This window comes from Pituophis catenifer, unplaced genomic scaffold (genome assembly GCF_029215685.1).
Source record: "Pituophis catenifer annectens isolate HBS135680 unplaced genomic scaffold, rPitCat1.0.hap2 SCAF_2, whole genome shotgun sequence".
Lineage (NCBI taxonomy): Eukaryota > Metazoa > Chordata > Lepidosauria > Squamata > Colubridae > Pituophis > Pituophis catenifer.
Genome location: NW_027256882.1, coordinates 198,807,379 through 199,344,262, shown reverse-complemented (window position 1 = coordinate 199,344,262; position 536,884 = coordinate 198,807,379). Strand labels below are relative to the sequence as shown.

General features: G+C 39.3%; 2 protein-coding genes across 2 annotated transcripts; one reads left to right on the top strand and one right to left on the bottom strand.

The window, feature by feature from the left end:
- The first annotated feature begins 54,316 nt into the window (after positions 1-54,316).
- Positions 54,317-78,974, top strand: MELK (maternal embryonic leucine zipper kinase). The gene is made up of 15 exons (XM_070935435.1): positions 54,317-54,414; positions 58,607-58,750; positions 59,617-59,685; positions 60,851-60,943; positions 63,378-63,476; positions 65,371-65,439; positions 66,267-66,365; positions 67,326-67,412; positions 72,102-72,233; positions 73,368-73,499; positions 75,029-75,239; positions 76,701-76,788; positions 77,230-77,398; positions 78,258-78,361; positions 78,697-78,974. The coding sequence occupies exons 1-15, from the start codon at positions 54,334-54,336 to the stop codon at positions 78,872-78,874; spliced, it is 1,755 nt and encodes a 584-aa protein (XP_070791536.1). The 5' UTR covers positions 54,317-54,333; the 3' UTR covers positions 78,875-78,974.
- Positions 78,975-239,327: 160,353 nt separating this feature from the next.
- On the bottom strand, positions 239,328-479,049 carry PAX5 (paired box 5). The gene is made up of 10 exons (XM_070935434.1): positions 479,007-479,049; positions 471,692-471,857; positions 466,223-466,420; positions 456,712-456,776; positions 453,738-453,866; positions 410,680-410,855; positions 358,263-358,392; positions 299,570-299,671; positions 252,553-252,639; positions 239,328-239,404 (listed from the first exon to the last, which is right to left on the bottom strand). The coding sequence occupies exons 1-10, from the start codon at positions 479,047-479,049 to the stop codon at positions 239,328-239,330; spliced, it is 1,173 nt and encodes a 390-aa protein (XP_070791535.1).
- Between the last annotated feature and the right edge of the window lie 57,835 nt (positions 479,050-536,884).

Below are 536,884 nucleotides of genomic sequence, written 5' to 3'. Positions count from 1 at the left end.
GCCCACCCCTGCATTAGGGCTTACTTTCTGGTAAGGTCTTTGTCATGGTTCCAAACCAAGCCAGCAAAAGAAGAGGCCACAGTGTGAGCAGAATGTGTCTCTTTACTGGAGTCTCAGCTTGGCACATGGTGAACAATACAAGTAAAAGGGTTTCTAGCCAGCTTTACTGGCTTCTGCTAGCCAGCTGACTATACGGACTCAGCATGCTCCACCCTCCTGTTCCTGGTTTTTCCCCAGATGGCTCCAGCAAGTACTCTTCGAGCCCGGTTGCTCTCTGGCTGGCTCCAGCAAGTATTCTTCAGACCTGGATGGCTTCTGAACTGACCACAGCTGGCTTGCCTTCCTGGCTCCTCGCCCAGCATGAGTCCATCACCCAACACCCCTCCGTGGTCCCATGCATGCCCCTACATATGTGTGGCAGCTCCAAAATGGCGCATTGTGGCCATTTTGAATGGCGCACTGTCTCGGACGTTGACAGTCTTATTTTTGGGAAAATACAGTACAAAATGAATCCATCTGGCAGACGATCTTAACTGGGGCTTATTTTGGGGGTAGGGCTTATATTACAAGCATCCTGAAAAATCATGCTAAGGCTTATTTTCTGGTTAGGTCTTATTTTCAGGAAAACACCATAGGTGGCTTTTGTAGAGTTAAAAAATTGGGAAGTTCCTCTGCACCCATATGTCACATTAAGCTCTCAAAGGAAAAAAACAGGAATGCCATAAAAAGAAAAAGAGAGACACACACAGAGAAGAGAGGGAGGGAGGGAGGGAGGGAGGGAGAGAGAGAGAGAGAGAGAGAGAGAGAAGAATGAAAGAATGAAAGAAAGAAAGAAAGAAAAAGAAAGAAAGAAAGAAAGAAAGAAAGAAAGAAAGAAAGAAAGAGAGAGAGAGAGAGAGAGAAGGAAGGAAGGAAGGAGGGAAGGAAGGAAAGAAAAAAGAAAGAGAAAAAGAAAAAGACAAGATGCTCATTTGAGAATTTCAGAGGTGCTTAATTTTGGAGGCTTAAAAATATTGACATGGCTGTGGAGTGAGGAAGATAAATACTAATAAAAACCTAGTCATAATTGGTTTTAAAATGGATCCTTCAAGGTATTGAAAAAGCAGTATGAAATATTAAAGTGATGCTGTTATCTGTTCTGTGACCATATTAGTTAAATTATGGCACATCGCATAACTTGTAGGGGAGGAATTATTGGAAGTATTCTTCTACAGTGCGATTCTTCAAGGAGAGACTCTATTATGGTGACACAATAATTTTCTGCAGATAATTTAGCGGAGTGATTAAATGATGTTAATTTATTTTATTATGGAATAGGTTTGGGGGTTATTCAAGCCACAGGACATTCTAACAAATCAGCCAGAGACAATGGAAGAATAATATAAACAACGTATTTTTTTTTATAGGAGAAGCAATAAGGTTACAATCATTGCATTTATATACTTGGATTTAGATGGAAAGCACAAGGGACAGGTTCTACCTTTTTAAGATGGAATGGCAATTTCTTAGGAATTTTACAATGAAATAGACACACTCTCTACCCTGGACTACAATCCCCATAACTTCAAGACAGGAGATTCCTGCTCTTTATCTCCAAATGTGGAGATGTTTCTAAAACTAATGTACAATTGTGTCCTGGCAGCTTAATAATCATTGCATCACTGGGAGGTGAGGTTGGAAAAGAACAGGGTAACATGCATGGTATGTGACAAACAGAAATGTTCTTTATCCATTTATTGTAAAAATAGCTTGATTCCTGGAAACATCTGTAATTTTCTACAGAGAACTACAGAGAAGTGGTTTGCCATTTGTTCCCTCCCCCCACCCCGAGGATTTTTTTTAACCTTGTTTACTGCCATCTCCTGTCCTCTTTTGACCTCCCCCAGAGATGGGCTCAGTGGTGGGATTCAAATAATTTAACAACCGGTTCTCTGCCCTAATGATTTCTTCCAACAACCAGTTCACCAAACTGCTCAGAAAGTTAACAACCGGTTCTCCCGAAGTGGTGCGAACTGGCTGAATCCCACCACTGGATGGGCTGCTGGGGGTTCACACGGGTTCGGGCGATCCTCTGGCCAAGGATCACTAGAGTTCAGCAAACCCCCAAATGCCACACCTGGCTGGCCCCTCCCACTGGCCCCTCCCCTCCCACCCCACCCCTTCCAGGAGTCTCCATGCACCCCTTCATCATTCCAGGTAAGTGCAGGGGCTGAGTGGAGGGACTGGGAGGGCAAAAAACGGGCCTACCGGTGGTTCTGGAAATCTGGAAACAGGCCTGTTTCCAGCCTCTGGAGGGCCTCCGGAGCCCAGGGGAGGCTGTTTTCGCCTCCCAGCAACAGGGCAGCAAACCCGTTTCTAAAGGATCTTAAGCCCACCCCTGACCTCCCTCCCCCCCCAAATAAATTTTGGTCTGAAATACTAGCACTTTCCTGATATTCATTGAAATAAACTAATGTAGCTGGGGCAGCCTGCCTAGAATCCCAGAGCTATAGGCTAGGGAAGCTGAACAAGCATTGTGAATGAAGACAAAGGCTAATCTCTTTTGTGGCATTATGAAGAAAACAACATGGTCACATTTATCAGGGTCCCCAGAGCTTTACTTATTTTATATTTTTAAACAAGGTATGGATAAATGGATGAAAATTATTTCCACTTCCAAACATCCAGCCAGGCAGGGAGGAGGATTCAAGTGAGGAATTAGCTTTCAATCATTGAATAATGGCTAGCAGTTAAAGACCCTGAGCTTGTCAGCTAGAGAACTAACAGCTCCATGCAATGGGGTGAATTCCTGTTACTTGCCCTAGCTCCTGCCCACCTAACAGTTCAAAAGCATGCAAATGCAAGTAGATTAATAGATACCACTTGGGTGGGAAGGAAATAGCGCTATAGAGAATTCCTGTATTGTAGGCAGACTATAATAAAGTAGTTAGCTTGAACTCTATACATGTGGATCTAGTTGCTTGCATCTGATAAGAAGTCTCATTCCAGGCATGCCATCATATTCCCTTCTAACCTCAACTCCCATAGTCTGTCAGAATAGAGTGGTACATTATCTTCAAAAGCACCTTTACATATTCCAAGATAAAGAGGTGACATCTCCTACCTGTGCTACACAAATCTTTTTATGTTGGCCTTCCCTAAGCCATTCACTTATTTGTCTTATACTGGATTGTTTAATGTTATTTTTCCCTTCTAGTTTTTATTTTGTTTTAAGAAATTATAAACTACTTCTGGATTCTACATAATGTGGAATAGAACTATTTTTTTCTTACAAACAAATGGATTTATTATATTGTCTTATTCTTCCTTAAAAATGCCACCTAGACTAGTGGAAAAGAGAGTAAAAGATGCAAAAATTAATGAGATGTTTTATTAAAAATCAAAAGTTCATTTTTCTGAAGTAACATCAATTGTTCTATAAGGCTTCTGTACTGGCTCTACTATACAAAATACTGATAAGCTGCTTTAAAGCAGAGGGTTTCAAATCAGTTTGTGATGAGACTGTGGGTTAGAAACAAAATCAGAAAGAGAGAATCTGTAATTAACTACTGAAAGTCTAAGCCTTGGGGCTGAAGTTCTTTCTTCAAAGTACAAGAAACTCAATAGCCAGTCTGATTCTCTCTAGAAGTCTATCCATCTCTCTTCTGTCATCTTTTTTCTCTGCTATACCCGCAATATATACAAACAATTGTCTCACTGGAGCCATTTCCCAACTCTGATCGAAATACCTAGAACCTCAGATTGGAGGAGAAGATAAAGAAGAAAAAGTTGAAGGAAGAGGGGAGGGGTGGAGAAAAATGACTCTGATGCCACCAACAATTTATTTATTTATTTGTTAATTTGTTTGCCATCTATCTTGCCATGGGGTTACTCTGGGTTGCTTACAACAATAAAAAGAAAGAAATGAAAATTAGTGTGAACAGAAGTAAGATAATAGAACAATAAAATGAAAAAATGAAAAAGAACATAACAAAAAATACAACTATACATGTATCATTACTGAAAAGAAAATTGGATAGGTAGAGCAGAAAATGGGGTGGGGTCGGTGGGCAGGTGGAGACTGCCATCAATCCAGCAGCCAAAATGATTCTTCATTGATCTTGATCTTGGCACTCAGCTCTTGGCCAACCATCAAGTCATGATTGATAACCAATGGATTGTTTATAGAGAAGAGATAGATAAGTTAGACCTGAGAGCCCATTAAGGCTCCTTCTAACCCAAACTCCCATCGGGCTCCCCCTGGTTTATTGTTGTACCTGTCTATTACCCAACAGGCAGTGTTTTCCTGTCCTCCATGAACATATTATATAAGATCGCTGCTTTTCCCCATCAATGTACTTCTGTTCTAAAACTCCTGCGAGTGTGTTATCCCCCACACAAAATGATTCTGAATGTCCAGTTACTAATGTTTTAGTTCAGAATCTCGTAGAGATCTCAGTACAAGAGCAGAACTGTGGGGGTTTTGGTCTAGAATTACCTTTCAGACTCTATGATTTGATTATGGGCACCGGCTCTGGAGGACATAACTGTATTTCAGGACTTTGAATTGAAAATGCACTTTTGAAGAAGCACATAAAATTGATCCTATCTTCATCACGTCTCAGACTCTCTCTCTCCCTCCCTCCCTCCCTCCCTCCCTCCCTCCCTCTTTCTCTCTCTCTCTCTCTCTTAAAGTAAGAGAAGGCAAAAATAACCAGAGAGAGAGAGATGCTTGATTGCAGACATTTTTTAAATATCCTCAAAGGGAAAATGTCTGGCAATTCAATCTAAACTTTATGATCTAGCTTTTGTTAGCAGTGATTCGTCAATAAAACCATGAGCTAGGAGTATTTTTTGCTTAATGTGGGATGCTATGGTATTTATATGCCTACATTTCTCAATCAACTCCTGGCTGTAATTATCCACAGTAGCTGCAGACCATGGACAGGCCCCAGTCTTCATTCCTTCACTGAACTGTCTTTTTTTCTTTTCTTTTTTTAAAAATAAAATGCTTTTAATTAAAAAAATAATTAAGTGGGAAGCAGACAGGCTATAAAACAAACCCTAGTCTCTGGCATCATTTGTATTTTCAGGGAGTTTTCTGGTGCTCATGTAATCCACAGAGGCATTCTTGACAATGGTTATTTTAGAAATACGTCAATTTGCCTAGAAAAAAAAAAGACAAACTGCAGTGGTTGGAAATATCCTCAAAGTTTATCTTTTGATAAATAGATATTTTGTGACAAGCTAAATCTATCAGTCTACCAGGTATTTTAGGAAGAAGTACAGCAGCTCCTTTAAAATAAGTATTTTGTGGCCATACATGTTCCTCATTCTCAAAATTCAAAATTTTGACATTCTCAAAATTCCAAACATGCCCGCCAAAGTTTGCTCATCTACAGGTAGTCCTCGATTTACAACAGTTCATTTTTAGTTTAGTTTAGTTTTATTAAATTTGTATACCGCCCTACTCCCGAAGGACTCAGGATGGTGAACAGGCACAGGATAAAATACAGAAATACAAAAGTTAAAAACAATTTAAAACCAAATTAAATAATTTAGCCCGCGACAATTAAAATCCCAATAAATTTAAAACAAATTAAAATTTCAATTTAAAATTTAAAAGAATTTAGTGACCATTCAAAGTTACAATGGCACTGAAAGAAGTGACTTACAACCGTTTTTCACACTTACGATCATTATGGCATCCCCATGGTCATGTGATCAAAATTCAGATGCTTGGAAACTGACGGTTGCAATGTTCCAGGGTCACGTGATCCCCTGTTGCGACCTTCTGACAAGCAAAGTCAATGGGGAAGCCAGATTCACTTAACAACCGTGTTGCTAACTTAACATCTGAAGCGATTCACTTAAGAACTGTGGCAACAAAGGTCATAAAATGGGGCACTTAACGACTTTCTCACTTAGCAACAAAAATTTTGGGCTCAATTTTTGGTCATAAGTTGAGGACTAGCTGTACTGTGCAGGACTAACTACAGTGAGTTTCTGGGCCCAATTCAACAACCTGAGTTTTACAATCAAAATTGTTCTTGCCCTAGAAGTCCCACACCAAAGTAAAAAAAAAGGGCAAAGCCAATTCACCTATAAGACACGTTAAGACTGCATTCAGACAGCAAATTATGACCTTGCCATCTCTTCCCTGATACTTTCTCTTTGTTGGGATGATTCAAATCTCAGTGCACAGTCCTTTCAAGAGGTCACCTGAGAAGACCAACTCCATCTCATCCTTGCAAGACAAACAGACAATCGATTCGCCTTCTGTGGTTTTGTGTCTTACTTTTTTCTTCTGCACTTGTTTTGTCATTGGCCTAACCTACCTTGAAGCTCTTGGTTTTCTTAGAGTCCTGTATCTAAAGTCATGTGAGTTGAATTCATGAGTGACGGAAGAAAGCGAACACAAATCAAAGGATATTCTTGGCAGAGAAATATCAACAACTAGAATTTAAAAAAGGGTATTTTCAGTCCCTTTTCTTAAAAGATCTTCCCACCTTTCTCGCCATTAAATTGTTTATATGAGTTCCACATCCATTTATGCAGAACAGAATAACTACATTCTAAGAACATAACATGGCAATATATTTTACTGGTGTACAGTCTAATATTAATGGGCTCAATCTAGCAGAACAGTTTAAATGTTTTAACTCTTTCCAAAATGCTGAACTGACCCATTGCATTTATTATGAGTAGTCCTCGATTTACAACAGTTCATTTAGTGACCATTCAAAGTTACTAAGGCACTGAAAAAAGTGACTTATGACTGTTTTTTACACTTACAAATGTGGCAGCATCCCCATGGTCATGCAATCAAAATTCAGACGCTTGGAAACTGATTCATACGTATTACGGTTGCAGAGTCCCGGGGTTCTCTTTTGTGACCTTCTGACAAACAAAGTCGAATGGGAAAATCAGATTCACTTAACAACTCTGTTACTGCAATGATTGACTTAACAACTTAAGGATTGACTGCAATGATTCACTTAACAACTGAGGCAAGAATGGTTGTAAAATGGAGCAAAATTCACTTAATAAATGTGTAGCTTAGCAACAGAAATTTTGGGCTCAATTGAAGGCATAAATCAAGGACTATGTCAGCGTTTTGACGCTGGCATAGAGTGCAGAGAGAGAGAGAGAGATAAGCTCTGAACTTTTGCCTGCTAAATCCCTTTGATGTCGAGTTGTCGTGGAAATGAAGGGGGGGAGACATTCCTGGGAAATGACGAGACAAGAAGTCTGAAGAATGACTTGGAAGATAGCCAATGAGAAGCAGAGATTTGGGGATCGGAAAGGGAGGGATTGGGGGGCAAAAGGTCAGTCTTGTCCACATCAAGTCATGATCCGGTGCCTGTGCTCAATTAAAGAAAAGATTTCCTTAAAGATTGGCAGTTTGGAAATTCATTTATTTTGAGATAGCATCGAAGTCTGACAGACTACCTGTATTTGTACTCCACCTTTCCTTCAATACCCTGATTTTCCCTTTACCATTACAGCAATCTTGAAGAAGATTCCCAAGAAAAGTTCCTGATGGTTGGAATCTAACTTTCATCCAACTTACTTTATGGTTCAGTTCACTTTCCAAACCTTTAGCTCCCCAAAGACCTAAGAGTGGTCCAGGATAAATTGCATAAGGTGAAAAGTGTATATGTGTGTTTGTATGCATTTAGTGTTGTGGTTGTGGATAGTTCAACCTTCTTGGCAATTTTGACTTTCTCCTCTCACCTCTCCCACAATCTGTTTGTGATAATGGGAAGCAGCTTTCAAGGATGCTTAGCCCTTTTCCAAGAAAAAATAAAATATTTCTAAATCACTTTAATTATATTAATTATAATTGTATTATAATGTAACAAAGCCAGCATGATTTCTGATATAGTATGTGTCTTTTTTGCTTTCTTTTTATATGATTGAGAGAGGCAGGAGGTAGGTGTCTTTCCCCCCATAAGTGTATTATTATGTTTTATTACTTTTTTCCCCCAATATAAATTGTTGAACCCCTGTTAGCATAGGATATCCTTCACTGGAAACAATTCTCCAATGGATGCTTACAACCTTTAATATGCATTGGCAGTATTCAAACATGACAAATGATTATTGTTGGTTGGTTTCATAGGATTCCATCCTATTTCCTTCTTGAGCAAAGCTGCAAATAAAAAAAAAATGGAAGATTTCAATTTGCGAGCTCTTCCAGTTTCAATTTGCAAGCTCCGAGTATCACATTCAAAGCCTGTGACAGCTTTATAAATGCAGCGTATTGCGTTTAGATGATCCCAAAAGTTCCAGTTAATAAAAATAATAATAAGATGGGAGCAACAGCTTCTGAGCATCTTCTTGCAGTATTGCTGGGGTGGTGACAGTTAGATGAAGATGTATGATCTCACATATCATAAAGTCTAAGTGCAAGAAAGCAGCTGTTTTGTAATTTAAACATGTTCAGTATATTTGTGATTTTAGCAGCATGAGATAAACCTTTTGATAAATACAAGAAGCAAGGCTGCAAATGAAAAAAAAAAAAAGAATCCCCATAATAACTTACTGCAATATCTTTTTATAGGATGCTCACAAATCTGGGCTAAGTGCCTTTGCTGCTAACAGGATATCCAAGGACTGAAAATGGCTTTTGGTTGAGACCTAAACAGTAGCAATTGATAACTGGTGCCACATAAAAATCCCCAAGCCCCTAAGATGGGCTTCAGAACACTTCCCAAAATTGCTTTTGAATCGTGATTTTTAATGCCATAGAGCAGGAGTGTCAAACTCGCGGCATCATGGCAGTGTCATGTGATGTATTGGGACCTTTTCCCCCTTCACTAAACCAGATGGGGGTGGGGCCAGCACGTGACACATCCAGCCCGCGGGCCGCGAGTTTGACATCCCTGCCATAGAGGGAGACCATTTTAAATAGACATGCATGAAATCATGTTAATTTTAGCTAATAAATTTAATTTTGTTGACCCATTCATTACATTATACTAATGTTTTGTTCATTTGCGGAACTGTGGTCCTTGTTATGTCACTCAAAGCTTGTGCGCACCTGAATGGCCAGTCCTGGTCTACATGGACGGGTCTATAACAATTCACCACAGCCAACTCACCACAGGACAATTCGCTGCAGGAGAAGAGTTACACTAATATCAAAGAAATGGTGGCATAGAATCATGGGGCTCCCCTTGAAGGGCACCCGGAGGCTCCAACTGGTCCAGAATGCGGCCGCGCGGGTAGTTACGGGAGCTGCATGGCTCTCCCATACAACACCTCTCCTGCGTGAGCTGCACTGGCTCCCAGTGGTCTTCCGGGTACGCTTCAAGGTGTTGGTTATCACCTTTAAAGCGCTCCATGGCATAGGACCTAGATATCTTCGAGACCGCCTGCTGCTACCGACAGTCTCCCATCGACCTGTGCGCTCCCACAGAGAGGGCCTCCTCGGGGTGCCATCAGTCAAACAATGTAGGCTGGTGACCCCCACAGGGAGGGCCTTCTCTGTGGGGGCACCTACCCTCTGGAACCAGCTGTCCCCAGAGATAAGGAGAATCCAAGACCTCGGTGCCTTCCGCCGTGCCCTTAAAACTTTCTTTTTTCAGCAAGCCGGGCTGGCCTAACACTTTTTAAAAAATGTTTTTAATGGTTTTGTCATTGCTTTTAATTATGGGGCCAAATATATATATATATATATCTTTTTAATTGTATTTTAATGTTAGTAGTTTATATTTTTACTTTGGCTGTACACCGCCCTGAGTCCTCAGGGAGAAGGGCGGTATATATATTCAATATAAAATAAATAAATAAAAATAAATTGAAGAAAGGATGCAAAAGGAAGGAAAGAATGAAATGTGAATGGCAGAAATTACAATATTTTTTATTTATTTTAAATAATTAAACAGAATTGTTAAATTGTCCCGCAATGAGTTGCCTCGCGGTCAGTTGGCCGTGGCAAGTTGTCCTGTGCCAAGTTGCCCATGGTGAGTTGGCTGCGGTGAGTTGGGCACAGTGAGTTTGCCACAGCGAGTTGGCTGTGGCAAGTTGTCCCATTCCCACATGGACCAACAGGATAAAGCAAAGTTATCTTGTCAATAATGTTTCTTTTTTTAAAAAAATATTGAAATGGTACTCCTGGGATTTTCTTTCTGAAGTGAAAGTTGTGTTGTTTTGGTGGGTTTGTCTCAGAGTGTTCACATAACAGCAGTGCTTAGCTTTGTTTCAGGAATGATATGATCAGCATGGTAGCCTTGCTCCCAAAATATTACTCCACCTTCTGAAAAAATAGGAACAGCCTTAATCAGAAACACGATAGATTTCGAGACCAATATATGCTTCTTATTAGAAACACCGAATAGAAAAATACTTAGAGCTAGGATTCAGGTGGTACTTTTTACTTCATTTTTCTCTTGGAGAGTATAACTGAAATTCATATTGTTTTCTATAATCTATTACTATGTCAAATTTCTATTTTATCAAGGAGATCTATTCCATCTTTTAACGCTCCAGGTGGAAGACTTCTAAGGCAATACAGTGTAAATGATAGCTCATTTCAATGATAGGAGCAACCTATCATTATTTTAAGAACCCATCCACAATGTTAACATTTGTTAGATGAAATCAGATCTAATTTATCAAGCTTAATTTATGCAAATATTTGCTTTGGTGGGAGGTAACACCAGGGCACTATATACCCTTGAGCCAACACTGAATTAATAATGTAAATAAACTCCAGGTGAAGAGGTGTGGTGGCTCAGTGACTTAGTGTCACTGGAGCAGGTCTGTACTCCAGCAGTTCGAATCCCAGCATCACATGTGGAGTGAGCTCTCGTCACTGGCTGCAGCTTCTAGCAGTTCAAAAGCATCTAGCAGTTCAAAAGCATGTTACATGCAGGTAAATAAATAGATTCCACTTCAGTGGGAATAAACAGCACTTCGAGCAGCAGTATGAATTCAACCGGTGTTGGACCTGCCCAAATGCAATGCCAAAATGCATGGTGACATTAATGGTAGGAAAAGCCACAGATGTCCCTATAGAATGCCATCAAGTCTTATGAGTGTGGAGCTAGTCTGCCCCTATGGTGCACTCTGGATAGTGCAGAAGCATGAACAGAATGGACTGGCAATTGTTGACAGTCAAACAACTACTTTGTAGTAGCACTGTAGTCTCCTGGCTAATGTAACAGCGCCAGACACTAAATAAATAAACTCCAAGTTAGGGCTTCAAACACTCTTTCCTCTGTTCCAAATATACCGGTACCTCTCTATGTAGTAGAAAATTGGCCATTTTGTACGTTTGTTCGTAAATTTTTGTGCATACATATCTATCCAGGATTAGACCTGCTAGGTTTGCTCCAGAATACCTTCTCCCATATGTTTCCTCCTTGGTTCTTTTTTTGTCTATCATATGTCTTAAACAGAACAAGAATCCAGCTTTATTATGCAACAACATGATGCAACGGGGTGGGGATTGCCCTTGAAACCAAGGATTGCCACAGTGACTCCCACCATCTTCAAATGGGAACATTATCAGGTTGGCACCAAATAACTACCTTCAAGGTAACAATATCGATAGGCAACAAATGACTTGTATCCACAATCTGTTGGCCGAAATACCCCTTATACACTGAATCAGGGGATAACACCAAAACAGGACATGTAGTTACTGACATTTAATGCCAACCAATTAAGAAAGGAGGCATGGCCCCGTTGCAAACCGGTAGTAAAGGTAAGTAGAACCTACCCCTGATTGTAACAGGGAAAACCATAGCCTTGACTATACACACTTTTGTTGGCAGGGTGATGTCTTTGCTTTTTAATATGCTGCCTAGATTTGCCATAGCTTTCCTCCCCAGATACCGTTTAAGCAATATGATCTTGGGCAGGTGATAATAATTCCAGGTCTTTGTCTCAGCTAGTAATGTTTCCCATATGCATACATGCATATGGGATATTCCCATATCCATGCAACAAACATGCAGACATGATTATGGCCTGATACGCTTTTTAAAAACTGAAAGGCATATTTCTCACACAAGACAAAGGTGCAGAAGTCCTTTGATTAAACAGCTGTCAGATAAGCGTTTCAACAGCACATCCCATAAAATTTACATTTCCCCCTCAAAATTAAGATCAATTAAATTTCCTGGGTTACAGCCTTAAAGCTCTAAAAATGTTGTTATTCCTGAGGCAGATTTTGGGTGTTCCCAGATGGAGGAACTGTAACTTTACCTATCAAAAGGCAACTGTTCCATCTGTTTCTTCTTAATGATTTTGGGTTTTTTTTCCCCTAAATAAGAAAAAAAATGCATTGGGAAAACCTGAGAAGTTTACAAAGGGAAGCCAAAGTTATCTGGGTCTTTGTGGATAAGTAGCATGATTACTCGATAAAACCTCCCATCTCATTTTATTCCAGATCAGCTCCACACATTTATTACTACAAAGAAGGATAGAGCAATATTTCGAGACATCAGAAGAAATGCCACCTTTATGTGACATTTCCAGTGTTCTGAGGTTCAGATAGCTTCGGTGTTCAATAAACACCTGCCAAGTTAGAACAGCAGGGAGAAAAATCAATATGCCCATAGCACAAGCAAGAGCTGTAAGCTACCATTGCAACAGCATTGTTCTCACCTGTGACGGTATAGCAATGCCTTAGCGTTGTTGTGAAGTTGCTGAGAAGACACAACAGGGCTTACTAACTGAAAGATATTCCCATCACATCCTATACTCAATTGCCTGATGTTATCTGTTCACATGTACAGTATATGTGAATAACCTGTGGGTTTTTTTTCCCACTGTTCAATTGTGTTTTTCAGAAGTGGTTTGTCATTGTCTCCTTCCTAGGGCTGAGAGAAAGTGACAGATCCAAGGTTACCCAACTGGCTTTGTGCCCAAGATGGGACTAGAACTCACAGTCTCCTGATTTCTAGCCTGATGCTTTAATCACTACACCAAACTGATACAAATGGACATAGGACTGAGGATTATTTCTAATGGTGTAGCACATGGATGTAGCATTCCCTGCTGAAGCTGATCCTGGGGCAATTCTATATACTAAGAGGAACCAAGCTGAAGCCAATAACCCTTCTCATTTTTTCTTTAGTGGTGGAATTCAAATTTTTTTACTACCGGTTCTGGGGGCGTAGCTTGGTGAGGGTGGTATGGCTTGGTGGGCATGGAAGGGGAAGGATACTGCAAAATCTCCATTCCCACCCCACTCCTGGTGGAAGGATACTGCAAAATCCTCATTCCACCCCACTCCAGGGGAAGGATACTGCAAAATCCCCATTCCCACCCCACTCCAGGGGAAGGATATTGCAAAATCCCCATTCCACCCCACTCCAGGGGAAGGATACTGCAAAATCCCCATTCCACCCCACTCCAGGGGAAGGATACTGCAAAATCCCCATTCCCACCCCACTCCAGGGGAAGGATACTTCAAAATCTCCATTCCCACCCCACTCCAGGGGAAGGATACTGCAAAATCCCCATTCCCACCCCACTCCAGGGGAAGGATACTGCAAAATCCCCATTCCTGCCCCATACCTGGGGGAAGGATATTGCAAAATCTCCATTCCCACCCTGGGGCCAGCCAGAGGTGATATTTGCCAGTTCTCCGAACTACTCGAAATTTCTGCTACTGGTTCTCCAGAACCTGTCAGAATCTGCTGAATAGCACCCCTGTTTTTTCTTCTACCTGCCATATTCTGTTCTAACCTTCCTCCCCAATGGAGATTTTCTTAGTAGAACCTGATATCAGGAGCACCCTTTCTGAATGTCAATTCAATTTCCAACAATAATTAAAGTACTTTTATCTTCTTAGACATTTTTCGTGGTGTCACACACCAACGATACTTTTCCAGAAATCCTCCTTTTCCCTTAATTTGTTTTCATCAGTATTACAGGTTCTTCAAACTCTTTTTATTTATCCCTCCCTCCAGATTCACGGATTTCTCCTTTATTGATGCTGTCGCAGCCACAGCTGAGGCTCTGACAGGCTTTCCCATCTTTTTAAAACATCTCCTGCAGAACCTCAGGTGTAATCCCAACTGATCGATCTGCCAGTGATCTCTTCCTCCTTTCTTTCACTGCTTTTCCAACAGTGACCATTTCCCTTTACCTTGCTTTATAACCCGAAGAATAAGAACATAAAAAACCCCTTTACTAATCCCCCCTCCCCCGCCACATCCTTACCCATTGTTGAAGGATCTCTTGAGCATTGAAGAAGAAAGTGTTTATGAAGGCCTGTCTAATGCCAAAGAGAAGTAACTGCTGTGAAATCAGTAAAACTCTCTTCCTTGCACTTCCATGGTTGCCTCGGCCATGCATTTGATGATTCCCATTTCTATGTACTGTAATGCCGCTTTTTAATGGGAAAAAGAAGGAGCTCTAATGAAGGGAAATTAGTTTTCTAATCTCTGGCCAGCGCCATGGATAATTGTTTTTATAGTCAGTGAAATGTGTGTCCGTACCTTTCACTGATCTCTTTATTAACACCAGACACTCTCATACACAATGAGAAGAGCGGGAGGGAGGAAGTACCCCCCCCACACACCTGTTTAAATGGTTTGTTAATTTCACCATGGAACCAGTTTGATGTGGTGATTGAAGCTCCAGGCTGGAAACTGGGAGACACCCTCTTCTCCCCACAAAAAAACAAAACAAAAACATCACAATCTGTTCTGCGTTCTAGGTATGGTTTTATAATGGCTACTGCAAAATAATTATTTCAAGTGATTTTTTTCAAGCAAACAGCTGATGAGTTATACCAAGATGAGGGTAAGAGATTGACCTTACCAAGCAGTTTTAGGCTGGTCCATGGTTATCTCTCCATTCCTCTTCAGCACAAGCAAAACACTGCTTCCAGATTCAAAGGAAGTGTAAGGCATTGGTTCTCTTCACACATCTTTGCCACAGGTTGTATGGCTTTGCCACAGAGGTGGTATTCAGCAGATTCTGACCAGTTCTGGAGAACCAGTAGCAGAAATTTTGAGTAGTTCGGAGAACCGGTAAATACCACCTCTGACTGGCCCCGCCCCCATCTATTCTCTGCCTTCTGAGTCCCAGCTGATCGGAAGGAAATGGGGATTTTACAGAATCTTTCCCCTGTCACACCCACCATGCCATGCCACACCCACAGAACCGGTAGTAAAAAAATTTGAATCCCACCACTGCTTTGCCACCTTGTAAAGGCTGCCAACAGTCTCTGAACAATTGTCCTTGGTTTTCATCTGTAAGCCTTCTAGTGTAATGCAGCTTCTTTTCAAAGCCAGCACATCTTTCTTGCCTTGGCAACATATATACAGTCAAAAGTTTGTAATTTTAGTAAGTCCTACTGGGTTCACAATATTTTTCTTTTATTGTTTACCAAAGAATCTATAAAGTTCTGGTTTGTGTGCATCTACAGGGAAAATTTATTTATGGATTAAATTCCACAGGGAAACTAAAAACTTGTTTAATAATAGATATATAGATGTGATTGTATAATACCTTCCAAACTGAGGGCTGGGGATAGAAACTTGTGGGGGGGAACCATTCTTCTGCTTCCCCCTCAAGGCCTTCACATCTCTATTTAGACACCAATGCTGTTGCCAAAGGTGGGATGCAACAATTCAGACAGCTTCTCAATGAGAGCAAATGGATTTGTTGTCTTCTAGTCCAGATATAGTAGTCCATGTAAGCATGGGATTCTCGGAATGATAGTTTGTTAAGGTACTGAAAATGCATGAAAAGTTTATTAGCATGGCATTGTGAGATTAGTTCTCTGTTAAATTTTCAACATTCGTGAGGGAAGCTTTTTTAAAAAAAATTTGATTTATATATGCCGCCCTTCTCCGGAGACTCAGGGCGGCTTACAATGCGTTAAGCAATAGCCTTCATACTTTTGTATATTTATACAAAGTCAGCTTATTGTCCCCACAAACTGGGTCCTCAATTTACCTACCTTAGAAAGGATGGAAGGCTGAGTCAACCTTGAGCCTGGTGAGATTCAAACTTACAGTAGTTGCAGGCAGCTGGTGTTAATCACAATGCTATCAGTCTGCTGAGCCACCATAGATATTATGTAAAAGAATCTACCTATGATTCCAATTCAACATATAGCTCTGTAATTAATTTACATCCTGATAGAAATACAAGAACCATTGGCAGGTTAAAGTGACAGGAAAAACATCCTAATCCTGAAGACGTTGGGAACATGACGAGTCTCAAAAACTCAACCTTGATTGTATGAGAAGGGTCAGAGAGAAACCCCAGTTATTTATTACTATTATTTTACCTAAAATAATAAGGTAGAGTTTTGGTAGCCCTTCTGGTGTCTGTTTCCTGACCTGTCCTACCCTGGAGGGCTGACATCAATCTTGAAAGTCTTCCACTTCACTCTATTCATGGAGGCATTGAACCTTGCTTTTCATCGTGGAGGTGGCATCAGTTCCTTGGGGCACTCTTTTGTCTGCAGAACAACTCACTGAAGCACTATGAACAAGTAACTATACATATAACAAATCACCACAACGCCATGGTATAACTAAAACAACATTTGGTTTAAACCCTGCCTTAGCCAGGAACAGTTCAAAAGTCTTGCAGCCCAAATTACTTTGCTTCATTCTCGCAGAGATTTGCCAAAGATGTCTGAGATTACAGTATCATTTTTCTGACTTTCACAATTCTTCTGGGTTAGTCAGAATTTCCTACAAATTGCTCCAGGGTCACTTTTGTTCTGAGTCTGCTGAAAGAAGGGGCAGCTAAATAGATAGTGGAGATCATTGAGGGTGATGATCCATTGCTGAATAATTACCACAAATTCATGCAACTTCATGCATTTGATGATGTGTCTAGGAGTCAACAGCAAATTGAGAGATTTGTCAGCTGAAACAACAACTTCATCATTCAGATTTTCAGCTACATACCTGTGATGTGGAGTGGAATGATCTTGCTATAATTGACCAGTTCCAGGAAGGATTTGCTGATGAAGTGAAAAATGAGGCATACCAGAAAAGTTAGAAGAACTGTTCCAATAATTGAGGGGCAATTGGAAGAACTGAGCCATGGAGAAACAGGGTATCTGCTTCCTGAACTGGTCTACCTCAGAGGCTGGCAAACGGTAGCCTTGACAACTGTACAAAGACTTAATCACCAATAAAGGAGAACTTATGTAAGATTATATAACTTTGTGGAGGATAAGTCCATCAGTACTTCTTCACTACTACAGGGTTTTTTTTAAGCCAAATGCTGGGGCCAAAAAAACCCCAACAACCCTGCACAACGTCTATCATCTACCTGTGAGATTTCAACAGATTTTTGGCAGATCCTTTGGCAGATGCTTAAAACTCAAGGTTACTCATCCCAAAGATGATTCTTACAACGGTTAGCAAGCTTTGCTTAGAAGAAAAAGCTGCAAGAATTCCAACAACTGAATTATTGCTCATGTAGAACAAATATAGCTCCACACACTTTCAAATGGAGGCGTTTTGATTTTCTTTCTAAAAGCTTTTCTATGATGTAGAGAAGGAGTAGTTCTTTTTGCTGATAACCGGAATGCTCACCTCTGTCTGTTTACCTACTGTAATAGTCTGAATATGTGTCAGTCTGAAAATGAACTAATGCAATTTTGGAGCTGAATGGATGTTAGATTAAATGGATATTGATCAAATCTTCAGAGTCTCTTCCCATGGACAAGCAACTAAGCTGATATCCTGCACCATGGGCACTTCACATTTATATGTTCCCCACAGTCTTCAAATCCCATGCACTATACAGAAAATTTAGTGAAAAATTAGTACAGGCATGTTTCTCATCTTTAGGCCTCTGGAAAGTGACATTTAAAATGGTCCTTTTCCCAAATAAAACTTATCTCCATCACTTATGCAGTAGGACTGCCAGCCAGTTATCTGTGTTCACACAATCACCGTTTACTTGGCTATGGATAATCTTGGTTGGAAGATGTTGTGGCTTAAGTACATTGTCTGGTTAGTTCAATGTATTGGGCAAAACCAGAAAAAATGATTAATTTAATAATCAGGTTAAACATGTTGCAGAAAAGATCGGGAGTGAGTTTCAAGCCTTTTATTGCTTGAAAATTGCAACCCTAGCCAAAATATTATTTTCTTTACAATAAAGCTTAAGTTGTGAGCAAGGTTATCTTTCAGTTGCTATGATTCACACTGAAACAGTGATTTGTTGGAAACTCACCTAAAAATAAAATGAGAACTCTCAGGTGCCCTATTTAATTCCTATCATTTACCGAATCGGTATATAACCTGAAAGCTAAATTTAGTAGTGTTTGTATAGTAGGTTATTTACAGAACAGCTGGTGTGTGATAAATGTCTCTTTCTTTTTTCCTCTGCTTTGCATTTATGGAGGGTTGGCTAAAATATATACCATGAGTTGGCACAATTGAAAGAAGAGTCCTGCAACTCAAGGAGAACAAATAAGGACTTGAGAGCCTGATGCGATCTCATCCTTGACTGTACAATTTTTTATGTCTACTCAGGAAAAAAAAAGATTCTTTAACTGCAGCAGAATTTATTGATAGGGCAAAGGATGTGAAATTGTTCAGTACAAACATGTAGAATTTTTTTTTTTTACCATGCCCCAATTATCTTGGGAAAAACTGCAGACAGATGAGCCTAACAATGTTAGACAATATGAGAACTGGCAGATCAACCAGTGGGACATGGTTGGGCTGAATATTTTTATAGGCTTCAGACAAGAAGATGAGCTTTTCTCTAGTTCAAACATGAACAGCTACATGTGTTTGCTCAATGGCTTTTGAAAGCTGGTGGCTACTGACACCTCACACATCTATTTGAATGTGAGCTTACGCAGAAACAGTCTGAATATCAATAGCTACAACAAAAACTCCGGAAGGTAGGGAAATCCATTAGCACAGCTCAAGAGAACTCATGCCTGGATGTGTTTCCAACTGCCTTCCACTTTTGATGGTGCTTGCTCTACTGTTCAGTTGTCTACCCTATCTCATATCCACAAGATAGGCTCTCATGGAACAGTTGGGTAGTTGACTTGGCCTAAGACCAGAATCATTGCTTGCGTGGTTATGGTGGAATCTGGATGGCTTGCTTGTCAACAGACCTAAACAGGACTTTCTGCTTGGGAGCGGGACAATGTTTGGTCTTATGACAGTTCTGCTTTTAATGCTTATATATTGGAGGTGGGAGTCAACTCTGGAAGTTTTGCTCAGAAATGGCTGACTCTGTCACTACATGCAGACAAGCAGAAACCTAGCCGATGGGCAGAAGTAAGTTTTACAGAGTCCTAAAAGCAGATCCAGAATCTACCTCTGTGTATAATGAACCTGGCTCATTAAAGTTTAACAGTATACAAAATGACAGAGTTGGAAGGGACCTTAGAGGTCTTCTAGTCTAACTCCTTGCTCAAGCTGGAGACCCTATACCACTCCAGATAACTGGCTGTCCAATCGCTTCTTGAAAACCTCCAGAGATGGAGCACCAACAACTTCTGAAGGCAAACTGTTCCACTGATTAATTGTACTGTCAGGAAAATTCTCCTTAAATCTCTTTGATAATCTTCTATCTGTTATTTCTCATCCTACGTTGGTGCTTTGGAGACTAGGTCAACCCATTCTTCTCTGTGACAGCACCTCAAATATTTCAGATCTATGTGACACTCACTCTGATGCCCAGACCCATGAGAGGATATAGTATAAATAAATTAAAGAGATATATAAGGAAAATTGCACAAAGCAATGCTAATTTTGGGATTTATTTTTTTAAAAAAATATTTTACAGTGTTTAGCATTCCTGATTGGTAAGTATTTTGCTGATCAAACCATTGCAATTTTGCCCTGACAGGCAGGGGTGAAATCCAGCAGGTTCTGGAGAACCAGTAGCAGAAATTTGAGTAGTTCAGAGAACCGTTAGCGGAAATTTTGAGTAGTTCAGAGAACCAGCAAATACTACTTCTGGCTGGCCCCAGAGTGGGGTGGGAATGGAGATTTTGCAATATCCTTCCCCTGCCACGCCCACCAAGCCATGCCCACAGAACTGGTAGGGAAAAATTTTGGATTTCACCCCTGCTGACAGGTATATCTTGGGGATGAAGCTCTAGCAAATATTTGTTCCCTCTAGCTTTACACCAGACCAAGACTTGGTCTGAAATCTGAATCATACCTGTGGGTCTTCTCAGGAATGCTATATTTGAGAAAGTTCAAGCTAGCTGACCTTCTGATGGGAAACAGAAGCCATTTTACTGAAGGTAGGAAAGCAGCAACTGTTTTGTGCTACTTTTGATTTGACCCATGAATCAAATAAATTAAAAACAGGACTGCTGCTATCTTCACACAAGTTATGACATTCAGCTGAATGAAGTAGCAAAGCAAAGGTTTTGTTTACAGCTTCAGTTATGAAACAGGAGACAGATTGCTAGCATCTGTAATACTCTCTTTCTGTCTGTTGGATAATTTCCCTGCATGTAGCTCATATGCCCAAAGAGAGCCATGGCTTTGGTTTATGTGACTTGCTAGAATCCACACAAGAGGTGATCTAAATGCTACAATCAGTAATCTTACTCCCACTTCTCAAAATTCTGGGAGAGGTGCACAAAATGAAATGCTTAAAATAGGCATATGTAAGTATACTGTAGGATTCAGAAGCCTATTCTCCAGGGACATTCCAGAACATCATTTATCTTCCCTCAGATTTTGTCATGATAGATTGTAGTCTATATTTTGATATGGATTTCAAGAAATAATAGAAAATAGGGGAGCACGGATCGAATTTAGATATATTTTTTTTCAGGTTGCTGTGATCATAGCTTCCTGGTTTTGGCCCAACAGCTATTTGGAACATTTGAATTCACTATCACTTGTTTAAGAAGTTAAACAAGGAGACAATCTACCTGAGTTGAAATATAAAAGTGAGTACATAAGGCATCTAAGGCTAGACAGACATGGATGATCCACTCTGTTTTTCTGCAAAGCCGTGAGAACCACCATCAGAAAATAAAGAGCGAGGAATGGTTTATTCACAAAAGCCAGCAATATATATATATATATATATATATATATATATATATATATATATATATATATATATATATATATATATATATGTTTTCTCAGGTTTTCGCGGGTGTTTGTATGTAGGTCTTTGGTTATTCGGGTCTTCTCCCACGTAAAATTGGAAGTGTCTTGGCGACGTTTCGACGAAGTCTCATTCGTCATCTTCAGGCTGGTGTTCTCGGCTTCGTGCTTCTAGGAGCAATGTGAGATCGCAGCTGTCTCTTCCTTTTAACTGCTAGTGGAGGTGTGAGCTGATTGGGTGGGAGCTTGGCTGTGTTCTGATTGGGTGGAGGTGTGTTCTGATTGGTTAGGGGCTTGGCTGTGCTCTGATTGGCTGGGGTTGTGTTCTGTTTGGGTGGGGGCTTGGTTGTGCTCAGCTTAGTCTGAGTTGCAGGGGGATTTGAGCTGGTGAGCTGCGTTGTTGTTGTTTGGCTTCGTGTTTGTGGCCGTGCGAGCTCTTCATGGTGGGTGTCAGTCTGCTTCATGTATGGATTGGAGGGGTTTAAAGTGGCTAATGATGCAGCTGCGGTCTGGCTTCTGGTCCTTGGTCGTGGCTCATTATCAGTGTGGGTTTGAGTCTGCTTTCTGCGTGGATGTGTGGTGGTGACATCAGGTGTGGCACTCGTGAGTGTGGGTCTGGTGTCATTCGTCATGTTAGGGACTCGTTTGTCAATAAGGGCGGGTTTCCAAATGGCTGGTAGGCGGGAGGTATCGTCTCGTTTGTTCATGCTGTGTGGGCGTTTTTCTATCTCAATGGCTTCTCTGATTATTCTGTTGTTAAAGTGTTCAGTTTTGGCGATAGTTCTGGTCTTTTTAAAGTCAATATCATGTCCTGTGGCTTTAAGGTGTTGGACCAGGGAAGAAGTTGGTTCCTCTTTTCTGACTGAGTTCTTGTGTTCTTCTATGCGTGCACTTATTCGTCTGTTGGTTTGTCCAATGTATGTGGTGGGGCAGGCGGTGCATGGGATTTCATATACTCCTTGATTTTCTAACTCAATTTTGTCTTTGGGGTTCCTTAGGATGGTGGATATTTTTCGGTTTGTGCAGAATGCTGTCTTGATGTTATGTTTGTGGAGGATTTTGCTTATTCTGTCTGTGGTGCCTTTTATGTATGGGAGGAGGGCCTTGCCGTTTTCTTGTTCTCTGTCTTGGATTTTAGTGGGGGTTTCTTTTTGGATTAGGTTGGTGATCTTATTTCTTTGGAATCCATTGGATGTGAGTACGTTAGTGAGGGTGTGTAGTTCGGTTTTTAGGTGTTGTTCGTCAGCTAAGCGTTTTGTTCTGGAAATGAGTGTCTTGGCTACAGAGTTGATCTGGGCAGGGTGGTGGTGTGAGAGTGCGTGCAGATAGCGGTTTGTGTGTGTTTTCTTCTGGTATATAGTGTGTCCTAGGGAGCCATTGGATTTTCTGTAGACTAAGACATCCAGGAAGGGAAGTTGGTTGTTCGCTTCTGTTTCCATGGTGAACTGTATTTTGGGGTGTAGGCTGTTGAGATGTGTGAGGAAGTTGTCCAGTTTTTCTTTCCCATGTGGCCAGATTATGAAGGTGTCGTCCACATATCTGAGCCAGAGTTTGGGTTTGTGATCGGATTTTTCTAGAGCTTGGGTTTCAAAGTATTCCATATAGAGGTTGGCAATGACAGGTGAGAGGGGTGATCCCATGGGTGCTCCTTCTGTTTGTTTGTATTTCTGTTTGTTTGTATAGATGAAGAATGTGTTGGATAGGCAGTGGTTGGTCAGATCTAAGATGTGCTTGGGGGGGTTATATTTGTTTTGGATAACTGTCAAGGCTTCTTTGATTGGTACTTGGGTGAAGAGGGATATGACATCAAAGCTCACGAGTAGGTCACTGGGCTGTAAGTTGCTTTATGATGTCTATGAACTGGAATGAGTTTTTTACGTATGAGGTGATGGATTCTGCATAGGGCTGCAGTTGTTTGGCGAGAAATTTGGCTAGGTTTTGTAGAGGTGAGCCTATGGAGCTGACTATGGGTCTAAGTGGGGTTCCTTCTTTGTGTATCTTGGGGAGACCATAAAGCTTAGGGCATCTGGATGATTTCTCTCTGGGTATGATTCTTTGCTGAATCTCTTCGCTGATGGGGGAGGCTTTTATTTTGGATCTGGTGGTTTTTTCCAGGTAGGTGGTGGGGTCTGTGTTTAGGGGTTTGTATATGGAGTCTTGGAGTAGGTTGGTTAATTTGGTTTGGTAGTCAGATGTGTTCATAACCACCGTGGCATTGCCCTTGTCTGCTGGTAGGATTATTATGCTGGTGTCTTCTTTCAGGTTAAGTAGTGCTGTCTGTTCCTCTTTGGGTAAGTTACTTTTGGGTGGCTTGCTGGTGCAGAGGATATTGGTGATTTCGAGTCTGATTCTGTTTGCATCGTCGGGGTTGATTTTGGTCAGGCTGGTTTCAACTCCGCATATAATGGTTTCAGTGGGGATGCTTTTGGGAGCGACTGCAAAGTTGAATCCTTTGGAAAGGACATTGGTTTCGGCTTTGGTGAGGATCCTATCTGAGTCTTTTTTCTTTTTTCAATATGGCTTTATTTTAATAAAACAAAAACAGTTGCAAAAATAGAACATCTCAATGGCAGGATAATCAGAGAAGCAATAGAAATGGAAAAAAGACCATATTGCATGAATAAACGGGATGACACTTCACGTCTGCCTACTATTTGGAAACCTGCTCTCATAGATAGACGAATCTTGACACCATATGTGGAAGATGGACCAAACATTGCACAAAAAAATCCCAACCAAATCATATTCAAACTAGCCACAAAGATGAAGCCCTGCCACCTAGTGGAGAAAAACCGACCATACACCCGAAGCCAAACCAATAAACACATACTGGGACTCCCAACCAATCAGAATGAAAAGGTGGAGCCATCCCAGAATACCAACACCAGATTTGAAATTCCAACGTCAGTTAGTGCAAAATGACTACTGGCATAAGCCTGATGATGGCAGATGGGATTCTGCCGAAACGTCGCTTCTACCCTTTTAGGGATATATCCACAATTACACGGGAAGAAACCCGAAATATTAACTATACACACATACATACCCGTGAAAACTTACATAAACAAATATCAAACCTCTACGGGGAGGAGATGTATAAACTTACCAGAACTTATGAGAAGTTAGAGATAAAAAGATCTCGAATACTGTGTGATTTAACATTTTTATGTCAATGTCGTGACCAAAATATAATACCATCTTGCTTTAAATTGAAGTTCCATACCCACACAACATCTATCCAACGTATTCTTAAAAGAACTGAAATGGCATTACTTAGAAATGAAATCCATAGCAAAAGATTCCTGTTAGATCAAGTAAACAAGGATCTATTAGCTTCATACTTAAAGATAAGCAATATTATTCACCCCATATTATGGGACAAAATAAAACAGCTTGCCACCTGGAGATCTGAAATAGAAACCACTCATAAAACTTACAGACATTCAAAGAAACTTAAGAAATTAGAACATAAAAAACCTCCAACCACAACACAACATCATTTAAAACAAGTAGTATACAATGCTTCTGATAGAAAATTAACAACAGCAGAAACAAATGTCTTAGCAAAGGGCTTTAATTTTGCAGTGGCACCCAATAAAATTCCAATAGAAACCATCATATGCGAAGTTGAAACCAGCCTAAAGAAACTCAGTGCTGATGATGCTGATAAAGTCAGACATGACGTCACCAACATTCTATGTACTAGTAAACCACCTAAAAGCAACTTATCAAAAGAAGAACAAAAAGCACTGCAAGTTTTAAAAAATGATAATAGCATAATGATATTACCAGCAGATAAAGGCAATGCAACAGTAGTAATGAACACAGTGGACTATGAAAAGAAACTGTCTGACTTACTTCAAGACGCCACATATAAACCCATAAACACAGACCCAACAACATATCTAGAAAAAACCACGAAGATAAAGATAAAATCAAGTACTATAAGTAAAGAAATCCAACAAAAAATTATCCCCAGAGAAAAATCATCAAAATGCCCAAAACTGTATGGCCTCCCAAAAATACACAAAGATGGAATACCTCTCAGACCCATAGTAAGTTCCATAGGCTCACCTTTACAAAATCTAGCCAGATATTTAGCAAAACATCTTCAACCTTATGCAGAATCTGCTGCTTCATATGTACAGAACTCATACCATTTCATACAAATAATAAAAAAGCAACACATAAAAGAAAGTGACCTTCTTGTAAGCTTTGATGTTGTATCACTATTCACACAAATACCTGTCAAAGAAGCCTTGTCATCAATTAAAAACAAATATCAACTACCAAAACATATCACAAACTTAACAGAACATTGTTTATCCAACACATATTTCATACACAGAGGACAGAGATATAAACAAGTAGAAGGTGCACCAATGGGATCACCATTATCACCAGTCATCGCTAATCTTTTCATGGAAGAATTCGAATCCAATGCCTTAGAAAAAACTGTTAACAAACCAAAATTATGGCTCAGATACGTTGATGACACCTTTGTGATCTGGCCACATGGAAGAGATAAATTGGAAAACTTCTTAGTACATTTGAACAGCCTCCATCCCAAAATAAAATTCACCATGAAGATAGAATCAGAAAACCAGTTACCTTTCCTCGATGTATTAATTTATAAAAAATCTGATGGCACCTTAGGACATACCATCTATCAAAAGAAGACACATACGAACCGCTATCTCAACGCCAAATCACACCACCATCCAGCACAAATAAACTCTGTTGCCAAAACATTAACCACAAGAACTAAACGTCTGGCTGATGAAGCACATTTACAAACTGAATTATATACACTAACTAATGTACTGACATCAAATGGGTTCTGTAGAAATAAAGTCATCAATATGATCAAACATACAACACCAAGACAGAATAAAAAACAACAAGAGGAACAAAACAATGGGAAAGCCATCTTGCCCTATATAAGGGGTACAACAGATAAAATTAGCAAAGTACTACAAAAACATAACATCAAAACCATATTTTGCACAGATAGAAAGATATCGTCCATTCTGAGAAACCCCAAAGACAAAATAGAATTAGAAGATCAAGGCATATATGAAATCCCATGTGCTTCCTGCCCATCAACATACATTGGACAGACCAACAGAAGAATGAGTGTGCGCATCGAGGAACACAAAAACTCAATACAAAAGCAAGAACACACATCATCATTAGTTCAACATATAAATACAACAGGACACAACATTAATTTTAATAAAACAAAAACAGTTGCAAAAATAGAACATCTCAATGGCAGGATAATCAGAGAAGCAATAGAAATGGAAAAAAGACCATATTGCATGAATAAACGGGATGACACTTCACGTCTGCCTACTATTTGGAAACCTGCTCTCATAGATAGACGAATCTTGACACCATATGTGGAAGATGGACCAAACATTGCACAAAAAAATCCCAACCAAATCATATTCAAACCAGCCACAAAGATGAAGCCCTGCCACCTAGTGGAGAAAAACCGACCATACACCCGAAGCCAAACCAATAAACACATACTGGGACTCCCAACCAATCAGAATGAAAAGGTGGAGCCATCCCAGAATACCAACACCAGATTTGAAATTCCAACGTCAGTTAGTGCAAAATGACTACTGGCATAAGCCTGATGATGGCAGATGGGATTCTGCCGAAACGTCGCTTCTACCCTTTTAGGGATATATCCACAATTACACGGGAAGAAACCCGAAATATTAACTATACACACACACACACACACACACACACACACACACACACACACACACACACACATATATATATATATATATATATATATATATATATATATATATATATATATATATATATATATATACATATGCAAAAAATTAAGAAGACATACATATATATATGTATGTATGATGATGGATTCTTTATTCCTTTTAAAATATTCAAAATAGGTGCATTATTGCATTTTTCTGATAGGCTTAATGCCTCCCCCTCTGGTTTTTTTAGAGGAGCAGTTGTAATGATAGCTAATCAGAATTAAACTTTGCAGGGTTGCTTCTCGGTCGTTCAGCAAATAAAACAAATAGTCAAATAAGCTGTTCAAATAAGATAGGAATGACATTGTCTGCAATTTTCAAAACAGACTGGTTGTCTCATTACCTTGTTTCCTTTTGAGGTGTTTTTCTCAACATGAAAGAGCAATAACTTAAAGTGAGACATCTTCTAGTAAGCTGAAGGATAAAAATCATCTGTATTCTTTTGGAGTTAAATCTGTAGCTGACCAAGTACTGCCGGGTTAAGGAAAGTCGTTTCTTGCAAAATTATTTGTAGAAAGTTCAAGTTCTATTGGTCCTGAGGAAAGGGACAAAGTTCTCTGCGACATGAATTCTGCATGTCTTGGATCCTTGCCCTTCCACATTGGTGAGAAGAAGACATGTGACAGTCTTCAAGAAGGCAGGGTGTATCCTTTTTCAAGATAGATATATTGTCTCCAACTTTCCTTTCCTTTTCTTTTTTCTTTTTTGCAAAAAACTGTTGAGAAGGAAGCGGATTTACGATTACAAAGGACCTTGGAAGAAGTGAATTTTCTAGATCACTTTTTGCATGGCTATAGACCAGGGGTGAAATCCAGCAGGTTCTGACAAGTTCTGGAGAACCAGCAGGAGAAAGTTTGAGTAGTTTGGAGAACTGGTAGCAGAAATTTTGAGTAGTTCAGAGAACTGGCAAATACCACCTCTGGCTGGGGCCAGAATGGAGTGGGAATGGAGATTTTGCAATATCCTTCCCCTGCAGTGGGGAGGGAATGGAGATTTTGCAGTATCCTTCCCCTGCCACGCCCACCAAGCCATGCCCACAGAACCAGTAGTAAAAAAATTTGGATTTCACCACTGCTATAGACCCAGGTACAGTACTGATATCTCATTGACTAGGCCTATGGATGATTCCTGGAGGAACTAGGATAGGAAGGCATGTCATTTCAGTCCTGTTCTCAGAAGTTTTGATTCTGTTAAGAATAGTGTCCTTCTAGACCAGGGGATGTCAAACTCAGGTCGTCATGGTGGTGTCACGTGACATATCGGGACTTTTCCCCCCTTCGCTAAACTGGGTGTGGGCTTGGCCAGCGCGTGATACATCTGGCCCATGGGCCGGGATTTTGACAGCCCTGTTCTAGACTATCTCCAAGAGTTGAGAAGGGCCTTCCTATAGGCCCTTCCTATCATGATAACAATGGGAAAACTCAAGCCCTAGGGGCCTATGTGATGAGATGCCACAGGGCTCAAAACTTTCCCCATTCTTAACATCCATATGAAGTTGCTGGGTCAAGTCATATAGTGGCATGAGATCAAGTGTCACCAATATGCAGATGGTACTCAACTATACATTTCCATCCCCAAGTTGAATCGGTTCAAAATGCACCAACTTGTATGCCAATTATGACTTTTTGTGGAATAGGAGACTTTAACAAAAGTCACTCCTACAGTCGCTTAGTTCATCTGGACTATTGCAATGAACTCTTCAATTGGCTGCTTCTGAAGGCTGCCTAGAAACTACAAATGGTCCAGATGAAGCAATTTAAGGAGTCTCCGCACTTTGCTCATATAACAGCTTTACTTTGAGATCCGCACTGGTAACCTTGTGGTTTCTGGGTATATTTCAAGAAGCTGGTTGTCACCTTTAAAACCCTTTAAGGCTCAAGATCTGGGCTTCTTTTTTTGGCTGCCCTGGAATAAGATCAGGAGAGGCAGATTCTCTGAAGGCAATATAAAAGAATTGTGAAGACAAGCCTTTTCAGTCGCTGATCACTTAAATTCCACTGGAAATTTAACAGGATATAGAAAGGCCTTAGAGATACAGTAGAGAGAGTTTGAACAATATCCTCATTCACTTCGATTGTCTGTTGATTTCATTATTATTATTGTATCCAGGTGCACGTAAAGCACGTGGTAGGAGTTTTTGTTTGTTTGTTCCATTGTTCATCTGTATTGTTTTAACTCTGCTTCCATATGTTAGTTACATAAACTGCACCTCATCAGCATCAATTAGAGCAGCCTGGCAAACAAATAAATAAAACACCAAGGGTGCCAGGGGCAGCAGTACTCTCAGTCCACATTTTCCTTGCATCTTTACAATCACACTTAGCAAGGTGAGTCAGCTACCCCATCAAATAATACCGTAATAATAATAATAATAATAATAATAATAATAATAATAATAATAATAATAATAATAATAATAATAATATGTTTGTGTGCCAGGCTCAACTTCTGTATTATTAGGGAGCACCAATCCAACACAAAAAATGTTTTCAGGTGGAAATAATCTATAGATTGATGTATTTTCTGGTCTTTGAGAAGGCCACTTTGGCCATGTTTGAGAATTACATTCTAAGATAAATAATTTTCTCCATATAAGAAATCCTAAAGCACTGTTTCATCTAGCTTCATAAATAGATAAAGGTCACATAGTTGGATGCAATGGAGAGAAACTCTATTTACTATATAAACTTACTTGTGAGGATTGGCAAAGGTATCGCTGGCTGTTTTGATAAAGCGAAATTCTTTTCCTTTTGCAAATGGGCCAGGTTCCACACCTGATTCAACAAAGGAGCTGTGAGGTACACAACATCAGCTTGATGACTGCAGCAACAGCACCAACGCTCTGAAAAAGTTTAAGAGCAAAATTATTGGAAAGATCTTCCTGAGCAGAGGAATAAGTTGAAGTGCTACCAGATAAAGAATTAAACAAAACAAAACACCCCTAACCCTACAGGATAACATGAGGCTAGTAGTAATTTTCAGCAAGACTGATTTCTTAAGCATCTTTAAAACATATCAATCTGGATTTTTCCCAGAGATGTCCTTGGGAGGACTTCAGGCTTCAGATGAAATGTTATGTACAGGAATCCTGATGCAGCATTTTTGCTGAAAAAGGCTCCCAATTTGAGTCTTATTTCACATCATGTACCTTTGATGTTCAGTGCTAGTATCATAGTCACTGACATGAAAAGAACCGAACACTGGTTGATCCATGGTATTGTTAATCAGGCTTTGTTAAGTTTGGGGTGTTATGTGCTTGTCCCAGAGCACTTTTCATTTCTATTACTTGGTCTATTTTGTGGTCTCACCAGGTCTTGCTTGCAGGCAAACAGTGTTTCTTGTAGATCTTCCAATGCACCATTGCTGCCACTTTGTCATAGTCTGTGCTATCTTCTTGCAGCAGCTAACTAGGTGGGCCCACTGTTTCTTCATCCTCTTTGCAGCATTTGTTGTCTGTTGCTATCTTCTCAATTCTGACTTTGTATACATTTGTTCTTAAGGCCTGGTCTTATGCAGCCCGAATAACCCGTCTGTCTCATTCTTCAGTTTCCTGCTCTTAGCCATCGCCAAATCTTATTGTTATCTGCTTTGACTGATATTATTTTTTTAATGTTCTGCTTTATCTTGCTTTACCTTGTGAAGTCTATTTTTTATTCTTGATTTGGTGTTTAAGTCAGTTTGGTCTTTGATATTCAGTAGGCCTTCATGATATAGTATACCTGCTTCAGTGCACTTCCTTCACTGTCCTTCAGACATTTTTCTAATTCCCCCCTCCTTTTTTTTTTTCTTTAACTGGTGTGCATGCAACATTCTACACCCTATTTTCCTTGGTGAGGATGATGATTCCTGAGGTAGATTTAGAAATATTTGACATTTTATTAGTATTCGATATATATCAATATTTTAGCCTTTTCTGTTCTTTTTTTTAGTTTGCTATCTGTTTTTAGTTTGGTAGCTTTTTGTGTATTTGTTGTTCTTTCTTAATAATTTATAATTCTGTTTCTTTCTCTGCAACATATTAAGAAATGAATAAGTAAATTAAATTAAATTAAAAATTAAAACCCTGTGATATTTTATTCATTTGTTCATTTTTATTTTACAACATTTCTACATGTCCCAATCGTCTGACTCTCGCTTAATTCAGTGGCTTGTTATAATTGCAGTATTGCGAATGTTTAAAATGATAAAGGAATCTGTGTGACCTGTAGACAGATGAAACGGATGAGTTCATTGATATTAAGGGTTGGGCAAGAAATAAACATAACACTTTTAATAAGGACATTTTAATTTATATATCCCAGGGAAGACTCAAATGTTATGATAGAGCAACTCCCCACTACAGGCTTGAATAGGCAAAATGAGAAGCAACACCCTAAGTTTACTTTACAGAAAGTCCTCAACTTACAACCATTCATTTATCAACAGTTCAAAGTTACAACAGCACTGCAAAAATTGACTGATGATCTTGCATTAATGACCATCACAGCATCCCACAATCAAAATTTGGGTGATTGGAAACCGGAAGGTGTCTATGACAGTGGCAGCATCCTGAAGTCATGTGATCACTATTTGTGACCCTCTCAGATGGCTTCTGACAGGAAAGTCAATGGGAGAAGCCAGATTCGTTAATGAGCATGTGGTTGACTTCAGTGGTGGGTTGTTCCCGGTTGGGTCCAGTTTTACAGAACCAGTAGTAAAACTGTCAGGAGGCTCCACCCACCCACCACAATATCATGATGAGTGATCTGCATAATAATAATAATAATAATAATAATAATAATAATAATAATAATAATAATAATAATAATAATTATTTTATTTCTATACCGCCCTTCTCCCGAAGGACTCAGGGCGGTGTACAGCCAATTTAAAAACACAAGACACAACAATGATTAAAATTTGAAATAATTAAATAGATTTGGCCGGTTTAAAACCCCAAAAATTTAAAATACCCCAATTTAAAATCATTATGTTGATAGCCCGGCCTGGCGGAACAACAGGGTCTTCAATGCGCAACGAAACACCCGGAGGTTGGAGATCTTGCGTATTTCCGGGGGCAGTTCATTCCACAGGGCTGGGGCTCCCACAGAGAAGGCCCTCCCCCTGGGTGTCGCCAGCCAACATAACTTGGCCGATGGCACCCTGAGGAGACCCTCTCTGTGGGAGCAAACTGGCCGGTGGGAGACTATTGGTGGCAGAAGTCGGTCTTGAAGGTACCCGGGTCCTATGCCATGGAGCGCTTTAAAGGTGGTAACCAGCACCTTGAATCGCACTCGGAAGATCATTGGGAGCCAGTGCAGCTCACGCAGGAGGGGTGTCACATGGGCACAATGAGTTGCACCCATAACCACCCGCGCGGCTGCATTCTGGACCAGTTGGAGCCTCTGAGTGCTCTTCAAGGGGAGCCCCATGTAGAGAGCATTACAATAGTCCAGCCGGGAGGTGACAAGGGCATGAGTGACCGTGCGCAAGGGGTCCCGGTCCAGAAAGGGCTGCAACTGGTGGATCAGGTGAACCTAATAAAAGGCCCCCCTGGCCACGGCTGTCATATGCTCTTCTAAAGAAAGCCGTGCGTCCAGGAGGATACCCAGATTGCGAGCCCTCTCTATGGGGGGCAAAGATTCACCCCCAATAGTCAGCGATGGTACCTGCTGACTATATCGGGACGCCGGCAGCCACAGCCACTCGGTCTTGGACGGGTTGAGTCTGAGCCTGTTCCTCCCCATCCAGACCCGCACGGCCTCCAGGCAGCGAGACATCACATCAAGGGCATCGTTGGGGTGGTCTGGGTTGGAGATGTACAGCTGAGTGTCGTCAGCGTACAGATGACACTTCACCCCAAAACCATGGATGATCTCACCCAGCGGCTTCACATAAATGTTGAACAGAAGGGGCAAGAGGACCGACCCTTGTGGCACTCCCCATGCGAGACGCCTCGAGGTCGACCTCTGCCCCCCTGCCAACACGAACTGTGAGCGGTCGGAGAGGAAGGAGGAGAACCACCGCAGAACGGTGCCCCCTATTCCTAACCTTGTCAACCACTGCAGCATGATACCATGGTCGATGGTATCAAAAGCCGCTGAGAGATCTAATAGGACTAGGACAGAGGAGCAACCCCTGTCCCGAGCCCTCCAGAAGCACACCTGTGCTCCCGCTGCAAACTGATAGTAAAGGTAAGTGGAACCCACCCCTGGTTGACTTAACAACAATGATTCGCTTAACTGCCTCGGTGGTGCAGCAGACTAAAGTGCTGTTAAAGTGCTAGCACTTAGCTGCCAGCTGCCTGCAATTAGTGTAAGTTCGAATCTCACCAGGCTCAAGATTCACTCAGCCTTCCATCCTTTCGAGGTAGGTAAATTGAGGACCCGGACTGTAGGAGCAATAAGCTAACTTTGTATAGAACAACACCGCTTAGTGGGGCCCCGAAAGCCCTAATAAGCAGGTATATACAAAAAAGTATGCAGGCTATTGCTATAATGCATTGTAAGCCACCCTGAGTCTACGGAGAAGGGCAGCATATAAATTGGACTAATGAATGAATGAATGAATGAATGAATGAATGAATGAATGAATGAACGAAGAACAAACAAACAAACAAACAAACAAACAAACAAACCATGGCAAAAAAGGTCATAAAATTGGGCGTGACTCACTTAACTGCCTTGTTTCGCAATGGAATTTCTGTCCCAAATATTTTCATCAGTTGAGGACTCGCTATGCTTTCCTGCTACAAATTTCATTCGGTTCAGAGTCATAGTCTGAGATCCAAAGATGCAATTTTCTTAATAAAGCCAGTTATGTCCCAGCATATTGTTGAAAATAGGATCTACCTCAAGGATATAGTATTGAGCAACCACCCTACACCACTGGCAGCAAAATGTCTTGGGCCAGTCTTAGAATACCACCAACTTTCTGCAGAAGTTTAAGACTAATGGTCCCAGAACTTAATAACAGGCAGGGGCATCCATGGAGGGTGGACAAAAAAGTCCAGATGATGGCCATATCCACACCGTTTTTTTCATGCTGTATGCTATTTTGACTCCTTCTTGTAGATGCCTTGGATAATAGGCCGTCATAGAATGCAGGGATAGTTGTTTTCACACACTTTGCCACACTTGCCTCAGTGCTCACTTGTCACCTGCTGAAATAATGGAAATGAGCAAAGTAGTGTGAAGCTTGGTGAGCAGAGCAGCCAATATCATAACTGATGGCTTGCTGCTTTCTTGGTCAAATAGGGAGCTTTCCAAATGTCATTGTTTTTGTGGCAAATCAAAGAGATACTGATGACATAATCCCCAGCCCAAATGGATAATAAGCTAGCATCACTGCTATCAGGGCACCAATTCAGAATGTAGGGAGCTGACAGGATCTTACAGTTGTTGTAAAAATTGGCTATCTCCTTGTGTCTGATACAACCTGGTCCTGTACAAAATAGGCTACTATTTAGGGCTCCTAAAATCACAGTTTAAGAGCCAGACCTGGGCATTTTATGCATCCAGCTCTGTGGGGGACAGCAGTGGGGGGCAGCAGCCCTCCACAACAGTCCAAGTTTCTCATATGGCCCTTGGAAAAATTAATTGCCACCCCTGACTTAAGCAGACTTTGGCACTTTCAATGGCTTCCATTTCCATTTGTGACCACATTTGATTTTCTTAAAGAGATATGTTGTATACCCCAGTCTTCTGAATCCAATGTTGACATCTGACAGTACTTCCATGAATTGTTGAATTATAGATTGCAAAATTCTGAGCAGTACCTTACTAGCATATGAGATATGTACAATTTCTTGGTAGTTTAAACATTGTTGGTACTGCCTCTTTTTGATAGTGGAATGTAGTATTTTTTCCATTCCCTTATCTCTTTGCCCCCATGTTTTCTGTATCTGCTTATAAACTTCATGTAGCACTGTGATATGTTCTGCTGGTAATTCATCAAATCCTAAAGCTTTGTAATTTTCTGAGGCCATTTAACTTCATGTTCCAAAATGTATAGATTTAGTTAGTGCCCATATCTTTGTTCACATTGATGTTGAAATTTTTCCTTCCTTCCTTCCTTCCTTCCTTCCTTCCTTCCTTCCTTCCTTCCTTCCTTCCTTCCTTCCTTCCTTCCTTCCTTCCTTCCTTCCTCCCTCCCTCCCTCCCTCCCTCCCTCCCTTCTTTCCTTCCTTCCTTCCCCTCCCCTCCCCTCCCCTCCCTTCTGTTCTTTCCCTTTTGTGCAGTGAATTAAAGTGTTGTTTATTATACATGCTGCTCTGTTTTTTCCCTAGAAAAACAACTTTATGAATTAGATTGACGAGAAATAGAAAGAGAGAAAGAGAATGAGATTGGGCTGATGATTTTATTCGTTTTCTTTTATTTAAGTTGTCATTTTGCAAAGAATTTGTGATCTAAGTCACAGAATGAATGAAATAATTTCCTCTACAAATATTTAGGAGCACACTTATTGAGGTAAACAGAATGATTAGAGCAACACCAGTATAGAGATCAGTAAAAAGAACTAGAGATTGACAACCAGAGTTAAAGTAAGGATACTTTTTAAAAATCTGTAGTCTCTGAAGAAAGCAAGTGATTGAACTGAGAAGACAGTTCCCTCCCACAAAATAGAAGGAAGCAGAAGGCCAGGCTATAATTAAAACTTCAACATAAAATGGGACTGGTATAGTACAGAAGGCTTATTTCAGCCATCCATTAACCCAACAATATAGTTGAAAGTGGGCTACGTTTGTTTGGTGTAAAAGAAATAGAAGGCCATAGAATCAGATTCATCAATGTATTTCTTTAACTGTTTAAGCTATTGAACAGCCAAAAGAGATTTCGAGATCTTTTATTCTTTAATAAATTCTACTAAAAACATTGATTATGTTTACCTAACAATTAATGTGTGAGTTTGAGCTGAAGGAAGTAGAATTCCAAAGGAATAGCCATATCTTATGCAACAAGTATTTGCTAGAAAAGAGAAAAGCTAGTAGTGATGGGAGAGACTTTCTGGATGATAGCCTTAGAGCTGATGTTCATTTTTCATAATTCTGGGAGATCAGGTGGGGAAAATATGTTCATATCCACAAATGCCTATCCCACTTGTCTGAACACCAGAGAAGCAAACATTACAAATGTTTCTCTAATAGCTCAGAAGAGATTTATGAGATTTAATCTTCCCATTATGGGGAGATTTCAAATATCTAATAGAACTTGGAAATTTTTTCAAAGAATGATTAGATAGCCAACTTAACATATAAATTAACATCACTTTAAAAAAACCAAGTATTGATAAATGTATTGCTTAGATTCTTATACGTAAGGGGCAATGAACAACTGAATGAATACAATGAACAGTACTGATTTATGCATGACATTCTGTTAAACAGGTTTTTTTAAGTTGTCTAATATATTTATATATCACTTAATTCACACAGTCCAGTAGTTCAGAAGACACTTTCAGAACTGCAAGGCAAGGTTATAAAATCTAGGAGACACTAAGTAGACAGTGGTGGTCTCCAAAAACCAAACAAAATCAATGAACTGAGTAAATAGTGGATAATAAAATATTAAAACAAAAGCTGTACAATGCAAATCTGTGAATTATGTTTTTATCTCATCAGGTCTAAAAGGAAACAATCCAAGGTGAAAATGGGGGTTTGTTGTAGGCTCACTTATTTGTGACAATACAGTATTCTTCTTAAGCCTAACTTATGTTACGAATGTTCCCTTTTTACTTTATTATCCTATCATTATCAGTATTTAGATTGCTCTGAAGAAAATAAGTAAAGCCAGCTGCAAGCTAGATTGCTCCATGCCCCTGCAGAGAAAAAATTACCAAGTGAGTTTGTCACAGTCATGTATACAAAAGCACAACTGGCTCATACAACTCTTTGTTAGTGACCACCTATAGGTTTTGGTAACTTGAAGTACTAATAGTATGAATTACCCAGTCTCTGAAAAAAATTCAGCAGGAATACAAAATGCACAAATAGCAGAAGACAATCAGGCATCTCCTTTCAAGGGACTTGTGGACTGTACTTAACAATGGATCAGATACAGGTATACCTAGATTTTAGATACAGTGTGAGAATCAACCATTGATCCAGTTCCTTAATTAAACCTAAATATCACTGAAATAAATAAAACATACTACTAGAGTTTAAATGGTGATTGCAGATTTTACCAAGCCTTTCATTCCCCAATTTTTCTAACATTTTGTCCAATCCAGAAATCTAGCAATCTCCAAGATTTTTGAATGAGCCTAATAAAGGTATTACCCTAATATGATTTGGGAATGTTGTGATTAAAGATATCAATACACCAAGTCTTAAAAGATATAACATTTCTATACCAGAGAAAACATCTGTTTTAGTGCAGTGCTTAAAATAGAACATTTTTTTTCCTGCAATCAACATGGTAATTATGACTGGATCCCACGCAACAACTAAAGGCTAAGCATTTGTTGTACAGTAGGTCATTAGCATTGATTGCAGGCCCTTGTAGAAGTGATTTTATAGTAATTATGATGGATAGTAGATTTGTGTTTTTGCCAAAGACTAAGATGATTTTTGGAATGGATACAAGAAAGGGAGAGTTCAAAAGGTCTTTAAAATTGTTAGACAATTGTTAAGAGACCTTACATAATGACCTGGTGGCTTCTGAATAGGGGTAAATGCTGAACAAATAAATGAACAGAAAGAGTTTGCTGCCACCTACTGACCCATATTTATGCATCTAGACTAGACAATTAAACGATATTCTATTTGAAAGCATCAATTATTTCATGAAAAATAGGCATGCTATTAAATCTCTACGAATAAATAAAACTTTGCTTTAACTGGAGGTGTAATGGAAGAGTCCACGCCATGTTAAAGAACGTACAGTATTATGCTTTTAAAATGTACTTCACAGAAGTTGCTTTTTTGAAAATATGCAAATCTCAGCTTTCTCAAAGTTGTTTTTTTTTTCTTCAAGAATGTGCAAAACATAACATTTGATATGACTTGAAGAGAAACCAGAGTTTCGTCAAAGTATTCAAAAGAAAGTATAAGAAACTTCTTTTTAAATCTCTTCCTGTGTGGACTGAATTGGCATCACATATTTTTTTTTTAAAAAAATAATCCCTCTTTTGTTCTTTTTTTTTTAAAAAAAACCCTAATAATCCTTCCTTCTATTTCCTCCACAACAACATCAACCTTGTAAGGTGAGTTGAGCTGAGAGACTCACTGGCCAAAGTCACTCAGCAAACTTTCATACCCAAGGCAGGACTTTGCTCTGCTGTTCATCATACTATTCATGGCACTCTAAAACAATAGCACAAGTTCCCTAAGATTCACTTTAGCTGTCCTACTGAAAATACATTTTTCTTGTTAGGAAAAGACCCTTAGACACCTCAGCAAAGGTATATCTTTATATCTTTCAGTTATGATTGCTGTAAAGCAGGGGTGTCAAACTCGATTTCATTGAGGGCCGCATCACAGTTGTGTTTGACCTCGGAGGGCCATGGTGGGCGTGGCCAGTTCAATATCACTCGTGTCGGGGGCATCTGTGGTGGCCAAGTGCTAAGGAAGGATTTCCCTGAGACCCTCCTTCACTCTCATTATAATCTCCTTCCTTCCTTCCTTCCTTCCTTCCTTCCTTCCTTCCTTCCTTCCTTCCTTTTTCCTTTCTTCTTCATTCTCTTTTCTTCTTCCTTCCCCTCTTTCCTTATTTTTCCTTCCTTGCTCTCTTCCCATCTTTCCTTCTTCTTCGTCTTTCCTCTTTCCCTTTCTCCTTTCCTGTCCCTTCTTGCATCCTCAAATGCAAAAGGGGAAACATCTGTTTTCACCGGCAGAGGGCTGCAGGAGGCCATTGCAGCCAAAAACGAGGTGCAGGGGGCCCGCATGTGGGCCCCCTTGTGCTCCATTTTTGCTGGCAGAGGCACTGCAGGCCAGTCCTTTGCTGCTTCCAGGCTGGCCCTGTGGGCCAGATATAAGCACTCCACTGGCCTTGAGTTTGACACCCCTACTGTAAGGAAACATTGCATATACCATAATTTCATTCTGACAGATGATTTCCAGGTTAAAAGATGATTACGTTTTACCATTTAATATTTTAATGTTATCATTCTGGTTTGTTTTATATTCAGAATTTTAGTCTATGACCATTAATAACATTGAGTTATTATAAATGCTTATATTCGCTAAGAGGGTAGAAAAGCAACATTCAGAGGGATAATATGGAGTTTTGGGTTAATTAAGATCTATATTTGCTTGCAATGTACCCATTAGAGCAGTGACTCCCAAACTTTTGGGCACCAGGGACAGTTTCCATGGAGAGTTTTTCCCATGAACCAGACGGGCCGTGATTTTGTGTGCTACCCAGGGGTGAAATCCAGCAGGTTCTGACAGGTTCTGGAGAACTGGTAGCGGAAATTTTGAGTAGTTCAGAGAACCAGCAAATACCTCTGGCTGGCCCCAGAGTGGGGTGGGAACGGAGATTTTGCAGTATCCTTCCCTTGCAGTATCCTTCCTTTGCAGTATCCACCAAGCTACGCCCACCAAGCCACACCATGCCCATTAGGCCATGCCCACAGAACCGGTAGTAAAAAAAAATGGATTTCACCACTGGTACTACCTGTATCCCGTGGATGGGACTTCACATGTTTGCACGGCTGGTTGCTGGCATGCCACAGACCAGTGCTCGTCCACAGACTGGAGGTTAGGGAGCCCTGTATTAGAGTGAAACATGGGATGTGGAAGTTGAAATCCACCTCTTAAAGTGGCCAGGTTTGTGAAACATTGTTCCCATACATATGGAGGGTGCAAAAAAACCCCACTGCTTTGTATCCTTTATATGTCAAATTCAGAAGACCGAAAAGTAAGCCTGTTGCAATGCTTGATCAACATACTTCATTGCAAATGCCATTTAATAATCTCAATTATTTCCAAGTGTCTGATTGATTGAGTCACTGACTGATTGACTGACTGAATGAATGAATGAATGGTTGATTTGATTGATTTACTGGGGCTTGTAGACCACTCGAATTCAGCGGGACTCTAACTACTGGCACTGACTGAGAGATAGAAGAGGAGGTCTCTGCCTCTACTGATCTCTTTCCACCCCATCACACCCTCTTGCTTAGTGCTTGATGTAGGAAAGGGTGCAGTCTCCTGTGATTTGAGAGTGCGGATGTGTTCGATAGGGACATAATGATGGGCATAGTTGAAGAATGACCGGCCATTGGCATAAACCTTGAACTTGTGGTTATCAGTGGATAGAAAGCTGGGAAGAGAGGAATGATCTTGGTAGAGGGGAACTAGATATTAAACCCTTGTCATGGACAGATCATTCACTCCTTCAACTAGACTTTCCTACCGCCTGCCCCCACCGCAGGGAGACGGAACCGACCAGATGGTTCCGTCCCAGGCGCCTGATGGATCCCGAAAGGTTCCTGACGGAGCTTGGGCCGTTTCCTGAGACTCTAACACACGACTCGACTGAAGAGCTGGTGGCCGCCTGGGAAAGGGCGGCCGCCGGAGCTTTGGATCGCGTCGTGCCTTTGCGGCCTCTGACCCGATGCCGATCTCAATTAGCTCCTTGGTTCTCTGAGGAGCTGAGAGAGATGAAGCGTCGGAAAAGACGCCTAGAGAGCATTTGGAGGACTAGTCAATCCGATTCCGACCGGACACAGGTGAGGTCCTATATCAAGACCTACCTAGTGGCGATAAAAGCGGCAAAATCCAACCATTTTTCCGCTCTTATCGCATCTGCAGAGAACCGCCCAGCCGCCCTGTTTAGGGTGACCCACTCCCTTCTTCGGGGGGGAGTGCGGGAAGATCCCTTGCAGGGTCGTGCTGAGGATTTTGTGCAATTCCTGCACGATAAAGTCGCTCGGATTCGGGATGGCTTGGACTCCGATTGGATGAGTCCACGGGAGGAGACCGGGGCAGGCCTTGAGAATGTTATCTGGGAGGAGTTTGATCCTGTGACTCCCGAGGATGTGGACAGGGTTCTGGGTAAGATTAGTGCCGCCACGTGTTTATTGGACCCGTGTCCCTCCTGGTTGGTACTGGCCTCCCGGGAGGTTACACGAGGCTGGCTCCAGGGGATTATAGGTGCTTCTTTGGGTGAGGGTGCCTTTCCTGCTGCCTTGAAAGAGGCGGTAGTGAGGCCCCTCCTCAAGAAGCCTTCCCTGGACCCGGCTGAATTAGCCAACTATCGTCCAGTCTCCAACCTTCGTTTTGTGGCGAAGGTTGTTGAGAGCGTGGTGGCACGACAACTTCCCCGGCACCTGGATGAAGCTATCTATCTAGACCCGTACCAGTCGGGCTTCAGGCAGGGGTACAGCACAGAAACGGCATTGGTCGCGTTGGTGGATGATCTCTGGAGGGCTCGGGACAGGGGTTGTTCCTCTGTCCTAGTCCTATTAGATCTCTCAGCGGCTTTTGATACCATCGACCATGGTATCATGCTGCAGCGGTTGAGGGGGTTAGGAATAGGGGGCACCGTTTTGCGGTGGTTCTCCTCCTTCCTCTCCGACCGCTCGCAGTTCGTGTTGGCAGGGGGGCAGAGGTCGACCTCGAGGCGTCTCGCATGGGGAGTGCCGCAAGGGTCGGTCCTCTCGCCCCTCCTGTTCAACATTTATGTGAAGCCGCTGGGTGAGATCATCCGTGGTTTTGGAGTGAAGTGTCATCTGTACGCTGACGATACCCAGCTGTACATCTCCACCCCAGACCACCCCAACGATGCCCTTGATGTGATGTCCCGCTGCCTGGAGGCCGTGCGGGCCTGGATGGGGAGGAACAGGCTCAGACTCAACCCCTCCAAGACCGAGTGGCTGTGGCTCCCGGCGCCCCGATATAGTCAGCAGGTGCCATCGCTGACTATTGGGGGTGAATCTTTGCCCCCCACGGAGAGGGCTCGCAATCTGGGTGTCCTCCTGGATGCACGGCTGTCTTTAGAAGAGCATATGACGGCCGTGGCCAGGGGGGCCTTTTATCAGGTTCGCCTGATTCGCCAGTTGCAGCCCTTTCTGGATCGGGACGCCCTGCGCACGGTCACTCATGCCCTTGTTACTTCCCGGTTGGACTATTGTAATGCTCTCTACATGGGGCTCCCCTTGAAGAGCACTCGGAAGCTCCAGCTGGTCCAGAATGCGGCCGCGCGGGTGGTTATGGGCGCAACCCGTTATGCCCATGTGACACCCCTCCTGCGCGAGCTGCACTGGCTCCCGGTGGTCTTCCGGGTGCGATTCAAGGTGTTGGTTACCACCTTTAAAGCGCTCCATGGCATAGGACCCGGGTACCTCCGAGACCGTCTTCTGCCACCAATAGCCTCCCACCGACCAGTTCGTTCCCACAGAGAGGGTCTCCTCAGGGTGCCGTCAGCCAAGTTATGTCGGCTGGCGACGCCCAGGGGGAGGGCCTTCTCTGTGGGAGCCCCAGCCCTGTGGAATGAACTGCCCCCGGAAATTCGTAAGATATCTGACCTCCGGGTGTTTCGCTGCGCATTGAAGACCCTGTTGTTCCGCCAGGCCGGACTATCAATACAATAGTTTTAAATTGGGGTATTTAAATTTATTGGGGTTTTAAATTTGAGCCATTTATTTAATTATTTTAAATTTTATATCATTGTTTTGTTTGTGTTTTTAAATAGGCTGTACACCGCCCTGAGTCCTTCGGGAGAAGGGCGGTATAGAAATAAAATTATTATTATTATTAAATTATTATTATTAAGTATGTTAGTGTGGCCAAATCAGCACATCTGGATCACCTCCAGTCTTCCAGGGTTGGGAGGGGGTCTGCAGTCCACGACATCCACAGCTTGTATCAAAATCAAAATCACCCCCAATACACAAGGAGTGGTGGCTTTGATGGATGTGGTGGTGGTCGCAATGGCCACTTTATTTTCTTACCCACCAACCCAGCCAGCTCCCCAAAAGCTTGAAAGCCTGGAACAATTTTCCAGATGTAAAAATGTGATTTTGAATGGCATTCTGGGGAGCAATTCCATTCCTCTCCACTAGAAGAACCAGCCTTCCAGAGGTTCAGATTTTAATTTCTTGAAGCTGTGCCAGGTGGAAATTATGGCAGATGGAGCAGGGGTGAAATCCAGCAGATTCTGACAGGTTCTGGAGTTCCGGTAGCGGAAATTTTGAGTAGTTCAGAGAACCGGCAAATACCACCTCTGGCTGGTCCCAGAGTGGGGTGGGAATGGAGATTTTGCAATGTCCTTCCCCCAGGAGTGGGGAGAGAATGGGGATTTTGCAGGATCCTTCCCCTGGAGTGGGGTGGGAATGGAGATTTTGCAGTATCCTTCCCCTGCCATGCCCACCAAGCCATGCCCACAGAACCGGTAGTAAAAAATATTGAATTTCACCACTGAGATGGAACCTCTTACTTCTGGAAGGCTCCAGCTGTATGTTATCTCCATTCCTCTGCTCCATTCTCCCCACAACTAGCCAAGCTCCTTGCTGGAATCCAGTGGTGTTTTATTGTTATTATTGTTGCTGGAATCCAGGGGTGTTTTATTGCTACCCAGAGTCACTTTTGGTGGGACAAGCAACTGTATAAATTTGATGAATAAAATAAATAGCTTTGAGGAAAGCTAATATCTACAGACCAAGTAGCAGCTAGAAGGTAAACCTTTTGCTGGTTTGATGTCCTATCTTTGTTAGAGACTTTTAAGATATTAAAGCCAAGTTGGTCCTAACAGCAAGTTTAACTCCATCTATCACACAGCAGAAGCCAACAAATCAGGATGGGCTGCTGGAGGAGAGAAGTGGGTTTTGTTTGCTTGGTTCCACTGAGCAAAACCTTTGCCAAAGCTGTTTAAAAAGTGTACCTATAAACCAGTGGTGAAATCCAATTTTTTTTACTACCGGTTCTGTGGGTGTGGCTTAATAGGTATGGTTTGGTGGGCGTGGCAGGGGAAGGATACTGCCAAATCTCCATTCCCACCCCATTCCAGGGGAAGGATACTGCAAAATCCCCATTCCCTCCCCACTCCTGGGAGGATATTGCAAAATCTCCATTCTCACCCCACTCTGGGGCCAGCCAAAGGTGGTATTTGCTGGTTCTCTGAACTGCTCAAAATTTCCGCTACCGGTTCTCCAGAACCTGTCAGAACCTGCTGGATTTCACCCCTGCTATGAACTATGATCTGGCTGTATGAGAAGATTTGAAAGCTTTCTGTTGGAAAATGTTACTCTGAATTTAGCAGCGCAGTTCCGTGTGTGTTAAGTATGCGGAGAATTGCATCTCACATAAATAATACTTGGTGGGATCAGGTTTTGTGGCAATTGGTCTTGTTCCTAGGTTACTATTGTAATCAAATAATATTCTCTCCTTATTATTCAGTTCATTCAGTGAAAGGGTCTAAGACAAGGGTCTCCCAACCTTGGGCACTTTAAGCCTGGAGGACTTCAACACCCAGAATTCCCCAGCCAGGAGTTGAAGATCTCCAGGCTTAAAGTGCCCAAGGTTGGAGACCTCTGGTCTAAGAAACCTTCCCCGATCGTCTCCCACGTGAAATGGACATGAAGAATTCCTGCGCTTCTGAAGCTCAGCAGAAAGAGAACTGGACCAACGGCCAGCTCCTCCCATTGGCTATTTGAAGAAACGAAGCCACGCCTCCCAAGAAGTCCGACGCTACAAACCAACCGCCACTCTTCCTACTTCGGCTTGGTGGTTTGTTTGGTGTTTTTTTTTTTTTTGACCTTCCTCCCATGCACCCCTTCTTCGCTAATCCCGCCCTTTCCGCCGAGGATACGGCCCTTTGTTTGGCTGGAAGCCGGAAACGGTTTGGTTTTCCGGGAATTTTAAACTTCGGGAGCGTTGAGTTGGATATAGCGGGTGATATCTGGACAACGGTATGTGTGTGTTTTCCCTTAATAATAGCATCCGCCTCCTTTTGCAATATTTATCGCTGGGTAAGGAGTCTTTTCTACTCTTTATGTCTTTTCTACTCTTTTTGCTGCTTCGACTTTGTCTTGTGATAAATTTGTTTTTTTGCAGCTGTACTGAGGATTCAAAGGTGAGTTAGAGAGAAGAGCTCCTTTCCTGCTGTTTAAAATAACGTATGGGTTTGTAAAACGAAGGCTACAAAATCTGGCTTGCTGCTAGGTTACAGCAAAGATTTAAAGTTGTCTGCATCTCTTTCTTGTATTCGTCTGTATTGTTATGGCACTTCCAGCATGTTGGGTTTTGATATTCATGACATTCATCATGCCAACTGTGGGTTGTTTTTTTTTCTTATAGAAGAATGTAATATATGCCAAAATGACTGAATCTAACAACATGAATCTTTATTTCCCCTTTCAAAGTCATTTGTTATCTAAAATAAGAGGTTGAGTTAAACAGCTGTTGTATGGGTAAAAGCTAATGGGATTCCATCTTTTATTGCTCCCTCTGCTCTCTAACCCTTTAACTAGGTTAAATAAACAGCTTTTATTCTTATATATGTGAGCTTGATACATACATATGTGTGTGTATATATTATATACATACATACATACATACATACTTTATTTATTTATTTATTTATTATTTTTTATTTATTTATTTACATTTTTATACCGCCCTTCTCCAGAGGGACTCAGGGCGGTGTACAGCCATACTAAAAACATATATATCTATAAAAATTTAAAAAACAGTTTAAAACAAATTAAATGAATTGGCCCTATATTAAAAACTAAAATACCCATTAAAATCCGTGCTTAAGGCAGCCCAGCCTGTTGAAACAGTAGACTCTTAAGGGCACAGCGAAAGGTACGTGGGTCAGGGATTATACGAATCTCAGGGGGCAGTTCATTCCAGAGGGCAGGTACCCCCACAGAGAAGGCTCTCCCCCTGGGGATCGCCAGTCGGCATTGTTTGACTGATGGCACCCTGAGGAGTCCCTCTCTGTGAGAGCATATTGGCCGGTGGGAGGCCATCGGTGGCAGAAGGCGATCCTGTAAGTACCCAGGTCCTAAGCCATGGAGCGCTTTAAAGATGGTAACAAGCACCTTATATAATCTATCAGAGAGAGACTGAAAGAGAGACTGAGAGGTGGGGGGTATATGGGTATATCATATACGGGGGCCAAAAGGGGATTATTTCACACTTCCTTTCACAAACATATTGCATGGGATAAGAATTACAGAAAAGAATTGTTTTTGTTCAATGTACTTTGCTGCCTTTTAAACCCCCAACCTTCCCAAAACAGGCCATAAGTAGATCATTATAAGTGCTGCAAAATTTAAACAAATTAAAAATACAATACAGTTTTACTTACCCAAGTATAGTAAATGCCATACGCAATCAAGTATGGCCTGGTTTTAAAGCCTCTTTAAAAGTATCCATAGTATCCATAGAGAGTAAGCCAGCTGTCTTAAGTTCATATTTATAGTAACTGCTGGACTGCAGTAGAATCATCTAATGTGATGTTGGCCTTGTTGATCATAGCTTTTGCTATAGTTTTATAAGGTGTCAACAATTAATTTGTGTGGTTACAAATTCATACTTTTCTATGGAGTTTCCTGAATAAGACCGAGCAAGAGCTCTGTGTTGCAAAATGAGAATGGATCCACATTTACACCAAACTGATATACTGCATACATGCTGAATTCACATAAGATATTAAATTAAAGCCAAGGGCTACTAGATATACTCTGTAAAACTCTAGATAACCACTCAATGTCAGCAAACTATAATAGTTTACCACATTAATATGACTAGATGTGGCTTCATTCATTTTCATTGGTTAGCTTTATATACATGTGAGGACCACTAAAATTCCATTTACCTGGGTGAACTGGGCTGCATCTTATTGTATCTTAAATGCTTCAAAACGTATATAATCATGCAAATTTTCCATGAAAAATTTATATGAAGACAAGCACATAATATTGACAACTTTCCTGAGCTATGGCTTGTTGGTGAACTGGATAAAAGGTAGAAAGGTCTCCTGAGTAAATTGCTACTGTCTATTCCCTAAGTGTAAATCATGCTAAGGATACTGAATATGGATTTACTGGCAAAATAATAGTTCCCAATTACTTTATTCTCATGTTGCTAACTAATAAGTGGTAGTATGAATATAACATTTCTTCATTTCTTTCTAATCAATACAATCAAAAATCTCTTTGTTCCAGGCATATTTTCCAGCTCTTGCCCAGATAGATCTTTACCAGACAAAACTGAAGCCTCAGATGAAGTACTAAACTAGACTCCCTGAATTAAATCAAGTAAGATAAATGGTATATGACCCAAAAGGAGCCTTGATTATCTGTTCTCTCTAACATTATAGAAAACTGCTTTATTCTTTGAATTATGTTACTCTGAGGAGGTTTATGAACACAGATTTAAACATTTTGAAGTATTTGTTAGTTGCCTGGTGATTATTTTTGTTTTTTGTTAATTCAGCTCATGATTATTTTGTGTTTTGTTGTGTCGTTCCAGAAGACACTTTTCCATTTCAATATGGCTGTAGATGACTATGAGGAACTTCTCAAATATTATGAAATTCATGAAACCATTGGAACAGGTATGTTCCACAATATTTCAGATAGATGTAGGAAATATACCAATCTCAGACCCATGTATGAATTTCAAAGCAGAACCATTTAAACTTTGCTACTTTATATTCTATTTTTTGGTCTGAGTTTTCCAATGAAGAGTATATCCCCAATACACATACATTAAAAACACTGTAGGTGATTATTGTAATGTTTTAGCTTTATTTTCAGATTTATTGCAGATTCCATTATATTATAAACTGGCCCTACATTGTTCAATTAAAAAAAGCAACCTGGTGATTATTCCTAAGAAAAACATCCACATTTTAATATTTCTCTAGTAATACTTCCTAGATCTGTAGTCTTACCATTTTTCAACATTTTCATACATTGATTTCTTTATGAACACTGACATTTATAACATTTCAATTTAAAATCCATAGCCAACCCTTGAGTCCCTCACTTCCATTTCATCCCAAATCATCACTTCTATTTTAATTCTATTCAGTATGCCGGAAACACCTTTAGCTCTGTTCATCCCTAAACATATCTATCAAAATGTTCCTACATTTTCTCTGCCTTTTAAAAAGATTAACCATTTCTTGCTCTCCTTCACTACTCCTTGCAATATATTTTTCTGTGTATTGATTTGTTATGTATGTAGTTTGCCTGCCAGCTATCAGAACTTATACATTTCAAATACATATCCTCTCAAGGAGATTATATACTTAGGCTCAACATCTTTACAAGAGAGAGGGGGTATTTGTCATCTACCGTATATACTCGAGTATAAGCCGAGTTTTTCAGCACATTTTTTATGCTGAAAAAAGCCCCCCTCGGCTTATACTGTAGTGAGGAAAAAATGCCTTTTTTCCTGCAACCCGTTTTGCCTTCCAGGGGCTGCAGGGAGGCTTGCTAAGGTCAAAATGGGGCCTGGGTGGGGGTGTCTAGCAAGACTCCCTGCATCCCCCTGGAAGCAAAAACGGGCTGGGGGGGGACTTCAAGGGAGAAAGAAACAAAGAAATCCTCACTGTTTAGGGAGATCCCCCACGTGTACTGAATTTGAGTTAAGATCTTATTGTAATAGGCTGGCTGCTATCTATCCTTGCTCAGGCTAAGCTAATCAATAGTGGAGCTCTAAGAATGCCAGATGAGAAGGAGAAAGCTATCCTTGCTCAGGATAAGCTACAAAAACGTCTGGCTTTTCTTCCTCCTACCAAAGACCTTCTGGGATTCTTCACAGAAAGGGAGAAAGGAGAAAGGGAGGGAGAAAGAAAGAAAGAAAGAGAAAGAGAAGAAAGAAAGAGATAAAGAAAGAAAGAGAGAAAAAGAAAAAGGAAGGGAGAGAGAGAGAGAGAATGCAGGTATCTCTTAACAGAGGCTTGAACTTGCCTGAAATTAGATCAAGCCCTACATCACTTAACCCAATGTATCAGATTAAATTGTTATTGAATTATTTTTGGTATACTGGTATATACTACATTCTCTTGTGTAATTTAGTTATAATGTAGTTTACACTACGCACTTACAGAGCTAGTTTACTGTTTTTCTTTGAAATAAATATTCAAAAACATTTAACCTACTGATGCCTCAATTAATGTAATTTTATTGGTATCTATTTTTATTTTGAAATTTACCAGTAGCTGCTGCATTTCCCATCAATAATTATCCCGTCAATAAGTTTTCCCAGTTTTTTGTGGTAAAATTAGGTGCCTCGTCTTATATTCAGGTCGGCTTATACTTGAGTATATACGGTAGGTACAGAGAGAGATTCCCCCAGCTCTCCTTTCATGAAGATAGAAAAAAAAAGTTTTATTTCCTTTAAAACAAGGCAGAAATTATTGGATAGAGGCTGGAAACAAGTGGAGTGCAAGATCTTCCCAAACATCCTAGAACACAAAGCAGGAATCTCAAGAAGAGTTTTGGGAAGACTAGGAATATTAAACAGCAAAGGGGACATCTATTTGAAGAGTCTATGATTTCTACAGAAATTATAAGCCTTATGAAGACTTTATATTTGGGGTTTAGATTTTTTTTTTTTTGCTTTGCATTGTGCTAAGACTAAGATTCTTTAATTCACTGCATAAATTAGGAAACTGGGTTTTAATATCAGCTTTGACTCATACTTCATATATGTGGCCCACTATCTAATCTTTGTTTTTTCTTTAACATCAGTTTGCTGTAATTATAATAATAAAAAACCTGTTGTCTTTTTAACTGGGATGGGAAAATATTTGTAGTAGGTTAGTATTACTTAACGTCTATTCTGGGTATTACAATACAGTAGATCTTAAGGTCTGGTCAGAGTATTATATTGTCTGTTGCATTTTCTTTCTTAATTAAAGATTAGTTAATTCTCCTGTAACCTGAACAGATCTATACTTCAATATTGAATATTTTAGTTAATATTTCTTTTTTAAAAAATAAAGTTTTATTTATTTTTGTGTAATTGGAGAAGAGGGGAACAAGAGCTGATTAGTCAAGTGCATCAGTCCTATGTGGTCAGGAGCTGGCAATATCAAAATTGTATCATGTTTTGTTTTTATCTTTATTGTCAGAAAGAATGCACAAATACTACAAACTTTATTTTCCCTTTTCACACCAGTGTTTGTGAGAGGACATCAGATGAGGTTCTTCTGGAGGATGGCTTATGGCAATGGAAATTACCACATCACCAATCTAAAACAGTAGGCAGATAGAGCTCATTTAACAAACTTAATTGGGATTGGCAATTTCACCACTAAGCAAAGTAGTTGCTAAGTGGGAAATCACTTGGCCGCAACTGTGCCTTTTAACTAAAAAAAAAAACAAGACTACTCAGTTTCACACCTGTAGCCTTTGTTTCCCTCCTAATCTCTCCCCTGCATTTTGGAATGCTCCAGTGCCCGCTTACTGTCTTGTACACACTGAAAACAATGTGATTGCACCAGCAGCCTGTGGCTGGGAGCCACAGTTACACAGTAAACAGACTCCATTATGCAACAGTACTCTCTTGAAATCGTTTCTCCAATCTCTCCACTCTGGGGTGGGGGTGAGAAAACAAGCAAGTGATTTCTGTAGGCAATCCCTCATTTGCCTGACCCTTTCCTGCTGTCGGTGCAATAGCATTGCTTGTGATGTGTTGAAGAACAAGCAGCTTACTTTCTTGAAAAGTATGGAGTGTCAGGCAAAGGAGAGAGTGCCGGCAAAAATTGATTGCTTTTTCTCTTATCCCCCATCATAGAGCAGACACATTGGAGAGAAAGAGCTCTCAAGAGAGTAAGAATGTTTGCTCATCTACACATAGAAAGCAACATGATTGCACTGACAGTTTAGGGCTGGGAGTCGCGGGGGTGCTATACAAACAGCTTACAGTACTATCTTGAAAGCCTTTCTCTAATCTCTCTGCACTGCAGGAGAGGAGAACAAGTGATTTCTGAGGCAGTTGCCCCTTTGCCTGACCTTTTCCTGTTGCTGGCGCGATCACATTGCTTTCAGTGTGTAGAAGAGCAAACAGCTTAGACCACTGAAATCCCTTCTCCAATGTTTCTGTTCTGCAAAAGATGGAGAAAAAGGAGAAAAAAAACCACTAGTCAGGTAAAGGACATTGCACACTGACTGTACTAGAAATCATATGACTGAGAGGGCTGCAAAGGTCAGTCACAAATTGGCAGTAATTTTTTCAGCAACATTGTAAGTTCTGCCAGTCACTGAAGAAACAGGTTGGTGATCAAAAACTATCAGTAAAGACCCAAACAGCCTCCGGAAGAGGTGGTTTGAGGCTTCTAGCCCTCTACCCTTCAGATTCAACTCTTTTGCTATGTTGTGCAGTATATTTCTTCCATTTTCTGAGGCAAAAATTCCTCAATTTTCCATAGCTTATTTCATTCCCTCAAATGCATTTTTCTAGATTTTGCATTAATATAACATCACAGTCTTTAATGTCATTCCATAGCATAATTCTTTTTAAATTTTTCCAACCAGTTTCTGCATTCTCCTTTGTTTTCTACATTCCATTCAGAGGTGGGTTTCAGCAGGTTCTGACCAGTTCTGGAAAACCAGTAGCGGAAATTTTGAATAGTTCGGAGAACCGGTAGTAAAAATTCTGACTGGCCCCACCCCCATCTATTCTCTGCCTCCCGAGTCCCAGCTGATCAGGAGGAAATGGGGATTTTGCAGTAACCTTCCCCTGGAGTGGGGAGGGAATGGAGATTTTACAGTATCTTTCCCATGGAGTGGGGAGGGAATGGAGATTTTACAGTATCCTTCCCCTGCCACACCCACCAAGCCACGCACCACCAAGCCATGCCACGCCCACCAAGCCACACCCACAGAACCAGTAGTAAAAAGTTTTGAAACCCACCACTGGTTCCATTCATGATTTTGGAAAACCTATCTTCTAATATGATTTCCTACATGATTTGTACTTTTTTCTTACTGCAATCACTTTGCTTTCACACCCATTTTTTTTTTCAAATCTTAGTTTTCCATGCCTCTTTTTTTCTGAAAATGCACTTGACACCACCAAAAGTGGACTTTCCCATATCTGAAGCCTCTCATAGCCCTTATCATCTTCAGTAATTCTCTTTCATTAACAACAATCTTGCTTTTGGATTTATATTCCTTCCATTGGTCTGTCTGTATGAATAGATTTATGATTAAATCATGATTTTAAAACAGATCTTTTCCTAAGGAAACACTTCTGAGTGACTTTATCTATTCCTATCTCTGATCGGGATACTTTTTTTTCTCCTGTGTGGCATTCAATCAGAATGTTGCATAATTTTCTCAAAGCACATCTCTGGTGCTTTCATTATCACTGTTCACTAGAACATAATGTGCAACTATCGCCCAACTATAGATTTCATGTGCACCCACAACACCTACATAATCTCAATTCATACTTTATTGATAAAACAGTTCAGTCCTTTGATTCATGAATGAAACTTCACCTTCATTTTCCTGCATTCACAACTCCATCTTACATGATCAGGCTGTCTTTCTTCAGATCTGTTACATCCTCTCCTGAGGGGTTCTTGATGCTCTCTAAGCTTGGTTATTTTCTTGCAGACATTTCATTACCCAAACTAGGTAATATCCTCTCCTTTTTTCTTAGTTTCACAGATACTGTGAATGTTTCTGTTGACCATTTACTCTTGCATTCCAAATTCTAAGATGCCTGGGCCTTTCTCAAAGAGTTGGATTTTGTGAGGGCATTCTAGGGGTAGCAATAGCGGTTACAGGAATAGAATCCTAAGCATATTAGAGGAAGATCTGCTTTGCTACAGGAGTAATCTGCAGATTTAAAGGTAAGACATTATTATGAAATAGAGGGTATGCTAGACATATAGCTGAACAGGTGCTCGAAGTAAGGGCTCCTTTGTTAAATAGTCACAAGCTGTCCTTGGAAAAGAGGTGTTTTGACCTAACCAATAATTCTAGCTAATAATCACTGTAATCAAGGCAGAATTGAATATAAATGCTAATTATGAATCATGGTGGGCTTTTCTTTTCCTTACTGTAGGTGGCTTTGCAAAAGTTAAATTGGCTCGTCACTTACTTACTGGTGAACAGGTTGCAATAAAAATAATGGACAAGCTGACTCTGGGGGTGAGTTTCTAAGAAAGGGAATATTAGTTTTATATGTACAAATACTGTTTCTAATCATACAGCTCATTAATTGTTAAGGTGGTTTTTGCCCTAAATGATTTGGAACCTTAGGGAATTTGGAATATGCTAAAACCTCTTGGGCCACATTTTGCATTAACTGAGACCAAACATTTGGCATTCCGTTAATGATATTTAGACAATAATGCTAGTTGGATGCCTCCTTAATGGTAGAATTTTATGTTGGATACAAAAGGCAAACTACTGTAATCCAAAGGTCAAATTGTCCACCTCTAAAGACTTGATAGACCAGACATCATAATGAGTTTCAAACCAAGGAATTCTTTCTCTGAAAGATGAAATAGGCCAGGATACGTACTTTTATTCTATTGGAAACTGAAGTGGTGCCCCCAGTCTTTTCCAAAATGAAGTTTTGTCTTCAGAAATTATTTTCTCTTTTAGTGTCATCAAACTAAGTATTTCAGAATATTTAGCTCCTTTTGGAAACACAGCTGGTCCCAGCAGGATGTAGAATATTGAAGGTCATGATATTTGAGAAAGATGAGCTGGCCCAGCAAGCTAAATTAGGCCCATGGGCTGGAGAGTTGTGATCCCAGCCATACGTATTGCATCTGATTCTGCTCAGCTGCTTTCATTAAGCTAGATTGCCTTTATTTCAGATTCTTCCTTCCTATTCATTGTTCTCCTTTTAAAAAAAAATTTAGCTGTGGTCCAATACATGGTGGTCTTGATAAGGTGCTCTTGAAAATAATTGTAAGAAACATGGTTTGCGTATTTTGACAGCCAAACCTCATTCTTGATTAAGACCTTTTTGTCCCTCGGGCCAGCATACATTAATTCTGAATTGGGGAATGAGGATAGATCAAATGAAACACGGACAATGTTTTTAATGACATGTATTTTTCCTTGAAACCCTGAGAAAATAATAGTTTTCTTCATGTAGCACCTGAAGAATGGTACACAAGTTGCTCAGAAAAGCTCCTTTCTCCTTGTCTTGACTTTTACCTTTGTGTTGGATTAGACAAGTGTTTTTCAAACCTGACAATTTTAAGATGTGTGGGCTTCTGCTTGGGGCATTCTGGGAATTGAAGTTCACACATTTTAAAGTTGTCAAATTTGAAAAATGCTCAGTTAGACAGACAAAAACTAGATGAGACAATTATCACCAAGTGTTTTTCCTGCAGAGAAATTTTTACTACCGTAGAACAAAAAGAAAGTAGTTAAAACAGACTTAAAGATGGGCAGAGATTAAAGAGCAAAATAGTTCTTGTGCACACAGAAATATTGGGACACAAAAGTCCAAAAACAAAATAGGGAAAGCAGTAAGCAAACAAATGCTTTCATCTTATTTATTTTGACATAAAATGACCTGGAGATGTCATGAATCTTCCATTTTTTAGGATGACTTACCTCGTATAAAAACTGAAATTGAAGCAATGAAGAGCTTAAGCCACCAGAATATCTGCCGTCTGTACCATGTAATTGAGACACCAAAGAAGATCTTTATGGTTTTAGAGGTAAGATTTAAAACCTCATACATTTTTACAATTTACATCTCAATTCTGTTATACTAGAGAAATTGCTATGGATTCTTGTAACTGCCTGGTATATTTATAAGTTTCTTTATTAAACACTGGATTTATACATTCATACCAAATAGGAGGCTGTTCGGCTTCCGGGTGAGGATTAGACATCCCTGCAAACTATTTTTAAAATAGAAAATGACAAGATATTGTGCAATATAAAAGGAAAAAAATGAAATTGATTTAGTTCTTTTACTGATGAAGATTGAAAAATGAGATTTTATTATTTGCCAATAAATAAAAGATGAGATATGAGATGAAGAGATTTTGGTTGAAATATTAGCATTGAGTTATTGAAAATGTTTGTACTTGTTTTGATGAATGGGAAATCATTTATTTCTATACTTTTCTTTTGGTTTTTTCTTTTTTATAAATATATTTTTCCTTTTCTCCTCCCCCTTCCTTTTTCTTTTTAAACTTTTCATTTACTTTATTTTTTTAATATTTGTCTTAGATTGAGGATTGATTATTTTATTTATTTATATTTAAATTTATATACCGCCCTTCTCCTGAAGGACTCAGGGCGGTGAACAGCCAAAAGTAAAAAACAGAATACAAAGTTTAAAAACAATTTAAAAATATATTAAACAATTTGGCCCAACAATTAAAATACCCCATTTAAAATTCAATTAAAATTAAACAATTGGAGAGTTAGGCCAGCCCGGCTTGTTGAAATAGAAAAGTTCTGAGGGCCCGGCGGAAAGTATGTAAATCCAGAATTGTCCGTATCTCCGGGGGAGCTCGTTCCAGAGGTGATGATAGAGATGTAAGTTTACTTAAGGAAATTTCAACTTAAATATTGCGTAAGAGGAAAAAGTATATTTTTCTGACAGACATTCAAACAGAAAAAGATCACATTTAGCTGAGATAAGTTGGAAGCGCTCATTTTTAAACAACAGAGATTCAGACTGAGTTATATGTAGAAAGCAAGAGATTTTGTGGAAAAAAATTTCCACAAAAGAAGAATTGAAAGGAATGCAAATGAAAGGATGATAGGTGTGAATAGAATAGAATAACAAAAGAAGAGATCTTTTTCCAAAACAAAAATAAATGCAGAGAAAGCAATTGATAATTTGATTTTCTTGTTTAGAGTTTTGGAAGATATGTATTTTGGAGATAGTTATTAGATATTCCATATTGTGAATAGGGAATAGATATAACCCCCCAAAACATCTACTTGGATCTCAGCATAAGGGGTATTTTACAGAAGAGAAAAAAACAGATGAAGTAACATGATTAATGTACCAGGAATTCTTGGAGAATCATAAAGAAAAATATAAAATTAAATTGCAACTAAAGGTATACAGATATAGTTGTGAATGGTTTTCCCATTTACAGTTATCAGAAAGATTTAAAATGGATAAAAAGATTTACAATGTGGAACAAAATAAGAATTTGAAGTGTAATTGTGTACTGATGATGAACGTGTAATTGCTAACATGTATAAACTTACGTTGAAGTTAGAAATGGAAGAGCAGGACAATGTATGATACATTGTATGATAAACGTATCATACAATGTATGATAGTAGACTAAGAATTTGGTTATAATATACAGATGGATCAAAGGGGGAATACCGTATGTGATCAAAAGAGTTAAATTTTACATTATATTATTGTCAGACCCAAGCAATAAATAAACATGTGAAGAGTTCAAGTTGACTACTTATTGCAATTCTATCTATAATGCAGGAATCTCCCTACCCTGCTTGTCTTCTCTGGGAACAGATAGATAAGATTCTATGGAGCTTGGGGTGGGGGTGGGGGTGAGGGGAGGTCAGTCCTGGATCTTTTGCAGCTATGCAATGATTTAAGGCTAACTCCCCACTTGATTCCTCCTCTTTGCCTGGCTGAGCATTTCTTTATGATATTAAAGAGAAATTTTATAAAATGATGTATCGTTGGTACATGATGCCAGAAAATTTATCTACCGTAGAATGCATAAAGACATTCCAAATGTACTGTATGTTAGAAATGTGAAAAACATGAAGAAGCATTTTGTCATGCTTGGTGGATGTGTAAAACTAAAAAAAAATTGAATTTAAATATATACATTGATATAGAGGATTTTAAAAATTAATATTCAATTGTAGCCAGAGCTTTTTCCTTTTAGGACTGATGAATGATACACAGTTTGAGAAGAATCATGGAAAAATATTTCATTACATGATTACTGCAGTGTGATAAGCACAAACATGGATTAATTCAATTTTTGAGGGATTTGGTTAAAATTATATGTATAGCACAGGGGTGGGTTCTACTTACCTTTACTACTGGTTTGCATCGCGCCCGCACAGATCTTCTATGATAACGTCCAGGTCAGTGGGCGGAGCCTCCCGCTGGTTTTACTACCAGTTCTTGCAAACCGGTCCGAACCGGGGGCAACCCACCACTGGTATAGCAGCCAAGAGAAAGATTGGAATCCATTTAATACATTTTTCCATGTTTTTTCTTATTTTATTGGGTTTTTTCTTTATTTTTTTTTCCCATCTATATTTTTTCTTTGAATTAATTTCCTATTATATATATAAAGTCTTGTAATCAAAATTATTTTTTAAAAAATGAAATAATTAACAAACCACTAATGTTTTCTTCTTGGCTTTTTTTGGTATTTATATTTGTTTCAAGCCAATTGTGGGATTCTCTCTACAGTGTTTTAAAGATATTCTGCCTCTAGAAATCAGCAGCATAGTTGAAAAGGATCCTGGGAGCTATTAAAAATATGGGTAATGCCAGTAATTGATGGGATATTTTTTTTCCTCTGTCATTAGGTAGTTAACCTATTTTTTTTAATAAAAAAACATTTTTACAAAGGTAATATCTGCAGTATTTTGCAGAGATTGAATTTAACAAATGTATATATGTTTCCCTGGCAAAATATAGAAGTGGAGTGGGGTCCTCTACTTATTTCTTTTCAGGAAAGTCTAAAACTCTTGGATTCCATGGTGGTTTCCCATCCCTGCTCCTAACCAAACTATTCAGCACTTTTTGCAAAGACCAGCTAGTTAAAACCAAAATGAATAAGAGAGCAGGAATTATTAATATCATTATAAATTGAATTTATTATCTGGTCTTTCCTCTGAGAGCCAGGTCAGGTGGAACTTGAACTTTGGACATCCCAGTCTTCAGTCTAACACTTTCACCATTGTAATAAATCGCCTTACTACGGAAACCAATTACTAATTTAAAGGAAGAATTAACAATTGTATCTTTATGGGTAGGTGTACTCTAATCTTTCCTTCAGTAGGCATCTGTTGTTGCTGGGAAAGAGAACAGGAAACTTACCTTTTGGTGTTAAAATCTCCAATTGTTTAGAAGGTTGTTTGTCTTCATGCTTAAATTCTGTGCTGCTCAAACAACATAACAGAATTGGAGGGGACCTTGGAGGTCTTTTAGTCCAACTCCCTGCTCAGACAGGAAACCCTATACCATTTCAGACAAATGGCTGTTCAAGCTCTTCTTTAAAACCTCCAGTGATGGAGCACGTACAACTTCTGGAGGCAAGTTGTTCCACTGATTAATTGTTCTAACTGTCAGGAAATTTCTCCTCAGTTCTAGGCTGGTTCATAAATGGATGAAGAAAGAAAGCAAAGAATCTATCTGACTTTGCCCTCCATGGAGTTCCCTGGATTACTCTGTCTCTTTCTTTGAACAGGAGTGATATGCTTTTGGCTCTGGCCATGTCCACCGTTCATATCGGCTTCATGCACCAAAAACATATGGAACCAATCAACCAATGGAACAGCTTGCCTTCAGAAGTTGTGGAAGCTTCATCACTGGAAGCTTTCAAAAAGAGATTGGGCAGCCATTTGTCAGAAATGTTGTAGGGTGTAGGGTCTCCTGCTTGGGTGGTTGGGGGGGTTGGACTAGAAGACTTACAAGGTCCCTTCCAACTCTGTTAATCTGTTAATATAACCCTTGAAAAATTAATGAGCGGTATGCATCTCTCAGCTGTCTACCAAGGCTTGGAAAAGAGGTTCTGTTAAATGCTGATTGTTTTTCCTGTCTTCAATGTTTTTTGGAGAGCCAGCAACATTGCTTTTGGGTGTTTTTTTTTTTTTTTTTTTGGGTAATTCCAAACTAGCCAATTTTTCCCCAAACATCATTGCTCCTTTCTTCCTCTGCAGTACTGCCCTGGAGGAGAGCTCTTTGATTACATAATTGCAAAGGACCGCTTAGCTGAAGATGAAGCCCGCATCTTTTTTCGTCAGATTGTAGCTGCAATTGCCTATGTACATAGCCAGGGATACGCTCACAGGGACCTCAAACCAGTAAGTGTAGACAGCAATAGCCTACTGTTCCTGGAATAATAAGCCGAATCTAGATTGGCGCCCAGATGGTCTTCACTGCTGGCCGTTGGTTTTATTTCTATTTAGAAGCCTGCAGCCAAAGAACTACATGACAGGTTCAAGCCAATTTATAAAAAGCCTCACTGCCAATACATCTGTTGCTCCATGGCTGGCATTGGAAATCACGAATGCCTTCTGAGTTCAAGGCTCTCTGATCTGCCACCCATGGGCCTCCAAGTTTGTCTGCCTAGTCTTTCTTATTAAACTTCCAGCTTTTTCTTGGCTCCTCTCTTTGCCTGTCCAGTTCTCCCTGTCCAGTTCTCCTCCTCCTCGACTTCTTTTAGTTTCGCTTAGAGCCTACAATCTTTTCTCATTTTTTAACTAGCCCTCTTTTTGCCTTGGTGCATTGTCTTATCTGCTAGCTTCAAATTTTTATTTAATTTCCTCTTCCTTTGTTTTCCCCAGTCCAGTGTCTGCTTTGTTGTCTCTCCCTAGAGCAGTTTCTCAACCTTAGCAACTTTAAGGTGAGCAGACTTTAAACCCAGAATTTCAATTCTGGGAGTTGGAGTCACACATCTTAAAGTTGCCAAGGTTGAGAAGCACTGCCCTAGAGAAAGACTCATCTTTTCTAGACTTCTGACCTTCCAAAACTTCTTCCTACATCTTTACATTCTCTTTTTGCAAGATCTCAAATTTCAGCTAAGCCAGCGATTCATGTTTTGTATGTATAGGTGTGCATTTGATTGAACTGAAGCTTGAGGCTTCCTTGGAAGGAGCCGCCTTTACTGCCCATAGTTACTCTTATGCTTCATTGTACTTGTTCTAACCTGTCGTCGTTCTTCTTTTAGGAAAACTTGTTGATTGATGCTGAGCATAATTTGAAGTTGATAGACTTTGGTCTCTGTGCAAAACCAAGGGTGAGTATAAGCTTAATTTTGCTAGAATTTCTTTGCCAAAAAATAAAAAAAAATATCAGACAATATCAGTTTGAATAAGGAGAGAAGTCTGCAGTTTCATCTCCAAACAAATCATACCTATATTTGCTCATGCATTCTGTTTGGATTCTTCTTTCCCACTAGTGCCCTACTGAAAGTCAGTCATGTGTGTGACAGAAGTTTAGAGTCTTAGTTTCAAGAGAAAGTCAATTTAGCATAATGGTTAAGGCACCAGGATAGAAACTGTGCGACTGTGAGTTCTAGTCCTGTTTAGGCCAGCTGGATGACCTTGGGCCAGTCACTTTTCCTCAACCCCGGGAATGCCTAATAGCAAAATCCAATATTGGTTTAGAATATCTGGATCTTGATCTCAAATCTTCCAAAGCTTTTTTTTTTTCTTACAATTTAAATGTATGGTTTAAATATAGCTATAGAAAGCAAAATAAAAACAAAATTCTACCATAGTTTCAGGTATTCCCACACCTCATTTTAGCGTTGCTGTCACCATGTTCATGTCATTTAATTACATCACATATTTAATATAGCAATAGCACTTATATACCGCTTCACAGTGTTTTACAGCCCTAAGTGGTTACAGAGTCAGCATATTCCCTGCAACAATCTCGGTCCTCATTTTACTAATCTGGGAAGGATGAAAGACACAGACAACCTTGAGTCGGCCAGACTCATAATAACAAGCCTCTTTTTTTTAAAAAAAAATAATAACTTGTGCTATTTTCCTGTGATGGAATCTTTCTTTTCTCCATTCTGAATGCACAAAGACCAGCAGCATCTTAAACCCCAACTTGCACATGCAGTAGCCTCTCATTAACTGAATTTTGGGTTGTTTTAAGCACAACATGGTCTCTATTTGCAACTTGCACTAAATTCAAAAATTCCATTGTTTGAACTCCCACTAAAGGCAACCTACTTGTATGCTCATGTGCATGCCAGATAAAGACAATAAAGAGACAAAAGACAAATTGTGTTGATGTCAACAGCTCTTAAGTGTGACAAGCCACTCTGTTTTTCTCTTAGGAGCTCAGGTGTTCAAGCCGACAAGATCTACTCAATTCAGTTTTCATACAGAGGTGAAGTGCCTGTTCTGTGTTGCAGACTTTGCTTATTCTTTTTGTTCCTTTTGTAGGGGGGTCTGGATTACCAGCTGAACACATGCTGTGGAAGCCCTGCCTATGCAGCACCAGAGTTAATTCAGGGCAAAGCTTATATTGGCTCAGAGGTATTGTAATAGGTGCTTTGGCCTCTAATTTCTTTTTTTACTCAGCCTCTCAACTGAACTCTTTCAAATTTTCCTCCCAATGTATCACTGCATGAATCTAACAATATCTAAGTTTTAAAAAGGGATAATCTTAGAAAGCCACAATTATGTATAGATAGGGTGCTTGTCCCATCCCCCCCCCAATTTTTATTTATTTATTTATTTATTGGTTACTGGTCACCTTTTGTATGCTGCAGCTTTTCTCCCTGTCTTCTCTCCTTCAAAGATTCTATACAGGTGGTCCTTGACTTAGGACCGCAATTGGGAACAGAAGTGCTAAACAAAGGGGTTGTTAAATGAGTTGTGCTCAGTTTTATGACCCTTTTTTGTCTCAGTTGTTAAGAGAATTACCGCAGGCATGTGAAACGTGCAGTCATTTAGCAAATCCAAATTCCCCCAATGACTTGGCTTGTTGGAAGCTGGCTGGGAAGGTCATGACATGACTCCAGGATGTTGCCAAAATCATAAATATATGCCGGTTGCCAAGTGCCTGAATTTTGAACACACGACCATGGGGTTGCTGCAACAGTCATAAGGGCAAGGATCTCTTGTAAGTCACTTTCTTCAGTGCCATTGTAAGGTCAAGTGGCCACTGAATGAATAGTTGTAATTCGAGGACTACCTGGGGAGGAGGTCTGATTCAGGTGCCTTCCCTAAAGACCTGAAAGCTGCCCAGCCCCAATGCTCTTTCCTCTGCATTGATCAAACCAATATCTGAAATGCATCATAAAAACTTTTTAAAAAGCTGCTGTTTTCTTCCATTGACTGGAAAAAAGAGAAATTTTCTTCTGCTAAAAAAAATGCATATTGTTGTATGCTTCCATTTGCTTCCATTTTAGGGATGGAGCTACTTATATTTTAAAGTGCAAGTGTTTGTCTCTTTCCAAAACCATGGCAGACCGCTGTTTTTATTTAGTTCTCTGTACGCTAGATCTCTACTGTGATGGCATGCATGGCTGATAATACTGCGGAGAATCCATCAGGTCTGGAGAGGCTTGGTAGACAACTAGAAGGGTATGGATGATGCAAATCAGGTGTAGTGATAGAATTCCTGATCCTTGAAGACCCTTGCCGTTAATCGATTCCAAAATGGATTGGATTCAGTTGAAATCTTTGCCTCTTTCTCTTTACGTTGTCCTGAAATTAAAATCCCTTTTAAGAGCATAAGTGCTAAAGAGATCTTCCAGTGCTAAATGGATGCGGAACCCTCCTGGTTGTTGACAAGTGAGGATGGCCACATCTTCCCCATACTACAGTAGCCATGTGCCTGAGCCATCTGAGGGTCTCCCTTTTCTAGCTTTTCCTAAAGAGAGGAGAGGAGACTGGCAGAGGTGGCAATAATTCTGATGCTGCTTCTCTTGCCTAGGTCCCTGCCCCACAGTTGTGAGTTTGGAGCACTTTGGAAACTATAGAGAAAGGCTGAGGTTTGCTGCTTCCCTTCCAAGAATGTGTTGTTTCCCTTCAAGGTAAACTTTAGCCTTGGAGAATATTTGTAGCTCAGGATTGACATGAGGGGTCCTTGGTGTTCTCTGAGCTTGCTTGTTTTCTTGCCGACATTTCATTACCCTAACTAGGTAACATCATCAATGCTAGCCTAGCACTGATGTCTAGCACTAGCACCGATGATGTTACCTAGTTAGGGTAATGAAACATCTGCAAGAAAACAAGCAAGCTCAGAGAGCACCTAGGAGCCCTCATTTTTTGCCTTGTTTCCATACTGATACTATAAATTGTGAACCGCAGAGAGAGAGAGAAAAAAACTGCTTTTCAATGCTGAGTTTCTACGACACTTTTTTAAAAATGGCAAGAATAACCCACCTCTCTCCAACTCCAACACTACAGGTTAGTCCTCGACTTACAACAGTTCATTTAGTGACGGTTCAAGGTTACAACAGCAGTGAGCAAAGTGATTTATATCGGTTTTTCACACTTAATGACCTTTGCAGCATCCCCACGGTCACATGGTCAAAATTCAGATGCTTGGCAAGTGGTTCGTACTTATGACTGTTTCAATGTCAACGAGGAAGCCAGATTCACTTAACAACCCTGTCACTAGCTTAACAAATGCAACAGTTCACTTAACAATCGTGGCAAGAAAAGTCGTAAAATGGGGCAAACTCACTTAACAAATGTTACACTTAGCCACATAAATTTTGGGGCTCAATTGTGGTCGTAACTCGAAGACTACCTGTACAGTATACCTCTTCTCTGGGGTGATATGTTCGACATCTTAAATATAGTGCACAGAATTATTGAACCTTGAGGGTTTGGCAGCCAATTAGGCATCACAAGATTTTAGCCACTTAGTGTTTCCGGGTTCTTGGTTCAAAGTGACTCAAAACTGTTTTACAATTGAGTGGGATGCCTTAATCACGATCTTTTTTTATCATCTCAGGCAGATATCTGGAGCATGGGTGTCCTTCTGTATGCTCTCCTTTGTGGATTTCTACCATTCGATGATGATAACATGATGGCACTCTATAGGAAAATTGTGGTATGTATCCCATTTTCAAGACCCAGGCCTCTCTGTTTAAACAAGGACTTTTATGGAGTTACTGTGTGAGAGGCCTGTTCCCAAAAGGAGAATTTTGGTTTTTTTATTACTTGGCTGATCTTACAAAAAGTAAGATTGGAAACTCCATAGTATAAAAGCTGGATTCATGTTACAACTGAAATGCTAGTGTTTTCTTACTACTCCAAGATAGTAATACTATATTTTAGCACAAGATGTTCAAATGATCTCTCTCCTCTTCTCTTTCCCCATGGTGAGAGGTATAGCTATGAACACCCACGTAATCAAATTTGCTTTGGACAGTTTCTTCTCTTGCACCCTGTCCCGGTGTGTAATTCCATTTTCCCCCCCTTGTAATATGTCTTGCCTTTTCAGGGTGATATCAAGAAATGGGAAAATTATGGAATGAAATGAAGGGTACTAGCCACCCGTAGAGTGGAAAATGTGGTTATTTCTAGACACTGCAGGTTTTTTTTTTTTTTAATCTGTTTCTTTTCCTATCTCTTAGCTGCCTCTAGGAATCAACGACATCCGGGGGGGAAACAGGCAAAACTCAGTATTAAAAGACATTAGATTGGGTAGCACGCTGAATTTCAGTTGGGATCAGTTCTTTTAGGGAAAAGATGCTGAATGGTATTCAGATTCAACCGCTTAAAAACAAAGCAATCATGACGGGGGTGCAATTCATATGCCTTGCATTTGTCTTCATTTGCTATACATCCTGTGATTCACGTATGCACAGTTGCCTAAACGCTTCAGCTGGTAGCCTCAGCTTCAGCCGAACAGTTCCGGCCAGTGTAATCATGTATAGGTAGTAACTTATTATCTGGAGTATTCTTGTTGTTCCTCAGTAAGCCTCTTCAGCAGACAGATCACATGCTGTGCAGGTAGATAGTCTCCAGTTCTCTCCCAGAATCATTTGTAATATATGGAAGACCTTGGACTTTTCTCTCTCCCTCTCCCTCTGTCCCTCTCCCCTCCCCAGACTTGATTTCTGTGTCATTTCTATGATTTTAAAGTGCACACCACAAAATGATTGATAAATAAGCAGCTTGAAAACAATGCAGTAATAATTAGAAACCAGCATTTTTTCATTGTTTAAACTGGGCATCTTTTTTACCTCTTGCTTTAGGAAATGCAGTACACATACGATGTCTTTAGCAAAGTATTTGACAAAATACTCCGATATTCTCGTTAGCAAACTAGCTAATGGTGAAAGCCATTTGGGCAAGATGGTATGGCAATTAAGGAGAGACATACCTTGCTCACCTAGGACTTTTTTTTTTTTTTTAATTTGATTTATATGCCGCCCTTCTCCGGAGACTCAGGGCGGCTTACAATGCGCTAAGCAATAGCCTTCATTCTTTTGTATATTTATACAAAGTCAGCTTATTGCCCCCACAACTGGGTCCTCAATTTACCTACCTTAGAAAGGATGGAAGGCTGAGTCAACCTTGAGCCTGGGGAGATTCGAACCTGCAGTAATTGCAGGCAGTTGGTCTTAATAACCAGCTTAATAACAGGGTGCCTTAGACCACTGTACTATCAAGGCTCTTAAAGAGTGTTCGCCAATTATTTGTTTTCTGAGGTTGAGGTGTCAGGCAGGGTGCTTTCAAATCTTATTATGGGCCTAATGCTCTTTAACTTATTTATAGTTAAGGATCAATATGTAAGGTACATGAGAGAGGAAATGTCAATAAAATGAAAATAAGTAATAATTAATCTCCAATATGTAGGTGGGTCTGCCCAACTGCATTCAGTTTTAACATATTTAAATGATGTTGATTGAGAGATAAAGGTGATGCTTGTGAATTTGTGAATGTTGTAAAATTGGAAGAAAAGTTCATTCAACTGTAATGTCTTTTTTTTTCTACAGAGGGGGAAATATGATGTCCCCAAATGGCTTTCACCTGGCAGTATCCTGCTTCTGCAACAGATGTTGCAGGTAAGCCTCAGACACAAGAAAAGGTCTTTCTGGATCACAAACATTCCAAGATATCCATACTTTGTTCAATGCTTCCCACTCTGTTTCTGTCAATCTTTGTTTACAATGACCCGCTTCCATTGTTCTGTTAATCTACAGCTAGTATTGGGGTATTCTGCCTTTGAGTATGGAAGTTGTATTACTCTGTTGTAGCTAAAAATCAGTAGACCTGTTTCCTGTACAGTTGTTCAACTAGCTCAGATAGAATAATTTACTTTGAAGGGCAAAACCATTCAGTAGCCTCAAAAATAAGCGCTAAAATGTCTGAAAAACTATGGATGCTGTTCTTAACAGCACTGCCTTCTCTTAGTTTCTGTGATACCTTTTCTAATCCCTATACAGGTAGTCCTTGAGTTACGACCACAATTGAGCCCAGAATTTATGTTGCTAACTGAGAAATTTGTTAAATGAGTTTTGCCCCATTTTACGACATTTCTTGCTAAGTTGTTAAATGAATCACTGTAGTTGTTAAATTTAACATGGTGTTAACTTGGTTGTTAAGTGAATCAGGCTTCCCTGATTTTGATTGTCAGAAGGTTACAAAAGATGGTCACATGATCCTGGGACACCGCAGCCGTCATAAAGATGAATCAGATGTCAAGCATCCAAATGTAAATCGCATGACCATGGGGATGCTGTAACAGTCATAAGTGTGAAAAATGATCATAAGTAACTTTTTTCGTATTTTCGAACAGTCACTAAATGAACTGTTGTAAATCAAGGACTACCTGAATATGTATCTATCAGGTGTCTATATTTTAAATTGTGTTTCTTTTCTTGACCACTAGGTGGACCCAAAGAAACGGATTATGGTGAAGCATCTTTTAAATCATCCCTGGCTCATGCAGGGCTATTCCTTTGCTGTCCTGTGGCAAAGTAAATATCCGGTGAGTTGATTAACTTATATTAATGAGAGCATATATTGGAGAACTTAGGTTCATGTGGTTAGTGAATAGTTTAATCACCAATTGCAAAGGAAACATACTATTAAAAAATTTTAGATTAAGGACTTAAAACATTCTGAATAACACGATGGCTACCATGCTATTCTTGTATCGAAAATTCTCTGCTGAGAAATCTTTTTACCTCTGAGTTTCTAGGGTAAAATCAAGAGATACCATTATTCTACCAGTTGCAATTACAATCTGTCAAAATGTACATGATCCTCGGATTTTGGGAAGAGCAATATAAAGTATTGATTTCAGCTATAGCTTTCTGTTACATCTACAGCTATAGCTTTCTGTTACAACTGTTAAATAGCCCTAGTACTAGGGCTATTTAATGTAATTTAAAAGCTATTCAAACCAATCAAACTGGGCAGTTGTCAAAATAAATGTTTTTCCAATGAACATTTCCATGGCCCCGATTCTCTGAAGACATAGTTATAAGGAAACTGTCTTGTAGATCAGAAAGCTTGGCCAGCATTATCTGTTCTGATTAACACACATTATCCTGGGCAGTAAGCACAGATCTTAAAAAGGCCCTCAGAAGACTGTGGGGAGAGCCATTTGGATATGCCACTTGAAATTAAGGACTTTATCCTACTGTGCGCCTTCCCCCCCGTCCCCCAAACCCCCAGTGTTTACCTCTTCTTACCTGTCAGAACTGGCATTCTTGGCTTTCTCTAGCTCAGTGGCCCCCAATCTTTTGGGTACCAGGGACTGGTTCTGTGGAGAAAGTTTTTTTCTGTGGACTGGAGGAGGCGTGGTTTTGCGTGCGGCATGCATCCTGCGGATGGGGCTTTACTTGTTTGTGTGGCCCAATTTCTGGCAAAATTGATGTCATTTTTAAAAAAAGCTTTATATTTTCAAATCTTAATTGTAATATATAAATGTTTTTCCTCCCAGCTTGGGTGCCTTGATGAAGATTGCATAACAGAACTTTCTGTGTTTCATAAATGTAGCAGACGAAAAATGGCAGATGTCATTTCAGAGGTAATGTTTGTTTTTAATCATTGTTGGAGAGTCTAGGGGAGTAAAAATGCTTCATATTTAGAGCTAACATATTTTGACCTTCCTTTAAACTTGTAAATATGTTTGTAGTATAAACACTTGAGAGCCTTTTCTGGAAGTTTGGAAAGTGTTCCATGTAGATTGACTTCCCATTCTCAAAACTTATGATTTCAAAGAGCATCCTTGGAAACCTGTTTGGGAATCTTCTATATCCGTGATGGCAAACCTATGGCACGGGTGCCAGAGTGGGCACGCAGACCCCTCTGCGGGTACGTGCGCAATCGCCAGCTGCTCTTCTGGTTCCAGCGCGCACATGCGCACTGGCCAGCTGGTCTTTGCAGGCTCTGGCACACAAGAAAACGGCCTGAAGACGGCCCAAAAAGCGGCCTGGAAAATGGCCTGGAAACAACCTGGAAAACGCCCCCAAAAGCGGCTAAAACCGCCCAAAAAACAGGCATGCGTGTGCCGGCCAGCTGGTCTTCGGGTTTCCAGTGCGCGCGAACACCAGCTGGCCAGCACGCATGCTGGCGCACTGGCCAGCTGGTCTTTATGTTTCCGATGTTCTGGCACACATGCATGCACGTGCATGCACACACGGTCCAGTTTGGGCACTTGGTGGCGAAAAGGTTCGCCATCACTGCTCTATGTCAGCTGTTAAATATCCATTTATTGGGCATGGCAACTGGGAGGAAAATTTGGTGTCCATTTCAGATTGCATTCTTAGCTTCCACAGATCAGTATCAAAAATTAAAGACTTGAATCAGAAATTTAAGCATGTGAGATTAAGTCCTTCTTCCACAAACAGCTTCTGGTCCAATGTCTATTCTGCTTCTATTCTTTGTATGTATTTAATTTTATTCATTTAAGTTTCTAGGGCAAACAGCCCCACTCCAAGTAGTTTACAGCTCCTATATTACAATATTAAGATTAAAACAGTATAAACACAGCAACCATAAATCTGTCATCCAAAAACCAAAGTCTATTAAGCCACACAGTGTCATTCTGATTATAGCAGCAGAGAAACATGTTGATAAATATCATGGTCTTTCTCCCCACATATTCAGGCATCACTTCCCTTGGAAATAACATCACAATTCTGTTTCATCCCCCCATTCAATGACAGGAAAGCCAGATTATTATTGCTCTGTGAAATCCTGATAGAAAAGCGGGTAGGCTATTCTAGAGGTGTTAGGGCCACCAGCAACTAAGCTTACCCTTGGGATTCTGGTGATAGAAGTCCTTCAGAGGTGGAACCAATAACATGCCCTTCAGCTATCTCAGAGGAAGGGAAAATTCTATCCAATGTAGGCAATCTTTTAAAAATCCAGGAATTAAGTTACATATAACTTTAAAGGTAATGACCAGAACTTTGAATTACGCTCAGAAGCTAATTAGCTTAGCAATCAAAGTATCTACTACAGGAAAGGTGTCAGGTGGGCAAACTAATTGAGCCCATAACTACCCAAGTGTGCTGCATTATGGACCAGCATAGCTTCCAAATGGTTCTCAAGGGCAGCCTCATGTAGAGCAGGTTGCCATAATCCATCTGTAAACCCATCAGCTTTTTACCTGAACCAGAACATTGCAATTTGAACCGATCATGGCCTAGCTGGCTTGATACAATCTGTCGTGAGTGCCAGGCTGTAGACCAGACATTCACATCTGGCCATTTTATAGCCCAGACAGGTACAGACATAGAATCCACGTTTTCATGAAGTAGATAGATTCTCTGTGATGCATACAGAAAGCAGTCCCAGCCCATTCTTCTATTTTGGCTACGGAAAAAGCAAGAAGGTGATTGCTGGACCAAAGTTAGATTAAGAGGAGATTATCATTGTTTCCAAGAGTCTCAGATTAAATCTTGGAATTTAAGAAAAAAAAATCCAAGAAGATTGAATTTTAAGAAAATATGCTTGAGGTAGGACTTCTGGAGGAAAAGAAAAGGAATTTGTTTTGGTGTTTGTGCTCTAAAAGTCTCCTATCATTTCTCTGTGCAAATTCAGTAATTGTATGGACTTTGGCCTTACATATCAAGTAATTCTGTTTTTCTGTGATTTGAAATAATAATGTAAAATCCCACTCAAAGATCTTTACAATGAACTATTTTTTATTTGTAGCCAGCACCATCTTGTGGTCTGCCTAGAGCACTGTCTTTTCTTTTGCAATTCTCTTTTACAGCTGCTTCCCCCCCCCCCCCCCCCATGGCCTGGATTGATCTATTTATTTCCCTCAACCAGGAATGTTGGCTTTAAAACTTAAAATAGTGCCTAAGATTCTGCTCAATTTTAAATGTGTATACAGTTTGATTTTGTTTTTGATGGGGCTGGGTCTCGTGTCTTGACAATGTATGGTCAAGAGATAATGCGAAGGTTTCTCTTTTCTCTCCTCTCCTCAATATTTTAATCACCAGAAAGAGTACACGTCAGCTTTGGAAGCCATATTAGGCCAGAAGCTTCCATGCTGCCACCTTCTCGTGTGGGAAAATAGGAGGGGGGATTTAGTAGAGGGGTTGTCTTTAGATGTAATAGCATTCTTCCTGTCGGTCAAGGTCAGGCTGATCCTGCATCTGGAGAAGGAGTGGTCGGAGTGCTGTCTCGAGATGGGATGGATGGTGATTGGAGCATGTGATTGACTGAGGAGTGAGGGGATGATTTTGGGGTTTTTGATTTACTGAGGGAAAACCCGGACTTCTCAGATTCGGATTTCCCCAGATGTGCCAGTTTATCTATTCTAGTAAACAGAACTTTGAAAAATGCTTGCTTCAGAGTTTAACTTGGGGGTTTTTCTAGAACGCTGACAGTACACCATACCAGGCTTAAGGGGGTAGATACCCGTGAGGGCCTCTGGAAAAGTTGTGGTTGGAGAGATTAACAAGCCCCTCCCACTAAGTAGGAGGGAGAGTCAGGTGCGTGAAGAGCCAGAGGTCTTCTATTTTATGAGCTGGACTGTGGCTTCCACTACACAGTCCCTGTTGTGTTTTTGGGTACATACATTAGATGAAGTAATGGCACATAGCGCTTTAAAGAATTGACCTCGAACTTACTTCTGAATACACATTGGGCCTTTGGGCCTCGTTAGCATGAACCAGCATCATTTCTCCATGTACAAACATTACCTCACTTTCCTTTGCTTGAATGAGGCTCAAGTATAGCCATATCACTAACTTCAAAGAAGTTTGATCAGAATCTCAAATTGATGTTTGTTTGTTTGTTTATGGAATACCTCTTCCATGGAATAACTTTCCATGATTTTTTTTTTTTTAAATGACTGGATATCTGCATGAAGAAATTTATTGTGATGCTGTATACTTAAATTATCCATATTGTCAAGGACAAGATAACCAACTCCTTGAACTCACTTACCATTGGAAATGAAATATCCACATGCCAAATATTTTTGAGACTCGTTTGAAGATGAAATTCATTGGCACACCAAGAAAATATATTATTTAGCCCCCTTGTTAAATGAATTATTCAATTTATGAAGTCGTAAAATACAAATATCTGGATTTATATGTATATTTATTTATTTTGTTACTTTTTGGTCCAATCGACAATCCCAAGATACAAGATTCTGTTCCCCTAAAGCAACATAACACATTAGTAGCTATTGATTCTGTGAGGTAAGGAGTCGTTTGTGAAAGAAGAGTCTGTAAAATAATGGCTTGGGTGCTGCAGAGGTTCTGGTTTGAAACTTACAGAGCACACACACACACCCCACATTTAGCAATGCTGAATTAAGTTTTACTGTTTCAAACTCTTTGCCTTTTAAAAATGCTTTCCATATCTGTTGTAATAAAATGCTGCATTTCCTGCAGAGGATTCTAGTTAAAGAGGCTGTCTGTTCATTTGAGATGCTAGTCAGGCTTGTTAGTTTACAAAGGATATTAAGAGCACTCTTTAGACTTTCCTAGAATACCCCAAGGAGTCTTTTATATCTATATTGGTAGAAATGGATGATAGTGATGGGTACGCCTTTTTCCCAATACTGGTTCCATTGTTGAGAGCAGTCTGTTTTTTCTTGTTGCATTTTTGCAAATATATGTGCACTTCATTGCTGGTATGCGGGCACTAAATTTCATATCCCTTTGGAAAATCATGCAAACCTAAATTCTTAACTGCTCAGGCTTCATCTTCATGGCAATCAGCTGCTTATTTCATGGTAAGAATTTGCATATTTCATGGCAGATTGACTTGAAAAATACAGACTGTTTTATGATTATGAAATTAAAACTAAAGAGGCTGGAGGTAAGACATGAATCTCACAGATTTTGTGATCATAAGGTAGGAATGGAATTAATGAGAGTTTTAATTCTGCTAAATGTATCTTAAATGAGCAAACATGTCTCTAAAGGGCCAAGATTGGGGGTAGGAAATTCTATAAAATTCTGTAATTTAACTGAAAGACTGCGGAGTAATAAAGCCTTGGCTTTTGAGGCAGGTCACAGATTCAAATTCTGAATGTCTCTTTCTGGTAAGGGGGCAGGGAGTTACTGGAGGAGGTTTGAAGTGTGAGGCGTTTTTCTCACAAGCTGGGTTGCTGTTTGTCTTTTCAAGGAAGAGTGATGACCTGTAGCATACATTTAACTGAAAAAGATTCTAAAATACAAGTGAGTTGGGTAAATTGTTTTTTTCGAGAAACAAGTAACCAGAATGTATGTTTCTTTATTAGTGGAAGTATGATAATGTATCTGCAACGTACCTTTTGCTTCAATACAAGAAGACTCATGGTAAACCTGTTCGCCTGAGGATTCCTTCTCTGGCAGGAGAATGTATGAGCATCACACCATCCAGAGAAGGAAAAGTATGTTGTCTATTTTTATTGCTATCTAGTTTGCTGGTATTCCAATAATAATTATCATGGGGGGTGGGAACATCCAGTGTTTGCAATGTGGCTTGATAATGCTCTGAATTGTGAACCACTCAGCCTGCCACATATTCGGTTTAAGTCATGGCTTAGCAAATCTAGCTGTAATATATACAATCCAAGGCATTGTAGAATGCTCCAGTTACTGCTGTATTAAAACTAAGCTGTTTTAAGTCTTTGTGTGTATGTGTTGTTTTGAGCCATTATTGATTCCTTGCTAGTGCTGGGACAAGTCCCTGCATTTTGGGGCAAAATTTCAGAAGTAGTTTGCCCTTGCTTGCTTGCTTCCTAGGGCTGAGAGAGAGGGATAGCCCAAGATCACCCAGCTGAGTTTGTGCTTAAGGCAAAAATAGAACTCATGATCTCCTGATTTCTGCCCACTGCCTTAATCACTATGCCAAATTGGCTCTCTGTTTTAAATCTTAGCAAGGTCAAAATATCAAACCATTTGATAGCATTGTTCCTTTCCAGTTGGACAACCATTACCCAGTTTTGTTTTGTTTTTTAAAAAATGGGAGTTGCAATTCTCTATGTACAGGGCAAAGATCTCACTACACTAGCCATCCTTATATTTCATCAGTGATCAATTTGTAGTTATAAAAATGGGACTTGATGGGAAGTGGATGAGAGTAATATACAGACTCCTGGTTTACAAAATAAATGTTCCAAGTATATTGCACTTAAGGCCTTCTCTTTAACTATACTGAAGTCAAAGCAGGGGTGAAATCCAGCAGGTTCTCACAGGTTCTGGAGAACCAGTAGTGGAAATTTTGAGTAGTTCCAAGAACCGGCAAATACCAGCTCTGGCTGGCCCCAGAGTGGAGTGGGAATGGAGATTTTGCAATATCCTTCTCCCAGGAGTGGGGAGGGAATGGGGATTTTGCAGTATACTTCCCCTGCCACGCCCACCAAACCATGGCCACAGAACCGGTAGTAAAAAAAATTGAATTTCACCACTGAGTCAAAGTGCCAGACTGAATTATTGTGCCAAGGGACCTTCAGAATCAATCATAGACAGTTGTGGATTTGTGTCTAGCTATACATTACTTCTGAAACAATTCTTTTGTACAGATAAAAAAAGCCCTGAGTTATGAAGATGGTCCAGACAATAAAGAATTCCCCTATGTATTTGGCTCCATGGAATTTCTAACATCGTTTGATGAAGGTCAGCTTATGTTAGGAAATACACCCAGACCTAAGCAGGTATCTATAAATATTAACCTTTTATTCTAATTTATTTTCTCAGTAGTGTATTTAAGCCATTCTAGCTTTTGGTTTGTACTCTTTAGAAAACATAATCTACTTGAATCTTTGCTTTTTATAAAATTGCTTCTGTATGTAGGCATTTTATATTGATTTGACTTATATGCTGCTTTTCTTGGGGAACTCAAGGCACTATACATATTTTCCCCATAACAAATCTGTGCAGTAGCATCAGTTGAAGTGGAGAAAGTGGTCCAGGGTATGTCTATAGCTGAGGATAGATTTTAGGATATGGGACTTCCCACTTCCGGTTCAACAACACTAACCACTACACCATGGTAAGCAATTGTATTAATAACAGTAACAGAGTTAGAAGGGATCTTGGAGGTCATCTATCCAACCCCCTGCTCACACAGGAGACCTCTACTAGGGATTCGAACCGCCGAACTGCCAACCTTTCTGATCGACAAGCTCAGTGTCTTGCTTCAAGACACTGGGTCTTGAAGCAAGTATTGCTTGACATATCCCAGATTCAGGGGTAAGAACAAAGATTTAGGCGGGTGGGACCCGATTTCTATGAGAAAGATCAGAGATCAAATTCTTGGCTTCTCCCAGCAGGAGAAATTTGTTTGTAACCATGGAAAATACTGAACTAGACACACCTGTAGATTTATAGATGGTTAATGGCAGCCTTCTGTAAAGGGCATTTCAAGTCAGGAGAAGTAGGTATCTTCTAATCAACCCCTGGATAGGAGGACAGCTGTAAAGTACACTGAATTTTCTTTTAGAAGATCAAGGTAAAAATATATAGATTTATATTGTAGATTATTATTGGGATAAACTAGTTAATGTGGTGCAAGAGCTCAATAGATATGGAAATAAGGGTGACAAGCTACATTTGTTTCTCCAGAGCTCTTAGCAACGTGCTGTTAAATGTCAGCAAATTGTGGTCCTGGTCTGTCACCAGATACCAGTGGCACCTTCTATACGTAAAAATACTGTAGTGTCAATTGGATAACATTTATGAATTTACTAGAACATTTTGTAAGGAAGAATGTTCTCTGGTTTCATACTCATACTCTACATTGCTTATATGTCAGTGCCTTAGATTAGATCAGATCAGATCAGATCAGATCAGATCAGATCAGATCATAGACAGTTGAACTGGCTTTGCCACTACTGTCTTAGTGTTCCTATTTTCTGTTTTCTCCATTCTTCCATCTGAGACTGATAGCAGAGTATCCTGTAAGAGACCTTCCAAATTCTAGTAGCTGGGCCCTCTTATGCCCTCTAATATGGGAGCTTGCAACCAATAAAGAGTTGAAAAAAGCACTGATAGAGAGCTAACTTGTTTCTTGGTGAAAAAGATACTCGAGCTTGTCCAATTCATAAATAGGCTGCTCCACTATCTAGGATTTATGATGGTGAATAGATAAAATTCTGAGTGGTGAATAGATAAAATTCATGTTCTTCACATAAAATTGGAAACCCTTTGTCTAAATATCTTTTATCTATTTATTTATTTTAAGAATCCAATGTTCCAGGATAGGGGAGAATTCAGTTCGCCGTTACTTTCTGTGCCCAAGAGAGGAGCATCAAAGAAACGTGCCAACAAAGAGAATGCTGGTGCTCCAGCTGCCCAGGAAGAGCCCTTTGCACTTCCTCCACCCAAGACGCCTACTTGGGTCATGACTGAGAAACAAGTGCTAACATCTTCCAATTATACTGTTCCACTCGAGGGTATGATTTGTAACTATAGAGAATGGATTGAAATGAGAAGGTTTGAACTGGCTACATGGGGTGTGGACTTGAGAACAAGCTACAGGCTTACCTACTTATCCTGAGGCTACTATCAAAAATGGCACCATTATTTTGATGGGAAGTGTACATTTTATTTAAATACCAAGTCGATGCAGCCATTTTATATAATGCACTTATCCAATCATTTCTCTCCAAAAGACACATTAAGGGTTTATTTTCAGGGAAACACGATATCTGAGTGATCAGCCTTGCTGGGGGTCCCCCGCCCCTCAAGCAGCAGACGGAGGCAGAGGTTCCGGGGGGAGGGGAGGCATGTGATCCTGACCTGCCATGCTGCACCAACTCTCGGCTTTCCCATGGTGCTCCCAGATCATGTGCCTCCCCCCACTCCCACCCCCGTGTCTCTGCCTCTATCTCTGGTAGTGCTGCCACGCGAAGATGAGCCGCCCACCCTCTCCAGCCCATCGACTCGGCTTCCCCATGTGGCATGTACAGATTGCATGCCTCCATCCCACCTCTGTCTCCACCTGTTTCTTGGACAAGTACTCACCTATGTTGCGCGGGCTGCGGCTGCTGCTGAATACTGTCAGCCCGGTGCTGGCCATGCCTATCCACAAACCAGAGGTGGGGGTCCCTGTAACAACCGGTTCACCCAGAACCGAAAATGTGAGCGCCTTCCACGCATGCGCGTGGCATCGAAAAAACAGCAATTATATAGGATGGGATAACACCAGGGTGGGTAGGCGAGCCCAGCCGCTGGTCAGAACTACAGGTTTGTCTGAACCGGCAGCAGCCCACCTCTGCCACAAACCCCACCACCTCAGGTAATGAGAGCCTTAACTCGGGCTTATTTTGGAGGTAGGGCTTTAGCACGCTAAAAAAATCAGGCTAAGGCTTATTTTCTGGTTAGGGCTTATTTTATTATTATTTATTATTTATTTATTAATCAAATTTCTATACCGCCCTACTCCTGAAGGACTCAGGGCGGTGAACAGCCAAGATAAAATACAGATAATGCAAATATTAAAAGTCCCTTAAAATTATTAAATATTTTGGCCGAAACACAGATTAAAACACCCAATTTATAAAATCAAATGAATTAAAAATTTAAAAGAGGAGAGTTAGGCCAGGCCAGCCTGCTGATAGTGTTTTCAGGGAAACACTATTTATTTCAACTTCACTTTCTTTTAAAATGTGCAAAATAACTTCTTTAACCCTCCTTTCAAACCAGACTGAATCTGGTCATGTCTTCCCTCCCTCCCCTTCCATTTTTTTCATGTATTTAATTTTTAACTTAAATCTTTATTCATTTTTTTCTGGGACCACTAATCAAAGATCAAGTGTTCTTTGTTAACTTAAAACTAACATAAGCATTTGTATAAGAAGAAATAGTTATCTTTCTAAACCTATTGATTCAAACTTGAATGGTTCTTCTTGCAGAGAAAAATCCAGCCGCCCAACCAATGCCAGTAAATACTCCTATTAAAGCAGATGAGCTGACAGCCGGCGTCATTAGCCCCGAGAGAAGGTAAATGTCCAGCAGTTATTCCAGTCTTAATCCTTATATTGGTAAGAAAAGTGCTTTTTGCCATGTATCAGTGCTGGCTGCGTTAAACCTATTTAAATCCTTTCTTACATTTACCAACAAATATTAAAAGGCTGTGGGCCTTTCTTTAAAAACATTACACACTTCAGCAGTCTTGGATGCATTCCTATTTTCCATAATTAAAATTCACTTTTGTGCCCCCAGAGAATTGGAGCACATATATAGTTCTCTCTCAAAATCCCAAATGACTGTTGTGCAGCAAACCCTCCTTTTTCTTTCTTTCTTACTTTTTTTTTTTTTTTGCTAATTTCTTCCTCCTTCCACTTCCTGCTATTGAAACAGAAATGGAAGATCCATTGTTGCTCTAGCTGAAGTGAGCAGTATCCAATCTACTCACCTGCTTGCTGTTTCTCATTATGACAGGTGTCATTCGGTGGAGCTGGACTTAAATCAGATGCACCTGGAAAGTAGCCAAAAACGAAAAGGAGCCAAAATGTTTGGGAGCCTTGAAAGGGGCTTGGATAAAATGATCACAATGCTTACCCCTAATAAAAGGAAAGGTTCAGCTAAAGAAGGTCCGAGGAAGTTAAAGGTATGTTTGTCAATCAGACTAATTCAGATGAAATAGATTGCAGGGATCAAGGGAAACAATTGATACCAATCCTTGTTTTGGCTGCAGATTCCCAAATATGAAACTGGCTCTTCAAGAGAAATGAGCCGTTTTATCTGATAAGAAGACCCATAAGACCCATCTTACTACTGACACACAATCTTTAAAAAATACAATCAAATGGTTTCTTGTATCTTAGGTTAGCTAGCTTGAAGGACTTTCGATCCGTGATCCCAACCTTTGCAGAATTGCAGGCTTGGAATAACTACCACATAACGGATTAAGCATACTCTGCATATAAAACAACAGGGCAAAGTTGCCTTTTTTCCCCAAAGGTTTTCCCAGGATGCCTCTAACTGAAATTAACTGATTTTCATGTGGCCGGTAGGTTCTAGCATTTTCATTACTGAAAGGCAAAATTTGGAGTACAAAATGCTGATTTAAATTCAAATGTGTTGTGCTTCCCCCCCTCCTGAAAGAATGCAGGAAATGATCTGGCTTCTCAACAAAGTTAGGGATAATTGTTTATTACCTCCCATACAAAAAACAGTACTCAATATCAGTTCCTAATAGAAATGCTCTATTTTGATTTTATCCTGTTAAGTTGGCTTCTAAGGGGCATCTAGTTGGCACTATGGAAACGGATTGCTGGTCTCAATAGGTTTTTGATTTGATACAATTCAAGTGCATTTATATTTTCAGGTTCCTAATTTAAATGCAGGAAATTATCTCGGAAGGATTTTCCACATGTTAGTTTGATCTTAATATACAGTGCATAAAGTGACAGAATATCTTGCTCTGGGAAATAATCCTTTTCTTTGTTAAATACTTTTTCCCGTAGGCTCACTACAATGTGACATTGACTAACTTAATAAATCCAGATGAGCTGCTACAGGAAATAATTGCTGTCCTTCCAAAAAAACAAGTTGAATATGTACAGAAAGGGTAAGTATGGTAAATATTCTTGAGTTCTGCCCATGATGGTGATAGCTTCTCTGAGATCTGGGTCAGGAATTGCTTTATGCCAAACTCTTGCTTCATGTCATATTCAGAAAAAATATTGCCTGAAATATCAACATTCCCGGTCTGAAGCTGCTCATTTTGTCCTGTGCGGCAGATAAAAACAATCCGTTTTGGCTTTCTTATGTCTTAGTGATGTTTATTGGTTTTTCAAGAGAGTTGAATCATTAAATCTTCCTGAAAATAAAAACTCAGGATTCTTTTCTTAAAAGATTTGCCAGTCAGTAGCTTCACTTTTGCTTCTTTTTTGTTTTACCCAGTTATAAACTGAAGTGTCAGACCCAGTCAGACTATGGCAAAGTGAAAATGCAGTTTGAATTGGAGATTTGCCAGCTAAGCAAACCTGAAGTCATGGGCATTAGAAGGCAACGGTTGAAGGGCGATGCCTGGGTCTACAAAAGACTAGTGGAAGACATCCTATCGAGCTGCAAGTTATAGATCTCCTAGTTTATTATGAATAAACAGACTGTTTTATCTATGCTACCCATGCTAATTTCAACCCGTTTAGTATATTTTGTTTTAAATAGAAACTTTTTTGTCAATAAATATGGCCTACCATGTCTTTGTCTTCACTTTGTCTTTTTATGCATTAATGTGATTTCTGTCTCTGTGTGGATGACCTTGGGGATCGAAAGGAAGAAATGCTGCCTAGGAAACAATCAGACACGAGAGGCAGGAGCTCCAAGTGGCTAAATGGTCAGAGAAAGAAACTTAGGAAGGACCTTTCCCTAATGGATCAAGCAGTTAAAAGTGACAGCAGGAAGTTGGCACCTTCATCCTTGCAAGAGTCTATTAATGTAGCCTTACAATAAAGCAGAATTAGTTTATCTAGTTGTGTTTCCTGGCTGGCTTACCTGGGAGGACTGTCATTGAGCTTGCTCATCTGGAGGCACAAACTTCCAGCCACAATGTTTAACTGCTTGATCCATTAGGGCAGATCCTTCCTAAGTTTCTTTCTCTGCCACCTAAGTTTCTTTCTATGCCACTGAGGGCTCCTGCCTCTCTTGTCTGATTGTTTCCAAGGCATCATCACGACTCCTCTTTCCCCAAGGTCATCCGCACATTCCATTACACTGTGGGAATGAACATTGGATTGCAATTTAGCAAATCAAATTCTCAGATTACTACTTTTGTAATTACATGTTGCCAGCAACCATGGATTTCGGGAGCAGGGGGAATAATAATGGCCTAATCCCAAATACCTTACTTCATCAGTCAATAGACATGATTTGCAGTTCAAATTAATTAGTATCGGTGCTTAAATGTAACATGTGACGCTTGTGTGCTGTTTTCATTTACATTCATTTACTAATAACACAGTGTCACGTTATTTATGACAATACTAATTGTTATGTCATAAATCCCAGCATTTGAAATGCCTGCCTTATAATGTTCCATCTGTTTCCCTATAATTGGATAAAGTCTCTAAGCTTCAGACTGGCTGGTAGTAATAGCTACCAATAACTATAACAACCTCTTGTTTAAAACTTTTGTTCATGTTTTCTGATCTTTTTTTGTTGTTGCTGCATTTCATTTTTATCTTCCTCCCTTTCTCTGAACTGTTCTTGACAAAGTCCCATATCTACCTGCAGATAAGCCCATCCATAGATAAATTGATCCTCAGTTTTTTATAAAATAACATGAAAAATGGGCTACCTGGGGATAAGCTGACCCTTGAAAAATTTTGTATGTTTTAATTTTCACATTGACCTATCCATGGATGATGCATTTGTCCACAGTATTTGGTTAAAAGAATTGAGGGTCTGCCTATAGAGGGTATGGTCTTATCTACAAGTATATATAGGTACTTTAAAAAGTATTATTGTATATACTCATGAATAAGCCTATCCAAAGATGTGCCAATTTAGGTGTGTGTGTGTGTTTTGGCATCTAAAATTCTCTGCTTATCCACAAGCGTATGTGGGTGGTTATTATCAAAGAATGAGTGTTTGTCTTAACTTTGCATCTTTGATCAGCATCTCATAAGCAAATCTTTGGAGGCCACTTCAAAGGCTGGGTTGGGTAGACTTCTCATACACTTGTGTATTGTGGAAGGCTGCTGCTTTCATGCTTGATTTGAAACTAGCTATCACTTTCGAAAGCCAAACATTGCTCTACTAAAGCTTTTCTTATCTGATTCATATAAAACATCCTGTATCCTTGGATAATTGTGGTGTTTGGGTACTCTTGCATGTGTTATTACCCTACAGCTGGATAGCTTTATTCCATTTCTGTTGCCATTTAATTCTGAATAATTGGGCCTATTCTAGGTACCTCCATCCGTTCGTAATCTTCCAACATGAAGAACTATTTCATCCCAATGCAGTAGACCTGCTCTTAACAACTGTTTGGTCCTGCTGATAACAAATGCACAGCAACCTCTGCTTGTGATAAAAAGCCATATATTCTGGGATTCTGCCTTCCCGCCTCTCCCCTTTTCCTCTTTTAAACTAAAAACAAGCAGAGGATAATTGATTCAAGTTATCTTACACGCTCTGATGTGTGAAATAGGTTCCTTTTTCCCCCAGTTATGGTGCTGATTTCTTATGCCTAATATTCCCGGGTAGAAAACAAATTACTGCACTAAAGGAATAATCAGATGATCAAAATGCCTGCTTCTCTGTGTCTGAACCAGCTGAGTTGGGGGGCAGCCAGGGCCCCCAAGCCATTGCCTTTGAAAACTAGATTGGTTCCTCTCTTAAGTGTTTCCTGTTGCGATGCTGAATTTCAACCTTTGGACAGTGTCTTTGTCTGCAGCCTGGACATTTTTTCCCCTGAAAGACAGTAACGGGCTTTCTCACACACTGGAGTTGCGTGAAGCCTTACAAAAATACTGCATTTCAAGAACATTTATTATCTTGCTTCTCCACTGATTTGTGTGGGGTTATGGAACGGTTAGCTTGCCTTGGTTTTTTTTCCTGTTAAAATGGGCGGATAAGAAATTTAATACACAATAATATACCAGCCATCCTGCACGTCTCCATCTTAACGAGCTCTGTCTAACAAGCTAGAAAGAATAAAATACAATTGATTGCAGTCACATCGTCCAGTTCAAGTAATGGTTTTAAATTTATCAACCCATTTAGTCAATGAAAGTGCAATGAGTAATTACCAGATAATCTGCTGTATTTGTCTGAAAGGAAGATTAATTTTTTCCCAAATTATTTACCCTTAAATGGAAAGCTTATCTTGGGTTTGCTGAGAATATGCTAATGAAGGCTGGTGAGTGTTTTTTTTCCCTGTCTAATCTTCAGGGAGGGAGGGAAAAGAGCATTTATTTTAAATTCAGGGTTTTGTTCAGGTAAATGTGGATTTAACTTTGCTGCATTTTTCATCTAAAGGCTTGAAATGACAGCAGGAGATCTCATGTCCCAAATGCTATTTTAGATAGACAGTCGACTTGGGCAATCCCCTTGGGATATTATTTCTTTTAGAGAACACAACCTCCCCTGGCCCCCACCCTGAATGCAGGATCCTCTCCTCCAATGGCCCTGTTTCCTCTCTTAATTGTCTTGCTGCCTTTTCTGGGCTCCCAAAGTCTGTTAGGCATTCCATCAGACTTATCTATGCAATTTCACAGAATTATTTTGAAAACTCCTTTATTATCTACAGCAACTTTCCATGAAAAGGAGGGTTATCATTTAATTGAACCAACCGCCCACCCCTCAGTTTCCCAGTTCTTTCAACCCTTGTATTTTGCATTCTTCCTAAACTTTAGTGCTTCAACCTCTCCTACCCCCACTCCCAGCTTCAAAAGAAAGTAACGACAAATTAAATGGGCTCAGGTGGTAAATAGGCAAACTTGCATGAGTCGACATGATAGCAGTGTTCCAATTTTTGAGGGACTGCAACAAAGAAGAGGGGGTCAACCTATTTTCCAAAGCACCAGAAGGCAAGATAAACAATGCATGAAAACTAATCAAGGAGAGAACCAACCTAGAACTAAGAAATTTCCTAACAATTAAAATAATCAGTGGAATGGCTTGCTTCCAGAAGTTGTGGATGCTCCATCACTGGAGGTTTTTAAGAAGACACCGGACAACCATTTGTCTGAAATAGTATAGGATCTCCTACTTGAGCAGGGGGTTGGATTAGAAGATCTCCAAGGTTCCTTCCAACTCTGTTATTCTGTTATATTTTAACATTAGAGATCTCTAACCTACAAAATCTGAATATTGTAATACAAGTACTTCATATGAAATCTTTGGATAATTCTGGTTTTTCCACATTTAGGAAGATTTAAGTAGCTGTTCAAGGAATCTTACTAGTCAACCACCTTGATGTACTCCGTTAAGATCAAATGAGTTTTTGAAGACTGGAGGAAATAATTCTGTGCCTTATTGAGAAATTACAGATTGGGAGACATTCCCAGTTGCACCTGGAGATGGCAGAAATGAAACACAGAGACTTTTTTGCATAAAAAGTAGATGCGCTATCATAACGAGTTTGTATTATGTATTCAAACATAATAAAAAAGTTATTAATCCATTTATATCCCCCCCCCTTTCTGTTCAGACAAGCATTCAAGAGGACTAACAAAAATGTGCGCACAATATAAAAGATTAAAAATGAAATGCTACTAATTAAGGCTGTGTTGTGCTTCGGATTCCAAGGCAACGATGTGCCTTAGAATGTGCATATAGCATCTGTTAGTAATTTGTTAAACTCTGTCTTTTCCTGGGATTGTGTGACAGTTGAAGAAGGCAACCATGCAATTCTGGGGTAGTGGGGGAAGACATAGCTGCTTTAAAAAGCTGCAGATAGGGGAGCAGTCCTGTGTACCTAGAAGTATTTTTCTCCCTTCAAATCCAAAGTACTGCCCAGCTCCACTATTAATACTCAAATCAGTTAACTATTAAAACTGAGCAAAAAGAGACACCTCTTTACAGATTTTCCAAGTACTGACAACATGGGAGTGCATTTCATAGCCTGGGTAAAGAACCCAGAAGGTTTCCTCCTACAAAGAAGATAGACATGCCTCTACAATTAAGAGAACCTTCAAAAGAACCTCTTTAAGTAAACAAAGATTAATGCAAGATATGGAAAAGGCAAGATACTAAGACACTAGAAAGAAGGCAGAGAAGAGCAAAAAAGTGATTGGGACTGGAGGCTAAAGTGTACGATGAACGGTTGCAGGAACTGAATATGTCTACCCCAATGAAGAGAAAGATTAGGGGTGATATAATAGCAGTCTTCCAATAATTCACTGGTTGTCATAGAGAGAAGGGGATCGACCTATTCTCCAAAGCACCTGAGGGCAGAACAAGAAGTAAAAGCACCAAAGGTGCTTTTTTTCAAGAGGCAACTAGATTTTGTCTTTGAAGATGTTTTGCTTCTCATCCAAGAAGCTTCTTCAGCTCTCAAAGCTTCTTGGATGAGAAGCGAAATGTCTTCAAAGAAAAGAAACCAGAAAGTCCAATTGCTTCTTGAAAAAAAGGACCTTTGGGACAACCATGACCTGGATGACTGAGAATCTTCATAGTCATTTAACAATGGATGGAAGCTTATCAAAGAGAGATCCAACCAAGAATTAAAGAAAACTTTCATATCAGTGAGAACAATTAATGGAGTGGTTTACCTCCAAAATTTGTGAAGAGATGACAGTTATTTGTCTGGAATGGTATAGGGCAGTGATAGCTAAACTTTTCCGGACCAAGTGCCCAAAGTGCGCACGTGTACACGAATGCGCGCATGCCCGATCCCCCAAAATGCAGTGCATGTGTGGCTCCGCGCATGCGTGCACCTCCCATGCGCTCTGCCCCCCATACATGCACTCATGGCCCCACACATGCGCCCTGCCCCTTGCACATGTGCATTCACCCCCCTGCTCCCATGTGCGGCAGAGACCCAAAGACCAGCTGGCTGGCAAGAGGCATGCGCAGCAAAGCTGAACTGGAGTGACGGCTTGCGTGCCATCAGAGAGGGCGTTGAGTGCCACGTCTGGCATGCGTGATATAGATTCACCATCATGGGTATAGGGTCTCCTTGAGCAGGTGGTTGGATTAGAAGATCTCCAAGATTCCTTCTAACTCATATTCTGTAATTCTATAATACCTTAATCAGTAAAGACGTAAATCATATTCTTGGAGTGATAAGTATACAAATGATAGCTGTTGTATTAATTTCTGAAAAGTACTTTCCAAAGAAGCATAAAAAGGTTCACCAACCCAAAGGCCTATTTAATGTGCCACTTTCATTGGCATAAGGGCCAGTTAGTAATTTTTGATGCTCATTACACAGGAACACACCAGCTCACTCCTGCAGTTACTTTCCCAGTAATGGATAATAAGCCATTCTCTTTTGAACCTAAGGATCATCTCCATTAATAGAAATGTACTCTCTGAATGTATTTAATCTCCCTTTGAAACTCTTATAAGTTAATGGTTGTCACTAGAGCCTGATTTTCTTCAAAGCTTTAAATAATGATGACATGTAAGCATACTTGGCTGCTACAATCATTTCCACACCAAGTTGGTTAATCCATGGATGAAGTAATAAAACCGCCCCCAAGACAATCCTTAATTCCAAACATGGCTTGTCTTTGCCTTTTGACTGGTAGCCCTTTGGAAGGCAGTCTCATATGGAGAAAAATTATGTTTGTGACTGTTAGATCCCAGAATTTTGGCCAAATGAAGTCAGCCAATATTTTAAACAAACAATGGGCTTAAAGTAATACTGTAATAAAAAAGAAAGCACTGAAGTTTGGAATATAAATAAAACTATGGGGGCAAAACAAAGATTTTCTGAATCAATGAGGAGCTGAGGCTGTAAGTCTAATTATCCAACTGTGTTTTACTTAATTAAGCCAATCTATTAACCTGAAGGAATTATTGAGCTGACAGGTATAACTTATGAAAATGGGGTGCAGTCTTTTAGGAAATAAGCCAGTGCAAATGCCATATGGAATGCTTAGCTTATGTGTGAAAGCCACCAACCATGATAGCAAAGAGAGAGAGAGGGCCTGTAATATTTTATTCCATGGGAACCCATAAAAGGAAATGGAACCATATGCACAAAATTTCAGCTGGTAGGATGAAGTGATTTCAGTTTCCATTTCTCCTGTGCAAAGAAAGGTTTTTAAGTTCATCACAAAAAGAATTAGTAATGGCAGACAAATTGACTAAAAATAGTCTTTTTCTTTCTTTTCTTTTCTTTTCTTTTCTTTTCTTTTCTTTTCTTTTCTTTTCTTTTCTTTTCTTTTCTTTTTTTCCTTCCTTCCTTCCTTCCTTCCTTCCTTCCTTCCTTCCTTCCTTCCTTCCTTCCTTTCATATATTTATATCATTATCTATGTAGTCTGTTTGTCCATCCATCCATCCATCCATCCATCCACCCTATCAAATTTGAGTACCTGCCAATCTCCTTCATAGAGGAATGATATAGTTTTCTCTATAATTTGTTTAGCCAAAAGCATGAATGAAATTTAGGCTGGGGTCTGTGTGTAGGGCGTGTGTATGTGTGTTGCCATTCTGTTTAATATTTGCATGTTTTACTTTAATGGAGAATAAAATACCACCAATGAGGGCAGATGAGATGAGAATAATAATCAGCAGTACATCTCTTCTTTGGGTTAAAACTTTCAGGACAAATTAACTGTATCCTAAGATAATAACTGAATCACATTGAGATCTGGGCAAAGTTTATAATCTGTGACAAATACTGAAGATTTGAGGCAGCATCAGATGGAAGAAAGTAAATGTTCCCAACTTCCAAAAAAAAAAAAAAAAAATGGGGGGAGGGAAGGAATATCAAGCAACAATAGACTTTGCCAAGCTGACATCATTACATGGGCAAATTCAATGACTTCATAAACAGCTTGTTTTGTAAATACTAAAGATGATCAGGGAACTAGAAAATGAGCCCTATGAAGAAAGATAGAAGGAACTGGCTATGCCTAGTCTTCAGAAAAGATGACTGGGATATGACAGCACTCTTCAAATACATGATTGGGTGGGTAGCAAAATATCTCATACAACAAAGTACAGTTGCCATGACTCAACTTTCAGACAACTCTACATGGATGATTGAGCATCAACATTACATGAAAGGATGTTATGCAGAAGGAGATTGTGTCATTCTCATGCCAAGGGAATGGATTTATGTTGAATACAAGCAGATTCTGATTGAATGCTAGAGAATCTTCCTAACAGAAATAGCGCTTCAAAATGGAACCAATTACTTAAGAGAAATAGCAAAAGTACTTATATACTGCTTCACAGTGCTTTACAACCCTCTCTAAGCGGTTTACAGTCAGCATATTGCCCCCAACAATCTGACTCCTCATTTTACCGACCTCAAAGGATGGAAGGCTGAGTTAACCTTGAGCCAGTGAGACTCGAACTGCTGGCAGCTGGCGGTCACCAGAAGTAGCCTGCAGTACTGCATTCTAACCACTGCACCACCACGGCTCCACTTCACTGGTGAAATTTTAATTTGCATTCCTGTTTGAACAATAGGTTCAGCTTGATTATCCCTTTCAGTTCTATGATTTGATAATGGTCTAAGGAAAGGATCTCAAAAATTGGCAATTTTAAGAGTTGTGGATTAAAACTCTCAGAATTCCCCAATCAACCATGCTGAAGCCCACAGGTTGAGTTGAAGTGCACAAGTCTTAGCACAGGTTGCTAAGTTTGGAGACGCCTGGTCTAAGGGAAAGCACAGTTATTTGTATTTTGAAAGCGTAACAAAACTGGGTCCATTTTCCTTATACTTTTCATCACGGCTGTTTATTGCCATAGAAAGAGTGTGCTGTGTTTAACAGTATTACAGACATGATGCAGACATTGTTTTTTTTAAAAAAATTAACTTTATAAATCTAAATGCTATCTATTCAAAAATATCCTCTCCCCTCTCCTTTGCACCACTTGATAAAGTAAATGATAGTATTGACATTTTGTATGAGGCAACATCATGCATATATGAAGTTGCCATCTCCAAGTAAGTTCTTATATTAGTCAGATTTCTGTGGTTATATTTACACCTTTAGTAGTTATGTACTTGGTTATTCTGAAGGTAAGCTTAAATAAAACCGTCTTCCTAAAAACCCTGTTTCAATTCTGCACATGTTCGGCAATATTTAAAGCTTGGCTAATGCAATTTTCTATAAGTCCAACAATCAGATGAAATACAGGTCATGCTTAACACACAGTCATCACTAACCCACTTATTACAGCCACACATTGTAATGGTGGTAAATTTTACAAACTTTTTTGCAGTGGTCATTCAGTAAACATATGACACATGACTGCAGGGTGCTGCAAATTTGCCATAACTGTGGCTGTGTTACCAAGTGCTTGAAGTGGGATCACATGACTGCAGAGCAGGAACAACGGGGTGGGTTCTACTTATCTTTACTACCGGTTCACAATGGGGCTGCGCGCATGCACTCACTTCGCTCACACACACGCATGCGCTTCTGCACAGAGGCTTCCTGATGACATCTGGGTCAGTGGGCGGAGCCTCCCACCAGTTTTACTACCTGTTCTTGCAAATTGGTCTGAACCAGGGGCAACCCACCACTGAGGAGCGACCATTGAAACTTTAGAACCAGGTCGTAGCTCCCACTTTCCCAGGTAGGTCATAACTTCAGATGGTTGCTAAATGAATGGTCATAAGTTGAGGACTACCTGTAGGTGTCATGTCAAATAATATGAGTTATATATTAGAGAGAGAGAGAGAGAGAGAGAGAGAGAGAGAGAGAGAGAGAGAGAGAGAGAGAGAGAGAGAGAGAGAGAGAGAGAGAGAGAGAGACTATACACACACAAACACACACTTTGAAAACTATATAAAATTAAACAGCATTATGATAAATTCCTTGGACTTCATATGATGCCCCTGCTTCGGTATAAGAAGCTGGCTTCTTATACCGAAGTGTGATTTATGTTTTTATCATATTAATGTAAGAGGGAAGATTAGTGGAGACTGCTGATTTTGTAGTATGTGAGAGCAGAGAATGTATGCAATTCTGTTCTTTTTTACATTTTCTGAGAAGACTGGTTCTGTTTGCTTACTCACACATAAATATCTCTGGACACAGAAGGGGGCAGCACCTTCCCAACGTTGGCTAATCTCAAGAAACTAAGCAAGGTTTGTTCCAGCTGACGCTTGGACAAGAGGCCACCAGAAAACCCCAGTGCTATAGGTTACTGGAAAGTAAACAAAAACAAAATACCTGGGAAAAAGTCAGGATAAAACTTTTAGTATTATAGCCCCAAAAAACCCAAAACTCTCTCCTAGTCACTAGGAGTTGAACTTGATTTGAGGGAATCTGCTTTTATTTCAAAATGTCACTAAATTTGCTTTAAAGTGAAGATATACCAAATGCAACATTCTTAATCTAGCCTTTAGTAATACAGCCACCTAAATTTAGTTGCCCTTTATATATAAATTAAAATGTTTTGTTACTAAGTTATTCTAACCACACAGTCTTGTCTCTCCTAAACGATTTGATAGCCTACTCACTTCTTCACTAACTTGAACCTGCTGTACTTCCATAAGGAAAGTTTCAGTAATGGGCTTAAAATGAAAGGGGGAACTACTATATCAACATAAACTAGATTAACACTGGATGCATATTTGGCATATGTGAAATCCAGAAAATGTTTTGAATTATTTTTAATATTTTAGGCTTCAACATGGAGTAAGATGACTAAAGATATATATATATTTTAGTAGTTGAATTATTGAATTACCTAAACTGTGGAGTCCTTGATGTTCTCTGAGCTTGGTTATTTGCTTGCAAATGCTTCATTACACCACTAAGTAAGATCATCAGTGTGAGTGTGAGTTTGCTCCTTGTTTATATACAATAGTTTACACTGCCTGGTGGGGATATGATTTTCTCCTTGGTAATGCCTTTATTTGATGGTTCTTTGAGCTACATTTATTCTCTTTTTTTTAACCTTTTATAAATTTTTATTTCATTCAAAATATTAAAATACAAAAGAAAAAAATAAAGACAAAACAAAGCTAAATAAGTACATAAAAAAATGTAAATTAAAAAAACAAAAAAACAAAAATACGTATTTATCCCCCCCCAGTTGAACACCGACAGATATATTGCAACAATATTTATTCTTACTGAGCAGAAGTCTCAGCTACATTTCTAACCTGTTAGCCATATATGTACTTATCTTCCTTGATTTCTCTATTTAATAAGTGTATATTTTAAATGCTTCAATAATATACGTAATTTTAAAAAACAGTATAGAAGCTAAGAGAGCACAATGCCTTTGTGGTCTCAACCTGTGGTCTGTCAACTCCTGGTGGGCCACAATGTCATCACAGCAGATCCGTGAAGGCTTGAAGAAATGTTATGATTTAAATCTTGAGTTAAGTTGTGGTGGTCCGTGGCCATGGCTCGTGGCCACAAAAGGTATTTAAAGGGGATCCGTGGTAAAGAAAAGGTTGAGATCCACTGGTATAGGGTATGCTTCTGTTACAATTTCTACTTCCTGAAATCTGGAAGAGAAACAGTGTAGGAAAATTCTGTGAGGAGAGTGGTTTTACATGGCCCTATATCTAAAGACAAGGTTTAAACGCACAGCCATAACGCTAAACATTCTTACTGCCTTCAATGGGATCATGTGACAATTTACATGTTTACCAATGTTTCTAGGATGTAAAAAGAAGAGTACTATCCTGTTTGAGGGTTTTTGTTTGTGATATTTTACATATCTTTTCCTGGAGTAAAATCTATTAATTTGAATGGAGAAAATATTTTAAAAATGAAGAATTTTCCTAGAAATGAATTAAATGTAATTCCATGAGTCTCTTGGGCGTACAGGCAGCTCCTCCTCAGGATACTTCATTCGATCTGTTTTCAGGAAGGGGGAGGGGGGATATTCAGTATTCTTCGAGCACTTAGCCTCCTGTTTATATTGGCCTGTTTTTTTGTTTTGTTTTGTTTTGTTTTGTTTTGTTTTTTAATGTTTGAGCCTACTGTCTATGGAGATTCTCAACCATCCAGGTCATGCTTGTCCCAAAGAACTGAAGAAGCTTCTTGGAGGAGAAGCAAAATGTTCTCAAAGCAAAAAACCAAAGAAGTCCAATTGACTTTTGGAAAAAGCACCTTTGGGATTGAGCTGCTGCTTCTCCATTTTTTGAATGCAATCTTGCAAACTTTGGATTCACTTAGGCTTTGACTACAATTTTATCAGCAATTGGTAATTGTATTTGCTATTAGGACTCCAGCTGAGAATGTAAGAGCTTTTTCCTTAATAGGACACTTATTTCTAAATTGGGGTGTTTTTAGAACTCTCCCCCACCAAAGCTGTTACAATACCTCCCTATGTTGCTTAAGAGGTAAATGTACCCCTTAATTGAACAATGATAATTAAGCATCCTGTTAACAGGATGAATTCTTGACTCTCCTTTTTCGTGCTGTTTTATTTCTATGTGTTAATCAGGTTTAATAATTTACTTAGAAAGTGGAAGGAAGGAAGGAAGGAAGGAAGGATCAAAGTAGAACATGTATAACAGGTTAAAAAAAAGAATGATTTGCCATCACTATTCTTTCAGATGTAAGAAAAAAACTGATCCATTCTTTGAGACTATATTTGAAGACAGACATGACTCCTTCCATTGATCGGTACAGTCGTCATGTTTAATATGTTCATTGAGATATGTAAGGCAAAATTTCAATCTGTATATCCAGAACTGATTTGGGTCCAATCATTGGAAGGTCTGAACTTTTCAGCTGTGTTTTCAGCTGAAAAAAATCAGGCACATGCCAGCTTTGACTGAATTGCTGAGAGTGTGACATATTTATGAACATTCCAGATGCTCTGTCATACTGCCGGAGTCACTATACATGATCCGAGAACAACTGCACAGCTGCATGGTAGAAAGAGAACAAGCAATATTGAGAGGATTGTCATGTTTTAGGTTTGCTGTATGGCTCTGGGACTTGTACATGAGTGACGTATGTATGTGTGGAATCTTGAAAGGAAACACAGCAGGCATATATGTGTGCCTGTGGAATGTCTATCAAGAAACTATAATGCATAAGAACCCTGCATTCGGACATGCGTAAGTGTTTCAAAATAAATATTTATGTGTTCTTGGAGTAAATAAATATCATCCTGCTCCAAATCTTCTCAATGCATAGCAAATTGAAACTCCTTTTCCATTCCAGTCCATTCTTGTCCATTTCCATAATGCTTCCTCTTCTGTTTGAAATCCAGCAGGTTCGGGCAGGTTCTGGAGAACGGGTAGTGGAAATTTTGAGCAGTTTGAAGAACCGGCAAATACCACCTCTGACTGGCCCCAAAATAGGGTGGGAATGGGGATTTTGCAGTATCCTTCCCCTGGAGTGGGGTAGGAATGGAGATTTTGCAGTATCCTTCCCCTGCCACGCCCACCAAGCCACGCCCACCAAGCCACACCACGCCCACCACGCCCACAGAACCAGTAGTAAAAAAATTTGGATTTCACCACTGGTTTTTCCCCACTATCCTAAAGGTATATTGGTAGACTCGTTCATTTGAGTGACATGAATCACTCAAAAAAGCGCTGGTTTAACTTGTGTGGACTTTTTACTACTTTGCCTGTCCAGAAAAGTGTTCCTGCTGATCGTAGACCTGTCTGATCTAAGTTCAACGGGTATCAAAAGATTCTGAGCTCTGTCTTTCTCTGGATGGGGGCACAGCATGTCCTCCCCTCAAGTATTTAACAATTTCACAGAAAGTGCATCTTCTTAGGAAGCCTGGCAGATAAAAACGTTCCCATTAAAACCAACTGCCTGGTTTTATGGAAATGCCTGCTCCTTTTGCCCGTCAAAGTAATAACACTTGAAAACAGTGCTTTATCTCCCCCTCGCCAACATCTAGCCAATCTTAAAGAAAGCATATCTTGACATACAATGTTGGGCTTTGCCTGTCTGTTTTGTTTTCCTGTTCTCAGGAACCAGAATTTATTTACTGCAGAAAAAACAATTGCTACCAACCTGCCTTCCATTCAGGACCTGTATACTGCATGAGTCAAAAAGAGGGCTGTGAAAATATTTACAGACCCCTCACATACTGGACATAAACTGTTTCAACTCCTACCCTCAAAACGACGCTATAGAGCACTGCACACCAGAACAACTAGACACAAGAATAGTTTTTTTTCCAAACGCCATCACTCTGCTAAACAAATAATTCCCTCAATTCTGTCAAACTATTCACTAAGTCTGCACTACTATTAATCTTCTCATCGTTCCTATCACCCATCTCCTCCCACTTATAACTGTATGACTGTATCCTTGTTGCTGGTATCCTTACGATTTATATTGATATTGTTTCCTGATTGCTTATTTGTACCCTATGACTATTATTAAGTGTTGTACCTTATGATTCTTGATGAACGTATCTTTTCTTTTATGTACACTGGGAGCATATGCACCAAGACAAATTCCTTGTGCGTCCAATCACACTTGGCCAATAAAAAATACTATACTATTCTATTCTATTATTTTAGGCCTCGCTCCTGGATGCTACACATCATTTGCTAGTACTTAACGAACATCATCTTGCCATTCAATGTCTATATTAATTATTGACTTATTACAGGCAAAACCTTGTGCCCAGCTAGCTCAGAGCAAAGTATTAAACCAGGGAGTTACCCAGCAATGATTGATGCCCTCCATTACACTCCATTAGATATTTTATTCTTGTTCAATGAAGAGCAGCCAACTTTGTCAAGTATTTTCCATTCCCTCTGGTCTTATTGGTCCGATCTATTCTGGGGGAGGTCCCATAAATGGCCGCATATGGCTTTGTGTCTGTAGGAGTGATGACAGTACAGATGGTGTTCATTGCCCACCAATTTAGCAGAGCCCCTTTTATTGTACATCTGACAGCACCAGGGAGCTTTGCAGATCTAACAAAATATATCTATTTTCTAATTGTCTATTTATCACTTCCCCTGGATGTGTAGGGCCTCTCCTTGGAAAGCAAAGAGGTGAGAAGGGAGGGGGGGGAAGCAAAGTACCTTGAACAATGAGGCTTGTCAAGGCACTTGCTCACTTTAAATTAGGGGTCTAGTTGCTAAATAACTAATTTAGTCCTGCTATCAAGCTGAAAAAGTGGGTATTCAGTGTAAAGTGCCAAGTGGGGAATTGATTATGTCTTTGGTTGGTGTGCATGATAAAACTGCCAGACCTGGCCAGCGTTGAAGGCTGTAGGTAGTTCCCATGAGGCGGGCAGCTTTTCATCATGGAGAATTAGCACAAGATCTACCAAATAGGCTGAGCAGAATGGCAGCTGAATCCCTCACATTCCACATAGAAAACTATGGAGCTGGGTCAGTCGCAAAGGGGCTCATTGTTTGCTTGGATCTCTGCTCCCCTCCCTTCCCCTCCCCAGACTGAAAAGAAGAAACAGTGGGTTGCATCCCATTTGTTGTTGGGAAATGCGTGGATGCAAAAAGGGAGCAAAATCAGTTGTGGCAGGTAAGATTTTCAGTAGGAAAATATTTGGAGGCTGGCTATGTGAGAAGGCAAGAGATTGTAGTTTCCTTGGGAGGGGAAAAGCGCCTAAAGAAATCTTTTTTCATTTGTTAAAATACACATGTTTTGCTCTTAATGCCTTTTAGCCAATAAAATAATTATTTTATTATATAATTTTATTATAATCTACCAGATGCTTTTTAAAAGGAAATAATCCTAGGTGTTATTAATGTTCTTAAGCCTTCTCTACTGTCAACACTTCAAGGGAACTAGAAGGGAGCCACAAAGTTCTTGGGGGGAAAAATGTTCAAATACTGCAATATGAGGGTGAAGGTTCATTTTCCAAGCTTGTGGGCTGGAGGTGAGGTTCACAAGATCCCTCACAAGACCTAATAACGACACAAAGCCCTTATAAAAAGAACACCAACAATACTGACATTCCCTAAACTCCAATGAAGATGTTACCTAGCCTGGTGATGTAGGTCTTGTGATGGGAGGGTTATGTCAGGTGAAGGTCTTGTGATGGGTCAGGTATGGGTCATGTTAGGGGAGGCTGACCTCTCACAAGACCCATCCCAAGACCTACTGACCACACAAAGCTCTTATAAGCAGAACATCATCAACATTGACATTCCCTAAACTCCAATGAAGATGTTACCCAGCCTGGTAACAAAATGTTTGGAAACCAAGCCACAAGCTCAGAGAATGAACCCTCCACCCTCATCCTACTCTCAAGCTACAGATATTTACCATTATTGCTGCAATAGGTCCATCCTGGACCTATAGAGACTGGTGTAGTGAAGGCAATGTGACATTCTATGGAAGCAAAAGTGGAACATTGAAGAAACAGGCTAGGCAAAGTATGGCACTTTTGAACTTGTTGGGGAAGACTCCTGAGGATGTCATGGATAGCCAAAACAAACCAACGAATAATCAAATCAACTCAGAGTTTTTTCTCGAGGCACAAATGACCAGGTTCAAAATATCCAACATTAATCACCTTATGGATTACGCAAAGACCTAGCTCTTCTACGATTCTAAAGTTAAAAAAGGTAGAAAGAACGAGCAGATGACCTGCCACCAGGTGGATGAGATTAGTTACAATACTTTCAAATGAGTAGTAGGAACACCTAAAAGACCAGGATAGGGACAGATAATCATCAAGAAAATCCACCTATGTAGTTGCTAAGTGTCAACACCAACCTGATGGTTGATCAGATAATCGATCAATCAGCCAGTCAATCAATCCAAATGGTAAGACAGCTTTTCAGATTCACCAAATTGATAATAGCGCTTACCTTGCATTTATTTCCTAGAGCAGTGTTTCTCAACCTTGGAAGCTTGAAGTTGGGTGGACATCAACTCCCAGAATCCCCCAGCCAGCGCTGCTGGCTGGGGGATTCTGGGAGTTGAAGTCCACCCATCTTCAAGCTACCAAGGTTGAGATACACTGTCCTAGAGACAGAAGAAGTAGTTTCTATAATCAGTACAAGACCCTGAGGAAATGTACAGCCCTGCTTAAATCTTAATAAAAAAAAGTATAATTGATAATGTAAGGCCAATAAAAAAAGTTGTAAAGCATCAAAAGCTTTTTTTCTCATCATTTATTGTATAGATAGTTTTTTGTGGCCTGGCTCAAAAGATTCTCGGCTCTAAAGATTCATATTTGATTCCATGCTAAAGTCCAAATCACACTGTCAGTGGATTCAATAGCTTATAGAGTAGAATTCATTAGGAAGAAGCTTTTTGGTTTTGAATGATTCAGGAGGATATTTTTACACTGGATCTTCTTTCTGAAGCATGAAGGAGTAACAACAGATGGGGGAAGTTAGCGACTGACCATTTGACTCTACTCTTTGAGTAAGTGAGCGATTGCACTTTGATTTTAATTCATTTGGTATCTTTGCTTAGGGCACAGTAGGTTTTTTCCTAGAATTTGTTTCTAAATAAAAACTTTCTGATGGCAGCTCCATCATCTGCCAAACTTCAGCTCATAATCATATAATACTTCAATATTTTTAACATGACATTAAGTATTTACATAATCTCCCTTTTCCATTCTAGTTTGTATTTTAACCGAGCTTTACAAAATCTGCTTTGCTCAAGGTAGCAAATCTCTCTATATTTTTACTTCTACATAATTTTACTTTAATGTACTTTATTTAAACAAGCCTTCCTTCTCTGAGAAGCCCAGCATAGGATTTCACTGCCAGTTTTGATGCCTCTGGACTTCTGGCATGTATCTCAGGTGCATCCTTCAAAGCTGTCAGCTATCAAATGCAAAATACCATTGCAGGTCAAATGCTATCACATATTAAGCACTATTACTTTCCAACTGTCAAATTTCAAAATCAGATTGTGCATCGTCAGACACATTTATTGATTTAAGATATTTCCAGTATTCACCAAATATTTGGGATCTGTATTTGTGATTCTGTATCTTTTTTGGTTACTGAAAAATGTCCATTTGCTCCAAGTTACAGAGATATAGATAGTTCAGCATGCTTATTGGGTTTATTTAAGAAGATTATAAATATATGCATATTATAACCAATTAAAACTGAGCAAATGCTTCTAGTTGGAATGAAGTATATCCCAATATTTCCAGAATCATTTTCATTGGGAGGTTCTTTATATTTCTTTATGAATTCTCTTGTTAAACTGGGGTGCTTTGGTTATTGTTTTCTAGATTCCGGCTCCAAAAGAATATTTAAAACCCATTGGCAGAAAATGATATTTCAATTTACTACTAGTTGTTTGCAGCTGGCTTCGATACTCAGCATCCCCCCAGCAAAGTTGCCATGAACGAAAGCCAAAGCCATGTGTGTTGATTTGTTTGTACATTATAATTCTTCACTGTAACAGACCGCATAATGTGAGAAGTAGCCAATACTGTGCGACATCCCACAATAGACATCCAGTTACGCACTCACAATTTGCTTCGCTAGACCTCAATGGTATAGCCCCCAAACTGCTAAGCAGACTTGGAGCCTTTCCTGCTAATTAAAAAGAAAAACAATACAAGGCACCATATAATACATTTCTGGGAAAGTTCTTTTGTTGTATACACCCATCATCCATTTGTGTGTGTGTGTGTGGGGGAGGATTTATAAACGTGCATTTTTAAATTATGCATAAATTCAGGGGGAGGGATGGCAAATAGATTCTAGGCTTTTCTCCCCCACCCACCCAACAGCTGACTTACATTGTCATATCTGACACTGCCAACCATCTATTTAGCAGGGGAGACACCCTTACTTACAGGAGCACAAAAGGTTTAGATGACAAGCAGACAAAGGTAGTGCCTGGTTCCAAGAAGATTGATTTGGGAAATTATGAGTACCTCAGTTTCGTGTCTCTAGGATTTTATTGGGGAGGAATTATCAAAATATAGATAGGTGTCTATTTTTCTAGAGGAAGAAAAGTAAATGGTGCGGAGTCCTTGGTGCTCTCTGAGCTTCAGTGGTGGGTTGCCCCCGGTTCGGACTGGTTCGCAAGAACCGGTAGTAAAACTGGCGGGAGACTCCACCCACTGACCTGGATGTCATCATAGGCAATCTGTGCATGTGCAGAAGCTTCTGTGGATGCGCAGAAGAGTGTGTGCACAGAAGAGTGCATGCGCGGGCACAATACAAACCAGTAGTAAAGGTTAAGTAGAACCCACCCCTGCTGAGCTTGGTTGGTTTCTTGCAGATGTTTCATTACCCTAACTAGGTAACATGATCAGTGCTACTCGTGTTACCTAGTTAGGATAATGAAACATCTACAAGAAAACAAGCAAGCTTAGAGAGCACTAAGGACCCCTCATTTCAACCCTGAGCTACAAATATTCTCTTTTAAAGTAAAAGGTGGCTAGCAACCAGACTAGATAGACTTGATCCATGCTGAACCTATCTATTCTGATCTATTTGTCTGATAGAATAATTGGTTTGATGGATAATGAACATTCAGGGGATTTAACCTATTGACTTCAGCAAGGCTTTTGGCTCAGTTCCACATTGTTTTGCCTCTGAAGGACTGAGATTAGAACCTGGTAGGGCTTCTCTCAAAAGCTGGCGTCTCACATGTAAACTGATGGATATTTCAGTTTAGATATTTCATGCTTGTATAGGTGTGGGAGGGTTCATCAGTTAGCTTCTCTTGTTTTTTTTCTTTTTAAGTGCCCCTTTGCACTTAATTGTTGCCACTGTAGCAGCAATAGTGCTATTAACTAGGCATTCATCATAGCTTTCAAATATAACATGCATGTCCCAGCACAATGGGTAAAGCCAATTACATGGAGACCTTCCCCCAAGGAGATCTGCCTGCTTAGAATGTCGCTAAACAGTTTTAATTTTTAAAGAAATACAAAAATGCACATATTTAGGAAAAATTCACCAAAAATCTGCACGCTAGGAAAAAGTCTTCAAAAATGTCTTACTATAAGGATGAATATTTTTTTTTTTTTGGTCTTTTAATGACCCATAATCAGGGGTGAAATCCAGCAGGTTCTGACAGGTTCTGGAGAACTGGTAGCGGAAATTTTGAGTAGTTTGGAGAACCGGCAAATGCCACCTCTGGCTGGCCCCAGAGTGGGGTGGGAATGGAGATTTTGTAATATCCTTCCCCTGGAGAGGGATAGGAATGGAGATTTTGCAGGAGATTTCCCCCTGCCATGCCCATCAAGCCACACCCACCAAGTCACACTACGCCCACCAAGCCACACCCACAGAACCGGTAGTAAAAAAAATTGGATTTCACCACTGCCCATAATCCCTTACATCAGGGTGAAGTTGGGGCAATTGAATGGAGCTGAGTGTTTACTGGCTGGATGCCCTTCCTGTTGCCAATGCAGAGTTCAAAGCAGATATGTACTCATTGTGCCCAGAGAGAAATATCTGCCGCTACCTAGGATCAAACTCACAGCCTCCTGATTGTGAGGTGAGAGCTCCACCTCTAAGCCACTGCACCACTCACTATAAGGATGAAATATTTACAGAAAAATGATAACACAAGAGAAACTATGCATAAAATTATATCTTAAACAATACCAATGAGATCAAATTTCATTTGGGTTTATTTTCCCCTCAAAAAAATTATAAATTTTTGATTTTGGAAAAATAAGGAGTTGAACAAATGCATAATTGGTAGCTTGTCCTATTTGTTTTTCCCATACACTTTTCAATTAGGTGGTACTGCAGAAACCACAGAACAAAACACTGTATTAACTGGTTATGCCATTTCTTCAAATAACTTTGTGGTAGGGGATGCACCCACAGCTAAATTTTATTTATTTATTTTATTTTATTTTATTTATTTTGTCGTGTATGTATTAGATAATATATATAAGTTTACGCATGAATTGAATACATAAAATGAATAAATTAAAGGAAACATTAGAATAAAAAAATAAAAAATATTTTTTATTAGAATAAAAAAAAATGTCAAACTTAATGCTGTAAACATCAAACACCACCTCAACCATGTCCGTTTCACACCTAATTCTTTTGCCGCCATTAATTGGAGGTATTTCTAATCATCTTCTTTCAACTTTACTGCTTCTTGTTCTCAAACAATGGCCTTTGTTTTTCATAAACTTTTTTTCCTCATTCCCATTCCCCAAGCCTTTGTTTTCAAGGTATTTTAAAACGTACTCCTGGATAATAGATCGGAAAATGTAATATACAGTACGATCTTACTGCTTTCAGACCCCTACCAAGTGAAGCATGGTTTTCTAAGCAAGTCCTGTCATCCGACATGACAAAACTAACCACTTCCCAGTTTTGCAATAACAACAAAAAGAATCCATTTGCGTAGCTTAGTCACAAATTATGTTAGGCTTGTGACAAAACTGTGACTCAAAAACTTCAGTTTTAATACCTGTAAGTTAAGCATACTATCACCGAAGGGAGGGAAATAGATAAGCAACTAAAGTTATGGCTACTTTATTCAAACTCTATAAAAGGTTATAAATTGAATCATGATAACTCCCAGCGGGTGATCATGTTTTCTGCTTCTACCATCTAAGAAATGCACTGGCACTGGGGAATTCTTTTTTTAAAAGAATTGCTAGATTTTTTCCAGCCTATACTTTGATAACTATTACTATGGATAATGGAGTCTAGGAAATGATAAAACGTTAGAGAACAGATGTTAATTTTAAGGTTGAAATAACATTATTGATGAGAGCGCTGTTATGATAGCTTCTCATCACAATAAAACGTCAGCTCCATGTCCAATGTAAGGGAAGACCCCATTTCTTTTAAAATTTATATTCAAGTTAAGATATGCACAGGCAATTTCATACAGCCACATGCTTTCAATTTCATTCTTTAAATCCTCCTGTTCATAAAACAGATTTTATTAGCATTATATGCCGTAGTCTGATTTGGGTATCTTTGAGTATCTTCAACAATTTCATTCCTCAGAATGATTGAATGTTGGCTCTAGGCAGGCTGCAACATCCATCAGGTGACTGTGTATTATTTGACAACATTGGAACATGCAAAATGTTTCATAAAGCCGGTACTCTATTGTACAGGTTGAGCCCCACTTTTTCTGAATTGCCATAGGGCATCATTTCATACCAAGCGAGGAAGTGATTCCTTCCTTCCAAAGGATTTTTTTTTCTTTTTTGAGACTAGAAAAGCAATATACACCTAACACTACGACTGTTTTTAATCAAATGAAGTTTTATTGTTCTGAATGTTTGCTTAAAAGCCTCTTTTATGTGTTCATTCTCTTGACTAAAGGTGAGTGTGTTTCTTTGTGTGTTTGAAACCCCCACAGAATGAATTTGAAATTTTCACTGCTGCAACAGAATCCAGTTAAGAGTTCATCCAGTGGTGGGATTCAGCCAGTTCGCACCACTTCGGGTTGTTAACTTTCTGAGCAGTTTGGCCAACTGGTTCTTGGAATAAATCATTAGGGCAGAGAACCGGTTGTTAAATTACTCGAATCCCACCACTGAGTTCATTCCTTCTACAGCAGAATTCCACAGTGGAAATTATAATAAAAATAATAATAAAAGACAAATTATAACTAAAACTAAAAATAGAATCTATGGGGGGAGGTGGAAGCTTCTATTAGTCAATCAACCACCTCCAGAGTAGTACTCTCCCATTGAGGGACCAAAACAGTGGTGGTTTCAAATTTTTTTACTACCGGTTCTGTGAGTGTGGCTTGGTGGGTGTGGCATGGCTTGGTGGGCGTGGCTTGGCTTGGCGGGTGTGGAAGAGGAAAGATACTGTAAAATCTCCATTCCCACCCCAATCCAGGGGAAGGTTACTGCAAAATCCCCATTTCCTCCCGATCAGCTGGGACTTGGGAGGCAGAGAATAGATGGGGGCGGGGCCAGTCAGAATTTTTACTACCGGTTCTCCAAACTACCCAAAATTTCCGCTACCGGTTCTCCAGAACTGGTCAGAACCTGCTGAAACCCACCTCTGGTCCAAAACCAACCGGCAGAGCTATGTTTTCAGGCTCTTATGAAAAGTCAGAAAGGAGGGAGCCATACTCACCTCATGGGTCAAGATGTTTCAAAAGACAGGAGCCACAGCAGAGAAGGCTCTGCTGCTGAACCCTGCCAGCCAGAACTCCTTTGATTGATGGGATCTGCAGCATGCCTTCTCTGCCAGCAAGATTGGGGACATTCCAGTCCCATTGGAATGAGACAATTCCTCAAGTAACATGGAGCCATACCATGCAGGGCTTCAGAAGTAATAACCAACACCTTCAATTGCACCTGAAAGCAAACCAGCAACCAATGCAGCTTGCGGAACAGCGGTGTAACATGGGCCACTTTGGGGACTCCAAAGACTGTCTGTGGCATCGCATTCTGCACCAGTTGAAGCTTCCGAATGCTCTTCAAGGAAAGCTTGAGTTATGACTGAGCAATTCAAGATTTAGGAAGGGTCTTTCTCGAGGTGCTTTGGTCAGGATAAGCAGCGTTCCCTACCGATGGGATATAACACATTTTTAGTCCCTGCCATTTTTAAACTTCATTTTAGAGGTATGTTTTATATATAACTACAATTGGAACTGAAAATTTTGGTCAATCTATGTGGTTGTTAAGTGAGTCATTATAGGACTGGACCTGATTTTACAATCATTTTTATCATGGTCATTAAGCAAATCCAGTTCCTTCAATTAACTATGCTTGGAAATTTGCTGGGAAAGTCACAGATCATGATCACATGATCACAAGATGCTGCAACCATCATAAATGCAAGCCGGTTGCCAGCACCCAAACTGCAATGATGTGACCATGTGTGTGTGTGTGTGTGTGTGATGTAATGGTCATAACTATGAGGATGGGTCATAAGTTACTTACAATCTGTTGTAAGTTGAAAACTATTTGTACTCCAAATAAATAAATAATGTAAAGGTGTGATGTGCCTACTCACATAAGGAACATCTAATTGCTTATATACATATGCTAGCCAAGTTATAATAGATATGTAACTTCTGGCTTATAACGTTAATTGTAGCCAAGAATTCATTGGAAGTTTTTAAGAAGAGATTGGACAACCATTTGTCTGAAATGGTATAGGGTTGGGTTTGGACTAGAAGACCTCCAAGGTCCCTTCCAACTCTTCTCTTCTCTTCTCTTCTCTTCTCTTCTCTTCTCTTCTCTTCTCTTCTCTTCTCTTCTCTTCTCTTCTCTTCTCTTCTCTTCTCTTCTCTTCTCTTCTCTTCTCTTCTCCTCTCCCCTTCCCTTCCCTTCCCTTCCCTTCCCTTCCCTTCTCGTCTACTCTACTCTACTCTACTCTACTCTACTCTACTCTACTCTACTCTACTCTACTCTACTCTACTCTAAAGAGTTACCATAAACATTAGCATAAATCCTTATATCAGATATCTACATATGTACAATATATATTTCTTATATATATACTTGATCTGTATATCCCACCTTTCTTCCAAGAGCTCAAATGTCTTTCATGGGGTTTTCCCTTCATTTTATTTCCACGATTACCTTTCAAGATATGTTAGTTAAGACAGAGCAACTGACTTGAAGTCACCTGATGCGTTTCCATGGATGATGTCAAGGGCAGGAAATCAGAAGTCTGGCTAGTTCAGATGAATATAGATTTATTGCATACTGCTGCTCTTTACAAGAATCTGAACCACTAACACTCAAAACAAATTGCCAGTAGATAAGAGTTAATGGAATTCAAAGTAGGCCAGACTTAGATCTCTTGTGGGTGCTAAAAGACTCAAGGCTGATGACGCATTTGACCCTTCCCTCAGGCTCAGCCTGGTCATCTCCTACAGCTGAAGGTAAACTTGAATCTGGATCCTCAGATCTAATTTATTTATTTATTTATTTATAATTGAATTTATATACCACCCTACTCCCAAAGGACTCAGGGTGGTGAACAGCCAAAAAAGTAAAATATATATAATACAAACATTAAAAAACCATTTAAAATACATTAAATACTTTGGCCAGATTTAAAACACCCAATTTTAAAACCAATTTAAAACAATTTAAAAAGGGAGGTTAGGCCAGACCAGCCTGCTGGAATAAGAATGTTTTGAGGGTGCAGCGGAAAGTGCGCTGATCTGATATCCTCCGTATCTCCGGGGGGAAGCTCGTTTCAGATGGCAGGTGCCCCCACAGAGAAAGATCTCCCCCTGGGAACCCCCGTTGACATTGTTTGACCGACGGCACTCTGAGAAGACCCTCTCTATGGGAGCGTATTGGTCGGTGAGAGACTATTGGTGGCAGAAGGCAGTCTTGTAGGTACCCTGGTCCTAAGCCATGGAGTGCTCTAAAGGTGGTAACCAGAACCTTGAAGCACACCTAAAAGACCACCGGGAGCCAATGCAGCTCACGCAGGAGGGGAGTCATATGGGAGCACCATGTCGCTCCCATAACCACCCGCGCGGCTGCATTCTGGACTAGTTGGAGCCTCCGGGTGCTCCTCAAGGGGAGCCCCATGTAGAGAGCATTTCAGTAGTCCAGGCGGGAAGTGATGAGGGCATGAGTGACCGTGTGTAACGAGTCTCGATCCAGAAAGGGACGCAACTGGCGGATCAGGCGAACCTGATAAAAATTCAAAATATTAACCACTCCCTCGTATAGATCGTTTTATATGTACAGGCCAAAGATTGTACCAACCTTTGATTGGCATGTCAGGCCCACACAGGGACAGGATTACATCAAAAAGATAAAAACGTGGGATCAGGGCCATAGTTAGATGAATTAAATTTTAAGTCTCTTGTGCAGGAATTTGCTGCCTGGGGTGGAAAAAAGACCTGATAAGCTGGTAAGGGCAGGCAAAAGGACTTAGGTCCTTGCTTCTGATGGAGCTGCATAACCAGATGTTGAGGATGGGAAAATGGTCCAGAGAAACAGCATGAGGAAGAGCCAGAGAGCATGGAGGATGTCAAAGGGACGCAGTGAAGGAGGATGGATTAACCCCACCAAAATTCTCAGAATCTGGTGAATCTGAATCCTATGGGCACAAATTGTACAGTGAAGTTTTAGAAAAGCACTTTTTCCATAGATTATAATGCAAAAGAAGTAGGAATGTCAGTTCTTACGTGCATCACTCACTGGATATTGTATTTTACACAGAAAAACTCCAGGCTGAATTTAAGAGATATGTGTTGTTTTTAAGAGTTAACACTGACACACATTTTCATCACGGCTTTCTTAGAAAAAGTGCGGAGAGAAACCAAATGGCAGTAACAACTTATTAAGTACCTCACAGTATGATTAGTACAGTACAGCCTGGAATGACTTCATAGGGATAAATGCACTGCATGTTTATTTATTTAATTTAAATAGCACTAACTACAGAGATCTCTCAGGGATTATGCCTAAAGATAGTGCCACTGCATTTTAAAATGCCAATACTTGCCAGTTTTGCAAATATACATGCCAATTTCATATCTAGCAAAAAAGAATCATGGCATGATATGTGTCTGAGAAAAAGAAGCAGGGAGGAGGTTTCTTAAAATGAACCAATAGAACAAGATCCCTCAATATCTTGGCTCTAGTTTAAAGCTAAGTAAAGCTATATTTCCGCCCATCATTTAAACTCACACCCATGATTTATTCTGAGCTCTCTCTCTTTGTTAAAACATAAGAGGAGAAGGAAGGGAAATTTTAAAAAGAGGACATACCATGGACTTTTCGCAACATACAAGTTTAATAAATAAATAGCACACTGCAATAGAAAAAACAAATTGTCATAGAGAACGTATTAATGCTATTGTCTTTCAGAGCTGCAGTGAGCAACTTCTCAGTGTCTCAAAACTGAGGACTAGAAACATGCTCTTAAAGAGGGAAAACAAAAGCTCTACTTACAACCTGCAAAATGTCCAGTGCATAGATGCATGACAAACAAGCAGCCCAGCCTATGATCTGCTTTTTCACTTAATATGACACCAGTGTACTAGTCTTAATCTGTTACAGGGTATATAGAATCCATTTTCAGGTGGGTTGGTTTTACCTATTAAAGAGTTTTATATGATACCCTTAAAAGCACAAAATCAATGGAAGTGAATAAGGCATTTCACAATATCCTTCCATGACTAAAAAGTGCAAATAAGATTTTTAAAGTGGAACATTCTGATATTCTAAAAGGCTGGAGACCATGACAAATGCCAATAAATATGCAAAGTGGGTGAAGAGGCCATCATTCATCCAAAAGATGGTTTGGTGTTTGCCTTCCAGATTTAACTCTACTGTCTTGTGAATTTCCTCTCTTTTCTTCTTCTTCTTTTTTTTTTTTTTCAGAATGAGATGAAGAGATGAGTGAAAAGGAAGAAAGGTGAGTGAATGACAGCTTTAAAAAAGAGAGACACGTTTCCTGGAGCCTTTCTGCCTTTTTGCTATGAAAGAGATCCATTGATTTTGTAAAGAGATCAAAGCATTCAGTAAGAAAAGTCTCTGGGTGCAACTAAGCCCATTCATTTGCATAGTCATTAATAACAAGTCATTTATATAGTGCTGCCAATATACCAGACTGTGAAATATAATGTAGGCCAAAAGACAAGGTCTCGGTTATAAGATTCTTATATTCCAATAGTGTGTGGGTGTGAGCGGATGCAGGGAATGATTGGAAAATGGAAGAAGAAGAAAAAAAGTAACAGAACATAAGGGATGGATCACAAGGTTATCTAGTCCATCCCCTTCCTCAATCCAGGACTTCACTACTACAACAATGGGAGGATACAATGGGAAAGTAGCAATAGCACTTAGACTTATATACCACCTCACAGTGCTTTACAATATGTAAGCATATTGCATGCAACCATCTGGATCCTCATTTCACCAACCTCAGAAAGATGGAAGGCTGAGTCCACTTTGAGCCAATCAGGATTGAACTCCTGGCAGTGGGCAGAGTTAGCCTGCAATAGTGCATTCTAACCACGGCATCACCAGGGCTCCTAGTAACAGATAGCATGGAAGACTTGTCCTGCCTTTAATAACTTAGCTAAAAAACAAGATCTAGGTGGGGCGAGCATTGCATCAATAGGTTCTTCCATCTAGTTGCATGTCTACTTTTCCTCTGTAGAAAATTAATGTCGTTGAAAGTCATTTGGTGGTTTGGACTCTAAGTATGAACTCTTTGAAGCCCCACAGTTAGCATCTTTGAAAGGATTTGCAATACAATCTCTAGTTGTATCTAATCTAATTGTACAATCAAGAGAGAAAATATGAGATTCTCCTTAATACGTACTGTACATACTATTCTCTGTGGAGAAGGTCCCACTATTTTGGACTGTCTATACAGGATTGTCCTGTAATGTTCCTTCTCATTCTGCTGCAGAAGGGGTTCTTAACACTTCCTGTCCTGGCATTTTGGCTTAGAAAATATGGGAAAGGAGGGGGAAGTATCTCTTATCAGAAAAGTTTAAATATGGATGCTCCTTATTTATCTATGTGTATGTATATCTACATTGGTATGCCTATCAAATGGGGTTGTTCCATCCATGGTTGGCCATATGGTTTCTACCAAGAAAGAAAGAAAGAAAGAAAGAAAGAAAGAAAGAAAGAAAGAAAGAAAGAAAGAAAGAAAGAAAGAAAAAAGTAATGGAATTATAAAGACATCATGACAAGAGCACATTTTAAATTAATATTTGTGGGTATTAAGAGTAAAGAAGTGATGTTTTGTTCTGCATTTTGGTCTACCTCTTTGAACGGTTGTAGTAAACCTGATTTAAGCTTATGTTTGGTAAACATTGCAATCCTGTATTTGTTTGTACTCCACAGCTTGCAGAAATTCATTTGCCACAACGAAAAGATAGATGTTCTGATCCACAAGAATACAACAATCCAAAATTTATACTTTTAGAATTGCCAAAATTTATTTATTTATGTGTTATAGATGTATCCTGCCAAATCAATGAAGACTTGTGATAATCCACAGCAAGTTACTAAAAATTTACAATCAGTTTAAACTTCTGTAGTCAGCATCCTCCCTTGGCCAAGAAATGGAGGGAGACAGTATTGTCTGAAAACATTTTTCATAGTCATGTGGTCAGCATGGTTATATGCCAGACACACGGAATTCTGTTATCTTCCCACAGAAGTGGTGCCTATTTATCTACTTGCATATGCTTTCGAAACTGCTAGGAGCTGGGACAAGGAACAGAAGCTCACTCCTGCGCCCGGGGTGGGATCCTACTGGTTGAAGAACCGATTCGCTGAGCATGTGCATGCACAGTTTACATAAAGTTGAATTTCCGCTTTGCAAACAAGGAAAGGAGCAAGGAAAACAGCTGAAGAGGGCCAATTCAATCTGCTGCCCCTGATCAGCTGGGTTTCAGAAGCAGAAATAAAGGTCAGTATAACCCTGGGGTAGACGGGCAGGCCCACTTTCACAGCAACAGAGAACCGGTTCACTCTCAGTAGGAAGTGGGAACCGGGCCGAACCAGTAGAATCTCACCACTGCCTGTGCCCTAGATTCTGACAAAATTGGACAAGAAACTTTTATCTTTACTTTTAAGTCTGCATCTTAAAAATTAAAATTGGAAACAATATAAAATTACAATAAGAAATAATAAATAGCACAATCAAAATGCAAGTCATAAATAGAACAGAACTGATAAATAATAAACAGAAATGATAAATAATCTTCAGAAGAGTTGTTCTCCAGAACACCTTAAGCAACTTCTGGGACATTAAGAGGGATGATGCAAGTCTTAATTTTCAAGGGGAGGCTATTTGATAATGCTAGAGTAGTAACTGAGAAACAATATCTCAAGACCCCGATTCATCTCATTGCATGTACCGTATTTTTCGGAGTATAAGACGCACCGGAGTATAAAATGCACCTACCTTTTTTGGTGAGGAAAAGAAGAAAAAGAAATCTCCCTCTGCCTCTGAGCAATTTTGCCTTGTTGTAGCAAACAGCAAACAGCCTGCTTTACTTTCAGTTTCGTTTTCAGCATAGCTTGATTAGCACAAGGAAAAAAAAATCTGCTCCAGCAGTTTACCTCTTTGCAGCAACCAGCAGAGCCCTGTGCAAAACAGCTGAGAGCAAATCAGCTGAGAGTCGGGAGGCCAATCCAATCAACTTGTGCTAATTAGGTTGTGCTGAAGCTGAAAGGAGCTGTTTTTTCTTGCTGTTTGCTTGCAAGGAGATAACTGCTCCAAGGCACAAGCCAAAGGGTGGGCGCCGGTGGGTGGGTGAGGCTACATTCGGTGTATAAGACGTACCTAAATTTTCACCCCCTTTTAGGGGGAAAAAAGATGCGTCTTATACTCCAAAAAATACGGTAAGTAGAATATAACCAGGACTTTCTTCTGGGAAGAAAGTGATGGACAAGATGATTCTAGTAAGTGAAGACTGTCCAGAGTGTAGAGACGTAGAAGACTTCATAGGTTAAAACCAGAACACTGAGCTACTCCTGGAAGCCTTTTTGGCATAAATGAGACAATTGTAGATGCCAGAAAGTATTTGCTAGATTGCCAAAGGTCTGTTTACACCATTATTTGTTTGGAAGATCTTTCTATGGCTTAGCTTATAAAGGCCTCTAAGAGCTGCCAACAGTTACTCAGATTATAATTACTTCTCTTTTGCAGGTTAAATTCTCCATCACATTAAAAAAAAGTAATACTGAAGTCCTTACTTAAAAAGCCAACATTAGATCCAGCTGATTTAAACAATTATTAAGTAATGTTTAGTATTTCATGTTAACACTTAAACATTCTCAGACTACTGTAGGGGTCTGGCAGCTTCACAATGAGTTGATTCTTTCTATTTTTGATTTAGCACAGAGATGGCTGCTATGATCTTTACTGATAAACATGAAATGTGACCTAACTGATACTCCTAAATATTCAATACTTTTAGTACTGTTGACTATGGTTTTTTGTTGGCATTCTTCAGTGAGCTAAGAATTGGAGGAGAGGCTTTGATATTTGGCTTTTTTTCTAGCTTTCGGACACTATATTTATAATATTTATATTTTATTAAATTTCTATACTGCCCTTCTCCCGAAGGACTCAGGGCGGTGAACAGCCATAAGATAAAACACATAAATACAAAAATTTAAAATAAATTAAAAACGAATTAAATAATTTGGCTGAACAAATTTAAAATACCCCATAATTTAAAAACAAATTAAAATTTACATTTAAAAAGGGGAGAAGATTTAGGCCAGGCCAGCTTGATGAAATAAAAAAGTCTTAAGCGCGCAACGGAAGGTGCGCAGATCCGGGATCCTCCGTATCTCCGGGGGGAGCTCGTTCCAGATCGTAGGTGCCCCCACAGAGAAGGCTCTCCCCCTAGGGGCTGCCAGTCAACATTGTTTGGCCGATGGCACCCAGAGGAGCCCCTCTCTATGGGAGCGTACTGGCCGGTGGGAGGCTATTAGTGGTAGCAGGCAGTCCCGTAGATAACCAGATCCTAAGCTATGGAGCGCTTTAAAGGTGATAACCAGAACCTTGAAGCGCACTCAGAAGACCACCGGGAGCCAGTGCAGCTCGCACAGGAGGGGTGTTACATGGGAACTCCACGTCGCTCCCATAATCACCCGCGCGGCCACACTCTGCGCCAGTTGGAGCCTCTGAGTGCACCTCCCGGGGAGCCCCATGTAGAGAGCGTTACAATAGTCCAGACGAGACTAGCAGACACTACCAGAAAATGACAATGAAAGATGGTCAAGATCTGATCTAAAAGTTCTAGGATCGCAGCTCCTAGGCTAGTGATGGCTAATCTTTTTGCCACCATGTGCCAAAAGCGAAGGTCACGCAGGGGGGTTGCACGTGCGCATGCCCACACCCATAATTCAATGCGCCCCGCACATCTGCACACAACCCCCGCTTTTGGCACGCAATGGCCCAGTGGGCCCGGTAGGCCCATTTTTTGCCCACCCCAGGCTCCAGAGGCTTTCTAGGAGCCTGGGGAGGGCAAAAACAGCCTTCCCCACTCCACCCCCATCCCCAGAGGCCCTCTGGAGGCTGGAAACAGCCTGTTTCCCAACTTCCGGAAGGTCTGAAAATCACTTGGCCGGTGCACACATGCGCACTGGAGCTGAGCTAGGACAACGCTCACGTGCCCACAGATATGGCTCCGCGTGCCACCGGTGGCATGCATGCAATAGGTTTGCCATCACGGTCCTAGGCCATGATAGTTAGGCCATGATAGTTAGGTCTAACAGAAGCTGTAATTTAACTATATTTGGAAAGCTATGAAAGATCCCTGCAGAGTATGGTGAGATGTCTGCTCATGACAGTGATTGTCAGCAGGGGTGAAATCCACTTACCTTCACTACCGGTTCACAAATGTGAGCGTGCGCCTCCTCCAGGCATGCACAGAGCCTTCTGCGCATGCGTGGAGGTTCAAAAACAGACATGGACATACCGGTTCGCCCGAGCCGGACAGAACCAGCTGCATTTCACCACTGATTGTCAGTAATGAGGGAGAGAAGGGACCTTAAATCAGTTAGATGCAGTGGGCCAATTTATCTAAATATGGAAACATTGTTCCAGTTAAATACCCAGTTAATACTAGTTATACAAAATAAGCCAAGTAAGTTCTGAGGCCATGAATTATTAGCCAGTCCAAGTAATACTTATCATGTCAGCCAAAAGGAGACAAAAAAAAGAAAACATGTGAAATGGTAGATTGTTGTGAGGAGACAAAATGGAGTTTCTTTCTCATTCCCTCAGCTTTCTTATTCTTATTATGGAAGTTATTTGCTCCTCTAACTTATTTTGGTAGTTGTTTTAATTGTTTCTTGTTAGTTAAATGCCAAATCGTATCTTATTTTGGAGCACTTAGCTGTATAGACCATTGTAGAGTGCATTGTAAACAATTTTTACTGTTAATTTGTAATGCAAATGCTAATAATACTAAGAAAATAATACTGGATTGACTTTAGCGCCTTGGAAATAAGATCAACATTTTTCACGATCCTGTTTAAGAGGCAGCTCTCAGTGAACTAAAATTCATTAACTTTTCTTTCTTAAGTAACCAATGCAATTAGTTTTTAATGTTCTTCTGTGCCAGTGGTAGAAAATAAATCCATAGCAGTTAAAACAGAGATGGAAACATATCTCTCTCTTTCTCTCTCTCTCATCTTCTAGTTACATTTGCCTTATCTTTAGATATCTTTTTATCTCATACTCTAATGGCCAATCCAGTAAAATAATTAAAACTTTATTTATACATCTTTTGCACAGATAATATAGATCTAACCATTACAGCCTTTCAATTTATTTAACAGTTGAATCCTTCCAGAGCTTGTTGGCAACAAAATGAATTGAAGGACAAAGCTTCTTCTCCCTTTCCCGTCTTCCTCACAGCCAATCAAGTCAAATTCTCATATTTATTAATTTCTTTTCTTTTCCTTTCCTTTTTTTAATTTATAAGCCAACCATCTTCCAGGCTTATTGACATTTTCAAAGTAATTTTGTTTAGTTGCTCTAATTTTTTGTGCTACTTCTTCTTGGGTTATTAATTGTAATTTGTGTTTAATTAACACTTTTTCTACTTTGATTTCTTGGTTTTGGGGTTCTTTCTGTATCAAGTCAAATTCTCATATCAAGGCATTATTGGGACAACAATACATACCTTGAGGGTCAAAAGATATCTTGCTCTTAGCACTTTAAGACTGACTGCTTTAGAAAATATAGGCAGCAGCTGTGGGTTGTTTTTTTTTTTTTTTTTAACCTTTGAGCCAAGGAACAATTATCGTCAGTTTAATCCGTCTGTAAAGAGGACAAACACATTTTCTGCCTTGGGATCTCCTGTGTTATGAGAGTTCTATTGCTTCCCTCACCCCTACCTTGCTGATGTGACAGAGACTCAGTGTTATAAAAATGTTGGTGTATGTTCCATCAACTTGATTGTAATTTCTGTTTTCTCTTAGATCGCCCCATTCTCTTCCCGGTCGTGGTTGCTTGAATATGTAATAGGTACCTCCACCTGGGTGATGGGCACTTCCCGTGACTCCTTGGGACTACCTGACAACTGCACAGCTCCAATTTTTAATAGACTCAGAGTAGTTTTCTCTCAGAGAAGCCTTAAAAACTCCCCAAGGAGAGATCATCAAGCGGAATGGTCCCTGGTGCAGGATTTATTAGCAAGCAGGATAGGGAGGTTGATTAGGCAGCGTGGCTGAACAGACATGCTGTCAGGCAGGCCTCTTAATCCAATCAGTTACCTGTCATAGGGAGAGCTGTCTTGAGTCCCAAGAGCAGTGCATCCCTTGCACACCGCGCCCCACAGCTCTGTACCTAACAAGGAATGTTCTCCTTGCTGCCCGTGGAAAGTTTCTTCCTAATAGAAGAAAAAGTGATATCCTTTCCGTAGGAGCCATGGCAAAACGGGCTGGCTTAAAGCAGCTTTACATACCACCATCCTGAATCTGTGGGAACAGACTGAAGACAGGAAAAAGCCACACTTTCAGGTTTTTAATCAGTTTGGCACCAAGACATGATAGTGTGTGTGTGTGTGTGTGTGTGTGTGTGTGTGTGTGTGTGACATGATAGCAGTGTTCCCATATTTGAGGGGCTGCCACAAAGAAGAGGGGGGGTCAGCTTATTTTCCAAAGCCCCAGAAGTCAAGACAAGAAACAATGGATGGAAACTAATCAAGGAGAGAAGCAACCTGGAATTAAGGAGAAACTTCCTGTCATGAACCCCTCAGAACCCGGTTCGGAGGAGGAGAGGTTGGAACTGGGACTGTCCGACAGGGAAGGCACGCCAGGGGCTGAAGATGATGCTGTCCCGGGACCCTCAGGCATTGGGGAAAGTGGTCGACCAGACGGAGAGCATCCTCCCTGCACAGACAACAGAGGAGGACTGGCTGCTGACCAGCAGTGGTGCTGATAAGCAGCCAGTCTCCTCTGATCAGGAACATCTGTCTCAGTGGTGGGATTAATATTTTTTACTACCGGTTCTGTGGTTGTGGTTTGGTGGGAGTGGCATGCCTTGGTGGGCGTGGCATGTCTTGGTGGGCGTGGCAGAGGAAGGATACTGTAAAATCTCCATTCCTTCTCCAATCCAGGGAAAGGCTACTGCAAAATCCCCATTTCCTCCCTATCAGCTGGGACTCGGGAGGCAGAGAATAGATGGGGGTGGGGCCAGTCAGAGATGGTATTTACTGGTTCTCCGAACTGCTCAAAATTTCTGCTACTGGTTCTCCAGAACTGGTCAGAACCTGCTGAATACCAACTCTGAGCTGTCTACTACACTCAATTCAAGGGCAAGGAGAGTGGAGCATAAGCAAGCCCAGAGAAGGGCTGCAAAGCTACTTAGGAGAAGGTCACCCTACCCCTCCTCACAAGGAACACCTGGAGAGGAGTAACTTAAGGAGAAGCCGTGGGGAGTTAGCCTTTGCCAGGAAGAATTGTTTGCTTTAGCTTACACTCCCCCGGCTTCAACTCATTCCTGTTAGCCTTACTTGGAAGATTGGGCTTTGCATTTTGGTTATTCCATGAAACTGTTATTGCAATTATTCATGCCCTTCCAAAGTTGCAAAGCTATTCCTCAAATATTTGTAATCTCTTCCCATCACTGACACAAAATTCCTGCAGCCAATAGAGGGAAAGGTTATTTGCTTATTTCCAAAGGCTTCAATCAGTGGAACTTGCAAGAATTAATCTTTGGGGACAACAGATGGTATCGTCTTTCCCTTCAGCTTGGAAAGAAGAAAGTTCATGAAGTTTTTCTTAAGGTGACTAACTGTAATTAAGGGCTGTGGACTTTAATTTTGGTTTTCGTTTTCCAATGCTCCATTGAAAGGCCCCAATTTTATGCTCTTCTCTGTGATACTTTGTTAATCTTAACTACTGTACTTTTCGGAGTATAAAATGCATTCCCTCCCCCCAAAGTGGGTGAAAATTGTGGTGTGTCTTAAAATTTACAAATTTTCCTGTATACCGAATGTTGCTGAAGCCTCACCCACCCGCCAGCCCCCGCCCTTCGGCCATTTTCAGCCTCCACGCATCACGTTTTCAGCCTCTGCACACTGCATTTTAGACCTGTTCCAGGCTGCAGGGATCGCCACAGCACATTGCCGCTGATCGCCGCCTCCATGTGTCATGTTTTCAGCCTCTGCATGTCGCATTTTCAGTGTCCAATGCCCCGTTTTTTGCCTCCGTGAGTCGCAATTTCTGCTGGTTCCAGGCAGTGGGGGACGGCGGCAGCAACTGGAACTGGCCAAAAATGTGATGTGCAGAGGCCAAAAACTTTGTCAGCTGCAGAGCTGACAGCTCGGTTTTGAGACCCGAGCTCCAAGCAATAGGATGAGCTCCTACTACTTGTCTCAAATAGTACTTTGAAAGCATGCAAATGCAAGTAGTTTAATAGGTACCACTTCGATGGGAAGGTAACAGCATTCTGTGCACCTTTGGCTTATAGCCATGCTGGCCACATGACCATGGAAAATGTCTTCGGACAAGGCTGTCTCCCTCAGTCACGAAACAGAGATGAGCACCTTACCATAGAGGACATGACTAGACAGTTATAGGGAAAGCTTTACCTTTTACATTGTTATTGAATTAAACTTCATTCTTCTCCTGGGCTCCCCTATTTCTTTTTTCCGCCCTCTTCCTATTCACTTTGGAAATTGGGATTGCAATAGATCCTGCATTAGCTAAGGGGGACTTCACATTCTGAAAGTGCTGCCCCTCCTTGCTGGTGGCTGCTATTCAGAATTTGAAATTTACAGTGTAATAGAGCCATCGTGATAACTATGGAATGGAATGAATGGAAAAACCCAACCAAGCACCTCACCTCTAAGAAATCCATCTGCTTTTTCATGATTTACCTCCACTGCGATCTTCACACATGCACATACACACCCATATCACCAACCTTTCCCCTCTCGATTTACAAATTTTCCTGTATACCTACCTGATCTAAATGCAACATCCCTGGAACTGCTGTTTGGGTAACCACTTGGTTAAGAAGTCACTCTACCTCTTGACATCTCTGGTCTGGACTCTGTTGTGATCTACTGATTCTACTACTTCTGTTTTGTCTATCTGTTGTGGCCTAGGCCCAAGTAGTTATTTCCAGACACAATCAGTCTTAAACAAACATATTTTATTAGAACAGCTGAGAATTACTTCATTCTCAGCTTAGTCCAAATTAAGTCCAAAACAAATTCTTCATAAACAGTCCTTCAGCCTTATCACCAAACTTTGTCTTCTTTGGCACCCTGCAAAGGCTTTTCTTGGCAAAAGTTCAAAAGCAAGAGACGCTGACAAGAAACAAATGTAGCAGTGTTGCTTTCCTACAAAGATCCCAAGAGCCGTTGCTGCTCTTTTAAGCCTTCTGGGAGGGGTCAATCATCTCCTGGCCTTACTCCCGAGTTGTCCTTTTTGCTTTAGCTCCTCTTGCCTTCTGGCAGCTCTTCGCATGCATGCACTAGGAACAGGCTCCTCCTGTTCCTCTGCCTCTCTGCTATCCACCTCTGGAGGCTCTGGAGTCTGTGCATCGCTCCCAGATGGTTCTGGTACCATCTCTGTCTCCGACACAGAGCCCTCATCCGGGCCTTCCCCTGACTCCAGGACTGGCCCATTGTCCTCCCCAGCCCCCTCACTGTCTGACACCACTGTCAGCTCCGCAGGATGCTGGCGGACCACAACACTATCTTTGGAGGCCTTTACCTCAATATGGACACATTGAATCATATATAGTTTCCACAAAGGAAACAGGTAAGAAACAGGTAATAAAGATGATTTGAATGTACTCCAAAAGTTTGATATTAAGCAATTGTATCCTTTTCCAGGTTATTTCCTAGGTAGAGAATGTATCAGCATTTGCAAGATACCTGTCCAATGTTATTTGATTGTTTTTAACCTGTCCTGAATGAAAGATAGGGTAATTTAACTTCAATAGGAGAATTGTTTTAACTGCATCTGTAGGTCTGCTAGAATTGTTTTTATAGCAAGTTTAAGATAGACAACAACAGGAACAATTGCCTGTTGAGATATTTGATTCCAATATAAACCTTTTCAAGCTTGCAACCCATAGGTTTAACTTAATTAAAGTAAAGCAAAGTACTATATTTCCACCCACTTGATTTTCTGTCATTTTGAGGATTTTTTTCTCTCTCTCCAGAAGCTTGAATCTGTGCAGTTTTGGGTTCCCATTTTTTAAAAAATAAATATTGAATTTCTGTTGAAGATTATGTAAAATGCTTTGCTTCTCTGTAAAGAGATTCTCGTATTGAATATAGGTACGCAGTAACTATTTTGTCGGAAGTGCTTACAAAATAAAAAGTTTCGATCTCTTGCATGTGAGCAAGAGTGGAACAAAAATTCCAGTTTCCAGCTGTTTTAGCTTCAGTCCTGCAAAGCAGCTATTTTCTTCTTCTTCTGAAACTCTTCCAAGATACTTCAGGAGAAAGACGGGGGGGACGGGGATAGCTTTGAACACCTGCAGCAACTTATTTTTTGCCTGCTGGGAATGTTGAAGCTTGTAGTCCCTGTCCTGTTTTTAGTGGGAAATGAAACTCCAGTAGGCAGATGCAAGGCAATATATTCCACCCCCACTCCCACTCCCACCCCACCCCCACCTAGCTGGCTGATATTTCAGTGCCAGCTTCTCTCCTAGATGCTGCCTCTTGGAGGAATAATCACACTGTGATTTCAGCCAATCAGGAATTGTGTAATGGTTGAATTGATGTTATGGGGATGCACAGAAAATCAGAATGGGTTTCATGATAATGTCACCAAAGGGCAAATTAGGTCAAAGAATGCACTGAACACTCTTGCTTAAAATGTGGATATTTTTACCTTAATCCTACTTATAATACATATTTTATTAATGTTAATGCCCTGGCATAACTCCATATTGTTCTGCCTGTACATTTATCACTCTTAGTCCTGCTCTGTCATGATTTCTTAATATTCCATGAAGAGGAACAGGTTAATCAGTCACCCTATTGGCTCTACATTCACTGTATAGCTGCCATCATATCAGGTTAGGGCACAATACAGCAAAAACTAAAAGTGACATAGCTCAATGCACAGTTCTGTTCATTAATTCCAATGGTTTTCTTGCATTTTATGAATTATATGTTAGTTTAAGACAGAGGTCTTCAAACTTGGCTCCAAGTTATGCTGGCTGGAGAATTCTGGGAGTTGAAGTCTACAAGTCTTAAAGCCGCCAAGTTTAGGGACCCCTGATTTAAGACTTGGGGAGCACCAATATGCTAATGAAACCAGAATTAGAAGAAACAAACAGGATTATGATGTAAATAGCAAAAATAGCAGGGAGAAAGCTGTCCAATTGTACAGTATATTGGGGCTGTGCTCTGGGTCTCAACAAGAGTTGAAATGTTGAGGTAGATCCACCGAAGCTGATCATTTATGGGAAACCTCTAAAGGAATTTAGCCAATTGTGTTCTGAATCAAGATATATATGCAAAGCTCAGTCTCAAGTCTGATAACCTGAAGTTCCAATTGGCTGTACATATTGATAGGACAATCTACAAGAGGAAGGGAAATTGGCTCAAAATTAAATGCCATGGTGGAATGTGAGAAAAGAATAGATCCAATGATTTGTATAATTATCCTGATATCAGAGTGACTCTTGCCACCGGGTCATTACTGTTGGTCCAATAACATGGATCGGTGTGTGTGGGGGATAACAAATTAATGGAGGCAGAATCTTTTGGGCAGGATCAGCCAAAGTGGGTCTACCTCAAGAAAGCAAGAAAGGATAGGGCAAGGAGAAGCTTCACTTAAATTATGCATACAAAGAATTATCGGGCACTTTGTTAAATCAGTGGTTTGGGCAAGCGATTGCCAAGACATGAAGATGAAAACAAAAAAGATAGAACAGTGCCTATAACAAATTGTGCTGGAATCAGCCAGATGATTTGGTCCCGTTTCAGAAGCACTGAGTCGTATCTCTGAAGATAATGGTGAGAGTTCAGAAGATGCTTTGGAAAACAAATGCCAGCTGTCCTCACCCAGCCCACTTCTACTTTTTAGAGAGAATACAAATGCATCCTCAGGGAAGCAGATAAGAAACCAGACACCGCAATGACACGACACAAGTTCTGTCCCTTTTCATATGCACCATGACATTGCAGGCCTCTAGGAAAGTGGCAGAATTTTCTTCGTTTTGTCATTTTGGCAGAAGTAGTGGATCCTGCAGCTACCTCTGTTACAATTATATGATGAAGATGGCTTGTGGACAGTGGTGGGCTGCTGCCGGTTCAGACCGGTTCAGGCAAACCAGTAGTTCCAACCAGGGCTGGCCCCGCCCACCCGCCCTGGCGCTATCATGTCCTATATAATCACCGGTTTTTCAATGCCGCATGCTCACATTTTCAGTTCCGGGTGAACCAGTTGTTACAACCAACAGCAGCCCACCCCTGCTTGGGCAATTGGACAGAACACCCCTAGAGAAAGTATGCTACACAAGAGGAAAATATACTTCTGAAGACGGATGGGCTTTTTTTAACCTACAGGATTGTAAATTATCCCAGAAAGAATTGCAGTTTGTATTTCAGCATCATAGGTAGGATCGCATGAATGAATCAGATTAAACAACTTTGAACAGCTTGGGACCAATCATGTATACATCTTATACAAGAGTGGGTTCTACTTACCTTTACTACCGGTTCACAACGGGGCCGTGCGCACGTGCTTGCTGCGTGCATGCGTGCACTCTTCTGTGCATGTGCAGAAGCGTTCTGATGATGTCAGGGTCGGTAGGTGGAGCCTCCCTCCAGTTTTAGTACTGGTTCTATAGAACTGGTCTGAACCGGGGGCAACCCACCACTGATCTTATATACTTACACAATTTTATATTTCTCCTTGTCCAGAAATATCCAACATCTAGCCTGGGTGTGTATACTCAGTCCAGTTCTAATTCTGAACTATTCTTTTCTGAAAAGTTTCTGTCCCAAGCAATTCTGAGAGGATGGATCATCTATTTAATATGTGAGAACCTTATTTTGGATTTAGATTAAAGAGGCTAAGAGAATATTATCAAGCAAAAACCTTTCAGCAATATTTTCTGGAACTGGTTCCCTAGCAAGTAATGACCACATCACTATGCCACAAACAGTCTCAAAGTCTGTTTAAATTAATAGTATTAAAAGCTGCTGATATCCGTAAAAAATGACAATAGACTTATCTTATCTATCTTATCTTAATTGCTTTAGAACCATGTGTATGACCAAAGACATGCCAAAATCGATGTGCAGGTCTCTGCTCTTTTACGTCTCCTTTCAGATATTTGGGACACAACTAATTTTCATCTAGAAATTCATTTATTCTAATATAGTCTGAATTTGATGCAGGGATTTGCACAAGCCATATGCACTTCTCTTCTGATATTCTGATGCCATGCTGCCTTGTGATGAAATGCCTGTTTGAATCAGGCATCACCCCCCAAAAACAAAAACAATTCAAAAATAAGGATGGGAATGAGTGTCTTTTGAGAGCAAAATGTTTGATTTTCCACCTTTTATGGTCCTCTTTATGTACAAAATTACATTATTGGATTTCAGCCATTTTGTCACCCCAAATCAGTCATTTGGTAGCATTTTGTAGCTTTTAAAGGGTGGAAATATGAAGAGTTAGCCTTTTGAATGCTTCTTTCTCTTCTTGAAAAATGGGCCCCAACTTGCCCTTCCTGTGACCTTGTCAATTTTTATCCACACAGTCGAGAAAGCAGCCTGGTCTTGGAGAAATTCTTGATTTAGTGCAATGGGAGTGCAACTGTCCTTCAGAAACAGTATAATACTGGCACTTGAGCCACAAAAAGAGCAAGTAAACCTATCATTTCAGATTTCAGATCTACACCGCCATAGTTATTTTATTCCTTTTTAATTTGAAGGGTTTTTTTTTTCTATTTACAAGGAACAGCCTTTAGTCATTATTGATCATTTGAACTGCTACAGTCCTAGTGGTTTTTCAATCTTCTACCTGCCATGAACATCTGCTCAAAAAAAAACCAAAAAAAAAAAAACCAACCCCAAATTCAAAGGCAATAGCTGGTAGTGGGTAGATTATGGGCAGCCAATGCTATTCCCGAGAGATGATTAGGAACCTATCATCTCCTGCTTCTTCCAATATAAATCCCAGGGCTTTCTTCAATCAAAAGCAAGGCAGCAATTCACCTGGGTAGTTTTCCTGTCCATAATATTGTACTCTATTGCTCTACTTGTCGCAGCTTTGCTGCAGCTCAATTGAGTGTAGTACTTGTTCACCTGAGGATGCCATATATAAATAAGCCTTCACTTTTAATCCAGCAACAGATATACATTTTGAATGGTGACATGCAGAACATGAATGTAATAGAACTATCACTGTGTCATCAATATTAGTTTCTGACTGTAGATGTTGCTTGGATATGTTGTCCCATGTTTCAGTATTGGTTTATTATATAGTAGCACCAGTTTCCATTACAGAGGTGGCATGGAAGGGTTTATTAAGTTCAGGAATTACTGTATAATGAAAGTGTCACCATAAATAAGGGATCTTAATCATGGGGGAGGGGGGGTTTCCCCAATCTGTGTAATGCATTTAGGTATCCAAGATCATGCAAGAATGCCTACACTCAATAACACCTGCGACATATGCACAATCCATATCAGAGAACACTCCGGTGTAATAATGGAGAGTGGAAATCCCAATTATTAAGTATTGATCTATTGTCTGTTTTGTTGTAAGCAGGAGAGTGAAGGCTATGAAAAAAACAAAACAGAAATAACAATTAGCACAGATCATCCATCCAGTTTGCATAACTCAATGTGAACATACTTAAAATGTGAACGTTTCTGTGCAATGAGCTCATAAGGAAAAGAGAAGGAAGGAAGAGAAAGAAATGGCTAGATGACGTATGCTGAACAATTATCTCATAAAAAATAATCAGGTAGGAGGGTGTGCTAAAGAAGCTGACATCACTCCAGACAATTAATACTCAGGAAAAGTTTCCAGTTTGAGCCTTTATAATAAGAGAAAATTATATTCTGTCCAATGGATCATTATTTTTATTTTTATTATTTTATTAAATTTATATACCGCCCTTCTCCCGAAGGACTCAGGGCGGGAACAGCCACAAGATAAAACACATAAATACAAAAATTTAAAATAGATTAAATTAAATCATCTCATTACTGTTTCTCTTGGCTAATTTCAGCTGTTACTACTGCTCTGATAACTAGCTGAGTGATGTGAGAATTAAATCTCAACAGCCAGAGTGTCTTATTTGTTTGTTTGTTTGTTTGTTTGTTTGTTTGTTTGTTTGTTTGTTTGATTTATATGCCGCCCTTCTCCGGAGACTCAGGGCGGCTTCCAATGCTTTTTAAGCAATAAGTCTTATCTCTTATCTCAAGTCTTATCTCAATTTGAATATTAAAAAGTTAACACCTTCATGGTTACAGAGAGAATTAATGGCCAGATAATTCCTTGACAACTAACTTGCCTTTTTCCCCCCTCCAAAATTGTAATGTCTAGTCCAACTGCAGGTAGAAAAGAAAAAGGAAAAATACAAGAATAGAACTATATAGTTTTCTTTTGGGCTCTTGATTGAGAAGTGACAAATCAAGGTTGAATTTTGTACTGTTTTAAAATAGGAAAACATTTACTAATTCAATTAATCTCTCTTTGAGATGCAAATCTCAAAGAGCCCTGGTGGCGCAGCAGACTAAAGCACTGTTATTAACATCAGCTGCCTGCAATTATTTGAATTTGCAAGTTCAAATCTCACCAGGCTCAAGGTTGACTCAGCCTTCCATCCTTTCTAAGGTAGGTAAAATGAGGACCCAGATTGTGGGGGCAATAAACTGACTTTGTATAAATATACAAAAAGTATGAAGGCTATTGCTTAACACATTGTAAGCTGCCCTGAGTCTCCGGAGAAGGGCGGCATATAAATCAAATTAAAAAAAAATATGGAAATTTGTATGAAAGTCACACTAAGTCTTGGGTAGGCTGGTAAACTCATTTAGCACTTGGGGAGAAGGTTAGGACTGCAGTGCATGGTTTTTCTAATCTCCCCTCTCCTCCCTTCTGACTGGGGAATGAATTTTGGATTATTTTTCTTTGCTTGTTTGAAAGTGCTAAACCTGGAAGGATATATATTACAAGTTTTGTTAAAATGATTTCCACTTCAAGATAATGAAAATAAAACTACTTTATATTTTTTCAAGTTATGATTTGAAAATATTATAAATTAATGATTGATTTTTTTTTTCCAAATTACACTTTGTAATACTGTCTGAGGAGAGCACCAAAATGCACTTTAACAGCTGCAGGTAAGTCCAGTTATTCCACCTTGATAAAGGTCACACTGTAAGTGAAAACTAAGTCGTCTGGAAACTCCTCAGCATAACTTTTAGGATGTGGAACAAAGTGGGAAGTGGAAGTTGTATTCCCCCCTCCCCTGTCATGCCAAATCACAACCAAGTCCTACTGGAACAGGAACTGCAATCTCTAAGTCCTTCCGGCAAAGCAGTGATTGGCAGTGGCTCCAATGAAAGAAAGAACACTAGCCATAAGGAAGTAGAATATATCTGTATATGTTTTTCCCACCAGAGAAATTATTCTCTGAAATTATTCTCCCTCAAATTATTTTCTGAACTTCTCAAGGACTCCTGAAGCTTCATATTAGAATTGCCTGCCTCCTGTTACTCTCCATAATTCTCCCCTTCCAGTAACGAGTAAGGGTTGGGAAAATCGGTTGAAACAGGCTGATAGACTCTTTGCTGAAGATAAATTTCACGCACTCACAAATACACACACAGTGTGTCTGAGTGTAAAACTTAAAAGGTTGACTTCACTGGTTGAATGACAAGCAACTCTGCTTGCAGTTTAGGCTATCCTACTATCCAGATTCTGCCCTAGGCATCGATGACAGCTTCTGAAAAATAAAAACTTAAGACAATTATTGCGATGCTTTCTTTTCGGATGTATTCTTTGCCATCTTTCATATACTTCAACTGAGCAGAGCTGAAGATGAAATTCTAAAAGTGTGCAAGGCATTTGTGGGAGAAAATCTACAGGGGATTCTCGGAGAGAAATGTTATTTAATGCACCTTCTCTGCTAACAGAAAAATGCACCTGAAGATGTCAGCTCAGTGTAGGTCTTCAAGAAAAGTTGCTAGCACATTCTGTTCGATTGGCAAACCATAACAAAGAAGGATAAATAATTGGGGGGGAGGGTTTGAGAAAACAAAAGCAATCTCCACTAACCAGAAGATCTACGGTTTCTCTCTTATTTTCACCCAGAGTCTGTCACAATGAACTCAGCAGACTTTTGCTGAATATGGATATACAGGACTAGTACAATCTATTTGTATCGGTCTGTTAAGAGTAACAAGTGAAAATGTTTGGTTCATGGAGGAAAATGCCCTCCAAAAAATCCATAGCTCTTTAAAAAAAAAAAATGGTGAATGCTAAGCAACACATTAAAAAAAATCTATGAGATTTTCTTGGCCTGGCTATGTTTTTTTCATTTTAACAGTGCAAGTTTTAAAATTGAGAAAATATCAGCAGCAAGCTACTATGATTTCCAACACATTCCTTCGAATGATACCAGGGACCATTCATCACTGAATGTTATGGCAGAGGTTAGCAATAGCACTTAGACTTATATATCGCTTCACAGTGCTTTACAGCCCTCTCTAAGTGGTTTGCAATGTCAGCCTATTGCCCCCAACAATCTGGGTCTTCATTTTACTGACCTTGAAAGGATGGAAGGCTGAGTCAACCCTGAGCTGGTCAGAATCAAATTACTGACAGTTGGCAGAATTAGCCTGCAGTACTGCATTCTAACAACTGCACCACCATGGCTCTGGATAGTGAGATGTTTATAATTCTTCAACAGAATTGTATAGCAATGAGATTATTTTTTCAGAATAATCAGAATACAGCAGAAGAGAAAAAGAAGCCTCCTTTTCCCAAGCAATGCAACCTTAATCTGGATATATGTGTTTCCCATCACTACCTCTTTTCAGAACTTCTGCTTCCCCAAGGCAGCATGAACCGCCTATCATGAAAAACTTCTAAATGGCCATACTTCCTGGTACTTGTGCTAATACATCCGTTGCAAGTATGGAAGTCCTGATTAAGTCATCACATAGATACCGTCATTAGCCTGTCCTTCCTCATGAAGACAGCCATGGTCACTCTTGTCTTCCTTGAAAACAATAGCAATTGTAATCAGCTCACATGGGTATTTTACTTGACTCCTGCCATTTATTTGCTTATTTAAATTAAAAGCCAGGACACATCAAATTGGTTTAGGGGGAGTCTTCTCTTTCTTGAAAAAAAATTAAATGATATTGCTGCAAACTTCAGGGGTTCTCTTAGTTTTCAGTAATTTTAGCCGTCCTTCTGCTGATGCTGATCAGCCAAGTTCATTGTGGCAGAGGAGGATTGATTTCATTTTGCACCAACATGATTCTTTTCTTAGACATTGTAGAAAATATTCATTGCTCAGATTGTAAATTTAGGTGGAGGTACGTCCTCCAAGCTTGTTGCTTGGCTCCCGGATGTTTTGTTACCAAACTAGGTAACATCTTCAGCAGTTTTTTTTGTGTTGTGACTTGTGTTGTGACTTCTGACTGGTTGCTGTGACACGCAAAATTCAACTGGTGAGGGGTGTGGTCAGTTCTGTCATTGGCGGTTCGGATAGTCCACTTCCTTTCCACCATTCCAATGGATCCATCAACAAACACATTGACTTAGAACCAGCATACGAAACAATAAGGAATCGGATCATCCAAACCACCCGTCAATGACAGAACCAAACACCGCCTTACCAGTTGAATTTCATGCCTCAAAGCAATCAGTCAGAAGTCACAAGACCAGAATCAGTCTTGTGATTCAACCAGTCACAAGACTGACCGACCATCCAGGACCTATATAAACAAACAAGACACTTCATCCAAAAAATGCCGCTGAAGATGTTACCTAGTTTGGTAATGAAACATCCGGGAGCCAAGCAGCAAGCTCGGAGGACACACCTCTGCCTATGTTTTTAAAATTTTTCTATATGTGCTGCCCAATCAACTTAGCAGTGAAGCAATAGGCTTCACTCAGGTCCACTGAACAAGCGGGAAAAATACTCAATCCTGATTGGTTGAGCCTCCTGACAGCTTCCTATATATTTATTTATTTATTTATTATTAAATTTCTATACCGCCCTTCTCCCTGAGGACTCAGGGTGGTGTACAGCCAAAATTAAAAAACATGCAGTACAAATATTAAAAAAAACAATTAAAAGATATATAAATTTGGCCCAATTAAAACTCACTACCAATTAAAACATTTAAAAATTTCTTCTTAAGCCAGCCCGGCTTGCTTGAAAAAATGGGTTTTAAGGGCACGACGGAAGGCACTGAGGTCTTGAATTCTCCTTATCTCTGGGGGCAGCTGATTCCAGAGGGTAGGCGCCCCCACAGAGAAGGCCCTCCCCCTGGGGGTCACCAGCCTGCACTGTTTGGCTGATGGCACCCCGAGGAGGCTCTCTCTGTGGGAGCGCACGGGTCGATGGGAGGTCGTCGGTAGCAGCAGGCAGTCTCGAAGATAGCTAGGCCCTATGCCATGGAGCGCCATATAAGGGCAAGCTGTCAGGCAGGCAAGGGCTGGAATTGTACATAGTTACAATAAAGAACTGTTGTTTGAGCCTGGCTTCTGTCTCTTCAATCACCCTATCTAACAACTTCCTTTCTTATTGTTCCACCATGGTTTCATTAATAGCCACATACGAGTGTGAATCTTGCACAAGATGTGGTAGAACTATAGAGCACAATTCAGGCAAGGTCAGACAATTGCAGTGTGAGAAACTGAGGACATGGTTGATTCTCCAGTTGAAATTGATGGGACTGAACAAGCATTTAACTTTGGTTGGGTTATGTCCACTTGGTAGTTTTCTGATCATTTAACCCCACTGTTTGACAGTTAGGAATTCATAGGATGGGTAAAGGAGTCTGGTTCCCTTAGGCTATTTTGAACACTCTGATAAGACTGCAGATGTTTGCTGAAACATCCTATTATGGCTCTGGAGGAATGTCAGAAATTTTGGAAGTGATGACTTTCCCCAGTAGATGGCAATGAAGAGCAAGGCAAGTTTAGATTAAGAATGAAGGAAACAAAAGGCAGCCTGATCAGTCTGGCATGAAGCAATCAAGACTTTGAGGGGGTCTAGAGTGCATCTTAAGACACACAAGAAAGCTGTTTTTCATGTGAGAACTCAGCAGCAGCTATTTCTAGAAGAGTAGGTGCTCACATGTCATGTGAGAGGACATAACTTTATGCTATCTCTCTGTAAGCGTGGTATGCAGCCTATAGTAGTATGAGGCAGAAGGGATCAGCAGAGCAAATTATGCAAAAGAAAAATACTATCTACAAGGACAAAGTTCAGGATCATTTATGAAATCTTTACCCAAATTTTTTTTTTCCAGTTTCGTATTTGATTCTTCAATGTATCAGTTGTAAAATAATAGCTTCAATAATGCTGTCATCCACACATATATGGCTATGATTGAACTGTTTTTTTTTCCCAAACAAAGATACATAGTACAGAATAATAGAGTTGAAAGGGATCCTGGAGGTTTTCTAATGCAACCCTCTGCTCAAGCAGGAAACCTTATACCATTTTGGACAAATAGCTGTCCAGTCTCTTCTTAAAAGCCTTAGTGATGGAGCATTCATAACTTCTGGAGGCAAGCTGTTCCACAGATTAATTGTTCTAACTGTCAGAAAATTTCTCCTTAGTTCTAGGTTGCTTCTCTCCTTGATTGGTTTCCATCCATTGTCTCTTTTCTTGTCTTCTGGTGCTTTAGAGAATAAGTCGATTCCGTCTTCTTTGTGGCATCTCCTCAAATATTTGAACACTGCTATCGTGTCATCCCTAGTCCTTCTTTTCTCTAGACTAGACCTAAGTCAATATTTAATTCAGGGTTCTGTTTATCTTTCATTCCAAATATTTAGTGATGCATTTTTTCCCCTGATCAGAGAACAATAAAAAAAAAAACACCATTAATTTTATAAAAATATGTCTCGTACAGACAAATTTATCCTAGACTGGTTTAGGATGGAAATTCAGTTGATGAAGAGATTCATTGATGGCCAATCTCTCTGGTTGAATTTGCCCATTTTGTCCAGGCTCTTTAACCCAGGAGATGTGGATCACATTTGGGAATGTGGTCCACATGGAGAAAATTCAATCTTTTCAGTCTCTCTTCTGTTCCTCCTCTCTCCTACATTTGAGCCCATTGAAAAGTTTCTCCCCAGGACTTAACAGCAACTTTGAGAGACATGTGAAGACCTAACAACTCTCCCTCTTGTCAGCCACAAACCAGGTCATCTTCTCCAGGGGTGAAATTCAGGAGGTTCTGACAGGTTCTGGAGAACCGGTAGCAGAAATTTTGAGTACTTTGGAAAACCGGCAAATGCCATCTCTGGCTGGTCCCAGAGTGGGGGGGGGAATGGAGATTTTGCAATATCCTTCTCCCAGGAGTGGGGTGGGAATGGGGATTTTGCAGTATCCTTCCCCTGGAGTGAGGTGGGAACGGAGATTTTGCAGTATCCTTCCCCTGGAGTAGGGTGGGAATGGGGATTTTGCAGTATCCTTCCCCTGGAGTGGGGTGGGAATGGGGATTTTGCAGTATCCTTCCCCTGGAGTGGGGTGGGAATGGGGATTTTGCAGTATCCCTCCCCTGGAGTGGGGTGGGAATGGAGATTTTGCAGTATCCTACCCCTGCCATGCCCACTAAGCCACGCCCATCAAGCCACACCACGCCCATCAAGCCACGCCCACAGAACCGGTCGTAAAAAAATTTGAATTCTACCACTGATCTTCTCATAGCTGTTACTAGTCTAGGAAGAACTAAATATGTCTGTTTGAGGCTGAACTGAAGATAACATGGAATGGTTGATCATGGAATGTTCATGACTTTGATGCCTTGATTGACAGCCACAGAGGTATTGACCTGGCAAAGGAGTGACCTAGGCACAAGAACATGACTGTTCATGTGAATGGGCATGCGAAAAAAGTAAAACTGGCAGCAAGTAAAAAGAGCCACCTGGATGTTTTTGAACCCTTCCTACAGATGTTCTTTCCAGACAATGTTTATAATGCACCTGTCCCTAGGCAGAAGGTTGGGCATGTATGTTATTAATGAAGTCTAAATAATAGCCAAATCCTCTGAACAAGTAATGGGATTTTTTTTTTTGCTCAGGTTACAAAGAATGGCTCACAGTGACAAAAATAATATAAGATCCATCCATTAAATAACATTCTATGCAAATGTTTTTCTCATGCCTGGAAACGACATGGGTTATATTGGAAGGCCACAGGCATAAAGGAACTGTTGGCTGGACTTAATTAAAATTAAATGGAATTGGATGAAAACCAAAAAGAAAAAAAAGAACCCCACAAATAAACCCCAAAATTAGCTATTTTTGTTACTCATGTCTATTTGAAAAAAAAAAATAGATAAATTCCTCAGTAAATAAATTCTAATTCTGCCTGAATATCCTAGGCTTTAGCATAGATTAGCTATTTCTGTTATTATTTGATTTGCAATGTTGGCAGTTCACATTTGACAACCAAATTGGATAGTATGTAATTAAATGTGACTTTTCTAATGCTCTTCAGAACACTAGTTTTTCCCTCTTGTGGCCCAGATCAATGTCACTATATTAGCTAAAATCTTCTGGCACTATTAAAAATGTTCTGTAGGGCATTGGGAATATCTGGCAAATCCGGAACAAAATAAGGAATAATAGGAAGTTATTTCTCTCTCCCCCTCCTCCAGCCCATAATGTACAACCCGTGTAATTATTCTTGGAAGTACATATATTTCTGACAAATTCATAAGTTCTGCCTAGCAACTGTTGCAACGGACTTGCTCACTTCTTCATGGCAAAATCTCAAATATACTGTATTACTTCAAAAAGGTGAGTGACATCTGCTGTTAATTCAGAAATTTTAAAATATAAGCCCCACAACTGTTTTTATTAGGGCCCAGTTAGATTGCCAAATGAAATTTCTAGCCTACAGTCCAGTGGTGGGTTGCCCCTGGTTCGGACTGGTTCACAAGAACCGGTAGTAAAACCGGCGGGAGGCTCCGCCCACTGACCCAGACGTCAACATAGGTGATCTGCGCATGCAAAGAAGAGCGTGCATGCGGGTGTGATGCGAACCGGTAGTAAAGATAAGTAGAACCCACCCTTGCTACAGTCTGTATATTGATGAAAAAAGTATGCTACAAGAAAATGGGCTACCATGTCTGCTAAGCCTGATTGAACCAACAAATGCTGCCCTTTGAGTTTTAATGCGGGATACTTGGTTGATGACCTTGGGACCTGTCAGTCAGTCTAATTCTAAACAATGGCCTGCTTTTCTTTTCCTCCACTTAATCCTAGAGCCTTAGTCAGTGTTTTCAACCTGTCAGGCAGGCTATTTCATGGGTTTAGTGCTCTTTCAAAAAAGGGCTAGAACTGTGTTCAGAAGTAAGACTGACTGAAAGTTCAGAGATGCTGAGGAGAGATTTTGAAGAGCATTGACAGCTCTTACTCCCTTTTTACCCATGCTTGTCCTCCATGCTTGTTAGTTGGACTAGCAGGTATGGAATGAAGCTGGAGGGAACTATCATTGATGAACAAGCTGTACTCTTGATTTATGCTGAAAGAGAATGACAGTGCTCATTATAAGTGTCCCTGGCTAGCAGCACCCAGAAATAGTCCAGGGAATAGACAAAGTAATAAAAACTAGGGAAAGTATGGCCATATTCTGCTTGATAGCAAAACCAGCAGAAAAACTGTAGTACATTGACCAGTGACCAAACCAGAATCAAAAAGCTGAGAGGACTTGTCTGTCTGTTTGCCTTTAAGATCACTGTCTATGCAGCATTCCAAGAATACTATCCTCTCTAGCCTACTATCTTACTGTAAGGTAAAGATAAAGGTAAAGGTTCCCCTCACACATATGTCCTAGTCATTCCCAACTCTAGAGGGCGGTGCTCATCTCTGTTTCAAAGCTGAAGAGCCAGCGCTGTCCAAAGACGTCTCCGTGGTCATGTGGCTGGCATGACTAAATGCCAAAGGCACACGGAACACTGTTACCTTCCCACCAAAGATGGCCCCTATTTTTCTACTGGCATTTTTTATGTGCTTTCAAACTGCTAGGTTGGCAGAAGCTGGGAAAAGTAATGGGAGCTCACCCCGTTACGCGGCACTAGGGATTCGAACCGCTGAACTGCCGACCTTTCGATCGACAAGCTCAGTGTCAGCCACTGAGCCACCACATCCCTTTTACTATCTTACTGACCTCTCCCAATATTGTGGAACTTCAAGCTATACTTCAATACTGTACTACCAAAGTAACATGATTCTAGCAAATGGGTTACAATTCATGACTATTTGACTTAAAACTGCAAATTTGACTTGAGGGTTCCTTAGGGTCTCTCCAATTTCCCTAAACAGATACCTTGTGAAAATCACCAAAACCCATCTGTTCAGATGCTGCACATCTGAATGAAGGCATTGGAAATAAATACTGGGAGAATGTTTGGGCTATGTATCTACTTGTTTGGGGAGTAAGTGGTTCAGTGCAAAAAACTTTTTGATTACCAAAGTTATTTATTTAAGAAGTTTAAAATTAGCTTATATGCAGATTGCTTTCTTTATTATTGCAGTGAATAAACTAACATTTAGAATTACGAAGCAAGTAAGATTTTTTTTCCCCACAGTGAGGCACAAATGTTCCTTTGGGCAAACAAAATGGTTCTTTACTAATTTACTTTTAAGGAAATAACTTAATTAAAGTGGGCTGTATAACTTATAAGTTCAGAATCACATCTGGCCCTGAAAATCTGGGCTTTCTTTCCCAGAACATCTCAAAATTGTAATAGGCAAAGGAAAATATTGACTATGTAGGGAAAATTGTGTCACTCTTATTTTAGTTAAACTCTAGATTAAGTGTAATAAAGTTTAGGTTTTGTCCTGATCTTGCTTAATGATTTCTCCTGATCACTCTTCCTTTTTTGAAGTACAGCCTATGGACATGCCTTTCAAAGGCTAAAGATGACTCTCAATATGAAAAAAGCTATCTCAACATAAAGGAAAACATGTAAAAAAACCCAACATCTAATGCTACTAAACTGGCACTTTATCTCAGATCTGGAATTGTATGTGCCATGTTGAAAATCTACTTTATGATTTGCAGAATCACAGATCCTGTTTTGTAGAATTGCTACTGTATAATGTATAAATACAAAGTTTCTAAATAATAATATGAATGGTAAAGTTTTTCTTTCTTTCTGGTGAGTACAGCACCCATACATAGGGTCTATGTTCCTATGTTCCTCCCATGTTCTCTCTTCCATTCATACTTCAGTGTAGATCCAGGCTGATGAGAAACAGATTGCTATGAGAATAAAAGAGAATAAGCATATCTCACTTTTCTTCATCAATGCAGGTGTTAGACTTTAGGTAACTGTCCCAACAGAAAGAAGTAGACCCAGATGGAGATAGATGTAGTATCTTCAAGAGCCCTACTCCCTTGGCTGAATCAATGTGTTTTAATTATGTAGAAGTTTTCCATTATACTTACTCTTGGTGGGGGAAATCAAGAGGCGTGACTTAAAAATATCTACTTTTAGAATGCTGGATTGTGCCTATAGATTTATCTTCAAAATCCAGGATTTAAATAGCTTCATTCCAGGATTTAAATGTGATCTTGAACACTGCTTGAAAGCACAAACTACATATGTCAGTTTGTGAATATTGTAGCATTAACAAGAGGTGTATAAATTGTGACTTACCTATTTCCTGTTCCGCGCACTTTGTAAAATTCACTATTACCATAAATTTCATTGCAGTTAGGTGTAATATATGCAAAGATAAATCTAATAAAATGCAAAGGCCCTGAAGATTGGAATGTCATAACATTTACAGACCATAAGGAAGGGAACGGATCTTCAAATAAGCATCTACCATAAATCATATGCAAAAGACAGAAAAATGTCTATGACTAAAAATAAGCAGCCAGTCCTCCCCCAATATATTAGACAACCACCGGATGGCATATTTCATTTTTCCAAGATGCTTGTTTTTTATTGACTGTTGCTACCTTGCCATTGTTAGGACTGTTAACTATTTCTTACATGATCAATGAGAGAAACCTATAATCAGCAAATGCTAATATACCACCTACTACAAGCAGACCTGATCCATCCAATTCAGTGTTCCCGAGAAGAGCTGCCAGTTGTTTCACACTTCCATCAGACCTTGTTTTTCAATGGTGGGACCAGTTCTCTGGAATAGCCTCACTTTTGGGAGATCAGATCTGCCTTTCAGAGCCACTGAAAACTGAACTCTCCTGAAGAATATTGGCAAAAATAAGATGAAGCCATTTGTGGTGGGTTGCTGACATGGCTGCGTTTGTTCCTGTTGTGTGATTTATTTCTATTCTTTTTTATACTTTCTATTTCATTGTTCCAATATCTAAGGGGCTGCCACAAAGAAGAGGGGGGGGTCAACCAGTGGTGGGTTTCAACCAGTATTACCACCAGTTCATTCCATGCATGCGCTTCACTCTGCGCAAGTGCAGTGTATTACGGAACAGCTGAGATGTAGCAATCCACTCTGCAGCATCTTTCAACAGGGCTAAAAATGACAGAATATAATATATGTATAACACAGGGGCGGGCAGGAGGGCCAAGCTAACTGTTAGGATATGGTTTGAGCCTAACAGTTATCCAAGTAATATAAGTGTACTGTGACTTTAATCTGTAAATGTATTATGTGACTTTAATGCTGAGTCATGCTGTAATTACATAATTACTGGTTATGAGAGTATTTAAGCAAGGTACTGTAACATGTTCAGTTGCTGCTATGCTATGCTGCCATTGTGTATGAAGATGATGAGATGATGAAGCTGATATGATAACTGCCATTGAGAGGAGTTGTTATCTGCTAATCATCGGTTTGATGGATCTGCAACCATCGTGGTTTGTGAACCTGAGTGAGTTTGTTATTCTAACCAACTACTGTTTGTTGGGTAAGAAGATTCTGTAACTACTGGACTGATTTACTGGCAAAGACTTGGAATTTGTTTAAAGACTATGAGACTGTTTTTCTACTATAAAGTAAGCTTTTGATAAACCAGTTTGCATAACTCTTATTCATTGCTCTCAGCAACGTTTCCTTGTGCATTTACTCTGCTGGTTGGTAACACAACACCAATATCCTTAACACTAACTGTCAGAGAGAACCGGTCTGCTTTCAGCTCACCATCGCCGCTACCGGCTCTCCCGAACCAGGCTGAACCGGGAGAAACCCACCACTGGGGTCAATCTATTCTCCAACGCACCTGAAGGCAAGACAAGAAGCAATGGATGGAAACTAATGAAGGAGAGAAGCAACCTAGAACTAAGGAGGAATTTCCCGACAGTGAGAACAATTAATCAATGGAATGGCTTGCCTCCAGAAGTTGTGGGTGCTCCATCACTGGAGGTTTTTAAGAAGAGATTAGACAACTATTTGTCTGAAATGGTATAGAATTTCCTACTTCAGCAGGTGGTTGGACTAGAAGACCTTCAAGGTCCCTTCCAATTCTTTTATTCAGTATTTTTTTTTACTGAGAATGTTTTTGCTTGGACTGTCAATGTTTTTAACTGTGTAATATTGTTATAAGCTACCAGGAATACAATTACAATACAATTCAACACTCTACACGATTAATACATAAATAAAATTCTCCCCAAAGATACTTCCATTTTGACCTTTCCAAATCTGAGACAAATGCAGATAGGCAGGGGGTGACACGAAATATCTTTTGCCTCTTTGCAATTGTTAGGTTGGTCCACGCTCCACCTTTCTGGAGCAGGTGGACTGCCTCAATTATGATGGATGAGGAGGGTGACAGTTCTCTGGAAATAAAGTGGGAAGCTGGCAATTGCTCATTGAACTATGACGTTGCGGGTGCAGATCTGACAAGAACAGAACATTTTTGTGAAAGTACAGTAGTTAAGTTTGTATGGTCTTTAATTTTCTTTATAAGTGACTGTACAAACTGGACACTGAAAATAGAATGATTTCATAATAGCCGGACATGGAGTTATTGAGTCAAGGTGAATCCGTTGTGACTTCTGTGCTCTCATTGAACAGCCAAGGCTAAAAAGGGGAAGAAGCCGTAAAGCCAGCACAATGCCTGGAAAGGCACCGCATTTGTATAGAAAAGGGTTGAATTGTTGAAACTGGGGAAAAATAACACATGGAAAATGTAGCACAGAAGGAGAACATTATCAATCAACCTTAAAGACGTAATGCATTGAACAAAAGAGGGAAGATTGAATCTCTACTTATTCATACAAGTGAGTTTACTGTTCATTAGTAAAATATATATATATATATGATTGATGTGCCCAAGCTACATGACCAGTTTTTCTGTACATCCTGTACAGAAAAGAGCAACCTCCAGAATGCTGTTCCTTCCTTTCTTGCTCTTGTGTAACGTACAGAATTCTTCAATGCCAATCCAGCTAAAACTGTCTGCTTTAACTAATTAACAGGCTTTCATTGTCATTTTTTTCAGTATCGTATAATTTCCTAGGGAAAATAAAACGTGTCCTGGCCCACCTACTTTTCAGTGCAAGCTCTCTACATTTTGGGACTGCCACCTTTCATTTAATCAAATTCACTTCAAGTTGTCACTTCACAACATTCCATATTCTATTTACATATCAACACAGCAGGGTTGAATCGAATTGAACTGAATCAGGGGTGGGTTCTACTTACCTTTACTACAGGGCCACGTGCGTGCTTGCTTTGCACACACGCGCACACACTCTTCTGCACAAGTGCGGAAGCATTTTGATGACGTCAGGGTCGGTGGGCAGAGCCTCCCACTGGTTTTACTACCGGTTCTATAGAACCGGTGCGAACTGGGGGCAACCCACCACTGAATTGAATGCATGGTTAGAGAAATGCAGAGACCCATTAAAGTAATTAGCATGGGCCTGTTAAAATATTCTTTAAAAAGGTTGCATTCTGATGATCAGCTGCAAAGTCAACCAGATGTTTAGACTGGATTTGGACTCTTGGCTTCCTACTGAGTGCTTCCCAAGCACCTGGGATTGATAGATGTTGTATAATATTATAATAATATTAAACAGTGTTGCAGAATAAGTAAGTTGTTCCAAGTGAACTGTGTCAACTTGCAAAGCTTTCAAGTTGCCATGAGCAGGAGGGAGGGAGAACTGAAGTAAATTCCATACATTTTTTCTGACCGCAATTAGAAGGAGGGTGTTAGGTTTCACAGCCAGCCAAAGTGGGTAATTGGGGAATGTGATTTATGACATGGCCAGGGGGGAAGGGAGAGGCAGGGTCATAGAGGAATGTAAATCTACGTGGGATCAGTCCTAACTGCATCCGAGTATTGCCGGAATGTTGCTCCTAATAAATTACTATATTTCCTTTGAAGTTTGGATCATGGCTCATGAATTAATTAGGGCATCTTTCGGAAACTTGACAAACTGCCTTTTACAATTGACTGATGGCGATTTTGTCAAAGCTAATGGTGTTAAGGTGGTGCTCCAGTTGCATTGGGATTGTACCCAAGGTGCTTATTACTGTTGGTACTATCTTTGCTTTCTTTTGCCACAGTTGTTTGATTTCTATTTGTAGGTCTTTGTATTTTGTTAACTTCTCCAGTTCCTTCTTTTCTATTCTACTGTTTCCAGGTACTGCCACATACACTGTCCAGACTTTTTGTCTTTTATTTGTCATGTATTCTACTATCCCTTGGTATTGCTTATCCGCATTTTCTTGGTTTTCAACCAAACTAAATCTGATGTGTTATGAGCCAAGACTTTATCTAGACTTTGCAGGAATTGGCTATGTCTGGTCTAGTGAAAATAAGGAGGAGAGGTGACACAATAGCAGTGTTCCAATATTTGAAGGCTGCCACAAAGAAGAGGGGGCCATCCTATTCTGCAAAGCACCAGAAGGCAATGGCTGGAAACTAATCAAGGAGAGAACCAACCTAGAATTAAGGAGAAACTTCCTGACAGTGAGAACAATAAACCAGCTTTTGAGTGGCCAAAATTAAATCTTCAGTTTGTTCATTTAACGTACAACTCCAGTTGTAGGCTATTGTCAGTCAGATTTTATCTTTATTTACTTTCCCCTTTTCCAGAAATTCAACATGTAATGCTTTTCCAAGGTAGTATTCTATTCTTGGTTTTTTACATTATTTTAATATTCATGTTTTGTTTCTTGCACATTCAGTAAGCTCCAATTATTAACTTGCATCAGTGCTGAGGAGGAGAGGAGAGGAGAGGAGAGGAGAGGAGAGGAGAGGAGATGAGAGGAGAGGAGAGGAGAGGAGAAAGACAGAAAAAAAGAAAAGAAAAAAGAAAAGAAAACCAGAACTAATGAAAAGTGTGCATCAAAATTCTGGAAGCACTTATTGCAAATCTGTATGTTTTTTTTAAGGGTACGACTTGTGATTTTCAGGTGACAGTTTATCAACAGCTAAACAATTGCTGTTAAAATATGGACAAGCATATTTTAACAGCAATGTGATAAATGGAGTTGTTTTAGATTGCCAACTGGCCCAGGCTATGCCTTTTCAGTTCATCAATGAAGACTTAATTTTTAATGTCTTCATAGGTGCCATACTCCCTTTAGATTATCGAAACAGAACATTTTATCTTTGAATCATTAAGTTTTGCCACTTTCTTTAGTTTGTCTCAGCCCTGAACATCTCCAATTATAAATATTTCAATAATTCAAGTCTCTCTTACTTTAACTCTATCAATTTTTTAATTGCAAGTATGAATGTCCGGCAACTTAATACAGATGCCATAAAAGCAGCTAAAATAATTAATCGCTCAGCTTTCATTAGTAGATCAAGAGCAAGGGAACAGGGTGTAGCTGAACTGCTATCAGGGTATTTTTTTTGTCTCCCTTCTTAAAAATTTCCAAAGGACAGAGAAGAAAGTACTGAAGTACAGATTTCTATAAATATTAATTCTGCTTTCATGCCCAATTAAGCCAAACTTTTTATATATATATATATATATAAATTTTCTTACTTCTTCGTAGGGTTTATGTGTGTTTTTCTTCTAGCCAGGTTTTCCCTACGTAGCCAAGGTTTTTTTGTACTGAGCTGGAGCTACAAAAAAACCTTGGCTACGTAGGGAAAACCTGGCTAGAAGAAAAACAGGTCTTCTCCCACGTAAAATTGGAAGTGTCTTGGCGACGTTTCGACGAAGTCTCATTCGTCATCTTCAGGCTGGTGTTCTCGGCTTCGTGCTTCCAGGAGCAATGTGAGATCGCAGCTGTCTCTTCCTTTTAACTGCTAGTGGGGGTGTGAGCTGATTGGGTGGGAACTTGGCTGTGCTCTGATTGGATGGGGGGTTGGTTGTGCTCTGATTGGCTGGGGGTGTGTTCTGTTTGGGTGGGGGCTTGGTTGTGCTCAGCTTAGTCTGAGTTGCAGGGGGATTTGAGCTGGTGAGCTGCGTTGTTGTTTTTTGGCTTCGTGTTTGTGGCCGTGCGAGCTCTTCATGGTGGGTGTCAGTCTGCTTCATGTATGGATTGGAGGGGTTTAAAGTGGCTAATGATGCAGCTGCGGTCTGGCTTCTGGTCCTTGGTCGTGGCTCATTATCAGTGTGGGTTTGAGTCTGCTTTCTGCGTGGATGTGTGGTGGTGGCATCCTGTGTGGCTCTCGTGAGTGTGGGTCTGGTGTCATTCGTCGTGTTAGGGACTCGTTTGTCAATAAGGGCAGGTTTCCAAATGGCTGGTAGGCGGGAGGTATCGTCTCGTTTGTTCATGCTGTGTGGGCGTTTTTCTATCTCGATGGCTTCTCTGATTATTCTGTTGTTAAAGTGTTCAGTTTTGGCGATAGTTCTGGTCTTTTTAAAGTCAATATCATGTCCTGTGGCTTTAAGGTGTTGGACCAGGGAAGAAGTTGGTTCCTCTTTTCTGACTGAGTTCTTGTGTTCTTCTATGCATGCACTTATTCGTCTGTTGGTTTGTCCGATGTATGTGGTGGGGCAGGCGGTGCATGGGATTTCATATACTCCTTCATTTTCTAACTCAATTTTGTCTTTGGGGTTCCTTAGGATGGTGGATATTTTTCGGTTTGTGCAGAATGCTGTCTTGATGTTATGTTTGTGGAGGATTTTGCTTATTCTGTCTGTGGTGCCTTTTATGTATGGGAGGAGGGCTTTGCCGTTTTCTTGTTCTCTGTCTTGGATTTTAGTGGGGGTTTCTTTTTGGATTAGGTTGGTGATTTTATTTCTTTGGAATCCATTGGATGTTAGTACGTTAGTGAGAGTGTGTAGTTCGGTTTTTAGGTGTTGTTCGTCAGCTAAGCGTTTTGTTCTGGAAATGAGTGTCTTGGCTACAGAGTTGATCTGGGCAGGGTGGTGGTGTGAGAGTGCGTGCAGATAGCGGTTTGTGTGTGTTTTCTTCTGGTAGATAGTGTGTCCTAGGGAGCCATTGGATTTCCTGTAGACTAAGACATCCAGGAAGGGAAGTTGGTTGTTCGCTTCTGTTTCCATGGTGAACTGTATTTTGGGGTGTAGGCTGTTGAGGTGTGTGAGGAAGTTGTCCAGTTTTTCTTTCCCATGTGGCCAGATTATGAAGGTGTCATCTACATATCTGAGCCAGAGTTTGGGTTTGTGATCAGATTTTTCTAGAGCTTGGGTTTCAAAGTATTCCATATAGAGGTTGGCAATGACAGGTGAGAGGGGTGATCCCATGGGTGCTCCTTCTATTTGTTTGTATTTCTGTCCATTATAGATGAAGTATGTGTTGGATAGGCAGTGGTTGGTCAGATCTAAGATGTGCTTGGGGGGGTTATATTTGTTTTGGATAACTGTCAAGGCTTCTTTGATTGGTACTTGGGTGAAGAGGGATATGACATCGAAGCTCACGAGTAGGTCACTGGGCTGTAAGTTTTGTTGCTTTATGATGTCTATGAACTGGAATGAGTTTTTTACGTATGAGGTGATGGATTCTGCATAGGGCTGTAGTTGTTTGGCGAGAAATTTGGCTAGGTTTTGTAGAGGTGAGCCTATGGAGCTGACTATGGGTCTAAGTGGGGTTCCTTCTTTGTGTATCTTGGGGAGACCATAAAGCTTAGGGCATCTGGATGATTTCTCTCTGGGAATGATTCTTTGCTGAATCTCTTCGCTGATGGGGGAGGCTTTTATTTTGGATCTGGTGGTTTTTTCCAGGTAGGTGGTGGGGTCTGTGTTTAGGGGTTTGTATATGGAGTCTTGGAGTAGGTTGGTTAATTTGGTTTGGTAGTCAGATGTGTTCATAACCACCGTGGCATTGCTCTTGTCTGCTGGTAGGATTATTATGCTGGTGTCTTCTTTCAGGTTAAGTAGTGCTGCCTGTTCCTCTTTGGGTAAGTTACTTTTGGGTGGCTTGCTGGTGCAGAGGATGTTGGTGATTTCGAGTCTGATTCTGTTTGCGTCGTCAGGGTTGATTATATATATATATATATATATATATATATATATATATATATATATATATATATATATATTTGTTTTCTCAGGTTTTCGCGGGTGTTTGTATGTAGGTCTTTGGTTATTCGGGTCTTCTCCCACGTAAAATTGGAAGTGTCTTGGCGACTTCGTCGAAACGTCGCCAAGACACTTCCAATTTTACGTGGGAGAAGACCCAAATAACCAAAGACCTATCTATCTATCTATCTATCTATCTATCTATCTATCTATCTATCTATCTATCTATATATATATTTCACTGAATGAAATGATGTTGGAAACCAAAGGAAAAAATATGGAAATGTTAAATGTTTTGATTTTTCTCATTTTAAAAAAAAATCTTTCAACTATTTTTCTTTCTGCCTTTCTATCATCTATTTATTATCTATCATCTATCTGAAATCACCATAACTTTGAGCAGTGTACAATAATAAAACTATTTAAGACAATAGAAACGAACAACAAGCATCCTTAAAAAAATAGTAAAATAGTTATTGAGAAACATTTATTAGCAATAGATCTGCCACCTACTCTAACTCAAGGCCCAACAGAACAGCCAGGTTTTAAGGGGCTATTTAAACAAAGCCACCATATGAATGCTGTGGGCAATGTTGTTGCTGTGGACAAGAGCTACAACAAAGATCATCTACTTTCTGTTTTGTTTTCCATCAGGAAACACTCTAATTAATTGGACTTGGAGCATACTGTGCTTGGCCTTATTGCCATGCACTCAAAAGCCTGATTGGGCTTATTATTATCAGGGGATGCCTTATTTTGGGGAAAACAGGGTACCATACCTGTATGGAATAAGTAGAGTCTATGGTCTGTCAGATAACATGCCTTATCCAACCAGAATAGAGCTGGAAGGGACCTTGGAGGTCTTCTAGTCTAACCCCCTGCTCAAGCAGGAGACCCTATCCCATTTCAGAGAAGTGACAGTCCAGTCTTTTCTTAAAACTCTCCCATGATGAAGCCCCTACAATTTCTGAAGGCAATTGCCCTCATTGTTAGGAAGTTTCTCCTTAATTCCACTTTGCTTCTCTCCTTGATTAGATAAGATAAGATAATTTTATTTCTATACCGCCCCTCTCCCGAAGGACTCGGGGCAGTGCACAGCCAAGTATAAACACAATACAAAACATCATAATTACATTTAAAAATTATTAAAATTCTTACATTTGCGGCCGAAATTCGTTAAAAACCCAAAAACTTTAAAACTCCAAATTTAAAACTCCATTTCAAAGGTAGCCCTGCCTGTCGGAAGAGCAGGGTCTTGAGGACACAGCGAAAAACTCGGAGGTCAGAGATTGTGCGTATTTCCGGGGGCAGTTCGTTCCAAAGGGCAGGGGCTCCCACAGAGAAGGCTCTCCCCCTGGGTGTCTCCAGCCGACATAATTTGGCCGACAGCACCCTGAGGAGTCCCTCTCTGTGGGAGCGAACTGGTCGGTGGGAGGCTATCGGTGGCAGAAGGTGGTCTCGTAGGTACCCAGGTCCTGAGCCATGAAGCGCTTTAAAGGTGGTTTAAAGATTGGTTTCCATGCATTGTTTCTTGCGTTGCCTTCTGATGCTTTGGAAAATAAGTTGACCCCCTTTTATAAGTGATAACCAGAAACATGAATTTCACCAAGAAATGTGGTAGCCAGTGCAAGCCACAAAGCAGAGGGGGTTTGTGGGAATACCATGCCCATAATTGGCCATTCTGCCATGTTCTGACTAGCTATAAGTTTCAAGCCATCTTCAATGGCAGCCCCCTGTAGAGTGCAGTAGTCCAGACATCAGGTGATGATCCTAAGGGTCTTTCAATTCAGGTATGGGAACAACCAGCACAGTATATAAATTTGGGCAAAGGCTTTCCTGGCCAGAGCTGCTACCTCTATGGATATATAGCATTTCTAACATTTGTCTATGACTCCAAAATCTTGTTTTGTTCTTAAAACTAACCAACAGCTTTTGCTATTATGGGAATTCCTGTGTTTTTTCTTACTATATATCCTGCCTTGTACCGAATCTGCTCTAGAGATGGGATCTTAAAGGCTTAAACAGATACTTCTATTTCTTTGCTCTGGCATTTTCTTTTTCTTTTCTTTCTTTTCTTTTCTTTTTAAACTGGGAATTGCAATGCAAGATAGAAAGAAATGCCATAACTTGGAAACAAAAGGTGCAGTTTGTCTGTGGAAAATCCTAAATTCTGTGACATCCCAAATATGACGGGAAAAGAATAATAATGAGTTAAATAAACTTGTGACTGTTGTTGACTGTTTATGACCGCCAACTTCATTAAAAGTCACTTCAGTGTTGCATTTTAGAGTCACATCCAGATGTCTTAAACATAAGGAGTTCACTCAAAACAGTTGCACAATGCAGCAAATGTATTTTATACCACAGGAGTCCAATGTTATTATTACTTATTAAATTTGTTTGCCACCCATCACACCACAAGGTGACCCTTAATCATTTACTTAACAGGCAATAATTTTGTTGAAGTAGAAAATTGAGACTTATCTTTCCCTAAAGTTGCAGCAGCTTCAGTTGTGCAATATTTTCTTGAGTAGTGTGATTTGAAACAAGATTCAATCCAGAATATAGTTGCTGTTGTTATCATCATTCAAAATCAATCCCCTGCGGAATGAAGGCTCCTTAATGAAATGTATGGACTTTAACTTTCCATATTGATTCATCACAGGTTGAGCAACATTAACCCTGCTCCTAGACAAACACTTAAATTACTACATGAATGAAGGTAAATATACATGTCCCAGGATAATGTTGCAGGATCCAATCTGGGTTGGTCCCCAGATCAAGAAGTTTAGTCTTCTAAGCTTTCAGACTCATGCTGGAGCCCATCCTTAGAGAACCTCTCTAGCAGAACGTGTGCCACAGAATGTGCGTAACTCTAGAAGTTCCCTAAGGATGGGCTGCAGCATGAGTCCAAAAGCTTGGAAGACTAAACCTCTGGTCTCGGTGACCGACTCAGATTGGATCCTGTAAATTACTACACTCCATTGGCTCTCAAGAGTATAACACCACACACTAAGTTAATAACTTCTATTTCTCTTTCCTAAAGCAACAGCAACCACAGACAACCCCTAAATATCCAACCTGAGGAAGATATTTGTGTAACTCAAAGTGTCGCATGCTCTACTGTGACCAATGAGCAAAGCTAATGTCATATTGACCCCATGAATTGAATTAGAAGGGTCCATCAAGCTACTTGATTTTGATCCAAAGAAACCTCAGGAATTCTTGCCGGGAAGATGATGATGATTGAAAGCAGAGGAAATGCGAAAGGGCTACCTTTAGCTGAAATATTATTCTCAACCAAGCAGAAAAACAAAAGAAATACAGTCAGCTGGAGTGAAGAAATTACACAATAAAGAGGAAGCTTCCTTCTTATTTGTGTCAAGGTTTGTTAGGATTTGCTTTGGGGAGGGGGCACAGTTTTGCTCTCCATAGGCTGCTGATATCGAGGTAGGATTACAGGCAGGTCATGGAGGGCAAATTATGTGCCAAAATGATCTCACTATGGGATCTTATTGGTGTTATGTGTTCTATGTTCTGTGATAAGTCAAAGTTACTGTTGCATAAAATTCTCCCAGTGTTTCATGTTAAAGCTTTTGCTGTGGGGGAAAAAATGACAGTGTGCAAAATGTGCTTGCTTTTGCCACAGTCTCTAACTCTCTTTCCTTCCACTCTTTGGCTAAACACGGGTCATATTCAGATGCTAAGAATCCCAAATGTTATATAGCTGTGGTAGGTGTAAGGGTTTCAATTTCTGCCTACACTGAAATTGGAGCTACATATATATTGTTTTCTAATGTAAAAAGAGCAATGAGCTTGGTTTTACAATTGGAGGAAGAAACCTCAGTGCTATGCTGATGATACTACCTTGATAGCCCAAAAGGCAAAGGATCTCCAAGCTCCAATGCTTCTGTCAAGGAACACAGTGAAAAAAAATTGCATACATAAAGTAGACCAAACTAATGAAATCAGATAGAACAACCAGCCATAGAACTGACAAGGAAGATATTGAAGCGGTGGGTAGCGTCAGCTTTTAGGAACAACCATCAACAGAACAGAAATAAACAGCCAAGAAATACATCACAGACTAGCACTTGATAGAGCAGCCATGAAGGCCTTGGAAAAAATATTCATATGCCATTATGTATCTCTACGTGCAATGATTAGAATAGTGCAGTTGATGGTAGTCCGGAGGAGGAGGAGGAGGAGGAGGAGGAGGAGGAGGAGGAGGAGGAGGAGGAGGAGGAGGAGGAGGAGGAGGAGGAGGAGGAGGAGGAGGAGGAGGAGGAGGAGGAGATGTTTATGCTATTTCTATACATTTGGAAATCTTTTGGGGTCTCTCTCTCCCTCCTTCCATATGTGTGTGTGTGTGTGTGTGTGTGTGTGTGTGTGTGTGTGTGTATACACACACGCACTCATGTCTTATAGTACGGAGGGTCTTATGTCTGAAAAATATGGTATATATTATATAAGACACACCTACTTTTGGGGAGGAAAACAAGAAAAAATATCTGCCTCCCAGCATCCATCCGGTATTCATCTGGGCCATTTGCCGCAGTCCATTCGCTGGCATAGCCTGTTCGCCACTGCTGCAGTGGTTCATTTGCCACCATGGCAGCAGCCCATTCTAGAACAGCTGATCGGTGCTGCACCAACTCCCTCCTCCCCCCCCCGGCTGCAATATTTGCTGTATAAGATGTACAGACTTTTCCATCCACTTTTTTTGGGAGGGGGAATGTATCTATACTCTGAAAAATACTGTGTGTGTGTGTGTGTGTGTGTGTGTGTATTTGTTTTCTGAGGTTTTTGCGGGTGTTTGTATGTAGGTCTTTGGTTATTCAGGTTTTCTCCCGCGTAAAATTGGAAGTGTCTTGGCGACGTTTCGACGAAGTCTCATTCGTCATCTTCAGGCTGGTGTTTTCGGCTTTGTGCTTCTAGGAGCAATGTGTGATCGCAGCTGTTTCTTCCTTTTAACTGCTCATGGGGGTGTGAACTGATTGGGTGGGAGCTTGGCTGTGTTCTGATTGGGTGGAGGTGTGTTCTGATTGGTTGGGGTTTGGCTGTGCTCTGATTGGATGGGGGGTTGGCTGTGCTCTGATTGGATGGGGGTGTGTTCTGTTTGGGTGCGGGCTTGGTTGTGCTCAGGTTAGTCTGAGTTGCAGGGGGATTTGAGCTGGTGAGCTGCATTGCTGTTGTTTGGCTTCGTGTTCGTGGTCGTGTCACATCTTCATGGTGGGTGTCAGTCTGCTTCATGTATGGATTGGAGGGGTTTAAAGTGGCTAATGATGCAGCTGCGGTCTGGCTTCTGGTCCATGTTCGTGCCTCATCATCAGTGTGGGTTTGAGTCTGCTTTCCGTGTGGATGTGTGGTGGTGACATCCTGTGTGGCCCTCGTGAGTGTGGGTCTGGTGTCATTCCTCGTGTTAGGGACTCGTTTGTCAATAAGGGCAGGTTTCCAAATGGCTGGTAGGTGGGAGGTATCATCTCGTTTATTCATTCTATGTGGGCGTTTTTCTATCTCGATGGCTTCTCTGATTATTCTGTTGTTAAAGTGTTCAGTTGGCAACATATATATGTTCTGTCCCCCTTCCCCACATAGGCAAACACACAGTCAGGCACACCTGCCAAGATTTTATTAAGCAGTCAGACTAGAAACCCTTGCAGATAAGAATTTTGGCAGTAAACTGTGAAATGCCTGCCAAGTCAGTTTTCACTCACAGTCAGCAAGAGAGAGTTTCTCCTCGGTCCGGTTCAGTAGCAAAAAGTAATCCACGAAGCCAGAATTGGCCAAGGTCCAATCCAAGTATGCACAAGCCAGATTTCAGGTAACACGATGTGACTCTCAGGTTTTTAACTTTGACCGTCACAAAGCCTGAAGAGCAATCACACCCACTTTTATTCCTTGTGGGGTGTGACTCAGTGACTCAGCTCAATCTCTGGCCCTCCCATGCCTCTTTCGTTGCTGTGCATGCTTCTCCCTCTGACGCTGCCTGGGATCAAGCCAGGATTCATCATCCTCACTCCCTATCTGTTGTTATTCCAATATGATTTCCTCCTGGCATATCCCAGGCTGTTCCTCTTGGCCTTCGGATGAAACCTGAGGCATTGCCAGAGAGGAGGGTCCTGAAGAGGGAGGCCTTATCAGTTCCTCCCCATCACCTTCTGAGTCCTCTTCCCCTGTTAGGACAGGCTCGGGAGTCAAAATAATATTGTTATAGCTATTTAGTTTACAGAGTTGAGGATAAGAAACAGTTATAAAAGGCAACTCAGAAGAATATTTAAGATCTTCTATGCAGCTTCCTGAGGTATTGGGTTATTTTTGTTTAGCATTGTTTTTAAAAGGAATACAATGTCAAATTGTCTCCATACTGTTGCCAAGAAAATTGCAAGGGCATTCTATGAATTTACTTTAATGGGAAAGGAGTAGAAATTTACTGTAGTAGTACTGCAATTTATTAGGGACTGGAAAGGATTGGCATACTGGTATATGCATATATGATGTTTATGCTTCTTCCTGGATTGTGTCACTCCATCTCTCTTGATACAGACATTGTGCTTAGGCCACTGGGCATGTGGATACTCAGAAATTATTATTGTCAGAGGTTGAGAAACAACTGCATAGTGAAGATACTCTAGTACCGGTGTCTGTTGAGTCGCATGGAGAATTTATGGGCAGATTGTAAATTAAGTCAAATGCATCACATAGCTGAGAGAAGCCAGTAAATGGACTTATGTATATAGCTTCTACAGTAGCATTAAGGTAGATGACAGCTAACAGGGAAAGGAAAATACAAGATGAGCCTTCAGACGGATCTTGCTCTTTGTTGAGTCTGATCCTTCTTGAGGGTTCTCCACTTGTGCTCTGGCAGATGTCCCAGAAATATCCACAGGTTGTGGTCAGAAAGTCAAGATGGAAGCCAGAATGCCATGATTGAAGTTCTACCCATTTGCATATTAAATGGGCGGAGCTTCAAATGTATTGCAGTTGCTGTCGTTTTGACTTTTTGGTCACATTCTGAGACACCCCTGAAATGTCCTATCCTCTTTTCTTTTTCTTTTTTTTAGATTTGCTCTTTATATTCCACCTTCACTACAATACAATTAACAATTGTAAAAACAATCAAACCATATTTAAAGGTTTTTTTAAAAAAAGTCAATTGAAATATATAAGCAGAAGAAGATGGAAAGTTATCCCAAATTCATCTTAGCCACTAAATGCCAAATGCTGACCTGAATAGGAAGGGCTTCACCTGCTTGCAAGAAGGCGATCAAAAGTCAAAGAACTACTTTGGCAAGAGATCCAAGATCTGGATGTAAAGGGCATTTTTTTTCACATTCCATCAAGGATGCTTCTGATGGTGAGGTGAGACCACAAAACAAAGCTGCTTCTCAAGATCTTAGGAAAAGACTTAGGTAGGCTTTCAAATAGTCTCTGGTCCCAGTGATACAGGTATAACTTATGTGTAGTTTTGATTTTAAATATAGGAGCTGGTCCAAATTTGAGATGCTGTTTTTCAGAGATCTTCCAGAAGTATCCCTTGAGTTTCTGTCCAATTTACTTTAAACAAGCCTGCTGCCAATTCTCTAGCCAGCAGGGATTGGAGTGAGTACCTCCCTACCCATGAATCCAATGATATATATATATATAGTTTAATTATGAAAGACAAGAACAGACTGACTTCAGAACCAATAACCACACAAAGTATAATAATAAATACAGTGGTTATTGAACTCAGACGAATTCTTTGAGTTTCCTAAAAGGTTTGCTTAGGGGTAGAAGGCTCTTCTCCCGTTTCCCAAGATCCTTAAAGGATCAGTACATTTTAAGCTCTGGATACATAGTCAGATAATACAAATATCCAAAAAGATATTCACAGCCACTGCTGCTACAGTCTACATCCCTCTCTTGTCTCTTGGCTAACCCTAATCCTATCTGAAGCCCATCTGCTCCTCCTCCTCTCTGTTCTCTTTGCATCATCCATTCCCTCATCATCACCAATTTTTGGGTGACTCAGACTCCCTCATGGGTCATCATTCCAGCACCATATTGATCAAGCTGCCAACTGATCTGAATTCCTAGTATCTTTTCCAAGATGCTTTTTCCCTTCTTTCCATTCTATTCTCCAGGCCCCGAGTCCAAAGGAGTTGAGTTGAAGGCTCTATTCTGATCGCCAAAAAGCTCCTTAGCCCTTCCCCTGCAAAAAAATCCCCATGAAAGCAATTAAAGCAAAGGTCTGTAGAGATTCTTAGTCATCATGGTTGTCCCAAAGGTGCTTTTTCAGGAGGCAATTGGACTTTCTTGTTTTTTCTTTTGAAGACATTTTGTTTCTCACCCAAGAAGCTTCTTCAGTTCTGACAACACTAATCACAACAGCCCCACCCCAAAATGTATTAATATATTAATCCCAGGCCAAGGACCAAAATTATGTTTTAAGAGCTTTAAGAAGTATAATAACAATAATAGCAGCAACAACAACAACAAGAATCATCGTCCTTTTATATTAAAGGGTTTTAGGTTAAGAAGACAAATGGAGATAATTGGTTGGCTTCTGTTATAATCTGACCCAGAACATTTCTCCAGGCTTCTCCTCCTCTAACATGTGGGCAGTTATTAACTCCAATGTCCCTAACTGGTGAAGAGAGTTTTCCTATAGAATAACATTTCCAAGAATTGGCTGAAGTGTGCTTAACTGTACATTATATTACCTTCAGTACATGTACAAATAGCCACACTCCGATGCTGAGCAAACACTTCCCTCATCCCCCACCCCTCTCTCTTGTACTTTCTGGGTATAAATGGAGTGACAAGTACAGAGTCTAAGCAGAATTCAGATTAAAGGACAAATATGGCTGGCCAAAATGAACCATTATAGGAAACAAAGGGAAAATAACGACTAAAGATCTTTCATTACAGCCAGCTAATTATCATGAGTTTTGGACTTAACTGTTCAGGCATAGAATTAAAAACCTTAATTATATTGTCACCTTTGTCTCTCGGCTTCTATTGCTCACAAATGAATCCATTTACTGTAACTACCGCTGATGAGAAGAAATTGATGGCAGCCCCAGTGAGGTGGGAGAGGAGAATGGCTAAGCGAGGAAAGGTGGGGGGGGGAGCGGAGAGGGAGAGAAAACCAGACTACAAGCAAGAGGCAACATTTTCTTGCACGCACAGCTGGGTGACAACTACATTCCAGGACATTATAAATTAAAAACACTTTTAATGAGACAAATACATGTTTGATGGATCTTGGGGATTCTCTGCTTTTCCCTCCCTTCTTCTCTAGGAGCTGAGGGTGCCTTTTCTTCTCCTTTTTCTTTCATCCTCCCTTTGCAAGGTTCTTTTAAAATGCTTGTCATTGGCACCACTAAAAAAAGGCAAGGGGCTCTTTCTTCATTTGCTGAAGAAAAAAAAATACTTTTGTGGTTGGCTTCTGTAGTTTGAATTAGACTCAGGTTCGGCAATCCAGCAGGAGAGATTAAGAGTTAAGTAACGATGCTGTTCTAAAGATATTTACTCAGAAGGAAGTCTGATTTCAGCTCACCCACTTCTTAATAAAAGTGCTTAGAATTACAGACTGAAGCTCACATCAGTGGGTTTAGGAACAATTAACCCTTGGTTTGTAGCAAGTAGGCTTCTAGGCTACCTGCAAATGAATAAATCGAAATTATTTTCCATTCCTGCCGTCTGGATTGTTACAAGAGAACAACAACAAAACTTCTGGCCAGGACAGCAAAATATTAATCTAGGGGTGAAATCCAGAAGGTTCTGAGAGGTTCTGGAGAACCGGCAGTGAAAATTTTGAGTAGTTCGGAGAATCGGCAAATACCACCTCTGGCTGGCCCCAGAGTGGGGTGGGAATGAAGATTTTGCAGTATCCTTCCCCTGCCAAGCCCACCAAGCCACTCCACACCCACCAAGCCACGCCCACAAAACCGGTAGTAAAAAAAATTGGATTTCACCACTGTATTAATCTATGGCTTTTGGAAGAAGTTACTGTGAGAGAAGCTGTGGCTGCAATCCAGGAGAATCTGACAAGCGGCAGTGGAGTGCAACTCTGTGTGTGTGTGTGTGTGTACGTGTTGCAGTCTTACATCTGTCTTTTTGTGAGCCAAGCTATAAATTTGTGAGTGAAATAAAGTAACAAATTTGTAACATGCCTATTTATTATTATTATTATTATTATTATTATTATTATTATTATTATTATTATTTATTTGTCAACGAATAAGAAAACAAATAACAAAATAAATACAAACATGGACACATGAAAAAAATTTGGCACAAAAAAAAAGGATATAAATTGGCAAAATATAGCCATAAACACATAGAATGATTACATATAATTAGGAACAGTAGGACAGGAATGGTAGGCATGCTGGTGCGCTTATGCATGCCCCCATATTATAACATCCATTTATTGGATGGATGGATGGATGGATGGATGGATGGATGGATGGATGGATCCAGATGGATGGATGGATGGATGGATGGATATAGCTGCCCATCTCAACAAGTGACTCCAGGCATCTTACAAAGAATAAAAACAAGAACTGAAAAAAGGATTGAATATTATCTCAAAGAAACAAATAGCTATAACTGATCTTCAACACTTTAGAAGGCATATTCTTTGGTCAAAGAAGGTGAAACAGATTAGGAAAAAAAAAACAAAAATTGCTTAAAAGCCCAATTCTTTTTTTACCAAGTTATGTTTTCTTCTTTATATATATGTAGAATAAACTTTTTATATATGTAAAAATCAGAACTAAACTGTACAATCATGATTCCAAAAGCAGCATGCAATCTTTCAATAGTCATCCATCTCTCTTGTTGTTCTAATTAATTTTTGCCTTACCCCAGATACTTTCCCCCATTGCATAATCAATGCTTCCTTCATGGCTATTATTAAAAATTAATATAGGGTTCAAGACACCATTTTTTAAAAAAATGTTGGTTGTTTACATTAACACCCAGGCCAATGAATTGTTTGAAACTAAAAAGGAGATATGCTGACATTTTCTCTGCACTGCCTTTTTTGGTATGGATTCAGAGGTCAAGCCAAGGCGCCCATAAATAGAATTAAGGCATTTGAATAAATAACTTTCCCAAGGATAGGAAAGATAAGGCCTGCCCCCTCTCGTGGCTTTCCCTGAGTAAGGAATTAGGAAGGTGTTAGGTTACCTGGAGAAGAGGCTGTTTGGAAGCCATGAGGGTGTTCTTAGCATGTGTTGCCACGGTTACAAGAAAGGAGTTAATGTGATGGAACGCCCAAGCAGAGCAGAGGGGGTTGTTTCAGACATAGCTGGTGAACATGGCCGTGTCAGGCCAGTGTGCGTTTACCCCCAAGTTTATTATCGCCTTGATGTAGTGGCAAGGCTTCCAGCTGTGGCTTTGAAGGCTCTGGTTTCAAACTCTATTCCAATGCCATTTTCTACAAGGTTTCCTCTCTGCTGAGATTCTTGGCTGCCATGCTCAAGCAAGAGAATTTTCAGGGCAGACAGAGGAAATTCATAAATACACACTGAGGACTCTCTCTCAAACTAGTCAGAGCCATTGTTTTGGTTCCCTGTCCTTTCCTTTTCATTCAGGAAAATAGACCCATAACTCCAGATCATCATTTTAAGTGTATATCATAACATCATTACATTGATTTGCTTTACAGGATGCCCAGCTCCATCACGACTCTGGGTAGCTTTAGGGTAAATCATCTATAATGTCTACCTAATTTCTACTCACAGATGATAAATGGGGAGTTGAGGATTGTATCCAGTTCCTAGTCCACCTTACTGGAATCCAAGTTATTTTTTTAATGTTTATTTTAAGTAACACGAATATGAAGACTCGCTGCTTAAAATATGTCCTCTTCCAACAAAAAAAGTTGGCACTGTTCCTTGGGTAGATGTGCCTTCTACTTTTCTGGTCATTACTCCTTCAGAGGACATCCTGAATCAATTCAGTTTTTCCCAATGAAACAAAATTTGTTGGCCGAAACAAATTGGTCCGAGGGAGAAAATGGATTCAGAAAGATTGGGTTTTTATGAAAACATAACCATTTCTTTTCTCCTGAATCTTAGATGAGAAAGTAGGGGCACAGACCAGTCAAAGTTCATACTTTTTTTTCAGCTACAAAAGTTCTAAGGGCAGCTAGATGGGTTCCATTGCTCTTCATTGCCATCTAGTAATTATTTGGATTTGCACCCAGATATGGTAGCCTATAAACCAATGCACTTAATAGTCGTTGTTTCAGCGCGAGAGTCAATCGCAGGCTTAATTTTCTTACATTGATCTAAAACAGTTCCCTTGTAGAATCAGCCACAAACTTCCCATGACAAGCCCTGTCCATGTGAAAGAGAATTTTAGCAACATTTTTGCTCTCTGCATGATTTAGAGCTCTTGAATAATAAGAATTTCCTGTTCAATGTAATGTTGAACATTTCAGAGCCTTTCTTCATCTTTGTACTTGGTTGCCCTACCACAAAGTTATATTGTCTTAAAGCAGCAATATAATGACAAAATTATAATGAATACCGCTGCATAAATACAATATTATAAAATGCAATTAAAACCAGATCATACAAGACTAATAGTGTGATAATTTTTAATTGCTTAGGCCTGCTGTTTCACAATTCTTGCTTTCTCTGTCTTTTTCAACTTGTATTTAGAAAAGCCAACTACAAGCTACTAGAACTACATAATTCAAATAATAGAAATCCTTTTTTCTAGTCTTATCTTTTTTTTTTTTTTACTGTACAAGGGTAGCTTTTTTTGTACCCACTGAACTATATATAACCCAACTCCATCCTTCTCTGTAGTCTTCAGCTTTAATCATTGCCTTGGAGCTCCATAAGTATAACTTTTGGTGTGTACATCACACAACCAGTGATGTAAAGGCACTCTTTGTTTCTTTGGCATGGGGTTACATTGAGTGTTCATATGTTCCTACTGAATGGAACTCCATGAACAAAAATTACCACACTGTGAGAAAGCCTTGAAACTTATGGTCAAATTATTTTTAATTCCTCTTTGGTATGTAGATAAACCACAGGTGGAAGCAAAAAAAATTTCCTCCCAATCTTAAATGAAATTCTTACGTGAAAATCAACCTGTTGTTTATTTGAGCCCTAATAGTCTTGTGGTTGAGACTAGTATTGTCAGTATTAATAATTAAGATTATTGAACATGTGTTTGTGGGGGGGGGGAGGGAGTGAGAGAGAGAGAATAGAAGGGGACACTAATTCTAGATATGCCATTGTTCAATGTGCACTAGTAGAGTGGTAATTACAAAGGTGACAGTGCCAGCCTTTTTTTTTTTTTTTTGGCTGGGAACATTCCTTGTTTCAGAACTACATAAACATCCCAAAACTTGACAAAATTTTAAGGATCATAGTCTTGTTTTTCATGAGCTGGGTGGGAGGATATCTGAAAAAGAAGCTGTACCACCAACCTCAAACTGGGCACTCTGCAAGTGAGGCATTAATTTCTGTGTCATCAAGAGGTACTTTTAAACGTTTCAAACCAAGCTATCTTATCCTGATTGACTGGAAATCCTGTATATTGCCAATCAGTTGCCAATGTCTGCCATAACATTCTGTGGCAGACTGAGAGGCAGGACAAACATTGCCTTCTGTATTTCTACATTTCTTCCTCGTCTTGCTGATCATTTGCCTTTGTATTATAATCAATGTTTTGGCACCTTTTCTATCTTATTAACACACATCTGAACTCACATTTATAGGAACGTTTCCTTATCTGTGCTTCTTGAATGGCCTAAGAATTGCTGTTCTTGTGGGCCTGTGGCCTCCAGCTATTGCCTTGTCATCAGCCTGGTGCTGACATACCCAGGGCTCAACAGGCAGCATCTGACAGGGACAAGAGAGATATATATAAGAACAACTGCTAGCTGGTTCCTGTTCATGACTAAAAGAGTATGTCTGATCATTACCGAACCTTTGCTAAGCGTACCAACTAATGGAGCGAGAGACATGAAAGATTTTCACAGACCATCTGGAAATGTAATTCAAAGCTAACCTGAGGAGGTCATGCTAAGTAAGATGAATTTTTAGCCTCCTCTTCTTTCACAGTATTGACCTTTGGCTTGGAAAAAGTAATAAAAAAAGGATACTTTTATTGGAGGGTGGGGGGGAGAAGAAGCATGCGGAGTCCTATTAAGTGTTAACTGAAAAAAATGACTGAAAAGTTCAAAAAGAGAGTAAAAAAATGGAGAGAACTGAAAGTTAAAGCTTTTTTTTTTTTTTTGTTATTTCTGGACTTTCGTCCTGGAGAATGACATTTGGTGTCATGCTTTTGTCAGCCCTGGAGGCCATCTTTTTCTTTGGATCTTCAGGGCTGCCACACTTAGTGCTGTGGGAAACTGCAAGGGGGGGTTTGCATGGAGTAGTAGAGAGATCTAGCCATAATAACATTCTTTTCTCAGAGAGTCAAGGACATTCTGCCTGCACCTGGAGTGGCTTGACTGGGAGGCATCTTCAGTTGGGATGGTGCATTGATTGGATCATGTGATGGACATGTGGGTGCAGGGGAAGGGACTTGGACTTTCTTTTGGGTGGGGAAAATCTGGAAGCTTTCAGATTCGGGTTTTCCCAGATGTGCCAATATGACATCTCTGATAAAATGGAACTTTGAGGAACTTTTAGCCTTGGAGTCTTCTTTCGTTGGGGGTGTTACTTGGAAACCTGACAGCTTTTCTTGTTAAGAGTATCAGAACCAATGTGCATGAGCATGCATGTGTATAGCCAAGCATGAAGCCATGTATGCACAAACATACACACTTATATCCCAGTTCACAGGAAACAGATAATCTCACTAGCCTCTTCTTGTCCCTCTTCCATTGTGTCTTCCACCTGCCTTCCATTGAGGACCTGTATACTGCAGGAGTCAAAAAGAGGGCTGTGAAAATATCTACCGACTCCTCACATCCTGGACATAAATTTATTTCAACTTCTACCCTCAAAACGACATTATAGAGCATTGCACACCAGAACAACTAGACACAAGGACAGTTTTTCCCTGCGTGCCATCACTCTGCTAAACAACTAATTCCCACAATACTGTCAAAATATTTACTAGGTATGTATTACTATTCTTCTTCTCATCCTTTCTATTACCTATCTCCTTCTACTTGTGACTATAACCTTGTTGTTTGTATCTTTACAATTTATATTGTTTTATTTAGTTTCCTAACATGATTTTGATTGTTTATTTAATATCCTATGACTATCACTAAGTGTTGTATCTTATAATTTTTGATGAAAATATATATTTTATGTGCACTGAGAGCTTATGCGCCAAAGACAAATTCCTTGTGTGTCCAATCACACTTGGCCAATAAAGAATTCTATTCAATTTATTTAAAGTCTCAGTTTCATTGAGAAGGTCTCCAGAGTGATGGGAGCTCTTTCCTGAAGCAGGAATCTTGTGTTACCGGCACAAGATTTATGCATCATCCTAAGTGAAGGTGATAAACTAACTTTCATTTCATGTATGACTCGTTCCATCCAAAAGCTCCTTTCATTTCTTTTCTACTCCTCATCATCCTGTGACCTTATTCCCTCTGCTCTTTCCCCAACTTGGTTGGGAGTATGTTGGTTCATTTCCCTGTAGTGGCACACATTCCTCAGAGCATAGTTGCACAGTCACTTGTTATCATGAAAGTGACCATGGGACAAGTAGCAGGCAGAAGATCAACATGATGCTCTCTGAGCCAAGGGGGATGTTGATAAAGGAGGGCTGAGGGACATCAAATTAGCCTCTGGATTCTCCCTAACAAGCAAAATGAATGTTAAGATGGAAATTAACTTAATGGCCATTTCCTCCCCCAGGGAATTTTGTTCCTGTTGCTCTAGGTGTGATCTATTTGCTGTATTGCTCACATTTATTTTGAACCCTATGGTGTTTTAGTTATCGTTCTCAAAATGTTTTTTCATGAATGTTATGGTGTCCCTTTTTAATGTTTTTTTTAATTATGGGGAAGTTGAGGAAGACCTATGGAAATCATAATTAGTATTGTGTATTCTTCCACTCACTCATAGGTTCAGATGATCATATTGATGACCAAGGTCTGTTGAAGGTTATTTTCAAATTCAGGACTGGACAGCAGCATCGTAATTCCTAGAGCAGAGCTGGGCAATTCATTTTCCCAAGGAGCCACATAAGTAACGGGGACTGTTGCGGAGGGCCAATGCCAATGCCCTACCCCTGATGCCAACATCCTGTCCCCCAATGCTACTGACACCACAGGCCAGACAGGGACAGCTGAAAGACTAGCTGTAATCCATGGGGCATAAAATGCCCAGGTCTATCCTAGAGATTGAGCAGTAGGAAAACCAAAGGAGTGAAATAGATGAGATCCAGTGATGGTCTCCTACAAGTATCCTTAAGTATCACAAAATGTCACACAGATAAAATGATCTGTTTTCCTTCCTCACCTTCCAGAAGCTATAGCACTGTTTCCCCAATTTTTAGAACCATAGTATTTTCTTTCTTTCTCTCCTGAATGTAACTTGTAAGTCGAAATTCAATTCATATTAGCCCATTTAAGGGCTGAAAATATGTAGAAAGCTGGGACCAGGTCACCTTATTCTGCCCAGGGAAATTGGAAGGAGAATCCTAGATAAGGTCTTCTGAAGAAGAGTAAAACTGCACACAGTTACAGGTCCTGATAAACCACAGAACTCCTCTTCACTGCACAGATGTAGAACTCTTCTTTGGACCTCACTGTGGAAAGTCCCAGAACTAATAAGCGTGTGTATGTCTGTGTGGGAGAACATATCACAACATAGGAAATGAGGTCATCATATTTCACCCTTTGGACACATTCATAATGTCTGAATGAACTGTTAGCTCAGGTACATTTAGGGAAATGTAACCAGATCATTTCACATTATTTCCTGCCGCCTGCCTTGAAAGAGGCAGTGGTGAGGCCCCTCCTTAAGAAGCCTTCTCTGGACCTGGCTGTTATGGCTAACTACCGTCCTGTCTCCAACCTTCGCTTTATTGCGAAGGTTGTTGAGAGTGTGGTTGCGCAACAGCTCCCGCAGTACCTGGATGAAACCGTCTATCTAGACCCGTGCCAGTCCGGCTTCAGGCCTCGGTACAGTACGGAAACGGCATTGGTCGCGTTGGTTGATGATCTCTGGAGGGCTCGGGACAGGGGTTGCTCCTCTGTTCTGGTCCTATTAGATCTCTCAGAGGCTTTTGATACCATCGACCATGGTATCATGCTGCACTGGCTGGAGGGATTGGGGGTGGGAGGCACCGTGTTGCGGTGGTTCTCCTCCTATCTCTCCGACCGGTCGCAGTCTGTGTTGGCAGGGGGGCAGAGGTCGACCTCGAGGCGCCTTGTTTGTGGGGTGCCACAAGGGTCGGTCCTCTTGCCACTCCTGTTCAACATTTATGTGAAGCAGCTGGGTGAGATCATCCATGGATTTGGGGTGCGATGCCATCTGTACACTGATGACACTCAGCTGTACATCTCCACCCCAAACCACCCCAACAATGCCCTTGAAGTGATGTCCCAGTGTCTGGAGGCCGTGCGAGTCTGGATGGGGAGGAACAGGCTTCGACTCAACCCTTCCAAGACTGAGTGGCTGTGGATGCTGGCATCCCGATATAGCCAGCTGGTGCCATCGCTGGCTATTGGGGGCGAGTCATTGACCCCCACAGAGGGGCTCACAACTTGGGCATCCTCCTGGACACACGGCTGTCTTTAGAAGAGCACATGACGGCCGTGGCCAGGGGAGCTTTTTATCAGGTTCGCCTGATACGCCAGTTGCGCCCTTTTCTGAGTTGGGATTCCTTATGTACAGTCACTCATGCTCTCGTCACTTCTTGCCTGGACTATGCCAACACTCTCTACATGGGGCTCCCCTTGAGGAGCACCCGGAGGCTCCAACTGGTCCAGAATGCAGCCGCGTGAGTGATTACGGGAGCGACATGGCGCTCCCATATAACACCTCTCCTGCGTGAGCTGCACTGGCTCCTGGTGGTCTTCCGGGTGCGCTTCAAGGTGTTGGTGCTCACCTTTAAAGCACTCCATGGCTTAGGGCCAGGGTATTTACGAGACCGCCTTCTGCTACCGATAACCTCCCACCGGCCAATACGCTCTCACAGAGAGGGCCTCCTCAGGGTGCCGTCGGTCAAGCAATGTCGGCTGGCGGCCCCCAGGGGGAGAGCCTTCTCTGTGGGAGCACCCGCCCTCTGGAACGAGCTACCTCCCAGAATACGGCTGATTCCGGATCTCCACACTTTCCGTAAGGCCCTGAAGACATTTTTATTTCAGCAAGCCAGCCTGGCCTGAATAGGTTTTATGGGTTAGTTTTTTAATTGTATAGCTAGGGGTTTTAAATTGGGGCGGCCATTTAATTTAATTTATTTTAAATTATTTTAACTTTTATATTGTATGTTATTTTAATTCTCAGCTGTTCACCATCCTAAGTCCCTTCGGGGAGAAGGGCGGGATATAAATTTAATAAATAAATAAATAAATAAATAAATAAATAAATAAATAAATAAATAAATAAATAAATAAATTATTGCAGGTTGATGGTTCAGTTAATACTGCTTCTCCATATTCATATTTTGAGTTCTCAATCAGAGCTTTATGATGAAATGCTGTTAATGATACTTTTGTCTGTTTCTAGCTTTGAGGGACAGCCGCAGCAGAGAACAATGTCTGCTGCTCGCATATGAGCAGTGGGGCATGTGACTTTTCCACTCTGAGGTATAGAAAAAAAAAATGTGCTCAACATTGTGCTTTATTTTGTAAAGGCCTACCATACTTACAGCCTACAAGAGTCCTCCACTTTTTAAAAAACTCATTGCTGAGAAGATAGGAAGATCTATCCTGGATATTCTAGAACTAGGATCTATATAATGCCTGATTTTTCCTTTGCATGAAGCTTTTTCATAGCTATTCAGTGAAAATGTTAAAATAATAGAAGTCAAGGTCTTATTTACTAAAGGCAGAATCACATAGCTCTTATAAAGGAAATTTACATGAGGATCCAATCTCTACCTTCTTATTATGTAGGTAGATATCATAAAAAAGTCAGCCCAACTTTGAAATTCTCTCAATTTTTAATATGATTGGGCATACCCAAATTCTTCCTCTTTAATCACAGTTCACCCTGAACTTGAAGTTGTTTCTCTTGGCATTTCACTCATATTGTTCTCTCTCTCCCCCTCTTTTTTCCAGAGTACCTAAAGATATTAGCACTATACAGAGCTGACAAAATGAGTTCTGACAAAAGATAATTGCATGAACCCTTTGTAGTCAAGTACTTAAAATGTCTCGACATTGTCAGTTTTTATTTGAGTCAAATCTCAGAGTTGAAGCAGTTCTATCATAGAAGAATAAGTAGGAAAAATAGAGTAGAAAGGGTGGAAAGGATGTGGAAAAACTAGAGCTTTTGTATAAACAAAGCCCATATTTATTAGGTGGGGGGGAAGAGAATTGAGGCAGAAGTAAGGGCATTTTCTGGTGACTGGCCAGCATAAAACATGGAACACAATAGCAGCACATTTTAGAAAACCTCACTGTCCATTATAAATTTCCTAACATGGTTTTGGTTTACAGGAACTGGGAAACAGCTATGTAATGCAGTCAGAATATTTGATTTTCTACCCAGTTACTCACTTCATGACCAACAACAATCATAGACTGAATTCTTTCATCCCACTTGTTGAGTAATTCTTTTCAGATATACCAAATGGGAAGGAAGGTTGTATAATACTCTGTATATCATAATTAATAGACTCCTGGGATTAAGAATGCTAAATTATGTTGTGGTTAATTAGCCTGGTCTTTGCTTGCCACATGACTAAGAGAAAATTATTTGCTGTTGGTCATTGTTTATTTGTTGTCTATTCAAGCCCTTATCCAATCCCTTTTCAATCATGAAAACCAGAAATCACCATTTCACTTTTTTTCCATTTTCAACAAAAAGTCCATAAAAGATTTCCAATACTTATTGTTTGAACCCTGACCAAAGAGATCAGTTTTGCCATCGCTGTTCTGATGAGGCACCTTTAGGACCTATTTCTATACAGGCAAGATAATATTACCAATGCTTCTATGTGGCCTATTGCATCACTTGAAAATTGAACTGTATTATCATTCCTGGGAAAGGGATAAAAGCTAAGATAACTGAGAGGATTTAAAAATTGTTCTGTCTACAAAATTGCCTATAAATAATTTAAAATGCTCTTTTAATAACAATATTTCTATCCTAAGAGAAGCATTTTTTTTTCTGAAGCATAAACTGCTTGGTACTCTCTGAGCTTGCTTGTTTTCTTGCAGACGTTTTATTACCCAAATCAGGTAACATCACCAGTGTCTAAACTGCCTGCTGGTATGACTATTAAGTATATTGTGATCTAAAAGCAAAGGAAGCGCTTCTCTATACCAGAAATACTAGATTGAGCAATGTGTACAGTGATTTGACCAATTTACATTTCTTTCAATACAGTAGGTTATGATTCTAGAAAGGGTTCTGAGTTATGGTGGCAGCTCCATTAGCCATACAAGTTCTGAAGGGCACCAAGTGAGAACAGGTTTGGGATTCTATCCTACTGGTTGGTGAAACAGTCTCTCTCTCTCTCTCTCTCTCTCTCTCTCTCTCTCTCTGTCTCTGCATGTCTGTTTCTGTCTGTCTGTCTCTTTCTGTCTCTCTCTCTCTCTCTGAGTGAGTGAGTGAAAGTTCAGAACTATAGGTGTCCACCATTTTATCTTGGGTCAAATTTAGTAGCTTCATTCATCTTATTCTTCCAGTTAATTGCCAACATAAGCCACCCCAAATGTAACTTAGTAACCACACACAACTTAAAATGTAAAATATAATTTGCTTCATTCCCTTTTAGTGACGTCTGTGTATAAAGCAAATGAACCTGAGCTTGCGTTACATAAAGTTGGTTTTATCAGGAGTGGGGGTGTGGGCGGGCAGAGAGAGATGGGAATAAATAGTCACTTAAGCATATCTACCCCCACCCCGTCATCAAAAATTACAAGCTGTAATGGGCTCTAAGATACTCCATTTCTAGTTGAAAGAGCCACAAATTTGTCAACCAGACATAATTAGAACTTGATGAAATGCCATGTTAGAATAGCATAGCGCATATAAAAATGTGGCCTCGGTGTAAAAATCTTCCTTGCCCTTTTAATACTGAATTCCCTTCTGCAGCCTTGAGTGTATATAGATAGCAGCTGGGACCCCAGTGAGAGAAAGATCAGTATGACAGAATCATATCCAATGGTAATTCCAGCCTTAACCCAAAAGGAAAGAAAATCTATGGAAAGCTATTCAGGCTGAAACACTAAGAAATCATTAGTGAGCCAGATCCATTGACAGTGACAAAGGAGATTTAGGGTTGGGGCAGAATTATTGGCATTTGCTTAAATTTGCCAATTTCAGCTACGTTAGTGACAGAGGATGTATGCTGAAAAACTGCTGAGAAAAAATGCAATGCAAGCATGCATTTGGACATGGGAGGATAAGTATGAAAGAAAAGCCAAATCTGTATTTGCCGGAATTTTGTCTATCTGGCACCAATTGCATGGGGTTTTTCAGTCTTGTCAATGGCAGCTGGACAGAAACAACTTTGAAATGTCCAGCAGCATTTGGCTGTAGACCTAGGAGACAAGTTGTGTCCAAAGCAAGCTTTGCAAATCTACCCTATGAAGTTAGGTGGATTATTCTTGTTTGTTGTTCCTCCCCATTAGGTCACACAAATTCCCACTGCTGAGTCATTGGAGCTGAGCAAAAAGTATCTGTGACAACAGTTCAGTGTTCCTTCAACCCTGAAAAATAGAACTAGATATTTTTGGAGAATACTTCCTAGTTGTATCAAGAGGCATTTTTTCCCATGGAATAATCATCTACACAAAAATGCATTTGTTATTTCAAATGGATCCTGCAATGAAAGTATCATGGCAGAGTCTAAATTTCTTATGATAAGAAGTAGACAGCTGGAAGGGAGGATACAGGGCTGGGTACAGAACTTGGCTACCAAATTAATCTTTATTGAAGAATCAATGCTTTTTTCATCAGATTTATTTATTCACAGGACTTTTAAACCTCTCCAACTAGCCAAATCTGAACATTGTACAAACCCTAAATACATAATTTGGGATTAAAAACGAGTACATTGTTTTTTTAAAAAAAATACAATGAAATTGCATATAAAACCAGGAGTTACATTTAGTACATTAAAAAGAAATTAGAACAACATTTCAGTCTGGCAATGATGCAACTTGTGGCCCCACCCTCTTCTGATACTTATGTCACACATCTTCTTCTCTCTGTAACAGGCCATAGTTGTAAAGGGCCATAGACTGTAATTTCTTATGAATGGGAAAAGGAGGAAGAACTTGTGATCAAAATGTTTGAATATTCTGTGGTTGATAAGCAAACATCCTTTTTATTTATTTTTAAAAGGCTGGAAGTTTTCTGAAGAGGTTTCCAAAACAACATTTGATGGTATACCAGATAATTCCCTACTAATCTAATATTTTTGTGCTCCTAATCAGTATTTTCAAAGACTTCACAGTTATCCTTACTTAGGTTTCATGCTCTTTCTGCCTCTCTTCCACCAATGAATAACTACAGTCCTCCAAATATTTCTGAATGTGAACCCCAGCCATAAGGTCACAAACAAAGAAAATTCTTGTAAGGCTAGTAGTATTAGCCTGTTGCAACATGCACAACAAAGATACTAGAAGAGTTGGTTTTAAAGGAAATCAATGCATCTAAGCCACCTCATCAGAACTTTTGAAAACTTTTCTTAGCAATGTTAAAGTAAAATAGTATTTCTCAATCTGGGCCAGCTTGAAGAAGTTTGGTCTTCACTCCCAGAATTCTGGGAGTTGAAGTCCATACATCTCCAAGTTAAAGGTAAAGATAAAGGTTTCCCCTGTCCAAAATTGTGTCCAACTGGGGGGGGGGGTTACCTCTGTTTCCTAGCTGTAAGAGCCAGCATTGTTTGAAGACATTTCCATGGTCATGTGGCCAGCATGGCTATATGAAGAGGTATATAGCACACTGTTACTGAAGAGGTACCTATTTATCTACTTGCATTTGTGTGCTTTCAGATTGCTAGTTAGGCAGGACCTATGGCAAGAATGGGAGCTCATCCCATCGCGTGGTGCTTGAGTCTCAAACTGCCAATCTTTGGGTTTATCAGCTCAGCGTCTTAACCGCTAGGCTTGAAAAACACAGATGCAGAATATTCTGGCTTGGAAATCTGGGAAGATTTGCAGCTGGGAGCACTAGAATAATGCTTTTCTTAAACATTTTGCCAATAATATTCTGTGGGTAACTCTTAAAATATACTTTTGTGAGAGACAGAGCAATACTTTCATCTTTCCTTAAAATATCTACATTTCTTATACGTACATCTATGCTATTCATCCTTTTACCAATCATACTCCCCAACACTGTTCTTCAATTCAGACAGTCCACATTTTCGATCAGATGCAATTGCTGATGTTCTTGGATTGGTCTGCTCAGAAGGATATAACTCTAGTTTAATGAGATAAGTTTCCAAGCAAACGTTCCAATGTGTGCTAAATGCCCTTTTCTTGATCTATTCAAGTTTAATGACTGGGTTTTTTTTCAAAAGGAGTTTGACCAGATACAGTCTAAGGCAAAGGTGTCAAACTCGCGGCATCATGGCGGCGTCACATGACGTATCTTGCCTTTTTTTCCCCTTTGCTAAACTGGGCTTGGGCTTGGCCAGCATGTGACGCATCTGGCCCGTGGGCCGCGAGTTTGACAGCCCTGGTCTAAGGGTAGAGAAATGAATAGAGAAATGGATAGAGAGAAAGGAAGCACCATAGAGATAACAGATGGGGAGGAAAAGGTTTAGACATTTCCCGAAAGCCATGTCAAGAATCTATGGCATAGTTGGAAGCTATTTTGGAATCATTTTATTTCTGCCAGTTAGTACTCCCCAGATTATTCTCTACATGGACATTGTTAAAGCACTGAGATCTAGGAAAGAAGTCTGGGCTCATTATGAAGCCTCTGGTATTTCTCATTACAGTACCACAGTTGGAAGGGGATCATCTATTCATATGCTCCCACTAATTGTCTTATTTTTACAATGGTCGGTACTTTAACAAAATCTGGAACATTTAATGAGCAATATAATCTCTCTCTCTCTCTCTCTCTCTCTCTCACACACACACACACACACACACACACTTTCTCCTGCTCTTTGTTTTTTTACAAAATGTGTCACTTTTGTTCTTCTTTAATCAGCAATACTATTGCTTTCCTCCCCCTTCCCCATGATTGGAATTTAATCTCTTTGTTTCATTTTTGCCATATAAAGGACTAAGTGTCTAAAAATGCACCAAAATCATTCTTTCATTCTCTTCCTCAACTTTTGCGCTCTGCCAGAAATTAAACAGTGTATTCTGATCTTTATTTTTAAGAGGGTTCCCCCCACCCCCCTCTGTGTGTGTGTGTGTGTGTGTGTGTGTGTGTGTGTGTGAGAGAGAGAGAGAGAGAGAGAGAGAGAGAGAGAGAGAGAGAGAGAGAGAGAGAGAGAGAGAGATTCAATTTTTGTAGATGTCAAAATGCCTTGTAATTTTGATGGATGTGTTCCTCCTTAATCACCATAACAAATAGCAACTATTTTCTGAATTTCTTGTTAATTCTTCTAAAGTATTTTGTAGCTTCTGTTATAATACATACATACAAATAAATATTAGCAGTAATATTAGCAGTTCTAAGGGATTGTTTGAGAAGCTTATTGGGAATTGTTATTGTACAATCTATCCTTCAAATATGCCTTTTTCTCATAGATATACAGTACGTAATAAAGGAAGCCGAAGGTGGTATATTTATGACCATTATTTTTTGTTATTATTTTTCCAAGTATTATTTTCCTGATATAGTTTTGGTTAAGGAAGGTTATTCCATTATATATACACACATGTGTATGTATGGTGTAGTACTTTTTAATTAATATTTTATGTGTTTGTCAGTCATCTCAGTTGATAGGAAAATACCAGAATTTCATAGTCTGGAATTTTTATATTAGGCCAGTAATAATGACTGCTGAGAAATGTAATCAAATTTGCTAATAAAATCTGAGAATTTAACAACCTCTGGTTGCTAAATGTCCCTAACAAGGTAATGGGTTTTAGTCAGCTACAAATAATTACTTATTGGAATTGAATTATGCTGTCCACAATTTGTGGTTCCTTTTGCTGTAGTACACTCAAAGAAATAATCCATATCCTTTTGGAAGAGAATACTTTAATTTCGAAGGGCATTAGTGAATAAGTAGATAAAGTTTGATGTGATTATTTAAAATCACAGTTTGATCCCAGAGATTTTTTTTTAAAAAAGAGCTACTACATCATTTAAATGCCCAATCCGAGATCAACCCTCTGATAGTGGCCAGCAAAAAGCATCTCAGAAATATTCCAGCTGCAGGTTTTCAGATATTGCCATGAAATTCAGGAGACAATTTACAGCCATCAAGATAGCAGTCATTGAGATAAACCTGTGTGAATTTATCTCATCCTTGAAAAATCATCTAAATTGGCAGCCCTCATCACATTTGATAATCGTCAGTTTCTAGATTATCTATGTAAAGAAGTGCTTCCTTTTATTCATCCTGAATTTTCTTGCATGGCTTCTTTTTAAATTAAAAGCTGTCAGAAAAAGGGAGAATCCCTTCTATGGGAGAAGGGATTTTCTTACAGTCCACTTAAGCAAATGCTACACCTACAGTAGTACCTTGGTACTCAATTGCTTTGAATTTGTTATTCAACATATTTTGACATAAAAATGTTGTCCCGGTATTCATCGTTTGTTTGGTATTCAAACACTTTGTCAGAGTAGGTTGCCTTGTGACTCACTATATTATTCCTTATGGGAAAAATTTGTTTGGTGTTCATCATCACACCTCACAGAACCAATTAACGATGAGTATTGAGGTACCACTGAAGAAGAGCCTAATGCTGGGAACAATTGAGGGCAAAAGAAGAAAGGGACGACAGAGAATGAGGTGGCTGGATGGAGTCACTGAAGCAGTAGGAGTGAGTTTAAATGGTCTCTGGGGGATGGTAGAGGACAGGAAGGCCTGGAGGAATGTTGTCCATGGGGTTGCGATGGATCAGACACGACTTCGCAACTAACAACAACAAAGGTTACATGCAATTAATCAATCAATGATTTGGTCAAAAGACAGATGCTCAGTCAATACAAATCCCTGTAATCATTAACTAAGATTACAATTGGATACTCTGTTCAGTTTGAGGAGAAAATACTCTAAGCAGAATAGCGGATGGTGCACTGATTAAAACTACAGTTCCATTGAATTCAGTGGAGTTGGAAATAAGTTCCATTGAGTTCAGTGATGCTAGAAGTTCCATTGAAACTGGAACTTAGTTCCAGTGGAGCTTTCTGAGAAGAATGCATTTTTCATGCATTAATCTGACCAAATATAGTTCATATTTTTAATCCATTGGAAATCCATTATTCCTATATCAGAGCAAAATTATAAGAACCATAATTTTCAGAGCAAATTATTATCAGAACCATTTTGAACAATGCATATTATTATTCAACTGATGGTAGCTGCTATCATCAGCTAGCATCGATAATTTTGACTATATGTTCCACAAATTAAAGAAAACCATCATGCTTTATACTGAATTTATAAAAATATTAATTGCTTAAATTACAGTTTTTTTATCCAATTTAGAAAGGTTTTTACCCTTTCTCTTCACTCTTCACTCTCTTTTTTTCATATTGTTAACAAGAATTTACATGCATGCATCCATCAAGAGCTTGACTTTATCTTTCCCCCAAAAAAATTTCCAGCTACATGTACCTTCTGTAGCTGCACTAGGTACTAACAAAATATCCCTCCACTGATTTTAAAGGATTTCCCCTGACCTTCTATAGCTTCTGCAGTTCATGAAGCCAGATTCAAATTTTAAGGGCCTACAAATACTGCAAAATGATATGGGAGGCAAAGAGATACCATGGCAGGAGCACTTGTGCTCTTGCTACACCCAACGCCTTTAAAAGTTATTGTGAATTGTTTTGATTTGAATCACTTTTCTGATTCTTTTTTTATAAAGATCAACGTTTCTAATTGTGGCTGGCAGCCGTTTTTCCTCAGCGTAGCTTAAGAGCATCTTGCTATAAAAAACTTCTATCAAATCTGACTTTGAACCTACTCTTGTGGTCTTCTTCACTAACTGCAAGGGGGTCCCCTCTGGATTTAAGACAGTGAAGCATTAATGAAATGAAATAGATATTTAAATGCTTACAGTAACGTGTGATTTGTGCCGGAGCATTTCTTGAACTGACAAGTTACAAGCCATGGCTGCAAACCCCACAGGGAACTTTCAGAACTCCAGCACACAGCAGTTTCTAATCACTGCCTATCATTAGCATTTTAGTGAATAGAGATTTATTTTTTTTTAAAGGAGAAAGAAAGAAAGAAAAATCTTCATTGTGAAGAATGATGGCATTTGTTAAGGTAAACAATCCTCTATGCTCAGGGATGAAGCTGGAAGTGATTTGACAGGACTGTTCCTCTTCTTCTAGCACAAAGACACTTTTAATTGTCTGGGTTAGGCCCAGTGGTGAAATTCAAATTTTTTTACTACTGGTTCTGTGGGATGGCTTGGTAGGTGTGGTGTGGCTTGGTGGGCGTGGCTTGATGGGCATGGCAGGGGAAGGATATTGCAAAACCTCCATTCCCATCCCACTCTGGGACCAGCCAGAGATGGCATTTGCCGGTTCTACTCAAAATTTCCACTACTGGTTCTCCAAAACCTGTCAGAACCTGCTGGATTTCACCCCTGGTTAGGCCTAACCAGCCACTTCCCTAAACCAGGCCTAGTTTCAGATGGTGGGCTTCTCTGCATTGTCCAGAAGAGGCAGACAACAATTTCCAGAAATGGACAATGTTGCTTTCATTCATCCATTCGTCTTTGGAGTTGCTTGTTATGTATGTGTTTTTTGATGCTTTTTAAAACAACATATCCATAAATTCAATTTAACACTGAGAAAAAATACATTATGCTGTATATTTCCAGAAAGACTTAATCACAAGAAAGAGAGAGATTGGCCATTACTTTCCTGGAACAGGCAATTGGGAGGGCACAGGAGCAGGGGAACTGCCCAAAGGGAGGACATGGCAGCCAGGACATGGTAATCCAGACTAAATCCTAAAGTATTTGGCAATATATCCAGGTTAGAATTTCTTAAATTGGTTTAGAGCAGGGGTGTCAAAGTTGATTTCATTGAGGGGTGTATCAGGGTTGTGTTTGATCTCCAGTGGCTGGGGTAGATGTGGCCAGGGTGGTCAGGGTGAGCGTGGCCAGCTCAACATCACTCGTGTTGTAGGCACCTGTGGTGGCCTGAGCACTCTGCCAGCGAAAATGGGCTCCTGAGCTCCTGCAACCCTCTGCTAGCAAAAATGAACCTCAGGAGGGCCGCACGTGACTCTCCCAAGCTCCGTTTTCCCTGGAAGAAGCACGGCCACTCTTTTGCTGTTTCCAGGGGTCCCCCATGGGCCAGATCTAAGTAGCCCGTGGGCTGGATCTGGCCTTGAGTTTGACCCCTGGTTTAGAGTCAAGCCAGCATGAGCACAGGATAGGAGCAGCTTAAACCAGGGGTTCCCAACCCCTGGTCCATGGACCACCACCGATCCATGGCATTCCAGAAACTGGGCCATGCAAACAAGTGAAGCCCAAACTGCAGGATACAAGCAGCACATGAAACCATACCCCCTCTGGTTCACAGAAATACCTCTCTCCACAGAACCAGTCCCTGGTGCCCAAGGGGGCCGCTGACTTAAACGAATACAATGGAAAAGCCACCTTTAGTGGATCCCTACTGGGAATTTTTTTATATTACTCTCCCGTTAGTCAATTCCAGTTGTGAATCTGAATATCTTAGCAATAGCACTAGAAGAGGGGTGCTATTCAGCAGATTCCTACAGGTTCTGGAGAACCGGTAGCAGAAATTTTGAGTAGTTCGGAGAACTGACAAATACCACCTCTGGCTGGCCCCAGAGTGGGGTGGGAATGGAGTTTTTGCAATATCCTTCTCCCAGGAGTGGGGAGGGAATGGGGATTTTGCAGTATCCTTCCCTTGGAGTGGGGTGGGAATGGAGATTCTGCAGTATCTTTCCCCTGTCACACCCACCAAGCCACACCATACCTATTAAGCCACGCTGACAGAACCGGTAGTAAAAAAAATTTGAATTCCACCACTGCACTAGAAGTAGCAATAGCACTTAGACTCATATACCATCCCACAGTGCTTTACTAAGCACTCTCTAAGCAGATTACAGAGTCAGCATATTGCCCTCAACAATCTGGGTCCTCATTTTATCGACCTCAGAAGGATGGAAGACTGAGCCAACTTGAGCCCCATCGAGACCGAATTCCAGACTGTGGGCAGAGTTTGCCTGCAATACTGCATTCTAACCACCAGGGGTTAGACTGATCCATCCATCAGCACACTCATTTTTAATTTTTTCCACTTTATTAACTACTGCAGTATCATCAATTTATTCAGCACTCTAGAATGGGAAATATAGCAAATATAGCAAAATAATGGAATATATATTTTATTGCATTTTTTACCTTCAAGCATCTGTGCCTGCTGCTTGAGATTATATGGATGTCCTCGGCAGCTCCCATGTAACCTTGGAAGAAGATTTGTATGGTTGAAAGCCTTAGAAAGAGGTGCTGCTTTCCTGATCCTGCATTCTCCAAAGGATCTCTTCGCCTTTAAATTATAAAAATTGCACAATCCTGCAGATTACAATGTGTAAAGTTAGCCATGATGTGAATTCAGTGGCTGCCACCAATAAAAGTCTCCTAGTAATGTGTTTTAAAAGAAAGACATTCCTGATATCATTGTTCTCTCTTTTTCCCAAAAAACTGGCTGCTGATTCTACAGTCTTCTCCCCAAAAAGATGGATGCTTTATAAAAAGCACATGTAATAATTTACAATGGTTTTACAACTTTGTGAAAAGTTGGGGAGAGCTGGGTTTAATGCAGGGGTGAAATCCAGCAGGTTCTAACAGGTTCTGGAGAACCGGTAGCAGAAATTTTGAGTAGTTCGGAGAACCGGCAAATACCATCTCTGGCTGGCCCCAGAGTGGGGTGGGAATGGAGATTTTGCGGTATCCTTCCCCTGTCATGCCCACCAAGCCACGCCCACAGAACCGGTAGGGAAAAAATTTGTATTTCACCCCTGGTTTAATGGCATCCCTTATAACATATAACTAGTCTGACACTCTTTTTAAGTGTCCAATATTAACACTCTAAAGTGGGGTTCGCCAAAGTGGTCAATATTGACCCCCAAGAGACAGTGGGACTATATATTATTGTTATGATGAAGATGATGATGATTGGTTAGCATAATATGTATTACATTATTTTAATGTAATGTTTCTGGGTCAATGAGCAATGTGAAGCTTCAAGAAGGGGTTGATGAACTGAAACGTTTGGGGATTCTTGCTCTAAAGTCTTTATATACTTCTGGAAAGCAAGCTTGTTTTTGTTATATATCAGTGTTTGACCTATTGCAGTTAAATGTGTGAATGGTCTCGCTGAGAGGTTCTCTCTGCAGTGTGTGATATCTGGTAGTGGATTCACCTGCCCAGTTCACCATACTTCCAGTTATCAAGATGAATATGTCTCAGGAATTCTTTGCAGTCATCATCTCAAACATTTGGGAGAGGAGTAGAGGCCAAGATCACTGCTACAAATGTCTGTCCTTCAGGCTCAGTTGTACAGGTACCTGAATACACCTGTGGCTTGCCTTCTAGCGACTTGTATGCTTTGAATTGATGCAGTCAATACAGCATGGTCTGAAACTGGGAGGCTAGACACTTGTGCATTCTGGTCAGAGGAAAAAAGGGTTCATTCTCCACAATAAAATACAGAGGTTTGTATCCCCAGGATTCTTTGGTGGAGCCATGGGGTTTACAGCAACTCACCATGGCCAACTCGCCACAGCCAACTTGCTACGGCCATCTCACTGCAGACAACTTACCATGAGACAACTCACCATGGCCAACTTACATTAATATCAAAGAAATAGTGGAATAGAATGGTTAAAGAAAGGATGCCAAAGGAAGGGCCAAATGAAATGTGAATGACAAAAATTAAAATATTTTTTAAATTATTTTAAATAATTAAATTGAATTGTAGAATTGCTGTCCCATGGCAAGTTGGCTATGACAAGTTGTCCCGCAGCAAATTGACCATGGTGTTCTGTCCCCAACCACACGCACACATACCAACAGACGTTCAGGAGTTAAAGACCAAACCAGCCGGCAAAATCCTTTTCCTTAAGATAACGGAACTTGGCAACAACCTAGTGGCTGCCTGCCATGAGTTAATTATTTACAAAGAGGAGAGATAACTTCTCCCCACTTCTGATACATCAAAAGAAACAGCTCAATAATTACGGAGTTAATCAAGTCCAGAGATAATCCAGCTAAATCTTATAGCAAAAGTCCGGCAATGCAAAATGGCATGGAAGCTTTCAGCTTTGTTCGTCACAAGGCTTGACTGGCCACCACACTCCCTTTTATATCCTGTGGGGTGTGGTCCAGTGACTCAGCCTAATCTCGGGCACGCCTTTTCTTCTGTTGCGCGCACTTATCTCTGTGACGCTGGTGTGGATCCAGCCAAGACTCATTACCCTCATCACTGTCCATCTGTGGCTGCGTGGACGTGCTTGGCCCCGGCCCTATCTCTTGCCCTTTGGCGGACACCGAAGGCATTGCCAGAGAGGAGGGTCCTGGAGAGGGAGGCCTTGCCAACTCCTCTTCACTCTCGGAGTCTCTCCTGCCGATGACACAGGCTCAGGTAACGGAGCCACAACACATGGAGAGTTGTCTGTGGTGAGCTGGCTGTAGCAAATTGTCCCATTCCGGAGCCAGGATAGTATAATCAATCTACATTGGCACCCTTTAGTTCAAAGCAAGGGTGAAATCCAGCAGGTTCTGACAGGTTCTAGAGAACTGGTAGCGGAAATTTGAGCAGTTCGGAGAACCGGTATTGAAAATTTTGAGTAGTTCGGAGAACCGGCAAATACCACCTCTGGCTGGCCCTAGAGTGGGATGGGAATGGAGATTTTGCAGTATCCTTCCCCTCCCACGCCCACCAAGCCACGCCCACCAAGCCACGTCCACAGAACCAGTAGTAAAAAAATTTGGATTTCACCACTGGTTCAAAGGTTTCCATAAATAAGCAAGTAGACCAATCACACTGTTTACAAAAAGGATAGAAGCAAAGCTGTGGAAAAAAAATAAGGATTTGTGATGCATTCGTGTAGGTTGAGGTAGTCCTCGACTTACAACTGTTCATTTAGTGACTTGAAAGTTACAACGTCACTGAAAAAAAGTGACTTATGACCATTTTCACACTTGCAACCTTGCAACAACCCCATGGTCACATGATCAAAATTCTTATGCTGGGCAACTGGTTCACATTTAGGACGGTTGAAGTGTCCCGGGGTCTTTGCGATCACCCTTCTGACAAGCAAAGTCAATGGGGATGCTGGATTCATGTAACAACCATGTTTCTAAGTTAACAATTGCAGTGATTCAGTAACGAATGTGGCAAGAAAAGCCGTAAAATAGGGGGTGGGGGGGATCACTTAACAAATGTCTCATTTAACAACAGAAATTTGGGGCTCATTTGGGGTCGAAGGCCAAGGACTATCTGTACAATCTGATAATCTAAAATTCCGGTGAGTTCACATAGTTCATATCAACTATGCATTCCTGGAAACCTACTGGCAGGAAGAGTTTCCAAAGGAATTTCAGTTCATTAACCATTATCTACAAACAGTCCTCATTTAGCAGCTAGCTTGCTTAGCAGGCATTCAGAAATACAATGGTGTTTTTTTTTTGTTTTGTTTTTTTAAAATCATTTTCTGACTAAGGCATGCCTTTATAGACAACAGAAGCCTTCAGTGTGAAGTGTGATTAAGGTCTGGTCAATTTCAGGCAGCAGCCCCAGGCAGCTGGCAGATTCTAATCAACTAATTAGGGTTACAGAGTTTGTTAAGTTGTGGTTAACACTTTTTAGGGAAGTGCTGATCTGTGGAGAAAAGCAGCTCAAGGAGAGATAGTCTGTTTAAGCATTGTCTCTGTCCTGCGAGAGGACAAAAGAGGCAAAACAGAAAAAGGGATCATGCACAGGACACTTTAAGAGAGAACTTTCTCTGAATGAGAGAAAAATCCAGTGATTTTTCCACGGTCTTTCTCAGTCACATGTTCACTTAGCAACCATTTTGCTTAGTGACCATTTTGCTTCCAATGTAAGGAACAGATTGCTAAAAGGGTTGAAATCCAAATTTTTCCCCTACTGGTTCTGTGGGCATGGCTTGGTGGGTGTGGCAGGGGAAGGATATTGCAAAATCTCCATTCCCACCCTACTCCAGGGGAAGGATACTGCAAAATCTCCATTCCCTCTCCTCCTGGGGGAAGGATATTGCAAAAACTCCATTCCCACTCCACTCTGGGGCCAGCCAGAGGTGGCATTTGCCGGTTCTCTGAACTACTCAAAATTTCCGCTACCGGTTCTCCAGAACCTGTTAGAACCTGCTGGATTTCACCCCTGAACTGTACTAATATCCTTGTAAGTTTCTTGTTGTCATTTGCATATGTGATAGCAAATGCAAAAGGAAGCAAGTGTGGTCCCTTAGGATAGCAAAAAAAAAAAAAAAAAGCAACTTGTACTGCAACCAGACTTTGAAAGAATGTAGAAAACTTGTAAGAGAGAAATCCTCTGGTTTTCTTTTTTAGGAACCTGTGAAATTGCTGAAAGTTCCTTTCTCAGAAGTTCTACTCTACTTGAAAACTTTAGAAAAGTTTTTACCTTAAGAGTTTGGACATTAGCTGAGTGCATGCACAGCATCTTCTTTAGGCTGGGAAGGAAGGAAGGTCAAATCTTTGGTCATAGCCCAGCAGAGAGGAAAAAAGAACAAAAGAGAATTAAAAACCAAAAATACAAAAATCAAATACACGCAAACATAACAAATAAAAAGAACTCAATCATTTATTACCATATAGAAAGTCACTCAGCCTGACTTTTGAACAAACTATTATTTCATCATTACATGAAGTAATATTGATTAGTCTTTTCTATTCCAGTGATAGACACTGGGTTTATAGACAGAAAGTGAATGCATTATCATTTATTTATTTTTATTTGTTTTTATTCGGCTTTTATTATTGTTATAAATAACTTGAATTGTTTTTGAAAATAATAAAGGTGGGATATGAATAAAAGCAAACAAACAAATGAAATAAATAACTCAAGGCAGCAAATAAACCTAATATTTTTTTTCCTCCTCCTACAGGTATTTTCCCTACCACAACAACCCTATGAGGTAGGTTGGGCTGAGAGAGAGTAACTGGCCCAAAGTCACCCAGTCAGCTTTCATCCCTAAGGCAAGGCCTCACAGTCTCCTGGCTTCTAGACTAGTGCCTTAACCATTAGACCAGACTGGCTCTTTAACACATTATCATAAACCCAAAATGATAATCCTAAATTGAACTGTCCTTACAGTGCTGAATCTTGTTTTACATCCCCTATTCGGTAATTCCATACTGTAATTCTGCATATACCGTATTTTTCAGAGTATAAGATGCACCTTTTTCTCCCTAAATGAGGCTGAAAATTTGGGTGTGTCTTATACCCTGAATGTGGCTTTTTTGAAGCTTTTTTTCAGCCCTAACAAGGCTCTAAAAAGGCGCTAGCGAGTGAAGTGATCTCCATGGTTTGCTCCGACTCTCAGCTGTTCTTTTTTCAGCCCTAACTAGGCCTAGCCAAATGAAGCCATCTCCCTGTGCTTTGCCTGCTTTTCTCATTGCTGCTTCCTCTCAGCTGTGCCTTAGAAGCTGTTTTTTATCCCCAAGCAGGGGATAATAAAACCAGCAAATTAATGTGCTGAAGCTGACCAGACTAAAGTCACTAGCCAGATGAATACCTGGTAGGCAGATTTTTTCCCCCTATTTTCGTCCCCAAAAACTAAGCTGCGTCTTATACTCCGAAAAATACGGTAATTACCTTCTCTCTTTTTTTGCTATTTTATCCAAGAGTACATTCACTTGTTTAAAGTGAATTCATTTTTGTAATTAAAAAAAACCCATGTCAACAAATAGATGGATATTAAACCAAAATAGGACAATAGCAGGACAAGCCCAAATCATATGAGCCTCCTTGCCCCTTTCTACCTTCAGCACTATAAAGTTGATAGCTAAACCTTTTAAAATACTCTGTGAAATATCCAGTAAACATGAAAAATATCTTGTTGGATTAATCTCATGTTAAGATTGTGGAAGCATATTTTATATTCTTTAAAACTTTTAGTTTCTAATTTGGTAATATGGGGCATTCTAATTCTGTATTCCATAATTAATAAAATAAATAACAAATAGCTACCTTAACAATACTCTATTTTTAAGAAAATGCTATAGCCATAAAAGCATCTATTAATATTGGCAATACTTCAGGAGTTTGAAATGCTGTTAATGGATGTGGATCAAAATCTGAGGTCAAAAGATGTTTTAATGGAGTATGTTGTTATTTCACAGTTTGGGCAGTAACTAAAATGCTTTGAGTAGCAATGTGCTGGTCCAAATTATTAATATCCCTTTTCTTTTCTCTTCACCTCAAAAAAAAAGATGCCTTTTTCAAATTTGGATTGTCCTAAATGTAAATTTAATGTAGTGAATAAGGGTTTAAATTATGCCTCCACTCCAGCATCTTCTAAATATACCTTGCAGTTTTAATACTGCAAGACATAAAGGAAATGGGAAATGCAATAAAGCTTTTGCTATATCCAGTTCATTTCTATTATATGCGAAGGTGTGCACATAATAACTTGCAGATATGTGTATCGGGTATATATTTTTTTAATGATCACTTACATTCCACATATAATTTGGGTCAAAATAGATGACCAGTGATAAAGCTGAAAATAAGGAAAGTTAAAACATTCATCATCTTAAGAAAGTCAAAATTTAGGTAACGATAATCTAGGAGTTTTTCCTTTTCTATGGAGAATTCCTTGATATCTTGACCACTTGCTTAAAACACCTTAGAAGCATTAATGTAGGAACACCTCTCACTAAATATATCCATCTTTAACATTCATTTTTACTATATCTATCTGATTTGCACTGCCTGCAATGTCCAGAATATTCATTTGTGTTTTTTTAAAAAATGCCTATCTTCCAAGTTCCCTTTGGTAACAGCAAAGATCACATCAATGGTGTGAGGAAAAACCTCAGACCTGTTTTACATCTCATCTGTGAAAATGTTCCTTCTTTCAGCACTGTATTTTGATGGGGAGGGAGGGAAAACAACGCCATTACCACAAGATTCATACCGCGCATACAAGGAAAGAAACTGTACTTTGCTCATACAAGGGCTTCCAGTTTTCTAACAGGAAACCCTTTTGAAGTAGAAGAGTGTAAACAAGGGGAATGCACGCACCGCTAGCTGCCAGCCTGACGCTGCCTGAATTGGCTAGATATGTTTGTGCAAGCAGATACATTTTTCCTGATTTTATTTTAAAGGTACAATGGCAGCCTATTGGTGCGACATACAACCAAGACTTTGTTGGCTTCTAATCAGAAAAGGGGAATGGTTTCGGAATAACAAAAGGGCTAAACGTGGGAGTATTTTGCATAGTGTCACCTAAAACAAAGCCAACACAGGTAGGGAATACACTTCAGGATATCTATACTGTTCCTTCCTTCTTTCCACCACCCCCAAAAGGGAAAGGGATGGAGGGGGGGGGCGGAATGCAAACCATCCAAGAGGTTATATATTTACTAGGAACGCAAGCCAGGCTGATGAGAGGGAGTGATGCTGAATGTCACTTGCATTGTTGCCCACTGATAGACTACCACTGACAGGGTGAGGCTGACAACATGACATGCGGTGTGCTAGCCAGCTCTGGGGGTCAGTAGGAGCTTAGGGATGGGTGGCCAACCAGGAAATCGGAGCAGAGAGAGAGAAAAAGAGAGAGAGAGAGGAGAAGAGAGAGAGAGAGAGTCTTTGGGGATTCTGTTCCCTCTGGGGCCAGCAGCCAAAAAAACCCTCTGTGAGCTGCCATCCATCTCCTGCTGAGAAAGTGTTGGTAAATTTTACTTCCAGAATAGGTTTGCTGTCACTCTGGAACAAAGACCAATGGTGGAAAAGGAAGAGGCGCTGAGGAAGGAAAACGGAGGAAGGAAAACCTTTGGCCAACATCCGAAGAGAATGTGATGAGGGGAGGCAGGGGGGAATGAAAAAAGCAAAAATATATTCCCAATTGAATTTATGCCTTTTATTCATTTTACAAAGAGGCCAGTTTGTCATAACAGGGACTGCAGCTAGATCTTTATGCTCCCTGAATGAAAAGCATACAAAGTTTAGGACTAAAGCCATTCTAATCTAGGTGCACCCAAAGCTATGTGTCAATTACATATGTGTTGTAAAGTTGTTTAATTTCTTTTCTTTTGCCTGTTTTATTTTGGACCCATCAGTCAAAGAGAAAGGCAATGGTCATATACAAAATTATTAAGCCATAATTGCTAAAGATTTTAGAATCTTTCCTCACTGCTGAGTTGAACTGCTTTCCACCCATCTTTGAGTTGGCAGAAAACTAAACCGGCATGAAATCTGTTCTTACCAAACCCTCTTTCGCCTTCGCTTCAGGCCACTAAAGTCCCCTGACTTCCTTCCAAGGTTATGAGTGACAAATAGCATTCCAGACTTTATATACCTTGAGGCTGCCCTCGGTAAGGGGAAAAGCATGATTTTAATTGTTGGTGCAACTAATGATGACTTAAGCCTGCCTCATTGGTGGGCTGTGGATCTTATGAAAGCAGGTCATAGAAACACCGCAGAAAGAAAAGGATTTTTGCACTCTGGTTAGATGCAAGTGGAAAGAGTTCCTCATTGCAACACTGCTGACTGTTCAGATATTATTCAGGCATGTTTCTGCAGACTTGGACTTCCTACAACAGCTCCTGTCTTAAATAATAAGTAGAGGTCTCAGGCAGCCATACTCCTACCTTCAAATGTTCTTTTTTTGTTTTTCTGTGCTTCCAGAAATCACAACATACCTCAATCCAGAGAGACAGAGATGGATAAATTGATTAGTCTTGCAACCATATTAAAAATAAATAAATAAATTAGGATCCAATTCCAGGATAAAATGGATAAAAGAAAATAAAATAATAAAATATTTACGTGGTAAATTACAAAGAATCAACATTCAGATAAATGTTTAGAGGATATCTCAATCTGTTTAAGTTAATGGGTTCAACTGCCTTAACTATAAAACTTAGCAGTTTTGCTCACAATGTACACATTAGAACTCAGAAGGAAATAGGACAACTGCGATTCAGATCCCTGTGGGCTGTTCTTTTAGGTAGGGATGTTAAGTATTTAAGCCTAGGAGGGGCTTATAATTGACAGTCAAACAAAACTTGAGAATATCTTCAATGGCTGGGGCATCACCTCTGCATGACCCCTCATGAGATGGCAGGTGACGGAAGCACCTATATTTATTCATGGAATCCAATAACTCAAATGCAGCTCTAGAATAGACTCTTCTTAAGAATTGTGTCAAACTCATTGACAGGTATTTTTCAAATTGAAAAATAGTTTTGTTCTTAGCCAACCAAATGAAGGTTCTATTTTTTGCCAATAACTCCATGTCAATTTGATCACCGATATCTAGGATTCTTTGTTTAAAAATTTCCCTTGCCTGGGAGGTAGTTGAGGGTAAATACTGGGTTGGAAACTGATTTCTAATATGTTTATAATGGAAAGCTAGAGTCCTTCTAGCAGGAGTCTCCAACCCCCGGACAGCATCCCACTACCAGGCCATGGTCTGTTTGGAACCAAGCTGCAGAAGCAGCTGGGGAGCACACGTACATGTGAAGCTCCATTTGTGTGTGCCCACCGCTCACACAAATGAAGCTGTGTGCAAACCTGCTACTCACATAGAATCATCCCGCCTCCACCCCTCCAGTCTGCAAAGCCGGAGAGTTTGGAGACCGCTGCTCTAAGGCAGTGCTTTTCAAGCTTGGCAACTTTAAAATGTGTGGACTTCAACTCCCAGAAATCCCCAACCAACATGACCTGGGACCTGCTCAGATGGTTCCATTGTTGAGGTGACAATATTTTATTCCCATCTCTTATAGCTTGTGTTTTTGTTTTTGTGATATTTATTAATACACTGTTTTTGTTTTGTTTTGTTTTGTTTTTATTGTTCTTACTGATTCTTGTTTGCCACCCAGAGTTGCCTATGGTGAGATGGGCAGTTATATAAATCTGACTGATAAATAAATATAAATAAGAGAGCCCCGAGTACAAAGCCATACAGTATCATTATATTTAATGTAGATCTTGGACCCATCACAGACTGCCTAACTTACTTAGGGTGCCAGCTTTCTTGAAAGGATAACAATGGGGAGAACTCAATGCAGAAAAAGCAGGATGGAAATGTAATACTGTAAATAGTTCTCTAATTTTCTCCTGTCCTTCAAACACCCTAGCTAACCTATACTATAAAAATCTATATTCTCTCCTAGTTGCATTTGAAATAGGTGTCATAGACGGGAAGAAACCCTAAGATTTATTTTGAAGGATATGACCTAAAGCCTCAGAGACTGCTTTTAGCTATTTTAGGGCAAATCTGTAGCTTCTGCTTGGTCCATGGCCAGTATAGGCCATGCTAATTGCTTCCTGAACCCAGCAATGGAGGACATGATCCTCCTCCTTTTAAGCTTGGGTTTTCCAGTTTCAGTTCAAAACAACTGTTTTCTCATCAGAACTGTCTTAAGTCCTTCAAGCTTATGATTTCCAGACATTTGTTCCATTCTAGAAGCAGCCTCAACTCCAACTGGCTGCCTTGCCCCGCCTCTCCAGCATCTGGTCATTATTCTGTACATCCATTTCATCTTGGGTTTCCTTCCTTCCTTCCTTCCTTCCTTCCTTCCTTCCTTCCTTCCTTCCTTCCTTCCTTCCTCTGTCCATCTCACAAACATAATTCGGGGGGGGGGGAGCATACAATAAGAAACAACCATAAAGAAGCAAACATTAAAAACAATTCATAATAAAAGCAGCAATAACCTGGAAGATGTGGGGGGAGGATATCTGGAAGGTTATGAAGATGGAGGCAGTCTCACTTAGTTGCCAGATGGTGGGCAGTTGTGTTTTTATAATCTGGTGATTGATTCAACAATGACCCATAAAATCAGTGAACTAGCCTGATCCCTAGAAGCTCATGCTCCATTCAATCCTTATATCTCCCTGTGGGTACCCTTTTGGTTTTTGACCTGACCGGGTGAAGTATCTTCCTCTTGCTGTACTCCCTTGTCCTCTGTTCCTTTTATTGTTTTCTAAAAACGTTTTTTTAAATCGCAAGGCAGGGACATTGCTGTTTTGTTTTAATGAAGCTGAGCCATCAGTTCTTTCTTGCTACAAAATTTTCATGGACTTAAAGAGGAATGTAGGAACCTGTGAACAGCCTGTTTCCTATTGCTTTGATTATTGTCGCATCAAAGTAATGATAGTACTATAAAGGAGAGGGAAAAAAAGAAAATGTCTGTGTAAGTATTTAGGAGATAATGTAGGAAGGGGGAGTGTGAAGGCATCCATGTGTTCAAACATCTGGGAAAGCAAAGTAAAGGGAGAGTGATTAAGTGAGGAATCCTCAAAAGAAAAAGGCAGGTATTGTTAGACCAATCCCCAAAGGAACCAGCCAATGAGATTTGCCTTCCCTACACAGATGGGAAAGGCAAGAAGCAGAGGAACATGGGTTTCGAATCAAAACCAGCCTGGCCCTGTTGCCAATCCACTGTACTCCAGACTGGAATTTCTGAATTTCTGATTTAAGAAACAGCTGGGAAGATCATGGGAACAAGTAGCTGCAGTGCAGAATTACCTTTAGCCAACCTGATGCCCTACAGATGTGTGGCAGTGGGATTCCCAAGAGTCTCTTCAGCAAGCTGAGAGGAATGATGGGAAATGTAGTACAACACACTGTAGTCCAAATGTAGTCCAATCAGATTGAATCAGATAGCTAGAATAAGGCAGCGAGTCACAAAGTGCAGTATGTATTCTATTTTCTTTATGACTACTGAATGAAACTCTGAATAAGCAAATATGAGAACTCCAATTTCATTCCAGATACTATGGTAATTCTTCCAAGTAAGTTTCTTCTGTAGGTAAATGACATATCATTTATTTATTAATATTTTATGCCAGTACCCCATACTTCCAAGAAATTATGTTCATATTTGTCCAGATTGCTGTGGTATTTCATAATGTGAAGCTATAGCAAGTCAACTCTCAAAAAAGTATTACATCAAATGTTGAAATATTAGAATTTTGAAATAGATATCCAATCTTCAATGCAAATCTGGAGAAGTTCGGCATTTAAAATTTACAGAGAAGAAAAATAAAATACTTTTTAGCATCCTATTTTGATCCATATTTTATTGCAGTTGCAAGTCTCTGACACACTATCTGGGCTTTCAAAAATACTAGTATTCCTTCTCTCTATTGCACATAAATTCCACAGAGAATGTTTGTAAATCTCTTCCCTTTCCATTTTTATTTAAATTGTATGATCTTTATAGCCTGAGATTTTTTTTCTCTCCCTCAGCATTACATTTTCTATCCCTCTCTGACTGCAAAAGCTTTGAAAATAGCAGAGGGAAATATAGGGTATAGTTACTAACAGAACAATTTGATTAGATAGTTTTCTACAATATCCTGCCAAGTACCGGGGAGAATTGTGTCACTGTCCTGCTTCCTTAACTTTCTCATTGTATGCAGAAGATTGGTAAATTAACTTCACGGCTGAACAGGACATTTTAAATGCCTGATGTGGTAGCAAATATTTAAGGGCATCCTGTGAAAAGAAGCAACTTTTTACTAGGTCATCTGTATTTCACCTCCATTCTCACAGAAAAGGACTGGGCTACAAACTCTGATTTTAATAAGCAAATTCTTGAAGTTAAGGCAAAGTTGTGTAAAATGGCATAGCTTAGAACAGAGGTGTGGAACTACGGCTGGCTCAGGAATTCTGGGAGTTGAACTCCACAAGTCATAAAAGGGCCATAGTTCCCCATCCTGGTTTAGAATGAAAATCTGAAGTGAAGTTAGGGGTTCCTCCAAGCAAAACCTTTGAAGGAATCTGAAAGGAGCTTGATAAATCCACTCAAAGCTCCTGTGAGGATTTTCTTGGCCAATATAGACTTCTCAAGAGTTGCACTAATAATACAATGCAAGATGTATGATGATTTCAGTTCATGAATTATAAGAGGGTGAAGGAACCATAGAAAATGTCAATAATAAACCCACTAAAATTTCTTGCAGGGATTTCATGGGGATGGTGGAGTACTGTAAGAAACGCACAAGCCAGGAACAACGTTCCAGTGTTTTATTTCCTCCACCCCAATTTTTATTTTTATTTTTTTTTTAATTTCTTTTTTACAGTAGGCCAAACTTCAGTGCTCCTTTGCAGCTGCCCTACGCCGACTCTGACAGGAGGAAGGCTGGGAGCTGACAGTGCTTAAGAGGGAGAGCGTGGGGGGGGGGTGAGCACCGCATGGGGGTGGGTGGGGGTGAGCATCTCCAGTACCCCTCTTGAAGCTGATAATTAATAAATGAAATACCCTGGGACGCCACTAAAGCTTCTTGCGATGACATATCTGTCGTGAGCTCGGCAAAGCATTAAATGGCCATTTTCTGACAGAATGACTTCACTGCCTTGGTGGATCCTTGACTTTGTGGAGAATATTCCTCCCTCCCCTTCATTTTTTTTTTTATTATTGCCTTTTTCTTCCTCTTTTTCTCTTTGGCTTATTCTTTCTTTCTCTCTCTCTCTTGCTCACTTTTTCTCTCTCTCCCCGGTTGACGGCTCTAGTTCATTTCTGCCTGTTTAATTGGGCCCCGGATGAATTTACTCGACAGGGCCATTCATCATGTGGCAGCCGCTAGCGGGACGAGTCCAGGGGGAGCCCGGCTGACAGCTCCGGCAGCCTTGGATGCTGCCTGACTCTGGGAAGTTCACATATTTGGGCATTAGTGCAGCTATTAGTTTAACAAGCTTCGTTTATCCTTGTCACTACCACTTCAGCTTCCCATGTAATCATTTGAAATGTAGATTACTGCTAGACAAATGGGACAGAGCAGGAGTACGCAGGAGGGGAAAAAAGTGACATGGATTGCTTATTACAAGAGCTTTTTTCTAAAAGGAAAAAAAAAAGTCCTGTCCCTTTAATTTCCTTCCAGTGTGAGCTCTTTGATTAACTTAATATTCACATTATTTCTATGGTAAGCGGTTTGCCACCTGTGTATGCCCCCCTATATCAAAATTAGTTTGCTTTGACCCAGAATGAGGCTGGAAGCTGCTAGCCATTGTCCAGAGCAGGCAGAAAGTGGCAATATAGAGCCTTGGTGGTACAGGGGTTTAAAGCACCCTGTTATTAAGCTTATTAAGACCAGCTGCCTGCAATTACTGCAGGGTTCGAATCTCGCCAAGGCTCAAGGTTGACTCAGCCTTCCATCCTTTCTAAGGTAGGTGAAATGAGGACCCAGTTGTGGGGGCAATAAGCTGACTTTGTATAAATATACAAAAGGATGAAGGCTATTGCTGAGCACATTGTAAGCCGCCCTGAGTCTTCGGAGAAGGGCGGCATATAAATCAAATTAAAAAAAAAAATAAAAAAAAAAATATTACATTTAACCTCTGTGCCACCAGGGCTCTTATGTAGTTCAGAGTCTTATAAATAAAGATGTTCTCCTGAAAAGTATAGATATACATTCAAGATCATGTATTGGAAATTGATTGGCTTGATTTAGTTTGACTTTATTTATTTATTTATTTATTTATTTATTTATTTATTTATTTTATTTTATTTTATTTTATTTTATTTTATTTTATTTTATTTTATTTTATTTTATTTTATTTTATTTCTATACCGCCCTTCTCCCGAAGGACTCAGGGCGGTGTACAGCCTAATTAAAAACACAAAGACAGACAAAATTTAAAAATAATTAAAATTATTAAATAATAGGCCCAATTTATAAAACCCCAAATTTAAAATCCCATTTAAAACCAATTAAAATCTTTACATTGATAGCCTTGGACCTTGCACAAGAGCACTTTGTGATCTTATACCCGATTACCAAAACTTTGCTGTTCTGACTGAGTTCTTCCATCTCCTTTTGCCAATAATATAGTCAATTCTTCTTAGACAAGGACATTTTTGCATGAGATTCCTAATAAATGTAGAGCAGCACCCCATAAAAATCGGGTTGAAAGCTCTTTAAAAGGTGACAATATTAAGGCAAAGAAGACCACAGCCACATTCCCTTGATTATTTGTTGCCCAGAGGCAGTTGCTGGAGGCACAGTGAAGATGTTTTTAAAACTTTCCCTTGAAGTAAATAAAGTTTATTTCCAAACAAAAAATTTAGAACTAGGTTGTAATATTTTGGCCCCAGTACCCCTTTGGTGTCTGAGTTAATGCTATGTAAAAATTAAGGTTGAATATATTGTACAGTAGTTATTTATTTTGTATTGTCTTGTGTAGGCTAGTTGAAATCTTCACAATGAAGAAGTTAGCATCATACATAGGGGGGCAATTGTGCATGCATAAATAAATAAGTTGCATTGAGTTTTTTCATTTTTTGTTTCCTATCCATTAGCAGTTTTGCAATATAGCAAGAAGCAACAGCAGAGAAGAAAAGTGAAAAATACATTGATAACTCCCACTCTCTGCAGCTTGGAAATGGCATGGTATAATAACTGGCAAAGAAGAAAAAGAAAACAATAATATTTAGACCGTTGTTTAAAATCTTTATTTTATTCATTTGTTTTATTAATGGTCAATCTGACAACTCTCAGTGGCATATACTTCATACAACAGAACAATGAAAACAACTACAGTTTCATGAAATCAAATAGTGGTATTTCATAAGACTCAACGAGTTTGCAGGAAAACAGGTGTCAAGGCCAATGCTATTGTCCTTAAACTGTTACCCAGAAATAATTTAGCAACCAGTGCAGAGCCCACAAAATCAGTGTATTGTGTTTCCGACAAAACAGAAACCACTAAGTACAGAGGTCACCGTATTTTGAACTGGTTGCAGTTTCTGAGTAGACTTTAAGACTGCTTCTGTAAAGCACATTGCTATATTCCAACTAGATATTAATAAAAACAAGTGTTACTATAACTAAACCATCCTGTATAAGGTAGGGTTGTAATTGATACATCGTCTGAAGCTGGGCAAAGGCCCATCTGTTTCCGCAGCTGTCACTAATCCAGAAAGTCCCATCTCCAACCCAAATCTATTCCTTCATGGATAGTGCTGGTTTGTCTAAAGCAGGGGTGTCAAACTTGATTTCATTGAGGAAAGCATAAGGGTTGTGTTCAGTAGTGGGATTCAAGTAATTTAACAACCAGTTCTCTGCCCTAATGATTTCTTCCAACAACTAGTTCACCAAACTGCTCAGAAAATTAACAACCGGTTCTCCTGAAGTGGTGCGAACTGGCTGAATCCCACCACCGGTTGTGTTTGACTTTGGGAGGCCGGGTTGGGCATGGACAGGGTGGGCTTGGCCAGCTTGACATCACTCGTGTCAGAGGTGAATGTGGTAGCCCTCACGCTCTGCAGCGAAAATGGGCGCAGCCTTCGCAAACTCCGTTTTTGGCTGGGACTGCCTCCCCAGCTCCATTTTCTCTGGCAGAGGCACCGTGGATAAGTCCTTTGCTGTTTCTAGGGTGGCCCCATGGGCCAGATCTAAGCACCCCACGGGCCAGATCAGACCTGCAGATCTTGAGTTTGACACCCCTGTTATCTAAAGATAACTCTGGTATCAACAGAGAATCCCAATCTACAAATAGTAACTCCATCTTACTTGGATTCAGCTTGTGTCTGTTCTTTCCTATCCAGATTCTTACAGTCTCTAGGCATTGGGACAGAACACTGAGAGCATCTCCCCTACATCCTATAGCAGTATGTGCGGTTGTAAATCATCAGCACACTGATGTTACTCCACGCCCAATTGTTGAATGATCTAGCAATGTCATATAGCTATTAAAGTACAGGACACACATTACACACATGGCTTAATATGTTTGCTGGATTGTCTGCTTCAATTAGTCATTTTTAGTTTCTGCTCTGTAATTGGAGGCTACAGCGTGTTATAGATTTCCACATGTTTGATATTATAATGCAGCTATAGTAGTGTTTGCATGACTTAGTTGAAGGTGAAATAGAGGAAAGGGTTGTTATACACCTCAGATAAAGAATTGGGTCTGGATGTTGCAAACAATTCTTTTTCAGAACTGGTTCTAGCCCTGAGTGCTGATTCTATTCCTGGGTTACTGATATACTTCTGAGCCACACATGGACACCAACATCTTGTTCTTCAAACTGTGCATCTGATGTCAGAATTTGCCCTCCTTCTACAGTTTACATATGGAATTGTCCTTATGCTTCATAAGCATAAGTCCATAGCAGTCATGTACTTACAAAGGAGAAAGAAGAGCAACATTATCAAAAGAGGTGTTTCTTTCTCTTTTTTTGCTTATTTGAAACCCGTGATGCTTTCGTGTATTAAAAATCAAGATGCTTGTTTCTACTTGTCTGTATTCTGAGCTCTGTTTCTTGAGGCTCATGTAGTGTGATGGACTTTTTTCAGAGCTCACTGTTTCCTGTATTCTGCGCAATAAAGTGTAAGATTTAATAGCAATAGCACTTAGACTTATATATCACTTTACAGTGCTTTATAGCCCTCTCTAAACGGTTTACAGAGTCAGCATATTGTCCCCAACAATTTGGGTCCTCATTTTACCCACCTTGGAAAGATGGAAGGCTGAGTCAATCTTGAGCCTGGTGAGATTTGAACTGCCAAATTGCAGGCAGCCGGCAGTCAGCAGAAGTAGCCTGCAGTACTGCACTCTAACCACTGTGCCAAAATGGCTCGTAATGGTGTGCATTTGCACACAAGTAAGGGGATATCATAAGGCTTGCATGAGGAAGTTCAAGAATTATTCTTTGCACTACCTGTGTTTGTATTTTTTCCTCATAGAAGGAGATGCTCTGCTTCCCACCTTAACTAGTTTCAACCATACTCATAATCTCCACCCAGAAGATGAGGCTGTTTAGGAATTATGAGAGCTAAACTCCAAAACTTCTGGAAAGCATCAAGTTAGAGAAAATTTCTTTATATCCCAAGCTATTAGTGGCCGTTTCTTTCCACAGAAGAGAAGTTAATACAATTTATCATATTATGGACAATTCTTTTTCCTCCCATATTCATACAAGGAGAGAAGATAAAATCCCGCCTATTCCCAGCCAGATCTTTTCCTAGTCCACAGGTTGCCTTGTTCAAGACTTACATTTATTTATACTACTCAGCAACCTCGTGCTGTTATCTTTGGTGGTTTATTCTAGTCACTCACTGAAATGTCAGTCACGGTGCCCAACTTTTGTGGCTATTGGGGTGAATCGGTGAGTCACAACCTTTTATCCTTGTGACCACTGGTCATGTCGGGTCCGTGTTGTGCAGGCGCATAACTTTGCAAGCCTTCCTTTATTTCCCTAGTGGAATGCACTTTCTGTCATAAGCTGAGCTGGGTATTATTTATTCTTCATAGGAGAGGCACCACATCATGATGTAAAAACTAAAACCTTTGTTTTCTTAGCTTGTTTCTTTGTCTGTATGTATAAGGCTTCTTGTGGACTAGGAGGTCATACTCTTTTAAGGACTGCTCTTAGTTGTAGGAACCTTCCGTGAAAATAAAACTACCGGTATATGCGAACAAACTTAATTCCGGCCTATTTCCTACTTTAAATTTGTTTTTTAAAAAATAAAGGAGAGAGGAAGGGATTTTAGAGGCAGGACAGTGTAACAGCAGTTACGAAAAACAAAAGCAATGCCCCTCATATACACATTTAAAACAAAATAATCATTTTTTTTTTCATTTATCACATGTACTCTAAATACTAAAATTGCAGCTTACAGTTCTTTCAAAGAAGAACCCCCAAGTTCTGTTTCTCTAAAACACTGGATTCTATACTTTGTATAAATGAGACAAATCAATCCACTGCCCCTGTTGTCAGTTCTTCATGATGTAGCTGCTATTTTGAAGCACAGGCTATTCTATGTTCAGGACACTAGTTATCCTTCAAGTTTACTGACTGCTCTTTTCCCAGGTTCCAAACAAGTTATGTCATACAAAGCCTCACATCAGGTCTTTCCCCAGTGAGGGGCATTCATGGATCATCTTCCTTTCTCTGACTGAGATTTGTTTTTGTTTTTTTAAAGCACTCAATTAATTTCTAAAATACCTAGCTACAAACAAGTCTAAGCAATTCTAGAACAACCAACTACAATTACAATTAAAAGAACAACCATTCTTAAACAACAACATCCATAAAATAACAATCTTCCATGAGGAAAAAAAACCCATCTCCCTCCAGCTTAAAGGGCCCCATCCATCCATATTAACCCAAAACTTGGAGGAAGAGCAAGGGTTTTTTTTTCCAGAATGCTTAAAGATGGGCAGTTTGAGAGAATCTCCAGTGGATGTTGTTCCAAAGAGTAGTGATAGAGAAAGTTAGATGTCAGGGTCGAGTTAAATGACATTGCTCAATCAATGGTACCCAAAGCAAGTCAACCTTGTCAGAGGGCACAAGTTGATGCATAGTACAGGGAACAGACAGTCGCTCAAACAGCTAAGCTCAGTGCTATGTATGGCTTGTTGGGTGACAACTGCTTCTTAATTACATCTGGAACCAACTGGAACCAGTGTAACTCATGTAACAGGAGTGTTATATGGGCATTGTGAGTCTTGCTCATTACTGCTGTTGCTGCACTCAGGGCCAACAGCAGGTTATGAGCAGTTTTCAAAGGTGAAATGTATTGCTATAGTCCATCCAGGAAGTGACCATATGGAATCCAATTCAGAACTAAAGATGGACGGTTCTCAGCGTAGGAGGGCTGAGAACACACAGGAACTTGATCTTACTAGAACTGAGTATGAACACCTAATCAGTCCGCTGGCATTTTCCTGAAGACAAGCTTGCCAGCTCCTCTACCCTCAGTTAGCTAAGGTGTGGCCAGCTTGCTAACTAAGATACCCCAAAGTTGCTCATCCTTTCTGTTACTACAGAGAGAAGAATCCCTCCTAACACTGGCAGTGTGGGCGGGCATAAAAGGAGAAGCAAATGAGGAAATGTGGATTGTGATATCATGACCCCCCAAATCCTATGAGTTACAGTCTTCCATCCAACATTGAAAGACGAGTACTGTGTTTGTATTGTGGCATCATAACATCAATTTCATCTTTTTCATCTTCACAGTTGGCATTGGACATCTAGGCCTGCTGATCAGAATGCCTCAGGGAGAATGTTTCATACTTTGTTCCTTCTCCTGGTTTGTTTGTGCGCACTTGACTCACAAATCATTTCCCCTTTCCTTCTTTTTCATCAAGAGAAAAAAACAAGTCAAGTTTGTGGGCTGCGGTGGCACAGTGGTTGGAGTCAGTGGTGGGTTGCTCCCAGTTCGCACCGGTTTTCAAGAACCGGCAGTAAAAATTTGTAGTAGTTCAGAGAACCGGTAATAACATTGGCTGGCCACGCCCCCGAACCGGTCCCCGGCCTAGTCGCTGCTCGCTTACCCCGCCCACCTCATCAGAGGCTTTTTTTTTTTAACTTTTAAAAGCATTTTTTCTACAACCTCTTTGGCCAAAAAAATGCTTTTAAAAGTTTTTTTAAAAAACCTCTGATGATCGCACAGCTCAGCTGGGATTGTCAGAGGCTTTTAAAAGCATTTTTTCTACAACCTCTTCGGCTGAAGAGGTTATAGAAAAAAAAATGTCTAGACTCTTCCAGTAATAAGTCACTTTAGTCAGTGCCATTGTGACTTCAAATGGTCACTAAATGAATGGTTGTAAATTGAGGACTATGTGTGTAGATGGGGGCTCATGACTGGCCATGATGATTTTTTAAAAAGAGAAACTAAAAAGACTTGCCATTAAATATTTCTAAAGGAAAAAGTTCCCTAGGTGAGTTAATGGAGAGGACTAAAGGGCAAATCTAGGTGCCAGAATGAGAGATTCCATTGTTTTTGCAGCAAAATAATATGTTGGCCTTGCTCTGGTTTGAGAGGGAAGAGATTGTCAGTGCTTTTAAATATTGTGTTTGGCTCTCATTAAAATCTTGGTTAATGAATACATCCTACTTCAATCCTAATGGTGCAAGCATAGCCACCTCTAGACAAGGGGGAAGCACACAAATCACAGACAGACAGACAGACAGACAGACAGACAGACAGACATACCTCCTTTTCCTCAAAGTATAATCTCTAACCAAGAGGGAAATCATCTTGATCCTATAGCTTATAGATGTATGCAGGGTACATGTACCCTGTTTCCCTGAAAATAAGACCTATCCCAAAAATAAGCCCTAGCATATTTTTTCATGTATGCCTAATATAAGCCCCACCCCCAAAATAAGCCCTACTTAAGATCATGCACAGCTGGCCGCCCACCCATTCCATCTGGTTGCTCATGGTGCCGCAGCCATGAGGCAAGGCGGAGGGGTGGAACCGCCCCACACATTCAGCACTGGCTTACCTCAGAAGCCTCACAGCCAGGCTATCCATGCCTTGACACTTGCCTCACAATGGCAGCACCAGCAGCCACATGGCCGCTGGCCAACTTCTTCTGCTTGCTCGCAGCTGCAATGGAGCAGGAGGCCAAGTGGTGTGCTGGTGCCATGAAGCAGACGTTGAGGCATGGATGGCCTGGCTGCGGAGACCCTGAGGTAAGCCAGTGCAGGGCGTGCGGGGTAGCTCCAGCCCCCCGCCTCACCTCGTAGCCCTGGCACCGGGCCCATTGCTCAGCCTTCTGCTCCATTGTGGCCGCGAGCAAGCAAAAGAAGTGGCCTAGTGGCCACACAGGGTCCTGCTGGAAAGTTGGAGCCGTCGCCGTATTTGGGCCATTGATGGCCTGGCTGCGGGGCCCCTGAAGTAAGTTGGTGTGGGGCATGTGGGACAACTCCACCACCTCCATCTCATGGAGGTGGTGGCACTGCCACGCTCTGTGGCCTCCTGCCCCACCATGAGCAAGGAAAAGAACTGGGCCTCCCGTACGTGGAAAAAATTAAGATACCCCAAAAATAAGTCCTAGTGCTTATTTTGGGGCCCAAAAGAAAATAGGACCCGGTCTTATTTTCAGGGAAACACAGATATATGTTTGTGTGCATGTGCATGCTCAGACAAACGCAAATATACATATATACAAATACATATTTATACAATACATGCACAGCTTTCAGAGCACTACTTCCCTTTTATATCTCACCCTCCCCACTGCCTGCTCCTGCAAACCCATCCAGGTAGCAAATATTACAGAAGGTGCTTGAGGTTGAAGCTATTTTAATCTTATTTTTTAAAAAAAACCTAAAGCAATTGTGCTCTGTTTATTAATGTAAGTTAGTTATAAAGGCCAACCAGAAGCCCATTTAAATATTTTGATTAATACAACAGTGGGAAAGTAGGATTGCATTTGTTACTTCTACTTCCCTGACTTCCATACATTCATCTTCATATCTGCACACTGTCAGCATGTATATAACTGGCTAAAAGACTTTTGTTGCCTGATTGAGACTGCTGCATAGGCGGCCCTGCAAACCGCAGTGCTAGAAGGGAGTTTCCAGAAACCCCCTTATTATGAATGTCAAGGTAAATCAAAAACCAAACAACAGCTCACCTGCTTCTTTACTGTCAACCCTTCAACAATACTCAAGCTGTACTGATTCTTGTAAAGTCTTCTCTGAGTTTGGTTGTTCGCTAGCAGACATTTCTTTACCCATCTAGGTAACATTATCAATGCTAGCGAGTGTGGCCAGAGGTTCACATAATTTAACAACTGGTTCAGCCAGAATTGAATATGTGAGTGCGCACGCGGCCTTCTGTGCATGCACTTTGCTTGCACGTGTGGCTTGCATGCATGCACGTGGCTTAAAAATGTGGCTAAATAGGACGGCATACTGCTGGGGCGGCCATGGGTGGGCAGGAGTGGGCCCATCCATGGGTCGCCACTACAGGTTCGCTCGAACTGTTCTGAACCAGCTGAATCCCACCTCTGGTTTTCCCCCTGTTTATAATCAGTAGCTTTCTTTGCTGGTGCTGGTGGGGATGTTCTTTTCTTCTTGGTAGTTCCCTGATTAGGGCATTGTTTTCTGCTTGCTCAATTGATTGATGTTAATCTCTATTTATCTGGATGTTGATTGCGGGACAGGATGTCTTATGGTCTCTTTTGTTTCCTTGTAAGGTTTTATTATTATTATTATCTTTATTCATTAAATATGAAACTCAGTCAGCTGAACATTCAAAAATACATCACAAATACCATTGACTGGTGCTAATGGTTGATACGGGTTGCTGCCAGCATCCTAGGTATCAACCAAGTACCTTATTAAGATGTGCGATGTTCCAAGAAGCGCAGTTTTTTCCAATTCCGCTGGTGTTATTGCAGGAAGCTGCAATTTGCTGATGTATCTTATAAAATTCTTGGACATGGTACCAAGTGCCCTGATGACAATGGGTATCACTGTTACATGTTTCATCTATAACCATGTAGTTTCAATGGCCAGGTCGCGATATTTCATGATTTTTTCCAGTTCTTTTTCTTCAACTCTGGCATCTCCTGGTACCGCAATGTCAATAAATTGTACGTTTTGGTTTTCGACAACTGTGATATCTGGCGTGTTGTGTTCCAAATGACGATCTGTCTGTATTCGAAAGTCCCACAAGAACTTTACCTTCTCATTTTCCACTTTATGTTCCCATGACTTATTATTATTATCTCTTTTGAATGATGTGTAAATGTGGTTTATGTGTCTATTTGATGCCTGATTTATCTGAATGCCAAGCTTCCAGGAATTCTTTAGCGTTTTTGGATTTAGCCTGGTCAAGGATGCTCACAGTTTCCCAGTTGAAACTGTGGCTGAGACTGTCCAACTGTTCTAAGATTAAGGATTTTTCATCCTGTCTTCTGACTGCTAGTTCATGGATGTGCTCTGTCAGTCTCCTCCTGAAAATTAAGCGTGCTTGATCTCCTTAGGCTTATATGAGTTTGTGTTATGTGGACACTAGAGGATACCATTGCATCCTTCACACCATAAATAAATAACTTTATTCTTCTGGGATCTAAAAATCTGAGGGAAGGATAATAAACAAGGAAAATATGTATACACAAAAAATAGTCAAAGGGGATAATCTGTTTTCTCAATGCAGGACATTTTGGAGCTTCTCTACTTCTGGGTTCCAGCCAGCTATTTCCCTGATCCACATAGGAACCCAATTTCATGTTCCTCATGCTTTGACATTTTCAGGTTTAATTGTTTGGAAGTTATTAAAGTGCAGTATTGCAAACTTCAGGCCCACAGCCTGAAGTTCGATCCTGACAGGGCTCAAGGTTGACTCAGTCTTCCATCCTTCCGAGCTTTGTAAAACGAGGACCCAGATTTGGGGGGGGGCAAGATGCATATAAAGGCTTACATTATAAATCATCCAGAGAGTGCTATAAAGCGCTAAGGGGCAGTATATAAACTGAAATGCTATTGCTAAATGCTATTGCTATCTTCTCCAATCTGGTCTCTGTATGATCAAAGTCATTAAGAAAAATTGCCCCAATAGTTTCTGGTTAGATTTTTTTTACAATTTCCAAAATATATGTCTTCCTTCTTTATTCGGCTGGCGGGCCACAGGGCCTTCTCTGTGGCTGCCCCAGCTCTCTGGAACCAGTTACCTCCTGAGGTCCAGACCATCCCCACCCTATTGGCCTTCCAAAAAGCGGTGAAGACCTGGCTTTTCCGGCAGGCCTGGGGCCGTTGATCTCGCTCTTGTGATCTGGCGAGATCTGGCCATGAATGGTGTGAATGAGTTTTTAATGTTTTTAATGTTTTTAATTTTTCAATGTTTTTTTATAATGATTTTTTAAAATGTATTGTGAGCTGCCCTGAGTCTTCAGAGAGGGGCGGCATATAAATTTAATTAATTAAATTAAATTAATTAAATTCTTCTTTGAAGAACTCTTTTCAGCCCCGTTCCCTTTAACCCCCCCCCATCCTCAATCTCTTAACATTCCATGTTTAATTACCAGACTGGACTTTACAAGTGGAACATAAATAACATTATATAGATAATTAAGATGTATCATTAATGGGAACTGCCTTCAGTGCGCTAATTGCATAAATCAGCTGTCAGTTAAATAGCTTTTCAAGAGTGAAAATGACCCATTTATGGGTTATGCTGGGTGAATGTATCACATACCAACCATTACTCAATAATGCAAATCTGTTCAGGTACACATTCACTTTGCTGAGTTAACTTTCTCACTCTTTTATTAAGAAAGGACTTCGGAATTGAATACTATAAAAATTAAGATCTGCCACTAGCTCTTAAGACAGGAAAAAATATACGTATTGTAGAATTGCCAGTTATTTTGCTTTTGTTTTCCAGCAGGATTTACACCTTTAAAAGTTTTTGCTATATTATTATAACTAAAAAAAGACAAATTGAACATTTAGGCTTTAACAGTATAGGAATCCTACCAGAGAACAAAAAGAACAATTTTTGAATCTATTCAACAATATTTTGAAATGTAAAAACAAAAGTTTGAGAGTAAAATAAAAAAGTTACTGCTGTATTTAAAAGGTAGAAAATTCTAACTTAATCCATTTTTTTCCTGTACAGAAGTATATATTTAATAGATGGACATTACGTTGGAATGAGCAATTTGTACAGAGATAGCAATAGCATTTTATATACCGCTTCACAGCCCTCTCTAAGCAGTTACAGAGTCAGCATATTACCCCTAACAATCTGGGTCCTCATTTTACCCACATCGGAAGGATGGAAGCAGGGATGAAATTCAGCAGGTTCTGACAAGTTCTGGAGAACCAGTAGCGGAAATTTTGAGTAGTTCAGAGAACTGGCAAATGCCACCTCTGGCTGGCCTCAGAGTGGGGCGGGAATGGAGATTTTGCAATATCCTTCCCCCAGGAGTGGGGAGGGAATGGGGATTTTGCAGTATCCTTCCCCCAGGAGGTGGGAGGGAATGGGGATTTTGCAGTATCCTTCCCCTGGAGTCGGGTGGGAATGGAGTTTTTTTTTTTAATTTGATTTATATGTCGCCCTTCTCCAGAGACTCAGGGCGGCTTACAATGTGTTAAGCAATAGCCTTCATACTTTTGTATATTTATACAAAGTCATCTTATTGCCCCCATAATCTGGGTCCTCATTTTACCTACCTTAGAAAGGATGGAAGGCTGAGTCAACCTTGAGCCTTGTGAGATTTGAACTTGCAGTAATTGCAGGCAGCAGATGTAAGTGGATGTTAATTAGTCTGCTGAGCCACCAGAGCTCCTGATATTTTGCAGTATCCTTCCCCTGCCACACCCACCAAGCCACACCCACCAGGCCACGCACACAGAACCGATAGTAAAAAAAATTTGAATTTCACCACTTGATGGAAGACTGAGTCAACCTTGAGCCTGGTGGGATTTGAACTGCTAAATTGCAGCAGCCAGCAGAAGTAGCCTGCAGTACTGCACTCTAACCACTGCGTCACTGAGGTTCTTCTCACTGAGGTAGATAAAACATAACTTTTAGGTATCTTCAGTTACGCTACAAAATCTGGTAAATTCTAGTCAGTTTCATTTGAATCAGAATACAGGTAGTCGCTTACAACCATTTTTCATACTTATGACCGTTGCAGCATTCTTGTGATCACATGATTGGAATTTGGATGCTTGGCAACTGGCTCATACTTATAATGGTTGCAGTGTCCCTGGGGTCATGTGACCACCTTTTGTGACCTTCTGACAAACAAAGTCAATGGGGAAGCCAGATTCACTTAACAACTTTGTTACTAACTTAACAACTGCAATGATTTACTTAACAACTGTGGCAAGACAGGTTGTAAAATGGGGCAAAACTCAGTTATCAAATGTCTCACTTAGCAACAAAAATTTTGGGTTGAATTGTGGTTATAAGTCGAGGACTACCTGTAATGGGCTTTTATCACTTTAGAAGCATTAATTAGTCTACCAATGCCAATGCTTTTTCATTATCACCAACATTGCTTTGTGCCTTTTAAGCTTCTAACTACAAGTGTTTATTAACCCAATCATACAGGCATAGAGTAATTGATAATTAGAGAAGAGGATGTTTCAATCCCTTGATCACTTTTATTTTCTTTCTTCTCTTAAGATCAGCCTTTAGAAAACAGGGCTAACTCTATGATAAACTACGAAGTGTGATTGTGATACACAGCAATAAAATCAGTGTCCCTTTCCCAAGAAATGTTGAGTTTTGCCTGGTACACTAGAATCTGCTCTCTCTCAACCTGACACCCTTTAGATTGTGAGTCTTATCATCCACTGCTAGAGATCCTTTACTATTGATATTCCAGAATTAGGCAACATTATTTTTATTCACCCAGTCTTCTGACATGTAGTGCTATTTGATGTTAATATGTGCTGTGTGTTTAGTGTAATTTCTGTGTTTTGTCTGCTTAGTGGCGTTTTAATCACCATTTTAATGCTGTTATTGTTTGTTTCCCTCTCAGTTTCACTGCAAGGTAATCTGTGTATATTCTAACCTCAACATATTCTCAATAAATACCAAAAAAAAAAAAAAAGCACAGTGAGTCAAAACAATTTGAAAATTACCCTGCTGTCTAGTTGTTGTTACCTTGAAGGATAGAAAGATGAAAGAGAAAAAAGTACTCTTATATTTTATATAGGGCTTTGTTTTTCTGGAAGCCGTGTTTTTGTGAAGGTAAAAAGATTTAGTCCATCAACTCTGTAGAAAAGCTGTAGCTCAGTGGTTTTCAACCTGTGGCTCGCGGACCACTGGAGGGAGGCACGTTGTTGTCATAGGGGTGTGTGTCCACGAATGCCTGAAGAAATGTTAAGACTTACATCTTGAGTTAAGTCTTGGGGGTCCGTGGCCACGGCCACAAAAAGTATTTAAAGGAAGTCTGTGGTGAAGAAAAGGTTCAGAACCATTGCTCTAGTTGATTATGGTTTGAGAGAACCCAACACTTGTCTTTTAAGCATAATTTAAAAGGTCCCACTACTTCCCTCTGAGGAAGAATTTGATGTACTTACGTAGAACATAATTCCTGAAAAAGCTGAGTATTGTTTGGTTCTCTTTTCTACTTTAGGGGCAAATAAACGTCAAAATATGCACCAAAGACAAATCCCTTGTGTGTCCAATCACACTTGGCCAATAAAGAATTCTATTCTATTCTATTCTATTCTTTAAAAAGTGTTTTTGTTTGTATTATTAACTTTTATTTTTTTAAAAAAATGACAAGTACAGAAATATATAAAGGAAAGAGACATAGAAAGGAAAAGGTGCAGAAAAGAGTTACCTGTCCAAGCGTTTTCCCCTCCTTCAGTTCCAACTTTATCAGGCACAATCCTCAGTTTATCGCATGGCTGAGAAATTCCTATCATGAACGGCCCTCAAATAAGAAAAAACTTGGAGTTTCCTGTTCACTTCGCCACCTTTTCCCCCCAGGCTCTGTGGTTTGTCTACAAGTTATTCTTGATATGTTCTAAGTAATGACACATCATTCGGAAACCAACGAATCGTGAATCAAAGCTGCTGGTTACTTTCATAAAAGAGACATTAAAAACCCAAAACATAAAGATCATTTTGTCTTTATTAACAGTTTAATGCATATGAGAAAGCTATTTGACATTTTTTACACCTCCAACTCTTTTCTTCATGCATTGCTGAGCAGACTGCTCCAGAGTTCATCCACAGAAATCCATTTAATAACTCAGTAGATTCTCTGTCAAGCTACAAGTTGATAGCAGTTTTTGACTCTGTGAACTTAACTAGCCAAAACTCTATCTAAATCTTGAATTAAATTGTAAAAATACTGCTAATAATTAAAGGATATAGTTGCCACTAGATTAAGACATAACATGTCCAAGTCATTAAAAATAGTTTTGATGCTTCAAAATATCAGTAATGGCAAAATGATTGTTACCAGAACAGGGGAAAATTGATTGCTTTTCCAGGAAAGTTTTCCTTCATCACAGTTGTTGTATTGAAAGAATCCCACAGGAAAGATATTTTTCAACACGATCCTTCTGGAAATGAACTGGACAGATTCCCTTCCCATCTCATCCATAACTTTGTTAGGTGGCAGCCATTTAATCTGACCCATTGTCGTGGAATGCAGTCCAGAGTTATAGGAGGGAGTGGGCTTTTCCTCAGGAAATAAAGAGACAAAAAATTTGAATCTTTGTATGCAAGAAAACAAAGGCAAATCCTCCTCCCAGCAATTTGCAGGATATCTAATAGTTGTGCTGTTTTAATCAGGGAAGATTTTTGTCTATAGGTGAGCAACAATAAAGGAACTACTCTGAAGTAACTCTTTGTGGTTGTTCTTGGTTCCTTGGGCCTGAGACCCAAGGAGCAATAGGAACCATTATTAACACTTCTGTTGTGCCTGCTGTGTTAGAAGTGACTCAGGGGCGGATTTCAAAGCCCGTTGCTACCGGTTCACCCACTGCCACCAATCCGGGGCGAACCACTAGCAACCCACCACTGATGTGACTAATACTTCTTTAGGCTGAAGGCCACTGTATGCCTTTATGTAGTGTGCTTCAGGTTAAGTGAAGGAAATCTGGAGGGCCAGGACAAAAATTAAATTTGACTTGATTTTTACCTGATTTTAAATCAAACACATTAGGTATAATTAATACCATATAGTTCAGATGAGTAATAATTTTACTGCCTGGTATATACATAAATTATATTTCGTGACAATTGTTGTAAGAGTTCTGGAAACCTTGAATGATTCAGGAGCTTCAGAATAACAGAGTAACAGAGTTGGAAGGGACATTGGAGGTCTTCTGGTCCAACCCCCTGCTCAAGCAGGAGACCCTATACCATTCCAGAAAGTGGATGTCCAGTCTCTTCTTAAAAGCCTCCAGTGATGGATGTTAATGGAGATTCTCAGTCATCCAGGTCATGATTGTCCCAAAAGTGCTTTTTCAAGAGGCAACTGAAGAGCTGAAGAAGCTTCTTGGATGAGAAGCGAAACGTCTTCAAAGAAAAACAAGTAAGTTCAGTTGCCTCTTGAAAAAGCATCTTTGGGACCTCCAGTGCTAGAGCACACACATTTTCTGATGGCAAGCCATTCCCCTGGTTAATTGTTTTCCCTGTCCATTTAGACTTGGTGATATAGACCAGTGTTTCACAGCTTGCTGGCTGTGGAATTTTGGGAGTTGATGTCCACACATCTTAAAGTTGCCAAGGTTGAGAAATACTGTGATAGATCTTGAGGCTCAAAAGCAACCCCCACTGCAGATCAAACCTAGAATAGTTGGCAAAAAAGTTCATCATTAGAGTGGGAGGAAAGAAAAGATGTGGACACAGCAGGGCATCCCAAATCACATAAATAATAAAGACCCTATCGGAAGAACTTGAACTAATCAATTTTCTGATTACTGAAGTCTGGATAACCAAAACAACAAAGTGATGTTGTGTCCCCTCAGAAGTTGATTGCAACCATTTGATGCACAACAGAAAATTACAAGGTGTTCTCAGCCTTATTTTGTGATTTCCTTTTTTTTTGGGAAGGAGTAGATTTTGCCCCTTCATCAGTTTTATCAGTTGCAGCTCATTTACTTTGTCCCATAGAGCATAATGGTGCCTTGGGGAAATGAATCTTCTCTCATCCACATCTGCATTAATGGCCTTATCTGCATTGTCTAGGTCTCCATACAGCTCCTTGGTCACAAGGCAGCCGAATGCTGTTGGGATACAGCCAAAATGTAACCCTGGAATTTGCGTATACTGATATGAATGAGTGATGCCTTTTTTTAAGCAGATAGTAAAGACAGTAACAAAGGACAGCTTTCTGGGATATTCCTTTACGCTGTTTAGAATGCCAGATCAATTACAAAAAAATAATAAAAATTGTACTTTTAGGCCAATAATATTCTTACCAGGTTGAATACTGACTTGTATTATTGTTGGCTCATGCAGTATGGATTGTTTATAGGACCATGTTTTTAAAATGCTTATGAATTATGTATTGTAATTATATATTTAGGAAGAGATTCTGATCTTTAAAGGTAGTTTATAAATATTTGAAGTAAGTAACACGAAGGAAGAATATGCGAACGGATGGTTCCTTTCTATTTCTCCCTTTGAATAGAAAGACAGTTCTTTTCCCCAAATAAGTGCCTATGAATTGATGGTTCATATGGTTGATGATCTCTGGAGGGCTCAGGACTGGGGTTGCTCCTCTGTCCTGGTCCTATTAGACCTCTCAGCAGCTTTTGATACCATCGACCATGATATCATGTTGCACCGGTTGGAAGAGTTAGGGGTGGGGGGCACTGTGTTGCGGTGGTTCTCCTCCTTTCTCTCTGACCACTCGCAGTCTGTGTTGACAGGGGGGCAGAGGTCGACCCTGAGGCCCCTTGTATGTGGTGTGCCACAGGGGTCGGTCCTCTCGCCCCTTCTGTTCAACATTTATGTGAAGCCGCTGGGTGAGATCATCCGTGGTTTCGGGGTGAAGTATCATCAGTACGCTGATGACACTCAGCTGTACATCTCCACCCCAGATCACCCCAATGATGCCCTTGAAGTGATGTCCCAGTGCCTGGAGGCCGTACGGATCTGGATGGGGAGAAACAGACTCAGGCTCAACCTATCCAAGACTGAGGGGCTGTGGTTTCCGACGTCCCGATATAGTCAGTTGGTGCCATCACTGACTATTGGGGGCAAGTCATTGGCCCCCACGGAGAGGGCTCGCAACTTGGGTGTCCTCCTGGACTCATGGCTGTCTTTAGAAGAGCATTTGACCGCTGTGGCTGGGAGGACTTTCTATCAGGTTCGCCTGATCCGCCAGTTGCGTTCCTTTCTGGATCGGGACTCGTTACGTACGGTCACTCATGCCTTTGTCACTTCCTGCCTGGACTACTGCAATGCTCTCAACATGGGGCTCCCCTTGAGGAGCACTCGGAGGCTCCAGCTGTTCCAGAATGCGGCTGCGTGGATGGTTACAGAAGCGACGTGGCGCTCCCATGTGACTCCCCTCCTGCGCGAGCTGCACTGGCTTCCGGTGGTCTTCCTTGTGCGCTTCAAGGTTACCACCTTTAGAGCGCTCCATGGCTTAGGCCCGGGGTACCTACAAGACCGCCTTCTGCCACCAGTAGCCTCTCACTGACCAGTACGCTCCCATAGAGAGGGTCTTCTCAGGGTGCCGTCAGCCAAACAATGTCGACTGGCGGCCCCCAGGGGGAGAGCCTTCTCTGTGGGGGCACCTGCCATCTGGAACGAGCTCCCCCCAGAGATACGGAGGATCCTGGATTTGCGCACTTTCCGCCGTGCCCTCAAAACATTCTTATTCCAGCAGGCTGGTCTGGCCTAACCTCCCTTTTAAATTGTTTTAAATTTGTTTTATAAATTGGGGTGTTTTAAATTTGTTCGTGGGCCAAAGTGTTTAATGTATTTTTAAATGGTTTTTTTAATGTTTGTATTATGTGTATTTTATCTCTTGGCTGTTCACCGCCCTGAGTCCTTCGGGAATAGGGCGGTATATAAATTTAATTAATAATAATAATAATAATAATAATAATAATAATAATAATAATAATAATAAATTGAGATGTTATTACAGTAGCTGGTAAATAGAGAAGATTCTGAAATTTGTTTATTATTTTATTTGTTTAAATTTCTATACCGCCCTTCTCCAATGTAGGACTCAGGGCGGTGAACAGCCAAAGTAAAAACAAGACATACATACAGAACATACAAAATCTAAAAAAAACTGTTTAAAATAATTAAATAATTATTGAAAGCAAGGAAAAGGACAAGGGCTTACTGTAATAAAGTGAGGGTGCCTTCAAAATTACTGAACTGCTTGAATCGGCTCTTTGGTGTCTGTTACATCTTAGAGCAGGGGTATCAAACTCAAGGCCCGGGGGCTGGATCTGGCCCACAGGGTGCTTAGTTCTGGCCTACAGGGCCGCCCTGGAAACAGCAAAGGACTGGCCCATGGTGCCTCTGTCAGGGAAAATGGAGCTGGGGAGGGCCGCATATGGCCTCCCAAACTCCATTTTTGCTGGCAGAGGGTTGCAGGAGGTCATCACAGCCAAAAAGGGAGCTTGCGAGGGCTGCCTGCAGCTCTCCTAAGCTCCATTTTTGCTGGCAGAGGGTTGCAGGAGGCTGTTGCAGCTGAAAACTGAGCTCGGGAGCCCGTTTTTGCTGGCAGAGCACTCAGGCCACCACAGGCGCCCCCGACATGAATGATGTCGAGCTGGCCACACCCACTCTGGTCATGCCTACCCTGGCCCCTCAAGGTCAAACACAACACTGATGTGGCCCTCAATGAAATTGAGTTTGACACCCCTGTCTTAGAGCATGGCTGGCTGAGGACTTCTGGGAGTTGAAGTCCATAAGTCTTAAAGTTGCCCAGTTTGGAGAGCCCTGTCTTAAAGATTTCCTTCTTTTTATTTACTTATCCCATTATCCTTTATCCTTTCTTTCCAGTTCGGTTCTCCTTTTTTTCCCCCACTGACTTTCCATACACAGGGCAACCAGATCTTGAGAGACAATAGTCCAAATGACCAGTTGAAGGCAGGAAAAAGCTTTCTAGTATCTCTTTGCTGCCATCTAGAGGTTCTCTACATGTTCTGCAGCACAGATCTGGCAGCTCTACCATTGGAATTAACTCTTCCCTCACCGGTGCCGTAACCTGTTTTTGTTTGTGTGTTGGCGTGGGTGGACTGGTGGGTTTCAACTGAGAATAACTTGTACTGGCAGAGGGAATGGTTGCTATATGCAAATGGATAATTAGTTTTGTAAATAGGATTAATTTAATTGATTCCATATACGCATACAATTTAATGTTACTTCTAGTAGGTATGCATATACACATGTGCATGCACATCTACAGACGTGTCACAAGCCCATATGTATTAGGTTTGGGGATCTCCAGCATTGGTTTCAGCTGGAACTGGCAACTCTTGGTTGACAAGTTAGAGAAACTACATTACAAAATACTTTTGACTGTATTTATTCTTCTTTTTTTGTTTGGCAGAAAGGTTGTCTTGAATTCTCTAAGATAACTACAGCCTATCAAGCATATATTAAACAGTTAAGTAAATCCATTTATCCAGCCATCCATAAAGAGACACTAAAAAGCAAGTGTCATTTCAACAGTATTTTAAGCCAATATCTTTCTATCAAGGAAGCAATCTTTATTAAGTCAATATAGCAAAGTGGACTATAAATTAACACATATTTACACACCCATACATACGCACACACACGTACATTATATATTACCTTTTCTAAAAACCAAATAGATTTATGTACATCTACTTACTAATATGTTTATTCTTTTAAACTATTTATCATGCTTCCTGTTATGGTAAGGCATCTAGAATAGATGAGAACATATCTTGCATACAATTAAAATAACATAAGAATAGTAATATTTCAGCAGGAAAGATTTTGGCTCCTCACTCAACTTCTAGGACAATGATGGCTAATCTTTTCTGGACAGAGCGCCCAAAGCGTGCACCTGAACCCCCAAAATGCAATGCGGACGTGCTCTACGTGCATGCGCACATGGCCACACACAGTGCCCCTCTCCCCCATGCATGCATGCGCCCTGCCCCCTTCACATGCACAGCAGAGACCTGACGACCACCTGGCCAGTGGGAAGCGCGCTCATGAGTGGCAGAGATGAACTGGGGCATCGGTTCTCATGTCCACAGAAAGAGCGCTGTGCGCCACCTGTGGCATGCGTGCCATAGGTTTGCCATCATAGTTCTAAGAGCGGAACATTGTTGAATGATACCTATTGTGATGTCATTCAGAATAATGTTTTTAACACTGCCCACTGCTGCTCTCAATCAGTATGACAATAGCTGCAGTGATTATGGGGAGGAGCAGTGGTGAAATGTAAAATTTGTTACTGTTCTGTGGGTGTGGCTTGGTGGTGGGGGTAATGTGACTGGGTGGGTGTGGCCAACTTTTTAAAAAACTTTTTTAAAGCATTTTTTTACAACCTATTCGGGTGAATAGGTTGTTAAAAATGCTTTTAAAAGGTAAAAAAAGGCTCCGATGATAGCGCAGCGCAGCTGTGATCGTCAGAGTCCTTTTTTTAACCTTTTAAAAGCAGGAAGTAACGACACCCGGGAGGGTGGGCGGAGCCCCGCACCGCCATTGCTACCAGTTCTCCGAACCACCTGCCACAATTACTACCGGATCACCTTATACGGTCCGAACTGGGAGCATTTCACCCCTGGGGAAGAGTTGCTTTTGTCTGTGTGATTATGAGAGATGATGCTAAAAATGTTTGAACTGACCTACACTGAGAATTGAGAGAGGAAACTTAAACCCACAGAAAGTTTCAGACATGGGAATTTAGGCGAAGACTATTCCTGAGTACCTTCCTTTGCATCTGGCTACAACTCCAGGGAGATCACGTTACACAAAAGAGCAAGAGCCCGGCCTTGATTCTAAACCCTATTTTACAGTGGAAGAAAGACAAAAAGAATGGAGCATTTCTATCAAAGAACAGAGATTCTTCATAGCTGTAGAGTAATATAAGTTTCAAGCCAACATCGGCCAGTTGCTACAACCAAGAATGTAGATTTTCACCGTCTTATTAACCTTATTGACTGAAAGGGGAAAAGGGTGTTTAGGTTATAGAAATCTGGACAACTGGATACGTTGACTTTAGCACCCATTTATCTCTATATTCATTAGGGTGGTGATTCCTTGAACCTCTTGCTAAGAGCATTTTGTGGGATTGGGGAAGTGGCTACCATTTGACTAACAAAAGCAGACTGGACATATATTCCAAATTTGTAACATTGTACAAAACAGCATCTTTGGGAAACCAATTACAGTTAAAGCAAACTTGATAGCTGGCCCTTACCTGTACCATTGTTTTAAAAAAAAATTATCAATCAATGAGTAGCTAAGCACCACTCATAAAGTGTGATTGTAGCAAAATAAAACATGTATTTGTCTGTGCTGTGCATCTTGCAAAGCATTCTTCCTGACGCGCTGCTATAGGAGCACACTCAAGGGAAGACTTAGTTGGGAACTATTAACAAAGGTCCTCCCCACCCCCCACTCCCGGTGCCTTCTAGTCAATCTTGACTCCTGGTGACTGCCTGGACTAGTCCCTGCAGTTTTCTTAGTAAAATTTTGGAAGTGGTTTGCCATTGCTTCCTTTTTGGGGCTTGAGAGCGAGTGACTGGCCCAAGATCACCCAGGTAGCTTTGTGCCTAAAGTGGGACTAGAACAGTAGTGGGTTTCAAATCCTGTCGTTACCGGTTTGCTCGTGCGTGCTCGCGTGGTCGCACACATGCGTGACGCTTCTGCACATGCGCAGAAGCATCCAGGCAGGTAGGCAGAGCCTCCCGCCACCGCCGCAACCCACCACTGGACTAGAACCTCCGCTTGGTCTCCTGTCTTCTAGCTTGATGCCACACCCACTACACCAAACTGGTTTTCAACAAAGGTACTGAGTTTTCTCAAAAGCCCTGTCCTCGCCATGGTTTCTGTGAAGGTGTGGAAAGATGGACTTCAGAGAAATATTCAGAAGCCATTTCACCAAAACAGCAGAAGTATTCTATAAGCCCCAGGAAAGAAGATGGTACAGGTAGTCCTCAGCTTATAACCATTCATTTAATGACCATTTGAAGTTACAATGACACAGAAAAAAGTGGTTGATGATTGTTTTTCACACTTACAATCCTTGCAACAACCCCATGGTCAGACACTGGGCAACTGGCATGTATTTAGCAATAGCAACAACAATAGCACTTACCATAGATTTATATACCACTTCACAATGCTTTACAACCCTTTCTAAGGGTGTTATATAGAGTCAGCCTATCGCCCCCAACAATTTGGGTTCTCATTTTACAGACCTCAGAAGGATGGAAGGCTGAGTCAACCTTGAGCCAGTCATTTAATGATGATTGTAGTGTCCTGAGATCTTGTGATCACATTTTATGACCTTCTGACAAGTGAAATCAATGGAGAAGCCAGATTTATTTAACAACCATGTTATTAAGTTAATAATGGGGCAAAACATAACAGCTGTCTTGGGCCATAAATTGGCCATTAGTTGAGGGCTACCTATGTTAAGGAGAAAATCAAGCTGATTCTTCTCTTTCCCCCCTGAAGTTAAGGAAAAATACAAGCTGCCTTGCAAAATTCTGTTAATACAGACTATCCCAATAAAGATATTGAGATAAAGCTTGCCTCAAGTCTTCTTCTTGAGTCTGTTTCCTGATCCAGACAGCCTTGAAGGGTTAACTGAAGGTAATATTCTAGCAAACCCTGTGAAGTATATTATCCCAGCAAATATCCTGAGGGTATTCCTTGTCAGCAAACGCTTCAAAGTAGCATGCTAACAAATTTGCATTTGAAGGCTTTTCCCCTAGCTGGGCTGAATAAAACGCTAGCAGAAACTTGAAGGTTGGGACAGAGATATGTGGCAGGAAGTTTCTTCAATGGGAACACCAATAGAGGAATTCATTAGAACAGAAATTTCAATACTCTCTGAAGTAGAAGTCTGGCTGCCCTCAGCTGTAATCAAGTCTTATCTTATTATCTCAAACAAGAGAGAGAACGTGCTAATGAAGTTCTGAGGCTGACAGGGAGTCTAAGGTTTTGGAAAGAAGTCTCACATCACTGTTAGAATCTTGGACAACCCACGGCAGTGTGTGCAGCCCAACAGGTGGAATAATGTCAGCCTTATGTGATTAAGGCAGTACAGTACAACTCATTCTAAATGCATCATATGGATTGATTAGCCATTTATAGGATCAAGATGTAACAAACTATAAGATGGATTCCTCTATACAGTTGCTGCAAAGCTCACAGTTTTCTTCAGTGCATTTCCCATAGGTCCTTCTAAATGCTTAAAGCATAGAAATTATCATAATCATAATCATAAGTTTATTTTGTCAAGCGTATATAAGATAACAGGTAAAAGTATAAACATAATTTGAATACATGAAAAGAGTAAGTAAAAAAGGAATATTCGGACAGGGATGGTAGGCACGCTGGTGCACTTATGCATGCCCCTTACAGACCTCTTAGGAATGGGGAGAGGTCAACAGTAGACAGTTTAAGGTTAAAGTTTTGGGGGTTTGGGGAAGAAACTACAGAGTCAGGTAGTGTTGTGGCCCGCCAGTGGCCTGCACGAATCATGGCTGATCTCGACGACGAGGAGGCTGGTGTGGGGTCGTGCCAGCAGCCTGCGCAGCCGGCACTTGCGTTGGACAGCGAGGAGGCTGAAGAGGATGTGGTGCCAGAGGCAGAGACTCAGCCTGGGCCTTCAGAACCTCCAGAGGCTCCTTCAAGTGGAGAGAGCGAAGTGGAGGAGCCTCTCCTCAACGCTCGAGCACGCAGGGCTGCCAAAAGGCAGGAGGAGGAGGTCTCCTCAAGAGTAAGAATTGAGGATAATTGGCCACTCCCTTAGCCTATTTAAGTCGCATGCAGTTAGTAATTTCTTGCTGGAAACAACTTGTAATTATCATCAGAGCATTTTTGGAAAAGTCTTATCGTATTTTGTTTTCTGGGCTGGTTGCCAACCTTTGCCGGACTTTGGTTTATTCTTGCTACTTAATAAATTTGATAAGGACCGTTGGTGTGTGTCAATATCCTCAAGAATCCGGAGCTGGGGCAGAACAGGTAGTGCATTCCAGGCATTGATCACTCTGTTACTGAAGTCATATTTTCTGCAATCGAGTTTGGAACGGTTTACCCTGAGTTTGTATCTATTATTTGCTCGTGTATTGTTGTGGTTGAAGCTGAAGTAGTCATTGACAGGAAGTACATTGTGGCAGATAATTTTATGTACTATGCTTAGGTCAGACTGAAGTCAGCGTAGTTCTAAGTTGTCTAAGCCCAAAATTTGAAGTCTGGTGGCATAAGGTATTTTATTGCGGTTAGAGGAATGGGGGACTCTTCTCGTAAAATATCTCTGGACTCTCTTGATTGTATTTATGTCCGATATGCAGTGCAGGTTCCAGACAGATGAGATGTATTCAATAATTGGTCTAGCAAATGTTTTGTATGCTCTAGTTCGTAGTACAACATTACCAGAGAAGAAGCTACGCAAGATTAGGTTAACAACTCTTAATGCCTTTTTGGCAATGTTGTTACAGTGGGCTTGGGCACTTAGATCATTAGAAATGAGTACTCCAAGGTCCTTGACAGAGTGAGGATCATCTACAAGGTCATGTCCATCTAATTTGTATTTTATGTTTTGATTTTGTTTAACAAAAGTATTATTTTGGTTATTTTGCTAGCATCTTCCTAGTTTTTTTTTCCCCTCCTAGGCCAGTTTTCACCTATTGAAATATAGGCAATGTACAGGATAAGCTTCCTTTTTTTCTAAATAGATTCTCTAGTTTTATAAATTTTTACAGGAATCCCTTTTATGTCTCGATTTTAAATGTCTCTTGGGACTTTATTCACATAACAACCTATTATGTGAATAAATTATTAGAAAAACCCCACCACTTTGCATTTTCTGGGATGTGATATCCTATTAGGCAAAGTATCATTTTGTGTCTTTATAACTTACACAATTACTGTTCTTGATTAACAGCTAAAACTGATGACTTGGCCTTTCACAAAGCCATAAGCAAAGTCAACCAAGCAGAAAATATAAGAGAAGGGAAAACAATTAAAAGTTATTTTGGTTGTTATGTTGCAGTTGATTGTTGTATTTACATATCTCTCTCCATAAAACAAAAAAAAATGTGAAAACCTTCATTGCGAATAAAGCGCTGTTTTATAAATGGCATTTTTTTTTCCACAATATCATTAGAATTCACACAATTTATTTCATTCATTTTGGATTAGCCGAAAATCACATGATGTATGAAGGGACGAATTAAATTTGTGACAGGCATAAAAATTGTATTGCCTAATATAAATGTTTCTGGGTTTCACAATTGTAGAACTAATAGTGCAAATAAAGAGTAGCAGTCAGTGTTTAGCCTGAAGGGATAAGTACGCATGTCGAATCACTCCAGCAAGGGCAAAAGTTATGAAATGTGTTACGTGGTTTCGCAAACCCACAACTGGAATATTCAAAACATACCATAGAAATGATTAATCACTTCAACCAAAGGGCAGTGAGCGTTTTGCAAATGCTATTACAAAGTACCAGTGTTCTAAAAACACTTAATTCTGCTGAGGGTTATAAATTGGTGCTCACATTTAATGGGATTTAAAGAACCAAGTTACTTCTCATTTAAATTTTTATTGATTATATTGCAAAGGTAGTATAACAGACTGAAAATCATCTTGGCATCAGCCTGTGCGTCTTGAAAAATAAATGTATGGCAAAGAGAGGCAGTTGCTCCTACCAACAGGGTATTAATTGGTCTTGGAGCTCAATCAAAAATATTTGATTTTATCTGCAACTGCTTACATGGCTGGTTGATAGCATGATGGGTGCAACTCATTTTTTTTATGAATAAGAGACAACGATTATTGTTCTCTGTTCGGAAAACTTTTGGGAATCACCTCTCTAATACTCATGATACTAACGGGTGCTTGGTATAAAAATCAAGTGAGGAGAACTTATGTGAATTGGAGATTTAGGATTCAAAGAATCCTAAAGTTTCAAAAGCCTTGGTTTGAGGTTAGTATTTGCGGATCTAAATCAAACTCAGATTAAAATATATGAAGAACAATTGCAGAAATTGGATATGGCAAATCTAGTGAACAGAAGGACCAGTGGTGACATGATAGCAATCTTCCAATATTTGAGGGGCTGCCACAAAAAAGAAGAGACAGTGACCTATTTTCCAAAGCACCAGAAGGCAAGACAAGAAACAATGGATGGAAATTAATCAAGGAGAGAAACAACCTAGAATTAAGGAGAAATTTCCTGACAGTGAGAACAATTAACCAGTTTGCCTTCAGAAGTTGTGGGTGTCCCATCACTGGAGGCTTTTAAGAAGAGACTGGTCAGTCGCTTGTTTGGAATGGTGTAGGGTCTCTGTGTGAGCAGGGAGTTGGACTAGAAGATCTCCAAGGTCCCTTCCACCTCTGTTATTCTGTTCAGTTTGGGGGGGGGATTCTCCACAGGATGTAACAGGGAAGCATCCAACCACCTGCAGCTACTTCATTTGTGGCCAGAATGGGGGTGAAAATACCAGAAAGACAAGGCCCCCTTTAAGAGGAGATTAACTCCACCAAATTTCAGGCCATTCTTTCAAATGTTTCACTGCAATGCATATGTGCATTTATAAAACAGATACAGCAGATGGGAGGAAAAGACAGCATAGTCATTTCCTAATTATGCAGCAAGCAGCAGGTTCCATTCTAAAAATGGTTGGACAGAGGTGGGCAACCAATCTGAAAGTGGATCCAAACCAATCCCGCCCCTCAATCCTGAACCCCTTCTGGTGTAGTGGTTAAGAAGCCAGCTGGTTGGCTTTGAGTCAGTCATTCTCTCTCGGCCAATCCCCCTCAGAGGGCTGTTTTTGGAAAATTGAAGAAGGAAGCAATAGATATGCTACCCTGAGATGTGCAAAATAAAGCCTGAATAAATATATAAATTTTAAAAAATGCCATCAAATTTGGTTGCATGATTGCTGAATATTGGCACTATTGTTTTCCACCATTTTGAGATCAGAAATGTTAGTGTTAGTGACTGTTAACGATGTTGAAAAGAGGAAATGATCTGATCTGGAGAATTCATACATCCAAAGTTATACTTATGGAAAAGCTTTGTCAAGTTTCAATTGAAGAGAAATATGCACTTAGTGAGGGGGAAGGGAAATATTTTTATTAGATATCTCTAAAACAGAGGTCCCCAAACTTGGCAGCTTTAAGACTTGAGAACTTCAACTCCCAGTTGAACTGGGAGTTCAACTCTCGCTGGCTGGACAATTCTGGGAGTTGAAGTCCACAAGTCTTAAAGCTGCCAAGTTTGAAGACCTCTGTGTCTAAAAGGATGAGCCAATGGTTGTCTAGTAACTCACAATGGCTTCAGGCTGGCCCTCTCAAACCTTCCTGTCTTAGAAGTGAATTCTGATGTTTCAAACAACAGCTTTGTTCTTTTCCTGAGTAAAAGCTTGAATGCTCTTTACTCTGACTGGAATGCTAATAACAAACTTTTCCTGAAAAGCTGAATTAGAAATGGTGTCTTGATCAGCATTTCTGCACCAGCCTGAAAATGGCAGTGACCTCAGACTACCGAGGAAAGCGTTTTTACCATTCCTGCCATGCTTAATCAAATTTGGACTGGATTGAAAAGCTAAATTTCCACTGGGCATTCATTGTGTTTAGGATGATCAACAGGCTGTGCAGTTTCAGATCAAGTGTATTTCATGGCAATGTTTTGTTTTAAATTCCATCAAAGTCAGCCAGACGTTTAGACTGGATTTGGCATTTTTATCCACCTATCGAATTTTTCCCAAGGAACTGGGATAACAGGCAGACGTTGTTATTTGGTGGTGTTAAAGGTACCACTGCAAAACGTTAAGATGTTCCAAGTAAAGGTGCCTTTTGCAATTGACTGATGGTGATTTTGTCAATGCCGATGGTGCTCAGATGGTGCTCCAGATGTTTAGAGATTGTGCTATTACTGCTGCTTTCTTTTGTCACTGTTGTGCTACTTCAATTTGAAGGCTTTTGTATTTTCTGATTTCCTCCACTTCTTTCCCTCCTATTCTGCTATCTCTAGGTGTTATCACATCCACTATCCAGACTGTTCTGTTTTTCTTATTGGTGATTGTTAAGTCTGGGGTGTTATGTGGCAAGCCCTTTCCTGTTCGAATTCCCAGAGCACTTTAGCTTCTTCATTTTCTAATACTTTGTCTATTTTGTGGTCTCACCTGTTCTTGCTTGCAAGCAAATGATATTTCTTGCAGATATTTTAATGCACCATTGTTGTCATGCTGCTGTTTGTAGTTAGTCTGTATAATCTTACAGCAGATAGCAAAGTGGCCCACCATTGCTTCAGCTTCTTTGTAGAAGCAGCATTTCCTGTCTGTTGCTTATCCATTCTGGTTTTGTATGGCTTTGTCCTTAAAGGTTAGTCTTGTGCAGTCAAAAGTAGCCTCTCTGTGTCTTTTTTTCAAATTTCCTGCTCTTAACCATTGCCAAGTCTTGTTATCTGCTTTGCCTTTTAGCCTTTTTATGCATTGGTCATGTAATACTTTGTCTTGCCATGTCTCTTTTCTATTCTTCATTTGGTCTCTCTTCTAGGCCAGTTTCATCTCTCCAGTATTCAGTAACTCTCAGCTCAGATACTATACCAAACAAGTTCTTTGTGAATTTGTATAGGCCTCTCTGAAAGCATTTAATAGTTAAGGAACATTCAAGAGTGTGCTATCTTTTTTTAACCAGAAGTGACCTTAGCTAGTAATCTCAACAATCTTGGCTACAACAATAGCATGATGTTAAGTTGCAAGCATAGGCTGATCACGTCAGGCAATCCGCTTTTTCAGCATAATGGAAGTAGACTTTCCATTGATCTAGTTAGAAACTCCTTTCATGTTAGAGCTCATGCTGATTCTCTTAGCTGTAATAAATATGCTACTATTTGTATGTTGTAACAGTTGATTTTTAACATTTGGAAAGCAATGTGCAGTATCTGTGAACTCCTCCCATCAACAGGAAAGTTCTAATCTGCCCAGGTATTCCCATTGATTGAAGATATTTCTCCTGGTGCCACCCAGAAATCTGTGATAGAGTTGAGGAATCCTCTGGATAGGAAACTGCGGAATAGAGAATTGGGAAAGTCTGATTTTCCTTTTCTCCACAAGAGAAGTTTTGATCCAAGAGAATGAACTTGGTGCAAACCCATTTTGACTTTACTCAACAATTTCCTCCTCCTCCTCCTCCTCCTCCTCCTCCTCCTCCTCCTCCTCCTCCTCTTATACCACTTTAGGTGTTGAGGGAGATACAAAGTTCTATTTCTTTCATTTCTTGTGGCCTCAACCTTTGTTATTTGATGCTGTTGTAAAAGGCATTCTATGAAGATCAAAAGCAACAACTTACCCCGATTATAACGGATCATCAATATATTGCTTTTTTTCTTAGAGGACAAAGCTTGGCATATCCTAGAATGTGGTAGTTTCCCCACCCAAAAACACCTTCTTTTGTTTCAGCATTTTTCTTTCCCCCTTTTTTAAAATCCTCTAGGCCTAATCAATATTCAAGTGGTTGTGTGTTTCTAATGTTCCCAGGCAGGGATGCTAAACTTATTACACTTTTCACCTTTTATAGTCATCTAATAAGAATTATTTTTAGTCAATGATTTGAGAAACCACATCCCAGAAGTGGGCAAGCCACTGAGCCAAACAATACGCTGCCTTCTGGTTTTATTTATCCACTATTGTCATTAAAGCATGCCAAGCACGTAGAGACAAGAAAGAAGAGAGACTTCCAGGGACAGGGAGATGAAGGGAAGGGAATCATTTTGCATAATGGAAATAAAGTATTAATATGTCATGTTGTAAACAAGGGCGTGCAAGCTTGGTGAACTTCCAAATAGCCACTGAAGCATGGGGGATTGGGGACAAAAGCCTCAAGTTGTTAATCAGAATTCACACATCTATGAAGAAAAGAAGTGCAGACTCTATGAGTCTGCATAGGAGGTCCACCATGGTTTTACAAGGCAAAGTGCAATAGCCATTCCAATAGCCTTAAGTGTGTTTAACTTGTTTTGTTGTGTGATGTAATATCATATTTTTCCATCTATAAAACGCCCCCATGTATAAGACGCCCCCATGTTTCATGTAGCTTCTTGTAGTAAGCATACTACCAGCCATCACTGTGCAGAAGCCACCTTGTTAGAGTGAGCAATACAAGAACAGGAAATGTATCACAGGAGCAATAGAGATGAAACCTAGAGTGGCAATGTGATACAGGAAACAACTACAATAGAGAGGAATAATAGAGCTGCATATAAGATAAAGGCTTATCCAGGGGTGGGATTCTACCGGTTCAGACCAGTTCAGGTGAACCGGAAGCTCTGATGATCAGCTGGGAGCGAACCGGTTCGCTCCAATGATCAGGTCGGTCTACCGTGCCACCCCTGCACTTTACTTACCTTTATCTTCTCAGCTGGTTGGCATGACAGAGTGGAAATCTGCGCCTCAGCTGTGTTACTCTCAAGTGGTAACACAGAAGGTTAGTATTTTTTAAACTGCGCACACACGCAATCACCGAACTGGTTGTTACCACTGGGCTCATCACTGCCTCCTGTGTATTCAAGTAAATATTTTAAAGAAAAAGTAGCAGCTTATACATGGAAAAATACGGTATATTGTTTGTCGGTCTGAATTTAGAGAATGTCTATGTGAAAGCATTGCTTCTGTCATTTCCTCTGGAAGCCAGTTTTACCATAAGCTATCAGACTTTTACTGACCAGTCTACTGGCTGTCCAGTATGGCAGCACACTGCATATAATGGACAGGACATGTGGGATTCCTGATTGGAGTGGCGCACAGGATCAAAAAAAAAAAAAAGTCAGCCTGTTATTTTTATATTCTTTTCGCTTTTCAAATTATTGTTTGTATTTTCCTTTTCTTATGTTGGCCTATGACCTTAATAAAGATTTGATTGAACCTGGCAACAAGACCACATAGTCCAAGCCCTGCCCTTTTTAAATTCAATTTTTTAAAAAAGTAGTTTTAGCCATCCTGCAGGATTGATTCCTGGTTTTGACTACCGAGTGGGGGCTGGCACAATGTTCCATCTCAAAAGATCACTGTCATTTGAAGAAGAATGGTTGGAGATACTTATGATAGAGGCCAATGATGAACTTCACACCAGCTATTTCCTAGTATATATTCAGTACCTGCAATGACTTCTCCATGGAGGAATAAAGTGAGTTTTCTTGATACCCAACATGCAGCATGCTTTGTTTTCAAGGCCACTCCATTTGAACAGGACTCTTTCTCATTTTACTGTACATTGCACAGGTGAAATCCAGTAGGTTCTGAGAGGTTCTGGAGAACCGGTAGCAGAAATTTTGAGTAGTTCAGAGAACCGGCAAATACCGCCTCTGACTGGTTCCAGAGTGGGGTGGGAATGGAGATTTTTCAATATCCTTCCCGTGCCACGCCCACCAAGCCACGCCCACAGAACCAGTAGTAAAAAAAAATTGAATTTCACCACTGGTACATTGTCCATGGAGCAAGGAAAATCAGAAATAGGATTTAGACATATTCCTTCTCCTCTAATTTATTCACCTTGACACTTCTGAGGTCATCAGAAGAGTCATCTCTGACATGAGAAACATGGGCTGAGGAGGAGGGAGTAGAGCCCAGGAAAAAAAGCTGTTCATTTACACACACACACACACACACACACACACACACATTGTGAATTTCAATCCTTGTGCTGCCTTTTTATCCATGCCAAAATGCCATTGACCTTGTCTGATATTTTTTTAAAAAAAAGCTCAGTAATTTTTCAGGGAATTATTATTTGGAGGACAGGCTGTCAGGAAATCCTAGGATTAGAAACTAGGCGGAAAAGTTTTTTTAAAAAATGAAAGTGGAAAGGAAGCAAGGGGAGACTACTTCCATACTGTTGTTAAGAAAACTACAAGAATGTCTGTAATGATATACAGGGAGTCCTTGATTTATGAGCACAATTCAGCCCAAAATTTCTGTTGCTGAGTGAGACATTTGTTCAGTGAGTTTTGCCCTATTTTACGACCCTTCTTGCCACAGTTGTTAAGTGTATCACTGCAGTTGCTAAGTTAGTAATATGGTGGTTAAGTGAACCTGGCTTTCCCATTGACTTTGCTTATCACAAGATCGCAAAAGGGGTTCATGTGTGTTGTGACTCTGGCTCCCGAGCCTGTCCTCATGGAGGAAGATGACTCTGAAAGTGATGGGGAGGAACTGACAAGGCCTCCCTCTCCAGGACCCTCCTTTCTGGCAATGCCTCAGGTTCCAGATGAAGGCCAGGAGGAAGGCATGTCAGAGCACCCACTAATAGGGAGTGATGAAGATCAATCTTGGATTGATCCCAGGCAGCGTCAGAGGGAGAGGCGTGCGCAGCAAAGGAAGAGGTGTGGAAGGGCCAGAGTTTGCTGAGTCACTGAGCCATGCCCCACAGGGGATAAAAGTGGGTGGGGTTGCTCTGCAGGCTCTGATGGACAAAAACTGCATATTGTGAGCTTCGGATGGGATATCTTTTGGAATTAAGGCTTGGACTTTGTGAATGACTTCTGACTACTCTTTTGTGCCTTGTGAACTCTTGGTTGCTCCAGCAGCAGACTATAGATACGCTGACTCCTGTTTCTAGAGGTGATAAGAAACTTGGCAGGCATTCGGAAAGTAGCTGCCAGCACTTTTATCTGCCAAAGGATTTAGGTCGGCTTGTAAAAATAAATTACTGGTAGATGTCTTTTGCTCATGTGTCTGCCTATGTGAGGTGGGGGGTACAGAACAATGTGACTTTGGGCTACTGCAACCATCATAAATATGAATCCAGTTGCCAAGTGTCCAAATTTTGATCACGTGACCACAGGGATGCTGCAATGGTCGTAAGTGTGAAAAAATGGACATAAGGCACTTTTTTCAGTGCTGTTGTAACTTTGAACGATCATTAAATGAATGGTTGTAGGTTGAGGATTATCTCTATGGATATCTCTCTACCTTAGGAGACAGGCGGAAAAGTCATAGCCTAGAAACTCTTCATGCCTAAGGTAACTCAGCCCAGTGGTGGGTTTCAAATTTTTTTACTACCGGTTCTGTGGGTGTGGCTTGGTGGGCGTGGCTTGGTGGGCATGGCAGGGGAAGGACACTGTAAAATCTCCATTCCCTCCACACTCCAGGGGAAGGTTACTGCAAAATCCCCATTTCCTCCTGATCAGCTGGGACTTGGGAGGCAGAGAATACATGGGGGCGGGGCCAGTCAAATTTTTACTACCGATTCTTCGAACTACTCAAAATGTCCGCTACTGGTTCTCCAGAACTGGTCAGAACCTGCTGAAACCCACCTCTGACTCAGCCCACAAAAAAGGAAAAGAAGTGTGGAAAGCATCTCAGAAAGGACTTCTCTAGTTTTCTGGAGGGCAAAAGTAAAGGAGGGGAGAGGCTTTTTTTTTTTTCAGATTTGCAAGGTTCTGTTATTGTAGTCTTACAATAATAGTAGTGTTAGTAATCATAATTTGTGGTTTTTGTCTGGACTAGCTCAAAGAGCTGACAATATGTCCATAAAGCCTCCCAAAGTTTTCTTTCTACTTAGGGGGTTTTCCAGAGCAGCTAAAATAATAAATAGAAATTAAAAATCCATTAAAATGGCTAAAATTATTATTATTCCAACTTGAAAGTCTTGGCTTAAATGGAAATTTTGATTTCTTTCCTGAAAGTAAAAAGAGTAGGCATAAAGTACAATTCCAAAAGGATTTTTTTCCCCCAATGTTCTACTCAGCTTTGGATGAAAAAGTCAAATAATTTGATGTTTGTCATACTGACATCCTAAATTATAATTAATATTGATAGAATACTTATTTTTCTCTCTTTTCTTCTTTCAACACTCTAGGTTATCTACATAATAGAATGTCAATAATCTTCAATTAATGTTGTATAAACATCGCTGTACTAAACCAATGCAATGTATCAAGATTTGGAACGATGTAATAAAAAGGAAAAAGGAAAGGACTTTATGCAGGAAGTGGAATATAGAAGACAGATCTCGCTCATGTGCTCATAAAATGGGCCTTCTGAAAGAAGGGAACAGCTTTATCCAGCCCTGAAAAATTGTAGGCCTTAAAAGTCCAAATGAACACCTTAAATTAAAAGCCATAGTGGCACAGTCATTAGAATGCAGTATTGAAAGCTAACTCTGCCCACTGTCAGGAGTTCAATCCGGTTCAAGATTGACTCAGCCTTCCATCCTTCCAAGGTTGGTAAAATGAGGACCCAGATGATTGGGGACATCTGACTCTGTAAACCACCTAAAGAGGGCTGTAAAGCACTGTGAAGCGGTATATAAGTCTAGTGCTATTGCTATTGCTAAATTATGCTTGCAAAAAAAGTAGCAACCAATGCTGGTTATTCAACTGGTATAATCTGACTTATTCACCCAGCTACACTTTTCACATCAACTGAAGTCGCAAATACTCTTCTGGAATAGGTCTGATAGACTGAATGGCAGAAGTCAAACTGAGATGTTTCCAAGGATTGAATCACCATGCCACAGCCAAACAGCTCAGAAATAATATTGCCTGGTAAAGCAGAGCCAAACCCATCAGCAGCTACATCCGGAATTAAATGCCATGAATGCTCAGTGGAAGCGAGGAATTGTGGAAAGCCTGAGAAAGGATGAAAGAGGGAGAAGACAAAAGTAATTTGGGGTCAGAGTATGAGTCAGTGGCCAGTTTCTCTGAGAGATGACCGCTAAGACCAAGTGAAATGAAACCTGGAAAAAAGCATTTCAGTCATTTAAAAAGATGGTGCCTTAATTAACTCACTCTACATGAGGGTGAGAAAATCTTCTTAGGATGGGGGAAGGGAATTATGGCTACTTTATGACCTGTGGACTTCAACTCCCAGAATTCTTGAGCCAGCCATGTTGGGAATTCTGGGAGTTGAAGTTCATAGGTCACAAAGGAGCCATAGCTGGCCACCCCTGTTTTAGGGTTTCCAAGATTCTACAGTTATCCCAGATTAGCAGTAACAAAAACTCTAACATCCGTGCAGTTTGTGCTTCCTTGATCTTACCAATCTGGATTGTGCCTGACAGTGACATCTGTAGCAAAGAATGGTGTCATAAAAAGATGGCACATGCATGATGAAATCCCCTGCGACCATGGATGTCTAGAGAGGGAGTGGCTGGGGAAAATAACAGCATGCTTACTGTGACATTGGACTAGATGACCTGCAAGATCCTTTCCAACTCTGTTAATCTGTTAAATGACTTGATCATGTATTCATTGCATAGATGGTGCAATTACATCATGATGTGCATAACATCCTTATGGTGTCTCCTGTATTGTCTATGGCAATTGAGATGTGGGCCTGTGAAACCTGACTGAAAATACAACCTAAAATTGTGTTTGCAGCCCCATGTTCAAACAGTAATCAACCACTATTTTCAAGATTCCTTTTGTAAGTATAGCTTCCAGAACTGATAGCTCCCACTTTAGATTGAATTAAGAATTTTACATTACCTCTAAGTCCATTTTGTGATTTTTCAGCCCTTTCCATGCTGAAGGGTATTATTTTGAATTTAAATTCCATGGTATTAAGGCATCTGGTCCATTTTGTGTCATTGTCTGAACATTTGCTAAATATTCCTTCCATCTGCCCCATCCAAATCATTAATAAAAATGTTGAAGGCTCGAAAGGACGTTAAAGATGACGTTGTAACGTCCCAATTTGAAGGATGAGGCCTCAAAACTAAAAGTGAAATTTGCCAGGATCATCACTTGATACGTTGTGAATACCAAACCAGGGAGCGATGGCACCCTTCCTTCCTTTGTAAAGCAAACAAACGTGTGGAATCTTCTCCCTGGTTCATCTTTAGCAACTAAAAGGCACTGCCTGAAACTATGGACGGATCGTTACTCTTAGATTTCTAAACTAACACATTAATTTTTTCACCCAATTTGCTCAGGACTTCAAGTTCTGGAATGCCTTGGGAGATAAATGAGACTGCTTCCTTTATATGTAACCTAGCCCTTTGAACCACTTCGCCGTTCTGAGTCCCATTATGTCTCATTAATAGGACATTGTGGAATCATGTGCTTGCATAAGCTATATGTAAATGAGCAGGACCTTAATGTGTCTGTTAATGAAAAAAGATACACTAGGAAATTAAAGAAGGGTTTGTTTAACTTAGTTTAATTTAAAGGCCACTTAACGCATGGCGCATTAGCAATGCCATGTGTTGTAAATGTATCTTCTCTGTTTTCCAACTTGCTGGGGTAGAGGAGGCAATTCCCATGCAGAATTTATTTAAACATCATCAGAATGGTAACCCCATGGAATGGTAACACTGTTAAAAATTAAAGTTGAGCTTCTTGAACAAGAGGGCTATTTGTTCAGAGAAAATTTTCCCAGGAGTTGTTAAGTTTTTCTAATAGAGATCAGATATATAATTTTGAGGCTTAATTTTCATATTAGGGTTTGGGCATTGTTTTCTCTTCCAACATGTCAGCTTGTCTGAAATCTATTAAGTGTTTTGAAAATATTCACCCATTTGAACTGTTTGCTGACATTGCAGGAAATCTAGGGGTCAAAAAGGTCTTTGAAATTGTACCAAAAGCCAGAAACCACTCTGATGTCAGAAACTCTGACCTGATGGGTGATTGCACAGTAACATTTTAGATGTTCCTCATGCCATTTTGAAGCAATATTGCAGATCTATATTCCCATGGTTAAAGAAATTTGGTTATTACAGCCTTGGTATGAACATCATCCACCTCCCACAGAAATGGTCATTTTGTGTTCTAAATTTTCCTCTTTGAATAGAGATTCCATTCCATTCATCATTTCTCCCTCTGTCCCTCTGTCTGTCTGTCTCTCTCTCTCCCTCCCTCCCTCTCTGTCTCTCTCTCTTACTCTCTCTCTCTCTCACTCTCTCACTCTCTCACTCTGTTTCTCTCTCTCTCCCCCCCCCCTCTCTTTCTCTCTGCTACAAGCTCTAGTGCCAGCAAAGGTTCTTGAATCTGGAGATATCTTTTTGCCTCCCTCCCTCTTAGCAATATAGTAAAACCTGTTAAAGAGATTGGTATTATGCTCAATAACAATTTTCTTACCCTCACTCTTTATAGCCATTCAGGGCATAACATGTAGCTCTGTCTCTTACCGTGTCTTTGGCAAGAATGAATTTTCCCAAAGAGATTGGACTCCTTCTTTAAAATGAATAGATGATGTTGGTATACAGTCTGATCAATATGCATTTATTGGTTTATATACTCTGCTATACTATCAAGTAAATAAGCAAGAGACTAGACTCATTACTAATATCAAAGGAATCTAAAAATGGACAGGCCATAGGTAGAGGTAATTACAGGGAAACCACACTAATGGACTAATTAACTAAGGGATATCTATTATTCCCTGAAATCTGAAAACGTAAACCGTGTATTGTCACAGCAATGCAGATTATATCATTTGTGCAGCTTACACTATTTGCATGATAGCATCATTATAAAGGTGACATCAACTACAATGGAATTTCACTCCTTGCATGGACAGTCTGTTTGCATCAAGATCTGGAAAATGGAGATTTCATTGCAAGCTGTGAAGGGGCCACACTTCTTAATAAGTGAGTTTGAACTTTAGCCACATTCTATTTAAGGTAGATATGGTATCAGTTTATTGTAGGGAAAGTGAGGACAGCTGCCACATAGTGTTATAAAGGTCTAGAATTATAATTTTGAATGCCTTTATTAAAACATTCTCCCAGTTGAAGAAGACTGGGAAGACATGAAGAATTCTGTTTTGTACAATTGTATCAGTGTATAAAGAAAAAACAGTTCTCTGTACTTATGTATTTTTCCAAATAATGTGCAATCTAAGGAGACCCTCTGAGTTCTGTGAAAAACCAAATCAGTTTAGAAAAAGTGCACAGAAGAGCAACCAGGATGATTAGGGGACTGGAGGCTAAAACATATGAAGAACGGTTGCAGGAAATGGGCATGGCTAGTCTAGTGAAGAGAAGAACCAGGGGGGACATGATAGTAGTGTTCCAATATTTGAGGGGCTGCCACAGAGAGGAAGGGGTCAAGCTATTTTCCAAGGTACCGAAGGTCAGACAAAAATAATGGATGGAAACTGAACAAGGAGAGATTCAATCTAGAAATAAGGAGGAATTTTCTGACAGTGAGAACAATCAGCCAACAAAACAGCTTGCCTTCTTTGTTGTGGAAAGTTGTAGGAACTTCATCACTGGAGGCTTTCAAGAAGAGATTGGACTGCCATTTGTCAGAAATTGTGTAGGGTTTCCTGCTTGGGTGGAGGGGTTGGACTAGATCCCTTCCAATTCTGTTAAATCTCTCTGTAAAATACAATTCAGAAAACTAAATATAATATCTAACAGTTCTTCAACTGGGGCCCTCTGAACATTTTTTTCTGAAGTCCCTTCAAAACATCATGCAATAATAGACAATTGACAATATGTTGCCTTCCATTTTAAAATGGGAAAACTAAATGGCTTTACACATATTCAGAAAAGACTTTCCATCTACCATAAACTGGATAAAGAAATGGAATATCTCAGTCCTCAAGAGGATCCCTTTTCTGTGCTAAAATGAGTGCAGCTCCCAGAATCACCAAAATGTCCAGTATTAAAATAGAAGACAGATCTGCAGCCTGCTTTTGGGTGTATTTCTTATTTTTATTAATACCCTTTTTATGCTGATGAATGCTGAATGCAATTATCAACATGTAAAAACTAGAAGCGATGTAAAAATAAAAATGTGAATTCAAATTAATACCAACACAAATTCAAAATCAAGACTGTGTTAAAGATATGATATTCAATTGCAAAATTGCACTGTTCTTATTCTTATTGATAATAAAACACTTGGAAAGACACTTCACAAGGACTTTTAATACATCCTGGATGGAATATCATCAAATAGATGCTCTTCCACGATAGAAGGAGATGATACACTGTGCCCAGCCATGTAGTTGGGCCACCAACTTACTTGTATATGAAGGCTGAGTTTATTCCTCTCTAGTGATTCACATAGGCTTCAGTTGATGCATCATCTCTCCAGACTAATTTGTATTGATTCTGGATGTGATCTTGAAAAGCCAAGAGAGCAAACTGGATAGCACTGAGTCACAGCCAATTTATGGTCATAGGGAGTTTTCTGCACTTGGATGGATTTTACCTTCCCTGAGCCAGACAATTATCAAGATCCATATTCCAGCTGCGATTCCAGTCTACTGAAATACAAAGGCTTCTTTGCTGCAAAAGATAGCCTAGTGCCCACCACTAAGGTCTAGAAAACATAGTAACTTCTGAGGACAAATGATTCTGGATTGCTAAATTATTGGGCGACTGTTTCTTCCAAAAGCAGAAGTATTTTCTAAATGAAATCTTGACAATTTGGTGTGAAGGAATACATTAAGTACTGGGACTGATCTAAAAGCATTCCTAGGATGTTTGACCTAAATAGACATGTTCATAACCTCAAAATAAACCACACTTATTTTGATCCATGCCTGAGACAAAACAAAACACATTTTGAGTACCACCACTCGGTGATTAGCTTGTAGCTTTATAAGTTTATAAGTTAGAAATTTAAAATTTTTTAATACCTGCATAGTCATCAGGAGATAGAAAAAGTAAAAGGGAGGCGGGGGGAAGCTGATTAATTCCTCAAAGGCAAATACTGCTGATACCATTAGCTGATCTGCCTGGATCAAACAAGGCATTCATAATTGATTCTGAAAACTGGAGATTTTCAATAAGAGACTGGATAACATTTGTCCGAAATGGAATAGGGATTCCTGCTCAAGTAAGGGGTTAGACTATAAAACCGTGATGGGGAACCTATGGCACGTGTGCAAGATGTGGCACACAGAGCCTTCTCTGTGGGCACGCACGGCACTGGAGAAACACTCCCCTCCCCTGTCCGAGTGCTGAGCACAAAAGCCCAGTAGGGGGGGCAACAGAAGCGCCCCCATTGGTGAGTCAGATGGTGGAGAGGCCTGGCCCAGCTCTTGCAACTGTCCCGCTGTTCAGCACCTCCAGATGCAAGCCCCACCTTTGAAATGCACCGCACCTTTGAGGAAGCTGGGCAGCAATGGCTGGGGCCATAGGGGGGCAGCGGAGGTGTCAGGGCTGCTTTCCCCCCCATAGCAAGCGGGCCTGGAGGAATGCAGAGAGTTGCGGGCCGAGCGCTGGAGCATTAGAAGATGCTCTCGCACGTCACCCCCAACACCCGTTTCCAGTGTGCGCTCCTCTGTCTTGAAGTGGGATAGAGTGGGGAGGTAGGGTAAAGGGAGCAGGGAGCAGGGGGGAGGGTAGGGGGGCTTCTAGGAGGAGAAGCCCAGCTAGCTTTCTTTTTGGCGTGGGGGGGGAAGACCCAATAAAAACCCAATTTTCCCCAATAAATGGGAAAAATAAAGGCCCGGCGGTCCAGAGTCCAAAAAGAGGTGTGGAGTCCGTTCATCGGAGGATCGGCGACGAAATCAGTTGAAATCTGGGTGGGAGACTATTCAGAGAGGGATCTGCCTGGGTCTCTTCTTCCCTCTCCCTTAGATTCCCCCATCCCGGCTTTCTTCCTGAGATAGCAAGGTGGGACAATAGTAGCTAAAAGGCTGCAAGGGAGGTTAAGGTTAGGGTTTATTAAAGATGGGAAAAGATGCCATTCCTTTCCCAAGGACCCAGGGAAAGTGGAATAAAAATAGGTGTGTGTGTGTGTGTGTGTGTGTGTGTGTGTGTGTGTGTGTGTGTAAATAACAGCCCAGGATAGCTTCAGCCACAAAGAACAGCTGCTGTTATTTTTGCTGAGAGCTTCTAAGCTACACAGCATTCTTTAATAAATACTATCAATAACAAACCATAATATTACAGGATTAAAGGAAGGAAGATGAAATCAGAAGAGGGGGGAGGAAGGAAGGAAGGAGGGAGGGAGGGAGGGAAGGAGGGAGAGAGGAAGGAAGGAAGGAAGAAGGATGTGATGGCCCTCCACTACACTGCCATCATTCCTGAGTTGTGCTGTTAAAGAAATCCAGCACCACCAGGGAAGTTGTGAAAGAGTGATTGAAATTCCTCACAAAACCTCATTATTCAGATTAAATTGCCATGTTGGCAATTTGTGATAAATAAGTGGGTTTTGGGTTGCAGTTTGGGCACTCGATCCCTAAAAGGTTCGCCATCACTGCTATAAGACTTCCAAGGTCCCTTCCATCCCTGTTATTTTATGTTCTATATCCATTTCCAAATCTACAATGAAAGCTTCTCTTAATTTGGCATGCGGCGAAGAGGGGGTTGAGGGGTTTTTTAAAATTGTCATTTGCCAATCTTTTAAGGGGTTTTGGGAGGGGGGAGGGTTGTTTGGCAAAGGATAGGGAGGGTGATTTGCTGGGGAGGGGACCAGGCCCGGCACAGGGTCGCGCTAGGGGAGGTGCGGAGCGGGGATCGGAGGGGGTTGGTGTTGGTAGGGAAGAGGGCGATGTCATCAGGACCGTGGGTGGGAGGGTCAGGTATGGTGGGGGCAGGGGGCCATATCATGTTGTGGGGGCATGCACCCGCTGTCTCCAAACGGTGATGTGCTCTGGCTCCCAATGCTCTTCTCGTTCCCTGGGTTGTCCGGAGTCTCAGAGCCTGGGTCTTAGGCTGATGTTGTGCAAGGCCAGGTCCGTGGTTAATAAAGCCCCCCTCATTTGTGAGCTGATTCAGGAGGGGGGAGCGGACTGGCGGGTATTACAGAGACCTGGTTGGGCATGGAGGGGGGGGTCCCCCTCGTAGAAATGTACCCACCGGGTTTCTGCGCATTTCATCAGCCGAGGGCCCAGGGTAGGGGTGGGGAGGTGGCGGTTATTGTAAAGGAAGGTCTTGATCCTAGGGAGGCCACTGTACCTCAGATAGCGGGTTGTGAGTCTCTCCTTGTGAAGTGGGGCCATGGGAGGCAGATGGGCCTGCTGGTTGCATACCTGGCTCCTTGCTACGTGGCAGCGACCCTGCCCGAGCTCCTCAATGTTATAGCCGGGGTGGCGGTTGATACCCCCAGGCTTTTAGTCATGGGGGTTTTCAACCTGCCGTCCATCGGTGAAGCATCTGAGGTGGCGTGGGAGTTCATGGCTTCCATGACGGCCATGGACCTGACCCAGTTAATTCAGGGCCCCACTCACACAGGAGGAAACATGCTGGACTTGGTTTTCGTCTCTGGTCAGTGGTTGAATGGCTTAGATACAGGGGATATAGTTATTGAACCCTTGTTATGGTCAGACCATTCTCTCCTCAGACTTGACTTCCTGACCGCTACGCCCCACCTCAGGGAGGCGGAACCGATCAGGTGGTTCCGCCCCAGGCGCCTGATGGATCCTGATAGGTTCCAAATGGAGCTTGGGCCATTTCCTGAGACTCTGGCGCGCGACTCGACGGAAGACCTGGTGGCCGCCTGGGATAGGGCGGCCGCTGGTGCTTTAGATCAGGTCGTGCCTTTGCGGCCTCTGACCCGGCACCGAATCTGCCCAGCTCCTTGGTTCTCCAAGGAGTTGAGGGGGATGAAACGCCGGAAAAGACGCCTAGAGAGTAGTTGGAGGGCCAGTCGCTCCGAATCTGACCGTACACTAGTGAGGTCTTATATCAAGACCTACTTAGTAGCGATAAAGGCGGCGAAGGGTAATTACTTTTCCGCTCTTATCGCGTCGGCAGAAAATCACCCAGCTGCCTTGTTTAGGGTGACCCGCTCCCTTCTCCATCTGGGAGCGCAGGAAGACCCCTTGCAAGGTCGTGCTGAGGATTTTGCGCATTATCTGCACGATAAAGTCACTCAAATTCGGGAAGGCTTGGACTCTGACTGGGTAGGTACAGGCGGGTTGTCCGAGGTGTGTCTTGAGATGGTTATCTGGGATGAGTTTGACCCTGTGACTCCCGAGGACGTGGACAGGATGCTGGGGAGATTGAATGCAACCACATGTTTATTGGACCCGTGTCCCTCCTGGTTGGTGCTGGCTACCCGGGAGGTTACACGAGGCTGGCTCCAGAGGATTATAAATGCTTCCTTGAGTGAGGGGTTCTTGCCTCCCTCCTTGAAAGAGGCGGTGGTGAGGCCCCTCCTCAAGAAGCCTTCTCTGGACCCAGCTGTTTTAGCAAACTATCGTCCAGTTTCCAACCTTCGCTTTTTGGCGAAGGTTGTTGAGAGTGTGGTTGCACGACAGCTCCCGCAGTACCTGGATGAAACCGTCTATCTAGATCCGTTCCAGTCCGGCTTCAGGCCCGGGTACAGCACGGAAACGGCATTGGTCGCGTTGGTTGATGATCTCTGGAGGGCTCGGGACAGAGGTTGCTCCTCTGTTCTGGTCCTATTAGACCTCTCAGCGGCTTTTGATACCATCGACCATGGTATCATGCTGCACCGGTTGGAAGGGTTGGGAGTGGGAGGCACTGTCTTACGGTGGTTCTCCTCCTATCTCTCCGACCGGTCGCAGTCTGTGTTGGCTGGAGGGCAGAGGTCGACCTCAAGGCACTTGGTTTGTGGGGTGCCACAAGGGTCGGTCCTCTCGCTTCTCCTGTTCAACATTTATGTAAAGCCGCTGGGCGAGATCATCCGTGGTTTTGGGGTGCAGTGCCATCTGTATGCTGATGACACCCAGCTGTACATCTCCACCCCAGACCACCCCAACGATACCCTTGAAGTGATGTCCCGGTGCCTGGAGGCCGTACGGGTCTGGATGGGGAGGAACAGGCTCCAACTCAATCCCTCCAAGACTGAGTGGCTGTGGCTGCCAGCGTCCCGATATAGTCAGGTGGTGCCATCGCTGACTATTGGGGGTGAGACATTGGCCCCCACGGAGAGGGCGCGTAACTTGGGTGTCCTCCTGGACGCACGGCTGTCTTTAGAAGAGCATATGACGGCCGTGGCCAGGGGGGCTTTCTATCAGGTTCGCCTGATACGCCAGTTGCACCCCTTTCTGGATCGGGACTCCCTATGCACAGTCACTCATGCCCTCGTCACTTCCCACCTCGACTACTGCAATGCTCTCTACATGGGGCTCCCCTTGAGGAGCACTCGGAGGCTCTAACTGGTGCAGAATGCGGTCGTGCGGGTACTTATGGGGGCGACATGGCACTCCCACGTGACACCTCTCCTGCGCGAGCTGCATTGGCTTCCAGTGGTCTTCCAAGTGTGCTTCAAGGTGTTGGTTCTCATCTTCAAAGCGCTACATGGCTTAGGACCCGGTTACTTACGAGACCACCTTCTGCCTCCGATAACCTCCCACTGGCCAACACGCTCCCACAGAGAGGGCCTCCTCAGGGTGCCGTCTGTCAGGCAATGTCGGCTGGCGACCCCCCGGGGAAGAGCCTTCTTTGTGGGGGTACCCGCCCTCTGGAATGAGCTACCCCCAGGGATACGACTAATCCCGGACCTCCGGACCTTCCGCCGGGCCCTGAAGACTTTTTTATGTCAGCAAGCCGGGCTGGGTTAAAAATCTTTTAATTGGGGAATTTTATGGGTAAGGGGTTTTAAATTGGAGAAGCCAAAGATAATTTAATTTTGTTTTAATGTATTTTAATATTTGTATTGTGTGTTTTTAATTCTGGCTGTTCACCGCCCGGAGTCCTTTGGGAGAGGGGGCAGTATAAAAATTTAATAAATAAATAAATAAATTTTCTGTTACATTAAAAGCTTCCCTTTTAATACAAATCCACTAGAATTTAGAATTTAACATCAATGAGCTGTGTTGTTATGTGTTGTCCTTTCTTTCGGTAGTGGCAAAGGTGTATGCTGGTGTGCATTAACCAAGTGGTGTGTGGATTTGATGCTGTAAAAGGCAAACTTTATGCTTCTTTTGTTAGTTGTGCTTTGATGTGTGCATGCCACCATCTCTTGTTAATACTGAAATTTCAGGCTGGATGCTAAAGGTAAACATTATCTTGTTTCCCCTTTTTGAGTGCAAACTGCATGCTCTTGTGTAAATACCAAGTGTTCAGACTGCATGCTAAATTCAAAGATTATGTTGCTTTTCATCTATTTGTTGAGCTGTAATGTGTGCATTCTGTGCATGCTTTTGTTGATATTGAGTTTTCAAGCTGCATGCTGTGTGCAAATGCTAAATAGCTTTAGCTTGGTGACATGTTATCAAATGGAGCAATAATCACTCCATCTGAGCATTAAAAAAGAGAGGGTAGCTTCAAGATGATCATTGGAGAAAAGTATTTTTTTTGCTCTTGCAGTTTATAGGTTACATTAAATCATGAGAATGTTTGTGTAGATAGGCTGCAAAAAATTGCTCCATTATTTGCTGTGGGGATTTTTAAAATGCTTCCATTTTTTTCCCCTAGATCACCTTTTATTTTTTGGATTCCCACAGATAATTGCTATCCTGGATTGTCACCTCACTGATATTTATATTGCTGGGTGAAAATTAAAAGCACAGAAATAGATGTTCCAGGATGGGGTGAGGGATCAAAGCAAGTGATGAAACATGTGTCATTGTCATTACAACATTAATGCCAACTTTTATACAGTTATATGAAACATCACATCCCAAATACAAAAAAGCTAAGCAAGTAAGGTTTGTGTCATGAAGTCATGGTACACATCTCAGCATCATTATGGACCCCTACAAGCAAGGGACTTGTTTTGAGTTTCTGTTCATCTAATGGTTGAACACTGGAGCTGTTTCAAGGTTATTCTGTAAGGAACATGAAATATTTCAGCTTTTTCTTATCACCATCTTGGAATGACCTATTTTGCCATGAGCTTAAAACCTTTTATTTATCTCTGTTTATTCAATGCATACCAGACAACTCTCTGTTCTGGATGCAGGATAATTAGTGAAATCGGGATAATGAATGAAATCGAGAACACAATGATTATGAAGCCATGATTTTGAAAGTAGTGCAAACTTTTCTGTTTATTTCTGATTCTGAGATAAAAACCAAATTAGAACACTGTCCAGATAGTCCAGATATATACCTTGTTCTTTAAGATGTGCTACCATAGGCATCAGGAACAAAGGAGCAAAGATACTTGGCTCCAAAGTAAAGCCCAACAGAAGCCCCTTTACTGAACGCAAAAGAAACTTTTTAACAACTTCCTTGTGACCAAGGTTTCAATAGTATGCCTATATGCCTTTGCATTCCAGACCATTTGTCTGGAATGAATTAGGCATATAGGCATACTATTGAAAGCTTGGCGACAAAGAATTTGTCTATGACTATTGTAGAAAGGATTAGATGTGCATCTTCTGCAGAACTTGGTTGTGTATTCCAGAATGACTGCTCCATCCTTTGGTATTTTGCACAGGTTAAGAGTGCTAATCTCATTGGATAGTGTTTGCTGGAATTTCTGGACTGAGAAATAAAAATAACGTTGTTCTCAGGAAGATAAAGGCATAATTTAGGAAGCTTGACCTTGGAATATTATCTCCCAGACTTTGACATATTAAATTGGTCTTTATCAAATTCTCTTGACCCAAGATGATAGAGCAGGGGTGTCAAACTGGCGGCCCACGGGCTGGGTGCATCACATGCAGGCCCAGCTCCGTGAAGAGAAAAAATGTTGCAATATGTCACGTGAAGGCAACGTGACGCTGCGAGTTTGACAAATATTTCAAACCGCCTTGAGTCTTCGGAGAAAGGCGGCATACAAGTTGAACAAATAAATAAATAAACTAGCTTTTGACAGAACCATTCCCCATCCACTGATGAAGGAAATATCTGAAGGTCAAGATGGAAGCCATTAAAGGGGTGGGGCTTTAACCCCACAATCATAGCATTTTGGAGTGAGGTTTTGAACTCACAGTTGTGGGCAGCACCTTGACTTTCTAAGTGTCGTCCCTTGTAGATATACAAAGTGGTTCATCAAGAGTTCAGGAAAACCATTGTTTGCCTTATTTTGATGGTTTTGTTTCCCAAAGTGGCTTTAAAATTCAACAAAGTTGGCATTTGAATCTGCCAATCATATACACTTGATACTCTCAAATTAAAAGAATGATAGAACCTCTGAACTTAAAAAATTACTTTTATTTTTGGAACCAATAAAATTATGGTAAATATTTACAAATAATTATCTCACATAAAGGTTACATAAAATCAAAATGTCCACAAGTAACAGTCACTCTCATGAAGACACACTGATATCGAAACTACGCCAATCTTATTGCATGTTTCTTCAACTAATCTAAAATAAAATGTTTGCAGTCAACCATTTAACTTAGAATAAAAATCACAAAGTCCAGTATTGACAAGAAAATTCAGAATCAAAGCAAAACAAATGAATTCCTTTCCCAAATGCCCCTCCCTTTAACCCACATTTTAAAATACCCCCCCAACTCTTAAAAAATAAAGCCCCCAAATAAAGCCCCAAAACAAATTTAAACAAACAAAAAAGTTTGACATCTTTGGCAAATTGGCACTGCTGTCATTACATTCAAATATTATTACACACAAAAGCAACGCACGGCACTAAGAAAAAAACACCAAGTTTTCAAGTCAGTTCTTTTCCTACTAGAAAAAAGGATACAAAAACATACACATTTTAAGAAGCAATTTTATCTTGCGGAGATTCGTCTCCTACTTCAAAGGCAATTCAATTGTATTTTTATGGTTATTTTCTTTATTTTCCTTTATTTTGTTTATTTCGTTGGTCTTTAAAAGTAAGCTTCTAAATGGCCATCAGAGACTTTGGTGAATACAATCAAAATTTATTTCTTTGATGCTAGATATTTTTTTAATACCGAGAAGTCCGTCCTTGTTAATTCTATTTGCAGGGCAATGAGTCTGTATTTCAAAGGCCACTAGAAAGTGACAATTCAGGTTGATTTCAATATGACACTGAGCAAAACAAAAGAAGTATCTGAGGTTTAATTGTGCATTGTATTTTGGTAGGAATAATTCCAGAAGAAATGTTTACCATAGATTACACTGGACAGGTCCAAAGCATAAAGCGGCAAATTCCACCTTCTTACTTTGGGACTTGATTTTTAAGGACAATTCCCAATGCATCAATGGTAAACTATTTTTGAAATGAAGGAAGGAAATGGAAGAACTTTAAAAAGCAAATTGTGACTGAGTATAAGATGTTCAAAGAAAAAGAATCTGTTCAGGACATGTCTGAGATCTCAGATGTATCTACAGTATGGTAGTTCTTTGGATCCTGGACATTACAGCTAAGCCTCTATGATGGATAGATTGTTTTAGTTACAGATGAAGTCCCTATGTTTACTCGTTCTGGATAGCAACAGTTCAGACTACCACTAGATGGCAGCAGAAATACAAATAAACTCAGCCACCTAGTGGTTGTGTGCAGCCCAGCTCAGAAAGCAGGTTTTCCATAAACTATTTAGAGATTGGCATAAATATATTGAGAGGTAATACAACAGTTGCCTCCTGATACAAGCAGTACAAACTGTGAGTGTGCAAAACCCACATTCAAGGGACTGATTTGATTTTAGTAACTAGTGTGAGTATTCCAAAGATTGGCAGCATAGTTGCAGACTCGACAAAATAACTGGGAAATTGCTCATTCAGCAATTCTGTTTTTACTCATTCCCAAACAAATGCAGACACACACTCTTTTGCACATACGGTACAAGGGACCTAAAATGCCCTGCAATCTATATTGCCCTCGTCTTTATGTTTGAAACGTAGTATACACAAAAGTATTCATGGAGGAAAAAATAACCACATTAAGTGCAATTGTAAAGGTATTTCTGGTATTAAAGTCTCATGTATTACAGCTGGCATTGCCATGTGATTCATGCTCATAGTCAAATAATTTTAGGTAGATTGATCCTGTTAAAACTCCCCCCCCCTTTTATTTAATCTCAATGGTATACAGCAGGGCTGTCAAACTCGTGGCCCATGGGCCAGATGCCTCACGCACTGGCTATGCCCACGCCCAGTTTAACGAAGGGGGGGAAAGACCCGATATGCCACGTGACACCACTATGATGATGCACATTTGACACCCCTGGTATACAGCAATTAACAACTAACAATTGGGGTGTTTTTTTTACTGTCATCATAGTCATATTTGCTTGTAGCCCAGTCAGAAATTGTATATTCCTTCATGAGCTTCCTCTCCAAGAACATTTGAGTAAACCAAATTTTAAATTCAATGACTTCATTTAAAAAAAAATGATCTGAAATTTGATTGGTTTGAAAACTGTTTGTAAAGGAGACCTATTTTGGGTAAACAATTCTAGAAATATATAATCTTAGTCTTATTTAGAAGAGAGTTGTTGGCAGCTAACCTTAAATTAGTTATAACTATTCAAAACATGGCAAAGACATGATCCTTCCCCTTATAATTAATCTTGCTCCACTGGAAGAAGCTTTAAGGTCCAGAAAAACATTGGGAATATTAAACCTCAAAAGAACTGGAGATGCTTCAGATAAGCATCCACTCTTTTTAGGGCTTATCAAAAGAGAGTCACACCTCCAAATCTTTTGAGAGCGACCGATCAGGATTTAACAGATAGAAATGCTTACTGTCATCATCAAACCATGCACTTCCCAGTTAAAGCTGGAGAGAAAAAATCTCAGAGTAAGTGCTTGGGGGACTAGAACTCTACGCTACTACTTTTTCCTTTTATTAGCTGTGTAGTCCTGTGTTTAGTAGTAGTCTGTGTTTAGGACATTATCTTTTACCCAGTAGCAGTGGAAGAGCATTGTGTGGCTAAAATTTTTAAAGGATTGTTTTCACCATCACATTGTTAAGGCAGAGGCTGTGGGACTTGTATTAAAACCCCATTTAGGCACATTTTCTGGATTTTCCATTGATACACATTAAACTACTGTACAGATAGGAGTACAGAACTAAACAACCAACAATATTGGGTCATGAAAAATCTAGCAGAATATTGTGGTTTGGTTTGTGGAAATTTATACCATGATTTTTTCCCCTTGACTGCCAGGGTTTTTACTGCAACAGAGTAATGAGGATGGCGCTCTTAAAAACACATGGATGAAAAAAAATTCCCTAGGTTTTTTTTAACACTGGAAGAGGCTAGTTCAGATTTTGCCTTTCTCATGATCTGAATCTTGAAGTCCTGCCTAGGCAACAACAGCCATGTTTGTCTCATCTCCCAGGTGGAGCTCAGCTGAACCTCTGATGAAAGCATAGCTGTGTAATATCTGGGGTGACTTCTCATATCAAGGAGATGGTTACAGACTAAAATGAAGCTTTATTCAAGAGTAGGAGAGAAGGTTTTTTGGGGAGAGGGCAAGTTGCCTACTTCCTATTCAATCCTTCCATGTCTGGGGAAAGCTGAAAGGCAGAGAGTGGTATTCTATGTGGATGGATAATTGGTGGACTCTCTAGTTCTGCTAGAACAGAAGCAGTAGTAAAACTCGTATTAAGAAAAGACTCCATCTCCTGTTCTGTTTGGGGGTGGGAATGATTACTAGGAGGACTTTCCCTTTCTTAAAGAAAAAAGGGGTGTCAAGAGAATTATCTTTCCTCCCATTTGTACTTCTGAATTAATTCTGTCTCTATGTTTTTTGCTTTCTCATCCCTACAAGTTGGCACAACTCCTTTCTTCAATTTATCCCTGCAGGAGAGTTATTTTACACTAGTCCCAGTTTGTTTGTGTTTACAGAATAGTAAACTTAGTAGGAGGAGATTCAACACCCTTATTTACTGTGTGGACAATGAGTATATGCACTACTTATCACATGGATGTCATGTTTTCTCTCTCACTTTATCTGTATACATAGATAACATCAAATTCCTAATGTTTTCCTTTCTCTCTTTCAAAAAAAAAAGAGGAATCCAATAAGTCAGGTTCATTCTTGCTTGATGTTCTACCATCTATTTCACTAAATGCATATCCTTTCTACTCTACTGTGTTTTGAAGATTCCCAGATAAGTGAATGGCCAATTAGCCTTAAATATAGTGATGGATCTCTTGTCATCATTTGATGTGACTAACTGGTCGCAGATGAATCATCATAAAATAATGACGTTGCCTAAAAGCAGCTTCTGAAATGTGTGGGACAGAAGAATGGTGACATCATGTCAACACTTCCAATAGTCATTATTTGACCGATTAGCATAAGAATAGATACTTTCCCGACATATGGAGCATTCAGGAATTGTAAAGTAGAATGGAATGCAGAGGAGGCATGGGGTTTTTTTTTCTATTTATGATATTCTCTTCACCATCTTCATGAGCTTCTCTCCTATTCATACCCTGCATGAATAATCAATATCTGTGTACTACATATATGCATACATAGGGACACACATTATTGAATATTTATACAAGAGTGTGTGTATGATGACCAAGAAAGTAAAAGCTTATTCAGGTAATACCCAAAAAACCTCCCTGAAAATAATATAAAGGTAGGGCTCAGCGTGTGAACCACAGTAAGTTGCCTCTATAAATCACATCAATGATATGTCAGTTGACCAAGACTGCAACTTACAAGATGTGTTCTCTACTTTTCTGTATCACATGCATGCAATATACCAGGTGAAGCAGAGCCTCAGTTTTCAAGAGCTATCTGCTTGTGGCTGTTCCTGATTCACCAGGCTTTGTTAGATGTCATCATTTCATTGTGCAAGCTGTTGAAAATTGCTTGCTTAAGTACAAAATGCATTAATGTTTCTTAGATCCTTTGTTTCCTAGTCACATACACACTCTGTAGTAGTAATGGAGATGCAATGGTTTAATATTATCAAATATTATAGGAGCCTTGTCACAGAAGAGAACTATCTGAAGCTCTATTTCAGAAATTAAAACGTTGGTGGGGGAGCTATTCTTGGGTGATTTTCAGAGATGTTTTCTGCAGGGACTTGAATTGGTTCGGCATTAAAGAGGAGAGGATAGCATTAGGATAGTGTCTAACCCAGGAATCTTTTACTCTTTGTCCATGGTTAAAAATTAGGGATTAGTGGGATTAGACAATATTGTTTTTTATTTCACTTGTTGAAAAGACTAAAGACTTTTAGTTAAAAAAAAATGTACTTGGTCACTCCAGCTTTATGTTAAAACATTTGCTCTACATTTTCCAATGAATAACAACTTTTCCCTCTGTCTTCATATTTATGATTTAGCTCTGCTAGGAAAGGATCAACAAGATTTTATGGACATATTGTCAGTTCTTTGATCTGGTCCGGACAAGAAGCACAAACCATGAGAACTAACATTACCTTTATTGTAAAGCTATAGTAACAGAATCTTGCTAGTCTGAAAGAATTTCTCACCTGTTTTACATTTACTCTCCGGAAAACTAGGAAGATCCTTTCTCAGATACATCCCATACACCTTTTCTTCTTTGTAGGCTGAGTTACCTTTAGAATTAAGTTTTTTTAGGCTGTGCTTCTACCTCCTATCTCCCAAGGTCATACCCATACAGGTAGTCCTCAACTTACAATAATTCATTTAGTGACCATTCAAAGTTACAATGGCACTGAAAAAAGTGCCATTCACTTATCGGCCATGTTACTAACTTAACAACTGCAGTGATTCACTTAACAAGTGCAACAGGAAAGGTCATAAAATGGGGCAAAACTCACTTAACAAATATCTCACTTCGCAACATAAATTTTGGGGTCAATTGTGGTCGTAGATCGAGGACTACCTGTACATCAAAACTGAGCAGGAGAGCAATCTTTTTAGAATGGAAATCAATAGTTTATGGGTGAAATAGGAGTTATTCCGCCTGCACAAAGGAGAATGACGCCGCCTCAGGATGGCCGCAACTAACCAGGAATTTATTTTGTGCAAGTCTCATTTATTTATAGGCTTCCAGAGAAAGACCCAGTAAATAGTGATCAGAAAACTGTTTTCTTACAGCTTCAAATAACATACATATTCTACAGGTAACTTCGTAATGATTCCTTGCTGGTTATGCAGTTTGAATTAGTTGGTTGTCAGTCATCTATTTAGTATCCACATAAAACTTGACGCTAAAAAAACAACAGCTAAGGTTTTCATGTTCTACATGAGATGGCAATTTTTTTTAAATTAAAAAAAAAGCAAAAGCTAAGAACATGTTTAATGTGATGAACACTCATTAACTCATTTGTTGGCCAGATGGAAGGTATTTTTCATTAATAAGGAATGATTTTTGTTGATGCCTCTATTTATTGATTAACTGGCATCTGGAAATCCCTTTTATCTGGTTTTGCAACTCTTCTATGAACCTTGGAGGAGGGTCTTAAATTAATATGCTGGTTATCTTTGCAATTTATATTGACTCAAGTCCATATTCCTATAATTTCCTATTTCCTATAATTTAAATCTTAGACTCCCAAACTGGTGCCCTTTGGGTATATTAAGCAAAAAATATGTTGCTCAGACCAATTGGAGGGCACTAAGTGGGAAAAAGCCAATCTTAAATTATGGTCTCTCATATTATCTGAAATAAGATTATTCAATCATTTCTTTGAATTAAATATGCAAAAAAAGATCCTTGGGGTTCTTTGAACCATCCAATGACCTGTGATGGAAATATCTGATTTGAAAGGGACATATAAATAAATGCATTTTGGCTTAAAAAAACCCAGAATGCAAAATACAGTAGACAGGCAAAGTATAAAGATAATTTCATATGAACTGCATTTTAAAGTGTCCCACTCATCTGAGCATTCTTAGATTTGGAGTTCCCTGTCATGCATATAATTTTATCCAAAAAAATTTAAAGCAGAGCACAAGATTTTTCCCCCTATACCTGAGAAGTACTATAAAAAGCACTCATCGTTGAATTATCTCTTGACATAAAAACCAAACAAGACTTAAAGAGTATTCTTCCTATGCAGGAGATCGATTTGGGTAGGTCTGTGAAATCTCTGATATCATTACTCAGCTTCTGTTCTACTGATTTTGTATAAGAAAAGAGAACTTCTTCCAAGCATATCCTTTTGTTCAACTAGATCAGGGGTGTCAAACTCGCGGCGTCACATTGTTGTCACATGATGTATCACAACTTTCCCCCCTTTGCTAAACCGGGGTTGGGCGTGGCCAGCGCGTGATGCATCCGGCCCACGGGCCACAAGTTTGACACCCCTGAACTAGATCATCACTGGTCATAAGATTTAAAAAAAAAAAAAATTGATAAAATGAGTAGTTCTTGGAGTGAAGAGAATGTTATGGCAATATAAATAATTGAAGTCAATCTTTCCCCTAACATTTATAAACTTCATTCTATACATAGAGGAGTGTATATACCATAGGGAAAAATGTTAAAGCATAGAAATACTAATCCTTTCTTTTTATCCCAGGTTGAAAAACCACACTATTAATACACTTAAATTATTCTTAGTAAAATTATGTCAGTTACAGCTGAGGAACTTTAGGAGAGTCTTGAAATTTTTCTTATAAATAGCTCATGTCATGATATAACCCTGACCTTTGTCAACCTCTCATCTTGAAACTGTATGAAAACTACTTTATTAAGATTTGAGAAACTCAAATTATTCTTTTTGAAGAAACCCCCCCCCCCCCAAATTCTACCTTGGGAGATAATAACTTTACTTCATTGTGTATAAGCGTTTCTTTCCCATGTACAGTGGTACTTTGGTATTCATCATTAATTGGTTCCAGGAAGCATGACAAAAACTTAAAATGACAAGTCCCCAAAAAACCACGTGACTTATCACATGACCCTTTGATTCAGCCGAAAAGAACTTCCCAGCACTGCTGACTTCCTGTCCACCCTATGTGGCCATCCCCCTCTTCATTTTGCAGCGACTTTCTTGGCATGGCCAACTTCCTGTCCATTCTCCATGGCTGTCCCCCTTTTCCATCACAGCACATTAGGTACCAAACAAACAACAAATATACTGGGACAACATTTTTGACTCAAAATGCATTGAGTACCAAATTTGATGAGTTTTGAAGCAGTCAAGTACCAAAGTACCACTGTATATAAGATTTTGGTCATTTGGAATTTCTTCTTTTATAGTGAGATGAACTTAAAGTCAAAAACCATATCATTGTTTGCGATTAAAAATAAACATAATATTCAACAGTTAAAACGGTGGTAATAGGCTCATAGTTTCATTACCAAATGCTCACCTGACTGTCAGAATAGCTTTTCTAGAAAGAACATCAGCCCCAGAAATGGCCAGTTAATGTTAACCTGGTTTAGAGTTGTTTTAAAGCTTACTGAAGTTTTAGAATCAGTGCACCATTATCAGAACACATTTTTCCAATGTATTTTAAGATCATCTTTGTTCCATGTATTTGACTTATGCTAAACCACTCTATAGTAACACAAATAAGTTATTTACATTGGTGCTTTGCTGTTTGAGTAGAACATTTGTTTTTCTTTTGTCTTTAATGCCCACTCACTGAATTAAGACCCAATTCGTGCTGTCCAAGCTGGAACTACATGTTGTATTACAATGCACACATTAAAGAGATACCCCATAGGGAATTGTTCAACATTAGAAACGTTCCTATTCCCCAACATGGCTAAAGGAACTAGATATAGCTTGTCAGTCCAAAGCAAGAAGACCGCATGTTAGACGTGGCTACTGCATTTCACAAACTGCAGGAAAGGTGAGCATAACTAATTCTTTGTTTGCCCTGTTTTTTTTAATGGAAAATTCAATGAAGATCTCTAAAAAGTCCATTAATTAAAAACAGTGAAGTAATAAGCTGTTCACCTAGCTGAAATAATAATATTCTAATCATTGCGTGGGTTGGTTGGACAATTTCTCTTATCGTTCCTTATAGCTTGATTTCAGTAGTTGCACTCTAGATGATTCCAGTGGTGTCGTCTGACGTGATGTGGTGAATGTGCTTCTTGGTTTGTTTTGTCAGTGACGATCATAAGCAGCAGCAGCTGCTGGGGGCGCGGCTCCACGGGCTGCAGCACTGTAATAGTAAGGAGAACCTACAACAAGGAAAGATAGCATTGTGTAAACATGTTACATATGTAATTTCTATCAAGCAAATGAAATTGAAGACCCTTCACTGGGTCTTATGCAGACCCTTAAAATGAGATAGTAAGTTTAACAAGTCTTACACAGTAGAGGGGCATCTTAGTTGCATCATACCAGATTACTATAGAGAACCCATGCAATATTTTTTTTATGACCCTATATTCCCTATTCGGGGTAAAGTGACCAGATGGAGCTGAGCATTTATTGGTCAGATGCCCTTCCTGACACCTATGAGAAGTTCACAGCAAATATTTTTTCTTTGTGCCCTAGATGAGAAACATTTGCTACTACCTAAGATTGAAGTCTCAACCTTCCGAGTGGGAGGCAAGTGTCTACTCCACTAGGGCCACCATGTTGGATCTTAAACCCATGCAACTAAAATTATGAGGCAGTAATGTCTCCTTCTTCAAACCATACACATTTAGAAATATTTTTTTGATTTACTTACATGTCCAGATAGGATGTCTCAGTTTCAAAGATACTTTAATTATCCAACAGAATAAAGACAAACTTAGACCAGTATTTTAAATCATTTCCCTTTGGTATTGTCTAAATCAGTGGTTCTCAACCTTTTCTTCATCACAGACCCCTTTTAAATAACTTTTGTGGCTATGGACCATGGCCATAGACTCCCAAGGCTTAACTCAAGATTTAAATCATAAAATTTCTTCAAGCCTTTGTGGACCTCCATGATTAGATCACAGACTCCTGGGGGTCTACAAACCACAGGTTGAAAACTACTGGTCTAAACAAAAATATACTTGTTTCCATACCTTAAAATGATGCTTTCTAAGTAAAGTTGTTACTTTATTTGACTTTACAAACAAAATATGGCATTATGTAAGGACAGATATACTTTAAGGTATATATATACTGCTCAAAAAAATAAAGGGAACACAAGCAGAAGACATCCGAGATCTGAATGAATGAAATAGCCTTATTAAATACTTTGTTCTTTACATACAGTAGTTTATACACTGCTCAAACAACTAAAGGGAACACAAAACTACTGTATGTAATGAACAAAGTATTTAATAAGGCTATTTCATTCATTCAGATCTCGGATGTCTTCTGCTTGTGTTCCCTTTATTTTTTTGAGCAGTGTAGGTTCCTTTGAATATATAGATAGATTACAAGTTCACCTTGTTTTTTTGGGCAACCAGAGGCTAACTATGAGATTATAGCTGATGGATAAGTTAACTACATTTCCTGTAAGAATGTCTTATGAAAGGGGAGGAGAAATGGAGATCTACAAAGCCTTCCAAACCCCAAGGAATTCCTTCATATTCATGTTCATGTTCCATTTGCTCCATTGGAGACTCTGCCCCTCTTGTAGTCATTCCATGGAAGTGTGCTCACCAACTGGGAAGAGGTATATCATGATAAGTAAACTTGAATGAATTTGGGAAAGAATGGAATCCCTTGACTGACGTGACTTTGTCATGACCTAGAATAGCAAATTGGAGGAATCCAGTACAGTAGCTTGGAAAGACCCATGGATACAGCATGTTCTCCAACTCTAGTTGCTGCTATACGGCCTTATAGATTCTATGGTGATGGAAAGATCGCAATGCCTTATGTTAAGGCATTAAATTTTGTTACTTGGTCTACTGATAAAATTGTAGACTTTCAAGAATGAAGAATTGAATGTAATGTCCAGAAAGGTATGGGCTACAAAAAATACTGGTTAACATATATGTGCACAGAGTACCAGGTCTAAGATATTGGAATAGAAGAATTGGAAAATATTGGTAATGGTCATATAAGATGTCCCAAAGATGCTTTTCAAAAGGCAATTGAACTTTCTCATTTTTTTTCCCTTTGAAAATGCTTCGCTTTTCATCTGAGAAGCTTCTTCAGGTCCATCAGATGCTAAAATGACCATTTGAAAATGTTATGGTGTATCAAATTCCTAAAATCCACCATAAATTATCTGAGTGTGCTGTGATATTTGCAAACTCTCATCTCTTATTTGGATGAAGTAAAATGTATTGTTTCTTTAGATAACACAATCCCAAATTACATGATTTCCTTCTTCTGTATACAGCCCTTTCAATCAGTAAATCCAGTAAATCAATTTTCAGCCAAAAAAAAAAAAAGTCCAAAAAGAGTTCCCAGGTTTCTTTATAAAAGTACTTATTGCTCTTTCCCTATTCAAACAAGCCATTTAGCCATTTCTGCAAATCTTTTTCATGATCCACTCTTCCATTATGGGTATTTTGCATGTGTCAAAATGGCTATTTTGCTAATGTTGGCATGTAAAAAACAGAAAATCCAGGGCTAAAATTCTCAAAACCAATTCTCAAATACAGCTCATCTGCCTGGAATCCACACTGTATATCAGACGTTAATACGATTCAGTGGGTCCAGAGATATTTCATGAGAAGAGTACTCCAGTCCTCTAATCACAATAGAATCCCTTATGCCACCATGCTTGAAATTTTGGCCTTGGACAATCTTGAACTGCTGCGCCTGCAGTCTGATCTAAGCATAGTACACAAAATTGTCTGCTACAACGTCTTACCTATCAATGATTTCTTCAGCTTCAACCTCAATAATACATGGGCAAACAATTGATACAAACTCAACTGCTCCAAACTCGATTGCAGAAAATATGACTTCAGCAACAGAGTAGTCAACGCCTGGAATGCTCTACCCGACTCCGTTGTTACATCCTCAAACCCTCACAGCTTCAACCTTCAACTGTCTACCATGGACCTCACCACATTCCTAAGAGGTCCTTAAAGGGGGCATGCATAAGCGTCCCTGTCCTACTGTCCCCATTTATTTGTACTCATTTCCTTCGTTCAGGACAGAACTTAGGAGCCAGGAAAGAAGAATTAAGATGTTTCTATTTATGAAAATAGTATCTGAGGAAGTTTTAGTAGAACCCTTACATTCCTTTTTCCACATACAATGAGATTTTACTGTGAGATAAAATTCAAACATAACATCTCCTTGTCAAATTGCAGCCTTACCTAGGTTGTACCTCTTTGAACTACAAACTGTTTTTCGGGAACAGATAATCCACACCCGAGATAGATCATACAGTGTATTAAATTCTTTTTTAAAAAAAAAAAAACCCACTCAAACTCTTTCAAAGCCTTGTTTTCACATAAAATTGTATACACCTTCTCCATGCTGGAAAAGTAATGAAATTCCTAACAGCAAAACCATTCCTGTCATAGAAAACGCTGCTGACAGCATTAAAGGAGAAGAAACAGGGAGAAATCAATAGAGTAGTGACAGATATCATGAAGAAGTCACAAAGTTCAAGACATGTGTAAGGGGCCAATATTTCAAACAGATGAGCATGTGAAAATAGACTAGCAGTATTGCACAATATTGATGAAAAAGGTTTTCTACATCCTGTTTCAAGAGAGCCAACTGGTATTTTGGGAAGATGGAGGAGGAAGGGGGAAGGGGATAGCTTGGCTTTCCTTAGATGTCTTTCTTGATACAACAAGGGCAAGGAGAGAATTCTGTAATAAACGGATCTTAACTCATATTTTGAGGCTTGTTTAGATAGCTGTAATCTTAGCAACCAATACAATAGCAGCCTTAACCAAGTGCTTCCCAGATGAGTTGAATTGCAGCCCCTGTAATTGGCTTATGCTGAATGAGGGATTACGAAAGATGGTTTAAGATAACGTTGGGATAGGGAGCCATACGGCAATAGAATAACCTTGCTATTGTTGCTGCAGGGCGAGCAACACGGTTCCTATAGCAACTTAAATTTAAAAATGCATTGTAAGTTTTTATTACTAATGCTCTCTAATTTCATCCATTTAACAATTGCATTGAGATTGGTTGCTTATTCTTAGCACATGTGCATATATGAAAGAGTCAGTGTGGTAAAGGGGATTAACATGTTGGACTAGGAGAAAGAAGACCAAATTTTAGTCCTCCCTTAAAACCTGACTGAGTGAGCCAGTCATTCTCTTCTGGCCCTAGACTGGGAAGTTGGAAAAAAACATGAAAGTGAAAACCAGGTCATGGTTAGCAGGTCATGGATGACTGAGAATCTCTACAGACTTTTAACTATACAATTTGGGATGAACACCCTTTGAATGGTGTGGGAGTAGGAATGGATTTCCAGAGGAAAAATGGTAGACTACAGGAACCAGGAGCACCCTGAGGACAAAGATAAATCTCCTAGTGCTTCAAGGACCCTCTAAAAGGATGCAAATGACCAGTTGTCTGCAAGGAATATAAATCTTTCCATTCCCCACTATCCTGTCAGACCTGAAGAAGCTTCTTGCATGATAAGCGAAACATCTTCCAAAGAAAAAACAAGAAAATCCAGTTGCCTCTTGAAAAAGCACCTTTGGGACAACCATGACCTGGATGACTGAGAATCTCTGCAGACTTATTGCATTTATTCTTAACTCAGCAAAAAACAATAGTGCAATGGAATTTGGTGTTTCTGCTGCTGATCTTTACTGCATTTGTTTCCAATCCATTCCTTCAATGGACAGTAAACAACAGCCTTTGCACTACTCCAGACTGCTCTGGAAGATTGTTTGAATAACAGGGAAAACATTATCTTAGCACCTGTATAGTTAAGGATGACTTAAACCTATGCCACTGATACCTGGAAAGAAGAAAAAGGCAATGTCCATGAGGACAAGGGAGAAAAAAGATATTTGTGCTGTAATTAGATACAAGTAGGAAAACCCTCAGATTACCTACTGCAATGTATTGGGTGCTATTGCTGCTGCTGCCACTATCTAACTAATCTAATGGGTGTATCCCCAAATTGTACTGACTGCAAGAAAAAAGAAAGCAAGATTGTTTTTAAAAATGAGCATTTGCCAAATGATATTATTAAATTTACAGAGTCCATGGTGATCTTCTATCAACTACTAAGGAGAGGTCATTGTGGACATGGAAGAATTGCTTCTGAATTCCGGAACTGCAAAGAATCCTACTCTGCACGCAGAGTGGGGAAATCAAATTTACTAATTAATGTTCCACATATGTAACTCCCAACTGTTTTTCTGTGTATGCATGCAGGCCTTTGTGTTTGCTTTTGATTCCTGGCAACTGCCTGGACAAGTTTTCTTGGCAAGGTTTTTAAGAAGTAGCTTGCCATTGCCTCCTTTCTAGGGCTGAGAGAGAGTGACTGGTCTCACGCTGGCTTTGTGCCTAAGGCAAGATTAGAACTCAGGACCAGAACGGATGCCTTAACCGCTGCACCAAACTGGCTCTCAACTTTTGTGAGGGCAACAACAAAAGCCTGGTGCTATGCAACTGCAGGGAAATCTGTGCATTCCCTGTGGTATGCAATTTTCCAATGCACTGTCCATCATGTATTGAGTTTACACATTCACTCATTAATCAAAGAACATAATAGAGTAATCATCCGAGAATAATTCAATTTCCATTCTCCAATTTTTAAACTAAAACAATATTCATATTCAATGGAAGGTCATCAACTGATAACAGATCAAATGCACAATGGTAAACCAATTCTCAGAAATACATAGATATTTCCCCAATCACTAGAATATATTTGATTGTATCTAACTTTTGCCTTCCTACTTGATTCCGTCAGCTTCTATACTCATAATTATTCATATGAATCCATATTACACAAATTACTCTAGACCAGTGATGGCTAACCTTTTTGTCGTCACGTGCCAAAAGTGGGGAGGTTGCCGGGGGGGGGGGGTCGCACACACATGTGCCCACACCCATAATTCAATGCCCCCTGTGCATGCACAAGCAAACCCCCCCATGCTCCCTCCCACTTTTGGCACATGATGGCAAAAAGGTTACAGGTGGGCCTATAGGCCCGTTTTTTGCTCTCCCCAGGCTCCAGAGGCTTTCTTGGAGCCTGGGGAGGGCAAAAATAGCCTTCCCCGCCCCCAAGGGCCTCCAGAACCTGGAAACGTCCTGTTTCCTGACTTCCAGTGGGACCGGAAGGCCTAAAAACCAGCTGGCTGGTGCACACATGGGCACTGGAGCTGAGCTAAGGCAACGCTCGCGTGCCCACAGATATGGCTCTGCGTGCCACCTGTGGCACGCGTGCCATAGGTTCGCCATCACGGCTCTAGACAAAACCCTATAGTAAACAAAGAAAGAAAACTATTAAAGATCTAATTATATTGACCATATTAAAAACTTGGTTTTAAAAAGTAGAACTTCCTTCAAGAGTTTACAACTTTTTTCTTCTTCTTCTTCAAGCTGACCTGATCCATTTTTACTTCATGATGCTTTTAAAATAATCTGGCTGTTAATGTATAATTTTTCTCTGTAGCTCCCTGGCAGCATTTTATATATCTGCTGAGTTGGACTTTTTCCCCCATTCACATTTCTGTGCTGAAATCAAAAAGGTCTGTATTTAAAGTGAAAAATGAAAACATCACATTCCAAAACATTCACTCTTTTGCCCTGTCATTACACTCTCCTCTAGAATAAATTTGTCCTTTCTTCTGTCATTTTTCCTTTCCAATTCATATTATCATCAATTTATTTCTTGACACAGTCATTTCTGACTTCTACTTGTTCCCTAATCCTTTCATAGAAGCCCTTAGAAGTACTGATTCTAATCCTAACTGACTGATTCCATACCTTTTCACCTCATATGAAATCATGCCAATATTGTCAGCCTCATGACACTGTCCTCTATAACAACAACTCTCTCTATAAATATATCTATAGCTCAGGTGTAGCCAAAATGGAGCCCTGTCAGCCTTACTTACAATTCACAATGTGCACAAATCACATCAGCACAGAAGAGAGAACAGTGCATCAAATGAGATCCGCTATGATCAACATCAAGTCGAGAGTAATGAGTTAAAATGTTAAAGAAGTTATTACAACAAACCAGCATGAAATTGAATCATTTTTCTTCATTAGACTGGGTTGCTATTATCCACTTTTAACATGTTTGTATTAAGTAGACTTTAAACATGTAAGCTCGCTAGGCTTCAGTGGCTGAAACCTCTTGGGGTTGCAAGTATGTGTGTTCATACAAACTAGGGCAGCCATTACGACTTCAATGCTTGAGCTCCAAACACAGTTTTCATAAAGATTTATAAATGAACATTGTGTCAGTGTTCAATTACACAAGCTAGAAATAAGAAAACACTAAAGTGATGTATTCTCTCACTCTTTGCCTCTTCTTACGGAGGAGAGCGTGTACTGTACAGAGGAAACAAAGCACAGAAAGTGGGGGGGGAATCTAAAAGACCTATATGGTTTCAGTAACAGCATATTTTTAAGCTACATTCATTACCTTGTCTATGAACAATAGATGTGATTATATCCAACAAAGTTACAGCAGAAGTCCTACGAGAGGCAGTGTCAACTGAGTCTCGCTTTACTGGAATCTAAAGGGTATGAGCCTCTAAGTTATGACACATGGCAGATGTCAGTCAGGTCATTTAAGAAACCACAGGAAGGCGCTCATATACCATTATGATAAGTTACTGCAGTACCTGAATATTGCCAAAAAGAAAAAGAAAAAAAAACCTCCTAGGCCAAGATTACTGGCATCGGTACAATGATTTATGTCATCTTTAGATTTTCTTATAATTAATGTGCTCATCAGATGAAATTTCAAATAGTGTGAAAAACAAATCCATCTCAAAATTCTGATTGCTTGGTTTGATCCATTCCTCAGCTTACTATAGGTTTTATGCAGGCTGGGAAATAAACTGTGTTGTTAGAATCTATCATAAAACTGAAAAACTGATTGGAACATAGAAAGATCTATTAAAGTACCTCTAAGCTATAGAACAAATGTTCCTTAGGAAAGGAAAAGCAGAATGCCTCATAATGGAAAAGGTCACAAATTGTTGGTATAGCAAGGATGATCAGAAAACAAAAGATATATTACTATAACATTTGCACTAAAATTTATCTTGTTAAAGAAAGACATTTAATAAAAAAAATTAAATGAAATTGAATTCTTTAATCAATAATCATTGTTAACGAAGATTGCAAACAACTTTTAAAATATTTGTCCTGATTTGTTTTTCTTTATATTATTCTTATTACTTGATATATAACATTGATTACATCTTTCTTGCTTATGGTAAAATAAAAATGAGCAGAAATCATTATTCATATGAACTAGGAAAAGATATTTTAGTCTACTTCCACCCCACCATTTCTATTCCTCCATCTCTTTTTTTGTTTGTTTTGTAATTTATTCCTGATTTGCCAATTTCTTCAATTCCTGATCTCAAAACCACCTAGAAACTCATTGATGGTCTCTCCAGGTTGTTCACTTGGACAATAGCTGCATTCAATCCATGCCCTATTCAAATTATTGCTGGTCCTTTATCCTACTCTACCTAAAAAAGTACAAGCTAGAATAAGGGCAAAATGGTTCCTCTTCTGAATATACAGGTAGTCCTTGACTTACGACCACAATTGACCCCCGCATTTCTGTTGCTGTATGAGACAAATTTTTGTTAAATGTGTTTTCCTCTGTTTAACCACCTTTCTTGCCACAGTTGTTAAGTCAATCACTACAGTTGTTAAGTTAGTAACATGGTTGTTAAGTGAATCTGGCTTCCCCATTGACTTTGCTTGTCAGAAGGTTGCAAAAGGTGATCACATGACCCCAGGACACTGCAACTGTCATGAGTCAGTTGTCAAGCATCGGAATTTTGGGGGAGATGATGCAATGGTTGCAAACAATAAACACAGTCATAAGTCATTTTTTTTCAATGCCATTGTAATTTTGAACAATCTCTAAACTAACTGTTGTAAGTCAAGGACTACCTGTAGTCAAAATCATGAGTGATCCTAGATTCAGAAGCTGAGCCTATTGGAAACTGATTCTTGAATTGGCCTAAGCAATAAGATTCCTTTACCAACTGAATACATTTGTCTACTTTATTTGTATATCTCCAGCCCTCCAACAAGATTCTGGTGGCAAGTATATATTCTGTTTGTAAAACAGATTAGGTTTCTGGCATATAATTCTTTATAGAATGTACTTTTGTAAAATTAAGCAATACTCATCTCCCCAATTTCTCCTTCCCAATCCCTTCTTTTATGCTGGGATGCATTTTGCCATAAGAACAGATCCAGCTCCTCCCACTAGATCCTAACAACTCTATGCTGTCAGGGACTAGGAGTTCATTGACATCATTTTGTGACACTGTTTGAATTCTGCTCCCTAATCCTAACCATTTTCCATGAAAGAAGTTATAAGAAATCCTCACTTGTCCTCCTCCAAAGAGAAATACATGTTTTACCTGGCCCAAAGTGCTTTTCCAAAAGGCAACTGGACTTTCTTGGTTTTTTTCTTGAAAACTTTTCACTTCTCATCCTAGAAGCTTCTTCAGTTTTGAGCAAGAGGAAGCTTCTTAGATGAGAAGTGAAACCTCTTCAAGGAAAAAAAACAAGAAAGTCCAGTTGCCTTTTGGAAAAGCATCTTTGGGACAACCGTGACCTGGATGACTGAGAATCTCCAAGACACGTTTTGCCTGACACCTGCATACTGAAGCTTCTGCACTATGTCTATAAGGTGCCTTCCCTAAATCATTCAATAATAAAGTAGCAAACTTTACTAGCAAACATCCAATGCAGAAAAAACGTATGTCTTAACCAATATCCAACTGCAGCTGAAGACCGAGAAAAACCCAAGAAAAGTTTTCCTAAGAGCTTAAAATATTGAAATTTGAAACCATCAGTTTCCATCCTATTTCGAACATGAGAGAAGAGAATTGTATTATATTTGTATAGTGTGTATTGAGTACCATTGTTTTCCCAAATCAATGTAAATAATAATTTATCATATTATATCATAATAATTTGAAATAATATATTTCCTTATTTTTGACAACTCAAAGTGGTATGTACAGGGATTGTTTTCTAATATTAGCCCCAAAAGCAATCTGATTAAATCCAATCCCTACTCTTGCACATTAGCTCCCTTGCTTGAACAGTGATAAACTCAAGTGTTTTATAAATATGATACTTCTTTTATTTCCTTGCATCAGCCTTCTCCACTTTAACAACAACATTAGATGCTGTCTTGCATGTAACTGGGGACAGTTTGACTGGCAAGGAAAACAAGGAGAATCTACAGAATGGATCAAAATAGATAATTATGGATAACTGTAAGTAATCATGGCTTCAGTGAACTGATGTTTGTAAATTCAAAGCATGCATCTTGTATGCTTTTTTAGGGGTGTTCAACTTTTTTTTCTTTTATAATTTTGTGTATTCAAAATTCCTTTTGGTGTTGTTGTTTTAGTTAATTAATTTTAAAAGCTCTTCAAAATACTGCACAGAAAAAACTGCAATATTAATAACCGATTAGGGTTTGTATTTCATATACTACCCTAACTCTCAGAAATACTGTATATCAGACCCTATGAAATAGATGGTTTTAGGAGAAAGTTTTAAACATTTCTTGTTATATTGTCTTTTGTCCAGAAATTGATCATTTCCAATAAAACTGGGAAATGTGCGATAGATGTAGTAAATTCGCACAGACATAGCCCCCCCCCCCCCCCCCCAAAAAAAAACCACTCATATTTCTGGAACAGAAAATATAGGCAAGGAAATCTATGAAAGATATCTGGCTAGAGAAGCTGATTTGTTCAGATAAGATATGTTGTTGAATGTATTTCAATTATTGCATCCAATTAAATACTACTCGTATTGTGGTTACTTATAAACAGTACTCATTGTATTCATTGCTAGCACGAGACAGACTATGAGATTAGCCATTTGCAGACAGCTTAGGGTGATAAAAATGATAGCTATACTAGGATCCAAATTGAGTTAGTTTAATCTACACCTCAGGAAGCTACTACTGTATTTCACTGTGTTGCATATGTAGCGAAACACTTCTTGGCGATCAGTAAGGAGTAACAAGCAAGTAACAAACAAGGAAATAAGTACTTGTATCTGTGGGAACCAATCCCAAGAGGTATCCTTCATGCTTTTTGTAAGTAGCTATAGTCCATTTTATGTCAAGCTAGTTGGCCTTGAGTTGAGTATGTGCTGAAATAGTATTAGAAAACAGCTTCTGATCTGAGCTGTGAGCAACACCAGACCCTTAGTTACAGCACAGTAAATGGCAATTTTGTACTGTAAAAAGCAGTGTGACACAGAATGCTATAACCCATCAATTCCTCCCAAAGGATTTGTTTAAGGGCAAGAAATGTGATGGGTAGATCTTAGGTGGATCAATTACTTAGGGACTCAATTACTTAAAACAAAGAAACTGAATTTTAAAAAATGACAAAAATTCAAAATTATTTCTCTGCTAGAGGTCACACATAACAACCTTGCCATCCATAAATCTGAAAGTCTCTAAGGCACAATATCTCTCTGCTAGAGAAGTGACAATTAATTGGTATTTTACTTACCTCATTCACATAGATTATGCAGGAGAATTCTAATCACCATGTGCTACACACATGTAAGGTCAAGTTGGGCCAGATTTTGACAGTGGCGTAAAATGGATGTTGCTTATCCTCCTTATTAAAGGAGGGTGAGGGTGAGTTACTTAGGGACTTCCAAGGGTCTGTAAGGCAGGTTTTTTTTCCAGAATCATTTGGATTCTGTCTTATTGCAAAATTACATGCGTCAAAATCTCTCCTATGTGTCTGGATACTAAACATCTAATAAAGAACAAAATGGGAGGGAAACCAGTTTAAAGAGGAAAGAAGAGATCCTGAAGAAAGGCTATTCATTTGTAAATATAAATTATGCTGCTCTCTTCTACTGGAACAGCATCATCTTTACTGAATCCCAAAAGATCAAAAGAGGCATATATTCAGCCAGCACTATGATGAAACATATGCAAAAGTAATATAATTTCTTCTACATTAAGTTAAAAATTGAGACATGAATCCAGAAAACTACCCAGAAAACACTAAGGGGATGCACTGTCTTGGATTTGATTTGGAAGAGGTGCTTAGAACATGCAGTTAAAAGTAAAACATGCAGTGGTCTGTCCCTTCATGGAAATGACACAGTTGCTTTAATGAGTTGCAGACAGGTTCAGCATTCACACTTCCAAACATTTTAATGCATTTCTTCAAATTAATTCCAAATCACAGTGGAGCCTTAATAAAGCCTGCAGGCATAACATGAATAAAGCCAATAACTTGGGAGAGTTAGGCGTAATATGGGAATGGATTCAACTTCCCATAGGCTACATTTCTTTTATACCCTTGCCAGTTATGGCTAAATTTATTACACGGGACTTTGCGCTGTTTTGTATGCTGTGTGCCAAAAGCAAAAGGGGAAACAATTATATACAGCAGGAACAGAGATCGCTTTTTCAAACTCCTTTCATCTTTGAATAACCATGGCAGACTGAGAGTGAACCACAGAAAACCTTGGCAGATGCCATCTGAGATGTTTGTTGTGATGTCAGAATATGAATATCTTAATTATGGATTGTTGAAAGAAAGCAATTATATACCCAGTGGTAAATCCATTCCTATCTCTCACATTTACATTAAACAACAAGAATTACTTGAAAGTGAATTCAACTAAAAACAAAGAGACTTCAGGTTAAAATTTAAGAGTGAAAGGGTTGTAAATTAATCAGTTCTGGTCTATGTAATTTGGTGATTAAACATTGCATATACTGTTTAGCTATAGAGAAGGCACTCCAGAACGTTTCAAAGCAAATTATTATTATATCCAGCCCTATGATTCTATGTTCTATTATTATCATCAGAAGCATCATTATTAAAATGTTATGCATAGATATAACTACAGCCACAAGAACATAAAATTTAAAATATAAAATATATAAAATATAAGTGCAATAGCACTTAGACTTATATACCGCTTCACAGTGCTTTACAGCCCTCTCTAAGCAGTTTACAGAGTTAGCATATTGCCCCCCAACAACCTGCATCTTCATTTTACCAACCTCGGAAGGCTAGAAGGCTGAGTCAACCTTGAGGCAATCAGGATCAAATTCCTGGCAGTGGGCAGGGGGCTAGCCTGCAATACTGCATTAGGTGGTGGTTGCATGGATTGCATTCTGTTGCATGGTCATAAGGTCCTCAAGAGTACATTGGACAGGGCACATGGGGACAGTTTATTGCTCTCCTGAATTTTGGATTAGGCTGTGGCTTTAATGGTATGACAACAAACTTACCTAACAATCCAGGGTTAGGAAATCTCCAGGAATCATTGTATGTTGAATATTGTGGGTGACTGTACGGACTTCCAGAAAACTCACTCCCTGAAATAAAGAGAAAGGAAAGGTGTCAATAAAGATCAAGTAAAATAGCAGAGATGGTTAAAAAAATCATCTGAATTCTAACACATGACTTAATGCAGTAAATGAAAAGAAAGACAGTTCTTGGTTGTGACGTGTTGTCTACTATTACAATCCGGATGCTGCTGGTTTTATGCTGCAACTGTCCTTAGATTCTTTATTCATGTTACTATATCTTTATTCTTGCTACTGTTCTTCACATTTTAAATCTTTTTATCATTGTCATACTCCTAATAGTATTGAAATTAAAAGGCAGGATTAAATAATGAATTATTGTGATTGTGATTGGTCACACTGTCAGCCAGATGGTCAGACTCGATTTGGCACTTTTATCCACCTGTCAAATCATTCCCAAAGACCTGGGAGAGGCGGATGTTGCTTGGTAGCAGTAAGAGGATCATTGCAGAATGTAAGCTTTTTCCAAGGAAAGCTGCCTTTTGCAATTGACTGATAGTGATTTTGTCGATGCCAGTGGTGTTCAAGTGGTGCTCTAGATGTTTTGGGATTACACCAAGGGACCTATTACTATTAGTACTAACTTTGCTTTCTTTTTTTTTTTTGTCACAATGTGTCTGTTGATATTTACAGAATACATTGGGTTTTTTACTGTTTTCTGAGAAACAAGTTCAAACAAGCTAAATATAAATGTTTTTCTCTACAGAGCTGTTTAGATGGTAATTTTGAATCAAATTCAACCATGTTCAGTTTCAGTTGTGCTGCATTGATTCTTAATTGCCTGAATTCTTTTTTCATTATCCACAACATTTTTGGGGAGGAGGGTTCTTTTTATCAACCAATTTAAAGAAAATACATTTTAAAGATTCCAAAAAGAGACATAAAAAAATAAAAGAATAAAATAAATTTAAATAAAGTAGGGATTTAGAAAATCATAAAGGTTATAGGTCTCTAATATGTAATAGAAAAACAGTTGGGAGGGACCTTGGAGGTCTTCTAGTCCAACCCCTGCTCAAGCAGGAAACCCAAACCATTTCAGACAAATGGCTGGTCCAATCTCTTCTTAAAAACTTCCAATGTTGGAGCACCCACAACTATTATGATTAGCTTTAAAAAAAATCAATAGATTACTTACTGTATCACTTTAAAGGACTAAGAATCCTTATTAAACTTTAAGTATGGCTGAATACAGTGGTGAGTTGCTACCAGTTCGCCCCAGATCAGGCAAACTGGTAGCGGCGGCCAGAGGCTCCGCCCACCCGCCCAGACATCTCTGCACATGGGCAGAAGCGTCACGCGCAAGCACGAGCGTGTACACGCCTACAAGTGAACCAGTAGCGGCTGAAATTGAAACCTACTACTGTCTGAATATCAAGCATTATAGTCATTACAGCATAAATCACCAAATAAAATTATGAGTTGTAATAAATTCAATAATTCAGTCTATATTACTAAGAATATTACCATTCTGATACAGAAATTTTAAACATCAATTCTATGCAAAGTGAACCCAAACTGTAGACGTGATATGCAAAGTGCACCCAAACTGTAGATGTGGTATTTAGATGTAGGTCTAAATGATGATTTCCAGTTTGAGTTTATTTAATATGATTTATAAGCTGCCCAACTGATAAATGATTTTGGGCAGCTTACAATTTAAAAAACAACAAACAACTTTGAGGAGAATCAAACAACCTTTTAAAAAGAAAACATATAATATCCTTGCAGCATTTGCCATATACAAGTTAATTCAGTATATTTTGAAGGGGTGTCTGAGTGGGTAAAGTGAGTTGAATAAGAATGTTGCAGGCTACCGTATCATAACTGAAATGTGAATTCACTTTTTTAGAAGTCTTCATCCCAGCATCAATCATCTTCCAGAACTGTTGAGCTTTATCATATTGGCACCAAATATGAAAAAGTGATTCAACTTACTCATTACATTTCCAGTTTTTTGAAAAATCAATGGTCCATTTTAACAAGCAAGACTGGAGCCATATATTAACATCTTATACCAATTTGCTCTGAGTATAATAATCCAGGTGAATTTAATGTTCCTCCATTAAAATTCCCATTATTATATCTCTATTACTGCATTCAAATGTTATATCTATTTAATCATGCGGTCTTTGACTTGCTGAGATTCTGAGTGATGCTTCACTAGTAGTTTATAAATAAGGCCCAGCAAATGTTCTGAATTGCAATCAAGTCTTTCAATATTCCCAATTGTTTCTGCAATTATGAGCCATGGTGGCACAGTGGTTAGAGTGCAGTACTGCAGGCTACTTCTGCTGCCTGCCGGCTGCCTGCAGTTTGGTAGATCGAAATTCACTAGGCTCAAGGTTGACTCAGCCTTCCATCCTTCCGAGGTGGGTAAAATGAGGACCCAAATTGTTGGGGGCAATATGCTGACTCTGTAAACTGCTTAGAGAGCACTGTTAAAGCAGTATATAAGTCTAAGTGCTATTGCTATTGCTATCTTAACAGTATGCTACATATTTGAAAATACTGGAAGAAATTAACTAGGCTGGACCATTATGAATTTTAGAGTTCCAGAAGATTTTATTTTATTAATCATTAAATCATGCAATCTGAACTTTTAAGTTAAGATTAACTTAAGTTAACTTTCCACTGAGCAAACTAATTTCTACCTCCCTTTTCATAAAAACAATCATTTAATAGCAATATATCCTGTTTCCCCGAAAATAAGACATCCCCTGATAATAAGCCCAATCAGGCTTTTGAGCACATGCACTAAACCCTAGGCTCCACCCGTTCTCCAGGTTGCATAGACCCTCAGGGCCCAGGCTTTCGGCTGATGCTGTGCAATGCCAGGTCCGTAGTAAATAAAGCCCCCCTCATTTGTGATCTTATTCAGGAGGGGGGTGCGGACCTGCCAGGTATTACGGAGACCTGGTTGGGCCAGGAGGGGGGGGTTCCCCTCATTGAAATGTGCCCACCAGGTTTCCACGCATTCCATCAGCCAAGGTCACAGGGGAGGGGCGGGGGGGTAGCGGTTATCATTAAAGATGGCCTGAGACCAAGGGAGGCCACTGTTCCTCAGACGGCCGGCTGTGAATCCCTCCTTGTGAAATGGGGTCACGGGGTTCAGAGGGGTTTGCTGATCACGTACCTGGCTCCCTGCCACGTGGCAGCAGCCCTGCCTGAGCTACTCAACGTCATCGCCGCGGTGGTGGTTGATACCCCTAGGCTTATGGTCATGGGGGATTTCAACCTGCCGTCCGCGGGTGAGGCGTCAGAGGTGGCTCAGGAGTTCATGGCTTCCATGACAGCCATGGACCTGACCCAGTTAATTCATGGCCCTACCCACACGGGGGGAAACATGCTGGATCTGGTTTTTGTCTCTGGACAGTGGTTGAGTGATCTCGAGATAGGGGATATAGTCACCAAGCCCTTGTCATGGTCTGATCACTCTCTCCTTTGTCTTGACCTTCGAACCGCTACACCCCGCCGCAGGGAGGCGGAGCCGGTAAGATGGTTCCGCCCCAGGCGCCTGATGGAACCTGACAGGTTCCAGATGGAGCTTGGGCCATTCCCTGAGGCTCTGGCACACGCCTCGACTGGAGACCTAGTGGCCGCCTGGGATAGGGCGGCCGCTGGAGCTCTGGACCGGGTCGTGCCTTTGCGGCCTCTGACCCGGCGCCGATCTCATTTAGCTCCTTGGTTCACTGAGGAGCTGAGGGAGTTGAAGCGCTGGAAAAGACGCCTAGAGAGCAGTTGGAGGGCCAGTCTTTCTGAATCTGACCGGACACTGGTAAGATCTCATATTAGGAATTACCTAGTGGCGATAAAAGCAGCGAAATGTAGCTATTTTGCTGCTCTTATTGCGTCATCAGATAATCGCCCGGCCGCCCTGTTTAGGGTGACCCGCTCCCTGCTCCACCAGGAAGCGCGGGAGGACCCCTTGGAGGGTAGAGCCGAGGATTTTGTTCAGTATCTGTATGACAAAATCACTCAGATTCGGGAAGATCTGGACTCCGACTGGGTAGTCTCAGGGGGAGGGACGGGGGCAGGTCTTGAGAATGTTATCTGGGATGAGTTTGATCCTGTGACCCCTGAGAACGTGGACAGGATTCTGGGTAGACTGAACGCGACCACTTGTTTATTGGACCCGTGTCCCTCCTGGTTAGTGCTGGCTTCTCGGGAGGTGACACGAGGCTGGTTCCAGGGGATTATAAATGCTTCGTTGGGTGAGGGTGTCTTTCCTGCCGCCTTGAAAGAGGCGGTAGTGAGGCCTCTCCTCAAGAAGCCTTCCCTGGACCCGGCAATGTTGGTAAATTATCGTCCGGTCTCCAACCTTCGTTTTGTGGCGAAGGTTGTTGAGAGTGTGGTTGCGCAACAGCTCCCCCAGCACCTGGATGAAACGACGTATCTGGATCCGTTCCAGTCGGGCTTCAGGCCAGGGTACAGCACGGAAACGGCATTGGTCGCGTTGGTTGATGATCTCTGGAGGGCTCGGGACAGGGGGGTGCTCCTCTGTCCTGGTCCTGTTAGATCTCTCAGCGGCTTTTGATACCATCGACCATGGTATCATGCTGCACCGGTTGGAAGAGTTAGGGGTGGGAGGCACTGTGTTGCGGTGGTTCTCCTCCTTTCTCTCTGACCGGTCGCAGTCTGTGTTGACAGGGGGACAGAGGTCAACCCCGAGGCCCCTCATATGTGGGGTGCCGCAAGGGTCGGTCCTCTCGCCTCTCCTGTTCAACATTTATGTGAAGCCGCTGGGTGAGATCATCCATGGTTTCGGGGTGGAGTACCATCAGTACGCTGACGACACCCAGCTGTACATCTCCACCCCGGATCACCCCAACGATGCCCTTGAAGTGATGTCCTGGTGCCTGGAGGCTGTACGGATCTGGATGGGGAGGAACAGGCTCAGGCTCAACCCATCCAAGACCGAGTGGCTGTGGTTTCCGACGTCCCGATATAGTCAGTTGATGCCATCACTGACTATTGGGGGCGAATCATTGGCCCCCACGGAGAGGGCTCGCAACTTGGGCGTCCTCCTGGATTCACGGCTGTCTTTAGAAGAGCACTTGACGGCCGTGACCGGGAGGATTTTTCATCAGGTTCGCCTGATTCGCCAGTTGCGTCCCTTTCTGGATCGGGACTCGTTACGCACGGTCACTCATGCCCTCGTCACCTCCCGCCTGGACTATTGTAATGCTCTCTACATGGGGCTCCCCTTGAGGAGCACCCGGAGGCTCCAACTGGCGCAGAGTGCGGCCGCGCGGGTGGTAATGGGAGCGACATGGCGCTCCCATGTAACACCTCTCCTGCGCGAGCTGCACTGGCTCCCGGTGGTCTTCCGGGTGCGCTTCAAGGTTTTGGTTACCACCTTTAAAGCGCTCCATGGCTTAGGGCCTGGTTATTTACGGGACCGCCTACTACCACCAATAGCCTCCCACCGACCAGTACGCTCTCATAGAGAGGGACTCCTCCGGGTGCCGTCAGCCAAACAATGTCGGCTGGCGACCCCTAGGGGGAGAGCCTTCTCTGTGGGGGCACCTACCATCTGGAATGGGCTCCCCCCAGAGATACGGAGGATCCCGGATCTGCGCACCTTCCGCCGCGCTGTGAAGACCTTTTTATTCCATCAGGCGGGCTTGGCCTAATCTCTTCCCTTTTTAAATATGTAAATTTTAATTTGTTTTTAAATTATTGGGGTGTTTTAATTTGTCTGGGCCAAAATGATTTAATCTGATTTTATCTGGTTTTTTAAATTTTTTGTATCTATGTTATTTTATTGTCTGGCTGTTCACCGCCCTGAGTCCTTCGGGAGTAGGGCGGTATACAAATCAAATAAAACATAAAACATAAAACAAACATGAATTTTAGAGTTCCAGAAGATTTTATTTTATTAATCATTAAATCATGCAATCTGAACTTTTAAGTTAAGATTAACTTAAGTTAACTTTCCACTGAGCAAACTAATTTCTACCTCCCTTTTCATAAAAACAATCATTTAATAGCAATATACCCTGTTTCCCCGAAAATAAGACATCCCCTGATAATAAGCCCAATCAGGCTTTTGAGCACATGCACTAAATTAAGCCCCCCCCCCCCCCCGGAAACTAAGCCCTCCCTGAAAATAACCCTCTCTGAAAATATTTAACTGCATGGGCAGCCGGTCCCCACCATTTCCTTTGGTTAGGATTAGGGAGACAGAGCTGGAAAGATGGCAAGAAGAGCCCTGTCTTGCTCTACATGCCCAAAAATAATAAGGCCACCCCAAAAATAAGGCCAAGCACTTATTTTGGGGTTCAAAAAAATATAAGACAGGATCTTATTTTCGGGGAAACACAGTAAGAGGGTAGGGATCTGGATTGATTCTTTTCTTGTGTTTATCCAGGCATTCAATATTTGAAAACTGCTCAATTACTTATTATTGAATAATCTCTTATAAATTATTTGGTTCAACTGTGTTAACCCAGACATACTGTATTTATGCAAACTGCCCCTTTTGTGGTTTTGGTGATTTCAAAGTATTTCATGATTGCATGTATGCTACTTGAGGAATTCCAAAAATAGGTATGTGACAACTTCGATACTGCAGATACAAAATCCCTTGCTTCTCCCTGAATTAAAATTTTTAAATAGGTAATCTTAATATCAGCATAATTTGTTTGTTGAGCAGAGGGAAAAATATTTTTAAATATTCTAATAAAAAGAGAGCTTTATAGCTAGATCCCTACTTTGGCATCTATCGGCAGAAAATATTTAGGAAGCCAAAGCTTATTTACCTATATCTTCCTCCTCTGTCAATTACTATTCACTTCAGCAAAACAGAAAGAAAGGTGGTGGTTGTTTTTTTGCACTATAGTTCTTTTGGGAAAAGTTTAAGTATTAAACTTCAGTGTTATTTAATAGTAACATTGGAATAAAGTGGCATACAGTTCCTATTGTTTTGATGTGTGCCACACTCTGTATGAGGGAAATTGTTAGATAATAATCAAGGGAAGACATGGTTTTTCCTCTATCTGACTACTTTTCTCTTTATTAGAAAAGGCATTAAAAATATTCTGTTTAGGTAATTTTATTACCTAAAATAATGTTTAGGTAATATATCTCTATGAAAATAAATCTTATAAAGAGAAGACTTGCACAAATTTAAAACATGATGCCTCTGATGTTTAAATCTATTAGAATATCTACATTATGAGGGTCCTATTTTAAGATTACATGTTTATTTTAATATAGTATCAAACAACTGGGTTTCTGAGAGAAAAAAAAACTCAAGACAGATGCCATATAGAGGCCTGGTTGCCATATTTTTACTATTTCTTGTCTGCTTTTTTGTGGTGTTTGACAGTGAATCGATGTTACTCCCCCACTGTGGAAAGTAATGTAATGAAGTTCATGTAGGCTAGCTTTCAAATAAACATTTCCCTGTCCCCTCCTGAAAATTTAATTGGTACAGACCCACCAGGAGACTGGATCATTTTGTGAAGTGAATGTGAGCCTTTTCACACTTTATCTTCTAGCATGATTTCTACTGAACGTGAAGATTATGTAGGCTCTTAATAAACTGACTGATTTTAACTACTCTACAATATCTGCTACCCCTGGAGGTAGTAGTGAGAGGGAAATTAAAAATCAAGTGTTTAAATTAACCTGCCCTCTTTATGAGTTACTTCACACATAGAAAGCAACCGTCATACTTTTTATCTTTTTCACTGCTAAAACTGCATTGAGGGAAAAAATAGGGTTTTTAATCAATCCTTACTTTCCTTTAAATGGAAAATAACACCTGGATGAAAGATCTTGGAGTATAACTTTAAACAGAATCAGATTAAGCTTTTTATTTTATTTATCATTATTTTACGAATGGTTTGCTTAGCACAAATATTCATCTGAATCTTCTTTGTTATAGTTGACCCAAAACAAACTCTCTCTGATTTCAATTTTGTTTTAGTTTAAGAATAGATGCATTTAATAGTTTCAATGTGTATAATGACCAACAACTTATGATGAATATTATTTGAATTATTTGAGGTTTTTTTAATAGCAGTTCTATAACACCATACCATACAGATGCTATACTACTGAAACGTCATAAAAAAATTCATGGAGGCAATACGACCTATCTCCATCAATTTACTACATCCTTGAAGCATCTGTATTTGTAGACCAGACCTTCTCAATCACTATATACATTGTCCAGCCGTCATTGAAACACTAACATTAAATCAAAATTAATGTAACAAAATGCCTGTAAACATCTAAATGCCCTTCTTGGAAAATTGTTTATATCATGTTGTAAACCAGTTTTTTTCCGGTGATTAGCAGCACATAAGATACTAAAGACTGAGAACTAAAGACTTTGATACATACATCTATTTTGCTACCGTACCATTTCCATATGTGGTGAGATTGGATATCACATATTCATATTATTGAAAACATACTTTTTAACACAACCAAACATTTATAGCCAAAATCCAGTGGATTCATGGCTTTAGTACAAATAACTTTGCTTGTCTCACATGGTCCAATAGTACAGGCATGCTATGGGTCCCAATGATTAAAAATGGTCACGTTCTAGTGGGACCCAGAAAGAAAAGACCCTCTTCTCTTGCAACTCTTGCCCCTAGAACATTATACTCTCAAATTGCAACTTGCACCAATCCTGTCAACTTTTAGGAAAGCTATAATGCTATTAAGACCAGGCATCAGAAAGTTAGTAGTTTCAGCCATGAAATATTATGGGTTTTAACTGTTCTTTTGTGTATTGCCAATGGTGCTTATGTAAATATAGATGTTGTGTATTTGGGGTGGGGTTTATTCTTGTTTATTGTTGCTGATTTGATTTAAGTTGGTTTTTTGATGTGCTGTTGGTCACCCAAGTACTGAATTCCCAATGTTAATATTAATTGAATCCATGAATATTGAGAATTCTGTGCCATTTTCATCTATGTTCTGTGACTCAGGAGGAGGATCCTGGAACAATTGCTCTACAATCATATAGTGTAGAAGAAGAAATCTCATAAACTTCATTTCCCTTGTTCAGGTAAGTCTTCCTCCATGCTGTTGCAGCCAGCTATGCTATTCCCCTGCTTCAACTGTATGTTGTTATTTCCTTGCCTCTATGGAGAAAGATGTTGTGTTTCCAAGAATAATCAGCACTCCTGCACAAGTATCAGTAGAAAGAGGCTGCTCTTCTTCCCACTATCTCTTCCACCTCTACACGCACACACATACAGAGAGAGAAAGAGAGAGAGAGAGAGAATTTCCAAGCCTCTCTGGGGGATGCTCTATTGCCTGACAGGCTGAGGCTTCCAATTCTCTGTTTTTTATGCCTCAGTGGTCAGGGTGTCAGGCTCCTGCAGTACAGACTAGCCAGGAGCTAGAGGAGTCACTGAATACCATCAGTTTGGTGACAGTAGCGCTCGCTTCATCCCTCATACTCTGCATATCCATCAGCCATGCAAAAGGGTGGGAGGAAAAAAAAAGGGAAAAGAAAAACCAGCAAGCCACAGAGCGGGTGGGAAGAGAGTAAACGGAGAGCCACCAGCCCTACCATTAACATCCCAGGCCTTGGACAGATAAATGGAGCAGGAGTGCTGTGAAAGTAAGCGAGATGAATGAACACTGCATGAGTGCCTCGTGATTTCTACCAGCTACTTCTGCACCCATCAGATAGACTTCTTGACAGCCCTGTTTAATGATCAGTCCAATCCAGAGCAATACTATGCATCAGCTACCCAGGGGAATTGTGTGCTCCTGTCTGGGAGAAGAAGGCGGGAGGGCAGATGATTAGGAAGATGAAATATTTCATAAAATGATAGTTCAATACATTGTTTTTTAATGATTACATGGCAAAGCCCTTAATTAAGACTGCTGCTTTTTACAAATGATCCCATCACCTAATTGCATTGCAGAAAAATGCTTCTTCAGCCAACAAGACACTAAGAAGCCGGACAATGATTTCAGTGGTTGATACTGCATGTGATCTGGGAAAAGGGGGAAAAAAGAAACTATGGCTTGATAATAAGAAATATTTATTCCAGTCTAAGGAGGATTGGATAGCACAGCTTTGCGTATACATATTTAGCTAATAGTAGGGCTGCTTGGCCTGAATAGGTGGTATGTTGATTCATGTACTTTTCTCTATTTCTTAGTTCCTGGAATTTAAAGGAACCATTACAAACACAATTAGAATATGCATGTATGTGGATCAACTAAAAAAAAAACCCCACAGAACCTTGAAAGTTGGCTCCTTCGTTTGTTGCATTTTGATTGGCATGGCCTAAAGTTTTGAATCATGTATTTGATAAATGTCTTTGGAGCTGAATAATGAGAACTCTGAATATTTACGAACCTATAGGTAGAGCAAGACAAAAGCTGTTCTGACATTGAATGTGTCAGATGTAAATGCCTTATTCTCTATTGTGTAAATAATGTATATATGGGACATCAGGGGTTAACTTATTCTTTGGATTTTAATGTATTCATAATTTACCACTCCCATTCCTGGCTCCACCCCTTGTATATATAAGGAGCCACCCTCACCATTTTCTTTGCTTCTATCTTGAATATTCAGCGAATATAGAATGCCTATTATTATTAAAGAGAAATATATTTAAATCTCTAATTCTTATTATCTTTATTGAGTCTGATCCTGAAAATATTGCAACAAGCTGGTAGCAGAGGATGGTTAATTGACTCAATAAATAATTAAAAATGTCTAAGAAAGATAGGCCCAACACCAGGGCCTACAGCAAGGAAATAGAAACTGAACAAGAGATGATCAACGAATCCACTAACGCGATTTCGAGAGAATCCGAAGAATACACCACTGAAGAAGAAGAACTGATAAATGAAAATAATGACCAGGAAGAAATCGAAATAGAAAATAACGAACTCAGGTCAGAGATATTGAAGATACTAAAAAGCCAGAAGAACGATGAAAGCCTCATCGCGAACCTCCAAGAAATGCTGAAGAACAACGGAGCAGCGAGAGAGAAAAACGTCGTTAAAGAAAAACCCAAAGATCAAAAAACTGTGAGTGAAATGAATACTGAGAAAGTCGTTGTGAAAAAGAAAAGATGTGATCCCGCGCGAAATTTTGAATGGCAGCCATCTTGGTTTCAACGAACTTCAAAAGAAAGTGAAGCAGAGCCAATCAAAACGCTCAGTTCAAAATTTCTGGCGCGAAAAACGCTATCAGACGACGAAAGTGAAAAAGAAGACTCAAACTCTTCAGAAGAACCAGAATCAGAAAGTGAAGACGATTTAACAAAGTCTCAAGTAAAGTCAGCAATGAAAACGCTTTTTGCTGCTTTTGGGCCAAGATTGAAAATTTCCAAGGCACCAACGAAGAAGCAAGAGATCAAACCGACAACTCGAGACCTGCACGCTCCCATCCTGACTTCGAAGGCGACGACACCTGAGCCCAGAGAGCCATGCCGATTCCGTCCTACACCACAGACCGGATCAAGTGCCAACGCACACGAAAGAAAGAGAAGAGCTGTCGCCACCACCAGAACCCCTAAAACTGAACCAGAGACCGACTCATCTGAAGAGGAGCGGAACGAGAGAGCTGAAATGGAGAGAACCTTCCACGACGACGCCAAGGAAGAAATGAGCAACGCGCATGTGCAAAGCTACGTAGACGGCCCCGAAAGACTTGAACTGGCCAGAGAACCGCGCAGACTCGTTGCGAGCATCCCCATGCCGTTCTGTAATTTCCTGCACTTGCGAGACCACGGACTGCCTCAGGTTGTAAGTAATGGACAAAATAATGTGGGGAACTTACCCAGTGACTTCCCAAAACTTAGAATTGATGGCATTAATTTACAAGAGTGGTATCAACAGCTTCAGGTTGTCTTTATGAAAGAAAATTTACTATTCTTTATAACTAGTCCTCCAAGAAGACCTTGGACTTTAAAAATAGATTGTTTACATCATAGAGCATTTTTCATAATAATATCTAGCGTGTCTCCTGCAATGTATCATAGCATCAAATCAAACCTAACTGTGTCAGAAATAATTCAATGCATGTTTAATCTATTTCACAGCGATAGCGTAGCTACAACTACAAGAATGTCTAAGGATTTCTTTTCTTCTAGAGTGAAACCAGGGGTTTCTATAAGTGAGCATTTGATATCTCTAAACAAAATAAGAGCTGAGCTGCAATTGAGGGGGGAAGTGATTTCAGATCAAACAATGAAAAGTGTTATTATCAATTCACTTGATCCATCATGGGATAGCTTTATGTCACACTTAGATACTATTAATTTAGGATATTTAACCATAGAAAGTCTATCTAACAAATTGATAGCAGAAGACAATTCAAGAAAAAATCGTTCCAGTAATCAAACAGAACACAAATCTTTTAGGAAAGTAGCTTTCCAAGAAAAATATAATGAAGCCTTTAGATGCCACAATTGTGGGTCCAGGGAACACAGTAGAAGAGGCTGTCCCAAAGTCTCAAGGGAGAGACATAGGCCAGAATATAGGAGCAAATACAATTATAGACAGTCTTCCACAGATAGACACAAATATAGAAGCCCACCAAATTACAGAGAAAGTAGAGGGGGTAGAGAAAATTCAAAAGAGAGAAAATCTGGGTCACTAAATGGACTAAACAAACAAGAAAGCACCAAAACACAACAAAATGAGAACAATAATTGGCTTATTGATTCTGGTGCAACCAATCACACCACTAACAACAAAAGTATATTATCTTCATTTACAGAAGATAAGTTTGTGATAAAGGTAGCTAATCAAGAAAAGGTTCAAGTATTAGGCAGAGGAAATGTGACCTTGCCTGGTTTAGGTAAAATAGAGGGGGTATTATTAATCCCAGAAATACCTCATAACATACTAAGTGCTATAAAACTAAGCAGAGATTCTGACATCAATATAGTTTTCTCAAAGGGGAAAGCAACTTTAGAGAAGGACAAAACAAATATAGGCACTGTGATGATAAAAGGAGGTCTACCCTATCTGATAACAAAAGAAAGATGGTTACATAACATTGATTCAAATATGGAAGATTGTATTGAAGCAGATGATGAAAATGTTAGTAACAGTGACAATGATGAATGTAAAATACCTCATGATCACAAAAATACACGCAATGAGAAGAAACCAAAAATAGGTAAACCAATTCATGATGAGTGTGCTCACATCTTACATAGGAAGTTAGGACATGCAAGCTTTCCTGTAGTTCAAAAAATGACTGAACACGCAGAAGGTGTCAAAATAAAAAATTGTGAAAATTATTTGGAATGCTCAGTATGTAAATCCACCAAACTAAAAACCAGTCCCAGACCAAAAAAATCTAACAGATCAACTAACAATATTTTTGACTTAGTACATATGGATTTAGTTGGTCCATTAACTCCATCAATTACCTATAGAAAACGTTACTTTCTAACAATAGTGGATGATTATAGTCGCTATGGTTTTGTTTACACATTAAAGCACAAGGATGAAACCTTTCAGAAATTTAAGGAATTCTACAAACGCATAGAAACACAACATAATATCAGAATAAAACAAATTATGACAGATAGGGGATGTGAATTCATGTCTAAAGAATTCTCCCAATGGTTAAAGGATAGGGGAATGCTACATTTCACGTCCAATCCATTTTCTGCGTTTCAAAACGGGATTGCAGAGAGAAAGAATTCCACACTACAAACCATGATTAGATGCACATTAGAGGATGCTGGTTTAGGCAAACAATTCTGGTCAGAAGCCCTACATTATTCAAATTACACTCAAAATAGAACCTGGTCCAGTATTGTGAATAAGACACCGTATGAGGTGATGTACAATAGGAAACCTAAATTAGCACACATGCACATATTTGGAGTCACTGCAGATGTGCACATACCTAAGCAGTTGAGGAGAAAGGGAGAAAACGTATCCAGAAGATTAAGATTTATGGGATATGAAACTGGAACCAAAGGGTACAGATTCATTGATAATAATAACAAATTTATAGTCTCCAGAACAGCTGTGTTCCATGAGCAGGCCAATTGGTCTAAACTGCACCTTAATGAAATATTTCCAAATAAATGCAAAGATGCGATATCTTGCGAGGAAGGGACAATAGAAAATCAAAACATTAACAAAAATAAGAACAAAACCAAAACTTGGACAAATAGTCAGCATAAAATAAAGACAGACACATTAACAAAAAAGGAAGCTAGATATTTGCACGACAACCATAGCAAACCTGAAAGAGCTATTAGAAACAATAGAAATCAAATACCAAGTAAATACAAAGATTACATAATGCATATGAATGGAGAACAAATAACACCTAATACATATGAGGAAGTATTAAAACTCCCTCGTGAAGAAAGAGAAAAATGGGAACTAGCTATGAAAAAAGAGATGGAAAGTTTGCAAGGATTAAATGTATTCACTCCTGCGATCGCACCTAAGGATAAAACAATTATAGGTACCAGGTGGATTTATAAAATTAAGAACCTAGAAGGAGGCAATACTTTATACAAGGCTAGACTAGTTGCACAAGGTTATGCACAAAAATATCCAGAAGACTATACTGACACATACTCCCCCACGGTGAGGACAGAGAGTGTTAAAACAGCTCTAGTAGTAGCATCTGCACTCAATCTGGACGTATTTCAATATGACATACAGACTGCGTATTTACACGCAAAACTAGATAAGGAAATATATGTAAGAGCACCACATAGTCAATACACTAATAAGAATGAAATTTGGTTATTAAACAAGAGTCTATACGGATTAAAGCAATCTGGCAAGAGATGGTACGATTGCTTGGTAAAAGTACTAAAGACCATGGATTTCAACGCTACCACTGCTGATAACTGTTTCTTTGTAAAAAAGAGTGATGATCACATTGAATTTGTATTAATTTATGTGGATGATATTTTATATATAGGAAAACACAAAGAGAGCAGAGAAATCTTTGTAAATAAGTTAAACGAACATTTCTCGTTGAAATCTCTAGGTAAAGTGAATAAATACCTTGGTGTACAAATTAACAAAACTAGAAGGGGATTCAAACTTACTCAGAAAGATAAGATCATTGAACTTCTAAACAAATGTAATTTAAACAATGCCAAAACCTGTGACACTCCTATGCAAACTGATTTCCTTAGAAACACTGATGAGTCTTCCCCTGAATTTAAAGATAATACATTTTACAGATCAGTTATAGGCTCACTCCTTTATATATCTAATTGGACCAGACCAGATATTGCATTACCTCTCAATTTATTGTCAAGATATGTTAGCAAACCAACCATGTATCATTGGGAAGCTGTCAAAAGAATTCTAAGATATTTGAAAAGTACATTAGATTTTTGTTTAGTATTAGAACCTAATAATGACAAAGAACCAAAAATTACCTGTTATGCGGATGCAGATTGGGCTGGTGATACATCATGCAGAAAGAGTACTTCTGGTTATATTTTTCTATTGAATGATTGTCCAGTTTACTGGTACACTGGTAAACAAGAACTGGTAGCCACTTCAACCACAGAAGCGGAATATGTTTGTTTATCCAAAGCTGCAAATAACCTTGTATGGTTCAATGACTTGATCTCAGATGTTTGGAAAAAACCTGCATTACCTTTTGTTGTGCATGAAGATAATAAAGCAGCCATTGAAATATCCAGATCCGATGCCATTGGACAAAGGTCCAGGCATATTGATATAAAATTTAAGCACGTGAGACAATTATCTCAAGATGGATTCATCAAAGCAATACATTGTGATACTTCTGAACAATTAGCTGACATATTAACGAAGCCTTTACCTTCTAAACAGCACAAATATTTAACTTCTAAATTGTATGTATTATATTGTCCTGAATCTGAATGTAATTGGTGTTGTATAGCGAACCGGCATTTAGAGGGGGATTTGTCAGATGTAAATGCCTTATTCTCTATTGTGTAAATAATGTATATATGGGACATCAGGGGTTAACTTATTCTTTGGATTTTAATGTATTCATAATTTACCACTCCCATTCCTGGCTCCACCCCTTGTATATATAAGGAGCCACCCTCACCATTTTCTTTGCTTCTATCTTGAATATTCAGCGAATATAGAATGCCTATTATTATTAAAGAGAAATATATTTAAATCTCTAATTCTTATTATCTTTATTGAGTCTGATCCTGAAAATATTGCAACAGAATGCTTCTTAATAGATATAATCTACTAGGTAGTGAAATATCCAGGCACAGACACACACACCCTGCTAATATGAAAAACCATTGCTATTTATACAGATGAAATTACATTAATGGCAGCTAATAATGGGTTCTAACATATCACTGAGGTAGAAGACACCTCCACCATATGCTGCAAAATACATACCTAAGCAAAGAAACATTTTAGAATACATGTATGTACTGTATAAACCATAATTATTTTTCAAAAAAAGTTTTTCAATTTCTTTTTTTAAAAAATTAAAACATGGAATTAAAATTAGGAGGTGAAGAGCAGTTCTCTATGAAGAGTATCAGTGAAGATTGTGATTACTGCATTCATTATCAGCTTCCATTCCCCAAATTTTTTATTTTACTTAGATTGTACAATGCAATCATGACAGAACCCAATTCTTTCAGTTTACAAAAGACTCGAGTTATTACAGTAAAAAAGGAACTCCTGATTATAAAGGAAGGAGAAGGAACTCAAAGAACAAAACTGGATCTACTAAACTATGACCTTTTCTTCCATCACACTGGTCACATATCTATCCCCCAGATTTGGTGTTATTCACCTACAATAAATAAATACTAGACTGGATCACATTTTACTTTCGTTGTCTCATTTATAATTTACAATATTTCTATGCTACCTCAAATGAAAGATTGTACATTAGTTTTATTAGAGATGGATACCAGCATAAGGAATGGCCAAAATCTTTCCTTATCAATGCTTTCATGAATACATACGTTATTTTAATTTGGGGAGGGGTATCATAAGTAGTCTAATGTTAGGATTTTTGGTCAACATCTCACTCTAGTTGGATAGGTTCCAGCATCATCTAATGTTTAATATTCACAAATTATTTAAATGTCACTTTTGGAACTCAAAACAGGTAATATTTATTTATTTATTTATTTATTTATTTATTTATTTATTTATTTATTTATTTATTTGGATTTTAAGTTCCTTTTCATTATTTGGAATATTGCTCAAGGCAGTTTTACCAGTATCTTCCCATTACAAGTGGCAATTTTTGAAAGGATGTGATTTTTGCTCTTTTGGGAGGGAGATAAGTTTTAAAAAGATTATTGATTGTATAAGCACCTGATTGGATTCATTTGAGAAAAGAGTATCTCCATTCAAACACATGAATGTGTTTACGACTGATTACTGAAGAGTAACAACATCCTTCAAGGACAAGAAATATCTTTACTGTCTTTAACATCTTAGTCTTGCTAGTCCAATTTGCACATGGAATTCTAGAAGAAGCCCTAATTAGCATTAGCTCTGTTAGATTAGCTACTAATCAAGTAGCTACTAAGAGGACTAACTGTGTTCCAGATTTTCTTTTTTGACTGCTGGTAAGTGATGGCCATTAGAAATTTCTGATCTTTGCCATGGACAGATGAATTATTGCAAATACTGCAGTCCATTCAAACAATTGAACAGGGAGGAAATAACCTTGACTATGTTCTTTCAAGATTATACTGATGAAGTCCAACAATTTAGGAAGATGTACATTGGTGTAAGAATGATGACTCATGAGAAGCAGTTTATTAGTCGCTATACATCTTTGTTCTTAAAAGTTTGGATGGAGACCAGATATTCTTTCACTGTCCTAAAGAATTAAAAAAAAAAACTCTTTACTGAAGTTTGGCTGTAGTTTTTATGGATGATTGAAAACCTTCCATGTTTTGCTGCTGGGCCTACTTGAAGCTGGCCACCACCAATTTTATATCATTTGCTCCAATTAGATATTTTCTGATTTTACTTAGTTCATCTTGTTGATAGAACGAAAATATTTTTGAATTGTATTTCTTTCCAAATACAATTTGTTTCCTCTTGTTCCCCTCTAATCTGCTTTCTTTCCTTCTTATATGTGGCTTTGTTTAAAATACAGATAAGTCAATTAGCAAAAAAAAAAAAAAATCTGCTTTTTATCTAAGTTGGTTCATTTAATAATAAATGAATAAAGACAGTAAGGAGTATCAAGGAAGCTTAGGGTAAGTTTGATTGCCAAGTCAACAAGAAGTTTTAATTTTTGCTTTTATCATCACTCACTTTTCTTCCTATTTATTTTTTTACTCTTCATTTACTTGAAAGTTAGTCTGGCATAGTGATTAAGATACCACACTAGAAACCAGGATACTGTGAGATTTAGACCTGCCTTAGGCATGAAGTTTACTAGGTGATCTTGGGCTTTCTGTCAGCTCTAAGAAGAAGGCAATAGCAAACCATTTAAATTTTGCCAGGAAAACTGCAAAGAATTGTCCAGGCAGTTATCAGGGGTCAAGACTGACTTGAAGATCCAAAAAAACAAAAGACACAAAAAAATAACTTCTATATTAGACTGGACTGGCTAGGACTGGTTCCGTGGAAAGAGGTTTTTTCATGGAACAGAGAGGACGTGGTTTTATGTGCTGCCTCCATCCCATGGATGGGGCTTTGCTTGTTTGCGTGGTACAGTTACTGACATACCACGGACCGATGCCGGTCCATGAACCGTGGGTTGGGGACCCCTGCCGTAGAATGCCAAGGGTCAGGGGATTATCTTCAGACTTTGTTTTTAACTATGGCTTTTATACGATTACATGGGTTCATTTGTAAACCAGCCAGAGTCACACAGGTCAAATGGACGGTACAGAAATATTGTCAGTGTTCAGAAAACCCCCAACTCCCAGTAAAGACACGGAAGCAAGCATTTTCTCTTTACTCAAATAGGTAACTGGCACATCTGGGAAATCCCGAATCTGAAAAGCCCGAGCTTTCCTTCAAAAATTCAAAGCTCCCAAAACCACCCCCTTTCTCCTCAATCGATCACATGCTCCAATCAACAGCCGTTCCACCTCGACCCAGCCCCTGACCACTCCTCCTCCAGATGCTGGATCACCCTGATCTTGACCGATAGGAAGAATGCTATTATGTCTACTAATTCCCCTCTCCTAAATCCCCCCTCCTACTTTCCCACACATGAGGAGGTGGCAGCATTGAAGCTTCCGGCCTAATATGGCTTCCAAGGCTTCCAAATATGATAAATACATAAATTGCTTATTTGCTTGTTCCACAGTTCAACTTAGGCTAAGATAAATAGTGATATCCACTGAAATAAAAAGAGTATATAATGAAGCAGGGAAAGGCTGAATAATCTACTGTTTTTCCACTAATCTGCTCTTTGGCCCAATTTATTAAAGGGGCATATTTTTGCCTTTGTTCCTCCAGTATTAAAATTCTGCAACTTATTTCTACTTTTTTTTAAATTGAATTAAAAAACTAATGTAGCATAGAACATATGAGAACTGTTGTGGGGAGGGGAGAATTCCCTGATTTGTCTTAGAAAAAATAGTGGTAGCTAATACATTAGATTTTTTTTTTTAAAGAAATGTTTACAATTTCGGATAGTCCTTGATTTACAACAGTTTATTTAGTAACTGAAGTTATAATGGCAGTGAAAATGTGACTTATGACCGTTTTTCACACTTAGAACCATTTAAGCATCCCTATGGTCATGTGATCAAAATTCAGATGCTTGGCAACTGACCCATATTTATGACGGTTACAGTGTCCCAGGGTCATGTGATCATCTTTTGCAACCTTCTAACAAGCAAAGAGAATAGGGAAGCCAGATTCATTTAACAACTGTGTTACTAATTTAACAACTGCAGTGATTCACTTAACAATTATGCAACAAAGGTTGTAAAATGGGGCAAAACTCACTTAACAAATGTCTCACTTAGCAACAGAAATTTGGAGCTCAGTTGTGGTCATAAGCCGAGCACTATCTGTACTCATAATCGTTGATTAATATCAATCAAGATTGTGAAGACTATTAACTTCTTTATATCTGAAATAAAGTTATACATGTTCGCCTGATCCGCCAGTTGCGGCCCTTTCTTGATCGGGATTCCCTGTGCACAGTCACTCATGCCCTCGTCACCTCTCGCCTTGACTACTGCAACGCTCTCTACATGGGGCTCCCCTTGAGGAGCACCCGGAGGCTCCAACTGATCCAGAATGCAGCAGCGCGGGTAGTGACGGGAGCAGCCTGGCGCTCCCATGTAACACCACTCCTGCGCGAGCTGCACTGGCTCCCAGTGGTCTTCCGGGTGTGCTTCAAGGTGTTGGTTATCACCTTTAAAGCGCTCCATGGCATAGGGCCTAGCTATCTTCGAGACCGCCTGCTGCCACCGACGATCTCCCATCGACCTGTGCGCTCCCACAGAGAGGGCCTCCTCGGGGTGCCATCAGCCAAACAGTGCAGGCTGGTGACCCCCAGGGGGAGGGCCTTCTCTGTGGGGGCACCTACCCTCTGGAATCAATTGCCTCCAGAGATAAGGAGAATCCAAGACCTCGGTGCCTTCCGCCGTGCCCTTAAAACTTTCCTTTTCCAGCAAGCCGGGCTGGCCTAATTTTTTAAGTGTTTTTAAGTGTTTTGTTTATTGTTTTTAATTAATGGGGCCAAATTTATATATGTATATTTTAACTGTATTTTAATATTTGTACTTGATGTTTTTACTTGGCTGTTCACCGCCCTGAGTCCTCAGGGAGAAGGGCGGTATACAAATTCAAAATAAAATAAAATAAAATAAAATGTTCTTTCCCCAATGTTTGAAGGCTTAATTTACACTGTTGTTTTTAAATGCTTTAAGAAATTAATATTTGTTCATCTTTAAACCATTATCTTAAAGTAAATTTATATAGTTGTTAAACTTTATAAAGAATCTATAACAAAGGTTCATAACTGAACAGTTTGAAAAAAAATTAACTTTTTTATATTCATTCTATAATGTCTCATTTTCTGAAGAAGATGGTTCATAAATTTCTTCCAATAACGATCATTAGTTAGAGGGTTAAGCTATGCTTCACTGTATGAAAAGCAGGGCTAAACAGTACATTTAGCAAACAAAGTGAACAGAAGCAATTTGCATTTTACGTAATCTCATTTCAAAACAGCAGTTAAAGCAAAAAATCTATTACTAAAAGTACTGTTTGCAAAAGGGCTGAAATGCAAAGAAAGTGTGTTTTTCAGGTCAAGAAGAACCTAATTTAATGCAATTAATAATATGAACTCCTGGAGTTTAAAATAGGTCCATTTATTTCACAGAAAATGCTGTGAATATTTCATATTTTATATTTTAATGTGCTTATTTTATTCTATTGTTGTAAGGCACTCAGAGTTGGAGTGAATCCAAATTGAATTTTTAAAAATAAAAAAAGTTAATAAGAATAACAAATACTAAATAAAGCAAAATCACAATGTTGTATATTATGAATACATTTTTGATGCAAGCTATAGCCAATTGGAGGACAAATTGACAGACACTGGTCACATCTGAACGTCATACTATAAATTTCAACTTTGAACAGACTCCAGTTTTGATTAGTTAGAACAAACTGAGTTCATTTTTTAATACCATAATACCAAACAGACAACAGAAAGTTATTTTCTGAATTGTTTCTCCTGGCAGAAAGAACCAAACCGAAGCATTTGCACAGAATGTAACACAACACTTTCAATGTTTCACATTATGCCAGAATTCTTCAGAATTTAAGCATGCAAATATGGCCTATATAAGCCACAGGATCCTACCATCCATTTCACCAATTGTGTACTCATTCTGGGTGTGTCAACTTTATCGTTATTTATAAAATTTATATCTTATGCCAGATATCATCAGAGACCTCAATTTACAATTAAAACATATAACTAAAGCTATAATATCCTTCTTCATAAATCTCATATTCTAAATGCTGCATTTGTCTTGGTGGGGTTTTTTGGGGAGGGGGGAGATTTGATAGGATGCCCAGTAGCATCAACTTCAATCAATATATTTATTTCACCAAGCTAAAGTCATTAAAATGTCTTTTAAAAATATATTACTACAAGCTCCATACAAATAATAATAACCAGTTCAGATTTGATTCCAAAGCAAGGTTTGGTAGACAACACTGGAGCATCTCTCTAAATTTTCTAGATCTCAACATTACCTAAAGCTTTTGAATAATATTAGTTTCTAACAAGAAAAATAGCAAACTTATTCTCCATTCTCTTCTTTGAGCATTATACAATATTTGATTTTGTGATTTTTATTTAAGCAGTCTATCAAAAGAACATTGTCAATATTTTTTCAAAAAATGTTTAAAAAGCAATAAATTTCTTTCATTGTATCAGTTTATAATTTAGTCTACATTTACTACCCAAAATTGTTGAGTAATTTAACAAATGTCCTCAATATTTTCATCAAAAAAACTATAATGGGCATCGGGCATTGTTATCAGCACCAGTAATTATGCGCTAATTTTCTTACAATCCCTCTGACACAGACTGGAAAAATCTTTAATTAATATAATCCAATTTTAAGGAAAGAATTATTGATCATGATTAAGTGAACCTTGATGATCCATTCAATGAGTCTCCTATTCTTTTGAAAGCCTCATTTTACCACACATTTTTCAGCTGCTGAGATGAACCTGGTTAGGCCTTCTAAACAAAAAACACTCAGTTCACCTCAACAACTGAAAAATTGCACAAGCAGCCTTTTATTGCCCTATTGAAGGTCATAGTTATCCAAATTCAGAAGCTTTATCCAGGGAATTTACAGCAGCGCCCTGCCATTATCCAACCATAAATAAATGGTTATGCCTTTTTGTATTTTTAGTATTTACTTTAATGGAATATTACTACTTTTAGAATATTGTAATTGGAAGAAGGAGCATATTTCATGGAAATATGTACAGTAGAAGGCCTTTTAGAGCCATAACACCTTGTTCCACTGGAAATTCAGGCTCTATATGATAAACATATTTTTTTTTTAATTTGATTTATATGCCGCCCTTTTCCGAAGACTCAGGGCGGCTTACAATGCGTTAAGCAATAGCCTTCATACTTTTGTATATTTATACAAAGTCAGCTTATTGCCCCCATAAACTGGGTCCTCAATTTACCTACCTTAGAAAGGATGGAAGGCTGAGTCAACCTTGAGCCTGGCGAGATTCGAACTGGTGTAATTGCAGACAGCTGGATGTTAATTACGGTGCTTTAGTCTGCAGAGCTAAACCAGGCTCCTATATGAATCTCTATATGTTATTTAGAGAGTAAAGCATAGGAACAGGCTGCAAATTGAACTGTGCCATCATAGATTGAGAGAAGTCTGGGGAAAATATTTATTTATTAATCCAATTTATATCAGTCTTTCCTTCTGAAATGGCATTCAATCTTTTAATTTCTTTTTATTTATTTCCATTTTTTTATTCTGCACATACAATTTTAGGTGGGAAATATTCGAATAGAAAAAAAAAAGAAAGAAAAATGCAATGACACTCATTCATGAAAAGAAACATATGAATGCACCATGAGTACCATTGCAATCCGCAAAGGCTAAAAATGGAAAAGTGTAAAAGATTGACTCATTCATTGTTTCCACAAAAGAAAAGATAATCCTTTAGTCAGTCAGGTAGAGAGTCATAAAACATCGTATAAATTTTTAGCAACAGGGGTCAAGCACTCAGCAAATGCTTAAACTTTCTCAAAATCAATCGAGAACTTAAGTAAACAAGTACATTTTTTAAAAAAACACCATAAAAGTAGTAAGTACATGTTTAAATTTTTTTAAAGAATTGCAACAAAAATCTATTAATTCCATATGCAGCCTATGTCTTTCCTACTAGCCACTATGATCATATATGTTTACTATATCATTATTCAGTCATCAACATCATTATTCAAATATAAAGGATCAATAATAATGATATTTCACATCTGCAAAGTAGTTGACAATATTCAGACAACTTTTATATCTTACCATATTGGCATTAATTTCCATTGCAAACATTTTTTTTTTACATTGCAAGCTTGGCTGATGCTGTATTATTCCCATATTCTCAAATTGCAGAATTCTTAAGGTGCAATCCATTGACCTACTATTCATTCATATACATATCTACTCAGATGGCTTACATATATGAGTGAATGGTTGGTCAATGGATACCAAATTTATGCTTAATTTTATAATCAATTCATTAATTCTATCATACTTTAAAGAGGAGGCAAGCACGCTTGATAAAATTAATCAGTCAATCTTTGGATTGGTATGTTTCCTGAAGTTTTATTTAGAAGAAATTAACAATTTTTTTAACGCACGAAGGTTTGATGAGTAGAACATGTGGAGAAAGTAAATCATCACAGTTTAGCATGCACTCACAGTAGACTTTATGGCAGGCATTATTTCATCATTCTGTTAATTATTTCAATTTACATATTTAATTAGCTGTAATCTATCTTTCTAGACAGTCACTTTGGTGTAATGGTTAAAGGCACTAGACTAAAAACCAGGAGACTATGCATTCTAGTTCCTCTTTAGACATGGAGGGTGACTGAATCAGTCACTTGCTCTTATCTTTAAGGAGGAAGCTAAATGGTGAACCACTTCCAAAAAACCTTTCCAATAAAACTGCAGGGACTAGTCTAGGCAAGTGTCAAGGGGAAGCCAGCTCCCCCCCTCCCAGAAAAAGGTATAAAAATATTAGCTGAGAGTCAAACTGGCCAATAGCTAAGACCATTTTCCCTCACTCCTGTAAATAAACAGGAGTGGCTAATTGGCTTCCAGAGCTATTAGCAGGCAACAAATTTTCTATGCTAAAACATGTAGATTGTTCACTCGTGCTAGAATAAGCATTGATGGAAGACATTCAATAACCAACATATAGTACCATACAAACCAGCTAGGTTCCTGTCAGTGATGGAATATATGAAAATTAAGAACCATAGTGGTACTGTGGTTAGAATGCAATATTGCAAGCTGTCTCCGCTCTTATATTTTGTTATTTTCAGTTTTAATTGCCTTCTATCCTTCTGAGTTCGGTAAAATGAGGACACAGATTATTGGGGGCAATAAGATGACTCTGTAAACTGCTTAGAGAGGGCTGTAAAGCACTATGAAGCAGTATACTGTGTAAGTCTAAAACTATTGCTATTGCTAAAATACATAGCAAGAAAAAAGAAAGAAAGAAAGAAAGAAAGAAAGAAAGAAAGAAAGAAAGAAAGAAAGAAAGAAAGAAAGAAAGAAAGAAAGAAAGAAGTGCATATAGCTCTTTTTCCATTTTTTTGTATGTGTTTGCAATACAACTTGCTGGTTCTTTCAATTGCCATCACTAGTACATCCACTGCAATCTTACTCTGGCATTCAGAATTTTCTTTGACTTTCTTTTCTTCTAATGCAGGGCTTATATTACTCAGCTGCCAAATCAAGAAAGTATGAAGTCAGTGGATGAATCTTTGCTTTCTGGACTGTCCCTCTATCTTGCACTAAGAACTGGAAGCTCAACTTGCCTCACAGCTTGAGATGTTTCACAACAGTGGTGGCACGATTATAGGAGGAAGGCCAGTTGCAGAATTGCTGGTACATAACCAGTGGTAGGAATTTAGAAGACCATAAAGGTTCGCAACCACACTGTGAGTTCAGTTACTGCCTGGCAAGTGAACACTGATAGGGTAAGGAATTTTAGTGCCCAGCTACTGGAGAGAAACTAAAGGTTGATTACCTGGATGATGGGGTTTTTTGGCAAGCTCTAGATTTGCAAACAAACAAAGAAATCCATGCTCACAGTGTCCTCGTAACATAATACATCCAAAAATAGTTTAAATACTTGGATCAAGCTTAGGTATCCTTGAAACTGAAATTGCTTAATCATTTGTTTTTATTTATAGTTTTTATTTTTAAAGCTATCTAATTGTTGCGTAACTCAAGCCAGTATATGGGACAAGCAAAAACACAATACAGCAGGTTTTTTTTTAAAAAAAACAACAGTCCAGGGAAATACAAAACTCACATACTAATGAATTCACAAAACTCTACCACTTGCTAGAACACAGGTGTCAAACTCATGGCATCACTTTGCCATCATGTGACGTATCAAGATGTTTTTTCCTCCTTCACGGAGCTGGGATGGGTAAGGCCTGTGTGTGACACATCTGGCCTGTGGGCCGCCACCCCTGTGCTAGAAGATCTACACCTCTATGATTTTCCTAAACGACAGTAGGATCAGACCATGTACACCAGAGGTGGGTTTCAGCAGGTTCTGACCAGTTCTGGAGAACCGGTAGCGGAAATTTTGAGTAGTTTGGAGAACCAGTAGTAAAAATTCTGACTGGCCCCGCCCCCATCTATTCTCTGCCCCACAAGTTCCAGCTGATCAGGAGGAAATTTATTTATTTATTTATTTTATTTATTGGTTCGATTTATATGCCGCCCTTCTCCGGAGACTCAGGGCAGCTTACAATGAGTTAAGCAATAGCCTTCATACTTTTGTATATACCTGCTTAGTAGGGCTTTTGCCCGCCCCCAAGCGGTGTTCTTTTTTATACAAAGTCAGCTTATTGCCCCCACAAACCAGGTCCTCATTTTACCTACCTCGAAAGGATGGAAGGCTGAGTCAACCTTGAGCCTGGTGAGATTTGAACTTGCAGTAATTGCAGGCAGCTGGTGTTACTTAACAGCACTTTAGTCTGCTGTGCCACCAAGGCTCTTGTTATGGGAATTTTGCAATAACCTTCCCCTGGAGTAAGGAGGGAATGGAGATTTTACAGTATCTTTCCCCTGCCACGCCCACCAAGCCACACCTACAGAACCGGTAGTAAAAAAATTTGAAACCCACCACTGATGCACACCTTCAGGGGAATGTTTTTACAGAGGCCAGGAGTGGGAAAAGAGGAGAAAGCATGTTTCCAGGTTCCACAAGAAGATATTTCTTTAATGAGTTAACTTGGAAGTGCCAACTCAATTGGATCTAATGGGATAGGTAGGGAAAATTGGAGAAAGACAGTCTTGCAAATAATTCAAGTGCTTTAGGAGACAAAAGTTGCATATCTGGGCGGGGGGGGAATTCCCTTGACTGTTCTGCAGTTTCCAGATCTTTGTTTGTTTGTTTGTTTGAACACTCACATTCCTCCTAGGAGTCTAGCATTTTACCTGATCTCCAGGTTTTTTCAAACATAATACATAACAAGACCATCAGTAAGTTTTATGTTGGTAAGCCGCACAGAGTCACCTTGAGGTAAGAGGAGAGGCCTATAAATTTTATGAATTAATTAATTAAATAAATAAATAAATAAAATAAGTTCCTCAAGTGCTCTGGGATGCATTTACCCAGAATTTACTTTAGGTATCTGAATAAATATTTAAGTGCATTGATTGTAACTGAAGCTTTTGAAATCAGCTTTTTTTGGGGGGCGGGGGAGAGAAGGAAAGATTAGCTTAAAATGGTGATCAAATGTTCGGTGGGTGGGATTAATTTAACTGGGAGCTTTACACTTCACACAAAATCCATTGTAGTGTGTTCTTGGGACAGACCTCCCTAAAGTAGCTTAGCTATGGATGGGGACAGGCCAGGGTACCAGTAGTGGGATTCAATTATTTTTACTACTGGTTCTATGGGCGTGGCTTGGTGGGCGTGGCAGGGGAAGGATACTGTAAAATCTCCATTCCCTCTTCACTCCAGGGGAAGGTTACTGTAAAATCCCCATTTCCTCCCAATCAGCTGGGACTCGGGAGGCAGAGAATAGATGGGGGCGGGGTCAGTCAGAGGTGGTATCTATCGGTTCTCCGAACTACTCAAAAGTTCCACTACCGGTTCTCCAGAACTGGTCAGAACCTGCTGAATACCACCTCTGCAGGGTACCAATGCAGGGGTGGGTTCTACTTACCTTTACTACTGGTTCGCAACAGGAGTGCATGTGCAGAAGCTTTTGCGCATGCACAGATCATCAATTATGACATCCGGGTGAGTGGGCAGAGCCTCCCGCTGCTTTTACTAGCGGTTCTAAAGAACCAGACAGAACCGGGAGCAACCCACCACTGTATCTTTTTGATTTAGATTTCGAAACTCACAGGTGTGCTAATGTATAAGGAAAGCAGTTTGATAACTTAACAGCTGAATGCAACAAAAGAAGCCAGGGATCTTCAATATGGTTCAAACAGAAACTGTCCCTCATTTAGCCTTGAGCACCTGTGAAGTCCTTTTGTAATGAATGCAGTGCCTTTACTCTATCTGAATATTAAAATTCTTTGATTCCCTCTCTCGTCTCCCTCCCTCCCCCCAGGTAATGTCTTACACAAACTGCTCCTAGCTTGGGTTTTCTGATGGACCATGGAAAGTTTGGGGTATTGGGTCTGCTGGGGGACGGGGGGGAGAGAAATGGACCTGCTGGCCTTTCCTCTCCCTTCCCCACCAATGTAGCTCGCTCACTGCTGCTAGTTGACACGACTGATTTATTTGACTGAAGCTGGCCAAACTGTCACTCAGAAAGTGCCCCCTTGGTGCCTCCTCTAGCTGGAAGTACTAGGAGGTGGGATTGCATCAACTGCTCCTGTCAGGGATTTCAAATGGAAACAAGCCACTGAATATGAATCTGACAGCTCCAGTACTGAATTAGGGCTATTTGCATGCTAATTTTCACCATGCTTAACTCACTGGCAGTCCTAGAGAGAGGAGCAGCCTCTGCATGTTTGGAACAATGCTTGACTGATCTAGCCGCGTTAACGAGCAAATTATGGTAATTTTGTTATTACAAATGCATAGAAATTTCCAAAAGAGTGGAGCAATACAATATGTTTTTCTCTCCTCCTCCCCATTTCTAAATATGGAGCCTTTTGTTTATACACACTTTGCCTTGCTTACTTATGTTTAGATATGCATAATGTTTCACTTTAAAAAGGGAGGAGGAGAAAAATGAGAATATTGAGGGTGGGGGGGAAGAAGATGCTTCTGTACATGTTGCCCAGCCACTGAATAGTGTAAATCAAGCCAGGTCTGCAGAAATGAAAACAGAATTACACCAGGCTATACTAGCTAAGAATCCATCTCATTAAAAGTAATCTTGTTGAGTTGTCCTGCTTATTCCTATCAAAAATATTTTAAACCCATTAAATGCAGGAGAATTATACTAAAGTTGGTATATTCTGCATAGGTATGTTAATGACATCCCTGGGTCTTAAAAGCCAGAATATCAAAAAAAAAAATGTTTTCTCACAATAATTCTTAATAACCACAATCGTGTAGTTAAGTTATATAAACTGGCAAGAGAGAAATGCTGACATCCACATAATAACGAGCAAAGGAATTTGCCATAAGAGTTAATTAAGAAGTTTATTGCTATGGGTTAATAATAACACCTATAATTCTTCCATTTTTTATTTAAAGTACTTATACTTTTATTTCTGACTTGGTTCACAACCTTCGTTGGAAGCATCATCAATATGAACACCCACAGAAAATTAAAATGGAAAACATGAACTGCAAATTTAATTTAAATATCTATCAAATAAAAATAATGCAATATTATATTAGAACGTAAGTTTCACTTAACACAAAGAGATATATTTCAAAGTAAATGGGTATAGGACAGCGGTATGAATCCCATTTAATGCCTTGGAAAATAACAATGGCTTCAATTAACATCTGAATGCCATCAAATTTATATTTTGCTGAGAAAGAAATAAAGGGAGACTAGTATAGATCTATTTCAAGCTATTTAGCTCTCATCAGCTAGCCATACCCTTACTTGGATTCGAACTTGGACTGCCTGCATGTTAGGCAGTTGTATTAACCTCTGAGCCAATATAAATTTGGTATAAAATGGTTTTTTGTTAATGCGACTGCTTGAGGGCTCCTGGATTGGAGCTGAAAGGCGAGAGGAATGCAGTATGCTCCCTCCCACACGTAGGGGTAGACCAGGTGCCTTGATGGAAAAACATTTAATCTCTCCCCTGGTTCAAGCTGATGAAGGGAGAATTTGTGGCTCAGAGATTAATACAACTGCCTAACATGCAGGCAGCCCAAGTTCGAATCCAAGTAAGGGTATGGCTAGCTGATGAGAGCTAAATAGCTTGAAATAGATCTATACTAGTCTCCCTTTATTTCTTTCTCAGCAAAATATAAATTATATATATATAATTTGGGTGGTATACATACATACATACATACATACATACATACATACATACATACATACATATATATATATGTCTTTTTCTTTTTCGTAGGCTTTTATGTGCATATTCTTTCTAGCCAGGTTTTACCTACGTAAACTAAGTTGTTTTGCAGCTCTGGTTGTGTGAAATCTCATTCACAAGCTTCAGGGCTTTTTTTCTGTTGACAAACTGCAACTCTGTGTTGCTCTCTGGGAGACTCAGATAGCTATTTCTGCCTTATAAGGCTTCGTCGGTGAGCCACACCCACTTCTCGGATATTCCCCCTGTAAAGGTATAATGTGTCTTTTTCTTTTTCGTAGGCTTTTATGTGCATATTCTTTCTAGCCAGGTTTTACCTACGTAAACTAAGTTGTTTTGCAGCTCTGGTTGTGTGAAATCTCATTCACAAGCTTCAGGGCTTTTTTTCTGTTGACAAACTGCAACTCTGTGTTGCTCTCTGGGAGACTCAGATAGCTATTTCTGCCTTATAAGGCTTCGTCGGTGAGCCACACCCACTTCTCGGATATTCCCCCTGTAAAGGTATAATGTGTCTTTTTCTTTTTCGTAGGCTTTTATGTGCATATTCTTTCTAGCCAGGTTTTACCTACGTAAACTAAGTTGTTTTGCAGCTCTGGTTGTGTGAAATCTCATTCACAAGCTTCAGGGCTTTTTTTCTGTTGACAAACTGCAACTCTGTGTTGCTCTCTGGGAGACTCAGATAGCTATTTCTGCCTTATAAGGCTTCGTCGGTGAGCCACACCCACTTCTCGGATATTCCCCCTGTAAAGGTATAATGTGTCTTTTTCTTTTTCGTAGGCTTTTATGTGCATATTCTTTCTAGCCAGGTTTTACCTACGTAAACTAAGTTGTTTTGCAGCTCTGGTTGTGTGAAATCTCATTCACAAGCTTCAGGGCTTTTTTTCTGTTGACAAACTGCAACTCTGTGTTGCTCTCTGGGAGACTCAGATAGCTATTTCTGCCTTATAAGGCTTCGTCGGTGAGCCACACCCACTTCTCGGATATTCCCCCTGTAAAGGTATAATGTGTCTTTTTCTTTTTCGTAGGCTTTTATGTGCATATTCTTTCTAGCCAGGTTTTACCTACGTAAACTAAGTTGTTTTGCAGCTCTGGTTGTGTGAAATCTCATTCACAAGCTTCAGGGCTTTTTTTCTGTTGACAAACTGCAACTCTGTGTTGCTCTCTGGGAGACTCAGATAGCTATTTCTGCCTTATAAGGCTTCGTCGGTGAGCCACACCCACTTCTCGGATATTCCCCCTGTAAAGGTATAATGTGTCTTTTTCTTTTTCGTAGGCTTTTATGTGCATATTCTTTCTAGCCAGGTTTTACCTACGTAAACTAAGTTGTTTTGCAGCTCTGGTTGTGTGAAATCTCATTCACAAGCTTCAGGGCTTTTTTTCTGTTGACAAACTGCAACTCTGTGTTGCTCTCTGGGAGACTCAGATAGCTATTTCTGCCTTATAAGGCTTCGTCGGTGAGCCACACCCACTTCTCGGATATTCCCCCTGTAAAGGTATAATGTGTCTTTTTCTTTTTCGTAGGCTTTTATGTGCATATTCTTTCTAGCCAGGTTTTACCTACGTAAACTAAGTTGTTTTGCAGCTCTGGTTGTGTGAAATCTCATTCACAAGCTTCAGGGCTTTTTTTCTGTTGACAAACTGCAACTCTGTGTTGCTCTCTGGGAGACTCAGATAGCTATTTCTGCCTTATAAGGCTTCGTCGGTGAGCCACACCCACTTCTCGGATATTCCCCCTGTAAAGGTATAATGTGAAAAAAAGCCCTGAAGCTTGTGAATGAGATTTCACACAACCAGAGCTGCAAAACAACTTAGTTTACGTAGGTAAAACCTGGCTAGAAAGAATATGCACATAAAAGCCTACGAAAAAGAAAAAGACACATTATACCTTTACAGGGGGAATATCCGAGAAGTGGGTGTGGCTCACCGACGAAGCCTTATAAGGCAGAAATAGCTATCTGAGTCTCCCAGAGAGCAACACAGAGTTGCAGTTTGTCAACAGAAAAAAAGCCCTGAAGCTTGTGAATGAGATTTCACACAACCAGAGCTGCAAAACAACTTAGTTTACGTAGGTAAAACCTGGCTAGAAAGAATATGCACATAAAAGCCTACGAAAAAGAAAAAGACACATTATACCTTTACAGGGGGAATATCCGAGAAGTGGGTGTGGCTCACCGACGAAGCCTTATAAGGCAGAAATAGCTATCTGAGTCTCCCAGAGAGCAACACAGAGTTGCAGTTTGTCAACAGAAAAAAAGCCCTGAAGCTTGTGAATGAGATTTCACACAACCAGAGCTGCAAAACAACTTAGTTTACGTAGGTAAAACCTGGCTAGAAAGAATATGCACATAAAAGCCTACGAAAAAGAAAAAGACACATTATACCTTTACAGGGGGAATATCCGAGAAGTGGGTGTGGCTCACCGACGAAGCCTTATAAGGCAGAAATAGCTATCTGAGTCTCCCAGAGAGCAACACAGAGTTGCAGTTTGTCAACAGAAAAAAAGCCCTGAAGCTTGTGAATGAGATTTCACACAACCAGAGCTGCAAAACAACTTAGTTTACGTAGGTAAAACCTGGCTAGAAAGAATATGCACATAAAAGCCTACGAAAAAGAAAAAGACACATTATACCTTTACAGGGGGAATATCCGAGAAGTGGGTGTGGCTCACCGACGAAGCCTTATAAGGCAGAAATAGCTATCTGAGTCTCCCAGAGAGCAACACAGAGTTGCAGTTTGTCAACAGAAAAAAAGCCCTGAAGCTTGTGAATGAGATTTCACACAACCAGAGCTGCAAAACAACTTAGTTTACGTAGGTAAAACCTGGCTAGAAAGAATATGCACATAAAAGCCTACGAAAAAGAAAAAGACACATTATACCTTTACAGGGGGAATATCCGAGAAGTGGGTGTGGCTCACCGACGAAGCCTTATAAGGCAGAAATAGCTATCTGAGTCTCCCAGAGAGCAACACAGAGTTGCAGTTTGTCAACAGAAAAAAAGCCCTGAAGCTTGTGAATGAGATTTCACACAACCAGAGCTGCAAAACAACTTAGTTTACGTAGGTAAAACCTGGCTAGAAAGAATATGCACATAAAAGCCTACGAAAAAGAAAAAGACACATTATACCTTTACAGGGGGAATATCCGAGAAGTGGGTGTGGCTCACCGACGAAGCCTTATAAGGCAGAAATAGCTATCTGAGTCTCCCAGAGAGCAACACAGAGTTGCAGTTTGTCAACAGAAAAAAAGCCCTGAAGCTTGTGAATGAGATTTCACACAACCAGAGCTGCAAAACAACTTAGTTTACGTAGGTAAAACCTGGCTAGAAAGAATATGCATATATATATATATATATATATCACCCTTCTCCCTCAGCTATATAGAGATGTAGATAGGCATATAAATATACATATACATGTTGACATAGTACAAAAGCAAGAATTTATCATCCAAAGAGTTAAACCTGAAAGAGGTGAATCCAGTTTCATCAAGGTCTGCACTTCTGGAATGAGATGCCTAGCCTATGTTGGTAAGCATCTTTGACACTCACAGCTAGTCTGTTCTCATCTTGGCCAGGCTGCAACGTGAATCAGTAGGAAAATACTATTCACAAAATCTTCACCAGTGGCTTTTCCAGCCACACCCAGCATCATTCTTTTAAGAATTCAAGAACTGAGCACCTGACATCATATTACCAACCTGCTAGAATTTTTCTGAATGACAAAAGCTTGCTTGAGTAACTACAACTTTTGGCATAAGCATATTTTCCATCGTGAGTATGGCACGGCATAAGATGAGTGTTTAGTATAAAACATAACAAAACAGAAGCTTTGTTCCCAACACCACTTGATGAATTTGGGAGACAGATAGAAGAGTATCAGGGAGAAAGCAATTAAGATCTAGGATCCAATCTGGGTCGGTCACTAAACTCATAGGTTTGTGCTAGATCCCATCCTCAGGGAACTTCTCTCTAGCAGAATGTGCTATACATTCTCGACACATTCTGCTAGAGAGAAGTTCCCTGAGGATGGGATCCAGCACAAATCCAAAAGCTCAGAATACTAAATCTCTAGTCCCAGTGACTGACCCAGGTTGAATCCTGCAACATTATCCTGGGACATGTTTATTTGCCTTCATTTCTGAATTGAGATCTAGGATGGGAGACAGCAAAATTGCTTTGGCTGAACAACCAGGGTCTGTTGGAGGGCAAATTTTGCCAGGGACTTCTTAAACTTTGCAGTGCTGCAGATGCCAATATTCAAAGCAACATTCCCAGAAACAGTACAAATGATGCTAAGTATGGCAGCTATGAGTCTAAAGACAGGTAACAAACCTCTTGTGTCTAACTGCTGCTTATACCTCCAAGAGAAAACAAAAACCAAACATCATACCGAGGTCATGTGTATTGATTGAAATTCTCACTAATGTTACATCATATTTTGATCTAGGTTTCTGAAAGGGCATCCTATTCATTGAGGTCTTAGGACATCCTTTTTTTTTTCCCCTCCATCCTATCAATTTTCAAAGAACCATATTCTTTTCTTTTCAAAAAATTTTCTTTTAAATTTTTTAATAAAAAGAAAAAAATGTTGAATGAATACAGAAGAGGGTATGCATGTCCAACTGGAACTTTGTTGGGACTTCACTGCCCTGAATTCTTTTTCCCAATCCCCATCTAGACAACTAGGAGAGGAACTAAGAGCAGATTATAACTTATTTCTGTCAAGCAAGAAGAATTTTTTTTTTTTTGTGCTTTAATTTATATGCCGCCCTTCTCTGGAGACTCAGGGCGGCTTACAATGAGTTAAGCAATAGCCTTCATACTTTTGTATATTTATACAAAGTCAGCTTATTGCCCCCACAATCTGGGTCCCCATTTCACCTACCTTTGAAAGGATGGAAGGCTGAGTCAACTTTGAGCCTGGTCAGATTTGAACTTGCAGTAATTGCAAGCAGCAGATGTTAATAACAGTGCTTTAGTCCACTGTACTACAATACTACAATTATTAGTATGGTGGCAAAAACAAGAACCACCTTGCCAAGAAAATATAATCTGCTTCAGGACTGTCAGAACAAAGTGGAATATAAATGCTACATATTTTTTTTCCCTGAAATGCTGTGCAGTGTGAGGCACATTAGATACTGTAGATACAATTGTTATATGCCACCCAGAGTCCATGAGATGGGTGATCATATAAATTTGATTATTAAATAAATTAAATGAATGAATAACCACTGTACCACTGTCATCTTTTTAGATAGTTCATGTTTACTTAAACATCACCTATATACAGCATCTAATAAACTGGAACACATTTTAACCCCTAATAGCATAATGTTTTTAGAAAGGAGGGATATGAAAAACATATTTGAAGTCTAAGGAGACTTATTCTTATGACTAAAAAAATGCATTAATTGATTTTGCTTGGTTTTAAATCAGCTTTGAGTTTGCTGGCATTGTCCCAATTTTTAAATGAGCGAAAAACAATGGTTAGTGGTGACCATGGGTTGCTTATCATTTTCTAGAGCAGGGATGTCAAACTTGCAGCCCATGGGCCGGATGCATCATGTACTGGCCACGCCCACCCCTGGTTTAGTGAAGGGGTGGGGAGTTGTGATACATCATGTGATGATGATATGACGATGCGAGTTTGACAACCCTGTTCTAGAGCCTTATATTGAACTGCTTTGGACTGAATGCTAAACTTAGGCATGATCCAAGAAGATACGTCCTAAGTTTCTATCTGAATGCACTCCAAAGACTAGTAGCAAGTTACTTAAAGAAACAGATACTCCTTGACCATGAATCTTATGCTCTTAGCCTTAATAGAAAATCTATCTAGAGCAAATAAAAATGAGAGAGATACAGCTTACCTAGTTATTGTTCAGAGCCTGTAAATGTTGCCTTGTTGGAACACAAAATTAGCTTCCCACCACAAGTGTTGAGAAACCATTTGTCACACTATCAGTTTATGAAACAGAACTGAAGTAGAGAACAGGTAGATTGGAAAAAAAAACATGTATCTTATTCCATTCACGTCTGTGTAATTCTAAATTCAATCACACCTGTGTAAAATCTCTGCAAGTCAGGAGGAACATTTTTTAAACCCGCTTCCAAATCTGTTTCATCAGAAGGTAAATGGCTGTGCTGCAATCCTGTAGCTGAAAAGCATGTCCTATTCTGAGATCTTTTAGTAGGTTTAAAGGTGATTTTAATACCAAGTAGGACTAGGACTTTGGATTCAAGCTCCAAAAGAATCTGTAGAATCTAGCAGCTGTTAGCAACACTTTCAGGAGCTACATTTTTTCTCATGATGATGCTAAATCACTGGTTTTATCTAGTTGGTTTGGTCCTGTTGATGTAAACTGATTGCAATTTGTTTTTGTTTTTCTAATTACCAAATGAGGAAAGGGGAGCAGTATAATCCAGCATTTTAATAGCACACAAATGGGATGCAAATCAGTGGTGGGTTGCCCCCGGTTCAGACCGGTTCGCAAGAACCAGTAGTAAAATCGGCGGGAGGCCCCGCCCACTGCCCCAGATGTCATCATCGGCAATCTGCGCATGAGCAGAAGCTTCTGCACATGTGCAGAAGCAAGGCGCATGCGAAAGTGAAGCGAATGCACACGCGCGATCCTGTTGCGAACCGGTAGTAAAGGTAAGTAGAACCCACCCCTGATCCAGATGCACCTAGACTCAAGATCTCTTCAATAGACTGGGTGATTCTCCACTTGGACTTTGGAGAACAGAACAGAACAGAACAGAACAGAACAGAACAGAACAGAACAGAACAAAATTCTTTATTGGCCAAGTGTGATTGGACACACAAGGAATTTGTCTTTGATGCATATGCTCTCAGTGTACATAAAAGGACAAAGAAGAAAAAAAATAGATTCATCAAGAATCATAAGATACAACACTTAGTGATACATGGTGGACAGCATGCTTAGAAGAATGAAGGAGGAGCAGCACAGCCTTGCAATGGTGCTAGCCCAGAATGCCAGGATTAAGCCCAAGGCAAGATGCTGTTCTCACTGTCAAGAGGATCAAATGAAAGGAGGGGCTATGCCCACCCCCCACTTCAGGAAGCTGTCTTGAAGTGTGTGAGAGACATGCTGGCCCAACCTTGTACTTGTCTGTTCACTTTATAATATGTTGTTGCCTCATTTCGATGCCTCTTTCTAGATTCAATTTTATTTTCACATTTATGTATGGAGAACTGCTCCCTTTTTTCCTGCAATAACTTAGGTAGTGGTAGTCCTCGACTTATGACCACAATTGATCCCCAAATTTCTGTTGCTAAGTGAGACATTTGTGTTGCTAACTGAGACTCAGGCAAGATCCTAATTTTGCCCCATTTTATGACCTTGCTTGCCACAATTACTAAGTGAATCACTGCAGTTCTTAACTTGTGACATGGTTGGTAGGTGAATCTGGCTTGCCCATTGTTTGTCAGAAGGTCACAAAAAGGGATCACATGACCCTGGGACACTGCAACTATCATAACATGAGTCAGCTGCCAAGCATCTGAATTTTGATCATGTGACCAGAGGGATGCTACAACAGTCCTAGGTGTGAAAAACAGTCATAAGTCACTTTTTTCAATAACTGTTGTCACTAAACGAACTGTTGTAAGTCAAGGACTACCTCTTATATGTTTCTTTGCGGGATTCATGGAGTTATTCCCACAAATATTTTTTTAGCAAATATTTTCATCACCAGTAATGATGAAAAGAAGCATTTTTAATTTAAATGTGCTTTCTGGTTAAAGTGACTTTCTATTTAAAGCTTTAACGCAAGAACTATTTTTAAGATTTACAGAGAAACCTCTGAGTTTCAAAAGAGAATAATACAGCTAATAGAGCAACGTTCTTAAGGACCTACATCGTTCTTCCTTAAAGCATCAACTTTATACATTTTATTAATGTGGCCTTGTGAATGTTTTTTTGACCCAGCAACTCACACAAAACTCGACAGTATCTAGTGTATTTTTAAAAGTGAAACCTGAGTTTGAATTTCATCATTTTCAGATCCCTTTAGTTGGGTAATTGCACACATAGACTTCATATAAAGGAAATTCATTTGTTCAGGGTCACTGCATGGTTTTTCATTAAAAACAAATTACCAATGTTCGGAAAGGACATCTGGGTTTCCAGAGTCCCATTAATGACTATATTTTCAGCATTACGATCCCGGACAGTCTATCCTTTCCTGTCACCCTCCGTTAAGCCCCAAGAGGACAATGAGAATGACAGTCAAGTGAAAGGCAAACCATGAGGGATGAGGCCAGCATCTCAGCCTCCAGGGAAAGGAAGAGATATGTGAATACTCTCACGCAGGCACACGCACACCCATAGACACAAATAAATATGACTAAATATAATTTCACCTGTATCTTTTTCTTGTCCCTAAGGCTTTGTACCCATCTGATATTTTGCTTTTATATCTCCAGAAACTAGGAGGACATCATCTGACATTATCTGATGTAGCCTTCTCACAGTCTCATTGCCCACCAGATACATTGGGACCACACTTCCCATATTCCTTCTAGCATGGGAATTCTTAGAGCTGAGGTTACCAGATAGGAAAATTGATAAGAACTGCAGAGCCAGTGTTTATATAAACAAGAATGACTGCATCAGCTTATTCCACTTTGAAGCCTCCTGGACAAAACACAAGGTTGATGTTTAGAAATGTTGTTGGAAGCAAGCTATTTTTGCTTTGTGTAATTTGTTTGAGCAAAATAACACTTAGAAAAGAATCTGAATCATGTGGTTTGATTAAGCTAGACGTAAAGTAATTGTAGTGTCTGCTGTGCGAAAATGTGAATTCACCGCACCCATATACAAACAGAACAAGCTTAGTGGGCCCCAGTCTTTCTCTGACTGGGCAATATCCAGTTTTGCTCACTTTGTCAGGTTGAAGCAGCACATTGCTTTATAAAACATCACTATATTAAACCCAAACAATACACATCCCGTTATATCTGCTCTATGTTAAATCAGACAACATGGTAATTTAGCCATGCATTATATTTTCGTATAATTCTAAAATTGAAAAAAATCATATAATTGTAGAACATCTTAGATCATCTTAAAAAACAAAATGCACAGGTACCATATATGTGGTAGCTTGCTCAATAGTAGTAACTGTGACAGGGATCTTGGAGTCCTAGTGGACAACCATTTAGATATGAGCCAGCAGTGAGCAGCAGCTGCCAAAAAAGCCAACATAGTTCTAGGCTGCATAAACAGAGGAATAGAATCAAGATCACGTGAAGCGTTAATACCATTTTATAAGGCCACACTTGGAATATTGCATCCAGTTTTGGTTGCCACGATGTAAAAAAGATGTTGAGACTCTAGAAAGAGTGCAGAGAAGAGCGACAAAGATGATTAGGAGACGGGAGGCTAAAACATATAAACAATGGTTGCTGGAATTGGGTATGTCTAGCTTAATGAAAAGAAGGACTAGGGGAGACATAATAGCAGTGTTCCAATATCTCAGGGGCTGTCAAGAGGGAGTCAAGCTATTCTCCAAAGCACCTGAGGGCAGGACAAGAAGCAATGGGTGGAAACTAATCAAGAAGCAAAGCAACTTAGAATTAAGGAGAAATTTCCTGACAGTTAGAACAATTAATCAGTGGAACAACTTGCCTCCAGAGGTTGTGAATGCTCCAACACTGGAAGTTTTTAAGAAGATGTTGGATAACCATTTGTCTGAAGTAGTGTGGGGTTTCCTGCCTGGGCAGGGGGTTGGGCTAGAAGACCTCAAGGTCCCTTCCAACTCTGTTATCCTATTCTATTCTATATACAGATCCACACTGTATGTATGTATCTTTTGTGGGAGAGTTCTTATCTATACACCTAGCCTTAAATATAATAAAGTTGAATTGAGCTGAATCAGGCTCCTGCATTTTTCCACTCAATAATTATTATTTTGGGGAAGGCAAAACAATCTTAAAGTTCAGTATGGCTTGAATGTTCAGTCACTGCTTCAAATGTTGCAATCATGAAAAAACATATACTGTTTCCCTGCTATCATATTTTATTGTGTCTTAGTCAGATTCTTGTGAAAAAATGTAGATCTGGCCTTAGGAAAGGGGAAAGAGAAAAGAGAAACAGCAACTCAGTACTGAAAAGTGGGGAAACATAAGAAAAAAGCCACATTACTACAAATTTTGAACAGAAATCCCACCTTTTCTCAAGGAACCTTTTCCTGATTGGTTTATTAGGTTCCTCTATTTTGGAGAATATTTTCTAAAATTTATCCTCATTGCATTGAAATATGCATGGGCTTTCCCAAGATAAAACAATTATTTGGTCTGTGACAGTGGTGGGTTTCAAATTTTTTTACTACCGGTTCTGTGGGCGTGGCTTGGTGGACGTGGCAGGGGAAGGATACTGCAAAATTTTCAATCCCACCCCACTCCAGGGGAAGGTTTCTGCAAAATCCCCATTTCCTCCCAATCAGCTGGGACTCGGGAGGCAGTGAATAGATGGGGGCGGGGCCTATCAGAATTTTTACTACCGGTTCTCCAAACTACTCAAAAGTTCCGCTACCGGTTTTCCAAAACTGGTCAGAACCTGCTGAAACCGAGCTCTGGTCTGTGAGATTACCAGACAATCACCATTTTTCTCACAGTACTGTACATGTTGAAACAAGTCAGAATGTTTTCAAATAATCTTGACTTTTTCAGATTTGTGTACCAGGCAGTGCTCAAGCTTGTTTATTGCATGCTATCCAGCAACTGAATATACTATGCCAAGTAAATACAAAAATACCCCTTCATCGTTCTGCCACAAACATATTAGGGGTGAAATCTACTTACCTTCCCTACTGGTTCGAAAGTGCACGCACCGCATCATATGCGTGCACGGACCTTGATGCGCAGAGGGTAAAAAACAGGTTACTTCCTGGTTAAAACCAGGAAGTAACAACGACCAGGCAGGTGGGCGGAGCCTCATGCTGCCGTCGCTACCGGTTCTCCAAACCACCCGCCGCCATCGCTACCAGTTCAGCCGAACCCATCCAAACCGGTAGCATTTCACCCCTGAAACATACCCACAAAAACCTTACTAACATTCCTTCTTACATGTGTGCAATCCATACTTTAATATGCATGTGCTTTTGTATATTCATTTGGTGGTTTGCAAAAGAAAAAAAGAAAAAATATTTCCCAAGAACCACTATAAAATAGTGATCAGATAATATCAACTACAAAAAAACAAAAAATGTAAACAGACATATTGAAGAACAGCTGTTTTTGCCATTTGGGGATGCCTGAGTTTCAAATCCTAAATAATCTGAGTTGTACAGATGGTATGCTTGCAAAGTTTCATTCAAAAGCCTTGACTACCTGAATAGGAAAAAAGGCATCATCTTACCGAATGGAAGCAAGCTGTTTAAACTCCGTATATACCGATTTTCTTCTATAGTTCCATAATGGAAATCAAATTCTTAAACAGCATAAGAAGTGGGAGACAGTAAGAATTTTCTCTCCAGTGAACAACAGGTGGACACCATTGGCTGCTAATGCATGGCTAAACTTCCTAATATACTAATGTGGCAGCTAATGGTGGATTTTTAAGGTACAAGTTACCCTTCACACTAGATACACGACATGAAAACTCCATTACAGGTGACGTGTTCTGTTGGCAGATTGAAAAACAAATCTGGAACTCCCCATAGATTGACTCCGAGTGCCTGATTTTTTACTGTCAGGGTACTACAACATAATATCAGTGATCAAAAGAAAACTTTGGAAAGAAAATAGATTTTCTAACATCAGTTTATAAACTCTGTGTGTATGTGTGTCTTTGAGTCAGTCTTGACTCCTGGCAATTGCCTGGACAAGTCCTTGCAGATTTCTTGACAAGGTTTTTTGGAAGTGGTTCTCCATTGCCTGCTTTCTAAGGCTGAGAGAGAGTGACTGGCCCAAGGTTACCCAGCTGGCTTTGTGCCCGAAGCAGGACTAGAACTCACAGTGTTTGGGTTTTTAGCATGGTGCTTTAACCACTACACCAATCTGTAAACAAATAATGTCGCTAATATTACCATCTGTAGCATTTCTATCCTTGTTATCACTTCTTCTTCACAGCCTATATTTTAAAGACAACTTATTCCATCTGTGTACTTTGATTGAACTACTAGCATAACTGATGCGCAGAAGCAAATCTATTGCTTTGTTCTTTATGGTTCATTGAATTAATCTCTTTGACCATTCTTGCCTTCTGTGTTCACAGTAAAATACAAAAAGCATACAAAATGTGGAACATTTCTGTGGGACATATTCAGTGATTCCATAAAAAAAATGTATCCTCAAACCTTGTTAACCTGTAATAGAACTCATGCTTTTACATATCCACCCATGAAATGGCTTGACAGTTTCACTGTCAAAATAGACATCAGAGAGAATAGAATACTAAGAGTGAAAAAGATATGAAGATTAACTAAATCTATCCCCCTAGCTTCAAGGAAGGGTCATCCACAAATTAACCCTTATTATCACCATACAGATCAATACACAACTTCATTGCAAGACGGAACAGAAGTAAACAAAAATTTTAAAATTTTTTACCACATAATCATTTTTTGACTATATAAGATTTTTCTTCCTGGAACATAGGAAAAACCCAGTTTCCAATCAGAAGTAAACATATGGAATGTACATTACTGCAATTTCTTTAATAAACTGTGCATGAAGGTGCCATGTATGTTAGGCCAAAGTAATAGAAATAGTTCTTTGCTATGCAAACATATTTCCCCGCCCCCCCCCCCCACACACCACTCAATCTTCCTCCAAATCACTCCAAAAACATACAATCTGATTATTTTATGGACATTCTATGAAATTGGAATTGGCTGTAGCCAGTGGTGGGATTCAACTGGTTCTCACCACTTCAGCCAAGCCAGTTGTTAAATTCCTGGCTGGCCCTTCCCCTCCCCTCCCCGCCCCTTCCAGAAGTCCCCATGTGCCCCATTTTGGCTCCCAGGTAAGTGCAGGGCAGTCAACTAGGCCCAAAACGAGGCACGGGGTGTGTGGTGCAGGGCCCCCGTGGCCTGTTTTTTCTCCCGGGGGTTGCAGGGAGACCTACTAGGCCCAAAATGGGGCACAGGAGGGGGGCACAACCCCCCTGCAGCCTGTTTTTGCTCAAGGGGGTGCAGGAGGCCGAATGCTGCCTGTCACACCCCCTGGCCACGCCCACCATGGCCACGCTCACCCAGCCAGACATTAGGGCAGAGAACTGGTTGTTAAATTATTTGAATCCCACCACTGGCGGTAGCTATCTAAAAGCTCATATCATGTGAATAAGTGTAACTCAACCTTAACATCACCTTCCACAATTGTACATACAACCGCATTTTGTTGTAGATGCTTCCTATGGTCAGCAAGGTGTTGGGAATCAACTAAGAAAATAATCATGTTGTTACTCATTAAATAAACAGTGATGGTACCCATGAAAATACAGAATGGGGGAATAAAGTATGGGAAGCATGACATGAGTTAGGCAACTCAATTAATAAGACACCATGGAAAGTTGCTAATAGGAAGAAAAGAATCAGACTGAAAAGCCATTAGATGCTTCTAGAAAACTCACAGAACATAAGATAAAAATAGGTACGTCATCTTGTTTGCAGTCCATATATATAATCATATTTTCAACAATCATACTTGATTTTCTGAGTCCAGGAAACTTTATTGTATTTGAATCTTACTTTTCCTTTAGAAAATTCAGTGAGACTTCTCAGTGTGACTTATGTTGTATTTCTACAAGTTTAGTACACACACCCACACACACACATGAAATTTGTCCTGAAAAGAAATCAAGCATTTAGGGCTGTTTGACCATTTTTTAAAAAATCTGCTGTACTGATTGATATACTGGGCCATGTTACAAATTTTATATTATTTCTCAAAGAGCAGGTTTAATCATAATGCTCCTGAATGGAGAGGACTGTATCTAAGGCAGGGGTCACCAAACTTTCAGACCTCAGGAACCACTACATTCATAATTTTAAATTCCACGGACCACTAATATGAATTTTTAAAAAGATAAATAGTATTTAGTGCAATATAAAAATGCAAATAATTTTTCTGCAGACCACCAAAATGTTCTCACAGAGCACTGGTTGGTGACCATTGATCTAAGACAATGGTATATACTACAGAAGAATTTCTCAACTATGGCATCTTTAAGACAGGTGGACTTCAATTCCTTGAATCCCTCAGCCAGCATGGCTGGCTGGGAGATTCTGGGAATTGAAGTCCACCTGTCTTAAAGTTTCTAAGGTTGAATAATCCTATATTAGAGGACAATATTTTTTTTAAAAAACCAGCATGGTCTGGGGACACAGCATGAGTTATCCTACAGGAGTAATCCTTCATCATTGTTGTGATGAGTATGCATTTCATACTGGTGACTACACACCGCACGTTCTTCAATTGTCCTGGCTTCACAATGATTTAGGAATGCCAATAAATTCAATGCAATTCTCATTTTCAACACTAAGGAGGATTATGACAAATATTACCCAAATTGATCTTGGTTCTGATTTTCTGCTCATAATATATCTTATTCCAAGATACCTGCCTCCAGATCTGATCTTTATGGAACAAATCCTACATAATATTTGACAGATATTATACACACTGAAAAGCTTACAGTGTTCATTTCTATATCTTTCCTTTTACTAGCACGTTTCAGAACAAGATTCTACAGTAGAGTATATACTATTGGCAGAAGACAAGGAGGAAAAGGATAAGAAGCTTCTCCTTTACACTTCCTTTATTTTATATTTTTTTCTCTACTATGTTCATTAATTATAGCCCTCCCTTATGGCTAATTATTAAAAGATTTATTGCAGCCACTTTTTTGCATGTTTTGAAAATTATTACAAGAGATCAATATGTCTAGAAGTGAGTGTCTGAGAATTGGTAAAATGAATTCTCCCTGTATAAATGTCAGCGCAGAATAATTCAGTCATATCACACTGATGTGTGTGTAATAAAGCTGATCTGTCGTCTGTTGCACAGCCAAATGATAAAAGACTGCAATGCATTCATAAGAGATTTCTGAAATGGGCCCTCCAAATGATAAGTGACAAGAGAGGATCAGTAAGTTATTTTGGATGCTAGTTAGCCTAGTTTGAAGGAAGAAAGGGGATTGAGAAAAATTATAAACAATGTTCATTTTTTAAGATCAGGATATTATCATTAAAGAAAGAGGGAAGTATGCAAATTAATCTACATGGCTGCTTCTTTATATATATATCTTATTGTTTATCTACATGGCTACTTCAAGTATAAAATTGAATATGTTCAGTAATTTAGTTGTATCTCTACTATTGCACCTACTGTATAATGAGTGTAAAATGATGCAGCTTGTTCTCTTTATGGGAGTGAGGAAATATTTCAGGAAACCACTACAGAATTCTTTATTGTTTGTTCCAAACACATATGTGGGAAGCTGGTAATTTTTAATTTTCAGTTTACATGATAAACTGGAAATGTAAACAAATTATTGATTCCATTTAACTGTCTTAGGAAAAAAATGATTTTGCAAGAGGTGGATCCAGGGGGGAAATGCTCCCGGTTCAGACCGGCTCAGGCAAGTAGGTAGCGATGGCGGTGGGCAGTTCGGAGAACCGGTAGCAAAAATCCCTGCCCCCACCCCCCATGCCCAGCTGAGCCGCGCGATCATCAGAGGTTTTTTTTCTTTTAAATGCCTCTGAGGAGCCAAGCTCTGACGATCCCAGCTGAGTTGCCTGATCATCAGAGGGTTTTTTAAAAACCCTCTGCCGATCAGGCAACTCAGCTGGGATCGTCAGAGCCTTTTGAAAGCATTTTTTATATGGTTTTACATGTAAAAAAATGGTTTTAAAAGTAAAAAATAAAATTGGCCACACCCACCCAGTCACATTACCCCCCCACACACCAAGCCATGCCCACAGAACCAGTAGTAACAAATTTTAGATTTCACCACTGGGTGGATCTATTATGTATTTTCTGAATAAAGAATTGGTGAGAGAGCACTGACTGACCAGTCAAAATCATTTTTGCTTATACAGATTAAAGCTTAATTGGCTAAATAGTAGGAGAAATTCAGATATATTTGCATAGTCAGTAAGATCAGCTCAATTTTCAGTCTCCTTTCAATATTAGGGTCTGATTAACACAAGTGGCATTGTAATTTTGAGTGGTCATTAAACAAAGTGTAATGGTTACAAATTGAAGACTACCTGTATAGGTTAAGCATATCACTTCCAAGTATGAGAACCCACAGGTACAATTGTGAGACATGTTTATAATCAAGTTAATTTAAATGATTCACATGCTAAAAATGCAACGAGCAAAGTAATTCCAAAATTAATTTTACATATCTCTTGTCATATGTATTCAACAGGAAGCTTCCTTCCGGATATATTTTGACTGAATAACTTCCCTTAGTACCCATTCTACCAGTTCTTTTAAATCAGTCTCCCTCCCATCAGCTTGATGTCAAGGTCTAAGTTTCCAGGAGTTATATACATCATTGTCATAATACAATTACAGAGTCAGAGAAAGGCAGTTACTTAATTTGTGTGTTTAGCATCTCTCCTTGCCTTCAGGTTTGTAAATCTAGATGCAGCTGGCATGTAAAAGGAGCACAAAGGAAATATTGGGCTTTGTCATATTTGGCTGAAAGTCATTGCTTTCATTCGTACTTCCCATGCCCCCCCCCATCTTCTCTTTCTTTAATGAAAACTCACCAGGCACCATCCCTGTCAGCGTTGGAGCAGAGTAGCTGCCCTGTCCAGCAGGGGGGACGTGTGGAGGGTATCCAGGGAGGGTTGTGCTTGCCAAATCACGACCTGAAAAATCAAACCAACAAATCGCCACGTGAGCATTCACAAGATCTAGACATATTTTTACATTTCCCTTAACACCCAAAACGCAGGCCATGCATTTGTCAAAACTCAACTGCAAATACCAAAGTGGGATGCCCCCTCCCCTCCACCAAAGCTTAGCTTTGTCACGCATAAGAAAGATTTTCTTTTATTTATAAGCACCACAAGTAAGAGACTAGCAGCAACTGCACATAGTGTTACAAACAAATTAGAAGCAACACAATTTTGAACCCAACTTGTTTCCCCCTCCCCTTCTTTTTAAATATATAATTCAGTAACACAAAAAGGGAAGCGAGTGATTTAAAAAATAAATCAAGCCACGATCTGCTCTTTTCAGTCCAAGTGCAGTGTGGTTAAACAATAGAAGTAGTGACGGATGAATTGAATATGGCCAGTAAGTAACAGGATGATTACCCCAATGGCTTCAACAAGACTAATGAACAGATGATAGATGTACACTGTTTAAGAAACATTATCACTGCTCTGTTTAATATTGTTGGGTAGCATATATTCTGATGTATTGATTCAGCTTCCCTACATACAGATAGATATTCTCAATTTGGGCAATGCCAGAATATCTGGAGGGCACCAGGTTGCAGAAATCTGGTCTGAGCTGATGCATTTACTTTTCTGACAGGACTATTTGCCTCTCTCTTTAATATGTTCAACATGACTTGGTGAGAATGCTACACCTTTTGCCTATTTCCACTCAAACTGTCAGTAACAAAAATGTGACAAGCTCATTGTGAGTCAGATCCTTACATGAACCATCAGATAATAACAACAAAACTAATTTTGGGTCAGGACAGGGAGGCAAAGTCTGTTTTATAATTTCAGGTAGATATTTTACATTCCAGGTGCTTACACCAAAGTAAGATTTTTCTTGATAGTTTCTCTAGGATCCCCATTTGAATAAGTGATTAATACAAGACATTCTCAGTAGGATGAGCTACTAACATTGCGAGAATTTCAGTGTGATTTCCCTGAATGGTGAAAAACAGGATTTCAAAACCAGAAAGAGTTATCCAATAATATTAATACATTAATACAGAAAAGAAATGTACACCTGTGTCTATGACAGTTATAAAATATCTGATCATATTTACTGTTTGTGCTCCAGTAATTTGATGATTTGGGCTTGATGAGTTAAATGCTTTACTGGATACTATTTTTTGATTAATGTAAACTACCTAGTTATTGGGATCTGGGGAATGCATGAATACATTATTATTATCTGCTGAAATCAATCCACTGTAGGATGAAGGGCACTTTATTGAAGGTGATGTACCATTATCCACCACACTAGTCCAGTGAGTATTAGTAGATAGATGTTGTTTTACTTACTGGTCTAGGGCTGATAGAGAGTGATTGGCCCAAGTCACCCAGCTGTCTTCCATGTCTTTGAAAAGACTAAAATCTGTTTCTCCTTGTTCCTAACCCCTCTCCTTAACTACTGCACCACAATGGCTCTGACATAGCAAATAGATAAACATTCATTTTTGGTTTTTTAAAAAAAATATTTTTATTGGAACTTTGAAAAAAAGAAGATTAAAAGCTAAAGCAAAGAAGAAAAAATAAAAAGAAAGCAAGCAAAGAGAAAGAAAAAATGCAAAACAAGAAAAAAGATACAAAAGAAAGATAAAGGACATAGGAAATGCTTCATAAATGCTTCATATTCTTCACATCAGTTATAAGTACTATTATATTTCAAACTTTCTCTAAAATATGATATTATAATGTTCTTCTTTGTATTATCTATCCTGTCTAAATCATCAAAGCCATGAATCACAATTTCTTTCTTCTTTTTTTTTTCATTTTCATGCCAAAAGTTCATAAGTGGTTTCTAGTCACCAATAAATGTAGATAGTGTCTTTTCTCTAATCAAAAAAGTTAATGTATCCATCTCAGAATAAATATTCATTTTTAACACAGCATACATAGACTGGAGAAAAAGATACTGCCTACCTGATCAAATTACACCCAATTTACAGAATCATATCAAAATAACCCCCTGTTGTGGTTTTCCTCTATCTGTTTGTGATTGCCTGAATTCTGTGCTTCAGTGTCACCCTATTCTATCTTCCCACCTGTGGAGGAATGTAGATGTGGGCTTGGGAAGGGGTGGAAAGAGCAATGAACTGTTAAGAGAGGAGAAAAAGCAACTCAGTCCTGGGAAAGTAGAAAGTGCAAGAAAAAAACCTCAACTCTACCTTCATTTGTTTTTTAAAAAAATAATGGTAGTCCTCAATTTAAGATTGGTCACTCAACGACCATTCAGAGTTACAATGAACCTACCTGGGGTTACTTATGACCCAGATTCGAAGTTCTAATGGTTGCCCCCCCCCATGGTCATGTGACCAAATTTCAAGTGTTTGGCAATTGGAACTTGCAGTTCCACGGTAATGTGTTTTATGACAATTTGGCCAAAACCTGGTGTTTCCAGAGTTTGTTTGTTTTTTGGCAAAACTGAGCTTATAATGAACCACTGGTACACTTAATGACCATGGCAGTCACTGTATTATTGTTGCAAAAAATGTTGTAAAATTATGTTGGTCACATGACTGGCCCATTTTATGATGATCACGACTTATGACTCTGATGGGCAGGGTCCATTAAAGTCCTAAATCAAGGAATATCTTTATAGGAAATCTTGATAGGCTTTCAAGATTCCATTAATCTAATAAAGAACACTTTTTGATTCCCTGAAGTTTCCCTTTCTTTCCTCTGAAACCACCTTTCGTTCTTCTTTCTTTTCTTCTCTGTTGTTCCCAGACCTTCTTCTATTCTTACTCAAATTCTAACATTTTCTTCTTTTTTGTGTTTCAATCTGGAAGGAGGGAAGAGAATGAGAGAAGGGCTTGTCTTCAGTGGCGGATTAAGGCTCACTGGTGCCCTAAGCACTGACAAATAATTGGTGCCCCCCTCCTTTGTACATCTTTTTTTTTTTTTTACAAATCTTCATTGGTTTTTTTTTTTTCCTTTCTAAACTTTGTGGTGCCCCCTTTGGGCCTGGTGCCCTAAGCACATGCTTAGTCTGCTTAATGGTTAATACACCACTGCTTGTCTTGCATGTGCATGAGTATGAGAAAGAGTGATTTGTATGTATACTTTTTAAATGAGATACCTTATTTTATAACTTTCTAATCCAAAATTACCAATTAAATTATTTATTATTTTTCATGTTTTGTGTGTGCATGTGTATTCATTTACATACATACATACACACACACTTCAGAGAGAAAAAATGGTATATAAACATATTTTTTAGGGAAAGGGAATTTTTAGTTTCAAATGTAGTTGGCAAACCTAAATTGACAATGCATGGAATTTGGGCCTCCCACAATATCTTGGTTTGCGTTATTTGTTTGCTTGTTTGTCTATTCTTCTTTTTGTAAGGGGAATATCTTTAAATCCAGCTCATCCTCCTTGTCACAAAATATTACTAAGAACATATAGATTGCCACAGTAACATACCAACTACTGTAATTTCCTCTGGATGCAACACACTTTAAAACCTAACAAAAAGGGATTCAAAATTTCAGTTGAGTTCTCATTAAAGATTTAAATGAAGTTCCAGTGAAGAATTTGAACATTATGAGACAGTTAAGGATAAAACAACCATCAACTCATATGAAACAGAACTAATGTGAAGCCCAAGCTACAAATTTGGTTCAAGACCCTCTTGAATTCTCTCACTTCCTGCAGGCAGAGTATTGCACGCATAAATATATAATATACACAAATATTTGGATCATAAAAGATTACTAAATTGGGAAGATCTCTGCTCTTAATTTCTGATGCTATAGCTGTACAATGGGATTACTGTGGATAGGGTTGAAATTCAGATAAACCTCCCATTTTAGGCCCAATGTTTGGGAAAGCCATATGTCTGGACCCTGATCGCCGGTAATTCTGGCAAACGCTAGGAAGAAGAAGGGTTGAGATAAAGATATGCATCCTTTCTGTGTCCATAATTATGCGATAGAGTTGCAGAATACATTTTTATTAAACAAAATTGACCCTTGATAGACAATTTCTTGGCTTTCTAAAAATAAAAAAGCTTAGGGAATTATTGTGAGCTATATACAGTCTGATTGAAGAAAAAAGTCAAGCATTAAAGACCTGAATGGAAAGGGCTAAATACCTTTTCTAAACTATCATTACAAGGTATAGCAAGACCTGGACATTATCAGGGAGAAAAAAAGCTGTGGAAGCAAAGAGGTTTTATGTGAAATAGAGTTCTAATGAACCGATAAACTGATATTTGCTTTGCAATGTTTATGCCACTGCATTCACTAACACGAGGACTTCCAGTGTATTATAACAATAATGACAATAAATTATTCCATACAGGCATACCTATAGTTTCAGAGGCAATCAGCAAGAGGAGGCTTTAAATCAGCCAGCCAATCAACAATGACCTTCTTTCCTGGCATGTGGTGTTAGTAAGTACCTGCCATATTGCTGATGGCTTGACTGAATGTCTTGTTTTGAAGGTCTAAGTAGGTGAAACTCATCCCATAGGGTTTTTCCTTTTTTGTAAAACAAAAACATGGTATTAAATATTAGTCAAAGGATAATTATAACTGATGTATTCTCTTCTCCTCCCCCAGTACTGGCTATTGGGAAAAGTGAAAAATCATATTTTGAAATAATTTGGAAATTGTGCACTAACTGCAAAACAATCCAAGATTTTTGTTTTATGAAATCTGAAACAATGTGGCACCACGTGTATTTGAAAGTAGACAATATGTAAAGAGAAAGGGATGTTATACATTTAATGGCTATGTACAAAAGGAAATTGCAACAGGCATAGCTTGTCATGTGTACAAATATAGACTGTCATGCAACACAACAAATTAATTGCCTTTTATATTCTAATTAACAGCCTGAATATCCAGATGCTCAGTAGTGGTATGTCCATCTCTTTATCATACTAGATGGGACCATATTTGAATGGGAAGACTTTACGAGTTATGAAATGATTTTAGCACTGCTCAGATGATTGTCAAAGAATCAGAATGATTTCTGTAAATGTCGCAAGACTTTTTTTTCAGACAGCTTCAATGGTGGAAATGTGGGTTAATTTTAATTTTTTGACAGGTATGGATATACATATAGAAGACTAGAGCATGCAAAATACTAAATACCTCCACTTTGAAAAAGGAGAGTATCTAATTTAGGTCACCTGGCAGCTTGAAATAGGAGCCAATTAATGCTGTGTAGGTGATAGATCTTGGCTGACTATATTTTGCTTTGGAAGCAAAAGTGATTCTGGCCTGGTTTGTACTTGTATGACAGAATATCAGGAAATCCCAGGGCCACAGGTTAGACCTGGGAATTTAAAAAAAACTGTGGGAGAACAGTGACAACGTTTTTTGCACTGTTGCCAAGAAAGCTGTGTGGGCACATCCATCCATGATGAGAACTGAAATTTAGCTTAAAGGAGACTTTACAATTTAGTATTGATTAGGTCCAGAAGTCTCTGAAGAGTCTGACGTTTTTGTCAAACTCTTGCAAGGAGGGTTGCACAATTGCATCACAAACTATGCCTCTTTCAACACACATGCCATGTCACAACACCAGGGCCAGTTGATGGTGATGGTACATGGCGTCCCTAGGCCACATCGAAAGATAGCACTACCTCCTGCAGATGCAAAGACCTGCATTTTTAGAATAGATTGGAAGAAGGATACTGTTGGTGTCCCTTAAGCTATGACCACCCTAGGCCAGTGTCTATTTAGCCATCCCTGCACAACACATGCACAGAAGGATCACTGATTTTGTCATCTGCCTTCTTCCTCTGTTTGGAGCTCTGACTATGGCGTTATTATTAATTCAATAATTGTTTCATGTGCACTGGACAGATGGGCATCCTTTTACAAAAAAACTGGTGGCTTCATTTAGTTATTGAAAAAATACATTTCCTTAAAATAAATGCTGATTAATAAAATGTGTTCATATGGCAAAATGGCAGACATTAAACAGTTTGTTACTGTCATAAATCAAAATAATAAAATAAACAACATGTCCCAAAAGGGGAATAAAGCGAGTTTTAAAAGATTTTTAAAATTACAAAAAATTCTAAATAGATGAAGCTACGCTGTCACCAGCAGGGAATTGTGTGGTCCTAAATCAAATCTGAATCCAGGATAGGTAGGTAGGTAGGTAGGTAGGTAGGTAGGTGGGTGGGTGGGCGGGTAGGGAGATAGGGAGAGAGAGAGAGAGAGAGAGAGAGAGAGAGAGAGAGAGAGAGAGAGAGAGAGAGAGAGAGAGAGAGAGAGAGAGAGAGAGAGAGATGGGGCAGGCAGACACATATATGCATGCATTTATAAATTAACTTCTACTACCAATGACCATACTGAGACTGATAGACTTAATGTCTAAAATCTAATTAAATTCCTTTCTTTCAAGCTAGTTGATCCAGGAGTTAGTGTCGAGGAGAAAAGAGAACCTGGACTAAAGATAAGTTTGGACCAGGATCTAAGCCCTATACGGGTCAAAATAGAAGCTAGCTCAGATTCCAAGCATAGTGAAGAGTGATTAAGTGATTAGAGATTTGGTCCAGACCAAGAAGTCTTATCAAGTACAATCTGCAACCTGTTAAGCAGGCTAACTTCTGTTAAATCAATATCTATTTCTGGTTGCCCCTAAACCAGAGCTGGATGGGAGGTCCAAGTGCATTTCTGATCTAATCATTCATCTATTCTCACAGGGGTTGATGATCCTAGTTTCTGCTACAGGCTGGCTGCATTCCACCTGTGGCAGCCTTTTCAGCAAAATCAAATCTTCCACTTAATTAACTTAATTAGAAATCCCAAACTCCATACTTTCCCTTTAATTATATCTGGAAAACATCAACAGGCAATTGCTCTTCTGAGAGGGTAACACATACCAAATTGAAGACAGAATGTATGGGTTTTCTTTCCTTTAAGAATCACCAGTATTATTTTGATTTCTTGACAGAGTTAGAAATTATTGTCAGGCATATTAATATATCTCACCAAGTGCAAAAGTCTTATGTTGTTATTCAAGTATTAAACAAAGTATTAGTATTCTATTTGATGAAAAGCACAGCTAGAGAAATGGCCCAAGTAAAACAGTGAATAAATAGCTGTTTCACAGTAATACTTTTGTTTAAAAAAGAAATAAGTGTAAGTTTACTGTCATAATCTAATTCTTCCATTTTCTTCGTCTGAAACTCATTAGAAATTTTTATAGCAATGGATAAAAAATCTTACATTCATTGTAAGTCCTATTTAAAGTTTCATCCTATGCACTTTATGGTGGGGGTTACTAAAGTTTTGGCCATCACCTCTCTTTAGTCTACTCTTAATGTACACACACCAAAATGAACACAAATGAAACAGTAAAATGAAATTTGGGGAAGGAAGGATTTCTTGTAACAATGTAACTAAAAGATTCTCACTTCCCCTTGACTCTACATCTCCCTATTTTATGGTGAGAATAAATGAATCTGAACCCAACAGAATCCCATTCTGATATATGTATATATGCATGGGAGTGTAGTTTTAATCCCATGATTGTTGCTCCCATTGAAACCAATGAGTCCAAAGTTCTTTAGACTGGATTGTGTAGATTGCTGTACAGCCATTCTGGCTGAGATCTAGAGTGCTTAAAATCTTTTAAAATCATACAATATAAATTTTATATTGTACAACTCTGTTTTGGTGCAACTATTGTGAGATCAGCTCTGGATGTACTTCGCTGGATCCTTTGTCAGAAATTACCTTTTATAGATTGTGTGCGGCACCAAGAACCTAAAAGTTTTCAAACTTTCTTTCAAACCAACAAAGGTGTTATATAAAAGAATACAATTGTGGAATCATTGATCAAGAGACAAAGCTGTACTGTAGGAAAATTGGCTGGACTTGAGTATATTTTTCCCACTTAGCCTTTCACAGAACCCCGTCAGGTTTTTATGCACAACCCTAAGGATCTGCAGAATATGGTTTGAAAGACCCTAATCTACAAGAAAGAGTTTCAGATTTAGTTCCCTGTAATTATTTATATTGTAGTCTACCAAAGAGCCCTTTCTAAGGCCATATTACACAAGCAAATGGAAAGACAGGCAACAACCATTGTCTCTGATGTGACCCAGTCCACATCGTACTACAAATACTATAAATTCTGATCAATAATAAATGGTTGGCTATTTTCAAACCCTCATATGCTTGTGTTATTAGCATGTCTTTTCTATTGGCAAAAATATATTGGATGTAGGGAATAGAAAACAAAAATAAAAGTTAATAAAAGGCAATTATCCATAATCTGCCAATGAGATATCATACAGAATGGTGGTTAAACTCAAAGCCCCAAAACTCACTGATAATCCATTAATAACCGAACTTAATATTTGTTTTCTACAAACCTTTTTCTCTTTGATGAAAAATGGCTGACATATTAAAAAACAATCAAAGTAAAAGCTTTGGGCAAGTAATCTTTCTTATGCCATGAATTTACAAAAACCACCTTAAGATTTCAACTGAACCATGATATTCTGATGTTACGCTAGTGTATTTTGATAGTAAATCATATAGACAGGAATCATGAAGTTTTGATGGGCTGTGTCCAATACAGCTTTGCAGCCCGCTCAGATTCAAAGGGGAAAAAAAGCATTGGAGCATGCAGAGGTACAAAGCAGTGTACCTTATAGCAGCTATACGTTTTCTCAAGCTTGTTTGTGTAATCTTGGGAAAAGTCACAGGCAGTTTAGGGACTAACAGAGAAGTGCTCTTTATACCCTTTTGTACCCCAACATATCTTCTTTGCCTTTGAATTCCAAGCACCAAATAGCATCCAATTACTATCTATCCAAAAGTATAAACCAACCTATAGGTATCCTGTCTCCATCCTGGCCTTTTCCAGTGCTTTAATTCCATTACTGCATTAAGTCTTTCCAAAGGTCATCATCATCATCATCATCACCTCCATCATGTTGCTTATGCTAATTGTTTCACTACTATTTATACAGCACCTCATATGATTCCCTGGAATATCAAAAATCTCATATTGCACCACACCTTGTACATGCTATCTTATGTTCAGAAAAGTGTGTGTACTACATCAATGTAAAAGTAGAAATTTCAGCAGCACCCACTGTTATAGTACTAAATTACTTTTACTCTACAGCCATAAAACTAGCAAGCCACCATTATTCTAAAATCACTTAGGATCCAATCAAAAGTCAAAATCCACTTAGCAAAGTACGATTCGGTGGGACTAAGAGGGATAAAAATTGATTGCCAAAGTGATACCTATTAGCAGCTCTTAATTAGATAAAAGCTGGGAGCTGAATCAACAGTTAAAGTGTTGTCTTTTGTTTTTTGTTTTCCTGTAAACTTAAGTCAGAAATACAAAGCTTAGAAATTAGGAGCAATTCTTTGACTCGGTCTTCACCAGCTCAAGAAACTCAGGAACAAAGGAATGTAAAACAGATCACAGGAGCCTGTGGAGTTTGTAATATCATAGTTTAAAAACGTCAGCCGACAGTTTGTAGATGCCCCAGTCTCACTGGAGAGGAAAATATGACCTTATGTCAACTCTAACAGGGCTGACTGTATGTCACTGTCAATGACAGAAGGAACGTATACAGCTCACTCTTGTCTGCTGGATGCAGGGATATTGTCAACAGTTAGCACCGAACACTCCAGATAATTAATTAGCTGAAATTTGGCACTTTACATTTTGCTAATAATCAATTGTTTGCAACCTTCAGTGGATAACTGAATACGTGGCTGCAGTACTTATTTACTGCTTTTCTCATTCTAATGTGAAGCTTAATAAAGCTTCTTTCCTAGACACTTGAGTGTTGGTTGTTCATTTTGAAAAACGCACTGGGATAGAAACTTATGATAAACATTTCCTGCATAAGTCATAAATGCTGCTAAGAAGGAGGAAAAAAAAAACCTTTGAATTCCAGGATGCTTTGTCAGTTTATGCCACTATTTCTTCCAGTGGTTTCTGAACAAATGTTAGTAGATATACCCATTTTTCCATCCTAATAGAAGCTTGGTGTCATATAGGTATGATTGCAGTCAGAGAAATCTGACCCTGTTGTCTGTGGTCATTAATCATGTCCAATATGTTGTTGCAAAGACCACAGGATGCAGCAAGAACAGACAACCCCTTGGAGTGGTGGACGTTCTCAGAATCTTGAGAGCAGTTGCCGACATTCTGATAAAAATGATTGTCATGATAGGTGGCTTTTACATTCATGAAATGCTGCCGTGGTGACATAGCCAGTCACAAAACCTCATTTATCAGAAAGCAAACTGGCACCCACAAGACTACCAATTGCCCTCTTTTGATCTCCAGAATGTTGTCTATTGCTCCATAAAATCATAGAGTTAGAAGGGACTCCTTAGGCCATTGAATCAAATCCTCTGCTCAATGCAGAAATGCAAATTAAAGCATCCCTGACAGATGGCTGTCTAGCTTCTACTTGAAACTTTCAGTGAAGAGAAGCTCACCACATCTCTAGGTAATTGGATCTACTGTCAAACTGCTCTTGGTTTCAGGAAATTTTTCTAACATTCAGTCAGAATCTGCTTTCCCGTATCCGAAATCCCTTCTTCTACACATCCTGCTTTTTGAACAAGAGACAATAGCTTGCTCCTCAGTGACATTATTTCAGACACCCCATTTAAAGAATCCAGTTTGCCCTTGTCTTTCTTCTAAAAAGGTGGGCAATTGGCAAACAAAATAGTTATCCGACATTTTTATTGTCTGTATACAGTATCTAATCTACAGAATCTACATAAAGATCAAAGATATGCTTGTAATAGAAATTATGTGGGAGGTTGCAAGAGAAGAATCCACAGATTACAGTGGTGTTCATATATATATATATATATATATGTATATTGCCGCTCTACTCCAGGATATGATCCTCATGGATTCAACAAATATTGTAACAAGCAGCTATTTGTTAACTGGCTTTGAACAGATAGAGGGACCAAAACTTAGTACAAGAAATAAATGACACATAGATATGAATATGAATAATGCAAACTCACTGAAAAACGTAGGTGGGGGGAAGGAATAATGGTAAAGTTTGCAATTACATTGTCTTTCAAAGGCATTTTTGCACAACTACTCATTTATGGATAAATTAAAATAATGGCAATTAATTTTTCAATTGTATGTCTACTGGAGGTTGAACTCAATGGTCCAGGTTTTCTGTATAACTGAAACAACAATAATTCTGTTACAGAAACAGTACTTTCATGCAAAGCATGTGCATGTGGGTGTAAAAACAAGAGTTAAAGAACATAAGATGAAGCTTGCATACAAGCAGTAGGCTCCTAATACAAATTTACTCAGGAATAAGTCCCGCTGAATCCAGTAATATTTATTCTGTAGATTTATTTATTTATTTATTTATTTATTTATTTATTTATTTATTTATTTATTTATTTATTTATTTGGATTTATGTGCCACCCACCTTGTCTGAAGGCAATGGGATTGCAGGCTAATGTTCAAATTGAATATTGATAAAAGAGTAAGAAGAGATCAGGGCAGCTTAGCAGAAGGTATGCAACTGACTCAGCCTCTACCTCTACCTAGTTTTGAAGATAGAATGATGAATCTCATTAATGCAAATGTTCTATTTATAACAGAGCAGCTATTATAAAAATATCCATAGACAACATAAAGTTCTCTGAAGCAACATTATAAAGAAATTGAGCTGACCTTTTCTAGATCTAAATCAAACATTCTCTGCTCCATAGCTATAACAGGGTCCAAACTAAATAACAGAATAACAGAATTGGAAGGGACCTTTGAGGTCTTCTAGTCCAGTCCCTGCTCAAGTAGGAGACCTTATATCATTTCAGACAAGTGATTGATTTCTTCTTAAAAACCTGCAGTGACAGAGCACCGACAACTTCTGAAGGCAAGCTACTCCACTGATTAATTGTTCTAACTGTCAGGAAATTTCTCCTTATTTCTAGGTTGGTTCTCTCCTTGATTAGTTTCCATCCATCGCTTCATGGAGAATAGATTGACTCTCTCTTCTTTGTGGCAGCACCTTAGAAATTGAAACACTAGAGAGTAGTGTTGTTGACAGACATCAATAAGCCATGTTAGAAGTTGTGTGTTTTTTCTAAGAGGAAGTAAAATCTATAACCCAGGTTAAGTTGCATCAGGACCTACGTAAAATAATTGTCAGAATGGTGAAAGCAGCATCACACCACAAGGACATCTGTTTTCACATGTGTGAGGCATTGTAACACATGTAAACAAGGAATGAGCATATATTGTGAGACTGAAATCCTGCTTTCATCAAACTGATTTCTCTCCCCTCCCCTACATTGCCTTCCCTGAAAATGTTAATGCTTTTGGATTTGATTTTAAGAATTCATGGGGAATAAACTATATTTCTGATGCTTTGTCATTCTTCAGTTGGGCTATAATTCTAAGGACCTCCAAAGAAGAGATGCCAAATAAGTAAAGGATCAAAGAGGGGTAGGTGCACTAATTTATTGAATTAGTGCACAACTCCTTGGATATGCTTGCAAGTTGGAGATAGTAAGCATCAGAAGCTAGGACAATCTTATCATTGGACATAATGAGACTCTGTTCCAATAACATACGTATAGTTAGTGTTGCAATATTTAAAGGGCTGCAGTTTTAGATTCAGATCATAAAATTTATCAGAAAATCCACTCTGGTGTGTTTTCACAGTTCTTTTGTGGTGGAATGTAGTCTGGATTCCTAGGAGGGAGGGGCTGCTTTCCAGAGGCCAAACAGGCAGCAGAGTTTAGAAAGTTTAGACAGGAGAAAGAGCATTAAAATGACTCTGTCCTAGGTATTCCCAGAATATATCAGTAGTTGTGCAAATTATTGATTTAGTCTGGCAAGAGTCGGGCTACAGGTGGAAAACAATAAAGGAAGCTACTCACATGTCACTCTTATGAGTTACTCTTATAAGTCATTCTTGGTTCTTGGGATTTTTCCTGTTCACATTCCACACAATCAAGAACATTATCTACATAACAGACAGACAAACCACTGTGATGTAATTCTCTAAATGTCTCCCGCTAAAATGAATGACTAAATAAGACAGTGAAATGTTTGCTGAATCACTATTGTAATCTTTTTTAAAAAATGCATTTATAATGAAACATGATAATGAAATAATGACGTCCATAATAAAAGAACAGCATCTGTACTCAGAAATATAGATTCAAAAATTGATAGCAATAAGAAAGTAGCCCTAAACTTTATTCACATAGTGGATAGTGTTTTCTTGGAATACACTTCTAGAAATGTGCTTAATGTAGACCGTGTTTCATATATGTCTTCTAAAATATCCTGAAGTGATTACTGTTTCAAACTGGATAAACCAATCACCAAATCAAGCTCTCTGAAATGATTACAATATTTCACGAGGACTATAATTTGCTTAAATCACTTTAACTTCCGTGGAATTTAGTCTGCAAAACCTTATGTACACTTACTTGGAATAATCCCTTTAATCTCATCAGGACTTAATGTCAATACACCAGCATTGTTCAACAGACTAATTTTATGCAGGACTGCATCACAAGCTTTTATAAGAAAATCTTAGAACAAAGCATGTAAAAATACAAAAGTTAAGACAAATGGGCAGGGAGAAAGTCTATAGCTTGCTTATGTACAAGTTTCTTCTCACAAAGAATTGCCTTTCTGGGTCTATCTTTGTATACTAATGGGTGAAAATGTGAATCCAATTAACTTCAAATTTAGCTCATAATGAACTTATCTCATTTTGCTACCAGCTCAGCTCTCATCCATGGCAGTAATTAACCACTGGGGGTTGTCACTCCCAGACACATGACACAGAAAAAGTTCCCCATGCTCAAGTACTTCAAACCCTTGCAGCATTCATTACCCTGACAGTGTGAAAACCCTTCACTTTTAATACCATAGGGCACCAACAATTTTTTTCACTTTATCTACGTGATTGCCAGCAATAGTAGGGAAGAAGGGAATCCACAAGAGATGTAATTAATTACTGCAAAAGATACATTAGAAAAGAGAGGGGGTGCAGGTGAGCCACATGGCCCCTTACCCATCCTTCAGTTCCTTACACAGCTTCCCCACAATTTCTGTTTGACTCCTTGTCATTGTAAAATACTTCTTTCCCCAGTATAGGAAATGTGAGCATTTGTTCTTTTTTTTCCCCTCATTGGTTACCCAATGAGATTAAAAAGACGATCCATGATCAGACACTACAATGGTGAATTGTGTTAAGGGACTACCCACCTTTCCCTGAAGACCCAAGTTCAGATTTAGAATAGGTCAGATATAAAAGTGGTTTTGATTGTCACAGATTAATCCCTGATGGATATTTATGCAACTCACAACCATTCAAAAGTTGTCAGCTTCTGAAAGAACCTGATTTGATAAAGCTCCTTGCTCTTGCATGTAATTAGACCCAATAAAACCACATACAACTAGACAAAGCAGAGAGGTAACACTATCATAGTAAAGCTTTAGAAGCAAAATATCTCTTTACAATCTAATCCATTTTGTATTTTGTCTCCACTGTACCATATAAGGAAGTGAGACTGATTTTAGTGGAAATTGTGCCTCAGACTTTAGTATTAACTTTCATTTCTATTCAGGTAGTCTTCAACTCACACCACAATGGAATTTTGGTCATAGGTTGATGCAGTCATAAATTGAGAAACCATGTGTTTGGACTCAATGTTATGACCATTTTTATAACTGATATATAATGGCTTAATCAACTTTTTGGTATTCTCTTGTGTCACTCCCACTTTCATTCTTATTAACTAGCCCAGTAACTCCTCCTCCTATCAGCTCGTCATGGTAGTCCCGACGAGGAAACTAAAATCATGCAGGCTAATATCACTTTTATTATAAGGTTATAGTAAAAGAATCCTGTAGGTCTGAATGCACTTCCCCCTTCCCTCCCTTTATTTTTGTAAGAATTAATGAGGGTCTTGTGTGAGGTGTTTTCTCAAGTTACAATGCTGTCCCAAATTCAGGTTTCCTTTATCTTATGTTCTTCTGTCCATTACACTTCCATGGATCACATTCATTTAGAATTTTGCATATTTTTTTCCAAAACTCGTATCTGGTTCTTTCATTATAACCATTTAGTGGAGCACAACATACAACCATCTCCAAGTCATAAATCCCTACTTTCATATGCACTAAAATAATTTAAATGGGATTGCTTTTTAGACATACGTTGTAGCTCCTTAAACCATAATTAAACCTAAGCCTTCATTTCCCTGCTTGTATCTCCCATTCCTCAAGATCAAATCCTTTGGATTTATTGTATCTTTCCTCTTTCTTACTTTCACAGATACACATAGTATCATATTTTTATTTCTTTCATCTGTTAATTATTATTTAATCCTTTTACATGTCAAAATTTCCATATAACAACATGGAATTAAATATTGGCTTCAACGATCCCTCATGGTTTTAGTCCTTCAAGGTTTTCACATAACTTTTTAGTAACAGAAACTGAGTATAGGCTTAATTACCAGGCTTAGTCAAACTAGCATGCTTGTAGCACTCTCTGATGTTAGTAAAGTCAGTTTCTGTATATTTTGGTCAGTATGCACAAAGCCAACCAAATCCTAGTTTTACCTTAGGATAGCAATAGCAATGGCACTTAGACTTATATACCACTTCACAGTGCTTTCCAGCCCTCTCTAAGCAGTTTACAGAGTCAGCATATTGCCCCCAACAACCTGCATCCTCATTTTACCAACCTCGGAAGGCTAGAAGGCTGAATCTACCTGCAATATTGCATTCTAACCACTATGCCACCACAGCTCCTCAAAAGGATTTCTAGAGTAGAGTAGGGTAGGGTAGAGTAGGGTAGGGTAGGGTAGGGTAGGGTAGGGTAGGGTAGGGTAGGGTATGCTAACATACTGTTGACTAAATCCCATCAACTCACAGATACATGCAATGTAATAATACACTCTCAAAATATGTTTTGGGGGAAAATGGGGGGAAATTTCAGTGCCACGTTATCCTACCTTAAGAAATGGATTAAAGCTTAGGAAAAAATACTTACTGGAAATGAAGACAAATGCCAAGAAAATTTATAAAGCTTAAGCTCAGAAATGTAGGTCTGGGAAGCATAAACAGGAAATGAATTTGTACTATTAACAGAAGCAAAATCCATCAAGAATGTGGGTTTTTTTCCCCAGATATGATGACAAGAGGAAGAGAAAGGAAAAGTGTGTTTATTTGCTTTAGGTGGTAAAAGTTTTAACAAACAACTAAAAGAAATGAATGCCTCTGCTTTACATCTAAAGGAAATAGTGACTTGAGTAGAATAGAGAGGAAATGAACACAACAGGGGAGCATATAAGGCAGTAAGGATGTGGGAAAAGATCTTCTAGCTCATTTGAATGCATTCAGGTCCCCAAGCTGCAATGAAATAGAGAGTACAGAAGGAACAGGCTCGAAAAGCTGACAGAATTTCTGTTAGTTAGTTTTGAGAAGTTCTAAAAACTGGAATGTGCCAGAAGACTAAGGAAGAACATAAGTGTTCCTCGTCTTCAGGAAAGGGGAAAAAATGCAACCCTGATAATTATATCAAGAAAAATGTTAGAGCAGATAATACCTGGAAACATGTTACAGCAGATAATAAAGAAAATGGTTTTCTTGTCTTCAAGAAAACCATTTTCTTGAAGACAATGCTTTAATTGCTGGATGTTAGCATGGATTTGTCAAAAATAGATCATAATGATGATAATCTACTTTTGTTTATGAGGTAACTACTACAGTGGACAAGGAGAATTCTGTAGATATAAACTACCTCAACAGGCCTGTTCCCAACTGATAAGTTTCCACATTATAATCCAATGGACAAATAGTTAAAATGTGGTCAGACTGCACTACAATAAGGTGGGTCCACCATTGGCTTGCTAACATTCATGGCTCTTCACTGAACTGGAGAACAAGAATCAGTGGGATTTCATGGGGATTCGTCTTTATCAATCTACAAATGACACAAAATTGGGAGTTTTGGCCAACGCTCAGAAAGAGACTGCAGCCTAGGCTGGACTAGTATGAAAGACTGTTTTAAGAGGAATATGACATGTAAATGTAAAATATATTTAAGGACCAAAAATATAGAGCACACACATTCATGACTTGGAAGCACTGCATCAGAAAAGGGCTTGGGTATAATTATTGATAACAAGCTGAGCATAAGACAGCAATGTAAGACAGCAATGTGAGACAGCTGCTAAAAGGGCTAACATAATTCTGGGCTGCATCGGAAAAAGTACAATATCAGAATCATATGAAGACCTTATTCCCTTTTCTCACCCTCTTCATTGGTGAAACCACACGTGGAGTACATCTGGTACTCCACACCTGGAGTACCCTATATTTCCACAGTGATATTAAGGTTTATAGAAGGGTTGCAAAGATGATACAGGCTGAAAGAATTTGGGATGTTCAGCCTGGAGGGGGGGAAAAAAGCTGAGCTAAGGTATCAGTGTCCAGATAAATAAAAGATACATAAGATAGGTGAAAGCTAGGATCAGATATAAGGAATATAATTTGGATTATTGAATTGAATAAGGAATATACTAGATTTCATTTAAATATAAGGAAAACATTCCTAAAATAAGAGCTGTAAAAGAGCAGAACAATCTACTGAATTCTCCACCCTGGAGGATTTTAAGAATAGGCTGGATATCCACTTCTCAAGGGTGATTTGTTTTTGTTTTTCTCACATTATAGGGGGTTGGGCTTGGTGACCCTTTCATTCTATAATTCCTGGGTTAATGGCTATAATGATTCCCATTCCAAATAAAGAATTACTGGTATTTCTGTTCAGTTGTTCTGGCTCATATTATATGCAACATAAATGATGCACTTAATTGGTTTTGCACTGTCTACCGTAAAACACTAGATTGAAAGGAATCTTTTAACCAAAAAACCCTCCCATTTTTAAATGTACTTGGAAAGAGACTGCCAGCCTATCTCCCTAATACCAAGTTAAAAATATCAGTACTTTGGCTGTGAAAAAAGGACATTGGATATAAGTTCATATTTGTTTCATTTCTAGAATTTATAAACTGAATTGCATATAACTACATATAATTTTTCACTAGAGCACTATAATGATTGAAAGTAAAAAGGTGCATTTTATTAAAGCAGACAATTATCTAGATATTTGCAAAAGTCTCGTGTTATATCACAGTTTACCGACAATGATAAATATATATTTTTTCTAGATTTCGACCCTGAAGGTATTATACAAATTAAGTGACATAATTGTGATTACTTTTACAGTTGATTTGAAGATATTTCCCAGTTTAACAAGTCTAAAAGGGGCAATTTTAGCAGGGGCAGCAATCTGTCATGCAGAAATGAGTCTGGAATGCTATTAATTTGTAACTTGCCTTATTATTTAATAATAAAGCTTAAATGGAAGGCTTAGCTTTTTAAAAAACCACCTGCTTGACATTGTAATGAATGCAATATTGGATTCTGTGAATAAAAGTCATGCAGGATCCCTCTATCCAAAGGAATGTTTTACTCCAAAACTTATTTCTTTTCTTCTTCTTTTATATCCCAGTACAAAACAATTCATTCTTGCATAGAGCCTTCGTTTCAAACTTTATAAATAGCACAAAAGGGAAAGAGGAGAGGATATATTTTTTTAAAAAAAACAAACACCAATGTCTACTCTTTGTCAAAAAGAATAGATAATTTGTCCTTTGTTGGTTACTGAGATACAGTATAGGTGCAACTCAAATCTAGTGGTGATCTCTGAGCTCCCCTCCACCTAATTAGGGGAAAGATAAAATAGTAGTAACATCCAGATCAGCTGTAATGATTTTGTTAACTCGATTATTCTTCTGACAATTAAGTCTGGCTGCCATGGCCTCTCAGGAATGTCAAAGCCTTCTTTCTACAGAGCAGGTAATGTCACAGGTGTGACCGTGAAATCAATAATGAGGCACAGCTCTTTGCAGAGGGCATCCAGGTCAGACAGAACAGCCCTTAAATTAAACATTGATAAGCAGAACACAATTATCCATCATGTTTAAGTGCCTGCGTGAAATTAGCAGCCAGGGAATGGGAGCAGTGGGGGGAAAATTACTGGAGGATGCGCTGAAATGTAGAGTACCCACCAACACTGTTGCTGTTTGTCTCTGACAGCAGTATGGGGATCTGCCATTTAATGCTGTAACATTCAAACCACAAATCTTGCTGAAATCGTAGCCCCTTACTGCTGTAAAGCTGTAATGCTAAGACATCGATTCCCGTCTCGGTCAGCATTGCTTCTTCTACATATAAATAGAAAGCAGCACGGAACAAATGTCTCTCACCGAAAGCAGAACTAAGGAGAATAAAGATGTATCTGCAAATACACCGACTTTGTGTAGGTTTTTTTATTTAGTTGGGTCAATGTTCCGTGTGGGTATCATATTAACTAGACAAATGCTCTTGTAGTGAGCTTTAGTAACTTTCCTGAAATGTTAATAAATTAAAACACGGTTGAAAAAAAACCACAAATATTTACCTGACCTGTGTTTTTGATAAATATATTGTCCACCACAATTTAGGGAAGCTATAAACAAGTAGGACTTAAATCTATAGTGCAATCTCACATTTGTGTTCCATAACACAGTAAGTAAGTAATAAAATACTAACAAGTGCTATTGTGACTGAATATTACAAGTTTGCAGAAGAAAGGAAGGAAGGAATAATTTGGCCAGTTAAATATGATAAAAACAGAAAGTGTCTACCTTTAACAAAAGCAAGTAAGCAGAGATTCTCAGGCTTGTATACAGAAGTACATCAGTTCCATTTTATCCCTTTCATAATTGGATGGGTACAACATCACGATCGAAACCTCACAGCTTTTATTAATATCCAATGGTATAGTAATCCAAGCATCCACTGTCTAACTGTGCATATCAATATCCCAATTTCTCTAGCTTTCATCATCAGTCATAATTTTGTATGTACCCATTGTCTTCTGATCGACGCAATTTTATATGCAATGAAGAGCTTATGTTCAACCCTAGGAATTAGTCTAGACACAGAAAATTAAATATATTAATTTTAGCCAGGTTAAACCCATGTCATTTATTATATTTATATCAGCTCTCTTGTCTGGATCTAAAAAATAATTTCTTTATTCTTTGCTTTCTAAAACCAGACGTGTAGCTGAAATAAAGGCATATTTTCACCTCTTCAACTGTATTTATACTGGCTTTTTCCAATCTGAATTAGAGACTATGCATCCCTTGGGACAATAGTCACTCTCCTTGTAAAAGCCATACAGGTTTAGCACCCTTTCAAAGTTATAATGTCACTGGAAAAAGTGGCTTGTAACCAATCCTCACATATACAACCATTGCAGCATCCCCATGGCCAAATTGGTCAAAATTTGGGCACTTGGCAAGTGGCATATATTTATGTCAGTTGTAGCAGTGTGGGGTCATGTGATCGTCTTTTGCAGCCTTCTCAGCCAGCAAAGTCAATGAGGGGGAGTCAGATTCGTTTAACGACTGCATGATTCACTTAACAATTGTAGTGATCTTCTTAACAGCTACAGCAAACAGGTCATAAAATTGGGCGCAACCTACTAAACAGCTGCCTTGCTTAACAACAGAAATTCTGTACAGGTAAATCCTTCACTTATGACCCAAAACAAACAAATCCAAAATTTCTGTTGCTAAGCAAGACATTTGTTAAGTGAGTCTTGCCCCATTTTATAACTTTTCCTGCCACAATTATTGCAGTTCTTAAGTTAGTAACCCATTTGTTAAAGGAATCTGGCTTGTCAGAAGATTGGAAATGTTTAAATGATCACATGACCATAAGATACTGCAACCATCATAAATATGAATCAGTTTCCAAGTGTCTGATTTTTTATCACATGGCCATGGCAATGCTGAAAAAGTCATAAGTGTGAAAATGGTCAGAAGTCACTTATTGCAGTTTGTTGTAACTTTCAATGGTCACTAAATGAACTTTCTAAGTCAAGGGCTGCTTCTACATGATTATACACAGTGGCTCAGTGGCTAAGATGCTGAGCTTGTTGTTCAAAAGGTCAGCAGTTCAGCGGTTCGAATCCCTAGTGCCATGTAATGGGGTGAGTTCCCGTTACTTGTCCCAGCTTCTGCCAACCTAGCACTTCGAAAGCACGTACAAAATGCAAGTAGAAAAATAGGGACCACCTTTGGTGGGAAGGTAACAGTGTTCCGTGCGCCTTTGGCGTTTAGTCATGCCGGCCACATGACCACGGAGACGTCTTCAGACAGCGGTGGCTCTTCGGCTTTGAAACTGAGATGAGCACCGCCCCCTAGAGTCGGGAACCACTAGCACATATGTGTGAGGGGAACCTTTACCTTTACCTTTACCTTTATAAATAAAATAATGAATGAATGAAGCAAATAAACAATGAATCTGTGTATATTTTACAGCTAATCTACTTTTTTTCAGAAGTTAGCTAGTTTTTTAGTTTATTTATTTATACATGGCTTTACATGCCACCACTTATGATGGAGTCAAGAAGGTTTACAGTACAGGATGTAATAGAATTAAATACTAAATAATATCAGAATGCAAACACAAAACAAAAACCTAAGGCAGCACATGACCATTAATTCATACCACCGGAGACCCTCCCACTTAAGGAACAGTGATTCCACTCATATTGTAGAAAGTTTGTCTGTTTCTGAATAGGTTATTGACCAAGAAAGCACATATGAATCTGAATAAGGATAATAAACATTGGTTATAATTGTTTGATAAGAAAATTTTATATACTGCAAATATTCTGCTGTCAAACCTCTCAGCTTTCTAAAGAAAATCCTCCGATTTATTTACTTATTTACGTTCTGGGAAGAGGCTTCATGGTATCCAAAGAGTGTGGGTGGGTGTGGGTGTAGGTGTATGGGTGTAGGTATATATATATATATATGTACCATATCCATATGGTACACACACACACACACACACACACACATACACACACACACTCTTCGGATATCACAAAGCCTCTTATATATGTTTGTATGTATATAGCATTTGCATATGTGTGTTATGTATGGATAGATACATACTTTCTTTTGAGAGCAGGCAACAGAATTTCATTTTCAATGTGTGCCAATGTGTCCACAGTAAAAAATAACAATATATCTTATCTTATCTTATCTTATCTTATCTTATCTTATCTTATCTTATCTTATCTTATCTTATCTTATCTTATCTTATCTTCTTACCTTACCTATCCTATCCTATCCTATCCTATCCTATCCTATCCTATCCTATCCTATCCTATCCTATCCTATCCTCTTGTAGATTTTGCAATTACTGTATTTTTCGGACTATAAGATAAGACACACCTAGCTTTTGGGGAGGAAAACAAGAAAAAGAATCTGCTTATGCCTCCCAGCAATTTGCCTCCTTGCAGCAAACAGCAAATAGCCTGGTCAGTTTCAGCACAGCCTGATTTAGCACGAGCATCTGATTGGCGGTTGGATTGGCCTCCCAGAATTCTGACGATCAGCTGTTCCAGGCTGTGGGGATTGCCGCCGCCATTGCTGCTGCCTATTGCCGTCTCTGCCCACCCCATTTTTGGCCTCCATGTGCCCAATTTTTGGTCTCCACACACCCCATTTTCAGCCTCTGCGCATCCCATATTTGGCCCATTCCAGGCGGTGGGGATTGCTGCTGCCGCCTGGAATGGGCCAAAAACAGGATGCGCAGAGGTCAAAAATGGGGCATGCAGAGGCCAAAAATGGGGCACGCAGAGGCAGTGATAGGTGGCGGTGGCAATGGCGATCCCCCAGCCTGGAACAGCTAATCGTCGGTATTCCGGGAGGCTGATCCAACCACCAATCAGGTGCTCATGCTAAATCAGGCTGTGCTGAAGCTGACCAGGCTGTTTGCTGCAAGGAGGAAAATTGCTGGGAGGCAGAGGTCAAAGGGTGGGGGCTGGCGGGTGGGTGGAGCTTCAGCAACATTCACTCTATAAGATGCACAGACATGTCCATCCACTTTGGGGGGGGTGTCTTATAGTCTGAAAAATACGGTAAATTCATCATAGAGAAATAGTAGCTGAGGCTGGATTCTGATCTCTGCAACTTTTAGAAAGGAAGCAACTGTATTCTCACATAGGAACAGGAGAAGCTGCCTTGCATCTGCTCTGACTTCCACTTTTTTCAACTCAGAATTATCTGCACTGAACTGTAGGCACTTTCCAGGGATTCAGATTGGATCTTTCCCAGTCCTATTTAGGGATGGGATGGGATGGGATGGGATGGGATGGAATGGAATGGAATGGAATGGAATGGAATGGAATAGAATAGAATAGAATAGAATAGAATAGAATAGAATAGAATAGAATAGAATAGAATAGAACAGAACAGAACAGAACAGAACAGAACAGAACAGAACAGAACAGAGTACTTTATTGTCATTTTAAATCAGTGGTGGGTTGCCCCCAGTTCAGACCGGTTTGCAAGAACCGGTAGTAAAACCGGCAGGAGGTTCTGCCCACTGACCCAGACATCATCAGGAAGCTTCTGGGCATGTGTAAAAGAGCACACGCGCAAGCAAGCAAAGCAAGAGAGCACACGCGGCCCTGTTGCGAACCAATAGTAAAGGAAAGTAGAACCCACCCTTGCTTTAAATGTACACTAATCAGCATACATTAAAATGAAATTTCATTGAATTCAGCTCTCAAAAGATAACTATTATGCATATACCATATACACACACATATTTAAAAACAAGGAGTTAAATCTTGACCAGTGGTATGCAAACCACATGTGCTCACCTACTAGCCTACAGCACATTCAGATGCTTAGAAGTAGATGTTACAAGATCAATGGTATCATTTCCTTTTATTTCACAAAAGGTTAGATGGTTCTATTTAATAAACTCAAGGCCATTTACAGTTCTAGAACTCATAGATAAAACAGTACTGCAAAGAACACAAATCATTCTTGGTCCCTACTTTGGAAAAATCCTCCATGTCAGTTATGCCAAACTACCAGTTTGCACCATTTCAGAAGGAATCCTTTCTTGTCCTGGGTGTTTTGCTTGGTAATCTGTGTTAGTTTTGAGCTGACATCAGGAATTATCTTCAGAGTTCAAAGAACAAAAACCCGATAACAATGTATGGATTTATAGAGTTCTTCTACTCTCATTTTTTTTTGGAGACATATTGAAAACTGAAACAAAACAAGTCTTAAAAATAAATAGCTAATCATACCATGAAGGATAAGTTTAATCGTCTCAGATATATTTGCTTTACAAAGAGCAAGCGACGTTCATTATAGAGCTTTGCAATCAGGAATGAAATGAAAATTTCATTTAACAAATCACATCTACAAAGGCATAAAATATTAATAACTCAGAAAGTATTTTCTGCTTAGGTGCAACGTATACCGTTCCATTTCATATCTACTTCCATTTCAGTACTGAACTGCCCTGATGCACCTCACCAACACCACCAAATTAAAGATGGGCTTTTTTCACCCCATTATTTCTGAAATGTACTGCAGCCAGCATGCTATACGCATTGAATGGAAGAACTAGGAGAATTAAAACCATGCAATGAAACAGCTTTTTGACGGATAAAGCTATGGAAATTTTAGGCTCCATTTACTTCTCAATCTAATTTTGCCCTCTGATGCACATTATGCCCGAAATGGGATCTCATGTGGTTTGATCAGTGCTCTTAACGCGTGCCAGAGCAACACATTCCCTCTATTGTTGTTTCTTTGCAATAGCATAGCAATACTTTTAATAAGAGCAGCTCAGCAGGCACTTAAAGGCCATCTCCCTAGTAGTTCTCTACTGATATTAGAAAATGCAAAATTATAAAGACCACCTTCCATTTGGAATAACAACTTTCAAGTATTCCACAATTCTGATCCAATTATTATGATTTAGTTTACAAGGTTATTCTGGGGTGATAAACTGTGGAAAATAATTTAAACAAATCAAGAGCCTTATTTTTGTTTTATTAAAAAAGGGGACTCAGAATTACCTCAGAAGGCTTTTGTTGTTGTTGTTAAATGGAAAATAATCCATATTTCTAATTCCAAAATGACTGATAGGGACTAGACATTTAATGATTAATTTTGATACACCTCAATACTGTCCAGGAGTTTTTAAAAACAACCTTAAATTTTAAACAGAAGAGTAATGCTACTAGTGTAAGAACTAGTAGTCTATATTATTGTGCTACATGACTATAACACCCACAAAGATGCAGTGCTCAATTTTATCACCACTTCTGGAAATGACTGAAAAGTAACAGCAAATGAGCTTGTAATATATCAGCTTCTATGGGGTCAGTTCATCCTCCCTTCTTTGTAAATTACCTTTTGAAAAACCTAACTAATCCAGTATTTAATGGGAATATTTGTTCCTACTATCATGACAATTATCATAAAAAAAAGATATCTAATACAGGTCAGTATTTAATATCCTGACACCTTTCATGTGTGAAAAGCTTCAATTCCAGCATATTTCCATCACATCTAGAAGGCAGCAGATTGGGAAAAGTTGTTTTATGTCTTGTAATTTCAAAGTAATCTTCCAAATGTCCTTTGTTATACCACCAGTGACATCTACTCATATTAATAGAAACTGACATAATCATCTGGCATAAAGCTCTATATGGCTCAGAACTCTATTTGGCCTCAAGATAAACTGAGGCATGTATGAAAAGCTTAAAAAAATCCTTGGTCTGTAAATCTTATCATTTGCTTTAGGGCACTCCAATTTCTCCAAAAGACCTTGCAACAAAATTTTATCCTATTTTATAGAGCATGTGGTAGTATGATCTCGGGGTGGCTCTGTCATTAGTTCTGGATGTATGACCTACTTCCTTATTAATTTATTAATCAGATTAGCTGTTATTGGCATTAATGAGTTATACCAAATATTATATTGACCAAAACCAATATTATGTCATTTTGTAGATATCATTCTTCTTGCTAAGTGAGCAATTTGTTAAGTGAGTTTTGTCACATTTTTTACGACTTTTCTTGCCACGTTTTCTTAGTACAGCCTTTATTGTCATTGTACAGCATGTTTGTTAAATGAATCACTGGAGTTGTTAAATTAGTAACACGGTTGTTAAGTGAATCTGACTTCCCCATTGACTTTGCTTGTCAGCAGGTCACAAAAGATGATCACATGACTCCAGGACACTGCAACCATCATAAATATCAAGCAGTTGTCAAGCATCCGAATTTAAATCATGTGACCATGGGGATGCTATAGCAAAGGCCATAGGTGTGAAAAACAGTCATAAGTCACTTTTTCAGTGCCATTATAACTTCGAACAGTCACTAAACAAACTGTTGTAAATCGAGGACTTCCTGTATATAAATGGAAGTAGATGAAAGATTATTATGATGGGCCATCTTCATTTCCTTATTCTTTAGTATACTGTTGATTTTTATAGGTATCTGGATATTATCCTTGACAATGTCTTGTGTTGTCAATTGTTTGGTTGGACTATGTCCTTACCTCTTTCAGGACCTGTAATGTCCAGGGTTGTCACCTTTATCTGCCCTACAATAAAGCCAGCCTTACAATTGTATATTTAAATGTTATATAGAGCTGGGATATTGCAACAAAGATTTCAGTTTCTTATATCAATTTGACTGTTGTCTCAATATATATATATATATATATATATATATATATATATATATATATATATATATATATATATATATATATTACCTTCCATTTTCTTGCCACTGCTTCTTCCATGTTTTCTCAGCTTTCAGAAAACCTTTTTTATATGTAAAATAAAGAATAATGGAACAACCTCCAAACATAGATTTTTTTCATGATAGTATCTAAAGAAAACACCACCTCTATTTTCCTCTATTAGGCAGGTGAATCAACCCAAACATTATAGCATTGCTCTTTCTCCTTAGTGTTCTTGTTAGCACATTTTTAGCTGTAGTTATATGGAGGGAAGCAGTATGCCCTATTACACTGTTCCTAACATTAAAGTGACTGATATTCTCTGTGTCCTGTTGGCAGTCAATTAACACCGTGAAATCCAATGTTTTCTACTTTTTCTGATACTTTATTCCTACCTTCTAGAGTTTCTGGATCAGAGGCACAGTAATTATCTCTTCAGATATCTTTTCAACCCAACCACACAATTTCCAGATCCTTTCCTTGACTACTTCTCTATATTAGAACTTGGGCATAATGCTGGAAGTGCTGTCAGAATAATTCAATCTTATATGTGTTTCCATAACTTCAGAAGACAAAACTGATGCATCAGATGGCTGCTTAACTTGGAGTTTTTTTTAAATATATACTTCTATATTTTATTTGTGCTCAAATTTAAAAACGGTAGATTGATAATCAAAACATTTATTGTAAAAAAATATGATGTCATTCAGGCGATTGTGATTTAATCATGGTATTTGTTTGGAGAGTGGGTGACATTTGCCTTTTTAGCTATTTTAATGTATAGCTAGTTATAAAGGAAAGGGAAAGGTTCCCCTCGGGAAGGTGTTCATCTCAGTTTCAAAGCCGAAGAGCCAGTGCTGTCCAAAAATGTCTCTGTGGTCATGTGGCCAGCATGACTCAACGACAAAGGTGCACAGAACACTGTTACCTTCCCACCAAAGGTGGTCCCTATTTTTCTACTTGCATTTTGTATGTGCTTTCGAACTACTAGGTTGGCAGAAGCTGGGACAATGGGAGCTCACCCTATTACGCGGCACTAGGGATTCGAACCGCTGAACTGCCGACCTTTCGATTGACAAGCTCAGCATCTTAGTCACTGAGCCATATAGCTAGTTATACATTATGATAAAAAAAATTAAAATGCTTAAATGATTTCTTAAAATTATTTTTAACATTAGTACACACAAATGGTACTGATGTGGAAGAGAGAAGGGAAGGGAAAGTTTATTTATTTTGTTTTAACAGAAGAGTTTGAGATTGTATCAGTATGTCCTCAAATTGAAAATACAATATGAATAGCCCTGGCTGTAAAGCGTTGTCATTATTTAGAATTTGCCTCTATGACTGCTCCTTATTTAAAGCAGTGGATGTTTTGCCTTCCCTGGAGATGTATGTTTTGAAGAAGTGAGGGAACATAAAATGAATAAGTCCTCAAAAAATTATATTAGCATAAGAAATTCACCAAAGAAATCTTTCATAATGCAGACAGATAGTCAAAATTATGAACCAGAAAGATTTATTATAAGTCAATGATTAAAGTAACAACAAAAGCCAGGGGAATGAAAACTTCAATTGGTTTATGTCACAGAGGAGTTAATCCCATGTTAAATTTCCTATTTCACAAAATCAATATTTATGATCTGCATCTCTGGAATTAATTTGGAATGGAGAGACATCAGAATTCAAGATAATTTTAAATGCAGAGAACAAGGTTTTTATTAGGGTGTATAAAGATAATACTTACTTCGTCCTGACCTAAGCAATGCCCCAAGAATTATTGCAATGCCACAATTCACAAATAAGCATCACCAAGTGCCTCTTTGCTCTTTAGCAAGCAAGATATAAGTGATATGGTAGAAAATAAATGGCAACTATTTATTTTAGATTTTTGTAATTTAAATGCAGAAGAAAAATAAAAGTTACTGCTTTCTACAATGTAAATCACTATGTTTTTCCAATTGCTTTATTTTTTTTCTCAATATCAGACTTTACGTGCTGTTTCTGTCCATTTTGCCTGCACCAGAGAAATATGTATTTCACTTCTTGTTTGCTTTCTGCCTTGTTATCTGCCCATAAAATCTTTCAACATACATTAGGATGTGAAATCAAATAAAAATAACATATACCATTCATATGGTACTTTGGGAATTATTCTTATATCCTTCCAAGGTCTATGAAAAGCAAACCCAGTTACTGTCCCTTTAATTTTATATTATTATAATGTATATTAAACTGTCCTGGAAATTGTGAATTGTAAAATACGGTAGGAAGATATAATAAATACATGAATAAATGTTTGTCACTTGGATTCCGATTTCTAAACATCAAAGGGACAACAAAAAATGATCCTGCAAAAATCCTGAGAAATCTTTCATGAAAAAAAAGTAACCAAAATAGAGAAATGCTTTTAAAAAGCTATCCAAGGTTATTTTCATACTAAGGCACAGTACCTGAAAGTTTGGCTATTGTTGTTTTTTTTAAATTAAACATAGCCTATATTATACTAACAGGAAATTCTTAAGGTTATAAATTATTCTGGGAAGCAGGGAAGAGAAAGGAAGGAAATGAAAGTCATCAAAAGTCAACCTTGACTTCAAGGAATACTTATTAATTTTTAATATTTAGGAATATATTCCATGACAAAGACTGCCCACCTTATTCTATAGCGTCCTCTTTCACTGAAGAAATTCCATGCTCATCTTGGACAATCATACATTTGAGGTGATCCCTGCCCCACCTCTCCTTCCTATTCTCTGCCTCTCCTCTTGAGCATCTGGTGGAAATTTTGACTGTTGGGGACTCCCATGCTTTTAAATTACACTCTGAATGGTACCCTCTGATGAGTATAATAGTGACAGTCAAGCAAAGAGCTTTGAAAAAAGGAGAATCTATAAAAGTTTAATGAAGACAGGGGTGAAGGGAGGGGCGGCTGGCCAGTGTAGTTCATTCTGCTGGAGAGTGGGTGACGTCAGGATTTATAACTGTATTAAACGCCATGACAGTGAGCCATGATAAATCAGTTCCCCCTTCTTCCCAAATCACAGACAATAAAAGCTTTGGCAGTGAAAGTCATTCATCATCATAAAGACTGGAGACGTTCTAGTCATCAATTTCACTCACTTCCCTAATACTCTGGAGAGGAGGGGAAGGAAAAATAACATGAAGAAAGATTGAACAGGAATAATTATAAAGGTCAAAAGAAAAGAATCCCTCCAGGAAGCAAGTTTGTATTGTGGCAGAAAGAAACACTGCAAACTCCTACCAATCCGACTCTGTCAACAAATTTTGGATAGCTTTGTGGACTACCGGCCATTTGTCCTTGCCAAGCTCCTTCCCTGGGGAACAGGATCCTCTCCCTGATTCTACACTGTACTTCTAAAACTCACTGTGGGGAGCCATTTTCTACTCCCTTCTCTGTTTCTAAGCTTCTTGGGTGAGAAGAAGCTTTCAGCTCTCCTGTCCAAATTTGATGAAAAATATCCAATATGCAAAAGATATGCAACTACGGAAAGATGTTAGAAGCCAAATACAGGTACCCCTTGACTTACAACCATAATTGAGCCCAAAATTTCTGTTGTTGAGACAGTTGTTAAGTGAATTTTTCCCCATTTTACAACTTCTGTAAAAGAAGTTAAATGAATCTCTGCAGTTGTTAAATAACATGTTTGTTAACTGAATACGGCTTTGCCATTGAATTTGCTTGTCGGAAGGTCGCAAAAGATGATCAGATGACCCTGGGAAACTGCAATCATCATAAATACACGCCAGTTGCCAAGCATCTGAATTTTGATCACATGAGCATGGGGATGCTGCAATGGTCATAAATGTGAAAAATTGTTATGTCACTCTTTTCAGTGCCATTGTAACTCTGAGCAGTCATTAAATGTACTGTTATAAATAGAGGACTACCTGTACCATTCTTTCACTTCCAAACTCAAGAGAAAGAATGGGGATGAACGCATAAGAGAAAGAAATCACAAACACCCTCTCTAGCTCTATAAAGAAGGTTTTTGGATTCTGTATATCTTGGGCTTACTAAGTATCCATGCTGTTCCTTCCAACCACCCAATTTCATATAGGATGGGCACTATCTGAGGATTTCACCAGCTCCAGAAGTGCAGAACAAGTGGAAGCACAATCCTTTCCAATTCCCTACAAGTATCAAGGTTGGAAAATTTGGTTGGAGCTCTTCCACAGAAGTAGCAAGTAAACTCTGTGATCTTACAATATTGGTAGTAGACTCATTTTCTAAATGTAAATGGATTCCAATTTAGCCCAAACAGGTTCATCCATAAATAAAAGACAAGTACTGGCAGACTTGCAAGGTTTGCAATAAAAAGTAGTGGAGGCTAGATGGGAGAGCACCAAAACAGCTAAGCTCAGCAGGCATACAGTGCTGACTGGTTCTTGGGAAGGAAAATGGTGAACCAGATGACTGAGTCTTTAAAAGGACATTGCTGGCTAGAATTCTAATGCCAAAGTTACCTTTGCAGACAAAAATACAAACTAAAAGCAGGTTTATTAGGAAGGGGATACCCAATTTCTTGTGAAAACACCAGAGAACCTTGTAGGGGGAGAGCTGTGTTAGTCTATGAATGATATCCAAAAGTCACAAAGAACCTGGTAGCAGATCTTCAGACTTAGCATGATTTTACAAGCTCACTTCATCAGATGCATGGAGTAGCCAAATTGAAATGTAAATAGTTATAAGGAGAAAGGAGATAAGGTGTTGGTGATGCAGATGTCCAGTTTAAGGGAAACTTGAATATATCTTAATTGTTTCATTGTAATATTTGTTTTTTCACAGTGTGAGGAGCTGATCTATTATGGTGGGTTGCAAAATGCAAGATAAAAGTTCCTTCAGTACTTTGGACAGATCATAGTGACAAATTCCAACTGGGACTATTTCATGAAGAACTGTGATGCTTATTTCTGGGGTCTAGCTGGTCTAGACTTAACTACCTAACTTTCACTGAATATTAAGCACTCCCTTTAGTGACTCTCTCTTGGGATATTCCCTTGGCCATTAAACCATGTGTGCAAAGAATTCCTGGCATCACTCATTATTACTGATGCCATTTACACCTTCACAAAATGTTTTGCTGTAACTTGAGGCCTCTAAGTTGTTAGTGCAAATGTGATTTCTGATGCCTCACATAGTCCTCTATCTTTTTTTAACATTTACATATTTACAAATATGTAAATGTACCAAATATGTACAAATATGTAAATGTACCAAAGAGCCTTGGTGGCGCAGCAGACTAAAGTGCTATTAAGTAGCACCAGCTGCCTGCAATTACTGCAAGTTCAAATCTCACCAGACTCAAGGTTGACTCAGCCTTCCATCCTTTCAAGGTAGGTAAAATGAGGACCCGATTGTGGAGGCAATAAGCTGACTTTGTATAAAAAAGAACATCACTTAGGAGGGCCGAAAGCCCTACTAAGCAGGTATATACAAAAGTATGAAGGCTATTGCTTAACGCATTGTAAGCAGCCCTGAGTCTCCAGAGAAAGAGTGGTATATAAATCGAACCAATAAATAAATAAACAATAAATAAATAAATAAATAAATAAATAAATAAATAAATAAATAGGAAAGTAGCATGCAGCAAAGAAAAATACTACCTCAAAGAATAATTCAAACCAATGCCCTATGCCACATCTGGATCTCAGATTCATCCTTAGAAAATAAAATAAGGTGGCTCTAGTCCTATGCTTTATTTGGAAATACGCCTTCATGTTCCCCTCATCCTCACCAAAAATAAAAATAAGGTTTTGGATTGTTAGATGAGATGGTGTAGAATAGAATGACAGAAACAGGTGCCTTATAATTGGCCATACTCCACATAGCAGCCAAATGTACCAGACTAGGAATCACTGCATTATAACTATACAAGTTTTTAAGTAAGAACTATATTCACTGACTTCTATAATGCTTTTGTCTGAAAAAGAGACATAGATTGCTAACTCATTTGTTGCTAAAATCATCTAATCATGTAATAAAGAAAGGTAAATTAAAACACCACATTCTGTGTCATGGGACTAGAGAGCATTCCTTTGTCTATACATGCATATCTGTAGGTCAAATAATGCTGCTATTAGATCTGGGCTGCAAAAATGAGGAGAGCCACTAGGTAGCAGCACAAAGACACTTTCTGCATATCTTTGCTGCCATCTAATGGTGGTCTGAATTTTTGCAACCCAGATATAATAGGCCTAATAGCCCTAACCTCTTGGGAGTGCTTTAATTAGAAAGGTGATCCCTTTAATTTTACTTTAGAAAATTACAGGGAGGCAATGATTTGCTCTTTAATTTATCCCAAGAACCCACTTTTGAAGGGCTTGCTGATTGGATTTGCCTCAGTGATTATTATATTTCTATGCCCAAAGAATCTTAGAACATGCATTGTTCACAGAAATGTATCTGCTAAAACATTTTGACAGTTATGCCTATACATCACAATGCTTATAAGCTAATTGCAGCCTTCATGGGAATCCCAAGTATCTATTTGCAGAATTTCCATTTCTTTATGGCAATATATTTAGCCATGCAGGTCCATCAATACTGGGGTTGGAAAATATCTTTATTATAGTCTAGCATGTATTATTTTCTAGGATTCAGAGGTGTATGATTGAACTGGCACTTAGGCTTACCCATATTTCCTAGTTGCCTTGTCACCAGTATGAGCTGGCAACCCTTTCTGGATGACAAAACAGACATTGCCTCTATCAAGCCCTCACTCACCCTTAAGGTGACCTCAATGTTTTTTCTTACTACCCATGTTTCCCCGAAAATAAGACCCTGTCTTATATTTTTTTTGAACCCCGAAATAAGCACTTGGCCTTATTTTCAGGGAGGTCTTATTATTTTGGGGCATGTGGAGCAAAATGGGGCTCCTCTTGCAGTCTTCCTTATTTCCAGCTCTGTCTCCCTAACCAGAGGAAATGGCAGGGACCGGCTGCCATAAAAATTTTCGGGGAAGGCTTATTTTGAGGGGAGGGCTTATTTTGAGGGGGGGTATATTTTAGCACATATGCTCAAAAGCCTGATTGGGTTTATTATCAGGGGATGTCTTATTTTCTGGGAAACAGGGTATTAGTTTGTGCTAGCTTTTATCCTCTCATTTAAAAGTTTTAATACGATTTATATTTAAAAAAGTAAAGTGATCTCAGCATGTATTTTTCTGCTCCAATACAAAAATATACCTGTTATTAAGTATTATAAAGTTATATATTCAGCACCCATCAATTTGTTTGAAGCTAACCTACTAATTTCATAGTTATTTCCAGAGGTAGGACTACCCCTTCTGTATTGCTTCCCATTGTTGCAAATACTTTTCAGAGCTATGTTCACCATGACTTCTATAATATCATGATGGTTACAATATTTGCTATTTTATAGGTTATGAAACTAATGACAAGTAGAACAACCAGCCTTCGTACCAATAATGAAAATATCAGTGGATAGGTTCTGTCTTTTAGGATCAACTGTAAACAGTAAAGGAACAAACAGTCAAGAAGTATGCCACAAATTGCATTTGGTAGAACAAGCAGTTGGACTTTGAAGAAGCAGGATAGGAAAAATGTTGATACATTTGAACATTGATGTTAAATAAGACTCCTGAGAATCCCATGGACAACCAAGAAAACAAACCAATGAATCAAGAAACAATTCCACTTGGAGTTCTCACTTGAGATTCAAATGATTAGGCTCATATTATCCTACTTCAGACACATTACATGAAGACTGAACTCTATGGAAAAGGTTCTAATTCTGGAAATGGTGGAAGGACAGAGAAGAAGGTGACAACCAGAAACAAGCTACAGTGGTCATGAGTGCACCAATGGGAGATGTGAAAGAACAGGTGTAGAAAGATCATCATGGAGAAAATCTACCTATGTAGATTTAGGTTATGGGAGCTGAAAACAACTTGAGAACATCAATCAGCATTATAAGTTATTTGGGTTGCTACATATAACAGCCAGGAAGACTCACACTCTCACATGAAAGAATGGATTAGCAATTGCTGTCTCTGGAACAGAAAGGTGGAACAACAGTACCAGGGGAATTTTCCAATGGCAAGGCTGTTAGTCTACTATCTGGGGTGTACATCTTGCCAATCATTCTCAAAATATTTCAGTCCAAACAATATTTTCTTAAATCAGTTTAAAGCTGGCATGACCACCTGAAAGAAACAAGTCAAACACAAAGGGTGCCTATGCTTACATTTCCAATATTTCATTTGTCCCTTGATTTAATTTTCAAAACTTCTAAATCTAAAGTAAGCTAATTTTGAATTTTACTAAAATTCATGAGATTCTGTATTATTTAAATGGCTCCTTGAAATGAAACATGTGACTAAAGAGATGGATTTGCAAAATAGTTACAGCCGCTTGTCTCACTAGTTATAATATATATCACCTGATGTTCCCTTTTCAGTCAATCACAATGACAGTTTTAATACATTAAAACTTTTATGTTTTTACTAAACTTTCCATGCCTCTAGTATAGCTTAACTTTCTTTTTCATTTTATAGTTTATTTAATATTGCATCTTCTGTCTCTGTCAAACTAGATTTCTTCATTTAAAACTCATTAAAAGGTAGAATGTCAGTCTGCTAGTTTATGGCATAATCCTTCCAATGGACATGTTGAACTTTAATTATAAGATAGGTCACTATTTAGTGGCTCAATTTTGAACCAGTCCTTGTGTGTTACTTAGGACTTAGTCACAGGTGCCCTTTCATTTAGTGTGCCCCAGAAAGTAATTAGTTCTGTTGTCAATAAATTGCCTTTCTTAACAGATTAAAGTCACAGCAGAACATAGTTATTTTTGGGGCAATTGAATTCACCTATTATTACTTTCCAGTGTAGATTTTTTAAAAATCTCTCTCATTGCTGTCATCACAGGGAATTTTTATTGTTCTCCTGATCTTAAGGTTCACTGTTAAATATTGATCCAATGAGTCAGCGTCTGTATGCCTAATTTTTTTAATGTATAGACCATTCTATCCAGAAATTTTATTTCAAAGAAACAATGGAATCTTTAACCTTTGCACCGTGCTACAATTTTCTTTCAGAAACTATCATTCTGTGCTAATTTCTTTATTAGCTAGACCATTTCTTTTTATAGTTCCTTTATTTCCAGCCCAGGGAATGCAAGGGAGATTTACATTGTGACATAGGGCCAAGGTTGGCAAAAACTCTTAAGATTGCATTCTTCTCCTCCTTCAAACTCCACAAAAAAATTTCTCCTAAGGACTAGAACTTCAGGCTTCATGCAAACTCTATGCAAACTCCATGCAAATCCATCCAGGCTTCTATACCAATCTGCAAAAGATGCCACTGTTTTCAGAGTCACATTAGAGTTGAATGGCTTTCATTATTCCAGCATCTTTTTTTCAGGTATGTACAGTAGGAAGACTGAAGAGCCTCAGACCAGTCAAAGTAGGCTATTCCTTAATGAATACAGAGAGAGACCCAGTTTGTAGTGGTTAAGGCACTGGATTAGAAACTGGGAGACCATGAGTTCTAGTGACCTTGAGCCAGTTCTTTTCAGTATTAGGAAGGAGGCAAGGGCAAACCACCTTTGTTTGCCAAAAGGATTGCAAGGATTTGTCCAGGCAGTCATCAGTAATCAAGACTCACTCAGAAGCATCAAAAGGGGGGAAATGAATATACCTGGCCTTCTTACACTACAGCTAGAAGAGAATTGGCCACTAATCTGTTAGCAGATGAGAGCTGCCATAGATATGTGAGACTAGTTCTGCTGGGATACTATGTTAATCATTCATAAAATTCTGAGTACCATTCAAAGTTCTGGTTTAACCTAGAATGACCTATGTGACTTGACTCCCAAGTACTTTCAAACCATCTCTTCTAAATGTGTCAACTCTGCTAGGCCAGGTCAGGGAACAGACATTGCAGGGATGCCAGAAATGCTATTTCATTGTTGGAGATATATTAAGATAACCTTGAAATATTGTCTCCCTTTTTTAAGAAATACACAATAAAGGTCAGAGCTGTTTTGCATCTTTTTCTCATGCTTTCTACTTTCCCAAAAATGATCAATGGTTTTGCCCCTTCAACATCCTTCTCAAGGTCAAAGCTAAATTCTTCTATAGAATGAAGGCCATTCAGTCTATTTTCAGCACAGGAAGGGGATGCTTCAGATAATCCTTCTTCATGTGGTTTTGTGAATAAAACCAGAGAAGGCTTTTTAAATAGCGAAGCGCGTGCCCAGCAAACAGGTTGTTACACTGGTTGAATCCCACCACTGGTTAGATGGTTAGCTTCCTTAGATATAGAATTATAACATCTATTCCATTGCAATACTATGGCCCCATATTATGGTAATTTTATTATGGTTTTAATTTAATATATTATCTCCTACATTGCATTGCCCACCTGTCATCTATCACACACACACACACACACACACAAACACACACACAAATAGATGGTAGATAGATAGATAGATAGATAGATAGATAGATAGATAGATAGATAGATAGATAGATAGATAGACAGACAAGACAGACAGAGACTGAAACTAAATTTGTATATCAGTGGTGCACCTCTGTAGATGCAATACACAAAATAAATAAAATCTAGTTTAAGCTATAGTCCAGATACCAAATATCTCCTGTCAATACCATTTGCTGAACTAACTTTTAGTACTCCTTTTTCTTTTTTTTCATCTTCTGCTATAGACTAGAAGGAGACAGGTAGTCCTTGATTAATTTACCAACCATTCTACAACAGATCTGGTTCTGGAGTTCCAATGGCTGCACTCACAAGCACACAGTCACATGATCAAATTTTGGCAACCAGCTCAGGGGTGGGTTCCACTTACCTTCGCTACCGGTTTGCAATGGGAGCACGCGCATGCGTGTGCTCACTTTGCTTCTGTGCAGCGCTTCTGCGCATGCGCAGAGCATCCGTGATGACGTTCAGTTGAATGAGTGGAGCCTCCCACCGCCGTTACTACCGGTTCACAAGATCCGGACCGAACCAGTCGCAACCCACCACTGAACCAGCTCGTATTTACAGCCCTTTGTAGTATTCTGTGATCATGTGATTATGGGGTTTTTTTATAGCTTTTGAGATTTACTTCCAGTTTCCGGCAAAAAAAGTCCTTTGAAGAAAATGGATTCAGTTTGTAAAATTAGACATGGTCAGGTGGCGATCCACTTAACAGCCAGCACAACTTACAACCATACTTTCAAACTCAATTACAGCAATGGCTGTGCAACACCTGTATACAAAAATTCCACCTGAGACCCCAGAGTGATTTCAAACTCACTTATAATATAGTTGTAGCTGGGGTTTTTTCCCCCAGTATCTATTGTCCTCAATTATATCAGCAGGAAAGAATAATTGTCAGTGGAAGTTGTTCTGTCACTTCCTTGAATCCTTAATCTTGGCACACAGCATACTTGAAAAGTCAATGAGTACAACTGATTTGTTTGCCACACTTCCTAATAGCATGGCTCTTCTCTTTTTTTGTCTAAAACCCTTTTTCCTTTAGTTTGAATGAAGATTTCTTTCACATTCAAAGGGTTGCAAATTGTACTGTAGTAAAATGACTAAACTAATATAGATACTGCCTCAATACAGACTCAACTTAAAAAAAAGAACCTTTTTCTACAGGATGGTATTTATTCCTTTGTACATATATTATGCCCCAGGCAAATAAAGGTAATTCCATTTTGGCCTGCAATCATGACTCTGTTATGATTTTCAGGACTGTTTTGGGGATAAAATGAAAAGCGATGCCTTTCAGGTGCGCCACCTGGAGCTCTCAAAGGAAAGATGGAATATAATTGTGGTGCAATTTTAAACTCGCTAAAATGAGCGAGTTTAAAATCTGAAGCTGCATCAGAATGGCAGCTGAGGGATTTTTCTTGTTCTAAATTATTGTTGTTTTTAAAAGATCAGAATGTAACAGAAGTTCTAAAGTATAGAACTGGGAGTAAGAAGGAGAAAAAATACTGTTACCTCTATGATTCACATTGGTGGTATAGAGATGGTGAGTATAGAATGGCCCAAATCATTGTGCTAACTGAGGCAAAGGAACAACTGGTGCTCAATTATAGTAGTCAACAAATGAAAGTGAAGCTGTCAAAATAGGTCAGAACAGATTTTAAGGATCTTTTATGGGTCTACTCAGGAAGTAAGCAAAGTAGGGATGGTTTGCTTATTTATTTTATTTATTTATTTATCAAATTTATATGGCTTCCCATTATAGGAAAGGACTCTGGACAGCGTACAATAAGCAAATAAAAACAAAATATACATAAAATAATAATTACAAAAAAATAAAAGTCCATATTAAAGGTTGAATATTATTAACATAAAAATATACAAATGAGAGAGAGGGAGGAAGGAGGGAGGGAGGGAGGATTCTGCAAATCTGCAAGGATTAAGGCAGTGATGGCGAATCTATGGCACCTGTGCCAGAGGTGGCACACAATGCCCTCTCTGTGGGCACATGAGCTGTCACCCCAGCTCAGCTGTGCCGCGCATACGCGTGTGCCTCCTGCCGGCCAGCTGGTTTTCAGCTCTCTGCCACACATGCGTGGGAGCAGGGCTCATGCGGGGGTCATGTGCATGCGCGGGGGGGTATGCGGGGGGCATGCAAATGTGCAGGAGTAGGGCACATGCGGGGGACCACATGCGCATGCACGGGGGACTGGGTGCATGCGGGGGGGGGGTGCAAGCGTGGGGATGGGGGGCATGCGCGGGAGCCACACACACATTGCATTTTGGGGGTCACGCACTTGCATTCACATTCACCCGTACGCGCTTTGGGCACTTGGTCCCGAAAAAGTTAGCCATCACTGGATTAGGGTATTATAGCAATAGCCATAACACTTAGACTTATATACCGCTTCACAGTGTTTTACAGCCCTCGCCAGATGGTTTTACAGAGTCAGCATATTGCCCCCAACAATCTGGATCCTCGTTTTACCGATGCAGAAGGATGGAAGGTTGGGTCAACCTTGAGCCTGGTGAGATTCGAACTGCCAAATTGCAGGCAGACGGCAGTCAGCAGAAGTAGCCTGCAGTACTGCATTCTAACCACTGCTCCAATATATGAAGGAACCTTGACGTTTTCTGAGCTTGGCTGTTTTCTTGCAGACATTTTATTACCCAAACTAGGTGCACTGATTATGTTATCTAGGTTGGATAATGAAAGGTCTGCAAAAAAACAACCAAGCTCAGAGAGGACTAAGGATCCCTCATTTCAACCTTGAGCTACAAATATTCGCCTTTATTGGTTAAAGCATTATAGTTACCAGGAGTACAATTATCCATGGTCTTGCAATCCTGGCACTCTCCAGAACCAGAAGGTTTATTAAGCTATACGTGTGCTACAATAAATGGCTCTCAGTCTGTTCCCAATGAGCAGTTATGCTCCTGTCAGGAGTGCCACAACCGATTCTGTGTCACTTTTATTATCTCAGTTGCAGTTTTGCCACTGGTTATATGAAAGGATTCTCAATAGTAGTTTTCACTAAAGGGCAGCAGAAACTCCATGCTGACTACACTGTTGCTTTTCTGAGGGGGAAACCACAACCAGTTCCACAGAACTGGAATACTATATGAAGTGAGTTTATGAGCCTCTTTTTAACATGACAGACCCTATTCGGAGTGACAAATAGATTATTGGAAAATGCATTGTCACTTTTATCTATTACGTACAGTGAAAAAGAATTGTAAATCTAACACTGCACAACTCTTGAAGAAAATATTTAATACTTAACTGTATAGATTTATTTATTTATTTATTTATTTATTTATTTATTTATTTATTTATTTATTTATTATATTTCTATACCGCCTTTCTCCCATAGGACTCAAGGCGGTGTACAGTCAAGAAAAATATAGACACACAAACATCATAAAATTGCTAATTAAAATTATTACTTAGTTTGGTCAATTAAATAAAACCCAGAATTAGATAACATTTAAAAAATCATTCACATGTTCATATGTTTAGCCCCACCTGTTGGAACGTCAGGGTCTTGAGGGCACGGCGGAAAGCACGGAGATCAGGGATATTCCGTATCTCCGGGGGCAGTTCATTCTAAAGGGTTGGAGCCCCCACAGAGAAGGACCTCCCCCTGGGAGTCGCCAGTCGACATAATTTGACTGACGGTACTGAGTAGTCCCTCCCTGTGAGAATGAACTGGTCGGTGGGAGGCTATTGGTGGCAAAAGACGGTCTCGTAGGTACCCAGGTCCTAAGCCATGGAGCGCTTTAAAGGTGATAACTAACACCTTGAATCGCACCCGGAAGACCACCGGGAGCCAGTGCAGCTCGCGTAGGAGAGGTGTTACATGGGCGTAACGAGCTGCGCCCATAATCACCCGCGAGGCTACGTTCTGGACCAGTTGGAGCCTCTGGGTGCTTTTCAAGGGAAGCCCGATGTAGAGAGCATTACAGTAGTCCATACGGGAGGTAACTAGGGCATGAGTGACCGTACTCAAGGCGTCCTGATCCAGAAAGGGACGCAACTGGCGGATCAGGCGAACCTGATAAAAGACACCCCTGGCCACGGCCGTCAAATGATCTTCTAAAGATAACCGTGAATCCAGGAGGACACCCAAGTTGCGGGCCCTCTCTGTGGGGAGCAAGATCTCATCCCCTATTGTCAGTGATGGTACTAGCTGACTATACCGGGACGCCGGAAGCCACAGCCACTCGGTCTTGGAGGGGTTGAGTTTGAGCTTGTTTCTCCCCATCCAGATCCACACGGCCTCCAGGCAACGGGACATCACAGCAAGGGCATCATTGGGGTGGTCTGGGGTGGAGATGTATAGCTGTGTGTCATCAGCATACTGATGAACACTCACCCCAAAACCACGGATGATCTCGCCTAGTGGTTTTACATAAATGTTGAACAGAAGGGGTGAGAGGACTGACCCTTGCGGCACCCCACAAATAAGGTGCCTCGAGGTCGACCTCTGCCCCCCTGCCAACACAAACTGCAAACGGTCAGAGAGGAAGGAGATCCACCGAAGCACGGTGCCCCCTATTCCTAACCCCTCCAGCCGGTGCAGTAAGATACCATGGTCGATGGTATCAAAAGCTGCTGAGAGATCTAATAGGACCAGGATAGAGGAGCAACCTCTGTCCCGAGCCCTCCAGAGATCATCCACCAATGCGACCAATGCCGTTTGGTCAACATATAGATTTTACAGATTATGAAGGAAACAGCTGTTTGGACAATTGTACGGAACTAAGCTCTTTGCAAATCATAACAATTAACTATTGCAAACCCCAAACTTTTTGAATGCTTAGTAATAAGAGAATGCTGAACCATATTTAAACATAGAAAAATATCAGATGATTTGTGGTCACCTCAGCATCTTTTGATAGTTATATTAAAACCAGCCATCTCTATATTTCCCAGCTCGGATTACTTGGGGTCAGTGGCTGGATCTAAAGTTTTTAATTGGAGGAAGGGCATGATTGTAGGTATTATGAATGAGAAAAGCAAAACCTGGAGAATGACAAGTAAAAATGAAGAACAGATTCTTAATATGTATGTAGCATATTAAGCATATTACTAGCTAAACTAACCAATTTGGGATTTTCCTACCACCAAATCACTTAAGAGATATTCCAAGCTCTACTTCCTTTCCAAGCTTTGAGATCACCTGTAAAACTATGATTCCTTTTAGAGACAATGTATTTATAGTTACTATGTTTAAGCTGCCTAATAAATCACAGATAAGCAGGTTAAGTGGGTAGGCAGACAGACAGATTTTCCTGTGTACCAATCTCACTTCCTATTCTTTGGAAACGACACTGGGAAATCTGTCTGCCTGCCTACCTACTTACCTGTTACTGAACTATCTGTGATTTAAGAACTATCTGTGCATTTTATAACAACAAAAACTACCCTTAAGAATAACACATAGATCTATCCTTAAATAGTTGCTAAAATATATTCTTTGCACTTGAGTCTCAATGCCAGATTACATAAAAGCTTCCTTATATACATGAGGATATAAGGCTCCTAATTAAACTCCCTTGTTCATCTCCTTTCATTTAGTATATTCTTTCTTTTTCTAATAATACCATGAGGCAGATATAGGCTAATATAAATTATGGAAATCGGGGCAACTCTATTGTTAGTGCTATTCTATATGAGAAGGCATGAAAATAAGCAGAATGTAAAATGCTTGAAATGAAGAAAACACAATACTTGAAATTAAAAGAAGTTATCAAAATGATGATTTTTTACTCTTCCCTTGCTTTCCTTTTATTTCTTTCCCTTGAAATTTTTTTTTCAGTTTGACACAAAATAAATTCAGTACTTTTGGATCATCATCCATTGCTGATCATGATCTATGATTGGACATAAAAGTAGGTCAAATAAGGTAGCCTAGTTAAAAGATGAACAGCCCTTTCTTAACTCCTTTGGCATCAGAAGGGTTGAAGGAAGCAGAGCATTATCTGTTTATTTAACTTTCTTCTTCTTCTTTTGCCATGACTAGAATGAAGAAGAGGTGGGGTGGAGAAAGAATTATGATGACATGGAATGATCTTATTGTGAAACCCAACAATGAAAGAATAAAAGCATTTACTGTAGGCAAACAGTATAAAATGTTTTACTACTGTTCCTGTATGAGCCTCTTCCTTGGAAACCATGCATTCTTGCCGATACCTTAAATCATAGTGCTTTCATATGAATGACCACAAAGGTTTCAAATCATATGAGTGATCACAAAGATTTCAAAATGCTTTATGCCACCAGCAATAATTTTGGTCTCAATGCAGTCCATTATTGTACCCTGATTTGGTACACACACATCCTCCTACAACTTTGACACAAAATGAGATACTGAGTCAGTCTAAACTGGTGGATAACTATCCTGGGAACTTTTTCTGGCTGTGCAAAAATTTAAAGCCAAGATGTCAAATGCTCAAGTAAAAATCTCCTAGCACTATATTTTGTACTTCTTTTGTCAGGTAAGAGTAAAAGTACTGCCTAATGACTTGTTTACCAAGATGCTTTATGTCACAGTCACTGAGGTGCATAAAAACTACTCAGTATACCTTATAATAACAGGCCATCCTCAGAGCAGCAAGACGATTTCTATTCCCAAATAATCTCTGAAACCCAATTACCATTGATTTGAAATGGCCTGCTCTAGCAAATGTTATATTTATTTCATATGTTACATAATTTTATAAAATAAATTTGCTTCTTCTAAAAAATAAAATAAAACCTGGAGCCTGGTCATAGTTACTTTCTTTTTTTAATTGCTGCAACATGCTGAACCTGAAGAGGACAGCCCAAAGACCATGTGGAAGCTGCAACTGCTCCAGAGTTCCAGTTGTTGTGGTCCGCCAGCAGCCTGCGGAGCTGGCAGCGGAGTCGGACAGTGAGGAGGCTGGGGAGGATAATGGGCCAGTCCTGGAGTCAGAGGAAGGGCCGGATGAGGGCTCGGCGTTGGAGGCAGAGATGGAACAAGGGCCATCTGGGAGTGATGCGTGGACTCTGGAGCCTCCAGAGGCAGATGAGAGGCAGATGAAGAGGCAGATGAACAGGAGGAGCTTGTTCCTAGTGCACGCATGCGAAGAGCTGCCAGAAGACAAGAGGAGCTAAAGCCAAAAGGACAACTTGGGAGTAAGGCCAGGAGATGATTGGCCCCTCCCAGAAGGCTTAAAAGCACAGCAATGGCTCTTGGGATCTTTGTAAGAAAGCAACGTTGCTACAGTTGTTTCTTGTCGGCGTCTCTTGCTTCTGAACTTTGTGAGGTTTTGCCAAGAAAAGCCTTTGGCAGTGTGCCAAAGAAGACAAAGGTTGGTGATAAGGCCAAAGGACTGTTTATGAAGAATTTGTTTTGGAATTAATTTGGACTAAGATGAAAATGAAGTAATTGTCAGCTGTTCTAATAAAATATGTTTGTTTAGGACTGATTGTGTCTGGTAATAACTATTTGGGCCTAGGTCATAACACCAGTGCTCCAGAGACAGCATTGTGTCTCAGTTGCTTTCCAAGTGCAATTCAAGGTGTTCATTATCAGCTTTAAAGCCCTACATGGCACAGAGGCAGGTTATTTGCAGAACCACCTCTCCCTGCCCCATACTACTAAGTTAGATAGGATGGGTATACTCCAGGTCCCTTCCCTTGAATGTTATCATTCAGTGTGACCTTGGAGGTAAGCCTTCTTACGTAATTGGGTGGCCATCCCACCCTGAAATCTCAGGTTTTCCTACCCTTTCAGCCTTCAAGAAAGCTGTGAAGATCTGGCTCTTCAGGCACTGGACTAGTATGGAGGTTGAGCTAGGAGGCAGTTTGGTCTGGTGCCTGAGAGAATGATATTTTTAGTTTTTAATCTCTTTTTTATTGATTGCTATGAGCTGCCTATAATCATGATATGAGACCGTATAAGTCCTGTACATAAATTAAATATAAATAAATAATGTTTGTTTAGCTTCCATAAATATAATAGTATTTCTATTACCCATAAATATTTTGTTCTTTAAGGATGTGATCACTTGGGTAGGTTGCCTTCATTCAATACTCTGAAGAGAATTAAGAAGTGAAATTATTAGTCTTTTTAAATAAACCATACAATTTCTTACTAAAACCACAGAATGGACTGTTTGCCTCAAAACTATTTTACCTTCACTGAGGAAATGAAACAAAACAAACCCCATAACCACCAACACTACCAGTTAAATCACTCTGAAATAGTCAAAACCCTTTACATATATGATTTTGATAATTTTAACTAGTGTTCTGTGCAATAACTTTAATACCCAAGCATATGTTGCTGGGAGAAAATGAGTTTTAGCCAGGTGCAATACCCTCATTGTTAGACAGCGTAAACTGAAGTTTGAATGAAATATGGTAGATGACTAGCACCTTCTCCATAGAAGGTGACTGAATATGATTGACATGCAGCTAGTCCTAACCCTATAAAATATGAAGTGACGTTCTTCAAGGGGACTCTGCTTCAGTCTTAAAGGTAGTTTTTCTGAATGTATGTTGGTATGTACAAAGTATATCCTAAAGAGCTTGGACCAGGGGTGGGTTCTAAATTTTTTTACTACCGGTTCTGTGGGCATGGCTTATTTTGTGGGCGTGGCTTGATGGTCATGTGACAATTATTTAGGATTTAGCAGAGGTACTGGTCTACCAGGCTTTCAACTGCTTGCAGAGCTGTACCCATCTACCCATTTATTTTTGCAGGCATTGATCTACTCATGTATTTTTGCAGGCACTGATCTATTCATGAATTTTTGCAGGCACCGGTCTACCCATTTATTTTTGCAGGCACCGGTCTACTCATTTGTTTTCTTTTAACACTGATCAGCTGTAGGGCGGCCCTTTGAAGCCCTGCAGCAAGAGTTTAAAAGTTTTTTTCCCTCTAGCCATCAGGAGGCAGCAATAGATTGGGGGTGGGGCCAAATAAAAGGTAAGAATAACGCGGGGAGTGGGGGGGCGGGGCGGGGAGGAAGAACCAGTTAGGTGATGTCATATTGTCACCGCTACCGGCTCAGGGGAACCGGGCTGAACCGGGAGGAACCCACCACTGGCTTGGACACTCCACACTGGAACAAGCTTCTCTTTTATAAGAATTTTTTTTCTATGTATAAATTTTAAAAACTAAAGAAAGAGTAAGTCTTAATGCTTTTTAAAGGGGGAAATTATGTAGAAATAGAATAGAACAGACTTAAGAAGGGCCACTGTTGTTGTCATTTTCTTCATTTTCTTGAGGTCTTTACTGTTTTATTGTTTTTTTATTGTTTTACAGTTTTAAAACTGTAAGCTGCTCAGTGTTACTGGGTTGAGTTAAGCAACTATAGAAATTGAATGAATAAATAAATAAACACATCCAATTTTTCCCTATTACTACTAGTAGTAATAGTACAGGGAGAAAAAGTTTGTTCTACTGCTTCTATATCCACATTTTAGAAAATTTTCTCTCTTAAATATCTTTTCCAGGAAATAGTTTTCTCATTTTATGGTTGGGAACCTAAGAGGTTTATGTGATTGCTCAACCATTTCCATACATACAGCATTAATCTCCTTTTTCCTTCTTCTCTTCTCCTACTTTATGTAACTTTTACCTGTTTTCGATTAGGTTCTGAGGTAGCTGCCAACAAAATATGTACCAGAACCTTACCACCCATGACCATACCGACCCTATACAAGATAGCATCTATTTGATCACGTATCCATTTTTATTCAAGGGGGGAAAAAATCCATGCATACCTATTTAGGCACCAGGTTTTTATTGCGCTTTATTGTTTTATGGTTTTTTAGTTTGGGTTTTTTATTGTTGCTGTGAAGGGCAGACACAGGGGTGAAATCCAACAGGTTCTAACAGGTTCTGGAGAACCAATAGCGGAAATTTTGAGTAGTTCGGAGAACTGGCAAATACCACCTCTGGCTGGCCCCAGAGTGGGGTGGGAATGGAGATTTTGCAATAACCTTCCCCTGGAGTGGGGTGGGAATGGAGATTTTGCAATATCCTTTCCCTGCCACATTCACCAAGCCACATCCACAAAACCGGTAGGGAAAAATTTTGGATTTCACCCCTGGGCAGACATAGATATATTTTAAGTAAAATAAGTAATATCTACAGTTGATTAAGAAAAAGAATTCTAAACTTTTGTTTATGAAAAACATGTCATCCAACAGATATACAGCAGGGTGCATAACTTTAGTTAACTATGGTTGGACATGGTTAGTATTTAGACAGGGCACTATTAAGAAATTCCAGGGTAGCAGATTAGGCAGGAAATTGAAAAATATTCCAGAAGCAGAAAATTGCTTATTTATTTTTTTAATCATACCTTTATTCTATCATACAGGAAATCCTCAACTTACAACAGTACATTTAGTGACTATTCAAAGTGACAACAGCACTGAAAAAAGTGACTTATGACCCTTTTTCACACTTATAACCATTGCAGCATGCCCATGGTCATGTAATCAAAATTCAGACACTTGGCAACTGACTCATATTTATGACCGTTGCAGTGTCCCGGGGTCATATGATCACCTTTTGTGATCTGGCAATGGGGAAGCCAGATTCACTTAAGTTAATTTTCTAACTTAACAACTGCAGTGATTGTTGCACACTTAACAACTGTGGCAAGAAAGGATACAAAATGGGGCAAAACTCACTTAACAAATGTCTCACTTAGCAATAGAAATTTTGGACTTAATTGTGGTTGTAAGTCGAGGTCCTTAAGGACTCCTGGTTTATAATGTGAAATTCAGGAATATTGCAACTTCATTACTGTTGCCAAGAAAATTACTGGATTTGTCTATGAAGTCACTAAGAGTCAAGACTAATTTAAGGGCAAACGTCACATTCAGATTATGCATACCTGGATTTTATAGTATTTTAGTGCAAGAATGTGCTAGGATTGTGATTGTGGGGCAGATCCACATTATTCAGTCATTTTATAACCAGTCTACAAACTTTAGCATGTAGTATGGAAAGCAAGTTAGGGAAGAGGATATTTTTCAAATATTGCGTGTCATTCTGACACCTACAGAAATTCAATTTTATTTTTTACTTTATTTCATATTGCTTAGATAAAATATTTTATATTTTATTTCATATTGTTCAGAATTGTCTGGTATCATACCGAAATGGATATTTCTGAAAATCTCATTTCTGCTAGGTTGTTCAGCACATTTTTGGCAGAGCTAATGCACAGTGACTTGCCAACTAAGGGCAGTGGGAATGGCCTATGGTTTTGTCACTCTGTCCCTCGTGCCTTCCTGGAGAGGCAAGCAAAGGTGTCAATTTCGGTGCCACTTTGTCCTCTCCGAGTGATAGCGACCGAGCTGAAGTCAGCACAGCCGAGCAAAGAAAATGCATCTGCAGGTAATTAGTAACAATCAGGGTCTGCTCAGGAAATGCTGACTATAGCAGTAATAAGCTGGGCACATGTCATTGGCTTGCAAATGGAGAGCATGCTTATGAACCGTGGCAGCAGGCAGTAAGAGCTAGGATTTTTTTTTTAACTTAATATTTAATGTGGCATAAAAACGATGGAGAGAAATCAACTAGTTTTATAATCAGATGTTCAGCCACTGGTCCATAACCACAAGCAAGTTGGTGAATGAAGCGGGCTAGAAAAGTGTCATCAAAATTTCCTTTCACCATAATTTAGGTCTAGTTTTATGGACCTGCTGATGTGAATGCCAATGTCTAAACAGTACTTTTTTTTTTTTTTCATTCAAATGATATTACCGCAGATCAGATCTGCAAATCTGCTAGGAAATGCAAAGCCCAGCCTGACACCACAGCTGCACTGGGGATCTTTTACATTATTATTTCTCAGTGCTGCTTTCCTACTCCAGCCTGGCTTGAAAACAAGAACAATGAAACACTGTGGCCATAATTCTCTTATCTGCATGGTTCTCAGCCTATTTTGCATTGATTAAACTATTTTACGAGTTGGCTTAAGAACTCAGGACTCACAATACAAACTAGACGTAGGTCAGTTTGTGAATGGAAGCCAAGCTCTGTCCCTAGACATTCTCATAAAAACTGCTGAAGCTTGAACTGCAGATCTCAGCACTATCAAAAGAACCAGATTAGTTTTCTTGGCCACAATAAAACCCATTTCTCAAACTCTCTTCATCCCAGAATATGGGGGCTTTTAAGCATTTCACACATTAATATCCTGCTGGGTGTTGAATTGTGAAGAACTAAGGAATTGAGTGGTTTTATTTTCATGAAACAGAACTATTTCCTCCATTGGTCAATGACTTCTGCCGCTATTTACAATTCATTTGTAACCTTTTTTTTTTTAAAGCATAATACTACATTTGATTTTCCCACACAAAATGAAGATGTCCTAGCACATATGTGTTGAAAGACACAATATTTGTGATGGCTCAAAGTATATGTTATGTACAACATTTAATGAGGATATGGCAATTTTCAGAATTTCAACAGGAATTTGTGGGTGGGTGTGATTGCAATGGATATATAAAAGGATTGGTTCATCAATCTTATCTGGTCTAATCTATTTTGTTAGATTCTTTCTCTTATAATTCCTATAGTCCTCTATTTTTAATGTACAAATAAGATATCTAAACAGAACTAATGCTATGCTCATACTTAAAGTTACATTTGCATTTAAGAACATTAAAATGACCTGCAGAATTAAATGTTGGCCTACCTAAACTACATTTCCAGCAACTTGAAAACTGAAAGTGGTCTACTGGATACTATCTGATAGTTTATACTTTGCTCATTGCATATTAGCGATGCAACTTCAGAGGCACTACTCTCCAGTATCTGACAGTTACTGACCACGAAAGGCAGAATGAGCAATTTTCTGTCTGTCTGCTTTGTTTCTCATTCCACGTACTCCTTATATTAGACTGCTAATCTTGAGCTATTAGTTTGTCTTTGTCCCAAGTATACTTAGAGATCTGCTGTATGATTCTTCTCCAAGCAGAATTAGGTGCTGAACATTGCCTTTTCCTATCAAGAATTTCTTTAATTACAAATTTATAAATTTAATTATACATTTATAAATGTATAAATTATAAATTTCTTTTCTCTTATAGATATAAAACCTCCTTCATTTATCATTGCTCAGATTAGATTCTCATTCTCAGGAATGCTCATATGCAAATGCAAATATTTTACGTCCAATATAAAGGTTTTTATTCTGATATACAAACATAATGTTCAAATTTGTTCTAGAAGCATGTCATCTATTTAGGAGAAAAGGCTCCAACCATCATGACAGATTTGCCCGTGGGTTTTTAACTGTGATGGGTGACCATCTGTCAGGGATAATTAAGTCTACTCCTATACTAAGAGGGTTCGACTAGATGACTTGTAAATTCTCTTCACACATTTTTTTATTCTATTGTTCGAACTAATTAAAAAACTCCCTTTTTTCCTTCAGAAGAAAAAGAACATCGAGAAATTGAGAATTAGTATGGTATGGTGATAAATAGGGAATTCCCCACTTCAAAATCCATGTCAGTCATGAACTTAAGTTCACCAAATCAACATATGTCACTGAGTCAGATCGAGAGAAAGATCATCATTTCTATAAAATGATTAAAAGTGAAACAGCTTTGTTCTCTTTTGTGTCTAATTTTTCCTTCACTTTGTTCTTTAATTTTGCCTTCACTTTGTTCTTTAATCAGAAGATGGATTGCAAGTAGTGACACCAATTTATCAGTTCTTTAATATCAATAGATGAAATGATCTTAAGCAAGATAGTATTTATTAAGACTAATACTGCTGCAATTCTCCTTAGTCCCTTAACCCCATTCAAATTTTCCTGGGAGTTACAACAAAATAAACATGAACAGGATGAAATATAAACCAATAATAACACAGTTAAAATAGTTATTTAAATGAATTTAAACTTAAATAATTATTGTTCCCTTATTAGTTTTCCAAGCTGAATGTTCTCCATCAGAATGAAAAGTTTTGAATGTTACTAATATTGTAATGGAGATGGAAAGAATGTTTGTATATGAATGGGGATATATGTTTGTGTGCACACTTGGGCGTGCTATGGGGAGGTAAAGACTCATTTTCAACTCTGGCCAGACTTACGTACATGCCTAAATAAATCATATGCAAATTAGCTTTGACAGTTTTTTATTTCCCTTTGGAAGAGGTGGCAACCTTAATTTACTTGCCATTTTGATGGGTTTTTTTAAAATTATCTATGGTATTTTTAAGGTGGAGAACTTAAGACCAAGTAATAATTCAGCATATTGAATACTAATTTGAATTAATATTATGCAGTATAATTATGATTTTCATTGAAGTTACCTATAAAATTATGAGCTTGGTTATATTAAATACTTTGTCTCTATTATTTATTATTACAGCACCTATGTCTCTTTCCAGGTAAAAGCATATATGGGTAATTAAATGCCCAAGATAAATTTATACATTCATGAATTAAAATATACTTGGGTATTTTATTGAAAACTGCTTGTGGCTTTCAAGAAAGTACATACTGTTAAGAAAGCAAACATTATTATCTGGGGAATCAAATTCTATGTTCATACTAATGCTAACTATTCTCTTTTTTTGTTTATTTAACGCAGGAGGAGAGAAGGATGCAGTATTGCTAAAATCCAAGATTTATTACTTTTCTTCCTTCTAACTCAGAAAGTTAAAAATGAGAATTATAAAGGATCCAGAAAGAGAGTAAAATATATGGTATCAGAAATCTAAGAGCAGTTGAGACATGGAATGATGAATGCATACTATGAAAGATAAGGAAAAACCCTAAATAAAAAGAGAAATAATTGGTTTGCTTGACCCCTAGTTGATGAGAGCATTAGCAGTGGTGAAATCTAATTTTTTTTACTACCAGTTTTGTGGGTGTGGCTTGGTGGGTGTGGTGTGGCTTGGTGGGCGTGGCAGGGGAAGGATCCTGCAAAATCCCTATTCCCTCTCCACTCTGGGGCCAGCCAGAGGTGGTATTTGCAGGTTCTCTGAACTATTCAAAATTTCCGCTACTGGTTCTCTGAACTGCTCAAAATTTCCGCCACCGGTTCTCCAGAACCTGTCAGAACCTGCTGGATTTCACACCTGAGTATTAGTGAACAATTTAGTGCATTCCAGATGTTTTGGACTAAAAACCCTAATAATAGACCACAGAATCTTTTGAGGTTTATAAAACTCATGGCCCAAACCTCTAAATGACATTAAATTGTGTCTCTTTGACTTATATCATCCTAATGATCATTTGAAAAGTTGTACCCCATAAGCCTTTTTTTTTCTTCAAAATCTATCATCCTTCCTGCAATGAATTAAACTTTAGATTAAGGACTCCTGGACAATTTTGGTTCTGAGGCATTCAGTCTGAAACTGCAGCACGGAAATAGTTCAGAAGGAAAGAAAGTTGTCCTCCAGAAACCCTAAATATCACTCTAATAGCATTCTAAATTATCAAAGTATTCAAGCATCATTTTAATATGTAAATGATCATTTTAAGTTTAGAACAAGATATGCATAGCCTAAGCCACTCAGGGACACCATAACACTAGAAACCAATTAAATACTTAGTAGGTTAGTATAAATATTTAGTAATAGAGCTTATTAGATTTTATGTGAAAATGATTTCAATTGTTAAAATATTAATCCTGTATTTACTTTCCAGTTTATCAACTAATATATAAATCAAGTGTGCAAGCATGGGATCATCTAGTACAAGGACTGTAATTTGATCTTGCAGTGATTTTCGGATTCCTCAGTTTAGAATACTTCAGGACAGAGTCCTATTAACTCTACACTGTGTTGCTTTATTAAACACTGCTGAACATGATGCATAAACATACAGTGGTACCTGGGTGAGTACCTGGGTGCTCATCATTAATTGGTTCCAGGAGGTACAATAAGTACCAAAAATGATGAGTACCAAATAATTTTTCCCATAAGGAATAATGTAGTGAGTTGTAAGGCAGCCAACACTGACATGTTCTAGCTTGTGTGTTGAATACTAAACAAACAATGAATAGTGGGACAACATTTTCACTTCAAAATGCATTGAGTACCAAATGTGATGTGTTTCAAAGCAGTTGAGTACCAAGGTACCACTGTATTAGAAGACTTTCACAAACTTCTTTTTTATCAAGCACATTCATCTTTCTTGTACAACTCCTGTTATCTTTCTTCCGTGTATTTGGCTTCCTGATTTCTTTCCCCCAATTATTGGTCATAATATTTCATCTTTCACATGTTTACTTCTCCCGCTTGTCCAGCTAGTTTGTTCCAAACTCAAAAAGCACTGACAAGAAGAGTTGAAAATCTTTCTGACCATCGAGCTGCCTCTAACTGGTAGTACCCTAGACAGCTACAATGTTGAAACCAATTGATAGTTTATGACAGACAAGAGATGAAGGTAAACCTTGCCAAGGACTTCTATCAACAACACCATAGCTTGCCTTAATGAAGTATGATACAATATACAAATAATCCAATTTAGGTTTAATATGCCCCCTCCAGGAACCTCCAAAATCAATAGAACGTTTTGATTGGGGCAAAGAATCACAAGTGCAACAATAGAAAGTAAAACCATTCTAACAAAAAACTCCCAAAACCCTATTTCTCGGGACTTGCCCTAATTTTCATAAAGAAAGAAACTATTGTATGAATGGAAACCCTTTCTTCATTTCTCTCCTGGAGGGCTGGTATAATGGGGCTCCTGTGCAAAATATGTTACAGTACAGAGCACCATTTAGGTAGATTGTGTGCTTAGTTGATATTGATGATTTAATGGAAATGGCTTGCTTTCCGGTAAAGTTGATCAAGGTGAGATAATATGTTAGTTTCAGTGCTACTCTGGTTGCTCTGTTCTGATATACTGTAAGTTTCATCCAGTTATTAAAGAACATTGGAACAAAATCTGATGCACAAACAGTGACTATAAAATACATGAAAATATCACTGAAAAGCAAAAGGTATTGTAAAAGAATTAAAAAATAGGGTTGAAAGAAAAGCAATGGTGTGAAGAACAGAGCTGATTCTTGTGTTACATAAATGAATTTCATACATTATACATTGCATTTTATTTGGATATACTGCATATGTTTGGGTCCTTTTATTATGCTTATGTGTTCACAATATTTATAAACCACAAAAGTTTATGAGGACTTAAACCTTCAGTTCACTTCTTTTCAGTTAATTCTGATCTAACACTAATGTGTCACGTATCCACTTGTCTGCAATGCATAGAGTTACCACTAGTCTCCACTTCTACATATTTAAATTCAACATTTTTATCACAAAAGGATTTCAATAATCCAATATTCTTTTAACGATAACCACATTCAGATCACACCAAATGCAAGCTAAGGACTATATCTCCAAGCCTGAACACAGAGCTATTTCTAGCTCATTATCAGACTTGGACAGAAATTCTGTTCCCTTCCCCCCACATTCACCCCTATGGCCATCATTTGTCATGCAGTGAAATAACCTGCATAAAACATAGCTAATTAAATCTTCTTTATCTTCTACTTCAGATCCAGGTATATGACATAAATGCAAGTAAAATCTTCATTGCTCATGTTGGGTAGAATGTTGTACAAATTGGGTGAGAGGCAGAAGGAAAAGACAGAGGTAAATTTTGTTCTGCTATGATATCATGTAAGTCATATATTTATATCAGCTGCAAACCTGAATATTTGAATTGGAAAAATACCTTTTAATTAGTTGAGGTCCATTAGCCAAAGTTAATACAAATGAAATTATTAGTTGACTCACTGGAATGTTTTGTGGAATCTGTCAAGAATATCTGTTGTCTCCTTTTACATTTAATTTAAATTTGGAACTTCTGACCTGTTTGATTCAAAAGCTGAAGGGTATCTCGGGCAATAAGACAGTTGATGGTAAACATAAATTGTTTTTATATGCTGTTTGAGATAGATAGATGATAGATAGATAGACAGATATTAAAAAAAACATTAAAGTTCTTTATCAAAATTGGTGTAGTACATTTTGGTAAGTTATCAAAGTATTCAATTAAGTGGAATAATTTTATTAATATGTCCAATAGGATCTAATGTACCTATTGAAAGATATAAAGATTGGGACCTTATATAAGGTTTGAATTCTTTTAAGAACCTTGGAATTATTGTTTCTAGGAAGATCTCCAGGTCAGTAAAGGTATGTATTTCAAAATGTTTACCACAAATTATGATTGAAATTAACAAATGATTACATGCTTTTATGGGAAAAAAATAAAGTATGATTAAATGAATACTTATTTTTAGAGGTATGTGGATGTTAAATCTGTTTGGATATTTTAAGGATATGAAAACGTTTATATTGATCTGACAGTTTCCCAGTTTTCTTTATCAAAATAACAATTTTCTTATAGAGAAGGGAGTTTTGATTTTCAGATTTAGTTTATCACTGACATATTTTCATATCTCACTGAATAAGTCATTCTTTTCTAAAGTCTTCATGGACACATTTTTATTATTATTTGTTCCCCTTGGTATCTTGGCAGGGGTTTGGATCTATTTTTATTCTGGGTATCTATGACAGGAAATATTTGCCATTAAAGACTGCAAGATATATTTGGAATATATTGAGAAGAAAGATTTTATTTCTAGTCTCGTAATTGATATCTGGAACAATCTGGGATTGAGTGTTGTAGCCAAACAGGGTATTGATACTTTAACTAATAATCTTATAAAGTATTTGCAATATTGCAGGAAGAACTTGAAAACTGATGAATGGAAAGATATCCAATTAAAATGTTTTTTATCAACTGATTAATTGAATGCATTAGCAGCATCTGAAACTCCTAAATATTATGATTTGTCACCCTTATTACATTATTAGTATGAACTTAAGAACATTAAAATTTAATTAATCATTAAATTATATTATTGTTATTATTGAAGGATTACCTATGTAAGATTCTAAAGCTATTATTGTTTTAATTGACAGGATTATTATAACAAAGAAAGAAAACTGAGTTGTAATACTTTATGTAAATTAATCATTTAGTTTTAAATGATGTCTTTGTCTGATTGCCTCTTGATCTCCTGATATATTTGTAGTGTACTAAACACTTAAGATACTTACTAAAGACTGGATGCCAACATTAAAATGTTGGAAATTTGAAATTTTAAATAGTGGAAAGAACTTTAGTACACATTTTGAGCCTGTCCCATTGATGTTCCATTTTGGTTCAATGTAATTCAGTTTCTCAATTCAACATTGAGAAGAGAAAATAAAACATAAAGAAGTTAGTGTAATGTTATACCATAAATTTATACCATAAATTTAGAACTTAACGATGTATGAAGAATCTAGATTTCCAGTGGACTGTAGTTAAAATCACTGCTTTCTTTATCGAAATGAGTCTGCTAAACCAGATTTTAAATCTCAGATTGTTGATCTGTGTTTACTTTCTATTTGTCAATTGATTTTATATCAATTAAAGAAAAACCTACCAATTTTCATTTTCTGTATAGTCAAGATATAATTTGTTGCCTAGAAACTCAGTTTATTTTCTCTTTAAATATATAATCTAATACATATTATTAATTGATATTATCTATGTATTTTTTCCTTTTTTGTTTTTTATATTTCAGTATCTTTTTGTCTTTGTATCTTTTTGTTATATTAAGAGACATAGAATACTATATTTACAAAATAAAATAAGAAATTAATAATAAAAAAATTTTAAAATCAATAATTAAAAAGTAAAATTACAAACAATTTATCAGATACAGTAGGAGCTAAAAATGCTACTGCAAATTAGAATAAACACCTATCAAAACAGCTAAAACAAATCTTCAGTTAGAGTTGCTGTGTTGATAAATAATCTTCCCCTTCCTGAGTGGAGGATTGAATAGAATAGGCACAGTGCAGAAAATTGTGGGGTAAAACAATCTTCAGTTAGAGTTGCTGTGTTGATAAATAATCTTCCCCTTCCTGAGTGGAGGATTGAATAGAATAGGCACAGTGCAGAAAATTGTGGGGTATGTGTTTATTTGTTTTGAACAAGATGGCATGAAACTTAGTTATACCCATTGAACAAATTTAGTTCTAGGTCTCATGCAAAGAATTTGTATACAATCCATCCATCCCGTGTACTAAAATAGGAAGCTACAGAAAAAGGTCACTCCTGTTCAGCAGAGACAGGAGTAGAAAACCGGATTGGATCAATTCACATGCTGTCTTCCAGGCAGCAAAATGACCTCTACAGACAAGGACATATATTCCTATGTTGCTTCTCCCAGTGCTGCAGCCACTAAGTTTATGCAGCACCCTGGGAATCCGTCATTTAGTTTGCCTGGAAAGTCTTCGAGCAATGGCTTCATTCTTCCCTCATTCTAGGGGTAAGGATGGAATGAAGCTTCAGACAGCCTCCGTTCAAGCAGACCAGTAAAGTCTTCATTCCACAACTTCCTTCCTTCCTTCCTTCCTTCCTTCCTTCCTTCCTTCCTTCCTTCCTTCCTTCCTTCCTTCCTTCCTTTCTTTCTCACAAGAAAGAATTCCTATAAGGAGTCACCAAGAGTGATGGGGCTTTCTTTTGGTCCTTTGGATATCTCTTTGGTCCCTTCCATCTTTCCCATTCAGGTATATTTTTTTTAAACAGATAGGGACATATTTCTTTCATTCTTTTTGATGGGTCAAACCACAAAGAAGTTAGTGCTTCAATTGTGTGTTGCTAGACTTTTTGGGAATTTTGTTTCTTAATAAGGTGCTTTCACAATTTAAAGGCATAATTTCTGATGCCCAGATAAGCTTTGTGCTGCATATGGTCCCTCAAGCATTAATTGTTCATTTCTATTGTAATTACAACAAAGTTATTTTTCTTGCCATGGTGTATCTCACAAATACAAAGCAATTATTCATAGAAATAATAAACAGGTAGAACATCTATATAGAATGCAAGCTACTAAGGTCTCTGGATGCCTTCAGTATCATGGCTTTCATTTTATTTTTAAAAAACTAGCATTTGTTCAATTCATATCGCAAACCTTATACACTATATCTGTGATGGCGAACCTATGGAACAAGTGTCAAAGGTGGCATGCAGAGCCCTCTCTGTGGGCAAGCACGCTATCACCAGCTAGTCTTCGCGCAAAGACCAGCTGGCCAGCACACATGCGCGCAACGGAACCCAGAAGAGCAGTTGGCCATCATGCTCATGCGCACTGGCCAGCTGCTTTCTTCCGGGTTCTGGTATTCCTGTGCGCACGCATGCATACACGTGCGCTCCAGTTTCAGCACTCGGTGCCAAAAAGGTTAGCCATCACTGCACTATATCATCACAAGCATCAGTTTTGACATACATTCTTTTTAAAGTATCTAGTTTTCTTACCTGTCACAATAGGATATGATTGTGGTCCTGGGACACTGGCACCTATATCTGTTGATGTAGGGCTTGTTAAATTGGCCTTCATTTCGTCTAATCCACCAGCTAGTGATGTCATGGCTGAATATTCTGTTGACTGAGTTCAAAGAAAAATGAGATCATTTAGTAACATTTCCCATATATTAAATTCTAATATATGATGAAACCAAGTTAAGTGGTTCATTCCTACATTGGCAGTGAAGGCCCTGGTGGGGTCATAATGGTAATAATGGTGATTTTATATCTGGCGATTGATTTTACTGTTCAGATGCAGCGTGAAATGAAACAGTTTGAAACTATGGTGAGATGTTATGACAACATGAATCCTGCAAACTTCAGTTATTGGATTAACCAAAAAAAAATTAGTTTCTCAGATTATTTGCTGGACAAATCACCAGCAATTTCTAATGTGAATCACAAGGTAATCTCAAAAAAATACTTCTAATTATTGGGAGGGGAGCAGGGGAATCTCTGTATTGCTTCTACAAGCTTGAAGGTTTTGACAGTTTCTTTCTATAAAGCCATGAATTATTAAGCATGACCATGATATTTTTGCTTTGTTTAATGATGCACTAGAAGTGTTTTTTAAATAGTTTTTTAACTGCAATGCATCCTTTGTTGGACTGCCCATTATAGAATTACCATTTAACAAGTTCCCAAACAAGAAAAGTATTGTGAGACTCGAACACTTTAATCTTAGAATATGTCCTCATTACAGTATAATGCATTAAAATAAAATTGCATTTCACAATTATAGTGCATCTTACAAGTATATAAAAAGTTGATAAATGTAAACTGATTCCTTCAAATAATGAACAGGTGGCAATCTATTGCCAAGCAGAAAATTAATATTAGAACCAATAAAGAAATTAGCAAGCCAACTATATACATGACTGTAACAATTATCAAGCAAGATGCAGACTGCCCTGTTTACCTGACCTTTTGGTTAATGGTTTGTGTTGCATTAATTATGTTTGTCTTTGGCTATAGTTAGAGTTGTTTCTTGTGATTTATTGGTTGCAGATATCACTTTGATTTTTTTTTTAGCTGTTGTTTTGGGTATGTCTGTATTTAAGCAATGACCTTAAGGATGTGCCACTGTTGTATTTTTGTTTTATCTTCTCATGCAGGACAGCAGCATAAAATATTTAAATAAGTATAAAATAGCTCAGAGAAAAGCTAACAAGCTCCTCCTGTGCAAGGCAGTATTGAAAAAAACTGTCTTGGTTTAAAATGACATAGATGTGCATTCCCTTGCATGTTTCCCTGGAAATTAAACTCCTTATTTCAAAGGGATATTAAAAGAAAAATGGTAGTATATACATACTTAGAGGTATATAGGCAGCAATGTATTTATCTCTGGACTTTTATCCCAAACTGCCCACTCTGTTCAGAAGGGAGGATACTGTAGAACAATCCCTTGTTTTATAATTCCATCTTTTATTTTCATTGTGATTTCTTTAAAAATGCATTAATGATTTGTAACACTTCAGTTTTTTATTGGGGTAAATTGGAATCACCAATGTGCAGCTGATACTTTGGCCAGACTGTTTTAATGACCACCTATTACCCACAGAGCATAAAACAAAATGCTCTTAGCATTTGTAGGATTCTTCTCTTCAGAAATGTATTTTTAAAATAAATAAAGATAACAAGCCTGTCCATTTGTTTGTTAATAAGAATGTATGCTATATTTATTATTTGTAATCGGATACAACTCGGTTGCAGCTTGAAGTGAATCCTAACTCCAGGTGATGTAGGCAATTTTGGACATGTTTTGTTTGTTTCTTTTGATATTTTGTTTTCTCTTATTCACTGAAGGCATGTCTGATGTCCCAAATCATAATTCTGCTGCCCACTCCCCAGTTTGTCTTCCAGCTCTTCATTGAAGTATAAATGCAGCCATAGCCCAACGGAGGACAAAATCAGATTTTTTTTTCTGTTTGTTGATGTAAAATAGCCTGTTGCAATCCATCTTTTTTTATACAAGTAGTCCTTGACTTACAACCATTCATTTAGTGACTGTTCAAAATTACAACAATACTGAAAGAAAGTGATTGATGACCATTTCTCACACTGAAGACCACTACAGCATCTCCATGGTCATGTGATCAAAATTCAGATTTATTTATGAGGGTTGCAATGTCCTGAGGTCATGTGATGCTTTTTTGCGACCTTCTGACAAGCAAAGTCAATGGGGAAGTCAGATTCACTTAATAACTGTGTTACTAATTTAATAAACTGTAGTGATTAACAACAGTGGCAAGGAAGGTGGGGCAAAAGTCACAATAATTCTCTTGCTTAGCAACGGAAAGTTTGGACTCAATTGTGGTCATAAGTTGAGGACTACAAGTAGACCAGCCTGGAAATAGCCAGGCTGGTCTACTTTTTCTAAAGATTCTAAAGATCTCACAGTCATTCAATACAGGAGTCATATAGTCTGGTGCTTGAGGTTGTCTATACAGAGAAATTATGAATTTATATAGAGAAATTATGAATAAAGGCCAATATATGTGTCCCAGGATAATGTTGCTATCATGATAATGATAGTGTTAATGTTAATGTTGATAAACTGTGGATCGTTGTGTCTCTAAGAGAGAAAGGAGAAAGAATAGATATATAAAGCTCTAGAGAAGAAACACATATCCCTGAGGCAGATAAGGATATGTATATGCATTTTTTAACAATTTAAAGACAATTCTTCTAGCAGCACAAGGTGCACATGCTTACATGCCTGTCATGCTAGTTCTTTCTGAAGTAAACAACTTTATGCAATGCACAGAAAAGGGGTGAGAAAGAATGTAAAGAGATGAAATAAGAAAAATTAGAGGAAATATAGCTAAATCTAGTTTGCACCAATACCATCCTTATATCTCTACACACCTCTCCATTTTGGCAAGCTATCTTTCCTTCAACTACATCCGTTTGCTGCCTTTTGTTCTTTGAACTCGCTTTATTTTTGTGGACTTTGTCAACTCTGTTCAACCTCTAGTTTCTTGGTCCTCCCCTTCCTTTGAACCCATTCCGTCTTCCTTCACATATTCGTTTTGCTGTGCTAGCCTTGTTCATTCTATCATTCTAAATCACCTTAATGTACTTTTGCATTTAATTCACATTTCAACCAGCACAGAATCATTCTTGATCCTCTCATTTCTTGAATCGCCACTCACTGTTCTTAATGTTACCAAATCCTGCTGCATTTAAATTGCTTGTATGTTTTGCCCGACATAACCAAGTCTCATTTCCACAGAACTAACTGGGTAGAAGTTTGCTCTTTCAACATTCATTTCTCCCAACAGATGGTATCTTCCCACCAGCTTTCTACCAGCATTGGCATAATTTAAAAATTCTCCATCCATTTTCCTATCTTTAATAAACATTCTACTGAGGTATGTAAACACAAATTTATTTCCTCTAGTTTTTGTCATTTATGTATAGCTCATAATCCTTCACCTTTTCTTCCTGTTTAACATATCTATCTAACTCTTTGATACATTAATTTTCAGATTCATACTTCACTTTGCATCATCAGTCTAACATTCCCTACAAATTATTCAGCTTCTCAGCCAGCAATCTGCCATCATCTTTATGTGCCCTAACCAAAACACTTCTTATATCACTACAAATATTTCTTATACATTTTTCCATAAATAGATCAACAAGGGGACATCACATATCCTTGTTTTTCTACCTAGTCAATGCTGAATTGTTTATTAACCATTCTATTTATTCCCATTCATGTTTTACTTCCATCCTTTTCTATTCTACTGGCATTCGGCAATCAAATTTCAAATCCACAGCTGGGGAAAACATTCCATAATTTAAATCTATTCATTTCGGTTCTTTTGTTTAATCATCATACACCAAGTTTTCTTTTTTGCATTCATATGTTCTCAATGACCTGTTGAAGAACAGAAACTGGTCTGGCATAAAACTGTACTGTACTTCCCAGATTTTTTTTTCTACCTCTTGAACACTTTTAGTCAGATTTTAGTCAAACACGTAACCAGGCCCACTAATCCCCTTGTAAATTTTGTAATGCCGATGTAATTTTGAACATTGAGCTATTGGAAGTCAAGTGGCATACATGTTTAATATATAACTATGATTACATCACTAACATTCCTATTCCAACCTCTAAAATAATCGTTCTAGCAGTTCCTCAATTCAGTTTCGTCCCATATTATTTCATCACTTTTCTTTTAAATTCCATTCAGATTTCCAAGAAAATTGCACTGCATCTTCACTGCCTCTTTTAATTTTAATTAGTCATTGCTTTTTTTGCTACTTGTTTTTTCTTTTACATATCATGGAGTCTTTCTCTCTGATCCCCATTTTCACAGGAGTCATTCTATTATTTGCATTTTTCCTCATCCATCTGATCATCCCACCAAGGATCTCTTTTCAAACATTCCTACATTAATATTCAGAAAATTCTGTGATACTCTGATGTTACTGAGTGACCTCAACAGCATGTCTGTTCCAATGTTCCCTTATTTGCTTTATTAGTAGTTTCTAATATTTCTTCATAATATTTATAATATTTTTTCTAATATTTTTTCATAAAGTATTTGCATTTTCTCTTCCTACAATAATTCAGCTTTCATGCTCATTTTTCATTCTTTCCTTTTTTCCCAAAATTTGATCAAAACTGATCTATCCTATATTCAAAGCTTTTCCCAATATTTCATAATAAACAATGAAATGAATCACACATTTAAATGCATATTCATTCCTCCGCCACATGAAATAACGTATGAATAGATTTATTCTTACATTGTATTCAGAACAAATAGGCTTTTTAAACAGATGCTCATCTAACAGTCAACAGTCTCATTCATGTCCAATCACACTTTTTGATTTCCTATTCTTATTCACCCTTTCATATTTCTTAACTAAACTTTTTCTTCCCTTGCATTCTTTCAGAAGGCTTTATAATTTTTTTCCAAACTCATCTCTCAGTTCTTTCAATCTTAACTTATTGAAGCATTACATTGAACATATTGTCAACTTATGGAATTTTACTTCTATACCCACTCACAACAACTTAGAAGATGCCATTTTATATTTTTAACATACATTTTAGCTTTTTCATTCATAATTAAACCTGCATCTTCATTTGTCTATGGGAATTCATCAACTCTATTCTGTAAGATTAGTTCACATTCGTTCAGAGTTACTATATTCTTCTCCTCTTAATTGCACAGACGTCCAACATACTCATTTTTCTATATCTCATTTCATGTGTGTATCCCTGCTTCTTATGAATTTGCTCCTCCTACTTTCCAAATTGCAATCTTTCTTAAAGTATGGTCATCATGAGGTCAGTCAATAAATATTTACCTTTTTTGCCCATAATGACTTTTGTTACTCAAGACTTTCATATTATGGTTTCTAGTAATATTATGATGCAGACTTGGTTACAGCCTTAGTCATACTTTGCAGTATTCCCTCTGAATGATAAAGACAATATATTTTTTTTAATTTCAGCACACATTAATACAAAGAAAACCAACCCCCATTTTATCCCAAGTGTGTTTATACTATTTTCTGCAAGCTAGGATCTCTACCATAACTACTGTACTTCACAGTCAACTTATTGTCACCTGTATCTCAGTAAATCATAGAAACATTCAATGTACTGATATATACATGGGGTTCCAAGCAAGACCAGAAGGTCATTCACCAAAATCTGACTACAGAATCAGAAACTAATCAGAATGGATTAATTCCAGCTTAAAACTAAGCTGGTCTGATTAGTTGTAGTGCATCAGATCTAGTCCTCAAAACATGTTCGGAAGTCTATATATATATTCTTTCAGCACTAAACAGGCAACCTTTCTCTGAAAGGCATGAAAACACTCATGAGAATGGGAATATACTTAGGAGTGACATTAATCAAGCAAAATGCTGCACTGATTTAAACATCAAAAGAGAAGATGCACAGAGCTAACTACATTTTTATAAAAATAGCTTGGGCATTCTTATGCTTAAAACTTAAAAGACTCTTCTGGAGAGCTGACACAAGGGGGAGCAGTAACATCATTCAAGGGGGTCCAAGGCTCAAATAGTTTAGCTGGGGAGGTTCTGACACCCTCCCCACCACCACCACCCAAAAAAAAAATCTGGAGAAGTTGGCAATGTCTTCTCCAGATCATGTGACATAGCAATATAACCATGATTCCAAGTCAGAAACAATGTTCATGTTACAAACTGCATTTTAGCAACTGTTTTATTATTTGGGAACATATAATAGCATTTTTAAAATATTGCAAAATTCCAATTAAAATATTGAAAACCCCATTTAAGAATTATCCCTATTTCCTTTTTTTCCTGCTATTAAGTATAAGCATACTTCCAACATAGAAATTCCATTTTTAAACTATTTCTCTGAAAAGATCAAAGTGGCATATACAATGTAAAACATTAACCATGTTCAGAAAAATTAAATCATCAAAGGTAGTTTTAAATGTTATATGGGAAATACATTTTTACATTTTAAATCTCAGTGTGATTTGTCTGTTTCTTATTTAGGATTCATGACTGCCAGATTCAGCAAATATAATCTTTATGTTTCAGACCATATGAGAAATTACCATATGTAATTTCACATATTCACACAAATACTTTACATTTTAAAAACATGCCCATTAAATTCAAGGACTCATTTAATATCACCTTTATTTGGGCCTTAGATATTTTAAATATACGTAAGTTTGGGGGGGGTGGAAAAAATAATAGAATCACAGTGTCAAACCCCTCATCACCCTAAAGTGATAATCTCACATTTAATACATGCAGCTTTTTCCACGTGGTGCTTTCCAAGTGTGACTCCCACACTATCTAATCCACACATATTCCCAATACATTTGAAGGGCACCAGATTGGCAATCCATAAATTATGGAACTAACTTTTTAAAGGAAATGCTATACTATCGTAGTGGATTGAATTAGAAGTTGTAGGTCAGCTCTACAAGCCAACAGCATCAATGCTGACTATCTGGAGTCAGCATTAGTCTGTAGCATATATTTAATGTATTTTTGACACTAAGGAACAGTTTGGAATGTAATCAAAAAGGAAGGAAGAATTGGCTGTCCTCTACAGATTGAAAATATTAAACCTTATAATCCCAAATGACTTGACCCAGTCATTTTCTGTATGTTAAGGTAAGTAAAATACTGAAGAATATTAAAGATGTGGAATAGGTAAATCTTGACCCAAATCTTGACCCATTATTCCAGGAATTCCTCAAGCTTATTCAGTTTAACTTAAAACAAGTAGATTCAAAAGATACTTCTATCGGTATTGTTCTTAGGATAGATACTTGCAAAGTATCTTGGAAAACTGATCAGTTAAATTTCTCTCCTGCTTTATCAAAAGATTATAGTACTGCTTGTCAGCTCTGAGAAGAGGCAACGATGGCAGGAAACTAATGCCAAAATTGGCTTGCTTAAACTGCTACAAAATCACTACACACACACACACACAAATAACTGTACCTACTACATTACATTTGCCTACATGTCCTGAATTATGACTCCTTAGTCCCCTTCACATAATGTCCATTCTATTCCCTGTATTTCATTCTCCAACTTCATATGTGAATCTGGTCAGAAAAGCTTTCCTTAGCAGTGTTGCTGTTTTGCATAACCTATTGCCAGCATTTTTTTTTCCCTATTCTGCCAGAAACATTACTTTATGAAACTCTTTTTTCCGTCTCCGCTTCCATTCTGAAGATTATATGCCCTCATGTGGCAGCAGAAAGATAGATCTTGGCTCAGTACATGCTTTCCTAGCATGGTATAATTACAATGCTTTAAAACCTGCAAAGTGTTTGAGAAAAGACAACGCATGACTAAAAAAAAAAAAGAATAGTGGAAAAAGGAAACACAGATGAGGCAGGCTGTTGTTAGCCTTCAGAAGCATCACATAAATAGATTTTGTTTTAGGCACAATCCTTATTAGTGTCAACAAGAGAAATAACTAATATCATTGGAATGGCTAAAATGGCATGGCCAAGAAAAGGAATCTGTAAAGATTGCTCGTAGTAGTCTGGTTCTACAAAAAACTATAGAATAACAGCCACCTTTATTGTTCATCATTAAGATAATGTCCAAAAATAATGCTTTCCGTTCTACCTTTCAGTCATTCTCGGCAAAACTTGAATTTCTCTACAGTCCTTGCCTGCAAAACTATTTCACTTCTTCCCCGATTCTCCTCTATGCAGAAATGTATCACTTCAAGCTGTTATTAGATCTATTTTCAACTGACTTTGTCAAAATGTAATTACTTTTCAAAGAACTGAAGGTAGTATAATAGAAAAAATCACTTACTCTGATGTGCACACATATTCCTTCTTTCCTTCTACCAACTCTAGTCAAGTAACTTTTGTAAAGTTTTGTAGCACTGAATGGCAAAATTTGTTTGATCAAATTTTGGGCAAAAGCAATGAGAAAGGACATCTTGCCTCCAACTCTTTTTTAAAACTATAGTTTTTGTAAGCTAAGCTAAACTTAGTTTGTTTTCAGCTTAATGTGGTGTATGAATGTAAGTACTATATTCTACAAACCGTGGTTTATCTTTTAAAATGTTCCATGAACTTAGCCTGTGTGTAAATGTTTTCGTCAAGCTGTGGTTCTGAGCCTAGACATGATCACAGCAAACCTAACCAGAGAAAATTGTGCTCAAGTCCCAGTGAAATTAATAGGGTGCATGCTAATAAAGATTAGCTTGTTAAATACAATATTAACTATAAGTAACCTAAATTTGTCCATGTAACCCAATATCTCCTTTGTATTCTAGTCATAAAACCATCCATAGGCATTTTGTTCTTTTTGTTGATAGTAGAATTCTGATTGTAAACTAGATAATACATTTTCTCATAGGCAATAATTCACCTAGGAAAAAGGAGGAGTCGCTGTTGAATTGGCAGACTGGAGTCATCTGAAAAACTTTGAGGAGGAGGACAGTTGAAGATTTAAGGTAGATAGAAAACCATAATAGATTGTAAACACCTTTGCCTGTTGAAGGCTGCTGGTTTTAGAGAAGAAAAAAGATGGCAGACCAAAATCAACCCAGCAGTTTTAGCCGAAGATGTGTTAGTTTGAGGGGAACTTGTAATCTTGTAAAATAGAGTGGTTTAGAGAAGAGGGAGGGAGGGAGGGAGAGAGAAAGAGGGAGAGAGAGAGATCAGCCAGTATAATTAGCCTCTTATTTCTAAGTAGGAAGAAGGAATAAAAGGTAGAAATAGCAACATCTACATTAGCTGATACACATGACAAGGTAGACTTTGCCAGAAGCAGGAAGCCTTAAATGACTAGTGAATAATACTTTATTGAGCAATGCTTTCCCAGTTGAAAATAACTCTAGCCTCAGGTTTATTATTCCTATCTTTCTCTTTGCAGTTTATCAGTCAAGCAGGTACAGAGACGGTAATATACATATCTAACACTGGCAAAGGAATGCTGATTAAAATCAAAGGTAGATACCTGTTTCACTTGTTTTGCTGTGTTGTTTTAAAAAAATTCACAAGAGGTATTTGGAGTACTGTATATCAGATTCTATGAACCCACAGAAACCCAAAACATTCTCCAGACTGAAATACATTTTCATTTTTTAATATTTATTTGCGACAAAAAACATCAATTGATCATACACCATTTTGTATTGTATTGTTTTATTGCATTATAGTTATTTTGCTTGTCCTTAATTAGAAATGTTTAAAGGTACTTAAATTCCACCAGAGTTCAATACCAAGAAAGGTGGAATATAATTGTACCATACTTCTTTTAGTATGCTACAATCCTATGCATGTCTACTTAGTAGGAAATCCTGTTGTCCTTTGTGGAATTTACTGCAATAGGGGGGTTGCATGCATTAATACAAAAATAAAACCCTTCATTCAATGGAGAAGAAAATATAAAAATGGGTTGTCAGGAGGACTTTGGGCTAGGTTTTTTGCAGATGTATTTTTTTATGGACATGGGTTGCAGAGCAGGGGATATTTTACTGAACATTTATCAACTGTTAAATGGTGCACTTGATGAAACCGTTTCTCTCGATTCTGCTTCATATGTAGGACTAATATTAACAAATCTGAAAGGGCATGTCTGTATTTGCATGTGTGTAAATACATGAGCTATTTTGCAGAATATCCAATCATGTTATGTTATGAAGATCCAATAATGTTATTAAAAACAGCAATCAATATAATACATTTCTGGACAAGCAATGGAAAAAAAATAGGTTCCTAGATTACTTTGTGGGGTGATCTACAGTCAGTGCAAAGCCACAATAAGTGCCTTCAGAATAATATCAGCTTCAGTTTCAGATAAGAAAGAATTGCTCTGAAAATCCTTGTCAGAGCTTTGACAGTTCATCCAATTCCCCAAATTCTAAAGGTTCATGACCAGTTTATTTCCAGGGGTGTCAAACTCACATCGTCATGGCAGTGTCACATGACATATCAGGACTTTTCCCCCCCTTCACGAAACTGGGCATGGGCATGGCCAGCGCATGACGCATCCGGCCCACGGGCCAGGAGTTTGACAGCGCTGATTTAGGCTCATTTAAAAGATTTACTTCACTTAGGAAGGCATCTAGATGCCTTTTCAAGTATTTTGACAGTAGCGGGAGCTGTCATGTAAGTTGCTTTCTCACTAGGTCTACACAACATCTTGATTACAACAGTATCACCAAGCAAATACTGAAATGACATAAAGCCTGCCCACATTGGATTGGACACAACAATGGTGGGACATTCCCAGATGACAATAGAAATCAGAAGTGGGGAAATGACCATAGTAATTAAATGAAAAATCATTTAAAACTTTGGAAAAATAAAATAAGATACTGCCTTGGATTGGAAACAAAATGGGGTTTGCCTGAAGTGAACTGAAATGTGCAGATTGGTATTCAAAGCATCAAAGCGGCTTCCAAAAAAAAAATTTTTTTTTCTGTGCAGCCCAATAAAAATTGAGTTGCTGGATCAGGCCTAATCCATTTAGTCCCGCAATCTGCTTCTAATATTAGCCATGAAAGAAAATATCCCCTCCGATTTAGTCTCAGCATTAGACTTAGGCTGTCTCTAAACATGATTAGCTGTCATAACTGTTATTGATATTCTAATGATAAGTTCAAGTTTAAACTATAATTCCAATAATAATTCATGTTTTTTTAAAGCCATCTCTGTCCTCATTCTCATTAATACCAAATCACCGTAATACTATCCACATGCTACATCTGAATGAGGCAGTTCAATGGAATTTTATCAAAATATACAAACCACCGCTACACTTGTTTAGCAACTATTGTGTTCTTCTATTAATGCAAAGAATTGTTGCCATTGCTCACTATATTCTTTCCCAAATGGGTTTACAATCAGTTTTATTTTATCTCTCATCTCCATTTCCAGCTTCACCTCTGTCCGTTTTCAATGATACCTTCACCCCAGCTACAGTCATCCTTCCCCTCTATCCGGCTGTAACAATTGCAACTGTTTAATCGCCAACCAGCAGACTCTTTCTATTTCCTGATATAATAAGCTTTGGAGATGGTTACCAGGCGAGCAAATAGGAAAAGGAAAGCTTTTGTCAATAGTCATTGCCCCAATCCTTGCTTTTTATCTCTGATCTATTTACCCGTTTCTTTAAGTTAGTCTGAGTTAATGAAGAAGATTTGTGCAACAGTTCCCAGTGTCCAAAGGCAGGAGATCCCCGAGTTATTTCTTGATACTATTCCAGGAAAAAGGAAGATTTTCAGAGTCCTCTCCTAAAATCCAAATTCAAATTTTTGGAAATTTCAGAAGGAATACAATTTTCACCCATCCTAATTGATAAGATCACTTTCTTCATTCTATAGTAATTAATGGCCTTCATCAAATGAAAATTATATATGCCATTCCATAGATCCTGTAATTGCCGCATGTATTATAATAAATTGGAAAAACCATAATTTATTTTAAAATTTTCAATTATTTTTACAATTTCTACAATTCTACAAAATTGTATACTATAAGGAAATAATGCAGACAAATTATTGTTCATCAGCATGCACCTTTGTAGAATCAAGCCACACATCAAATTAAAATGTGACTTGTTTTTTCAACCGAAAATTGTATTTTTATTTTTTAATCCAACTGTTTACCCTTACATGATGTATTTCAGCAATTGTATCTTCTATATTATGAAAAATTATTTGAGGCTTTAAAAAACAAGTCAGTTTATTATTTTTTTATGCAAGTTTAGGGTTTTAAATTATGAAAATATTCCAATTCCTCTTTAACTTTCATCACTCTTCCTCAAAAACTTTTCCATTTTTACAATATTCCCTCTGCATATAAAATTTAGGGGGTAACTTTAGTGCAAAAATAGGAAGTTTGCTTGTAAATAAAAACAGCAGTGGGCATTACTATAAAGAGCTACAGAAACAGAAGGCATATTACAGTATTGGTGTTAATGGTAATGTGTTAATGAGAAGATCTGTGAATTCTGCATGTTGTATACTGACTGTGCAGACAATGCATTGGTTAAAATATTCAAGTTATGTTTTGCATATTAGCATTTAAGGTAGAAATTGCAAAAACAGAGACTGCTAAGCATCTGACAGGCTGCATTCAAAAGTTCTGCATACCTGACACTAGTGCCCGATTCATATTATTGTCCTAATTCCTTAAATATAAGTGGCATCTGAAAATGTTATTTGTTTCTGCTGGCAATAAGATCTGATATAGCCATGATCAGAATTATACTAAGATACAGTCTACTCTACAACCAAAGAACACACTCCATAATTGGGGAAACTGACCTGTTTCATACCTGAAAAAGTATGAGTCAGGTATTTGGTATCCTAAGAAATTACCTGAAAAATGATTGCCTGGGGTTGCACCAAGTATTGTCTCATCAGCATGGAGCACCACTGCCATAGCATGGAGGAGAAAAAAAACAGAAATATCAGGAGAATAGTTTATTTGCTGTTTTAAGAGTGCAGAGAACTTTAAAAAATGCTTTTAAATTCTATTATTGGAGGCACTCTTTTTTCTGCAATTCCTGCTAAATTCTACATGATGGCAGGACACTGACATGTAGTTAAGTATTGCATGATGATCTAAGGCAGAAGTGCAGCTGTGAAATACATGCTTGGCTCTCTAAAGGTATCTAGGCCTTGTGACAGGAATCTCACTCAAATACAATAGACTGAAGAACTGGTGAAATTCAACAATGTCCATCAGCCATGAATTGTGATTTGCCAGGTGCTTAATTGTGCAAGTAGGCAATGAAGAAATCAAGAGGTTTACCAAGTCTTTGGTAGACTACTATACTTGATTAAAAATAGGCCGCAGTTTGGCTTAGTAAAGCTCAGTTAATGCAGGCCCAGTGTACAAGTTTTTTAAAAAGTCCAAATATTTATAAAATGGGGGTAAAAGTAAGAATAAATGAGATGTTGAAGACATAATTAGGTAGCAAAGTGCTCTTTGGATGCAGCCCTGATCAGTTATTCCTCCACTTAAAAAGATTTCACATAGGAAAGTTAGCAAGACCTCAACAGCAAGATAAGATGCTTGAGAGCGACTACCAGCCATTAACACTATTCTAGGTGTGCTAGACACACTAGAGATCCAACTAAGGGTTATAACTCAGATTTGTACCTTTATAAACTGGTGGGGCTGTTTACAAATCATTCCTGCATACCATGTGATTTACAAAGGTATAATCCATCAGTCAGGTACGGTGGCCTACCAGGTGCCGGATAACTTAATCTTTGTATCTACTGTAAAACAAGCAGCAAAAATACGAGATAAATCAACTCCCTGTAGGGAAGTGGGTTGATGGGTGCATTCTTTGGTTGATTACAATATTTGCACAATGGTTTAGATTCAGAAGGTTGATCAAGAATCTGCTCTGCTTAATAAGCTTCCCTTTGTTCAGCCCCCTTCACCAGGTTTCTGTAGATTGTGGCAACAAAATGCAAATAGAGGTTTCAAAGAAAAGTTATTTATTTCATCACTCAAAATACTCACTAGAACCCACCATTAGGCTGTGCTGATTCAGGTGAATAATAGATATAAGGAATTTAGCTAAAATGGTGAACTCTGGGAAAAGTGCAATTATCTCTCAGTTTCATAATACTGAACACAGTCTCAACCTTCCACACCCCGTGATATAATTCTTTGCTCTTAAAACAATCTCGTACTTTCTATTAGTTCTGGGGGCCTGTTGTTGGGCAGTGCTTACAGCAGTGCTTCTCAATTTCAGCAATGAACTTCTACTCTGAGAAGTTCCTAATCAGTTGGTCTGGAGAATTTGGGGAATTGAAGTTCACACCTCTTAAAGTTGCTGAGATTGCAAAACACTAGCTTAAAAAGTCTTTTGTAATTAAAGTAACATAGAAGGCTCATAAATAAATGCATATATAAATATATGTCTGATGTTTCCAATAATCAGGTCATATCATAGGAACTAAAGCCCATCATATCTGATAATCTAATTATTTATTGTTATTTTGCTCTAAGTGTTTAATAATAAATGTACAGGATTCTGCCAGTTTTAAGCATACAATCAAAGAAAGCACAGAGATGTAAGCACTAAGCATAAATCAACCTAAAAACAAAACAAAAAGTAAGCACATTTTAACTTCCATATACCAACACAGCATGAACTGAAGTTATCCAACAGTGAATCATAACTACAGACACTGAATCAATTGAACCCATATTCATTTATAATTGAGTCATATATTGTTTCATTGCTCTTAAAGTAGAGACAAAAAAAGACATGAAAAATGCAAAAATAAAAATGCATACATTATGTACATTAAAAAAAAGGAAATGAAAGAAGGGAAGGGAAGGGAAGGGAAAGGGGAAAGGAAAAGAAAAGAAAAGAAAGGAAAGGAAAGGAAAGGAAAGGAAAGGAAAGGAAAGGAAAGGAAAGGAAAGGAAAGGAAAGGAAAGGAAAGGAAAGGAAAGGAAAGGAAAGGAAAACTGAATGAGATATTTAATTCTTGCATTATTCCTCATTCACTAACACACCTAGCGGCATTAAACTAGTACAAAATGTTGTCTTTGGATCTGACTTTTGGGTTTTTTAAACTATTAAAGGCAATGCGGGAAAAAAGAAAGAGAATGTCTTTCCCGTTCAATTAAAACGGGAATTTTAATTGAAAATAATACTGGGGAAAATAATACAGCATATCATAAATATTAGCTACAAGGGTTCCTGAAATATTACTTGTAAGTACTTTATGATGTAGGAAAATAAAATGCTGTGTAAATATGAAACCCTTATTATCTGAAGCACAATAAAACCCACTGAAAATCTAGGGTAGACTAGAAGGCTTAAAATATATTTATTTTCTCCTATTCTTATACACACAGTGAAATGTATTGCAGAGAAATACTAATACTCAGTTGAGGAAGTCAGGGGAAAAGAACCTTCCAGTATCAACACACACTTTCAGTGACACCACACAACTATAAGAATGCTGGACTTTTTAAAATTTAACTTTTAATAAAGGGATCCCATTAACTCTCGAGTACCTTCCTGGCATTTTTTCTTTAAATAGTGGCATCTCTATTTACTTTTTATAATTATTATCACAAGCCATTTCTAAATAAGAGAACTGCAGTCTTATGTTTTGAACCCAGTTCTGAAAGTTGGAAAATTGTGGGAAGCTGGATATAAAACATTTTAAGCAAAAGCTATTCAACCATCTATAACAGTGATGGCGAACCTTTTCGGCATCGAGTGCCGAAAAGGTCATGCGGAAATATTGTGCATGTGTGCGTGCGCTCATCAGGGCCACGCTACAGAAAAGCCAAACTTCTGGGTTCTAGCGCACATGCGTACCCAACGATCAACTGGCTGGTGCGCATGTACAGGCTGGTTTTTGGCACTGCACACGTGCAAAGGGATCATGCTCTGGAAAAGCCGAATTTACAGGTTCTAGCAATCAGCTGGCTGGCGTGCATGTGCACACTGGTTTTTGGCATTGCCCCGTGCGTGAAGGATAGCTGATTGTCGCACGCACATATGCACCAGAAACCCGCAAGACAAACAGGCAAGGCCATACATGCTGGGCGACATGGCTTCGTGTGCCATTTTGGGCACGCATGCCATAGGTTCGCCATCACGGATCTATAAGATACACATACACTTTCCAGTCTGAGGAGAAAATTAATATGTATATCTGGCTTTGTTATGTACTATCACCCAAACAAGGACTTGTTTGCACAAACTGGTGCTGTATGTTCAATATCTCTTTTCCAGATGAAGATGGGGGTACAATTGAAGAGGCCCAGGGAGAAAATCAGGAGTAACACCAATCATCAGCTCTGGGGAATACATAAGGCATTATGAATTACTATTATTCCTGTTTGTTTCTTAAACTTAGGCCTATATAGCCTAGCTGTTTTACACACAATGAAAAGCAAGTGTTTTTGGAGCTCATAGTCAAATTGTGGGTTTGGACACTCTTGATTCATAGTGCTATTTGTTTTATTCTGAAGTTGTTAGAAAGCCTTAAGAGATTATTGTTTTATCAGGTCAATAATTTGCCAGGTGAAGACAATTCCACAGGTAAGCTAATACCCTAGTTGTTCTAGTCTGCTCATGTTGTTCTGTCTACTTTCAACTATGATGGGCTCCTCTAAGCAGCTGTCTGATAATTGACAATGCAGATAATTTGCTCTTACAAAACAGTCAAAGGCTATTAAAAAAATCTCTGAATACTTATAGCTAACATTTTCAACTGTGAGAAATACTGTTAAGAAATGGAAGATGCATGGAATTGTGTCCATCAAGGAAAAACTCTGCCTGAACTGCTTTAGAACTAGTCAGATCTGCAAAACAGAACTCATGATTCAATATGACTAACTTACCCCATAGCAATTGCCCATAAGTCTGCAGGTTTGGGTTGCTCATACAGTAGTAATCTGCCTGGAAGGGCGATCATAAGGAAATCTTTTCTCCAACCATATCACAAAAGCAAAATTTAAAATTGTTTAAATTATGGAAAAGAAAAATCTTGAAATGCTTTGGAACGAAATGGTTTGACTAATGAAATCAAACTTGAATTATTCAATCACAATACAACATGCAGTTAAAGGGTGAAAGCATTTGAAGAAAAGTTCTTCTTACTAGCTATTAAGCATGGGGATGGCTCTACTGTGTTTTGGGTTGTGTGGCAGCAAGTGTCTCTAGATATATTGTATGGGTGAAAGAAAAAAATTGGATTCAATTAAACACCAACATTTCCTAGAAGTTAATGTTCCGTAGTCAGTGAAAAAACTGAAGCTGAAAAACACTTAAATTTCTTCATTGCAAGACCAAAATCTGAAACACACATACCTCCAAATCAACCATGAAGAATCTACAAAAAAAGGATAAAAAATTGGAAACTAGGAAATTTTCCTAGTTTGCAGATTTGAATATTATTGAAAAATCTGTAGGAGACTTCAAGTATACATGCAAGAAGATCTACCAATGTTTCTGAGCAAGAAAAACTCTACAAGGAGAAGTGGGGGGAGGGGGGACTGAATCCCCAAAAACAAGAATAGAAAAACTTTTCCAAGCTACTGGAAACATTTGGAAGCTGTTATTTCTACTTATAAGGAATAAAAGGGTGTGCAAACGTCTGACTATTCACTGTCCATTGTCACAATTATCTATAAATAGTAAGTATTCATTTAAATTTGCAGAAAGATGTCATGCATACCTCTGTATCATGCAGAGATTGTGTCAACTTCAATTCACTTACAGATTCACTGAAAGATAGAGTTTGTCCAGTGGCACCTAAATGTTTGCATATTATTCATATATGTAAAATATACAATGCCCTCTATACTTTAGGACAATACATTTTGGATTAAAATGCTTTGGGATACTTAATCGCATAATATATTGGGGTCCCATTCCAGAGTCTTTAGCACAAAGATTATTCCTCTAATGAGGCACAACATTTGCAGTAGAAGCAGAAAATAGGAAAAATAAATAGTAGGAAGATTTCCATTTTATAATTTATTATTTATTTATTTATTTATTTATTTATTTATTTGTTAGATTTATATGCCGCACTTCTCCGGAGACTCAGGGCAGCTTACAATGCATTAAGCAATAGCCTTCATACTTTTGTATATACCTGCTTAGTAGGGCTTTCTGCCCCCCTTAAGCGGTTCTTATACAAAGTGAATAGTCTATTGTTTATTTATTTATTGATTCGATTTATATACCACCCTTTCTCCAGAGACTCAGGGTGGCTTACAATGCGTTAAGCAATAGCCTTCATACTTTTGTATATACCTGCTTAGTAGGGCTTTCGGGGGCCCCTAAGCGGTGTTCTTTCTTATACAAAGTCAGTTTATTGCCCCCACAATCCGGGTCCTCATTTTACCTACCTCGAAAGGATGGAAGGCTGAGTCAACCTTGAGCCTGGTGAGATTTGAACTTGCAATAATTGCAGGCAGCTGGCAAGTTAAGTGCTACTTTAACAGCACTTAATCCACTGCACCACCAGGCTCTTTTATTAGGTCATTTTACAGTAACTTATGTCTACACTAAACTGATGTTGATTTTCGCCTCAGAAAGCATGGGTCAAATAATATTGTCAACAACATACTGTCTAAGCTTTCATATTAAACAAACTTCTGACCCTGGAGACTGAGTTAAGTTAAGAGGTTAGATTTCCTAGGAATGTATTCTCCATTGCTTATAAATTGACTTTCATGATTTTTTCCCCTCCAGATGACTAAAAATAGACTCTAGATTAAGGGCAGTTGACTATTTTTCAGGCTTCCAACAATGACTCATCCATTTAAACATGAAAACTAAGTGGTCTGCGTTGTAGTACTAGTAAAAATGTACAAGTTGTTGAATACATACAGAGCATATACAATGGAAATACAATGTATGATTACACTGTGCCAGATGTTATATTTGTGATTTACTTATTTCCTGAGCCATGTGATGTATATTCCATCTGCTGAAGTTATTGTCATGGAATCCATCACAAAACATTCATTATTGGATGGATTACATATAATTAATTTCTTAATTCAAATTTTATAGAACAAAAGGGAAAATTGTATTCTAATGAAAGAAATATTGCTACCAAGATAATAACAATCATAATTTTATTGAGGGGGATTGTCTTATTGAAAACAAATGCAGATCCAGGTATGGGAAGTGGTCCCAAATTTCCTAGCCCATTTTCTTGTCCAGCCCCTTCACCCCAAAAAATTAGAATGGGGAATCCCTTTCCATGCTAAAGTTGCAATATGAGGAACTGAAGAAGATTCCCTAAAATAGGGAAGAAGCATATTTCATAAATACACATATTCATATTTATAAATGTATTTTCCCTCAAAATACATTTCTAAAAATCTCTTTCTTTCAGTATATATATTTTAAACCAATTCTATATGGTTTAAAAATGAACTACATTAGAACATTCGGGCAGTGGAAAGATCGCTCTTTCTTTCTTTCTTTCTTTCTTTCTTTCTTTCTTTCTTTCTTTCTTTCTTTCTTTCTTTCTTTAACATGCTGCCCATCTCATTTTGCAAAGCAACTAAATAACTAAATTCCAGTCTATGCTGGCCAGGAAAGTGTGAATCAGGGCAGTTCATTTGGGGATTCACAAAGTTAAAATTTCTCCATCATCCCTATTAATGGGATTAGAATAGATCTAAAATACCTCAGAAACAGTTTTCATGTCCACTCTCTTTTCTGTGAATCCTACTAGAAAGTTATTTAGAAACAATGTCTGCTAAGAGATATGACCGCTTTTTACATCATTCAGTGAAAATGTTTTCTAAATACCCAAATTAAAAACTTCAGATTTTTTTTTAATCTATCTACACCATTATGACTACCTTATATAAGGCATGTGAATTACCTGGGGGTTTTCTTGCATAAGCATTCATGGGCAATCTCATATTGGCCAAATGCACTAGGAAAATGTAAGGGTTATATTAGCAATCAGAGCTTTCCACAAAAGCTCTGCTGTCAGGCCACAAAGACAGGGGGAGAAATTGTAACATTTGACATGGTTCACAGATTTAATCCAAAGCAGCTCTAATTAATCTCCCCAGCTTCACAAAAAACCCTGTGCCATGTACAGCTGTATGGCATTGGTGCTCTCCTGTCTTAAATTTTATAGGAATTGAAATTTCATTACCAGAACCTCCCTTTTGACTCCCCAGATCTGAACTGGCAAGAATCTGATGGACCATTTATCAAAAATGAGTCCTCCCCTCACCCCTGTCTTCATCTATCTATCATTTACATCACATTTTCAATTCCACCTTGCGCTATCAATGACACAAATTTTTCTTTGGGGGTAAATCCTATTTACACAGCCAATTATGGCAGGGTTCCAAACCCCTTTGTTTTACATATCACTGGTCAATTGGCTTTTAAAACAGCAGGAGTTCTGTGTAAAAATTAAAATAATCTCCCGATATTCTGACACTGCTAAAACAAAGTACTCCTGAAATCTTTCTCCTATAAAAGAGTTCTTTTTAAAACAAAATTAGCAGCTGTATTTCATTTGCACCCAAATCCAATTAGAATCGTGGCACTCCCTAGAGATTTTCTTTTAAAGAGTGGGAATTATTTAGTGCACCCTGCCATGAACACATTTTACTCCGATACCTCTGAATAACTGACCTGTTTTTGACCTAAACCTTCTATTATTTGCATGCTGGAAGCTATGTATGCTGCATTTCCTGCTAAAATCTGTGCCTCTACTACAGCCACTCAGAAGCATTTATAAAGAGACCTCCACGTCCAATCTAAATGCCTAGAATTTACCTGTTGTTTTTCTTTTATACATATAAATAGCTGCATTTCCATTCTCTCTTTGTTTCTCATTTTCATTTTCTTCTAATATCTGCATGTAAATGTCTGAAAATAGCATCTGTAATTGAGGATTATGAAGTATAGCCAGCTCCTGACAGGCTGCTAAGGAAGATGGATTATCCTCATTTTTCTGTAAATTTTGTCAATTTTGGAATTCATAAGCTATCAACACTGATCAAAATGTGACCACGCAGCTGTGTCAAAAAAGAAAGGAGCAATGACGATGTAGCTCCCTTGTTTGCAGACGAGATTGGGTCACTACTCGGTCCTCCCACCCTCCTTCCTTTTGCCCATTTCTCCAGAGCAGAGAAAGGCAGGAAAAAAAGAGGGTAAAACAAAACCACTATCTGCTGGCCAGCTGTAGCTACTGGCATTTTCAACCACAGCCTGCTCCCACCGTCCCCAAAAATGTTTACATAAACAAATTGAACGTACACAAATTCTCTAGTGCGCCAATTCAAATCACGAAGTCTAATTTATGGCATGTTCTCCCTTCTTTATTTATCCCTAAGTAGGGAACACGATTTTCATTCAGGAGGTTTGTTATGTTCCACTCCTACTAGACAATCACAGCACACTTGAGGCAATTGTTTAGCTTCTTCCTCTCAATTTTCCCATTACTGGGAGTAAGTACTGTTGGGACTCTTTAATAGCCTGACTGCAGCCCATATCAATAACAGATGAGGTTTAATCGTCCAACACAAAAATTATTTAGGCTTGGTAAGGACATTCAATGTCATTTGCATAATGGCATTTCTATCCTGTGCACCTAACCCATCGTGCATAAACAAGGCCCCAGGAACCATAAATAATAATAAATCACAATGTCCACGCGCCTCTTGCTATAATAGGAGCCACTCTTTGTAGAAATTATTTCGGTAGAAAATGGGCACTGTAATTTTAAAGAGATGTGGTAGGACACAGATCCATAAATTACATACCCTCTTGCACTCTTTCCGGGTTTCTTTCTCATACGCACCCTCACATCTAGGCATACACAAACACACACACAAATATATATATGTTTCTTTAGAAGTTTTCTCAGAATTCAGTTTAATTGTTCTTTAAAATTGGCCTTGTTAATCTTTTTCTGTAAAACAATAGCAATGAATATGACAAAAGAAGGTCTTGTGGCACTTAAAAATAGATATATGAATATTAATTTTCACACACTATGGTCTGTTTCCTTAGATAGACCTAAATTTGATGAGCTTCTAGTTAATATACTTGGGACTTCAACCTTCACTGATTATGCTACCAAATGAATGTTTGGAGTCCTAGCTAAATATCCTTGTATGTATGTATGCGTCAGTGGTGGGTTGCCCCCGGTTCGCACCGGTTCTATACAACCAGTAGTAAAACCGGCGGGAGGCTCCGCCCACCTGCCCCGACATCATCAAACGCTTCTGCACATGCGCAGAAGAGCGCACGGCCCCACTGAGAACCGGTAGTAAAGGTAAGTAGAACCCACCCCTGGTATGCATGTGTTTATGTGCATGTAAGTTGTAGAAATTAAATGTGCAATCTTAAACAGTGTTAGCTGTTCGATTAATTCAAACCTATGGATCTAACCAGTGGTGGGTTTCATTTACCTTTGCTACTGGTTCGCTCACATGTGTGCCACTTCTGCGCATGAGCAGAACGTATTTGATAACGTCTGGGTGGGTGGGTGGAGCCTCCCGCCGCCGTTACTACCAGTTGACCCGAACCGGGGCGAACCGGTAGCAACCCACCACTGGATCTAACTACGAGTACCTGAGGTAATAGTGAAATGCTCAACTATCCATTAATGAAAAATGTGCACTTTTAATTAACAATGGGATTTAATTTTTCGGAAACAAATAAATCAATGCAATATTCATCACATATCCCTCCCCCCGCCCAAGATGAACCCCAGTCATACGTTGGTCCTCTTTAAATGTTTTTCATTTTCATCAATTCATCGCATGTGCCAAAGGTGCTTTTTCAAAGGCAATTGGACTTCCTTTGTTTTTCCTTGAAGACATTTCGCTTCTCACTCAAGAAGCTTCTTCAGTTCTGAAGAAGTTCTGAAGAAGCTTCTTGAGGATGACAAGTGAAACGTCTTCAAGGAAAAAAAACAAAGGAAGTCCAATTGCCTTTGAAAAAGCACCTTTGGGACAACCATGATCTGAATGCTTGAGAATCTCCATAGTCATTCCAATTGCATGTGATAAAAAAAGAGAGACTATTACCTCACAGTATTCATTTATATCTCCTCTTCCTCCTATCCTCCTTGGATTCATACTACCAGATAGTGTATGTATGGCCATACAGCAATACCTCAAAACATGATTGCACAAACCTCACACATTACACAGGGCTAAAGCATAACTTTACTGTTGTGAACTCAGCATTAGCACAAATATAGCATTAAGAATAAAACATGGACTTTTAATAATGTAGAAAATCTCCTATTGAAGCTACTCTCTGCTATTAATGTTCCTCTCTAGTCTTGTGTGCCTTAGTACTACTTTTCATACTTCAGTGCTCTTTTCACATATGGCACACTGTAATCACCGTTAAGTAGAAAATCATTAGAAACAGAATTTTTGTCTATATTTACGAAAGCAGAATATTGCGCCTGAATGATGTTTAGCAAGTCCTCTTTTAACTTATTTTTACATGAAATATTGTTTGAAATGTCTCACACTAAAAGCATATATTTGCTTGTGCAATTCTTCAGTAGTCTGTAAAATGAGTTAATAAAATAATAAAATAACACCCCTTCCCCACAATGCAACAATTTGTGATGAGATAGACAAGAGTCTCAAACAGCAAGTAAAAAAATCATGTTGCCAAGAAGTAAATCCGCAGTGTTGTCTCATGTTTCCACCTGGGTTACTGACATGACTATAGCCTTGTTGAACTGAATTTCTCTAACAGCACAGTGGAGAGCAAGATTTCCCATACACGGGAAGATATTTACTGTCAGGTAAGTTTTTTACTGGGCAAAATCAATCATCCCACTGCAAGCAGAGGTCACTACTGGCCAAATACTCAAGAGCAGCTCTGTTTTCTCGTATTATAACTATGAAGCATGGAGCAAATCCAACTCTCACAGCATAATTCCAGAATGGTGTTATTGTTAATATATTTTTATCCTTATGATCTATCTGTGTGTGTGTGTTTGTATCTGTGTGTCTGTGTGTGTCACACATATCTAATACTTTTGCCTCCTATTTTCCCCATGATAATGTCTCTTTGAGGTGGGTTGCATTGGCAGACAATGACTGGCTCAAAATCACCCAGGCAGCTTTCATACTAAGGGGAATCACAGTCTCTCAGTTTGAAGTCCAGCTCTTTACCACTATACTAAATTGGCTCCCAGTTATGGTGCAAGAGAAATTAATTCATGATTAGAGGTGGGAGTGAAGCTAATATATATCATGGCACCACATCCATTTCTCTTTCTCTGCTTATTCACAAACTTTTTCACCGCATCCAATCTTCCAACTGATGGCCATTGTTTATAGGGTTGATCCACACTAACTAATTACCCCATCTTGAATACGGATCACCAACCATTTCTGGAATCAAGAAAAAAAATTATTCTGTCCTCTACTCACCTTCAACCACTGCAAAGTCACCTTCCTTTTCTACATTAAAAAAAATAGCATTTCCTGGTTTGTGCCAAATCTTAGTCTACTGCATGATTTCTCCACTGTCCTTTACTTCCTTCTAGGCAAATTCCTGGACTTTGGTTATTGTGCCCAATGGCAGCAATGCTGTCCTTCAGTTGCTGCTCTCCAAAGCATTTTATATTGTGCTGCTGAAATGAAAGCTTCCCAGGGCTGAATACATTGAACCACTGAACATTAATTTCTCCAAAGAGGACAAGTTCCTATAATCTGTTATATCTTTAACTGAGATGGCTACATGTATGACATGAATACAGTCTCTTATTCAGGGTGGTGGTTATAAAGCATAAAAGTAGTCCCCAATTTTATCATTAATATATATTTTCCCCCTCCCACCCACCCCCAAAAAATGCTGCTTTAAAAGTTAAGGAAGCAAAATGTACAGGTATAAAACAGGTATAAAACAGAAGTTTCCTTTATGCATTTTGCCAAGTTTGGCTTCCTAATATTCGTGGCAACCATCATTATACAAGTGTCGTAGTGGTTATAACATTTGCCTAACTTGCAGAGGGTTTATGGTTTAAAGCCCAGCATAAATATCTTCACAAAGTTTTCTAATTTTTTTATTTAGTCATCTATTATACTACTGAAATATTGGACCCAAATTAAATCAAGTGATTTTTTTTACCTTTTTACCTTTGGTGGGGTTTTTTTTAGTTAAATTTGTTAATTTATGCTTATCCTACTTATTATAAATAAGTATTATTTATTTTAATACTTGTAATGTCATTGCTAGGTCCAATGTTACATTTGTAGTGATTAATGACCGCAGTAAAGATTTATTTGAAATGCTAGAGAGATACAGAAATTCCTGAAATAGTAGTAAAAATTTTCAACAAGTGACCCTCTTCCCATCAAGCATATATTAAAACCACTATGCTACTGAGATACAAGAGCAGTTGCAACAAAGACTAGGTAATCAAAAAAAGGGAAATTGCAAATAACGTTTATATCAAAAATAGTTGTTCTGTGTGCATATATGTGCAGGTTGATATTTTAACTTTGTAAACAGTATTACACTTTTCAAAAGTATGTATATGCAGTAAGACCCAAACCGTTTAAAGGAAAGTGGGTGGCAATAGCTTCCTTGGCAATGAATTTTGGGAAGGCACAATAGCAGGAAATTGTCCAAGGAGGAGGTGCACAGCAGCTGGCAATCTGGACTAAATACTTGGCAAGCTATTGCTGATCCAGTCCAAGCTTAATTTTCTTAAGCAGAGTCCAGCTGGCATCAGGAGCTAAAAGTTGCACTGCAGAAGTTCACTTACTCTGTCTTGTCACCTATGCTTACAACATCAATCTACCGTCCTGTTTTGCAGGAGCCCAAAGGGATACCCACCCTAGTAGCAGGGGGTAAGTGTTCTTTGGCTGTAGTAAGCACCTTTTCTTTTCTAAAGCAAGGTTTCTATTTAGCTTTGCAAAGTATTACAAAGGCACTAAATTAAACAATTCTATAGCCAAACTAGGATAGTTCGATGGGACAAACCAAAAAAAAAGCAGAATGTAAACAAATGTTTAATGCACAAATAAATAAAACAAATTTTCTGATTCTAGCAATGCACAGTCAATACTTCCAAGAGATCCTTCCCCTCTACTCACATAAAAAAATTCTTGCATCACACACAGCCCCCACAATTGTCTCGCCCACCACCAAGTGCACGCTGCTCTTGCAGCACCATTGCTTCTGCCTGCCCCCATCTGGCTAGGGGCTATTTGTCCCATATTTATTTATTTATTTTATTTATTTGATTTTATTTCTATACCGCCCTACTCCTGAAGGACTCAGGGCGGTGCACACCCAAACAATAAAATACATACATACAAAAATTTAAAAGTGGAATTAAAATCAAATTAAATAGTTTTGGCCCAATCAAATTAAAACCCCAATCAATTTAAAACCAATTTTAAAATTTGAATATATAAAATACTAAAAAATATTAAAAATTTAAAAATCTTTTATAAAAGAGGGAGAAAATTAGGCCAGGCCCGCCTGGTGAAATAAAAAGGTCTTTAAGGCGCGGCGGAAGGTGCGCAGATCCGGGATCCTCCGTATCTCCAGGGGGAGCTCGTTCCAGATAGTAGGTGCCCCCACAGAGAAGGCTCTCCCCCTGGGGGCCGCCAGTCGGCATTGTTTGGCCGACGGCACCCGGAGAAGCCCCTCTCTGTGGGAGCGTACCGGCCGGTGGGAGGCTATTGGTGGTAGTAGGCGGTCCCGCAAGTACCCAGGTCCTGAGCCATGGAGCGCTTTAAAGGTGGTAACCAAAACCTTGAAGCGCACCCGGAAGACCACCGGGAGCCAGTGCAGCTCGCGCAGAGGGGTGTTACATGGGAACGCCATGTCGCTCCCATTACCACCCGCACGGCCGCACTCTGCACCAGTTGGAGACTCCGGACCCCCCCCCATATAGAAAATTCCTCAGATCAAACTGCCTGGGTGAATGGGCAGGGATGAAGGGTGGGAGCAGAGGGTCAGGGGGTCATTGGCAGTGGACAATCGCCAGGGGAGGGCCAGTGGAGGAGGAAACCTGTGTTTGAAATAGCTGAGCTGGGTGGCTGGGGGAAAAGTAGGTGCGGCCAAGGGTCGGTGCCTAAACATCCCATTTCACTACCCTCCACCCTCACTGAACTTGAATGCAAGGAGTTCTACTTATACAACTCTCCTGCTGGAGAAATTCAGTTGCAATCTTTCTAGGCTCTTTTCTGCAAGGTATGGAGTCTCCAGAACAGCATCGGAGATAGTAGATGCTTCATTTGGAAAGAAATAATACCTCCAACCAGTGGTGGGTTGCCCCCAGTTCGGACCGGTTCACAAGAACTGGTAGTAAAACCGTCGGGAGGCTCCACCCACCGCCCTGGATGTCGTCATAGGCGATCTGTGCATGCAATCCCATTGCGAACTGGTAGTAAAGGTAAGTAGAACCCACCCTGCCTCCAACCCAAGCCTCTATTGCATTTCAGTCATGTCTACAAGCAGAAAAAAAAAACCTTCCATTTATGAAAAAGAATGTCTAGTTCCTATTCTATAATCCTGGATACAATTCACTAGAAATTTCTTCAGCAGGCCCCACTTATGGTAAATTAATTAGGAAAGAGATATCTAAAGAAGGCAGTCATTTGAATCAATTTGATTAGAGATTGTCTATTATACTGCAGAGGTTTTTATAGATTGGATCCCATTGCTTTGAGTTTTATTTCATTTCTTATTATTTGATATCAGTTTTAAAATGGGGGGATTTAAAAAAAAATTCCTTACATAATGTATGGAGTAAATATATATTATATACACAATACAGGTCTATGCAACTGTGTAACCCATCAATTTCCATCAATTGTGGCAGAGGAGGCAAAAGGTAAATCAGTTTAATTATATATTATTTTGACAATAGATTTGGAGATTCCATCTCCATGAACTATACAATAAGCCAATATTACTCATAAGAAAAATTGAGGTAGCATTAGTCCTTTCTACTTAAAAAATGTAGAGACTGCAGAATTGTTATTATTTTAAAGAATATATAGATATTATACACACACATGCCCGCATATACACACACACAAGGTTCTTTAGGTTATTTTTCAGAATGTTTTAAAAGTTCAGAGCACTTTAAAAGTTCACACACTAAGCTCTTTGCAGAGAATCTGCTCCTACAGCATTTTCTAGGCTCGGTATATGACCCTATGATTGCATAATTATTTTAAAACCACAAACGAAGAAAACTCTCTGCAAAAAAGCCTACCTACTTACCATATTTAAAAGAGAAACAAAGCTGAAATGAATATTTCAGTGAAATCCCTGTCCAATCTGCCACTTTTTTAAAAAATGAAAAAACTTGTTTCCCCTCCAATATGAATGAGATAGATTTTTTTAGGACGCACACCATTTTCCTTCTGGGTGCTTGACAATTGCAATTGTTTGTGCAGGCCCAAGCAAGCAGTGCAGACAGAATGTTCATCAGGAGCTTATTAGGGCAGCCTAAAAGCCTGAGATTGTGTTCAGCTTGACGAACCCTGATACATTAAAAGACAGAATGCCTAGGGAAACTGTAATATCTACTACCACATTTTATTTACTTGTACGCTGCACATGTTAGATCACAAGAAGCAGCAAATACCATTAATAAAGTGTAGCTGAGCCATGAAATTGCAATATGTTGTGTACTAACTCCTAAGCATGCACATACTTATTAATAATATCGCTCATCTCCAAAGTATATACTGAGAATTTCCATTTTAAAAAAAATCTATTTAACGAATAATAATCCACCATATTCAACCATTTATACTAAAGCAGTCATACTCTTGAGCATGCCCTATAAAAATTGGCGCTTATTATGTCCATTCCTATGTTCAGATTACATTAAAGTCCATAAAAAGTTACAATCATATCATACATAATGGACTACTTCGTAAAGTCAGGAGAATTGGCTTTGTACAGAGTCCTGATATTAAATATTCATCTTTAATATAGGCTTCAGAAATGGATCATTTGCAGCTATGCTGTACTGTGCAATGAATATTTTGGAATAGGGCTGGGGAAAAGCAGATTGGGATATATCAATAGATCTCTGATACAATTTAGGAACTTTTCCTCCTATAATCTCTATACTACTAAAACTCCGCAGACTGCTTGATACCTTGCAACCTTCAATTGGGCGAAATTGTAAAACAAGTGTTGGGCAACCATTATTAAACCAAGAAAACTCAAAAGAGCTAATTTATAGATTGACAGGACCCATAACTCTTGTGGGAATGAAATTTGGGGAAAGTGTGGCCACTTGAGTACCATCCTGCCCTCCGAGTACATTTCTCAGAACCCTATAGGTTGCATGGACAAGGAAAGAGAAGAGACTCATGTCCCCACCAGTGGTGGGTTGCTCCCGGTTCTGTCTGGTTCTTTAGAACCAGTAGTAAAAGTGGCAGGAGGCTCCGCCTACCCACCCAGATGTCATAAATGACAATTTGCACATGCATAGAAGCAAGCAAGCACTCCCGTTGCAAACCAGTAGTAAAGGTAAGACTCACCCCTGGTCCCCACCCTCTTCCCTGTCTCCCTCTGGGCCCTACTCACAATCAGCAGACAGCAAGGCCCAATGGGCGAGTGATCATTAGCTTCTTTGGAACTCAGGCCTAAATTTGAAATCTGTTAATGGCTGATGAGAGAAGGAGCAGATCAAATGCCTGCTAGTGAGGTAGCGCTGGTTGGGGGATGCGAGCAGTTGAGGCGGAGCCCTATTCCTCCAAGGAGGCAGGGAGGGTCTTGGGGACACACTGAAATGGGGAGCAGTGGTTAGTTTTCCTCATAGTCCATGGCTCTCTTGATTCCCTCTCCCCCTAGCAGGCAGTTCTGTAATTCAGAGAAGAAACAGTCTTCACTGTGACCCAGGCAGCATGTTATGAGAACTCAACAATTCTCTTAATATGTTGAGTTGATCAATCCCTAATATAAATCCATAACCTGGCTGTTTGAGTGGGACAGTGCATGTAAACATTACAGTTGTGTTGTGTTTCTCTAAATTTCAAGTATATTGTGTGAGTGACAGCTATGTGAATGCTTTGCAACCTCTCTCCACTACTGTTGTGCATTTGACTCATCGACTTCTGGATCTTAGCAAAATGCAAAGTGCATCCTAGGAGTCTGAAGTTTCTCTACCTCTAAAATAATTAGGAGTAGGGACCATATTCATTATATACATCATAACTTTTCAAGAGCTCTGGGAGACCAGAGCCGAGTTGTACTCGTTTTAAAATAACTCAGCACTATCTGAACGTATTATGTTTTAGATGATATGAGAAATCTTGCTTTAAATGATGTGTCAATGGATTCCCTTATAACAATACCTACAAAAGAAACCAGAGAATACTGGTAATTTATATCATGGAAAAATGCAAGATATGTTCAAAAACAAAGCACAGAATATTACAGAAAAAGGCTTTGAACTGGTTCAGCAATATTTATTCATTACTTCAGATTAAGTGCAAAATGTACTACCATTTCCAGAACCATATTGTAATGCAACACCACAATATTCTGTTTAAATTAGTAGGATCTGGATCTTTATAACTTCGTATCCTACAAGTCAACAGGCAAATGTATTAGCTCATAAATATTTTTTTCTTTGGAAAACAGGATGTAATGTAAATCCACATTTTGAAAAATTAAACTTCTATAAAAACATTGTGTTGTTTGTGTTATCATATTCAGCAACATTGTGTTGTCTGTGTTATCATATTCAGCAACATTGTGTTGTCTGTGTTATCATACTCAGTAACAGACACTTCTATATCTATTTTCTGAGAGCAAGTGGTGAACATCACATACACACTGTAAACTGCATGGATGATCTCCCTTGCTCTATTATTTTTCAAAGGCACAAAGACTATGTGAGCAATTATATTGTACTCATCTTACTCATATATTATGTCTTGACATGATATTGAAAATCTGATGGATGGCCAGTAAATCACAGCTCTGCCTCAGTTCACGTACAGAGTCCATTGTTTGCTTCATTACTAGATATGACGTGGAGATATATAGAGTTGCTGTTTGCTTTTTGTCAAAAATAGGAAGGCCAGCAAAAACAGACTGCTTTCAACTGATGAGCTTTCTAGATTCTTTTTGATTGGGTGGAAATTGTCTATTTTAACATTAGGAGCTTCAAGGGAAACTCAAACAATAAGTGAAGGGGATTTGGCCAGGCCTAAAAGGTATACATGCATTTTAAATCCAAAATGTTACATTCAGATAAATTTGCAGTTCTCTTTTAGGCCATCCAGTGGTGATTCTTGCTACATAAAAGCATTGCAAAATATAATGCAATTAAAAATACACTATATTCTGTAACTCAGTTGTTGATTTAGAAAGTTTGATCATGGTGATGTAGCTTCTTTCATGATTACAGAATGATATAGAATTAGAGAAAAATAAAATCTAATTATGACTAATTTATAGCAGTATCATTCCCTATACTTCTGTATATTTGTCTGTATAGGTTGCAAAAATCTAGACAGTCATTAGATGGCAGCAAAGAGTTAGACATTTTTATATCTCTTTGCTATCATCCTGTGGCCAGCCAGATTTTTGCAGGCCTGATAAGTTACCCCACTTTTTATCCTTACAAACCAACCTTGTCTGCACCATACCCATATACTACTTCATATATTACATTTTGCTAAACTGTTATTTTCCTAGGATCTTATTAAATCCGTTCAATCAGGGCTTCTCTCAGATTTCCCATTCCTCTTGACTGATTCATTCTTCCCTGATGTAACTATTTTGCAGTGCAGTCTTCATTTATTCTCTCTATACAGTATGACCAAACCAATTCAACCTACTATTTTTTTCTACAACTTCTTCACTTCTGTATGTAGTCCTTATTCATTCAGCACACATACCTCTTCTTGTTTTGCCCCACATTTTTAGATATCCCATTCCCACTGCATTAGTATGTTTCTCCAAACATACCCAATTCTTATTTCCATAAAACAAAACGTTTTACTTTTTTTTAACAAACGTTTGTCCCTTCTTTGCAACAGCCCATGCAACATTTCTCCATTTAATTCTCCATCTTCAGTAAACCTTCCATTTAGGTGAGATCTGCACCCATACAATCAAATGAAAATAATTACAAGGATCATTAAAGCATTACTGAATCTATAAATATTAACAGGGGTGTCTGCCCAAATGGGTCAAAACCAGTGGTGAAATGTAAAATTTGTTACTATCGGTTCTGTGGGCATGGCTTGGGGAGGGGTGTCCAATGTGACTAAGTGGGTGTGGCCAATTTTTTTTTCTTTTTTAGTTTTAAAACCATTTTTTCTACAACATCTTCAGCTGAAGAGGTTGTAAAAAAATGCTTTTAAAAGCCTCTGACAATCAGGCAAGTCAGCTGAGCTCGTCAGAGGCTTTTAAAAGCATTTTGTCTACAGAGGCTTTTTTTAAAAAAAAAAAAAAGCCTCTGGACGCATTTTTTCGTCCGAAGAGGTTGTAGAAAAAATGCTTTTAAATTTTTTTTAAAAAAAAGCCTCTGATGATCGCACGGCTCAGCTGGGCATGGGCGGGGGGGCAGGGATTTTTGCTACTGGTTCTCCGAACCACCCGCCACCCTCGCTACCAGATCGGGCGATCCAGTCCGAACTGGGAGTATTTCACCCCTGGTCAAAACAGTCAAGGAATTGTAGTCAATGCCACAATATCATGATAATCCTCTTCCCTATTTTGACACACACCCTTTACAGATGCCACTGAGTATTATATTAAATTAGAAATGGAAATAAAAACATTAAGGATTTAAAAAGTAGGCAACAAACATTCTTTACAAGGAAGGGCATTCAGGGCTGGGAGAGCACAGCTGAGAAGGCCTGTTCCTGAGCCATTTCTTATTTATTTGTTTGTTTGTTTGTTTGTTTGTTTGTTTGTTTGTTTATTTATTTATTTATTTATTTATTTATTTATTTATTTATTTATTTATTTATTTATTTATTTATTTATTTATTTATGCCATCCATATCCCCTATAAGGTGACTCCTCTATAAGCGGACCAGTGGTGGGCTGCTGCTGGTTCAGACCGGTTCAGGAAAACAGGTAGTTGCGCCCTGCAGGTGGGCCCTCCCACCTGCCCTGGCATTATGCCATCCTATTTAGCCACATTTTTAAGCCACCCACATGTGTGCAAGCTGCACGCACAAGTAAAGCGCATGCATGGGAAGCCGCGCGCATGCACACGCTCACATTTTTGGTGCTGGGCGAACCGGTTGTTAATTCATGTGCCGCCCACCTATGAAGCTGACCCTGACTTAACAATAGAAAATACCTGAGGCAATCCTCTGAAAATAAACTTAGGTTCAGGCAGGTTCCTTTCCTTTAATCAAAACAGAAATGTGCCACCAAAGTAGTTCAAGAGAAGAAATGTTATAAAAAGAGAACAATAATATCTGCCTCAACACATTTGTGCCAAGTGTGTTTCCTCATGTTCACGTAACTTCAGACTAAAAATGGAAGGGTAGGTTTTCAGCAATACTCAAGAGAAGACAAACATGTCTTCTTGCATCCCAGTCATATCTGAATTAGTAGATACAGATATTTTCCTCTAACCGTACAATTTAAATATGTTTATTAGCTTCAGATACTGATGTAGTACTGATTAATGTGCCTTTAAAAATCCTCCACAAGCAGTATTTGCTGGAAAAGTCAGTGGAAAAAAATTGGACCCAATGAAATATTAAAATGTATTCACTCACTTGACACAGCATATCAGACTACGCTGAAGATGACATGTTATCTTCAAAAATGTTTCACTGTCAGAACTACTACCAGTATACACTCCATGCTACATAGTCATGTGTTGGAATACTTATGTCTCAAGACCACAAACTGCAGTTTCTGAAATACTCTAGTATATATACAAAACATACCACAAAGCAAAACCTGTTGTTTGTATCAGTGGTGAAATCTAAAATTTGTTACTACCGGTTCTGTGGGCGTGGCTTGGTGGGAGGGAGTAATGTGACTGGGTGGGCGTGGCCAATTTTTTTTTTTAACTTTTAAAACCATTTTTTCTACAACCTCTTCAGCGAAGAGGTTGTAAAAAAATGCTTTCAAAAGGCTCTGACGATCCCAGCTGAGTTGCCTGATCGGCAGAGGCTTTTTTAAAAACTCAACTTGGATCGTCAGAGGCATTTAAAAGAAAAAAAGGGCTTTTTTTTTCGGCCGAAGAGGTTGTAGAAAAAATGCTTTTAAAAGTAAAAAAAAGCCTCTGATGATTGTGCGGCTCAGCTGGGCATGGGAGGGGCAAGACCACCCACCTCCATCGCTACCAGATCGGGCGATCTGGTCCAAACTGGGAGCATTTCACCCCTGGTTTGTATGTATGTGTATGTATGTATGTATGTATGTATGTATGTATGTATGTGTAGATATAGATAGATAGATAGATAGATAGATAGATAGATAGATAGATAGATAGATATATTCTCTAGTTTCTGCTATTTCCAGATTGTTCAGCACCACTGAAACATGTACGGCTACATACATCAATCAACCATGCTGCATTGTACTATATCACAAAATACAATATGGCTGTTGCCACTCAGGGTGACTTATCTCAACATACTGCAATAACCCTAAAAACACATCATACCTTTTTTGTAAATACTGCATGCATACAAAATCACCTTGCTGGAAATGGGAAACATTCCAGATCCAATTTAATACTGACAGATTTTCATGTTTTTAAAAAATGCATACTGTGTATGATCGTTTTGCGATACACCTTGGAGGAAGAAATAAATCAGTTGGAAAAAAAGATCAATGAGGATTCTCAACCATCCAGGTCCCAGGTGTCCCTAAGGTACTTTTCAAAAGGCTACTGGACTTTCTTGGTTTTTCTTTGAAAACGTTACACTTCTCATGCAAGAAGCTTCTTGAGTTGTTCAGTTGAACTGAAAAAGCTTCTTGGATAAAAGCGAAATGTTTTCAAGAAAAATCAAAACATTTCTTTGAAATGTTTTCAAAGAAAAATCAAAGGTGAAAAGCACCTTTGGGACAGTTGGAAAAAAACCAGCTTTAAGTGGCAAAATTATTTAAAACATCTTATGGATTCCATAACCACTTGTTATAAAACCTATTTTATTTATTTTGGTTATCAGCTTGCCTTTTGGAACAAACTTCCATAAGCAACAAAAAGATGCACATATATCATGATGTTGCTTCATTGACACTACAAAGCTGATGCTATTTGGAGCATTACCTGACAGAGAATGACAAAGTTTTAAACCTAACAATAACAATAATAATACTGTAACAACAACAATAGCTTGAGATAGGTTAAGAGCAAATGGAAAGTGCTGAGATCCATTTTTTCCCAGAATAAGATTATCTCATAGAATTCCAGATCTCTAAATTTGAATGAAAAATAGAAAATATTAAAAGGGTAATTGAAGTAAGTGACTCTTCTTTGAGTCAATAAGCCAAGTAATATAATATATGAAAATTGGGGACATAAGAGACAGACAAAACATTAGATCCTGTAACCCACAGAAAAGGGTTGCTGCATGAAATAAAAGTAAGAATTAAGTTGGATAACGAGTCATCAATGGGATGCTTGATCGTCTTAGACTGGTCATTACTTAGTAGGACATAAGATCAGTACAGGCATTTGTTGAGAAACTATTGACCTTTCCACTTGGATATCTAGCATCTATACCTATCTACGTTTAATATCACATAAAATAATTAAAAACCTAGTTAAATTCATGCAAACTGAAAAGGTCAAGTAGGACTTTTCTAAGTAGGAAGACTGAGACTGAGGACAATTCCTAACAGAGCTTAGAAACACAAAGAAGAAACATTAGACATAGACACAGACATCAGGAAGTGAGGTGTTCTTCAGATAGGCTCTGTGCTGTTTAGGATTGTAAAAATTAAAATAAGCACCTTAAACCATTCCCAGAAAACAACTGACAACCAACCCAAACCCCTTCAACCTTGGCATACATAATAAGTTCTCAGCATCATGCACTAGTCAATAGCCTAGCATCACAGTTTACTGAAACTTCGGGTCACTCCTCACTAGCAACCCATGAAGATTCCAATGTAAAAGTTAAGTTAGATGTAACCAAGCATGGGAAACTGTTGCCAGTCTTACCCAGGTTAGAAGTGGTCACAGCTGGTACGTTATGCAAAATGCCAATTGAGAATGTGAAGACCAGAATCATCCCTAGCTGCATAGCTGCATAGCTACTCTTTCAAAGAAGTACAATCCCATCCCAAGATTAGATAGAGATTATTACATATACATTTAATCCAGAAAAGGCAGTGTGTTTCCAATCAATTAACAGGCAGATCAGAATGAAAAAATTCAACCTATATTGAATGTAATTCTACTGTTGTCATTCGACTTCAGATCTGCAGTTTGGGTATACTCTTGACTCAGTCCTGAGCATAGGGTCGAGCTTTAAATGGTGATCAAAAATGTTCCATCTCCATTGTCAGACTGCCAGGGGCATTTTATTTAAAGAGTTTCCTATTTAAACTGCCTTGTTGCCAGCATAATTTTTAATTTTGTAGCCGTTATTTTAATTGATTTTGTTAAACTGAATTTTTAATGATTTAACATTGATTTATATATTTTATTGTAGTCCACCTTGAATACTATTTCTGACAGAAGTGAAGACAAAAATACTATAAGAGTCTTATCACAAAAATGCTCTGGAAGGTTTATTATTGAATAATCACATTTTTTATAAGCATTTTGACTAAATTGAGAAACAGAAATAACACATAGCAAACCAAATTCCACTGCAGAAGATCCTCTGGCATGTTTCCTAGATTATTATATTATTAATTAGAGGAAGGAAGGAAGGAAGGAAGGAAGGAAGGAAGGAAGGAAGGAAGGAAGGAAGGAAGGAAGGAAGGAAGGAAGACAATGACAAAAATTTACATCTCTTGTAGATTTTTTATATACTGGAACTCAAGAAAACATTACACATTCTAAATTAAATTATTAATGAAAAGAGGATTTCCTCATTCCTTAAAACACATATGCAGAAGAGGGAAGATACCAATGGCACAGTTTAACCCCCCCGACCTTTGAACTCTGAGGGGGGTCATACACATGTCACTGTTCCCAGCTGTCTTTCTGACATTCTGCCCATTGCAGGGCCTTCGCCCTTTCCATTTTGTAGAAGTATTGATCTGTTGGCAGCAATGGGCTGGATAATTAGCCAGGAATTAGGGTTTCTATTACAGCCAGGAGGTTGCCCCAGCTGATTTATCACCTGAATAATTTACTGTGATTGAAAGGAAATTAAAATGAACTCCATTCAACAACTGTGCACTTTTATGGGCTTTAGTGAAGACTCAAAATCCAAATTAATAGCCTGGTGCTGTTTAATAGTCTACTGAGAGTAAATATGAAAGGCTTTCCTTGGCTGCCTGCTTCTCAGCTTTCTCATTGTGGATGTAGACTTTGTTTCTCCTTCCAACTCCTCCCCTCTGCGCCCCACTAATATAATTCCAGGCAAACCCAAATTTTGTTTTTTCTTGAAGGATATACAAATGTAATAATGAATAAAGTGTTCCAAAACCCCTTTATAAAAAGCATCCCATTAGAGTTACATTTGCCTTTTTTTTTTCAATTGTTAGTGATCTATCACCTGAAAGTAAAAGGGACATTTTCTGCATTAGCATTTTCATAGAGTGGGCTGCTTGCATAAGTCACTTTGATGCTTAAAGCTGTTTCCCAAAATAAATGCTTTAATCAGTTCTTCTGTCAAATAGGGACAAGCCCACTTTTCTGGTGGCAATCAATTTCTGAGTCCTAATGCATAGTAATTTGTCCTTCCTATGTTGCTGGTTTGGTCTTGTAAGTTATTTGTAGGTTCATCTCTCACAAATAAAAACAAATAGCAGGTGGGATCATCCTAAGTACATATAGAGTTGATTAGACCTGATTCAACTTTTGCATGTCAACATTCTAATTCTGAATGCACAACATTTTAGATTTTAGATTTTAATCTAAAATTCCTGAATGAGAATTATAATATCAAAATATAGAACTCATATGAGTTTTTTAACATCTTTTAATTGTTTTGGTTTTTACACTATCTATTAACATCCAACAGAATATAAATATCTATCTGGAATCAGTGCCTTCCAGATATAATAAATAAAAGCTGTATAGTAAATGAAGAACAAGCCTGACCATTTACAAATAAGAATACCGTGTTTTCCCCAAAAATAAGCCCTCCCCCCAAAATATTTAAATGCATTGCAGCCGGTCCCCACCATTTCCTCTGGTTAGGGTTAGGGAGACAGAGCTGGAAATCAGGTAACATGGCAAGAGGATCCCCTTCTCACTCCATGTGCCCCAAAATAATAAGACCTCCCCAAAAATAAGCCCAAGTGCTTATTTCATGGTTCAAAAAAATATAAGACAGGATCTTATTTTTGGGGGAACACAGTATATACCCTCCATCCTGACATTTTTAACTTGAAAACAAACTGTTCCGGTTTACCCCCACCACCACCATCATACATATTTTTCTTATTCTTCCAACTATGGGTATTTTATTTGCTACTTTTCTTTTAACTTATCAATGACTCAGTGGTTAAAGACACTGAGCTTGTCAGTTGGCAGCCCAAGTTCAAGACCCGAACACCATGAGATGGGGTGAGCTCCCATTATACTTAGTATAAAAAAGTAATTACTTGCCCCACTCCTGCCCATCTATCAGTTCGAAAGCATGCAAATGGGAGTAGATAAATAGCTATCACTTCAGTGGGAAAGTAATAGTGTTCTATGTGTCTCAGCTATAGTCATCCTGGCCACATGACCACAGAAATGTTTTTGGACATTTCTGGCTGCCTTGGCTAGGAAACTGAGATGTGCTCAGCCCCCTAGAGCCAGACACAGCTGGATAGGGGAAACATTTCCCTTTTTTTGCCCTGTTCCAAAAATCCTCTGAAATGCAAAAGGGTATCTGGGAATTACCTGTTGGATCCAATCTTGTTTCCCATTTAATAGAATGTTATCTAAATGGCCAGTGGACATTTCAGAATGACCTAAAAGAAGTTATGTGCTCTTCCATTCCTGGTTAAAAATTATACAATTTGTTTTTGTATATAACAGAGGCTATAGTTTAAATTTCAATGTAGACAAATTGGGAGAAACACAAGTGGGATTGTGTGACTTTTGAGCTCTGCACACTTTGGAGATCAGATTCACCTCTATGTAGCTCTTGTGTGAATGTGCTGAATGTGTTGCTGTTGTCAAAGTAAACAAATTATGATTCCACTTATTCTTCACCTGTCTATTTATAAATAAGCCCAATTTGTATAAAATGCCGAATGTTTCCAGTGGCCTCTTTCCAGAGGAAAGTAACCAAGAAAATTTTCTGAAAGTGAAAATATCAACTAGTGAACCCAAAAATCAACACACAGAAATGTACTGTAAGTAGCTTATGAATATTTGATATTCTGAAAATGATGAACAGATATATTTATTGCATATAATAAGAATGTTAATTCGGCTACTGTACAGGATTTGTAAACTATGTGCATTCTAATAGCTGATATCCACATCTATGGAATATCTCAGAAGACATCCAATGCTTTTCAAGAAATAGCAGAAAGGTAGTCTTCATATGGAAAACCTGTATAAGAATTGCTCTTTCTAGGTTAACTCAGTTCCTCATAACAGTATTTTATCCCTTTGCTCAAATGACAATCTGAAGTATTATAAGTATTTTTTTCAACTAATAATAACAATAACATTACAAAAAAGAGAGGGAAAGTCAAGTATGCATGTATTAAAATGATCAAACCTTGCTGAGTCTGGATGAACAGTGTTTGAATTTACCAAGCACTCAGTTTCTACTGCCCATGGTGAGTCCCACATCAATAACCAGCTATCAACAAGCTAATACAAAATGGTGACATCGGTGGCTCATCGCTGTCCAGAGTAGGGCACATTGAGCAACAGCCAATCACAGATAAAGAAGATTCATTACATAATATTCACACAGAAAAGAAAGGAGGGAAGGAAGGAAGGAAGGAAGGAAGGAAGGAAGGAAGGAAGGAAGGAAGGAAGGAACATTCCAGATACAAGCTGCTTTACTTCAAAATACATAGAAAGTGTTAGATACTCGTGGACACGACGCCTGCACAACCGGCTCTGTTGCCAGGCGTCGAGGATTGGCTAGGACGCGAGCAGCTGCGGGAGCGGGGGAATAGCTGCCAGGGATTGGTTAGTGCAATCTGACAGCTAACTATTTAAGGAGCTGTCAGGCGAGTTGTTGCTGCTTGAGTTATGAGTTCTTGTTAGATCTGTTACGTTAAAATAAAGTTGGTGTTTAGCAAACAACCTAGCCTCTAGCCTGTTTACCCACTGGACACAACAAGTGGCGACGAAGGTGGGATTTGTCTGAGGTGACGGTGACTGCAGGCACCAGCAGAAGGACAATGCCAAGTCTGCGCCCTTACGCCGATCCAGTCTACACGATGGCAACCGCCCTCCCTCCTTTCACACCATTTGAGTCAGCTCTGGAAACCTGGGATGAGTACATGGAGAGGTTTGAGTGTTTTTTACAAGCCAATGACCTCTCTGATTTATCTAGCACCAGGAAGAGGGGCTACTTTCTTAGTTCGTGTGGCCGCGAGATTTTCGGGACTGCTAGGGCTCTCATGGCCCCTCAAGCGGTGTTTGCTGTGCCATGGGAGACTTTGCTTGAGAAATTGAAGCATCATTACTCTCCCACCCCCTCAAAGATAGCGAGATGACATGCATTTCACCAGAGGGCTCAAAAAGAGGGGGAGTCCATCAATGATTACATGGCTTCCTTGTGTTCGGTGGCACTCCATTGCAAGCTCAGGGAGCTGGATGACATGCTCCTGGACCAGCTCGTGTGCGGGGTGCGAAACCTAAAGCTCCAGCAACGCTTACTGGCCCGCTCCGACCTGACCCTTCCGATTGCTATGGATGAGGCCAGGGCTGCGGAGATGTCTGCTAAGTCCGTGGCCGAGATCCAGCGTCACCAGACCGGAGGGGGATTACCAGCTAGTGCCCCCTCAATCGGTCCATTATGAGGAGTCCGACCAGGATGACACCTCTGAGGGAGAAGTGGACGTCAGCCGTCTCAAGACCTCGAAAAACAAAGTTCGCAAGCCTCCAGTTAAGAGCTCTCAGGGCGGCTGCCTCAGATGTGGCGGAGCACACAACCGCTCGGAATGCAGGTTCCGGTCCGCTATCTGCCGGCGCTGTGGCAAACGGGGGCATCTCTCCAGGGTCTGCCGCTCTGTTTTTCCAGTTCCTGAGGGTGCTGGGGAACCAGGCCCCAAGCGAATGAAGACCAGGAAGGCCAGACGCCCCGCAGAAGGTGTTGCTACGACATTTGAGGGTGAGGTAGCAGCAGCGGCCGTTAACCATGCTTCCGTTCCTGTCACGGGGAGCAAGATTTTTCTTACTATTCAATTGGAGAGGGTCCTCTGCAAGATGGAGGTGAACACAGGCTCCTCCAAGTCGCTGATTTCCTGGCCCACACTTTCTGCATTGCTGCCTTCCATCTCTCTGCAACAGTTACAAACTTGCCACATCAAGCTGAGAGATTATCAGGGCAAGGCTATCCCCATTCTGGGTTGTGGGTCCTTCCAGGTTGCATATAACTCATTTTCTGGTCAATTACCTTTAATTGTGGTGCGCGACCGCCTCCCCTCCCTACTGGGGCTGGAGTGGTTCGCTGCCCTTAGCCTTGGCGTGTCCGGCATACATCACACCTGTCCGGACCCCTTATCCAAACTCGCACACGAATTTGCCGAGGTGTTTGATGGTACTTTAGGGAAATACACAGGGCTTCCCATTTCCAGGTCGCGCCGATAGGCCTGAAGCCTAGGAGGGTGCCTCTTGCGCTGCGGCCCAGAGTTGATCGCGAACTAGATAAATTGATAGCTCAAGGGGTTCTTCAACCGGTGGAGCATTCTAATTGGGAGACCCCTATAGTGATTCCCCTCAAGCAGGATGGCACTATTAGGATCTGCGCCGATTACAAGGGGACAATCAATAAGGCCCTGAAAGCTAACCACTATCCCGTGCCTGTTGTCCAACATCTGTTACATTCTCTGGGCCAGGGTAAGATCTTTGCGAAGCTTGACCTAGCTCAAGCTTACCAACAGCTTCTGGTGGACGATGCCACCGCCCTTGCCCAGACGATTGTAACTCACAGGGGGGCCTTCAAATGTACCCGCCTGCAATTTGGGGTTAGTGTGGCCCCGGGTATTTTTCAAAGCCTCATGGAGCGTTTGCTCCATGGGCTTGAGGGTGTTGTGCCCTATTTTGATGATGTGCTGATCGCTGCCGCTGATCACAGCGAACTCATCATCAAATTTAGGGCTGTTCTTGCCAGATTTCAGCAGGCAGGTTTAAGACTAAAGAGGGATAAGTGCAGAATCGGCGTTCCTCAGGTCGAGTTCTTGGGGTTCCTCATAGACTCCTCTGGTATTCGCCCTGCCCCTTCCAAGGTGGATGCCATTAAGCGGGCTCCTATCCCTACTAATAAGGCCGAGTTGCAGGCATTCCTCGGCCTGCTGAATTTCTATTCCATTTTTTTACCGCATAAGTCCTCGGTGGCGGAGCCCCTCCACCGGCTCCTAGACACCAAGGCTCCATGGCTTTGGGACCGTAGGGCAGCTAATTCCTTCCAGGCCGTTAAGGACCTCCTCACCTCCGATGCTGTCCTAGTGCAGTACGACAATAGCTTGCCCCTATCATTGACATGCGACACCTCCTCCTATGGGGTGGGGGATGTTTTGAGTCATGTCTTGCCCTCCGGCACTGAGGCACCTATTGTGTACTACTCGAGGACCCTATCGCCGTCTGAAAGAAATTACAGCCAGATCGATAGGGAGGCTCTGGCTGCTGTGGCTGGCGTGAAACGTTTTCACGACTATCTCTATGGCCGCCCTTTCATGTTGGTCACGGATCATAAGCCCTTATTGGGGCTTTTGGCGGGAGATCGCCAAACCCCTTTGATCCTGTCCCCGCGCATGTCTCGTTGGGCTGAGTTTTTAGCAGCTTATTCGTACCAATTACTCTATAAGCCGGGCAAGGCTATTGGGCACGCTGATGCCCTTAGCCGCTGCCCTCTCCCTCTAGCAGTCCACGATCCTGCCCCTGCAGCCTCTGTTCTCCTCATGGATGATTTGGCCTCTTTAGTGACTGCCGCTGGCATCCAGACTCATTCCGCGGCGGATGCTATTCTCTCCGTGGTCCTGGACTGGGTGCGCAGGGGCTGGACACAGTCCCAGGTCACCGCTGACTTCCTTCCTTACAGTCATAGACAACATGAGCTGTCAGTAAACAAAGGCTGTCTTCTGTGGGGTAATCGGGTGGTGGTGCCCCCCAAGCTCAGGTCCCAGATTTTGTCATGCCTGCACAATGCTCACCCAGGCATTGTCCGCATGAAGGCCCTTGTGCGCAGCTATGTCTGGTGGCCTTGCATTGACCAAGACATCGAAGCCTGGGTAGGTCGCTGTCCACAGTGCCAACTCACTAGACCGGTTCCGCCAGTGGTCCCAGTTCTGGAGTGGGAACCGTCCAGAGCCCCTTGGGCCAGGGTACACCTGGACCTTGCTGGGCCTTTCCAGGGCCACACCTTCCTTATCGCTGTAGACGCTCATTCCAAATGGGTTGAGCTCGCTCCCATGTATGCCACCACTTCTGCATCTATTATTGGGGTGCTGGAGGGACTTTTCGCCATGCATGGGTTGCCGGATGTCATTGTCACCGATAATGGGCCGCAGTTCACGTCTGCACCATTCCAACTGTTTCTGGCCCGGCTGGGCATCCGGCACGCTCAGACCGCCCCGGCTAATCCAGCCGCTAATGGCTTGGTTGAAAGGGCCGTAAGATCGGCCAAGGAGGCGCTGCGACGTTTGGGTACCACAAATTGTCACCACAAAATACAACAATACCTCTTGGCACAGCACACTACACCTAGTTCTACCACCAAGCATACCCCGGCCAAGTTGCTCATGGGCTGGCGGCTCCGTACGACCCGGGACCGTCTGCACCCTGATTACACTGGGGAGCCATTTAGGGGAACCCGATTGCTGTCTAGGGTTTTCAATGTGGGGGACTTAGTCTACGCCCTGAACTTTGGTAAAGACTGTCACTGGCTGCCAGGCCACATCACACAAATAACCGGTCCCTACTCTTATAGGGTCCTACTCTCTGATGGGAGAGTCTGGTGGCGACATGTAAACCAGCTTCGACGAAGACTAGCCGACGCACCTGCCAACCAACCGGGCCAGGATTCCCTGACTCCACCTGGCAGGGACCACACGAGTGAAACTACCATCCCTAATTCTCCACCCGCAGCGTTCCCGGCGGGAGACTTACCTGTTGGTGCAGGTCCGGCAGCGAGTTCGAATCCTCCTTTTCCCGGCAAAGCTCGGAGTCCACCTCCTTTAGTGATTGAGGACTTGGCCCCTCCTCCTACGCCATCCATGCCGGCTCTAACATCCTCCCAGTCAGCACTGTCTCCTCCCGCCTCGACTGCTACACCAGAGCCGAGGCGGTCTGGCCGGTGCCGTCGTTGTCCGGCTTACTTGGAGGACTACGCATGCGCAATCCGGGTGGGAAGGGGTGTTAGATACTCGTGGACACGACGCCTGCGCAACCAGCTCTGTTGCCAGGCGTCGAGGATTGGCTAGGATGCAAGCAGCTGCGGGAGTGGGAGAATAGCTGCTGGGGATTGGTTAGTGCGATCTGACAGCTAACTATTTAAGGAGCTGTCAGGCGAGTTGTTGCTGCTTGAGTTATGAGTTCTTGTTAGATCTGTTACGTTAAAATAAAGTTGGTGTTTAGCAAACAACCTAGCCTCTAGCCTGTTTACCCACTGGACACAACAGAAAGGTTGGTACCTGAGCACATTGCTAACATGTATCTTCCTGTTACTCTCACACATACATTGCCTCAGGAGTTCAAACAACCCTTGTTCCCTTTCTACAGAAAGTACCATGACAAAGAACGACACAAAAATAAGTACTGGAATTTATGTTACAAAACAGAATTATTACATATCTATATCCAACATATAACAATCAAGCAATCACGATAATTTTTGCCTTGAGGGATGACTGATCCAAATTGTCTTCTGTATTTTTTTTTCTTCTGTTATTTTTCATCTTAGAGAGACGGGTTTTTTTTCTTCCAAAAGCAAAGAAAATTTTAGCGAAATCCTCCTAAACAGGATATAAGATTTTTCACTGACCTTAGTTTCACAACAGCCAAAGGATGTAGATTAAGGTCCTCTGTTTCATTATGCAATCATCCTTATGGAAGTTTGCAGCCTTGCTGACTTCCCAAAGTTGTTAAATCCAAAGGGAAGTCCCCTCATCCTTACTATAAATCAAAAGGCATGGATTATTAGGGAGACTGCAGACTAATGCTTAGATGAGTCTGTAGAGAGTAAGGAAAATGGCCGTGGTAGACAGGAACCATTACCTAGGCAAAAAGGCCTGAAACATTTTTAAAATCCAGACCAATGGACAAGTAGTTTATTTATTTTTTGTTTTACAACATCAGATAGTTTCATTAACATAATTCTAAGATACATACCATACAAAATAGAGAAAATATTTTTAAAATCTACTACTATGTAAATTCCTATTAAGTTAAATCATGAAATCCAGCCAAGTTTGATAAAACTATGGTTCCTACTTCTGAAATCTCATTTCTTTAACTCCTCTTCAAATCTGGGATGTGTCTGCCTCTGAAATAACACAATGGAATTTCTGAGGAACCATTTTGTTGTCATGTCTCTTGAATCTGTGTAATATTCTTTTGTCATGAAATATTTATCTGTTTTGTTTTATGAACACCAATTCTCGATTACATAATGGGAATGTGTAGCAAACCATTCTGATATTTCTACAAGTATGCTGTATATGTATTTATTTAACTCTAAGGAGACCATAAGAGAATTTATTTCCACATAACTGTGCCCATATGATAGCGTACAATAACAAAATGGAAGATTAACCAAAATATAAATAAAATATCTTAAAGTAGAAACATCTATTAGAATTTTGTTCATATTTTGTCAGTATCAATAGCAAAATAAATTCCACTTAACAGCATATAAAAGCATTTTACTCCTTGTAATTTCATACACATCTCTTTAGTTTAATATCTTTGTGACAATATTTTAATATTTTCTCTAAGGAAACAAAATCTGAATTACAATTAGGGCTTAGAAGATTTTACACTTAAATGTTATGTCTTCAGCATGCACGCTAAACTCAGAATATAGAAGTATGGTTACTGCTTTTGAGCAGTTTCCATATGACCTCAGACAACCCCTGCTAAAAGTTACATGCCTAATATCTATAAGAAGTTTTTGGGCAGTTACAATGAAAGAAAATACTGTAATCTGTATTTGAATGCTAATTTATCTATTTTTTCATTTTTTTAATCAAAACAGGAATAAACATTTTAATTACTGATTTCAGTATCTAAATTTTATGAAGCAGTCTATTAATTATAGGCAAAATATAAACAAAACTGTTTACATTTGGAGAAATGTGTAAATTTTAAAGTAATCTCAAATTTATACAAAAGGAAGTGTTTAAGTAAGGCAAACTACAATTAACGCCCTTTCCTGGGCGTTCATTTAATCCTTTAAATTTCAGAATACTATAATTTTGAATAATATCTGCACTTTGATCTCAATAAAAACGTCTTAGTATACATTTATGGAAGTCTCGTTCCATGGATAGCGATGCTCATCAGTTAAATTTAATTAAATGAAATGAAAATATTCCCTTGAATTGCTGATGGGGCTCTTAAATACAAATAAGAGCCTTGTTGGTATAGTGGTTAAGGCAGCAAGATTGAAACTGGGAGATCATGAGTTCTAGTCCTGCCTTGGGCACATGAAGCCAACTGAATGACCTCAGGCCAATCCCTCTCTCTCAGCCTTAGGAAGCATGCAATGGCAAAATCACTTGCCAAAAAAAATTGCCAAGAAAACTAGTTTTCCAGACAGTTGCCAGGCATCAATACCTGAAGGTATAATAATAGTCAATTACAAAAGGCAATTTTACTTAGAAGAGCTTAAATCCTGCGATGATACCTCTAATATCATCAAAAAAACAACAACACAGGTCTATATCCCTTGGGAAGGACTCAATAGGTGGCTAAAAATGGCAATTCCATCTAAACATCGCAATGACAATACAACCAACCATAACAACAAAACAACAACAACAAAGGATTGTGTATATATAGTTCATAGAAAGTCCAGAAAACTATGAGTTCAAGACCCAGCTTAACCAGGAAATCAAGCTGTGTGGCTTTGGGCCATTCATTCTCTAACCCTCACAGGGTTGTTGTTGTAGAGAAAATAGGAGGAGAGAGGAGTATTAGGTATGTTTAATTCCTTGAGTTCTTTATAAAAAATAATGAAGATGGGATGAAGAAGAGAAAAGAGACATGGCAAGGCAAAGTATTACATAGCCAGTACATTAAAAAAAACAAAAATTAGCAGGCAAAGCAGATAACAAAAATACCTGGCAATGGTAAAGAAGGAAAGTTGGCAGGAATGTTGAATTAAATGGCAGGAAAGTTGAATTAAGAGACAGAGGAGATAATTCTGGCTGCCGAACACCAAGCCTTAAGAATAAATGCATATAAAGCCAGAATTGAGAAAACAGCAACAAGACAGCAGATGCTGCCTCTATAAAGAAGCTGAAGAAACTGCTTTGCCTACAAGTAAGAACTGGTGGGATCACAAAATAGATAAAGTAATAGAAAATAAAGACCCTAACATGTTCTGAGACCTTAGAATTTAAACAGATAAGCATCTGCCACACAACACTCCAATAATTGTTAATAAGAAAGACAAAAATGTCTGGATTGCAACACTTGGAGGCAACAGAAGAGAAGAGAAAGGATTAGAGAAAATCACAAAATATAATGACCTGCGAATAAAAGTAGAAGAGAGAAAGCATAGATAGTATCAATAGTAATAGGTGCCTTGGGTGCAATCCCAAAACAATTGGAGCACCATTTGAACATGATCGGCATTGACAAAATCACCATCCGTCAATTGCAAAAGGCAACTTTACTTGGAATAGCATATATCCTATACTTTTAATATTATTAAACATTCTTTGGGAAGGACTTGATAAGTGGACAAAAATGCCAAATCCAATGTAAACATCAGGCTGATTGTGTGACTGATCATAATAATACAAAACTAGAAAGACTACAAAGTTATTAAAGACTTTTCAGAACAAGGTTTGATTTTTAGTTTTAAAAATGTTGGGAATACTATTAAGCAGCGTGAGACTCTTGTTCCAATTTCAGTCTTCATGGGTATAAAAAAGAATTTCATGAAAGTTCTTATAAGCAGCAACACAAAAGTTGCCACACACAAAAGCTGTTGCAGAACTAATGCTGTCGCTAGAATCTGAAAAGTGACCCTGACAGAGAATGAGGTTGGCTCAAAAACTAACTTCAAAATAAGAGTTTACAGATAGCTGGTTCCCATCTATTATGCATTCTCATTTAAGTAATGGCCTGCCAGGTACCCAAATTGGGTTTTGGAAAGGCTGTTCTGAACTTCTCATTATTGATGTTTATTGAATAAATAATGCCTCAAGTCCTGCTATGCTATATCATCATGGAGGGGGATGTTCCTGAGATGGATGAGTGAAGAATGATGGGAGTTTACACCAAAAGTATATACACCCAGAAGATCACCCAAAGCATGAAGGTCATCCAGTTGCCCAACTAAAGCAGGCACTTACAATATATCGGACACCAATGATATAGGAAAAAGTTGAAGTTGGATGACCACTTTAGTGATAACAGCAAAGGCATAATTTCATACTGTGTGGGAAGAGGCTGTGGAATCTATCCCACAGTCTTACAAAGAAAACCATATGGTTGAATAATATAAAGAAGTTGATAATTTAGTGACGGAAGTTGATTCCCTAGGGTTGAATGGCACTCAACCAGTGGTGAAATGTAAAATTTGTTACTACTGATTCTGTGGGCATGGCTTGGGGGGGGGGGGGCTTAATGTGACTGAGTGGGCGTAGCCAATTTAAGAGATTGCAGAAAAAAATGCTTTGAAAAGCCTCTGACGATCAGGCAACTCAGCTGGGATTGTCAGAGGCTTTTAAAGGCATTTTTTTTTCTACAACCTCTTCGGCCAAAGAGGTTGTAGGAAAAAATGCTTTTAAAAGCCTCTGATGATCCCAGCTGAGCCGCGTGATTATTAGAGGCTTTTTTTTTTTTACTTTTAAAAGCATTTTTTTGTCTGAAGAGGTTGTAGAAAAAATGCTTTTAAAAGTAAAAAAAAAAGCCTCTGATGATCGCACAGCTCAGCTGGGCATGGGGAGGGCGCAGGGATTTTTGCTACCAGTTCTCCGAACTACCCACCGCCATCACTACTGGATCGGGTGATCCGGTCCAAACTGGGAGCATTTCACCCCTGCACTCAACCTACTACTAAGGAATTGCTGAGGCTTTACTGGAGTACTAGTGATGTTTATGAGCCTTCAAGATGTCTAATGGCTGAAGATGCCATGCAGGAAAAGAAAATCCCAAATGGCAAAGGCAGAATTACATGGAAACATAGAACATAAGAAGCATGATCACAAGGAAACTCAATAAGGTGAAAAATGAAATGAAATGAAGACACATTGACTTCCTAAGCATCAGTACACTGGAATGGGACACTTGACTACTCAGGATGTGAAAAATTAGAATACTTGGATACAATGTAACCAATGACTGAATAATATCAATTAAACTATCAGACAATTTTTCCAGGTGACAGTTATTCAACTTTATGTTTTAACCAGCAATGCAGACAAAAAGTAAGTTGACAGGTACTATAATCAAGTTCAACCTAAAATCCACAGAGGATGCAGCAAGATATGCTGCTTGTGGTGGTAATTGAAATGTCCAAGCTGGAAATAGTAAGAAAAGAAAATGTAGTTGGACTCTATAGTTTAAAAAACCTTAATGAGGCAGGAGAATATCTTATTTTCTGCCATTGCAATGATTTTTAACTATTAAGACAGTCTTCAAACTATCAAAACAATACAGGTACTCCCCGAGTTACAATAGTTCATTTAATGACCATTCAAAATTACAGTAGCATTGAAAAAAGTGAATTATGACCATTTTTCACACTTATGACAGCAGCATCCCCATGGTCAAATGATTTACATTCAGATACTTGACAAGTGATTCATATTTATGACGGTTGCAGTGTCCCAGGATTATGTGATAACCTTCTGACAAGCAAAAACAGAGAAGCCAGATTCATTTAACAACATTCACTGCAGCTAACTTAACAACTGCAGTGATTCACTTAAATGTAGCAAGAAAAATCATAAAATGGGGGAAAACTCACTTAACAAATTTCTCACTGAGCTAATTATGAACCCAATCACAAACTACTCATGTGCAAGCTCCCGGCCAAACTAAAGTGGAAGAATAAAGCTTCCAGTTTTCATTATATGGTCTTGAGCATTTGATCACATTTTCAAGGGGAACATTTGGAATTGCTTTAAAGACTTAAAGATCAGGAAATTCTTTGATCTGGCTTGCCTTGGCCAGATCGCCCTCCCCCCAACTTACCCCCACTGACTCACCCCAGCCAACACAACACAGGACAACTATCCACAGAACAATTCGCCATGGGATAACTCAACACAAGGTAACTCAACATGAAATAACTGTACTGTTATCCACCAGTGTTTCTTCGACAGTGTTTATAGCAGCCCATCTCAATCAATAACTCTGGGCAGATGCCATTTGAAAAAATATACAGTTAAAACAATAAAAACGTTTTATTTAAAACTAAATAAAAAATATCTATCCAATATTTATCTGTGCAGTAGCCAAGTTTGTAGTGCCATAATGAAAATAGGACAAAAATGGCTAAAGAAGTAATTGGTTTAAGAAGTGCTCACTTTTATTCCTAATATCACTTTTAGATAGTTATTTTTAATTAATACATTTCTAGGGAATATTTACTCTATATTATACTTTTTCCATTTTTGAATTTATCATTGCTTGGCTAGTTAATATATTAATATGGTAAAAGAGATGTGAATGTAATATCATTATGTGATTTGTCTTTTAGTACATTCCATATTAATTTGCTTCATTTTGTTACTGCTCTTTTAAATTTGCTTATCATTGATTGAATAAATACATACTACTACTACTTATGCAAGCTAAGACAAAGAATTTCAGACAGTTGTCAGATGACAGAACAAACAATATTGCAGCATCTGTAAAGTCAATGGGGATGGAAATAGATGCAGAAAAACAAGAAAATTCTTCCAAAATATCTTCAAACTCAGAAAGAGATTCCAGCCTCAAATAGGTATGCTGAAGGATGACAATGAACAGATAATTGATCCAAAGATCAGGAGGAAAACATTGAAAATTCTGTACAGTAGAGATGTCTATATGCAAGATACCTTAGAAGGTATTCTATGTTGGAAGAACCTCTAATATTATCATTCATTCTACAATTTTCATCCAATATTATAGCATGAAGAGGAGCAGGCAGTTAGAATGGGCAGAGCACAACCAAGATTGACAGCAAGAGGTGTCACAGATGTCAATGTGCGCTTAATTTTATTTAGGATCATGGTCTCAGGTTCAGTGCGAGAATAAGGAAAAACAGTGGTTTATATAAAGGGTCAATGTCCTCTCCCCCCCAAATCCTTAGATAAGGTCACCAAGTTGTAATTTTATAACTGACAGATAGACAAAAATTGAAATAAACAAAAAGTAGTCATTTTTACTGAATTCAGTAAATCTAAATTGAACAAATTTAGTTTTTGTTCTCCTAATTTATTGTCTCAATTTCAAAATATACAGTAATCTGGACCAAACAAAATCCCAACTAGTCCCTTATCCCAAACATAGTTGAACATCTCTGACTTAAAAGTGTGTTGCCTTGGTTAATTTAATACATATGTGAAACACAAATAAACATTGGATTGCATATGTTTTCTTTAAATCCTGCTAACTCAGATACTCCCCATTCATATTCTGCAGTAGGAGTCCTTTATTCTAATTTAATTTATTTTTACCATACATTTTGTTGGTGCTTTCATTTTTTGTGAGCTCATGGGAATTCTTGGGTCCAATTATTAATTCAGGAATAGTAAAAACTGAACATGATAATACTGAAGCTGATAATACTTGTTTTCAAATATGGTTCTCCAAGTATTAAAAGTATTCAATTAAAACGCATGTGAGAGACAGTAATGTAAATGACAAATATGAAATAATTGATGCCAATAAATTGGTAAACTGAAAAGTTCCTTCAGATTTAAATATTACCTGCTCTGGTTTGATGGGCTCAGTTGTCGTAAAGATGTCGGAATAATGCTGTCTTTCAAAAACTCGATCCAATACTTCTAATTGTTGCTGAGTGAAAAGATCTCCCCGCATTTGTTTCCGAAGGAAGTCTCGACCCGGAAGCGAATGGCCATTTGGTATAGGAGATTCCTGAATACCTTTCCAAAAGGGAAAAAAAATGCAGAGACAGATAACTATTACTACAGCAATTAAAGCATTTGAAGTTAAAAATGTAATATGTCACATAAATAAAGCTTACCAAAACATCTTTGCTTTATGAGTGTCTGTGTGTCTGTGCATTTGTCCGTGTGTGTTGGTAAGTTTTATATTTATGTGTTTATATTCATAAGACTAATCCATGAAGAGTTATGGCAAAATGGTGTAAGAGATCATACAGCTGCTGAGTAATTGATGCAGAAAATATTTAATTAAGCATAATGGCAGTCAAAAGTCATTAAAAACATCACAAAATATCTCTTCTTGTAAATTATACTGAAATATCAAGTTGTTTATATATAGTCTTCTAAAAGAATACAGGCCTCTTTAAATTCAACACAAAGCTCTCATTGAATAGTAACTTCAATTTCCCCTGGGACACTAACACAAATACGGGCAATGGCAAATATTTCTTTTCTGCTATGTACCCATCTTCATTCCAAAAATAATGAAGAGCTGCTGCTTCAGTTTAAGAAATGGTAAGTATCTCTAAAGAGTAGAAGGCAAACTGGTAGATCTTTAGCTCCAAAAAAATTGTATGTGGCCACTCATCTGAAAAAATGAGTGAACCTGAAAAAAGAGAGAGGAGAGAGATTTGCCTACATCTAAGGTGGAATAAACAAATTAAATTCATCTTTTTAAAATATCTGCATTAGAGCAAGGATTTTCTAATTTCTATGAAAAAGTAATTTTGGTTCAAGTGTCAATCAAGTGATGAAAATAAAAAGTGCTGATGAGTTTTCCACTCATTCCATTCATATGCTTTAGAATAGAATAGAATAACAGAGTTGGAAGGGACCTTGAGGTCTTCTAGTCCAACCCCCTACCCAGGCAGGAAACCCTAAACCACTTCAGACAAATGGTTATCCAACATCTTCTTAAAAATTTCTTTATATAGAAAGTATACTTTATATAGTATACAGTTGATCTGTCCCCGTACCCACACACACACCCACACAGCCAGTCGAGGGTTAAGGAAACACTTTGGAACGCACCCAGGTCTTATCTCCGACTTGGCAGCGATAGACACACCGTCTGCCAAGGGTCTTTATTTTCACAAACAGACAGATAAGATACGAACGTTCAAGAAAGTCCAAACAGAAATAATATTCCTCCCAGCAGTTCCGGACGAGGCTTTAGTGACTCCAAGGTTTTGCTTTGTTCGTCACAAGGATCCTTTGACCACTACCCTCTATTATATAGTCTCTGGGGTGTGGTCCAGTGACTCAGTTCTAATCCCTAGCACGCCTCCCAAGCTGCTGCAAACGTTTATCACGCCTTCGGAGGCGTGCGTCCAGGAATGATGTTTCATTATCACTTTGACTCGAATCAGCTGTTTCCTCTCCCTCAGCCGGCACTTGAAACAATGCCAGAGGGGAGGGGCCTGGAGAGGGAGGCCTGGCTGACTCCTCTTCCTCATGCTCGGAGCTTTCTTCCTCCGATGGGACAGGCTCAGAGGGCGGGGCCACAACAACAGTATACTTTAGTATACTTTATATAGTATGTGATGTATTGTTAGTATTCCAACAAAAATGGTGCGAAGTCTGAGGGACTAAGCGTATCAGGAGAGATAGCAGGAATTGAATATGTACAGTTCATTGAGGGCTGCATCAGAGTTGTGTTTGACCTTGGGGAGCTGTGGTAGGCATGGTAAGGGTGGGTATGGCCAGCTTGATGTTACTCGTGTCAGGGGTACCTATGGTCAGTGAAAATGGGCTCCCGAGCTCCATTTTTGGCTGCGACAGCCTCCTGCCAGCGAAAACGGAGCTCAGGAGGGCCATTTTTGCTGGCAGAGGCACAGCGTGCTGGTCCTTCGCCGTTTCCAGGGCAGCCCCGCAGGCCAGATCTAAGCACCCCCATAGGCCGGATCCAGCCCTCAGGCCTTGAGTTTGACATCCCTGGTACAACTGGATGACAGAAGGGAAATGGGGGGGACATGATTGAAACCTTTAAATATACTAAGGGTGTGAATAAGGCTCTAGGAAACAGTATTTTCAATATTAAGCAAAAATCATTAATATGGGGGCATAACCTAGAGTGGCAGGAGGGAAGTTCAGAAGTAATGTTAGAAAGTATTACTTCAGAGAAAGAGTAGTGGAAGCTTGGAACCAACTTCCAGCGGAGGTAGACGGACAATCATCAGTAACTGAAGTTAAACTTGTCTATCATGCAACAAATTTTTTTAAAAAGCAAATAAAAAAAGCTAAGGGCAGACTCAATGGATGACTAGGTCTTTTTCTGCCATCACTTTTCAATGTATACAAATCCTGAATACCTGTCGTTTCCGCCAATGGAAAAATATCTTCCACCAATGGAAAAATATCTCAGAAAACTAAAATTGTGTAATCCTAATAGGCCAATAAAATAGTTGGGATATGATCCAGTTAAAATCCTGTGCAAAAGATTGTGCCACCACTCAGTTAAACTCCTGTTGAGAGGGCAACTCAGAGAGAGGGAACAGATCAACCAGGGAAGATGGCAGGGCAGATCATCAGGAAGAAATCGTTTTGGAAGGAAAAAAAAGAAAGAAATGCTGAAGCAAAAAACAGATTTTGAGAAAAAAGGGAACTGAAGTCACTGCATCAAGAAACCAGAGGGAAGCAAACTAATATGGCTGGAGACAATTGAAAGCTGTGGTAGATTCCACTCTAAGAAGCTAGACCGAATTGTCAAAAAGACAACATAGAAGAATTTCTGTTGTAGCAGTTGTGGGAGAGGAAGATGTGACTTATGGCAGGAATACTATGAAGAAGTCATCTGTTATTTAAGAGTCTTGTTTGGATCCAGCCTTCATTCAGAAGCAAATATATGGAGCATATATATTTGTATACAGACTTTGTAAAGGATCTGATAAATTTCCAACCAATGTTTTCTCTCTTCCTATCTTTCTCTCCACCTTTCCCCACCACAGCATTAAAAGTCTATTTTTCTTTTTTCTTTCTCTTCTTTAATTTTTTTTAATTTTTTATTATTATAACATAAAATGACATTATGAGACATACAACATTTATATATATATACTCTCTTAACAGCTGTTTCGTGATGATCTTCTAGTATTTACATTTTCTCCCTTTTCCCTTTATATTATTCCAGTTTCTTCTTTTCCCCTTTCTTTTAATTACAATTAAAAGAGTTGTACACTGGATTTTGAAAATGTTAGGAATACAAGCGGGTTTTCTGAAGTGGCAATAACCTTCCTCCACTTTCCTCTTTATAACAACACAGTTGCAGGTAGTCCTCGTTTAGCAACAACTCGGTTGTTAAACAAAGCAATCGGTAAAATGAAATAGCTTCTGTGCAAATGATCTCATTTCAGCTTTCCTTTGCTTTACAGAGCTGTGAAGATTGTAAATGTGAGAACTGATCATAAAGTTACAACTCAGAATGGTCACTAAATGAAGCAGTTGCTAAACAAGGACTACCTGTTGGTGAAATCTATCAGCAGCCCCTCTAGCTCCTGTCCCTTCACAAGAATCTTTTTCATATATTTGCACATTCAATACATTTTCATCTAACAATGAAAAGCATTTAGCTGCCATCAATATTTTTAAAGTCCAAACTCTTGTAATTTCAATAAAACACATAAATTGTGCATCTATGTCAATGTACAATATATATGCACATGTGCATATATACATACATATGTGTACATGCCACATCATGCAGACATGCAAACATGTATCTCATGATTACATTTCCCAAATTATGTAATGCCTCACAGGACAAGCACTGGGTTCAGTCAAGCATAGCTTATAAAATTAAAAGTCTGGAAGGTACTGCAGGCTGGAAAAGGCCAAGAGTGCCTTTCAGCAGAGCATGCAAATGCTTGTATTAGACTTTTAGGTTAAATCAATATTATTCTGCAATTGGATGTTAAAGTTATGCATTTACATAATTCTGATGAATGGAAAAGAAAAATTCAGTTTCAGCTTTACCAAAATCAAACATTTCCCATTATTTTCTTGGGGCATCTCTACTAGTTGTTTACAAGTTACAGAAACTGGTATTATTAATATGCATTACAATAAAATGTCTTTATAAACTTTAAACTCATGTTGAAAAAGTGTCAGGCCCAGAGTGTTACCTGAACAAAAAATATTCAGTTCTAATATTAAGGCAAATTAGTCTGATTGAATACATTAAGACGTGTAAACTCTACATTGGTTTCAATTCTACAAGTGGGAGGAGGAGGGGGGATCAGGAGGAGAGGGAGGAGGGGGGACCGGGAGGAGGATCCAGCCATCTGCAAAAATTATAACAACATCTAAAACCTATGTGCTCTAAAGTTCAGTCAAATAATAATTGCACCCATTGTCCCACAAAATTCCCTAAAGACATGGGCAAAGCCATAAAAAATAACCATGAGCAACAATGAAGTCCTGACCTGGCTTTGTGCAACATTTGGAAACAAATAGAGTTTAATTGACTAGTTCCAAACTTTAGTGTTTCCTTGAGTTACTGTACATAGTTGAGTTTTTGGGGGACAGGCGGGAGGAATATTTTTAAAAGGATAATATAACTCGCAGTACATTGCACAGTATTCTTCATTTATTCATTGGCCCACTTTTCTTAGCCGACAATACCTAAGAGAAAGATCTAACAGAGCAAGCATTAGTAGCTGGGGTTGAATCAGTGCATGTCACTGTGCTTGGTCCACAGGTCACATGAAATCGTAAAACAGCATTAACAAAACACATTTGCTACATGCTGTGTCTAGACAATTTATGGGTGAATAAGATGGTCTGCTTCATCCAACCTGCTCAAATATGGATGAATTTGCACAAAGAACTGAATTACCAACATATCCTAGCCTATCATATTGCAGAATATCACCATTCTTGTGTCAGCCCCTTAAAGCCAATAGGGACATCAGTAAAGTGGCAGAGAAATCAAATATCCAGGTGTAAGCCTTGCAAGGAAGGCCATACAAGAAGCACATCCAGATTAACTAATCCTACTTGTAAGGTTTTTTGTAACAGTAATAGAGTTGGAAGGGACCTTGGAGGTCATCTAGTCTCATGCAGGAGACCTGTACTAGGGATTCGAACTGCCAAACTGCCGACCTTTCTGATCAACAAGCTCAGTGTTTTAGCCACTGAGCCACCTAGTTACATTAACAGAATCTTGCAAAGACTGAACATATTTCTCTTCTTTCTTTTTTAGTCTCTGGAAAACTAGGCTCTTATCAGACCATTGCCTAAGCTGCAGCTCTTCTACTGTCTCCCAAGGTCATCCCCACATATCACTATATCAGGTCCGGAAAAAATGCTATTTGTCACCACAAATGAAAGGACAACGATCCCAAATCAGGGCAAATGGCATGTTGTCCTGCCCAAGAGCTTCCAAATAACTTCTGACTGACTATGCTATCTCAAGGAAGAGGCTGCCATCATGGAAATAAGGTTCTGAAAAGTGCATAATTATGATTTAATTTTTATTACCATGTTTCCCCAAAAATAAGATCCTGTCTTATATTTTTTTTGAACCCCAAAATAAGTCCTTGGCCTTATTTTTGAGGTTGTCTTATTATTTTGGGGCACGTGGAGGAAACCAGAGGAAATGGCAGGGACTGGAGTTTAAATATTTTGAGGGCATGCCCTCAAAAGCCCGATTGGGCTTATTATCAGGGGATGTCTTATTTTCGGGAAAACAGGGTATGTACAGTAATGTTTTATTGTGGCCATGAATGCTTTTGGAGCATTCATTTCTCTGGCTTACACTTACAGAGTACAGCAGAGATGGCAATTCTATGAGTAACAATTCTTGTATAATGGAAAGTATTTTCAAAAATGATGAAAGAACAAGTTCCATCTTGGGTTAATCAAGGTCAGCCAGGAAAAATGGTATCCAATCTGGGATCAAAACTCTTGTATATATGTGTTTCAAGTAAAAAAAAAAATTGATTGGCCAGCATATGGGAGAAGCAATTATTGCAAGAATTTATACATAAAATTAAATCACATACATCACTGACACAGTCCTGATCCGTCTGACAGATATTCTGTGGCTGGTTTTAACTTTCAAAGTTATTGTTGGGTCTTCATTGTAACTTATACCTCATAATACATAGTTGCATTATGTAACCATAAATAGATTTCCTACTGCAGGAATAAATTAGAGATATTTTGTTTTGGAAAAAAAACTATATAGTATAACATCTATTTTAAAATGCAACAGTCTAATTTGACATCACTTGTTAAAACAGCTAAGGCTATTTTCTGGATCAAAATACATAATCTATGTTTAATTAATTTATATTTAATTTAATATTAAGTGATTTTTGTAATATGCTTTAATTGTTGATTTTATTGCAAACCACCCAGCATCAATTTATGTGAGAAGGGCTGCCATATACATTTGATAAATAAAATAAAATAAAATAAAATAAAATAAAATAAAATAAAATAAAATAAAATAAAATAAAATAAAATAAAATAAAATAAAATAATCTGTACCTAATCTCACCAAACTGTTGGGTATCTTGTTCTACTTTATTTTTCTACATGCACATTTTGTATCTTAACTTTTTTAAAAAGCAAGTACTTTCTTAATGCTTAAAACTAAAGAGTTTTAAGATCAACATCTTTTTAAATTAAAAATCAAAACATCTGCAGTTAACATTCCCTGTCATATGTAATATCAAAGGCAGCTATGTATTGGTATAAACCTAGTCCTTAAGAATGATATACCCAATATTTATAACATGCTGGGCCATATGAACTCACCGACTGGTTTTAACACAATCTGTGAACAGCCTATAATTGAGTTTCATTCTTACTGAGCTTGTGCTCCACCTTTGAGATACTAGAACCATTTTCTAATTTTATAGCCTAAATCTTTATCTATAAGGTCGGGATCTAAAAACCTGGAAAAAGAGTCTCAAATGTTCTAAATGGATACAAAAAGAATCAAGGCAGCATCATGGATCTACCTCCAAAGCCTCCACAAATTAATTAGATATTGTGCCCAGGTCCCCAGTACAGATAATAAACTTCTTTTCCAATCTGGTATTTCTTGAATAAAAATCCAGGAGATCTGGAGGACCGAAGATTCAGGAAAGCTGCCCTATTCACCAGCGATTTCTATATATTTAAATCTTGTGCCAAGTTTGAGTCAAAGCAAGGGAGGCCAATGGGACCAAGTTCTATTGAGTGGCACTAACAACTCTGTTTGCCTTATTCTCTATAAAAATGGAAGTTAAAGCCATGTCAGTTCCATAGCTATTTGAATTTGTTGGCTCTCAAAGAGCATTTTATGAATTATAGAATAAGCATTCTACAAATGAGTGATCCTATAAAAAGAAAGCAATTATAAGACATCAAAAACCCCTTATAAGTGCCACCTATTCCAAATTATTATGTAATATGAACAAATGCAAATTGTTAGAATAAAAAATATGTAAGTATTTTATATGTGCTATAAAGCACTTGTAATAAAATTCAGTATGTAGTTAGAAATTAAGAACCAATAGAATACTATCTGAATGGCCTCAATTCATAAAAATTTTAATTTTTCATGCTTCCAACTCATCATATTGTCCACGTTTGTCACTGTATCTGATTTACTGACTTAGCAATTTTTTTCCATCTTATTAAGGCAAGCTAGTTAGGAAAGCATTAAATTATACATTTTAAAATACTGAACTATGCATACAAGTAAAATATTATCAGGATGCAGAAACTGCTATTTTTTTCTTCTTCTTCTATCACTCTGCCTGTAATTAAGGCTATGAGGGTGAGGAGATACTTCATTAAATTATTACTTGGCAAGCTTTGCAATATTACCACCCTGAAAATCTGCCTTTATCTGGCAAGTAATGTATTCATTTTGTCTATATAAATACCAAACATGTGATTTCAAAATCATAAAATGTAGAAAAGTTCTCTGTATATATTGTAGTCTCCCGAATGTTATTATTCTAAAGGAAAATATCACTAAAAGGGAGGGAGAAAAACCTTTATGTTTTGCAGTTCATCACTCCACAAATATTTTCAAGAGATATCACTATATTTCTCCAAGATGGTATGAGGTTTTGCTGCAGATCAAAGGCACTAGGAGAGGGGGGGCGCAACGGAGGAAAAAAGAAAAGATAAATCATCAGAGATCCAAAAATACTTTTCATTTGGAGAAGATATCAGACCATTTTGATGGCACTGATAGAGTCTCAGCTCTGTCTCCATTACACACTGAAGACAGGCAGTCCAGAGCTGACAACACTAGATTATACTCTCTATAAGATGGTCACCAATATATATATATATGATCTTCAACCTCTATTGATTGACCAATTTCACAAGCAAAGACTGGTGAAATGAAGCTGAAATGAACATCATGCTTTAACTCATTGAACCTATCAGGCCTGAGTTAATCTCACTGTCCACTGTCTCTGATAGAATTCAATTGATCAATCATGTTTCGGTGATAGTACCATTTCACTGGCTTATTGCTTCTTCATTTCAAAGCTTGACCTGTTAGATATACTTGGACCATTGCTAGTCTCAAATACACAGAGATCAGAATCACAACCAAAGTCTATTGTCTCATGTCTAAGTTTATAAGACTCAGGATTTCATCTCATGCATGCTGGTGATATGCAGCCATAATGACATATTATCTTTTGCAATCCATAAATTCTGCTTTTTGTTTTAATGTTCCATAATATTCCATTCACCAAAGCTATCAGGAAAATAATTATAAATTGGCATTTAAGTTTTAATCATTTGTATACTAAGGTATTGTATGTGCTCTCTTTTTACATTTGATTAGATTTGTTTAAGTTTTTACAAATTTATTTTAAATCAAGGCTGTCATATATTCACAAAAAACCTGAACACAGTAAAGGAAGTATGATGTAATTATTCTGATGACACCAATATAACTCAGTTCTCTGTCCATTATCTATTAAAAGCATACAAATATATGTGTATTTATTTATGTATATGTATATAGACACCCTTTTTTTCTGTATCTCATGATAGTATAAATCCCAACAGATTTTGCAAATTTAATTATATAAATCTCCAAAATATATATTCAGGAATTATGGAGTAAATGTTATGTACACTGCAACTATTATTAAAAAGGTAAGTAGGAGGCATATTTCTTTTTTTTTTTTAATTTATTTATTGTTAAAGTAACATATCAAAATAATTTCTATAACTTCACATATGTTTTTAATTCCCAGTCTATTTGCTGCAGTCACTTAATCAGTATGATTACCTACCAGTTAAATAGATCAGGCTTGCCATCCCTGCTGGAAATGTCCATTCAGATATACAATATTCAATCCTTTATTTTGAAATGCAGTCTTTATTATTTTTAGTATGAAATATGATTTCAAAAAGACCAAAGTGAAAGATTTGCATAATGTTTTTCCAAATAATCTTTAATTTGATGCTATGATACATCCAAACAGATATTTTGAACCATGTCAGAATCAGCTCTAGATCAATTGTATCAACAGTGCTGACTGTTTTGAGCAAAGAAGTCAACTACATTTTGGTCTAATTTGCATTCGTTTCTCTTTAAACTGTAGTTTCCTGGAAGCTCTTGCTGGCAGTCCAGAAATTCAGCTTCACCTTGACTTTCAGTTCCTAATAATTCAAATCAGTCATTATACCACAGCTGCAATTAGGCTTTATTCTCCATCCCAGAGAGACTCAGTATGGATGCCTTAAAATTTATCTTCTTAATTCCTCACTCTCATCCTCAGATATGGCCCCCATACCAATATGCAATGATGGTCAAAACTATTGGTGTAAGTATTCACATACTAAATTGCTGACATACCATTATGCTACCTCACAGGGGACTTTTTTCATATAAGAATGGCCTGATACCACGGGGATCATGTAAACAGAATTGTCTTTGTTTTCATCATTCAAATTTACCTCCCTCTCATTTCTCTTCATAATAAAATCTCAGAGTTTTTGAAAAACTATCAATAGTTTACAAATATGTGTGCGCAAAAAACTGGATTGAAGGATGTTTTATTTTGTACAGTATTTGTTATTGAATGAATGGAGATTATTGGAGAAGTAAGAAGCTAAGATTATATGTTTTTGTATATATTAGTTGGCTTATGGTGCAAGGGCGAGTTTCAAAACCCATCGCTACCAGTTCGCTTGTGGGGGGTGGGTGCGTGGGCACACAGGTGCGCGGGCACACACAATGCATCCAGGCGGGTGGGCAGAGCCTCCCACCGCCGCTACCAGTTCGCCCAATCCGGGGTGAACCGGTAGCAACCCACCGCTGTTATGGTATTTCATTCAAGCACTAACCCAGAAACAGCTGTCAAAGAATTGCAGAGTTTCTAACTGTTTGGAAAAGGTTGGAAGATAGATAATGTGGAAGTACCATAGCATGGGACAAATGGTTTGTAGGCACAAGTATTATGAGAATACTTCCACCATTTCTAGAGGACTTAACCCACCAAAAGATAAAGAAATCTGACGATGTAATTTGTTTAGTTTATATCACTACTGAATAGCAATAGCCCTTACTATTCATTACACATAATGACTAGAAATTTGCTCCAATGTTTAAACGCATAGAGAATATTTTATGTATTTCAGAGAAAAAACTTCATTTCATTTCAGGTGTTGCTTATATTTCTTTTATTCTATGCATTGACATTTAACAGATATAAACCCAGTTTGGTCTAGAGGTTAAGGAACCAGTCTATGAAACCTGGAGATCGTGAGTTCAAGTCCCGCATTAGCCATGAAAACTAGCTGGGTGACTTCCCTCTCAGCCCCAATCCACCTCATAATGTTGTTGTTGTAGGGAAAATAGGTGTGTTGGACATGTTTCACCACCATATTTGTAAAAATAATAAAGGTGGGAAATAAATAAATAACCCAGAAAATGTGTGTACTGTCAAATTAAGATCATTTATAGAAGAGTTCATTATAAAATTTTAATATTTGAAAATTTGTCCTAGTTAAAATGTTAGTATAGGAAATATGGATATATTCTGTGTACAGTGCTATGCACAAAAGTTTATTTATTTATGTTCATCATCTTTCATACCCTAGCAGCATGGAATTGTGTCTTTCAAGCTCTAAATGATAAGAGTCGCCAGAATAAGATATTAATCACTCAGGCTGAAGCAGTATTTGCCAGAGTGGGAATAATCTTCCCCAAGCCTAAACCAAACCAAGTACATCTAAATAATGAATAATAGCTGGCTGTCCATCAGTTTACTGAAATGGTAAGTCAGTACAAATGGCAAGTTATCATACAATAACTGCATTTCTTTTCAACAATACGAACAACCATGAAGAGATACTGAAAAGTCACAGCCACACATTTCACAATAGGAATACGTGTTTGCTTTTCTGGATCTGAGGAACTAAATATAGTTTCAAAATTTTTGCTTGGATTTTTTCTGATGCATAATAAAATATCTTCATCTGAATAAATTAGCAGTGGCTAAAATGAAAGTCCCTTGACTTTGCTTCTATACAACTAGTCACCCTCAAGTATGGATAGTATTGTATTTTCTGATTCATCTGTAATATGTTCTATGCTGTTCCCATGTCCAAATCTTTCCAGAGATAGTTGTACAGTATCTTCTAGTATGGCACTAGAATAAACGTTAACAACTCCTGAAGGAGAATCAAAGCATCCTGGTGCATTTTCCTTAATAAAATATTGATTTTATTGTAAAAGCACTTAGCTGCCAGCTGCCTGCAATTACTGCAAGTTCAAATCTCACCAGGCTCAAGGTTGACTCAGCCTTCCATCCTTCCGAGGTAGGTAAAATGAGGATCCGGATTGTGGGGCAATAAGCTGACTTTGTATAAAAAGAATACCGCTTGGGGGGGCCGAAAGCCCTACTAAGCAGGTATATACAAAAGCATGAAGGCTATTGCTTAACGCATTGTAAGCCGCCCTGAGTCTCTGGAGAAGGGCGGCATATAAATCGAACCAATAAATAAATAAATAAATAAATAAATAAATAAATAAATAAATAAATAAATAAATAAATAAAAGTGCAATTCTGCTACAGGTAGTCCTCAACAACAATGAGCCCAAAGTTTATGTTGCTAAGTGAAACCGTTGTTAAGGAAATTTTGCCCATTTTATAACCTTTGTTGCCATAGTTGTTAAGTGGATCTAGCTTCCCCATTGGTTTTGCTTATCAGAAGGTCGCAAAAGATGATCACATGACCCAGAACACTGCAACGGTCATGAATATAAGTCAGTTGGCAAGTGTTTGGATTTTGATCACATGACCACCAGGGTGCTGCAATGGTTGTAAGTGTGGAAAACACTCATAAGTCACTTCTTTTTGAAGTCGTTATAATTTCCAAAGGTCACCAAATGAACTGTTGTAAATCGTAGACTACCTGTTTACAAAAGGTCCCACAAAAGTGTTATTTTTGCATGCCCGTGCACATAACTGAGGGTAGTTTGAACCTACTGTACAAGACTTCCAAAGTTTAACAATCCAAGGAGTGTTCTGCTTGCACTAATGCATTCTGTAAAGCACCTGTTTCAAATCCTTTGCACAACCGGACTAAACAATGCAGTTAAGCATAGCCATTAAAGTGCAAATAAAACCATTATCATCAAAAGTGCAGAATAGGAAGGAGTCTACTCTTGCCTGCTGTAATCACAGTAACCTACCCGCCATAATCAACAACTTCCATTTTGACAATAATGTATTTGTTAAATGCAAAAAATGCATTTAATTTCAGATCTTACTTGATCCAGGAACCCTAGCTATATAGCTTTCCCCAGTCTTGCATGCTGTCTGTATGATATGTTGAATTGCAACTGGTAAAATTCCCAACAAGCATGACCTATGCCATGCTGTCTGGGAATGCAGGGAGGGGGAAAACCCCATTTTAAATATAAAAGCATGTAATAGTTGAACCATGACAGCCTCTCCCCTTTCTTTAGGATTAGGAAAAACCACTTTAGGAGGGCAAGTCTGAACAAAAGCATTTTGCTCCTTCTCCATTCTAAGCAGCCTTAAGCTGCTTTTCCAAACAAAAGATTCCAAAGGCACACAGACCTTTGAATTTCTTTGAAGAAAAACAACTGGTAGGTGGGAATTTGGAAAAGAAAGCAGTAAAAGAATAAAGGATTAAGCCCTCTCCACTTATTCCACTTCTATGCTTGAAATTCCCCCCCCCCTTTTTTTTTTTTTTCTTTTTTCCAAAGCAGCTTTTTGGAGGCAGTGATGATTTGTTTGGATTTGGTTACAAACATTTGCATGTCATGTGAAGCTGAAATCCCCTAATATACCATACATTTTGTTGTCATGTCATGTCACGTTATGCTTCTTCTCAGACCATCCTGGTAATTGCTTCATGGTGAAGACACTGAGAACCTCCTGTTAGGGATCTTCGACTTAGAGTAACATTTTTAATATTTTCCTGGGAAAAGGAAACTGTGGGAACAGGAAATCAATTTGAGGTTATGAAATAGACTAATCTAGAAATATAAACACGTGTTGGTTTTCTACTGAAATGGTACTCTGATCACTTAGTCTCCACACAAGCAAGAATTATTTGGCTCAACAGGATGGAACCTGGAAAATTAAAAGATTAAACTTTCATGTCATCTCTCCCATTCTCAGGACAAGTAGTGCTCAATTTACAGCAGTTCACTTACTGACCATTCAAAATTTGTAACAGCACTGGAAGAAATGACTTATGACCATTTTTCATACTTACTACCAGTGGTGGGTTGCCCCCGGTTCGCACTGGTTCTATAGAACCGGTAGTAAAACCGGCAGGAGGCTCCGCCCACTGACCCCGATGTCATCAAAACGCAAAATGTTTTGCGCAGAAGAGTAGAACCCACCCCTGCTTACTACCATTGCAGCATCCCCATGTTCACGTGATTTACATTCAGATGCTTGACATTTATGACGGTTGCAGTATCCTGGGGTCATGTTGGTCATCTTTTGGCCAACAAATTCAATGGGGAAACCAGATTTCCTGAACAACCATGTTAACTTATTTAACAACTGCAGTGATTCACTTAACAAACGTGGCAGGAAAAGTCGTAAAATGGGGCAAAACTCACTTAACACATTTCTCACTGAGCAACATAAATGTTGGGCTCAATTGTGGTCGTAAGTCTAGGACTACCTGTACTAGTCAACACTATTCACAACGCGAACAGCCTAGCGTCTGCAAACTATCCCAAATGGTGCAATAACACATCATCTGAACCGGGGCCTGAGTGTTTCTTTATAGGAGGTTATAAGATTTTTCTGACAGTCTCTGGGGCCAGTTTATTGTTGGAGAGGTCCATCAAAGTCACGCAGCTCTCCCTCCATCGATCTCAAGCTTCTTAACTGTGTGGCTCTGTCACTGATATGTAGAGTAACAAGAGTAAGTGGCTCTCCTAGAATGACTGGCCTCTGAAGGCAGGTGTTTGGTTTTTTTTTTAAAAAAAATGGAAGAATAAAAGAGAAAGAATCATAATAATGCATCTTGGAAGTCTGCAAGTGAGAAGGCAGTGGTTCATCCTAACCCTTCATGCTTTGCCCCTGGTTCCATCAGCTCAAGGTAGAATCAGTCAAGCTTATTGACATTTCATCTGCCAAAACACTGCTGCTGCATGTGGATCATCTGGTACACTGCCCGGTTCCTGGCGGCTGGACTCCACACTAAAACACCTCCCTTGAGCCTCTAGGAAAGCTGGCATCAGTTGTTACCATAACAAACTCAATTGTTCTCAGCAGTGCTCCAGCAAATAAAGTCATTAATTATGGCCCTCTCTCTTGGCCGCCGTTGGCTGGAGCGGCAATCAATGTGAAACCGCTCATTGCCTTCTCTCGGGGAGAGGAGACAGATGCCATAAAAATAAACTGCAGCCCGAGTAGAACCCTGCCTGTAAGGCAGCAGCAGGCTGTAACCAGTAACGACCATCATGCTGGTTCTGGAAGCCTGGCTACATTTATTTGGCCTGCCTCAGCCATGGGGGAAGGTATCCCATTAAGCAATTATTTCTATCTTATAACGTCAATTTACTTATACTGATTGGCTTCCTGCCGCCAAATATCAATTAAATTGCAAATGCCCGCAAAAGCGGATTTGCTAGCTCTATTTCTTTCCCCTAGCCCCACATGTACGTGCCCCCCACCCTGGCACATATCTCCTCTCTTTTTAACCTCTCAGTATTCCCCCTTCTCACACCCGTTCCTTCTCCCCTCCCTCTCCCTTTTTATAAACTATGTTCCAACATAATTTAATTTATTTCCCTTTCCATATCTCAAAGGAAAATCTATATCTCCTCCTGGAAGGCCATTTGCCCTGTGTTATTGGGAGCTGAGGTATCACGCTATCAGACCATTTGTTTCAGCTGACTATCGGCAGCTCATCAGCGCTCCTAAAGACCCCTGCCATCTCCCTGCAATTGCATTCGGGATTGCTTGGTTTATAATTTGTTTTATTTAGTGTGTGTGTGTGTGTGTGTGTGTGTGTGTGTGTGTGTGCACGCGCGCGCACACGTGGGGGGGGCATACAAGTATGTCACCCTCAGACCTCTGTGTGTTTTCCTCTCAGCTTCACCAGCTTAAATTATGTTTCCTTTTCCCCCCTTACAAATTGGTGGAACAGAGCTGTTTCGTTACTAAACTTGAAAAAGAAAAACCTGCATGCTACTTATTTTATATTGCTCTCTTTCCAAACACTGATCTAAAGAAAAAGTGGGAATAGCAGGAAAAGGTTGTTGCTGCACGAATCTTTAGAAGATGAGAAAAAAGCAACTGGGGAAAACTACTGGGTAATTCTTCTATCTATAAGCCATTGGAGGCCTTTCTAAACGGCAAAGGCTGTATTCCTACAGTCTCAGAACTAGAGCAGCCACTTCATAGTAGTGACTTTAGTTGAATTTCTTTAGCAAGCAGCCCAATACAAGGCTAGCAATTTCATTTTTGTAAACGTTCCTCTTAGACATAGATTGAGCAAACAATAAGGACAGAGGTCCCTGTGGCATCCATGGTTATGCATGTCAGGAAGACATTTCAATTTGAACAGATTGTTTCTCTGGGAAGAATTAGCTGCTAAAAATCTCCCTCACAGTTCTTAAACATTATGGAAGCACTGTTCTTTTCTTCTGGTCATCGTTAATAAAATGATGTGCTCAAATTTATCTATCTCAAATGTCTAAATCTGTATGTTTTTAGATTTTTGGAGGGTTGCTGCAGGACATTTTAATTACAATCATATATATGTGTGTGTGTGTGTGTGTGTGTATATATATATATATATATATATATATTGTTTCCCCGAAAATAAGACATCCCCTGATAATAAGGCCAATCGGGCTTTTAAGCGCATGCACTAAAATAAGCCACCCCATAAAATAAGCCCTCCCCGAAAATATTTAAGCACAGAGCTGGGAATCAGATAAGATGGCAAGAGGAGCCCCATCTTGCTCCACGTGCCCCAAAATAATAAGACCTCCCCCAAAAATAAGGCCAACCACTTATTTCGGTGTTCAAAAAAATTTAAGACAGGGTCTTATTTTCAGGAAACACTCTGTGTGTGTGTGCGCGTGTGCATGTACACACACACACGCACGCACACACACACACACACAAACACATGAATTCCTGGGATACAATATAAGGCTAAAACTGTTTATCTCTATCAAAATAGATTCCCCTAAAAAAAAAAAAATATTGCAGATAAGAATTAGAATGCCCTAGGATTTAACCCAGGAGAGTGAAATTAAGGTCCATAAAGTGTACCAAACAAACAAATATCCCTGTTCAGATTATAAATGCAAAATAAGTGGTAAGAGTATGGACTTAATGTTATATAAATGTGTGATTGTATTAGTTAAAAAACTACATGTTAAAAATGTTCTTATTGTTTATTTGTGTTCCTGCTGCAGAAGGTGCAGATGCTGAGGATATTGTAGAAGAGAGGAAGGTGACTCAAAATAACAAGCCATAAGTAAAGACATTGAGAGAACTGAAGTGAAGGCAGAGTATGAATAAGATAGGATGATGGTTACTGAAGATGGATGGAGAGCCAGGGTATTATAGTAGTTAAAGTGTAAGATTAGGAACTGGAGGACCCAGGATCTAGTCCATTCTCAAACAGGGAAACTCGCTTCCATTGGGTCAATCACTTTCCCACAAGGTTGTTGTTGTGGAGGCAAATGAAAACAACTAGAACGTACTTGTTAATCGACCAAGAGCATCAAAACTTCAAGTTACGTTAGCAGTCCTCCAGAAGAACTTCAGCATAACCAGCTTCCAGAAGGCAATCAATGTTGGGGTAAGTCTGACCTACTTCTTAGTGCAGGAGTTGTGATGGCAAAATACTGGCCTCAGCTCCTTACTTCATGGAATGGACAACTCCCAATAATTAAGATATAATTATAGATTATAATTAAGAATAAGATATACATAGCAGTTCTAGGTGTCACAGATGTCAGTGGATTACCTCAATGCCAAGACATATAGAGCTTTATAAGTCAAAGCACCACTTTCAATGACACTTGGAAAGTCTTGGCAGCCAATAGAGACCCACACAAGAAGTGGAAATATAATAATCTCTTGTGGCAGAGTAGAAGTCAACCTTCAGGCTGCTATGGTTTGCACCAAATGTAATTTCCAAATGCTTTTTCAGGACAGCCTCATCTAGTAAAGCACAAATTTATATAAAGCACTTTGGTATTGCAGAGTTTGAGTTACCAGTACAATTGACATAGGACACAAACTTGCACAAAGGTGGCAGAGAATCTCAATGAAAAACAACAAATTTCAACTTGATTAAGCTCAGCTGCTTCTTCCCATCAAGACCTCAGCAGCTTCCAGATGTTTTCCACCCTAGATTGAGCTGGTGGTGGTGTTGATGTCTATGTATAGCTTTTTCTACAACACTATTACAGTTATATAGGTATATTTGATTTGATTAACATTTGGTAAATGGCTGTTAAGAAATGTTTTTGAAAATATTAATAAGGGATTGGGATGAAGCCATTGCAAAAAATAGAACCATGCAAGGAAGGAAGGAAACTCCCTGGCCTCCTGTGCTTTGTAAGGTAAAGGTAAAGGTTCCCCTCACACATATGTGCTAGTCGTTCCCGATTCTAGAGGGCGGTGCTCATCTCCGTTTCAAATCTGAAGAGCCAGCGCTGTCTGAAGACGTCTCCATGGTCATGTGCCTGGCATGACTAAACGCCAAAGGTGCACAGAACGCTGTTACCTTCCCACCAAAGGTGGTCCCTATTTTTCTACTTGCATTTTTTAATGTACTTTCGAGCTGCTAGGTTGGCAGAAGCTGGGACAAGTAACAGGAGCTCACCCCATTACATGGCACTAGGGATTCAAAACGCTGAACTGCCGACCTTTTGATCGACAAGCTCAGGATCTTAGCCACTGAGCCACTCCCTCTGCTATGCTTTGTAGATGTCTTTAAATTTCTCCCAGCCAGTTTCCTTCCAGTAGCAAAGGTAAATTGAGGAGACACTGCTTCAGACTGAGTGCAACAGGGGAGGGAGAGCCATGGGACCCTGAGAAGGATGCTACTGTAGTACCTTTGTTGTAATAGGGACAGAAATAGAGATTTATGCCCGTGATATTGCATTTTATATAAAGAATAAAGTGTTTTCTTGTTTGGGTTCCATAAGTGAATGAGAAAACAGATGCTGTGTTGTTCTGCAGTTGTCTTTAATATCTCAACTTGGCGCAGGAATGTCAGAAAATCCAGTCACCAGTCTGCCTCTGGAAAGTCCCCAAAGAAGCAGGAAAAGAGGAACAGATACCATCCCACAGTCTGCTGCATATGAATAAACACAGAGAGGTATTGTACACCTACACAAATGGTACTCTGCATGTATATTTTAAATTTCTAGAAATTAAAAAAAAAAGCCTTAAAGTTTGTACTGGAAACCCCAGTAAAAGTTTCCTCTAAATGTCTCTAAATGACCATCCCTCACCAACAATGACAAAACAAGCCACTATAATATAAACAGAGAACAAACCCCACTCTTTACTAGCACTGATGATGTTACCTAGTTGGAGTAATGAAATGCCTGCAAGAAAATAACTAAGCTCAGAGAGCACCAAGGAGCCCTCAAATGCCTTTTTTTCCCCCAGGCATTTATTAAAATTTAGCTCCCCATCCCCACTCAATCCAACAGGGAAATGCAATCATGATCACAGCTCTGTAAAAACCCACAGCAGACTTGCTGGTGTGTTATTATTTTGCTTCCATAATGCTCATAAATACAATAAATACTTGTAGCAAGGCAGACATAAGTCTTCAATGGCTTTCAAGCAACTACACTGAAGTCAAAAATACCCACATAGTGGGCATCCTAAAAGCCTTTCCCCTTTTGAATATGGATCAATGTTGTGTACATGCACAAAGTGCAGGGTGTTGACCACACAGCCAAGCCTACCAACTTGATTTTTTTTACTGCTTCACTGTTGATTTAGTGTTTTTATTTACTTTTTTTTTTTCTTTTGTAATTCTTCTCCTTTATATCTTCCTTACAGCTATAGCTCGGGTGTTTTCCCAAATCATTGAACAAATGCATACAGATCCATACGCTGAAAAACGTGAACGGGCACTCTAGCAATTTATTTTGCTTTCTTTTTAACATGGAGTGGAGATATGGGATCTTTATTACTTTGGTAGTATCTCGTGCAAGAGGGTAATTCTTGAGTAACCTATTGGCCAGCTGGCAGGAGAGAGAAATGAGCATCGTTCTCCGTATTTCAAAATCAGCAAAGAGGAAGGGAAAATGAAGTTACCGAAAGTTTCTCCTTTAAGAATGTGCATATGTCTTAAATTTACAGTATATATTGATGTTTTAATTCTGAGACTATAAAATGACCATATATTTATAATAAGATTTCATATTTTAAAAATCAATGAAACTGAAGATGTACACTAGTGACTTTCAAGCTGGCATGGAAACACTGTGCCCTTGGAGAGCCTTCCCACATTGGCACAGGAGTATGCTGTAGCTGGGAGACGGTTGTGTTGGTTTTTCATGGTATTCCAGCATTGTGACAGAGTTTGCTGAAATGAGATTATTGTGTATGAAAAACCTGCAGGTAAGGTTTTCTACACAGAGCTGCTGCTGCTGCTGCTTTAAGAAATTCACTGAGTAATATCAGTGCAGCTCCTGATTTTTAATAAAAGTACAGATCTATGCATGCTTAAAAAGTGTCACAACCATAGATTTCTTACTCATGATACATAACTTTTACATTGATTTCCACTTTGCAAAAAAAAAATGACCTCCAAATAAACAACTCAGAGAATTTATTTTGGGTGCAAATTAATTTGGAGAATGATTATTATCTCTTTACCCATCCCTTTGCATTTACTGCTAAAATGGAAGGTAGGCTACCTTAATATTACACTTCTCAACTGTGCTTCCTCTAAACACACAAATGTCATTGTAAACATTGGTTCATATATAAATACAAAGCTGAAATCAGTCAATCTGATGGAATGTAGTGAGGAGCTGGAGGGAGGGGTGCATTCCAGAGGAGTAAGAGGCAACTCAACCCAGATATTATGTATGAGAGAAAGAGGGTGAAGACAGCACCTCCCTAATATAGTAAACTATAGATGCATATACTAGAGTCCACAGTCTGGCAAGATTCTGTCTATAGGTATGAAACAATTAAAAAAACCTCAGCTTGAAAGAATAACCACGTGTCATTCTTGGTTTTGGACATGACACCCATATAATTTCTCTTTCATGTTCTCACAAGATGACTAATATCTGTATTTGCTCTTTGGGGAACTTTACTATTTTTACCAATTTCACTTCTTAAGAAACTTTATGCCACGAATGCTAGGCAACTACCTTTTTCACAAAACAGCATCGGGAACAATCAGTTTGCATGTCAGATAACAGGCCAAATTTCATTATTAAAAAGTCTAACTCTTTTACTTTGGGCTCAAGGACTGTAAGAGTTCCCAACTTTTGTTAGGAGGGAATGAAATTATTCATAAGAAGCTCATTATTAATACCTAGGATTGCTTTGTGTGCACACATTTATGTGTATTGTACCCAGCATCATATTTTTAAATTTATTAACATATTTAAAATACCTCTCTTTGTGTCATTAATTTATATATGGAAGAATAAGACACAAACACTTTTGAAAAATACTGGATTTTAGTTATATACTTTAAGTCTTCATTAGGCTCACATATTAAGACTAAGGCTAAGGCTATAATTCCCCAGGGGTGCCCTGGAAAAATGTTAATTACAAAGAGAAGTCCCTTACAGTACTCAATCAGCATTATGTTTTCAAAGATAACCAGCCAAATGCTGTTGGTAAACCCACAAAGAAGAAATGGGTAAAATATTATTTTTTTCAAATAAATATGCTCCTACATAAAGGATTAACAGACATATTGCTTCTGATAATGTTAAACAGTTATGATTACTAACTTTCATAATCTTTAATGTAGGCTATAATATAGTCTCCATGTTCCCTTTTAAAACTATCCAAATTGATGGTCCTTAAACCATGTTTTAACACTGTAGTAGGTTTCATTATTCAATTTCAACTGTCCAGAACCTCTATCATATTTATTGGATGCTCCAATACAAGAGAAAATATCCCTTTCTATTTACTGCATTTTATCCATAATTATGTATTTTTCTAGGTTTTTTCCCTGCCCTTTTTCTAAGCTAAAGTATCCCAACATTAGTAACTTTGTTCATTTTTGTTTTTTCCAAGATATATAGGATTTCTTTAACTGCAGAGACCACAACTATACAAATAGTTATTCCAAATGTCGTATTATATATTTATATAAAGTATTGGATGGTTTTAGTTATTTTCTTTCCTAATGATTCCCAACACAGAATTTACAGTAGTCATATACTCGGTTATCATTTTAATAAAACCATTCACCAGAAAAAGACATTTCAAATGATCTTCAGCTTTACTGTTAAGTTTTGGAACTGCTATGTGGTAGAAGCAACCATCTGTCATTTAATTTCTAATTTCAGCTCTTTTCATAGCTTTTTTTTCCTCATCTTTCCTAACAGAAACATTTCCAACTTTTGTAAATGATTCTTCCTGAGCCAGATGTTGTCCAGCTTCTCTTGGAAGCTGGAAGCTCTGCAAAAAAAAAATCTGGGGTAAAAGGTGTTCTAACACCTCTTTAAGTTTAAACGCAACAGGTTTGTTGAACAGAATGAAAATTTACTACTTTTCCACAATATTTCTTCAATTTCCTCCCTGTGTCCCATTTCTATCAAGTACTCATCCATAGAAGCAGATGAGATGACATATTGAAATCTTCCCAATCTTCAAAAACCATCCAGACAATCAAAATGTCATTTCACAACTATATTTCTCCTCACTCTTAATGACAATGTGCATTATGATTGCAAATTCTTTCCAAGTTCTGTGTTTCAGAAAACTGGAAATCTGCCATCTTTAAAGAAAGTAGGTCAATCAGCTGTTCTGCATGCTTCTCACCTGTCTGTATCTCTAATCATTAAATCAGCTACATTCTGAATTCCACTACCTATTTCTCAAAGAAGTAACCTTGGTACAATGGTATATTTGATCATCTTCCAATGAATAGACCCCACTTAAGAAATAATTTTGTTAGAGACTATGCAATACTAAGCTGCCAATATTTGCCAGATTTCATATTTTGTTTCCTGTTCTGCACTGACCCAAAGATCTAATAATTAGAAAGAAGAAGGGTTGATAATTTTGACCTCCTCATCTGGTTGCAAAACCAGTGTGTCTGCTTTTTATGATCATAATCAATTTTTTATTAACCTAGATGCCTAAGTGCAGATTCAGAGCCATTGGGATTCAGAAAGTATGTAAATGTAATAAATTATTGTTGGTCACACACCCAGCCAGATCTTTAGACATTTTGCATTTTTATCCACCCATCAAGTCCTTCCCAATGACCTGGGGTAGGCAGATTTCTTTTTTGATGGTGTTAAAGGTTATAAGCTCTTCCTAGTGAAGCTGCCTTTTGCAATTGAAGGTGATTTGATCAATGTCAATGGTATGCAAGTGATACTCCAGATATTTCACATTTTTATTACGGTCATGGATCTAGATCCTTGATGGCGAACCTATGGCATGCGTGCAGGAAGTGGCATGCAGAACCTTCACTCCAGGCACACGAGCCATCGGCTGTTGCTCTTCTGGGTTCCAGCGCATTGGTCAGCTGGTCTTCATGCATGCGGGAGCACCGGAAACCGGAAGACCAGCTGCCCGGTGCACATGCGCACACCTGGAAGATGATCTTCTGGTTTCTGGCATGCACATGTGCACCAGTCACCTAATCTTCCAGTTTATGGCACACATGCATGCGCGAAGACCAGCTGGCCGGTGCACATGCGCATGCCGGAAACCAGAAGATCATCTTTCCTACACATGCATGCGCACTGGGAGGCTGGTCTTCTGGTTTCCAGTGTGTGTATGCGCACCAGCCAGGCAATCTTCGCACGCGCATGCATGCCAGAAACTGAAAAACCAGGTGGCCGAAGCGAAGATCATTTCCCCGCTTACAGGCCAGGTGCACCAGACGGCTGGTGTTCTGGTTTCTGGCATGCACACACAGGCTCCCATTTCAGCACTCAGTGCTGAAAAGGTTCGCCAACACTGATCTAGATCCTTTTATTTAACTTAACTTATACAGATAAAACTATAACTTTTATAGACTTCCCTGTAAAAATACATAATCTTTTATGGAGATGATCTTGGGAGCTAGGTGGAAGAGCCACTGACTCTAAAACAGTCAGATAAGAAGCAGTTGAGTCCACAGAAGGAATTGAGTATTGCAAAGTCTCAGAAGGGGCCCTCCATAGTTTCTTGGAGTGTAAAAGTGAAGGAGACAGGTGTACTTTCATATCTGTAAGATTCTGTTAATGAAACCTTAGAAGAAGGTTAGAGCTAATACTTCTGGATCAGAGGTGGGATTCATTTACCTTCCCTACTGGTTTGCAAATGTGAGTGTGCGCGCAGTAGTCACACATTACATCCAGGAGGGTGGGCGGAGCTTCCCACAGTCGCCGCTACCGGTTCACGTGATCCAGACAGAACTGGCCGAATCCCATCACTGTTCTGGATGTGTTTCTTGCTTGGACTACCTTGTAGGGCTAATAAAATCTGTATGTGCAACTTTCTTTTTTCCTTGCTTTGGGTTTTTCTGGAATTGCTCTGAAAAGTTTCATCATTATCAAGGCCAATCTACATTTAGTTTCAGTGGTACTGACTTCTACCATGCAAATCTTTCTGTTTGAATTTTAAAGCCTTTCACAGCATAAGCTGAATTCCATCATTAAGATTTCCTGCTAATTTTGAACTTTCTCTCTTAAATAGAGGTACATGAAAGTTCTCTCTCTACTGTAACACTACAGTTATAGAATATATTTCCAAAGATGTTCTGCCTAATTAGTCTAATATGATTTAGTTTTCTGAACAAGCAAACAAAAAATTCAATTTGGATTCACTGTACATATCTGTTTTTTTGTTGGGGGGGAAGGATTGCTTTTGTTCGAAGTATTTTTATTGAATACCACTTTCTATATTTCTGTCTCTCTTTCTGCCCTTCGGCTTAGTGCATTTTTAAATGAAAAGTTGTATTTTTAAAAATGATGTGACCCACACCCACCCCACCCCACCTGTAGTTTGATTGCTTTCCCGTCCTACATATTAAAAGAAAGGAAAAAGAAAGTAAAACTACTGGGCACCAGCAGGAATAATTTTTCACCCGTTCTGCAGCGGGATTTTTAATAGGTTCTAAATGCATAATTGGTCATGTCGTGGGCTTCCTTTTTAAATGAGAATGTCAGCAGGCTGGCTTTGCGGCAAAATGTAATGTCTTAGGCTGCTCCACTCAAGCTTGGCAGCAGGTGTCACAATTCACCTCCTTATACTTGGCCCATTGAAAGCAGATTTCATCCAATTGACCTTCACTAAGAGGTCAACTGACCCATAATTACAAAACTGAAGTTGCTTAGCTGGAACTGTTTTACCGACCTGCACCTGGAGATTTGCACCAGCCACTGAACACACTGACCTCTCTCTCTCCTTCATATAAAGGCCCACTATGCAAGATACAAGAAAATACAATTACTATTTAGGTCTGTCTGTCTGTCTGTCTGTCTATCTATCTATCTATCTATCTATCTATCTATCTATCTATTATCTATCAGTCAGATCAAAATTTTGATCAACATTTGGCAATTTCCATACTGGTTGTCCTTTTCCGTTAAATATCCTCATTTAATCTGCTGCAAAAGAGAATTCGTTGCCTTGCCAATATTTAATCCTATTATATTGATTGACCAGAACTGTCAGTCTATATAATATACCTTTCTTTTCTTCATCCTTAATGTTATTCCTTTACTTTTTGCTTTAAATAAAATGTTTAAATATGTTGTTGTTCCTAAATAACATATTTAATGTTATTCCTTTAACTTTTTGTTTTAAATAAAATATTGAAAAACTCAGTTTTCAATGTAATTGGGAGAGGAATTATAAGCAACTACATGGAAGAAACAGAAAAATAAAATTTGGATGAGTAAATAAATGCAAAACAGTGCATTTTTTCGCTCTTAAAACTACATTTCTTCTGAAATAATTGCTACAGCTAACATTTTTCACAGTGGGCAATTTATGAATGATAAAATAGACTTTTTTCCTCATCCACATTAATAATACTGGGCAGCTGTTGTATTTCTGCTTTTACTAAGTAAGAAAGATGCCTGAGGTCTGCCTATTTCAGGCATGGGAAAAGCACACAGATGCCCCATGTTATCTCATACAGTATCTCTTCTCCAAGCATCTGAGTTTTACTGGACTATTTGAGAAATCCTTTGTAATGCCTCATTGTTGCATAGATCTGAGAATAGCAGAATAGTTTAAAAATAGTAAGGAATCTTCTTTAACCACTCTCCACTCATCTTGCATGTATTCAGTGCAAAGATTTCTCTGTAGTTAATAAGTCTAATAACACAAGAATTCTTGGTTCTTACTTTACACTTGCACAATAATAGGAGAAAATTGTTCAGGCTTCTACCAATAGTTGTGCAGCAAGACACCAGGAATTATTTAGGAAGCCAAGATATTACAATAAACTTATGCGTTAGTGTAACAGTTGTAAATACAGACTGTCCTCAACTTATGACCACAATTGGGACGAGAATTTATGTTGCTAAAAAAGGTGGGTTTTAAGTGAGTATGCCCAATCTTATGAACTTTTTGTCACGGTTAAGTAGATCAGTTAAGTGAATCATGCAATAGTTAAGGAAATCCATCTTCCCCCACTGATTTTACTTGTTGGAAGCCAGCAGGGAGGGAAGGTCGCAAATAGTGATCACATGATTCTAGGATGCTGCAGCTCTTGTGAATGCATGCTGGTTGCTGAGTGCCTGCATTTTGATCATGTGACCGTGGGATGCTGCTACTGTCATAAGTAGGAGAACCAAGTCATAAGTCACTTTTTTCAGTGTCACTGTAACTTTGAATAATTGCTAAATGAATGGTTGTAATTTGAGGACTACCTGTATGTGACAGGTTAAGCATACTAGTTAAGGTTAAGGTTAAATGTATTGCTTCTTGCTTTAAGTTTAATATTTCACAAGGGTATCGATTAAGCTGAGGGACTGTCTATCAGGGACAAGAATACTGAAATGGAAATAATCACCCTTCCCTGTTCCAAAACGGGTTCTTCTATATCAGGGGTGTCAAACTCAGGCCCGCGGGCCAAATCCAGCCCACAGGGTACTTAAATCTGGCTTGCGGGGCCAGCCTGGAAATAGCAAAGGACCGACCCGTGGCACCATGCCCCATTTTCGGCCTGGATGGCCTCCTGCAACACTTTGCTGGCCAAAACAGGGCACTGCACGGCCATGTACGGCCCCCCTGTGCCCTGTTTTGGCTGGCAAAGTGCTGCAGAAGGCCGTCCAGGCCGAAAACGTGGTGCAGGAAGGCCACACATGCCCCTCGCACCTTGTTTTGGCTGGCAGGGTGCTGCAGGAGGCGTCCATCCTATCTCCCTCCCCTCCTCAACTGGCCCGCGGAGGAGAATTGCAATGCTGATCCGGCCCTCAAAGAAATCCAGTTTGACACCTCTGTTCTATATGATTTCATTGTCTAAATGTGGTCTGTCTTGGAGCCTCACAAATATTGGAAATAGGTGAACTTTTGCAAAATGGTAGTTGATATTTTTACACTGGTGGCACAATAATCAATTATCATGGTAACTGGAAATTCAACAGCAATCTTCTTGGTAATATCAATCTACTCTACTTTTATTATATAATATTACTATATAATTTACTAGATCTTACTACATCATTCATCTTTTCTCAAACTGCATTGGAATGTATGTTAGAACTGCAGCTCCAAGTAATCCTGGAACCGCAATTTTAGCATATCTGGCAGGAATGAAATTACAAAAGACTGAACTTATTTTGACAGCCATTTTGTAAGCAAAAAAAGAAGCATGAGGATTACAAGACATAAAGATACTGAGTGGAGTTGAGCATTGATTGCCAATAGTGATTGCCATAAGCTTTAATGGATCAAGAATCTTAATTTTGAAACACAAGTGTATGTTTTAAAATTTGATGCCTTCGTAAGTTTCTTCAGCTAAATCATGAACCTCTCATGTTTCAAAATGTCATTTTTATATCAGCAGTATTATTTGGAGATGCCTTCTCCAAATTAGGCCATCCTTGTTAACTAAGTATTCCAAAAGCTTCAGTCCCAGCACATCTAGAAAACAGCAGGTTGGCAAATGCTACTGTTCAAAACATACATTCATCAAAATTGCATACATTCATTTTTATTGATTCATTTGTTATAAGCTGGATGTGTACTTTTGTTTTTTTAAAAAATGGGCTGGTATGTATACAAAAGTTAGTAAGCCAATTTACCTTGGTAAGTAATACAGTATGACCAATTGTTATTTCAATTAAGAAAAAATGTGAATCTATACACCTAAATCACTCTTCCTTCTTAAAATATAGTGCTGAATTATATCCACAAACAAGCCATTGAGAATCTGAATTTCAGATTATGACATCTGAAAAACAGTTATGCCATTAGTCTGGCAATATGATGCAAAATGACAGCAATAGGTCTGAAGTTATATTGAGAAGACATTGAAAGCCAGTTTGGTCTAATGGTAAAGGCACCAGGCTAGAAAGTGGGAGACTGGGAGTTCTAGTCCCAGATTCCTGCTTAGGCATAAAGAACTCCAGGGTGACCTTGGGCCAGTCAGTTTCTCTCAGTCCAACAAACCTCACAGGATTGTTGTTGTGTGAAGGAGGTAGAACTATTAGGTATGTTTGCCGCTTTTAGTCATTTATAAAAATAATGAGAGATTTTAAAAAATCTAAAAAGAAATTAAAACTTATTTATTCAATGTTCAGCCCCTACAGTTCTGAACTATAGTTCAGAACTATGGCTATTTGGCCCTCATTATAGTTCAGCTTGTAAAAGTAAAAAGTTGAGTCTGGAATGTTTTTATCTTGTACTGTGCTAAAAAGAATCGGAAGTCAACAATTTTTTTCTTTCTTCCACTGTACCTCATATTTTCTTTCCCCTTCCCTTTTTCCTTCCCTTAATTTCCTATTTTTATTTTTCTTTGTATTTTATATATTGATAAAACAATAAAAGTCATTAAATGAGGATAATACAGGATACATAATAAACAGCATGCTTCTCATTTTAATTCCAATCCATTGGATCCAAATAAAGCATCATCCTTTTTCTGAAAAGGGCAGGTATATAAAGAAAAGTAGAATGAATAGAACTTGTCCAAGAGATCAAAACATAGTACTATTCTACTTCCTAATTGATAGGAATGAATTTCTACTCACTTCTGTTTTATTATTATGGTCTGTTGCACCATTAGTCAGATATTCAGACTTGATTTGGCATTTTTATCCAGCTATCAAGTCCTTCCCAAGGACCTGGGATAGGCAGTTGTTGAGATCTAATAGCGTTAAAGGTATAATTGCAAGATATAAAGTGTTATAAGTAAAGCTGCCTTTTGCAATTGATGGATGATGATTTTGTCAATGCCAATGCTGTTCAAGTAATGTTCCAGTTATTTTGGGATTTCACCCAAAGCATCTATTAATATTGGTATTATCTTTGCTTTCTTTTGCCACAATCATTCTATTTCTATTCGCAGGTCTTTGTATTTTGTGATCATCTCCTATTCTTTCTCTTCTATTCTACTGTCTCCAGGTACTGCCAAATCCATTATCCAGACTTTTTTGTCTTTCTTATCAACAATTGTTAAGTCTGGGATGTTATGTCTCAGGTGCTTCTCTGGTTGAATTCTGAAGTTCAAGAGTACTTTGGCTTCTTCATTTTCTATTACTTTGTCTATTTTATGTTTTATGAGCCAAGACATTATCAGTCTGCATTTGTAAATCCTTCAATATTTTAACCCTGTTCAGTTTTGACTAGTATTTCAACTGTATATTCCCACCAATTTTTCATTACTGGTACATGATAACTTTTACACATGTTGCATTAATCATTTTGGAGATTGTGTTATGTCATTACTTATAATCAGTAATGATTATTGTTACTATTATTATTACTGGGGGTTTTTTCTGCTTCTGTAGTCAATCTGAATTTTAAATCATTTGATGATTTTTCAATTCTGACCTAGTTTGACTATTTTGCTTTTGAGCCACCAAACTCCAGATGTCATTTTTTTTCTTTTAATGTTCCAGTTGTAAACCACTTTACAACTGGATAAGGTTTTATCTTTATCCACTTCTGCCTCAATCTTTTGTAGAACTTGACCATGAAAGACTTTTCTTTACATTCCATTTGTGCTTTCATTACATTATTTCAATATTTAATTTTTGTTTTCTATGCACTTAGTAAATTCCACATTTTAACTTACAATGCTTATTCTTTACTGTCTTTTACACATTTACTCAATGCATGCTTTTCTTCTTTGACGGTCTGCTTGACTGAAGTAAACTTCTGCCTCCATTTCTGTGGGGCATGTATAATCTATCAGTATCAGAATGGGGATATAATACATAGTGAATAGTCATAAGGGTTTTTTGTTTTTGTTGTTTATTGGTCCAAACTGTCCAGTTCAGACTGTGTCCAGTTAATCATTCCAGCAGTGTGCCATATCACAGGTAAGGCCTAGATTTTGATGGCTTTGATGTTGTTTGTACTGTTCAATTTTTTTCCTTAGCAGTTTTCTCACTCTGAATATATTCTTTATTAATCATATTTTCAACTTGTCCATGCTTGATATTATCCAGCTGTAAAATGTCCAGATACTAATAAGCTTCATCTTGATGGCTCCTGATGGTTTGACCATTCTGCATTTCAATTCCATTACTATTTGTTATACTTTATTGCTACTGTAGCACATTTCTCTAGGCCAAATTCCATCACTGTACCTATGCTAGAAATTCTTACAGTGTTTGTCAATGACTGAATTTCGATTTCTGGTTTTCCATAAAGCTTCAGATCATCCATATAAAGCAGGGGTGTCAAACTCGCGGACTGCGGACAGGATGCATCCCATGCTGGCCACTCCCATGCCCGGTTTAGAGAAGGGGAAAAAAAGTTGTGATATGTCACGTGACACCACCGTCATTATGTGAGTTTGACACCCCTGATACAAAGCAAATATGAGATTTTTTTGTTGTTTGATTTTGTTGTTTGAATGTGGGATCATTGCAATGACAAATAATAAAGGTAATATCAGTCACCCTAGAACCGTGATGGCGAACCTGTGGCACGCAGAGCCCTCTCTGTGGGCACTCCAGCTGTTGCCCCAGCCCAGTTTCACCGCCTTCTGCTGGCCAGCTGGTCTTTGGGTCTCTGCCCAAAGGTATGTGGGGGGTCTCTCCCCCCACATACATGTGGGGGGCATATGTGGGGGGTGCAGGTTGGTGCAGGAGGCTTTCCAGGCCCAAAACAGGGCACGCCCTCCCGTTTTGGGCCTGGAAAGCCTTCTGCACCAACCTGGAACCTTGCGTGCCCTCCCCCCCGTGCCCCATTTTGGGCCTGGAAAGCCTCCTGCACCAATCTGGAAGCCAGAACGGGATGCGGGGGTGGGACACATGTGCGGGGGCGCATGCATGGGGGTCCCCTTGCATGCACAGGGGACATACACGCATGCGGGGATGGGGCACATGCGCGGGGCGCTCACATTGCATTTTGGGGGTTCTGACACACATGTGTGCATTCGCGCGGGCACGCGTGTGCTTTGGGCACTCAGCACCAAAAAGGTTAACCATCACTGCCCTAGAAGATGCCTCTGCTAATACTCCTATAGACTAAAACAGATTTTTTTTTCAGGCAGGCAGCTTGAGACATATGAATATACATGCCAGTTTTAAAAAATATATAGCAGTGACTTCATCTGTAGGGATATGGGTTATCTGATATATTTTCAACTTCATCTACATTAGATGTGTAGCCATAATAATTCAATGTCCCGTCAATATTTCAGCAACATACAAAATCCCTTTCAGAGGACATTGTAGAGCTAAGGAGCACACATTTAGCTATTAAAGATGTATTTGTGGTTCATTTGAAAGATGTGCAACATCTGAACAAGAATGCAGTTCTTAAGGCAGATAGAATTATAATGTATTTGGCACCGTTGTTTCATTTCTAATCAAGATCTGAGTACAGGGGATGCCCCTCAAAGCTTTCCAGTTATTAACCTGAAGCATCATTCTCAGTATTTTCCTCTCCCAAAGCTAAGTTGTTAAAAAAAAAAAAAATCAGGAATCATTGTTGCTTTCTTCCAAGCATAGTTCCATGCATTATTTTCTTTTAAAGGAGAACATAGATGTCAGTGCTGAATAAATTAGCCCCTTTACAACCTGATACTCTTCAAATGTAGTAGATTACAATTACTGTAGCCTAATTTCCAATCAGCAGGACGGACTGCTGGCCTCTGCCAGGAAATTCTAGGAACACAGGTTAAATACATCTAGAGAACAGGATTAAGAAAGATTAGAATGAAAGATTCTTCTCACTTAAAAAATAGATCATAGTGTCGGGGTTGTTCTTTTTCCTTCAGTTCAGTTGTGTTTTTCAAAAGTGGTTTGACACTGCTTTCTTCTTAGGGATGAGGGAAAATGACTGGGCCAAGGTCATCCAGCTAGCTTCATGCCAAGGCTGGACTAGAACTCACAGTCTCTCAATTTCTAGTCTGATGTCTTAACTACTACAGCAAATGGGTTCTCAGTATTGGGTTAGGGAAGACTACATGATAGATTAAATCCAGAAGTCAGAGATAAGCTTAAAAGGTTGAAAAAGGTTGCAAATTATATGCAGAGTTCAATAAAATAGAGTATTAAAACAGAAGCAGTTTCTATTTGTACAGAAGAGGTTAAAATATGGTACTAAGAATATATCCATTATATATTTTAACCATACACCTATTGCATCTGGCATTTACTCCACTATAGAAGTATATTCTGTCTGAGAATTCTTCATTTAAATATGAAGTAAACTCACAGCTAAGAAACTCAAATCCTCTGCAAATCTGCTCTCTGTATAAAGCATGTAAAAAGAGATGTAAAAAGGGAGTATAAAGCATGTGAAAAAGCATAGAAAAAGCACAAGACATTGCATTTAAAGTAATATGGATAGGCTTCTAGCACGATTCCCTGCAGGCAGGAATATTTTACAAACTGCAGCTTTCAGGTACATGTTTTATTGTGATGAAAAAATATGCATAATCCTACCTTTTGAAAGTTTACAAATGTGTTCTTTTTATTATTAAAGTGAAATGCCCTTTTCCAAACTCATTTTTGCGTTAGCGCAATACATTATTTAAATCTATTTTATTCATAATTCTAGATAATTAAAAAGACCTCAACATTTGCAAAGACAAAATATATTAAACATTTATATTGCTACAAAACTGTTTTTAGAGTTAATGTCACCAATATTTGATTTTTTTTACTTATGTCGTGTCTCCTCACAAAGCATGCATGCTCTCCTATGCTTAACTACTCCAGCATGTTTTAGCTGTGAAATCCATAATAACCTCAAGAAGCATAGCAAAATGTTGTGAATTTGGTATTGCACTTCATTCAAGGAACATATACAGAAATAACCAAATAACCCAACTTTCTACTCAAGATTTTTTTGGACCATACCATAACCATTTTTATGCTATCATTACCTTTTATCACATTTATCTAAGATTATTTCTCGACCTTCTTTACCATTTTAGCAGTTGCTAAATCTACATTTGACTATCCCAGTAACTTATCATTTAGCAGTATAGGATGATATTCATTTATTTAAGTAGTTTTGTCATTTAAGCTTTTTTGAGTATCTTAAATCTGTGTCTGTGTGTCTCTCTCACTTTGTGTGTGTGTGTGTGTGTGTGTGTGTGTGTGTGTGTGTGTGTGTGTGTGTGTGGTAGTAGTTTTATTCTTTTTAATCCACTTTCTTGATTCTGTGTAATTTGCTGAGAAATTTCTTTACCTGTTTCTTGATCTATGTAACTTTGGCATGGAAATGTGTTTAGTCTTGGTCATTGACCTCAATAAAGGTTATATCATGCACATTATATCATGTCTCAAGGACAGCAGAGGGGCTGAACTAAGGACCAGATGATTTCAACATAAAGGCACTTCATCACTGTCATGTCTGCTACACAACACCTCCGAAAGAGTTTGAGACAATATACTACAGCCTTCACTTCTGCCAGCCTTAAGATGCTGAGAACAAGGAACAAAGAATATTATGTAGAACTATTGTGTAATGTCATTGTGTTGGAGCTAATTATAGTGATAGAATATGTGAACCCAAAGAGTCCTTGTACCTCTAACTGGGTTTCAGTCTCTATAGAAGACAGTAATTACAAAATTTTTCACTACTGGAAATTTCAAATAAGTGTTCTTGATGCAAAAATACTAGAAGTCTTGCATTCTCAGAAATACTGCACTTGGTAAGGCCTTTTTTGAAGCTGCTTTCATTTCAATCAAGAGGAAGAAGTGAATAGGAGCCACATGCAAAACTGCAGAAGGGACTTGATGACTGTTTACTCCTCCACATATGAAAAATACAACTTTTTGCTTATAAAAACTAAAAATGCTTCCTATCTTAGTCAATAAAGTTCATGCCTTTTCACCATCAAAAATCTCAGACACTTTGTTTTCTTTCTCCCAATAGAAATTTCTAACCAAGCAAGATCCACAAAATTGTGTATGGCTTAGAAAACCATACAAATTCTGAGCTAACATGTTGTTTATTAAAAATGTGTTTCTAAAAATCCATCCTAAACCGATTTCCTTACTTTACTAAAGAAACACTCCCATTCGAAATCCATTTAGATCATTACCTGTACAGTATATGAAGTGGTTTACTGTTTACTTTTAAAGAGTATCAGACAATGCAGCTCACAAATCTGTGCCAGTCCAAAAATATTCTCCTCTCAGCGACACCTATATTAAAGTTCAATCAGTTTGGATACAGAGCAGGTTAGCATTCAATTCCTGACATCTTTAAAGAAAGAAGAGGAATCCTTTGACTGGTTTCCAGGGCTAAATGCATCCCTGCCACAAGAGGGCGCAGCAGCAGTACCTGATAAGAAATGAAAATTTATATCCAATGCTAAAATTGGATATGATATAAAATAATATAAAATCTGCCTTGGACTTTCAAGAGGAGGGGGATATGTACTATCTACTCTCATAGAGGTATTTAAGGGGTTTATATAGATATAAACTATCTACTAGTACTATGTACTATCTCTTGCATAGAGGCATAAAAAGACTATATTGCATTAGCAGCCAAAATTCTACAGCTTCCAAAGTATTATCTATACTGTGCATATTGTTCAAGTATATAAATAGCTAAATGCATACCGTGAACTTTGGATTTTTTTATTAGAGATTGCATTCAACAATCACCTTTTCCCAATCCTTCCCATCAGAAGTGCAGGATTCACACATTAAGCAAAAATATCCCTGTATATGAAATGATACCTAGTTAGCAATGCATAACACATTGGTACAAAATGATCTATCCTGAACTACCGAAGCACATTAGTTGGCAGAAGGCACCATCTACCTATTAGGACAGCATTCACACAAAAATCAGAATAAAAAAACGAATAAAAAAAATAACTCATCCCATATGGACTATATATGGTGAAAATACAACTGATCTGATTAGTTTATGGTTTCATATATTTTCCATGTTTGGGTTTGGTTTACCATGCGGAAACAGGTAATGGGAATAAAATCTGTACTTCAGAAATAAATTATCTTGGTGATTTACTTTTACCTTCAACAATTAGCTTTTCTGCATTCATAGACTACACTCACTGAATCAGAGAGCGTATGTGTGAGTGTGTACACATGCATCTACTCATCCATTTAGCATAAATACATGAATGAAATTTAAAATTAGGCTTCAGTACTTAGACACTGCCAAGTAATTTCATTTGTTTACTGGTTCCTATTTTCCTGCTATACCTTCTTCTTAGTGGTGGAATCCAAATTTTTTACTACCAGTTCTGTGAGTGTGGCTTGATGGGCGTGACTTGGTGGGTGTAGCAGGGGAAGGATACTGCAAAATCTTCATTCCCACCCCACTCCAGGGGAAGGTTACTGCAAAATCCCCATTCCCACCCCACTCCTGGGGGAAGGATATTGCAAAATCTCCATTCCCACCCCACTCTGGGGCAGCCAGAGATGGTATTTGCCGGTTCTCCGAACTACTCAAAATTTCTGCTACCGGTTCTCCAGAACCTTTTAGAACCTGCTGGATTTCATCCCTGCTTCTTCTGATCTATAACTGTTTTTCCACAACACTTATTCCTCTTAGTCAATCTGACTAAACACAGGAAGAGGCTATTACCTATCTGCTTTGTTTATGAATGGATCTAGAGATCTACTGTTAGAAGAAGAATGCTGGATTATTGGGCATTTAATCTGATACATTGGATTTCCAAGCAACACTGAAATGGTTCTTCTGATTGATTGACTGATTATGTGCCCTCAAGTGAGTGCCAATCACACTGGCAGATTTTCTCCATGATGCTCTGTTCCTAACCTGGACCTCGAGATTGTCCAATGGTGCCACGAAAATACAACTTGAATTGGTGCCTTCCTTCCAGTAATTCAGTAATCCATGAAATTCATTCATCTCTAGGATAAACTTGTCTATTTCTGGAAAATATTTAAACTTCAATTATGGTCACTACATTAATATGTTTGATTGCATTTTTCAAAAAGAAGAAGCAAAGAACAGATTACAACAATTAATTCTACATTTTTCCATCAGTCTAGAAGGAAAGTATGTCCCAGACTCCACATACTATGCAAAGATGCTATTTGTTTACTTTTATGGACAGGGGCAAAACCAACACATTTCAAGTTGCAAATCGGTTATATTTGGCGTATGTTCAAAATCAAAGCAAGGTTAGTATTATAATTACTGGGAATTCTTATAAAAAATCCAAAAATGTCTTATAAAAAAATCAAATAGAAACCACTTCCATATGGAGCTCCATTTGAGTGAGTCCTTATTTGGGGTGTTTTTTGTTTTTTTGTTTTAGTTTCAATATTGTTAATTTAAATAGGTCCTTGAAATATAAAATAATAACAACATTGAGTAATTTCAACTTTCCAGTGTGAATTGTTTGAAAACAATTTACTTTTCAAAAATAGAAATAAATTTAAATCTTAAATTGCAAAAAAATGCCTTACAACTACAATTACAATTAGTTTCAAAATATTTTTTCCATGCAGTAAATTGCTCATGCTTTCCCCGTGACAACAAAGCTCACTTGAAATGTAGAATAAAATGCTTTTGCATTTCTTTTTGTTTTTCCAACATGCATAATAAACAAGAGGGGGGAATACATGTTGTGGAAAATTAGTAAAATGTAAATAAGTTAATTGTGTCAAAAAGAATCCTATGCCTATGGCAGAGAAGCCTCTAAATTTGTTTTTAAAAGTGAAGAATTTTTTTATTTTCTAATTGTCCTATGATCCTTATGCAGCTCTGCTCCTAAAAACAGCATTATTTGAACCTGAACATTTTATTATTATAATTTGGGCAGCCTTAAAGTTTTAAAAACAATTAGAAATCTTAAACTTTTGAGCATTATGAAATACAGAGTTACATATAATCTTTTAAAAAATATTCAGTTGCAAACCACAACGAAGTTTAACAGCTGCAATTATATGTACAAACTAAGAAGTGTGCAGACCAGGGGTGAAATCTACTTACCTTCCCATCTGGTTCAGAAGTGCACGCGCAAATCACATGCACACACGGACACTTTGCGCATGCACAAACCCTTCTGCACATGTGCAGAGGGTAAAAAAACAGGTTACTTCCTGGTTAAAACCAGGAAGTAATGACGACTGGGTAGGTGAGCAGACCCTCGCACCGCCATCACTACCGGTTCAGTCAAACCGGTCCAAACCAGGAACATTTCACCCCTGGTGCAAACATACAAATAGAGCCATCTTGCTGGTCCTTTCAAGATAAGCAACACAAGGCAAAGTGCAGAGTAGCAAATAATAATAATAAAGAAATTAAAGCTTGAGATAAGAAAAATAAAAAAAGTTATACCTAATCTAGTTTACACTGATATCATACCTTATAGATCTCTATATCTTCCTGTTTTTCCTTGGTTCCACCATAGCAATAGTTTACCACATCATATATTGACTTTTCATCTTCTTCTTCTTCCACTCTCTTCTTTCTTTCTAAGGATCTGATCAACTCCACTGGACTGGACATTTTTCAGTCTTCCCCTACTTCTCAACTTAGTTCTTCCTTCGTATACTTATTTTCAGTCATTCCTCAATCTTATCTCTATATGACCATGTGAACTTCAAATACTTATTTTGTTCTGCTCTCTCATTTTTTATTCAATCCATATTTAGTTCTCATCAACTCATCCCTGTTTCTTCATGTTTTGCCACATAAATAATCCATTTTCACTACAGTGGTACTCAGCTGCTTTGAAACTCATCAAAATTGGTACTCAATGCATTCAATGCAAATTTTATTAGCAATGCAAAAATTTTGTCCTGATATTCGTTGTTTGTTTGGTACTCAATGCACAAGCTAGAACTTGTCAGTGTTGTCTGCCTTGTGATTCACTACATTATTCCTTATGGGAAAATTTTGTTTTGTACTAATTGTTTTTGGTATTCATTGCGCCTTCCGGAACCAATTAACAATCAGTACCGAGGTACTACTGTACATTCAACTTTTCTGTTTCTCCTCTCATATACAACTCTCACTTTCACAGAGCAAAGTGAGCCAAAACATGCTTTTACACAGTCATTTTTGCTTTTTTTGACAAATATTCATCACTTGGAAGAGATTATATATTACCAACTATTCTTCTACATGCCCATCTTTCTCCAATCATTTCCCTATCTTTAAAAACATTATATTAAGGTATGCAAATTCACCTACTTGGTCTAGTTTTTTACCAGGTATATATAACTTTTATTTGTCCGCTTCATTTTCCTTGTCAAATATATTTACCTTGGTCTTTGATTCTTTAATTTTCAAATCCATCTTCCCTTCTATATTTTACATTGTATCTAATAGCTGTTGAAAACCATTTAGGTTTCAACATCATCTGCATAGAAAAGTACATATGCATTCACATTCCCAACCAGCACATCAAAAATTCATTATAAGCATTCCTTATACATTTATTCATAAATATGTTGAACAACCAAGGGAGCATTACAGATCTTTGTCTTACTTTCTAATCAATCCTGAACCATTTCTTAAGCATCCCATTAATTCTCACACATGTTTTACTTCTATCATATACTTTCATCTCATTCTGCAAACAGCTTTCAATTCCATATCCCATAATTCAGGTAATATTAATTTGATAATACTTTTTCTCTGTATCAACAAAGATGGAATCAAAATTCTGTCTCCCATTGAAACATTTCTCATTGACCAAAGTCTACATTTGCATGTCCTCTGTCCCCAATAAAACCATGCTGTTGTTGCCATATTTTTCATTGGTCTCCAATACTTGTATTCATTCTAGTTACTAAGCTAGAATAAAGTCAATTGCACTGCTATTATTATGTCATCATCATGATTATATATCCTTTGTTCTTCAGTATAGGATTTATATAGAGAACAGACTGGCTATTTCTGTCTGTCTGGAGTTTATTGCAAGTTGGTCCAAACCTGCTATTCTATTTACAGATGAAGCTGAGATCAGCAGAGGCTCCCTGCCAGAAATGAGGAAGTGACCTTAAAATATTCCAGCTTTTTAGTGAAAGCTCAGTGCTAGTGCCGAGTTAACCATGGATAGTTTCCTGAAGCTCTACAAAAAGAAACTCTTTAAAAAATCTGGTAGACATACAGGATAAGAGAGTGATGGGATGGGATGGGATGAGATTCCTTTCAAACTTCTTACAGAAACTTCTTACCTTGTAGAATAAAGCTACAAATAATCCTGTCTAATATTTCCCAGAGTGCAAAGGGTTTGGGGAGAAGCTCTAAAAGAGCCTCTAAGAGTTGTGAAAAGTGTTTTCAAGAGAAAGGAGGGGGGAAAAACAATGTTGCAACTCTATAAAAAAGAAAGCAGTGCTTTAAAAAATAATGATCGTTTCATTCTTTGACTCCACAGGTTGGGAACAAAGAATTACTTCTCCCTTTTATTCTTTAGCAGAGGAAACCCCCAGAACTGAGTAGTAGATGGGGAGGAGAAGTGCTTTGTTCAGGGCTCAGAAAGATATTCCCAAGAACCCCTCTAGCAGCACTATTCTACTTGCCACCATGGTCGTTCAAGTCCTATAACTCTCTCGTCCAGGGGTCTCCAACTTTGGCAACTTTAAGACTTGGCAACTTTAAGACTTGGCAACTTCTGGCTGAGGAACTCTGGAAGTTGAAGTCCACAAGTCTTAAAGTTGCCAAAGTTGGAGACCCCTGCTCTAGTCTCTAGACAAATAGTTTTGGGGGGAAATAAAGTTTAGGACTGCTATATCTGGGCTGCAAAACTTCATATGATCACTAGATGATAGCAAAGGAAAGTAATTCTTTGCTGCCAGCTATTGATCATATGGATTTTTGCAGCCCAGATATTGTAGACTTAATAAAGGGAGACTTCACTGCTTTTTTTCTGTTTAGCAAAGCCTACTAAAGTTTATCTAGTCCAACTTGTTTAATATTTCAATGAGATTTTCCCTTCCAAGGAATTTGTTTTCAATATTACAATTAACCATATTTGAAAATCACTGTACCTTGGAAAATTAAATTGGCTGGAATCATACAATGTATTATGTTAATAACCTGATTTATACAAAATATTAAACTGAAACCAAAATTATAACATTAGATAAAGCAATAGAGGAAGCAATTCAGATTTGTAGAAATGAGGAAAGTGTGCCTGCAAGCTCTTTATGTTATCCTCAGAGTTTTTAGAATGGTCTGTAGGAAGTATAGAGTAACAAAGATTTGATCGATTTCACTGGCAGAGGGTTGCAGGAGGTGGTGGCCACCGAAAATGGAGTTCGGGAGCCTTTTTTCACTGGCAGAATGCTCGGGCCACCCCAGGCCACCCCAACAGGAGTGATGTCAAGCTGGCCACACCCACCCTGGTCAAGCCCCCTCCACCCCCCCAAGGTCAAACCTGATGCGGCCCTCAATGAAATCAAGTTTGCCACCCCTGGTCTATACTATAAACTATACTTAGCTGACAGGGGAAATACTGCTATATCTGTTACTCCTGTGCTATAGCTGGAGTAAACAAACTGAACTAAGTTGAAAAATTCGCATATTTTTTCTAATTAAGTAAAATTATGTACTGATGATACTAGAGTGTAATGAGAATGTTAAGCTATGAATCAAAAAAGTTATGGTTCCAATTCAAGGTATGAATTTACTCAGTGGCATTCAGGAGATAGTTGCTATTTGTTTTCTGTCTTCAGAAGTTCCAGAATGCTGCCCAGGAATTCTAAGTGGTCCAGTCTAATACCTCCAAAGAATACTGGTATAGTATATGAAATAACACTCTGCAAAGTTTATTTTTATGGAGTGCGGTGTTATAGAAACGCTAAGCATTAATGTTCTGATCTAATTCTGAGTATAGAATTCAAAGGAATTGCACTGACATAAAGTAACATTCAATAGTATTTGCGCTAAGAACATATTCACACAGGGACTAGGATTGGTCAATTCTTGATGACTGATTACCTACTTAGACTGAAAGTCCTTAGAATAATAATTACTGCCAGTAGCATTTAATTCTTATTTGTGCTAAACCTCACTGTGGTCATTAATGGATGAAGATGCAGTTGTGAATAGATTTTCACCTGAAGTACTTCTAGTGCAGAAGGTGGAACTCCATTAAGAAAATCTAAATACATTTATATTGCAACCACTCTGCTCTTCTTCTCACTAAAGGGCTAGTACCATAGATAAATATCAGTGCTTTCACATCTATAGGAATTGACTGGATTACTAGAAAAGCCAATTGGAGGGACCCTTCTTTTACTTATATTGTTATAATAAGAATATTTTATTTCACTCATTCACACATATTAATGTACTGTGATTGACATCAAAGGTTTTCTGCTCTATGATCATAATAAAAGCTTCTGATTTTTTTTAAATTTACTAAGAGCGTCATATTTGAAACTTACTAAGAGCCTCATATTAGAATTAATACATGAGTCAACAGTTTGTTCACTGGTCAATTAAACATTGTAAGTTAAATAATACTGAGCGTGGCTAAAAGCATGTGAATATTTTAAATAATTGAAGGAAATCTAAATAATTTTAAATAAATAAAAGCTGCTACTGATTGTTTCAAAGAAAGCTAATTGTTCATAATTTTAAAACTCCTGGTTGTTTTGGCATAATAGTTAAAATGGTTTTAAAATGGAGAATAGTCTTTCTATGCAGAGAATCATTGATTAAAATTGGTTCTTCTTCTTTAAAATTGGTTCACACACAATTTAATCAAAGTTCAGTTGATCAAACTACAAATTAATCTCATTAAAGATTACATCCCAGTGCACACTGATCTAGTTTTATAAAAGACTTAATGAGAATTTGGTGTGTAACAGGCATAGTCTGGAAAAGTCTTTTAAAGGTGGCTTCAGGCAGGACATGCTGAATGAAGACAACACTGATTAACTGTGTTGAACGATTCACATAACTAATTCAATCAAATCCACACACACACACACAAAGAAATTTCATTGTCTAGTTTCTACTCACTCTACTACTTTTATATATTATATTTTTTGTATTACTCTGAATTTTGGAAAATAAAAAAAAATGAACAGTACAATGCTTACATGAACCCCTCTCCCAATTAAACTGATAATGCAAGAAGAATTTGAGGTACTGCCCAGTTCTCATATTAACACAGTTATAAAACAGGTGTTTAACCATGTTGTCATTTCATGAAGTATTGACATAAATTAATATTGCTATTTGAAAAGTCCAAGGCCCCCAACATTGTAATTTTGGGGCGGTATTAGAATCTCATCTTTCTTCCACCCTACTCTTGTTTGAAATTGTAGCAGTCATGGATGTCAGAATAGAATAAAATAATATTCTCAAAGTGGATACAGTAAAATAATAATTCAAAAGATTTATTCTTGTTCAATCATTTTGCTTTCTGGATACGTTGATTCATAATTTTCCAATGAATTATTTTGTCTACACACACAGTTTCTTCTTTGTTTGTTTTTTAAGAAAATCCATTAAAATTAACTCACCCCCAAAATGTCATTTCTCTACCTTGTGAAGACTTTTGTACTTGGAATTAAATATCAAATATCAAATATCAAATAGAGCAATAAAGACTAGACTATAAGAATGTGATTTTTTTTACCTTCTTCTCTTTTGCGTTTGTTGCTTTCAGCACTGGGAGAAGTAATTCCCAGAATTCCACTAATCGAGTAGGAGGAGCCAGCTGAGTCTGTGCTTACTGAAGACACCTGCGTCACAGACCCTGTGGAGGCTGTAATTAGAAACAAATGAATCAATGGGCAAACCGACATGGAAAAATAAGCATGTGTCAACATCTTACAATCATCTCTTTGAGAAGGGAAGACGAAGTGGCAGAGGGAAAGAGATTATATGCAGTCACTAGAATATCAGTTTCCAGTCTAGTCTCAGCTATCAGCTCTAGATACTATGACAAAAAAATGAAATAAATGTGGGCACCGCAAAAATAATTCATTTTATCAGTGGCTAAAAATTCTGGAATTTTGCTTCTGGACGATATGAGATAGGGAAAGAAGGCCTCAGAACAGATGGTGAAAAACTTAGGTTTAGTATTTTGGACCATTTATGATGTAGTAGTTAGTTTGTAAAGGTTCAAAATACTTCCTATGCATCATATTTATCATATCATACAACCACCTTCTAACTTATAATAGTGTTAATATCCCCATGTTAAGGTGGGAAATCGTTGCCTAAAAGCAGATCATGAGGTTATGGCTAAGTCAAATTATGAATCCAAGTTATGGATTTTCATCTGACTTTTAACTCATGCTTTCCTCTAGCTCACAAAAAATTGATAGTTGTCATTTCATTCTTTTCCAGGATAGCATATACAAGGCCATTTGCTCGCAATAAATTAGTCTGAAAAGGAATGCAGTTTTGAAACCCGCCCCTGGTTTAAATTCCTTGTTATTGTGTGGCCCCAACAAGGGATTTAAACCAGGGGCAGGTTTCAAAACTCATCACTACCGGTTCACATTTGGGCGCATGCGACACTTTTGCGCATGCGCAGAAGCGTCTAGTTGGGTGGGCGAAGCCTCCCACCACCGCTACCAGTTCTCCTGATCTGGGGCAAACCGGTAGCAACCCACCACTGATTTAAATTTAATTTTCAATATAGATGTTCTAGGACACTTGCAGTCTAAAGAAAAAGAGGGTTGTAGTAACAATTGTTGCTACATTTGCATTTTATGTTTAGAATAAAAGAAAATCATGCTTCGGGTCTTGTGTATAACAGAATCTCTTGGTCTGCAAATGGCATTTCTAACAAAAGCAAAACACATAAATAACTAACATTCTTTTGTCCTTCAATATCATCCAAAATCTTCCCTGCTGGAGTAGACAACTCAGCCTGCCAAATGATACAACTCGCCTGCTTCAGTACTGAGTTAATTTGATTTCGTTGGAACTCTTGGAGCAAAATACACACTGAAATTGGAATTAAGTATGCAGAGTGCATATCAGTGCCATCCATTGTTGGTTTTATGGCTAATAAAGATCCAATTTAATTTATTTAAGAAGTTATATGTATTCTATGTAATTAGACTTCACAAATTCAGAAGTCAAACATGATTCAAAATCAGGAACCTTGGATAAGTAATTTCTCTGCCTGCTCCATTCCCCTCTCAGTATATTCACAAAAAAACACCATCTACATCATTCAGTAGCTTCCCTTCTAGAGAAGCCTTAGAGATGCAGCAAAGGAGGTAGAAAGGACACATCAGGTGGATTAGAGTTCTTTCTGCTGAAGCCATGGAGTGGGGAAATACACATTTAATTTTTAAATATTTCTTATTTAAATAATTTGCATGACTATTCAACCTGAACAATGTGACTTTAGGCAGCTGACAGAAACATCCAAACAAAAAACAATATGTCTAATAAAGTCAATAACAGGCAATTTGGCACACATTCATACCCTCTCCTGTTGGGCACTATTCATTCCAGCCCCCAAACTCAAGGGAACACACATAGCCAACGGGATCAGGTGCAACTTGAAGGGCATGAATGGGCTATCACTGCAATAGTGCAACATATGATATTCGCTAAAGATCCTAAAATTGAACTGAAGTGAGAGGGACAATTACAAATTAATAGATTGAAGATTTCTTCTCTATGGACCCATCCGTATCTTGAGATGAAATAACTGGAATTAAATCCATTCCGTCTCAAGTGAAATCAGTGAGATTATTCTGGAATGCATTTCCCTTTATTCTGTTTTAAAACTGTTCATATTTAAAACAAATACGTGCAATTTAATAAACTTGTTTTTAATCCAAATAAAATTTACTGAAATTCATTTCTCTCAAAACGTTTTACAGAGGGAATGTTTTTGTAAAGGCAATAAAATCAAGGTATCTATGGTAATCTGCTTTTAAAAATTAGTTCAGTTGAAGTATGTTGATTCCTCGTCTTTGGTTCAGCAAGAGCATATCGGCTTGAATATATTATGTAAGTAACTTCAAATTAGCTGAGTTTATTTTAAGGAGTTCTATTTCTGTGTCAGGGACTCGGCCAAAAAAACCCTATAAAGTCTATTACTTTTCAATGACTAGTGTTTGATGGTATGCATCTGAATTAGGTAAAAAGAGAGAGAGAGAGAGAGAGAGAGAGAGCGAAATAAAGTTTTCAAAGTTTTGCTACCTCTTCACTGAAAATTGCAACTGCACAAAGAATTATGGAAGGCTTGGTTGATAGAAGGAAAAAAAACACATTCAAAACTACTTACTGACTAATGGTGCAGAAAATGTTATGAAGAACTATCCTTTTCTTGATTTATTACTTTAATTATCTGACATTCTATAGACCCCCATTAGTAGGATGATTTTTTTTTTTTTTGGTTTAGATTTCAATTTTCTGTCTCATGGTGAAAGCTATTTATCATAATAATCAGTAAAATTCAAAACCTTTTAGCAGTATTTATAAAATTCATTTACCATGTTCAGCCCTTGGAGAATGATAAAGAAGGTGCATTAGTACGTGTGCTGAACTGTTTTATGCAGAATTTTCTGGCCATAAGAGTGATTAAAAGTTCCTTAGAATGAATACACTCACACACATGCGCACACAATTTTCGTTACCTATGCTATGACTTGAGGCTGGGACTTGCTGGTTAGGTGGTTGCTGCACCTTTGTCCGAATAATCCTGCATAATAGACAAATTCCTACTTACAATTATATAAATAACAACAGAGAACAAATTATTTATGCAATATAATTAACAATAATGAATGTTATTGTTAGTTCAGTTCACTACTGTGGTATATCCCAGAGAGCATTACAGTGAACATCTGAAAATTTTGCTGAAAAAGTGTAAAAAAAAGAGAGAGATGATATTCACAAAATTAATCATGTATTGAACACATTCTCAGAAGGATGGCAACATTCAGAAAAGCTTGGACAGTCAGAATAATATACATATTATTACCCCATCAAGAGGAATTGAAAGAGTGACAATTGAGTAAGTGGACCAACATTAAATACAATACCAACAATAATTTGATTCCAACAACCAACACCTCCATTCCCACAAATCCTTTGATCCAAAGAAAGCAAGCTATATTTAAATCCCATTGACATTAATCAGATTTCAACTAATTATTATTACCACCAATAATTACCATGTCATTGGCTTCATGGAACTTAATGATGACTAATTTTATCAAGACTAAGGCAACTGAAATTACTGAATTAGATTTATTAATCTAAAATTAAGACAAAGGAAGCAGGGCCATTCATTGGAGAAAGAGTCAAAATCTGAAAGATGATGGGTACAACACTGTGATCCAAGCACAGCCCCTTTTGTACACGTGTGCAACACTAACACAATTGTCACCTTGCAGATTTTGAGTAACCTTATAGATATTGGCTGAAGGGACCCCTTGTTATCATTAACCAGGTACTTGGTTTTGATTTCCTTCCTTCTGGTGCCATTGGCTGATCACAAAATTTCTCCAAACATTAACATTATTTCAGATAAAGATTTTTCTGCCATTTATTTAAACTTAGACTATTCCTTCAGTAACAAATTTATGTATTCCATCACAAACAAGGGATTTAACTTGACTTATTGACACATTTGCAACAATAACTATACATTTTTTTTAATAAAAAATATTGGTTTATGTATATTTGGATGGGGAAAATACTATTGTGGACTAAATCAGGACATCTACTATATAGGACATCTACAGAGTAAGTAGATGTAGTAAGAAGAGCTAAAACAAGAGATCTACAGTATACGTAAATGGTGAGCTTGTCATTGATTTCAATAAGAACGAACTGATACACTAATCTTGTCTACCTGAAGTGCTGCCTTCCCAGTTATGAACTCACCCAGTTATCTAAATCAGAAGAAGGCCTGAAGAAGTTGCCCTTGCTGCCAGAGCTTAATAATAGAAAAGGGCCTTTTCCAGGTTCCAATTTAGAGAGGTGCATTTTACCACTACTTCCACCAATCTACCTGCTAATTGATTGCAATTTTATTGATTCTAATGTTGCAGCTTTTATAAGTTGGCTCAAGTGTTTATATAAGCAGACAGCCAAGATACAAATTCAATATCTTAAATGAATAAAGTCTTCACTCAACTAACGTTCTATTAATTGCCCATAATTCTATGCATGCTATGCTATGCTATGCTATGCTATGCTATGCTATGCTATGCTATGCTATGCTATGCTATGCTATGCTATGCTATGCTGTGCTGTGCTGTGCTATGCTATGCTATACTATTCTACACATCCAGCACATATAATATTTATGTGCTCCAGTTTAATTTATTCTCATTTGTTAATTTTTCAGACTTAGAATATTCAAGAAAATAATATTCAAGTATATAAAACCCTGTTTTCTGAGTTTTATATACAATCCAGAAAACAGCCACAGAAATGTTGGACTGATCATGTAACTCAATTCAAGGTTTAAACAATACAGAACAGCATGTCTAAGCCTTCATCTTGAAGTAGATGATGGGATGGTGGGATGATTATCATGATGATTATGTTTATCATGATCATGGTGATATAAATAATTTTAATAAAGTAACTGAAAAATTATTGCCACAAATTATTTACTTTCCCAAGTTTGCACAATTCGCCAGTCTATGAACAACACTGGTTAAGTCCTTGTATATCAGAGGACCAACATAAGTTTATTTTCCCAAATATATAGTTTAAAGCTATATACTTAAAAAGCTATGTACTTAAAATAAAATCTAGAAGCAAGTTTTATATGTAGAGTTAAGCAGCAATTTTTTGCCGAGCACAACCATGTTATTCTTGAAAAGGCTCATGGATGTTGCATTTATGGTTAGTAAATCTAAGACCTTATGGAGAAAACAGCGGGGAATTAAATCACAAACTAAGTCATGATTCAACATGTTAAAATCCCTCAAACTTTTCTTAGCCTATAATAAAGATAATATAGAACAATGCCATAATAAGTAGATCTTTAATAAACCTACAAAAAATAGAACTTTATAATAATGCTAAGTTTGGATAAAAGAGAATATTTGAGGGATTTTAACATGTTGAATCTGAGTCTGGTTGTTTTCTTACAAACATTTCATTATATCATGAGTGTGTCATCAGCACTGATGATGTTACCTAATCTGAGTAATGAAACTTCTGCAAGAAAGCAACCAAGCTCAGAGAGAACCAAGGACCCTTCAGTGTTACATTTCTTTATTGAGATTTTAGCGGTACACAGTTTTTTACAGAATTCCTCACATTCACAAGCATACTTGGACACACCATCTTAATTTCAAACCATCTAGTTCTTCAATTCTTATGATTAAAAAAAACCCAGTCCTGCCACTAAATGACTTTATGGATATTCAGATTTGAAGGGGGGGTGGGGGAATTGATATATAGAGAATTTTCTGTGAGTGTTCAAAGGTACACAAAGCGAACTCACATCGAGTGAAAAGTGACTGGATAAATAAGCCTCTATAACAAGAAATGAAACACTGTGATCTTGTATAAGTCACTGATTTGCCTCTCATCACTCTCTTACCGTCTTCATGTCAGTCTACACATCCATGCCCAGAGAACAAAGAATAGTAAAGGCACTAAAGCTGGAAGGAAGCCATTTCATGGCCAGTTTCCAGACTGTAGTTTCCAACCACAATGTCTAGCTATCAAAGCCCATTGGTCCAAAACCAAACAACTGCATTATAGTTTGGATGGTATATGAATTGTCTGTGACATTTGTCCATTCACTTATGTCCCTCCACTTATCAAGTCAGAACTATAAAGCATTCAATCACTAGAGGTGATTTCAAGTTTAGTTGTCATCCAGAAAACATTTCTTTTCCTTTCCTCACTAGACCAAGAGTATAGGCAAAGGACGAGCTGTGCCAGCAATGTGTTTTATAACACATTGGAATAAAAACAGGACCCCTTGCTGTGAATACCCAGCTCAGAGGAAAGAATTAAAAGCCAATGAACTTACTTCCAACACTATGATTCCAGATACAGGTAGTCCTCAACTTACAACAGTTCATTTAGTGACTATTCAAAGTTATAACGGCACTGAAAAAAGTGATTTATGACCATTTTTCACACTTGCAACCTTTGCAGCATCCCCATGGTCACATGATTTATGTACAAATGTTTGACAATTGGCTCATATTTATGACAGTTGCAGTGTCCCAGGGTCATTTTGTTACCTTCGGACAAGCAAAGTCAATGGGAAAGCCAGATTCACTTAACAACTATGTTACTAATTTAACAACTGCAGTGATTCACTTAACAAATGCGGCAAGAAAAATCATAAAATGGGGCAAAACTCACTTAACAAATTTCTCACTTAGCAACATAACTTCTGGGGTCAATTGTAGTTTAACTGCCACATGATGTTTGAAATCAATATTAAGATTAGCTGCTAATGAACATAATTATCTTTACTTAGAGACCCTCTGGGCCTAAAATTTCTTATGAGCTATGGAAATTCTCTTCCCCAACATCTGACCCTGAAGAATCTTTTCTTTGTTGTTGATCCCTCACCTCTTTGTAGCAGATCTGTGGGAGGGAAAGCATTACAGAAAAATAATTGGTGAAAATCACTTTCCTCCCTTAGATATTTCATCAGCAGTGCTTCTCATGTACCTGGTTCCCAGACTCATGATATAATTAAAGATATATAATCCAACTGTATACAGTATTTACAGTATTTATAATTTGTAAACATGTGTGTGATGCCCTTTGTTCTTTGTACCTAGTTCTGAATGAGATTGCACTGTCCCAGATACTTAATCTCAACTTGTGACTCCTGCTCAAAGAGCAGGTTGCAGTCATGGCCAGGAAAGCCTTTTTGCCAGTTCATCTGGTGTACCAATTGCTTCTTTCCTGAATCAAGAGTTCCTGCACTCAGTCATTCAAATGCTGATCATCTCATACTTGGACTATTGCAATGCACTCTACAAAGGCTACCCTTGAAGAGTATTTGGAAGCTACAACTGGCGCAAAATGAAGCCACACAGACAGTTCTTGCTGATATTACACTGGTTGCCAGTTTGCTTCCCAATCCGAATTAAGGTTTGGGTTCTTACCTTTAAAGATTTTCACGGCATGGATCCAGGTTATCTGAGGTGCCATCTCACCCCGTGAGACTGGCCTACCCCATCTGTGCCAGCAGAAAGGCCATGCTGAAGATTTCATGAGTCAAGGAATTTTTGTGGGCATGGTCCAGGAAGAGTTTTTCTGCTGTGGCTCCTGTCCTCTGGAACATCATGTCCCCTGAGGTAAGATACACAGCTTTTGGTCTTTCAAAAGGAATCAAAGACCTGGATCTGCCAACTGGTCTGGGACGCCAATGGGCTTGTGTCATTCTGGAAGTGGTTAATGGACTAAGATAAAGCTCCACCTTTCCCTATATCATTCTTCCTCCCTTTCTTCCCATCTTTATTAATTTTAACTCAACTTTAGTGTTAATATTTATTGTTTTAATGTTTTAAATATTTTATCTTATTGTTTTTAATTGATTGTAAGCTGCCTAGAGTCACTTCTTGAATTGCCTCTAGGTGAGATGGAATTTAAGTTTAGTAAATAAGAAATAAGAAAAATAACAAGAAAGGCAAAAAAAAAAGTCTGAATAGTGGACGTAGCAGTATCTGGAGGCAGCTGAATAGAAAAGAAGGAATTGGAGAAGATAACAAGATACAAGTCCTGCAACTAAAAATAGAACAATTGTGGCAAAAGAAAGCAGAGGAAGTACCAATAGTCATAGGGGTCTTCAGTAGAACTCCAAATAGACTAGGGCCACACTTGAACACTGTCGGCATTGACAAAATCACCACCAGTCAATTGTAAAAGGCAGCTTTACTCCGAACAGCTTACATCCTGCAACAATATCTTTAAAGGTTCCCCTCGCACATATGTGCTAGTCATTCCCAACTCTAGGGGGCGGTGCTCATCTCCATCTCAAAGCCGAAGAGCCAGCGCTGTCCGAAGACGTCTCTGTGGTCATGTGGCCGGCATGACTAAACACCAAAGGTGCATGGAACGCTGTTACCTTCCCACCAAAGTGGTCCCTATTTTTCTACTTGCATTTTTTATGTGCTTTCGAACTGCTAGGTTGGCAGAAGCTGGGACAAGTAACAGGAGCTCACCCTGTAACGTGACACTAGGGCTTCAAACTGCTGAACTGCCGACCTTTTGATCTTTAACACTATCAAATATTTCAATCTTTAACACCATCAAATATCCACATCTGCCTATCCCAAGTCCTTCGGACAAACTCAATAGGTGGACAAAAATGCCGAAAACCAGTCTGAGCATCTGGCTAACTGTACCACAAACCAAAATAATAATAATAATAATAATAATAATAATAATAATAATAATAATAATAATAATAATAATAATAATAATGTGTATTCAGAGAACATGTCTGGAACAAAGTCCATTGCGCAAGCTAAGTAAATCCAGTTCTATAATTTGCCAGGATCATACAGCAACCATAACCATCAATTTGTATGCATCGATCTGTAATAAAACCATGTGTCTATAAAAAGAATAAATATTTATCTTTTTTTCATTGTCTTGTTATTTTATACTCCCCATTCAATGCCTATCACTTTTTTTTCTCCACATGACCAAGTTTTAGATTACAAAATATTTGGAGCAAGGATTTCTCTAATTCAAAAATAAAGACATCTTCAAATTGAACTCAATTCCTGGGGACAACATAGATTTATTCTATAAAAGGAAAAAAGAGTAGTGAAGGAGAAGAATATAAAAATCAATTACTTAAAGCACCTGGTGTAAATTAAAATTAAAATAAATTTTACATCAGCATGAGATCTTTATACACAAGAGAATGTATTTGTTGCTTAAAATGTTTTTGGTGAATGGCTTCCATAAAGGCCGGTAACAAAATAAAAAGCGTATATGATTTCTTTAAAATTAGCCTCATTGAACTCAGCAAAAAATTATCTGTAGTTATATATTGAATTCTAATCCAAGCTTCATAAAAGTGGCATGAATATTGCTGAACCCAGAGCTAGTTCCTTGATTTGTAGTAAGTGTAAGAAACAAACGTTATTTTAAGATAACACAAGCTGAGGTAACTTAATCAAAGGCCAAGAATATTTGAACTTCTTCCAGTTACAACATATTGATATTAATATGACTAAGCTAGCTTTAACTAATGAACATTTTTAATTAGATTGTAGGTCAAGCTATTAATTTACTTTTCAGTCTTACCCAAATATATCTTATGTTATTTGATTAGGTGATATAAAATTTCTTAAATAATTATATGTGTGATAGCAAGAATGTAGATTTATGCAGCTGGTCACTGCAGAACTATCACTTTGATCCACAATCCTATAATATTTATAGCAGAAAAGAAAGTAAAACTAATAACTGATTCAAAATTCATCAAAAGTGCAGATAACTAGAATATCTGTTTTAGCCTATGTGATTAATTATTGTGCTTTCACTTCATTTAGAAAAGAAATCAACTTTAATGTTTTAATAGCACTTCAAATAATCATTCCCCTCACAAAAAAGCTGGTAGCACATATTTTCCATTAAAATTAATGAAATATGTTAAATTGCAGGTAGACTTCTTAATTTTAATCCAAATTTAAGCCAATGTTCTTCATGTTATAAATATACATGAAGCTATGTAATTCAACTGCAAAATACTTAGTTATTTAAATACAATTTGACAATCCACTGAAAAACTGACATTCTTCATTTTTGTATACTGAACATTTTTCCTAGTCTCTGATGATTGTAAATATTTTACTATTAAAATGCTAAACATTTTCTGGCATTCCAAAAATGTTTGAATCCTTAAATAGAAATATAACATAATATGTAAAGCTTGATTTCATGTTGATTTGTACAGATGGAATTTTATTATTAGTTATATTGAAAATATAAACTTGAGATGAATAGAAATTAGTAGGGTTATGCAGTGATTCAGAAAAATCTGGAAAGAGACTTTGAACACAACTTGAGCAGTTGTAACTTTTCTTAGGACCAGGTAGCTGGCCTCTGCAGCAGTTTTAAATAGTTGCAAACAGCTACGATATATTCATTTCGAGAACATTCCAAGGCACCTTTCTGGAATCAAAGCTAAATCATGACAAAGTCATTTAATGTTATTGTTGTCTTTATATATAAATACATGACACTTATACATCATGTATGTCTTTGATTTACCAAACAATTTTATTTAATTTTAAATCGAATATATTCTCTGTACCAGCAAACACCAGATAGCATGCCTGAAAAGTCTGTATGATGGACATGATATTTAAAAGATTCTTTGGATGCATATTAAGGTTTTTTTTCTGGTCATAATAAAAGTGACCAGGATAAAGATACAAATTTATATTCTATTATATTTATTATATGTTTACCTTTTGCAAGATTCTGGGTTCCTGGGCTTAGGTTTTGAGTCTACAAATTAGATTTCTTGAAGTATTTGTATTATATCTGTATTGATATTTTTTTAAGAAAAAAATCTCAGCTGCCAATTGTCTATTTATTTTGCAGTTTCTGTTTTTCTTTTGCCTTTTTTAAAAATATTGTTAGCCACCCGGAGTCACTTCTTTGAGATGGGTAGCCATATAAATTGAACGAATACATATAAATAAATACATAAATGAGTTTGACTTATTCTATAACAACTCAGAACTACCTACAATATCTCAGGAAATTTGAGATGTAGTATCAAATTGCAAGAAACGCTAGCAAAACTAGCTTGAATTCCTATCAGGAATTTGAACTGTGCTGCATATCTTAATATAGAACACTTTTCTTAATAGTGTTAATGCTTCAGTAATTAATATAACAAACACACCAAATAATAAATTCGCAGTAATCTACTTCTGATCAAAATGTGAATTTAAATAGAACTTACAGAGGAAAAATAGATAGTGTATCATATCTAAATGATATTTCAACTCTTATGGAACATGTATCTGGGATGTGATGAATTCCTACTGTAGGCGCTAGGATGATAGGATGGGTATTTTAAATGTTGTAAGCCACACAAAGACACTTATGTGTGAGTTGGGTGGTTACATAAATTTGCTTACTAAATAATAAAATCAATGACCAACTCTCCTTGAAAAAGCAAAAAGTATACATATTTGTAAGCGTAACTGTTTTTGGCAACAGAGAAGCTCAAATCACCAAACCTCCATAATACACAGTTCTATTTTTATAGCATGTTTTATATTAGAATTGCAAACTATTTACCAAAATTTACCTAAAATCTGATAGATTTTGTCATGTTCTCGTCATATGCTAAATAATAATAAACTTCATAGATTCATTACACCAGTCAAGAAATTGAACTTACCAGTTCCAGCCTAGATTCTCCATCTTTGTTTGAATTGTCAGATAAATTATTGATTTCCTTTCAATACAGTGCTAATAAAGATGTAGGAAAATCTAGAATATCTGATCTTTCCCCTAGTTTATTTGTTCCTCATTTCTTAATTGTATTAAGTTTGGAGTAATTTCATTATATGACAAATAAATACTGTCATCTTCTCCTGAGAATTCAAATGTCAACGTGTCAGTCTATAGGAACACACACACAAAATCTGAAATCTAGGACAAATGTTGTAATACTTTTGTTAATCTTATATGTGTGCATATTTTTTTTTTAATTTGATTTATATGCCGCCCTTCTCTGGAGACTCAGGGCGGCTTACAATGCATTAAGCAATAGCCTTCATACTTTTGTATATTTATACAAAGTCAGCTTATTGCCCCCACAAACTGGGTCCTCAATTTACCTACCTTAGAAAGGATGGAAGGCTGAGACAACCTTGAGTCTGGGGAGATTCGAACTTGCAGTAATTGCAGGCAGCTGAATTTTAATAACAGGCTATTAGTCTGCTGCGCCACCAGCGTATAAGTATGCATTATTTCTACCATCCCATATTAGAGATTGTTTCTATTTGGCTCAGTGAAGCAAACTTAGATGAAAACTTAACTGACTGGTACATACGGATTTTGCAAAAAAACAGCCATGCAAATAGCCAAAATAATCCTGTGTCATTTTCAGATAATAACGAACACTGCCAAAAAGCAACTCTACTGTGCAGTCTAAAATAATCTTACCTGTTAATTGAACTAACGCTGGGCACTGTGTCATTATCGCACACTCTTTCTGCTAAAAGTCTGTCCCTGATCTCCCAAGCAAACATGGTGGGGTTTTGGCGTTTATATTCTGCAATTTTTTCTACTACTTTGGGCGTGGCAACCTTTGGCTTTGAACCTCCAATAACTCCAGGCTTAATGCTTCCAGTCTCGTAATACCTAGGGTAAAATGCAGAAAAGAAAAGCTTAGGTTTAGAAAGCATTTTAATTATAAGCTCTCCTCCCACCTCCAATAAATGATAAGAATTTAAGAATGGCACAAATTAGGTTTTAGCATTTTCAATAGGAATATATTAACATATCTTTACGATATTGCATCACTGATATTAATAATATATTCATTTCTTTTCTTAGATTTTTGACATTATATATTATTTAAAGGGAGTAACTACAATAATGTTGCATGCATTTTTTGCCAGCAAAAAAGAGTTAAAACATCATGCTTGAATTTAAAATTATCTCAAAATCTGTATCATTAATCTGCAACAAAATTAAATCATACCAGTATTTTGACGCTGCCGTATTTATAGGGAATTGTCAAAGACATGATATAGACATAAAGTGTTAAATTAGCATCATTTTAGAAAAGGAAGGAACTTAGTGACTATGGGATACTGCAATGGTCATCAATCACTTTTTTCAGGGCCGTTGTAAATTTGAACAGTCATTAAATGAACTATTGTAAGTCGAAGACTACCTACATACAATAGTGACTGAACTTCGGTATATACTTTGCTGAGGAATTTCCACATTTATTGTTAGAGATGAATCTCTCTCTCTCTTTTTTTTTCTTGGTACTCTCTATTTGTGGCCTAATAAATTGTTAATCAAAAAAGCAGAATACTGAAGTGAAATTCGACTACAGTCTTTCCTGAGTGGTCCCCTCCAAATATGTTGTATTTAATCCCTCATTCGGTTTGCCCTGCACATTGGGAATTGTGGAATTGAAATCCAACATATCTGGAGCTTATCTTTTGGGGAATAATTATCCAAAAAATGTAAGGTTTGCGCAGAATCCTAAGGAAAAGGTTCCCATCCAATATGTCTGCTAGCTTTTTAAAAAAAATGACCTGCTCTTCAGTTCCAGTTTGCACAAGCTGTTTATTGGTGAAAATATGTCTAAATCTTTACATTCTGAGTGGCAGAGCCCCAATTATGGAATTTTCTCCCAAAGACTGCTCAGATGATCCTTGTGCTGCCTTCTTTCAGAAGATGAATCTCGTGACTCTTTTTCACCTGGGTATTCCTGGGTAACAACTTATTGAAAGCCAGTCTTCTTCTGGGTTAACTGCTACTTTGTTTTTATTAATAAACTTTATTTAATGTATTTATTGTTAGAAGAAACACTTCCCAATTGCAGGCTTCTGTTTTGTGAAATAGGAGGTTTAACTGGCCAACCTTTTATTAGCCTTCCAAAAATTGGCGCAAATGGCTCTCTTCCAGAGGGCTTTTAAATAATTAATTAAAATTGCTGCATTAAAATATTAAGTGTAATTCAAAAACTGTTTTAATTTAAATTAATGATAATCCTTTTTATGCTTTTATTATTTTAGTTTATATGATTATGGTAAGGATACTTTTAGTTCTGTAAATTGCCAGGATTAAATGGTTTCAAAATCTAATAAATAAACCAATATTGTGGGTTTTATTATGATGGATTTACTTAAATCTGTTTGCATGATATTGTTGTGAATTGCACTAAGATCCTCTGGCAGGAAGAATGGTATAGAAATAGAATAATAAATAAAATAAAATAACACCTCTGGTCCAAATTTAATTGTAACTTTCTTATATATGCAATAATTATCATAGAATAAGTAACAATGTGTTTATACCTAACAATTATTCATTTATTAATTCAATTAATCAATTTTTAGGGCCACTCAATCGCCAAGAGACTCAAGACAGCCCTTTAATAAGAAATAAGAACATTTAGGTGCCTTCAGAGAATAATTTTCCTGCTTTGATCACATTATCTAACTTTAATGTAGTTAATCTAAAAAAAGTTCATTTTAAATCAATGTATTCTCTTCAAACCCAATAGAAATCAACCAGATTTAATGCAGACATTTTTCATGTCACTCCAAATTTATGAAATGGAACTTTTAACATATAAAATGCTTAATTTCCTGCCTTAGGCTTTGCTGATTAATAATTTATTGTTGTATTTCAGTTTTGGTCAGTTATGAAAATTCTGGAAGCACTTGACACCAAAATTTAAGAGCTAGGTACCATTTCAGAATGATTAGACACTACCTTTTAAGGTATCTCAGAATTATTAAATTATATTCCCACTCTTAGGGTGCTAAAAGTGAGAAAAATGGCTTGCCAAAAGAAAGTGTGGCAGTAGTGAGTTAAATCAAAGATGTAAGGCGTCTTAACTGGTCTGACATGTTGTTACCTGGGGATACAGCAAGTAGCATCACCCATTCAGGAAAACAAGGTATATCATAACCGAAGTCAGTCAAATTGCCAGCATGAGGCAGAAAATCCAAAAATATCTTTCCCCAACACCACCAGTAAAAATACAATAATAGCAGATTAATAACAATTGACCCTCTTTGTAATACTTGACATTTGGCCCTTAAATTGGCTGTTTTAATGAGCTCAATGGCAGGCAATGGCCCTATTTAAACCATTAGCCAGTGCTAATGAAAAGAAGACAGTTTGGACCTGGTTTGAGATCAGTCAGTAAAATGCCTTGCTTTTTTTTTAAAAAAAAAGTTAAGTAAATAAGATCTGATCATTGGGATTTGATTTTTTTTATCCTAATGTTATCACCCCAGTTTTGCCTTGGAGCAAGTAATGACTAATATTTACTTTGTGTCATGACCAAACACAACAATACAAACTGAATTATTTTACAAATTAATATACAGTTGAAGAAAGCTATAGCTTTCCAAACCTGGCTTGACCAAAAAAGCCACAAAACTGGCTCACATTCAAATTGTAGTTACTTCTGGAATTCATCATGCTGTCCATTTACACATACCTCTAGTAATGATATTCTCAAGCACTATTGGCCGCAGATTCATAACTCCTATCAAATTATTGTTATATATTTTGTATTTCCAACTATTTCTTTTGCCCCATGGTTAAACTTTAAACATGGTTGTAAATTAAGAAATACTGATTCCCAAGATGGAATGAAACTTCATATATGTCTGGCTTCTCTTATTTTTTTAGATACACACAAAGAGAAGAAAAGAGTGTTCTCCAATTACACTGACATTTTATGAACTGTAATTATTACTTATGAAAATAATGAGCTATGAAATTTCAATTTATTATTGACAACTTAAGTGACAAAGCTCCAGAACTTGATTCTTAATTCCATAATAATGCAAATACCCCTAAAGACAAAATCTATTCTGAAACATTAAAACTGTTACGTGTTCTTTCTGACCTGTTTACTTGTTTCAGTCATTGATACTAATAAAAATGATTATCTAGTCTTCCGAGAGAATTGAAGAAGGGAAAATAAAGCAGGATAGCATAAAACCAACATCTGCCATTAAGAAATAGGACTTAACATTCCAGAAATATTAACGTTCTGGTCTAATATAAAAAATAAAATATATGAAAATGTGTAATTGTATAATACTGTTGACTTTTATTTTTCCTTGCATTTACTAGCTTGCCTCTTTTAAGAAATATACATTGCATTACAACTTCTAACACTTCAGTCTTAAGGCTATTTATTGAAAAGTAGTCCTGATAAAGTCAGCAGAATATTTCCAGAATAAGTTATCTTTTAGAATTCAATATTAGATCACACACACACACATACACACACACACGAAGTCATATTTCTCCATATATAAACCTACAACTGTGTTTCATTCTCTTATTTATACTTGTATCAAATAATTGTAAAGAAAAATATCCATTTTTTAATATTTGTTGACCTCCCATATGTCTTCTGTTGACCGACAGCCAACACGAAGTATAGAGATAAATCAGATTCATAGCTATATTTAAGATGTTAAACATCATGTTTTAATAACAGTGGGAAAGCTTTGCACTCACAATTAAGAAACTTACATAATTAGATTAAAGAATAAGTTTTTAATGGGTTATAATTTACCAAAGTATTTAAAATAAAAGTTCTGCTCAAGTTCATTAGAAATTGTACTTTTGGTTTACAGTACTAGATCCAGACCTTCACACCTGTGTGCTATGACTAGCTAGCAAAGAAGAAGTGATAAAAGTGATTTTAAAAATGTCATATAGGAAAAGTATATAAAAAATAACAGTTTTGTCTTGTACATAGGTAGTAAAATTTAATCAAATCTATTATGTTCATTTTTGTCATCATTCCAAGTAGGTTCGTGCAAGATTGTTACATAGATGACCAAATATTGACTTTTTTTAACTTTTGCAAATTTCCAAACCTATCTATTCAGGTGAGGGGAAACAATATATCCATAACACCTAAAACACTGATAAATTTTAGAATGAAATATTTTTATTTAGGCAAAAATATTGCTAATGTATTGGAAATCAATGTGGTACATCTACAAACTACCCTTGGTGAGAACAATTAACTAATTAGTTCTAATTTATTTTTCCCTTATATAAATTTAATGTGTATGTCCAATCTTATTAAATCAAGAAAAAACTTACTGGAGCATTATATTGATGTTCAAAATCATGATGCTGTCTCAGACATACCATTTCTCAATCTATATTTATATTATTGGAAATTATTCTCTTTGTTTTTTTAAAATAAATGTTACTGTTGTTGCATTGCTTAGATCAGAACAATAAAACTGAAGTATCATTAATACTATTACATTATTTGTATATTCAATTTGTCCTTATTTCCAATTTAATTCCATTGCAAAATAAAATACTCATTTTTATATATATAATTACAAAAAGGAATTTTTGTAGGAAGGATAGTAAAACTATCCATTTAATAGGCAAAACCAGGGCTTGACTTCTCAAAATTAGAAATTGTTTTGTTCAGAAAGTCTTATAACCAAGAAAATTATTTGAACTGCAGTGTAAAACCTCGGTCAAATGTACATTTAAATATTAAAGCCAGAAGTTCATGGAGTTCAGTTCATTTACTTGAAAGTAGACTCAAAGAGGCCAGTAGAATTATTGCTAAATTAGCACACTAAATTAGCACGGATTGGATTGCAGAAAGAAAACAAGTTTTCCTTTCACTTAGCAGTAACTTCCGGCAATTTTTCAGGTGAGTTCAGAGATTCAGTGGGAAGTTTATGGTACATGTTACCGAAATCACAAATTCAAGAAGATAAATAAAGCATTTTCCAGCCACAATTTTCAACTATTCTTATTATTGGCTTAGTCACCTTTCTGCTAGCTGAACTGTTTCTTAGAATAACTCCAACACACAAACACCATGCATTATTTTTCTTTTTTTCGGAATTGGTCTGATTCACTTTGATCTGCTTTTACCTGCCAAGAATTTTGCTGACGCAGCCATGGCTGACTCGCAATTGCCTGGAGATGTCACAAGGTCGGACACCTTGATGGGCAAGTTCCACAATCCTTTGGCGAACAACATCAGGCAGCGGCCGACCATTCACAAAAACACCCCCTAATTGATTCACTCCTCCATGTCCTGAAAGATATGGGGGGAAATAAACAAAAAACAAGCAGAGAAAAAAATACATCTTTGTGACTGTTTAGAAAATGCTTTAAAAGGCTTCCTGCAGCTATGGCTTCCCCTCTACCATTAAGCAATGAATAACTTCTTCATAAGAGTTTGGACATTTCTGAAATGCTAGTTATGGTTTATTTGCTCAGAGGAGGACGAACAATGTTATTTACTAAAACCTAATTTGACACTGATAGCAATTTTACACTTGTGTAACTCTAATTACTTCAATAATTACCCAAGATTATGTGGCATGAGATTCAGGCCTCCAATTTGAAAAAAAAAAAACTCTTAAAAGTTATTTTTAGGCCAGTCCGCAACTCATCTGGCACCAAAAAATTATGAATGATAGCTATCAAATTTAAGGTGTAAATCTGAAGCTAAAATTCCTAACATGCTTGTTTTAATACCATTAAATTCAATCAGATTTACTTGCATGTAAATATATTTACAGTAAGTGTGCCAGTCTAACTTTGATGGTAAATAAAGCCAACCCATGTTCATCTCTGGAGGAAATAGGGCCAAATTTAAAAAGGTGGCTCCATTGATGGGACTTCCAAAAGTATTCTGTTTTTCTTTCAATATCATAGCTCAGTTATTAATGCCTTATATAAATGACTCTGTGTGTGTAATAACTTCAGATTTACATATTTTACAATGCCTATGAAAATATTAGGGCACTATATTGCGTGGCTCAGCGAGACAAGGTTATTTTTTTCCTTATATATACATTTTCACTATTTTTTTTAATAAGTTGAAACATCTGGTGTAAAATAGTTTCCAACTAGATAAATAGTAGCTAACTGGATAAAACCAATAAGCATGAAATACAGTGCCATGGAATAGTGAGAAAATATAATTAACTCTGAAATTGTTCATCAGACAAACTATAATAAAGTAGTAGCAATGTTGAACACAAATAATTGCAAGAGCCAGCATTATTGGCAAAACTGAATAAAGTAATTTCTCTATTTACAGAAGGCTTGAACGGAACACAATCTACTAACTCGGCATTAAATAAAAATCTAGTTAACTATATCATCCATGTTTATTAAGACCAACAATGTTACTATTGATAAACTTGACACGGTCTGCATATATCTTCCAAAACTGATATATAGTGAAAGTCCATTATATATGCAGAATTAACTGAAAAATGGTGTTTTGCCCCAGAACTGAAGTTTAGCTAGTTTTATGTTTATTGTTTTGTTTGAATTACTAATATTTTATTCGACCTTTAGAACATTGTCTAAGGAAAGAAGTAAAGAAAGGGTAAACCAAAATTAAAAGTATACTTTAGCAGATTGTTAAAAGAATAGAATGTTCAGGCATTGTTTTTACTATCATTAACTATGACTCTGATAATTATTGTTCAGTGTCTTAACTGCACAGTTTAAAAAGTCCCTCAAAATTACAATGTCTTTGCAAAGGGATAGCAAATTTCAGCTCATAAAAAATGTAATCTATAAGTATAACCTTTATAGATTTACAAACTTAAATAGAATTCCAGCAATTTGAAAAGAAATCTAATTCATCAGTTAATATGCACTGTATATTATTCTGATCTGGAAGTGTGCATTAAGTTACAGTTTCTTCCGTGAAACAGTTCACTGTCAAGGGAATAACCTAGAGTTAGTGAAACTGAGTCTCTTGGACTAGTTAAACAAGGCAAGATAGTAAACACTGTAGCTTTCCAAAGCTAACAGACTTGCAGCCAATAATATGTTGTATTATTGCTGCAATGTATCAAAAATATTTTTAAATATAAGGGTAAACAGGATAGGAAGTGGAAGAAGGGGGACAGAAAGAGAGAAGCATAAAAACAGAAAGAAAATCCATTATATCTTGAGGTAGAACTTCCATTAAGGCTAGGGAATGCTTTAATTCCACAATAATTGCAGTTCCTCTATACAGTTTAGTCAGATCTGTTAATAAAAGATAGCAAACAGCTGCTGAACCCCTTAAAACTGAGCCAGTATTTGTGGGGTTTAAGCAGTTTAATATATTGTACAGAACTGTAGCCTAACTGAATAAATCTGCAAGGCTCTATCTATGCTGCAATTTGCAGAAGCAAGTGTAAAAATTGCATTTCCAGAATTGCATATATTAACTTTATGGAAAAATAAGAAAATAAACTAGAGAGCACAAGTGATAGTCAAATCAATGACCAAGTCTAAAAAAGCTGACATTCATACTTGATGTGTGTGGTGTGTGTATATCAGAAGGATTGTTACTCTACCTTCCCAAACTCAGTCTGGTTCCAATAATCTAGGGAAGGAGGGAGGGAGGGAGGGAGGGAGGGAGGGAGGAAGGAAGGAAGGGAGGAAGGAAGGAAGGAAGGAAGGAAGGAAGGAAGGAAGGAAGGAAGGAAGGAAGGAAGGAAGGAAGGAAGGAAGGAACAAGAGAGCGGAAAAGGATGCCAAGGAAATAAAACAATACAAAAATATTATTGTCAGAGCTTCCTCTATTTTTTCCCATGGGCTGAATTTGTAGTTTCTCTCTGACATTAAATGATAAAAATGCAAGTAGTGGTAAAAAATATTTGCGAACAAGCACAGGTAGATATGCCCTTCCAGAATTTGTGTGACTGTGAGCTCCAGATTTACAATGCTCATCTTTTTGCTGGAGAAGTATTTGGGATGGCAAGGGAATTACTAGTTCCAATAAGAAGAAACTCCCATCATCAGTGGGAGTTTTCCCTGTAACCTTTCTCTGTTATCACACAAAGATTCTCTCTTAGCAAAGAGAGGTCTTCAGTATTTAAAAGTAACACAGGAACAATGAGTGTTACTAGAAAGAGTGGGGAGAAAGATTCGATAGGCCAAACCTTCCTTGCTTTTAAGGAAATAACCCAGCACATAAGAAATAAGGCTAGAAGCACATGAGATGGGGGTGGGGGGTGGAATATAGTTTATATTTCAACATGCAAGATAATCCAGTCCAGCTCAGCTGCATACAATGAAAATAGTTTCACTTCTATGAACAATTGATTTGTCCCAGAGAGAAAATCAGCTAGAATGCTTGCAAATTTTCAGGAAAAAATTAGCTGCTCCAAATACTTCCACAAAAGAGTCTGTGGGGCATGTGCATTGCACAAGTGCTGCAGTGTGCCGTGTGTGTGTGTGTGTGTGTGTGTGTGTGTGTGTGTGTGTGTGTGTGATTGTTTTTCAGGGTGTTAGATGTCATGTAACATGCTGGTGGTAGACAGGAATTTGTGTTGGTTTTTAAAGTGCTTAAAAGTGTGTAAAATTGCCTAATGCTCACATTATATATATATATATATATATATATATATATATATATATATATATATGTATATATATATGTATATATCTAAATATATTGATATGAATATATAGACAGTCATCTCTAAGATTAATCTTTGTAATGTTTGTGCATCTTTGGATCATTAGATTGTTAGATAAATAATCTCCAAGACCCCAAGAAAAAGATCACTACAGAGGCATTAAAGAGGCCAGTTAATCTTTGAGCCTTAAATTGTTTGAATACACATATATAAAAATGCTGATGTCCCTCTTGAAGTGTGAATAAAAACTGGAATGCATGTTTGTGAATGAGTGAAAAATGAGCATATGTATTGTTCTGACACACTTCCATACCTTAACTCTTAATACTCTTCCGCCTGTCTAATCCAGTTTAGAGAGGAAATTTTAGACATTTTGATCACCTGCAGAGTATTATCTGAAGTTCATCCTCAAGACTTTCCTGCTGTTATAAAGTTCAGCTGACTCAGCACATAATAGCAAACAAACAGCTTGATCCCTCTACAGTAAAATGCCAAATAATTTTCAATTTCTCCCTGCATTTTGGTTTTCCATTTGATAGGTGATAAGTGGCATTTGATAGGTGAGCTGAAATCTGAAAGCTCAAAGGTGATCAGTATGGATCTAACAGAGAATCTGGTTTGGAAACTCAACAATTCTTTGCATTTTGAGCAAAGCATCACAAGGTAAGTCAACCGCAACCAAAATAAGCATTTTGCTTCGATCTCATTTTTTTCCCCAAGTATGCTTTTTCACAAACAAATCGTCGGCACATCAGAAAAGAGTGCACTCAAAAGAATAAAAGTTGATGAAAGGATAGCCACGAGAGGAAACTGGCCTTAACAGAGGAAGGAAGGAGGCTCTTGGAGAGTTTGTTAAAAGAGGTTTAAGACTTGTCTTCCCCATTGCTGATAACCGCCTAGCTCTACCCTGATAACTGGGGGGGGGGGGATGAGGGGGGAGAAATATGTCGGTTCCAGCTAATTCTTCAAGTAACTCCGATGTGCAAAACACGGCTTTCTTCATAGAGCAAATCGAGGCATTATGCCGAAAAGATCCATAAGAGGGGGAAACGGACAGCGGATGGACGCCCCAAGAACCTCGCCTAAGATTCTTCTTCTGTGGACAAGATGTTGCTAAAATGGAAACATTTCTCCAGACCGTTTGCTCTGATGCTTCTGATGATAAGAAGAAGAAAAAACGTAGGTTTGCTTTCCCCGCAAAATCGAACGGGTACCGCGGTTGCCTCTGCCTTAACTCGGACCGGGAACGAGAATTTTGGGTTCCCCCCCCCCCCCCCGAAGATTGCCGGGAGCTTTTTTTTTGCGCGTGACATTTAAAGCGGGGCGTGTGCGAGCTTTCTTTACAAGCAGTTCGCCCTTGTTTAAAAGGGCTCAGGTCAAAAGCTCTCTTCGCTTCGAGGGAGTTGTTTAGGAGACAGGCGAAAGGAAGGCCAAACCTTTATCAAGAAGAGGAAGACTAAGATGGGTTTTAAAATCAGCCTTTTTCTGCAGTAAATTATTTCCTTTAGAGAAAGGGTTAGTTTGTCTAGGGCGTTACAGAGAAGTTTCAGCGCCTATTATTTTTAGGTGTTTTCTGACAAGGAATGGGACGTGGCAATGCTGTAGAGTAAATGGCTACATGCCACGTTTTCATCCTGTACCTGCCACTTTTGGAAAAAACAACTTGCTATTTCTCCCCTACACCCAGAGAGAGAGAGAGAGAGAGAGAGAGGAAGGAGATATTTAAATAACTACCACCAATGCATTGGGGTCGGGGAGGGAGGGAGGGCGAGAGAAATATAAAACTCAGTTTGGATTGGACGCTCTTTCCCCATCTCCCCCCCCCCCCGGAATTGACACGCACACTTTTTCCGGTTTGTTTTTGTTGTCCTTACATTCCTCCAGAAGATATCGATTTATCATTGTTTAGGTTAATGGAGGATCCTTTCCCCGCAGCTTCCGCACTCAGCCTCTCTTCAAATTAACACAAAGGAATTTCCAGTGGGGAGGGAACGGCAGGCAGTGGGAACATTTCTGGCCCCATATTTTAAATATGAAAATGTTATTTCCCAACAGTAAGATGCCTCTCATAAAATCCCCAAATCCTTTTTGGTTCTGTTTGGTTTCGGATAAGCATTTCCTACAAATTTCAAATTCAGATACTGCCACCCAAGTAGTACCTTTCCTCTGAAGGTGAATTTATGGAATGTACTTGCCAACAGTTTCACATCTGAGTTCTCTATCTTGTGCTTACTCTGTGTATCCAATGGGGAAGCATGAAATGGTTTCGTGGAGCAAACGATTAGGTAGATAAATAGATAACACAAAAGAACATTTGTCTTCCTTAAAAGCCTGCTATACATAAGAGAAATGTGTTTGGTTCTCTCCTAGGTTTCCTTGAAATCTCTGGATCTAATCCAGCGTTTAACTCACCGTGAGAGACGGTGTCATTTCTCATAACCCTGTGTTAATGAAAAATCTCCTCCAATCCTCTCAGGCACAGCAAATCCCAAGCAAATATATTATCCATGGCTGCAAACTTAAAACAGCCGAGTCCAAACATATAAGGCTATTTTTAAACACGCCATTACGACTAATTTGTTGTTGCCTTGAGAAGGAGAAGAAGCAGCTTCAGCAGCTCCCATCGCCTTAGAACCCATGCTCAGGAAACATCAACAGCTTACACACTTTTTTGGTTTAAGTGCTTGATATATATTCAGGACTACTTCAGAGATTTCTTAGAAGGGCATTCAACTCAGCTGGACTGCGGAAATCCTATCTACTAGCATTAATTTCAAATATTTTTCCATTATATCCATATAGGCGGACTAATTAGGATATTTAGGATATATTTATTCCAGCTGGGTGACTTGAACTTTGTAAGAGGGCCAGAGCAGCAGCGGGGTAGACACAAAGAATCAAAATGTATGGAAGGGAAATAAAAATACGTTGAATGAGAGGAGAAAGAAAATGCAGGATTTAGGGAAGGCTCCTGCATTTGTTCAAATAGTACTAAGTAGGTAGCTGTATAAATGTAGGTTGGTTTGAAATCAGTGCGACTTACTTGCCGGCAGATATCTTTAACCGACAGCGCCTGTAAGATAACTGGGTCCCTTTTTGTTCTTGCCCCGGACCTTTTTTTTTTTGCTCTAATAATAATTAATCTGGGCTGGAGATATTTTTTAAGGCCGCCAGGTCCTAGAACCCGCGAATGAGTTCTTTAAAAATTAAATCAATGTAAACCCACTCTGGTCGAAGAGCCCCAGATGAGTGGAGGAGGAGTTACAGCGCACACGTTTAGTTTAAACCCTCCCATGGAAATCAACTGAGAGCTTCGCAATCTTTTTCCCTTCGACCGGATCGTGTCCTCAATAACGCTGCATTAACTTAAAGGGCAGCCCGTGTATCGTGGTTTACACGGGGAGGGAGTGAGCGGGACGTTTTAGTTTTGGGCTTGGTGTAATTCGGGTTGGTTTTAAACTCCTTCGAAATCGCCAGGGGAATAATAAGACGTAAATTGGAGGAGGTTGAGAGCTGATAGCGCGGCCGGCTCCAGCTTCCTGAGCTGGCTCGGAGAAGGCTATCGGATGCCGCTGTGCCTCTCTCCAGTGATGCCCAAAGGTGTCTCAGCTCCAGCAGTCTTCCCTCCTCCCTCTCTTCTCCCTCCCTCCCGCTCTCTCTCTCTCTTTCTCTCTCTCCCTCCCATTTCAATAAACAAACACTCCAGGCTGCTGGGGGAGAGCGACGGAGACAAGGCGGCCAGCTTGGTGCCGAAAGGCAGGGGGGGGGGGGAAACAAAAAACACGGAACCAGCCGCCTCTACTTACTATGCATCGCTGCAAACGGGTCGTGCTTACAGTGTATCTCCATCTGGGCTGGCGATCCAGGCTGCTCGAGGCAAGCAGAGCCGGGGGAAAAAATTGTTTTCGCTTTCAGAGCAGCTTAAGTTACACTCCTTAGGACCACTTTGCGTTGCCCGGGGATTGGGCGCTTTATTTACAAGTGTTGCTTGCAATAATTTTGTTTCTTAAAAAAGAAAAAAGATAAACAAAAAAAAGAAAAAAGAAAGAAAGAAAATCCCGAAAGACACGGTGGGACTTCAGAGGCAAGATCTCTCTCTCTCTCCAAGCCCAAGAGCAAAGAACCACAGAAATCCTCGGGGAAGTTATTCCTTTCATACGGAAGGGGCTTGGGGGGGACTCGGGTTGTCCGGACGCCACCGGCAAGGCTAGATTGCTTGAATCTTCGTCGTCGTCCCCCCCTCCCCCTTTACCCCTTCCGAGCTCGACCGTCTCCCGCCGCCAAAGGTTGTCTCCGGTTAGTTTCTCTGGTTGGGGACGAGCAGCGGCGCCTTTATTTCCCCCGCCTCCAGAAGGAGAGGGCCATGGATCCGGTCTTGTGGTCGGAGGGAAGACCTTCCCCGGGAAGAGCCCAGCCAAAGGAGATCTTCCACGGCGAAGCAAGAGAAGAGAGGCAGGGACCGAGCACCTGCCAAGCAGCTATTCCCAAGCTTTATCCCGGGTGTGGTGTGTGTGTGTGTGAGTGAGTGTGAGGGGTGGGGGTCACTTTTCAGCATTCATCCATCCATCTATCCATCCATCTTTCTTTTCCCTTCTTTTTTCTTTCTTTCCGTAAGATAATCAGAGTGGCGAAGGCAAGGCTAGCTAGGGGACGAGGAAAGTGCCCTGGGTCAGTCTTTGTTTGAGGAGCGGCGGTGGTTTGCCGGGCATGTGCGGCTCCCCCCTTTCTCCTCCTTCGCCTTCTCTTTTCCTTTGCCCTGCTTGCAGTCCCGACCGGAGGAGGTGATCAGCTGAGCCCGAGCCTCACAGGAGAGTCGAAAAGACGGAGCTTCTTTCCCGGAGTGGAGGCGGGCTGTGGGTAACCGCCTCCCAACCCGGCGGGGGTCCCAAGTCTGGAAGAAGGAGAAAAAAAGGGAGGCAAAGTCCGTTTGGCCCCGCCGCCTCTGTTCGTTGGAGGGGCAGGTGCTAGAAGCCGGGTGGCAGAAGAAGTTGGCGGGAAGTTGCGCTTGGAGAGACGCCAACGGAGATGAGGAGAAAGCGGCGGCGGCGGCGGCGGCAGCAGCAGCAGCACAAGCGTGCCAGCGGCATCCCCGCCGCGCGAGAGAGAGAGCGCGAAGGAGGGAGAGAGGCGTGTTTTGCTTGTGGCGCGCGCCACGCTTTCTACCTCACGCGCCTTTCAGCTCGCGCTTAAAGTTTCTCTCTCTCCCTCTCTCTCTTACCCCCCCCCCCTCAGGCAGCCAGCGCTGTCCAACAGCGCGCGCGCGCCTGCGCGCCCCGACCTCGCGGAGGGTCGCTTCCCTCGCCTGGCTGCAGAAAAGAGCAGGTACAACTAGCCGGCTCCGAGTAGTCCGTGTTTGTGTGTGTATGTGTGTGTGTATGCGCGCGTGAGGGCGCGCGCGCCTCTGCCTCCACCTGGCCGGCTAACGCGTGAGGGAGGTGGCGCCAAATTAACCTTTCCCCCCCCACCCATCCACCCTTTTCCCCCTGAGCGGGCGGTCATAGGGGGGGGGGCGCGCACGCGCGGGCACACACCTGGGCACTCAGTGCCCCAGGCGCCTCTCGAATCTCTCTCAGTCCCTCGGGGCGCCTTTTTGGATCCCTCGCGCCTCGGCCGCCGTCGCCGTCCGCGGTTGGTCAGCCGGCGCCTCCTTCATATATAAGAGGAGAAAGGCGCTTGCCGGGAGCAGCTTTCAGGACCGGCGGCATGTGGACAGCGGCTTGCGGGGGGTTCCTTTTGGCCCCGGGGTGGAGCAGCAAGGCGGGCGGGGAAGGAGAGCCGCGGCTGGCCCGTCACTCAGGTGCTTGGGCTTCCAATCAGAAAAGTAAAGTTACGACCCCGCGCGCATTGGCTGCGGGGCTCGGGGAACACCGGGGAGAGGGCGAGCGGAGGAGGCGGCCCCTGATTAGCCGGCGGCGGAGCAATCAGGAAGGGCGGCAGGCGGAGCCCGCGAGCGGGGAAGAAGGATTTCATTGACAAAGTAGACTAGAGAGATCGCGGCTCGCCTCTCTCTGTGTGTATAGATATATATGGGGGGGGGGGAGTATGGATTGGCTCGCGCGTGCACCAAAACCCTATCCTGTCTAACGAATGAGTGGAAGAGGATGTGGGGGGGGGGAGGAACAGGAGGAGGGAACGCAGTGGCATGGGTTGTGCACCCAGCAATACAGACAATGAGAACCCTGCTTTTTTTATTCTGTATAGTGGGGGGAGGGGGGAAAGGGGGGAACGACTTATTCCCAAGTGGCCGAGCTGAGGATTGCAACCCTGAAAGACGGGGGGTGGGGGGGTGCCACGCGTGTTCACTTGGAAGTAAGTGTCACTGGGTATAACAGACCGATCCCCGAAGACTGAGGCTTCTGGAGGCAAGACTGGGGACGGGCACACAAATGGTAGGAAGTGGTGTGTAATTAAAGAGGCACGCTCCGTCTGGTGGGAAGCGGAGAAGGTGTCGGCGGTAGCGATAAGAACACCTTCGCTTGCCCCAAATCGCATCGGGGAAATGTGAGGGGGGGGGATGCCTTGCATCTAGTTAATCAGAGCCACGTACTTTCCACGCGAACGAGCTCCCTGGAGGAACCCGGTCCTGTTTCCCCCCCCCCCTTATTCCACGCGCCCAACACAAAGCTGTTCGTTAACCTTTTAATGCGTTCAATAGTAAGCCAACATTACTACGATTAAAGTTAACGTTCAATGCATAGGTGAATCTGGCCTTAGAAATCGACCCCCGCCGCTGGGCTTGCCTGCCTGCCTGCCTGCCTGCCTGCCTGCCTGCCTGCCTGCCTAAGAATGTGTCGTGGCTGTCCGTGGAAAAAATAGGACCAGCGTCCTATGCCTGGGATCCTGTGCGCTTTGAGTGAAGAGGACAGGACTCGTTCGGAGGGAAGCCCCGTTACATTTTAAACCCGGCAGGCGATCGGAGGGGCCCTGCCTGCATACGAAGAGTGTGTTGCTGCTATTGCTGCTGCGCCTTTTTTTTTTTTTTTTTTTCCACCGGGAGATGAAGAGCTTCACTCTCGATCCACCCTGGGTTTGTGTTTCTTCGGTTCCCAAGAAAGAGAGACGCCTTTGTACCTTCTGGTGGGTTCCAGATTCCGGGCCGTGGAGGATGCAGAGTTCTACGGGAAGAGTTGGGACACAGGGTCTTGAAGTGGCTTACTTTATCCCTGGGCTGGAAAGTTCTTTTGCTCGCCGATGTTGCCGCCAAGCCCGCCAAGAGCACATGCTTCGTTGTTTTCGGCGGAGGCATTCGACCTCCTTGATTTTGTCCTGCACTTGCTCTCAGCTGGCCAGAAAACCCGGTCTCCCGCGCATTTTCAGGCCGCTCCAGCCGCTGAACTGACGCGCGGAGGCCGAGAGGACACTCTAAATGCTCAGGATAACAGGGACGGGCCTGTAAGAATCATTGCTTTACTCTGGGTTCTGAATTCCTACCCCTCAAATAATGAAAGAGAGTACATTCCGATTCCCACCCACCCACCCTTTTTTTTTAACATTCTGCTTTTCAGTAAAAAAAATAATAATGTGGGAACCAAATCATTTGGGGGGGGGGGATTTTTAAGCATCATCTAGCGATTGTTTCTCAAAAGGACAGGGGCGGACCGAAGGGCTCCTTTTATAAAGTAGGCCTCAAAATGAAAAAACAAAACCGAGATTAAGTGTATGAAATAGAAGGAATGGTCCTTCCACATAGTAGGCTGTTTTTTTTTTTTTTTAGAACCGGCGCTGAGCTGTCCTGGTTCTAAACCTTTCTCTTGTGGTTTCTTTTTTCCAGCCTTCCTAAAATATATAAACACAACCTGAGACACAACCTGAGAGGCGAATATCTTTACTTCTGGATCACCGCAGACCGTGGAAGATGTGAGCAGCTTCCCTTAACAGTTGCTACTATTATTAACCTCTGCATTAGTCCATGGATGCTCTCCGCTATGCATGTATGTGTATGTGCGCCCCTATGAAGCCAAGCGAAGAATTTTGCCTTCAAGACGGCCGGTATCTCGGGAGACCTGATGGTCTAAGCAAGAAATAAGTCTACTTGCAAGCCAAAGGCAATAATTTCTCATTCGACAAGGCCAGGATCCGGTTTTGGGGGTTAAAGACTTTTGAAGGAACCGACTTCCAAGGAGAGGGGCTTCAGATAAAAGCAGGGTTAGGCTTATATACATAAATACATACATTTGATTTTTTTAAAAAAGCGGCTGATATTGTCATGAGAAGAACGTGAATACAATTCAGAGGCAGACATTTTTCCCAGCTATAACTAAAACGATTACAGAACTATGATTTAATAATCCATCTAGAAAGAAATCCTGCTAGTCACGTGATTCCAAAAAGCACACGGTTCGCGCCTATATCCCTGTCACGTGTCCAAATTCTACCTTATATAGAATATTGCTATGAGCGTTATTTATCAGGAAGGTGTGCTTCCTTTGTGCTCACGCATTTACACAAACCTTGAACCAACCAAGAGTGCCAGAGTGCTGTGTGGAATAATACACCATAAATTTAGGATATCTCAGAACACCATAGATAAGTCGAACTGGACAAGTTATGTCTATTTGAGGATGGAGTCACCATGAATCACTCCCCCGCTATCCAGTTGTTCTTTCAAATAATTAGCAACTGGCTTGGTCAGTTCAGCCCACAACTCACTGAAGTCAAGCAAAGAAAACATCAACCTATGCTAAGAAAGGCGGATCCATCTGTTTGGTGCACAGAGATTCTCCTTGATTCAAAAGGCGTTTTACACACATAAAGGCAACCCGCACATACCGTCCTCCCAGGACGCCTCTCTTTCTCCAGCAGCTGTTAGGTGGGCTTCTTAGTAGATAATCCGCGGCTGAATTTCTTGGCCAGTCCCTCTGAACGCAACCTGGTATCCCCGCCAAAACGCCTCTGGAAAAAACACATCCTAAACGAGGGATGAGCCGGGGCCAACCGAAGCCGCCAAGCAAAGCCTCCCAAAACAAACCCAGCTGTAGCCAGTTCCTACCTGAGGCTCTGGAATGAGCTATTTGGCGATAACTCGGCCAAGCTGGCAGGAAGAAAATCTCAGAGACATAAATGGGCCCGGAGTGCGTGCCAGTGCCTGCCTTCTCCTCCTTTTGGCTGGGCTTCCACCCGGGGAAGGCCGCACCACGGGATGCCAGCCGTGGAACTGAGAGCTTAAATAGACCTATCAACACACATACCCCAAAGAAGCCCGTCCGTCCCTAGCTAGTTAGATGGTTCTTTGCTACGGGGGTGACTGACCAACCAGCCAACTAAGAAAGCGCTTCTCCTGCTGTCCAGGTCCTCATGCTGAGTGACGGATCCCTGAGGTCTCCTCGCTAAGAGCTTGCTGGCCGGATCAAAAATATGCTGTGCCTCCGGACTGAGGTCATCTCCCCCCACCCCCGCCACACCGACCCGCGCGGGCCAGGCTGCTCTGAAGCTCCCCGTCCCCTCAGGGGTGGTTTCCTCGACTCCTTGTTTCCAGAAGGGGTGTCTCCACCAGGCAGGCTTAATCGCCCCGTGGGGTTGGCCACTGGCCAGGGGAGGACTGGTGGGGTGGGGTGGGGGAGGGGGGGAATCAAGCTGCCATTCTCAACGGCGCTTAATCTGAAAGCGACCTCAAGGGAAAGTGGGCAACGAGGGGCTGTTCGTTTCCCTAAAGGACAGCGGCCGCGCGTTTCTTCCTTCTCGTTCACCACCGCCTTTCGGAGACTTTCCTAAACGCTGTTGGACGTCTGGAGAAGCAGGGAGCCAGGCCCAAGTCAAGTCCCTCGGAGTTCCAAAGGCAACCTTCTCAACCGGCCTCGCAACGCCCACCCTCTTCAGAGGCATCCTGGCCAGTAGGCTGAGGGGATGGCGTTCAACTCCTGCTGCCTGAAGATGGTCATCTTGGAGGGGGTTAATCTGGGGCGCGTTTCGAGTTGCAGCCCCAATCCACCCTCTAAAGAACTTGCCTTAGGCGGCAAAAGACCACGTCTTTTGGGAAGGGGAAAGGAGGGGGCGATTCTTGGAGCCCAGGGAACAACTATTGCTTACAAGTACTGTTATTTGTTTCGGAGGGATGTCAGTGAAAGGCCAGGAAATGGTCAGAAAAAGAGTTCTGGAGGTTAGGTGAATCTTGGTTTTGGCGTTTGCCTTTATTCCTAGAGAAGATTGCTCTAAAACAGATCTTTCGCGCTTGAAGAGTGGGTCTCGGACTGATGTTATTTACAAATAAGGACAATGCAGTTCTTTCATTATTATTATCACCATCATCATTCACATACTATTAGGCACAAGCAAAAAGAATAGAATGGCATCCGTACATTAACATATATAATAACTTTATACATTTGTACTTTAAGCCCAGAAAGACATTTTCATCCTCCATCGAAATCGCCCTGGGCGGTATGGTTTCTTCTGAATGGTATACGATATTTTAAGATTCAGAATTCCCCCTTTATTCATCTCATTTTCTTTCCCATTTACCGGGGAGATCAAAGAGCACCACTTCCGAATTTCAAACAGTCCGCGATTATTCTTGCGATCAAATTCTTGTCTGTCACATGTCTACGATCAATTAAATGGGTCATCGGGCGGGGGCGGCGTGGTCCTTGTGCACACCTGACCTCCAAACCTTGCTTGTTTTTCAAGGAGTTGATTGACTCACAGCGGTAAATACGGCGTTAAAGTGATGGGTGGAAAATAAGGAAAGTAAATGTTTTGAAAACGGCCCTTGAGTTTACCATATAACGTAATTTTCTATATAATACATGCGATATAATGCATGGTTCTTCTCGGCTAAGCTCCACTAAGGAAACATGGATAAAATTCTGTTATACATCTAGGCTAGGAAAACTGGCGTGAATCTCTTCGGGTCACAGCAGATTTGAGGGTAGTACAAAATGGCTGCAGAGCTGCATTTGAAAGTTTTGTCCTGGACAAGCAGTTTTAGAAGACCCTCGAAGGCTGTTAATGTGCTGTGCTTCTCATCAGGACATCACAAAACATGTGAGGTTGTATTTGGCTGAAATGGAGGTCAATGTCGTCCTCCTACTTCACACACAAACACACCACCCCTTACCGTGACATCTGAAAAACCCTTCCCCCTCCCCACTCTGCCTTTAGATTGAAAATGTCGAGGAGGATGTTTGTCAATGGCCACAACAAAGAATGAAGGGCATCTCCACAAAGGAAAGGAAACATCTCTGAGAGAGATCTTTCAGCTCCATAGTAACTCCAACCCGCGTTGTTTGGAGGGCTTTCAGAAGAGACATCCGCTCTCAAGGCCAGACCTTGGAGGAGGCCCCTTCCTGTGGCCACGTCCCATCCGAGGGCCCCTTCCCGGCAAGCAAAGCCTTAAAAGCTCCAGGATGCTTTTTGTAGCAAGACAGAGACTGAGGATCTGGGCCTGCTTGGCAAGGCCCCTCAGAAGGAGGGTGAGCTTAGGTGGGGAAGAGGGAAAGGAAAGGAAGGCTGCAGCAGCAGGCTGTCCTCTCTCTGGCCATCTTTTGTTGTTGTTGATGATGATGATGATGATGATGATGATGATGATGACAGAATAATAGAGTTGGAGGGGGCCTTAGAGGTCTTCTAGTCCAACCCCCCTGCTCAAGCAGGAGATACCATTCTATACCATTCCAAACAAGTGGCTGCCCAGTCTTTTCTTAAAATGTTTTTGATGATGTTTTGGTTTCTTGCCTGTTTTTTTTGTTTTGTTTTGTTTTGTTTTTTTGTTTGCTTGCTTGCTTTTGTTTTTTGCTAGGTCTCTGTTACTTTACTTCATTCTGCCCCTCCCTACTCACCCCACGAGTGAGACAGAATGTTTCAAATGGCCCTCAGCTTTCTCAGGGTCGAAGGAATGTTTTCCTCCTTATTCCAACAACACCCAAAGCCAAAGATGTATCGCATTTATTTGGCTTTGTCATCTCTTACTTTGGTGGGGATTCAAGGGACTTGGAAGCAGCTTTGGGTGTTAGGAACCGGCAATAGCTGGCCATTTGGATTTCTGCAAATTCAAAAGTGGGTGGGTAGTATTTAAAGTCAACTGGGAGAGTGGGGCGGGGGAGGGGGGAGACTCCAAGAGAGCACAAACAATATTTGTGTGCCTATCTTGGCCTCTCAGCCCTCCACATCAGCCTTTCTTAGTTGGACATCCATTGAAGGTGATTTCTTTCATTACTGAATCTTGAGGACTATCTAGATTAGGATTGGGGTGTTTTTTTTAAGCAAAGGACACCTCTATCTTATCCAAGTAAAGCATTTCTGGTTGTGCCTGTTCCCCACCATGTGTGGACTCAAATCTTAATGATTACCCTCCATAGCATTACTTCTCTCATTTGCCTTTCTCTGGTTGCTTTTCCAGTTCAACCAGAGAATACTAGATTGGGGAAGGAACTCAGAGAGGGTAGAGCAACCTCTACCCTCTCTGAGTATCTTCCCCAATCTAGTATTCTCTGGTTGAAATGGAATGCATCTTCCACTAGTTCTGCCAAGCAAGATAACGGGAGCAGAAATGAAGGGGGAGAGGGAGGGGAGGGGGAGGAGAAGGAGAAGGAGAAGGAGAAGGGGAAGGGGAAGGAGAAGGAGAAAGCCCAATTACTTCCAGTGAAAGGCAAGGTCCTGATCCTTCCTTCTTCTGTTTCCTTTCACTTTAACTGTAAAGAAACAATGCAGGTCACAAAACCTGCCCAGAGGCTTCCCTTCCCCGTTCCCCTGCCAGAGCCTGTCACCTCCACTACCACTGAACAAGAACTTTCTGGATCAAGTCCCACTGAAAGCAGAGTTATAGTTCTTAATAGGGCTCCTTCATGAAACCCATTTAAAAAAAAATAACAAGGAGGAAATGCCTGAATGCCTAGGGGCAAAGGAGGACAGGACTTCCCCAGCTGTGGGGAAGTGGGGCTCTCTGTTTGCCAAAGAAGCTTTTCTGCAAAGGTTCCTTTTCCTGTGTGCAAAAGTTAGAGATGAAAACACTTCTCCCTTTTGGTAGTCTGGCCAATCCTCCTATCTGTTAGGAGGGATGTTTGTTAGGTTGTGTTTTGGAAAACCTGCCATTAAAAATGAACCATCTTTGTAGATCTTGGTGTGAAGAGAGGCCTTTTTTTCTGAACAGGAAACTCCTCACTAACATGTAGTTTATACCTACAGTGCTCTGTCCCCACCTTCCATGAGAGCAATTGGTGGGCAGACTTTTTAAACCAGGGGAGATTGAACTCCATGGTAAGTAACATCCATGTTTTTAGCAAATTCTGCTTTGATTTAATCAGCTCCTGGTTGGGCCTTCCCTGGGAGTTTTCAAGAGTTTACAAGCCACCCTTTTTCAATCTGGCCTTCCCTAAGATGCATTCCAACTAAAATGTCAAAGTTGTCCTGACAGCACTGGCTGGGGAATTATGGGATATGTGATCAAATGCAATTCAAGAGTTAAGGTTTATCAGAGAAAAACACTTCCCCCACACACTCTAACACACAGTTCCACACGTTGCACAAACTCAAATGATTTACAAGTCAGCCTAACAAAACCAATAAGATGGGAAGACTCCACTTCAGCGATCCTTTCCTCTCTCTGGGTGCCCTGTCCACACCACCCTAAAGAGAAAGCAAAAGAAAATAAATTGTTCTGCCTTCTGCAGGAATATGAAATGTGTTTATTCCAAAACAAAGTCCAGCTGGTTCAGTTTCCCAAAATGCACTAGATGGAATAACAAAGGAATGCAATTTGTGTCCATACATCACTATAATCACTACTTTTGACTATGTCTCTACTTTTGACTATGGTGTCTTGAACAACTTAGTGGCCTAGTAGTCACAAGTAATGCTAAACCATTATTTACATCCCACAAGGGATGACTAAATAACTAAACCCAAAGCAATCAAATCACATTAAAGGCGCAACTTGACATGTGAATCCAACAGTAAAATTTATCTCCTTCTATGCCAACCATTATAAAACTTCATTATCCTTCAGACCAATATTGAGAGTTACCGGTTGTATTGCTCTACTTCCATGCTTTACCTGTGTATTTAAACTGGTTCTTTTGAATTCTGTTAAATAAAAGTGGCTCAAAATACAGGTGGCATATCATCACATTAAAGACAAGCCTAGTCTGAAGTGGAACAAGAACTGGTCACTTGGCAGGGGTCACCAAACCCAAGAAGACAAGTTATTTGGGCTGTCCAAAGAGTGATCAACACTTTCAGCAGTCCAAAAAGAACAGTAACAAGGAAATCCTTTCTTATTTGCTGCTTATGCATGATGTTGATTCTCTCTGGAGGATAGTAGGGCTTGCTTGTCCAGAATATCATGGCCAGGATTGTGACTTGTGTGATCCCAGAACCTCAAAAAATAATCCATCAACCAATTCCAAATGGCAGCTGAAAAGGAACCATTGAGATTCAACAGCAATGCCATAAGACAAAGTCCTCCATTGCTCTCCGCTCCCCCAATTTTCAAGTTCTTCTGGCAAATATTGGAGAAACAAATATTGGTTGCAAACGCCTGAAGGAAAAAGACAGCCTACTCCTTGAATGTTCTTTCAACATTTGCACTAAAAATTAAGCCATAGAGGAGGAAAAGGACGTGAGAGGCAAGGGAGGGCTTTGCTATGCCTACAGCTTCTAGACAAACTGGGATAAGCTTCTAAAACAATCCCATTCAGAGCACCAGTCTTCGTGAATGATTCCAGCAGCCCCAAAGAGGCCAGAGAAACCCCAATTTCCCTCCATATCTACACCATGTTAGTCCTTCAAGGTAGACCAGACTAGGAAACCGAAGTTATGAATGCTAATACTATTTTTATTATAATGTTGCAAGAACACAATTTTGCAAGTCTATATGCAACTCCCTCTACAAGACAACTAGGGAAGGTCAAGCCCAGGCTTCCTTTATCTGACTCGTCTTGGTTGCAGCTCTTCATCCTGTTACAACCCCTCACACCATGATACCTTTCTCTTATACAAGTCACTTGCACTGTTTTGAATGGGAAACCATCGGGCAAGGGCAACACCTAGATTCTGGTCAGGAAAGAATCTTCCAGCCCCCAAACATGATTCACTCATGCCCTTTCCATAGAAAACTGCAATATTGGGTGGCTATGAATGACTAATTGAAGCTTGCATAGTAATGGAAAAACACAATAACATGAAAATAATCTCAACTGCGATTTTGAATGTGGGGTGGTTTATTGGGACTTAAACATTCTGCAGTGCACATGTTATGTTAAATAAATAGGTTTCAGTGCTTGTGTTGAGAACGATTTATGAAGAGGCTTCTATAAGTATTTGTTGCAAAATGGATACTATACCAAGTGTGAATACTGGATCTCTATAGACCTCAGACCTGAAATCCCATGGTGAACATGGGAATATGAGTTTCACATTTCTATTTATACAGATCTAATATTTCTTTGAGACCACACCTGATTGGGATAGGGAGCTGCTTGGCTCTCCCATGCTCTAAATACGTTTCATTTCACACCAACTTCTCCCAGATGCTTGACACTGCTGGATAATTTTTGATCAGGATACTGAGTCTCTAAATCAATGTTTGGTCACCTATACTTTCATTCAGTTGCATGAAAATCTTTGGCTAAAAAGAAAACGGATGCGCTAGGAGCATAATCATTGGGAGAAAGATCTTCCTTCTTCCCCTTCTCCTCTGTCTGCAAACAAATACTCCATGAGATCTGCTGTTCAACATAGATACATCATGGTTTCCTTAGACCACGGTTCTTCAGCCTTGGCAACTTGATGATATGTGGACTTCAACTTCAGCTTGCTGGTTGGGGAATTCTGGAAGTTGAAGTCTACACAACTTCAAGTTGCCAAGGTTGAAAAACCCTGCCATAGACTGTTATCACCCCCTGTGGGCCAGGTTGCCAATGATTGAAAGTAATATCTTATTTATCAAATCCAGACCCACAAACCTGATAAAAAGAGCAGCATTTATTGTAGGTCACACTATTCTTCTGTAACTGTATTACAGCCTGGCTAACAACGAGTTTGTTTCTTGAACAACATTCTCCGAATCTTATTTTGTGGCAAGAGAGCCCTCCAGATTTCTAGCAACAATAAAAATTATTTAGAAGATGGCAAACAACTGTACTTCAATCGGTAAATGATCCTTGCAGCCTTCACACTATGCCCATAATTTTTTAAGAAAATTCACTGATTTTCTGAGTTAGTATAAACTAGTCTAAGTTTCTCCTTCCCATAAGTACTAAACCACAACAAACCTAATTCGGATTAACACCAACTAAGATGGATATTTACCTAACCTGCCTAAACTCTGCATAGGAAGCAATGGAGTTTTTAGACCATTTATTTTCCACTTATTTCAATTAGAGAGATGCATATTTTGATCTAATGCCCTTTTTGTTAAAAAAAAAAACTAATTTCAATTAGTCTCACTGATTCGACTGTTATCAATTCAGGTCATGTCTACAGGAGAGTGCTGCTTTTAAGCAGATGCTTCTTTCTTTTATGCAAGAAATGGAAACTTAAGAATGCATCATCATGGCTACGTGGTTTGACTGAATTTACTGTTCGTTCGCTGTGAACTTGTCCCACATATGCATAAATCAACCCTGCCTAGGGTTGATTTTACACAGCGCTTTCTCACACTATTCATGCAGCAGCAAAATAAAAATATGCATATAAAAATATGCTATACCAAGGGGCGGGGAAAGGCAGAGACCAGCAAAGAAGGTTATTTATCCAATTCAGAAATAATAAGAATAGTAAGAATAAGAATAGTAATAAGAATACTAATAAGAATAAGAATCTGCCTATCCCAGGTTCTTGGGAATGACTCAATAGATAGACAAAATTCAGTCTAAACATGTGGCTGACTGTGCCATGAACCCTAATAATAATCCCCAGTGAGGCACTACCTTGATGTGGTTGTAGTGTTTATGTATTTTGAGAAAAATAAGAGCTATGCCAGAGATTTGACCATACTGGACTGGTCTCACCGGAAGAGCTAGATATCTCTGCCATAAGAAATAGAGTGAGACATAATTTTTATTTGGAATAGCTTACATCTTGCGAAGATACCTTTAACACCACGAAACAACATCTACCTATTTCAGGTCCTTGAGAAGGGCTCAATAGGTGAACAAAAATGCCAAGTCCAGACTAAACATCTGGCTGACTGTGCCACGAATCATCATCATCATAATAGCAGTAGTAGCAATATGGTAAAAAAAAAGATTTTATATTGTACTGTCACTGTTTATATTGATTCTAGCCAATGCAAATAAAAATAAAATAATTGCAGGACAGGAAAAGGTATGGAAGCCAGGTTCCCATTCCGTGCAAGTTTAATATATGCGAGTTACGCTTAAAGGTGGCATTTACTTCTCGGCAAACCCACCGAACTACGCCTATACACTAACACCAAACCATCAACATAATAGAATGCCAGTCAATTCAGGCAAACATAGATCTTAAGAAATGGTAAGCTCCATTTGATAAAACTAGGATCTAGGGATGAAGAGAAGAATCTCGGGGGTTGCAAAAAAAATTGCTCTTAACAGCCGGAGCACCCCCAAAGAGAGTGAGCAGCTAAGAAACTGACTGGGGTATCCGCTTTCTGAAAGTCACAGGGTTTCTGAAAACTGACTTGGAGATTGCAGCCCTTCTCTGCTGCATTCCCTGCTAAATCTTTAAGTTTATGATATGGGGCTCCCCACCCTCACCACGATAATTTGCAGGGATCCATTAGGAAAAGAGAGAGAGGGAGAGGGAGAGGGAGAGAGAGGGAGAGAGGGAGAAGGTTACAGAAATGATATTATGATGATCACATTGCTACTAACTCCCATGAGCAACTAATTCCACCAACGTTTTCCCCAACTGTGTCTTTCAAATGGGTGGAATTTAGGACTGCAGGATCCCGAGCCGTTCTGATTTCTTTCAAAAGCGGCAACAGCTTCGTGACAATGTTATGTTCTCTCCCTTTCATTTTAAGAAAGTCGGCGAAAAATGTCTCAGTCTTATTGGAGCCACTATGGTTATTTGTATCTAAACACTGCAGACTTTCCCCTCCCTCCTTCCCTCCCTTCTTCCTTCCTTCCTTCCTTCCTTCCTTCCTTCCTTCCTTCCTTCCTTCCTTCCTTCCTTCCTTCCTTCCTTCCTTCCTTCCCTCCCTCCTTTTCGATCTAGCCAGAACAACAGGGCGAAAGGTAAAGAAATCTGGTTGCAGGAGTACTTGGTGTTTGTACAGAAACCAAGACGAATTGGATTATATGCAGATTACCTCCCTGAAGTTTGGGCAGGTCCACGTGCCTCGTCAAGATTTGTGTTCTGTACAATTTAAGCAAAATCAGGGGAGAAGGCGGCTCTTCGCACCCGTTCGGATTTTGAAACAAATCGGAAACTTTGGAGTCACCCTTTGCTTACCCCCCCCTTTTTTTTTTCTTTTGTCTTTGTTGACTGTGACGTTTCGCTTTGAGAACCCACTTTTCTTGTATTGCTAAATATCCCGAGATTCGGGTTACCGGAGCTGTTCGGAGTAAAATAAACGCGCTTTACTAAGGGATGAAAGGTGTGTGTGTGTGGGGGGGGGGGTTACAAGACAGCGCCCCCCCCCCACTCCTCCTGTTATGAGGCCACGTGAATTTCTAAATTCTATACTAGAGTAAACTGGGAGACGCGTTATTCATGAGCCCTTCTTCCCTCCCTTTCGCCTAATCTTATTAAATATTCGGAGTGGACAGGCGCAAGGGCGTAAGGGAGGCTAGAGGAAGCGCAGGGCAGCCAGGCTGGTGTCGAACCGAGGAATTTCGGGAGTCTTCCAGCTCAGTCCGAGCCGGCAAGAACCTGGGAAGAAGCCGGAGGGGGCGGGGCTTCGGTGTGGTCTGGAGCAGGAGGAGGAGGAGGAGGAGGAGGAGGAAGGTGCCAAGATCACAAGGTGCCAATTTGAGATGGCGACTTGCAGGGAAATCCCCAATTACTATTACAGAATAAATAGGTTTAGGGTCGAGGCGGCCCATCTCCCTTTCGCCGGGTCTCCGCGTAATCCAATGCAAACTATAAAGCCGAAGATCGCAAAACCTATTGGTTAGTCCCCTTTGCACAATCACGCATTTAAATCCCAGCTGGCGCAAGTGGGTCGTGGATCCGAATGTCACTCACGATTTCTTGAACGTTAAAGGTCGGAGGAGGGCCTGGACGCCAAGCAAGGCTTGCGGGGTTTGGGGGGGGGTGGCGGGCTGGGGAGGGAGAGAGGCCCTCGCTGGCTTTTGCTCGCTCACTCGCTCGCTCGCTCGCTCACTCACGTACGTTTCAAGCCGCGTTCTTTATTTTTCAGGATCATTTAACTCCGCCAAGTCACTAATTTGAGACAATGAGTAACACCTTCCCCTGATTAATTGGACAACGGGCCCTCTCGGAATCATTTTGCTTAGGTTACCATAAAGCCTCCGGATGATACTGATAGGAGGAGGAGGAGGAGGAACAAAAAAAAATTAGCCGTGATTATCATCAACAATATCCTTCAGATACACTTCGCAAGTCCACGCCGCAAATCCTTTTAGATTTAAAACAAAAAACAAACAAAAACCAGGGGCACTAACGGCTCCTTCACCGAGGGCGCTAAACGAAGCCGCGCTTCGCTATAGGCACAGCTAAGGTTTAAATTGGCTTTTGTTCCCCCGTCTCGAATCTGAACAGATCTGAGGTCGGAATATGGACTTGATTGTAATCTGCCAAACTTTTCCGCCCCTCCCGTCTGAACGCCCAGCAGACCCAATGCTCTCCGACTGCTTCTTCTCTTACACCGCAGGCCTCCGATCCAGCTTAACTCCTGGCCAGCGGGATGCTGCCGCCCGCGATCGCTTTCTCCCCTCCTCTCCCCGCCCTTCCCCCCCCCCACCCCGTCCCCAACGCCAGACACAAACGATCCCCTGCAAAGCGACGAGAAAGAATAATGTACCCACCCAGGATGGCAAGGCGCTGAGTGTGGAAGCGTGGGTCCCACGTGCGTTGTACCAAGGAGTGCGCTTGACAGTGAGACGAGAAAGTAAACAATTCTATAGATTATTTCACGGGTCACGGAGGGGAAAAGCGTCTCCCTTAACAGCCTGTCTGGATTCAGTGGCACGAGAAAGACGCCGGGACAGTGGATTGTCCATCAAAATCGTGCAATTCATCCCAAAAAAAACAAAAAAAAAAACAAAAAAAAAAACCAGGGATCCTTTTGTAGCCCCGCCGTTCCGAGCCAGCTCTCGACACTTTTAGGCGAGGCTTCTTGGCACTGAATGGTACTTGAATTTTACCTTCTTTTTTTTTTTTTTTTTTGGAATGTTTGCACCATTTTCTTTGCCTCTCTCTAACTCATACTTCTACTAGATTATGTGTTGTCCCACATCGGCCTTCTGAGCCCTAAACACGCCTCGATTTCTCCTACTCTCAGGAGGAGAGTAGGAAGACGGTTGGGGGGGAAAGAAATATCGTTCGTCCAAAAACATCGAACGAACATCCAAAAGACTTCATCTGACTACATCGAAGTTCTTGGATCCATCCGATCCAGAATATGTCCTCTCTTTGACGAGAGGTGTCGCAGAATTTCTAGAAAAGAGTCGGCCTGATATTAGCAAGAGAGATACCTGTCTAAAATTCCTGTTGGTTTTGGGTTACAGACCCAGAATTACACCTGTGTTAGAACCGGGTTTCGTTGTGAACAATAAACCTCCTTTCCAGTATAAATAGAACCCAGGGATTACAAATGTTATATATCACGCTTTTCATCCCCATTAAGACTCAAGAGGTAACTAACCTCTTGAGGTCAGGCTACTTCCCTTTTAAGGGTTCAGCAGCAATGCGCTCTCTATACGGAGGAGAGAAGTCCTACTGAAGTCACGAAGCCTAAGTAAAAAAGGGGAGAGCTTTGTGTCGCGGATGATCACCCATGCAAAGTGCCACAAAATAGTCCACCAGCAGGCAGGAATTGCACTCTTGCTGCTCCCTTTTAATTTGGTGGGGGCGGGGGGGGGGGAATGGAAGGGGGTGGCTGGGGCCTATCTTACTCAGTTCAAAGGACGCCTGATTTTAGGCCGGAAAATTTCCTGTTGGGTTATGTTTTCCCGTTACAATCAAGCTGCTTGCCCAAATTCTATGGGCTCCAATTTAAAGTGTGCAAGCCCTTACTGAGGCTCTGTGGTTTAGAGAGGAGGGAGGGAGGGAGGGAGGGAGGGAGGAAGGAAGGAAGGAAGGAAGGAAGGAAGGAAGGAAGGAAGGAAGGAAGGAAGGAAGGAAGGAAGGAAGGAAGGAAGGAAGGAAGGGAAAAAAAGCAACTGGCTACCCAGGATAGGGCCTACAGGAACCACTCCAGAATAGCTGTAATCAACAACGGATACACCCTTCCACCTCTCCACAAGCCTCTTTTCCATACCTTCATAACTCCATTTGTTTTCTAAAACGCCAGCGTTTCTGTCAAGTCCTCCAATTCCCATAACTTTGGGTCACCTTTCCATGACCTTTGCTTTCTCTCCTCCTAACCTCCTCCTGCTCTTTCTCCCCCCCCCCTCTCCCCACTAGGCCTTTACCCAACCTTACGCCTGGGTTTCCCATAGGCGAACCCAGAAGCTGACTTTTCCACCGCCAAGAAGGACGGGACTCCTGGCCCCACGAGCTGACCGATCAACAAAACAAAACAAAACAAAACAAAACAAAACAAAACAAAACAAAACAAAACAAAACAAAACAAAACAAAACAAAACAAAACAAAACAAAACAAAACAAAACCGCGTCCGGTCAGCCGGCGTGGGTTATTCCGAACCATTATAGAGGCGAGTTTTGCCAGGGGAAACGATTTCCCCTGAATAAGATGTGACTTGAGCCCCCATACAGGGTCTGTCTGATTTCAAAGCAAAACCAGCCCAGCCGTGAACCACGATCGCCTGCGGATTTCGGGGGTGGGGGGAAGTGTGTGTGTGTGTGATCGTAGGAAAGGTTATTTTGGCCACCGGCGCTGGAAGCCAAGTCGGGCCCTGATGGGGTGGTGGCCTCGCCTGGGAAAAAAGCCAAGAATATCCGCCTCCGGGGCGAAAATGAGGGTGGGGAGGGTGGGTGGGTGTGGGTGTGACTGGGCTCCCTTTCGCTTAATCTCCCCGGTGAGACGGGGATGTCTTTATCGCGGTTCTGCGTTGGACCCCCAGCCATCCAGGCGCAGGAGGGACCCCGCCGGCCTCGGAACCTGCCGAGAACCTGCACGCCGCTCGGCACGCCAATAACCGGTGGAGGCCAACTGCATGGGAAGCGTCAGTGGCGACAAGTCCCCGGCGGCGCCCCCCCCCCCGCCATCATCCAATATGGAAGGGAGGTCGGAGGGGGCCAAGAGGCAGAGGCTCTCCATTGGCGGAGGGGGGGCGAGAAAGGGGTGTGTTGCGTGCGCGAGGGGAGGGGAGGGGTCGGCCTGCGGGGCTCAGGGGCCGAGAGACCTCGTGGGCTGCTAGCCGGGGAGGAAGGGGGAAAGGAAATAAAATGAGCGGCGTTTCCCCGCCCTTTGTTGTTGGGGCCTTCCCGAGCCCACCCCACTCTGCCTCGGCCAGCCGGCCTGCCTGCCACCGAGAGCAACGAAACGCTGTATCGATGGAACGATTATTCAGACGATTGAACTAATAAAAGGGCTTATCGATCGCTTTGAAAATCACATTATTAATAGAGGGCTTGTCAAGGCGCTCTTCCAGGCACGCGCCGGCTGACATCAAACTCCCCCCCTCCATTAAGTTGGGGACATCCCCGCTGGAAACAGGAGAATCTGCCACCGCAGTTGACCCCCCAGACCAGAACCAGACACGGGAAGGTCCTAAATGGCCAGAAATCTGAGACCCCTGCCCGGGTTTTCTGGGCCCCCCGACGTTGCCTTGCAAAAGCGAGAGGTTTCCGCCTTCCACCAACCCCTTCCAAAGACCTGAAAGGGGGTCCCCTGGATTTAGTATGCAAAGGTGGCAGTTCCACCGCGAGAGCAAGGCGACCCCCCCCACACACACACACACACCTCTAGCTAGCCAAAGAGCAGCGAGAATGGGGAAAAGTGAGTCTCCGCCGGTTGGTTTCTTTTTGAAAGCCCCTTTGCAGGCACGCCGGATCTTTGCAACCTCAGCATTGATCCGAGCAACTCGGTTCCAGATAATCTGATTCGATTCTGGAGTTTTTAATCTGACAAAACGGCTCCACCCAATTAAAGCACAGTCGGGGTGGGGTGGGTGCCTAGAAGTTGATTACAGTCTAGCACTTCCTGTCAACCTGGAGGAGATCGCCTGGCTGTGAAGTGGATTCCATTTGCAATCTGCTGGCACCCTGATCCAAGTGTCCCCACCCCACCCCCCAAAGCATCTCCACCCTAAAGCACATCACTTGGAAAGACTTTCCCAGTGAAAGCAAAGGAGGTGCTTCCAAAGAGTAAGACTGCTTAGGATTGCCAGCCAGCTTTTATTTATTGCTGGGACATAACTCACCCCCATTATTTATTATTTATTTGTTTGTTTATTTATTTATTTGCAGATGGCTATCTAGCACAGACATTGAGAAAGAGACACTTACATAAAAGACACCTCCACGACTTGGGGACTGTCCCCTGAATAGGAGCGTCCCAATTAAACCAAATTAATTTCTGATAGACAATAGGAGGAAAAAAAATGTAACGGTCTAATTCAATATCCTCTTTCAGGACAAGACATTCTACGTTTTGAAAAAAAAATCTACAAACACAATCCGTTTGCTACTTGCACCGAACTAAACCCAATGGGACCTTCAAGGCAACTGTTCCAGAATCCTGTGCTTGATATGCCTCCAGACTTTCTGTACCAGAAAGCCCATCATCCTTGTACATTATAAAATAAAATCGCATGCAAGTGCTTATAGGACAGCCGTTAAACCTTAAGATATATATATATATATATATAGCTCTCCAGCTCAAATGCACCACTGAAAAAACAAGAACTTCAGCCCCCTTACCTGATCTGCCAGTCCTGGGAGTCATGTAGTTTTTCTCTAATTCCATTCTGATTTTTCAAGACTTTGGTGAAATGAACAGAGAGGGGGTAAAAAAAAAAGTTTGCACTTTTCTCCCCCCCCCCTTTTTTTTTTTTTCTTCCTTGAGGGGCTGCTTGCAGGTTCGAATAATTCAACTCTTCCGCTCCCCGCCGCGCCTTTGCAGCTGATCAGTGAGCTGAAACTAAACGTTTTAGGTGGGAAGAAAGCGTTCGAAGGAACCGTGAAATGATTAAGGAACTAAAGAGCTGCTCGCCATGTGAGATCATGTCCTGTTCTCTAAAAAAACATCACAAGATGTCCCTAGACGCAGCCCAAACTCAAGAAACTCTGACATCTGTTGTAGCGGGAATCCAAGTTTGTTTGCAGCCCTTAAACTGTTACAGGAGCTGTTTACAGAACGAGGCTGTTGAAAGGAAAGCAGGCGGAGGCGGGAAGGGGGGGGGCTTTGATTTCACTGAAACGCGCAGGATTTGGAGAAACTAAAGTCCCGATCAACTTTTCATTAATATACACATTCATTAGCATGAAATGGGGACGATAAGTCCTGAAAAGAGAGATGGAGGTGGATTGAAAGGAATAGTGTGTGCGGGTATATTCACCAATTAGCTTTCTTCAAGTTGCTTCCAAAACAGACGACCGGCGGGGGGAAGGAAACGTTTGCTCGGTTAAGTAGAAAATCCTATGTAACCAAGAAGGGTTGCAAAATGTATTAACCCTCTTAATTGTTGTCAAAGTTTTGAGAGCTGGCCAGGCTGGGTTTCACAAATGATCTAAAGAATTCTTCAGCCGGAGGAAGCAGTTTTACTGGGGGAATTCTGGTGGAACAATTCTGTTTTTAATTTTGATATACTTTACTTTCGTGAAAAGGAGGCCCAAAGGATTGGTTATTTTATAATTGGAACAGTGAATGGATGTCTCTGCTGTTGAATCCAATAAGGGGGGGGAGGAGGAGGAGGAAGAGGAAGAGGAGGAAGAGGAAGAACCGGGTGTGGTGTGGCGTGTAACCTGGAAATTCAAATATACTTTTTTAGGGGGAAATGTTTCCGGTTCCTTTTCACAAGATATTTCTAAAACCAAAGACTGGTTTTTATTTTAATGTCCCATTGAACCTTGGGGAAAAGAAATGTTTTATTCTCTTCTGCCCAAAACATGTCATACAATAGTGCAGCAGCAGAATTCCCTTCTTGTCTTAGTTTTCCAACCCCTATTCATGCATTAATAAAATAAAGGTTACTGGCGCCAGCCCATAAGAATACAAGAAGCCATTGAAAATAATTCCCAGCTTTAAAATGATGTTTAGCAAAATATATACTTATCGCATTTTAAAGCCGGGAGAGGGGTGGGGTTGGGGGGACACAATCCCAAAGCATTCCTGGCACTTATTCTACCAGTTTGAGATGCCCTGTCTTTTATTTCCCAGATAAAGTGTTTGACCCTTACAAAGGTTGTAAGAAAAGCACAACTAGACAGGCTTCCGGTTGTAATAAAGGGTGTGATTTTTAAAGAGAAAAATAAATATCAACTGCCACCCGTGGGATGAAAAGGCTGTGTGTAGGAGGGGTGGGTGGCAAATGCTTTTTTCGCTTTAATTCCCTTCCCTGTAATAGCCGGCTTGGTTAAGTTTGAAATATTCATCATGTCTGTCTAAAAACGAATCTACTTATTCTATTGGATGACTAAGCCACTCAACTTTTCACCGCCTGCCATATTTTTTTTCTTCTTCTTCTGTTCAGTCGCGTCAGATTCTCGAAAATTGTCTGGACAAATTCCTACAGTTTTCTTGGCGAGATTTTTTCGGAAAGGATTTGCCCCTGTCTTCTTCCTGGGGCTTAAGAGAAAATGACCGGCCCAAGGTCACCCAGTTTCTGGTGTCTAGCCCAGTGCCTTAACCACCACACCAAACTGGCTCTAAAACCTGCTGTGACATTACACCAAAGGTGTAATTTTCCTGTTGTCTTGAGCTGGAGTTTTCTTAAATAAACACACCCAAACGCACATTTCCCCCGCCTCCATCCACTCCTGAACTCTAAAATAAGGGGATGGGGTCCTTCAGTGCAAAGGGTTTGGGGAGTGGATGGGGGAAGAGGTGAGCAAAGACGAGACCCAACGCTGCAGGTAGCAGTACAAGTACTGGGAAATATCCAGTGCCTGTTAGTAATGAAATCCTTCTGGCGTGCAGGATGTAAAAAGGCTTCTCTAGTCCCTCACCCCTATTTCATTGGGGATTAACCTTCTATCTGCCTCTGTTTCAGCCTGGGAAGTAGAAAGCGAATCTTCAGTTAAATTTTCATTGAACCAAACCGGGCCTGGATTCGAAAGAATTAAAATGGAAGAAAAACTTGGGAAAGCGCCGATCTAAATAACCACAAAAGGTCCCCGGATTTCCTAAGATTTCCTTGTGCGCATGCTTTCAAGTAGGGTTACAAGGCAGAGATTATCTACCAGTCTGACTGACCCCACATAGGAATTATTTGAGAGTCCAGAGGTGAGGGGCTGCGCTGAATGTGTGGGGCAGAGAACTGCAGTTTTACAGCAGAATCACAGGCCTGTTTGTTCCTCCCATGGGGTGCAGGAGGCTTGCTTTCCCAATCTGAATAAAAATTAATGGGTTTAGATGATGAATCCTAAAAGAGAGCTTGTGTACATGCTTTCTCCTTCTTAAGACAGGGCAGATTTTACCACGATTTTTTTCCAGACAGCCAATTGCTAGAATTTTAGGGAAAGAGTACCCCTTCCATCCTAAGGATAAGAAGAAATTTCAGGAACTTTTGCCTGGTCCTAAACTCGGACCGTCACAAAGCAAGGACTGGGACTTGTCCAAACCCAGGCCTGTTTGAAAGTAGAATGCCATGTAAATTTGTGGAGGGTACAAAATGTTTGGCCAAACACTTTCCTCCTTTTATGATGGCTCTTCCTGAACCTTCAAATTCCATTTTCATTAAAAAGATCTAGGCCTTTTCCCAATCTAAAAGATGCCTGGTAGACAGCCAAATGTAGAAGAAAGAGCATGTACAAGCGGCAGGTGGATAGGCAGGCAGGCAGGCAAGAAAAGGAAGGAAAGAGGGAGGGAAGGAAAGAGGGAGGAATAAATAAAAACAGGGGAAAGGGGAGGGTGGACAGTTGAAAGGTGAGGTGAGAAAGGAAGAAGTAGAAAGGAAAGGAGGGGGGAAGGAGAAAAAGGAGAGAGTGAGAAAGAAATAAAAAGAAACAGAACTGAGGGAGAGAGGGAGGGAGGAAGATCGATCTAGCATTATTTTAGATAACAATCTCTGCCTTGTAGTCATAGGCATATTTACTCATTGAAACCCTTATATCCGTACCCGAGTAACCAGGCACAAGGTTGGGAAGATCCAAACAGTAATGGGATGGGGGTGGGGAAGAATTCAAATTATTGGGGTCTCCTTCAAGGCTCTTTTGTCCCGTCCGTCCCCCCCCCCCCCTTTATTGGGAGTGAGATGGCGTTTCCAGACTTTTCCGAGCAGTCTTTGAAGCGGCGTAAGACTTCCGAATCCTCAGTTTGGGCACCAATAGGCTCTTCCTAGGAGGGGATATGAGCTCCCACGAAGTTCTCCTGCGCAAGCCCGGCGGGGTCCCCCTGACTCCTCCCACCCAGCTTGCTAAACTTGCGCAGGAGATCTTTCCGGAGCAGGATGCCAAGCAGGGCAGCCAGCCAAACCTTTCGCACTGCAGCTATTTGCGTGTTTTAACGCCCAAACGGGCCCTTTTTGCTAATTTGGCTTCTCTCTCAGCTGCCTTAACTTCTCCTTTTCCTAACGTCTCAAATGGCTGATTTGTTTATATATAAATAGCACGAAGGTAAACACCATTTCCAAGCTACCAACGCTTTTTGTAACAGGCCATCCTGACCATACCTTTCTAAAGCAAACCAACCAACTCCCCCCCACCCACCATGTCTCAACTTCCTTGATCCTGCTCTGCAAGACAAAAAAAAAGGGGGGGAGAGTTGTGTTCAGGCTTTAAAGATTTTGTCCCTTTCTGCTCCCCTTCCTGGACTCAGAAGAGGGGAAAAAAAGGATGCTCAATGGGGAAGCGGAATAGCTCGGTGGGTTTCCAAAAGACCTTTAGTTTTTGACTGATTATGTGTTGGTTAATTAATTAGGGGTGTGTGATGTGAACAGGTCCATTTCACTTGAGTATACCAAGAAAATGTGTATATCCCATTTCCTTGAGAGTAAATCCCATTGGGCTTCAAAGGACGTACCTCCAAGTAATTATGCCTGCCTCACCTTGTATGGCTAGAGTTCATTATACAATCAGCCTTGTGATCGTTTTCAAGGAAAAGTGTTTGGGGTTGGTAAAGAGGCTGATGTTTCAGCATCCTGATACCAAAGCGTGTCAAAACGCATCTGCAACTTCCTTAAAGCTCAGCATTTTATCCACTTTATATGTGGGTCTTTAGGGGAAATGAAATGCCAGGTAAACCCAAGTTAACTGCTGGATAATCTATTAAGATCCCACTGAAGACAGAAAAGGGGAAACATGGTTTATTTATGAGAATATGTTGATATGTGGCTCAAACTGGATGCAGAATGTACAGAATTGCACACTTTGATTGATTGATTGATTGATTGATTGATTGATTGATTGATTATGGGCCATCAGATTGATGTCAACTCTTAATGACTGTATAGAGTCTATACACAAATGCAGTGTTACATATAAGGAATGTATGTGCTAAATATTCCCAGATTCCCTTTTTTCAGTGATATAGGTAGATGTGTGAGCCAACTGACACAGTACCCATCAAATATATTTGTGTGTGTGTGTGTGTGTGTGTGTGTGTGTGTGTGTGTGTGTTCAAATACTTTGGCCACCTAATGAGAAGGAAGGACTCACTGGAGAAGAGCCTAATGCTGGGAACAATTGAGGGCAAAAGAAGAAGAGGAAGACAGAGAACGAGGTAGCTGGATGGAGTCACTGAAGCAGTCGGCATGAGCTTAAATGGACTCCGGGGATGGTACAGGACAGGAAAGCCTGGAGGAACTTGCAATGGGTCAGGCACGACTTTGCTACTAACAACAACGTGTGTGTGTGTGTGTGTGTGTGTGTGTGTGTGTGTGTGCAATTTCCCTCATTGGTAGAAATGTATATATGTGCCTATCTACTCATTAAAAGGTTATGGAAGCATAACCAAGCAGGTCATTATTTACTTATATATTGAATTGATAACCTGCCTTTTGTACAGGAATTCATGGGGGTATCCCTCTTCTAACTTTTGTTGTGGGGTAGCAGAAGGTTCCATCTTAGGCCCAGTACTCTTCAATATCTTCATAAATAACTTAGATGAGGGAATAGAAGGGGGACATACCAAATTTGCAGATGACACTAAGCTGGCAAAATAGCCAAGACTCCAGAAGACAAGCTCAGGTTCCAAAAAGATCTCGACAGACTTGAACAATGGGCCCTATCAACAAAATGCAATTTAATGTGGAGAAAAACAAGGTTTTACACCTAGGCAGGAAAAACCAAAGATACAAGTACAGATTAGGCGAAACTTGGCTCAAAAACAGTAACTGTGAGAAGTCCTTGAAGCCCTAGTGGACGATCAGGGTATGCAGCAGTAGCCAAAAAAGCTAACACAATCCTTGGTTGTATAAAGAAAGGCATAGAATGAAAATCATGTGAAGTATTAGTACTGCTTTATAAAGCCTTTGTAAGACCACACCTGGAATACTGCATCCAGTTTTGGTCACCACATTACAAAGAAGATGTTGAGACTTTCAAAAAAGTGCAAAGAAGAGCAACAAAGATAATTAAAGGCCTGGAGATAAAAACATAGGAAGAACTATGCAGGAATTGGGTATGGCCAGCCTAGAGAAAAGAAGGACTAGGGAATAGTGATAGCATTATTCCAGTGTTTGCCACAAAGAAGAGGGTGACTACTTATTTTCCAAAGCACTTCATCACTGGACGTTTTTAAGAAAACACTGGACAGCCATTGTCTGAAGTGGTATAGGGTCTTGTGCTTGAGCAAGATCCCTTTCAGCTCTATTCTGATTGATTGATTGATTGATTGATTGATTGATTGATTGATCAATTGATATAAGGTTGGTGATGCTGAGGGGAATGATTGGCCCAAAGACATCCAACAAATATATTTCTCTTATGACTGACCAAGTGGAGAGGATAGGTCAACATTCTATTTGCTTTATTCCATCTATGTAGAGTCAATAGTGGATTCCATCACTGGATCAAGAAAGAATCAGACTGTTTACATTTTCATTTGGGGGGACTTCCAGTACTTTGGCCAGATCCTTAACTTATACCCTTTTCTAGCTAGGAAAGGCAGTCCATGCGGATTTGTATGAAATTTGCATAGAAATTGTTGGGCTGGACAAGGGTTATAACAGAGGTGGGCTGGTAATTCCACACAGAGTGGGCAATCCATGGAAAATCAGAATCAGCAGAAGACACAGGGATGTTAGTTAAATCAAGACAACCAGAATTTCAGGAGTGGCTTCTCTGGAAGAATTACTATCACCATCTGCATTTTGACCCGAGTATGTGTATGGCTTGTATGCTCTTCGTTTTTCTCAGTCCTTCTTCCTGCCACAGAACGGAAGGCATCAGAGCATGAGCCCTCACAGTTGTCTTGTGGAGTGAACAATAATGAAAGATCCAAGAGATCTTTTTTTAATGGTCAGCAGTGATTTGAATTGGGTTCCCTCCGATTCTGATCCTGGAAGAGGCCTGCCTCGAAGTGTCTTTTTGCAACCATTGGAGAAACAAGGAGGCAGGTTGTCAAGGAGACTGGCAAGCATGCACTTGTGGGGAAACATGTTGACAGAAAAGATTATTATTATAAATCAGAAAATAATGATGGAACCAACAAAGTAATACCAAGTGGGGGCAGACATCGGTGTAGACGCTGAAACCCCATTAAAAGCAGAGGTCTTATTCTGACCTGCTGGAAACAAGCTGGCTCAGACAACATCCCTCAAGCAGATAAGGTTGGACTACAGCTCCCATCATCCCTGGAAAAAATTTGTGGGCCTTGGTATTCTGGTAGCTTTAGTCTTCCTTATCAAGGATACCGAGAATGGTGGGTGTGGTACACGGGGTGTGGGGGGGGGGGAGGGAGAGAGAAGCCTGCTTCAGTAACGCACTTTCAGATGAGAAGATGCTTGTAATGAAGGGGGTAGCCGCAGCTGTAATTCCAGACTAAGGGCAACCTGATTTTTTGGTGGCTAATGCCACTACCTTCTGCTTTCAGTCTTTCCAAACACACAGTCTCCTTAGTAAAAAAAGAGAGGGGGGGGAAGGAAGCCAGATTAGCAATGCAAGGCAGTGGTTGGGTCTTGTTTGCATTCCTTCCCTCCCAATGGCTTTTGACAACACAGAGACCAAAACCTCCCAGCTCCAGTGGTGGAACTAACTCTTTGAAGGGGGAGGGTTCCCCCCTCCCCAATTTATGAATGCCCTTTGGCACTATGGACTTTGTTTAAGTGCTGTACCAAGAGCATTCCAGTGAATTCGGCGCCGTCCTCCAGACACAATCGCAAGTGTGGTTGTAACGAAGAATTCCGGAGCATGGAGGTGGAGGGATGGGGTGGGCAGGTTAAAGAAACTGGACCCTTTCACCTCCTGCCAAGAACAATCATTCTGGCATTTCAGGGCCCGGCCGGTAGCTCCCATTCCTCGCACTCAATTGCTTTCTCGCAGGCACTCGGATGTCGCTGTCCTTTGCCAACCGCCCTAAGGGTTTTGGAAAACAGTGGTCGACTTGGTCGAAAGCGGGCAAGGCTGGAGAGCTACTCTGGGAGAGAAGATGTGGGCGCAGGTGTGAAAAAAAAGAGAGAGGTTTGTGATCAGGCAGTAAGGACAATGCAGAAGAAAGAAACCAAGGAACCAAGAAAAAGCGAGCCCAAGGCGAAACTCAAGAGGTTGTCTTAAAACTATAAGGTAGAGGGGAGAAAAGGAGGGCATTTGCCCTCCCCAGCTTGAATCACCTGCGATGGACATCGATTGATTTAGCCCTCCGGGCGGAGGGCGGAATATCCCAACCCCAAAGGGCGGAGAACGGGTCGAAGGATCCCTCTGATTTTTAAAATAAAGGATGTGACTTCTTCAATGGTTTTTAGCTTCCATAAATTAAGAAACGTACAGAAAATTATAAAATAGATAAATAAGCAGATACGTGTAGAAAAGACAGACAAGCAAGGCTTTTTAACGGCCCGTCGAATCGAGAGAGGACTTTTTCCAAGCTCTCTTGCTGTTCCAGTTCTTGGATGCAATTGGAAAGTCCTCTACTAGGCATGTGGGAGAGCGGATTTCCTAGCAGAGTTATCTGGGTTCATTCTAAGCCCAAATCAAGGAAACGACGTTGGCTGAGCGCATCGCGGAACTCAGTCAATCGTGGCTTATTCATTAAATTAGGATAAAATTAGCGCCTTACAAATCAGGCCTCTGAAATAAATGTGGCTATGTGGATCTTCCTAAGTCCGAGGGGAGGGGTGGAGAGAGAGGGAGGGAGGGAGGGAGGGGAGAGAGAGAGAGGGAGAGAGAGGAACAGAAAGAAAGAAAGAAAGGAAAGAAAGGAAGGAAGGAAGAAGGAAAGGAAGGAAGGAAAGAAAGAAAGAAAGAAAGAAGAAAAAGAAAGAAAGAAAGAAAGAAAAGAAAGAAAGAAAGAAAGAAAGAAAGAAAGAAAGAAAGAAAGAAAGAAAGAAAGAAAGAAAAGGAAGGAAGGGAAGGAAGGAAGGAAGGAAGGAAGGAAGGAAGGAAGGAAGAAGGAAAGAAAGAAGGAAAGAAAGAAGGAAAGAAAGAAGGAAGAAAGGAAAAGAAAGAAAGAAAGGAAAGAAAGAAAGAAAGAAAGAAAGAAAGAAAGAAAGAAAGAAAGAAAGAAAGAAAGAAAGAAACTCTGCCCTGGAGTTCGAGGCCAATAGAGGAATAACCAGTCATAAATTGATTGCAGTGACCCGAACTCAGCTACCAATAAGGGCGAATGGAAACGGAGCGTACATTCAAAGGTACCGGTTCAGGTTAGACCCTAAAAAAACAAGGCGTTATTCAGCGGCTGATCCGGAAAGTTTGGGTCTTCCAAACTCGTTTTCTCACCGGAAGGGTCACCCACCTGTTGCTGGCTACGTAGCAGGCGGAGATTTTTTCCCCCCTCCCAGAAGCAATTAACCAATTCGACGAATAAATGAAATAAGCCCTAGTGGTGTGGATCAAAAAAGAATCTCCTGCCCGCCGAAGTTTCCAAGGACTGAAGTCGTCGGCGGTGGCGCCCCGCGGAGTTTGTTATTCCCGGGGAAATGGGCCAGGCTTAAAGAATAAAAGCGATGGGGAGAGAGGGGGGGATGGAGGAAGGTGGGCAGGCGAACGGAAGGCAAAAGGCCCAAAGCCGTCCGCTTGGTTTCTGAGGGAGGGCTGCCACATCTGGGTGAATGGGGGAAATGAGGAGAGAGAGAGAGAGAGAGAGAGAGAGAAAAGCCTCCAAGGGACGGAGGGAGGGAAGCTGCGGGAGGCGACTTTGTGACTTTAATTAAAGCGACTCTGCGGGGCAGGAGAAAGGGAGGGGATGGAGGGGAAGGGAAAGCCCGCGGAGGCCCCTGCGCGCTCGGCTGGCAACTGAAAACTCGCCTTCAGCTTTGAAGGATCGGCGGTAGCCACCGGCTTGACACGAGCACGCTCCCTGCAGGGGTCTCCGAAATCGGAGTGGGAGGGGGGATTCCTTAGCGGATAACAGTCGCACCCCTCCCCATTTTGCGTGAGAATAGCTCACCCTCCGCTTATTTAATTGACCAAAAAAATGGAGGGTCTGAATGGAAGGCAAGGGTTTGGGGGGGGGGGTCTGGTACCCTCTGGAGGCAGCGCCGCTCGCCCGGTTTTAAGAGGACGCCTCGCGAATGATGATGATGATGATGATGATGATGATGATGATAATAAACAACTAGTGTTCGACTAGTGATTTGTCATACAAAATCCAGCATGGTTATCTCGTTTGCTGTGTATACTGTCATTTTGTGTATATAATAATAATAATAATAATAATAATAATAATAATAATAATAATAATAATAATAATAATAATAATAATAACAACAACAACAACAACAACAACAATAATAATAATAACAACAACAACAACAACAACAACAACAACAACAACAACAACAACAACAATAATATGCCGCACATCCAGTTGGGGATCCTTTGAGGCTCCGGCGAGGCTGGCATAGCAGCGCAAGCCACAGCCCAAGAAACTCCCAGTTGGAGGGGGGAGCTGGAGTGGGGTCAACGCACAGACTCGGGGTGGGCGCACTTAAGCGCCGAGCGGCTCCGCTTTAGCAAAAGAGCGCTTTTGCAGATTAGGAAATGGGGGGAAACTCCTCCCCAAGTTTTGGGGACCCACGCTGGCTTCTTCGTAGCTCTTGGCGGCGGCGGGGGGGGGGGGGAATGCTACGTGTTAGGCCACCTTCTCCTCTGATGCTGGGGAAGTGGGGAGGCTCTCTATTTCGTTTGGGGAGACACTCCCCCCCTTCTGCTGCCCAACATTTTCCGTGTGCTTCTAACTCGTTTTCCGTTTCACCTTTTTCAGGGCTTCCTCGGGATGCGCTAGACCAGGGGTTTGGCAAGCTTTGGCAGCTTTAAGCCTGGGAGGACTTCAATTCTGGGAGTTGAAGTCCTCCAGGCTTAAAGTTGCCAAGGTTGGAGACCCCTGCGCTAGACTACCCTGCGCATCCTTCCCTGGTGACAGCATAAAGGAATTCTACGGTCCCTCCCCACAGCTGAGAGAAGTCTGGCACCTCTGGCCGAGCCTGAGAAACAGGTGACCAGGGAAGAGCACTCTTTATGGGGATTTCCCGTTATAAAATTTCCTGATGGGCCCCAACGCCGGGGGCGATCTCTTCAAACTGGTGGCCGAAAGCCATTCTATATACCAGTGGTGAAATCCAATTTTTTTTTACTACCGGCTCTGTGGGCGTGGCTTAGCGGGCATGATGTGGCTTGGAGGGCATGGCTTGGTGGACGTGGCAGGGGAAGGATACTGTAAAATCTCCATTCCCACCCCACTCTGGGGCCAGCTAGAGGTAGTATTTGCCGGTTCTCCGAACTACTCAAAATTTCCGCTACCGGTTCTCCAGAACCTGCTGGATTTCATCCCTGCTATATACCCAGATTGATTAAGAGGACTGTAATCCAGGATGCTTGCAGAGAGCCTTGACGGAGAACGTGGGAAAATAATCTATAAACTCCTGGAAGCTCTCTGCCCACCCCACCCAACCCACCCCCACATACGCACACCAGCAAGTGTGGGAGGACAGCAAGCCCAGAGAAGAAAGTCCCCACCTGGAACCAAGCTCCTGGGCTCCCCGGGCCCCTAGACTGGTCCCTCAAGATAGTTTGGATAATCGAACACATCCTGGAGAGCCCCCCCGCAAAAGCATCTTCGTTGCTTCTGAAAGAGACGCGGGGACTGACAGGGGGAAGCGTCCTGTTTCGCTGGGTTGAGGGAACAAAGAGGAGATTGGTGGGAATGCTGATAATCCGGGCAGCTCCAATTTTGCAAATTTAGGCGCCGAAGGATTTGGGAATCAGTTGGATTAAGCAAACAGACCAAGTATCTATAGGTGTCTATTAGATTAGTCTCCCTTCCAGGCAGACTAATCTACAAAGTTGTGAAGGCTAACGCTATTTTTATGTTAATTTTACAGCAACAGAATCTTGCAAGACACACAACTTCCTTTACCTGAAAGAAGAACTAGGGAGAGCTAAGCCTGAAAAACGCTTATTCAAATTACATTTCTGCCTCCCACTCAGATTTCTTTTGTCCAACCTTTGTCTTGGATGTGGCTCTTCCTCCTGTTTCTCGGGGTTATTGCTACTGCCCATTACAGTGGGACTTCTTCATCTTTAATACCACTAAACGTAGTTGGGCAGGGGGCACAGAGGGTACTCCCAGCCCCAGAGAAAACTCTAGTGCCAAGAGGTTCCTCCTGGGTCTTCTTCCCCCCTCCTTCTCCTCAAGGTCTATCCCAGGTCAAGGTCAATGTTCTTGCAGGCACTTGCAGGGATAACAGCGACCTCACCTAGGGTCAGCGTCCACAAACACGACAAAGCAAAAGGATACTGGGAAGCCCTGGTAGTCTTTACCCATCTCCCCCTCAGAAATATTTTGACTGCATTCATACAATTTGCCTACTCAATAAACCTGTTTTCTGGTTCACTATATACATTATATATACGACAAAGAGCTTTTGTTTGCACAGCCTGCTACACTAACAAAACAAAGAGCCTTGGTAGTACAGTGGTTTAATGCACCCTGTTATTAACACAGCTGCCTGCAATTTCTGCAGGTTCGAATCTTACCAGGCTCAAGGTTGACTCAGCCTTCCATCCTTTCTAAGGTAGATTAAATGAGGACCCAGTTTGTGGGGGCAATAAGCTGACTTTGTATAAATATACAAAAGTATGAAGGCTATTGCTTAACGCATTGTAAGCCGCCCTGAGTCTCCGGAGAAGGGCGGCATATAAATCAAATTAAAAAAAAAAAAAAGTACTAACCAGCTCACTCCACAAAGGATGAAATGACTCAAGCTTCTCTGGTTGTACAAATGCAGCCACTAAATCTTTAACTGACCTGCTGAAATGTATTTTGCCAACATGGATTTTCTGGAGAGATGGAAAAGGGTCCTGATATCTCAGGGCTGATTCTGAGTGGCTCCCTTATTCCCATTATTAAACATTTGATCTCATAATTGCGCTATTAGTATTATTATTTTCTTGTTTAACCAACAACTGCTACAAGCATGGTGTCCTATTTATTTCAGTGGAAGTCAATGAGATTTCAGAATCTTCAATAATCAGAGTATCTTATATGTCCTTTATTATATTTCAAGCCTTTAAAGAACGTCACATACCTGAACTAGCCTCATAGATAGTGAGCAATATTATCTACAGACATTTGCATTGCCAGCTCTGCCTTTCTGTTAGTCTATTATTCCAATTTATGAATGAAAAAGGTGCATTTGTAATATGTCCAATATGTTAGGACTTGCACAAAAGCAGTATTAAACAACTGCAATGCTTTTGGTGGACATACCTTTGTTTTTAAAAAGTATATGCCAGTATGTATGTATGTATGTATGTATGTATGTATCTATCTATCTATCTATCTATCTATCTATCTATCTATCCATCCATCCATCCATCCATATGGAAATGAATTTAATAGTAGGGACATTTCTATATTCATGCTCAGAATTGTAAAAATTCAAATTGCCCCAAAAATATAATACATATATATATATATATATATTAATAGTATACAACACATGTTCATGGATTCATGTTATAACCAAAACCTCAAATTCATCTAATATTACTAGAGTGAAGTGGAATGAAAAATGTGTGTATTTGTGGAGAGCATGTGTGCATACATAGCAAAGCAAGACTCTAAATTAATTAATGGCAAGTGTTCTTGCTTATGGATAGGATTCAAGCAGGAAATGCATTAGGATCCATTTTTAAATACATTCAAATGTATTTTAATCTAATTCAGATAATTTTCTTTTCTCATGAAGCTTTAATAAAAAGAACTTTTTCCTTTATACAATTATTTTTCTTCCTCATCTTATTTTCTTTGAAATTCAATAAAGTTATATAAAAAGGTAAAAATGTCAGGTTAAATGAAATTCCATTTCCTTTTTTTCCTGATAACTCCAGTCTAAAAACCATGCTTACTTAGAAGAGAGTCCCATGGTTGAGATTAGGATCTAAATCAATGGTTCAGAATACCAGTTGCATAATCTAATCTTGGGAAGTTACAAACCCAAGTTTGATCAATAGAGTTTATTCTCTAGAGAGGATCTTAAATCTTATTCAAGATATGTTGATTGGAAAGAAATGTACAGTATTGGAATAGATTTTTAAAAAAATTGATGTAAGATTGAGACCCTACTTGCTTTTATTCTAGAATCTAGAAAACGCTTTATTGCATTCAGGGTTATACTGTAGAAGACTAGATTGCTCATATTTCTAATGGACCTTCAAAGAGCCATTGCAATGAAAATTAAGACTACAGTAAATGAGAGCCGGTTTGGTGTAACAGTTAAGAATTCAGGCTAGAAACAGAGATACTGTAAGTTCTGGTCCAAAGGCACAAAGTGGCCCTTTGGTCTAAGGCACAAAGCCAGCTGGGTGGACTTGGGCCAGTCCCACTCTCTCAGCCCTGGGAAGGAGGCAATGGCAAACCACTCCTGAAAATTCTTCAATTTTCTTTCAAAAGTCAAGAAAGCCGCAGGCCCCACTCCAGGCAGTCATCAGGAGTCAACACCGACTCAAAGGCACTAAACGAACACACAAAAACGACTTTCAGAGCTGAATCACTACCCTCATTTATAATAGTTTCCAGAGTCATCTACCTCAGACCTTAATAAGACCGGCTTACTAAAGAAACACTAAAGCCTGCCTGTTACTTGCTTTGAAACCTAGATCTCACAGAGATTTAGCAAGGCTTTAAACTTCGGAAAACCTGGCTATATGAGAAGTTCTATTCGGAGAAATAGGGAGATGAAGAGTTGACATCAATCCACCGCCACTGTATTTTGATTGTATTTTGCTTACGTTGGTTTAAAGAGGTTGGGGTTAGATTGGGCTGAAGGAGGGTACTTCAATCGTCTCCATTAGCCTTGAAGGCGCCTGCTCGTTGGGGCCTTTAAAATGTCAGAGACGCCTTGGCAAGTTGAGCTTGTCCCTTTTGTTACTCCGGAAGTTGACTGAAACCAATGAAGCGGATCGGCGGGACCATTTTATTCAGATTTATCCTCACCGCCATTTAGACAGTTCCAAGGGGGAATCTCCAACCCGAAGGCTGGTTCGCCAGGCACCCTAGAGGGATTTTGCTCTGTGTGAGTTCAACTCAGTTTGCTGAGTTGCACTATGTTCCAGTAAGAAACATAGTTCCGGGTAAGAATGCTTAGCATGGCAGCTTCAGGCAGTCAGACCCCTTTCGGAAGTTAGCTGTAACTTCCTTGCTGCAGATGCTGGTGAAATATCACACACTGCCGATTGCTCACTGTTGTCAAGTAAGTGAATTTCGTTTGTATCGCGAGTCCTCCTCAACTTCGGCGAGGGGACGGTCTGAAAATTAGGGAGCTGTGATTCTTCTACACAGAAGATAACGCGTGTTGGCGTTTTGTAAAGCGTTTATAAGGACAGCATCCTTTGCAGAAGTCTCCTGGAGTTCACTCAAGACCTCCTTTTGTTCAGAAACAAACCCCATGCATTAATGAATAGGTTTGGAGTCATTTCACAGGCAGAATGCATTCTCTGAATTAATAGGATTGTGTGTGCGTGGGTGTTCCAGTCAGTGTTGACTTCAGGCCACCACCTGGACAAGTCCCTGCAGTTTTCTGGGTAAGATTTCGGAAGTAGTTTGCCCTTGCCTCTTTCTCATGGCTGAGAGAGTGATCAACTCAAGGTCACCTGGCTGGTTTCGCGCCTCAGGTAGGATTAGAACTCAGGATCTCCCGGTTTCTAGCCTGATGCCTTAGTCACTACGATTTTACAGCTTGGGTAAATCCCATGAGATTCAATAGGTTTTACCCGCGAGTAAAAATGCTGAGGATCTGGCTGCATGCAACTGCAACCAGACTGTAAATTCAAACTTGGCATTACTCAGGCGCTTACTTGGAGATAAACAGTTTACTTGAATGAATTTGCAACCAAGAGCCTTATGGCTGTGGCAGGTTACAGTTAAACGCATTGATTACAACATCGTTCGCCCTTCTTGGAATTTTGCACACCGAGGGGTTTTTGCGCTTAATAAAACTGCGTTCTGTCCTCCCCGAAAACTCCTGCTGGGTATTCTCCTGCGCTTAGTACCACAGAAATTAATTCTATAATTATAGCATTGCTGGTAATTTGCCTTGACCTGAAGTAGCTTTAAACCGGGCTTCAGGAAAGCCACCTTGGGTAAGAAGGCAAGTGGAGTCTGCGATGGGAGGGGTAGATGGGAACAAATCCAGAGAAGGGAGGAAAGAAAGAACTGGGTGTATATTAGGACCTAGCGCTAAAAAAAAAGAGAGAGAGAGAGCATTGCGCACCTTTCTAATAATACAAACTTTTCGAGACGAATGATTTTAGAAGATTGTGAGCACAAGAAATATTACTTTATCTATAGCACCCCGAACCCAGCCGCTTATTTCTCGAGCCATCAGACTCGAACGAATCTAGCCAGTTCGTGCTCCAGGCCAGATTTGCACCGAGAATGTCATCCAAGTTTTAAAGTGACTCCGTAATTCAGAAGTAAACCTCCTGTCAGTTCCCAGTACAGCAACTTCGTACCGGGCTGCAGCCTCCACCCCAACTCTTGATTTCGTTAAAAAAAAAAAAAAAAAAAAAAAAAGCCCGAAACCCCTTTCTCAAACTCTGCTTGTGTCACAATCGAAGGCATCGAACTTCCACCTTCGAAAGAATCAGGCGCGGATTTTTGGTATAGGTTCTCCTGCTTCAGCGGAGGGCTGGACTAGAAGACCTCCAAGGTCCCTCCAGCTTACTCTGTTCTATATTCTATATTCTATTCTAATGCGCAACTGCAGCTCCTTGGCTGGAACCGAGAGGAGCCCTCCAAACACCAGCTACAACTTTAGCAACTCCTACTTGGTTGGATTTGGCCGGAAAGGCTTAGGCCGGTTCATAATAAGGGGAGAAGGAAGCAAAGCAACCATAGAGACGGAAAGGAAGCCACCTGACGGTCTGAGAACAGCTGAGGCGTCTAAAGAGAGCTGGTGCCAATTTGCTCCCGCTGCGCGGAGGGATTCAGTAACCGAAGCCTAGAGCGAAGCGCAGTACAAGGAAAACGCGACTGGCTCGGAAGGAGACCTCCTTGAGCTTCGAGCGACGGGATGTGGGTGCAAAGTTTGCTTTCCTGCCTATAGCAGAAAGTGGAGCCTCCACAAACTCGTATTTATTGGAGAACACATTCTGCGTTGCCCCCCAAGGCAGCCTGAATAATTGACACGGGGATACCGAGAAGAATCTGAATATCAAGCAGGCGATCGGGTGCACGTGGAAATGCAGCAGGTGTCGACTAATGTTATTTGTGGATTTGCATTTTTTTCCCCACCGATCGGCGAGTTCTAAAATTTGTATCCATTTCTCTTTCCACTATACGACCGCCAATGGCAGTTCTCAGTTCTGCTTGACAAACACCTGTTGAACCAAGGCCTTTACTGTAGAGATAAAGGGGTCATGTAATCAGTATCTATCTCTCTGCCTTTAAGTCTCTGGCAAGCTAGAACAGATAAGAGTAGAGATGGGCAGCCAGCTGGTGCCACTGTGCACATTGACACCTCCCTTTCTGCCTCAATGGACTTCCATTCCCCCCCCCAAAAAAAAGACCCCCTTTATGTAAATAAATAAATGGACAGATGGCATGCTACATAACAAAATGGTGGTTTTTATTTCCAAGAACACTATTGGGGCCCATTGAGGTTTGCAGAAAATAAAAGTGGAAGTAGCTGTGGTTCTGTACTTTGCTTGGAAACGTGCCCATCGAGTGAAAGGCAAATACAGGAAAATAAAAGCAGGTAAGCAAGGGTGCTAGACAGATGATAGCTAGCTCATCAGTTGGACTTTGGGTAAGGGGAAGTTTTGAAACTAATGCTTTTCTCATGGCAGCCCATAGTGACAACACCCACAAAAAGCTCTCAACATTTCAAGTGGATCTGATTGATTATGTGCCATTCAGTTATTTTCAACTCCTAGCAGGCAAATAGATGAGATTTTCTCATGATTTAGCCTAACCGGGTCTCCCAATGGCATACTCATCACCACTATAACCAAGTCCCTCCACTCTGCTGTTGGTCATCCTCTTTTCTTCCATTTTCCCCAGAATTAGAACATTTTCCAGAGAGCTGAGTCTTGGCATAAAATGTCCTAAGTAGAACAAGTTGACCTTGGTTCAAATGTATCTACTAGTTGATAAGATTATTTAATCCTGATATAGGGGTGGGAGAGGGGGAATTATGTTTCAGTGAATTGAATTGGCTACTGGTAAGGAAGACACCAAACCCTTGTTTGAAAGGCTTCAGCATACACATTTAAGTTGCATACAGGTGATGTCCATAAAATGGTTTTCATGCAACCTACTTACCTGTGTCTAATTTCAGTACAGTTTGCTGGGTTTGTATAACACACTAAACAATAAAATAAGCCTGAGATCAGGCAACATTGTAGGCTGAAATGGGGCTTTGCAGTTCATTGTGTTTTACAAGTTCTGCTATTCTTATAGGAGTTACACGTCCCACAAATTTCAGTGGAAAAATTAAATTTATGCCCAATTATGATCTCTCTCAATAAGATTTTTTGTTCTGTAGTTATGGCATAGAGCAGACTCACATTGTTTCCAGTATTGTTTAAGCTACCTATTAAACCAATCCTCAGTTATGAGACCACATTAAGAAAAGTATATCATTCTGCAATTTGTACATATTGATTGTGATTGTCATTATTATTTAATCTGCTCAATAGGGTTAGCTATTTAGTAAGATTTAAACAGCTTAATTAGATGAATAGTTTAAATGTTTTGACAAAACCTAGCCAAATGTAAAGGTGTACGTTCCATTTGGGAGAACTGTTAATACAAACTTTAACAAATATTGTATACATGGAAAAAAGCCCCATTTTCAACAATTCCTGTTTATGAGTTCAGTCTTAAGAAACTGATTAATTCTCCCACAGACATCAATAGAACACCTCACACTATTTAGGATCAACCCTGAGCCTCTGTCATTAGACTAGAAGACCTCTAAGGTCCCTTCCAACTCTGTTATTCTGTTATTTATGATATGAGTTTTATTTATTTATTTATTGGTTCGATTGATATGCCGCCCTTTTCCGGAGACTCAGGGCGGTTTACAATGCGTTAAACAATAGCCTTCATACTTTTGTATATACCTGCTTAATAGGGCTTTCGGCCCCCCCTAAGCGGTGTTCTTTTTTATACAAAGTCAGCTTATTGCCCCCACAATCCGGTCCTCATTTTACCTACCTCCAAAGGATGGAAGGCTGAGTCAACCTTGAGCCTGGTGAGATTTGAACTTGCAGTAATTGCAGGCAGCTGGTGTTACTTAACAGTGCTTTAGTCTGCTGTGCCACCAAGGCGTAAACCCATGCAAACCCTTATTGCCTTTACAAATATTGAACTTCAAGTAGAATTGGCAATCCCATTGGTCAATAAATCTGTTTAGAATAAAAATCCCACTGATGTAAATAAGAGATGCCTCTATAAAAAAAGGCAGGCTTGATCTGGTGAACTGAGGGATGCTGGGAAATTGGAGAAAAGTTACAGCAGTATTTTTCAATCATGGTAGCTTTAAGATGTATAAACAACTCCCAGAATTCCTCAGCCAGCATACTGGGAGTCAAAGTTCACACCTTTTTAAAATTGCCCAAGTTGAAAAATACTGAAAGACTCAAACGGAGCCATCTCTTCTTCAAAATACAATAGGAAAAGTATGCTTGTTTGAAGCGTTGGGCTAATTTTTCTTCTGTGCATTATTTGGAAAAAAGCACAAGGGGCTAACTTCACTTTGACATCCTTAATTGAAAATATGTAGGCCAGTGACCCAAGAAATAGCAATAATGTATGTTGACTTTATTTATTTCATCTTTGTATTATATTTTTGTCCTGCCTTTATTACTTTATAAGTAACTCAAGACTTCTTCATATGTACTCGGAAGCAAACCAATAGATCAGATGTCACCAGTGTGATGGTATGATGCAGGATTACATATCTGGTTGAGAATTTTTTTTTATTGGAATAATCTTTAACATGAAATGCACAGTGAGGACGAAAAACAATGGTTTAAAAATGAATACAAATTCTTCTTTATCCCTTAGCAAGCTCTTAAAGGGGACCATTTAACTCTTTGTCTTCTGCATTTTCAAAATGGGATTTGTCATAATTCTGACAGGAAAAAAAAACAGCCTATGAAGTTGCTTTCCTTTTCTGCAAACATAATAGTATGGGTATATATGTGTGAAGGAAATGGGAATGTGGGGGTGGGGAGGGTGCTGCTTAAGGAACTGAGGAACTTGATGATGCATATAGAGTGGGGGCATTTTTTGTGGCCTTAAGTAATGGCAGCCTGTTTAGATGGCTCTTAAACCAGACTTGACCTTTTTGTCTTTTAACTTCCCATGCATGAAATTAGGTAGCCAAAAAAAAAAAAAAATGTGGAGAAAAGGATAAAAAGACATTTGGAAAAGTACAAACACTCAACAGGGTTCATTGTATTCAGCTTGCAGTCAAATGGTACTGGCAACATCCACAATGATTTGTTTGGTTTTATTTTTCAAACATTTGACTCCCTGACTGCCTGCTTGCTTTCATGCAGAGGAAATCTGTTATGAGGAGGGATTACTTCACCTAAATAAATGAGCAGTGATCCTTTAGCAGTGCGTCAGTAGTTCAACAGTATTTTTAAAGCATTTGCTTTCTGCAGATTTTCTGGATTTGTTCTAGGAGAATGTTAGTTTCTTGGCAAGAGCTATTAGATGGAGAAAGCAGGATTGTTAGATCTTCCTGACATTGGGTGTTAGGTCTGCATGGAGTTGTTTGATTCAGGACATCTGGTAATCACAACTCATCAGGTATAGACAGAATTAGTCACCCAGAAATTTGCTTGACATGGGGGTAAGGGGGATAGGGGGCAGGCATAGTGTGAACAAAAGAATAATCTTTCTAAGGTGAAATTAATGGCCATTCTAGTCCTGCGTGTTATCTTCATTAGAACATAAAGCTTCCTTATTCTGTCAGACTTTGGATTCAGCTAAAATCCAGTTTGCTGGCTACCAAGCCCACTCTGGCTGCTCTAAGAGCTAATTAATATTAGGATGCTAATTAATACTAGAAGCTAATTATGATAATACTAGGATGGGAAACCACCATGACCACAACTGTAGGCTAAACTGGAAAATTGAAAAAACATTCCAGAAGATGGCAATGAGAAATTACTCCATGAACGTATCCATAAAATCTCCAAAGGTCAAATTCATCTCAGAAGAGACTATATTATGTTTATGCACAGTGTCCTTCAGGGTTTTAGAAGAGGTATCTTTATCACTTTCCTTGGGGATATCAGAGAGGCTGGCTACTAGTACAATTTGAATTCATACTTTGTTTTCTGTCTCATCTTTTCTGTTAAATTTAAAAAAAAATCCAATAGTTTTCACTGTCACAGTATGTCTCAGTTACTAATCCATGTTTAGGGAAACAGAAGCATAGCTTTCTCCTAATTTGTAGTATTACAACAAAGAAATTACAAACCATATGTAGACCATATTGTTCCTGCATGACACTTAGGTTATAGTGCTCCTCCAAAGTTTAAAAGAGATTAATCCATTTAGGCTGATGGATAATCTTGGTGTAGCCTGAATACCTACAGACTGGGACTTTGCAGACCAGCCTTCCCTAATGTTCCCCTTTCAGAAACCTTGAACTCATGCTCCTATAATACTGGCCATTGCCTGTGTTTGGCTGATGACTTCAGGTGCTGGATTGGAGAAAGAAATCAAAATAACATAAACCAGCCAGTCACTCAGGTGAGATGAGTAGTTTATAAACTAAATAAATAAAGCAAATCCAGGCAAGAGGAGAAATGAGCAATTTCAGAGGCATGTCACCTCAAAATTCCTTGAGTCTCCTTTGTAAACTGTCTAACATCACATTCCCATCGCCTAATTAATTATCCAATTAAAAGATGACACAGTGTGAATCCATTAAGAAGTTCAGTTAATTAGGTGATTGAAAATTGATGCAAACTTTCTAGCGTTGCACCAAATCTCCACTGGGTCTCCATTTCATTAAATTGTATGGCATAGTGGTGATATATTTTTAGTGTGGCAAAATAACATAAGTAATCATAATTCTAAGCAATAAATTTGGTTGCATGTCCCTGCAGGTCAATTTAAGCTACAGTGATGTGGGCCACTGCAAGAAAAGCATTTAGGCCATGCTGCCACTCTGCCAAAATTAGTTTTTGACATTACTGAAAATGCAAGACTTCATTCTTACTGAACTAGAAGATTTGGAAAAGAACAGAATTATTTCGTAGCAATGGCAGAGGTTTTGCGATTGAAATCTTGTCCAAATATGATCACAAAAAGTAACCTTCTCAGCAGGGAATTGTTTCTTATAGATCAACATATCATTTCAAGTGATACTGTCCAGATACAAATATGAAGTATTAGTGAACATTGTCTTATGGAGTATTTCAAACACACAATTTCTTTTTTGGCGGTTGGTTAAAGAAAGAATAGAGTGGTATAAAATCCCCCAAGGATCTGTATTGGGATGGATGAATGGAGGTTGTTTGTTTTTAAACCTGTTCTTTCATCGTCTGGAGTTAAGCATGAGCAGTGAAGTAACCCACTTTATGGATGACTCAAAATTATTTAGAAGGGTTAAAGTGAAAAGAGATATCGAAGACTTGGAATCTCTATAATCTCTTCTAAACCTTCAATTGAATGATTCTGGGCATTAAAATAGCAAATATGATTCAATGCAAACAATTTTAATTCTATATATACATTGGTGGTGTCTGATCCGGTGGCGTATCTATGACAACAAAACAAAAAAGACCACATTGGATTATTTAGTGAAAATGGTAACTCAATGTGCGCTAGATGCAAAACAAATTTGATCATGTCAAAATTCTGTGTCAGGATGGAAACAAATGAAAATGAGATTGTCATTACTTTTAAAGCGTCTAACAAATATATGATGTGACCATATTTACAATGAAAGAGACAAGTTTTATAACATTAAACAAAGTTACAGAAAATGCCAATCTGAATGTTTGGGAGCTAAAGCAATTCATCTCCAAAGCGAGACTATAAGATTTTAAGATGAGTTTACTTGGAGGCAGTGAATTGCTTTCGTATTTTTTTCATTTTAGGAAAATGGCAAGTGAAAGTGAATATGACAAAGACCCCTGAAACTCAATGAAATGCAGAAAGTGGATACAGAGACCCAACATTCTAGAATCTCTTGTTATCCATAGAAATAAAGGGTTGGAGATTTCAGAATCTCTGATTTCCACTGTAGATTGCTTTGCGATAGAGTTTTTGAGAAAAGTGCCGATACACTGTATAAATAAATACTAATTTAGAGACAATAAATAACACAACCGGCTATTGTCTGTTTATAAATTAATTCACTTTTGATACTTTCTGAGTTGCTGTTTTACAAAATGGATTTTTCAAAAATTCAATTACATAATTCTGACCATAGATCAGTTTAGAATATAAAACCATGTAGAACTTGGACTTTGCTCCTTGGAATTAAGCACATCTCATCATCGCCTAGAACAGGGGTGTCATACTCAATTCCATTGTGGGCCATATCAGGATTTTGTTTGCCTTTAGGGGGCCTGGTTGTTGTGGCCAACTGGGTGGGCATGACCAAGGTGGGCCGGGACCAAGGTGGCACAGACCGGTCCCTCGCCATCTCCAGGATGGCCCTGTGGGACAACTCTTTGACATGTCTGGCATAGAATATTCAAATTAAATAACATTAAAACAATGTATAACATTTATTCATCTCAATTTTTCCCATGTTTAATTTTTAAATCTGGTATGCCGCCTCCTCATATTTTCAACAACAACCCTATGAGGTGTGTTGGGCTGAGAGAGATTGACTGGCCAAAAGTCACCCAGCCGGCTTTCATGCCTAAAGAAGGCCTAGAACTCACAGTTTCCTGCTTTCTAGTGTTCCTCCTGCCAGTGTTTTAACTACCACAAAATAAGTCTAAATTCATTCAGTTTGGAAATTATTTGCATATTATAATTCTAGATCTGGATTTAAACTGCATCTGACTTCAAGTTTCTCTTAACAGGAATATTTAATATATTTGCTTCTTCTTGAATTGCTCAACGAAAGGATAGAATTTTTAGGCATCTTAATATCTCATTCTAACATTCTAATATATTCATATTATATTGGCAAATTCATTTGCTCCTGATAATCTAAAATCTCAGATTAATATGAGATACATTAATATGCAGCACAAGTGATCTAATGTTACCATGAAATTTAAGTCTGATAAAACAGCTTGTAATTTTATTTTTTATTTTTTTTTCTGGTTTCTTTTCCGCGTTTGTTCTTGGTAGTAAATAGGTATTCATTTAAGGGGGATTACAGATAAAAAAATCAGTATTTAGTCTATTTTAGTTTCACTTTTAACAATATCATAAACCTCCATTTAGGTTTTTGGGTACAACACTAATGAAGTAATTTTCCATTGTTCCTTCTGGGATTCCCCCCCCCCCCCCCCCCGTTTCGCAGTCTAACTTACTGCCTGGCATATCCTGATGGTTTCCTGTCTGAATACTAACCAGGTCTAACTGTCCTTAGGTTTTGAAGATCAGCAAAGGTCCACTAGTGCTACCATAACCTAGATGGGGTTTCAAAGAAGCAGAGAAGAATGAAAATCACAACCCCCATTGTCACTACTTGCTCATCTTTCTATCAGTTGTAAATTCAGAAGAGAAATTCAAGAAAAGATCTTAGAAAACATGCCCACTGTTTGATTGTCGTCTCATTTTAAAAACTACACTCTATGAACCAAAGCCACACCATATCAGATAAAGATAGCTTACCTCTTATTGTATATCACCTGTGCTCCATATACTGCTAACATGATTACCTAAATTTCAGAAACAATTTTTATCAATTTGAAACTATTGGGCCATCCTAGTTATGACCAATGTTATCAGTTCCAACACATTATTTGATTTCTTGATGTGTCTTTTCATTTTTCATGCAGGTGAAATCTGAGCTGGACCTCTTTTCCAAATTCTGATATAATGAGAGAGGAGCCAGAAATTAAGGTGTGGGTGGAGAGAGCGAAGATTCAAGAGCGCAGAAACTTTCAATACTTGAACTTGTTCCATCTGCTACTGTCACTTCGAAAAAGGGGAAAAAATATTGCATTGTGTGCCATTTTTGATTCTCATTAGATCAGAACTTAAAAGAGGTTCAATGCAGGGGTGAAATCCAGCAAGTTCTGACAGGTTCTGGAGAACCAGTAGCGGAAATTTTGAGCAGTTCGGAGAACTGGTAGTGGAAATTTTGAGTAGTTCGGAGAATCGGCAAATACCACCTCTGGCTGGCTCCAGAGTGGGGTGGGAATGGAGATTTTGCAATATCCTTCCTCTGCCACGCTCACCAAGCCACGCCCACTGAACCACACCACACCCACCAAGCCACGCCCACAGAACCGGTAGTAAAAAAATTTGGATTTCACCATTGGTTCAATGTTTACACATATCTCCGGTCTTACCAGCATGAACAATGAAAAGGCACATCAAGAAATGGGATAATGTATTAGAGTTGCTCATAAATAGGATAGTCCAATAGTGCAAAAGAAAAAAATTGAAAGGTATGAAACCAAATCATCTTGGAGTCTGCCTCAGAAAATGGCAGACAGAATAAAAGATGCTGATGAACTAGAAGGAGAAGTGGTTAAGGAGGAGTCATCTTATAGATCATGATAAAATTATACAAAAAAATGCACAAGGATGGAATACTAAATTATAGGTATTCCTTAACTTACAGTGTTCATTTAGGGATCGTTTTTCAAAGTTATAACGGCACTGAAAAAAAATGACTTACGACCGTTTTTCAAAGTTAAGACCTTTGCAGCATCCTCATGATCAAAATTCAGATGCTTGGCAAAATTCAGATGCTTGGCAACTGGTTCGTACTTATGACCATTGCTGTGTCCCTTTTGCGATCTTATGACAAGCTGAGTCAATGGGGAAGCCAGATTCACTGAACAACCAGCTCACTAACTTATCAACGGTGGTGATTCACTTAACAACTGAGGCAAGAAAGATGGTAAAATGGGGCAAAACTCACTTAACAAACGTCTCACTTACCAAAAGAAAGTTTGGGCATAATTGTGGTAGTAAGTCAAGGACTACCTGTATTGCACAGTTGTTTGGCATTTAGTATTAGTATTTACTGTCAGAGCTATACGTAGGGACTTTATATTTAGCCCTATATGATTTTAGACTGAAGGTGAGGACTCAATAGAGGCTGAATTCTGGTCCTGTTTCCTCTTTTCTTTGTGCAAGGATTTTTTAAAAAATAATACAGCAGTATGTGAAGAAACATTTTTGTCCCCTAATGGTCTCTTATGGCAGTCTATCTGGACCATATGAGAACCCTTTCTCCAACCTGTCCAGCAATGCTGGACTACAGATCTCGTGCTGGTTAATTGAGAAAAGCTGCTTTTTGTTCTGACAGGTTGCTTGCATACACTGTGGTTTTCAGTTTAGTTAGTGTCCTTAAAATTAGAAAAATAACAAAGAGTCCTGGCTTGGGTCTCATTGTCCATTGAGCTTATAAATCTTAGGAATCTTAAAAATTAAATCTTAGTCTTAAAAGTGAAGCACAGAGATATTCTGTGAGGAAGATGGACGGTTTGTAATGAAATAAAATAAATAAATTGGAAAGGGACTATTATCTTAGAAACCACATGTGGTTTCAGGTAGCATAAAATGTAAATCTGTGTTTCGGTAAGTGGGGAGAGAATGGTCCTTGAAAGAGATAAATCTGAAAAGAAAATTATTTTTATTTAAAAGTATTATTTTAAATTTTACCAATTTAAAATAGTTATGGAAACTCATATCTCTGGGCAGCTGTTTAATTGTTAGCAGAACTACCTCAGTATGTTTTCCATGGGAAAAAAATGGATATAGGTTTAAAATTTCACTTCAGCAAGGCAGGTTTGGGCCTTTCAGTATTAAATATTACGGAATAATGTCAGGAGGTGCTTTTGAACGCACAGCTGAATACTGAGGCAACTGTGACTGACACATTCAAATGTGTTAAATATTTAATTTTTTTTATTGTCAAGAAGCCAAGTGATTAACCACATTGCTGCTACAAAGCAAATTAGACTCTGGCAAGGAAGATGCACGGTTGGTGGTTGGCCGCTAAGCAATGGTTTCCTATGGCATTAGAGTGATTTTATTTTGTTTTATTTTCATGAAATGATAGGTCCCTGTGTGATTTAGAGAGCATTTCTACCAAGGTGGTTTTGCTGGGTTTCATTTGGTTGCCGTTTCAAATCCTTTTGATTATATTACTGTATGTTTGATGTATGTGTGAGTGTGAGAGGAAAAGTAGGGGTATTTGTGTTCTACATGCACATATAATAATTTATACTGCTAATTATTTACAAAACCTCACAATAAAAATAACAATGAATGTTGGTTCACTCTGGATTTTTATGGAAGAGTGGTGCGAGGAAGTAACGGTAATCAATTTCAATAATTTTAAGGGTTCTTCAGCCCTATTGCACAACAGTATGAAAATTGCTAACTATGAAATATAAAAGCTCTTTAGTCCCCATTACAGCAATGTGAAAATTATTAACTATGAAATACATTAAGCTTATTCTGTAATTACAGTTTTCTGTTTATTTAAACTTTGAAATAAAATCCAATAGAAAATAGAGCAGTGTTCCAGCACTGACTATACTGAGGTAATATAGAGGCATAATTCCTGTAAAACAGCCATATTAGATCAATTTTCCAGTCAAAAGTGATTTTTTTAAAAAATGCTGGTGGTATCTTAATAAACCGTCACAAATCGTATTTTATTCGTCATTCAAGGGTATCTGGGGAGCATTTTCATAATAGGTTATAGAAATGTGTGAAAGGAATGTCATGAAAACAGAATGGATCCTTTACTCAAAATACGAAGAGGTTGTTTTTTTGGGGTTCTGGGACTTGTTTAATAATTTTTATTAAAGTTTACATTTACAAAGATAAAAGACTTAATACAAACTAAAAAATAAAATAATGAAAACAGGTTAATAAATGCAGAAAATAAAATAAAAATAGTGAAGAAGGAAAAATAAGAATTAGTAACAAAATGAAAAATATATAAAGAACTGACTTCATATTACATTACATAATCAATTCAGGGACTTATCTCCTACTCTGAGAAGACAAAAGATACTTTCTTCCTACATCTCACCTCTTTTCTGTAAACAAATTCTTAAAGCCTCAGCAGTCAGTTCTAGTAAGCAAAAATCATTAACTGTTACCAGAAAACAATAGATATATTTTAAACGTAATCAGATAAATCAACTTTATATTCTTTTCCTTTACTAGACTAATTTAACATTTTCTCTAAAAATACAACAAAAATCTATTTTTTAAACCTTAAAAGCCTTATCATTCAGTGCTAGTCAGCAAAAATCCAATAAGGGTTATTAGAACCAACACATATATTTTAATCTTGATCAAATCAATCAACTTTATATTCCTTCCCTTTGATATTTTTTTCATTTTCCCCATGTCTCTTCTCTGAAAATCTTTTAAAAACTTAACAAGTCTCTTTTTTAATATCCAAAATAAGAAAATTATCCAAATCACACTTCTGGTTTGTTATTGGTATATCTCTTTTAAATATTAAGATATCAGCCAGTTTCATATGGATATGTATATTCAGGATAACAGCTTTTTCTTTTTTTTTTTATTGCAAAAGTTTTACAATTACATTTTCACCCCTTTTTCCCCCCCCACCACCCTCCCCAAACTTCCCGACCTCCCTAACCCTCCCCACCCCCCAGACTTCCCTATATTATACTCATATCTGGTAAAAAAAATAAAAAAAACCCTTAATATAAAACTTGTGTAAAAACTTGAACCCCTCCCTCCCCTTTATAATTTTTCTTTTTACCCTCATTACATTAAAATATTTCTAATACATTATTTTCAAATAAAAGTTATTTGATACTTTCTAGTTTGATATTTGTTCTGAATATATTCTATCCACTTTTTCCATTCCCATTCATAAGTCTCTTGTGAACAATCTTTTAAGTATGCTGAAATCTTCGCCATCTCTGCAAAACTGGCCATCTTCAAAGTCCATTCCTCAATAGTGGGCAAAACTTCATTTTTCCAATATTTACCTATCAACAATCTTGCTGCAGGATAACAGCTTTTTCCATATCATTCTTACCATTTTTAAATCCACAGCCTCAGTCTCAGTCTTACCCAATAAAATTTGTTCTTCTTCTGTAACCTCTTTTAACCTCTTATAATTATTTAAAATCCCTTTAGATTCTTAATCCATTTATACATTTCTGAAATCAAAATTCTAATCACCCTTTTGCTGCTTATTTCCTCCATTTTTAAAGTCCTTAATCTAACGCTTAAAATGTATTTCTCAAGCACTAAAGGAAACTGACCTAGTGAATGCTGTAAAACTTGCAATCTGACGGTTATTAATAGTTGATAAGTAATTAAAAATCATTTCCAAAAGTGATTAAGAGTTTCAACTGAACTATTTGTTTATTGAAACTATGTTAATGTTAGTGAACTTCATGGAACCTCCTTGATTTCAGCCACTCCACACACATATCAATAAAAAAAAAAAAACCTGGTTCCTGCAGTCCACAAGTGAGGAGCAGTTGTCTGGATTGGATGTTGGCAATCTCACAATCTCTCCTTTCTTGGAGAGATTAAAAGTGGTCAAAATTTGCCTTCTTGTCACTGATTTCTGCCACAATGCCATACTTACACCTTCAAGGACATCTAGCCACGTATACCTTACATTGTAAAGGAAGAGCCATTTTAGTTTATGGTAACCAAAAATTTGTTCAGAAAATTTGTAAGAAAAAGTGGTGCCAGATTTCTCCTAAAATATTCTTTAGTAACAGCACAGGATATAAAGGTATGTAAATATGTGAGACCAGATAGTTGCAAGTATATTAAAAGTATGTGTTGCTTCATTTACTGTATATACACTAATAAATATATATAATCAGCATAATCTGAACAACCATGATGTCATCATCACATAAATGTCACCTGGCCCATGACAGTTAAGGCAAATACATAATTCACAGTAGTGGGGGTAAAGATATCATTTTGGTGTCATTATTTGCCCATTGTTTTCCCCAAAACTGCATGATGGCTGGGGAATTGAATGATTAGAGGGCTGGAGGCTAAAACATATGAAGAATGGTTACAGGAATTGAGTATATCTAGTCTAGTAAAAAGGACTGGGAGGTCATGATAGCAGTGTTCCAATATTTTGTGGGCTGCCACAAAGAAGAGAGGGTCAACCTATTTTCCAAAGCATTAGAAGGCAAGACCAGAAACAATGGATGGAAACTAATCAAGGAGAGAATCAACAGAGAACTAAGGAAAAATTTCCTAACAGTGAGAACAATTAATCAGTGGAATGGCTTGCCTTCAGAAATTGTGGATGCTCCATCACTGGAGGTTTTTAAGAAAAGACTGGACAACCACTTGTCTGGAATGGTATAGGGTCATGATGGCGAACCTATGGCATGCGTGCCACAGGTGGCACACAGAGCCCTCCCTGTAGGCACATGAACCATCATTCCAGCTCTGCTCCGCTGCACATGCGCACGTGCCTCCCACTGGCCAGCTGGTTTTCGGGTCTCTGCCGTGCATGCCTGGGGATGGCACATGTGGGAGATGCGCGTGCATGCACACGCAGGGGGGCGGGGTACACAAGGGAGCATGTGTGCATGCATGGGGTCACATGGGGGTCATGCATGCATTGCATTATGGGTGTGCGCACATGTGTACACATTTGCATGCTTGCGTGCTTTGGACACTCGATGCCAGAAAGGTTAGCCATCACTGGTATAAGGTCTGCTGCTTGAGTAGGGGGGTGGAATTAGAAGAGCTCCAAGATTCCTTCCAGCTCTGTTATTCTGAAGTTGAAGTCCACCTATCTTAAAATTGCTAAGGTTGAGATACACTGGACTAAACAATCTGATCAAAATAGTTCCTAGTTCTGAAAATTGCATCCGTGCTCATCCTTGGCTATTTTTTCTGTGTGTTTGTTCTTCCACATGGGCATTAGCTGCTGCTTATTGGATTAGGAAAATTCCCATCTTTGATAGTATTACAACTTGGTTCTCATCTCAAACTAAAATACACAGATTGATCAATTTGGGCTTAATCTCTCGTATGAGCCCAATCCATTGGGCTCGTATGAGCCCAATGATGTGAGTAGAGTCAGTTGTGATTTATTCAAGTAACTGGGGTTAAATCATAATTTGGCCCAATGGATGGACACATTCTATATTTCTTGGAAGGTAAAAGATGTCAGGCTGCAGGTTTTTTCTTTGTGGCAGTCATGAACCAATCATATGATCCAGTTTTTGCTGAAACATTTGGATATTTCATATTTGTATGGGATGTTGAAGCAATTTAATGAAATTGTTGCTCTGGCCATAAATTTTGATTTTGAATTAAAGCCTAATTTCTCCTCCATGAATGATACAGAATTCCAGAACACAGTTAGGTTTTGCCAGTTTTTCCTTTCCGTATGCTACCTGCCTACCAGTCCCTGCATACGGAATGAAATTTGGTGAAGGCTGCTGATAGGAAGAGAATTTAGCAGAAAGGATTTTTCTCTGTATTGTGAACAAAAGATTAATTCTGAATTCGTCTATTTGCTGTGATAACTGGTGTCATATTTTCAAAAATAATATCAGAAAATATTCAGTGGAATTTTCTTGAAAAGATACACAAAAGAGCATTTGTGTTTGCATTTCCACGTAGATTATTATTCAATAAATGATCCTAAAATGTGGTGTTATATGTATCAGATACTGTTTGAAGTAATGGCTATGTTTATTTGATCTTTGCAGCCTTGAACTAACAACCCACTTCCAATATCATGCATAATTAATTTGTTTCCATATACTAATACGATTAACAATTTCAGATTTTACACGGAGTACTGAGTCATGTTCAAATAAAACAAGTTCTAATGAGAAAAATTGGATGTGGCAGCAAATCAGTGTTCCAGTAAGCAATCCAGTTTCCTATGTGTTTTTTCTATCCCTTCTGCATGTATTTTTGTTAGGATTCCACTGTAAACAAGAATTTGTTTCATATTGGGTTAGCCAGAGTAAATACATTTAATCAACAATACTTTCATTGTAAATATTGTGATAAATGGGAAGGTTTTTCTGAAGTTATACAGTACTACACACCTGAATGCTGTTTTGGGAATTAAGGTTAATAAGAAGAGCATTTAACATGGCTGGATCTATACACTAAGCCGTAGCTTGTTTAACAAAGCAGAATTAACTTGGTACATGCAATATAAATCATAGTTTACAACCCAGTCAGAACCAAGCAAACCGTTTGGGTTGATATAATATGTAAATCCAGAAAATGAAAATAATTTATGCTATCCATCAATATTCTAGAATCACTAAAAGCTTGGAGCCAAAAGTTTAATTTTTTGTTGATGTCTTCTAAATACGTAGGGTAATAATACCCAGTAGCACCAGCCATCTGACCAGTCAGAGGTGCTGGCAATTGTGGTCTAAAAAACTGGAGATCATCAAGCATGTTCTGGCTTGTGCTATCTCTATGGGCTGTTGTACAGGTGGGGTCCTAAAAAAGGACAAGTCAGTGGGCAGCAGGGAGGGAGAAACTGACTCCCTCACTTTCCATAAGTTTGGAAACGGGAGTCAGTGGTGCAAGTTCTATTGCACTTGTTCAATACATGTTAGATTTATACCCCACCCTTCCTCCAGGAGTTCAAGGAGTCAGAGAGCACTCCTTCCTCCAACTTTTTCCTACAGTAACAACCTTTGTGATAGGCTGGGTTGAGAGAGAATGAATAGCCACAACAGTTAGTTGAATAATGTAACCACTACACCATACTGGCTCATGTCTGATCTTCTATACTTCAGGGCATTCCTGTAGAACCTGGGAAGCTTCCTGTAGAACCTAGGTTTGAGGGGAATGCTGCCCCATTCCCCTCAAACCTAGTCATGCTGGCCAGGTCTGCAAGATCGGAAGGGCCACAAGCTCCCCATCACTGCTTTAATGAAAAGCTTTGCATCATGCTCTGGGTGAGTCAGAGAAATCCTTCTTCTTGCCCTTACACACAAACAAGCATATTCCCACTCTGATTCTGTTAAGCCACTATTCTCTTATAAGTTAGGTTAGATTCCCAACTGAGTTAGAGGGAGGGAGTCATGCTTAAGTATTGGAACCATGCCAGGGTATAGCAGCTGAAGACCTTGTACAGTATCTTTGTTTAAAATCAAAATACTTTAAAAAGCAAATAGCAATAAGATAAGAAAAATCTGGTTTAATGTTCCTGTCATTGAAAAGGGGAATAAGTTTGCATTAAACATGATCATGAGTGGAGGTTTTTCACGCAGTGGCCGTGCAACGGTGCAGCTGTTGCCCTTTGAGATGCCAAAACTTAATGAAGTAGGATAAACCTTGCTGAGGAGACAAACACATAAATGAGATTTATCCCAAGAAGGATTAACTTCTGTACTTACACATTTCCAAGGACAAATAGTGAGCAAAGCTTTCCACATGTCATCAGGCTTCTGGCCTGTGGGGTGTGATTTACGATTCACACATGCTGAGAATTTCACAAATCCTCTGAAACACGTTGCAATCAATGTTTCTTGCTGATCCAAGAATAGCTCTCTTGAGCTTCCAAGTGCAAACATGTTTTTTTTGAAAAAAATCCTCTGTTGGGGTAATTCAAAAGGCACATTATACATGAAGGCAGGGTGGGAATGGGGAGGAGAGGAGAATAGCAAAGCTGTTGCAATTTGCAGCAAGGTTGAAATGTTGACTTCTCGCACAGAGTGATAGAGACGGCAATCATTTTGCATACTTAGTTGAGAGTAAGCCTTATACAACTAAGAGAACTGATTTCAGAATGCACATACACTTTGACCTGGGTTAGTGCATCATTCATAATAATTCAAGAGATTTTTCCTTCCTTTCTTCACAACCTAGTGAGAACCATTTCTCTTTAGTCTATTTTGCTGTACTGGGTCAACTGAACTGGTCTGAGTTTCTCTAACCATCAAAAGATAATCAGGAGGGAACAAGTATCAACCCAACTTTTGCAAAGCTAAGTCCTGCTTTACTTTTCCTTTAGACAAGCTAAGCCTGTCAGCCCTGGATTCATCTTTGGTCAGACTTTACACACAGTGTCAAGATGGGCTTTATCTGCAAATGATTATTTATTTATTTTACCATTCTTACATGTTCCTCCAGTTTTTGAAAGTCTGAATGATGCCACACACATATAATGAGAACATCAATGACATTAGAAAACACTTCAAAGCCAGAGAGGACAATATTAAAACTTTCCAATTACAATCTGGAAATAATAAAGTTTAATGGTCTAAAAACCAATATGGAAGGAACTATACAGATTTCTGGGGAAATGCATTTCCATAGAAAGAGGACAAGAGGGCTTAGTTCCATTACATTAAGTTTCTAGAAGTAGATTTTCACCGTATTTATTTTCTGCTGGTGCTCACAATCTTCTGCCTAATTCTCCAAAACATTTAAAAGAATAACACTAAGAATAATAATAGACAACTGATGGAGTTTATTTCAACTGACTTTAAAACAATGCCACTATCAATTTCAACACTAGTTACTTTTAAAAATATGCCAATGTAACTGTGTTTAATCTAGGAAAAAATATTTTAACCTCCACTTGCAAATATTTTCTTTACAGAGATCTGATTTAATATTTCTTAGAGGCTGTGATGACGGGAAAGCTCATTTCAACCATAAAATGAGCAGTTTATAGAATGGTCCTAAGACAGAACTTACATCAGGCACAAAAAAATGTGTCTGCTTTGGGTTAGCATCAGAAAATAGGAGATAAAACAAGCAGACTAGGCAGTGCTTGCATGATGCTGAAGAGGCTGGCTTGTGCTTTATTTCCACTGAATGATATGATGGAATTGACTTCCCTGGTAATTTTCTTCTCAGCAGTAAATCATTCGCTAATGGTGTAATTACTGTCATCACAAAGATGCTGGAGGAGGGTGGCCCTCTATTATATCAGATTTCCTGCTTTTGGTATGGATGTGTGCACACGCTGGCATCACATACACAACCACATTAAATGTACCTCTCTCTGATGCCTCTGTTAACTGGAAGTCAACAATTTGCAATTGCTTTCACCAATTTTCCCTCTGAGGAATGGATGTATGTTCATTTACAGGTAGAACTCGCTTACTGACAACCTCAGTGACTGTTCAAAGTTACAGTGGTGTAAAAAATACGTTTTGTGACTAATTCTCGCATTTATGACTATCGGAGCGTCCTATGGTTGCAAATCAGGTGTTTTGCAACTGCTGTGTTTTTGACATTGCAGTGTACCACAGTCATATAATTCCCATTTGCATGCTTTGCAACTGGCTTGTGACAAGCAGAGTTAATGGAAAATGCAGAAATAAATTCATAAGTCATGGTTATGTGATGTTTTGCTTAATGACCACAGTGGAAGTAAGGTTGCAATCTGTCTTGGTCATGTGATTTTCTGCTTAGTGACCATGATGCTTAGCAGGAGTTGCCAGGCCCAGTTGTGGTTGCTAAGCAAGGACTACCTATATAGGGGATAAGGTTTGCTTCAACAACACAGCTCTTCAGTATTGTTAATAAGGCACTGTATTTTGTGCATTATTTTATCTCACATTTCATTCAAGCAGCTTCATAATACAGGCAGTAATCCCTAGTTTAGGAGGGGAAGAGATATAACATCTACCTGTTACAATGCCTGTACAGTATTTTCCTCACAGCACCTTTATAAAAAGTGACACAGCATGGGTTATTTCTTTGTTCTATTTATTTTTCTTAAAACTAACAGACAAAAGTATGTGGAACATTTCTTAGGCATGGCAGGAGGAAGATAAACAGTTTCCTTGTTTATTTTGTGTCTGTGAATCGCAATTGCCCTTTCTCAAGCTTTAGTTAAGTCTATCTCATTTCTTCTAAAGCAAGTTCAACCCTTTCACCTAGTGAGTAAGCAGTATCTGTGTTCTATGAAACACTGAGGAAAGCAGACCACAAAACATTTTCTTTGCAACTTGTTCTACACTTTTGGTCAATCCTGCACATTCAGATGCTATCAGAAAGGATTTTCCAAACAGGTATGTCAGACACATGCTTGAGTTGGAAAACAGTTGAAAATATCAGGGTGACCATGAACTTCAGAGTCCATTCTGAATTTTACCTGAACAGAATTTGAAATTATTTGGGGAGTGAGATTTCTACCATGGGAAGGAGACATAGAATTGAAGTAGTTTATAAATTTTTGCTACTTAAATATTCTACATTGTTATGTTTCAGTTGAAAGGTTTGGGTCACTTTAGAAAAGAACAAGCACAGTATAAAATGTGATCTTTTGCAGTTTTGAGATACCCAAACAAATATTCATAGCATCCATCTGCAGCTCTAACTTCTGCAATCTGGATATTTAGCATGGTTTTTAAAAAATCCCCACCTAGGTGTTTCCATTTTTGCATGCATGCTAATATGTTTTGTTCATTAGTTTTCCTACAGCAGACTATCAATGAAAGGAGAAGGAAAAATCTAAGTATGCACCCTCGTTTATTGCCATAGACAAAGCACATTTTTAAAAATATTTTATTTTACCGCTGCTGTAGTTAAGAATGTTTTGTTTCCCTATCCTAGAAAATTTTTCATGCTCCTGGCATCTGCACAGACATGTATCAAGGTGAAGTGCAAGAAAGCCGACATTTCTTGAGCATTTAGGACAGTACTGTTGGAGACAGGGCAGGTTTGTTATGAATATTTTGGGCCAGGTCACCAGGCACTCCCGCACTCGTCAGGGAGCTGCCTGTACAGTGCGCAATTGCGCCGAACTGATCGCTCATGCCCGTTCAGGTAGCTCAAATCCTCCCACTCCTCCGGATCAGTTTGATGTGCATTGCTCATCTTATACACAGGATCATTTGGAGGACAAGCTGCGCCAGTGGTGAAATGTAAAATTTGTTACTACCGGTCCTGTGGGCGTGGCTTAGTGGGGGGGTTTTGATGTGACTGGGTAGGCGTGGCCAACTTTAAAAAAAACATTTAAAAGCATTTTTTCTATAACCTCTTTGGCCGAAGAGGTTGTAAAAAAATGCTTTTAAAAGGCTCTGATGATCAGGCAACTCAGCTGGGATCGTCAGAGCCTTTTAAAAGCATTTTTTCTACAACCTCTTCAGCCGAAGAGGTTGTAGAAAAAATGCTTTTAAAAGGCTCTGACGATCCCAGCTGAGCCGCGCGATCATCAGAGGCTTTTCTTTTTTACTTTTAAAAGCATTTTTTTGGCCGAAGGAAAAAATGCTTTTAAAAGTAAAAAAAAAAGCCTCTGATGGTCGCGCGGCTCAGCTGGGCATTGGTTGGGGGGGGGCAGGGATTTTTGCTACTGGTTCTCCGAACCACCTGCTGCCATCGTTACCGGATCAGGCAATCTGGTCTGAAGCGGGAGCATTTCACCCCTGGGCTCCGCTTGAAAAGATGTGAAGATGGGCCACCCTGTTTTGATGGTGAGAGAGGCGTTGATTGGGCTTACTTCCTAGGATGGAAGCCTTCTGTGTTGTACTTATTTCAAAGGCCAGGCAAGCCACCTGGCAAGGAGAGGAGAGGCGAGGCAAGGAGTGGCTGGGAGGGGAGGGGCGAGGCACTCTATTCAGCCAGTTCGCCAAACTCCACAAAAAATTAGCTACCAGTTCTACTGAACTGATGCGAACCGGCTGAATCCCACTATTGGCTTTAACCTTAGAAATGTTGGGCAGATGATAAAAAACTTTGAATGGTGAGGGCCAAGAAACATTTTGTGAGCAGCAGGCCCCAATCATCCAAAGAAAGCCTATAAAGTCA

Bases quoted from the DNA above. Each gene is read 5' to 3' on its own strand.
- MELK (XM_070935435.1), top strand. From the start codon at position 54,334: ATGAAGAGCTTAAGCCACCAGAATATCTGCCGTCTGTACCATGTAATT. The intron at 59,686-60,850 runs GTGAGTATAAGC...TTCCTTTTGTAG, and splicing joins GTCTCTGTGCAAAACCAAGG to GGGGGTCTGGATTACCAGCT. The intron at 75,240-76,700 runs GTATGATTTGTA...TTCTTCTTGCAG, and splicing joins TTATACTGTTCCACTCGAGG to AGAAAAATCCAGCCGCCCAA.
- PAX5 (XM_070935434.1), bottom strand. From the start codon at position 479,049: ATGGAGATACACTGTAAGCACGACCCGTTTGCAGCGATGCATA. The intron at 410,856-453,737 runs GTAAAAAAAATC...CCTTTTGGAAAG, and splicing joins CAAACGCAAAAGAGAAGAAG to GTATTCAGGAATCTCCTATA. The intron at 299,672-358,262 runs GTAAGAAAACTA...TTGATTTTTCAG, and splicing joins ATCATATCCTATTGTGACAG to GTCGTGATTTGGCAAGCACA.